Source organism: Eublepharis macularius, chromosome 8 (assembly GCF_028583425.1).
Source record: "Eublepharis macularius isolate TG4126 chromosome 8, MPM_Emac_v1.0, whole genome shotgun sequence".
Taxonomy (NCBI): domain Eukaryota; kingdom Metazoa; phylum Chordata; class Lepidosauria; order Squamata; family Eublepharidae; genus Eublepharis; species Eublepharis macularius.
In genome coordinates, this window is record NC_072797.1 from 65939629 (window position 1) to 66516344 (window position 576716).

The window sequence follows — 576716 nt, forward strand, 5'->3', positions numbered from 1 at the left end:
ATTCGGTTTTGCAACGTTTGTGGAAAGTCAGGAGTGGGTACAATGAGGATTAGAACCGGCTCTCCCAGAACCTAATTCAACACCCTCTTACATCACACTGGCTGTCTGACTCACTAGACGGAAGATCTATAGGCACTGGATATTGGCACTTAGGTTGATCATTTGTCTTTATAACAACTGAAACGTCGTTTAAACTCTACCCCCGTTTACTTGAGACAATCCCACACGTAAGTCCTATTTATTTCCTGGTCAGTGATGGGGCTGCACAGCCGTAGTCTTCTGCATGCTTTTAGCATGCCTCGGCAGTCCCCTCGGCAGTCATACCCCAGAAAGCGCGCCCAGTGCTGCAGTTCTCGATCCCAGCGTGGCCCAGCCCTGTGCGTGCAAAAGTGTTTACATCAGGAAAGGGGCGGGGATCCAGCGGCTGCTCCCTCCCTCTTCCCGCCCCTCCTTCCCCGGCTGAGACCTTTCCAGGATGCAGACCCACCTGTCTACTGAATGAGAGGAAGTCACACCCTCCGCCGGCGCTTACCCCTTCCCACCCCAAAGAGATCCAGCCAATCGCTTCCCGACATCAGAAGGAAGGGATGGGGCGACAGTTCCCTCGTCTACATCTATTGGTTAACAGCAGGACGAGTCTTGTCCGAGGGGAGGAATCTGATGCGTGGATTGGCGGACGGCGGCGCGAGAAATGGGAGCGGATTCGCCGAGAAGTCCTCACGTGACGCAGGCGGGGCCGATGACGGGAGTCTTGTGGCGGTGGGGGCTCCGCTTGTCAGGTAGGTGGGCGCAGTGCTCGGGCTTGCGGTGAAGCTTTGGGGAGTTTCCCTGAGGCGGGAGCTCCGCGCGTTCCGTGCCGGCAAGGGGGAGGAGATGCTCGCGGGCGCCGCGGCGGATGCTGAGGGGAGTTGTCGGGGGTCGCTGAAGGCTAGGCCCGACACTGTGCAAGCCGCTAGGGCGGTGGCGCCAGGGTGCCGCTTCACGGGAGCAGGGAGGTGGCCTTCTTGTTGGGGCGGCAGGAGTTTGTTGCCCGGCCTCGAACACGGTCCTTGGGTGGGACGCGCTCCGTCTCCTTCCCTAAAACGTTCATAGGGCTGAGGAAGTTTTCCTGCGGAGCTTAGGGTCAAGTTTCCCTTTGCCTGCGCCTGGAGGGAGTGTTAGTGCTTGAACAAGTAACTCCCGAGATTGGTGACCTTTGAGGCCCCGGGGATTAACAGTAGGAAGAAAAAGAAGGTGAAGTCAGGATGGGGTTAATAGCAGGGAATGGGGTTGGGGGAGATTGGCGGGATTAATAAAGTGCAGTGTCGCCAGAATATGCTGAGGGGTTTCTCAAGTCAGTAAAATAAAGCTTATATTTTTCTTAAACAAAATTGTGGTGGCTTCAGGAACGCTGAAGTTATCTGTTGAACGATATGTTCAGATGTAGCTGTGTTGGTCTGTAGTGGAACAGCAAGAGATGCATCCAATAGCACCTTTAAGACCAACCAGATTTCCTGAATATGAGCTTTCAAGCGTTGGCGTATACTTTGGAAATATGGTTGGTCTTTAAGATGCTATTGGACCTGGATGTTGTTGAATTGTATTGATCTGTTCTGATGAAAGGGACTGTTTTTAATGTTCACAAGCTGCTGTCCAGTGAAACACATAGGGGAACCCTGTTGTCATCTTTGGAAACCACTGCGATATGAACATAGCAGTTGTGCATTGTTAAGTTTAATTCCAGCTTGCTTCTTGCTTTTCACATGTATATTTACAGGGTTTCAAACATGGTAAGACCTGAGCTTCTCCTTATCAGTCATATGTGGCCTGATGATAAGCAGAATTTTTCTCCCAATTAGTGAAACCTTCTTTTGTGAAGTTCTGTTGTAATATCTTTCAGAAGTGTTGTTCAAGTGGGAGGTCAGTTTTCCTGTCTTTGTTGACACCAGCTCTTATTTTTGTCTAAACACACAGATGTGGTTCCTAGAGAGTGGATATGATGGTAAGACTAAGCAGGAAATTGCACATTACCATTACATTCTGCACTGTAGTAAAAACTTGATATCTTCCTAAATGGCAGAGTGTTCAGTGTTCTGAAAAGAAGAGGGAGAGGCTGTTGTATATAATCTTCTTTTTCACAAGGAAGCAGTGGAGTACCATGTTTCAGTACTACCAGGCAAGCACTATCTTGTGCTTGGATTTTAAAGTTTGGCTGATGGATCTTATTTGGTAATAAAAGAAAGCCGAATCAGTGTGGTATCTATCATGGTTCCCTTTTGGTACTTTTCCCCAAAACTGGGGAGTGGGGGCAAAACAAACTAGTTAAGCTGGTAGAATAGGTTTTCACCTAGCTATAGAATTACTTGTATGTTAAGCCTTTGCATGATTGTTATTCAACACTGTATGTGGAAATATTGTGAAAAAATGAAAATAAAATGATACACTTTAAGTGCAATCTAAAATGTGTTAATGTTGAAGTACTATTCTAAATGTAATTTAATGGAAGAGGGAAGGGTGAGAAGGAAGGTACAGTATTGCATCAGAACACATATACAATGAGAATTAATTGATTTTTTTCCTACAAAAATTTTAGGAGCCTTTTTGAGAAAGAACAAAATAATTGGAAATAAAACTTCTAATCACATCTTAGTATTTTATGCAGTATTCCTTACTCCTATTTCAGTGGGCATCTTGCTTAGTTTGAAACAGAGAAACATTCCTTTGTGTAAGCTTGTTTTTCAGTAGCATGAAGTGGTGGTACAGTAGGGTGAGTTTAAAACTTTCTGTCCCTTCATTTTTGGGGGGGTATGGAGCATTATACTCATTACTTCATCTGATTAATTTTTCAGTAGTGGAATTTGGAGCTGCAGGCATTCACCAGGGGCCCACAGGCAACAATTCCCTCTGGGTGGCTCTGTCCAGGATGTTAATTTAAGGCAAATGGTGTGATTTGGGATTATAACCAATTCATCTTGAACCTTTTCTTATGAAAGCTCTTCAGGCATCTGCTACATCAGCTACTGACAACGATTTTATGATTTATTTCTGTCACTTTTAATAGATTGGGACAGGCTACGACATATCATCTCATTCCCTCGCAACTACCCTGTGAAATGACTAAAGTGCCTTGCTTAAGGTCATTTGCTAAGATTTGTGTTTCAGTAGAGATGTTTAGTCTGTTTCTTTCCAAATCCAAACCAATCGCTATTCATTGCCCAATGTACAGAACATGTTGATTTTAAGGTATTCTTGAAAAACAAGTTGAGATAAATGTTTTTAAAGTACCATGCAAGTACTGGCATTGGTCAGAACTGGGTGGTATTGGTGTCATACTTTTCCTGGGTTTTCAGATACTCTTTAAATGTGGGCCACAATTTTCTAAAGGTAACAAGGTTCGCCCAGTCTTGTGACATACTCAGATATGTGAATCAAGTGTAATTTTAATGGAAATCTTGACAAATCTTAAAACCGGTGACAAGCTTTGAAAGATGGAAAATAATTCACCTTAAATACTTAAAATTCATTGCTGTATCTTAAAATGGGGGTCCTCAACCTTTTAGAGCTCACAGGCACCTTTGAAATCTTGAGAGGGTTATGGTGAGTGCCAACCCAAAGTGGCTGCCCCAGCAGGCAGTTGTTAATACCTCTTTCCTCCCTTTGCAAAAAAAGGGGAGGGAGAAAAAGAAGAGAAAATAAAAAGAAATCAAAGAAACCTGGGGAGAGGATGAAAGAATTTGGGGAATGGTAAGGAGCAAAGCCCAAATGGAGAATGGAATGGCACATTGACAAAAGAAACCACTATTGATCCTCCAGTGGCTGCAGCTGCTAGCATCACAACAAAAAACCCATTCATTTGAATACAGGCAGCCAGTAACAAGCTGTGTCTTACAATGACCATGCCCACTTTCTAAAAAGTTTTGTGGGCACCAGGAGACATACTAGTGAGCACCATGTCAGGAAACCCTACTTTAAATCAAATAAATACCATTAATGTTTTGGGAAGAGGGAGAGAGGTTTCCTAAGTTACTTTCGTTGTTTATAGTGTACCTTATAGAACATAAGAGCCCAGCAGGATTGGACCAGTGGTCCATTTAGTCCAGCATCCTCTCGCACAGTGGACAGCCAGTTATTCTGTAGGGCCAACAACAGGGGATAGAGGCCAAGGCCTTCCCTGATGTTGCCTCCTGCACTGAAATTCAAGAGGCTTACTGCTACTGGTTGTGGAGATTCTTTGTTCACAATGGCTAGAAGCCACTGATAGACCTCTATCCTCCATGAATTTGCCTAATCCTTTTTAAAGCTCCCTGTGCCTATGGCCATCACTGCATTTTCCTTTGTCATGAATCTACTGCCCATCAATTTTATTGATGCCCTTGAGTTCTAGTCTTCTGGGAGAGGGAGAAAAAGTTCTCTCTGTCTACTTGTCTGTACCCCCTTACATAATTTTATAAACCTGTATCATGTACTCCCTTAGTTGTCTCTTTTCAAAACTGAAAAGTTCCAGACTATTCACCCTTTCCTCAAAAGGAAGGTGCTTCAACACCTTATGTACTTTTTCCAGCCCTGCAATGTTCCTTTTGCAATATAGTGACAACTGTATGCAGTGTTCCAAATGAAACTACACAAATCTATGCAGGGACATTATAATATTGGCCATTTTATTTTCAATCTCTTTTCTAATGATCCCAGCATAGAGTTTGCCTTTGTCATGGCTGTGGCATACTAAGTTGATACCTTCATTGAGTTATCTGCTTTGATCCCAAGGTCTTTTCCCCTTAGTTTCAGCAAGTTCATACCCCAAGAGCATATACTTGTGTTAGCATTTTTTGTTCCAGTGTATGTCACCTTACACTTACTAATGCTGAACTACACTTGCTGCATTGTTGTCCACTCACCCAGTTTGTGGAGATCCTCCTGGAACTTTTCACAGTTTGCCTTTGTTTTCACAATCCTGAATAATTTTGTGTCATTTGCAAACTTGGCCACTGCACTATCCCCCTCCCTGTTCTAGGTCATTTATGAACAAATTAAACAGCACCAGCCCCAATACTGATCTTTGTGGGACTCCGTTGCTTCCCTCCATTGAGGGAAGTCTTCTGTTTCCTTTTGTTTAACCAGTTTTTAATCCATAAAAAAATCCCTCTTCTATCCTATGACTGCTAAGCTTACTGAGGAATCTTTGGTGAGGAACCTTGTCAAAAGCCTTTTGAAAGTCCAACAGTATCTTGTCTACTGAGTTCACTGTTCTACAGATTAGTTTATTTTCCCAAAGAACGCCAAAGTTGGTAAAGTAGGACTTCCCTTTGCAGAAGCCATGTTGATTTTCCATCAGCAGGTTTTGTTCCTCTTTGTGCCTAATAATGTTTGAATACACTTTCTAGTAATTTACCTGGAACAAATATTAGGCTAACTGTCCTGTAATTTCCTAGTTCCCCTATGGACCTTCTTAAAAAAATTGGTGTAATATTTTCTACTTCCCAGTTTTCTGGTACAGCTGCTGAGTTTAATGACAAGTTACATATTCTGGTTAGAGGGTTGCTATAGAATAGAGGTTAAGTGGTTGGGTTGTGAATCAAATCCCACTACGGTCATGAGCTCAGCAGGTGGCTTTGGGTAGGCTGCTCCTCTCAGCCCCAGCCCCCCAGCTTTATTGTGGGAATAATAATAACATTGACCTCATTCACTACTCTGAGTGAGGCACTAATCTGTCTAGAACAGTATATAAGCACAGTTATTATTATTAGTAAAGTAATACTGGTAATAGTAGTAGTAGATCAACATTTAGCTTAACTAAGAACCCTGGAATGTATGCCTTGAGGACCTTGTAACCTACTATTTTTTAAATTTAGAATTTTATCACTTCAACCTGACTTAGTTCTTCAGATTCTCTTCCTGAAAATAGCGTCTGTGGCCTTGGTATGTACCCCATGCTTTCCACGTTGGACGCAGGTGCTAAGAATTCATTTAGCTTCTTTGCCATCTCCCCAGTTTTCTTCAGCAATCCTTTTATTTTGTGGTCATCAAAAGATCCAGCTGCTTTTCTGGATGGTTTCCTGCTCTGGATATATTAAAATAAATGCTTATTATTTTCTTGATGCTTGTAGCAATCTGCTCCTCAAATTCTCTTTTTGCATGCCTGGTTATTAACTTACACTTTTTCTGCCAGACTGAGCAGAACTTCTACTTTTTAAAAGAAGCCTTGGGAATGCATTCCATCTGAGATTCAATTAGTGTGGTTTTATGCTCCCAAGCATCCTCTAGGGATTTTACTCTCTTGAGTTAGGGGTCACAAATGCTTCGCTAATGAGTTAGGGACCATAGAGTTCACCACTATGTTGCCTTGCATATTATCTGTTGCTCGAATATGTACTCCTATAGTACCTGTGCTTCGTGTTATCTAATTTCAGTGCTAGAATTGATTATATTCTGTTTCAGCAATTCTTCAACTCTGTATTGGATTCTGCTAATGCTATGTCTTTGTAAAATCCTATGACATTGTTTGGTCTTGATACTGATTGTACTAATCTCACTCTATGTAATCCACCTTGAGTCTCAGTGAGAAAGGCAGACTATAAATGACATAGATAAATACATAAATATTCAGTTTCCTTTTAATTAGTTCCCTCATTTATGTAAAGTTCCCTCTTTTGAAATCAAATGTCGTTACTATTTGGACTTTAGGGATGTTGACATGAATGCTGAACTTAATAGCATTGTGGTCCTGATTTCCAGCTGGTGTAACAATATCTACATCTCACACTAGGTCTTGAGTTCTATTCAGAATCAAGATACACAACTCCTCTGTTCAGCTCTGTGACCAACTGTTCCTTTGTAGGAACAGTTCCTGTGTAGAACTCTCATTTCTGCAAGTTTTGAATATGCCACAGTTCCTAGGATACTAATACTCAAACTTTAGTCATTGTTTAAGATCTGGGAATCCAGTTTGAAGACATTCTCTTCTTGCTCCTTTACACCTAGTGCTCTATTGCATCACTGTATTGAAACACCATTATGAAGTCTTAAGGAGCTTTCTGGTGGAATAAGAAACTTCTTCCAAAGGCAGAAAGCTCTGCAGTTATCAAAGTAGGGTTGTAGACTTCATCTTAGTGTTTTGGAAGTGCTGTGTATGGAAACCATGGTGATAAATCTGTGAGACATGGCTGATTTCCTTGGTAGCACTGACTCTCAGAGGGAACTATTGGACACATTAGTAGATAAGAAAATAGCTAGACTTGCTAATTCTTTCAGTATGCATCCCCCACCCCAACGTGTGTGAAAATAACATATAATACCACCTTTTATCCAGGCTTCTCCAACACCATTTATGGAATCAAGCAGCCTGTTTTTGTAAACTACAATGTTTAATTCTATGGCAGTTTTGTAATGGCAAAATTGCAGGTGCCTCAGGCTTTTGACCTTTAGTTTCTAATATGTAAACAATGGAAGTTAAGTTAAATGTGAGGGTTCTGTACTGAAGGAAACAAAATGCAGGCAGCATAAAGGCTAAAAGCTATATCTGGCCTTCTATCCCAGAATATTTAGGCTTGACCCAAGTGAGTTGTATGTCATGAACTAATAGTCACTGCTGCAGCTGGGTGGATTATGCAGATTTAATGATAGCAAGTTGCCTTATAGTTTGAGCGAGTCCTGGCCTTGATGAGTCTTCCTTCCAGGGTAGGAGGGAGGAGAACTGAGATGTACTTTGAGGCTAGATTAGCCCTAGAAAGGGCTTCCCCCTGAGTTTTATTGACAGAAACCATGGTTTGAAGGCTGGTAATACTGTAGCTGCCTAGCAGCCCTTGTGTGATTTCAGAAGACATTCATTTTTTATAAGCACTACTTCTATATTTTAGGGTTTGGTAGAGAGTGCTGTCAAGTCAAAGCTGACTTATGCCCCGTGGCACAGAGTGGTAAGCAGCAGTATTGCAGCCCAAGCTCTGCTCACGACCTAAGTTCGATCCCTGTGGAGGCTGTGTTCAGGTAGCTGGCTCAAGGTTGACTCAGCCTTCCATCCTTCCGAGGTCGGTAAAATGAGCTCCCAGTTTCCTGGGGGTAAAGTGTAGATGACTGGGGAAGGCAATGGCAAACCACCCCAAGAAAATGTCGTGATGTGACATCCCCCCATGGGTCAGTAATGACTCAGTGCTTGCACAGGGGACTACCTTTACCTTTACCTTATTTCTATATTTTGAGGTTTGGTGGAGAGTGCTGTCAAGTCATAGCTGACTTATGCCAACCTCTTCTTAGGTTTTCAAGGCAAGATTCATTATTTTTGCTCCCTTTTCCAAATGCATATCGATCAATTAAATGCAGAATTTTGGACATAATTGCAAAAGCTTGCCAGTTCTGCCCCCAAATCCTGCTCTCCTCTAAATTTTGAAATCCCTTTAATAACTGGCCGACTGGCTCCTTACTTATCTGCCTCTTATATCCCACAAATGCGCAGAACGTTCGCACTTGCTAGGTGCAACGCTATCCCTTCTGCAGTCACCTATGGCAGATATAATAAGATCACATATTCTGCAAGACTTTGTGCTTGTAATTCAAATTCAGTTGAGTCGGTTCCTCATATCCTACTCGGTTGTTCCCAGTATGCTGATATACGTTCTAATCTTTTAGACCCAATTTTACTTAATATGCTGAGCCATTTGGAGGCCTTAATGGTGTACCGTCTTCTGAATGATTCGTCATCCAAAATAACTGAAAAGGTTGCCCCTTTTCACTCAAATTACCCTTGTTACCGTTATATTTGTTTACTGCCTGTATCGATAACCTGAGATATGCCAATAAAGGCTTTGTTGTTGTTGTTGTTGTTGTTGTGGCAAGAGACTAGCAGAGGTATTTTGCCATGGCCTGCCTCTGTAACCTTTGGATCTTCATTGGATGTCTCCCATCCAATTACTAACCAAGGCCAATCCTGCTTAGCTTCTGAAGTCTGATCAGATCAGGCTTACCTGGGCTATCCAGGTTGGAGTATTTTGGGGGTTTAACCCCCCCCCTTTTATGATTTCACATTTCTCTGTAAACCTAGGGCTTCTCATTTGTAGAAAGATCATTCTGGGCTGTTCATGGCTGTAATATCTGGATTTAAGTATCCATAATTGGGGCCATGTTGCAATTTTGCTTGTATAAATTTAGATTCCACAAATATGTCAAATGTTGTAATTTTATATGTTAACATAAAATGCATCATTTATAATTTACTTGTTAAAGCAGTAAAATTAATTTAGTTTTGATAGAATAGTAAGTAATGCATATAGTCCAGTCTCCCCTACCCCCAACACTTGGCTTTCCCTATGGCTTCTAAATCTCTGGAAGCTTTACATCTCTCAACATTTCTTGTTGAGAAATAGTGATATTGATGTAAAGTCCTATAATCAGCGTGGCTTCCTATAAGGTAAGTCCAGTCTCACCCAACCTTTGGAGTTCTTTGAGACTGTTAACAAGCATATAATCTGACACATTTATATTCTAGGAAGTCAAAAGAACTTTTGATAAAGTTTGTTGCTAAAGGCTTTGCTTGGGAAAAGAGGTTAGGTTATGTTGAGAGATAGTAGCTTTAAAATGGTAGGAAGTAGAACCTAGTATTAAAGAAAGTTATTGCAATGGAAACAAGTAAACAGTAGAGTCCCTTAGGGTTGCCTGCTCTGGCTTGGGAAATTTCTGGAGACTTATGGGGAGGGTGGAGTTAGGGGAGGGATGGGGTAGAAACTGAGCAGGGATGTGATGCTGTACAGTCTGCTCTCTTAAAGCTCCCATTTCCTACAGAGAAGCTAATTTTTGTTGTCTGAAGATCAGTTGTAATTTTAGGAGAAGTCCAGGCCTAGATGTTGGTAACTTTGGATCCTCTATAATTCTGTATTAGGTCTGGCTCTATTTAATTTGTTCATAAAGTTCTGGAGTTTTGGGTGAACCGTGAAGTGGCCACATTTTAGAATGAAATAAATTATTCAGGTTGGCAGAATGTAAAGCATATTTTGAAGATAATTCTGAATTGAGAAGGTGGGCCATCATATGACAAATTAGATTCCATTGTACACCATGTAAGTGCAAAATGATTTAAACTGGCTAAAAATTGCTAAATTCACATATACGTTGCCACATTCAATGAACTGGAGGTGACTTCCCAGATAACAGATTCTGAGGTTGTGTCACCAGAATGGATGGATATAATTTAACAAGATCTGGATCCAATAAAGACCAACGAGATTTCCAAGGTATGAGCTTTCGAGACATTGTGATAGAGCAGCTTAATGAAATTATCAACTTAGTGTGTAACTGCAGGAGGGAAAAATGGCAAACTCTGTGCTAGGAGTTATTGGGACAGGGATACAAATTAAGATGGCCAGTATTTTAGAGTGGCTTTGGTTCTGTTGGGCTTTTTGTGGGTTTAGCTTGCATTTGGGAGTGTCTTTGGTCAGTGGCAGTCTTGCTCCTGTGTATTTCTGCCTGAGAGAAAGTTGACATTTTATTTCACAGAAGAAACAATGGAGAGTGGCTGGGGGTACCTTCTTCAGGGGCCCATAGAATTGGACTCCAGATCCAATCTTCCTGAAACTTGATGGGGGGTCTTTAGAGGACAATCAGAAGTAGGTTCCCTGCAATTTTGGTGGAGTTTGCCTTCCTTCATAGTTCCCAGATAGTTTTCCCCATTGGGAATAATGGCTGGATAAATCAGAGATTCTTTAATCTTGCTGAACCGGATCAGATAATCTTACTTGGATTTCAGGGATCCTGGATTTTTGGGGGCTCCCTGAAACCAGGATCTGAATCTCCTGGATTTTTTTGGGTGCACACTGCTAGTTGGAGCACCTTCCCTACCTCCTTTTTTTAGTTTAGATGAAAAGATGACTAAGGGGAGATAATGATAGTTTATAGATCTGTGCTTGGGGTGCAGAAAGTGGATGGAGAGCTTTTTATTCATTGTCATGTCTCCTGTGCAGGCGCACATGGGAACTGTGCACGCGTGGCTGGCCTGTGCATGTGCAGTTCTCATGTGTGCTCCCATGTGTGCCTGCACAGAACACTACTCCATGAACAACAGTTACAGGTAGATGTGACCTTGTTTTCTCCTTGGTAGTATTAAAATTCAGGGGCACTAATTAAATGATGGTTCAATAGAATCAAACCTGGTCTTCCAGATTAGAGTCCTGCTGGTCTTAACCACTACACCAAACTGTATTAAGCCTGTAAATAATATTTCATTTATATATACTAATAGTTTTCATGAAGAAACTAGATTAGTCATTGAAAGCACTTTAGATTTATTTTCCTGTTTGAGTCTGCCTACTCATTTTGGATGGATTTTTGACAGGTTATATTATGCTGGAAAATAGTTTGATGAAAAGTTGTATTTTCTGAAGGATAGCACTGCAGTGGAGAATTCACACTTAGTGTTGCAAGTCCAAGTTGTAGAATACCATTCAGAATTGGCACAGTATAGTATATTGTTACTCTTATATGTATATTGTGTTTACAATTTGCATTTCACCACTGGAAAATATGGCACCTGCTGAGGAATGTGCAGTTTTATTTTTGTAAGGCTCCTGGTTCAAGCCTGACCATACCTGATATTTTCTTTTGTGTGGTTGTCAAACTAAGTTATACAATTTTTGTTTTGTATAGAGTCAGAAGATACTGAGAGAACAGAGTAATTGGAAGAGCTGAGCAACCACCTTGGTACAACTGTTGAAAGGAAGAAAGCTTTGTTGGAAGAAAACTTTTTTAGAAGGTATGTATGTAGAGTTTTATTGTTGTAAAGCCTAGCTCAAAGCTTCACTGTGCTATTAATACTTGAAGTGTGTTGCATCTAAGGTGCTTATCAGAAGTTGTTCATAACTAGAGGGAGATTTCCCCCCCCCCCCCCCACAAACGTGCAGTCTGGGGAAGTGTTGAGGCTACAACTTGTGCTTTGCTTCATTTTAAGTTTGTCTCTCCAAGTACAGGTTCAAATGTTTGTGCTTTCCTATAGATATATTTTTGCTTTGTAGGTTTATTTAACCTTACACTTTCTGTAATGAACTTGGTATATTAGCTAAGCTCCATTTGCTTTAATGTAGATGTGCAAGAGACTTTTTGAAAAGAAAATGTATGCATACAAACAGCTATAAGTATCAAATCCTAAATGGTGGGTATAGCTGCAAAAGAGTATTCTTGACTAGTGTTCTGGATTCTTCTTGACTTTGGGGTTGCTCCAGCAACCACAAAAAAGAAGTCATTGTGTCATTTTCCTGTTTAGCTCTCTTGATATGTTTTTGTGATGCATCTCTCAATTTGATCCTGGATAGTGTTGTTAAAGTTGACCAGTGTTGCCTCTGTCTTGGTTTCTCCACCTCCTGGGAGCTGTCCATACCTTGAGCAAATGGTTGGCTGTTGCTCGCTTTTGATGGTTTTAGAATAGTGAACTCACTGTGTTCTCTAAAATCACTGATCTTGTAATATATTGTTAATTATGCTGGGCTGGATCTTTCACCAGTGGAATATGTTGCCATTAGCTCAATGGACTGATACAATTTAACCTGTAAGCACTCTTTCACTTATGATAACTTCCATTGGGCGCATTTTCCAATTGGCTGTTCGCCTATATGTCTGGAGAGCTGGCTGAGGGGGCATGTGTGGGTGGTCTTCTATGGGTTTAGGGGGAAAAGACATTTGAGAAGTAGCAACCTTTCAAAGCCGAGGCTTGCCCTTCTTTTTTACAGGCTCTGTAGTTGAGTTAATTTCTTGCTTTAAATATGCACAGGGTTACAAGAAATGCTGCATGAAAAAATAGCAATATGTGTTCCCCTTCCAACACACTTCTCATTTAGTCTTGTACTTCCTACAGATGTGCTGAGTAGAAGGATCCCTCACTTTTAACCACTGGTAAATCTAGTGCCTTATAAATATGGGGTTTGGAAATGACCTGAAGTATTCGCATGAAGCTTTGCTAAAACTACAAGACTGGGAGTTGCGGCTACTGGAAATGGTGAAGAAATTTATGTCTATGAGAATAAAAAGCGACAAAGAATATGCATCTACTTTACAGAATCTTTGTAATCAGGTTGATAAAGAGAGCACTTCACAACTGGATTATGTTAGTAATGTATCTAAGGTAAGATAACAGTACTGAAGTTGAATTGAGCAAACTTAAAATTGTGTGCATGTGTAATGAATTGCAAATAATGAACTTAACTACATAACAATATGGACATCTTTGAGATGATACATTGCAGTCTTGGCTGACTTAGTGCAGTCTAAGCCAGTTGAATGGAGTATTTTTGCATAGGATCACACTGTTAACATCCCTGGGGTACTGATAGTCTGATTTAATTTGGGTACTGATCAGCTGAGTCACTTAGCCTGTGTTTCTTCTAATAGTTAGTACAATTAGTGGCTAATAAGTACTAATAAATAATATGTTGAAGAATTTGAAGCCAGCTGCTGATAATCCTACAGCTGAAGGTTACATTAATTTATTTAACTTGTAGACATGTGTGTTAGAATGTCTCACGGTACTTTGTGCTATAAGCATCTTTGGTGTGATGGAGTGTACCTTGTTTGAATTTCTGTGTCAGCTTTCAGTTTTAATACTTTCCCTCCATCCAAACATTGTGTTGTGTGGTAAGAACAGTGCAGAACAAAGACTGATGATTTTCACAATACATTATGTATACATTTCACAATACAAATGTATTTTTTGAAATACATTTTCACAAAAAGCTCCCTCCTTTTTTCTCCTCTCTATGGCCTTCCCCTATTCTTCAGAAGTTGGGAGGAATTTATTTTCATCAAGATCTTGCAGACAAACACTTCTGTGTCGGTACTGTTTCCAGATGTGCCTCAGTTGCTCTGGCAGTGCTTGGATCATGCAGATCGTCTTCGTCCTTCTGTGCAGCCCCACATTGGGACTGCGCAGGCGCAGGCCAGCCGCGGAAAAGATTTTTCTAGCTTCCAGAGATGTGAAGGGGACGTTCGGATCCACCGCGCATGCGCGCCGGTGTTCCCGCCAATTTTGAATGCATATATATCCGAACGTCCCCGGCATTCCCTCAGTTCCTTTTTCGCCGCCGTACGAAAAGGTTCTATTGTCTAGCATTTATCCTCTCAGTGTCTCTTTGGAGTTTTAGATTGTGATCTTCTGGTCGGTATTTTTTCCCCTTGTCGGTGGGAGATACCGTTCATTATGTCCCAAACTTCTTTGTTTAAGAAGTGTCTTAAGTGCGGCACTAAAATGACGCACTCGGACGGCCATGAGCTCTGCCTCATCTGCCTGGGCGAGGGGCATGTTGTCGAGCGCTGCTCCATCTGTATGTCCTTCACCCCGAAGGCAAGGAGTGATCGGAAGGCCAGGCTCCGGGCTTTTTTGTGGGATGCTAACCTTCTCCCCCCCAAGCCATCCGGCTCTTCGGGAGATAGACCCCGCTCCGCCGCTCCGTCGCCGGCGCCGTCTCGTAAGTCGCCAGAGCAGCTCCCCGCGGAACCGACGGGGCAACCCGTTCCGGAGGCCCGACCTGACTCCGGTTCCGGGGATCGTCCTTCCGACCGGAAGGCCAAGAAGCGTTCCGCTTCCAAGCCGAAGTCCTCCTCCAAGCCCTCGGCCGCAGAGGCTGCTTCGGAACCCCAGCCCAAGAAGGCCAAGGCGAAATCGAGGGCCAAGGGCCGTGCTTTATCCCCGGCTCTGACTGTGCGCCCTGGTACTCCATCTGGACCGGTCCTGATCCCTGACGATGTGGTGAGTCTCCACACCCCGTCTCCTCCCTGCACGCCTCCTCCGTCGGTTCCCGAGGAATTCGTGTCGTTCCCGTCTTTCACGGAACCGTTCCAGTCATTCGAACGCTCCCTGCCTTCCGCCCCGGCGCCTTCGGAGGCCTCCGTTCCATTACCGTCTACCTCGTCGGTTCCGATGCCTCTTCGTTGGCCCGCCCCGGTGCCTGCTCCTCTGCCCCCTTGCCAGCCTGTCGCGGGGATTGGGAACATGACCTCTTGGCAGGATTTTGTGGCGTGGTTCCAGCAGTCGCTGCCCTTCCTGCAGCACCCTTCGGTTCCGGTGGTTTCCGTTCCGGCTCAGCCAGTCGGGCTCCCGGCATCCGCTCCTCCACCTCCTGGCTTGCCTCTGCGACCGTCGGTTCCGGCGACTTGTCCGTCGGCCCCGAGCGCTCACCGGTCCTCGGTTCCGACACAAACCTCGCCGGAGTTTTCAGATTCCGAGGATGAGGAAGGTCTGGCGTCCCCGTCGGAGTGTTCTTCAGATGCGGCCTCTGATCCTTCCCCGGATGACACCGTGGGTGGGCCCCGTTCATCGTCTCCGAATGACGACTACAGGCTGTTCTCCGAGCAGATGGTGCGGATGGCTGCCGCGCTGGAGATAGACGTCTCCTCCACGACCTCCAAGCCCAAGAGTAAGCTACTGGAGGCTCTGTATTCCGGGTCCCCCGCGTCGGTGGCGTTTCCCCCTGTGGAGGATTTTGTTGACAGCGCTCTCGCGCTCTGGCAAACACCGGCGTCCGTGTCCGCGACGGCAAAGAAGGTAGAGAGGTACTACCATTTAAAGCAGGATGATTGCCCGTACCTCTTCAGTCATCCGAAACCCTCCTCAATCGTGGCTGAGGAGGGTCAGGCTCGGTTCCGTTCCGGTTCCTCGTCGGCGCCGGCGGACCGAGAAGGCAGGAAGCTGGATGGCATGGGCAGGAAACTCTACTCGTCCGCGTCTTTGGGGTTCCGTATTGCCAACTTCCAGGCCATTATGGGGTCCTACAATCTGTTCCTCTGGAAACGGCTGTCCTCTTACCTTTCCGATCTCCCCGAGGATCGCCGCCACTTGGTGAAGGCCCTTCAAGCAGAGGCCATACGGCTGTCAAAACAGCAGATGACAGCGGGCAAGGATGCTGCCGACTCCGCGGCGCGCTCGATGGCGACTTCGGTGGTCCTGCGTCGACACGCCTGGCTCCGGTCCACTGCCCTGCCGCCTGAAAAGAAGGCGAAAGTGGAGGATTTCCCCTTCGAGGGGCCCCAGCTCTTCTCGGAGAAGACGGATGAATCCCTCTCCCTGATGAAAAAGAATCAGCAGACGGCCAAGTCCCTCGGAGTCGCCCCCTCGGTTCAGTCATCGGGTCCGAGGTATCGTTATGGTCGGTTCCGATCCTACCAGGCCCCTTACCAACCTTACCAGCAGCGTCAAGGGCGCTTCTTCTCGGGCCAGTCCTACGGTCACCGATCCTATTCAGCCCAGCAGCGTCATTCTTCCCGGCGCTCCGGCCGGTCCAAGGGCAGGCAACAGCCTTCTTCACCCAAGCCTTCGACCTCGGTGCAGAAGCCCTCGGTCTTCTGACTAAGCCTGAACGCTCCCCTGTTGGCCTCCAAGGACGCCTCCTCTGCTGCCCAGTTTCTGGACAGGCTTCGGCCTTTTTTGCCCTGTTGGCAACGTGTTACTTCTGACACTTGGGTCCTGTCCATTGTGACCCATGGTTACAAGTTAATGTTTACAGATGCACCTCCTCTCTCTCTCCCTCCCCGTTGTTCTCCATGTTGTGATGTTATGTTGTACAATAATGTTATAGAGTTGGTTAACAAAGGTGCTGTCCGGGTGGTCAATGTCGCTGCTTCCCCGTGGGGATTTTACTCGAGGTACTTCCTTGTGGATAAGAAGGATGGAGGTTCCCGGCCCATTTTGGACCTTAGGGGCCTCAACAGCTATTTAAAGGTTGAGAAGTTTCGGATGCTGACCCTGGCACGGGTCATGGAGCTCCTAGAGGTGGGCGTCTGGTTAGCTATCCTAGACTTGAAAGACGCCTACTTCCACATCTCCATCTTTGAGGGCCACAGGAAGTATCTGCGGTTTGCCTATGGGGATTCTGTATATGAATATACGGTGTTGCCTTTTGGGCTGGCCTCTGCGCCCAGGGTCTTTACGAAATGCATGGCCACTGTGGTGGCATACCTACGGTCCAGGGGGTGCTTTATCTACCCGTACCTGGATGATTGGCTCCTAGTGGGACCCTCAGCTGACTCTCTCCAGGACCATATTGCCCTCACTTTGTCTGTACTGGCTGAGTTGGGCTTGGTGGTTAATAGGGATAAGTCCATCCTTACTCCGGGCACAGCCATTAGGTTTATTGGGGTTCATCTAGACTCACCACGGGGCAGAGCCTACCTGCCTCCAGATCGCCTGACCAGGCTTTCTTCCTTAGCCCGTCATTTCCTGCATAACCGTTACCAAACTGCCCTTTTGATCCAAACGTTATTGGGCCTTATGGCCTCCTCCACTGGGGTGGTTTTCTTTGCACGCCTGCATATGAGGCCTCTGCAAAACTGGTTCGTCCGGAGGTACAACCCCCTCACTATGGGCCAGCATCAGAAGTTCTCCATTCCCAGGGTGGTGCTGCGCTCTCTGGCCTGGTGGACTGTCCCTGGAAACCTGTCTGAGGGTTGTCCTTTTGGCCCCTTCCTAGCTGAGGTCACAGTTTATACCGATGCCTCCAACTTGGGATGGGGGGGCGCTGTGGACAGCTTTCGGCTCAGGGCATCTGGTCCCCATCTGAGGCATCCATGCATATCAACCTTCTTGAGCTTCGGGCGATCCGTTACTCCCTCGCTTCTTTTGCAGATGCCGTTTGGAACAGGAAGATTCAGGTCCTGTCGGACAATACCACGGCCTGCTACTATCTCAACAAGCAGGGGGGAACGGTCTCGCTCAAGCTCTGCAAGGAGGCAACGACTCTATGGAATTGGGCCGTGGCCAACAACGTCCTTCCCAGGGCCGTGCACATTGCCGGGGAGCTCAACACCTCGGCAGATGCGCTGAGCAGGGTGTTTCTGCCTCAGCATGAGTGGTCCCTAAACAGGGTCTACCTCGACCAGGTTTTCCGCACATGGGGCACGCCTTTGGTCGACCTCTTCGCCACTGCCCGCAACAAACAGGCCCCGCTGTTCTGCTCCCGGGCCGGCATTGGCCGCCACTCCCTAGGGGATGCCTTCCAAATACCTTGGTCCCCAGGGCTCTTTTATGCCTTCCCGCCCTTTCCGCTCCTGTACAAGGTTCTTTCCAGGGTCAGGGCCTACCGAACCCGCTGTATCCTCGTTGCCCCTCGGTGGCCTCGCCAGGATTGGTTCCCCCTTTTGCTCTCCCTGTCCCAGGGGCGATGCCTCCCCCTGCCTCACGCCCCGGACCTCTTAACCAGGGACGGGGTGTGGCATCACGATGTGGCTGTACTGAATCTGGCTGCCTGGCTTCTGGGCAACCGGGAATGAACCTCTCTTCTGGGGTGCTTGGGGTGATCTTGAATGCCCGGAAACCGTCCACCAGGTTGTCCTACCAGAGGAAGTGGTCACGTTTTTCCCGGTGGTTGGCCCCAAAGGGGGTTTCTCCCTTTAGTTGCCCGCTCCCTGTCATCCTGGACTACCTCCTGGATCTCTGCTCCCAGGGCCTTGCGTTTTCCAGTGTTAAAGTCCACATGGCTGCAATCTCTGCCTTCCATGAGCAGATTGATGGGAAGACCGTTTTTACTCACTGGCTTTCCAAGCAGTTTCTGAAGGGCCTGTTCAAGACCTTCCCTCCTAGGGCCCATCCCATTCCACAATGGAGTCTCTCCCTGGTTCTCTCCCGACTGATGCTCCAGCCCTTTGAGCCTCTATCTTCCTGCCCCCTGCCTTTGCTCACTCAGAAGGTGGCTTTCCTGGTGGCAATCACGTCCTCTAGGCGTGTGGGGGAACTGTCCGCCCTGCGGTGTGACCCTCCCTTCCTGCAGTTTTTCCCTGGTACTGTCATGCTCCACACTAGCATGGAGTTTCTGCCTAAGGTAGTCTCAAGGTTTCACCTACAGCAAAAGGTGTTCCTCCCTTCCTTTTTTCCAACGCCCTCATCCCAAGGGGAACGAGCACTACACACATTGGATGTAAAGCGTGCTTTATTGTTTTATTTGCACCGCACCAAATGTTTCAGGAAGTCTCCTGCCCTGTTTGTGTGTTACTCTGGCCCTCGCAAGGGCTCTCCTGCTTCTGCCCAGTCCATCTCTCGCTGGATTGTGTCTACGATTAAACTTTGCTATCAGCATGCTGGAGTCCAGTGTCCCTTGTTGGTTACCGCTCATTCCACTCGAGCCCAAGCTGCTTCTGCTGCCTTCCTGCGAGGAGTGCCGCTCCAGGACGTCTGCCAAGCTGCGACATGGTCCTCTGCGGACACTTTCATCCGGCATTACTCTGTGGATGTGCATGCACGACGTGACTCGGCTCTTGGCACAGCTGTCCTGCAGTCCTTGTTCAAGTAGACACTCACACCCGCCCCCATTGGTGAGATGCTAGTTACTCTCCCAATGTGGGGCTGCACAGAAGGACGAAGACGATAAACAGGGTTTCTCACCTGTAACTGTTGATCGTCGAGTCTCTTCTGTGCAGACACACATTCCCTCCCGCCTGCCCCGCTGTGAGTGTTTCGTTAACTTAGTTTCTCCGGCGGCTCAGGTGAACTGAGGGAATGCCGGGGACGTTCGGATATATATGCATTCAAAATTGGCGGGAACACCGGCGCGCATGCGCGGTGGATCCGAACGTCCCCTTCACATCTCTGGAAGCTAGAAAAATCTTTTCCGCGGCTGGCCTGCGCCTGCGCAGTCCCAATGTGTGTCTGCACAGAAGAGACTCGACGATCAACAGTTACAGGTGAGAAACCCTGTTTTTCCTGTTCAGTGTGTGGTTAAACTGTGACTAGCAGTGCTACCTTAAGCAGGGTTATACCCTTCTAAACACATTGTGTAAGAGTGCACCAATGGGGTGTTGGAGCCTGAGGGGCTGAGGGGAACTCACCCTCCAAGATGGTCTTTTCCTCCAGGCCAGCTACCAAGGGCACTTCATAAATGAGGAGGAGGGCGGTTTACATCACCCTCGCTCCCTTTCTCTCCTCTGAGCAGCCTGATGCCCTTCTGTCTTCTGGGGGCCAAGAGACTGCCTGGCTCCTTCTCCCTAGTGCCCCAAGATGGCCTACCTTTTTTAAGACCACTCTCCACCTCCCACAGGCTCTGTCATTCCCTGGGGTTTGGCTCACTCTTGGGGCTGACTGACTGGGCTGAAGGTTCATACTGAGGCCTTAAGGGATCATCTTTGTTCCCACCTCCTCCTCAGCCCTTCCTGGGGCTGGCTGATGGGCTCTCTCCATGCTGTGCAGTCTGGCTGCCATGCCTGCACAGCCCCCGGTGGCCTCATCCCAGGCATCTGAATCGTTTCTGTTCCAGGGATCATCTCAGATGCCCACTTGCACATGCTGCTCTTGGGTGGTGATGCGTCCTGGGTGGCTGTGGCATGGCGATGACACTTAAGTCTCTCTGCGTTGCCTGGCTCCCCCATCATCAGCCCCTGCTGCTGCCCTGGTTTGACAGCAACCATCGTTGACTGAGAAGGTCCGGCTGCTGCTTCTCCAAGGCTGTCTGACTTCCCCCTCGGTAGGTGCAGGTACAAGGAAGGAGGGTCCTGCGACCCTGGACACAGTGATTTCAATAAACTTAGAAAGGTGTAATTCTGTTTAGGATGGCAGTATTAGTGGACCCATATCTTGATAGTAACTTGTCATCTGCCTAGCTTTTTATCTTCCCTAGGCATTAATGAATGGATTTAACAAAATGGGGGAATGAAATAACACACAAATGGGTTGGAATAGTTATGTTGTCATTACTTTTTCTATTCAGGAACTTTTGAGGACTTATTTGGAGCATTAATTGTGCTTACTGCAGTTTTGATTTTATTATAGCTTTTGTGATCTCTGTTTTTCAGCCGTGCCTCTATTAAATTAATATTTTGATCATTTTATGAGCCAAAGAATTTCTGGAGACAAAAAATTTCATTGTTTCTTGTTCAAAGCAAGTATAATATTAAACTCTCTATTTCCTTTCATAATATTTTGATTTTGTAGACCACAATATTATTTTATTTAAAACATCTGTATGCTACCTTTCAACCCAAAATAGGGTCCACAAGGTAGCAAACGTTAAAACACTGAAAAACAATTTAAAACAGTTTAAACTATTTAAGTTCAAAACAATACTTAAAAGATTGTAAAACATTCAGTAAACAGACATACAACACAAAATAACCATATACAGACAAACATACAACACAAAATAACCACTGAAAGCGGAGAGGAAACCAATAACAGTTATTGGGGAGGGGGATACAAAACTAAGTAAAGGTCTTTCCCTCCTGGTAAAAGAAAGAGGGAGGGGTATAGTTGAATCGCCCTTGGAAAGGAGTTCCAAATTTTTGGTGCCACAACTGAGAAGGCTCTTTCTCAGGTTGCCACCCTCAAGCCTCAGATGGTAGGGGGAACTTGAAGCAGGGTCTCTGAAAATGTCTGGAATGAACAGGTAGCTTTATATGAGAGAAGGTGGTCCTTAAGGTATGCTAGTCACAAGCTGTTTAGGGTTTTAAAGGTCAATACCAGCACCCTGAATTGGTCCTGGAAGCAAATTGGGACCCAGTGCAAATGAAACAATACTGGAGTGACATGATCCCTGCGACCCACTCCAGTCAGTATTCTGGCTGTAGCATTCTGTATCAACTAAAGCTTCTGGACAATCTTCAAGGGTAGCCCCACATAGAGTGCAACACAGTAGACTAATCTAGATGTTACCAAGACATGCACCACAGTAGCAAGATCTTTCCTGCCCAGGAAGGGCTGCATCTGGCTCACCAGCTGAAGCTTTTGAAAGGCACCAGCAGGAAAGTCCTTCTGATGTCTTTTCAAAGTCTAAATTATGTTGATATGTATCCAAAACTCCAGATGTATTGAGTGAGTTCAATGGCTTAATTTACTGTGGAACTAGTAATTTGTGGAATTGCTAAGTGGACTTACACACATGTGTATAGATGACTTAACAATGAACGGTCAGATCATCTGTGTATATTGCAAATTCACAAATCAGACACATGTTCATCAGCATGCTACATTGATCAGTGTTTGCGGGCTCCTAAAAATACATTTTGAAACTTGAAAATTCTGACAATTTATGCCCACATACTTTGTGTCTAAGCCAATGTACAAATAAGGTTTCATCTCTCTTTTTTCTCAAGTCATGGTTGCTCATTGTACAGCAGACAGAACAGCTTAGCAAGATCATGAAGTCACATGCAGAAGATCTGAATGCCGGACCATTACATAGACTTACCATGATGATCAAAGACAAGCAGCAAATAAAGAAGAGTTACATAGGTGGTCACCAGCAGATTGAGGCAGAGATGTTCAAGGTATTTCATTGAAGTCAATGGGTTTAGACTGGCATAAGTCTGCATAGGATTGCACTCTTGGTGTTATAAGCTTCTCATCACTGCTTTGGTAGGGACAATCTGTTGCTAATTGTGGACCTGTTCTTGGTGTCCCTCTTGAAAGCTAGAACAGTCCATGCCAGTAATTAAACTGAGAGGGCATTTCTGTGGGCAAAATACTGCCTTCTAAGCTAACTTTTTCATTGCCCTTTTAATAAAACTATTCTAGTATTGGATATGAATCTGAATTTGGATAGTGGCAAACTGCTGTTGGAAGAATTGTTCCTTTCCATATGTTAAATCATAAATGGTAATTGGAAATAATGGTAAAAGAACTGGGTAGGTAAGTAACAAGTGACTGGTCATGTCAGATAATTCAGTAAATCTAGGCTACTTGGCATAAAAAGGGTAGAAAGTTAGTGCTAGGCACCATCTTTTTTGAGTGTTTAGTTTTCTCTGGAGGAGCTCTTCTGTATAGGGAGTATGTGTAATGTAAGAGTTTCTTTGCCTCCATTAAGCATAAGAGCATGCTTAACTTTACTAGTGAGGTCATATTTGCTATATTTTAATGACTTTAAAGCTCTAATTACACGTGTTCTTATGATTGTTTATTTTGCCTTAAATAGATGTCACAAGGATCACTTAAAACATTACAATGTAGTGACTGACAAATTCTTTTCCTTAGTAGCACATCAGATAAGGATCTGTAAAATTTGCATGATGATTACTCTGTGGTTCAGCCCAGTTGTGGAGAGCTTCTGCATTAGTGCTGCATATGTCTGTTGAGTGCCTTTCTACTAAATCAGAGCAAGTTAATACCTGTTTTGTGGTTTTTTTCCTTGATAGGTAACAAAAACAGAATTGGAAAAATTAAAATCTAGTTATAGACAATTAATTAAGGAAGTTAATTCTGCCAAAGAAAAGTACAAGGAAGCTGTGGCTAAAGGTAGGTATTTAATGATTAGTAGTGTGAATGTGGAATCTACTTGATGGTTTCAGGATGTACTTGTACATAATAAAACCACAGTTAAAAATGAACTAGTTCGCTAGTACAAAACAATGTGAAATTCAGTGTGTCTCTTCTACTTGCTTTTTCCTGTTTTGAAGTTGATCACATAGTATGTATTTAGGCTTCCAGGCCTCAGCCCAATCTTCTGGGATTATATAAGTTTTTAATTTCAGACAAACTGGCCTTTTACTTTCCTTATAAAAATAGAATGTTTATGAATACTGTTGATGGTATCATTAATTCAGCAGTTATGATGTTTGGGAACATTCCATCATATGGTCTCCTAAATTGGTCAGTGGAATTAGCATTAAGGAGGCAAGCAAGAGGGGGTAACTAGGAATCTCCACCAATGTTTATGGGGATTATTCCCTTAGAACTCTCAAATAAGTCTGATGTTCGGCTGGAAAGGTTTTTTTTAATTAAAGATAAATAAAATGGCAAACGTACAGAAAACAATACACAACACACACGCAAGGCTAACTAGGAAAATCGGAGAGGAAGGGAAGAGAAAGCAGTTTAGGGAGGGTGATAATTACCATTCTTAAAGATAGAAGTCCATGAAGACAGCAGCAAAACAACCAGCATTTCACTGAGAAGAGAAGAAGCCCAGATAAATTTGTGTGTGTGTGTGGCAGATCTCAACACACACACAGCACATGGCTGAGGAGCCCAATTATAGGGCAAAACTTTCTTTGGGGCAAGCTTGACGTCTTGCTGTCAAAAACAATGACTTAATGGTTGGTTCGGAGGCAGAACAGTAAGTTGGGAGAGGCTTGAAGTGACTATCTGGGATAGACTGTAGGTAAAAATATTGCTTGGTGACCTAGTAAATACTGGATGGGAAAGCTACCAGGTTTGCTGAATAGCTTTGATTAGGATAGGTGGATGAGGGGGAGGTATAGCAGGATGTTGATAAGATTAGACGGTGGTTTTCTCAGGAAGCCTTGTTCTCTTTGTGTCTTTCTGGGATGTGGAGGAGCAGTCAATTAGTCAACTGCCTCTGACTCATGTTCTGGTAGTTTTCCAGGCTCCTGCTCAGTTGCCATGCACTCTGACTTGGGCCTGCAGTTCTTTGCACTTATGACATAGGAAGAAGAGGTTGATAATATTCCATCAATAAACTGCCCTGTCAATATGAAGAGGTGGGGGGTCTGACTGCTAACTCAGCAGACCAGCTAGTTGTTGCTAGAGGCTTTGCTAGTGTAAATAAAAATTAGCATATTACCATACAAATGTTGACTATGATTGGAAGAAATGATTACATTTAAACAAAGGGCTTGCTGTAAATTTTTAAAAACTTTTAATAGGTGGCCTTATTGAAGATTTTAAGAGCATTTTGCCATGTTGCATGTAGGAGTTGCTTTTTGAGATAAAATTGAAAGCTGCCAAAGGCTCATGGAACTAGCTTGGTGTTATGTAAATACAGTATAACAGTCTGGTGCCAATAAGGTATTGAACAGTTCTATGGTGCATAATTGAACTGGAAGGCTTTTTATTCGACAGTGGATCTAAATAACCTATCTAGCATACTTGTTTTAATGATGGGTCTCTTGAAAGTTTTAACCATATTAATAGAGATGGTCATTTACTAAATTGTGGCTGTGCATTAGAAGTGAATTAAGGTCAGTCTTAAACATCTTGAAGTGAATCAGTTTTGTGTTTATGGAATGCTATGCTGATTTGACTGTAGGCTGATGAACTGAGAAACAGTTGAAACATTCTATTGAGTCTGGTTTATAAATGATTCCATTTTCATTAGTATCAGAAGTAGGAGTGTTGTGATGTTTGCATCATAAGTAAAAACCAATAATCAAAAATATCACAAGTTAATTAGCTGCATCAGTGGGATAAATGGTTATTGAATGCTTATGGATATGTGGGCAGTCATGGGAATGAGAGGATTATGTAGAGATGTTGAATTGTTCTTCTCAAAGAAGGCACAAATATATTCATTTTAATGTCCAACTAACACATTTCATGGTAATCAGAGTACTCTAGAATGAAAGAGTGAAAAGCTTTGAAAAAGATTTTTAAGTATTTGTTGCAAAAAACTGCATTAATCTCCTAATGTGCAACTGTAACTGACAAGCCAGTTGTGGCACTTAAAGGAAGTAAAGTACTTATGTGGTTTGTTTGTAATAATTTACCAATTATGACAACAATTTGTTAAATATTTGTAGAGTTGTCTCTTATAAAAAGGACATTTTAGAAAGACTTCACTGTCCAGAGACTTTTAGATACAGTCCTTAAAGACCAAATTTTCTGTTAATCGTTTTCTGGCAGATTTAAATGATTTTTGCAGGTACTACATATGCCACAAATTTTTAGACGGGTATGTCTTTAGGACATTTTTGTGTGTGGCTTGCACAGTAATTCTAATGCTTGTTATGCAGCATTTGATCCAATATGTTGCTCATGGAAGCAGTCAGTTAAGTGACTCCATATGGATTACTAAAATAAATGTACCGTAAAATCAAACTTGTGATTATGATAAAGCTTTTTTCAAAAGAATGTTTAGTATACGTTTCCAGTAGGCGATGTGAAAGACCCTCACCTGAGACACTGAAGAGCTGCTGCCAGTCAAAATAGACAGTACTGACCTTCATAGATCAGTGTCAGATTCAGTATAAGGCAGCTTCATGTGTTCCTTTGAGCTGGCTTCTTTTAAGATGGAAGCATTAAAACTATTGAAGTTCAAACTCAGATCTGTTTCAAATGCCAGGAGTTCAGGTCTGCAGCTATTGCATAATCAAGAGATGAGTGCCTCTGGGACATCTAGAATGTATTCTGTCACAGCTGAGTGGCTAGAGCTCCTCCCCATACGTATGGACTTATGAGGAGCACTTCCAGGGAGTCTTGAATCTTTATTAAGTGCTTGTGAGCAGGAAACAAAAAAGGATAAATTGGGCCATGAAACAAGGAATTACAGAGGATGACAGTGTATTACAAACCAAGTAACTTGGCTTCATTACTTTCCCAGTTGCTTGGCATATAGAAAAACATGTATAATGTTTTTATTGCATGGCTCATCTTAAATTATATTATGTGCACTTTTTATATATACATCTCAATCTCTAGGAATTACTATATAACATTAGGGTTGCTTCTTGTTCTTGTTTAAATTAAGTGGGGAGATAGCTCCAACCAGTTTGACTGACCTGGGCTATAACTTCATGGTTCTGCAATTGATATTGTTCAGCTAGATTGACCTACAAGCAATTTAGCTTTGAACACCAGATTGCCCCATTGCATCACTTTCATTCACTCTCTTTGGTGCTAGTGGAGATCACTCAAAATGGTTGTTGATTCTTCCATTGTATCAGAACTCTTTAAATGAAGGTTTACTGCAAACAGTGACATATCTGTCTAGCTTTCTTAATGCCAACTAATCTTGGAAACATGGAGTGGAATGAGTAGCATCTTGTCTGTGTCTGCTGTCTGATGCAGAAGCAATTGCACAGCTAGTTCTGCCTATTTTCTCCCATTCAAAATTCCTCTCTTTTCTGAGATCAGAATGGATGGAAAATTATGCTCTTATTCTGACTTTGAGCCTTAATTTAAAGCAGCAGCAGTAACAGGTATTGTATCTGTTGTCAGGAATCTGCTCGTAGACTTCAAGTGGTTAGTAATTAATATGGGGTATTAGACATTATATGGGCATCGCTCAAGCGTCATTTGTCAAGTTGAATAGCATTTGGAATTTTTTTTCTCTTTTAAAAGCTGCTAGAGAACAAGACGCAACTCAACTTGGTGTCATGTTATTTTAAAGCAAAATTACAGGTTTTGTGACATAGTGATGAAAATATTTCAGTTTCACTTTGGGAATCCAGATAATAACTAGTTGAAGTGTTTAGCTGAAACAGCCTTGTAAGTAACCAGAAACTTGCATGTGTTTAGGAACATTTGTGATGAAACATACAGGTGTTGCATTGGCTTCACAGAGCATCTATTTCTCTCTTACTATAAGGAGGAGAACATGGTATCTTATAATCAGATCACCTTAGTAACCTCTCATTTCTACTTTGGATTATTGTCCTAACCAGATTATAATATTTGCAAAAAGTATGTGGAGAATCTGAGCGTTATTTCCACTGAAACCCTAATTACTATTTTGGGAGAAAGCACAAATCTAGAAAAATGAGGAAGGCAGAAAGAACAACTTGAATAACCAGTAATTCAAACTTGTAGATGCAGTATTGTCGGTAAATAGAGAAGCTGAATATAAATGTTGTGCTATTTCTTTGAACTGCTGACTTTGTTTTTTGATCTAACACATAGAATTCAATTAAATAACTTTACCCCCAACTGCAACCATTGATTGGAATGGGCAAGTGGTAAAAACAAAAATAAATCCATTAAATATTTATTGGTAGCAAAATGTCTTTTCAGCCAGTATAGGCTGATGATTCATAAATACATTTTGTTCATAATCACACACACACTTATGCAGGATACACATGTAATGACTTAAGAGAACACTTGTGCTGGGATGTGTGCAAAAACGCTGTATTAGATGGTGAGTTGTGTATTTTACTGGAGACAGATTTCCAGAGAAACTTGGATCCAAGTGCTCAGGGAATGAGCACCCCTTCTTGTCAGTGACATGAAGAAATCCATGGCAGTTTCACTCTAGTCTTTAGCAGAAATTAACAAGTTGCACTTTGGGGGGGAAAAGAGCTTTGATTCTCAGGGTTTATAATGGCTGCATTCTGCAGAAGCGACTACATTGCTTTCTGTAGTTTGATTCTGACCATGTACTTTGTTTGTTCCTTTGACTATAAACAGTAACATAATACCAATATGTGTGCGATTTACCATTTTTCCTTTTGGAAGTAGGTGTTCAAAATCTTCGATTTTGTACAGGCTTCCAGCAAAAAAATCAGTGGTCCTTGACCATCTAAATTGCAGTACTGTGCAGCATAACTCTTTTCTAAATCAGTTTAAATCAGTAGGTTTGGTCTGGAGTAACTCTCTGTAGGATTGCGCTGTAAATGCGTATTTTAGTCCCACTGGCTTGATTGGAATTTAGTTTTGGGCCATGTTTGCTGGATTGCAACCTGTGTAAATAGATGAAATACTTGACTTCTAGAATGTTTCTACAAGCTTTAAGCTTCTCTCGAAGAGAGCAGAGATGTGTAATTGAATTTTTTTCAGCTTTTAATAGTTGTTGCGATCTAGCATATTATGCACAGCCTATTGCGGTAAACATTAAACATTTACCGAGAAGTGATGGCAATAGAATTGTAATTAGATCTTTTTATGAACAGCTGAAGAGGAACTGGTTGTTTCCTTCTGTCCTTATTGACCAGTGGAGGGTGCCTTTACGCTAATTCATTCATCTATGTTTTAAAAATACAAAAAATTCAAGTGTAGTTTTGACAGAGCTGAAGCTGACAAGTAGCTTTTTTATTGTAGTTCTATATTTCAGTTATTTAAAAAAGCCTGTCTAGGTAATTTGATAATGAGAGTATTAAAATACCAACTTATGATAGCTTGTTAAGAGTTCTGGTTCTGGAGGAGAGAAATCTGTGTTATCAAAATGGGAAAAAATGTCATTTGTTTCTGAAGATTAAAACATTGTGCAGACATCTCACAATTGAAGATGACTGGTGACAGTTCTAAGGCTTGGTTGTGGGCAGTCAAGAATAGTATCTTTCAGGCTGGCCACAAGGACAAATATAGAATACCATTGTAAATATCTGGAGGAAAAGCAAGTGTGGCAGCAGGATGCAAGGGAGGCAGGCTTCAGCAAAAAGGAATTGAGATAAGGTAGAATAATGTACGGGACTACTGTCCAGATAACAATAGAAAAGAGTCTTGAGAAGATCTATTTCCTGTTGTGACTACTGGTAGGAAGAAGGCTTAAATCTCTTTCATGGAAGGACATGTCTAGAGAGTTGTTCGGACAGTTGATGACCTCTCTTCCTTATCTAAGTTAATAACTTTTAGGCTGGTTCTAGGCCTGTCCTGTGAGTTTTCTTAACAAAGGACTAGCTAGAAAGCTCAAGGTGCATTATTGGAAGGCATCTGTCTTGTCCTGTCACTCACCTTCTTTTATTACTTGAGGCTAAGACTGATATTGTTGAGATCCTGTTGAATCATGAGGGGAGCCAGGGTTTATTTTGAGGGGGAAAGCACCGGAACACTGTTCTGGCAGTTCCCCCAACAGGACAGGTGTCAGGTGGTGCCGCCCACCTGACTTTTGGCCATTTGGGGCCGTTTTGGCCTGGATTGGTGATGAAATGGCCTGGATCAGGTTGGTGCCAGGCGGAGGAGGGTTCAGCCCTGATCTGGCCCCAAATGGCCATTTTGGGCCCTTTTCTGCTGGGATCAGGGCTGGAACGGCTGGGATCAGGTCAGTGCCGGGTGGAGGAACCCTCCCCTGCCTGGCGCTGACCTGGTCCGAGCTGTTTCGGCCCTGATCCAGGCCCAAACGAGCCCCAAATGCCCATTTTTGGCCATTTGGGGCCCGTTTTGGTCGGGATCAGAGCCAAAACTGCCAGTATTGGGGGGGACCCCTCCCCTGCCCGGCACTGACCCGATCTGGGCCACTTTGTGCCCAGTCCAGGCCAAAATGTGCCCAAAATGGCCATTTTGGGCCCTTTTGGGTCCTTTTCGGCCTGGATTGGGGCCAAAATGGCCCTGATTGGGCCACTGCCAGGTGGGGACCACTTCCCCGTCTGGCAGCAGTCAAATCCTGGCCATTTCAGGCCCATTGAAATCAATTATGCTAATGATACTCTTCCGGAGATTTTGAAGGGGCATGGCACATGCTAATGACTTATGCTAATGACTTATGCTAATGAGCACCTGCAGCTCTTTTTCTACGAAATAACCCCTGAAGGGAGCAGTACCATAATTCTAAATAATTAAAACTTTTTAAAAAAAAACATGTATTGTAATCTGCACTCTCCATTTTCGTTCTGTGCCATCTGTTTTCTGGAACTATATCACTGGAGTATTCCTTAAGTATTTGGTCATATTCCTGTATCTGATATCTGAGAGGAGCCTCTTTGCTGGTGCAGTAGTTTGGTATATATATCAAATATTGTTGTGTTTTGGGATCATATCTCATGATGTGACAATTTGTTCCGACACAGCAGAGAAGGAAAAGGAAGTCAGAAACACTACTATGCCTATCATACTTACTTTGGCCTAAGTTGGTTTAAACATTGGCATGAGACACTCCAATTTGTTTGGCTGATGCCATTTTGTGTAGTTCGCAGACTTTGTTAACTTCAGATCCTGTTCAAGCAATGTGGCACAAGGGCATGATTTACTTTAAAACATTTATATCCTGCCTATGTAGGTGCTCAAAAATGCTTGAATATATATATAAATAAAATTATAAAACCATAACAGCTTGGAAATGGCTTGCCATTGCTTTTTTTGCCAAGATATGGGTGCTGTGTACCATGATGTCATTGTACTGTCCTAGCTGGAATGCGTGAAATATTGGAAGAGTAAATGGAACATTCCACTTAGAGTAGAGTACATTGTTGCTGCTCTTTAGGAAGCTTGTTATGCTTGGGTGTGATGAGTTTTTAATGTTCAGTGCTGTTCAGTTTCAGGAGACAAAGAGAAAGCCAAATACCATTGTTGCACCAATATAGATAAAAGCACATGACGATAATCAATACTGAGCAATACTAGGCCAAGCACTTGTATTCTAAATGAACATGCAGACTTTGCATGAACCGTCTGTGTGTTTTTTTCTATGTGTTAGGTAATTCTAACAGGTGTGCTTTAATCTTTTGACAGTTAATTAAAATAGTGGACTCTATCGAGATTAATGTTCCTCTATCAGAGATTCAGCCAGTGGTGATCTTTCAACAACTTTTTCTGACACTTCTCAGAGATTTATAGTTTTGTAAGTCTGAGTATGATGTAATTTTTTACTAATTGGAAGGTTATACAATAGAAACTATGAATATTCAGTGAAGCATCAGACCAATCATTGTTTGTTTGTGCTATCATGTGAATAGACCTTAAATATTTGCATATGATGACTTATAAAATTGCCAACTCAGATAGAATGGCAGGGCTCTGATGGAAGAAATCTCTTGAGAGAATTTAGGTGAGAACTTATTTTTACCTATGTATTTCATAGAAACTTTGATTATGTTAAACTTGGAATTTATTAAGAAATGTTAGCAAACTTATTTCTTATTGCCTTTCTGTGTTCTATTTTTATAGGATTTATGTTAATAACCATTTATATTTTTATTACTTGCTTCATTAAAAAACTAGGGTGTATTTTCAATAAAGTGAAATAAACTCTAGACAGGTGTCTGTGTGTTTGATAAAGAGTTGCAAAGCAATATTGAACCCTATATAAATAAATGTACTGATAAACAGGTGGTTCAAAGAACTTATCTGTTTGACAGGTCTGAGAACTAATTGCTGAAAGCTTTCCAGGAGAAAGATACATCTTTCTTTTGGCTAGTAGAAGCTTAGTTTCAGACACGGGCAAAAGCTCGTTACACCATTTCAAAGTAAAAACACTCAAAGATCTTGGAGGTATAGTGTGATAAGGAGTGTTGAAGAAGTTGTACATGGTGCGGTTTAGTCACTTCCTAGCACAATAAGAAATACAGTGCAATGCCTCACTCTTCACGTGTGAACAAGTCACATTTTGGTAGACGGTGTGGTGAATGCCCATTTGCAGGGGTCATTTCGTAGAAAAAGAGCTGGAGGAACTTATTAGCATAACTCATTAGCATAACTCATTAGCATATGCCATGCCCCTTGCCATCACCAGAAGTGGTTCATTAGCATAGCTGATTTGCATATGCCACACCCCCTGACATCACCTATCCTGGCTGTTTTGGACCCAATCCTGGCCATTCAGGGCCGAAATTGGGCCCAAAATGGCAAAAAAAGGCTGAAAATGTCCAAAAAGGGGCCCAAAATGGTCAGGATCGGGCCGCTGCTGAGTGGGAGAGTGATCCACCACCTGTCAGAAGCCCGATGCGGGTCATTTCGGCCCCAATCCAGGCTGAAACGAGCCCCAAATGGCCAAGAGTCAGGTGGGCAGGGCCACCTGACATGTGACCTCTTTGGGGAACTGCTGGAACTACGTTCCTGTGCGTTCCCCCTCGAAATGAGCCCTGCCCATTTGTACGTTTTGATCTAATGATAGTGCTTCAGGAAATGTTCTGCAAACTCATTCACTTAGTGTGTATCCAGTGCAAAAAGATAGAATTGTCTGAGTATGCCTTAGTGCAAAGAAGAAGAAGTCTCTGTCCATTTGAAAATATACAAACCTTCAGTTACTCAAAAGTGATGGGTCCAGAGGAGTTAGCCGTGTTAGTCTGTAGTAGCAAAATCAAAGAGTCCAGCAGCACCATCAAGACCATCCAATTCCACTGCAGCACAAGCCTTCGATAACCACAGCCCTTGTGCTGCAGTGGAATTGGATGTTCTTGATGGTGCTGCATTTTGCTACTACAGACTAACACGGCAAACTCCTTTGAACCTTTACACAAGCAAACTGATCCCCACATCAAAAGGAGCTGTTTGCATTTCCATATCAAAGCAGTTGTTTACATCCCCTCTCTCCTCCTCCCCTCCCCTCTCCTCTATATTTGACCAGTTTCTTTCTGCCCTCCATGCATCTGACAAAGAGAACTGTGATTCTCGAAAGCTTATGCTACAATAAAATTGGTTAGTCTTAAAGGTGCTACTGGACTTTTTTTGATTTCAAAAGTGATGTGAGTTCTCATTGGAACTCACAGGGTTTTTGGTAAGGTACAGAGCAGAAATTAAGAAAAGTAAAATTCTCATTGGCTTTTGAGAGAGACTGTAGGTTTTGCCATGGCTAGAGATTCTGATTTCATTATTTTTAAAATGCCTGTATCAGATGACAAATATGTAAACAGATACAGTAAGAGGATTCAAAGAACTGGGTAGCTCTTACAGGTCTACATAGCAGCCTGTTTTTTGAATTGAGATGACATTAGGTGTACCTAAAGCAAGATCCCAGTCAAGATATATTATACTGAATATGCAACTTTTAATAAAATAATAATGTCAAGCCTTTTAATTCCTTTGAATTCACTAGAAAAGCACATACTAGCCTATCCTACAGAAATTCAAATGAAAAGTGCTTTACTTTCCTTAATTACAAATTCTCTTGGTTGCTGCCTGTAAAATTAGCATTATCATGGATTTTTTTTCTTTTTGCTTTTGCTTCAGGAAAAGAGACTGAAAAAGCCAAAGATCGTTATGATAAAGCCACTATGAAACTCCACATGTTGCACAATCAGTATGTGTTGGCACTGAAAGGAGCACAGTTGCACCAACACCAGTATTATGATACTACACTTCCTTTGTTTCTTGACTCCTTACAGAAGATGCAAGAAGAAATGATTAAAGCACTGTAAGATTCACTTTTCCTTTGTACTGTTCATCTGTGAAAATGTGCATATTTCATCAGTCTTGTTGAGTTAAATTCTAATTTTTTTTTTTGCTAAGTGGTGAATCGTCTATGCATGGAAGGAACCCTTCTATGGATAGATGGACTACTTCTGCAGAAAAGAACTTAAGATCCTACTCGTTAAAAGCAAGGAGCAGCACCAGCAGCCTTCAATAGTATATACTCCTGGTGTTGCTTACTAGTACCACTTTACAGTAGTTATAAACTGTCAATAGCCATTTAAATTACATGGGGATCATATAGTTGTTGTCTGTGTCTGTTTTGCAGCAGCATCCCATAAAGGGTCTCCTAAGCTAAATGAAACTATATTGTGAATGTTCAGACATTCTAAAATCAGGTTATTCCCTCTTCAGTCAGTTGCTGAAATATTAATGACTTGAGACAAATGCTGACTGCATTTTTAAATCTTCAAAGTAAATTATTAAATTGGAACCCCTATTTTGCCATTCTCAAAGTGTCTGACCCCGTTTGCTCTCTCTTTGTGTGTGTGTGTGTCTTCTTCTCCTTTCTTAGTTCAGCCACAGAGGGCACCATTATTTCTTTTTGCATAAAACCGGGCTTTTATCTATTCAGTGCTTTGGATTTGCTCAGTTCTGTAGGGAACACTTTGTAACAGCTGCACTTCTCTCTTATTTGGGCCATCTGAACAAGTTTGATAAGCAAATGATCCCCTCCCCCCCATATAATAGTTTAGCATTATGTAGACTCTGATTAGCTGGCAAAATGCCGACTATTCAGAATCAGCCTCCCAGTTGCTAGGACTTCTGAGTGGAGCCTTTCCTTAGTTTGTCAGTCACATGAGAGTGGCATTGAATATGTAGTATACTAGCAACCAGGCCTGTTGCAAAAACAACGAGCTCTAGAAAACGGCCTCTGGAGGGCCAAGCTGCCTGCTGGGCCTTCCTGGGCCTCTGGAGAACCGCAGCAGCATGCTGGGCTTCCCGGCCGCCTCCGTGGCTATGGAGGTGGCCAGGAGGCCCAACACCGCTCCCCTCCCAAGGCCTGCTGCGCTGGCATGGCCTTCCAGAAGCCTCCTTGGGAGGGCTGGGCCATGGAGGCCTTGGCCGCTGCTTATCCGGGCTTATCCTGGCACAGGTACAGTGTTGCCAATGACGCACTGTGCCTGTGCCATGATAAAAAGTAAGTTGTTGGCAACATGGTTTACCTTTTATATCTTAGGGTAGTAAACCAGTTTTATATACAGATTAAATTCTCTTCATAAAAGTGTTTTGACAACCCTGCATGTAACAGGAAGCATACAGTGTACAATTGAACTCTTTGGCTTGCACTTACCTAGTCTTCCTGCTTAGCTTGAACCTACAATGAGTTCATCAAAATCTGATTCTGATGAGTAAGATAGATTTCACTTGATAAATGATCACCAGGAGGATGTGTGGAGTTAGGAGTTGCTCATTCATCTTTTTGCTCTTCCGTGCAACTGAAATGAACCAGAGGAGGAGAGATAAGGAGGTTGGTATTGTGATTTCACTTTTCTTTACCTTTCATCTGGAGTTCAAAAATGAGAGGAGGGGAAAAGGGAAACAGCTACATTAGCCTGCTTCTCACAAACCTCTCCCTCCCAGTTCAAAATAAGGAAAGAGGAGTGGAAGGAAGGTGGCCTGTGCTACTGAGTTGTCTGCTTTCCTCTTCTCTCTTTCCTGCTTTTGAACAATACCCAGGTACAGCCCCCTCGTACACAACATCTGGGAGTTCTGAGTGCAAAGCCTTAATTGCTCAACAAGTAATTAAATGTCAGAAAATAATGAGATCATTTACTTTTTTCATAAGCTTTACTTTATATATTTTCTCCTGGATTGGCTTACATGGCTTTTGTCTTTTGTTTTTTTCTAGAAAAGGAATTCTTGATGAATATAGTCATATCACCAGTCTTGTAACAGAAGAAATAGTGAATGTTCATAAAGAGATCCAGACTTCTGTTGAACAGATAAATCCTGGTACAGAGTACAGTGGTTTCATAGAGGCTCACAGGTAAAACTCAGATTTCTTTTCTTCCCCTCTCAAGTCTGCAATCTGTTTCTAGTATTAACATTGTAAAATAGTGAATAGTTTGCAGAGGGGACCTTGGTAATGCATCACCAAGGGATTAGTATGGTGAATATTGCCTGCCTTTGTGAAGAGGCACTTTATGCACATGGTTTACCCTGTACAGTTGCTTTAGACATACCTGCCTGGGCAGCTGAATGTGTAAATTATTTTCCTCATCTCTTAAGATTATTTAACTTCATTTCCAGACCAACTCTTCTCTATATTGCAGTCATTTTATTTGCTATTAAACTGTTTTAAAAGCTTTACTATGTGTAGCTGGTTAGGATTAGAAATTCTCTACCAATATGCAAGACTCTTGTATAAGGCAAGAAATAGAGGTGTATGGGAGAAACAACCCTTGCAGCCCCTGGTTCATCATTCTTTGTTTAAATGAGCAGTTTTGGGAAAAGATTAGTGCATAAACAAGTAGTGAAAGCTAAGGGGATGTAGACTGGAAATGGGGTTGAGAGGAAGAGGAAGAGGAGGGTAGAAAGCAGGTATGATACTAACAGAAGCCTTTTATAGTTAGCTCAGAGAGTATAGTATGATAAGCCAATAGCTGCAAGAGTTGTTCTGCCCATGTTAAGGGGCTGAGTCTGGACAAAGAGTTGTCAGCCTGCAGCTGCCATGCCTGGTGTGGAAGGCTGTATATTCTGGCAACATTAAAGGTGCTGACTCATTATCTTCTATAGACACAATTCCTAATAACTTTCTGCTTTAGACTTTTAGCAGTAGCCTGTATCTCACCCCTAGCAATACCCAGAGAATGAGTCATCCTAATAACTCCAATGGAATCTGTATCTTCTCTGTGTCATTGCATAGTCAAAAAAGCAGCAGAAGGTGATGTTATTTTGCTTAACTGCAGATTCTTTTTATTAAGTGCAGTTGGATATGTTGTGTAAAAGAGACCGTGTGCTTTTAATACTCAGCTGTTTTGCATTTCTAAAGGACGCCAGATGTTGTACAACAAGAAATAGAGTTTGATACATCTTTATTGGAAGAAAATGAAAATCTTCAAGCTAATGAAATTATGTGGAATAATTTGACGGCTGAAAGTTTGCAAGGCATGTAAGTAATTTAAATCTCTTTTCTCTCTCCCTGTATAGACATGCATTCTGAGACACATACATCGGAATTCTGCAACCGGAATGATTTATCCAAGTGAAATAAATTTTGCACAAAAATTTATTTTGTTTTTACAAGCTATAATGTTTAAGGAATCTGGAAGTTTCCACTTTGTTGGAGGAGAGTCTTGACAAAGTATAATGAACAATGAGATTGGGGATTAATGGCCTGTGAGTTAGGAGAACACAGAATTGTAGCTGCAATAGAATAAGGAATTGCCTGCCAGGAAAGTGGCAAAAAGCCACTTTCCTGGCTTTTTGCAAACTATGCAAAACTGAATTATTCATGAGGACTTCCCCCCCTCAGGTAGGAGGGTTATACTGTAAGAAAATGGATCAGAAAAATGCTTTGGTAAAGGGATAAGGACTGCAGACTATACTACTGTATACTGTCTTGCTCTGGACATGTTTCCACTAGGTAATTTCTTCATCATTTAACATTTCATGTTTAATTGCTTATGCTTGGGTTCAGCATTATTTCATCTTTGTATCAGATTTCTGGTTGTTTTCAGATTTCTATAACCTGAACCTTATTGCATTGTTTATTGAATGTCCCAACTGCACTGTGTAACCCCATTTTGAGTCTCAGTGAGAAAGGTGAACTATATATAACATAAATAGAGAAAGAGAGAAGTTTGAGGTAGCAGTACCATCTTCTCCCAAACTCTGAGCCCTGCATAAAAGCACTGAAATACCTACTATCTCTGTGTTAATGAACTCATTGCAATTGCAGTAATGGATACGCATACTGGAAGGTTGTGTGGTCATAATCTCACAGTTGCAGCAAATGCACTCGGATATGTTAATCTGTGATCATAACAAAAAATCAAGCAATGCTGATCTATTAAGGTTGTTTAATTCCACCACATATATGAGTATATACATAATTGGTGATGGTACAGAGTATGTACCTTTGTATTCATATGACTGGTTCTTTGTGCAGTGTGTTTAAAAACTGTAGTTCTGGTAATACATTCTTAAGCTGTTAAAAATTAAAGTCTACCTGCTAACATTTAAACTAAATAATTTCTTCCATCAAATATTGATTTCTGTTTCTTCCTCCTGACCCTGACAACTTAACCTGAACTTGATAATGATTGTGTAAATTGAGAGCCCTTTGAAGGTTTTAAAGTCTTCATACATAAGGAGAAACACTTACCATAGGAGTGTTTGGACAAAAAAGATACGAATATTGAAACTTCTCTGTTTAGTCAAGTGAATTCACTTTGTAGGATTAGTTATGGTTGTCATATTGTAAATGGCTAATAAATATTTGGGAGAAGAAATATTTTTCATAAGTATCTGCTGAAACCGATGCTGATTAACTGTTTAATGCATTGTGGAGAATTGCCACATTAAATCTTTCCCTCTAACTCAGTAGATTTATTGTGAAGAAAATTACCCTTTTGATACCCATTATTCCTAACCCAGCATCACAATACTGCATTCATTAGCTGACATTTAGTCAATAATTGTTCCGTATGCTGTTTCCTGTATGGTTGCTGGGTTGTTTTCAACTGTTTCATTGAGTCTTAATGTGTTTTTTTTCTTGAAATGGGGATTTAAAGAACAGTTTACCATGCTATATTACAAACCATCTTTCCAAATTTCCCAAGTGTTGTTGATGATCCAGCTTGGGGGAGGGGCACCCAGTCATGGACCTAATCACATGGTTCAGTGAGCTATTTTTCTAATGGTGATTCCTCAGATTAATCACTTTATTAAAGCTGAGAATCCCACTTGTGCGAAGTAGATCATTGTTCATAGTTATACCTACGTAGCTGTTGTGTAGTGTAAATGGAGTTAATTGTGTTTAACTTGGTCTAGGAAGCCTCAGGATCATTAGACCAGCTGGCATATTCCTGGAATATTCTTCCTGGAAGATAAGCTCTTTTGTGAGCAAAGTGTTTTTTTATCACCATTCTCCTTTTGTTGTCCATATGCTTGCATATTCTTCCTGATTTCATAAGACTTTCTGGTGCAGATGCTTTTGGATACCCTGGGCAAAGTTCCCTGCATGACCAGCTTTGGTTATTAATTATCATGGGAACCTTTGCTTCTTCCTCAGCCAGTATTACTTCCTAAATCGTGGAAAAATTGTTCCTATTTATGCATCCTAAAATGATGTCAATCACGGCATCATATTGCAGAATTGTGAACTGTTATGTAATCAATCAAAGAGTTATTTTTCAGCAAGATTCCTCCAGTTTAGACTGGTGCACTTGGTTGTTGTTGTAGCCTTTGTGTAGTTCCACACATTGAACTTGGTAAAAAGCAAGGTAGTCGAAGTATGTTGTGGGCAGAAAAATATGATCCCTTCTTGCATGTTTGTCTCACATCTTTTGTGTTCTATAATAATATAAGGGCTTGCCAAATGATCATACACAGAAACTCAAACAACTAAACTCAGTAGTAATATTAGTTCTTTTGGAGCAGTGGAGTAGCCTGGGGAAAAATGTGCAGCTTCAGCTGTATGAGCCGAAGTGTGCACAGGGATTTTTCAATATTTTTCACTGTTCTAAAATCGTCTTGCTGGCTGGAGTTTCTTGCTGTGTTTCTTTTCTTCTCCTGCTGAGACAACAAACAAACCAAAGTCTCCCCCGCCCTTTATTTGAGAAACAAGATACCGTGTTACTTGCTGTGATGCTAGAGGATGCTACAGCCAAGGTGATGCCATGATCACTCCTTACCTTTGCCAGGAGCAAATTGATGAGGAAGGTCTTTCCAATTCCACCAGGAGCATCCAGGAAAAAAACCTGACCAGTACCTGACTCAGTGCTACTAAGGATAGTTAGACAGTGAGTTGCTCATCTGTCAGTGAACCCTTGTTATTCAACACCACTTGTGCCAAGGCGGAAGTTTTGTAGCTGGTTTCCTTCAGATAGTCCCTGTTCCCCAAGACTCCTCCTGACCAAGACTTCTCCCAGTATTGTTGGCTGAGGCAGGCCATACTGTGACAAGCCCTGTCCTTCCAAAGCGAGTCCTCAATCAGCACCCAGCATTTGTTGTAAACCTCATTCATTACGTGTTGAGCACTGCGTTGGAACTTCTTCTCCACCTACCACATGATGTCCTCTGATAGACTGTCTTTGTACTTCTTCCAAAGACTCAGAGGACTGAGGAGTTGACAGAATACCAACATCACTTTGAAGAGCTCCCGCAGCTTGAAGGGAGAATCACACAGGGCAGCTCCTCTGAGGTAGTGTCTCAGTGGTTGTCATTCTCCAGGAAACCTAATGCCTTGCATGTAGACTGCAATGTGGGATGGAGGACACCATTCCCAGTCTTCCGATCTGAAAAGGATGTTGGGTCTCGAACCTCATGTAGCAGCAGGCAGAGGTGATAAACTTGGCATTTTTCAGGTGCATGGTGTACACTCTTCCCAGCGCATGATCCTTCTTCATTCCTGGCCAGCCATTGACATCCTTCCCCTGCTTCCTTTTCCTGAACTTGGTATTCTTCCACATAAAGTTAGAAGGGACAGAGTACAAGAGGGTTTTTACAAAATAGTCAGTTTTGCTTAGCTTGAAGAAAGCCAAGAGTGTTGTATGAGGAGGATTGCTTCTTGGCCAAGTTGTTGGAGGTGAAGTACATATACTGACCATTTTCAAGGTGAACAGTGAAATGGAAGACAGTGGCGCACCTCTGATGTATGGGGAATGTCAGGATCCTCCAAACCTCCATCGGCATAGATGACATTGATCATGTCAGGGAAGATGTGCTGCTCTAGCCACAGCAAGATGTGGATACGAGGCAGACCCCGCCTTTGCCACTCCACAAAGTATATGAAGCATCGCGGGTCCCCAAACAGATGGGCCTTGTTCAAGAAAGCCATCATCTTCATTTTTTGGGGGGGCTATGATGTCATAACGATCGTGAAGATTTTGGCCAGGCAATAGTCCATCTGTGATATCCTTCCACCTGGGATTACAGGTGAAAGTAATGAATAGGTCTGGGTGGCCGTGGTGGCAAATGTATGTCATGATATCTTGAGTTCGCCCATGCATGTAGCGAGGCCCCCAGTGAAGGAAGATGGGAGAACCGCTATTTGACCCAGCTGAGCAGCACGAGCATCCTGCCTCCCCACAGCATCCCTCAGGTGAATGTAGCTGTCTGCTCTCAGCTGCGCCTGGTTGATCCTAATGTAGTTCAACCTCTTAGTCTCTGTTTTGGTGTACATGTCAACCAGAAATTGACTGAAGAGGGAGCGGAAGTACACCATGTGGTTGATCTCCTCTTGCCTGACTGTCTTCTTGAGGGGCAACATGGTGTTGGAGTTGCGCTGAGGCAGGACAGTGGAGTACCCATCCTCGCCATGACAGGAGTGGGTACTGCAGGGCGCCGTACGACCGGTGGATCTCGCTGATGTGTCGCAGTGTGTTGCTGCAGCTGTGCAGTACCATGTCCCGCTGCTCAAATTGCTGACCATATCTGTATGGATGACGACTTTGAATTTCTTGCAGGTTGGAGGTACCAAGTCCACAATGGTGTTCAGGTCCTTTATGTAGCTGTTCATGTTGTGTAGCATCGTCTGCAGTTGTTTGACCAATTCCTGTTTGATGTCAGGAAAGTTGTTGCACCTCAAGTCCAGGGGTTTGGGCTTGGCGTTGATGAGTCAGTCAGGACACTTGTCTTTATATAGACAGATAGATAGAGAATGACTAAATCGGCATTATTCAGGTATTCCAAATCAATTTAAAGAATCCCAAATAAAATCTGGATACCAATTACATTAATGCTGAATAAAACCAAATATATTTGATTTTATATCTGTCTAATGCAGCTCAGCCAGTTTCAAGTTGGCTAGCTATTTCTCCAAGTGGTTTTTGAAACTTTGTTTCAGCTAGAAACAGGCTGGCTGCTTCTCCAAGCTATGTTTATTTTAATTTTGTTTTAGGCAGAGTGAGTGAGCGGCCAATGGATGTGCATTGGGGAGATGTCTTTTAACTAACACAACCAGAAAAAGCTTAAGAGTTACTTGCTTTTCTGCTTGCTTGCTGATGTTTCTTTATATATTATTAAGAGTTGCTTAAGCAACTACTTGCTATTTATTTACTTGTTACAGTGTCCCTGGCTTCAGTTTGGTTCTGGTGGGATTCACTTACTTTAGTTTGGTTCTGTATTATATACACTAAGATTTAAACTAAATGGGAAAAAAGAATGTCATTGACTCGCTGGTTCTGTTCTGCTGTTTCTCTGATTTTATGTTGGTTCCACTGCTTTAGTTTGGTTCTGTTGGGCATTGTTGGTTCAGCTTGCATTGGGACTGGCTTTTGGTCAAGGAATCCTTGTGGTTTTGCTTCTTTGCCGTGGAAGCCTTGGGATGGTTTTCCCCACTAGGAAATAATGGAGAGTAGCTGTGGGGAGCTTGTTCAAGGGCTTATAGAATTGGACCCCTAGGTTTAGGGTTCCTGAAACTTGGGAGTGTTTTTAATAGACAGGAAGGACTAGGTTCCTTGCAAATTTGGTGGAGTTTGCTTGAAAAATGTCCTCCCAACCCCCGAGAGAATTTCATAAGGAATAATTACTGAATATATTTGGGATGCTCTAATAAAACTGAATTTGAATAGACAGTCTGACTCGGATATCTGGAATACTGAATGAAAATATTTGCAAGTAACAATGAATATTTCAAACGTAGTACTTTTATTGGAGAGAAATTTAATTTTTTTTTAGTTTTAACAGTTGCTGGAAAAAAATACTGCTTCCAAGTAACTATTTTATTTTGTAGCAGTTTAACTGACCCAAGTGCTATAGGTTAATTTACTTGTAATTGAATGAATGTAATAAGTCTGCAGCCAAGAAGTTTTGGGCAGCACATCAGAGCATTCTCTATGTTAAAAAGAGAATGCTTATACACCTTATTATATTGAGTTATATTACAATATTGGTGGTGGTGGTGGTGGACAGTGCCCTCAAATCATGTTTTGACTTATGGCGACCCCTGGTGGAGTTTTCATGGCAAGAGACTAATAGAGGTGGTTTGCCATTGCCTGTCTCTGAAACCTTGGTCTTCTTTGGAGGTCTCTCATCCAGTTTACTAACCAAGGCCAACCCTGCTTAGCTTCTGAGATTTGACAGTATCAGGCTCACCTGGGCTATCGAGGTCAGGGCTATATTACAATATTAATATTAGCTTATTAATGCTTCCTGGGAATGTAGTAGGTTTTACTGTCAGAAGTGTTTGCAAGTGATTTGATATTTTTAAGTGCCTAGAATATAAATAGGTAAGTGGGCATACCTATAGCTTTAGATTATACACGAGCAACAAAGCCCGTTGTGTCAGTAAACACAACAGGTTCTAGTGGGGCTATGTGAGGGCTGCCCTGCCCTGCAGCGGGGCCTTGTGAGAGCTGCACTGCCCCATTGGGTGGCCTGGAGGTGTGGCCCTATAGGGCCGCACCTGTCCTTTCTGCCACCTCTGTGGCTGCTGCAGAGTCTTGGGTGGGCTGCGCCGCTGCACTGGCCATCCCAAGACCCTGCAGAGGCCTGGTGTGGCAGCATGGAGGACCGGTGCGGCAGCAGGAAGGCCCTCACAAGGCCCCACAGAGGCGCAGCGAGGAGGCTGCTGCAACAGTGGAGTATCCTGGCCCTCTTGAGACTGTGTTGCTGACAACTCACTTTTTGTCCTGGTGCGCCTGTGCAGGTGCACCAGGATAAAAAGTAAGTCATCGCCAATAAGGCTTGCTTTTTATATAGTAGAATTGCTCTTTCTTCATCTTAGTGACTATTCAGAGAGATGGGAAGTAAGATGATAATAGTACACAAAGCACATTTGTCATCAAGGCATATATCGTTTCTTTCGATTGAAACCATAGGTTGAAAACAATTGTAGAAGAACTGATTCAGACTCAGCAGATACTTCTAAACAAGGAGGAGCTTGTGTTGGAACTAGAAAAAAAGATTGAAGAATCTTCAAAGATTTGTGAAAGGAAATCAGAGTGAGTACTAGAAATGTTCAGTTTTGAAATTCTAATATAGTGTGATTGGATCTGGTATGTGAAATTGTTTAATTGTCTACATGTTAAATGTGCAAAAATGATGCATTTTATCTTGTTATGCTACTTCTCAGAATTTTATTTATTTGATAAGAACTAAAATAGGTTTCATCTTCAAGTATTTGTAACTGTTGTTAGGAAATAACAGTGCCCTTTGTTGGATGGATATACTGGAATTAAGAGAAGCAAGTGGGCAGGCTACAGAAAATAGAACCAATTTTTTCTGAAGATCCCACCCCTTATTTCCCAAATTGGTCATTAAAGGCAAATACCTCTGTGTGCTTGCAGTCAGATTTGCTTCTGCCCCTTAAGGGGGGAATATGATAAACAGCTTTCCTTAGATATTTTATGAACTTACCTTCCCAAACATTTAGGCACCAATGTATTGTCGAAGGCTTTCACGGCCGGAGAACGATGGTTGTTGTGGGTTTTCCGGGCTGTATTGCCGTGGTCTTGGCATTGTAGTTCCTGACGTTTCGCCAGCAGCTGTGGCTGGCATCTTCAGAGGTGTAGCACCAAAAGACAGAGATCTCTCAGTGTCACAGTGAGAGATCTCTGTCTTTTGGTGCTACACCTCTGAAGATGCCAGCCACAGCTGCTGGCGAAACGTCAGGAACTACAATGCCAAGACCACGGCAATACAGCCCGGAAAACCCACAACAACCATTTAGGCACCAAGTTTGAAACTAGTCCTGTGCCAGAAACCTGCCTGTATACTAGTACTTATATCACTCTTCTTTTCTTTTTGTCCTTCCTCCCTCCAATTAGTGAGATCTAATATATCTTGTCCGCTTTCCTTTTCTAATGTGGTATGGACACAGACGTGCTAACTCCTACCTTTACCTCTTCTTTATGGCATCATTAAACTTTCCAAACTCTTTGTCTTGCTTACTCCCCTTTCCCTACTTTCCCATCCTTTGCTATATTAAGTACACAGTCAAAGTGCTGTTGGATTCCTGTCTCTGCAAATCTTTACCCACCGTGTCTTGTAAGAAATGCGCTTCTTGCAGCCTCTTTCTATCAAGTATCTCTTAGGTAGCATAGGTTAGAATATGCGTCTAATTTTCAAACTTGCACCAGAAAATACAAAACCATCCAGTATTTTTGTAACAATTATTGTTCTGAACTGTTGAAATCTCTGTTGTTACAAATAAAGATTTTTGAGGCATTCTTTGGCTGGCACTTTTAAAGGAAAAAGTATGTTAAAGATGTATTATTCAGTATGGTTTTGACAAAAATGCTGCCCAGTTCTTTTCAGAGCTAACTTTGTCCTCTTCTTTTCAGTGTTGTGCTTCTGCTCAGCCAGAAGCAGGCACTGGAAGAGCTAAAGCAAACTGTTCAGCAATTGAGATGCACTGAAGTCAAGTTTGCTGCCCAGAAAGAACTTCTCGAACAAAAAGTTCAAGAAAATGATGGAAAAGAGCCCCCACCTGTCGTAAATTATGAGGAGGATGCCAGATCTGTCACGTCTATGGTAAACCCTACATTTATTATATACCATTATGAATTTTGCAAGGATTCATGATTAACTTAAGATTATATTATGGTTGGAGACATACTCAATGGTGTGTTTATCCCTTTGTTGTGAATATTGAACCCTTCTGTTTAAAAACTGGTTAAAAACATGGATGGTAGATTGCACTGACATTCCCTCTAATCACAATCTTTATGGTCCTGTCCTCTGTCTGAAAGGCACTGAAATGAGGCTGCCCAAAAACAATGTAGGGTACTCCTCAGGAACAGTGAAAAATATTAGTTTTGAGTTTAAATGACATCCCCTCATGCATGATTTGATAAGGACTTGTTTATTGCCTACTAGGAAGCATAGAACATTAAGGGTAGCTGAGTGCCAGTTAGGAGGAGGAAAAAGAAAAGGGGGGAGGTAGAGGAAATGAGCCTGATTAAGCCAATACTAATTTATGGCATTCAGGAAGGGGGGATATGCATTGGTGAGGTGTGTACTGGTGAGGCATTTATCCCTCCAAACCTGTGAGAGCCCATGTGGTGTAATGGCTAGAGTGACGGACTAGGATCTTGGTGACTCAAGTTTGATTCCTTGGTCTGCCAAGTTTGATTCCCTGCTTAGTGGATGGCCTTGGGCCAGTCACACACACTCAGACTAACCTACTTCACAGATTTTGTGACGAAAAAAATGGAGGTGAGTAGAATGATGTAAGCTACTTTGGATTTCTGTTTTAAGATAGGCGGAGTATAAATAAACGAAAATAAAATAAACTCTAATCCTCTTTTCCCAGTCCCACCCTGGCCAGATACTGAAAATTTTTAGGAATGTCTGATTTAAAGTTAAGAGTTCAGATAGGAAGATTAATTAGGAGTGAAGGGGGGAAAAGCATCCTCTATTTCATCCCCCCCCCCCCGGGTAAATTCCTAAGTAACTAACAAACAATGTAAAGTATCTTGGGAATGGGGTTAAAATACAATTAGGGTGTATGTCCTGTATAGCATATGAACAGGGTAGTAAAAATGCACTCAGGTTTGAGGCTAGAAAAGTGGCTTCTTCCTTGATTAGTCCAAACCGTAGCTTGAAGTTCAAGACCCAAGTGAGTTTGTTTATGTATCCTTGATCTTCAGTAGTCCCATGCCATTATGCTATATGTGGAAAGAATTTCCCAGTTCATCCTTCCCACAGTTAATTTCAGGCCTTCAACTTGTTAGGGAGCATTTGCAGTGATAGCTATGATTGTTAACTTGTTCGAAGTTGGCATACCCATGATTACTAGATACATTATTACAGTATACAGAAGGTGGATAATTTAGGGATTCCTGGAAGCTGCTCTACAAATATGATATAAAAAATACACACCATTTGGCTAACATGTATCCTGTCTTGACTTATAAAGAAATGTTGACACTAACAGCTACCATCTAAAAATAGATTTCTGGTGGTCTCAGAATTAGACTAGCTTGCCTTGGACAGTTCCTTGACACAATAGAAAACTTTTAAAAGTAGTCCCTAAGAAGTAAAAAGTATAAGAAAGGTTAAGCATCTCTTGATGATTATGTTGGAGCTTTTGTAAACATTGCCTGTAAGACTTCCCCTTTATCCGCATAACCACAAGAACTACAATTGTGGTATGGCCTAGTTTCTGAATATTTTTATTTCTGTGCTAGATACCACAATAAACTTCAGGGGTCAAGTTATTCTGATTATTACAGTCTCTCTTGGCACAGTAATGCTAAGTTTTGACTATTCAGAAGATTGTTTCCTGTTGTCTGTTGCAAGTGGCAAGAATATTGAAGTTTGGAGTCCTTCAGTTTCTGTGCAGCGCCTTAAATTTTGTCTCCATTACATTTTTCAAATGTACAAAGTGCCTCACAGCCTTAATCATTGATCCTTAAAACAGTGTTGTGAAGTTACACTAAAACAATAAAACTGGCTTATTCAAGGCCACCCAGTAAATTTTGTGGCAGAACTTGCATACTATTCTTGAAAATACATGTTTTCTAAACACATGCTGACCATGATTCCAGAAGGATAGATCCATTAGTCCATTGTAACAAAAATAAACACAGGACTTAAGGCACCTTAAAGACTAACAACATTTTTATTCAGCATTATCTTTCATGGACTTGAATCAGCTTCTTCAGATGCACTGAATGTATCCTCATTGTGCAGTCATTTTATTGTAGTGGTATGAAAAACAAGCAGTAAAGTTAATTAGTCTTGAAGTACAGATTGAAATGTAATTACATAAGAACTGAATCAAAAATACATTTCCTATTAGCTAGTGAAATGGGAACAGGGCTTCCATGGTTTTGCTAAGAGTTAACATTTGCAGTGTATAAGAAATCCCAGATTTTCATTCATACCAGAGGGATTGGTAGTGTGAGACCTCCTAACCATATTTTTTTAAAACAGGAAATCACTCCACATATGTAGATATGGTCTACTTATCTATAATTGTCCAGGCTGTTGTGCTGCAAATCAATCATGAGATAGGTTAAATGTGGGATACGAAGCATAGATAAAACTTGAGTTACTAACATTTAAATTATTTACATTTGAATCAAAATTTTCTGGAAAATTTTAATGAAAATTTTCATAGCTCACTTCAGATACCAAGAGGGTTCCTAAGTTTGTTGAACTTGTGGGCAACTCTGAAATTTTGAAACGGGGTAGTGAGCACTATCAGCAAATGGTGACCATGGGAGGCAGTCACAAAATGATTACCATGGGGTTGGAGCACATCACAATTTTGGAATGTTCTAAGTCAAGCATCTGTCAACAGTGGAAGTAGTTGTTTCTGAATGAGTGCTTCCTGCATATGCAAAGGAGAAGGTTCTTGGGCTTTTCCAAAATAGTGGGATTGGCTCTTTGCTGTGGGAGAAGAAGCTGGAATGGGCTCTTTGCGCTGGGGAAGAGGTGTAAGTGGTCATACTTGCCCTCATGATATTAAGGCTTATGAATATGGCAATATCATAAGCCCCTCTGCACATGTGTTTAAAACACAGACAAGCTGCCTGGCTAGGCAGGAGATGGAATAGTACTGGAATGTGAGAAGAGAAGTAAGACTAACTTAGCCCCACACCCCGGAGTTTGTGCATAACCATAGAACAATGGAGGGCTCCAGAGGTATGTGGATGAATCCATTCACACTCCCTGCCAATTCTACCCTTTACCTACTCTCCTATTGTAGCCTCACCCATCCAGCCATCGTGGGTCATCAAATACTCTTTTTACACCTATAGTTCCTCCCAGGAAGATGTAATCAAACCTTCCTAGTTCATTGTCCCACCTTGGAGACAGTTCACCAGCCTTATTGTCTCACCCTGGAGACTGTTTCCCAGTCCTTTGTCCCACCCTGGGAAGAACCATTAAGGTATTGTTTTAGGGCAGAGACTCTCAGTCCTGCCTCAGGGCACGTTACACAGTATGTATGACTGTCCTGCCATGTGCTCAGTGTGAGTGTGTGTTCTGGACCCTCCACACGCCCTCAGATGGCATGTCTGAGCCCTTCTCCCTCTTGCCATGAAGTACTGATCACTGAAGCTGCTCCCCCTTGGATACTCTCAATCTTTTGGACCTGGTAACTATAAAACCAACTCGGCAACTCTCCTCCCTGTTTTTTTTCTAGTTAGCTCTGTGTGTGCGCTGTGTGTTTTGTGTGCAATTGATCTGTAATATTTTAAATAACCCCTTTTGATTGAATATCTGCCTGCTTATTGAAAGGGTTCTCTAGAGGAATGGATCCTCATAGACCTTGGAGCACAAGATCCCATAGTTACCGGCCTCTCGCATGGCTGTCTTCCTTGCTTGTTAATTCCCCCACAAATTCTCTCACTCACAAGGAGACCAATTCTGGTAACAGTGGTGCTGTTTAGTTTGATACCTATTCAGCCAGAGGATGCTAGATTCAAAGATGCAGATTTTGTGTGTTTATGACCAAGATAAGGGCACGTGGCTATGGTGTGCCTTCCTGAGAGTGCTCAGTGCTTCGTTAGTCATCTGGTCAGTAGCAACCCAACGCTCCCTGTCCCATTCAAGATCCTCTGCTTTCTTCTCCAAGGAGTGTAGGAACCAGGAAATGCATCAGTGGATGCCAGAGTGCCCATAAGCCTCATGTTGGGGATTGTTGTTACAAAAATTAGTTGGCGTGAGTTTCAGGGAAAAATATGCAGGCTAATAAAATCAGTGGTCCAGATTCTATGCAGTGCTGGCATAGGAAGCTGACGGAAGTGGATTTTTTCTGCCTTGCTCTTCCCCCCATAGCTGCTTGTGAGGCTCAAAAAGGCTTCACTGTCCTATATGGGTGAGAAGCTGCACAACACAGTCTGCTGCATTGAGTAGGGGGAAGAAAGCGAAATCATGTTTCTGTGCCTTTGAGAAGTGACTTTTATCTCAATGCAGTTTCTGATATTGTATGACTTTCTATCCACACAGGTCCCCCAGTGTCATCTTTTGATGGTCACACACAGTTGCTGGGGGAAGGGAAGAAGGCAATATGCTTTGCCAGCCTCTGGCATAGAATTCAGACAAGTGAGAAAAAATAGTGTTTTTTGCAATGAAAAAATACTGTGTATGCGAGTGCACATGCACGTTCAATCAATCCATACTGCCCAGATACCTGCCTGATCGTCTTCGTCCTTCTGTGCAGCCCCACATTGGGACTGCGCAGGCGCAGGCCAGCCGCGGAAAAGATTTTTCTAGCTTCCAGAGATGTGAGGGGGACGTTCGGATCCACCGCGCATGCGCGCCGGTGTTCCCGCCAATTTTGAATGCATATATATCCGAACGTCCCCGGCATTCCCTCAGTTCCTTTTTCGCCGCCGTACGAAAAGGTTCTATTGTCTAGCGTTTATCCTCTCAGCGTCTCTTCGGAGTTTTGGATTGTGATCTTCTGCTCGGTATTTTTTCCCCTTGTCGGTGGGAGATACCGTTCATTATGTCCCAAACTTCCTTGTTTAAGAAGTGTCTTAAGTGCGGCACTAAAATGACGCACTCGGACGGCCATGAGCTCTGCCTCATCTGCCTGGGCGAGGGGCATGTTGTCGAGCGCTGCTCCATCTGTATGTCCTTCACCCCGAAGGCAAGGAGTGATCGGAAGGCCAGGCTCCGTGCCTTTTTGTGGGATGCTAACCTTCTCCCCCCCAAGCCATCCGGCTCTTCGGGAGATAGACCCCGCTCCGCCGCTCCGTCGCCGGCGCCGTCTCGTAAGTCGCCAGAGCAGCTCCTCGCGGAACCGACGGGGCAACCCGTTCCGGAGGCCCGACCTGACTCCGGTTCCGGGGATCGTCCTTCCGACCGGAAGGCCAAGAAGCGTTCCGCATCCAAGCCGAAGTCCTCCTCCAAGCCCTCGGCCGCAGAGGCTGCTTCGGAACCCCAGCCCAAGAAGGCCAAGGCGAAATCGAGGGCCAAGGGCCGTGCTTTATCCCCGGCTCCGACTGTGCGACCTGGTACTCCATCTGGACCGGTCCTGATCCCTGACGATGTGGTGAGTCTCCACACCCCGTCTCCTCCCTGCACGCCTCCTCCGTCGGTTCCCGAGGAATTCGTGTCGTTCCCATCTTTCACGGAACCGTTCCAGTCATTCGAACGCTCCCTGCCTTCCGCCCCGGCGCCTTCGGAGGCCTCCGTTCCATTGCCGTCTACCTCGTCGGTTCCGATGCCTCTTCGCTGGCCCGCCCCGGTGCCTGCTCCTCTGCCCCCTTGCCAGCCTGTCGCGGGGATTGAGAACATGACCTCCTGGCAGGATTTTGTGGCGTGGTTCCAGCAGTCGCTGCCCTTCCTGCAGCACCCTTCGGTTCCGGTGGTTTCCGTTCCGGCTCAGCCAGTCGGGCTCCCGGCATCCGCTCCTCCACCTCCTGGCTTGCCTCTGCGTCCGTCGGTTCCGGCGACTTGTCCGTCGGCCCCGAGCGCTCACCGGTCCTCGGTTCCGACACAAACCTCGCCGGAGTTTTCAGATTCCGAGGATGAGGAAGGTCTGGCGTCACCGTCGGAGTGTTCTTCAGATGCGGCCTCTGATCCTTCCCCGGATGACACCGTGGGTGGGCCCCGTTCATCGTCTCCGAATGACGACTACAGGCTGTTCTCCGAGCAGATGGTGCGGATGGCTGCCGCGCTGGAGATAGACGTCTCCTCCACGACCTCCAAGCCCAAGAGTAAGCTACTGGAGGCTCTGTATTCCGGGTCCCCCGCGTCGGTGGCGTTTCCCCCTGTGGAGGATTTTGTTGACAGCGCTCTCGCGCTCTGGCAAACACCGGCGTCCGTGTCCGCGACGGCAAAGAAGGTAGAGAGGTACTACCGTTTAAAGCAGGATGATTGCCCGTACCTCTTCAGTCATCCGAAACCCTCCTCAATCGTGGCTGAGGAGGGTCAGGCTCGGTTCCGTTCCGGTTCCTCGTCGGCGCCGGCGGACCGAGAAGGCAGGAAGCTGGATGGCATGGGCAGGAAACTCTACTCGTCCGCGTCTTTGGGGTTCCGTATTGCCAACTTCCAGGCCATTATGGGGTCCTACAATCTGTTCCTCTGGAAACGGCTGTCCTCTTACCTCTCCGATCTCCCCGAGGATCGCCGCCACTTGGTGAAGGCCCTTCAAGCAGAGGCCATGCGGCTGTCAAAACAGCAAATGACAGCGGGCAAGGATGCTGCCGACTCCGCGGCGCGCTCGATGGCGACTTCGGTGGTCCTGCGTCGACACGCCTGGCTCCGGTCCACTGCCCTGCCGCCTGAAAAGAAGGCGAAAGTGGAGGATTTCCCCTTCGAGGGGCCCCAGCTCTTCTCGGAGAAGACGGATGAATCCCTCTCCCTGATGAAAAAGAATCAGCAGACGGCCAAGTCCCTCGGAGTCGCCCCCTCGGTTCAGTCATCGGGTCCGAGGTATCGTTATGGTCGGTTCCGATCCTACCAGGCCCCTTACCAACCTTACCAGCAGCGTCAAGGGCGCTTCTTCTCGGGCCAGTCCTACGGTCACCGATCCTATTCAACCCAGCAGCGTCATTCTTCCCGGCGCTCCTGCCGGTCCAAGGGCAGGCAACAGCCTTCTTCACCCAAGCCTTCGACCTCGGTGCAGAAGCCCTCGGTCTTCTGACTAAGCCTGAACGCTCCCCTGTTGGCCTCCAAGGACGCCTCCTCTGCTGCCCAGTTTCTGGACAGGCTTCGGCCTTTTTTGCCCTGTTGGCAACGTGTTACTTCTGACACTTGGGTCCTGTCCATTGTGGCCCATGGTTACAAGTTAATGTTTACAGATGCACCTCCTCTCTCTCTCCCTCCCCGTTGTTCTCCATGTTGTGATGTTATGTTGCACAATAATGTTATAGAGTTGGTTAACAAAGGTGCTGTCCGGGTGGTCAATGTCGCTGCTTCCCCGTGGGGATTTTACTCGAGGTACTTCCTTGTGGATAAGAAGGATGGAGGTTCCCGGCCCATTTTGGACCTTAGGGGCCTCAACAGCTATTTAAAGGTTGAGAAGTTTCGGATGCTGACCCTGGTACGGGTCATGGAGCTCCTAGAGGTGGGCGTCTGGTTAGCTATTCTAGACTTGAAAGACGCAAACTTCCACATCTCCATCTTTGAGGGCCACAGGAAGTATCTGCGGTTTGCCTATGGGGATTCTGTATATGAATATACGGTGTTGCCTTTTGGGCTGGCCTCTGCGCCCAGGGTCTTTACGAAGTGCATGGCCACTGTGGTGGCATACCTACGGTCCAGGGGGTGCTTTATCTACCCGTACCTGGATGATTGGCTCCTAGTGGGACCCTCAGCTGACTCTCTCCAGGGCCATATTGCCCTCACTTTGTCTGTACTGGCTGAGTTGGGCTTGGTGGTTAATAGGGATAAGTCCATCCTTACTCCGGGCACAGCCATTAGGTTTATTGGGGTTCATCTAGACTCACCACGGGGCAGAGCCTACCTGCCTCCAGATCGCCTGACCAGGCTTTCTTCCTTAGCCCGTCATTTCCTGCATAACCGTTACCAAACTGCCCTTTTGATCCAAACGTTATTGGGCCTTATGGCCTCCTCCACTGGGGTGGTTTTCTTTGCACGCCTGCATATGAGGCCTCTGCAAAACTGGTTCGTCCGGAGGTACAACCCCCTCACTATGGGCCAGCATCAGAAGTTCTCCATTCCCAGGGTGGTGCTGCGCTCTCTGGCCTGGTGGACTGTCCCTGGAAACCTGTCTGAGGGTTGTCCTTTCGGCCCCTTCCTAGCTGAGGTCACAGTTTATACCGATGCCTCCAACTTGGGATGGGGGGGGGGGCGCTGTGGACAGCTTTCGGCTCAGGGCATCTGGTCCCCATCTGAGGCATCCATGCATATCAACCTTCTTGAGCTTCGGGCGATCCGTTACTCCCTCGCTTCTTTTGCAGATGCCGTTCGGAACAGGAAGATTCAGGTCCTGTCGGACAATACCACGGCCTGCTACTATCTCAACAAGCAGGGGGGAACGGTCTCGCTCAAGCTCTGCAAGGAGGCAACGACTCTATGGAATTGGGCCGTGGCCAACAACGTCCTTCCCAGGGCCGTGCACATTGCCGGGGAGCTCAACACCTCGGCAGATGCGCTGAGCAGGGTGTTTCTGCCTCAGCATGAGTGGTCCCTAAACAGGGTCTACCTCGACCAGGTTTTCCGCACATGGGGCACGCCTTTGGTCGACCTCTTCGCCACTGCCCGCAACAAACAGGCCCCGCTGTTCTGCTCCCGGGCCGGCATTGGCCGCCACTCCCTAGGGGATGCCTTCCAAATACCTTGGTCCCCAGGGCTCTTTTATGCCTTCCCGCCCTTTCCGCTCCTGTACAAGGTTCTTTCCAGGGTCAGGGCCTACCGAACCCGCTGTATCCTCGTTGCCCCTCGGTGGCCTCGCCAGGATTGGTTCCCCCTTTTGCTCTCCCTGTCCCAGGGGCGATGCCTCCCCCTGCCTCACGCCCCGGACCTCTTAACCAGGGGCGGGGTGTGGCATCACGATGTGGCTGTACTGAATCTGGCTGCCTGGCTTCTGGGCAACCGGGAATGAACCTCTCTTCTGGGGTGCTTGGGGTGATCTTGAATGCCCGGAAACCGTCCACCAGGTTGTCCTACCAGAGGAAGTGGTCACGTTTTTCCCGGTGGTTGGCCCCAAAGGGGGTTTCTCCCTTTAGTTGCCCGCTCCCTGTCATCCTGGACTACCTCCTGGATCTCTGCTCCCAGGGCCTTGCGTTTTCCAGTATTAAGGTCCACATGGCTGCAATCTCTGCCTTCCATGAGCAGATTGATGGGAAGACCGTTTTTACTCACTGGCTTTCCAAGCAGTTTCTGAAGGGCCTGTTCAAGACCTTCCCTCCTAGGGCCCATCCCATTCCACAATGGAGTCTCTCCCTGGTTCTCTCCCAACTGATGCTCCAGCCCTTTGAGCCTCTATCTTCCTGCCCCCTGCCTTTGCTCACTCAGAAGGTGGCTTTCCTGGTGGCAATCACGTCCTCTAGGCGTGTTGGGGAGCTGTCTGCCCTGCAGTGTGACCCTCCCTTTCTGCAGTTTTTCCCTGGTACTGTCATGCTCCACACTAGCATGGAGTTTCTGCCTAAGGTAGTCTCAAGATTTCACCTACAGCAAAAGGTGTTCCTCCCTTCCTTTTTTCCAACGCCCTCATCCCCAGGGGAACGAGCACTACACACATTGGATGTAAAGCGTGCTTTATTGTTTTATTTGCACCGCACCAAATGTTTCAGGAAGTCTCCTGCCCTGTTTGTGTGTTACTCTGGCCCTCGCAAGGGCTCACCTGCTTCTGCCCAGTCCATCTCTCGCTGGATTGTGTCTACGATTAAACTTTGCTATCGGCATGCTGGAGCCCAGTGTCCCTTGTTGGTTACCGCTCATTCCACTCGAGCGCAAGCTGCTTCTGCTGCCTTCCTGCGAGGAGTGCCGCTCCAGGACGTCTGCCAAGCTGCGACATGGTCCTCTGCAGACACTTTCATCCGGCATTACTCTGTGGATGTGCATGCACGACGTGACTCGGCTGTTGGCACAGCTGTCCTACAGTCCTTGTTCAAGTAGACACTCACACCCGCCCCCATTGGTGAGATGCTAGTTACTCTCCCAATGTGGGGCTGCACAGGAGGACGAAGACGATAAACAGGGTTTCTCACCTGTAACTGTTGATCGTCGAGTCTCTTCTGTGCAGACACACATTCCCTCCCGCCTGCCCCGCTGTGAGTGTTTCGTTAATTTAGTTTCTCCGGCGGCTCAGGTGAACTGAGGGAATGCCGGGGACGTTCGGATATATATGCATTCAAAATTGGCGGGAACACCGGCGCGCATGCGCGGTGGATCCGAACGTCCCCCTCACATCTCTGGAAGCTAGAAAAATCTTTTCCGCGGCTGGCCTGCGCCTGCGCAGTCCCAATGTGTGTCTGCACAGAAGAGACTCGACGATCAACAGTTACAGGTGAGAAACCCTGTTTTTACCATAGTTTGCTTTGTGGCAGATGTTTAAAGCATAGTTAGCAATGTTTGATGCATGTTTACAAACAGACTCAAAACTGTGGTTTAATATCCTGGTTTGTAACCACTCTTTAACCTATGATTTAGATGTTCGTACATAGTGTATAATCATTAATATGCCTGCATTAGGTTAATGTGTGAGTTGAGATATTATTTTGAGATTTATTTGTTGCTCTTCTGTTACCTGTGTCGTCTTTCATGACTTGCTTTCTTTCTGTCTTTTGGCAAAGTCCTAGCAGTTGTTACTTTAAAATTGCTCAATAATAACAATAATAAAGTCTTCAAAATCTTTGACTTTGCTGACTAAAGCTGCAGTATTTTCCATACTGTGTTCTGTGGCACTATAATGTGTTTCATCACAGGGGAAGGCACGCCAATGTTCTTAGTAGCTCCAGCTGCAGAATTCTCATATTCAAAGTAACACATGGAAAAAACTGTCAGCTTCTTGGACATTCTATTTCCTGTGTAACTGGGAGCCAAGCATGAAGGCTGAAACAACTGGCTGAATACTAGCTTGTTTGCTTAGCACAATGGGAACTATTCAGCAATATATTAAATATTACCAAATTCTTGTTATTCAGAATGGAATTAAATAGTTGGTACCTTGTGTTGCAAGAAGGGCCAAGGACAACCCTGTAAATATGTAGAGCAAATGACTGTGACTTCCTTGAAAAAATTAGTAAGCTATCCTAAGTTTCAGAGGTGATCTGAATAACCGCTGTGTCAATATTTGTAGGGTTTTGGACTTGGCAAGTGAAATAATCCTGATGCAGTTATGCTGAAGGAACTATGTTTTGTTTAAAATCGTTTTGGGATTCCAGTTTTCTGATGCACAGCTAGTTATTAACTAGTATTGGGGCAGGTTTTTTAAAATTGTAGTAGTTGAACTAAGTATATTTTGGCTCATTACTGGAATCTTATCATGGATCCCAAATGCAGCAAATGTTTGATATTTCCTGCAGTTGCAGGGAGTGAGGTGTGTACTTCATGTAAACATGAAGAGTGTACCTCTACTTCTAAATCCTTGTCAGTTCCTTCTAAATCATCTGTTCCTTCTAAAACTACATCAGCACCTAAAGCTCTTGCATCTCCTCTCCATTCACAGGAGAAACCGCCCACAAAAGTTAAGGTAAGAAATAAATTCTCAATGGATGTGCCATGAGGAAATGATTCACATCTTCAATAATTTATGGTAATTCTTCGAAAACCTGCAGTATCTTTTCTGTTTTCTAGTGAAACCAAGCTGCTGTTAATGATTCCATACTCTATTGTTAAGTAGTGGCCCAGGATAGGACTTGGTTTTAGATATCCTGGTGCTGGTAGTCATTCATGTTTGAGTCCTGTGTTGAGTCAAAAGAAAGATGATCAATTCTCAAAGTCCCCAAACTATCCAAAACTAAGGCTAATCACTTGCCAACCAGATAAATGTTCATTAATTGACTTCTAAGGTCTGTGTTGATATTGGAAGTAAAAATTCAGACCAGCTACTGGTTTGCACTTCTTTTGATTTAACTATGGGCATATTTCATTGCATGACTCCTTTTGTGGCAACTTGTGCTTCTGAAAATAATACTTTGTATTTTGAAATAGCTTTTAATTTTGTACTATCGCAGAAATGTTGGGGAAAAATATGTTGGAAAAGTCTGTAACTTCCCAGTTTGGGGTTATTTTTTCCAAACATAAGTGCTACATTAACTGATATCCTGAGTTAATTTATGATGGGGAAGTTGTAATTTTTTAATTGTTATAAATACACAAATAACAGATTTATACACACACACACACACACACACACACACACCTAAATTATCAATTACATTTTTTATCCACTTATAATCAGTACTCATATTATAGTACGCTATTCCTTTGTTATAGATATCATTTTCTACATAACATAATGTAGGAACCCAGCCAATCTATCTTAATTGGAAAGCGCCTTGATTTCTGTCGAGTAGCAGTTGTTGCAGTTGTTAAGAATGCAAACAAATATACCATCTGCTTGACAGAGGTCGTAAAGGTTATAAACCCATAGCCCTATGCTTCTGTAGCATTACAAGATACAATAGAGTTGCATTGTTAGGCCAAATAAATAACTTTAAACTCCCAATTTGCTATGTCTAGTCTTGTCATAGTTCCCTGATGCCTATCTCTTTTCCATCAGCTGGCTGCATCCTGACTTTTGTTCTTAGTAGTATTGTACATATGTGCACTGTACAGTTTAGAAAATCAAGATACCTGAAAGGGCATCCACAGTATATTAAGAAGTAAACAAGCCATTGGCTATGCCTGGAAAAATGATGTCACGGGAATAGTAAGTACAATTCATGAGATTGGGAAAGAGAAAAGATACTGATGATTCAGAATGGCTCTTTAATTATGGCTCCGTGGATGCCTCAGTATCAAGATGGTATAGGGGTTGTAAAGGCTACAAGAAGAAAAGGCAATGAATCTTGGTACAGACCAGTACTAGTAGATGTTTACCTGAGAGAAATTTTGCTCAACAGTTGCTGTGTTGAAAAACAATCATAATGCAGAACTTTAAAAAAAGTTCAAAGACATCTCTGTTGTGTTTGTTATTTATTTACATACTCTACCATATATACTGTTTGTTGAGTTTTTGCTAGAAGCAGAGTAGGACTGTTTGAGTAGCCTCTCTTCCTGGACAAGTAAGAATACATCAAAGCTACCAGTTCTGAGGTAGTGTTAACAATATTTTTAATTTTTTTTACAGTGATACTTACGGTGCACTTCACTGTGCATTGGTTCCTCCTTTTCATTGGAGAGAAATTTGTGTATGTGTGTTTGGGCTACCCTTCTAAAGAAGGCAGATTTGAATGAAAAGTCAGGAAAGTACAGACATTTACAATCCCCACCACCCCCAGTCAAGTTACTACAAGGATCTTTGATTTTTGGATCTTTGTTGGAAACTGCTTACATTATGGCTGGGTATTTGACCAGTCAAAAAGATTTGGTCAGTTGACTGAAGTATGATCAATTTTTGCTTTTCCAAGTATTGAATTTATTGGAGCAACAAAAAGATAATTGACTATTTTGATATTTGTGCTAATTCCAGCAAGCAAAGGGTAAAAGGACAGGTTCTTTGTTTACTCCTTTGCTCCCCCAAATCCCAAATGGAACAGAATTGGAGGAATCCCATTATCCCTATACATTTCTGGTTTTACTTTGTCTTCTTACACCAAATAAAAATTGAAATCGTATAATCTATTCCCAGTCAGGCTTTTGCTTTCAATGTCAAGGTAGGTTCCTGTTAGTCTGGTCATAGGTAGGAGCCCACATTTGACTACAAATTTGTAAATAGGATTTTGTGATACTCCCTTGAAATTAATATCTCATTTATATTTTGGAATGAGATGCTGAGTAAGGCATTCATAGCCTTGTCACTAGGAAAGTTTGTAAATGAAGTAGAAATTCAAAGAGCTAACATACACAAAGATGATAATTTAAAATCCTAGATTATATTCCTGTATTTTGTCTATAAAATAGCACATGCTACTTAAATGCTTTAATTGTTTAAAAACATTCAATTTGTATTGTCGAAGGCTTTCACGGCCGGAGAACAATGGTTGTTGTGGGTTTTCCGGGCTGTATTGCCGTGGTCTTGGCATTGTAGTTCCTGACGTTTCGCCAGCAGCTGGGGCTGGCATCTTCAGAGGTGTAGCACCAAAAGATAGAGATCTCTCACTGACCCACAACAACCAACATTCAATTTCTTTATGTAAGTGAACAATGGCATTATTAGCTCATTTAATTAATTATGTTGCTCATCAAGGATTTGCATTGACATTTGGTTTACAGTTTTAAAATTACAGACTTGATAGGAAATCACTGTTGTGAACACTTGGCATATAGACTTCAGTAAAAATAACTGTCATAGGCCTGTTGATCAAGTATTTATTTGTAGTTGTGTCAGACAGAATCGTCAGGCAGATTTCATTCAAATCTGCTCCCGACCTGAGTTTGATCCTGGTGGAAGCCAGGTTAAAATAGCCGGCTCAAGGTTGACTCAGCATTCCATCCTTCCGAGGTCGGTAAAATGAGTACCCAGTTTCCTGGGAGTAAAGTGTAGATGTCTGGGGAAGGCAATGTAAAACCACCCCATAAAAAGTTTGCCAGGAAAACATTGTGATGCGATGTCCCCCATGGGTTAGTAATGATTCGGTGCTTGCACAGGGGACTACCTTTACCTTTACCAGACAGAAATAGCCATCCTGTTTGTAATCTATCCAGACTGCGACTCTTTCTGTTTCAGCATATGAAAAGGTAAGATTTGTCCTTTAATACAGTTAATGCAAAACCAAAATTGGGTAAGAGTATTTTTTCTTCTCTATCTCACCAAAAGCTGATCAGGTTTAATTCCATCAGGCTTCTGCTTTATTGAGAGAAAGAATTTGCTGTATCTCTCCACATGAGTTTCTTAGCAGACAGTAGAGATACCAGACATACTTTACTTTTTACTTTAATGATACTGCTCATATAGCTTATTCGGCTCTGAGCAGATACCAGACATTAAAAATTCTTTAGAAATAACCTTTTTGCTTCTAAACACTGCAGAAAAACATTCACAGTGCATGTGGTAATTTTAGGTAGCTTGGAGGTATGATATTTGCAAAGGCATCTTAAATGGCTTTAGATTTTTCATGTTGAAAATGTAGTTTCAAAACTAGGCCTGGAGCTTATGGAATAGTTTTTTTCCCTAACATTCTTTTTTTGTGTGTATCACATTACATTACTAAATTTGGATACTTAATTATATATGTAGTAGAGCTAAATCATGGCAATTCTGAGATACAGGTTCTGGCAGGCTGTTACGGTCTGTGCATCGTATGCTGTGATTGGTTGAAGAATTGGTTTATTTATTTGGACAATCTCATGTTCTTTGGGGGCGAGAGGTAGTTGGCAGTTGTTTTGGTTTGTCTTATGCATTCATTTGGTATAATTTAGCACTATCTCTTTTGATGTTATAATGTTATGCTACTCTTGGGGATGGATCTGAGATTTTGAACGAGTATAGAGAGCTGGCCAAATCTTGCACCTTCCCTGATGCTATCCTGTCCTAGACTTTGTGCTGTTGGATTTTTACCACTCTTGTAACGTACTCTAGTTTAGATGCCTCACTGCCAGCGTGTCTTCAAGATACGGATTTACAGTGCAATCCTCTGCAGAATTAATCCAGTATTAATCTAAACCCGTTGATTGGAGTAACATACAAGATTGCACTATTAGTCAGCATCATACGGTCTCCAGCTGGTGTGGCAGAACAATAAGGTTGTGTTACAAGTTTGGGAATATTTATTCCTGTTGATTGATGATAGTGAAAAGAGTGCATGAAGATCTCTGAGTTTTGCCGGATGTAAAAGAAATTGTAAGTAAATTGTTAAAATGTCATTAAGTAAAGTGTTGAAGTTTGAAACAATATAAAGTTCATTGGAACACCCTTATTTACATGCTTGTAAACTTTCTCAAGAACTCCAAAATGTTGGCAGGCATTATTTTCTTTTGCAGAAGGCATACTGCAAAAAATATCTTTCAAAGGTTTTTGTTCTTTTGTATTCTTAATAATTCTAGTTTTAATGTCATGTCTATTTTCAGGATATTTATTTTAGTCTTCATGGTGCTGCACATATAAACCACTTTTCAGTAGATCAGAAGGTGATTTACAACAGTTTAAAAATAGAAACCATCTATATGAAATAGTAAAATGAATTAATAAAAATACAATTTTAAAACAACATAAAATAGTTCACATAAATACTAATTTGTATCAGTCACATATCCCTTCTCATTGATGAGGTATTCATTTTCTTTTTTGTATTTTTTTTCTACTCTTAGAAGCTGTATGTTTTGGCAAGCAGTTTCTTTGATTTTGAAGCTGCAATTTTTAAAAGAAGCAAACAGTTGCCTATTGGGAACATAGTCTTCTCAACATCCTGGATGTGTTTGGTATCTGTGTGTGAGTGAATGCCGTATGGGCACTTCTTGAAAAACTGTTCTGCTTTTTCATAATATTGGAATAAATTTGGGAATATGCCATTGAAGTTGGGTGAGTTAGTATTAAGACAGACACCAGCTTCTAGTGATGGCACTAGCCTAGAAAATCCTGAACCATTATGAGTGAAGCCCAATTATCCAAGCCCAGATTTGAACCAGTCTCATAATGAGATCACCTTTTCCAGTCTTCTCTTTTCCATAAGGAATAAGAGGTCAGAACTGACAGCATGATGGTATAGGCTTCATATTTAAGAGTGGATGCCTTTGTTGTGCATCTGGTAATGTTAGGAAATAATGGAATTGTAAATCCCAGTATTGCATGGTACTAAAGTCTGAGTTTAATAGCAATAAAAAATAGACATTCCATCATCACTAGCAATCTTGAATACTCTGTGACTATCTAGACCTTAAAGGTGATATCTCCATCTTTTCAGCTGGATAGCTGTATTGGTCTGCAGAAGAAAAACATGATTTAGCATCTTAAAAACCAACAAGGTTTTCAGGATATAACTCTCAAGAGTCAAAGCTCCCTTGATCAGATACCATCTCCATCTTTGTTTCCAGTCTTCCTCACCTACGTCTGTTGCCACCAAACTTCCCTGTCACTGGTTCTCCATTAACTGCTGCAAAACAATTTGGGGAAAGAGAGGAAATGGCTGGGAAGACTAACATTGAGCACTCCCAGATTCATAATGTCCAGCATTTTAAGCTGGTAAAGAACTGTCAGAAAACTCCCAAAGTTTCTCTTAAGAGAATTTGGAAAGAATAAGCCAATTACAAACCAAGTGTGGGGTAGAAAGCTCACCCATTACTACTTACCTTGAAAGCATAGTCTAAATTTTGTATGGCTTTGGAAAATAAGCATACTATTTCATTTTAAATTTTAAAGTATACGAAGTACTTGACGGAACATACTCTTTGGAAACATCAAGCCTATATTCTTTGCTACAGAATATGTGAGCCTTACACCGTCAGTTATCTTTAGAAACTGGCATGAAGTCATGAGTCCATGACATAAAAGGAGATGGTGGAACACATTGTCAAGTATAGGTTAAATTAGGAATCCTAAATTGCAGAGCAAAAGAGTCAGAAGCATGGATTCAAAAGTTAAAGACAAGTGGTCAGTGTTCCAGGCTTGAACTGTTGTAAAAGGGAAAGTACATTTAAAATGCTAATAGATGCAGTAAAACACCAGTGGCCACTTCTAATAGGCAGATACTTTTGGTGGTAGCAATTTGCTAGGGACAAGAGGGTGCTTCCCCCCAGCATTCCAAAGAGCTCTTTGTTAGGCAGATATTTTTGTCTCATCAGTTCTTCTGTAATTTGGCACCTGTGGTCTGTCTCAACATAAGGGAGCTTCATATGTTCAAGAATATTCTGCATGAGATATCACTGTGAATGTGGGTTGGGATGGGTTTCCTAAAATGCTAGGGGAAGTCATATGTTTCATTTTATATTAGGTAATTGGTCAAAATTTAACCTGCAATATGCTTGGAATTCCATGCTACATAGCTTTTAGCGGGTGAGGGAAGATGCTTCTGCTTTATATGTAAGTTTTACTTTGCACTTTTCCATGAATGACTTTCTTTGTTGGCTTCATTGTGTTCACCAAGTGATGGTTTCTCATACAGAGTGTTTTAAGCACCCTGGTTGGCTCAAGCTTGTTTCTGAATGTTATCATACTTGCTGTATTTAACTTAGGATTTCATGCTGCTTGCTTCTTGAGCTGAAATCATATGTGATAGACTCTTGATTAATCTGATTTTCATATTGTAAAGCTTTTCTCATGTATGTCACCCACATTTTGTACATCCAAGTGTTTCACTTGCTTACAGCTTTAACAACACACAAAATTTAGCTTGATATTTTCAAACGTTTTTCAATGGCCTTAATGCAATTAATGCCAATTACTTTGAGACTTTAATAGTAAGAAAATTAGAATTTTTCCACTGATACTTTCTCCACATTTTCAGTTTGAAAGAAAACTAATAAAGCTTTCTAGGGAAAAGATACACCATCCTTTTTGCTAAGTAGCTAAATTATAACAATTGTCCTAGTTGATATTATGTTTTGGCACATACATTAATTATCATTTATTTAGTGCTCTTATATACTGCCCTTTTGGTCTCAAAATACCTCCAAGATGGCTAACAACTTAAAATCCAGAACTATAAACAATGAATTTATTAAAATATCAAATTTAGAACAGCATATATACCATCTGGCACTATACAGCAAGCTGGTGCTGCCTCTAAGTTTAGCTCCAGAATAGAAATGTCTCCAACTTACTATAGCAGACTTTCAGTATGTGTGCTCTCACTTCCTGAGAAAGCTCCAGAATTTGAGGCAGCTGCTGAAAAACCATTCCCACTGTCAGGTTCTGTGTCTGGTGCATTGGAGCCTGAGGGCGGCAGGCCCTCCAGGTTTGGCCCATGAGTCAGTCCGGACTGGGATAGGCCTCAGAATTGGAGGGAGGAGGGGGGTTTACAGCACCCACTGCCCACTGACTGGGGCTTGTCTGGCTGGGGCAGGGTTGTCATGGCCTTGGTGCCAGCTGGAGAGCTCGCCTGGCTTCCTGCCGCTGCTTCGCCTAGCTCCCGAGGTCGAGGAGAGCGCGACATGACCCTCTTGGTGGGGCATGCTGCAGAGGGCATCTGGGCGGTGGCCCTGCCTGGTTTCTGGGGCGGAAGAATGCCTGGCGCGGCCCTCCTGGCCTGGTGTGTTGTAGCTGGTGCCTGAATGGTGGCCCATGCTCAGATGTCCTTGCCGTGCTCTGCCGCCATTGAAGGAGCCTGCTGCCAACCAGTTCTGTCTGGGATGGCTCCTGTTGTGGCAGCGTCCCCCTCTGCTGACCAGCTGTTGGCTGCACCAGCTTCGCTCTCTTCAGGGGCTCTGACAGGCCTAGGCTGCCTTCCGGCCCACAGCAGAAGTAAGTCCAGGGGAGGCAGGGCCACCGGCCCCGGACACTCACAAATCCTACTTAACCTAATTTCTGATAATCTGGTTCCCATAGGCACTTTTGATCTTGGAGTGCAGGCAGTCTGATGCGGGTTGAGGAGGCAGCCCTTCAGGTACTCTGGAACTAAGATGAAAGAGCTCTAAATGAGGACATCAACACCTTGAACAGTCCAGAAACAAATGAGTAGTCTTTACTACTGGCACTGGTTTTATATGTACATATCAGTAAATACTCCTGCTGTTCTGTTCTGTATCAATTGAAATGTCTAAAACATCTTCAAAGGAAACTTTATGTAAAGCAAATTATAGTAGTCCATCCCAGTTGTTGTTAAAGCACACCTGAACGTGGCCAGGTCTGGCTCCTGGTGTGGAGGTGTGCCTGGCATAGTCCTCCTGGCATAGACATGAAGGTAATCTAGGTAATCAAGATGGTCCAGATCACCTTAGACTCCTCAGTTATCTAGCAACAAGGAGCTATTCAATACCCTACCTGTGTGTTTCTTCAGGGAGAGTACAGCCCAGCTAGAACAGGCTCAGCACTTGATACCAAATCAGCTTCCAATCCACAGTACTCCATTTTTGTTTGAGTATTCACTCTCATCCAGTCGTTCTCTATGTCCAGATACAGATTCAGATTTTTTACTAGTTCCCTAGAATTATGTGGAAACTAGAGCCAGCAAGCAATTTGTTAGTATATTGATTTCACTTTGGCCCAGAGCTACAAATTATTTTTCTACTAAATGTTCAATTAATTTAGGGTACCAGATGGAACTTTGTGATACCCCATAAGCCAGTGACTGTAGTGCAGAACAGAAGCCCCCCAGCTAGATGGTGTGAAGGGGGGGCTGTGTTGGGATTTATTTCTCAAGACATTTTTCAGTTTTTTCCAATGGAAAGTTTCATTATTTAAAACAATTAGCAAAATTAAATGAGAATTCCTGTGTGCATAGTAGATACATACAGTGCATTACCAAGGATATATTTAAATATGATTATTTTTGTCCACAATTCAATAGTGAAATATCCTAAATATTATAGCTATTTAAGAATTCAGTGTTATGAAGATTCACCTGATACATAAGTATACTGCTAGTCTTGTGATGACTGAAACTACTTTTGTACAAGTATCACACTTCTTTTATTTACTACAAACTGTTGTTTCAACTGTTTTAGCTCTTCTAATTCTAGAGAGTACCAGAATTATGGTGAGAGCTAGCATGGTGTAGTGGGAATGTTGGACTACGATTTGGGAGGCTCTGGTTCAAATCCCCACTCTGCCATGAAAGCTTGCTGAGTGACCTGGGGCCAGTTATGTATAGAGATGTGCACAGGAAAAAAATCGGCAAATTTGGGTTTGGTAGTACTGAACTGGAAAAAAGTAAGGCATTCCCCAAATACCAAATTCATTCTCCAGTTTGGTTTGGTAATACAAAGCAAATTTGGTAAAATTCGGCCATTGTTTCCTATGGGAAAGTCAGTTTGGGTATATCTGGTAGCCTGGGGTGGGCCATTTTTTGAGCAAATTTTTCCAAATTCGCAGGGGACCTACCCCTAACTGCCCTCTAATGACCCCCCACATTTCAAAAAGATTGGACACCGGGGGCCACTTTATGCTCCCCAAAAGGTGCCCCCAGCCCCTTCCAATCTCCTTTATTCGCTATGGGAAAATTATGGGGGCTGTCCAGGGGAGACGTACTCATGAAAGTACGCCCAAACACAACTAGGTAATTTGAGCTAAACTGAACCAAGCACCCCAGCAAACACCCGCTCTACCAGAAAAACAACAACTCTGAACCAACAACAGTTAAATACCAAGCCACAGTTATGGCAACAAAAACACTATGCAAAAAACAGCGAACACTATAAAGAAACAGCACCCCAAGCACCAATATCAGGGGAAAACAGCCCCCCTCCACCAAAGAAAAATTAGCAAAAGCAGAGGAGAATTTAATGAAAGTAACTGGAACAGTAAAACACCCAAAACAAATCACCCACAACAGAATAAAAAAAAAAGAAAAAAACGCCAGAAGAACAAGCAGCAAAATGAACAGTAAATATAATGAACTTTAAACCAAATACCCTCCCCCCCAAAAAGCAGTTCTTAAAATGCAAACTAAAAAAACCCCTTTCCCCTCCCCCGCACCCTATTCTTCTCAGATACCAGGCCAACCCCCTCCCTCCCAAAAGAGAAAAAACCCAATGAGTCTAATGACTCTCAAACTGTGCAGCAGCAGAAGTCCTCCAGGTGCAACACGTCTCAGCAGGCAGCAGCAGGAATCCAGTCAATCCAGGTCAGGATCCAGTCGCGTTCCAAAGCAGGCCAAACTCCTAGACCACAGAGAAAGAGCCAACAGCTCACAGCAGCAAGCAAGCAGTGTCTCTAGATTTCTAGGCCAAATCAAAATGGAGGCTGCTCTGAGATAAGCCTGCCTAATTTAACTCCTTGCAGGGCAGTTTAAAAAATGTACTCTCTTTCTTGAGAATCTCATTGGCTAGAGAAGGAGAGCTCCTGCAGGGATTGGCCACTCACTCCCCCTCCTTTCCCCCTTCTCCCTCTCTTCAGCTTCTGCTTCATTCCCCTCTCCCCCCCCCATCTAGTTAAAACAGGCAGGAATCAGTATTTCTTTGCTGTTCTTTAGCAAAGGAACAGCCCAACAATCATTTTCGAAGTTTACCAAATTTTACTGAATAAATTCAGTAAACTTAAATTCAGTATTACCAAATTTGATCCAGTAACCCCTTTTATGTTTAGTAATACCGAATTTCACCAAATCAGGTAACATTCAGTATTTCTGACCGAATACAGATCCCAAATTGCACACCCCTAGTTACATATACTCAACCTAATGTACTTCACAGGACAAAATGAGAACATTCTGAGGACAAAATGGAGAAGGGCAGAATTTTGTAAGCCACTTTTGGTCCCATTGGGGAGATAAGTGGAGTATAAATGATTGAGACCTCAGTGTATAGGAGCAGTTGTATCTGTTGCACAAATAGCCTCTCAGTTCTTCAGCAGTATAAACTCTTTAGTGCTGATGTTGGAAATTCCACCAGAACTTTCAGGAAGCCACTGGATCCATCTTTCTCCAGGGGTTGGCCATTCTGATAGTCCTCTATCCCTGAAGGGGTTCTGGGTCTCTCTTAGGTTAAAACACCAGATGATGATCTTGTTAGAGCGAGTGTTAAACTACGCTGCGGAATTAAACGCCGAGCTGGTCAGAGAGGCAAAAGCTTTATTTGAGGAAGTTACATACTTGAGGGAAAGGGGGAGAGATAGATCCTAGCTATCTGACTACATCTTGCAGAGACAGAGAAGAAGTGTGGCAGGAGAGAGAAGAAGCAGGATATTGCCCTGTTTAGCCCAATAGGAGACAAGACAAGGAAATGACCCCCAGGAAACAAGAGAGGTGCTACTCTCACTGTCCTAACTAAGTGATCCTTGCTGCCCCCTGCGTGGTAGGCTCTTCTTACTTCTTGCTGCTGCAGTACACCAGACATTGTTATTTCTAACACCCCTTCTCAATGTCTAGTGTACAAAGTCCACAAAGTTCAGTCTTTCTCGTAGACTTTGAAATTTCTCTTTGGCAAGTGGCTTGGTGAGGATGTCTGCTGTCATTTCTTCTGTAGGGCAGTACTGTAGCTCAACAAGCCCTTCTTCTTGCATATTTCTCACAATGTGATTCTTTATGTCAATGTGCTTGGTTCTTGATCCAATTCTTTCTGTATTTGCAAGCTTTATGCAAGATTGATTATCTTCAAAGAGTTGTATAGGTTTGGGTTCATTTATCCCAAAGTCTTCTAATAGTTGTAGAATCCACTTGAGTTCTTGGCATGCTTCTGCTGCTGATATGTATTCAGCTTCTGTAGTTGATGCCGCTACTAGGTCTTGCTTTCTGCTTGTCCAACTGATTGCTCCTCCACCATAAAAGAATACTCGTCCACTGGTAGACTTTCTGTCTGTGATGTCTTCTGCCCAGTCAGCATCCATGAATCCCACTAGTCTGGGATTGTCGCTTGCTGGTAGCTTGAGCTTCAGTTGTGCAGTACCTCTCAGGTATCTTGCCAGTCTTTTGACTGCTTACCAGTCATTCACACTTGGTGATGCACTTTTCAATTAAATTCACTGCGCCTTCAGAGCAATCCAGCATATACAGGCCATCCTCTAATGTGCCTTGTGCAATTAATTCACCATCATTGCTAATAAAACATTTCTCTCCTTTGAATACAGTCTCAATTCCTCTTTTGGCCATTGCAGAAACCGATATTAAATTAGATTTAAGTTCAGGTACGTATAGACAATCAGTGATCTGCACTTCTCTAGTTTGGCCACTGGGTAGTGCACAACATGCAGATACGGTCCCTTGTCCCCGAGCTGTTAAAGCCTCTCCATTTGCTGTATACAATTTGTCGTGGCTTTCTTTCATCTCATTAAAAAACTTCTCTTGATTGCAAAGATGGTTAGTACATGCACTGTCAATTGCCCATTTGCATATGCTTTGATCATTTTTACCAACATTTAAACAATTCTTATCAGATCTGCTTTTCCTTTGACCATCGGCATTAGGTGACTTAATGGCTGCATTAGCATTCCTAAAGCCTTTTGTTCCCGTGCCTCGTGGCGGCGGCTTGCTAACTCTCTGTGAATCACGAAACCAACAGTCTTCCTTTAAATGTCCTTTCTTTCTGCAGATGCTGCAGGAGAAATCACTTCTTGAACTGACTCTTAAAGCTAGCTCTCTTGGCTCACTTATATGATCCAGTTTGCTAAAACTTTCCTCTTGCAGTCTTGCAAGTACATAGTTTAAGCTTAAATTTTCTCTCATTTCCAAAACATGTACAATGCTTGCATAAGATTGAGGAAGACTAGACAGCAAAATTATAGCTAGATCCTCATCCTGGATCTCCTTTCCAAGGGATCTTAATTTCTGTGTTAATTCCATGAAATTTGCAATATGATCTTTCAGTTTTTCCTGAGGCTTCATCTCAATCCGATACAATTGCCTCATTAGCAAAATTTTAGTTTTAATTGATTCTTGACGGTTTATTTCTAGAAGAGACGTCCACATTTGTCTAGAAGTGGGCTCATGAATTACTCTTATCAATTGTTTATCACTTAAAGCATTAATGATAATAGATCTTGCCTTATTGTCATGCTTGACCCATTTGGCTTCCTTCTGAGGATCTCCAGTCGGTTTTTCATCTGTTATTGCAGACCAGACGTCCAGTTGAATAAGATGGGCTTTTATTCTTTCTGCCCAAAGATCATAGTTCCTCTCGTCGCCTAGTCGGTCGATCTGGAACCCCTGCTGTGCACTGTAGGAGTCAGCCATCTTTCCTCTATTGTTTGCCTTCTGTGCTTTAGCCTGCGGCTACAGCAGAACTTTTATTGCTCTCTCTTAACTTCAGCTTGCGTTAATTGCCTCTGTGGCCCATTACCCTGTTAGAGCGAGTGTTAAACTACGCTGCGGAATTAAACGCCGAGCTGGTCAGAGAGGCAAAAGCTTTATTTGAGGAAGTTACATACTTGAGGGAAAGGGGGAGAGATAGATCCTAGCTATCTGACTACATCTTGCAGAGACAGAGAAGAAGTGTGGCAGGAGAGAGAAGAAGCAGGATATTGCCCTGTTTAGCCCAATAGGAGACAAGACAAGGAAATGACCCCCAGGAAACAAGAGAGGTGCTACTCTCACTGTCCTAACTAAGTGATCCTTGCTGCCCCCTGCGTGGTAGGCTCTTCTTACTTCTTGCTGCTGCAGTACACCAGACATTGTTATTTCTAACAGATCTGACCAATTAAGTTAATTTCTATTTGCATATCAAATGATTTATGCCTTGCACAGGACTTCAGGTCAAGGATAGTGCTAGCTATATGCATAGGACCAATTATTAAATAACAGAGCTAGAGATGTAAAATTTCCAGAAATTTTGAAGCCATGGGGGAAAAATTGCTATCTGAGCACATGTACCTTAATTTTTGTTGTAGGTTAAGAAAGAGCTTAGTTCTCAATGCAACTTTCAGAGTTTTCCTCAGAGGATTTGGGGTAGTTTCTGCCCCACCTTTCCCCCCACTCCAGCAAGGTAGGGTGATAAACTACTGTTACCCAATCTGTGGACATATGTGTTACAGTGGTTTGATGGAGAGAGGAAAAAGTCAACTACAGTGGAGGAATGTAACTTAGGGTGAAATTACTGAGGGGCATTTCTGATGATACCCAGATTCTAATCTTGGAATATTAATCCCAAGGAATATTAATTACATGATTTCATTGCATTTTAATAAACTGATCTTGGATATATCCTTGGATTTGAATAGATGGACAACCCTAAATTTGTAGTTATGAGATAAAGTTAAATACATTCAAAATGATGATTATACCTCGAATTAGGTACGTTATGTGTGCAATCCCCTTTTATATATCTTGTAGATATGTTCATAAAGTTAATACTTTGTTGGAAATTTAGGTGCGGTTCATCATCACCCAAGATTTCTTTAAAGAGGACGCAACTTTCAATTAATTTGGTTTTGGTTTTGGAATTTGGTTTTTCCAGAGCTTAATGCTTATCATCAGGCATATTTGTTATTGAGATTGTTCCTCTCAGTTGGAGTATCCATCTTTGGCTTTCTTGGAACCAGTTTTTAAGTGGAATGCATTAGAGTCTAAAATGGATTTTGGTCTTCCAACAATCTCTGCAGCTAGAGAAGTTTGGCGCATAATGTCACGACAATATCAATTTGTGTTCTCACGTGCTGAACTAACATTATGGTCAAATCTAAATTTAAAAATTGGGAATAAATATTTCTTATGTAAGGCTTTGACAGATGAGGGAATTTTTAATTTAGATCAATTGAGAGTAATGCTGTTGAGTTCTTGTCATTTTTCCAGCTGAGGCCTAAATATGGTTTGCTAACTTCAGCTGAATCAAATATATGGAGAAGGCTGAGAGTTATTAGTTGTTTTAGTCACGCAGCATTCTCTAGGAGCAGCACCCGACGCTTTTTTGAGTGGAGTTTAAATGGGAGCTTCTGAATACTGAGAATTATGTCGGTGTGATAACCATCTTTGAAAAAGACTCGGAAACAGGAAACCCCCCCCCCAATGAACCGGTCGGCCTGTTAGATGGTCTTATCCAACCTGCACGTGTCTGGACCTATACTTGAATTCTGACCCTATTTACTTCTTGAGAAAATTCCAAGAATACTGATGGACTTCAGAAATAATAATTGTTCATAGGTGATACCATCATGACTGCACTAGCACTTTATGTATAGGTCTATACTATATATGAAGACTATGTGTATTGATGATGTATTTAAATGGCAATTGGAATTAGGAAATAACAGCAAGAACACTTCTGTAATTTTTTCTAAGTCTTTATTTCATCAGGATTCCATGATTGTTGTTCATAACTTCTGCTGAATGGCAATATTTACAAAGTGCAGCATTTGTTGGTGTCCAAATATGGTCCGGCAGCTTTTAGTGATTCAGAATCTCTCCCACTTTTGGAGAGTCTTATTGAATCAATACAGAAAATGGTAAGCTGCAGTACTGCCACCCAAGCTCTGCTAACGACCTGAGTTCAATCCTGGCGGAAGCTGGGTTCAACTAGCTGGCTCAAGGTTGACTCAGCCTTCCATCTTTCCAAGGTCGGTAAAATGAGTACCCAGTTTCTGGGGGTAAAGTGTAGATGACTGGGGAAGGCAATGGCAGACCACCCCGTAAAAAGTCTGCCAAGAAAACATCGTGATGCGATGTCCCCCCATGGGTCAGTAATGACCCAGTCAGTACAAAAGGACAACAGAAGGTATGCAACATTTGAGAAGCGATGAAAGGTCTGTGTGCCTCTCATGGAGGTTAGATATCCTTCTAGGTGCAGAAATGTATCTTGGATTTAAATGCCGTATATGTCTACAGCATGCCTACCTTGTCATTAAAAGCATTTCACTCATTGTAAAAGAGAAAATATTCAATAGCAGCTTTTTCAGTACTCCCCTAAACAGAAAAAGGCTTGGGGGGGGCGGGGTTGGAACATAACTCCCTCAACTTTTTCCATTTTTCCTCCTCAGGACTTCACATTTCTAAACAGGTACTCAGTGTGGATGTTGATAACCCCTAGAACTATAAACCTGGGCCTAGGCCATTTTGATGAGCTCAAATGGGGGAACTGGGAATCAATTGGATGACTGATATGCAAACAGTCCTTAATTCGTCTTGATCTCACGATTTTGGACATCAAATCTTGATGGGTTATGGCAGCACCTCACTCCTGACCTAGGGTTGCCAAGTCCTCTTACCCTCCTGGTGGGAGGAAGGGACACAGCACTTATTTTTATCCTACTGTTCGTGTGTGCATGCTCCTCGAGTAGCACAATGACTTTACTTCCATGAAGTAACGTCATCACATAGGGCCTGGGAGCACTCCCTTGCTTTGCAGTGGGCTGATATGGGCTCAGTTCAGACCGTTTGGAGCCCAAATCAGCCTGGTGCAAAGCATAGGAGTACCCTTGAAATGGTGTAATGACATCATTCCTGGGAGTGACATTGTTGCCCAGCCCCTGGAATGTGCCTGGGAGGCCTGTTCCCCTGCCTTTCCCCCTTGCTTGCCAGGTGAGTGGTGGCAGGGGGGAGAGGGGGGGTTCTCTGCCCTTACCAGGAAACCTGGCAGCCCTACCCTGACCACTATGTCTTGTCTGCTGATCTATCAAGAAATCTGCTGGACACAGTTATGATAATGCAATTCCTCTTGTCTTTGCATGCCAGTTCTTGCTGTAGCTGATCTTCACAACAGCTGTTGTCTTTGTAATCTTTGGGGTTTTTTTACAGCTTCACTTTTTACCATTTGAAGATACTGAAGCAGATAAATTTAATAATTGAAATGTATGTATTTCAGTAGTTCTTGGCCAACTGCTTTTGGAAGAATTATGTGCCTCATTACAGGCAGGTGGTTACTATCGATTTTGTGAAGTGTTGTCTTTGGGGATAAAATATTATAAATCAAGGGATTACTTGAATGAATTTGTAGGATACCTAGTTAAGATGCACAAATGGATTCTCATCCCTTTCCCTTGCCTTGATATGAGAAGCAGTCTGCTGATACCCAATATTCCCACCCACCTCTATTACCCAAAACATATGAATAGTAGCAAAATTTTGAGATAAAGGTAAAATTATGCCTTTTATGCAATGCCAACAAGAAATTGAATAAAAAATTCTGAAGTGTACAGCCCTAATAGCAGTTACTCATCTTTCTAGCACACAGCAGTTGAAGAAACCAGAACCTCCCACCTGAGCTTGATTGGACTGAGAAAGTTTGGGGTTTTATAAATGGTAACAAACTATTGCAAAAGTCAACAAAAGAGACCAAAAAAGGATTGTTTAATGGATGATGTCCTTTATTGCCCTTTGGAACAAAATCCTCTGAATTGGAAGGAGGGGAACAAATGCAAGACAACATGTTTTCAATGGTGTTATAATGATTGTTTACTAGGGACATAAACTAGCAATGTAATGAGGTGAGTGGAATAGGGAGGGGAATAGGTATTGGTAACAGTTACAGGTTTCTTCTTTTTACGGTTTAATAAATGAAAAATAAACAGTTGAAAAAATGCTGTGTCAAGATAAATTTGTTTTGCAGAAGTTCATAAAAACAAGCTGTCTTGGATATTTTTTGTTATTGTTTGTTACTAAAATGAGCATTTTTTAAAGTGGGGGTAAAATGCAAAGGAGGCATTTGGGATATATTGAAGTTGCTTTTGCCAAGAAGCAGGATATAAATCTTAGAAGTACAATAATTAAGGAATAACTTTATTATAATAGTGCATATAAAAGCAGCATTTCATTTTGATAATAGTTATGACTGCAAGGAGCGTTAATGCTTGTCAATAGGACAAGGACAGCAACTGTACTGAAAACATTCATGCAACTGATAGTGTATGATGCAGTCTGTTCTACTGTTTTGTTGCTTTTCTTTCCTGTTGGAAGCTATTGTATGCTTCACTGGGTTTATGCATACCTGAAAATACTTAGTTTGAGAAGAAAAATGCTTAAACATTTGATTCCATCACAGCTAATCTGCCCTCTCCACCATTTTGAGTTGCCAGATGGGGTCTGGAATAATACTAGACCCCAGAAAGAGGTTGGGGGGGTCACTGCAGGAAATGATGTCATCGTGCCGACCCCCACTTCTGGGTGCCACTCCTGGGCAGTGCTGTGCAGCTGCAGGACAGGAGGGGGAAAGAGAAGGAGTGAGGTGTCCGGTTTGGGGGGAACATTTTCCCCAGACAGTTCCCCAAATACTGTACTGTCTGGGTGAAAACTAGACACCTGGCAACCCTATCCATTTTTAAGCTGCTTATTTAGAGATACATTTTATTTAGGGAGTTGTTTATATGATGTACAGTCTATCTTTAAATACAACTATTTGACTATTATTGAATAACATCAAAAATAATAATATAAATTTATGTTACTCCATGGGTCTGTGAAACCACAGATGTTTGTACGAGTCTGTTATAACTGTCCAGAGTTTTATCTCTCTCTCTCTTTCGCTCTCTCTCTTCAATTTATATTCCGCCCTCCCCGCACCAGCAGGCTCAAGGCAGATTACAGCGAACATACAATCTAAAATTACATTAAACAGTTAATACAGTTTAAAAACTGTAAAACATTCAAAATTATAGATTTAAAATAGATATACATATACCTATACATAGTGGCACAATAATCCAACTGACCACCCTTTAACCATCTCTAGAGCATCTTAGCAGGTAATATTTAATAGATGGGGGGTGTTACTAATAGGGAGGCATGTTCTGTATTCAGCCGGTCAGGAGGCACTCCTAGCATCGCCCATTCACCTGGCCCATGCACCTGGCGGAACAGCTCCGTCTTACAGACCTGGTGGAAAGATAACAAATCCTGCCGGGGCTTGGTCTCATTAGACAGTGCGTCCCGCAGACTGGGGCCAGGACCGAGAAGGCCTGGTTGATGCCAGGCAGGCCTCCCTGGGGCCAGGGACTTTTAACAGGTGTTTATTACTAGAATGAAAAGTCCTCTAGGGTTCATATGGGGAGAGGCGGTCCCGCAGATACACCAGTCCCAGTCCACATAGGATTTTATAGGTTAATACCAAAACCTTGAACCTGATTCGGTACTCCAGCAGTAACCAATGCAGCTGATGCAATACCGGTGTTATATGTGCACACATTGGCATTCCAGTGATGATACGTGCCACCGCGTTCTCCACCAGCTGTAACCACCAGATCAGGTTCAGGGGAAGCTCTGCGTAGAATGCGTTACAGTAGTCTAACCTAGAGGTGACCATTGCCTGGCCCACTGTAGTTAAGTCGTGGGATGAAAGATACAGGGCAAGCTGCCTGGTCTGTCGAAGGTGGAAAAAAGAGGACCTGGCAACCATAGTGACCTGGGCCTCCATTGTCAGGGAGGCATCCGGATCATCCCCAGGCTCCTAACTCTCGGAGCTGATGTAAGCACTGCCCCATTGAGTGTAGGGAACTGGGGTCCCGAATCCACGTTTCTGCGACTCAGGTACAGGATCTCCGTCTTCTCAGTGTTTAGTTTCAGCCGACTTTGCCTCAACCATCCGGCTGTGGCTTCAAAAGCACGCTCCAGGACATCCAGGGCCGATCCACACCGGCCGCCTATCAACAGATATAGCTGGGTGTCGTCCGCATATTGGTGACACCCGACCCGAAACTTCACACCAGCTGGGTGAGGGGGCGCATATAGATTTTAAACAGTAATGGGGACAGTATTGCCCTCTGCGGCACACCACATATTAGTGGCCAACGGGACGATAACTTCTACCTTAGTGCCACTTTCTGTCCCTGACCATGAAGAAAAGAGACTAGCCACTGTAGTGCTGTCCCTTAAATTCCCACATCAGTGAGGTGGTGGGTCAGAAGATCATAATCAACCATATCAGACCCTGCTGAAAGATCTAATAAAATCAATAACACTGATCCACCTTGATCCAGATGTCTACGAAGATCGTCCGGAGGGCAACCAGCAATATCTCCACCCCGTGGCTTGGGCAAAAACTGGACTGGAACGGATCTAGGGCCGAGGTCTCCTTCAGGAAGCTCTACAGTTGTTTCTCTGCTGCCTGCTCAATCAGCTTCCCCAGAAACGTGAAGTTGAAGACCGGGCGATAACTGAGCGGGTCGGCGGGATCTAATGATGGTTTCTTTAAATGGAGCCTCACCACAGCCTCCTTTAGTGCCCTGAGGAAAACCCCAGAGCCCAGGAACAAGTTAACAATGGCCTTCAGGGAATCCCGTAATCCGTCGACACTGGCTTTCACCAGCCATGACAGACACAGGTCCAGGAGGCATGTGGTAGGCCTCACTACCCACAGAATCCTGTCCACCTCTTCCCCGGAAAGAGGGCTGAAGTGATCGAATATCAGCCCCAAAGATGGCCAAGGGGCCTCTAGTTCATGTATTGTATCAACTGTGACCGGTAAATTGCAGTGGAGAGACAAGATTTTATCAGCAAAAAAACTCACAAAAGCCTCACAGCTTATAACCGAATTCAAATTTTGATGGTCTCCACCTGAAAAGGAGACCAATGAGCGTACCACATTGAACAATTTAGCCGGGCATGAGCTAGCTGATGTAAGCTGCGTAAAATTCCTTCTTCACAGCTTTCACTACCATCTCATAGGATTTCATAAACAACCTGTAAGATGTTCTTGCTTCCTCATCGTGAGATCGCCGCCACATGCGCTCAGGTTGTCTTAGTACCCATTTCTGTCGCCATAGCTCCTTTGTGTACCAAGGGGCTTGGCGATTACGAGGCGAAGAGGACGACGGGGAGCGATTTCATCAATAGCCTCGGAGAGCTGGAACTCCCAGTCCTCCACCAGCTCATCCAATGAACCGCCGTGGAGCATCGGTTCCCGCAGAGCATTCTGGAAACCAAGTCCATAAGTCTCCATGGGCGAGCAAAAATTTGCTCACTGCCTTTGCAGAGGGGCGGCGGCGGCGGCATATCCAACCGAGCCTCCAGAACCGCGTGGTCTGACTATGGCACTGACTCTATTATATCCTGAACCACATCCAGTCCCATTCCAAACATCAGATCTAGCGTATGGCCTGCTTTGTGTGTGTGGCCTGATACAAACTGGGAAAGTCCCAGTGTTGCCATGGCCAACACAAGGTCTGCAGCCTGTGCAGAGGTGGCATCATTACCGTGGACATTGAAGTCCCTCAGTACTATCGGCCTGGGGTACTCCAAGGCCCACCCCGCAACCACCTCCAACAGGCATGGCAGGGTGTCTAAGTAAGCCTTATCGTTGAAAGGAGTTTTGCAAATGTGATGCCATGCAGATAACCTGCTTGTCATAACCCTCTTTCTGTCTTGTAGTTAGATTTTGCCTTTAACCATCTTCTTATACACTCTAGGTAGATTGCTGCCACCAGAAATTATATTCCAAAGTAGTTAATTTAAATCTCACCTTTAATAACATGCCCAAGTGTCAGGCTCCTTCATGGGAGTATGCGGCCCTGAGGATAGGAATGGGATATTGGAATAACATATACTCTGGGATGAACAAAAGCAAAATAAACTTTTATTTTTACAAGAAGTGTTTTGATTTCATATTTTTTCTTAAGCTTGATGGTTTCAAAGATAGTTATGGATTCTTAAAGTTTCCTTACATAGGCTCAGTCACACACACACACACTCACACACACAAACAACTTTCTCAGACATACACACACAGTTTGCCTGCTTTGGATAGAATGAATGTTCTCTCACAGACAAACATAGTTCAGGCTTCCACACAGGTTGCTTAACTGAACTAGAATGAGAATCCCATCAGGCTTCCACACAGGTTGCTTGTCTAAACCAGAATCAAAGTTCTCTCTCAGAAATACATAGACACTCTCAGGCTGCACACAGCTTGTCTGTCTAAACCATAATGCCTCTTTTTCTTTCTGCTCAGTAACGAAAAACTGCAGTTCACTCTGCTGCTAGAGCACTGCTACTGTCCAATCAGATTTCACTCCAGTCACACTTCTCAACTCCACCCGCCCTTTCAGTCATCAACCAATCAACTCACTCACTCACTCACTCACTCACTCACTCACTCACTCACTCACTCACTCCTTTCACCCCCACTCTTCATCTGTATCACACCAATCATTTTAAAGAAACACACACACTTAATCATTACACTCCTATTTGAAAGTGTATGAAGCCTCCTTGTAAGTTTTCAGGCAGGGTGGAAGTTAAATTTTATGTGGGAATGTCAGTGAAACTTTTGTTTAGCTCACTGCCATATGTTCTCTTAAAAAGGTGTTCTGGGTTAGACTAGGTATAAATTGAAGGGCTAAAATCAAATGATTGAATCTTGATTTCATTACTGCATATTTTCTGTTGGCAATTCATGGTGCTTTTAAACTATTCAAAATGAAAACTTTGAGTTAAAGCCAAATTAAATATGCAATTATATTAAAGATACTATAGTCAGGGCTTTTTTTCAGCCGGAACGCGGTAGAACGGAGTTCCGGAACCTCTTGAAAATGGTCAAATGGCTGGTGGCCCCGCCCCCTGATCTCCAGACAGAGGGGAGTTTAGATTGGCAATTTAAACTCCCCTCTGTCTGGAGATCAGGGGGCGGGGCTACCAGCCACGTGACCATTTTCTTCCAGGGCAACCCACTGAGTTCTGCCACCTCTTTTTCCAGAAAAAAGCCCTGACTATAGTGAAATGATTAATTTCACCTCATTTTTGATGAAATACCATGTAACATTGAGTACTTAATTTGCAAAGGTTTGCTGATTTAGTTTCTAATAGTCTTTCTCCCTTGTTTCCTAGGATAAGAAAGATAAAGTTTCCAGATTTGATACAATTCGGCACTCCATCGCTGGAATGATAAGATCTCCAAAGTCTATGTTAGGCACTTCATCGGTAAGTAGCTATTCATATTGCATTCTTCTGTATTTTCTAAGGTAAATAGTTTTCTTTCATAATGATTTTTGCACAGCTCCCTGGTAGTAAATAGGATTATTAGAGTAATTATTGCAATGACAAGGTATCTGGAATGCTTTCTGTTTTTGTTACCTTCCTTATTGAATTTGAAAGCTTCTGAATATTTTTTTAAACTACAGTTTTCCTGTTTTGCGTTTAATAGTTCTTAATGAACTAGTTAAATTTTTCATCTTGGCTTTCAAGCAAAGAAACTATCCTGTAGAGAGAAGTTATCATCATCATTTTCTCATTTGTCTTTGAAAATTTCACAATTTGGCACATCACAAATGACATCTAGCTGATGGTGATAATTCAGTAGAGAATGGTCATGCAGGGACTTGTGTGGAGAACAAAGTCAATTACTTGCTGTGTGTACAAAAGACAGGTAGCTTGTTCTGTTTCTATGTCATATTGGAGTAAGAATTTAATCTAGAAGTTACCTGAAGATATACCAGCGCACTGTATTTTTTTCTTCTTCATTATCATATCCTGATAATTTATAATATAGCCATATAATATAGCCATTTATAATATAGCCATATAGCCAACATAGCCATGTGGGGGTATTTGTCACAAAATATTGTGACAAAAATTGTCACATATTTGTCACAAAAGGTATCTATTGAAGTATCTGGTGAAGTCAGGGGACTGCACCTCATTCTTACAGAGTCCCAGATTTTAAGCGAACTTTCTGAAATTACTTGGCTTTTATATTGTGTTCGAGTTATTTTCTTTACCCAGTGATGATTGTGCAGCCCTTCAATCAGATCTGCAGCTTCTAATTTCATTAATCTATTTTTTTGGATTTTTAATCCCATCTGTAATCCAGACCAGGCCAACTGCTTGGTAATATAGATTAATATTTGGTACTGCTAGTTCTCTTCTTTTTTCGTTTTGTAAAACCTTAAATCTAATCCTTGCCTTTTTACCATTCCAAATGAATATATTTATCTGTTTTTGGCATTCTTGCAGTGTTTTCTCTTATATCATCTGAAAAAAAATTAATTTTTTTGTATAATATATCATTTTTATTGTGGATGTTCTTCCCAGCCAGGACAATTTTAATTGAGACCATCTATCAGGATCTTCTTGTATTCTCTTCCAAACAGCTTCATAATTATCCTTAAATAATGTGTCTTTTTGCCCTGTCAAGTTAATGCCCAGATATTTCACTGAATTTGTTATTTCACATCCTGTAATTTCAAGATCATCCTGAATCTTGATTATCTTCTACTTTATTTGCTACCCGTTACAACCTCCTTTCTGTTGTATAGTTAGATTTTGCCTTTAATCTTCTTCCTGGCAGCCACCAGGAATTATATTCCAAAATAGTTAATTTAAATTTCCCCAAGTGTCAGGATTCTTCAGAGGACTATGTGGCCCTGAGGATAAGAATGGGATATAGGAATAACATACACTCTAGTATGAACAAAAACAAAATAAACTTTTATTTTTACAAGAAGTGTATTAGTTTCACTCTGTTACTTAAGTGTAATGGTTTCAAAGATAGTTATCGGTTCTTAAAGTTTCCTTACATAGGCTCAGTATAACTTTCTCAGGCACACACACAGTTTGCTTGCTTTGAACAGAGTGAATGTTCTCTCATAGACACACACAATTCAGGCTTCCACACAGGTTGCCTAACTGAACTAGAATGAGAATCCTATCAGGCTTCCACACAGGTTGCTTGTCTAAACCAGAATCGAAGTTCTCTCTCAGAAATACATAGACACTCTCAGGCTGCACACAGCTTGTCTAAACCATAATGCCTCTTTTTCTCTCTGCTCAGTAACTAAAAACTGCAGTTCACTCTGCCGCTAGAGCACTGCTACTGTCCAATCAGATTTCACTCCAGTCACACTTCTCCACCCGCCCTCTCAGTCATCAACCAATCATCTCACTTCTCAGAAATATATAGACAGTCCCAGGTTGCACTCAGCTTCCTGTCTAAATCAGAATGCCTCTTTTTCTCTCTACTCAGTAACTATAGTCCTAGAACACTGCTACTGTCCAATCAGATTTCTCTCCAGTCACACTTCTCAGCTCCACCCACACTCTCAGTCATCATCCAGTCATCTCACGCACGCACGCACGCACGCACGCACGCACTCACTCACTCACTCACTCACTCACTCACTCACTCACTCACTCACTCACTTTTCTTCATCTGTATCTTACCAATCATTTAAAGAAACACACACACTCAAGATCATTACACTAACCCTCCCAATGTAGTATCATCTGCAAATTTAATGAGCATCCCCTCTATTCCCCTCTATTCCTTCACCCAAGTAATTTATAAAGATATTGAACAACAAAGGGCCCTGTGTTTGTTAATCTACACTGGCTCCCAGTTTGTTTAGGACTTCATTATCCATGCTGAATGTTCCATGTCAGGACTGGCCCTGGAATTTATATCTTCCTTGGCATTTCTGGGACTCTCTCAAATAGTGACAGGCCATATGTGTGAAAGAGGCACACTTTGAACTTAATATTTTCACTGAGTGAGGGAAAATTTTGTTTTGGGGTTGGAAATATGGTCTGAACCATGGTCTGACCATCATCTACTGAAAGCAAAAGTGAATATTGCCCCAACACCCCACAATAAGGGGGGAACCTCTTAAAATGATTTGCTCTCAAAGGCTTACAGAACCTTCTAGATTCCAAAATGCCCTGGGAGGTTTTAGGATTCCAGATACATGCTCTATAGAGGCTGTAGTAGGAGCTTGGAATGCAAAGCAGTTGCCAACACTGCTCCTCACCGGACCACTCCAACCCTTATTATGGAAGCCAGCCCCATTGTTTATCACAGTGCTGAGTGACCTAAAGAGAGCTGGAAGACTCTTACAGAAACTGATAGAGCATGCTACAGAGCCCATTGGAAGACTTACAAAACAGCTGTGAGATCAGCAAAGAAATACAACCATTGGGTCAGCTAGTTTATGTCCATCCCAGTTTTTCAAGTTATCTTGACATCTTCTAACACTTAATCTGAACCTTTACAGTCTCAAGAACAAACAATTTACCCGTGAGGCAATTACAACGTTTTTTGCTGATAAAATAGCATGAATAGTCTAATCTGGATGCCAGCTATAATATAGACAAGTTGGAAGAAATGCTCATCTGGTTCATGTATGGACCACTAACCAGTTACATTGAGGGATCTTGAGAGGATCCTAGCATCTATGAAAGCCACTACTTGTACACTGTATCCTTACCCATCTTGGCTGTTAAAGTCAAGTAAGGATGACATAAATGAGCCCTTAATGTCTGTTGTAAATCAGTTGCTAACTCAAGGCACCTTCCCTCGGCCATTCTAACAGGTGGTTATTCACTGACTAATTTAAAAAAAAATCCCTAGACAAAAATGATCTGGCCAGTTATTGCCCAGTCTCTAATCTTCCCTTTCTGGGCAAAGTGCTTGAGAAAGCAGTAACTGACCAACTCTAGGTCTTGGGTATCTCTAGTACTTTGGACCCTTTTTAGTCTTGATTTAGGCCAGGCTGTGGTTTGGAGACAACTCTAGTAGCTATAGTGGATGATTTCCATCTGAATATAGACAAAAGCCATACTTATTGCTCCTCCTAGATCTATCTTTAGCCTTTCATACAGTAGATCATGCCATCTTGCTGAGGCATTTGGAGGCAGAAATGGGTATCAAAGTATATTCCTTGAACTGGTTTAAATAATTTCTCATGAGACTCGGAGCTGGTCACCGTTGGAGACCAGTTATCTCCAGAGTGGGAATTACCTTGCAAGTTCCACAGGGTGCAGTCTTATCCGACATGTTATTCAACTTCTATGTAAAGCCTTTAGAGGAACTCATTCATAGCTATGGAGTAGGATGCTATCAATATGCAGATGACACCCAACTCTATATGTCACTGTCCAAATCACCACAGGATTCAGTAGAAATCTTGGGTTGCTGCCTGACAGCTGTGGTCAAATTGCTGAAACTGAACAAACTGAAATTGAACCCTGACAAGACAGAAGTGATGCTCATTGGGAAGGCAGAGATCTTGAAGGACATTGTACTTCCCACTTTCAAGTAAGAGCCTAGAGGTCATATTGGATCGAATGCTACTGCCAGAAAAGCAAGTTGAGACAGTTGCAAAAAATGCTTTCTACAGCCTCACTCTAAATTGGAAGGTGGACCCCTGCTTTGACTTAGCCAATCTGGCCACCTGGATCTATGCTATGGTAACATGAAGACTTGACTACTGTAATATACTGTACATAGATCTCCCCTCTAAGTTAACTCGGAGAACACTGCAGTTCAGTTATCATCAGCAACTAGGAGACGAATTAATATTACTCCCTTTTTGAAGTTACTCCACTGACTACGTATCAGTTACCAGGCTCAATTGGCTATCACATACAAAGCTGTTCACAGTCTGGGGTCAGCATATCTGTGAGATCGCCTCTCTCCCTATGTTCTACCATGGCAGCTTCTTTCATCTGAACAAGGCCTTCTGCAAATGCCACCCTGCAAATGGGTAAAATCAGCAGATGTCCGTACATGTGTATTCTCTGTGGTGGCCCCCACCACAGGGCCTTCCTGAAGAGGTCAGGAAGGCTCCCACTCTCCTGACTTTCTGCAAATAATGCAAAATTGAATTATTCAAGAGGGCTTTTTACTCAGACTGGAGGGCTGTACTGTAAGGGAGTAAAGAAATGCATCAGTTACTTTAGTACTATGTGTTACTGTGTACTATCTGTTACTTTTAATGTGGTCCTACTGAGTAGTTCTGTGTTATTTAATGTCAGTCTTAGAATTGCTTATACTCTGCTTCAGAATTCCTTCCAGTCTGTATTGCATTTTTGCTGATTTTAAATCATTGCAAATTTGCATTTAGGTACCCCATTACATTGTTTATTGAAATGTCTCTTAAATTGATTATATTGACACACACTATGTAATCTGCCTTGAGTCTCAGTGAGAAGACGTAAATAATGAATAAACAATTCAAAGTGTTAACCCTTAAAGCCCTGTATGGCTTGGGGCCTAACTTAAGGACTGTCTACTCCTATATGAGATTGCCCAACTACTCCAGTCATCTTCAGAGGCTCTGATTCAAGTGCCTCCTCCATCTATGGCTATATGGGTGGCACTAAAACTTTAGAACTTCCTCCACTGAAAAATTCATCTGTCTTTCTCTATCATTGTCTTTTGTTTTGTTTGGTGTTCCCTCATTAACTGTCATTGGTCCTTCTCTCTGTTTGTGTGTATGTATTTATATGTTTTATTTAATTGTTTTAAATATTTTATATATTTTTATCTCTGTGTTAAAAGTTTTGCTTTTTCGTTACGTTTAAATTGAATGAGAAGGCAGCATATAAACGTTTTAAATAGATTTCAGTGCCAAATCCAGATCAGAAGCCAGATTATAAGTGTCCAGTAGGGTTGCCAGTCTCCTGTTGGGGGCAGGGGATCCCCCACTCCCACCCCCACTTACCTTGCCGGTGGGGGAATGTGCCTCCAAGGTTGCACTCCTGCAGTGAAATGATTTGGGCCCCAAATGGGTCTGCTTCAGAGTGTGAGGGTTCTGGGAAGTGATGTTATCATGCAGCCTGGGAACATGCATAAACACTGCAAGAATGGTGAGTGCCGGGTCTCCTACCTCCCGCCAAGAGCGTAAGTGGACCTGGCAACTCTAGTGTCCAGATAGTCCATTTTATCTAAAAATCTGGGATTACAAGACTATCACATGCTTGATCACTATGCCCAGCAATGGAATCTTTGACAGAAGCACTAATTTTTTTGAAACTAGTGGTTCTTTAAAAGTTGACTTCTTAAAAAATTGTTTCAGCATGGCTTATTTAAGACACCATTTATTCTCTCAAATGTGCATTGACAACCTCAGCCAGGCCCTCCTATTTAAATTTTTGTTTATCCTATGGGTAATGTGGTACTTCAAAATGAATTTTTACTTTTTTTGGTTTTGAAATTCTTAGAATGTGCATGACAATATTTTTAGCTAGAGAATTTGCATATGAACAGTTCTTTGCTAGTTATTAAATAGTAGACAGCAATGGATTGGAATGTTTAGAAAAATAGTAAATGCTCTTATAAAATGCATTTTCTCTCTGCATCTAAATAGCACTAGTCAAATTTTTTTAAAAACAAAATGTGGTTTTTACTCCAATTTTTATTCCTTTCTTCTTTCTCAGTTTTTTCTAATGCATTACTCTGCTTGTCCCTCTTAAAGTAAGTATTCTAGAAAAATAGGCATATTTAGCTTTCTAGCTGGTTAGTTATGTTCAATTTAGTTTGCTCATGTACAATTTTGAGAAAGGTGTGAAATAGTTATTTTGTACTGCACTTAGAATGAAAATTGAACGAACCTGTATTCATCGTTTTTCATTTTTTCCCTCAAGTTCTTTGATGTAATATCAACCAGTGAAAAACCATTGGCAGAGCAAGATTGGTATCATGGTGCAATCCCAAGAATAGAATCTCAAGAGTTATTAAAACAGCAAGGAGACTTCTTGGTGCGAGAAAGCCATGGGAAGCCTGGTGAATATGTCCTTTCTGTATTTTCAGATGGACAACGGAGACACTTCATCATACAGCTTGTTGAAGTGCGTTTGGTATTGTGCTGACTTTTTAAAAGATGTGTAATTGTTTGTATGCAACTATATAACATGACTAGAATAATTTATTGTGAAGACTCCTGAAATTATAAACTTTTACTGACTCTTAAGATACAAGGTCACTCTAAACGTTACTTCTTTTACAAGTTCGCCACTGAGCCAACCCATGCTCTATGTAGTCACACAGCAGCTCTAGGGAATGGCTTCTATTAAAAAAAAAGTGAGTGCAAATGGGCACAGAAAGCTTCCACTGGGGAAGGAGAGCTCCTGGCTTTCTCCCAAGCTTTTTTCCTCATGCAAAAACAGTGCAGGGGGAGAGAGTTTTCCTGTTTCATCTGCCACAGGTGTATGCAATACCTCCATGTGGGAAACTACCCCACCCACACACGTTGTTTTTGCACAGGGAAGAAAGCTTGGAACAAAATCATGAGCTATCCCTTCTCTGGCGGCAGCTTTTCTGAGTCCATTTTCGCTCTCCATTTTTTATAGAAGCAATTTCGTGGAGCTGCTGTGTGATTATGCGGAACACAGGTTGGCTCCATGGCAAATTTGTAAAAGAAGTAATGTTTAGAGTGACTCTAAAAAGCCTTACCAGTAGGGATGCTTCTGATAGTTATACTGTCAGCATTAATAAGTCAGTGAATTTGAGCTACAGTTCAAAATATTAGTGGTACATAGGTTTTCCGCAATTGTCAAAAGGATAGTACTTCTATTGGAGGAGGAAGGATTGTTCCTCCAGTTGGAGACTGTTCAGTTATTGGAAGGTATCCACTCCTTTCTCTCTCTCTCTCTCTCTCTCTCTCTCTCTCTCGATATCTTTATGTAAAGCTGGATCCAACTCTATTTTATATAATATGCATGAAAAAGAGACTTCTGAAAACAGTCATGATGAGACACATCATTCAGGTTTTTATTTGAATTTTGGTGACATAGAATCATAGGGTTGGAAGATACCTCCAGGGTCATCTAGTCCAACCCCCTGCACAATGCAGGGGATTCTCAACTATCTCCCCCTGTACCTCCAGTGACCCCTGCTCTGTGCCCAGATTGCAAAAAGCCTTCAGGATCCCTGGACAAAATGGCCTGGAGAAAATTGCTTCCTGACCCCTAAGTGGTGATCAGCGTTATCCTGAGTATGTGAGAAAGGTCCACAAGATCTAAGCACTGATGTAAGCTTTCCTTCCTTCCCTCTCATGATCTGCCTAGGTTCACGGAAGCAACATTGCTGTCATTGCTAGCCTCTGCTTAAAAACTTTCCAAAGAAGGAGAGCCCACTACCTCCAGAGGAAGCCTGTTCCACTAAGGGACTGCTCTAACTGTCAGAAAGTTCTTCCTAATGTTTAGCTGGAAACTCTTTTACTTTAATTTCAATTGGTTGGTTCTGGTCCGACCTTCTGAGGCAATGGAAAACAACTCCACACCATGCTCTATATGACAGCCCTTCAAGTATTTGAAGATGGTATCATATCACCTCTCAGATGTCTCCTTTCCAGGCTAAACATTCTGAGCTCCTTCAGCCTTTCCATGAAGCCTTCATATTTGATACATCAATGTGTGTTTCCCAGAACTGCTCACATATTAAATATGTATAGAAATATCTTCCTAGTCTTTTTACCCAGCTGTTCTGTTTGATGAAAGACCTAAAGGCAAACTATCCTTTCTGATCATCCTTTCTGATTATATCTGCAACTTATTAAGTTCCACAAGTGAACATCATCCAGTTATATCTCGTTGGACTATTAGAGATAAAGAGATTCAGATACTTCTCAAAAGAGAAACTTGGTTTAAAAGAGCAGATCATTGAAGCCTGTGCTCTCTGACAGCAAAACTGTAATAACATTTGTGTTTTTAATTTGAACCCTGAAAACAGTTTCCACTTGTTGTGCTTAGTAGTGATTTGAAACATATTTTAAATACCCCCAATGTAGCTTCTCATAACTATACCTTCTAACAATTACATTCTCCGGTGGTCCTAGGAGTGGGACAGTCCATGCTTTTGGGATATAGCTCTTCCTCTCTGAAGGCAGGGTCAGTCAGCTGATTTTGATCTCAGAAGGGAGAGGCTTGTCCCTGAAATCACCAGTCTTTCTTGCTCTGCTATCCGAGCAGGACGTCTTCAGCACACCCTGCAGAGCACAGTGATCCCGGTGAAGAAGAAACTGCCGGAGATGAGCTGGGCATGGTGGCATGTGCCTGTAATCCCAGTACTCAGGGAGGCCGAGGCAACAGGCAGTGCAGAGCTTGCATGGGAAGGGAAAGGCCCTACCGCCCTTCCCCACCCTCATTTTGCTCAGAGTGACAGCGAGCGTTAGAGCCGGAGGTCCCTACATTCTCCTAGGTTCCACATGCACAACCGCAAAAACTCCACCGAGGTTCCCCACCTTCGAGCCGAGAAGTACCCCCCTCAGACTGCCAAAGGGTGCGGTGTTTGAGTCTGCAGTAGCCTGTCATGGAGACCGATATTATTGGGAACTCCCTCAGGCTTGGAAGGAGCAGACTCTAGCAGCATCGGAGGAGCTGCTCCAATCCTGGCAGCCCCGACTGAACCGCGATAAGACTGATCCAGCGGGAAACGGGGGCCATGAAAGGAAGGAGAAAAGAGTAGCAGAAGCCTTAGAGCCAACTCGCCCCAAATAAAAGGGAGCCCTCCTTTATTTCTCTTTCCTTTTGGCCAGGACTTATGAGGTGCACTTTCAGTTTCTCTTCTCCTTATGGCAGAAAAATTTCTGTTGGTGAGAATGTCAGTAATGGTAGGCCCCAGCCGTCTCCCAGGCCTCAGAGGGCGCAAAGCTGGTGCCAGACTCACAGGCCTCCATCCCCTCCTAGGTGTCTCAATAGGCCAGTGAAATGCCCAAGGGCCTGGATGGCAGAATGTCAGCAAAGGCCGGCCTGGTCACCTCCCAGTCCACAGAAAGTGCAAGCCTGCAGCCTAGACTTTACCAACTCCCTGGTCTTGTCCTGCTCCCGGGCCTCTCAACAAACTAGTGAAAGTGAGAAAATCCAGGATCTGGATCTGTCAGGTGAGGACATTTGAAGTTTGTTGCTGTAACATGATCAAGTGACTGGGCATGAATCAGCACCCTGCTGGTTCAAGTCCCATAATTGCTTGAGCTCAGTAGCTGATATTGGGTAAACCAGTCTCAATTACCCAGCAGTTCTGGGGGAATAATGATAATTCTTACTTTATCATTGGTTAATCCAGGCAAGCCAGATCTCATCAGATCTCGGTAGCTCAGCAGGGTTGGCCTTGGTTTGTAATTGGTTGGGAGACCTCCAAAAAAGACCAGTGTTGCAGAGGCAACTATGACTGGATGGCACTTTCCACCACCAAGGGGAAAGAAGTTAAATGCCCCCATTTACTTATTCACAGCCGTGATAATTATTTAACAAATGCACTGGCATGTCCCAGAACAAAAATAAGAAAGAATTCAAAAAGGCCCTGAAGGCACATCAACAAATAGTCTAGCGGCTAGACCCTCAGATGGGCCAGAGGGGCATCCCCACTCCAGAAAGGTAAAAGGGTGCCCCCCAGATTAAAGAGGAGGCAAGGGACATTAAGAGCAAAGATCTCAGTTAAGCCTCCAACCTGAGGTTCCTGAGCTATCAGTTTTCTTCCTCAGCCAAGAAGAAAGGGGAACTGTTAAAAGAAGGGAAAATTCCCTAGTACACATAGTCACCAATACAAACAGGTCTTCCTCAAGAGCTGTATCCTAGAAGGTTCCCTAAGGTGATGAGGGTCCTGGAGTGTTCTCCCTAAAAGACCAAGAGGAAGGAGGACAGTGGGATCGGAGAGAATCCTCCCTAAAATCAGGAATAACCCCATCAGAGATTCCCTTCCAGTAGCCCTTCATGCCTGTAGAAGTCTAAGAGGGAAGTTCTGGCAAAACTAACTACTCAATTTCCTCTTTTCCAAGTCTTATACATTGATTTCAGGGGCTACTAAGAGGATCAAGTTGACATTGGTGGATGATCCGGTAACCAGCCTGCCGTCTAATCCTGTGCTGCCCATTGACAAAGGCAGACTATTTAAGGATTCTGGCCTCAGGCAGTTCAAATTGGCTGTGCGCAGAAAATTGGAAGCTTCTGCTACATCCTTCAGAGCATTGGCAACAGCTCCGCTTCTTCCTAGAGCCAGATTCTCTTGGGTCTCAGACCTGGGTGCAGTGAGCAGCAAAGTCCTTTAAAAAGCTGAAAGGCAAAACTAAGAAAATATCCCCAGCAATATGCTTTGCTGTGGTCAACAAGAACCAGGGTTTTCAGGCAACCAGGCACAACACTTAGCTTAAGAATTGGAATGTGGACCATTTGTCCCAAAGCCAAAATAACCATGGTTGTCTTCAAAGACATCAACCTGTCTGGAGAAGCTCTGGATAAAAGAAAGCAGACCAAACATCAAGAGGAGGGTAGTACTTTCTCCCTTAACAAATATGGTCGGAATAGCAAAGAGCCGAAGAAGGGAACTCAGGGAACTCAAGGCAGCACGCGCGATGGTGATTGGAGGATCCTTACAGTGATGGGCAAATCCTTGGCAGCCAACAATGAGAAACAGGCAGGTGCCGGATACTGTGATCAGTGGAATTCAATTCTGTGCCACCTTTTTCCTCCAGATCCAAAAGAATTTGGTCCAATAAAATAGAAACCTAAGAACAAGAAAGGTCAGATTGGAAAGGCTAAAATTTGTCATGACTGCCATTTAGAAGGGAGATCGTCTGGCTTCCATCGATCTCTCAGAGGCACTTACAACATTGGGCCGTTCCTTTTGACCTGAAAACACTGCCCAGGGTTTTCATCAGAATCCTAATAGCACTGATAGCATGGCTAGGCTGTGGAGAGTGGCTCCTTTCCCGTTTCCAAATGCCATCTTGATCATGGTTCCCTCCCTACTACAACAGGTGGAAATGATAAAATTGACAGCAACTTGTCTGCGGGACCAAAGATTCATGGCCAATGAAGAAAAGACCAGTTTTACTCCCAACCCAATAAATATTGCACCTGGGGGTAGTGATTAGAGATGGGCACGAACAGAAAGAAAACAAATGAACATGATGTTCGTTGTTCATTGCCATCCACGAACAGGGACTCACGAACATGGCCCTGTTCATAAACATGTTTGTGGTTGGCTGTTCATGGGGGCCAGCAGGCTCTCCTCCAGCCATCATCCAAGTCAAGATGCCTACTGCACCACTCCCAGAAACCTTACCTGAGCAGGCAGCATGAAAGGTACCAATAATAAATAATAGCTTGGCCCAGATCCTGACAGCAGCCCTGGAACTTGAAGGGGTAGATCCTTATTCCACCACACACAAAGAAAATTCAAGCTCCAATGCACTCTCTCTATCAAAATGCCAACAGCAACTGTCTCTCCCTCTCCACTGTCTGCAAACTAAGTTAGAGCTGGGAGCCCCCCTCCACCCGGTCTTTGCTCCCTTGTAACAAATTTGGAGCTCCACACTTGGAAGGAAGACATGCCTATCAAGCTAAATTGGGCTTTGATTGGGGTTTCCAGGGCAACAGCAGGAGTTCAGACAGAGTTCAGACAATCCCTGCCTAAGTTGCCAAGGGAATTGATTGCAGGTGCCAGATTGTCTGGCTTGATGAACAGTAACGAACAGCAATGAAGGAGACTTGCAACGACCACCTGTTTGTTTAGAATGGGGCCTCACGAACAACTTGTTTGTGAACATCATATTGGGCTGTTCGTGGCTTTTTTTTTTGTTCCTATTGCTGTTCGTGCCCACCTTGTAGTGATAGACACGGCTCAAGACAGGTTTTTTTCCCTGTTACAGGAAAGACAACAAAGAGTCAATAATGACTTAGGGAGACAGAAGGTGGAAGTGATGTTCCTGACTCAGCAGCTGGGGATGAAGGTATCCTCAGGATGTCTTCCAGGAGGCAAGGTTCCAGACCTGTGCACTCCAGAGATGCCTGTTGCCATACTGTGAGGTGTTAGAACACAAGAGGTCCAAGATATTTGAGTTTCCAGAGATCCTCAAACAGGAGAACAACAAATGGCTGGACCTCATTCAGTCCCATGATGGTATCCCACTCAGAGAACCAAAGAGAACAGTGATGACCATGGACATAAGTCTTTGGGGATGGGGATCACACACCCAAGAAAGAATGGCATAGGGCATCTAGCTGAAGGAGAAATGGTCAACAGTGTACACCATTTGGAACTCAGAGCCATCAGACAGGGTCTGGTGGAATCCCAGGATCTTCCCACTGGTCACCAAATGTTTATATAGATGGAAGATTACCTTGAATCTCTGAAAGAAGTACGTGTAGCAGACTAGGACAACTCCCTGGTGGACTAGCTAAGACAGAGAGTAATGGACCAAGCAAAATGGATACTATCCAGAGAGATTCCCCAACTGGTCTACCACAGTTTTTAGCAAGGTGCAAAAAGAAGAAACCCTCAAACCGTAAGGATAGATGCTGTGAGCGGGAAGCTGCATTCACACATCCTGTATGCTTTCCATAGTACAGCTATTTCACAGAGCTGTTCAGAAGATACACAGTAAAGTACAGAAGTGATACTAATAGCAACCATCGGGCCCAGAAAGACATGGTCTCAAAACCTGAAGAATCTTTCAAGCATGGATTCCTGTCACCTCCCAGGAGGGCCCATTGATGCAGGGAACAATATCATTCTCTCGACCAGCTGTGACAAGCCTCACAATGTGGAGGTCGAGCACAAACAACTAATAGGGTTGGACTAAGCAGAAGGCATAATTGGTACTGTGCTAGACTCCAGGAAGTGTTCCACAGAGTCTATAAAAATTTCTGCCAAGTTCCCAGAAAAGTGCATGGATAGAGTCATGTATCTTTTCAGGGATAATTAGGGAGTTACTATCCTTACTTCAAGAAAGGTTGAAGAAAAGTCTTAATACCACCACCCTTAGACAACAGGTAGCTGCCATCTCGATAATTACGGGTTCTAGGAAGGGACATTCCGTTATATATCACCCTCATGGCAATAGATTCTAAAAGGGGACTTCATTTTCGAATTCTTCAAGAATTCGCTGGTTTTTCCCATGTGAAATCTTAATCTGGTATTGAGAGCATTATCCGAAAGACGCTTTGAGCCTATGACCTCATGTTCCCTAAAGGAATTGACCTTTAAAGCCATCTTTCAGATGGGAATAAAATCAGCGAGACAAGTGTCAGAATGGCAGACACTAGCAGTAGATAGAGATCCATGCCCTTGCCTTCAAGATGGTAGAGCAAGTTTTGAACGGAACCAACTTTTTTCCGAAGGTGAACTCCACATTTTCATACGATAGAAGAGATAATACTTTTCTCCTTCTAACCTAATCCAAAGCACAAGGAAGAAAAAAAAGAATCTCACTACTTTGATTGATATACATAGAGACATGAAATTCCACTTGGGCAGGACTGAACAGTTTTTCACAAGTCTGGGATGCTAGTTGTGTGGAGGTCCTCCTTGGGGCAGAGAGTGTCCTTTTCTTGGCTAAGTAGGTAAAGCAGAGGGTACGTAATTTTGACATGTCAAGCCAGAGGTCTGGAGATGCCCCTAGACGTCAGGGCGCACTCACTAAGGGAAGCAGTGACATGGGCAGCCTAAAAATCCTTTAGTCATTAGAAATGATTGATAAGATGGCCACATGGAAATCAGTATTTTCTCTCATCAAGAAATATAGGATAGATAAGTTGTCCTCCCTAGAGTCAGTCTTCGGCAGGAGGGTACCACAACACACTCCCCTGGCCTGGAAGCCGAACTCTCCACCCTGGGGCAGACTGCTCTTGTATGTCCCGAAAGTATGGCCTGTTCCACTCCTAGGACCACTGGAGAATGGAAGATTTGTATTCATTTACTGTAAAGCTTTCTTTCTCAGTGGTCCAGGAGTGGGGCAGTTCTACCCACCCGAGTTTCCTGGGGGGGTGGCTTCCAGGAGTGGATGAAGAGTTAGGATGATAGTCTTCCTCCCTCTGGATTCAAGGGACGGCACTTTCTATTTCTAAAAACTAAAATTGAAGGGAGTTATTTTTCCCTCTTGGTATTGTGATTCCAGGGACATGCCCCTCACCTCTGGGATCAAAATCAGCTGACTGACTCTGCCTTCAGAGAGGAGGAGCTATATCCCAAAAGTATGGACTGCCCCACTCCTGGACCACTTAGAAAGAAAGCTTCACGGTAAGTGAATAGAAATCTTCTATTTCCTTCTAATAATAATATTCATATCTCTAAGTCGAAAGTAATTGAGATAAGTTAAATTGTTTTCCACTCATCTGTTTTTTAGTCATGGAAATAATGCAGGCAAAGAATTTTCACTCTGTAAATACTGACATCTTAAACTGTTTTATAATGTAGCCTTAACTACCACTTCATGCATCAATTCTATAGCATTTTGTCTTTAAAATCGAGCAAAATGGTATTCGCGCAAATATATTCAATGAGAATACATTTTTACTCACTTTTTTGATACACACATAGACATAGGAGTTAGTCCTCCTCAGTTTACTGTAACTTAATTCTAGGTAAACATGCTTAGGATTATGCTGATTTTTTAATTGCTTTTTTGCATTCTTTTGTAATTGAGTCACGTCACTTCATTTTCAAGGGATTCTAGGAGTCACTCTACATAGGATATCTTACACGAGGTGAAAGATCTTACCCTTGTTCTCCTATTGTGGATTTACATGCTGTTGCACCCAGAGGCTAGGCGCCAGTCCAGGTTGGGGATGGGATGCCTGGCGGGCAAAGAAGCTATGAATAGGTTCGATAGTCTGAGGTCGTAAATGAGCTAGGCAGTCCAAAAGCAAGTCCAACGACCTGAGTCAGTCCACAGGCAAGGCAGTCCAATAACAAGGTGGGCAGGTGCAAGTCCAGGAGTCGAGCTGAGGTCGCAAACCAAGAGTTCAGCTGCGTTACTTGCTGCTCCTTTGAAAGCTCTTCTGGCATTACGGCAGGCTCTGGTGCAGGCTTCTCTGGCATAGAGATGGGTTCTGTTCTCTGAAGAGGTGACGGTAAGATGCTGGGCTGAGGCTGGCCCATGACACACACACTGCTAGGAAGTCAGAGTACACCTGAATATAAGACCAGACAGAAAGTACTGTAAGTCACTTGAGCCTCTCTGTGTAAGATGTCTTGTGTAGAGACATCTTACACAAGACGTGATGTATATGATGATGCTAACGAGATACCTGTACGTATTAATGGCAACAGGTTGCTTAATTCCTTTTCCATTTTTCCTTTACAGAATCAGTATCGATTTGAAGGAACCGGGTTTGCAACTATTCCTCAGCTTATAGAACACCACTACCAAACAAAACAAGTAATTACAAAAAAATCAGGTGTAGTTCTGCTGAATCCCGTTGTTAAGGTATGTGCATGTCTGTGTGAATGAGGTATTTGTTTTTCTGAATAAATATGTTACTTTAAGTAACTTTTATGATTGGCATGATAATACATTGCTATTTTATGTTTTATTTATTTAAAATATTTATTATACACATTTCTACTTTACAGCACTCATGGTGGCTTACAGTATAAAGACAACAACAATAAAACTATAAAAATTTAAAAACTGCCACCTAGAGTAGAACAGCAATAGCTTGAATGGTGGCTTCCTAGCCCCTCCTCCCAAGCTGAGAAGTTTTTGATATCCTAAGAGCCAAGCAGGAAGGAGCCAGGTGCTGCTCTGCCTCTGGTGGTAGAATGTAATTAGTAGAGAGTAGAGATGGGCACAAAACGAACCATGGAACAAAATTCCGAACGGAACGGCTGGTTCGTTTTCAAAGAAACGTGTTCAATGGGCCCGTGTTTTTACGGAACAAGCGACTTTTCCTGCCGTTCTGTTCCGTTGCTGGTTCGGGAAGCCAGACACTTTGCACCATTCAATCCATTGCCCAGGCAACGGTGGCAGCCTTTTGGTTGCCCGCAATCTGAGGCCTCCACGCTTGATTGGCAGCTGTCCCTGTGAACTAGAGAGCTCCCACTCTGACCTATCCAGCCAGGAAAAGGGCCAGCCCCTCAAAGTAGCTGCCAGCAGACACTCCAGTTTTTGCCACTGTGAAGAGAAAATGACAGGAAAGGGGGGACCCATGGATCATGCCTTTCCTGGGTTCAATCTCTCTGAAACTTGGAGGGTCTTTAGAGGACAGTGAGGACTATGTCTCCTGCAAATTTGATGGGTATTAGACATTGGGATGGTCAGTTTGTAGCCCCTCAAAGTAGCTTCCAGTAGACACTCCAGTTTTTACTACTGTGAGGAGAAAAATAACAGGAAGGGGGAGACCCATGGGTCATGCTTTTCCCAGGGTTCAATCTCTCTGAAACTTGAGGGGTGAGGACTAGGTCCCCTGAAAATTTGGTGGGTATTGGACATTGGGAAGGTCAATTTGTAGCCCCTCAAAATAGCTTCCAGCAGACACACCAGTTTTTGCCACTGTGAAGAGAAAATGACAGGAAAGGGAGGGACCCATGGATCATGGCTTTCCCGGGGTTCAGTCTCTCTGAAACTTGGGGGGGGGGGCGGTCTTTAGAGGACAGTGAGGACTAGGTCACCTGCAAATTTGGTGGGTATTGGACATTGGGAAAGTCTTGTTTCGTTTGGCTGTGAGCGTGAAGGTGCCCATTCTGGGCTCCCTCGAACCGGTTCAGAACTGGCTCAAGTTTGGCTATTTTGTGGTTCATGTTCCGTGAAAATGAACGGACCATTAACCACATGGTTCGTTTTTTTCTTGTTCCGTGCCTGTGTCTAGTAGAGACTTGATTCATGACAGAGCTAGCAAAGGAAACCAAAATTGTGAAGACTAACAATCTCCAGTAAAGAGCTATATGTAATAAGTTGTGATTCCAAAGTAAATTAAATTATGAAATGTATTAAATACATAGACAAAGTATCATATATACAATACATCAGAAATCACACATTTGTGCACAACTAAACCATAACATCATTATTACAAACCAATCTCTAGCAAGAAAATTGTAAGTACCACGTTAGAAAAGGTAATTTACAACAGTGCAGTGCTAGTGCAATTCAAATCATAAATACATTCAGAACAAATCAGTTATTGCACTAGCCCAAGAACAATATTGCGAAGTCCAACCAGTCTGTGGCAGCAGAAGAAAACAATATTTTTTAAAGTGACAGTGCTCATACGATCCATTCACAAAGTGATTAACGTGTAACAAAAAGTTCTGCTGTTGCTGCGAAGTTCCAAGCTGGCCCATGCCTTCTTGATAAACAAAGGATTTCAGTAGTGACTACCAACGGGTAATCTGGTGCATTTTCCCCATTTCACATTCTTTTTTAAAGTAGTCACAATCTGAACATCTCTTTTAAAAATACGAACTATTTAGACGTCAGCTGCCGACGCTGTTAAGCTTTCCCTTCTTCTCAGTCTCTTGCTTGAGTGAAAGGAGGATATTTTTCTTTAGATTCTGAATACATGCCAGGAAAGTATTTTGATGGATGGAAAGCCATTGATGGATGTTTATATTATAGATGATGCAGATTGTGACCACTTTAAAAAAGAATGTAAAACAGAGAAAACGTACCGGATTACCCGTTGGTAGTCACTACTGGAATTCTTTTTATAAAGAAGGCAGGGACCACCTTCTAGACTAATACTAGTACATCTTGATGCGTTTTACCATATTACATGTACAAAACTGCGCAAAAAAAATGGAAAAAGACCTAGAGAACAGGAGGGAGGGGTGATTAAAAAGTGCCCTCTTAATTTACATAAAAATGCAATAGAAAAATAAAGTTATGATATGCTTGCTTCTCTCCCCTGATGGGTAGTGCCAAGCATTTTGCATGTTTTACAAGGAACAGAAGGAAATACTTTGCTTCTAAGGTTAAATATATACAAACATCCATGCTTTAGTCTTTGGTGATAGCAGCTTTCCTGAAGGTGGGGAGGGGGGATTTAACTAATCATTCAATTCAAACTAATCAACAAAATTAATCCCTTGGTACATTTAAGGCACTCTCAACAAAGTTTGTGAAGTGGCAGCAGTTAAGGCCTTCCATTCCAGGTGTGTATGTCCCTCTGTGAGGGTGATCCACTGATTTAGATCTGATTGTGGGTCATGTGTGTGTGTGAAACCTGCCTAATCCTGATCCGGCAGTTCAGAATTTTAGCGATTTGTAGAATGGGGACATGTTCTCCTATATTCTGCAATTGTTATCAGTCCCTGGCTCCAAGGAGGCCCGCCTGGCCTCGACTAGAGCCAAAGCTTTCTCAGTCCTGGCTCCTACCTGGTGGAACGCTCTGTCTACCGAGACCAGAGCCCGGCAGGATCTACTATCTTTCCGCCAGGCCTGTAAGACAGAGTTGTTCCACCAGGCTTATGGCTGAGGCTGGGCCTCCACTGGCTGGAGGATGTAACATCTACTCCCCTCCCTATGAGAGCTGCCCGCCACTGTTCTTAAGCTGCTGCTATGTTCAACTGCACTGTTGCACTTTTTGTAATTAACAGTATTGCCGCCATCAAGAAAAAGAGTGCTGCTATTTTTTAAATATTTTTGTACAATGCTTTTAAATGTTTTATATGAAATGTTTTAAATGTTTTAATGCTGTTATCCACCCTGAGCCTGCTTGCGGGGAGGGCGGAATATAAATACGATAAAATAAAAAATAATTTAAAAAATAATTTGGGAGGGAGGATCCCTTAACTGAAGAGTGGAGTAATCTCTGTAAATTGCATCCCAATTCGAAGGTTTTATTTGGGCCTGAATTTTTTTTCCATTGAAGCCGTTGCTGGATTGTTTTAATAACAACAATAGCAACAACAGCAACAACATTCGATTTATATACTGCCTTTCAGGACAACTTAGTGCTCACTCAGAACAGTTTACTGCCCACTCAGAGCGGTTTACCGCCCATTCAGAGCGGTTTACAAAGTATGTTGTTATCCTCACAATAACCACCCTGTGAGGTGGGTGAGGCTGAGAGAGCTCTGGAAAAGCTGTGATTTACCCAAGGTCACCCAGCTGGCTTCAAGTGGAGAAGTGAGGAATCAACCCTGATTCTCCAGATTAGAGTCCTACAGCTCTTAACCACTACACCAAACTGGCCCCCAGTTTACTCATATGATTTTCTTTGTCTGATTCTGAATAATGTAATTCAGTAGTTTAAAGTAGCAGGTGAATTCACTGATTTTCGTTCTTTTAAAAAAAAATTGTTGTATTATCTGGTAAATTATTTGCGGGCCTACAGGATAAATGAAATTGGTAGCCCTGCTTTGGAATTGACTTGCAAGCTGTGATCCCCAAGTTTGGACTTTAACTATAGCCCTATTTTATTAAAAAGAGCTGTGTACTGATCTACCTTCTGCCATTGTAATGTAGAAGAATGCTATGGAAACAATAAAGCCATGAAAAAGTGTTTGCTTTTGATTTTCTATTTGAAACTGCCTTCTTTTTGACCTGTCAAAGATACTGTTTTGTAATAGCTTTCGTTATTAGCCTGCTGATAGGGTATCATTGATTATACAATAGAGCTGAACAACTGGGCTCTTTGATTTAAAATCTTAAATTGAAATATATTAAGAGAAATTATGTTTAATTTCAGGAAGAATTTCCAGGGTATGAAATCACTTGCCTATGAAATAAAAAGAGCTGATTTCATTTTTTTTAAAAAAGCATCATATGCAATTATGCTTTTTTAAAATAGAAAAAAGTCCAATAGATGTATCTGATGAAGAGAACTGTGGTTCTCGAAAGCTTATACTACAGTAAGGTTGGTTAGTCTTAAACGTGCTACTGGACTCTTCTGTTTTGCTACTACAGACATCCAATCTCATTGCAGACTGAGCAGGCAGGCATTTTCCACTCATGAGCGGTCACTGAAGGAGTCATACATACAACCAGAGGAGTTAGCCATGTTAGTCTGTAGTAGCAAAATCAAAAAGAGTCCAGTAGCACCTTTAAGACTAACCAATTTTATTGTAGCATAAGCTTTCGAGAATCAAGCTCTCTTCGTCAGATGCATGATCCGAACTGGTCAAATACAGAAGAGGAGGGGAGAGAGGGGAGAAAGAAGGGGTCATATATCACAAGGAGACAGAATGCAATTAGCGTGGAAGCAGTCAAAACATTCCTTTGCTTGGAAATGTAAACATCTCCTTTTGGTGTGCAGTCAGTTTGCCGTATTAGTTTGTAGCAGTGAAAGTATCCAATTCCTATGTAGTATAAGCCTTCGATGACCACAGCTCTCCCTGCCAGCTGCATCTGACAAAGAGAACTGTGGTCCCCGAAAGCCCACACCAGGCGTCACTGGGCTCCCCCAGACCACGCCTCTGTAAAGGGAATCTGTTACCTGTGATAATGTGATAACCATTCATAGTCTCTATTCAGTCCCAGCTTGACAGAGTCAAATTTGCATATGAATTCCAATTCAGCAGCCTCCCGTTGGATTTTGTTTTTGAAAGGTTTCTGTTGAACCACAGCGACCTTTAAGTCTTTGGTGGAATGTCCTGGTAGATTGAAGTGTTCTCCCACTGGTTTTTGGACGTTTCCATTTCCAATGTCAGATTTGTGTCCATTTATTCTTTTGCGTAGAGGTTGGCTGGTTTGTCCAATGTACAGAGCAGAAGGACATTGTTGGCACATGAGGGCATATATCAGATTGGAGGATGAGCAGCTGTAAGAGCCAGAGACAGTGTAGTTGATGCCATTGGGTCCTGTAATTGTATTCCCTGGGTAGATATAGGGGCAGAGCTGGCATCTGGGTCTGTTGCAGGGCCTGGTACCTGTGCTGGTGACTCTGCTGGCCGATTCATGATTGTAAGTGAGAAGTCGTTTAAGATTGGGGGGCTGTCTGTAGGCAAGGAAAGGTCTTCCACCCAGGACTTCTGAGAGAGAAGTATCATTTTCCAGGATGGGTTGTAGCTCACTGATGATACGTTGGATGGGTTTGAGCTGGGAGCTATAGGTGACAACCAGTGGTGTTCTGTTGTTAGTTCCTTTAGGTTTGTCCTGGAGCAGACTGTTTCTGGGTACTAGTCTGGCCCTGTTGATTTGTTTCTTCACTTCATTTGGTGGGTACTGTAGTCTCAAAAATGCTTGTTGTAAATCTCTTAAGTGTGAGTCTCGGTCGAGAGCATTGGAGCAGATACGGTTGTAACGTAAGGCTCGGCTGTAGACAATAGACCGAGTGGTATGTTTAGGGTGGAAGCTGGAGGCATGTAGATATGAGTATCGGTCTGTTGGTTTCCGGTATAAGGTGGTATTTATTCGTCCATTATGTAGTTGTACAGTGGTGTCCAGGAAGTGTACCTGTTGTGTAGAGTGGTCCAGGCTTAGGTTGATAGTAGGGTGAAAGTTATTGAAGTCCTGATGAAATCTCTCAAGGGCTTCCTTCCCATGGGTCCAAATGATGAAGATGTCATCCAGGAATCTTACGTATAGTAGTGGTTCCAGTGGATGGGAGCTGAGGAAGCGTTGCTCTAAGTCCGCCATGAATATGTTAGCATATTGTGGTGCCATGCGTGTGCCCATGGCTGTGCCATTCACCTGTAGATATAAGTTGTCACCAAATTCGAAGTAATTGTGAGTGAGTACGAAGTGACAAAGTTCAGTGGCGAGGTTTACTGTGGTTTTGTCTGGGATAATATTCCGTATGGCTTGCAGTACACCAATATCCCACATGCAGATTTTCTTGTTATGGAGATTCCCAGACATAGACCTGTTCACGACAGAGGAGAATCTGTTCTGTTCCACAGGAGGAATGGACTTAGGGTCCCTGGGAAATGCCTTTCAGTTAACATGGTCAGGGTACCTATTTTACACCTTCCTACCCATACTCCTCTTTGCTCGCTCCATCAGCAAAACTCAGATGGAAAGGATGGATTGCGTAGTAATAACACCCTTCTGGCCATATCAGGCATGGTTTCACAGTTTTTTGATGGACAAGGGCAAATGTCAACACTTTCCGTTGGTAACAGACCTTATATTATACCCAGACTCAAACTGATGACATGGTTGATTCTGCAGTAGATCGCCTCCCTCATGAAGTGGCAGAGGTTATTTTAAATTCTAGAAAGCCTAATGCTAGCCTCTGTCCTGGAATATCTTTTGAGCCTTAAACATGCTGGGCTTTCTTTCCCTTCCATCGAGGTTTATCTGGCTGCAATTTTAGCATCTCTTTCCCCTGTAGACAAAAAGACAGTTTTTTCACACTAAACATCTAAACTGTTTCTGAAAGGCCTTCAGAACATGCCTGCTCAGTCAGTCTGCAATGAGATTGGATGTCTCTGGAACATGAATGGCCTGTAGGGAGACGTTGTGTCATACTGCCCAATCCCAGATCCACATGTATTCCAGACAGACAGTCCTGGAAGTAATGCCTCCCTGTTTGTTGAATTTGTACATGCTTGTTTTTCACGATGTCTGTGAAGGAAATAAAGGCGTAATGAGCTGCCCCCATTTCTAACACATTGATATATAAATTTCTCTCACCCTTCAACCAAGTACCATGGGTTGTGAGATGGTCACAATGTGTCCCCAGATTTCCATTGAGGCAGCTGTTGTTAGATCCCCATCTATTCAGAGGGGTTCAGTTTGGATTTCAAAAAATCGAAGCTACGATTACAACAGCTGCCGGGTATCAATGTACCCCGATTTCACAACCACTCTGGGAAAAGAATACTTTTTATTTTGTCCATGCATCAACGGGTTGTGCACAGATAGAAATCACAGCTGTGGCCCTTCATATGCAGTCTTGCTAGGGGGCTCACAGCCGTAGTAACAGCCATCAGTTCAAGAAGTGTTTGAAATTTACAGTTTATCACAGATTTGACTATGGTCTTTAGTTTTTGTGCTCTCTCCAGTGGGAGAAAAGCCTTATTTAAAGAAGAATCCAGCAATGCCCCAATAAATAGCACTTTTCTAGAGGGACTGAGGTTGGATTTCTTAAAATTAATCATTAACCCCAAGTATTGACACATCTCTAAAGCCAGGTTTATGTGCTTGTGTAAGGCCTCTTTAGAATGGGCAGAAATCAACCAGTCATCCAGATATGGGCAGATGGAACAACCTCTAGTTTTCAGGTGTGCATCTACTCAGCCGTGCACTTAGTAAATATTCTTGGAGCCATAGCTAGTCCAAATGGTAGGACCTGATATTGGTAAGAGGTTTCTCCAAACTGAAATCTTAGGAATTTTCCATTGGATGAATGGATGGAAATATGAAAGTAAGCATCTTTAAGATCCAAGACTGCACACCAAGAATCATGGGGTGCTAATTGTAACATCACATTGAGTGTTACCATTCTAAATTTACTTATTCTGACTATCTTATTCAATTTTTTCAGGTCTAAAATGGGTCTAAAACCCCTGTCCTCCTTCTAGACTAAGAAGAACCTTGAATAAAACCCCAGTCTGAGTTTGACATAGGTACTTGTTGTACCCCTCCCTTTTCTAGCAGAGTTGACAACTCTGCAGCCAGCTCAGATTTTCAAGGAAGATGTAGACACGGGGAACTGTTAAACTCTATTTTATAATCATTCCTAATAACTTCTAACACCCAAACATCTGATGTAATGGACACCCATGCTGCATAAAAGTGGGTTAGCCTATCACCAAAACCGATAAACTCCCCTTGTGCTAGTCAGAATTGCTTCTGACTTTGGCTTACATTCTTGCTCCTCATTAATGAGATACCTTGTTTCGACTTATGAGTGGATTTACGCCTCTGATACTGCCCTTGAATGGAAAACGTGGGGTGATCATGAGATACTGATGCTGATATAGCTGGAATCTGCAATGGCAGCCTCTGTATTGTTGTTGCTACTGTCTGCAGAAAAATATACAAACATTTCTCATAGCTACCAGTAATTCATTTTCTTGCTATTTTTCAGAGAATGGTAGGATCTTGTACCTCTTTTCAGAGTCTTTTCTCTACAGCCATTTTAAAATTACTTTTTGTAAAGGAAAAAGATACCATAGCAGTTCTTGAATTAGAAAAAGAAAAGGTTATATATGTTTTCCTCTGATATTTCCCCCTTTATCTCTCTTTTCAGTTAAATAAGTTGTCAACTATAATAGGAAGATATCTTTAAGAAAAAAGAGACAAATATATATTAGGAGAAAAGCTTTCATAATCATTTAAATCATTTAAACTTGTTATCTTCTCCTACAATTCAGTTGGGCTGTTTAAAAATGCCTTTTGAGGGCATAAAGTTGGCTTCTGAGAACTGTGAATCCCAGCTTGGAGGTACTGCTGAACCCAGGCCTCCAGTTGGATAAACAGGAGGCAGCAGTGGCCCCAGGGCACTTTTCACCAGCTCTGGATGGTAAGCTAGCTGCGGCCCTTCTTGAGTAAGAAAGATCTTGCCCTGGTAACATCTGTAAGTGCAGAGAGATCCGAAGCTGCAGCCAAATTTGGTACAAAGACGATGGGCTAATTGCAGATACTGCCATTGGCTTGAGGGTGGAAGATTGTATTCTTCTTAATTGTAAGTGTCTAAAAGGATTAATAAGCCTCACCATTGTTAATGAAATTATATCAAGTTTGGCTCATGTCATCTGTATGAAAGATTTGCCTGCAATTTTAATATTAGGGATGCATTTGTCAAGCCTCATATGTTTCTGTCCCTTGTTTTCAGCCTGCCATAAATATCACCTTAATACTTATTTAATCCCTCAGTTTTCATTGTCATGGTCACAGTGTACTCCCATCTGGGCAATGCACATATGCAGGCCTGCCACAGGAGTAACTTTTAGAGCTCTTAAAAATACCTGAGGGGCTCCCCAACTCGCAGAATGCTTTTCAGTTTCCTGCCCTTTTCCAGGAGCAAGGGGGAGTGCTTTTCCTCTCTGCTGCCAGAGAGCAGACTCTTGTTTTAGAGACTATTCTAATTTTTGTTGTTTCTTTTGGTAAAGCATAGCTGATAGTTCTTTGAACACAGTAAGGACTATCTGTCTTCAGAGTTTTTTTTTTAAAAAAAGGACAAAAAGGGGCAAAAAAGGAAGAACATGTTATAGAGGCAATTTTAGCTTAGCAGCACTTTGAGTATGGCTGAAACAGCCTTGAAACAGCTTTGTTTAAAAAGTGCACCAAGTATGATGCTAAAATGCCTCATACAGATTATCATTCCTTCTGTCTTCTGTTTGGGAGAGGAGCATGATGTGGCAAAGTGCAAGGTTTCAAAAAAAAAAAAGAGGGAGAGGCCTATTACTCAACCCGAAATAATACTGTAGATGGTACAAGGGTAAGGCTAAAACTATAAAATATATTTTAAAAATAAATATTTACTATATCATGTACTCAGTAATTAAAAACAAAGGGCTTGAATGTCAGGCTGCGTAGGAAGGCTTTAGATAAGCTATAACATTCTTCCAATATAGTTGATAAACATGTCAAATGACCAACACAAGACCACAGGTGTTTCAGCCCAAGGGCCTTTCTCAGTGGTCAATAACACACACTTAAGCAATAAACAGACCCACACATCCAGAAACCAATATATATCAATTTTTCCCTGATGTTATAATGTTCTATATTGTCTGGTATGATGTAAAGTGTTGCAGCAAGCCATGGATCCCTTCACACGGCAACTGCACTCACACAAAGCTCTTCATTGGTGTTATATTCTGGTATTAAGTTTCCAGTATGTCTGGATGTGTGTGTCATCGATCTGTAATTGAAGTCAAATGGCCACTGTATAATAAATATTTATTTTGAAGATATTTTATGGTTTTAACTTGACCCTTGTGGCATCTAAAGTGCAAGATTTGCCATCAGTTTATGCCTAAAGCTTGGCTTGACTGAGCATCCAAGCTGAAGGTTGCACTTTGAGAAAAGGCTTTGTCTGCCCCTAACTAGAAAGATATCTCTTTACCCTCCCTTTTTGCATCTCCGAAACAGTGTCTTAAGCTTCTGTCCCCTCAGATCTGTCCTCACTTCTAAAAATTGTGTTGTGACTGATACATTCAGCATCTCTTATAGCTACAGATCAGTGCTGTAGTTCCAAACCTCCAGCTAAGAAGACTAAATGAAAATTTAAACAAAGCAAACCAAAATCACCTCAGGCTTCTGATCCCAAGCAGGGTTATTTAACATACAAAGAGTTCCATGTGTCTAAGACCCAGACAGGACCCTGTCTTCTTCAGGGTTCCCAAATAACTCATTCACCTATCTCTTAGAGGGGGAGGTGCTTGAGTCTGAAGATCCTTCAAGACACCCTATCATGTCGGTTCTGGAGACACCTTATGGCCTGTTGAGTTCATCTCCACTACCTAACTGCAGGTTGGTCCCCAGAAAACAGTAGGAATCATGAACATAGCTTGGATTCGAGCACTGGCTCTCTTTCTGACTCAAGGTATGCATGGCCTTATCCTCACTTTGGACACACTTTCACCACAACATCATCTTGTACCATGCAGCCTGCTTGATTCAGCACTAGGATTGTGCCAGAAAACAGTCCAAGATTAAATCATACAAAGCTAAGTGGCTAAAGAGTTGTCTTTTGGTCTTCACTTGACTCTGCTAATGCCTTTACATATCCATTAGGCCAGCTTCTGGATTACTGCCTTTATTTGGCTAAGTGAATCTCTTTTCATAGTTCCATTAGGGTGCATCAAGATGCTCTGGTGGCTTTCCATAGTGGCATAAAGGGGAGGTCAACGGGTTTTTTTAATGCTTTACTGAGAAGATTATTCACGTACAATAGTTATAGAAATTAGGAGTGTGTAATTCGGGTTTTGGATTCAGGATAAATACCCAAATCAGACCCGATTTGTAAAGATTTGAAATTTCCAAATCTGGCCCAGCATGCTGGCCCAGATTCGGAAATGCCAAACCAAAGCTTCCTGAAGAAATTTGGGTCTCTTTGGGAAGCTTCAGAGCTTTCAAACCTTGGCTGGCTCCAGCTTTGGAAATTCTGAAGCGGGAAAACTGGAGCTTCCTGTCCCTGCACACCCCTAATAGAGATACATAGGAAAAAGTGCATACATCATAACAAAGTTTACTATATTAACTATATACATAGAACCCAATTTTATAACACTGCTGATGTTAACTATTGTTTTTTTGTAAATTTTTAATTGTATTTATTTTAACATTGTGATACCTTCACATTTGTTTGGTTTTATGAATTGATAATTATTTGGAATAGCTGGTTTGGAGTTTATACTTGGTGACATTCAAAAAAGGTAACCATTTGTTATAGAATATTGTTATTTTAGGAGTCAGGGTTTTTTTTTTAATCCAAAACCAAAACGTTTTTATGGGGCCTCCTGAGGAAGTTTCTACCTGTGTCCCTATTTTAGCTCCTCCGTCTTGTCTTGGCCAAACTATTGTCCAAAGCTTTCAAGTTGCATTCCTGGAAGATAGGCTTCCTAGTGGTGCAGTCACATCTGGAAGGAGAGTATCTGAGATATGGGCTGTTAGACATGAAAATGACTCCATTGTGGTCCTGCACTCTTTCCTTTTTACCTAAGTAGTGTCTAAGCTTTATTTGGCCTAAGATATCACTCTAGTCACTTCCCCCCTATCCCTCAGGATGACAGTGTTCACTGCATCCCCTCAATCTTCACAGGGCCCTCTAAATGGATGTTTAAGAAAGACACCAATCTTTCTATTGCTTGACAGTATCAGTACCAAAGGTTTTAAGGTCTCATCATAGTCCCAGTTAGCCATTAAACTATGCTGCAAGTTGTCTCTAATTGCTTGCCCTATCCATGCACATGAACATTCCATCAAGTGTCACAACTTCTGGAGCTTTTCAGGCTGGTTTATCAATTAATTCCATCTGTAGAGGTGGTACATGGGAATCCTATTCTAATTTTGTGGTGACTATGCATTGAATGTTGATTCTGCAAAAGCAGCTGCAGTAAGAAAAGCTGGTTGTTGTGGATTTTCCGGGCTGTATAGCCGTGGTCTTGGCATTGTAGTTCCTGATGTTTCACCAGCTGCTGTGACTGGCATCTTCAGAGGTGTAGCACCAAAAGACAGAGATCTCTCAGTGTCATGGTAAGAAAAGCTGTTTCATTGAGAGTTTCACAGCTGTCTTCCTTTGGTAAGTGAGTTTGCTCACTATTCACCCACATGAGACTGAATTGTGACCATGATAATGAAAACATGGTTGCACTTAGCTGTCACTGATGTTCATTGAGTGCTCGCAAGAGCATTCACACACCTCTCCCTCCTGACCCTCTGTGAGCTGTCTCCATGTACTCTTTTATTGTCCATGTGCTGAGTTTTCAGGCCATGGCAGAGAAAATACTGAGGGAAGGTGTTAGCCAAATAGGAGGTCTCTTTAATTAGTTGGGGAAATAAGCAATGAAGGAGACAAGCAAGAGTGGGAATCTCCACCAGTGTTTATGGGGATTATTCCTTAGAGCGCTCTCAGATCAGGCAGATGTTCAACAGGAAAGGGTTTTTTCAATTAAAAGAGAAATAAAAAGGGCAAGAACATAAATACACGCAGCACTCATATAAGGCTAACTAAGAAAATCAGGGAGGGAAATGGGAGAAAGCCGTTTCAGGGAGGGCAATAGTTACCATTCTTGAAGAGCAGAGGTCCACGGAAGCAGCAACATGATCCATGTTTCATGGAGAGAAGAAGAGGGAAGAGAAGGCTCAAATGAATTTGGGGGTGCATGGATGAGTCCAGAAAACACACACACACACACACACCCCTACCTACCTACCTCCCTGTAGGTAAAAATATTCCTTGATGACCTGGCGAGCGCTGGATGGGAAAAGCTACCAGGTTTGCTGAATAGCTTTGATTAGGGTGAATGGGTGGGGGGAAGTATAGCAGGGTGTTGATGGGATTAGACAAGGGTTTTCTTAGGTAACCTCATTATCTTTGCATCTCTCCGGGGTGTGGAGGGACTGTCAGTCAGTCTGCTGCCTCTGAATCATGTTCTGGTAATTTTCCAGGCTCCTGCCCCGTTGTCATTCACTCTGCCTAGCTGGGCTTATGACATACGAGGAAGGGAGTTTATGATATTTATATGCATAAACTGCCTTCTAAGCATGAGAAGGGGCCTGACTGTTAAAAAAGGCACTTCCCTCCCACTTATGCTTGAAAAAGGGTGGGAAACTGAGGGGCATACTGGGAGTGGTATAGCTCTGGAAGTTTCTCTTGCAGCAGGCCTCTGTATGCTCAGTACCCACATATGACTGCATTGGAGACCACTTGAATATCAGCTGCAGGTGAGTGCAGTCAAATTTTCTGCATAGCCACAAGCTTTGCCACAGCATTGAGTACTCACTACAGTGCCTGTTCTTATTTGTTATCCTGTCCAATCTTATCCTTTTTCAAGTTTTGTTTGCTTTCCTAATGATTAATTTCCTTTTAATTGCCTGCATGTTCTTTCATAATAAGAATTTGTCACAGAACAGATGGAAGAATAAATTGCTTGACTAATGATGGACTATTATTTGTGTTTCTCTGTCAGCTTGAAGGTGGTGAAAAAGAAGGCTGACATCAGTACATGTACAAGCTCATTCTTAGTTCTGGGATTCAGATGATGCTTTGTAGTCAAACTAAGGGTTTTAAAACTATATTTTGCAAAACTAGATTAGGTAAAGGAAGTGCTGCTTCTTGGGGTTGGGGGAGAAGAACACCTTGTCGTGGATTGCATAGTTACTCTGATTAATTTCTAGTAGAGTTGATTGAAGAAAGGATATTGGGATAGATCCAGCAGTTTATGTACTGAAGGCTTGCAGAGCTTTCCTCTCCATTCATGCTGCTGCTTCTTAACTTTGGAAAGATGATTCCATGTGGAGGACCAGCTATATAGATCCGTGGGCTGAAGTGATGAGGGATAATGGGATGAAATTGACCCTCTCCTTCAGAAGAACTATACTATTCTTGTGGAAGAGGAAGGGAAAATAATTTCATCCTCTTGTCCTTCCTCACTCCATCCCTAAATCATGCACCTATTCTTCCATGTAGCTCTTGTGTTCCTAACAGTGAGCCCTCCAGAGGTTGGAAGGGGCTGCAGGAACAAAGAAGAACACAGGGAAAAAATTGCATTCTGTTCCCAAAGTGGTACGATACACACCAGTATTGTGTGGTCTTAGAAAAATAAATGCACTTACAAAAAAAGTCTACTGTAACTTTGTGTGCTTGAAATCAACCTGTGCTTATAAAATAAGTCTTTTCATAGACGAGCATCATATTCAGGACCACTCATGGATAATAGAATTAATTTATCGACCATTTAAGAAGCATTCAGTTACTGATGGCTTGTAAAACTGACCTTAACAAAACAACAGAATTTGCATGTACATGTCACATAGATTTTTTAAAGTTCCCATAAGAACATATTACTAAGGTAGCAGGTGAAATTTTGATTAATCATTTGGCACTGAAAAGTTTGCTGGAGCTGAAGATTCTGGCATGTAACAAATGTGTAAAGCTTGAATAATAGAGCCATCTAACTGAAATACTTGCATTAGGAAGAAAAGCACAGGTAATTATTAATGTACTAATATAAATAGAGGTAACAGCCTCTGACAGCTGCATTGATTGCATTTTATAGACCCATTTTGTTTAATTGTACCTCTGAAGGGTTCTACATCAGATATATTCTTCATAAACAAGCTTTTGAAACTTAATGTCATCAGGATTTTTAAAAAGTCATTTACTGATGGTTTAAAATATGGAAACGTATGAAAATCCATTACTTTTATTTTAGCATTTTTTGCTGCTTGCATTTTTTATGTCCCATCGAAGAGATCATTAGGTTACTGTTCTAAGATGTTGCTGGAAAGCATCCTGTTTTCTTTTTGGCTTTGGAGCGCCATTCAGCATGATGAAGCAGGACATATACTGAACAGTTACTATAATGGACAATGCAGTTGATGGCATCTATCTTCAGACACATTACTGGAAAGCAAAGATACGCTATTGTTTAGTGCCGAAATAGTACAAACAATACTGTGGGTTACTTCTATAAACTGAAGATGTTCATAGAAAGGATATATTTCCTGTTTTCTCTGTACAGCCTCCCTGCAAATCACAGAAGACTCTTTTTGAGGCTCAGAGGACCTTCTGAACAAAATGCCTTGCTCTTACAAGAGGGAGAAGGATTTCCTGTTGATCCCCCTTCTTCCTGCAACCCCCACCCCCCACCCCACATGGTAATTTTGTTTAAGAAGGTCCCTCCAACTCTCAACAGCAGCCTTTAGGGGCTCATGGGAGCTGTTGGGGAGAACAGGGAATATACATCATCTTCTTCCTTCTCTAGTCCTGTTTTGGTGGGGAATCTGGTGATCTTTGACTGAAGGAGGCTTGGGTGTGTGTGTGGGAGGGGGGGGAGTCCAGAAAGAACTAGAATTGTTAAAATAATGTGTTAAGAAACAATGGGAATTAGCTTCACAAAATGATTTATATCTTTCTGCATATCTTGTTCAAGTCCCCAAGTTCAACACCACAACGTGCATTCATCTATCTCCATTGCAACAGCAAAAAATAGAGATTTTAAGCCTGAGTAGTCAACCTGACTCAGTCCATCAGAGTTGAAAAGTGGTCCTGTAGCCCACTCCACAGGAACGGCTGGGGCAGAAGGCCTAGGCTGAGAAGGTGAAGTGCTAGACTAGCTGATCACAACCTCTCTCTAAATCCAGAGCAGAGTGCTGAGAGTAGTAATTCCTTGCAGGATCCTGGGCAACAGGTAACATAACCTCAGGAGCTCCAGCACCTGTCCCAGTTACCTCCCACCCTATTTAAGCTAAGCATTAGGCAGGCTGCCTTGCTAGATGAGCTGGTCTACCAGGCACAAGCCTTTTGTTATCAGTTCCAGTCCCAGATTCAAGGGCCTAGTGTCAGTTGAGGTAACTAGATAAGTCCTAACTCCAGAATGCAGGACAGGTACTGTGGGAACAAATAGCTGTATACTTTTTTCCTTTTTTAATTAATTGCATGGTAAGTACTGAAATACATATGCATCAACTGCTAAGAAAACCTGAAGAACTGCCGTGTGTTCCTCCTTATTGGTAACTAGTATTAATTACTAATATTTTTCTGTTTGAAGGGCTACCTTACAGGTTCTGCACATATGTAATAAAAAGTCCCCATCAAATACAAGAGCATAAAATCTGTTTTGGACATGTGATACTAGGCAGTGTTACATTGCAGTGACATAAGTTTCTGCTAGTAATCTGTATGTCTAATTCTGACTGTAGCTCAAAAATCTGCACAATGGAGCCAGATGAGCTAGGAGGAGAATATTTCTACAGATTGGGGAGGTTTAGATTTTCAATAAAAGTTTAAAGCTTTATTTTATTTAAAGGAAGTGATAAAATCAAATAAAGGAAGGGATAAAATCAAATAAAAATGTTTTATGCACAGCCATTGTATAAGCACACGCTAGGTTTTCCAGGTCCCCCTGTCCTCCTGGCGGGAGGAGGAGAAGCTGTGATAGCTGCAAGGGGAAGAGGGAACATGAAGGTAGTCTGGGAAGGAAAACCAGTGGGGGAATGGAATTCTCTCCCCCCATGGATCTTTGCAGGTGATCTGCTTGTAGCAATATACACATATGTTGTTAACATTATTGGTTGTGTTCTTTGAGTTGGAAGCTACTTTCTGCTTTCCCTGTGTACCACTCTTAAAACTCTACAAAACCAGTTTGAACACAGGCAATATGAGGAGAGAGAAAAAATGGATGTAGGTGGTTGTTAGCTCTGCAGCTCTGCCTCACAATCTCTTAAATGTTGTTTCTCCAGCTTAAAATTACTAATCTTATATATCCTCCTGCTTGTCCATTAGGGCCCACCTCATGTAATCAGCTAGGAATCAGTTGCATTCAGTATGTATTCTTTCTGCTTGAGAGTCCTTGCTGTATTTCTCAGATAACTGAGTAGAGGGCATATGCTCCTCTTTTCTACAGTGCCAATCACATCAGGTTTATTGAAATGTCTTTGAAATTGACTGTACTGATTTACACTCTGTAATCTGCCTTGAGTCTCAGTGAGAAAGGTGAGAAATGTAAATAAATTCAGATTTTAAAAAAGACAGCAACTTCAGTGTCATAATCATCTCTATGATTATATAACACTACACCATGCAGATGTTAGTCACACCATCTCCCTGCCCAATCTAAAACTGTATACAGGAAGGATCCCCAATCTTTTTGAGCCTGTGGGCATTTTTGGAATTTTGACGCAGTGTGGCGGGTGCAGCCATAAAATGGAACCATAAAGTGCAGCTGCCAACACAGATCCTTGTGCTGTGTTGGCAGCTGTTGCCAAAGCAATGTTTTTAAAAATCTGCACAGCCTATCAAATTTCCAATAGCTAATCAGATGCCTTGCTGGGCAGAACCCCCACCTGGCTCCACTCACTTTCTAAAAACATTTGGCAGGCACCAGGGAAGGTGTCAGTGGGCACCATAGCACCCATGGGCACCATGTTTGGGACCCCTGGCTTAGAGTATCCCCATAGCATTGGCTGTGGCAGAACAAACCTGCTGCCTCACCCAGCTGTTACCCAACACAAGGTCCTGAATTAATTTTGTTCTAATAATTACTGACCCAGCATTTAATGGTATTAGGTCTAAAGATGGTAGGAAATCAGCTTAGATCTCCAGGTTTGAAGTTCATACCTGAAGGGGGATTGACATCAACTAGCTTTCCATCACTTCCCTCAAACAGAACTAATCTCAGAACCACTCTGCAAGGTTTTCATGTCACACTCTGCTTGACATAGCTTCTCCACCAGAATAAAACTAGAATAAAAGATTGAAAGCAAAACTCAATCATTAGTCAACAGAGGAAAGTATTCTATCCTTTCGACCCTCTCATTGTGTAAGTTTCAGGTGTGTAGCTGTACTAGTCTGCTGTAGAAAAGCAGGATTCAAGTCCAGTAGCAGCTTAGAGGCCAACTAGATTTCCAAGGTGTAAGCTTTCAAGAAGGAAGCTTTGAGACTCAAAAAGCTCACACCCTGGAAATCTTGTTGGTCTCTAAGGTGCTAATGAACTCAAATCTTACTTATGGTATAAGTTGTTGCTGAGCAAATTTGCCGTTTACTTTTCGCACTGAGAGTGGATAATTCAGTCAGTTCCTTTTCCTGGCTAGGGCCAAAAGTCCAAAGAAAACCATCACCCTCCCCCCCTTCCAGTTGACCAGTTGTCACCTTTTTTCCACCTCAAGTGTTGAAAGCAGAAGTCATTGTTCTTCAGAGACAACACCATTGGGTTTTACCCAGGCATTAAAAAAAAATAATCCTTGTTATTTGTAGAAGGATCCTTTAAACAGAGTGCAAAACTGTCTGCTGAAGATTACTTGACCTTGATATATCTCAGTAGTAATAAGAAAGGGAGAGGATGATGATTGGTGTTTCTCTTAATTAAAGGGGTAACATGTCCCGAAACTTTAAAGCCATGAAACTCAAGAATGTTGGTATAAAATAAAAAAATGCAATAGGTTTCTTATTGAAACTAATCTTATTTTACTGCTTTAGCAAAATAAAATTAAACTTTTCATTCTTAGAATATAAAATTGCAGCCTTTGACATTTATTAGATTTAAAGTATAAATGCCTTTGTTTTCTTTAAGTACTTTCAAATACACCCAATAATAAAGATAGAAAATGTGATGCAAAGAGCTGCATCCTCTGCTACCTTAGCATGTATATCATAGCTTTTTGCCATCTGAGAGGTAGGAGAAAATAAAAGATGAAATTAAAAGAACACAGAATTTGTAGTATACAAGAGTACATATTATTTGGATAGAAACACATAAGTCATCAGAGGCCTAGCAGCTTATTCGGATATCAAGTCTGACTTTGTAACATTGAAACCATTAAACTCTTGAGTAGTGTATTATTGTCATATACATTGTATATTAAATCAGTCAAATTTAAACAAATGCCATCTTTGAGCATATGCTGTGTATTTCTAAAGTATACATAAGAATTAGTATCTAAAGATGTACATTATCTTACCTAAAATCTTCATACTACACATTGAGTGAATAAAATTTGTCTTAATGGACATAAGAGCATTCACAGGATTTCTGAAATATGCGCAGGAATTATCATTATCTAATGCTATAAATTATCTTACGTAAAAACGTTCATAGTACATTGAATGAATGTTAAAATCTTATCAAGCATTTTATGTGTTACAAATGAAAATATTTCAGTGGAGTCCCCCTTCCCAATTTCCAATTTTCCACTTGTAAAAATTGGGGAGGATCCTCAGAGGGGAAAAACCACTCTCAGTTTTTCTGGTTTTTGTTCTGGGTCTTCATACCTCTACTCTTAATTCCTTCATTTTGGTGCTGTTTGCAACGTCTTAATGTACTGTTATGTTCTTCCTGTTCTGGGATGGGCAGAAGAGAGGGCCCTCCTTAGATTTGCAAGCACAGTACATTGTGGACTGCCTGATGATCACCGCACTCTGCCTCAGCAGTGAGAACGAATGAGGATAAAAGGCAGATGGCTTGTCAGTGTCACAGCTTCCTTCCTGCTGTTTGAATATTTTTTGAAAAAACAAATTATCTTTGTTAATAGAGGATCTTACTGATAATTAAGTCTTGAAGATTTTAAATTAAGGCTCTGGTGCTACCCAGAAAAACTCATCCATTGTTCTTAAGCAGGAGAGGTGTAATCTTTGGATCTATTTGGTGTGCAAATTCAGCTCATTGTGAAAACCTCATTTTCCCCTGTGATGTAGTGCTGAGAGGTTGCAAAATGCATTTTAAAACAGGCACCCATTTCTGTCAAGGGAGAACCTATTCTTATGAAGGATGGGAAATCCCATTCCCTCCCCCACCCAAATCTCCCACAGCTTGGCTCTGCTGTTCCCACACCTTTGCCAGCTCTGCTTCCTACCATACTTCTTTGGTTCTGCTACCCCTCCCTCATCTAGCTCCTTAGCCACCTTTCTCACCAAACCAAACTTCCTTTGGGTTTGCAAGAAACTTCTAATTCTGCTTGTTCTGTTTTGCATATTTTTGGGTCTACACAGGGGCTGCCCTTGACTATTGATGTTGGCAGTCTTTCTCTAGTGTTTGGATCCTTCTGCCAGCATATCGAGCCTTGCTCTGGTGGAAGAGGCATGTTGCACTGGCAAGAGTATCCTTGTATTGGAGGAAAACTCCGCTGTTAGCAAAATGAAACCTTTAGATTAAGCTCTGTAGATTTTTGGGTGGGGTGGGGGTAACCATTGTGTGCCCACCTGTTGTCAAATACCAAGAAAAAAAAGATAGTTATGCAAGGCAGTATTAATTAGTAACAGTTTTAGAAAAGAGATTTAACCAAATTCAGTGTGTCATGGAATAGTAAATATTATTGATTTAAATTGTGTGTTCTGTAACAATGTTACACCACTAGTCATTAATACAGCACTGTAATGCCTGTATTATGTATGTCAAATAGTCGCTAATACATAGCTTAGTTCATCTGCATAATAAAAACTATTTTTTTACATTGTGTTGAGGAACTGTCATTTTGCTGGCTCAAGTCAACAGCTGATTTTATTGCAAAATGATTTGCCTTGGTTTTGCTGAAATGTATGTTTTGAACCAGCAGTGTGCAGATGAAAAAGCATGTCTACTTTGTATGTGTGTTACACCAAGTCCGTATGGTAGGGATTTGCCACAACAGAATCTCAATATTCTGTTATGCAGAAACACCTTAAAATTTGTTTTATAGCTGCTTTGAGTTATAAGTTCTTAGCATGTTATTGATTGAATGGCCCAACTGCAGCATACCTATAGATATGTCCCTAGTAGCTCAAATATATGGTATAGGAAATGTCTTTTTATGGATTAAACAGTTATTTTTCTTTCTTCAGGATAAGAAATGGATTCTCAGTCATGAAGATGTCACACTGGGAGAATTGTTGGGCAAAGTAAGTAACTAACTGATTTACATGAGAGAGAAAATATTAAACCTTAGAGGCCAAAGTAAACCAGCGATCCAGCAGGGCACTTCTTATGTTTTCATGTTTATCTCATTCTACACTGTGAGCTCAATAAAGCTCTCAACAAAACATGAGGGCGGTTTGGCAGGGATGTTTCTAATTGCCAACCCATTTATAACTTGATTAATTCAGCTGTTACTATTGTTTGTCTTGGAACTTACATGTTAACTTGTAAGAATATTGTTACACAGTGTGCTTGTGTGTAAAGCTTTGTTATATTTTCTGTATTGTAAAACTTTATTTTGCTAAGAATAGTACTATTTGTTTATTAACTGTTAATATTCGCAATTTCAGGGTAATTTTGGTGAAGTGTACAAGGGAACACTAAAAGATAAAACTCCTGTTGCTGTGAAAACCTGTAAAGAAGACCTTCCTCAAGAGCTGAAAATAAAGTTTTTATCAGAGGCCAGGTGAGTAGTGATAAAATTCTTCAATTCCATTAGATACTTAATAGTGCAATCCTAAGCAGACTTACACCCTTTTCAGTCTATTGAAGTCAGTGGGCTTAGAAGGGTATAACTCTTCTTAGGATTGCACTCAAAATGTGCATGTAAATTGTAAATGGGTTTCACTTTAGATTAGTCAATGAACTGATTTTGTCTGCTTGGGCTGCAGCTCATGACGTGAGTTCGATCCTGGTGGCAGCTGGGTTCAGGTAGTCGGCTCAAGGTTGACTCAGCCTTCCATCCTTCCGAGGTTGGTAAAATGAGTACCCAGTTTCCTGGGGGTAAAGTGTAGATGACTGGGGAAGGCAATGGCAAACCACCCCGTAAAAAGTCTGCCAAGAAAACATTGTGATGCGACGTCCCCCCATGGGTCAGTAATGACTCGGTGCTTGCACAGGGGACTACCTTTACCTATTGCTTTAGTAACTACCTAAAATTACTCTTTTTCCTTGCTAAACTTCTGCAGTTAAAAACTTCTTACTGAGACTTTATTAAAGATATCTCAAAACATGTTATTTTAACAGGCTTTAATGTCTCTCTAGTCTATACCAAGCTATATGTATATATATTTTATTTATGGCCTAGTGTTGTATAATGGCAAGGAATTTGTACTTGTCTTTCTAAGATACACATATATACACACAGAGGAAAACTTGGGCTCATATTCCCAATAACTTGTGAAGTTGTTTAACAGAACATATCTCATGAGGTGTCTGTGGAGATAAATGTGAGTTCTTGTTTGAATGACTTAGAGTTAAAGCATTCCCATGCTGAAGAAAACTTGAGAAAGAAGTATGTTTGACCTGTAGAAAGGTTGGCTGAATGTTTCCAATTCCTTTTAGCCTCTTTCTTCTTTAAAATCTTTGGTATTTCTTCAGTTATTGTGCCCTTGCTGAACTTTCTGCAAAGGGCATGCAGAAGACAATGTAGAAATTACATATACATCCAAGCACAGTGGAAATTTATCAGAACTTGGAATTTTTTTGTGGATTAGAACCCAGTTTATTAGGTATAAGAAGAGTTCCTTCAGTTTGTGTGTGTATATAAAATCACAAACAGATAGCTTTAGAGAAGAATATTGAGAGACAGTCTGTGTGAGCCAAGTAGACAGTTGGCCAAAAGAGAACAGGGGATGTTCTTCAGTCTATAATAACAAAGGAGGCCATTTTGGCTAGAACTTCAGATCACACAATGCACTTGATTGGCAATAATGTTAGAACAGACCAATGAAAATTGTGTACTGCATAATTAATTGATGCAATTAGCTGCTATAAGAAGTTGTATCCATTGGTTTAGAAAACCACTTCATGGAGATGAAGAGGTCCATCAGTTGCTATTAGTTGTAAGCTAAATAGAATCCCTATGTTCAGACGTAGTGTAACTCTGAGTGGCCATTGCTATAGGCAACTGTAGGGAAGGACTGTTGAGATTCCATGCTGTTAGGGAGGGACATCACTCAGTTTCTCGGCGTTGAAGCAGTGTATGCTGAGAGATATATTTTCTTTTTGAACTGAGACCTAATGCTGAAAGCAGCCTTGGGCTAAGCCCTGGTAAAATCTTAATGCAGATAATGTTCTTAATTCCAGAGACAAATTCTAGAAGGGTGGCAATATTAGTCTGTTGTAGCAAAACCAAAAGTGAATTTTGTGCCACCTTAAAATGTAATAAATTTATTATAGTTTCATGACTAGAGCCTATTTCGTTCGATGCATGAATTGAATCTTCAGTCAGCTAATAAAGTTACATACTGTGAACATTGAAGTTTAAAAGGCTCAAGCAATAAAGTTTTATATTTCTCTGCATACTCAACAGTATAAGATAAGTTTAGTGACCATTCTCAACAGCAGCAATGATGCTTAAGACATTTCAGTCTGTTATACAATCCTCATTCAACAGTTATTTATTCAGCAGTTTTCTATGCTACAATAAATCTTTTAGTCTGCGTAGTACCATAAAGCTCCTTTTTATTTATAAGGAAAGAAAACAATTATAACACCCATTAAAATCCATTCTGTTGTGAAGCTGTGATTCCTTGTAGACCTCCACTACAGACTGCACTCCTCAGATGCTTGGCGTTTTATTTGTCTCGTTAAAAGACCTTGTTCTTACATGAGCAGAAGATACCTAACACTGGTGAAATGTGCTCCATATCAAAGGACTGCTTTCACAATAGAAAGCAAACAATGCTTAGGATCCTTCCTTCCTTCCTTAAAATTTTATATCACCTCTCCAGAGAACCTAGTGGAGGCAGCCAACAAAGTAAAATATCATAAAAACGTAAAATACATTAGCAGTTGTTAATTTAAAAGCTAAACTGACCATGAAGACAATAGAATAAAATTTTAAGCTGAACATTTTAAATTGAGTATCAAAATAGTTCATATTATTAAAAAAATGGTGAAAGATCAACCTTTTAATTAAAAGCCTGGGTAAAAAAGATGGTGTTGACCCAGCTCCTAAAGGAGAGTAGGGTTGGTACCAGGGAAATCTGAAAAAGTCTAGTCTCTGGTCACTCACCACCTACCACAACTTGAAGATGGGAGCCCAGTAAGCTGGGCTTATGGGGGAAGACCTTAGCAGGCTGGCTAATGGGAGGAAGTGGTCCTTCAAATACCATTTAATGTTAAATAAATTTAAAATAAAATTATGTCTTAGGAAACTGTGAACAAGTTTCTACAAACCCATGAATCTATATTGTAGTGTTTAGGAACTAATAGGGAAAAGGGGGACAAAAAATAATACAGTACTTGGGATGGACAGGTCCTGCTTGCCTTCCACCAGTTTTTATGTGCTTCAACTATTCATATGTGGTAGGTTATAAGAAATAACAGAAATGGCATTTTCAATCATAATCTTATTAGGGGAATGTGTTTTCAGTTGTAAATATTTTTAATGGTTTAAATGTATTATTCATACTGACGTGATATTTTTGTTGTATAAATCAAAGTGGTTATATAACATACTAATGTAGTGAAAACTTTGCACCCTTTGCAGAATACTCAAACAGTACGACCATCCAAATATTGTAAAACTTATAGGAGTTTGCACTCAAAGGCAGCCGATTTATATCGTTATGGAGCTTGTTCCAGGTATTATGCTTATTTACTTAATTGTTTACAATGTATTTTAAAGCCCAGTTGGATATTTAGTTGTATTCTTACTTGCTTGGATGTGCACCTTATGTCTTTCATACACATCGTTTCTGTCATAATTGTCATAGTTTTTATCATAACTAAGGCTCTTCTGCTTCTATTCAGAATGGAAGGGGTTTTTTTGCCAGCAGGTGGAGACAGTATCAAAGTGATGGAGCCTAGGCTTTTTGTTTATTAAATCTGTCCATATCATGGGAATATATGCAACCTCTGCTGTTCCACATCTGTCTATTTGTTGATTGTATAGGAGGAGAGAAAAAACATGCCCAAAGATGTCTTCCTAAATTATATTATTATAGCATGACATAACATATTGTTATAATACATAAGTAAATAGTAATAATTAACTTGTGAATGAAAGGAATAGGAAGGTTCTTGGTATGGTCTAGACTGTGTGCCCCCTCCATGCATAAATGTGAGATAGCTTAATTACCCTTTGCAAAATTGTTTTTGTTTTACGAGGCACACCTGGGTAGATATTTTTACAGAGGGACAAAGTCTATTGCTTTTTTTCTTGTAATAATTATTGAAGCACATGTCCCTTTCGCAAACAAAATTGAGATTCATAGAGAGAGCAAACTATTAAGCTGTAGAGAATGGGTTTTATTGTCAAGCAAGGAACTTGGGCTTGTTTGCTAAATATTCTGGGGAAAAGAAACAGGGAACGGAAAAGAAATCAATTTACAAGATGAATATTTCACATAGTCCCAGTTTGTACATACAGTACCAATGTCGCTTATGGAAAACAAGCTCCTCTGTGGGAATGCATCAACTTCTGGGAGCTAGAGGTAGATCATGATGACTCTAAAATGCATGAACAGCTTTTTCTATTCCTCAGCTTTCTCGTGAAAATATGTCTGCCAATCTAGCAAAAAGATTTGAATAACTAATAAAAGCATGCAGGAGAGTGTGAGTGCTAATGACCTTGTCATTTACTATCTGTCTATACTGTGTCATTTCCTATCTGTCTATACTGTCTATGCCTGTGGCAATGAAACCTCTGATGCTGACTGGCTGACCTAGTGTGGTGGCATGGATTGTTCAGTTCCTGGGGGAAATGAAGTTTGCAGTCCACCTCCTCTGAGGAGAAGTTATCAGTTTAGCTAGCTTAAAACTTCTCATAGAGATTGGCTGAATGATGGAAGAGGTTCCAAAATGTGGAGGGAGTTAGGGAAAGGGAACTCAGAAGCCTTGAGACATAAGGGAACAAAATGAGGAAAGAGCTGAGAGAAATCTAAAAGATGGGCAAAGGGCTTGAAGAAAAGGGCAGAAAAAGGGCAGAGAAGACAGGGAATTGAGGCGCAAGAACCCATAAAAGGACAATCTGACTTAATCTGGCAAAGCTCTGGGGCAGGCTATGGAAAGTGAAGGAGGGAGACAAGAATGTTCGGGAGGTTGGTCAAGCGTCTGAATGATAAAAGGAAGTAACTGTTAAATATAGACTTGGACAATTAATGATCTCTGCCATCATTGTAGTTTTGTGACTTGAAAGCTATAAGAGGCATTGAAAGCCATAAAATTGGGAGGGGGAGAATTTCACATACTGTTTGAACTAATTCTTTAGCTCTAACCTTTGTTCATCTACGGTCTTCCTGTGCAGTCCCACATGGGACTGCGCACGCGCAGGCCTGCCGATACCGGAGATTTTTATAGCTCTAAACCACTAGGGGGCGCTCCAGCCTCCAATCGCGCATGCGCGGCCGCTTTCCCGCCGAAACGGCTCCTAGGAGGCGGAGCGCCCCTCACATACCCTCAGTTTCTCTTTCGCCGCCGATCGTTGAGGTTCTTGCTCTTCCTTCGTCGCGATGGCTGAGACGGCCTTGTTCAAGCGTTGTGAGACCTGTAACCGCAAGATGACAAGGTCGGATGGCCATTCTATTTGTCTTTACTGTCTTGGAGAAACGCACAATGTTCAGGCGTGTAAACATTGCCGTGCGTTTACCTCCAAGGCTCGGGCCGAGCGGGCGGATCGTTTGCATGCCTCCCTCTGGCAGCGGGCAATGTCGGTAGAAGATCCTCCGCCGAAGTCCTCTTCTGCACCGGCTGCGCCTTCCCGTCCTCTCTCGGAGACGTCGGTTACTAGAACTCCGCGTTCCAATCCGTCCCCGAGTCGTTCGGCCCCGGCTCGGAGTTCGTCGGAACCGACAGCTTCGGCTCCGAGAACCGTTCGGAGTCGACCTCCTTCAACTTCGTCGGCGGTCTGTACTCCACCTACCCGTGAGGTCAGCGGTGACAGGGCTACCTCGGGTCCGAAGACGATCCCACCTGCTCCCCGAGAGATATCGGATCCGAGGGCTTCGGATCCGACTTCGAAGTCACCTACCAGAACCGAGCCTGAAAAGAAGAAGAAGAAGCGTAAACATTCCAGCAAGCATGATAGGGCAGTGTTGGAGACCCTGCTTACCTCTTCGTCCTCGGTTCCGACCGGTCCTACCCCGGCTCCGTCGGAGAGACGCGATGAGTCCGCTGTCCGCCCTTCTTCCAAGACTCCTCCGCCGGAGGCGATCCAGGAGGTGGAGGTGGTTCCGATCGACAGGCCCCTTACACCATCGGGTCGGCCTCGATCGACGTCGTTTGAATCGGGCTCGATTCGTTCCACTGGGAGCCGACAAGCCCGCTCCTTTGACCGGAGTTCCCGCCGCTCTTATCGAAGCCGGTCTAGAGGTAGTCGGGGCCGGGACGATCCAGGTACCCGCTCTTATACTAGAGAAGACTCATACTTCTCGGACCACCGTTATCGGAGGATCTCTCTGTCGCCGTCACCCAGAGCCGGTTCCTATGCTGGTCGTGATTATACACCCCGTCCCTCGGAGGTGGTGTCTCCTCGGAGCCGAGCTCGGTACAGTGAATCCCCGTTGTCGGACTCTCCGGAGAGAGAAATTGGGCCCTCGGAGGAGGCTTCCCCAACCGATGATTTCCGAGCCTATAATGAGCTTCTTCAGAGAATGGCCAAGGCTCTGGATTTGGAGGTCACGTCGACTGAATCCAAATTTACCGACAAGATTCTACAGCATATCTATTCGGGGTCTACTCCCTCGATTGCTTTCCCCCTTATTGAAGGGTTTGCTGATATGTGGAAAAAACTTCAGTCGAGACCGGCATCAGCTACCGCTACTAACAGAAAGGTGGAGAGCCTTTACAAGACCAAGGACGATGTGCATTCCTTTCTAGCAGTGCATCCACCTCCGTCGTCACTTGTGACTGAGGAAATGCAGGCTCGTTCTCGCCAGGGTTCCTCTTCAGCTCCAGCTGACAAGGACAGCAGAAAGATTGACAGTATGGGTAGAAAGCTGTATACCTCTGCCACGTTTGGCATTAAGGTGGCTAATTATGCAGCCATGATGTCGGCATACCAACTGTTTTTGTGGAAAAAGGTGGCTTCCTTCCTTCCTAAGATTCCTGAGGAGCAGCGTACTCTCCTTAGGGTCATACAAGAAGAGGCTGTCCGTTTGTCCAGGCATCAAATCAATGCTGGCAGGAGTATGGCGGACACAGCTGCCAGATCTCTTCTCTCCTCTGTGGTCTTGCGCAGGTACGCATGGCTTCGTACAACTGCCCTCCCTGCTGAGACGAGAAATAAGGTGGAGGATTTGCCGTTCGAAGGCACCACGCTGTTCTCGGAAAAGACCGATGAATATCTTTCGAAGAAGAGAACCGACCGCCTGACGGCTCGTTCGTATGGGGTACTACATCAGGCCCCACAGCAATCCTCTCGTCCGTATTACCGTTCCTTCCAGCGTGGCAGACAACATCGTTATCAGCCCTACCAGGGGTACGCGTACCAGCCACACCGACCCTACCAGAGCCCGCAGGCTTCCTTCCCTAGACGGAGGCAGGGCCAGCGTCCTAGGACTGGCTCTCAGCAACATCAACCTAAAGATCAGAGCCAATCACAAAAACAGTTCTGACAATCACAGGGACCTGATCCCTTTTTTGGGGACAGGCTTAGCGCTTTCTGGAGTTCCTGGAATTTGATCTGTTCTGATGTTTGGGTTCTTTCCATAATACAGTTTGGTTATAAAGTTGAATTTGTTGGTTTACCCTACCTGTGTCTCCCTGTTTTTTCTTCGGATGTTCCGCGGTCAGAAATCTTGGGAGAACTCTCAGCTCTTTTACATAAAGGAGCGATTGAGGAGATTCCTGCAGAGTCAGCTGGGTTGGGCTTCTACTCCAACCTGTTCCTAGTGGAGAAAAAAGATGGGGGGCTTAGGCCTATCCTGGACCTCCGGGGCCTAAACAAATTTGTACGGATCCGAAAATTTAAGATGGTCACATTGCAGATGGTTTTGACTTTGCTGCCCCCTTTCTCTTGGTTTGCAGTCCTTGATTTAAAGGACGCCTACTTTCATATTTCTATTTTCCCAGACCATAGAAAATTTTTGCGTTTTACCTATGACCATCGTGTTTTCCAATACAGGGTCTTGCCCTTTGGTTTAGCCACTGCCCCCAGAGTATTCACTAAATGTATGGCAGTGGTAGTAGCCCACCTGCGTCTTCAGGGCTGTTGCATTTTTCCGTACCTGGATGACTGGCTTCTAGTGGGTCAGTCTGAGGCGGATGTGTCCAATCAGGTGGCTCTCACCCTAGACTTATGTCTCCGTTTGGGTCTTTTTGTTAATCAAAAAAAGTCTAAGCTGACTCCTGTTCGCTCCATTCAGTTCATAGGGGTGATTTTGGACGGCGTGCGTAATGCGGGTTTCTTGCCTGAAGAGCGCGCCTCTAAGATTAAGAAGCTCATTTCCACCCTTAAGAGGTGTCGTTTTCAGTCTGCTAAGTTTGTTCAGACTTTGTTGGGTTGCATGGCTTCTACGACTGCAGTGGTCCCTTTGGCCAGGCTGTTTATGCGACCTCTCCAATTATGGTTTAATTCAGTTTTTTCCCCGAGTAGTGATTCCCAGAATAGGAGATTGTCAGTCCCTAGACGGGTGGTATCTGCTTTGGACTGGTGGTTAGAGGACTCTAACCTATTTGGAGGGGTGAAATTTGGGCATCGCCAAACCCATTTATCTGTCACGACCGATGCTTCTTTATTTGGTTGGGGGGCTCACTGTGACGGAGCTTATGCTCATGGGTTATGGTCTGGGTCAGAACGTAGGGAGCACATTAATGTCCTTGAATTAAGGGCAATTTTTTATGCTCTGATCTCCTTTTCAGATGCGGTCCAGAACAAGTCCGTCCAAGTCCTGACAGACAACACGACGGCGATGTTCTATGTCAACAAGCAAGGGGGCACGGCGTCTGTGGCACTATGCACCGAAGCGATGAGGCTTTGGCAGTGGGCTATAGACCATGCTGTGTGGTTGCATGCTGTTCACATCCCGGGAGTAGAGAACTCTATGGCGGATCAGTTGAGCAGGATAAAAGGGGACAACCACGAGTGGTCCCTTCAGGACATGTATCTTGCTCCGATTTTTTCCAGGTGGGGGGATCCGGAGCTGGACCTGTTTGCGACAGCAGAGAATCGCAAGGCCCCATGTTTTTGCTCCAGGGGAGGCGTAGGCCTAGGGTCACGTGGGGACGCATTTCAACTAAGTTGGTCAGGTCCCCTGTGTTATGCCTTCCCCCCATTCCCGCTGCTAGCCAGGGTGCTCAGCAAGATCCAGAGGGACGGGGCGACAGTCATCCTGGTGGCCCCGTTTTGGCCGAGGCAACCCTGGTTTCACTCCCTCCTGAGTTTGCAGACTCAGTCCATCAGTCTCCCAGTAGTTCCAGACCTTCTGTCCTGCGAGGGGGTGTTTCACCACAACATCGGGAAACTCAGACTGACAGCGTGGCTGATCAGGCCGGGGGTTCCTTTTCTTCAGCAGTAAAGCACGTCTTGCTTAACGCTAGACGTCTGTCTACGAGACAGTCCTATGCTTTGAAGTGGGACAAATTTTCAGCCTGGTGTCGACAGCGAGCCTTGGACCCTTTTTTGGCTCCTCTCTCTGACATATTGGAGTTTTTGTGGGAAGTTAAACAGAAAGGCCTGTCTAATAGTTCAGTTAAGGTTTATTTAGCAGCTATTTCGGCTTTCCATCCTCCTATTGATAAGAAATCTGTGTTCTCCCACTACTCTGCACGTTTGTTTTTACGAGGGTTGAATAATTTGTTTCCCCCCATTCGGGCTCTGATCCCACAATGGTCATTGCCTTTAGTTTTGGCTCGCCTAATGTCCAAACCGTTCGAGCCGTTGGCCTCGTGCCCGTTACGTTTTTTATCCATGAAAGTAGCCTTTTTAGTTGCAGCCACCTCGGCCAGAAGAGTGGGGGAGTTGGCGGCTTTATCTTGCGAACCGCCTTATCTAAAGTTACACCCTGAGAAGGTTGTTCTTCGTACCAAAGTAGAGTTCTTACCTAAGGTGGTGTCTCGTTTTCATCTGTCCCAGGAGCTGATACTGCCAGTTTTCTTTCCAGTTCAGAACTCGGAGGCAGAGAAAGCTCTTCATTCTTTGGACGTCCGCAGAGCTATCCTGTTTTATTTAGATAGGGTTAAGTCTTTTAGGCTTGATTCTAACTTATTTGTTTGTTTTGCGGGGCAGAATAAGGGGAAACGGGCTACGTCCCAGACCATCTCGAGATGGGTGGTCCAGACTATTTTGACTTGTTATTCTACTGCTAACTTACCTTGCCCCTTGGAGGTGCGTGCCCATTCCACCAGGTCCCAGGCGTCGTCTGCGGCTCTTCTCAGAGGTGTTCCTCTTCACGACATCTGTAGAGCGGCAACGTGGGCCTCGGCGGATACCTTCGTGAAACATTATGCGCTGGACATCCTGGATAGAAAGGAGACAGCGGTGGGCACAGCGGTTCTCCATTCCATCTTTGTGTGATGCTTTGGCGTCACCTCCACCCAGGTATTAAGCTTTGTAATCTTCCCATGTGGGACTGCACAGGAAGACCGTAGATGAAAAACAGGTTTTACTTACCATAACTGTTGTTCATCTAGGTCTTCCGTGCAGGCACACATGCCCTCCCTCCTTCCCCGCTAACTCTCTTGGTACTTACCTTGCAGGGGGCGGCGAAAGAGGAACTGAGGGTATGTGAGGGGCGCTCCGCCTCCTAGGAGCCGTTTCGGCGGGAAAGCGGCCGCGCATGCGCGATTGGAGGCTGGAGCGCCCCCTAGTGGTTTAGAGCTATAAAAATCTCCGGTATCGGCAGGCCTGCGCGTGCGCAGTCCCATGTGTGCCTGCACGGAAGACCTAGATGAACAACAGTTATGGTAAGTAAAACCTGTTTATCTCAGTACCGGAGCAGATGTAGCATAGTGGCTAAAAGAATGAGATGTAATCCAGAACGTCTCTCATTCAAATTGCCCTGCTACCATGACCTTTCTAGGTAGCATTAGTCAAACTACTCTCTCATTCTCAGCCCCAATATGGGCATAAAATTGACACTCTGGTTGTAAGGATGAGAGAGCCAGTGCCAGTGTATCTGATCTGGAAAACTCAGGTTTGAATCCCTGCTCTGCCACAGAAGCTCACTAGGTGACCTTGGACCAATCACACACTCTCAGCCTAACTTACCTCACAGGGTTGTTGTGAGGATAAAATGGAGAAGAGGAGAATGATGTAAACCACTTTGTGTCCCCATTGGGGAGAAAAGAAGGGCGTAAATTATGTAAATAAATAAAAATAAAATAAATGATTACATAATATATCTTCTTGTGAATAATTTACAGTGTATAATTATGTAAGTGATATAAATGCCAACTATTAATTATGATTTTATATTCATGAGTTGCTTCAATTCTCATATTCTATGAACTAAAAGAACTCTGAATACTTATGAGGTCACTCATACTTCACAAACATAGAAATTGTAAGTAAGAGCTGCTATCTTAAATTCCATATAATGTGAACAGTATGAATGTCATGCTTATGTGCAACATAGCCTTCATACAACTACACTTAAACACACACACACACCACCCTTCAGGACTACTTAATACCACACTCAGAGAGGCTTACAAAGTGTGTTGTTGTTATCCTCACGACAATCACCCTGTGAGGTTGATGGGGCTGAAAGAGCTCTGAGAAGCTGTGACTGACCCAAGGTCACCCAGCTGGCTTCAAGAGGAGGAGTGAGGAATCAAACCCGGTTCTCCAGATTAGAGTCCTGCCACTCTTGACCACTACACCAAACTGGCAAACTGTTCTTGTTAAACATTTATTTAAAGTCACCAAGTTCAGCATTGTTCCCTCAACCTGCAGAGAAAAAAACCCAAGCTTAAAAGAACAGTTGTTAGACACATGCAGGCTAAAAGCTGATAGAGGATTGGCTAGCTGTGTGAACCAGAAATCATCTGTTAAACAAATACAGTTCTCTCTGCTGCTACCATAAATGTGGGTTGAGTGGTGGAACAACATTGTGTCTTCTGCCCGTAATACATACTCTGCTGTTTCACTACAGGTGCTGTAATGGCCATCTGTAGTATAAACATGCCAGTATCTTGAGACGGCCCAGGAATGGTGTTGTTAGGTGGGTGCTTTTCTGGCCCTGGGAAGGTGTTTACTAATTGCATTGGGTTGATTAAGGCCATTTCCACAAACGTTGAGTAATGCACTTCCAATGCACTTTTGCAATCCTTTTGAAGTGGATTTTTTGTTCCACACATGGAAATCGTTTCAAATGTTCACTAAAGAGTATTGAAAGTGGATTATCCAACGTGTGTGGAAGCAGCCTAAGTCTACCACTTACAGCTATAAGCAGAGTTATCTTTCGTTATTTTCAGCCCTTAAGGGAGGGAAGTATAAGCATCAAGTTTTGCTTATCATTAGGCCTGGCAAACATGACTCAACAGGCTAAGTTAGTATAAATGGTAGTATAATACTGAAGAGGGAGCCATGTGAGTTGGAGGGATTCACACAACAATTTAGAGTGTTTTTTCCTATATTATGATGTGCTCAAAATATTATATCTGTCATAAGTAAAAAAGACATTTTTTTTCTACAGAGGCTAGGGAAGCGCGATTGGAATAGTAGGGGTCTTCTTACTGCATTATTTAAGAACCTATATTTTTAAGCTATTTCTTTGCTTATGATTAGGAACAAATGACACACTATAGTTCTTAATTTATTGCTTTTAAATATGTACGGTTTTTGTAATGTTAATATGAATTGCTAAATCCTTATTATCCATAAATCCCTACTAAATCACTAGCTTGTTTTTTTATGTCAGCATATAGTAATAAAATTTATGCCTGTGTGCTTTTTATGGCCTTAATATTTCAAAGCTTACTCCTTTCGATTTTAACTTTCAAATTACTGCTGATACAGCATTAGGCATTTTTGGATACTTCAAAATGGCATAGCATAATGCTTTACATTTGGTTGGTCTAATGTTTCATTTGGTGCCTAATATTCCAAAACAAACGAGAATGGGAGAATGTAAGCTGACCACTTATCACATTGAAGATACTTTAATAATATGAAATATGGGGCCTTTTAATTTGCGCTTTACATAACTACAAAGTATGTTAGCAGAGTACAGAAGAAACCAGAGTGATATTTTTATCATTTAGTTATGGCTAGGCTATTAGATTTTACTAATATCTATTTTTCTTTTGAGAACAGACTGGCTAAAAAATACTTCAATGGAAGTGCTCTTTTATTACACAAAACCAAAATTATTGTAGTTTAATACAAATTATTTCTGCTGTGAGGAAGAAAAATAGAAGTCTGAAAAAAATTGTAGAAATGTTTACGTTAAATTTAGACATTCTTATGTCTGTACACGTCCCATCTGCTTATGCTGGAGTTCTTTTACCAATAGTTCTGCTCAGTATTTCACCTAATTAAACCCAGCATCAAGATCTAGCAATGCTCTTCAAGAAATCATCTTTACCTCTCATGTACATCTTCTTACAAATAGCTCACAGGTTCTACTGCTGTGTTTCTCTTTGTGGAGATACTTTTTCCCCTTAGAAGCTTTGCAAGTTAGAAGAGGGAAGGTGCCTTCAACCTTTTTTGACATTCACAGGAACACACTTACTTGCCCCCTCTTCCCTTAGAATCCTATTTACTGTCAGTCTATTGATAATTCTGATGGTTTTCTTTTTTGTTTGTTTTTAACCTTTGGACCTTTAATTCAGCTTCTCCTTACATTATCTCAAACTTTTACCTCAGGAGAGCTCTAGTCAGAACTAATACTGCTTTTATTTCCACACATACAGAACTTCAGGTATTGTTCTGGATGACTCTGGTTAGGTCTGATTCAGATATAGGCATGCACTTAAGAAACCCTAAGTGTCTAGTTAGCTTTCCTATATCAAATAATTTAAGCCCTGGCAAGAGGTACATCACAAATAATGTTTTAGGTTCATTACTGGGTATAGTACGCAACTAATTCTATCACAGAATCACTGCTTTCATTCTATGCCTTCATTAATAAAACATGATTATTCAGCATTCTTAATATTGGCTCAATCAACAAAAAATCATACCATCTGTTATACCAGCTACATAGATCATTAAAGGAGAGCAATTACATAAGTCCAGAAAGATATCCAAAGATAAGCAGGTCACAGTCAAGGAGCCCCTTCTACGAAGAAGCTCCTGTTCAATTCTGCATCATGCTTATGGGGTTTTAAAACCATCTCCTAACAACAACCCACTGTCCTGCTTCAAAGGGCACACGTTCTTGGCTAAATATCTTATAACTTCAAATGCCAGACAAGGTTATCCATATTTGAAACATCTTCTTAAAGTATATAAAACTTTCTTTTTAATTTTTTTTTATTTTTATTAAAACAAAAAGGAAGTACAGGAAAAAAAGAAGGGGAAGGGGACATACAAGACAAATATAAAGCTATGTGCTACAAGAATTATTCAAATACAGAGTATAAAAATCATAACCTTTGACGATATCAAGATAATAATAAAAATAACAATTAAGTCTTATTAGTATATTTTCCCCACATATACTACACATACAAAGTTCAAACCTATTTCTGCTCATTATTTTGATAATAAAAAACTCATTTCATTATTCGTTATTACTTTGACTTATCCTTTCCAATTTTTTAACAATGACAGTTATTAACAACAATGCTTATTACTTAATATAACTAATTGTCACACTAATTGCAACTAATTTAATAATATTGGTATAAAATACTATTAAAGATTGTAACCTATTTCTACTCCTTATCTTAAAAGATGAGAAAAGAAAAATCCTTATTTCCCCACTGTTTATCGTTACCTTTTACTTATATTTAACATAACAATATTAACTTTTTACCAATATTTCAATATTATACAGTCTATTCTACCAAATATCTTTATATAACTAATTCTCTTATAATCAAATTATAAAATGTGTCAATATGCAGTCATTTTCAGATTTACAGGACTAAAATATCTTATAAGTTTTATCCATTATAATCAAAATATTTCCCCCATTTCTCTTCAAATTCTTTAATAGGCCTTCTATTTATGTAGAAGGCCTATCATCAATTTTGCCATCACTGCGTATTCTGACATTTTGTCCTTCCAATTCTCTGGTTGGACATTCTCCTTCTTTCCATTTGCTCGCCATTACCACCCTTGCTACTGTCAACAGATACCGGAATAGTTCATGTAGTTTTCTATCAATATTATCTGGTATTATTTCCAACAACATAGTCTGAAGTTTCATAAAAAAATTAATTTTCAAAATCTTCTGAATCTCCATATGTATGCCTTTCCAGAATTTTTTACTTTTTTACATGTCCACCACATATGACGAAAGGAACCATCTACATCCTTACACTTCCAACATAACCCTACATATTTCTTATCCATTTTTTCAATGTCTTTTGGTGTAATATACCATCGAAAGAACATCTTGTACCAGTTTTCTCTTAGTATTGACTTGCTGTGAATTTTATGCCCTTGGTCCATAAGTTTTCCCACTGTTTAAATGTTATTCCTTCTGCAAACTTTTGCATCTGTTTTATCATACAGGTTTTAACTTGTTCTATTTCTGTGTCATATTGAAGTAAAAGTTTATCAATTTGGCCCAATATGTGATTCTTATTCCGTGTAACTGTCCTCTCAAAATCAGTAAGATCCCTCAATTGGTTTCTGTAATCCTTGAGAGCTTCCTTTAATCTGTAGATTGTCTGAAGATGTATCAGCCATTGTATTTTCTTTCCTTTGTCACAAATTGCCATGATTTTATCTTTCCTTGAGAGTTAATCATATCTTGATCAGTTATAAAGTCATTCAGTTTCCTCTGATTCTTATCACAGAAGGCATTTTGGAGACATTGGTGATGTTGGAGGGCTTATCCTCATTCTTACCAAGTCCCAGATTTGAATCAAGCTTTCTCTTATCACATGACTTTTATGTAATGTCCTTGTTCTTCTCTTCACCCAAAGATAATTATGTAACCCTTCTGGTAAATTAGCCACTTCCAATTGCATTAATCTGTCCTTTGGGTTTTTAATTCAAGCTATGATCCAAATGAGGCTGGCTGCTGTAAAGTATAAAGATATTCAGCATTGCCAGTCCTCCTCTTCTTTTGCCATCTTGTAGTGTCTTAAATCTTACTCATGGCTTTTTGCCATTCCAAATAAATAGATTTATCTGTCTTTGCCAGCTTTGAAGTTTCTTGTCTTTTATACTGATTGGTAGTGTTTGAAATAAAAAATTGATTTTTGGTAAAATGTTCATTTTTATTGATTCCTATTCAAGAAGGTTTTAACTTTGACTACCTTTCAAAGTCTTTGAATCTTCTTCCATAACACTTCATAATTATCTTTAAATAATGTTTCCTTTTGAGCTGTTATATTTATGCCCAAATATTTCACTGAGTTTGCTGCAATTTCACATCCCGATAGTTCTTCAATTTTGTTTTCTTCTTGCCTAGTTAAAAATTTAGGGATTATTTTAGTTTTTTTCCTATTAACTTTAAACCCTGAAAAATTTCTGAAACTCGCAAGATGTTCCATAATGTGTTGTAATGTCTCATGTGGGTTTTTACTTTATAAACTATTTAATGTAAAGTGCTCTGTGCTCTTATTGCACAATGCAAACAAGTTAATAAACATCACATTTCAATATAGTTTACAGTAATAGTTACAACCAATTCACAAAGTTATAATCCTCTTATATATGTCACTTGTCACAATAACATTCAAATAAATATGCAACCATAAACATGTAAGTAATATCAATTTGCAGAGGAGAGCGACGAGGATGATCAGGGGTCTGGAGACTGAACCCTGCGAGGAAAGGCTGAGGGCCTTGGGAATGTTTAGTTTGGAGAAGAGGAGATTGAGGGGGGACATGATTGCTCTCTTTAAATATTTGAAAGGCTGTCTAAGTATGTCATTATTATCCCCACAACAATGAACACCCTGTGAGGTAGGTGGGTTTGAGAGAGCTCCTAGAAGCTGTGAGTGACCCAAGGTCACCTAGCTGGCTTCAAGTGGAGGAGTGAGGAATCAAACCCAGTTCTCCAGATTAGACTCCTGCGCTCTTAACCACTACACCAAACTTTTTTGTAGACTTATTTCTTGACCACCACTCCCAGCCTGAAACTCATTAGAAGTCTTCAAAATACACTTCTAATTGATGGAAAAGCAAAAGGTTCTTAGGACAGATGTCTGCAAGTTTATGGACTTTTTTGTTTTGCCCTTATGGCTCAAGAATTTCCATGAGTTCTAATTCTAAGTTCAGGTTCTAATTTGAGAAAGCATTGGATGAAGTGAACTGCATACCAAGAGCCACAGTCTTCATGGATTCCATTATCAACCATTTCTTGGATTTTGCTTCTTGCTGTGATAATACAATAAATAGAGAAAGGATGAGGGCAAAATATGGCATCATATTATTACTTACATATTTACAAAATTTATACCCTGCCTTTCTGCCTTCATCAGGACCACCAAGGCAGCTAACAGATTTAAAAATACACATAACAAAAACACATCTTTAAAACCATTTAAATCAAACAAATATACATCATTCTGACAATGAAAACTAAGTTAAAATACACATAGAATACAATAAAATACACATTACATAAAAACAATTAAAAACAGAGAGGAAAGAGGGATCACTGAGGGAACCCCAGACAAAGCAAAAAAAAGTCTTCATGTGCTGATAGAAATTGGCTTAAAGGCTTGCAACTTAACTTAGACCTTCCTTTTATTTTCCATATGGATGATTTCTAGTACATTTCACATACTCAAAAGGTATGTGAAAGAATATGAGTGTTACACGGTTTATATGTCCATTAGCCCCAAACAGTGCATCATTCAGGGCCAGATCGGGAAAGCAAAAAACATCCCAAGGGGGGGCTACAGAATGGCCCCTTTATATATTTCTATATATATCAGGTTTAAGGATGGAGCCTAGGAGGTCAAAGGTCATAATTACAAGATACACAGCAGTGGCAGGGGTGGCTGTTTATTTTGGGCAGTAGCCAACGTGGGATTTTTTATCTCAATCTGTCTACAAGTAGTTTAGGGCAGTAAGCATGGTTCTCGCCTCCCTCATTCTCATAGCAACATTGTGGTTTAGGCTGAGAGCTGGCTCATTGTCACCAAGCAACTTTCATGGCTGAATGTCGATTCGCCCCTGGGATTCCCAGCAACACCCTAGCATAACACTGACTATCAAATATATTAGATGGGGACTAAGAGAGAATGATTTGCCTAAGGCTACCTAGTATGAGTGTGCTACCTCGCAAAAGGCCATGAAGTGCAAGAACAGCTTTTGACAACTGTTGAAAACGCAAATATAATCAAGAAAAGCACAATAGAAATTGTTGTCAAATGTACTATTTGCATATTTCACATAATCCTACTGTTTACAACGCCCCCCCCCCCCCGGGCAACAATATGTGCATGTGTATCCAGCTGAGAATCCAGTATGGCCACAATCCATACTGGCCTCTTCCTCATGGCTGCTTTTTAAGACCAAACAGCACATTTGGAATTCCAGTCACAGTCAAATAAAGTTTCAGACTCTTTACCAGAGTCTGAAAACATTGCAGTATGGATTGGTGCTTGATATGCTAATCTTCTCTGCAGGGCTATTGTCGGGTATAGAGTGTTTTGTTAGCCTGGTGTTTTTCAGGACTGGAAACCATGCCCTATTCATTATTCGAATTTCATCTGAGGCTCAGCTCTACTGTTTCGGTTATCTGCCTAGCGTGCCATTTGTCAGGGCTTGCTGCCGCTGCCGCTGGGCGTGGCATTGGGCGGTCTGCTCCTGACATCATAGGGGGGCCAGGGATGCTGCAGGACCCTGCTCTGTGAAAGGAGGGGCGGTATACCTCACCCAGACTCCCTCTCAGTCCACTCACTGGCCTGCTCAACCTGGCCTGCTTGCCCCCTGTGTCCTTCTTCATCCCCTCCTTCCAGAACTCTCCTCCAAACCTCCACTCTTGCATTGCACCGCTCTCACTCCACATTATCCCTCCTTACTCACATCCACCACCACAGGGCTCTTCCCAGCCAGCTTTTATAGGGCTTCCTTCTACTGCCCCACCCCTCTTCCAGCCCAGTCTTGGGCTGCACCAAGCAGTTGCAGCTGGGGTAGCTGATCTGGCCCCACTGACCAGCACCAGCTGTGCCTTGTTCCCTGGCTGCCCAGCCTCCCTGCCTTGGCTGATTGCTGAAGGCCTGTCCAGCTGCAGTTCCCTGGCTAGCAGCTCGGCCTCCCTGGCTGAGCTGATGGCTGAAGGTGGGTCCAGCTGTGGCTCCTTGGCTGGTTGCCCAGGGCTTCCTGCAGAGTGCCTCCAATAGCCCCACCTGGAGTGGCTTGGCTTCTGGCAACTCCTGGGCCAGGCTACTATTTTCTAGCTGGGGCGTGGCTTTGGGCTGTTGGGGCTGCTGCTGCTTCTCCTCCTTAGGTAAGGTCTTTGGGTGGGTGACTGCTGGGCCCCCAATCCCTCTGCCCTTGCCCCCTTCTGCCTTGCCTAGTCCCCTTTCCTTCCCCAGGGGAGTGGGATTCGCTGGCTTCTCTCTGTCTCCCCCTGACTCCTGAGGCCCTGGGCCTTTGCCTCTTGCCCCTGGCGCTGGCAGGTTCTGGCTCCATTTGCCCGTGGGAGGGGATGACCTGCTGTTCCCAGGCTGCCCCCTCTGCTTGCCAGTCAGACCGGTTGACCTACTGCCTGCTGGCTGACCGGTTGACCTGCTGGCTGCTGGCTGCCCCCTCTGTTTGCCCGTCAGCCCGGTTGACCTGCTGTTCCCTCTTGTCAAGTCTGGGGGCTGGGGCTCAGACCCCGGACACACCTCCCCGCTTGGCTTTGAGTTGTGGGGGTCCGGTTCAGCCTCGAACATGCGGGACATGAAGTCCGCGTCCACATGCCGTGCCCCCTGGCGGTATTTGACGGTGAATTGGAAGGGTAGGAGGGAGAGGTACCACCGCAGCACCCTGGGGTTGTGCGCCTTCATGCGATGGAGCCACTGCAGGGGTGCATGGTCTGTCAGCAGTACAAAGGGGTTGTTGGCCAGGTAGTACTGCAGGGCCCCAACCGCCCACTTGACCGCTAGGGCCTCCCGCTCCACCGTGGTGTAGCGCTTCTCGGCGGGCTGGAGCTTCCGGCTTAGGAATAGAATTGGGACATCCACGCCATCCCGCTCCTGGGTCAGCACGGCCCCGAGGCCGGTGTCCGAGGCGTCCGTGGCCAGTGTGAAGGGCCGGTCAAAGTCTGGGTTCCATAGGGCAGTGGCATTGGAGAGGGCTGACCGCAGGTCCTTAAAAGCTGCCTCTAGTTCTGGGGTCCACCGGACTTGGTTGGGCAGCCCCTTCCTCAAGCTGTCTGTCAGGGGCGCCGCTCGGGAGGCAAAGTGGGGGATGAACCGCCCGTAATACCCCAGCAGTCCTAGGAATCGCCGAACCTGCTTCTTGGTCTTGGGCTGTGGGGCGTCGGCTATTGAGGCCACCTTGTCCGGTGGTGGCCTGACTCGTCCTCCCCCGACCACAAAGCCCAGGTATTGGAGTTCCCGGAACCCCAGGTGGCTTTTCTTTGGGTTGGCCCGCAGTCCGGCCTGTTGAAGGGCTCTCAAGACTGACTCCAGGTGCTGGAGATGGGTGGGCCAGTCCGGGCTAAAGACAATGATGTCGTCAATGTAGGCCATAGTGTATGCCCGGCACTTGCCCAGCACCTGGTCCACTAGTCGCTGGAACGTGGCTGCTGCACCATGGAGCCCGAAAGGCATTTTCTTAAATTGAAAAAGACCTTGGGGAGTGGCGAAGGCTGTTTTCTCCCGATCTTCAGGTCGCACGGGCACCTGCCAGTACCCCTTGGTTAAATCGAGAGCTGACAGGTAGCGAGCGGACCCCAGGTGATCCACCAGCACATCTGCTCGGGGCATGGGATAGGCGTCGAACTTGGCCACCTTATTCAGCTCTCGGTAATCGACGCAGAAGCGGGTGGTCCCGTCCGGCTTGGGCACCAAGACTATTGGACTCCTCCAGGCACTCTGTGAGGGCTCAATCACCCCCAGCTGGAGCATCTCGTCCGTCTCCTTTTCCACCGCCTCCCACCGCTTTCTAGGGATGGGTCGCCACGTAGCCCGAGCCGCCTGCCCTGGCTCGGTTGGGATGGCATGCTGTATCAGGCTGGTGCTACCTGGTCTGCGGGAGAAGACGCCTGGTACCCGGGCCCATAGAGCCTGTAGCTGGGCCCGCTGAGTTGGGTTGAGCTGGGGGTCCACCTTGGGCTCCTCGAATTCTGGGCCTTCTGTGGTCCACGGCAGCTCACTGGACGGGAGTTCCAGGGGGTCCTCCGCCAGCTGGCACTCCTCGCTGTCCCGCTCATACCACCTCTTCAGCAGGTTCACGTGGAGCGTCTTCCTCTGGCGTCGACGAGGCCCACACTGGACCTCATAGGTGGTAGGTCCTAGTACCTTTGTCACCACATAGGGGCCTCGCCAGGGGTCCCCCTCCTCCCTGGGAAAAACTGTGCGGTGGACGAGGACCTTCTCCCCCAGCTGGAAGGTTCTCTGTCGCGTACCCCGGTCGTACGCGGCCTTCTGGTGTGTCTGGGCGTGGGCCAGCCGTTGGCCTGCTTCTGCTTGGAACTGCTGCACCCGCTCGCGGAGTTGCCTCACGTACTCCTGGACTGGGGGGGCTGGGGGGCTGGCTTGGGGGCCCCATTGCTCCACCAGGCGGGAGAGCATTCCTCGTGGCTTTCGCCCATACAGCAGTTCAAATGGGCTAAAGCCAGTGGAGGCCTGGGGGGTCTCTCGGAGGGCAAACATCAGGGGGTCGATATACAGGTCCCACTGGTGAGGTTTGTCATGCGTCATCTTTTTCAGGGCCTCCTTAACAGTCTGATTCAGGCGCTCTGCCAATCCATCTGTTTGGGGGTGGTAGGCAGAGGTGAACACCTGCCGGATCCCCAAGTTCTGACAGAGCTGACGCATGGCCTTTGCTCGGAAGGGCCCTCCCCGGTCTGTCAAGATTTCGCTGGGCAGCCCCACCATTGCGAACAGCTTGGACAACGCCCGGACCACCCCCGGGGTCTGCATAGTTTTCAAAGGAATGACCTCCGGGAAACGTGTGGCGTAGTCCACGATCACCAGGGCAAAACGGTAGCCCCGGGGTGTGCGTGGCAGTGGGCCGATAAAGTCCATCGCTATCCGCTGGAAGGGCACCCCCATCACTGGCAGCGGGGAAAGAGGGGCCTTTGGCGGGCGTCTCGCTGCCACCCTCTGGCAGGTGGGGCATGAGCGGCAGTATGCCTCCACGTCCGCATTCACCGAGGGCCAGAAGAAACGCTCGAGGATCTTCCTCAGGGTCTTGTGGTGCCCCAGGTGCCCGGCCCAAGCGTGCTCATGGGCGGTGCGGAGGACCTCCGGCCGATAGCCTGCTGGCACAAGTAGTTGGCGGACCTCTCCCTGGCCATTCGGGGCACGAGCTATGCGAACCCAAACCCCTCCTTGCTTCTCAATGCGAGGGAGCCGTTGGGACCTCCGTTCATCCCGGACCTGCTCCTCCTCACGAGCGGCTGTCTCTCGCAAGCGCTGCAAGGACTCATCTGCCCCTTGGGCATCACAGAATGGGCGATCTGCTGGGGGTCCAGCTGGGTCTTCAGTCCGTGGTTCTGCCCCTGGTCTGGTGGAGGGACCCTCTCCCGGGTCATCGGCCTCCTCCACTTGCAGAGTGGTGGCAACTTGTGGGTCTGTCAATTCCCGTGCTGCCTCCCGCCGAGGCCTGGCGATCCCTGGGGCGTCTCTTCCCGATTTCTTCGCTGCCTGCTGGAGGAGCCTGAAGAACCCCAGGGCATCTCTTCCCAGCAGCATTGGCACGGGTAGGTGAGCTACCTGGGCAACTTCCATTTGGTGGCAGACCCCTAGGTACTCTACCGTGATTAGGGCCGTAGGGTACGGCTGGGTGCGGCCCATCACATCCGTCACCGGGATCCAGCGGTGCACTGGGGTGGCAGCTGGGAGGAGTTGGGGCCGAATTGCTGAGACTGCACTCCCGGAGTCCAACAGGGCTTGTAGGATCAGCTGGCCTATCCTCACGGTGGCGCATAGACTCAGCACCTGCTTGCCAGGTGGTGGGTTACTTTCCCAAGCCAACGCACATACCACTGGCGAGGAGGCTGTGGGTGTGCAGGCTTGCATCCGCTGCTCCACGGCCTGCATTAGCTCTGCCTGAGCTGTTTGGAAGGCCGCCTCCAACTTCCTCCACATCCTGTCCAAGCATTCCTCCAGCCACAGTCTGAGGTCTGCTGGGGCTACGGCATTGGGATACATCCCTTCGACTGGCGCCTGCGTCGGAACGGCTTTCCCCGTACGGGCCACCAACTTGTCAGGGCTTGCCACCGCTGCCGCTGGGCGTGGCATTGGGCGGTCTGCTCCTGACATCATAGGGGGGCCAGGGATGCTGCAGGACCCTGCTCTGTGAAAGGAGGGGCGGTATACCTCACCCAGACTCCCTCTCAGTCCACTCACTGGCCTGCTCAACCTGGCCTGCTTGCCCCCTGTGTCCTTCTTCATCCCCTCCTTCCAGAACTCTCCTCCAAACCTCCACTCTTGCATTGCACCGCTCTCACTCCACATTATCCCTCCTTACTCACATCCACCACCACAGGGCTCTTCCCAGCCAGCTTTTATAGGGCTTCCTTCTACTGCCCCACCCCTCTTCCAGCCCAGTCTTGGGCTGCACCAAGCAGTTGCAGCTGGGGTAGCTGATCTGGCCCCACTGACCAGCACCAGCTGTGCCTTGTTCCCTGGCTGCCCAGCCTCCCTGCCTTGGCTGATTGCTGAAGGCCTGTCCAGCTGCAGTTCCCTGGCTAGCAGCTCGGCCTCCCTGGCTGAGCTGATGGCTGAAGGTGGGTCCAGCTGTGGCTCCTTGGCTGGTTGCCCAGGGCTTCCCGCAGAGTGCCTCCAATAGCCCCACCTGGAGTGGCTTGGCTTCTGGCAACTCCTGGGCCAGGCTACTATTTTCTAGCTGGGGCGTGGCTTTGGGCTGTTGGGGCTGCTGCTGCTTCTCCTCCTTAGGTAAGGTCTTTGGGTGGGTGACTGCTGGGCCCCCAATCCCTCTGCCCTTGCCCCCTTCTGCCTTGCCTAGTCCCCTTTCCTTCCCCAGGGGAGTGGGATTCGCTGGCTTCTCTCTGTCTCCCCCTGACTCCTGAGGCCCTGGGCCTTTGCCTCTTGCCCCTGGCGCTGGCAGGTTCTGGCTCCATTTGCCCGTGGGAGGGGATGACCTGCTGTTCCCAGGCTGCCCCCTCTGCTTGCCAGTCAGACCGGTTGACCTACTGCCTGCTGGCTGACCGGTTGACCTGCTGGCTGCTGGCTGCCCCCTCTGTTTGCCCGTCAGCCCGGTTGACCTGCTGTTCCCTCTTGTCAAGTCTGGGGGCTGGGGCTCAGACCCCGGACACCATTTTCCTTCTTGAGTTGCCCAGGAGATGCAGGTCTGAACTGTGTTAGAAAACTCTGTGCTTGCCTAGCAAGTGCACAAGGTGGCCACTTAGAAAGGATTGTAGCGTTAAGTGACTTACAGTGCAATTTTAAGCAAAGTTACTGCTGTCTAAGCCTGTTGAAGGGACCTTTCCCTCAGTTTGATCTTTGCCACTGCAAGGACGGGTTTTTTCCTTAGTGTGTACTACACTGTGTAGTGACTTTTTTCCTCTGAGGTTATTTTTTGTCATCTTTTGATTGTTATCTGTTGATTGTCATCTTCCAGAAGGGCCCTAGGAATACATATCTGTATTCCTCTGGAGGGAGAAAAAGGGTACTCTGGAGGGTGATAAAGCCTCCCCCATTGATGTCAGGGGGTGTGGCATATGCAAATCAGTTATGCCAATGACACACTTCTGGTGATGGCGGGGGTGTGGCATAGGCTAATGAGTTATGCTAATGAGTTCCTACAGTTCTTTTTCTATGAAATGACCCCTGCAAATAAATAAGGATTAGTGGTTAAGGAGGAAGAAAAGCAAGAAAGAATGTTCCTTCTCACTTCCATTGAGGGAGTTCGGATGTGTTCTTAAACTTACATTTGATAATACACGTTTAGGTCCATTGACTTCAGCGGGACTTACTTCCAAGTAAACATGTATCAGGTGCTGACTGGAATTCTAAGCACTTGGCATCTCTTTAAAAACAAAGGGGTTTTCTGTCCAGGAGAGAAAGCTGCCAGAGAAACCTTGAAGAACAATGGGGGGATCTGCCATCCCAGTGTCAGTGGAGCTGCCTCTCCCAGCAAATCTATCCCACAGGCTGGTTTAATTTTCTCGACTTTCACTATGACCCTTTGCATATCTTCTACAAATCTGAGAAAAGCCCCAAGTTGGCTGAAAAAAATGGTCTATCTGTCTATCTATAAGTGCATACATAGGGGGTTAACACCCCACAAAATAATAAAAGGAGCATCTATAGCTTTAAGAAAGAGGTGCCCTCAGTGGCCATTGCCAGGCAACCACAATAGTCTTCAAGTCTTGGTTTATGTCGGGGGCGGGGAAGCAAGGGGAGGAGGGGGCAGTGCACTTTTAAGGCTGTTATGGTCTTTGAAAGACTCAATGGACCTAGGCCAGGCAGCAGCCCCTGGACAACTGGCTGTCACCTGACTTGCATGACTCTCACAGGCCAGGGTGCTCGCTACTGCTCAACAGCCACTACCCCATGAAAGCCACTATGTTGTAGGGCTTAGAGATGCAGACTAGGATCTGGGACACCCAGGTTCAAATCCCCAATCTGCCATGAAATCTCAGCTGGTGAATTTGAGCTAGTCACATATTCTGTGCCTAACTTACCTTGTGAGGATAAAATGGAGGAGAAGAAAATGATGTAGGGTGCTTTGTGGAGAAAAGAAGAATATAAATGGAGAAAATAACAAATATAGGTGAAGATAAAAGGTTGTGTGAGTGGTTAAGGAGAGAAGTAAGCAGGGAAATGTGAAGACGTGGAGGTTGCCAAGAGGAGAGAAAGAAAAAATAGTGTGAAGATGGGGAATACAGGAGAATGCGGGGTGCCTCCCACAAATCCTTGTGGGTTCCACACTATGCAACTGGGCCTGGCTCAGCCAGAGGGAAAGCTGAAGACAGGAGGATGGATAAAGGTGATTTGGCTGGTGGGTGGGAAGAGGAGAAGAAAGCAGGAAAAGGGGAGAGGGTGTGGGGGCTTTCAGGGAAGGGAAAGAGGAACTAGTATAGGGGTGTGTTAAATTAGATGCCTCCCACAAGTCCTTGAGGCATCCTTGTTAAGAATTATTTATGTGAACATCCTTAGCAGGAGTCTGTAAAGAGTTCCCAAGATCCAGGTTTATTTTAAAGAAAGATCCTTGTTGCAGAATAACAGTATTAGGTTGCTTGAAACTGCTTGGTAATTCTTGAACCATCAAGTTTACATGGCTTAGTGGGGAGGGAGCTGTCAATACACAGATGGGGAAAACATTCCTACTCTGCTAGATTTCTGAAATAATATTATTTCTATTGCATTTTAGTGGCATTCTTGTTTATTCTATGGATCAGTGAGAGCAGAGCAGCAGGAAGTGTAGGTTGTTGGTATGACACAATTCCCCAGCAGCCTTTGTTCTCTGTGTATTCTCTCTCTGCTGCCTGCAGTGGAAATTGATTAGTGACTATCCAGCTCTCTAGATAGAGAAGCTAATGGACTGATATCTTTCTGGCTCACACACGCACACTGATTTCAGGCTTTATTCTCTAAAGTCATAGAAGGTATCTTTGTTTACCTGCTGAGTGGTGAAGCACAAGAAAACTTTAGTATGACAGTTTTTTCCTGGATTCTTATCCTCATAAAAAGTTAATATTTCAGTTAAATAGAGTGAGTTAATACTGAGAGATTTGGAAGGATGTGTGTGTCTTTTTCTCCCAAGAGTGAGATTTCCAGTTTGAAGATTACATTAGGAATAAATTCAGCAATCCAGATGTTGATTCAATTTCCTATTTCTGTCTTGAGTCATAGTTCACAGAATCATGTCAAAAGAGATGTTCCATTGGGTGCCATTTCTTACAAGTTGTGCCAAAAGCCTATTAAGGGAATTTCTGATATATTTGGCTGGGGAGATAGAATATAGATATCATTCTGACAGATAAATGGTTCTGGCTGTTACACACATTGATTTATATGTTTCCTAGAAAAGATATTGCCATAGGATCTGGTGGTGAAAGTATCAGTTGCAAAGTCTTGTGGCACTCTAATCAGATGGAGCTAAAATGCAACATTTATCATGTCTGTATTAACTAGGTACTATTCCCCATGTCTTTCCCCCCTCCAGTGTGTTATTAAATCACTAATGTATCACTAGCAGATTAGAGAGTAACAGAATTTCACATTCTTGTCTGAAAAGAAATGTGTAATCCTGCTGAGAGAGTTGAGATTGTTTCATGCTCTGTCAAAGAAAGCTTCTGGTCAGGCAGAACAGGAAAAAAGGACTCTTGAGCATTTTTAGCACATCAATTGTTTCAAAAAACAGGGCTATCTGTTACAGCTAGGCAGAGAAAAGTTCCGTTGATCATTGTACCATTTGTCAGGATGTTAAGCTATACTAAGCTTCCAGCATAATGTAACATGGAAAGTGTTTTTAGGAAAATGGGAAGCGTCGTTGAATCAGGTTTTTTTCATTTACAAAAGGTTGAATATATTATTCTTGGGATTGGATATGGAGTAGTTGGGACTGTTGGTTACGTTACAGAAATCTGCCTCGTTCCAATTGATAGAGTTTAATACTTAAAGGAAGGTTACCCCTTATGGTATTGTGATATCCTAGTGGTGATGGTGATTTAACACTTTTTCATATCATATAGATGGTAGTTTTGCCCCATTGGTTTCTAAGTACTTTATTCTGGGATCTTCTTTTTATGGTGCACTGTCTCATCTATGTAGCCCCCACTGTATGAATGGGGCTCCCAAAAGAGTGGGTATGCATTACCTGTGATTCTCTCAAACTTTCTGGATGGACCATGACATTTTTCTTTTGATAATGCATAATCAAGGCAGTTTCATTTGTTGTGAATTATACAAACTCATTTTGGTTTGTATGGGTACACTTTCCTGGAACCCTCTACAGAATTTTGGGGCAAAGCTACGTGCAGGAGTCTCTATTTAAGTGAACTTTTTATATTTTAAACATGGAATGTATCCCTTGTGTATAATGTTGCTAGGTAGGTCACCTTGAAACAAGTGCAGGTAAGAGTGATGGTTGCTTTCCCACCTCGATACATGTTGCTAACTACAGAATTTGCAGTTCTGAATAACACAGTTGATTCAAATATTGATGTAACTTCAGCAGTGTCTCCCATACCAAGAATGAAGAGAAAAACTCAAGAGTTATCAGGCAGCCTTGCAGAAGTTGAAATAACACATTCCAGAATCTTACTTTTAAATTGTTAATAAACACAGCTGTACAGATCTTCGCAGGGCATTCACTGCACCATGTTTTTCAGAGTCTGATAACCAATTTATTCAAGACTGCTGAAGTTATGGCATGTGTTGGGTTTCCCATTTATTTCAGTCTTTATGGGGTACTTAGTGATACAGCTGTTGTCATTATGTTGAAGGATCTAGTAAAGATTTGGGAGTGCTAGATTAGAATATCCAATAGAGTTAAATATGCATAGGCATTTGTTTTATACTTTTGTAGGCAGCTGTTGAGTTTGTCCTAAATTACAAAACCAAGTTGCATTACTTTTGATATTCTTATTAAGGCGGTAAAGTTCCATTTGTTTTGAAACAGTACAAGAGAAAGTTTATCATTGCTTTGTTGAAACTTGGAATTCAAGAAAAAGATGAGAAGAAATTAGTTTTCAATCTGTTCGCACTGTCATTTGTTTTAAGGACTGATAACACTATGTGTTGCTGTTTTATTAAATTGATGCCATTATAATTTTGCTGAAAGTCACAAGTTAGTATTCATTCTTAAATCTTAATTAAATATTTTAATTTATTTTAAAATTAAATTATTAAATATTACATTTCAAACGTTAGTTTAGAATCAGTTTCTTGGAAGATTCTATATACTTAAAATGTTATGCATAGAATTCTTTTTGATGTTCAATTTTGTATTGTCTGGGAGAGGACTGAAAAGGACTTTATGCATTTTTGTTTTGTGTTTTTACTAGTTTTCATTCATTGGTAGACACAATTGTAACTAAATATGTTTGATTAGGGGAAAGATTTATTTGAAGTATGACACTGATTACTATATTATTCTGTTTTCTTTTACACAATAATTTAATAATTTTTGTGATCTAGTTAGAATTGCAGTTGATTTCCTTGTTCTGAACAGGCAACTATTTCCCTTTAAATATGCAAATTTTATAATGCAATAATGAGGTTGCGACCCTGGCTTTGATGTATAACTCGAACAAGACCCACAAAAATCTTCATTTATGTACGTATTCATTCAAAATATTACATATTAAGATACAGGACTTGACAAATTTTCATTGACTCTAGATAGAAGCCAGACTCATTTTTCAGGCTTCATTTTAATGACTGTAATTTCTATTTATTACCAGAGATGTACATTTTCTGAACATTTTCAAGCTACGGATGAGAGCTTTTTTCCCTTTGGGGGTAAAAATCAAAATATGTTCAATATTTACTTTCCTGTCAAGCCTGAACTTATTTTACTACTTTAACAACAGAAATGCATAATTTATATTTATATAGGTTTTATTTGTTATATTTATGGAATTTAAAGTGCCTTGTGTACAAGTAAATTTCTGATACTGAGAGAAAGCGTCAAACTGCTACACCCTATGCTATCTTAGCATATTTATCTTAGGTTTTTCCATCTGAGCTGTTGGAAAAGTAAATGGTAAAGGTAGAAAACAAATTCTGTAGTAAACAAAATAAAGTGTGTCAGAGTTCTCTTCTCAGCCCTCTGTTGTTCACCCATCTTTATAAATGACTTGGATGAAGGAATAGAGGCAATGCTCATTAAATTTGCAGATGATACTAAATTGGGCAGGGTTGCAAATTCAGCAGAAGACAATCAAGATTCAAGATGATCTTGACAGGCTGGAAATCAACAGGCTAAAACCAACAAAATGAAATTCAGCAGAAATAAATATAAAGATCGTCTTCGTCCTTCTCTGCAGCCCCACATTGGGACTGCGCAGGCGCAGGCCAGCCGCGGAAAAGATTTTTCTAGCTTTTAGAGATGTGAAGGGGACGTTCGGATCCACCGCGCATGCGCGCCGGTGTTCCCGCCAATTTTGAATGCATATATATCCGAACGTCCCCGGCATTCCCTCAGTTCCTTTTTCGCCGCCGTACGAAAAGGTTCTATTGTCTAGCGTTCGTTCTCTCAGCGTCTCTTCGGAGTTTTGGATCGTTCTTCTGCTGGTCGGTATTTTTCCCCTTGTCATCTGCGGGAGATACCGTTCGTTATGTCGCAAACTTCTTTGTTTAAGAAGTGTCTTAAGTGCGGCACTAAAATGACGCACTCGGACGGCCATGAGCTCTGCCTCATCTGCCTGGGCGAGGGGCATGTTGTCGAGCGTTGCTCTATCTGTATGTCCTTCACTCCAAAGGCAAGGAGTGATCGGAAGGCCAGGCTCCGTGCCTTCTTGTGGGATGCCAACCTTCTCCCCCCCAAGCCATCGGGCTCTTCGGGAGATAGGCCCCGCTCCGCCGCTCCGTCGCCGGCGCCGTCTCGTAAGTCGCCAGAGCCGCTCCCCTCAGAACCGACGGGGCAACCCGTTCCGGAGGCCCGATCTGACTCCGGTTCCGGGGATCATTCTTCCGGCCGGAAGGCCAAGAAGCGTTCCGTATCCAAGCCGAAGTCCTCCTCCAAGCCTTCGGCCGCAGAGGCTACTTCGGAGCCCCCGCCCAAGAAGGCCAAGACGAAATCGAGGGCCAAGGGCCGTACTTTATCCCCGGCTCCGACTGTGCAACCCGGTACTCCATCTGGACCGGTCCTGATCCCTGACGATGTGGTGAGTCTCCACACCCCGTCTCCTCCTTACACGCCTCCTCCATCGGTTCCTGAGGAATTCATGCAGTTTCCGCCTTTCCCGGAACCGTTCCAATCTTTTGAACGTTCCCTGCCGTCCGCCCCGGCGCCTTCGGAGGCCTCCGTTCCGCTGCCGTCTACCTCGTCGGTTCCGCCGCCTTTTCGCTGGCCTGCCCCAATGCCTGCTCCTCTGCCTCCTTGTCAGCCTGTCGCGGGGATTGGGAACATGATCTCCTGGCAGGATTTCGTGGCCTGGTTCCAGCACTCCGTGCCCTTCCTGCAACACCCTTCGGTTCCGCAGCCTTCCGTTCCGGCTCAGCCGATCGGGCACCCAGCGTCCGCTCCTCCGACAACTGGCATGCTTCTCCACCCGTCAGTTCCTGCGACTCGTCCATCAGCCCCGACGCCACGCCGGTCTTCGGTTCCGACGCAAACCTCGCCGGAATTTTCGGATTCCGAGGATGATGAGGGTCTGGCTTCCCCGTCAGAGTGCTCTTCGGATGTGGCTTCTGACCCTTCCCCGGATGACACCGTGGGTGGGCCCCGTTCATCATCCCCAAACGACGACTACAGGCTGTTCTCCGAGCAAATGGTGAGGATGGCTGCCGCGCTGGAGATAGACGTCTCCTCCACGACCTCCAAGCCCAAAAGCAAGCTGCTGGAGGCGCTGTATTCCGGGTCCCCCGCATCGGTGGCGTTTCCCCCCGTGGAGGATTTCGAAGACAACGCTCTTGCGATCTGGCAGACTCCGGCGTCCCTGCCGGCGACGGCAAAAAAGGTTGAGAGGTACTACCGTCTGAAACACGACGACTGCCCGTACCTCTTCAATCACCCTAAGCCCTCTTCCATCGTGGCTGAGGAGGGTCAGGCTCGGTTCCGTTCCGGTTCCTCGTCGGCCCCGGCAGACCGAGAAGGCAGAAAGCTGGATGGCATGGGCAGGAAACTCTACTCGTCCGCGTCCTTGAGATTCCGTATTGCCAACTTCCAGGCCATAATGGAGTCCTACAATCTGTTCCTCTGGAAACGGCTGTCCTCTTACCTTTCCGATCTCCCTGAGGATCGCCGCCACTTGGTGAAGGCCCTTCAGGCAGAGGCCATAAGGCTGTCAAAACAGCAGATGACAGCGGGCAAGGACGCTGCCGACTCCGCGGCGCGCTCGATGGCGACTTCGGTGGTCCTGCGTCGGCACGCATGGCTTCGATCCACGGCCCTGCCGCCAGAGAAGAAGGCGAAAGTGGAGGATTTCCTATTCGAGGGGCCCCAGCTCTTCTCGGAGAAGACGGATGAATCCCTCTCCCTGATGAAGAAAAATCAGCAAACGGCCAAGTCCCTGGGAGTCGCCCCCTCAGCTCAGCCGTCGGGTCCGAGGTATCGTTACGGTCGGTTCCGATCCTACCAGACCCCTTACCAGCCTTACCAGCAGTGTCAAGGTCGTTTCTTCTCGGGCCAGTCCTATGGCCAGCGGTCCTACTCTGCCCAGCAGCGTCACTCTTCCAGGCGTTCCGGCCGGTCCAAGGGCAGGCAACAGCCCTCTTCGCCCAAGCCTTCGACCTCCGTGCAGAAGCCCTCGGTCTTCTGACTAACCCTGAACGCTCCCCAGTTGGCCTCTGAGGACGCTCCCTCTTCTGCCCGGTTTTTGGACAGGCTTCGGCCTTTTTTGCCCTGTTGGCACCTTGTTACTTCTGACACTTGGGTCCTGTCCATTGTGGCCCATGGTTACAGATTGATGTTTACAGATGCACCTCCTCTCTCTCTCCCTCCCCGTTGTTCTCCATGTAGTGATGTTGTGTTGCACAATAATGTTATAGAGTTGGTTAACAAAGGTGCTGTCCGGGTGGTCAATGTCGCTACTTCCCCGTGGGGATTTTACTCGAGGTACTTCCTTGTGGATAAGAAGGATGGAGGTTCCCGGCCCATTTTGGACCTTAGGGGCCTCAACAGCTATTTAAAGGTTGAGAAATTTCGGATGCTGACCCTGGCACAGGTCATGGAGCTCCTAGAGGTGGGCGTCTGGTTAGCTATCCTAGACTTGAAAGACGCCTACTTCCACATCTCCATCTTTGAGGGCCACAGGAAGTATCTGCAGTTTGTCTATGGGGATTCTGTATATGAATATACGGTGTTGCCTTTTGGGCTGGCCTCTGCACCCAGGGTCTTTACGAAGTGCATGGCCACTGTGGTGGCATACCTACGGTCCAGGGGATGCTTTATCTACCCGTACCTGGATGATTGGCTCCTAGTGGGACCCTCAGCTGACTCTCTCCGGGACCATATTGCCCTCACTTTGTCTGTACTGGCTAAGTTGGGCTTGGTGGTTAATGGGGATAAGTCCATCCTTACTCCGGGCACAGCCATTAGGTTTATTGGGGTTCATCTCGACTCGCCACGGGGCAGAGCCTACCTGCCCCCAGATCGCCTGACCAGGCTTTCTTCCTTAGCCCGTCATTTCCTGCATAACCGTTTCCAAACTGCCCTTTTGATACAAACGTTATTGGGCCTTATGGCCTCCTCCACAGGGGTGGTTTTCTTTGCACGCCTGCATATGAGGCCTCTGCAAAACTGGTTCGTCCGGAGGTACAACCCCCTCACTATGGGCCAGCATCAGAAGTTCTCCATTCCCAGGGTGGTGCAGCGCTCCCTGGCCTGGTGGACTGTCCCTGAGAACCTGTCCGAAGGTTGTCCTTTTGGCCCTTTCCTGGCGGAGGTCGCCGTCTTTACTGACGCCTCTAACTTGGGATGGGGAGGGCGTTGTGGGCAGCTTTCGGCCCAAGGTGTCTGGTCCCCGTCTGAAGCATCCATGCACATTAACCTTTTGGAGCTTAGAGCGATCCGTTACTCCCTTGCTTCTTTTGCAGATGCCATCCGGAACAGGAGGGTTCAGGTCCTGTCGGACAATACCACAGCCTGCTACTACCTCAACAAGCAGGGAGGAACGGTCTCGCTCAAGCTCTGCAGGGAGGCAACGACTCTCTGGAAATGGGCCATGGTCAACAACGTCCTTCCCAGAGCCGTGCACATTGCCGGGGAGCTCAACACCTCGGCAGACACATTGAGCAGGGTGCTTCTGCCTCAGCACGAGTGGTCCCTAAACAGGGCTTACCTCAACCGGGTTTTCAACGAATGGGGTACACCGGTGATCGACCTCTTCGCCACAGCCCGCAACAAGCAGGCCCCGCTGTTCTGCTCCCGGGCCGGTATTGGCCGTCACTCCCTAGGGGATGCCTTCCAAATACCTTGGTCCCCAGGGCTCTTTTATGCCTTCCCGCCCTTCCCGCTCATGCACAAGGTCCTCTCCAGGGTCAGGGCCTTCGGCACCCACTGTATCCTGATTGCCCCACAGTGGCCTCGCCAGGATTGGTTCCCTCTCTTACTCTCCCTTTCACAGGGTCGGTGCCTAGCGCTACCACCTGCCCCGGACCTGCTAAGCAGGGACGGGGTCAGGCACCACAATGTGGCGGTCCTGAATCTGGCTGCCTGGCTCCTGTGCGCTCCAGAGTAGGCCTCTCCTCAGGGGTTCTTAATATCATTCTAAATGCCCGGAAGCCGTCTACCAGGCTGTCCTACCAGAGGAAGTGGTCACGTTTTTCCCGGTGGTTGGCCCCGAAAGGGATTTCTCCCTTTGATTGCCCCTTACCTATCATTCTGGACTACCTCCTGTTTTTGTGCTCGCAGGGTTTAGCCTTCTCGAGCATTAAGGTCCACATGGCTGCAATCTCTGCCTTTCATGAGCAGATTGATGGAAAGACCGTTTTTACCCACTGGCTTTCCAAGCAGTTCCTGAAGGGGCTCTTCAAGACCTTCCCTCCTAAGGCCCCTCCCATTCCTCAATGGAGCCTGTCCCTGGTTCTCTCCCAACTAATGCTCAGGCCCTTTGAGCCTTTGTCCTCTTGTCCCCTGCCTTTACTCACACAGAAGGTGGCTTTCCTGGTGGCAATCACGTCCTCCAGGCGTGTTGGGGAGCTGTCTGCCCTGTGGTGTGACCCTCCCTTCCTGCAGTTTTTCCCTGGTACGGTCATGCTGCACACTAGCATGGAGTTTCTACCCAAGGTGGTTTCCAAATTTCACCTGCAGCAAAAGGTGTTCCTCCCTTCCTTCTTTCCCTCACCCTCGTCTCCGGGGGAACGGGCATTACACACATTGGATGTAAAGCGTGCTTTATTGTTTTATTTACATCGCACCAAATGTTTCAGGAAGTCTCCTGCCCTGTTTTTATGTTACTCTGGCCCTCGCAAGGGCTCTCCGGCCTCTGCCCAGTCCATCTCTCGCTGGATTGTGTCTACGATTAAACTTTGTTATCAGCAAGCTGGAATCCGATGCCCTTTGTTGGTTACTGCACATTCCACTAGAGCGCAAGCTGCTTCTGCTGCCTTCCTGCGAGGAATGCCGCTCCGGGACGTCTGCCAAGCTGCGACCTGGTCCACCGCAGACACTTTCATCAAACACTATTCGGTGGACGTGAATGCACGGCGTGAATCAGCTGTTGGCACGGCTGTCCTGCATTCTTTGTTCAAGTAGACACTCACACCCGCCCCCATTGGTGAGATGCTAGTTATTCTCCCAATGTGGGGCTGCACAGAAGGACGAAGACGATAAACAGGGTTTCTCAACCTGTAACTGTTGATCGTCGAGTCTCTTCTGTGCAGACACACATTCCCTCCCACCTACCCCGCTGTGAGTGCTTGGTTCACTGAGGTTTTTCTCCGGCGGCTCAGGTGAACTGAGGGAATGCCGGGGACGCTCGGATATATATGCATTCAAAATTGGCGGGAACACCGGCGCGCATGCGCGGTGGATCCGAACGTCCCCTTCACATCTCTAAAAGCTAGAAAAATCTTTTCCGCGGCTGGTCTGCGCCTGCGCAGTCCCAATGTGTGTCTGCACAGAAGAGACTCGACGATCAACAGTTACAGGTGAGAAACCCTGTTTTTCTGCATTTATGTAGAAAAATATCAAAGTCTTAGTTATTGGAGGTGGCTTGTCTTGGCAGTAGTACATGTGAAAAGGATCTAGGGGTCTTAATAGATCATACACTAAATGTGAGTCAGCAGTGTGATGCAGTAGTTAAAAGGGCAAATGCAATTTTAGGCTATATTGACAGAAATATAGTATCCAGATCATGTGAAGTGATGGTATCACTTTACTTTGTTCTGGTTAGACCTCATTTGATTTATTGTGTTTAGTTTTTGGCACATGGTTTAAGAAGGATGTTGACAAGCTGGAATGCATCCAAAGGAGGGCTAAAAGATTGTGAGGGGTCTGGAGACTAAGTCCTCTGAGGAAAGGTTGAAAGAGCAGGGTATGTTTTTCCTGGAGAGGAGGCAAGTAAGAAGTGGCTGCCTGACCAGAAGTTCCTGGCCGGCCAGCCAAGTCCCACTTGCAATTTAAATAGCCATTTCCCTGCAGCTAAGCCCCGCTGTTTAAATGATCAGCTGCTTGTCGGGGATGTCGGGTGGGTTTAAATGCTTCTTTCCATGCCGCTGCAAAGTGGCACAGAAAGGGGAGTATTTAAACCCCACGAACTACAAACCACGAACTGGTTCACAAACTTGCACCAGTTGTAGAAGTTCATCGTTCGTGAAAACGCATGAACCACGAACCGCACGGTTTGTTTTTTTCATGGTTCATGCCCACCTCTAGTAAAGCTTGTCTTCAAAGCATTTCACTCATTCCAAAAGTAAAGAAAATATTTTTCCCAGTCCTCAAACTTTTTCATGCTCTGCATTTTGAGCAAGTAAAACCATGTCATAAATATCATTACAAAGGGGGAAAATCCATGAGTTTTGTTTCAGTACTCCCCAACATTTCCCAATTTTTTCCATCAGATTTTTTTAAAAAAAAAAGTCCTAGGAAAAAAGTGGTAAAAACTGTGCTCCCCCCCATTTCCTCAGTCATTTCCCTCACATCTCTGGTTATTGCTACTAGGAGTGTGTGGTGGTGGTGGTGATGATGATGATGGTGATGATGATAATCTGGGAAATCAGGATTCAGGGGTCCCAGAAAAATTCACAATTCCCAAGATTCAGGGCCAATTATCTGATTCAGTTTCGTTAGATCAGAGAAATTTGGGTTAATTCTGCCATTATTCCCTCTGGGGAAATCAATCTGGGGACTACTCCCATTTGTTCCTATTATGAGGAAAAGGCCAAAGCTGACTCCCCCTGCAGAAACACACTGGGACAAAGCCGCCATGGCTAAGGCACACTCGCAAATCAAAGTTACACATACAGAAAACCCAACAATAACAAGCTAATGCCCCTCCCAAAACCCAAGTGCCCCCTGATCAAGCTGCCCAGCCACTCTCCATTCTTCCCAAATACAAGAAGTTTCCAAGTTGGTTTTCAGGATGCAAACACACAAGGGCAAGGATGCCAGTTGCAGAAGCACACTCGCAAAGCATGCTCATCCCTGGGAAAGCACAACAGAACCAAACTGAGGCAAGGAAATGGAATCCCTCAAGAACCAAAGTGAAGCATGGGGACCAACATCAGACCAGAGAATCACATCCATTCCACCCAAATCAAACTGAAGCAAAGGATGCTGCTGCAACTTAACCCAACAGAACCAGTGTCATTCACAGCAGCCAGGCAGACCGCAGAGCCATTTAGAAAACACCACCGAACAGAACCAAGCAAGTACCCATCCACATGCACAAGGCAAAGACAAGGAAACAGCGTTGTAAAAGATGGATCCCACTTGTCCTCAGGCTAAAAGTGAGAGTGAGGAGTAATTTTGGCTCACTGGCTCAGGGGAGCCTCACTTGAGCTGCAGTCTGCGTCAGCCCTTCATAAATAAGATTTGTATCTGATGATCATCAAGAGACATGAAATAAAATCATTCGTGAAAATAGACACCACAGTGAAATTTTTAGGCATTATGGTGACCTGGCTCCTGGGATTTGTTGAGCCATGGTATAATATTTGCTTGCAATTAGTTAACCAACTAGCCCCAACTTCGTAGAGCTTTTTCTTTGGCCAGGTGCAATGCTATGCCTTCGGCTATTCTACATGGCAGATTTAACAGGATAGACTATTCAGCTAGATGCTGTCTATGTGAACAAAAATGTGTTGAGTCAGTTACTCATGTCCTTTTGCACTGTCATTTGTATGCTGGTATACGTCAAACATACTTAAAAGCTGTCTTAACTAGTATGATGGATTGTTCTGACTCGCTCAAAGTCTATAGACTGTTGAACGATTCCCTTCATGATGTAACCGAGAAGGTGGCTGAGTTTCTCCATTCTGCCTTGAAGTTGCGTCAAAGGATATCACGGAGTTAAGCTCTAAATGTATTTTTGTATTTTTAATACAGCAATCTTTTAACTTTGTTCTTTCCTTTTGTAAGTGGATAACTTGAATTGCTGCTATATGCCAATAAAGGCTAACTTGACTTGACTTAGTTAACCAACTACATTTTTCTAAAAGCTGGAGGTAACCAACTGAAAAATTTAGTTTAACCATGTTTTTAATGATATCCAAATGGCACAACATTAAAGGTCAGTTCTCATTAAAGGTGTGTAATACAACAACAGCAACAGCTACTGCACTTATATACTGCTCTTCTAGGTAGATACATGCCTTACCCAGAGTGGTGAACAAGTTAGTGTTATTATCCCCACAATACAGTAGCCTTTATAAGATAGTTCGGCTGATGTAACCATAGAACAGAGGCTGACCAGTTCATTATTTTTTTCTTCTTAGAGCAACTGATGTGAATCTGTGGTTTTCTGAATATTTTATATCTCCATATTGCAAGTAACAATATCAGCAACAATGAAACAGAGAACACTGAATTCAGTTTGTGGAAGATCTCATTAATTTCCTGCTATTCAGTTGTATTCAAAACTGACATAGTTTCTTATTCTATATAAGTAGACTATTTCAAATTCTTCCTGTTTGTTGTTATACTGTGGATGATAGTTTCACAACATGTATCCTAAATAAATGTAACAAGATAGCAGTACTAAAACTTTTTTTTACAAGGAAGTAAAGAAGTAACACAGCTAGAGATACAAACTAGAAGGGCTGAAGATGTGCAATATGCTTAGGTTTAAAGTATTTATTTGGCTTGTTTCTTATGAAGATGAATTGCTATAACTTTTTACTACAAATCATAAAAATTTATTAATTTAGTTATGGAACAATTCCATTTGTTGATGGATAGACAATTAAGTGTTAATTCATATCACAGAAATGAAACTGTTAAAGGTGTAATATGAACTAATACTGAGTCTTTTACTCGGCACTTAGCAATATAAATTACCTTCTTATGCCCCTAAATTCTTCCAGATCATGGTTGATCAGAACAAATAACGTTTTTGGGTTTTTTTTCTAAATGGAAAAAACAAAGTTACTCATGGTTTGATAGGATCTCATTGGTTAAATCTCTTATTCTCCCTAAGTTTCTGTTTCTGTTCCGATCCCTCCCAGTTAAAATACATCCAAGGAAAATACAGCTTTGGCAAAGGGCTCTCAATGAGTTTATTTGGTCTGGTCACAAATCAAGAGTTGGGTTCCGGACATTACGTCAGCCCTCAGGTTTAGGTGATCTGAATGTCCTAGACCTGTCTTTATATCATGCTGCCTCTTCTTTGGCTCCATTGGTTCAGGCTTTAAGACTGAACCCAGCAGAAGCCTGGATCTCTGTAGAAAGTTTCTTTTATTCACCACTTTCCTTACCAGTAACCATCTTGTCCTCAGCTAAAAACAGGCCAGTTATGACTTCTTCCAACTCCCTATTAGACAACATGCTGAAAACTTGGGATAAATATAGGAAAATCTTAGCTCCAGGTATCTCTCCCCTAACCTCTTTCATTAACCAAGAGTGGTTCCCCCCAGGAAAGGATTTAAGTGAGTTTAGGGAATGGAAAGACTCTGGGATATTGTTGATTACTAACTGGATTGAAAATGGGACAATTCTGGAAAAATCTATAGTGGAAGAAAGGTTCAGAATTAGGATATCTTGGTTTAGATATCTTCAGCTGAAACATCTGTTCACCAAGCTGATCAGGTCCAAGGATTTGCTTCGGCCCCTAACTCCTTTTGAGGAAATGATTTGGAATGGGGAAGATGGTAAACAGGGTAGGATTTCAACCCTTTACAAATTATTATTAATGGTGATACATAAAGACCCTCTGCCATACCAAAAAAAATGGTCTGATTCTTTAAAACGGGTTACCTCGGAATCTGATTGGAAACATGGAATTCCCCTTCCAACAAATCTAGTTGTTGCAATATTAAACTCCAATTTTACAAGCTGCTGTCCAATTGGTATTTAACACCACATAAATTGAATCAGATGAACAGGTTGTTGAGCCCTCTGTGTTGGAGATCTTGCAAGCAGGAAGGCACGACCCTACATATGTGGTGGGAATGCCATTTTGTTCAGGAATTTTGGAGAGTGGTTCACAAAGATATATTCAACATGATGGGTCTTTCGTTGCCATACTCCCCAGAATTTTTCCTATTGGATTTTTGGCCCAACTCTGTGTTAGATAGGAATACCAGATCTCTTGTCTCGATATTAGTTGCCTCTGCTCGTCTGGTCATTGCTGGGAATTGGAAATCCCTCAAAGGCCCATTGATAAAAAATGGTATCAGAAAATATGGGAGCAATATTTGATGGGTAGGATTATGCATAATCCGTTTTTTGGGAACTTGCATATGGCAGTCCCTTTATTTAAATACGATGAAATATGGAAACCAATTTTAGATGTTTTAAATGCCAAAGAAGTAACTCCCCCAATGCAACAAAGTTTAAATGCTTGTTTATTGTAATTCTTGGGTTTGGGTTGTAATTCTTGTACTGTACGGTTTTATCATTTCTTGTATTAAATGTGGATTGAAAAAAAGAACAAATAACGTTTTTCATATCATAACATAAATATCCCATAATTATGTGTTGACACAAATGCATCAGTGAATTTTCTTAGAAAGAATACTATCAAAAGGTCTTTTAATAATATTCTCTGACCAGGTGAGTGCTGGTTCACAAAACCTATGCCATAATAAATTAGTAAGATGCCTTGAGACTCTAATTTTGGCTTCAGCAGACAAACATGCCTAGCCCTCTGGAATTCAAATAATATGCCTTCTTTGCTTTCTTATCCAACTCTAAGGATAAAGCATGCAACTGCTCAGCAATCCTGTATTCTATTTTCATGCTATGAACTAATGGATGTTCTAACATGAAAAGTGTCTGCAGTGTAATGTAATAAACCAACACATGATCCAAAATTACTGTTTTATTAATTTCATAAATTCTGCTAGGCAGACAATACATTTGGCTGATCTCTTCTTCTCTGCCCCATTTCCTGGGCTCTTACTTCATGCATCTCCTGGCCCTAGTTTTCTGCTACCTTTTTCACCATAAAGCCAGATGAGGGAGCTGGGAAAGGGAGTGGTCATTGGTTCTGCACTGTTTCCACAGAGCCATTCCATAGTGAATCTCCCCTGCAACCAGGAGCCCAGGCAAGTGTGCTGTTAATCACTGAGCTGAACCTCCAACTGTAGTGAAAAGACAGTTACTCTGACTGACTTCCCCTAGTGCCACCTTCACTGAATCCAAGAGCTCAGATAAGCTGGGGTGAGAGTAACTGTAAGTGCTTTGACTTGTAGCAGGAAGATGACAAGAATAGAGATTGATTTTGTAAGGCCAAGAGAAGTAGTTGTGATCATATGTTGCTGCCATGTCATTCTTGTGTTATAATAGTTTTATATACTTTGTGGTTGATGTATAGAAGTTTGTCACATTAGAGAGACTAATCTATTGTCTCCTTGCCTGCATTAGGCTAGAAAAGTCATTCATGCAAAGCACTCTACTTCTTTAATGCCTTGAAATTCTATTTGCCCTTAAGACACTTAAGAATAGTCATCCACCTAGCTAGATATATCAGCAGCAAATCCTGTCTCTTGTGTACCAGGTGCAAATCTGCTTTGAAAGCACAATGTATTCAAGTCCTTCCTCAGAACCTACTTTTTTTTGTGAAGCCTTAGGAGGAACTCCTTAGGCCCTGCCCCGTACTGCAGCTCAGCCTATGCAGGTGCAACAAACCATGTTCTTCTGTTCATTCCTCCCTTCTCCTCTCCCTCCTCCTTTTGCTGTCTTCCTTTACTCTGGTTTAGATTGCATGCTTCTTGGAGAAGGAACCTGTCATCATGTATTCTGCGAATTACGTAATATCTCATATATCCTATTATACACACATTTAATACTCTTTTCTCTAAGCTTATTTAATCTCTACTAAAAATACTCTATAATATAAATTTCCCTTTGGATGCCTCAATTAAACCACATATCCTACATAAAATAATACTGGCATAATAATATATATTAGCAATCAAGATATTAAAAGATATAACATTGTATTAATTTTACTTTCCAATCACCTATGTTCTTTGCTTTCCACCATCATCCTAACTCTAATATTAGCTTAGACTCTAATACTCTATTACTCATCCATCTTTTACTATTTTTGTTCTAAGCTTCTTTTAAATCTATAAGGTAATTGTTATATTCAAATATCTCTTACATACACTTTACTTAAACTATATATTGTAAATAATAAATTAAATATATTGTAAATAATAAATTAAATAATAAGATAGACTTAGGGTTGGAAAACTGTTGGAAGTCAACAAAAAGGGGGGAGGAAAGGGAGGGGGTTAGAAAAAGATCTATAAGGGGGTAATGTATGTTTTGGATAATATTATAATCTAATCCAATAAAAAATTTTGAAAAAAAAATCATGTATTCTGCGAAGTGCTATATAGATTGAGGTTCAATATCAGTGATATTCACCTCATGGGTTACAAAGAGACACATTCGCAATTACCATCAATCAAAAGAGTTACATGACTGCTTTATGCTTGTGTATTATTCCACCAAACACACACACCCATTAATATTAAATATAAATAATCATAATTTTCAGTGCAACAGAACTAAATCCAACTAGCTTATTGGTTCCATATAGGGCAAATCACCATAAACCAAAATTAGAAGAGGAGCCAGAGTTAGCATGTGAAAGAGCAACATGTGAGTACCGCTGTTCTATATAAATAAGAATTGGTGCTTTCCTAGGAATAGTTGTCCCTAAATAGATACGAAGTTCAGAGTTTTTTCATTATACCCTCCAGAAAGTAAAAGAAATACAGCTTCTTGAATTACTTGGGAAAAAAAAGTTTTGAAGAATTCAGTTTTCCAGCAGTTTTCCAGCAGAAGCTCTCACAGTAAGCATTTTTTTGGGGTATGTTGGCAATTTTAACATATCCAGCCATTCCCAGAAGCTGCAGTATTGTAAGGTGGCAGTGTGGACAAAAATTGTAAATATATTTAAACAACAACAACAACATTCGATTTATATACCGCCCTTCAGGACAACTTAATGCCCACTCAGAGCGGTTTACAAAGTGTTATTATTACCCCACAACAATCACCCTGTGAGGTGGGTGGGGCTAAGAGAGCTCAAGAGAACTGTGACTCGCCCAAGGTCACCCAGCTGGCTTTGTGGAGGAGTGGGGAATCAAACCCGGCTTTCCAGATTAGAGTCCCGTGCTCTTAACCACTACACCAAACTGGTGCCAACCAGTTGCCAACCGGTTTATCATCTGCACCTTTGTACCTAAACATCATTCATTTGTTTTTCCCTGTATTGTATTGTCGAAGACTTTCACGGCCGGAGAACGATGGTTGTTGTGGGTTTTCCGGGCTGTATTGCAGTGGTATTGGCATTGTAGTTGCTGACGTTTTGCCAGCAGCTGTGGCTGGCATCTTCAGAGGTGTAGCACCAAAAGACAGAGATCTCTCAGTGTCACAGTGTGGAAAAGATGTTGGCAGGTCATTTATATCTACTCAAGAGGGGTGGGGTTGAGATGAGTCATCCTGTAAGAGTTTCCCAGGGTGTGGAATGCTAATGGCGGGAGGCTTCACTGCAAAAGAACCTCCTCAGGATACAGTGAAGCCTCCCGCCATTAGCATTCCACACCCTGGGAAACTCTTACAGGATTACTCAGCTCAACCCCACCTGGAAATTTGAGCAGAACAACTTTTTACAACTAAGCTATTCCAGTAAAGTGTCTGACACCTTACTAGCCTCTACAAAACTCTCTACTAACAGAATATACAACACTTCAAGGAAGTCAGGTGGAGCAGAAGAAAAGGTGTCAAACCCTTGAAATTTGAGATCAAATCTATTCTGTCCCTTTTGCAAGATGACCTTGCTAGTGGGCTCAGGTCTTCTACATTAAGACAACAGGTCGCAGCTCTGATGATGGTATACCATGATTTCAGGGAATGAATCTATATTGACACCCCATATATGTTATTTTATCAAAGGTACCACTCTAAAAGATCCAATACAAACACCCAGATTTCCAGCATGAAAATTATATACTGTACTGTCTGCTCTTACCCTGCCCTGCAGAGAGATAGGTCTGTAATTCTTGATCTCCTTCGCATCTGTTCCTTCCTTGTGTATTAAAGAGATCGTTGCCTCCATCCATGATTCAAGCAAAGCTGTTTCCTCTAGTGCTGTGGTAATCATACTTTTGTATGGTAAGATAATGACATCTTCTTATGTTTTATAGTATTCTGCTGGGAGTCCATCTGGTCCAGGGGTTTTCCCATTATTTTGTTTCTGTATTGCCTCCACTATTTCCATTGCTGTGAACAGATCATTCAGCCATTTTCTTTTCTGCTCTGATAATTTAGGTAGCTCTTGATTTTGTAGGCACTACTTTGGGGTTTCTACTGAAATTTACTCTTTTCTATATAATTGTTTATAAAATGTCTCCACCACCTTTTTTATTTCATCTTTTCGCATCTTTTCTCTCTTTGTATCATCATACAAGCACCGAATAAGTCTCTTTTCTTTTTCCTTTCTAAGCTTATGAGCAGTACCCTTAAAGCTCGCATTATCAATGCTTACAAAGTTCAAAATTAGACACTGGCAGGGGTGACTATCCACTCAATTCCAAGTACTTCAACCAATACAGTCTTCAAAAGACACACTACAGTTGGCCTGGAAGGCGCTCAGCTGGTTGTCAATATCCGCATTCATTAGACACTACAAGATGAACATGGGCAACTCAGCTAATGCAGCATTCAGCAGAATAATGTTACAACATATATTACTATCAGAAGATGATGACCCACCCAGAAAATGGAGACACTGCTTTGGGAGTTCCCACCAAGATATCCTCCGTCTCATAGGGAGAATGGACCATTGGATACTTACCATGAAGGGTCCTTCTCCTCTGAGGAAAAGAGGACATTTGCCCCTCCCGAAGTCGTCATCATTATCCACTCTTATGTTCAACAGGGTCACTTCCTGTCCTTTTGTTTTTTGAACTTGCTGTTACTAATTTTTCTCATTGTTTTCTAGAGTGTTGAGTTTCATAGTTTAGAATGTTGTTAACTGCAGAGTTGCCAGAACTAAGGCTATGGGTGACTCCCACCAAGAAGGAAGGAAGTGGAAATGTTCCTGCCTCCCTGAACAGTGAGTGGGAATCACCCACCAAGATGTCCTCCTTTCCTTAGAGAAAATAACCCTTCACAGTAAGAATCCAATGGTCTGTTCAGACCTTGTTCTGGCAATGTCCAATCTCGTGAGAAGGCTGCAACAGGGCATGTGATGGGAGGAAATGGCTGCCTGAAGCTTTTCATGCTGGGAGAGACAACGTAGCTTTGATTAATGGCTGGAGATGCAACTCCAGCTGACAAATCACTCTTAATAAGGAAGGATCATGAGTTTACCCACTTGTGCTCCATTTGACAGTTCTGCTGAAGGTCTTACTGCCCAGGTTTGTCCTGGGTGGTGGTAGGAAATTTAGGGATTCTGGAGACAGGGAGAAAACAGCTACTCTCAGTTATTATTGCAGTTCAAAGGCAAGCCTTCCCTCAATTCTTAAATCTATCAATATGACACAGTTATTTACTGTGTGGTGAGATAATATTCTGCTTTCCTGGGCTTTCTCTTTTTCTCTCTCTTTTTAACAGATTAGAAGAATAATAATACATCATTAGCAGAAAGCTCTTAAACTACATATGAGAAGGAAAGAGTTAATGGACTAAGGGGAACCAAAAAGCTTATTGTTTGTTTTTCTCTGTAATTTGTGAATTTGTATTGGGATAAAATGTTTTGGTCAGACGGGTTAAAATAAAACTGCATGAAAGAAGCTAAGATTGAAGCAATGGCCTTGAAACTCGGGACTGGAATGTAAACAAAATTGCTGGTAAACAGCACTATCTGTAAAAAGGCTTCATAGATTATTCATAGAGAAACAGAGCCATGTAGCAGAAAATGTCTCAAGGTACAAGAAAAAGATATACCTCTATAGACATTCCTACATCAACAGATTTGATGCAAAAACTCTTTCATCAACTAAGTGATAAGATGCATTTGAAAAGAGAACAGAAGACAATTTTATGAAATTTAAAACAGATTTAACTGAGCAAATTAAAAATATTGAAGGAGCTATTAAAAAAAACCTCTGAAGAGGTAAAGAGGTTAAACAATCAAGTGGAGATCTTGAACAGCAGAACAGCCATGTTTGATAGAGAGCTGGAGAAACATCCAGGTAACAGCCTTATTGGAACTAAGGGAGAAAGAATATGCTCTGAGACTACAAGGAGTTAGGGAGACACAAGATGAAGATATTCGACATAGGGTGGTAGAGGCCTTGGCAGAATTTCTGCAGTGGGACATCCCAGGAATTGACATGGAATTGGATATACAGAGTCTCCACCAGGTATGCAACACAGAACAAGCTACTGAAAAATATCCTAGTACATTTTGTCAAAAAGTTGGTAAGAGATCGAGTTCTACAACAACATTATGAGAAGAAATTGAGAATACAAGAAGTTGGAGTTCTTATTTTAAAGGAGATACCACTCAGAATCTTGAAGAAATGAAGAGACTGTGTATTTTAACTGAAAAACTGAAACAGAAGAAAATTCTATATAGATAGAAGTTGGAAGGGGTGATTTTTACTTTCACTAGATTTTTTACTAGATTCAGATTGAATTTGGTTCCAAAATCAAGAGATTTGTTCGGAAGATACAAGAAAGATTTAGAAGAGTTTTCAGAAGATTCAGAACAGCCGTCATTGGAACAGAAAGATGAAGAAGAACAAGAAGATATAGATTCTGATAATAATTAGAACCCAAGTGTGGATTACAAATGCATAGCATAATGGGGTGAATAAATGGGGTGAATGCTTCTCAAAAATGATGGGAAATATTTCATTTTTTGAAAAAATTGAGAGCTGACATCATTTGTTTACTAGAAGCTCATATAAAAAAGACATCAACGATTTGGATTTTTTGGGGGGGAATTTGTCTCTTCAGATAATATAAAGAAAAATGGGGTAGAATTGTATCTAAACTGGCATTGAAACCATAACTTGTAATATCTGACAATCATGGTAGATTTGTGGGAATGGAGGTGACATTAAATGGGAGCAAAATTTTGATGGTGGGAATCTGCACTGAATGAGGTAAAGAGGAGGTTATACAAAAATCTTTGGGGGAAATTGGCTGATTTGTCCTATGAAAATTGTTGGCTGATGGGTTATTGGAATGGTGTAGTTTCTCCACAAATAGATAGGTGTTCTGAGAAAAACATAAAAGATACTCAAGGCACATTACCAAAGGTTTGTTTTGACATGATTGATAATATGGGTTTGGTGGATGTTTAGAGACAAAAAAAATGGGGATTCAAGAGAATATACATTCTATTCAGAGAGACATAAATCTTTGTCACGTATAGATATAGTCTGGGTATCGAAAAATTTGGTGACCAAAATTATTAAACTGGAGATATTTGCCAAAGTCTTTTTCAAACCATAATCCTATAAGTATAACTTATAGAACCAAATCTAATACATTTAGGTTATTGGAATGGTGTATGAATCTTTACTACAGAAAGATGCAATTGTAGAGGACTGTTTAAAAAGGCTGAAAGAATTTTTTGAATTAAATTTGAAAAAGGGTACAGATTTGAGAATGGTTTGGGATGCAAGCAAAGCATTTATAAGAGGCCACTTCATACATCATAACTTGGATTTTTTTGAAAAAAGCAGGGTATTTTGCAAGAAATTTTTAAAAAGGAAGAATTAAAAACTGTGCCGGGCAATGTTAAGGTGCAACAAGAGATAAAATGTTTGCAATCAGCTATCGATGTTAACAGTAAGGGATTTAGAGAAAAAACTGAATTATGCTAAGCAGAAACATTTTGAATTTGTTAATAAACCAGGAAGGTAGTTGGCCTATAGATAGAGAAAAGAGAGAGAGAGAGAAATGATCTTAAAATTGCAAGATGAGAATACTATGCTAACAGAAAATGGGGGCATCCAAAAGACCCTTTTTAAGTATTATTTAAATTTGTACAGAAGACGGGATATTTCTTTTAAGAAATTGAATTATTATTTAAAAAAACAGAAGTTACCAAAAATTATGGAGGAGCAACAACAGATGATTAATGGCCCAATAACGATTCAAGAAGTGGTGGACGCAATTAAAAACATGAAAACTGGGAAGTCACTAGGTCCTGATGGACTATCTGGCCAATATTATAAAAGCTTTGAAGATGGGATCTTAGTATCCTTGCAACATACAATGAATTCAATTTTATTGGGAGGAAAGATGCCAGAGACTTGGAAAGATGCTAACATTACACTGATACCCAAAGAAGGGCAAGATTTAACACTAGCAAATAACTAGACCTATATCATTGCTGAATAATGACTACAAACTATTTACCATGATTTTAGCAAAGAGTTTGGTACTCTGGCAGGTTTCAAAATAAATGAACAAAAATAAAATGTTAATGAAAAATATGGATACTAAAAACCAGGAAGAATTGATGAAAATGACAAATTTTAAAGTTGAAAAAAGGTAAAATGTTTAGGTATCATGCTGACAGGGATGAACTGTATGCTGTTTCAAAATAATTATGTTACGAAATGGAAAGTTTTTTAAAAGACATGTTAATATAGGATGGAGTACAGTTGTCCTTGTTGGGGAGAATATCAGTTATTAAGATGAATGTTTTACCCAGGATGATATTCTCTTCCAGACGATACCTGTGTTAACTTCAGATGTACCATTTAAACAGTAGCAAAAGGATATTTCAACATTTATATGGCAAGAGTTAAATAGAAAATTTTACAAGATGCTAAGGAGAGAGGTGGCTTAGGTTTACAGGATTTGAAGGTGTATTACGCTGCCACATGTCTAATGTGGATGAAGGAATGGATCATTCTGAGAAATGAGAGGTTCTTGACATTGGAAGGTCATGGCCTGAGATTTGGATGGTATGCTTATTTGTGATATGATAAAGTAAAGGTCAACGTAGACTTCAAAAATCATTATATGAGAGCCATCTTGAAAATTTTGAATGAATACAAACTGAGATTATTACAGAAGACACTGTTTTGGATTTCAACAGGTCCTTTTCACACTCATGGTCAAAATCACTATTTCTCAGCAGTTGACTCAATTGCAGTGGTTTCTGATTTGCAGCCGCATGTTTTACACTGCCCGCTATTCGATTGTGTGTCCATTTTTTTCATTTTACACTTGTTACTAGATACCGGTCCAGTTGGAAGACTTCCTGTTTGGGATCCATGGAGGTCTAACACAGCTCTGGGAGCAGAGCTGACCGGGCTGCCGTTTTTAGTGACCAGCGGGGGCAAACAAACCCGCGGTCCCCTGTTCTCAGGTGGAGAACAGGCTTTGAACGCTCAAGTACCTCAGGGAGCGTTGATCTCGGGCGAGGGGGGGTTCTGCGCAACGGATTCTCCCCCGTCCCTTGAGGTCCCACCCTAAGACAGGTCGGCCTATATCTCTGCGGCAGTTCTGGGGCCAGTGACGGCTGGCATAAGATCTACATGCCCAAGCATCAACAGGAGGAAAGAAGGTGAAAGAGAACCTGAGTTTGAAGCAGTGATTACAACCCAGAAAGACGTTTGAAAAGGTAAAGATCACTATCTCTTGAAACGGGATGAATTACTTAAAGTAAAGAAGCATTAAAGGGGACTTTTAAACTGCAACAGTTTGATTAAAAGTAGAGGAAGACTCGGCAAGAAACAGATTAGTAAAAGGACTAAGCTAAAAGAAGTAATTAGAGAAATTGGAGGATTGTTGTTCATACCTGTGGTTGTGAGGAGATAATAGACTGTGAGAAAGCTTCTACCATCGCGAGAGCTGCTGTGAGGAGACGGGAAACAGGAAGTACGTAATTGTGATAGAGCTGCTGGAGAGAGACGGCCCTAAGGCAGACAGGAAGAGGGCAATCGCCATCTTTGAAGAGGGAAGGGCACGGGCTTCAGCAGAAGAGGAAGTATGCCATATTGGATTACAAAAATATAGAAAAACCATAGAGAAAAGACGCCTGGCATTTTGGATTTTGTAAGTGCTTTTTTTTTCCTTTTGAAACCGGGACATTTGAATTAAATTAAATTAAATTAAAGGGACACTTAGCCAAGCGCCACGGAGTTAAGGAAACGAGCAGATTCGTGGGAGCGAGGCAAGTCAAGCCCCACGATGTCGAAAAAAGAGTGGCAGACGGCTATGGAAAATTTAGACAAAAGATTTTCAGAAATGTTAAAGGTCCAGCAGGAGCTGGTGAAAGAGATCAAAGAAGTTAAAGAGACAGTTAAAAGTGAATTGGCAGAAATGAAAAAGGGAATGGAAGCAACACAGCAAAAAGTTAACATGGTGGAGAAGGCGATGGAGAATCTCTCAGACACGCAACAGACAGATATGAGGACGATGAGGGGCAGAATGGCTATTGCGGAGAGCAAGTATATGGAAAAGCAGCTAAGGTTTCGCGGTTTGCCGGAGATGGAGGGAAAGACAGCTCAAGAGCAAGTTGCTGAAGTGTTAGCTGGATACCTGGGGAAGGAAGAAGAAGAAATCGTGGCTATCCTAGATGTGGTGTATCATATAAACTCAAGACTTGCGACCCAGAGGAAGTTACCAAGAGACGTGATTGTGCAATTTACAACCAGAAATATGAAAGAAATGATTGTGAGCAAGCAATTCCAAGACCCATTGGAGGTTGATGGCAAGACGGTGATTATTATGAAGGAGTTACCTAGATCGGTGTTGCTTGATCGGAAAAAATATAAAGCCTTAGTCCAAATTTTGAAGGACATGAAAATAAGGTATAGATGGGAATTACCGGAAGGACTGGCATTTGAGTTTGGAGGAGTGAAAAAGCGCATCAGATCTGAATCTGAAATGGAAAAGTTTATGAGGGACAATGAAAAGGACTTACCAGCAACAAGGCTATGAATATGGAATGTAAGGTTATATCATGGAATGTAAATGGACTTAATTCACCCAATAAGAGAAAAAGTACTTTTCACTGGCTATTAAAACAGAAATGTGACATTGTTTACAAGAGACTCATATTAGAAAACAGGATGTAAAATATCTAAAACTGAGCAAATTGGGCACTCATTTTGCAGCGGCCACAAAAAAGAAAAAAAGGGGAGTGGTCTTGTATATTAGAGAGGAGCTGCAGCCAAAGTTAGTGTTTAAGGACCCAGAAGCCAGATTTTTAGCGGTGGAATGTACATGGAATTTAAAGAAAGTGCTGGTGATTGGAATCTATGCACCTAATGGAGCAAAAGAAAGCTTCTTTGAAGATTCGAGGAAGCAATTAGATGAACTTTCTTACGACCAGATAATTCTTGCAGGAGACTTCAATGGAGTTACAAATTTGGAGCAGGACAAGAAATCAGCAACTGCACAAAAGAAAAGAGGACTACTACCAAAAACTTTTTTTGCATTAATGCAGCAGGAAACTTTGGAAGATGTATGGAGAATACAGAATCCCAAGGGCAGACAATTCACATTTTTCTCCGCAAGACACTCTACTTTATCACGAATCGACATGATCTGGGCCTCAAAGGACTTAGTGTTATGGACTAAAGAGGTGGAAATAATGCCTATGGTAGGCTCAGATCACAATCCAATTATGTGGAAGTTTGGGAAATGAACTAAGAGGAAAGGATGGAGAATAAATGAGGACTTGTTGCAAGAGGGAGAAAACTTGGAGATGTTGAGAAGGGAAACTAAGTTCTTCATACAATACAACATGAATCGAGAAGTACCAACCAACAAGGTATGGGATACCTATAAGGCAGTAATTAGAGGCATACTAATGGACTTAAACGGAAGAGCCAGGAAAAAACAAGAGGAGAAGAGACAGGAGATTACAGAGAAAATAAAAGCCAAAGAAATACTACTAAAGAAAAGACCAGGGAAGAAGAAAGTTTACCAAGACATTAAAATTTTACAAGAACAGTTGACAGCAATGAATAATAAAGAACTGGAATGGAATCTGAAGAGAATGAATCAAAAGTCGTTTGAAGGAGCAAATAAACCTGGGAAATATTTGGCATGGCAATTGAAGAAGAGAAAGGAGAAGAAGACAATAAATAAAATATGTGAGGATAATAAAGTATATCTGGAACAGACTGCCATTAGTAGAGCCTTCTACAAATTTTACGCTAAATTGTATAATAAAAAAGAGGTGAATAAAGATTCAATAGCGACATATCTGGGGAAAATGAGGCTCCCAGTGATCTCAGAAGATTGGAGAAATAAATTGAATAGTGAAGTGACAGAGGAAGAGATAAGGAAGGCAATACAGTCAACAAATCTGGGTAAGGCGCCAGGGCCTGATGGACTCACAGCTAAATTTTATAAGGTAATGGTCAATGAACTGGTGTCATTCCTAAAAGAAGTGATCAATGGTGTTATGAGAGACCAAAGAATTCCAGATACTTGGAGTGAAGCTAATATATCATTGATCCCTAAAGAAGGACAGGACTTGACTAACGTCAAAAATTACAGACCTATTTCCTTACTTAACAATGACTATAAGATCTTTGCGAAGATCTTAGCGGAAAGAGTAAAGGGATGGCTATCCGAAGTTATTGGGGAAGAACAAGCTGGTTTTTTACCGAATAGACAAATCAGAGACAATTTAAGGACAGTTATAAATGCTATTGAATATTATGATAGGCGTTGTGATAAGGAGGTTGGGTTCTTCTTTGTGGACGCTGAAAAAGCATTTGACAATTTGAACTGGGATTTTATGTTCGCCACTATGGAACAGCTACAGTTGGGAGAAAGATTTATCAGAGCAGTAAAAGAAATCTACAGAGACCAGAGTGCAGCAATTGTGGTGAATGACGAGGTGACTAAGAAATTGACTATAGGCAAAGGTACAAGACAAGGTTGCCCGTTGTCTCCACTGTTGTTTATAATGGTTTTGGAAATTTTGATGATACAGATCCGAGAAGATAATGCAATCCGTGGAATAAAGATAAAAGACTTTTCCTATAAGGTCAGAGCATTTGCAGACGATATAATGTTAATTGTGGAAGATCCAATTGAAAACATGCCAAGGGTAATAGAAAAAATCACAGAATTTGGAGATTTGGCAGGGTTTTTTGTAAACAAAAAGAAGTCAAAGATACTGTGTAAAAATATGACTAAACAAAAACAACAGCAACTTATGGAAATAACAGACTGTGAAGTAACAAATAAGGTGAAATATTTGGGAATTGAACTGACTGCAAAGAATATAGATCTATTCAAGAACAATTATGAGAAATTGTGGACTCAAATAGAGCGAGACTTGATTTAATGGAATAGATTGAATTTGTCATGGTTGGGAAGAATTGCAGCAGTCAAGATGAATGTGCTGCCAAGAGTGATGTTTTTGTTACAGACAATACCAGTTATTCGGGATTCCAAGCAGTTTGAGAAATGGCAGAGAAAGATATCGGACTTTGTTTGGGCAGGCAAAAAGCCTTGAGTGAAAATGAAAGTGTTACAGGACGCGAAAGAGAGAGGCGGAATGCAACTGCCCAACCTAAGACTTTACTATGAGGCAATCTGCTTGGTTTGGCTGAAGGACTGGATGATGCTTAAAAATCGCAAATTGCTGGCCTTAGAGGGATACAAAAAAATATTTGGATGGCATGCATACTTATGGTATGATAAAGTAAAAGCGGACTCTATGTTTTTACACCATTACATTCGGAGAAGCCTCTTCACAATATGGAAAAAGTACAGAGATTACCTACAAGAAGGAATTCCCTCCTGGGTGGTTCCTTATGAAGCGATAGATCCGAGAACTGTTGATAATGAACAACAGTGTTTAACGTATAAGGAGATAACACGAATAGAATTTTCTAAATTAAGAATAAAGACGCAAGAAGAGTTGTCTCCAAACTATGACTGGTTTCAATATAGACAGCTCAGAGACCTTTATAAATCGGATTGTGCCAAGGGAGGGATAAGAATGGAGAACTCGGACTTGGAGGAAGTAATTTTACAAGAAGACAAAAAGGAAATTTCAAAGGTCTATAAAGTGTTGTTAAAATGGTATACTGAAGAAGAGGTAGTTAAGGTGCAAATGGTGAAGTGGGCTATAAATTTTAATAAAGAAATAACAATGGAGGCGTGGGAATATTTGTGGAAAAATACTTTGGAGATTACGACATGCACTAACATTAAAGAGAATGTCTATAAAATGATCTATCGTTGGTACCTGACACCAAAGAAAATTGCGCTAGGGAATGTGAACACGTCTAATAAATGCTGGAAATGTAAAAAAGCATGAAGGATCTTTGTACCATATGTGGTGGACTTGTGAGGTAGTCAGGCAGTACTGGGGGGAAATAATAAGAGTAATAAGTGAGATTTTACAGTTTCAAGTTAAGAAGAACCCAGAACTCCTGCTACTGAACTTGGGAATGGAAGATATTCCAGCACAACATAGGACATTGCTTTTTTACATGACAGCAGCGGCTAGACTTTTGTATGCGCAAAAGTGGAAAGTACAAGAAGTGCCAACTATCGAGGACTGGATTCACAAATTGCTGTACATGGCGGAGATGGATAAACTGACAAGAAAACTAAGAGACCTTGATCCAGGACAGTTTAACACAGATTGGGAGAAGCTGAAACAATATTTGGTGAAAAAATGGGAGGTGGGAGGAGAACTGTGGCAGTTTGAAAATTATTGAAGAAAAACAAAAGAAGAGAGAAGTGACTATACCGGGGGGAGGAGAGTTAAAGAAGAATTACTAAGCAATTATTCTATTTGATTATTCTATACAGTATTAAGTAATAGTTATTATGTGATATATAAGAATAGAAATTAATTAATTAATTATGTTGCTGGCAGATAGGGGTGTAATTGAGAATTAACAGAATTAAAATTCATGAATACAAGAAGGGGGGGAATGAGAAGTAGCATATAGAATATAGGTTAAATTGATTGACTTATGCTGAAGGTATTTTTGGTTATAGCGATATTTAGAAATGTGCAGAACATGGGTCAAATTGATTGACTTATGTCGAACGTATATTGTGTTTATAGGTATATTTAGAAATGTGTAGAATATGAGTCAAATTGATTGACTTTATGTTATAAAGATAAGAGATATAAGAGATATAAGAGGAAGTAAAGAGTAACATATAGAGTATAAGTTAAATTGGTTGACTTATAAATGTATTCATCACTTATGAGTACTCAAGTTATGTATAGGGAGGGATAAATTGTTTGTCCCATATTGATGACATTAGAATGAATAAGTTAGAGTACAGGATATTGAGAATATTACCAGTATTATTACTATTGAATAACATGCCAGGAATGTATTAGTTAGTTGATAAGTGAAGGGAAATTGACTTAGTACTGTGTTATAATAGACTAGCTTAGAAGAGTGTGAAAGTATATGTTTAATTGACAAAATAAGTTGAAATGAGTAGGGGAAGAATAGACAAAGGGTTGGAAAACTGTTGGAAGTCAACAAACGGGGGGGGGAAGGGAGGGGGTTAGAACTGGAATATTAAAGTAATTTGATTGTTATAAATGACAAAATATTTCTAATTCCAATAAAAATTTAATATAAAAAAAAAGATACCGGTCCAGTTGCGGGCTTTGGATGTAACATCACTCTTTTTTTTAAAGTTTGAGCATGAGCTGTAACAATGTGATGATGTGATGTTGCTTCTTCGTTTTACTACAAAATCCTGCCCCTCCCTGTGTTCTTCATTAGTTCATTAGCCCTGTATCTTCCCCAAAAGAATTTCCTTGCAGGGAGCAATCTGTTCGGGGATGCAAAATGTCCCTGGTTCAATCCCTGGCTCACGGCCTCTTCCCACCCCCACCCCCCGCCCAGCCCCATAGAGTAAGCACGCCAGGCAGGCTGGAGCGTCGCTGCTTCTTCCCCCCACCCAGCCTCGCAGAGCGAGCACACCCGGCTTCTCTGGGGTGACGCTGCAGTGGGTAGGTGTCCCAATTACTGACTCAGACTGCAGGCAGGGGAAGCTCCCTAGTTGGGAGAGCGAGACGAATCTCAGTTCCAAGCTTCAGACACAGATTAGATGACAATCACAGCTTCTAGTCCAAAGGGGTATTCCAGAGTTGAATCCACAGTGACAGGCCAGGGTCATAGACAAGGGAATCAGTTCCAAACAACAGCAAGGTCAGTAGTAAGTGGATGCATTGCTTCCACACAGCCACTCCCTTCTCTGCTGCTTTTAACCCTCACAGTGCTCAGCTGCTTGTGCTATAGCAGGCACCTGCCAGCTGTCTCAGTCCTGCTCCTGCAAGCACTCATCATCACTAATGATGCTGGGCCAGTGCTGTGCTGCACCTTCTGGCTTGGAGAGCTCTCCTAGTCCTCCTCTGATGGCGCTCCTGAGGCTCTGGTGATGAAGGGGGAGAGCTGGCCTTTCTGTTGCCAGCCCAGGGCTTGGAAGCTGAGGTGGAGAGCTGGCTGGTGCCTGGCTCTCTGCTGCTGGCCCAGAGCTGGGAAGCTGAGGAACCGATGTGCTGGGACCTGGCTGTGGATCTGTGTCTGAGCCTTCAGAGACTGCCTCCTCCTGCAGTGCCTCTGCCACTGGCTGTGGATCTGGGTCAGGTTCGTCAGCTGCCTCTTCCTCAGAAGAGTCCTCTGAGTCTCTACTCTGCTGGGCCAGGTTGGTCCATGACAGCAGGTGGGCTGAAGCATCACTGCCTCTCCCCCCACCCAGCCCCGCAGAGCTACATGGCTCCAGTCTGTGGCCCAGCCTCGCAGCACAAGTGCGCCAGGCTCCTCCATTATGTGTGATTATGGAGGAAGGATAAACAATGCAGAAACATTACTGCGTATTTGATCTATTTAAAAATAAATGTAATCACGCAAATGCATGCAGGGTTGAGCTGAGGATGGGAGCGACTTCGGGGTCTGCACTGACCAATCAAAAGGTGAGAAAGAGGAGAGGGGGGAGAAAAGTGAGAGTGGCATTCATACTGACATTAATCACAACAAGCGTGAATGGACAGCTGATTCAAAATTAAAGTCGCACTATATGCGCAGGGAAAAAGGCAGACAGCATGGTTGTGTCCTGACTACCTCGGTAGTCTGTACCGGCTGAAAACATGGGATGCAAACCAGGTACTGAGATGATGGAAAGACCGAGTGTGAAAGAGCATTTTATAAAGGTGAAATGACTACTAAACAGGGACTTATGGAGACTTACTAGAATTCTCACAAGGAGATTGTAAATTGAAGACAAGGGAAGATGTAATAGCTAAAGGTTATAAATGTCAATGGTTTTTCTAAGACCAATTTATAGAAAAGTTTAAATCAGATAAAAAAATATCTGTTATGAAAAGACAGAGTTTGGAAAAGAGCTTTGTACAAGTGATGACCATGTTTGTATGGTAAAATGGGCTAAAAATGTTTGGTTATAATATACAGATAGACCAGGGGGGCGGGAATATTATGAGTAAAGGGGCTCAAATTCACGTAAAGGAGTTCCACACTTAAAGAAAATTTCTACAGCCCTTTTCAGAGATAAAACATTTTCTACTTTTATGGTTAACTGGAAACTCCTTACTGATTTTCTGCTTGAGACCAAGAAAAACGAACTGATGATTTGTGATTTTGATTTCTAAGAAGATAAATTTGGGGAAAATAAATAGAAAGGTATTGAAAAGGTAAATTTTGGAGATACTATTTTTTATTATTTTTCTTTGTTATTTTCAATCTTTGTTATTTTTTTCTCTTTGTATTTTTTTTTTACTTTTTCCCTTCTATTTCTCTGCCCTTTTTACTGGGATTTTAATCTTATTAATAAAATAAAAAGGATACACAAAAAAAGAAGGCTGCAACTGGGCATCATATCCTGGCTGCAACCTCTCACTGAGAAAGAGCCATATATGTTGGCTACCATGTATGACCCATGCATCAAGGGCAGCATTGCTGACTGGGCAGGAAACCTCACCAGCTTGAGAGAAGAGCTTTCTCGGCAGGTGCAGCATTTAAAGGCCAGGAGGGGCACCCTGCCAACAGAGCAAATAAAGTGAGGGACCATCTCTGCTGTTCCTTGCACCATTCTTTTGCAATACGTTCCCCCCATGGCCACTCCCGAGATGTCCCTGGAGATGGAGGCCCTCAAGGAGTCACTCAGCCTCTCTGGGAACATGAGGCATATGAATCAGGATTTGGTGGAGGCAATAGTCAGGGACTGCCTTTCAGAGCTCTGTGAGTTGTTTTCCACCTGAGCTACTGCTTCAAGAAAGAGGTGGTATGGCTGGACTTCTTTCTAGAGGCCCTCCAACAAGCATGCAGAGTGAGCATGTCTTTTCCCATGTGGGTGACATTGTCAGCCCTCAACACACTCACCTACTCTGGTCTTCTTGAAGATCAGTTTGTCGCTCTTCAGTGGTCCAGCTCTGAACGTTCACAGTGTGTGAAGTGAGCACAGTTGTGCCTGCATCCTCTGTCAGTCAGTGATTGGGATGAGGGGGAAAATGCTCTTCCCAAAACTTAAAACTTGGTTAGAAAACCATCAGGAGGAACACTTGATCCACTTGGCACACCATAAAATGCACACCACAATTTGGAACCTCCACCCCAAAAACACCAATCCAGACAGCACACTCTTGGACCTTGGCACAAATCTGTGCAAGAATTTTAGAAAAGCAGAAATAGGAATGTTGCTCTTTTTGCCACTGGAACAGGAAGATTCAGAGAGAGATGTTAAAAAAATTAGAGAATTTTGACACACTATGCAAGTTCCACAAACAAACAGAGGCAAACATGATGAAATGCCCACAGTGAAGTTAGAGAATGCTATTGTAGTGTTCTTGTATGAGATGTTGTTAACTTTCTTCATTGCATGGGTAGGAGAGAACAGTGTGGCCAACGATGAAGAGCTGCTGCAGCCTGCAGCTCTATCTCAAGACTCCTCTGAGCCAGTGAGAGTGACAGTGTAGGCTACAGAGCAGAGTGCAGAGAGAGGAGAACTTTGGTTTCCCAAAAGTACCCTTCCCTCTCACTCTTGTTCTGAGGCCAAGAGGGATCCATCTTATATTAAGTTAATTACAGGTATACTTTCTTACCATTGCCCTGTGGTTGGTGGTTCAGAGCAGCTGGGTACCTGCTTGGTTTTGTGGTGTTCCCTCACTGGCTTTGGGTTATGCCTGGCTTCTCTGAGTGACTTGGCATATCTTTTACGGACCATCAGGAGTAGGTTCCCTGCAAATTTGGTGGAGATTACTTGAAAAAGCCCCATCACCATCCGGATAGTTTTCCCCATAGGCAATAATGATCAGATAAATCTGGGATTCTCTAACTTTGATAAACTGGATTACACAATCTTACCCAGATTTCAGGGATCTTGGATTTTTTTGGTATCCCTGAAACCTATATCTGAATAAAGTGTATTATTTTTGTGCGCTCCCTTTGTCCAGAAAAAAAGACATGCCTGGTGGATCACTCAAATCTTCAGTCAGTAAGATAAGTTAATTTCCTGTTCCATTAGCATCCCCTTTAAAGGAACTTAAGGAATATAAGCATACATCCAAGAGTTTTGAAAGAACTCAAATGTGAACTTGTGGATCTCCTGACAAAGATATATAACCTTTCATTAACATCTGCCTCCATCCCTGAGGACTGGAAGGTAGCTAATGCCACCCCCATCTTTAAAAAGGGTTCCAGAGGAGATCCGGGAAATTACAGGCCAGTCAGTCTAATGTCAATACTGGGTAAGAAACCATTATTAAAGAAAGAATTAGTAGGCACATTGATGAACAAAAGCTATTGAGGAAGACTCAGCATGGGTTCTGTAAGGGAAGATCTTGTCTCACTAACCTGTTAGAGTTCTTTGAAAGAGTGAACAAACATGTGGACAAGGGGGAACCAATAGATGTTGTCTACCTGGACTTCCAGAAAGCTTTTGATAAAAGTTCCTCATCAAAGGCTTCTAAGTAAGCTCAATAGTCATGGGGTAAAAGGACAAGTCCTCTCGTGGATCAAAAACTGGCTAATGAATAGGAAACAGAGTGTAAGTATAAATGGGCAATATTCACAGTGGAGGGTGGTAAGCAGTGGGGTACTGCAGGGCTCAGTATTGGGACTGGTGCTTTTTAACTTGTTCATTAATGATTTGGAGTTGGGAGTAAGCTGTGAAGTAGCTAAGTTTGCAGATGACACTAAATTGTTCAGCGTGGTGAGAACCAGGGAGGATTGTGAGGCACTCCAAAGGGATCTGTCGAAGCTGGGCAAGTGGACGTCAATGTGGCAAATGAGGTTCAACGTGGCCAAGTACAAAGTAATGTACATTGGGTACAAAAATCCCAAATATAGATACATATTGATGGGGTCCAAACTGGCGGAGACTGAGCAAGAGAGAGATCTTGGAGTCGTGGTGGATAACTCACTGAAAATGTCGATACAGTGTGTGACAGCAATAAAAAAGGCCAACGCTATGCTGGGGATTATTAGGAAGGGTATTGAAAACAAATCAGCTAGTATCATAATCCCCCTGTATAAATCAATAGTACGGCCTCGTTTGGAATTCTGTGTACAATTCTGGTCACCACACCTCAAAAAAGATATTATAGGACTGGAAAAAGTACAGAAAAGGGCAACTAGAATTATTAAGGGCATGGAACACTTCCTCTATGAAGAAAGGTTAAAGCACTTGGGGCTCTTTAGCTTGGAGAAACGATGACTGAGGGGTGACATGATAGAGGTTTACAAGATTATGCATGGGATAGAGAATGTAGAGAAAGAAGTATTTTTCTCCCTTTCCCACAATACAAGAACTCGTGGGCACTCAATGAAATTGCTGAGCAGTTGGGTTAGAACGGATAAAAGGAAGTGCTTCTTCACCCAAAGGGTGATTAACATATGGAATTCACTGCCTCAGGAGGTGGTGGTAGCTTCGAGCATAGACAGATTCAAGAGGGGATTGGATAAACATATGAAGTAGAGGTCCATCAGTGGCTATTAGCCACAAGGTATAGATGGAACTCTCTGTCTAGGGCAGTGATGCTCTGTATTCTTGGTGTTTGGGGGGGGCAATCAGTTGGGAGGGCTTCTAGTGTCTCTTTCCCACTGGCAGACCTCCTGAGGACACCTGGTTTTTGGCCACTGTGTGACACAGAGTGTTGGACTGGATGGGCCATTGGCCTGATCCCGTATGGCTTCTCTTATGTTCTTATCATGAAAGTCATGTTCTTGTCACTGAAAGAAAAGGGTGAAAATTTGGGGTATAAAAGCATTTTGCGTTCAGTTTCACCCCGGGATTGTCACTCCACATTGCAGCTTGACAACATGCATGCTTCAGGATCAGGTAACATATCTTTCTGTCTCTGTATTGATCTTCCTCTACCTCTTTCTCTGCCTCTGTTCTCTCCAGCCAGGTCTCCCCTATTCTCATCCCGTACTCTCTTGTTTGTGCTCCCCCTCCTGTTCTCCCTGATCTTACTTGGTGCACTGCTCTACGGTCCCTTCTGTCTCTTTCAGAGATGCACCCACTTTTCCTTCTCTCTTTTGCTTTTGATCAGCCCCTAGGCATTTTTTCTTCCTCCTCTATCTGAATTTCATCCCATTCTGTAAGATTTTCTGTCTATGAGGGGGGCAGGATCAGAGTTAATGTATGATAATTTTATATCTGTTGTGTGTTTCAGAACTGTTATAGCACTATAATCAGAATGAAAAATGGAAAACATGTTTTCTTTAGAAAAAAATAGGTGAGAGAACAACCAAAGGGTTAAGAAGTATAAGTTTGTTTTCTGAAAAGCTTTAACTGACGAACATGCAATTAAGCTATCAACTCTTCAGTTTGTCTATCTAAAGAAGCTGAGACCCTTGGAATACCTGGTAAAAAGCTCAAGAGTTGGCAATTAAAATGCTAATCCCCCTCATAAACATGCCAGCTTAAATTTGAAGACCATAGAGTTAGAAGGAAGTTCAGTCTGCTGTTAGTGACATGCTTTACATAACCTCCAATTTTTTATAATGTGAAATAAATATATAAGCGCAGGGCCTGAAATGTCAAGCATATTGGAATGCTTTTCTTAAAATGAAGAAAATCAGTTTGTGAAAAATTATCCAACAGAGATTCAATTACAGAGTCTGAATGTCAGTTGAAAGGAAGATCTTTCAGGTCATCTAATCTAGCCCTCTGCTCACTTACAGCCATATGCAGCTACAGCATACCTGAGAGATGACCACCTAATCTTCTAGTGAAGTAGAATCTAGCACCTTCTAAGGAAGTCTGTTCTACTGCTGAAAAGAGGTGGGCACGAACAGCAATATGAACCAAAAAAAAAGCCACGAACAGCCCAATCTGCTGTTCACGAGCAAGCTGTTCGTGAGACCCCTTTCCCGGCGAACATGTGTTCGTTCCAAGCCCTCTTTGTGGTGTTCGTCAGCCGTTCATAAAGCCAGACAGTCTGGCGCCTTTCAATCAGTTCCCCTGGCAACATAGGCATGGACTATCTGAAATCTGTCTGAACTCCTTCTGGCTTTCCTTCTGACTTGTAACTCCTCAAAGTAGCTTCCTGCAGACAGTCCAGTTCTTTCCACTGTGAAAAGAAAATGACAGGAAAGGGAGGGACCCATGGATCATGGCTTTCCAAGGGTCCAATCTCTCTGAAACTTGGGGGGGGGGGGTCTTCATAGGACAGTGAGGACAATGTCCCCTGCAAATTTGGTGGATGTCATTGGGAAGGTCAGTTTGTAACCCCTCAAAGTAGCTTCCAGCAGACAGTCCCGTTTTTGCCACTGTGAAGAGAACATGACATGAAAAGGGGAGACCCATGGATCATGCCTTTCTCATGGTGCAATCTCTCTGAACCTTGGGGGGGGGTCTTCAGAGGACAGTGAGGACTATGTCCCCTGCAAATTTGGTGGTTATTGGACATTGGGAAGGTCAGTTTGTAACCCCTCAAATTAGCTTCCAGCAGACAGTCCAGTTTTTGCCACTGTAAACAGAAAATGCCACTGTGAAGAGAACATGGCATGAAAAGGAAAGACCCATGGATCATGCCTTTCCTAGGGTTCAGTCTCTTTGAAACTTGGGGGTTCGTCAGAGGACAGTGAGGACTATGTTGCCTGCAAATTGTGTGTTCCAGCTTCGTGTCATGTATATTTAATAAGTAGCTCTTCTACCTGCTCATCTCAGTCACTGATAAAATGTTAAGCTGCATGGGACCTAGGACAGAGCCCTGTGTCACTACACTGGAAACTGCCCTCCAGATTGAATCAGAGCCATTAACAAGTGCTTGCTGAGTACAGTTGTAGGGTTGTGCACTGGGGAAATAATCGGTTTTCCCGCTTCGGGTTTATCCGAAGCAGGAAAAAGATTCGGAATCATTTTGGTATGCTTCGTAATGATTTGGAGCATACCGCAGTCAACAAGGCAGCAGGGCAGGCCACAGCCGGCACCTCTGCTGCCCGCGCCACTGCTTCTACCACCGCCAGGATGTCCCAGGTAAGTGGGGTGGTGGTGGGAGGGAGCCCTTTAAAAAGGCCCTGAAGCGAGCTACCTGAATCGCTTCGGGAAGCTTTGATTCGGTATTTCCGAATTGGGGCCATCATACTGATCTCAATTCGGAAATACCTAATCTTTACGAATTGGGCCTGGTTCGGGTTTTTTTCCTGAACCGGGAACCCAAAGCGCAACCTCCTGTACAGTTGTTCAGCCATCTATGAATCTACCCAGTGTTGCCCAGCCCTCATTTAACCATCTTGCCCACATGAATATCTTGAAAGTCTTTCATGACAAACATTATCTGTTAAACTTGTCAGGTATGAACCATCATCATGGCTAATGCAGAATCTCAAACACCATTTGTGTTTTGAGATGTGAAAATCTGTGCTGTCATTTTTGCAACTGGCTGTGAGCAATGAGATGCATTGTGAAAAGGATTCATCAAGATAAATTTCTAGCAACCATGTTGAGTGATCTCTGCCTTTCATCTGAATGAGTTACTGAGACAGACTAGAATAAAAATTCAAATAACATCTAGACCGCGATTGAAAATGCTGTTTTAGGTACATCTAAAAGCTTGGGCATATCCAGTATGATTTTTTAAGTCTTTTTTCCATTTGAAGTGTAGACCTCCATGCCATATCATAAACTTCTTTTAAAAGTACCATCTGTTGCAAAAAGGTTCATCATGAAGTCTGGCAGGCTGCTTTTTATGAAGCAAAATCCTTCTGGGTCCACAAAGGTAGAAATATTGTGCTTTGTATTCTAATCATTATGCATTGTTAAAATTCCATAATAAAACCTTGCCAGCTTTTGTCATGTTCATAGTTTTTAATTAGTCTAAGTAATGGCTGTGTTTGGTTTTCATTATAGTCTGTGAAAAAGTCTATCCCTGTAAATCAGAGTAATACATAGGAGTTGGTAGCATTCTATCCAGAAGTGTTTCTGCTGTGAAATATGCAGTTGTCACCTGATAGCACAGTAATATTTAAGCTGTATATTGGTGGAAATATGATCTTTCCATTTTTTTTATCCTAGGCTCAGACAAATTGTTGAAAAACACATCTGAAAGTGTAATGCTCTTGTTCAGTTAGGCGTTGCTAATGAGAGATAAATGGGAATATCATACCTGTCATGTCTCATTGTCTTCCTGTCTCTTTCTCTAGGAGGTGATTTCCTCTCCTTTTTAAGAAAGAAGAAAGATGAGCTTAAAACCAAACAGCTAGTGAAATTTTCATTAGATGTTGCTGCTGGTATGGCGTATCTTGAATCCAAAAACTGTATTCACAGGTAAGATCAACGCAAATGTGCCACACTACAGTTTTGAGTATCTAGATAAATGGGTGCATACATACACTGTAACATAAATGGATGGTGAAAAAGTAAAGCTAACTTTATATATTTTTCAATGTCATGTTTCTTTTCCTAGTCATTACTACTTGTGTTGTGCTCTTTTTTTATTCAGTTATAAAACAATAAGTATATATTTCACTGTCAGCTGTTTGTGGAGGACAAGTTATGCTTACCATTGAGCCATATGTTTAAAATGTTGTAAAAGTTGCTGGCAAGGGATTATGGCCCAATTAATTACCCAGTAACAACCCTTTCTAAAGCTGATGCATGGCTGAAAGTTTTGATTTGTTACCTCTTGAAAACCATGAGCATTTTGCAAAATGTAACCAGTTGTTTAACTCAAGCCTGCTTTTCTTCTTAGATGCAGTTTCTATGTTTATTTTATACATTTTATTCCATTAATGTTGGGCTTTCTCATCTCTTTCCCTCCAAAGAGAATGCTGTGATTACTGGATTTCTGCAAAGTTTGAATTTCTTTCTTGTTTGGCATGGCATTTTTAGCTGAAAATTCAAGAACTTTAGAAGATACTGATGACATTTTTTAATTTTGTTACCAAATCAGTTTTCCTCTATTCCCCAAAGCTGTAACTCTTCAGTTTGTAAAAGCTTCCCTGCCTAGTCACTTTGAATTTGATTCTTACTTGCCTCTGGCAGTCAAGGGTCAAATGCCATGTTATGTGGTGATCTCTGATTGGATCCAGACATTGGTTTTTTACTTCAGAAATCAGCTTCAGGAAATGGGGTATGAATAATACTAGGAGAGGACACCCTGTGCGTGCGTGTGCACATGCAGGCACACACGTGCGCGCGCACACACACAAAACATTATTCTCCTGATGGAAACTTTCTTCATACCCAAGAGTGGCCATGTACAAACCATTTTTACAAATCTGCCATTTAGGGCTGACTTACCCCTGATCTGCCCCACAGATGCTGTTACTATTACAGTTTTGTAGCTGTAGAGTTAAGGAGCTAACATATTCCATAAATGTCTTCAATAGAGAATTCATAATTGTCTTGGGAGTGGTCCCAGAGTTTGAAGCTGAAATTGTCTGAAGGCACCTATGGCTTTTTTTTACAAGAATTTTTTATTTTATTAATAGAATTAAAAGCCCAGTAAAAAGGGCAAAGAAATAAAGAAAAGAGCATACAAAAAAAGGGGGAGACAGAAATTAGAAATAACAGAAAACAATAATACATGTTTCATTTTCCATTTTTCTCTACAACACCTATCATATTTTAACAAACATCATAATTTAAATTTTAATCTCTCCAAAATTTCCTTTTCCAATACTGCCCCCCTTCTATTTATTTTTTCCCAAATTGTCTTCTTAAAAATCAAAACCACAAATCATCAAATCATTTTTCCTTGTTTCATGAAGAAAGTCAAAAAGGGGTTTCAATAAGCCGTAATAATAGACAATGTTTTATCTCTGATCAAAGCTGTAAGTTTAGCCATCGCTAACTCCGTCATTTTCATAATCCATTCCTCAATTGAAGGCAATTCTGTATTTTTCCATTTTTGCACATATAAAATCCTAGCTGCGATAATCATATATAAAAATAAAATACCATGCTGATTTTCCGTTTGTCCATTAATCCGAACAAAAAGGCTTCTGATTTAAACTGTATAGTAATCTTCAACATTTTTTGTATTATCATATGAATCTAAGACCAAAATTTTTTAGCTTTATGGCAAGTGCACCAAAGATGATAAAATGTTCCTTCTTGTTGCTCACATTTTCAACATTTATTTGACATACCTTTACTCATTTTTGTAATTTGTCAGGAGACATATTCCACCAATACATCATTTTATAAAAAAATTCTTTAAGCGTGGGACTCAAAGTAAATTTGAGCTGAAGGCACCTATGATTGACCCTAAAAGCACCCAGAAAAAACTTTGAAAGTGTCCTCTGCATCTTTTGTTACCTAGAAGTTTACTGGGCTGTTTCCTCATGAAGATGGCTCGCTGTGTAGCTCTTCTTGATACTGTTCCAGATACTGAAGCATTTACAGTGGCGGAGGAGTGTCCATGTACCATTTCCCCCTGCATTTTCCTAGCTTCAGCCTATTGCAGCCACCAGGCTGGATCCAGACTAAACAGGAAATTTCAGTTGATTCCCCCTTCCTGCTGCAGATCGCTTTCATGTTGTTTGTCAGGATTTCCTGTCCCCAGGAACAGCATTTTGTGGAAATTAGTGGGCAGAGGGAGACGGGGAAGCTCTATTTTTCCTTTGAAAAATTAATCTGAATCTAGCCCATAATTCTACTCCCCCCTTCCACCAATGGGCTTTTAAAAAAAAGAAGAAGTTGTTAGTAGATCACTGTTGTGTAATAATGTTATAACAATCTATTGCCATGATCCCAGCTTTTTTTAAAGTGAGTCTCTAGTCCCTTTCTTTGTTGAGTTATAAAAAGGTTCAAGAAGAGTATTTACAATATGGGAAGGTTTCAAATAATAGAAATCATAAGAAAACTAAGGTAAACACAAAATTTACTCCAGATATTGAGTTTTGAGGATTTTTACAGATTTTCATTGCAGATTTTCAGGTTCTCTATGACTCTCTTAGCATATCCAAAGGGTGAAATAGTTAAATAAGCATTGCTTTTAAAATGTCTTCCTTTCCTTAGGGTATACATAACCTGGGTTATTTTGATTACATTTGGCCAGCACTGATATTATGCAGGAGATGCTTAGACTTCCTGTGTTCTCTAGAAGTAGAATGCTTCTGGTTTTCTTTTTACTCCCACCTGTCATTCAGATATCCGCCCAAACACCAAATGTGAATTGTCAAGGTGTAATTGAAGTTGAACTAGAGTGCATTGAAGGCTTCTAAGTGATCTCAGAATGTGTGTATGTTTTAATTGTTAGTCTTCAAGCTTTCTCCTGTGCTTTGAAGTACAAGAAATAACTGACATAATAGTGTTATTCTCAATTCATTTGTTATGAATCCATAGGTATTTGTCATACTGATATTGTACTTTTGTGGGCTTTCTCTCTCTTAGAGATGTGCTTATAAATGAATGGCCAAACAATCTAATTTTTAATATACATGTATCGACCCAGAGACTCTCATCTCCCGTCGCTGATGGTTCTCCTGACCAAACAGGACCCCTAGGGGCCTCTAAGAGCTCTGGTCATTAGTTTGAAGCATCTGTGCTTCCTGGGTTTGAAGCATCCTTGCTTTCCTCCTTAGCAAGCAACACTGGACACAGGCTGATAAAATATAGAAGGAAGTTATTAAAGGAAGAACATAGGAGCGTGTGCTTGGCAGAAACCACTCATAAAAACATTTAGGCAAGGCAAATAAATAACAGCTTGCTAATCTATCTATGTTCTAACTAGCTAAAATACTACTTGCTGGCTAGCTGTCCTAGCATTCTCTGAGTTGGTTCTGAAGCTGATTGTTCTTACCAAAGTCCATCCATGGCAGCTCGCTCTAGGCATCCTGGAGGTGACATGGAGCTAGAAGCTCTCTTCTCTCACAGCTGGTAGCTGGTAGTGGCTGGCTACAAGGTAGCATAGCTGATCAAGACTGGTCTGGAATGGTATAGAGAGGGATAACCTGCCTAGAAACAGAGAGGCTTCTTCAAAGTGGTAGGGGCATCAGCGCACTGAAAGGAACCAATCAGGGCTTGTTACTTAATTGGACATTACCTCAGTGGGAAAGTTTAGGGAGTATGGCTAGGGCTGAGAGCAGCGCTAGGCTCCAAGCCTCTCCAAGTTCACATTCTCAAAGCTAGAGAGAGCCCAGGTGCAGTTAATCAGCAGAGGCTATGCCTGTCTCAGCAAACAGACCTGGTAAGATTTCTTACAGGCATGAAGCCTGAACCAAAGTTTTACTCTGTATATGGTGGAACAAGGCCTGCTCCTTACAATACAGTTAAGTGTAACTTTAGAGAAAGACATTTTGGTGGACCAGTTTGGTGTAGTGGTTAAGAGAGGCAAGATTATAATCTGGAGACTCCGGTTTGATTCCCCACTCCTTTGCTTGAAGCCAGCTGGATGATCTTGGGCCAGTCACAGCTTCTCAGAGCTCTCTCAGCCTCACTCTCCTCACAGGGTGATTATCCTGAGGATAATAATAACACAATTTGTAAACCGCTCTGAGTGGGTGTTAAGTTGTCCTGAAGGGCAGTATATAAATCAAACGTTGTTGTTATGATGATGATCATCATCATCATCATCAGTACTTTCAACATTTTACTTTCTGGATATTTCCCCTTCTCTCCTGTCTCTCACTTCATCTTTTTGCTTACTGTCTCTGCTTCCTTATATAAATATTATATAATGGAATTTTTCTGTTAATACTGTTCCAGTGGTGCTTAGTTCCTCACCATTTAAGATACTGAGGGAGAAGAATAGCATCTCATTATTAATAATCAGTTTTAATCCTCGGGAGTGAAATTTGCTGTTCCCTCCCTTTCCTTTCCTTATCTTTCCTCTTGAATATGGGGAGCCACTTCTTACATAAATAACATGAATAGGGAGATCTGCCATTGTCATATCTGCCATTTGAGTCATTAAAAAAACCCTTCGGCTGCAGAAAACTATAATGCAGATCCATGGCTGAATGAAAACATGTTTGCTACATAAATATAACTTATGAAATTTTTACTCTACATCATGCATTATGTAGCAACATGAATCATTAAAACATATTATATTTTCTAAAATGAGTGCAGTGATATAAAATGATTTTTTTTACTAACTATTCCTATATTGTCAGAAGTCAGCTTGTTAAACTGAATTCTCAGAAAGTTAATTGAAGACAATTTCTATAACTGAGTAGAGCAACTATGCAAGAACTTTTTAAAAAGTTTCCATAGCAGCATAAAAAACAGTGGCAGGGTGTTAAGTGCAGTGGGAAAGCACAGAATTTTTCATTTAATCGGCCCCTCCTGCCTTCACCAGTTGAAATCATAATGATCATGTCTTTAATTTCCATTCTAGCTCTTCATTACTAATGGCACTTACTTGATCTTGCAGTATTTTAATCTCCTGTCTAATTGACTTTTTCCCTGGTCTTTTCTTTAAATTGTTGTTCTTTTTTGTATATTTTTTCTTGTATTTCTTGCCATTTCTCCTGGGTTTTTTTCTTGTCCTTATTGTTAAGTAAAATTAAGTTTCCTCTTATTACTGCCTTATAGGTATCCCATACCGTCTGTATTGAAATTTCATTATTAATATTTGTTTAAAAAATGGCTTAGTTTCTTCTTCCAAATATTTCAAATTTTCTTGATTTTGTAGTAAATCTTCATTTATTTTCCATCTAAATTTCCTTCGACCCCCCGTCATTTTCCATAACATTATTATGGTCTGCTCTCACCCTCGGTAAAATTTCCACTTTTTTAGTCAATAAAGTTAAATCCTTTGTCGCCCAAATCATATCAATACGTGAAAATGATAAATGCCTTGCAGAGTAGTATGTAAAATCACTGCTTTTCGGGTTTTCTTTTCTCCAAACATCTTCCAGCTGTTCTTGCTGAACAAGTTCAAAAAAAGTTTTTGGTAACTTCCCTGTTTTTTTTTTATAGTTCCTTTTGTCTTCTTATCTAAATGCAAGTCCACCACACCATTAAAATCTCCAGCCAATATCATTTGATCATATACATCCTGGTCTAATTTATTAAGCAATTCTTTAAAAAATTGATCTTTTGCTCCATTTGGTGCATAAAGACCTATTACCAGTGTTTTCCTTGCATTTACATTTATTTCCACAGCCACATATGTTCCATCTTGATCTTGAAAGATTAATCTAGATTCTATAACCTCATTTACATAAATCACTACTCCTTTCTTTTTTTGCTTGGATGATGTGACATATTCTTTTCCCAATTGTTTATTCTTTAGATATTTTATGTCTTTATCTTTAATATGAGTCTCTTGTAGGCATACTATGTTACAATTTTGTTTCTTTAACCAATGAAAAATGGTTTTTCTCTTTTGGGGTGAGTTTAGACCATTCACATTCCACGATAGTAATTTATACTCCATATTGTTACATTCTTAATGGTCCAGGAAAATCCTCTGCATTTTCCTGTAAAAACTTTTCCATCTGTTCCTTCGTTTTAATAATCATTCTCAACGTTTTGTAATAAAAACTTAATCCTTCTGGGATTTCCCATCTGTACCTGATGTCTTTATCTCTTAGTTTCTGGGTCAGATCCCTGTATTTTTTCCTTTCTTGGAGAATCCGCTTAGGGACTTCTTTCATAATCTTGATTCTGCTCCCCTCTTTTATTAGGGGTTTTTCAAAATGCCTTTTAAGAATTTCTTCCTTCATTCTCTTTGTCACTAGTTGCACAATAATATCTCTTGGTAGCTTCTTCTGTTGTGCATAAGCCAAATTGATTTTGTACGCCAAGTCCATATTAGCTGTTATTTCTTCCTTTTCTTTCCCTAGAAATTCTGCCAATATCTCTGTCATCTGTTCTTGTGTAGATTGAGTCTCATACTCCTGGATGCCACGAAATCTTAACTTCCTTTCCGTTGTCTTACATTCCATCATTGCTACTCTTGTCTCAATCGCTTGATTTTCATATTTCATTTCTGCTTTTATATCGTTTGTCTTCTGTTCTACCTGTTCCACTTTTTTGGTTGTTGCTTGCAAATCCTCTTTTACTCCCTCTATATTCTTTGCCAGTGCTGCTACATCAGCTTGGATAGCATCTCTCATCTCTTTAAAATCTTTTGCAAGCATCTCTTGCATTTTTTGCAACAGTTCTTTATGATTCTCCGCCACTTTTTTCTCCAATCCTTCAATTGCAGCATCCATCAAGTTTTGCCACTCCTTGTCTATTCCCTTTTTTCCTGCCATTGTGGGACTCTGTTTCGAGCCTCCCCACGTATCTGCCCTTCTTCTCAAATCTGTCTTGAATAGTTCAAGCCTTCTTTTTTCTTGATTCTCCTAAAGTCTTTTTTATTCAAATCTATTTCTTCATTGCAAAAAAACCCTTTTTTTTAAAGTCCAAAATGTCGGGTGTTTTTTCTCTATGGTATCTTGCAATTTCTCTATGGTTTCTGGCTTCGCTTCGTACCTTAGTCAAAATGGCGCACTTCCTCTTCCTGTTACCTTCGTAGCCACTCCAGTAGTATATTTGTTTTGCTTCCGAGTGTTACTTTTCTCGCTGATCTGCTCTTCCCCTTCACTTTGCTGTCCTTGCTAGGAATTCAGTTGTCTGCTCTGCTGTTCACTTCCCTTCTCGCAATGTTTCCTCCAGTCCCCGCCTGCTTTCTCACGCTGGTTATCTCTATTCTAATCGCAATAAGTGTAAACAATATTTCTTTTCTATATTTTAGTCCTTATTTGCTTCCCCAGTGTCTCCGATTTAATTCTGTTTCTATTACTTAACTTTTGCTCTTTTTAAAAAAAAATTATTGGTGAGTACATAGTTAATACATACACTCCCCATCATACCTAATTTATTTCAACCCCCACCCTTTCCATCCCCCCTCCTTGTAGACTTCCAACAGCTTTCCAACCCTTAACCTATCTTATTACTTAACTTATTTTCAATTATATTCTTCTAAATCATATATGTATTATATCTCTTACTCTAAGCATATTCAAATTCTCTTATATATACTATATCAAACCCACTAATATATCCATTCTCTACATCACTATTTAAACTGTATATTTTTCATAAAGTCTCCTTAATAGTAATACTAGCTTAGGTTAATTAATCGCTAAATTTTCCCATTAATGGTAAAGTTACTTCTCTCTTCTATTTAAAACATCACAAATTAATAGTTCTCAAACTACCACAGTCCTCCTTTCACATCCCTTTTTTTTCTAAATATTGTTTCAATTTCCCCCAATCTGCAATATATTCTCCTGGATCAAGATCTTTGAGTTTTCTTGTCATTTTGTCCATCTCAGCCATGTACAGCAATTTGTAAATCCAATCTTCTGTAGTTGGTATTTCTTGTACTTTCCATTTCTGCGCATATAAAAGTCTTGCTGCTGTAGTCATGTAAAATAACAATGTTCTGTACTGCATTGGAACATCTTCCATTCCCAAGTTCAGTAGCAGCAATTCTGAGTTCTTATTTATTTGGGTTTGCAAAACCTCATTAATTACTTCAATTATATCTCCCCAGTATTGCTTAGCTACCTCACAAGTCCACCACATGTGGTATAATGATCCTTCATGCTTTTTACATTTCCAGCATCTATCTGACATATTAGTATTTCCTAGCGCAATTTTCTTTGGTGTTAAGTACCACCTATACATCATTTTATATACATTCTCTTTAATATTCGTACAAGTTGAAATCTTCAATGTATTTTCCACAAATGCTCCCAGGCTTCCATTGTTATTTCTTTATGAAAATGTATTGCCCATTTCACCATCTGGACTTTAACTGTTTCATCTTCCGTGTGCCATTTTAGAAGTATTTTATAAATTTTCGAGATTTCTTTTTTACCTTCTTGTAAAATCACTTCTTCTAGTTCCGAATTTTCCAATCTTATTCCTCCTTTTGAGCAGTCCGAGTTGTAAAGATCTCTGATTTGCCTATATTGAAACCATCCATAATGAGGAGATAACCCTTCTTGCATTTTTATTTTTAACATTTTTTGTTCCATTAATGTTATCTCTTTATAAGTTAAACATTGTTGTTCATTATAAACAGCTCTCGGATCTATTACTTCATATGGTACCACCCATGAGGGGATATCTTCCATATAGTCCTTATATTTCTTCCAGATTGTGAAAAGGCTTCTTCTAATATAATGATGCAAAAACATAGAGTCCGCTTTTACTTTATCATACCACAAATAGGCATGCCATCCAAACAGTTTTTTATATCCCTCCAGAGCCAGCAGTTTACGGTCTTTTAACGTTATCCAATCTTTTAGCCATACCAAAACGTTTGCTCTTTTAAATTCTGTCCATTAAATTATTTTCTCTTGGTCCTTTTACTGCCACTCTATCTTAGAAAATCCGATAACGATCTTTACCTTTTGGCGCTGCTGCGGGTTGTCTGTGTTGTTTCCTTTGTTTATTCTTTAGTAAAAGTTGTTGTTGAAGCTTGGTCCTATCGATTTTATGCCGATTTAATGACTCCTGAGGCACTGCAGAGATGGTAGCTTGCCCTTCTCTGAGGGGACCTCAAGGAGGTGGTGGGAATCCTTAATTCAGAACTCCCCCCCCCTTACCGAGATCACACGCTCTCGGGGGTGCGTAGCATTCAAGCCCCACTTCTCCCTGAAGTTGGGGTGGAAATGGGCATTCATGCGCCCCGCTTTCCAGAAAAACAGTGACTCGGACAGCCCAGAACTTAGGCTGCGTCAGATCTCCATGAAGCCAAACCGGAAGTCTCAAACTTAGGTTAGGTTTCATTTGAAACCAAGCTAGCAATTTGATGAAGTGATCCATATTCAGAGCTGAACTGTAAGCAGAATAACTTGTAGGGTAGATATACTGAAGTGAAGATGAAACTTGAGTCTTCCAGGTGGGTGTGTCTCTTGAAATTGAGAAGCAGCTTATTCTCTGTGGAGTTGTATTCCCAGTGAAGAGGCAGATTCACAGCTTTGGGATGTTGCCAGATGTGGATCTGTCATTAGATGTCTGGGTTTCATCTGTAATATATAGCACCTTTAACCAGCATGACCTCACTGTGTGACATTTTGGGGCTGGCTCTGCGTCCTGTGGTTGCACTCACAATCCTGTGTCAGAATTGTAAAGGTGCCTGCAGGCTCAAAAAGGTTGGCCATTTCCTACACATAGAGATCTCATCCTATTTTAGATAGTTAAACTTTAGAAAATATCTTTATTACTTCCCACTTATTTAACAAATGTCTTCCCTGTTAACTATTTTGTCCTGTTCACTGTGGGCATTCCCCCCCCCAACAATATACGAAATCATGGAACCAAGTAGATTCAGATTCCCGAATCCAAATACAATATTGGTATTTTTTGACCCAGATATCAGGAATACTAAATGTATGTGGTATTCTGGGTACTGTCAGTCCCTGGCAGTTAGATCCCCAAGTCCCTCACAGCAAGCACTCAGGTGCATTGGTTGGAGTAACTTTTATTAGAGATCCATACAGTTCAAGGTGTTCACACAAAGGTAGCAATTGGCAGAAGTGACTATTCCAAAAACGGCACTACTAATTATAGGGAAACTTCCTGCCCTTTGGGTCCATTAAAATTCTGGTGCGAAACCCCCAAAGAGTTACATGGGAACTGATTAGTTTAGGCTCGACAGAGTACAGAATGAAATCATCACAGTCTCTGAGAAAAGATACATTGCTCGCTGCCTGCAGCTTGCCTCCAAGGACACTTGCTACAGAAGTGAAAGTAAATACTTTCAACGGATAACAGTCAACCCCCACTGGCTCAGTACATTACATGTTAGCAGTTAACACACTCTCGGATGATTTATACAGTATACAGGATACAACTTCAGCAAACAATGATCAGCATGAAATGCAAAACACATTACTGGCATGTATGCAGGCATACATGACATGTACCTGGATCCAAATAATACTGATTTATGTGTGTGCGATCACCCACCTACCCTCTGGGGACAATATTAGTCTGGGTCTTGGAGGAAACTACTTCTTCATTACCTTTCTGATATGTGTGAAGTGTACTTGAGCATTATAGGGGCCCAAAATAGATTTTTTTTCACTTGGAGGACTTTGTTGGATCAGTCAAAGCATGATCTTAGTAATTTTTGATCAAGTGTCCTGAAGAAAAGCAGCAAGCATATGGTCCTGAAAGATGGAAGTCATTATGTGTTGAATTACAGTGAGAAGTGGTAAGTGTGGTAAGTGGAAATGGAGGTACTTGTGATTCCTTCCCCAAGAAACAATGTGGACTAACTTTTCAAATATTTTTTCTTTTTTCTTATTAAGAAGTTGCCCATGCCAGGAAAATACTTGGCTATGAGTAAGATATTAAGCTGTATGCTTGCTTTCATTTCTCATGAAGTCTTGTGACATTTTGGCTTTTCAAGTCAGTTTTAAGAGATTCTACCCAGCTCTCATCCCTTCTTTGGGGAACATTTTGGGAACTAAAAAGCCTCAAAATCATCGTGAGCATAGACATTTGGAAACCTGTTGCATGCATTCCCATTAACACTTTTGTGTTTCTGGTCTCCATTTCAGGCAATATTCAAAATAATTCTTACCTTAGCCTGTCTCTATTCTTCCCAGATTAAGCGATTCCCTTTTTATTAATTCCAATAAGACAAACTTCGTTATCTTTGCTGTACATTTTATCACTTGGTCTTTTAAATTCTTGTATCATAAAATTAAATGAAAGCATCAGTATTTTGTCTCTTTGCAATATAGGGCTGCAAGTCAAAGACATTCTTGATTTACCAGCTTATCTTGGGAGGGGGTGTGTGTTTCTTCCTGGTCACCTAGTATTGTTCAAACAACAGTTTGACTTGTGGCAGCCAAAATTTATCAGAAGAATGAGAGATAAGTATGACAAAGAACTGATTAGACATAAACATTGCCTTTCAGATTAGTTATTTGAAAAGATTGATATTTATGTCTTTTAAACATGATGGGCTATATATTCTGTAATCAAGGTCCTTCATTGTAAGTTGACATCATATGATACTCCAGGGAGGAATGTCAGGGGAAGTGCCGCAGCTGTGGCAGAGCTGGCAGGAAGGGGAGCCGAAGCCGCAGTAGCATCAGGCTGCAACTCAGCAGCTGGGGCCTGCCAAACAGCTGAGCAGCACGGAGATGCAGCCGCCAGTGGTAAGCCTCGACAGGCAGCAGAGCCTCATGGAGGTGAGGCTAGCTGGGTGAGCCCAGGACATCCGAGCAGCCCAGGGAGGGCCAAAAGGTGGGTTCCCACTGGAAAGAGCCTGAAGCTGAAGCTGAGCAGGGGAAAGGCCAGGAAGCTCCAAGAGGGGATGGAGAGCCCAGGGCACTGGCCAAACACCAAGGGCAGCTACTGAAAGAAGTTGCCCAAAAGCAGTGGGACACTCAGGCTGCCCTGGCCCAACAACAGCATGATGCTCAGGTGGCACTGATTCATGACCTCCGATGGGCGTTGGATGGGACAAGTGCTGGGGCCGCCGGGATGTGCACCAAACCCCCGGCCCCAACCATTCCACCTGGCCAAACTGGGACTCGACGATGACATCAACACATATTTATTTATTTTATTTTATTTATACCCTGCCCTCCCCACAGATGGGCTCAGGGTGGCTAACAACATTCAAAAAAATACATTAAAAGTCACAAAACCTTAAAATCAATAATATTTTTTTAAAAGTCATTAAAATAGTCCAGGAGCAGGCTATTTAAACAAATATTGGGAGTCTGTATATGGGCATAGCAGATGGCCGAGGGCAGCACCAGAAAAAGTGGTGGTCTTAGATGGAAGAAGGAGGACACCTGCTAGGACTCAGCCAAAGGCCCAGCAGAACATCTCTGTTTTACAGGCCCTACGGAATTGTAACAGGTTCTGCAGGGCCCGGATCTCCAGCAGGAGAGTGTTCCACCAGGCCGGGCCCAAGGCAGAAAAAACCCTGGCCCTAGTTGAGGCCAGACGGATGTCCTTCAGGCATCGGCTTGTCTGCAGAGTGCAACACTCTGCAGGGGATGTAATTGAAGAGGCGGTCCCACATACCTAGACACTTTCGAACGCACCGCTGAGACAGCCCAATGGCCGTGGGGAGAGTGGGCTTTTATCATTGGACCGTATTTTACTGGCGAGGTGCAGGCAGTGCTAAAGGCCCTACCCAAAGAGGAAAGTGCCGATTATGGTAAGCTGAAAGAGGCCATTTTGGATCGTTATGAGATAACCCCCGAGACCTACAAACAAAGGTTCCAGGTCCTGGCATTCTAGAAAACAGACCGGACCCGGACCCTTGTGGCCGCTCTGTGGGACGTGGCCTATCGTTGGCTGAAGCTCACTTCGAATGCCAGATGACAGATTGTGGACCAGGTGATATTAGAACAATTGCTGCAGGTCATACCTCCACAAGGCTGGGATTGGGTAGTCTACAACAAGCCCACTACACTTAAAGAAGCCACAGCACTGTGGGAGAATGTTAAGGTGGCCGAGCCCAGGGAGGGGCTACGAACTGAAGGTCAAGCCAGCAGAGTGGGAAGCGGCAGCCCCAGCAACAGCCAGAGGGGCAGGCAGGCCCAACCAGGGCTGCAGCCAAATATCCCCCAGCCGCCGTTTCAGAGCTGAGGGCCGGAGGCCACAGCCACAGGTCCTTGAGGGCAGCCGCAGATCCCTCTGGCTTCGACAGGAAGACTGCCGAACCTGACAAGGGAAGCCAGGGGGGAAAGGCCCTGCTTCACATGTGGGAAGTGGGGCCACTGGAAAAAAGAGTGACCCTTTATGGAGTGCGACCTAGGATGGGACACCATGATGCAGGTAATGACGAGATCGCCCTGACACTTACCGATGCTGATCCTGGTGACAGTGGCGGGCCAACACTTGACTGCCCTGTTCGATAGCGGGAGTTCGGTGTCTTTGATCTGATCACATCTACTGCCCGCTGACCTCCTGGTTGTATGTCACACCTCCATAGCTTGTTTCCACCAGCACGTAAAAGAATGTCCCATGGTGAGGGTCCTTATGTCCTACCTTGAACAGACCAGAGAGACCAACCTGGCCTGAGTGTGTGCCTTACCCTACCCGGTCCTCCTGGGAAGACACACACCACACTTCTACCTGGCATTGCGGATAGCTATCCCGTCTCCTTCGGGTGGCCCAGAGGGGACAATGGTGGGGGAGGAATGCGAACCCAACGAGGGGGACAAACAGGACACCGGTGACGGAAACCCCATCAGGCAACTCCACACAGGTTGGTAAGTAGATCCCTGATTTGCCGAGGAACAAGAGCAAGACGAGTCCCTGGAAGACCTTCGCCGGCTGACTGCAGTAAGTGAGGGTGTGGTCCTAGATGCATGAAGGGCAGATTGGCTGCCCTGGATTGTCCTGGAAGGGGGGCTGTGGTACCGTCTAGTGAAGGGTCTGACGAGAGAAATCTCACAGCTGCTAGTGCCATGCTCGTACTGCCCGGAAGTATTGAAGGCAGCCCATGATCATCCATGGGCCGGGCACCAGGGGCCCGCCAACACCACAGCTTGTGTTGAAGCCTATTTCTTCTGACCGACCCTGGCCAAGGAGGCCAAGCAGTAGTGTAACGCATGCCCCCTTTGCCAGTGGATGTCCACTCGAAAGCCCGCCCATGCTCCCTTGGCCCCATTGCCGGTGATTGATGAACCCTTTGGACAGATAGCAATGAAATTTGTGGGACCTCTTCCAAGACCCCCCAAGGGGCCTGATACATCTTGGTCCTGGTGGATTATGCCATGCGATACCCGAAAGAAGTTCTTCTACAAGATATGAAGGACCTGGGGGTGGCCCGGGTCCTTCTACGCTTCTTTGCTCAGGTGGGATTGCCCCGGGAGATTCTGACAGATTGTGGGAAGCCCTTCACCACCCACCTAATGAGGCACTTGTGTCAAACACTGCACGTCTGACAGATCTTCACGAGTATTTACCATCCCGAGACAGTCGGGCTTGTGGAAAGCTTTAACCAGACCCTGAAGATGATGTTGCACAAGTTAACTCGAGACAAGACCCAGCAGTGGGACTTGTACCTAGATCCACTGCTCTTTGCTGTGCAGGAGTCCCCCCAGGCTTCTACAGGCTTTGCTCCATTTGAGCTTGTCTATGGTCGCAAATGCCAAAGGATATTGAGTCTAGTGGAGGAAGAATGGGCGCCACTCCCGCGGGTAGAAGCATGCCCTGCCCTCACATACATTCAAGAACTACAAGACTGCCTGGAGACTGTGCAAGCAGAAGCTCGACAACACCTAGCCATGGCCCAACAAGCTCAAAAAACTTATTACGACAAGAAGCGCAAGGCTAGGGAGATTTGAGTGGGTGATAACGTAATGGTGAATCAGCGAGTCATGGGTCCAGACCTGGGGGACCCATGGTGAGGACCCTACCCTGTCACAAAGATCCGAGATCCTTTGTCCTACAAGGTTCAGTGTGGCCCCTTGCAGCGGAACTGGAAAAGGCTTCATGTTAACGACCTCAAAGCCTGACAGGAAGCAAGACTCCTACAGTGTGGCTTAGCTCAGGACCCCCTGGAGCTCCCAGAAGGGGACTTGCCCTGGACCCCAGTGGTGACTAAGGAGGAGGAACCGAAGCTAGATGAGGGTTTGAGTGAAGTACAGCAGACCCACGTGCGGGTGGTGCTGCGGGAGAACCCGAGTGTCTTCTCCCACCAGCCCGGTCGGACAATGAGGATATCCCACGCCATACCCACCCTGGCTGGTGAGGTGGCCCGGTCCCCCTGGACACCCTTGCCCCAGAAGAGATGGCATACAGTAGCTTGAGAGGTGGAGGACATGCTACGCCTCAGTGTCATTGAACCATCCTGCAGCACTTGGCGAAGCCCCATAGTGTTGGTGCCAAAACCCGACGGGTCCGTCCAGTTCTGCATAGATTATCGCCAGGTCAATGCGATCGCCACCTTTGATGTGTACCCCATGCCAAGAGCGGATGTCCTCATTGACCAGTTGGGAATGGCACAGTACCTGTTGGCCCTCGACCTTACAAAGGGCAAGTGCCTATGGTCCTAGGAGATCGGGAGAAGACTTTCTTCACCACGCCCCAAGGGCTATTTCAATTCAAGGTGATGCCCTTTGGTTTGCATGGGGCAGCAGCTACTTTCCAATGGCTGGTCGACCAGGTGTTAGCTCACTTCCAGGGGTTCTCTCGGGCTTACATTGACGATATAATAACATTTAGCCCAGATTGGAGTTCACACCTACAACCCCTGGGCGCGGTTCTGAAAGCCTTGACAACAGCCGGGCTACAAGCTAACCCACAGAAAAGTTGAATCAGCTTCTGAGAGTTGACTTACCTTGGCTACCAAGTTGGCAAGGGGAGTGCTCCTCCCAGTACCTGAGAAGTTAACTACATTAGAACAAAGCCCACGCCCATGAACCAAATGACAGATGAGAAGATTCCTTGGACAGGTGGGTACTACAGGAAGTTTATTTCCCACTTTGCCAGCCAGGCCAGCCCCCTTTCTGATTGCCGAGGAAGGATGAGCTGACGACTATCCAGTGGACTCCTCAATGGGTCTGAAGCCCCTAGTGGAGCGCTATCTCGCTCTCCTGTACTCCGCAATCTGGATTTCGGGCGGCCTTTCCTGGTTTAGACTGATGCCTCAGACGTGGGGCTGGGGGCCATCTTGTCTCAAGAGGTGGATGTCCAGGAATCCTCATGCTATTCCTTAGCCAGAAGCTACAGCCAGCGGAAATCAGATACTCCACGGTGGAAAAGGAGGCACTAGCAGTGAAGTGGGCCATAGGAGCCTTGCAGTTCTATCTCACCCACAACACCTTCACGCTGGTCACAGACCATGCCCCCCTTCTCTGGATGTCCAGGATGAAAGAGCACAACCCCCGTATTCTCAGATGGTATGTTTCTCTGCTCCCCTTTAGCTTCACACTGCGATGCCAGCTGGGACGACTCCATGTGAATGTGGATTACATGTCGCAGATCCACAAGGACTCCCCCAGTATGACAGCACCGAACTCCATGGAGGCAGTGTGTCCGGAGCAGGCCCCACCTGTCCCGGACTCAACCACACCTGACACCACTCCAAATCTGCAGAAGGGTAGGCTGGACCTCCCTCCTTGGGGACAACAGCCCCACTCACCTGGATGCCTGGTGAGAACACCGGGAACAGAGGAGAGCCACATGGCCCGGAGCCAGCAGAGAGGAAAGCTGGTAGAAGTGCGCGGCCACGGCAGAGCTGGCAGGAAGGGGAGCCGCAGCCTCAGCTGCATTGGGCCATGACTCAGCAGGCAGGGCCCACCTGCTGCCTATTGGGGCTCGCTGTGAGTGCTGTGGGGATGCGGGTGGCAGCAGCGAGCCCCGATAGGCGGCAGAGCTGTACAGAGGCAAGGCTAGCTGGGAAGGCCCAGGAGACACCAGCCCTGTGGCCACCACATCCGGGCAGCCCAGGGAGGGCTGAAAGGCGGGTCCCTGCTGGAAAGAGCCTGCTGCCAAGTGGGGGAAAGGCCAGGAAGCTCCAAGAGGGGGTGGAGAGCCCAGGGCACTGTAGCTTTGGCCTGACTGGCTGGGAGGCTCAGGAGGAGGGATGCCTGTGTGAAGGACAAGGGTGGAGCCAGTCGCAAGGGAGATTCTCAGGTGGGAAGAGAGTGGGAGACGGGCAGGTAATGAGGCAAGATGGCGGATTGGCTGACCCTCAGGGGGAAGGTTGGTTGGGGGTTATAAAAGGGAGAGTTCCCTGGGAAGCTGGAGAGGAGAAGTTGGGTGTGAGTTGGCTAGAGAGAGTGCACTAGATCACAACCCAGTGGGCAGGAGGGGGGACTTGATGACGTAACCAACCCCCTGCCCATTCTGAGGCAGAGGGAACTCTCCCGATGGAACCCCAAGAAGACAGCGGAGGGTGGGGAGCACTTGGTGGGCGGGGCAGTGGCTCACATGCATTTTTGACATAATGGAATTGTAGTGATTTAATTACATGCCTTTCTATTTCACTATTATAACTTTTTGCTGGATAAGTAATTTGAACGATTGCCAGCCTGGATTTACCTCATCAGTACTATTTTTAACTGTACCAGAGATTGAATATGGCTTTTCCACTCTGAAAGTAAATCCCAAGCTTACTGGATCCCATAGAGTTCCATCTTGTCCCCATACCATTTAACCTTCATGAAAATGTTGGGAAAGATTATCAAGGGATTTGGAGTGAGGTGCCACCAATATGTAGATAACACTCAGCTCCTACTTCTCCTTAACAGCTGAGTCAGGTGATTCTGTGAAAGTCCTAAATACGTGCCTGGAGAAGGTTATGAGATGAGTGAGGGTCAGTAAATAGAATTTCTGTCCAGACAACACTGAGGTGCTGCTGGCTAATGATATAGCTGATCTCAGGTAACACTGCAATCACTTTATCATGAATTTCAGCACAGTACGGTAGTTGCCTATTAACTTGAATGTTTAAATCCTTTTCAGACGTCTGTGTGGTAATTGCTTGGTTTTCTAGTACTGTACTGCTCTGCTTCTGAAAAATTATAGTGCTTTTCCAGTAAACTGCACAAAGAATTAACACATTCATGGATAATGATTGAAACAGGGAGAAACAAATTAGAGCCAAGTGGCATTATCCACAGACTTGCACGATGTATCTGTTGCTAGCCCACTTTAGACTAAATTATAGAAATTGTTAGCATGCTGTATGGAATGCTAGTGTCTTGTAAAAATAAATTTTGTTTGTCACTGTATAATAAAAGAGAGCAAAAGTGTGTGTTGAGAATTTCTCTGTACATCTTTATGGCTTCTGTGTAGTCCCACATGGGACTGTGCATGTACAAGGCCAACCATAGAAAATTTTGACAAGATTTGTTAGCTTTCCTTGACGCTAGAAGCACTCACCCTCTTCTTCAGGTCCTGCCCAAAGAGGCACATGAGCTGAGGAGGGGAGAGCACTCCTCCCTTAGTCCTCTCTCCACCACCATGGAGAAAGGACTCCTTTTTTCTGCTTTTTGTAAGATTTCAAAAAATGTGCTGATTGTGGCACAAAATGGCCAAATGGACATGCGCACACCCAGTGCCTACTTTGACTCAAGGAGGGCCATAATGTTACTGCCTGTAATATGTGTTATCAGTTCACACCAAAAGCACACAGTGAAAGATTAAAGGCTGATCTCTGGGAAAAGGCTCTAGGGCTCCTGATTCACAGCCTCGAAAGCCCCCATCGACCCCTGATAAATGGATCCGACCACTGTCAGTGGCATTTGCACCTTCAGTTCCTCCTTCAAATCTAATTCCACATTCCTTGAAAGAGGCTTCTCCAGCTCCAAGGAGTGTATTCAAACCCCCCACCTCCAAGGAAACCGAAAAAGAAAATAAATAATCTCTCTCCTAAACTTCTCTTGATTCCAGGACACAAATCCAAGACTTCTCCTAAGTGTCAGAGGCAGTCTCCACCATACATTCTTTCTCCAGTTTCTAGAGTGCTTTGTAGTGCTTCTTCTGATGAGGATTCAGTACAGATGATTCATCCATTGCCTCCACCTGCAAAGTCTAAGAGATCTGAGCTTAATATTAATCTTCCCTCAGATCCAACAACTGGCCTGTATGCCAGGCCTCAGCACCTGCCATGGTTCCAATACCTCTCAGCTCCAGTGCAGATGTATTTTACCATGGAGCCAACAACCCATAATGGATCAATCACCAGTCACAATTGAACAGACTTTTGGTTCCTAGAGTCAACCAGCTTCGACATTAAAAGTTCACATTCCCTTACCACAGGATCCTACATTCAATCCAGAAAAGGGTGCTGCCCCATTGTGAGAGAGTGGTTCCAATTAGGGGTGTGCACAGGGAAAAAAAGTGGTAAATTTGGGGTTGGTAATACCAAACTGGAAAAAAAAATTCAGTATTCCCAAATACCAAATTCATTCTCCAATTCAGATTGGTGATGCAGAGCAAATTTGGTAAAATTCGGCCATTGTTTCCTATGGGAAACTCAATTCAGAAATATCCAATAGCTTGAGGGGAGGGGTCATTTTTTGACCGAATCTCACCAAATTTGTAGGAGACCTACTCCTAACTATCCTCTAACTACCTGCTAGGTTTCATGAAGATTGGACCCCGTGGGGTCATTTTATGGCCCCCCCAACAAGATATCCCCAGATGCCTCCAATCTCTATTATTCCCTATGGGGGAAACGGAGCTATCCAGGGGGTGGCATTTTGAAAGCAAAATTCACCAAATTTGGAGGGGACCTATTCCTCACTGTTCTCTAACTACCCCCCATGTTTCATGAAGATTGGACCCTGGAGGGCCGTTTTATGGCCTCCCAAAGAAGGTGCCCCCAGCCACCTCCAATTTTCATTATTCTCTAAAGGGAAAACTATGGGGGTATCCTGGAGCCTGGGGGTGGCATTTTGCAAGCAAACTCCACCATATAGAGAGGGGACCTACTCCTCACTGTTCTCTAATGACCTCCCTAAGTTTCAGGGAGATTGGACTCCAGGTCCAATTCTGTGAGCCCCTGAACAAGGTGCGCAGAGCCACTCCATTTGTTTCTATTGTCGAAAAAAACTCCAAGCTGACTTCTACTGTAGAAACACATGGACCAAGGCTGCTATGGCTAGAGTCATACTCCCAAATACCAACTACTCACCAGACAGTTTAACAGAACCAAACTGGTGCCCCTCCCTAAACACTGTGTGCCCCCTGAGCAGGCTGACCAGTCACTTTTCATTGTTCCCAATGATGAGAACTTTTACAAGTTCTTTCCCATGGGCACATATGCACAGGGCAAGGATGCCCCAGCCAAGACACACTACTAAATGCAAGCTCATTCCTGGGGAAGCTCAACAGAACCAAGCTGATGCCCTCCAAAAAAACATAGTGCTCCCTGAGCAGACTAACCAGCCACACTCCAATTTTTCCCTATGAGGACCAACATCCTACCAGAAAATCACCCAAACCAAGATGAAGCAAGAGACAGTCTTGCAACTAGAAGCAAACCAAAGCAAGGGATACTCTTGCAACTTAGCCCTGCAGAAAAAGTGTCATTCACAGCAGCCAGGCACTGGGTTCAGCCAGTGGGGGAGCACCACAGAGCAGAACCAAGTAGTAACCAGCTACAAGCCCAAGACAATGGCATGTGCTAAGCACAGCTGCATAAGATGGATCCCATTCCTACCCACTGGCCTCAGGCTGAAACTGACTGTTAGAGGTACTACAGTCTTGGGAAACCCAAGTAATTCTCTCTCTGCAGCAACCTTCATTATCAGCCATCCCTGTAATGAGGAAAGTTAACATTAGAACAATATAACAACACATTACATGATTTACATCAGCTATCCCTCCCACCCCTACAATAAGGAAACTTAAGTTTAGTTAACATTAGATTCATTTGGGTGTTTCTGTGGGTTTCCTCTGTGACACATGTCTCGTTCTCTGCTTTTGCTAATATCTTTCTCTGACTCTTCCCATCCCAGTGGCAAAACAACATTCCTGGGGCCTCTTTTCTCAATTATCTGCAGAAATTTGTGCTAACATGGGCTGGTGGTTTTGCGATATATGTGGGGGGGGCATCCAAATTGCAGTGTGCATTTGTTGTGCCAACTGAATCAACCATCCTTCTCCTGCCGGTTTTCCACCTAACACTTAAGTCTTGGGAAGAGCATTTTCCCTCACCTCATAGACTCCCAGAGGATGCAGGCCACAAGGTGGGCTCACCTTATTTACTCTGGAAGTCCAAAGTTTGGAAATGGAAGATTTTTAGTTTTAATAAGGGACTTGCAGGGCAGATTATCTTGCCATAAATCACTCTAATTCATTGTTAATATTTTATTTCATTGTATTTAGAAAAATGCCTAAGGCAGCTACAAAAATAAAATAATAATAAAAACAAAATAAATAAAAGATATTAATTGAAATCCAGCATAAACAACCCAGCCTAGCATAAAAGCATAGACCATAAAAACAGACCACTGATACCTCTGAATGTGGGGGCTCAGACAGCCGGTGTGCTGGAATGCGAGCCGGGAGTCCGACACAAGTTTCACTAAAGTCCAGAGTTTAATGAAGCCAACCAGGGAACAAAGCAGGGAGTGTAGTCCACAGAGCCGAGTCCAAAAGGTCAGAGCCAAGAGAGCAGATAGAGCAGAGCTGGGTCACAGTAGAGCCGGGCGGGTCTTTGCGCAGGTGCTTCTGCAATGAGGGAAAGGGCGTCCTAGCTTAAGAGCAATCATCTCCAAGGCAGTGCTGCATCCTGCTAGGACTCAAGGTCACTACACCTCTGTTTGAGTGCCTGAAGCCTTGCACTCCGTCTCCTTTCCTGCACAACAAGACACTGCTGCACCCTACACTGCCTCTCAGGTTCAGGGGAGCTGGGTGGGGATGTTGCCCTGGTCTCAACTGCTGGTGCAGGTAAGGGAACAGCCTCTGTCTCTGATTCCGCCCTGGATTCCTCAGCCTGCTCTGGCAAGGGTTCCTGCTGTCCCACTCCCTGCTGGTCCTCCATGTGCCTGACTCTGGAGGAGCTTGGAATACACTCTCCCCTGTCATCCTCCACGAAGTCTTCATCTTCCGAGGAATCAGAGCCCACAATAGCAGGGCTTGTGAAGCAGATCACCACTGGCAGGCTGAACAATATGGGAGGTGGTGGTACTTCAAGTTAAGTGTGCTTTGAAATATACATGCAAGTAGATAAATCAGAAGAGTTTGGCTATCTCAGAATGGGGGGGAGAGCAAGATTTTAACATCAACTAGCCATTGTGCTGGTAAAATTACCTGGGGAACAGATAACCAATGAGATCAACGCATTTCAGGTACTGTTCTCCTTTGCTACTACTTGTTGATGTTGCTCTGTCCCCCTTAGTGGCATGTCCAGTCGGGATGCTGATCACCCTTGAAGATTCAGTTTGAGAACTTTAACTTATCCTTCTCACTTAGCTCACACTGCTGCCTAATCCAAAGCACCATAAAGATATGTGTGTTACAGTGGTCCAGCACCTATTCGCCAAATAAAAGGGGAGCTGCAACTAACTGCACTTCCAAGCCATGTCCTCGAACATCACTGCAAGGTGGACCTGTAGCCAGTAATTTGTGTTCACTCCTGCTTCACCTAGTAATTAATTGGCACTACATGTGATACCAGTTGTGAACAGACTCTTCTTTAACCTTATGGCCTTGCCAAATGGCAGTCCTTGGCTGTGACATGAGGTTCCTGCTTCCCACTCTAGCCTGCTTGTGTAATAATAATATTTACCAGGTGCTCAAGGTAAGTTCAAATACATTATCTTTGTCTTAGGTCTTATAGCCCAATATAATCAGGAAGAGAAGGAAGGCAGACCCTAAGTGCGTGGCCTGTGTAGTAAATGTGCTCTCTTTTATAGACAAGCAGTCTATAACCCATTCAAGAACAGATAGATGCCTCCCGCAACCTCTCCCTGTACATCTGAAGACTTTGAAAGTTTTCTCTTTCCCTTTTCCTATCTTAACAATCCCTACACTGAACCTTGTGGGTTAAAAAGTCTTTCCATTCTGATATTTATAAGCTTTTGTCTGTACTTTCTCAGCAGTTCTTGAGTTATTTAAAGGTGAATGAACTCTGTACTCCAAAATGCACTGTAGGCAATTTTCTCACATTGGCAAGAAATGAGCTAGAATTGACATCTATTTTCAGTTTCTGCTTGGTGTTGCTATGTAATAGGTGTAGCCTTATGTGTCCAATTAAAACATTGGTTCATATTGGCTATCTGTACCTTCATCTCATAATATCTTTTGTTAACGTCTAGATAAAGTTGCAGTAAATGAAAATCCTTCATCCTTGTTTTCAGCCCCTGTGAGTAAGAATATATCTAGTGGAAATGACATCACATCTCCTCAGCTAAAACAGACTTTCAGTGAGCAGAGAAATTTGTAAGATAAGAAATTCTAAGGAACTTGTGTAACATACCAGCACTTTACCATCACTTGCTTTGTTGTTTACTACATCTTTACTCCTCCTGTCCCAGGATGTGAATAAAAATTACTTGGGTTTTTTTTCTGGTTTCCCTCCTGTGAAGCCCTATAGAGGGCAAGGCATTTCTTGACCATAACTCAGAGGGAAAAAGAACTCTTAATTTCATCATAACTGTAGAAGACAGCAATACTGATTGGGCCATGGTAAATTCCCTCACATGTATTTAAAGAACTACATTTAGAAGCCACGTGGGTTCAGTCTGTCATATGGATGTTGGAATAGAGACTACAATAGTCCAACTTCACATCCTGCTGCATCCATTCTAGCACCATTTAAAGCTCCAACCTTTACACCTGTTCAGCAGGAATAACAAATCTTTGTAATAGGGAAGAACTCGTTGCCTGGCATGTCTGCCAGACCCACCTGCCTGGCCCCTCCTGTTTTTGTCTTGCATGCTCTTATAGACTGTCCAGTTATACGATCTTGTTCCCTGCTCTTTGAATGACATATTACCTGTACCTTTAGCTTACCAACTCCAATATTATTTGTAGAATCTAAAAGTACAGGACTGAAAGAAACTGCTTTCTGCAGGTGGAGCAGTGATTTTTCTTGTACATCACGTGGCTTGCACAAACGGCTTGTATAAGAAATCATTTGTTTTTGAGTAGGGGTTTGGGGTTTTTTTTTGCATATTATACTTTTCAACTCAGATTCCTGCATTTATCTTGGAGTTTGCACTGTATTTATGTAATACAACGTGGTAGGATAATGAAGAAATAATCTGCAAAGAGGACAAATTGGTGTATTGTCGAAGGCTTTCACGGCCGGAGAACGATGGTTGTTGTGGGTTTTCCGAGCTGTATTGCCGTGGTCTTGGCATTGTAGTTCCTGATGTTTCGCCAGCAGCTGTGGCTGGCATCTTCAGAGGTGTAGCACCAAAAGACAGAGATCTCTCAATGTCACAATCACTGTGACACTGAGAGATCTCTGTCTTTTGGTGCTACACCTCTGAAGATGCCAGCCACAGCTGCTGGCGAAACGTCAGGAACTACAATGCCAAGACCACGGCAATACAGCCCGGAAAACCCACAACAACCAGGACAAATTGGAATTGGATAAAAGGAAATGCTTATATTAAACTACTATCAGTTGAGTACATAAAAGGAAATGCACATTTTTCCCTGTTGAACAATTAGTCTCAAATGATGGGAGCATTTATTACTGATCTTAGAGTAGCTGATAGTTTCACGTTAGCCTTATCAAGACATTTAAAAAGCTAGCCTTGCTAGAGGGAAAAATATGGCTAAAAAAATGAAAAGAATGTCATCATAATCTCCCACTGTTTAGCTATGTTGTGGCACAGCAAGCATATGATATGACATCTAGACTTAAGAGAACTAACTTAATTGTATTATATTGTGCTCATTCCCAAATATTTAAATTAACAATCACTGTTCAAGAAATTGTTCTTGTTATGTAAGATCCAAGTCTAGGGACCATAATTCCCCTGCAAAATTATAGTAGGAGGAGATAAGGGCTTTAGCTTCCAGTGAAGGAGACTCAGCTGCCTTGCTAAATGGCTTAGTCCATTGATAATTTTTATGTAGTTATATGTTCCCAATGTTGAATCTGAATCGACCTTATTTAATTTGCTCTTGCCCTATCTTCAGTCTATAGTTTTCAATAGTTGCTCTCTGTTTTTCTGAAGTTTTGTCATATACCTTAAAAATTCTTTTACACTGTTAACATGTTTCTTACCTCCCTTGAATCTTTTCTTCCCTGGATTAAAGATAATTCATTTTTGAATTAATTGTATGCACATTTTTATGTTTATAATGAAAAATAGATACTTTAAGTGTTGGAAGAAGGGGAACGGTCTCCTAATTGTGGAGGTATAAAAGAAAGTAAAGATATAGGAAAGATACATGATTGAATCCCTATGCAGTATTTTTCAGACCTATCAATTATTGTCATAGTAATGATTTTTTGAAACTGGAAAGTATGAAGAAAGAATCAGGGTTGGCTAAATTTCTTGCACAATGGTGGCGACTGCTACTGCCTCATTACTGGGATCTCACTAAGGTGCATAGTAACTCGGTTTCCTGGAAGCTTTTCTATTACCAGAAAGGGCTATGCCATACTATCTGATGCAGAAGTTAACTGGCACACCTATTGCAACTGTGCAGCATGTCTGGTCATTTTGTAGAGACAGAAAAAGGACAAAACAGCCCATTTGTTTTATGGTTGTTGTGAATCTGTGAGCCCTTTTTAGATGCTTCCATCAAACTTACTTTGACTTTGCACTGTCCCGCTGTTTTCAGATTGTATTCTGAGCAGAAGTAAAAACTTACTGTCCCGATTACTAACACACAGCAGGCAAAGAGAGGTCAAGACGTCCAAGTAGAGTTCTAAGGTTCAAGCACAGGCCAGGCAATACTACGCCAAGTCAAAGGGGTGTTCCAGAATCAGATTTTTCAGGTACAGGCTAAGATCAGAGGTGAAGAGATTAGTTCTGAATGCAAGTTGCAAGGTCAGTAGTTAGTGGACACGTTGCTTCCACACAGCCACTCCCTTCTCTGCTGCTTTTAAGACTCATGCTGCACCTACCAGCTGTCTCAGTCCTGTTGCTGCGAGCACTCATCATCACTGTTTATGCTGAGCAAGTGTTGTGCTGCTAACCAGGCACTGCACCTTCTAACTTGAAGGCCATTCCTTGCCTTCCTCCAATGGTGTTCCCAAGGCCCTGGTGATTAGCAGGGAGAGCTGGCCAGTGCCTGGATCTCTGTTCGGCTGGGAAGCTGAGGGGCCAGTGGGCTGGGACTTAGCTGTGGGTCTATGTCTGCTCCATCAGAGACTGCCTTCTCCTGCAGTGCCTCTGCCACTATCCGTGGGTCTGGGTCAGGTCCACTGGCTGCTTCTGCATCTGAAGAATCCTCTGCATCTCTATAACAACAACAACAACAACTTTCAATTTATATACTGCTCTTCAGGAGAACTTAATGCCCACACAGAGCAGTTTACAAAGTATATTATTATTATCCCCACAATAATCACTCTGTGAGGTAGGTGGGGCTGAGAGAGTTCCAGAGAACTCTGACCCAAGGTCACCCAGCTGGCTTTAAGTGGAGGAGTGGGGAATCAAACCCGGTTCTCCAGATTAGAGTCCCACTGCTCTTAGCCACTACACTAGACTGGCTCTCTTTACTCTGCTGGGCTTGGCTGGTCCACAACTAGGGGTGTGGAGAGCCTGGGTGATTCGGGTTTCCCAATTCGAAATTTCCGAATCGGGGAAAAGATTCAGAATAAAGGGAATTCCGAAGTGGCAAGCCACTTCGGAATACCCAACTTGGAAAGATTCGGGTTTGCTTCTTAAAGATTCAGCCATTGTTTTCAATGGGGAACATCCTCCCGGCTTTCCAAGAGCCTGGGGGGAGGGGGCATTTTCTTTAGGAAGCAAACCAAACTTGGTGGGGACCGTCTCCTAACTCTCCTCTCATGACTCCCCAAGTTTCAGAACAATTCGACTTTGGGGGGCCATGTTATGCCCCCCCCAAAAGGTACCCCATCCTCCTACACTCTCCATTATTCTCTATGAGGAAAAACAAGTCATCTTCCTAGGTGGCTTGGGGTGGCATTTTGCAAGCAAAATGCACCCAATTTTCAGGGGACCCACTCCTACCTCTCCTCCCACCCTCTCCCAGGTTTCAGGGAGATTGCACTGGGGGGGCATGTTATGGCCTCCCCAAGAAGGTGCCCCTATCCTCCCCCACTCTCCTCTATTCCCTACGCCGAAAAAACAAAAGCCTTTTCTGTAGGTGACTTGGGGTGGCATTTTGCTGGCAAAATGCACCCAATTTTCAGGGGACCCGCTCCTATCTCTCCTCCCCCCTCCCCCAAGTTTCAGGGAGATTTCAATGGGGGGGGCATAACAAAGCTTGTTCTCCACCACCACACCAATCAATTTCTTTCTACTGTGAAGAAGACTTCCACACAGCAGAAACAAATGGATTGGGGCTGCCAATGGCCACAGCCACAGTCCAGCTACACCACAAACCCCAGCAACCCGTCAGAAGAACCACGCACACACCCCAAAACCTAACCACCCCTGCAGTAACCGGCCAGTCACTCTCCATTGGTTCTTGACTCCCACAGCAAGAACACATGGAATGTGGCATCTACGGCCACAGGCCTAATCCCCCTTTAAATCTACCCCCCAACAGCCCCACGGACCCAACGACATGCTCCCCCAAGTTCCTCTCCTCCCCCAGAGCAGGCTGGCCAGCCACTCCCCATTGTTCCCTATGATAGGAACTTTTAAACTGTCTTTCCCAGGGCAATTATGCATAGGCCAGGGGTGCCACAGTGGAGGGCACACTCCTGAGTGCAAGATCATCCCTGGGAAAGCACACCTGAACCACAAACGCACCCCCAAACTCCACACTACCCCCAGAGCAGGCTTGCCAGCCACTCTCCATTGTTCCCTATGATGGGAACTAACCTTCACACCAGAGAATAACTCAAACACACATTGAATAAAGTTTTTTTAAAAAATTGTTAACTCTCAGTTATAGCTTTAAAGGAACAGTAGTCTGACACATCACAACAGTCCCCCACCCCATAGTACCTCAGGTTACTTCAGATCAGAGAACCACACAAACACAGTTTCTTGCAAAAACACTTTATTTCTGTCCTGGCTTTAAGTTACACTGCAGGAAGGCACAGCACAGGACATCACAACAGTCTCCCACACAATAGTACTTCAGCTTACTTCAGATCAGAGAATCTGTCACTTATAAGGTCCTTATACTATGTTAGGCAAACCTCTGTGCCCCCACATCAAGCCCACTGAAGTTCTTGGTTGAAAGGCTTTATTCCAGAAAATAAGAATTGCCCATAGAGGGGAAAACACATGAAGACAGTAAATCTAAACAAGTCTGGCATACACCTCACCTGTGGCCAAGGCCACAGTGCTGACTGAGACTGTAGTCTCAGAAGTGATAAGATAACAGGTGTCCCCCATGCCTTTTAAAGGAAGTTAGGTTAAAACAACTGCAATATAACATCAAGGCACAGCTCAAGGCACAGCAAAGTCGTTTGTCAATCAATGCTCAGCTATGGTATAGTATCACAATAGCATGAATGGGGCCCATCATGACAGAATTACAAAAACACACACACAGTTTCTTTCAAAAAGCCTTTATTTCTTGGCACAGCATGAAGGCAAGCATCCATTCTTCCCAAACCAAAATGAAAGGGGGGACACTCTTGCAACTTAGTCCTGCAGAACCATCGTCATTTCCTGCTGCTGGGATTTCAGTTCAGCCAGTGTGGAAACACCACAGAGCAGAACAGTACCTAGCCACAAGCACAACACAGCAGCATTTGCGGAGCGCAGATGCAGAGGACCCCCCCCAGCTTCAGGCTGTATTGTAAAGCACCTGTGAGACACAGTGATGTACCTTCATCATCAGCTGGCCCCCACCCACATCATCCCAACCTGCCCCACTTCTCCCCCACCCCTTGAACATGAACACTTTAACAGCATGCCAACAACATTAAACAACATCAAAAACCATTAAACAACAGTAAACAGCAGCAAAGTCTCCCTAACCTAACCAGTCCCTATCTAACCTATCTGTCCCTCCAGTGGCAATCAACATTTCTGGGGCATGTTATTAGTTGTCAGAATAAATTTGTTCCCATGGGGTCTGTGATAGTGTTGGGTCAATTTTTTAATTCCTGGTTGGGGGAGGGGAAGCCAAATTGCAGGGTGCATTCCCTTTGCCACTGAGTCCCACCCTCCTTCTGCTGGCCGTTTTTACCTAATTCTACAACTTTAATTTAGGGAAAACCGCAACTCTCTAGGACCTAGACTCGCAGAGGATGCAGGCCACAAGGAGGGCTCACCTCATTCACTCTGGAAGTCCACTCCTGAGAAATTGAAGAGCCGAGAGTTGACCTACAGGAAGACCAACTGCTCAACTCTCCATGGGAGAAAGCGAGAGTGATGTGGGCTGACAGTGTCACCCACATAGGAAAAGACCCGCTCGCTCTCCAAGCTCATCGGAGGGCATGAGAGGAGCTGCTGCGCCTCAAGGGAGAGGTCCAGCTAGATAGCCTCCTTCTTGGCCCAGTAGCTCAGCGGATCGGTGGACAGCAACTTGCAGGGCTCCACAAGGTAATCCCTGACCACTGCCTCCGCCGAATCCTCTCTCACGCGACTCACGATCCCAGAGGGGCTGAGGGCCTGCTGGAGCATCTCCATCGACATTCCGGCAGTGGCCGCAGGGGGAGCCTGCTCAGAAGGGGCGTGAGAGGGACCCGCAGGGCTGGGTCCCCCGCCCATCCCCTCTGATGATAGGCATCCCCTCTTGGCCTGCCTGTGCCTCACCCGTGCACAGAGGGCGTCTCTGGCTTGGATGAGGTTCCTGTCCCGCTCGGCAAAAGTGCCCTTAGTGCCTGGGTCGCACATGGTCACCAACATGTAGGACTCCTTCTGTGAGCTATGCCCTGCTGCAGCCTTCTCACGAGCGCACACATGGCTGGAACACTGTCAGCAGGTGGTGTGTCTGGGTCCACAAAGGGGGCCAGTGAATTCTGAAGCATGTGCACCAGAGAAATGACCAGACCCAGGGTCGCCATGTCTGACGAGACTGCCACAGTGAAGTCCTTGAAGGGCTTCAGGACCTCCACTGTCTGGGTGATGGTGAGCCAATCCTCCTAGCTGAACTCACCCACCTGACTTGCAGCATCGCTCTTGGAGAGCCACGCCTGGAATGCAGCCTGCTGCTCCACCAAGCACTCCAGCATGGCACAGGTGGAGTTCCAGCGAGTGGCTACATCAGAGATCAGGATGCGCTCTGGCACACCTGTCCTGGCCTGCTTCTGGTGCAGTTCGTGAGTAGATGTCACGCTGCACGAGAAGTGACTTATGAGCCTCTGACATTTTTGCAGGAGATACTGGAAGTCACAAGTCGCGAGATCATTGGGTTCCGGGGAGGAGCCCACCCCAAGCATGTCTTTCACCACAAGGTGAAGTTTGTGAGCTGCACAGTAAATGCATTCGTGGCTCACCTCATGTGCTGCTGCCCTCATGTTGCTGCCACCATCCGTCACTATGCATCCCACGGCGATGGTCCCCTCGCCTATCCAGACCTCCAACTGTCTCCTCGAGGTGGCAGCAATGTTCTCCGCCGTGTGCGACATGTCAAGAACCTCAGCATGAAGCAAGGCCTTGCAATAGCCAGCCCGGTGGTCTCCCATCTGTCCCTGCCTAACTCTGGGCACCCCACCCCCACCCTGAAGGTCCTTGGGTTGCCAACAGTGCACAGTAAGCAAGAGATAGGAATGCGGTGCACTAGAACAGGTCCAGATATCGGACGTGAAGTGCACAGCTCTCCCGGCAGCGCGAGACAACTGTGCTTTCACGTGGTCCCTGGCAGCCCTGTGAAACGAGGGCACCACAGTCCTGCTCATCGTCGTGTGAGCAGGGATCGCGTACCCGGGAGTGAGATCATGGAGCAGCTCCTGGAAGCTGAGTTGATCAAGTAAGGCAAATGTCTGGCCATCATGGGCAATCATTGTGACAATCTGGCACGTGATGCGCCTGCTGGCCCTCTGGATCCCCTCTCTGGGCATGCTAGGACCTAGCGTACCACCAAGCATCTCCAGCAGAGAGGCTTGGCGTCCCTGAACTATGGGAATCTGTGAGGGGAGAGCACCAGAGGAGCTTGCCTCCTTCTGGCTAGCTGTCATCCATGTGGTGCCACTTGAACTCTCCCCCTGAAGAAGCACCGCCTGGTGTTACCTCTTCAGGCAGTTCCTCATTCCGGACGTGGAGAGATGGTTCACATCCCTGCCATGGCTGATGCGCTGCCTACAATGCCGGCACTGGGCAAACTGGGGGTCCTCCATTCTCTGGAAGTGCTTCCAGATATTGGAGGTAATGGGTGTCAAGGAGTTCCAAACCCCTGGGTCCCAGCCCAGCTAAGGGGAAGGGACACAGGTTGCCTGGAAGGTCCTGTTGCAAATAGCAAACCAAATAAGCTGCCACCAGCTCCCCAGTCTATCCCTAGGCTAAGGAGTTAGGGAGCAAAGCTCCAGAGTCTATTAGGGAATTTAGCCAAAGCAAAGTCTACCTTACAAGGGTAAGCTTGCAGGCAGAGTTCACAGCCAAAGATTAGTTGTTTGGTAAGTGGATCTCAAGCACACATAGGGTGAGTTCAGCAAAGGTTTTATAGCAGTGAAGCTTCAGAGTCTTAATAACCCACACAAGATAAAAATAGAAAGTTTTATTATTTCCAGGTGCAGGGCTATCACACACAAGACACATAGTGAGCACAAACAAAAACCTACAGCAGTAAGCTTTACATACTACATTACATTCTTAGGAGGCAAAGCAAGTTGGTTTCTCAGTTGTAGCAAGCAAAAGTCCCACAAAACAGCAAGGCAAAAGATGGAGCTTCAGTCGTTCTCATCAAATAGAATCAGAAGCAAAGCAAAAGAGCATGGGCAGAGGTCTAAGGTAGACACTCAACATAAGCTTCTCCATTTGGCTAACAGTCAGTTTATATTGGTCCAAGCTGGAACCAAAGTGAGGCAGGCATGAAACCACACCTGTTCCTAGCTTGACAAGCTCACCTGACAAGTGCAAAAAGGGACATGTGAAAAATCTACAACTCTTGGCACTTGACCCAGATCTACAGGTGCAAAGTTAATTACCAATTAGCCAGCAAGAACAGCTTATCTTGACTCAAGGACAGAAGCACAAGTAACTTATTGCTCTCCAGAAACGAAAGGCTTCTCCAGTGGGGAAGGGAATTTCCCCAGCCAAGGAAGCATCCAAATCAGCTCCCAAAAAGGCCTCTCATATGCTTTTAAACAGCGTTTTTTCTTTACAATGGGGGCCCCACACCACACAGGGGAGTTGCTTACGGACCCCTCAGCAGACACCTCCTGTGAAGTGCTCGGGCTAGACACACCATGTCCCACTCTTGGCTGGGCAGTTCGGGATGGCTGAGGATGAAGGGGCTGAGATGTGGGCTCTTCCACCACAGTCTCTTCCTCTTTCTCTAGCACCCTCTCCTCCTGCACAGCCGTGAGAGGCCTGCTGCTGGCCTCAGGGAAAATTGAAGGAACGCCCAACAGGGGGTTCCTCCTGCAGTTCCTCCAACATCCACCGGGTCCCAAAACTCACAAAGAAGCCAAATTTTTTTTAAAAGTAACTTAAACTCAGCCCCCCCCCCCAATTAATCACAGCAACTCAAATAGAAACCCAGGAAAGCACCCCCCCAAAGAAAGCCCGCCCACTGGAAAATTAAATGGCTAAGCCCCCCGCCACACACGCAGTCCCACTCACTCAGCCACACACAGAGAAAACTTAAAGAGGCAGATGAAATACAACTCAGCAACACAACAGCAGGTACACAACAGTTAATAAAATTAAATGTCTAAGCCCCTCCTGCTACACACACAGTTCCACTCACTCAGCCACACACACAGAAAACTTAAACAGCACAGATGAAACACTCACAAATGAGCAACACAACAGCAGGTACACAACAGTTAATAAAATTAAATGGCTAAGCCACTCACTCCAAAACAAGCCATAAACACAGAAAACTTAAATAGCACTGATAAAAAGCTTACTGCACTCACACAAGTTCACACAACTACCAGAGCACACAACAGTTAATAAAAGAAATGGCTAAGCCCCCCGCCACACACACAGTCCCACTCACTCAGCCACACACACAGAAAACTTAAAGAGCACAGATGAAACACTCACAACTCAGCAACACAACAGCAGGTACACAACAGTTAATAAAATTAAATGGCTAAGCCCCCCCCCCCCGCCACACACACAGTCCCACTCCCTCAATCACTCCAAAACAAGCCACGCAGAGAGAAAACTTAAAAAGTACTGACAAAAACCTTAATGCACTCACACAAGTTCACACCAACACCACAGCAGCAGTAATAAAATTAAATGGCTAAGCCCCCCCAGCCACACACACAGTCCCCCTCACTCACTCCAAAACAAGCCACACACACAGAAAACTTAAGCACAGATAAAACACTTAATAATAGTACACTCAATCACCCCTAAACCCAACTCAGCAACACAACAGCAGGTACACAACAGTTAATAAAACTAAATGGCTAACCCCCCCCCCCACGCGCACACACACAGTCCCACTCACTCCAAAACAAGCTACACATAGAGAAACCCCAGAAAATACAAGAAGACAGTAAGGTTAAGCTTAAAAAAAAAATTCTCAGTGGAAAATCCCCCCCCCCCCCCCGCCACAGTCAGGGCCTAGGACAGACACTCAAGCCAAACACAATCAAACCAAGGAAGGGCACAACCAAGCAGGAAACCCCATTCAATCAAAACGAACAGGACAAAAACAGTAAAGCAAAAGTACAAAACTCAGGCCAAGCCCCCCCCCCCTCCTGCAAAAAAAACAGGCCCCAGAGCAGACAGGTCAAACACACACTATCACTCAAGGCCACAAGCAAACAGGATTTTTTTTAAAAAAAAAATTTAAAATGCAAACTTAAAGAAAAACCTTTCCTATCCCCCCTGTCCCCCTGAACCACCCCCTCCCCCAAAGAGAAAAGAACCCTGTACTGTCCTACTAGTCAGGTGCAGGTCCAATCAGCAGCACAGCAGGCATCCAGCAGAAGTCCAACAGCAGGGCAGGGAATCCACTTCAGAAGTCCAAGTCACTCTCTCACAGCCCCAGACCAGACAGAAAGAGACAAACCAGCAGGTACCAGTCTCTCAAAGTCTCTAGGCCAGGGCAAAGTGGACGCTAGCTAGAGGCAAGCCTCCAATTTAAATCCCTGCAGCATTTTAAAAAAGGCACTCTCCTTCTAGAGAATCCTCATTGGCCGGAAGGAGAATCCTGCTGCAGGATTGGCCCCTCCTAACTCCCCCCCTTCCCTGATCCCCCTCCCTCCTCCCCCTTGCACTCACTCACCCTTCCTCACCCCTCCCAACCTGTACATTTGGAGGGAATCTCTCAGCTGACTTTGCTGGCTGCTTGCATTCCATTGCATTGCAAGCATTGCAAGCAGCCAGAAAAGCAACTTCAAGCTTCCTGCCTTTTTTGCTAGATGGGAGGGGTGAGGAGGAGGTTGGAGTGAGTAATTCACTCCTTCTCCCCCCCTCCCCTCTCCTAAGAAAGCACAGGAGGCTTGAAATTGCTACAGAACTTTGCTTGCTGTTTGCAAATGCAAACAGGTGGCAAAGTACTGCTCCCTGCTGCCCCGAAGCTTTCCGAAGTGATCTGAATCGCTTTGGAAAGCTTTGCTTCGGTATTTCCGAATCATGGCCAGATTCAGAAATACCAAATCTTTCCAAATTGGGCCCGATTTGGGTTTTTAACCCGAATCAGAATCCCAAAGCACACATGCCTATGCACAGCACCATGTCGGCCAGATTTATTTACAGTTAAAAACCAGTACAGACTTGTAAAAAACGTAAGTGAGTATCATACACAAAATACACCACTTTATAAAAATAATTATATAAATATATAATTATATAAAAACTTGGCAATATACGCACAAAAGTGTGGGGCATAGCACCATGTTATGAGTCTATAGTAGACTTAAAATGGAACTCTTAACAATGCTTCAACTTCTGGAGGAATGTACTTCTTCATTGAAAACAAGCCAAAGCTTTTGCTGTCACCTTTTGTGTGATGTGAATGTTGATTGCCATTCTCCTCTTTTTTTGTTAAGCTGAGCATCTGAGTTTCTGTATCAATGGATGGAAAATTATTGCACAATGAACAAATGTTTTATCATGCCTGGGATAGACTTTTTGTTCAGTTATCAAACAGTCAACAGTACATATATATAGCTGCTTACAATTCTCCATTGCACTGATAGTGAGACAATCATGGGGAAAGTGCTAGTCTGCCTCTCTTGACAATTCAGTCAGCAAATGTCTTTTGCCTTTTAAGTCTTCATATTTTAGTAATAACTAGTTAAATAAATCCTCCTTGAATATTAGATGTGTCTGGAGTACTGTGTACTATTTTCTACTCTATATTTACAAATATATTGTTCAATTTGAATGTAATGACTAGGTGTAATGATTTCAAGTAAATGTGTGCATGTATCTTTAAATGCTTGGTGTGAGATAGGTGAAGAGGGGGGCGTGAAAGAGAGGGATATGATTGGTTGAAGACTGAGAGTGAGGAGAGAAGTTTTTCAGTCAGAAGAAAGCAGGCTAGCTGTGTGCTGCATGAATATGTTGAAGTGTTTATGAGAGAAATATGACCTGTGTGGAACCTGAACTGAGCATGTTTGTGAAAGGACACTCAGTCAGGGAAAGAGAGACCAGCTGTGTGCTGCCTTAGCAGGTTTAATATTTCTGTGAATGAGAGTCAGGCAGCTGTGTGCTGCCTGGGGAGTTTTAAACATTTCTGTGAGAGAAATATTGAGTTGAAGAAAGAGGCTAACTTTGTGAAGCCTTAGAAGAGATCAGTGTGAATGAGGTTATAGGAAGTAACTTTAAGAACCAAGATCTACATTTATGAAACCAATACGCTTCTTGACTAAATAAAAGTTTATTTTGTTTTGTTATATCCCAGTGTAGCTGTCATTGCTATATCCCATTCCTATCCTCAGGGCCACATAGAACCACGAAGGAGCCTGACGCTTAAACACGTTACCAAAGGGAAAATTTAAATAAAATATTTTGGAATAATAGATTCCTGGTGGCAGCAAACTACCCAGAGGGTGTAAGGGGGAGATTAAAGGCAAAATCTACCCCAAAGAAAGTAAAGATCGTAACACTAGGGTAAGATCATCAGGGCGTTTTATTTAGTATAGCAAAGATTAGGTAGTGAAATGGGCATTTAAAGCTTATTATATGACAGACTAAACAGATGTTATTTCTTAATAATAACAAGAGGATGTTAGAATCATGCTGCAGATGTTTAAAAAATCGGTGTTTTCATGCTGAAAAACTGACATGTAGGAACTGCTGGCAGGGTGCAGGAAAAGTGAATGCTGTTGTTGACATAAAGTAATTATCTTGCATTCTGAACGTATTGTGGACGTACTGACATTTGAAGTGATTCATGTTGTCACTGAGAGATCTCTATGATTTTCTTCAAATTATGATGAATTGAGTATCCTGAACTGCTGTTGCTTTCTCTATAAATGCTCTCCTAATATTCAAGCTGATAATCAATTTGAATATACGCTTTTGTGCAGTTTTTAGTAGTAATTAATCTAATGCTGTAAGCAATTAGTATCATCTTCATTTTGGCTTATGGAGAAACATTTCTTGAGCAGGAAGTGTGAATCACAGATCTAAATGCAAGCAAGTGCTAACGGGTGTGTAAGTCTTCAGAAATTAGGCATAAACTGTTCAGTGTTGAGCTTATCAAGTCAGCAAAGACTTCAGCTTGCATTGCCACAGCAAGGAAGAGGTGCCATAACTAAGACTAGGTCTTAATGTAATACTGCTGGAATAAAATCTTATCAAACTCAGTCCTGAATTATTGAAATTGGACAAAATAAGGCCATAATACCTGACTATAGGAAGGAAATATGTTGAGACATAGAAGAAATTGAATTACAGACCTTTGTTTCAAGATGTAAATGAATTATAGAAAAAAAAGTCTTTATTCATAATGTAGTCTCATATTTTCAGTCAGCACTGAAACAGTCATAAGGGTGGGAGAAATGTACTGTAAAGTCAATAGGGAAAAGGTACATGTATATACATAAACAAAGAAAACCGCATTATGAATTGAAATAACAGTGATAAAAATTCCATCAGAACAAGCTGGAAATAGCTGTTAAGATACAATATACCTGAATCTAGCTTCAGTTGAGAATCCTCTCCCATTTGTGTGGGATCTTAATACTGCTTTTTTAAAATTCCTGAAACCTGCATTGGGCTCATTTTGGCTGAATAATGGGATACTGGGAATAATGAATTTATACAAGGTTGCTTGATTTTGCAGAAGCTGCATTTTTCATTTTCTTGTGTTTTCTTGTTCCACTCATTGAGCATATCAAGAAGTGGTCCTTTTGAGCAGATACACTGCATTCTAAGAACCATGAGATTAATATCTGTTCATTCATTTTAGAGGTGCTTATTTATTGATCTGACCTGTATTAAACAAGTATGATTCTGTCACCTTTCAATAGAACAAGTTGAATTTTATGCTCAAGAAAGAATACCAGAAATAGGTCTGTGGGTTGTACCCACAGTTTGCATATAAATAACATTCCATTTAAATACGCTTGTATAATTTATAATCTTAATAATCCTTAAAGAATCTTAATAATCCTCAAAGAAACAATTCATTACTTATGCATAGCAACCTGTCGGTTGGCAAATTATCTGTGCTAAAAGCAAATGCAAACTGTTCATAAATCCTTTTCTCAGGAATGACTGCTGATGCTGTAACTGTAATTCCCTACATTAAATGTGTTCAAATAGTTTAACTTTTTTTTTTCTTTTGGACAGCTGTACTCATAAACAAATGCTTTAAAGAATGTTGGGAGTGAGTTTCTTTTGGTGCAGGATGGCTTTTGCTGTGTCTTTTGCCTTCCCCCCCCAAAATGTTTTGAGTTCTGCTTGTCAGTAGCATAGTGCTCTTAAGTGTTTAAATCCGCAAGAGCTGCTGTAAAGTGATAAGAATTTGAGCCTGCAAAGTTCTGATGTTAGAATGTTTTTATTACTGGACTCAGAGGCCACATTTCAGAGAACGATGTGACTGACTCATTGTTCACAGTAGGACATCCGACATGAAAATATAAGCTTCTCTCCTCCCAAGTTTGGTTTGAACTTCAGTGGGGATTTCAAGATGGTGTATCACTGAAGGATGCTGTTCATAGGCCTTCATTTTTACTTTCGTCATTAAAGACCATTCTGGGTTTCAGAATGTGAGTAGCCATATTGCTTCCCCAAAATTAGAGAGAAGGTAAAATTGAAACATGAAGGTGCTTTATAATATTGCAGGCTTTTAATTCTGGTATAACAGCCCAGAGCAAAAGTTAAAATAAAACAGAACATGTTTAATATCAAGGCTCAGTATCACCTAGGAATGAGAGGCTTTGGTCATTTATTTACAGATTTCTGGGTCTGATCCAGAGAAAAGATCACAGATTTTTTAAAGAAGAAAAATGCAGCTAATAAAAAAGATAACCAAAAATACATGGCATTTCTTCTCATACATTTATTCAGTTGGATTGTGTTTAGCCCTTGTAACACAAGGAATATATATAAAACAAAAAATTGTCATGACAGATGAAACCCCTTTGTAATCATTGGACTGTATATGAGTAATCTAACAAGGTTTTTGAGAAGGATTAGGGAAGGACATGAACTGCTGGAACAAGATGAAACACAAATGCTTTATGATAGTAGTAATAAATCCCATCATTAAATTTTGTGCACATTGGTTGTTGGGGGTTTTCCGGGCTGTATTGCCGTGGTCTTGGCATTGTAGATCCTGACGTTTCGCCAGCAGCTGTGGCTGGCATCTTCAGAGGTGTAGCACCAAAAGACAGAGATCTCTCAGTGACACTGAGAGATCTCTGTCTTTTGGTGCTACACCTCTGAAGATGCCAGCCACAGCTGCTGGCGAAACGTCAGGAACTACAATGCCAAGACCACGGCAATACAGCCCGGAAAACCCCCAACAACCATCGTTCTCCGGCCGTGAAAGCCTTCGACAATTTGTGCACATTGTTTGCAAGCATTGATTGGCCATTAAGGTCACCAGGGAAGGTTCTGGTGGAGCCTCCCCTGCCGAAAGGGGGAAACGGCCACAGTCAGCTGTCGCCACTTCCATGAGCAGGCGTCTCCTTGCCATGCGATGCAGGAGGTGCCCAGCCCAGCCTTTCTGTGCCTGGCATAATGAAAAATAGGCCTCATGAGGGATGTGCCTGGTCTAACGACACTTGGTGAGGGATATATCTGGCCCAGGATCACTTGCCTGGAGTGGAGAAGAAAGGGCCCAACTTGGCCAAGCACAGTGGGAAACATGCCCAGCCTCCCCCTGTGCCAGGGTGCTCAGGCAAAGTGCACAGGTGCTTGTAGCTAGGCAGATTCATTCTCCCTCTCTCCTGTCCTCTCCTTTGACAGGGGGCCTGCTCCATTTCCAGGGCCATTTTTTTTTCTTTTCAGTCCACCTCTGATTATTTGTATTGATTTCAGCACAAATCACATGTGGATAACAAGATGCAAGAATGCAGCCTGGATCTGGCATCATTACTGTAGTCATTGTGATTTTTTTCTGTTTATGTTATTTATAGTTCACCTTTCTCACAGACTCAAGGCAGATTACACAATGTAATTCAATATGATCACCAGCTGGGAAATTTGATGAATGATACAATAGATTATAGATTGCAGAAATTTGAAAACATTGTTGAAACAAGCCATAAGCAATTTGACACAACATAATATACAATAACAGCCAGTGGACAGTTTACAGTTCCTGTCTAGGGTTGCCAGGTCCCCTTAGCCTCCCACCATGGGGGGGGGGGCTGACACTCACCTTTTCTTTGCTCTTCATGCACACTTCAGCCTGCTGCAAAGCACAGGAGCACTTGAGGGGTGATACAATGACGTCACTCCCAGGAGTGATGTCGTTGAGCCGCCCCAGGAGTATACTCAGGAGGCTTGTTTACCACCTCGCCCCCCACCAGCCAGGAAGGTGGGAATGGAGGATCCTATCCCTTTATCGAAGCATCTTTTTGGTTTTGCAGTTTGCAGAAATCCAGGAGAGTAAGAGATTCATCTTCATGGTTTCTGTGCAGTTCCACATTGGGACTGCGCACATGCAGGCCAGTCTTGGAGAAGATTTCCAGAGCTTCCTAGAAGACTAGGAGCTCCCCTCCTCCCTTTGGCACTTTCCTGCCAAAATCATCATATAACCAGGAAGAGGGGCACTATTCCCTCAGTTCTCTTTTTGCCCCCTTAGAGAGAGGATCTCCATTGCTGTTCTGTCCATGTGGCACTGAAGAGGTGGAATCAGTCGAGCACGTACTATTTTACTGTTGTTTTTATCTGGAAGCTTGGTCAAATATAATTTCCTCTCTGCTTAAAAATTTTACAGGATGTTCCGATGCTTGTATTTTCAATAGGTGTTAACCAACAGGTCACTATTAGCTGCGCTAAGTTTTTCTTAGTGGCCTACAGAATTTGTTGTGAAATTTTATCTATGAATTTTAGAGTTTAACTATTGGTCATTGGTTGATAAGCTTAACAGAGGCCTGGGATCTGAGGCTGAGAGGCTTTTCCCCAAGGTCTTCGGAAGTGTGCCTGCCTGACTCAAGAAATTCCTCCTTCTCCCAGGCTGTCCTTCGTTCCAAGGTACAGACCCTGGAGGAAGGAGTTAATAAAGCTAACACAGTGACATAGCCTAGAACTTCAGTGTAATGATTGGGGCTTTGCAGCTGCTTCTGTTTTAACAGAGATGATAAACCTGCACGTTTAAGCCTAATGCATGACAACTAAGGCTGCAATATAGTTTTTTTCTCTGGTCTGTTGACGATGTTACAGACCCTTTCCAGGGCAACTTCTTTTTTGTACTACTAGTTGAAAAAGAGTTTCCTTTGCCTTTTCAGTCTTAGTCGATCCATATATTACTAAGATTGTTCTGTGTTTTCACTTTCATAATGGAATTCTTATATACCTGTATGTGTCACCTTGGCAGAATGTGGTCTTCAGTTTAAGTTTCACAGTTCATGGGATACTCAAATTTGTTTTCTTCTTTCCTAGACAGAACATATGTACACCATTCTCATTCCTTCAATGCTCTGTTCTTCCCAGGGCACTCTTGTGATCCTCTGACTCTGAGACTTCATGCCTTCTCAGAAACTGTCCCTGCAGTGTGGCAGCCCTGCTATGAGGGTGTGCCTCCAGGTGGCTCCTGGTCTTCTGCAAAATGACTTTGTCATACTACTTCTACTTTCACCAAGTGTACTAGATATACCTTATCTTTCTTTGTCTTTTGTTTTACTGCCAGTGCTCATGTCATTGCAATGCATTGCAATAATGTTTCCTCAACTATCTCTGACTCCTAGCTACTCTGATTGGAGGCATGGGCTATTTGGCCTTGTGACACTGTGAAGGTCCATGGCCTACCTTTTTGTTTGCTCCTTTGCTGCCAGGGACCCCTATCTTTGGGGAATGCCCTTGCTAATCCACTGGCAAGGTAATCTGTTTTTGTTTCATCTCCTGGCATTTTTTTTTGCTGCACAGATTGTTTTGCTTAAAGCACAAGGTCAATTGATGATGCATATTTTCTTTGCTTCAGTGTTTTCATTATTCTGTTGTGGATCTGCTATGTTTTCACTCCTGCTGATGGCTTTGGCAGTTTTGGTCAGCTACTTTTCTGGCACTATAACAGTAGTCTCAGGGTTTTTTTTTCTGAGTGGCAACTGCTGCTGTTTGACTACCATATCTTGCACCTCTAAGTGGGTAAGAGTTTCTACTGAGGCTATAGCAGGACTTGGATCCTTCTTCTTGTACTATTGACTATGTTTGTGACTCAAACATTCTAAACCTTCTTTGTTATTGGATCTCCAAAGACATTTAAAGTAGGGGTGTAACCGCTTATTAATTGTTTGCACTTCCCTGGTGCTTCATTTTTAGTGTACAGCACTTCCACCTGTGGAATGAGGACCATGTGGGTTTCCTTCTTACCTATGTTCCCCCCATTCATAGAGTTTGACAATGTTAGAGAGCCAGTTTGGTGTAGTGGTTAAGAGCGCAGGACTCTAATCTGGAGAGCCGGGTTTGATTCCCCACTCCGCCACTTGAAGCCAGCTGGGTGGCCTGCCAGGGGTTAGCTTTCAGCCCTCAGGTCTCAAAACACTATCAGTTGTATTAGTCATTCAGACTCCAAGAGGCCCAGCAGTATCCTCACACAACCCTTCCTTTGTGGATTGGTAGAGGCTGCCATACTCTCCCTTGAGCGCATGACTGTTCAGTGGCCTTTACCTAGCATGGCTCTCCTCACCAGAGTGCTGTTTTTTTCTTACTGCATTCCTGCTTGTACTTTGACAGGGACATTTTAATTTATTTATTTATTTATTTATTTACTTACTTTGAGAGTTTCACACTCACCTCCTTCAGTAAGTGAGCTTGCTACTTTTCTAATGTGGGACTGCACAGAAGCCACGAAGATGAAAACAGGTTTGCATTTATCTGTAACTGTTGTTCATAGATGGGCCTTTTGTTCAGACACACATCCCTGCCTCTTGCCCCACTGTGAACTCTGTGGAACTTCGGTTTCTGGTGTGTGGGGGGGGGTGTTCTCCAGCAGTGGCATAGAGAAAACTGAGGGAATAGGACCCCTCCTCCTGGTCATGTGATTTTTTGGCAGGAAAGTGCCAAAGGGAGGAGGGAAGTTACTAGTCTTCTAGAAAGTTCTGGAAATCTTCTCCGTGGCTGCCTTGCATGTGCACAGTCCCAGTGTGAGCCTGGACAGAAGACCACTCAATAAACAACAGTTACAGGTAAGTGCAACCCTGTTTTTCCTGACCTCTTCAGGCACGCTGTTCTATAAGGTGGGGGACTGCTACAGAGAATGCAGGTGTAAAGGCAGTTGTTGATTTTGCCCATGTGCAAGGCAGCACTTGGTTTTCGCGTCTTGGTTTCCCCATCCTTGCATGCATGCACTCCTTACAGTTTTCATCTGAGCCAAGGAGACATTTTATTAGTTTATTTCTTTTTTTTATGAGGACATGCAACATATGTTCTTCTCAGTTTCTTTATCCTACAGTTAAACCAACAGCTTTATTTATGCATGTATTTGATAGATTATTGATGATATATTTGATATATTATTAAATGGACGTGAGAGAACCAGTGATGGGCTGAGTTTATTTAAACAATTTTGTGGTTTTGTGGAATAATTGTTAATAAGTTGTAAATTATGTTTGTTTGGTTCCATCTTTTTCTGGTATAGAGCATGATTTACGCTTCATCATAATATCTGAAACAGAGGATAATCTTTATATAAGGAGTCACAACAGGAATATTGAAGGACAAATGGTATAAAGTTTGTGTCTTTTTCGCAGTCAGTGGTGAAAAAATGTGACCACAGATTGCCTTCCCCTTCTACATTTGGGAGTTATGAGAACAAGCATTCTGGCTTTGTCTTCAAGCAGTGCTATCCTCCTCCATTAGATCTAGTTTTTTGCTCAGTGTACTAGAAATAACCCTCAACGGCTCTGTGGCCTCAGTATTCTGTTGCATTGAATGTGTTGCTTGCACTATTTTAATTTAAGAAATTATTCATCAGAAACTGCTTTACATTGTCCAAAAACAAAACATATAATATCATTTATTTAAAGCCAACTAAAATTACACAAAATAGTGTTACAAGTCCTCAGGATCTCCAGAGGGCGTGACTTTTTTAAGAGAGGAAAGTAGAGAAAAATAATTTCAGGACATAATAATTATTATTTTTTAATATTTTATTGATTTTTCAGAAAGTGATAACGGGGGGAATGAGAGTAAAGAGGGAGAGTAGAAAAAAAATAGGGAAATACACTATATACTCTGCTTACAACATGACTCTGCATATTATTTATTAGTACTCCAAATGGGTAGACTATGATGATTGAAGTACATCACATTAAAAATCTTTATATCTTTAATATATTCAAGTTTTTATACTTATTTTGGCCCAATCATAGAATAGAGTCCAAGGCCCAACAAAGTCCTCTTCCATTTGTCCTTTCAATATTGAAATCAATTTGTCCATTGCTGCACTTTCCATTATCTTCACCACTGGTTCTTCTTGCATATGTGTTGTTTGACATTTCCAATAGTATGCTAATTATTCTAGCCCCCATTACTGCATGTATTATAAAATATTTCTGATCTTTACCAAATTTCTCTGGAATACAGTTCAACAAAAATAGCTCTGGTTTAAAAGGTATTGACACCTGTAGGATTGCTTGAATTAGTCTATGCACTATTACCCAAAATTTGTGTACATCTTTACAGGTCCACCACATGTGGTAGTATATTCCTGTATGCTTCCCACATTTCCAACAACTATTTGATATTTTTTAATATCAATATAATCAAATCTTGCCAAATCTCATTTAAACAGTTATAGATTTTTTCTTGATGGTCATTTGGCACATATATCATTGCTAGCAAGATCGTCTTTTCCCCAATAAAAATCTCCTCTAGTAGAATCCTACCATCTTCCGCTGAATACACTAGGCTCAGTTTCAATTCTTTTTTTATATATACAGCTATACCTCTTTTCTTGACAGAATCTAATGAGGCAAAGGTAAGACTAAGTTTTTTACATGTCAAATACTATTGGTTCCTCTTTCTTACGTGTGTTTCTTGAAGGCAAATAACATCTACATTTAAAATCTTAAGTTGTTTAAAAGTCTTCTTCCTCTTCTCTGGTGAATTTAATTCGTTAATATTTGTTGAAAAGATTCTTATAGTTCTTCCCTCCATTATGGTCATCCTTCTTCCCTCCATTATGGTCATCCTTTGTTACTATCTTCCTTATTTCTTCTTCTTGTTCTCTCTGGGTTCTGTTTACGGTTTGAAGCTTTTGCTGGTCCAGGTTTCAGTTCTTCCTCCAATGCCGTTGAATAGTCTTGTGTTGAAGTCTCTCCATCTTTTTCTGATCTTCTTCCAGTCTTGGATTTCATTTTCTTAGTCCCTGCACCCTTGAGTTTTTCCCCGTGCCGCTCCATGAAATCTTCAGCTTTAAATATAGAATCAATCTTGAATCTCTGCCCTTCAGAGGAAAAAAAGAACACCTTCTGGGATTAGCCATTGAAAAGAGATTGAATTCTCTTTGTTAAAAGTGCATATTCTTTCCTTTTCTTTCTCATCTTCCGTGGAGTTTCCTTCAGTATTCTTATCTCCTTGCCCTGAAACTTGAGTGGCTTATCACGTGCTGTTCTTAAGATATAGTCTCTGATTGCACACTTTGTAAATTTAACATGAATTTCTCTTGGTAAGTTGTTCTTTTTTTGCGTATACTGAGTTGACTCTATATATCAGATCAATTTCTCTCACAATCTCCTCAGGTTCTTCTTCCAGGAATTCTGCTAAAACTTCTGCCATAATTTCAGGACATAATTAGAGGCCGTTATTCTGTTCTTGCTGAAGCTAGATGTACAACATGCAGTCCATGGACACATGTTGCATGACCTGGTCTTTCTCTTACTTTCTCCCTCCACCTGGGAAGCCTCTCACTATCCAGCAAGAGGTTTTCCAGGTAAGAGTGGGGATCAGAAAACACTCAGCTACTTCAGGGACCTGATAAGGACTTGCCAGGCAGTGGGAGTGTCAGAATGCCAAGTGGTGGCATTCTAACCCCCCTCCCCCATGCCAACTTCTTGATGCATTCTATAAAAGCAGCAAGAACTGGGGAATGGGAACTGACTGCCACCTCTCATCAGCATTTCGCCCTTCCAAGAAGTCTTACTCGTGTTCCAGATGTAAACACAAGCCCTGGGATGTAATGGAGAATTTCCCCAGGAGGTGTCAGAATGCTACCTTTCATCCCAGATAATAGCTGAGAAGCAGAATTCTAACCTCCCCTCAAATGGCTATGTGGGCCATAGTGAAGCCAGACATCATCCTGGGGTGGCTTACTTAACTCAAGCCAAGAACCCAAATTGCTCACCTGTTAGAATTGTACACCCATGTGTTGGAGAGTCATACACACATAGAAGTGCTAGGGCTTAGGGTGGTGGTTTGGATTTGGTACCCTTGACCTTTTGGGGAGAAGACGGTGAGAACAATGATAGCCTCCATTCTGAATATAAAATCCATTGATTAATCAGCAGAACTCTCAATTCCTGTAAAAGGCTAAGAGTGAAGGAGAAATGTGCTGTTCCTTATATTAGTAAATATTGGACATTAATTTGATGGACTAGGCAAAGGGACAATAGGAGCCAAATTGGTACATTACCTAGCTAATAGTATTTTCCAAGGTGTAGTGTGTGCACTTCGTCTACATAGTATGGCTTATTGCCAATTGTGGATTTTTTTCCCCTGGAACAGAAAGAGTGGTGAATGCTATTTGTGCCCAAGCTCACTTAGATTTTAAATATAAAAATACACAATTCTATTGTAGATTTTAATTTTGTGTAATGGCTGTGCATTTTTCTATCATAGAGACCTTGCTGCAAGGAACTGCCTAGTAGGTGAAAGTAACATACTGAAAATCAGTGACTTTGGCATGTCTCGTCAAGAAGATGATGGAGTCTATTCTTCTTCAGGCTTAAAGCAGATTCCCATCAAATGGACAGCACCAGAAGCTTTGAACTATGGTAAGGAAATAGCATTAATAGTAAAAGTAAATTGAATACAAAAGTTTCTGGAATTTTTCAGTTTCTTTTTTTAGACTTTTATTCTGTAAACTGCTAAGTGGTTATAACACCTGATAGAATACAATTCATAAATTCTGATAAGAAATGAAAGTAGCTGATCAGTTTTTTCCTAAGCCTTTTAGAGTTTTTTCTTGGCATATCATGCATCCTGCTTGGCATATCATGCATCCTGCTTTGCTTTGAAAATGAGTACTGGTGCCCTATTTATACAGGAAATGGCCTGTTCCTATATAGCTTAGTGACAAAGATAATACAAAAGAGATTATTAATCTTTTCATATTAAAATTGTGGAAAGAATTTTAACTAGATGAAAAGCAGTTGTGAAATGGAATGCATTTTTCTGTTTTGTAAATGGGATATCAACTATTTTGAATGAAAGAGCTGATGGGAGATCAACAGGCATTGCAGTGTATCCAGCCTTCTGTGAGCTTCAGAGTGGGACTTTGCAGCTTTCCCATTCTGCTGCAACTCACTCAGCCCCAGAAATTTTGTTCCTGTGGGTCTGCAGATCCTCAGGAAAAGTGTAGAAGGCAAAGTGGGGGTCTACAATTGGAGAAGGAATAAATGGAAATCACCACCTCCACTTGTGCAGATGAAAGTGCTGTTCCATCATTAGCATTTTATGATTGGATACGTGCCACTGGGTTTTTTGAAGATTCTCCTATGCATAGTGACAGGATTGTATAATTTATAGTGGAATCCTAAATAGAGTTCCTCCAGTCTAAGCCCAGTGAAATCAATGGGCTTAGAGGAACTCAGCTTAGAATTGCATTGTTAGTTGCTCTCCATTGAAATTTCGATAAATTTTGAGTAAGTTCTTTTCAGAAAGAGATTTTACATTTAATTCTAGAGGGAAAGCTGTGTTAAACTGTTGCAACAAAATTGAACAGAAGTCCTGTTGCACCTTAAAGGTTAACAAAATTTGTTTCAGCATAAACTCACCTCACCTGAGTCAGAGCTTACTTCACGGAACAAACAAATTTGACACAAATTTTGTTAGTTTTAAAGATCAAGACGTGTTTTTACATTTTAATACTTTCTTTCATAAATCTAGCAGTAAATGTATCCAGGGTGTTGATCAGTTTCTCAATTATACTGTTGTTATGACCATTGTAAATTGTGGTATCCAAATTCATTCAACTTTTGGAAACTTGATGAAAATGCTTGTTGTGGGTTTTGATCTACCAGTTATTTCACTGTTTGTTGCAGAAGATCCAATTCTTAATCAGGCTCAGATAATCAGAAGTGCTTTCATTAAAGTCCAAGTATTTTTTGTGTTGCTGTTTTAAACTGTTGCACAGTGCATCTGTAATATTTCCAATTTCCTAACCACGTTTAAGAGATCAGAAGTACACTCATACATTTCCACCTCTGTGTTCCATTCCCCCACAGTTCCCTTGAATTCCTTTTTTCTATCCGTTTTCAGTAGTTTAGTGTCTGCTCTTTAGCTATGAATAGCTCTTAGCTATGAGTAGGTTTTGAACCAAAGTTTAAATCTGGTTAATGATGAAAATGGAATGGAAGGCAATTCTGACACCTTAAGAATGGTTAAGAGTTCAAGAAATTTTACATATGCCTAGGTTCCATGTTTCTACGATAGTGTTTTTACTTGTACTTTGAAATCTGATAAAGAAATTATTCAGATATGCACCACCTTGCAAATCAGCTCTGTGCATGGCATCTTCTCGTGCTATGACTTTAGTCACAAGAGCGACTTGGGCAAACTTTACAGTAACTAAAATTGTGCCTGGGAAGCAACCGGAAAAGTAAACTGTAAGGTCAGCAGAAGGAACATAAGAACTGTAGTACATCAGACCATCTAGTTCAGCATCCTGTTTCGCACAGCTGCCAGCCAATTACCCTAGGGAGCCAACAAGCAAAGTACTGAGACTGCACCTGGGTTTCAAAAGTTTACTGCCTCTGAATATGGAGGTTCCCCTTATTCACCATGACTAGTAGCTATTGATCGACCTATCCACCATGAATCTGTCTAAAACATCTTTTAAAGATATTTGTACTTGTGGCAGTCACTACTTCTATAAGCAGTGGATTTTACAATTTAATTACTTTAGAGTAAAGTAGTGAGAAATACTTTACAAGGATCAGCATTAAGAGAGATGTTTTTTTTTAATTAAGTGGCTAAAATGTTATGCGTGGTACTTCAGAATTTAGGTACAATTACAGTCATTCAGAATGTAATATTTCAACATTTAGTGCAGTTGCTTAATTGTTCTCAGAAGCATCATGCATATATCCATTTGCTGTAGTCTCATAGTTTCAGTATTTTTATTTCCATTTTTATATCACTAATGCATATCATGCGCGTATATTATCAGCATGTTCTACAAGTGCCCAGATATTATACTGAGTAAGGTAATTGACTCCATGCAGCTTGTACTTTTTAAAGAAATGAATTGCTTCTAACTGGCATCCCTGAATATCTTTAATGAAAGGTGTTAAATTACTAGATACCAAGCTCTGAAAGGAGAAGATATACTGGTTAAGAAAACTAATCATACTACCAGCAGCACAGTAAATGTCCATAATTGCTCTACCAGCTAGGCAGAGTAATTTAAAGCAGCATGAAATATTTCATTTAAGTGCAAACAGAATTTTCTGAGGTCAGAACAGTTAGCATAACCCTAACTGCTATTGTTGCATATTGATTTTGTTTAGGCTTGTAATGAATAACTTATCCTATGCTTTAAATGTTTGGCAGTTATAAATATCAATATTAGACAAGTGTTAGAAATGGAGGGGGGATCATAAAAATAAAAAAAAACAGAAAAGATTTTCTAAAGCATTGGAGGCCACTGAAGCCTCGTCATCATCATAATCCTATGCTAAGATAAACAGGCCCATTTATAGTTGACATATTGACATTCACATACAAATATTGACGTATTTGTCAATGTGAATGTGGCCCTCTTGCCAATTGGTCTCAATTCCACATTAAAATACCCACCTTTTGCTCCTCTGATAAAGGAAGTGCTAGATTCTGTTATAAACCCATTCAAGAAAATGCTTCTAGTTGGAACAGTGACACACATAAACAGCTATAAAAGATTTGTAGACAAAATGGCAAGGTGCCTCTACAAGCTAGGAAGGAATACTGAGAATCCAGAACAAAGGCAGAAACTTTTGATCGAGGGGAATAATACAAGGAATTAGCAAGTGCAAACTGTTAAAATAATTTCAAGTACTTTTGTATCTAATACTGATCAGGAAACAGTGTGTGGGTCAAAAATATGCCCAATGGGGCATGTACAGATAAAGAAGATGTTTCTACAAACCTAGAGAACCTCCAGGTTTGCAGAAAAATGTAAAAAATAAGGGGAAGAGGTTAAAAAAGAAGAACCAGAATAGGGAAGTCTGCAGTAATGCAGATCTCACACAACTCAAACAAAAAAATGCCTACCATTTGACATCATAATTAGCCATTTAAAATAAAAAAGAATGAACCAAGAGTACGGGAAGAAAGCAGTGGCAGGGGGGCTGGGGCTGGAAGAATATGCAACAGTGGTGGAAGGGGAAAAGGACATGGTAGTGGAGGCAAGATGGGGGAGGAAAGAGGAAACAAGAGGGAGAGGAGGAGCAAGGCAACAAAGGTAGTAACAGAATAAGGAGGAGAAGGTGGTGTGAAGAAGAAGCAGGGATTGGCAGGGGAGGCTTGCAGCAGAAAGCCAGCAGGGAGGATGAAAGCAAAAATGGGGGCTCAGTGGCCAGTATGGGTGCAAGGAATTTCCCTTTGTTCAGGAGTTGTTGCCAGGGCTGGCGCACCCATTGAGGCTAGGGGACCGGAGCTCCACCTGGAGCTTGGCAACCCTTTAAGGCAGCCAAATTCACATTTAAGTTTTAATCGCTGTCCATTATTCACAGATGCTGTTCAAGCTGCTGTTCCATTTTAAAAGGAGATTGCTTTTTGTTTAGATGTGAGATGTGCCCCAGTGAAATTTGCAGGTTGAAGTGTATGTTTGGTTTACCTGGCAAAGCACACTGTTCTTTCAGAGTGGCTTAGCAGAAAGGTCCTTTAGATTGTAAGGTGACAGAAGCAGTACTAAAACAGCTTTTAAGGAATCTAAATTAGAATCATTTTGGAACTCCAGTACTCAAGTAAAAACCCTTGTGGCAGAGATGTCAGGAGAGTTCTGTAAAGTTGTGACATTTGGTTGCACATTCTCCCTGGTCAGAAGAATGGTCATTCATCTATTAACTAATAATGATCTATTAACTAATCGTTTCTTCTGCGGAATCTATGAGGGACCATTTGGCTTCCTAATTCCTTTACCATTAATGTATGCCATTGCATTGTTACTATCTTTTTTATCTACAGGGCGATACACTTCTGAAAGTGATGTATGGAGTTTTGGTATCTTCCTTTGGGAGACCTTCAGTTTAGGTGTGTGCCCATACCCAGGAATGACCAATCAGCAGGCACGGGAGCAAGTAGAGAAAGGTAATTGTATGCCTGAAGTTGTGTGTGTGATTTAAAAAATCTAAATACAAGTAACCCTTTGTAAAGCTTTGTGATATTCTATATTAGAATGGGATAAAGGTCTCTAACATAAACAACTTAAAAACAGATAGAGTGTAATCACCATAAAAATATCATATAGATGATTTAGCAAATTTTTCATTCACTTGCATTGTTTTTGCATTTGAAATGCTTAGCTATCTGATTTTCTCAGAACAGTCTGTGGTCTTGTTTTAGCAAGATCTTGCGTCTCATCTGCTGAAATCCTCAGGAGTCAGTCACTTGGCCAGCAGGTGGAGATGAAACACTGAGCTTGTGCCTAATGGACTGGTTGATCCAGTAATACAGCACTCTCAAGTAGACATGGGTATGAACCAGAAAAAAACCGAACCATGGGGTTCGTGGGGTTTCCACAAACCACGAACTGGCACGGAACTGGCCCACTTAAGAACCAATTTGTGGTTCATGGGGTTTAAATGCCCCTTTCCGGCAGGGAAAAGGGCATTTAATCATTTAAAGGGCCCTTTCCTTCTGCTTGCAAGAAGCAGGACCCTTTAAACGATCAGCTGGCAGGCAGGGAAATCCCCCCCTGCTGCCTGCCAGCTGATAGTTTAAAGGGATCTGCCGCTTGCAAAGCAGAGCCCTTTAAATGGCCCAAACCCGAGCCCCCAGCCCCTCACTCCCCCCCAGCCCCCCACTTACCTTCCCTCTGATGCTGGGGTGGTAGAGGCTTCCTTTGCTGCCTTGCAGGCCCACGCAGCGGGGGAGAAGGCCAAAAATGCCCTTTCCGTCCTTCAAATGGCAGGCCCGCAGGGCAACAGAGGAAGCTGAAAATGGCCTTTCTGCCCCTCAAAGTTTCTGGGACTTGGCTTGGCTTGCTCCTGACCAGGGGAGAACTGGGAGCAAAAACAGTCCACGAAAAGGACCCCACCATCCCAAGGAGGGAGGGAGAAAGAACAGCCTGTCTGCCCAGCCTGCCCCATGCTGTGTGCATCTTGGCCAGGTGCTGCCTTCCTGCATGGGGCTCAGGTGCCACCTTCCCCATGCTGCCCTTCTCACCACCGGGCTGGCCTAGCTCAGGTACGGGTGGCAGGCCTTCGGTCCACCTGGCAGGAGCGCCCTTTTCCACCTCCTCCGCTTCCGTGTGGGCCTGCAGGGCAGTGGAGGAGGCATCCACCACCCCAGCATCAGATGGAAGGTAAGTGGGGGGCTGGAGCTTGGGGCTGGGGGTGGGGCTTGGTCCATTTAAAGGATCCCACCTGCCAGCTGATAGTTTAAAGGGACCGGCAGGAAAAGTTTAAATGGCCATTTCCCCTGGGGAAATGGCCATTTAAATTGGCCCTTTAATACGAACCAAACAAACCAGTAGTCCAGTTCGTCGAAGTTTGTGGAAACAAGCTTCCACAAACCCTGGTTCGTGAACCCCAAACCGGGCTGCTTTGTGGGTTTTTTTCGTCCGTGTTTAGGTTCGTGCCCATCTCTACTCTCAAGCCTCAACCTAAAAATAGGTTGAGGGCTGATCTAGCTCAGCTGCATCGCTGGCAGTTTTGGAGCTCAGGAGACTGTTTTGCTTTAACCATGAGCCTGCAAGGAAGTATCCCAGTCAGTGTTCTGTTCGGTATCTGCAGGGAAGTGGTGCACTATGAGCCTTGCACTTTGTGTCGTTTGCACCACCTCTGTCTGGGCCCTTCACTTCTGCCATTCCTGCAGCATGAGAGGCAGTCTGGAGGGACTATAGGCCCTGGTTCGTGTTCTACCTGTCTGGGGCCCAGTAGTGCTCTCTGATGCAGGTGGCAAGGACTCGTGTGTGGTCAGCTGGTGCTTCTGTAGCACCAGCCCCCTCCTGACCCTACTGGAACTCAGGTTATTCCTTTGAGCCTTCCATGACTGAGTCACTGGCCTGGTCAGAGGGCTGCTCAGAGGGGGTCATGACAGGTAGTGGAACTATATGGGTATCTCTTTCTTTCAATAACTTTTAATAAAAGCAAAGAAGGAAAGGGCCATTGTAGCATTGACAGAATACAGCATCCCCATGGAATGTTGTACATCCATTTTGTGGGCCATGAAAGAAAGATAAGACATAATATAAGGATAACCTAAAAGTCCTCTAGATGTGTGACGAGCCCCCTTCACACACATCATTAGCATTGTGAGAGTGGCTTTGCCATTAAGGAGAAAGCCTATAAGTGGCTATGGTTGTTTGGTTCAGGTATCATATGCATATCACAGTGCCTCCCATGATGCTATCTGTAGACACAAATTACACTCAACATGTACAAAAATACCACCAAAATGCTCTATGTGATAAAAGTTGCTACAGCTTACTGTAATCTCATGCTTTATCAGATAATGGCAGGAGGTGTAAAGCTCTATCTGAAAATAAAGCAAAACATTAATATATCTTATAGTCAACATGGCCTCATCTGTAGATACTTAAATCCAAGAACTGCAGCCATGTATAGACTGTGGACATTTTTCTGCAAACTTGGGGAACCTCCAAGGTTTGCAGAAAAATCAGAACCTGGGGGTAAATGAGAGGGGTGTATGAAATCACCCAAAACAGAGACATGTTTTGCTCACATACACACAACACAGTTCTGTTCAACCTGCCACTGCTGCCTTCCTTTATCTGAGGGAGGGAGAAAAAAATTGGTCACTGGGATGGCAATGTCAGAGGCTGAGAGCTGAGCATTGGCTGGATCAGGGAATGAAAGAGACAGTGTTGCTGCTTATCCCTCTTCCTTCCCGGTGGACCTGACAGCACGGAGTACCTCCACAGAGTCTGAGGGGCCTATGCCACCATAGAATCATAGAATCATAGGGTTGGAAGGGACTTCTAGGGTCATCTAGTCCAATCCCCTGTACTATGCAGGAAATTCACAACTACCCCCCAACTGCCCCAGTGACCCCTACTCCATGGCTAGAAGATGGCAAAACACCTCCAGGATCCCTAGCCAAACTGCCCTGTGGAAAATTGCTACCTGACCCCAAGGTGGCAATCGGCATTACCCTGGACATGTAAGAAGGCCACGAGAACATAGCACTGATGTAACCCATTCTGTCCTACCCAGGTGTACATATTAAGTTTACAGTGTTTCAGAGACAGACAGCACAAACCACAAGAGACTGTACTTTAGTCTCCATTTATATGAAAAACAATGTTAAGGATACAGCTGCAAGCCAGTAATACTAGCTGGACTGTATCCTAAATAACTTATGTCCAGAAAAAATGAAATATTTTGCTGCTGCAAGTAACTATCATCACAGTGCAATTCTACACGAATTATTCACTAAACCAACTGAAATAGAAATAGATTAAAATTTAAATAAAAGTGTACCAGATAGACAGATTAAAATCAGTGCTTTAGACTGGGATAACTATGCATAAGATTGTACTTTTAAACTGCAAGGGGGAAATATGATGGGCATCAGGCAAAAGAAGGGTGGTGTGGGGTGAGCAAGGAGTTTTGACTGCCTGTGTGGGGTTCATCACAAGGAGATGGGTGGGCAGGCAGGCAGGCAGAGTGGTAAGGAGCATGGTGGGCAGAATGGCAAAGAGAATGGGCAGGCAGAGTGGTGAGTGGAGGGGTGGTTAACATGGAGGTCAGACTGAAGAAAGAGCAGGCAGTGGGAAGGTAAGGAGGAGGTAGAGGAACAGTGTTGAGGGTAAGGGGTAGAAGGAGTATGGTGTGGAAGGAAAAAGATGAGAGGAGAAGGTGGCAATGGTAGGAAAGGTTAGGAAAAATGACTGGGGGATGTCAGAAGCCAGAGGAGAAAGCAGGGACCCATAAGGAAATTTCTCTATTGGTTTCTCATGGCCCCCCCACTTGTCTTACTTAATTGGTAGGCAGAGGAGTACTTACCAGTATGGATTATGCTTTTCAGGATGCAGTTGGAATTTCCTCATATCCAGTAAATCACTATTTCTTAGGCACTGATAAAGCCCCTTGAGCTATCCTGTGGGAGTTGGCTATTAAGTTGCCTGTCTTTCCCATAATATCCATACATCAAAAATACACAGAGGTGGTTTCCTATCTTTGAGGGTATAGAATATAAACCTTGGTTTTTTTCAGGCTCTGGAGGCTCTCCTTTCATAGTTTAAGAGCAACCATATTCTTGGCCTCTGTCCCCTCCCGGGAAGATTTTTCATGTTTGAACAGCAGGGAGAAAATGTTGTATGCCGATTGAGCAAAGAAAACAATTTGCTGTATGCAGGAAGAGTAAATGAATTCAGAATGATATTGCAGAGGAAAGAGAGAGCCTGCCTGATTTAAAATGGTTAAATCTGGCTGAAACAAAAAACAGAGTAAGAAAACAATTGTGGAAGTGTGATTAAGGCTGGAGTCATGAGTATCTCTGCTGAGAAATAAGTTTGACTGATTTTAGTAGAACAGAATAAACTACAGATGTTAAAAATACAGTAATAAATAAGGTAAAAAAACAAGTGATTAAGATGAAAACATTTATCCAGAACCAATAAAAAGATAGTAGAAATGACTGTTATTAAGGTAAATGTTTCATTTTTAAAAAATACTGTACTTTGAATATGTCTGGTATAATAAAGAGCTGAAAAGAAGATGGGAGTGAATATTTCAGATAGATTGCAAGTCTGAGCTTGTGGGATGGGGTGATTGGTCCTCTCTGACAATATATTTTTTCATCTCATGCAATGTTGGGCCATTTAGTTTTCAGGCTTGCAGTGCAATCCAAAATGAAAATTTAAGGGAAAGCACCACATCTTAATATTCTGTGGGTATCAGGTCTAAGGAAATTGGGTAATCTAGTTTTAATTACAATCTTTTTTCACCCATTTTCCAAGGATCAGGTACATTTTCAATAGTCATCTCTTTTCTTTATATGTTAGGCTATCGAATGTCAACACCTCAGAAGTGCCCAGAGGAGATCTATAAAATAATGCAGCTGTGTTGGAATTACAATCCTGAACTCAGACCAAAATTCTATGAGATTCACAAAGAACTGGCTGCAATCAAGAAGAGAGTGACATAGTGAGAAACTAGCAGGACACAAACTACAGGACTCTTCTCTTTTTCCAGAAACGTAATATTTTGTCATGAACACTATGCATTTATATCACATTGCTTTCGATTTTCTTCTAGGATTTCTTTTAAAAGAATGGTTTTTGTACATAGGTGTCAGGTTGCAAAAACATCAAATATGCATTGAAGAGAAAGAGAAGGCTCTGCCAAATGCTATATAACCAATCACAGTGATTCTGTCTTTTAGGTTATGTACATAGAAAACACACATACACATAAGGAACTCTGGCTCCATTATTTTACTGTGATAAATCTGTCGCAATGTTTTTCACCCTTTTTGTCTTCTTTTAGTTCAGTTCCATGTGTTCACACTAGTCATTCTGTCAGCTGAGTGACTTATGCACCATTCCTACAAGTCTTAAAACTGAAGGCACAGTTTTTAATATTACCTCAATTTTAAAAGATTATACAATGTAGTGCTCTGAAAAAAGCTACCACCAGCAGCTAATCTAGTCTTGGATTTGCTACTTCTTGTTCTGAAAAACAAAATAAGCTAAAGAGTTGTTTGTAGAACAGGGAGTACATTCTAAGTTTCTTGCAAATATTCCAAAACACAGTAAAGATTTCCAACATTGAACATTATTTATTTCCCTTTTTTAAACAGGAAAAAAAAAGAGCCGTGGTTCACCAGGAATCAGCATGCACAAATCTATGTTTGGTCTATCCTTTATTTAAAGAGGGTGGGTGGGCTGAAGCTGGATTGTGTATGATATATATTTGTCAAGAAATATTGCAGATGATCTGTCTTTTTCAGAAGGATGAGATATAGCAGTACACAGTTGCTTTGGAATGTGCACATTTAGAAGTGCTGTCAGAAAGAAACATGTTTGAGAATGAGAATGGCATATAATGAAGGTAACCAGTAACATTGATTTTGGATAGGGAACGGAAAGTGAATTACCAAATTGGCCTTTGGAAGCTCTGTGAATTGATGTTCCTGTTCTGTATGCTGCTGGAACAAGGAAAAGGGGGAAATTATGTTCTATGCACGCTGTCCAAGGAGAGAGAAAAAAAAAAGGAAATGTTACCTTTTGTAAAAAGTGTCTTGCACATTGAACAAACCACAAAGATGTATTGTAATACTCTGTAGGACTCCTTTCCCTATTATTGTCCTCAGATTTTTCTGGGTTTAGCATACTTGGAATGAAAAGTCACTATCTTCAGCATAGGCCATCTCTGGGCTAAAAATAGTGAATGGATTACATCGGGGGTTTCCTACCATAGGAGCTTTCCCCAGCTACTTGGTAAACTGGTGGCATTATTCTAAAAGGTTGATTGATAGTTGAGGAGTCCTGTTCTTAGGGGGTAAGTTTTTGCCTAAAATAGCAAAATGATAATGTCAACAAGTTGATCGCTTCTAGCCCAAGGGTATGATGGTGTGGACATTAAAAATGTTTTGAACCTTAAAATGACACTTTGTACAGTAGGACCAAGATGTTACATGTTATCTGTTTTGCTGACCTTCTAGCCAGAGCAAATTTGCTCTTTTTTGTGTATTTTTGTGGTAGTGCAGAGTGGTAATATTGAGCAGGGTGTCTTCTACATGTTGTCCAGAAAGGTTGATGTTATTAACAGGATAAAATTTAATGTCAGAATAAAAGAAGAAAACTGTATTGAAGAAAACTGTAGGTGGACTTGTTAGCACATTAGCACAGGAGGAAGTTGGGCTTCTTATGACACAAGGATTGGTTTGTGGGTTCAGAAAACTAGTGCAAAGGCAGAGGATGGGAAGAAAATTTAGTGCTGTATATTTACCCTGGGAGTTTCTTTATTTAGCAATGGGCATACACTGATCTTAATGAATTGTTCCAAATAGGAAACATTAGTTTGATTAATGTGATCCTACAGGGATCCTAAACAGAATGTGCCTTAATTCATTGGCATTCCTATGTTAACTGAAATGCACAAGGACTGAATGCTAACACCACAAGGGGGAAATCACAAATCTCTCTGTTGCAGATCTTCATCTATGCATTCACTAATGTATAAATGTACGGATGAGAATGTATTTTCTTTTTATTCCTGGTGTTCTATACCATTTCTAAGTCTTTTGAATATACGCTTCTTGTTGAATGGGAAAGGACAGTTCTTTACCTTAATTTGATTAGCAGGACACACTGTTCTGGTCTTGTACAGATATAAAGGATAACTGCTATTTATATTTCGTTTATGTAGGCAGTAAAAATTTGCAATTCATGTCTTACTGCTGCTCAAATTGAAAGGCCTTTTCCAAACAGAATACCAGAAGCATGTACAGTTTGTTCTGTCTGCCCTTTGTCTGAATTTGGTAGTCGATTTAAGACACAAATGGTTTGGGATATTGTCAGAGGTGGTTTATCCATAGAAAATATTGGTAGTTAAGTTTTTCACAAACTTTATGAACCATTTTCTTAATGTATCTTTATTGTATATAAGATAAAAATGCCTCTCATTTTAAATACTGGAATGAAGTATGTTAGGCAGTTAAATCCATATCAGATAACATATGGACAAGAACAGTTGTTAGCTGGGAGTCTGACAAAATGCACACATGCTTGGAAAATAAAGGATAAAAAGGCAACTCATACAGCTCAAAAAGCTAGACTCAACTATTGGCTTAATGAAGTCAAAATTTGGTCAATTGTGTTTTGCTCCAGAACTTAGAGAGTTTGTGTTAGAACAACATAAGAATTTCACCCCTTTTTTTGTGAAAAATTCAATATTGATTAGACTTTGTAGTCTTTCATAGCAATGAATCTTCATAGATTTGCAAAGTGCTGGAGAAGTTGTGCCTCTGCATTACTCCCAATTAAGAAGTCTTGCCTCAAAACCAAATTTTTTCAAAAGGTTTGTTTTCAAAACAAACTTTGTACTCAGTTCTTTGGAGCCCATTAGTGCAGTCTCTTTGATTTTTAAGAAATGTGATTTCAAGAAACTGTTTTCAATTAAATCTCCAAAGAGAATAAGAATCTTCTTCAGGTTATGATGATGTCTTTAGCTTTTAAAAAAAAATGAAGATGATGGACATACATGAAAACAAGCGAGCTCAGCAGTAAGCTCCTGAGATAAAGACATTCTACATTTTGTGGAAATGTGCAATATAGAAAGCTGTTCTGATTGAAAAAATGAACCACCATCTGCCCTTCTCAACCAGAATCATTCAATTGCCTTCCATTTCACAATGGTTCTTAAATATTTGGAACTTCTAATTTGAAGGGTGAAGTCATATACTTCCTATTTATCATATGCTGCCTATTTGTCTTTTTTAACATTGAAGCAATGCCAGAACAATGTTGGCAAACAATGATGTTTATATAATAAGCAAAAAACCGTTGGGAAGAACATAGTTTAATTATTTTTCCTTCATGTTTATTTTTATCTATGGGCTATTATGCCTTTGTCTGCATGACCAAAGCAATACGTTGCAGAAAGCAAGTAGTGAAATACACAAGCACATTAGTCATTAATCTTTTCCTATATTTGAGCAGCTAGTTAGATTATTAAATAATTTATCTCTTAATCATTACTGAAAAAAAGCTTTTAACCCACCATTTTAGTTGTCTCAATTTGGAAGCTCTTGCAGGCTTTCATTGGAGGTGTAACTTTCCTATGCAGGACTGGCTGACTCCAGCTAAACTTTTACATTACTGTTCTGTGGTGCAGCATTAGTCAGTTGTGGGTTTTATAAAAACAAATTGTATGAGGACTATTTGATTCTGTAGTAATCTAGATCTTTAATAACAAAACCATGCTTAGTTCATCAGGCAGATGTCACAAGAGTCTCTGAAATGCTGCATTATAGCAATTATAGCAATTATAGCAATTAATTAAATAGACATGGTTATTAACAATCAGATAAGAAGTCCAGATAGCCTTGAGAAGTGTAACCATAATACTTTCCTTTTTTTAAAGTCAGTTCTAGTTTTTCCAAGACATTTGTTCTTTTAGTTTTGGATTTTCTGTATCACCTTATGTTACTTTGTCTTTCACTTTTGAGCTCCGCTGTTTTCATGCAGTCCATCATCTTCTATTTTCTTGAAACCAAAGACATAACTTGGCTGAACTTGTTGCCTGGCCATGGCTTTTTTTTTATCCTCTCAGATGTTAAACATTAGATCTTGAAACACTGAAAAATGAGCAAAAGGTCAATAGAGCACATACGAAAAGGCATGTCCCTCCTTCAGTTTATGACTGACAGCATTTTTAAGCTTTTCTTCTAGCAAGAAGAAAGCTACAGCCAAGAAAGGAAGATAAGGTAAAGGCGGATGGGATGATTTATACGTATGTATCTGAGAAACTGAAAAAGACTTTGGTACATTTTTGTGCAGCAGTTCAACGGATATAGTAAAAATGTAAGGATCTTGTTTTTCAGGGTATTGTTTATCAGAAATGTTTATCTCTAGGGTAAAATATATGGTATATTATTCTACCTAGAAAACTGCAACCATGTAGAGATCAAATATTTACTTGCCTCAGACAGCATTTCTTCTAAAGCCGGTTTTTCCTTTGCCCTTTTCCTTGGCAACCTAAGGGCTGCTTCACAAGTTTCATAAGTGGCAGTGCAGGCAGAAGAGAACTGTAATCAATCCTAACTCTTCTGCCTTGCTCATATATGCATCCCTACCCATCCCTTCATTCAAAATATCATTTATTCCTCTATGGATTGCAGCATTACTTCTGTAAAAATGCTAGTTAAGTATATTAGGCAATGTTGTGAGAGGAAGGAAATGCAGGAGGAAAGGTTATGTCAAAGGAGTCAGCAAAGTCTTTAAACCTTGTACATTTGAATTCCGGGAAAATAGAAGTTTTGTTGTCCCCCCCATATTGTTCCCTAATAACTGCAACCAAGAACTAATGTGCACCTATTTGATTTTTTGAACAGCACACACACACCCGAGAATATTACAGCCTGCTTTTGTAATGTTACTGTGCTTTTCTGCAGGTCATGGAAAGCAGTTGTTTGACAGATATGCTTCCAGTCATGTTTAACTTCTGGAAGTAGTTTAACTTCTGTGGGACTTGGGCATCTGGTTGGTCGCTAAAGACTCTTAATATAAATATACTTAAGAGGCAGTGAGGCACTCACCTGTACATGAATTATGTTCATGATTTGAGCCCAAAATCATTTTAATTAACTGTGTAAATTGGCGAGTATGCAATTATTAGATAATGGGCTGCTGCCCTTCCAGTCATGCAGTGGTTGTATTGATTTCGCTATACCCAGGAATTGCACAACTAAGGCCATCGTGTCTTTAAACTGGATTTTATAATCATAAGAATCTTGACTGCCTAAGTCTTTCAAAGAGCCTGACTAAACATGCCAGGTTCCCCAGTGAACATTGTGCTGGTTGCTAAATTAAATATGTGTAGCTGCTTTGCATTGCACAGGTAGCAGCCAATTTAAATGAGCTGCTGTACCCAAGAGTCACATTGGTGAGTTGTTTTGCTTTGCTGTCCTTCTGTTTACGTCAAGCCAAACACTGTTCATGAACATTAGAAACTTGTTCCAAAAATTAGCAACAAATCTCATGTTTAAGGTCCAAAATATGATCAGAAACCACCATAAATGTTGTAGCCCAACTACACCAAAGTGAAATTGAGTACATTGTATAGCATCTGTGAAAGGATCACTTTATAAAATTGTGGATAAACTTTTCAAAAGAGATAAGTCATGTGACATAACCTGCCACTGAAAAGTGGTGCTCAGTGGACCATTCCTATAACTACCAGTAGGTTTATCACGTACAATGTAACTTTAACTCTGATAGTTAAACAGAGACTGCCTCATTTCACAGAACAAAGGCATCATATGTTAAGGGAAAACGGAAAAACTCTCTAGCAGTGCCATTAACAATCCAAACCTAGGAGAGCTGTGTGTAAAGGGGGAAATTCTAAGCTGTGGAAAGAAGGTCATGGTTGATGTTACTAGTTTACAGAGGAAATATCATTTTTCAAAGAGAAAACGGTAAGAGCAGCCAGAACAAACATATCAGATTAGTTGCTCTGAAATATATCAAGGAATAACACAGGAAATACTTATTTAAAAGTCTTTAGAAAAGTATAGTACAAACTCTTAGCTGTGTAGACAAGCAAGTTAATAAAGAGATCTTTATGTACAGTAAAGTCACCCGGCCTTTGAAGTTATATGAGTTTTAAAACATCCTTGAATTTGAGAACTGAATCCTGCCCGAATGTTAATACTGGTGCTGTTCTCTTGAGTTAGTTTTGCAGCTCTTAAATTCTGGAAGAACTGAATCCCAGGAACATTTTTAGAATATAATTTTGTGACATCCAGTGCCATCTGCATCAGGTCTATTACACCATAATGTACCATACGAATTCATATCTGTGCTTTTTGTAATTGCCCTGTTTGAGGCTAAATGTCACTGGCAAAGAAGGAAATTTGCATTAAAAATAGTTCATTTGACATGCTTAGAGACACTATCCTCTCTATATTAACTTGGGAGCAAATTCATGAAAAAGATCTTTACTACCTTCCCCTTCCTACTCTAATCCCCGAGCCCCACCCCACCCCAAGAACCAGTCCTGAGGGTCCTCAGGAATAGTATGGGATGTGGCGTGGGAGAACTACAACATGAAGGGGTGGTCAGCAGAAATCCCTTTTCTTTCCAAATGAAACAGGTGTTCATGTAAGGGTTGAGAGGTGGTGTGATTTCTGTGGCTTCCTCTTTCTTGCTGTACCGTATCCCAAGTTCCCAAAGTTCCTCACCCTTTCAGAATTGCTTATTTAGGGATGCAGTAGGTTTCAGTGGGAAGGGGCAAAGCTCTCTTGCCTTTTCTATGTTTACTAACTTTTTGTGCTGTTTCTGTGGAATTGGTTGGGATCCAAGGGACTTCCTAACAAACCAGAGTTGAAGAATGTTAGACATTTGAGTAGGGCACTGAGATAGTTTACAGCTTTTTACATACATATATTTTGATGTGGATTTGGGTCTCTTTTAAGTTAGTGCCAATATATGTGCCAGCAGGTATAATATCAGGTAAAGCACCTTTTTATGCTCTTTATTTTAGAAATAATATATTTGTGAAACACATTGGTAATACATAACACTGGAAAGGGTTACTTCTTCCCAAAAAGTACAGGTGCTTAAAAAGGGAGGAAGGGAAGCTTTTAGAGGCTTTCCTAGCTTTTAACAAGAGTCAGAATGATAGCATATATAATACTTACTAGTTGTCTGACCTTTGTAATTTTATCAGATCTACATTTTATCTCTTATTTATTTGCCATTTTTTATATTCAAGTTTGAACCTAAATTAACCTTGTTTCATTTTCCTAGCCTGTAACAAAAAGGGATTTTTGGTGTTCTTAGAAAGTCTGTGGATAGTTTTGAATAACTTTTTTCTTTTGGACTGGACCAATTACCACTAACGGGTTTGCAGGACCCACCCCCTTTTTTTTACTGTATTCTTCCAATAAATGTACAATGTTTGTATTGATTCTGTTTCAACTTTTATTTGAAGTGGTTTATTTATTTTAAAACATTTTAAAGCCTTTCCACCAAATAGAATCCCCAAAGTGGCAAACATAAGAACATTAAAACATTTGAACATTAAACAGAATTTAAAATAATATATAAAATAATTATCCCCTCCATTAAAGTCCACAGGAACAGATCAAGGGCCTAATGCAAAGCATCATGGTACGCAAGGTTGTGGTGTACTCTTCAGTCCAAAACATGCAACATTAAGAACTTCACAAGAACCACAGGCACCCAGACAAAGTCAAATGCCTCTGCCAGGCAGTCCCACTGGCTCTCCCCCTTTCACTCAGGATAATTTAAAAAGTGAAATGGGAACCAAGAAACCCTCCAGAATGAGTGCAAAGGATCGTTTATGCAAATGAAAGAAGAATTGTAGCCTGAAAGGAAAAGGTTTGGTCTAGAATGAAGATCTGCTGGAGGGCAGACACAAGTTGGCCAGTGAAATGCACCACTCTAACAGCATCACGGCACTGGTCTGCCTCCCCCATTTCCATCAGAGCACTTGGACACTGACAGTCTGTTACTGTGAGTTGAAGTGTCACTTAGAGGAGTGGAAAAAGTGGTCTGTTGATCAACCAAATTTCATCAAAGCCCTGGAAGACTTCAATCATTGTCTTTCAGGGCATGCTGTTCTCTCTTACTGTGTAAAAGACAAATGTGTTCCCCAATGAAACCTCAGCTAATTCAGTTCCCACCTACTTATAATCCAATGTAAGTTTCTCTCTGAGTTTCTGCTAGGCTTGCCATTCCCCCGCCAGGGGCAGGGGATCCCCTGCTTCCACCTCCCACCCTCCACCCCTGCTTACCAGGCCAGCAGGGTGACGCATCCCCTGGGGCACCGTCCGATGGTGCAGCACACCCCCAGGCAGCACAGTGCACTCCTGTGCCCCTGCAGAGGGCCCATTTCAGGTCAAATCTGGCCTCGTGGGAGCGCTCCCAGGCTGCCTTTTGACCCGCATGATAACGTCACTTCCCGGAAGTGACATCATCACGCCAGCTGGGAACGTGCATGCATTCATGAAATGTGCACAAGGAGAAGGAGGGGCAGTAAGAGCCAGCATCCCAATCTCCCGCCAGGGAAGTGAAGGGACCTGGCAACCCTAGTTTCTGCAACACCCCTCCATCCAATCCCCAAAGCACTACTTTAGAAAACCAAAAATCTCCATATAGTCTGTTGCTGCAATCTGCAGGCCTATTCTCCCCTGCCTGCCTACACAACAAAACCAAAACTAATGGAAAAACAGAGGTCTCCTAAGGGAGGGGAGGAACTGTTGCCACCTGTGTGTACTTGGAGACTGGCAGCAATTAAGGCGAGACAACCCATTTTCCAACAGAATGCTGAAGGACTCACCACTGACTGCTCCTCATCTTGAGACTGGGGTGAAAGTGCAAAGAAGTACAAGGAAACATGGCAGAAAGCAACATGCAAGGATGCAAAGGTAAGAATAATTTATTGGCACTATCATCACTTGGAAAAGGAAAAAGGGGAACAGAAAGCAGGAATTTTTTTTAGTTAATAATAATGCTGCTGTTACGCTCCGCTGGTTGGACTTGTGCCACACTGCCAATACTGCTTTGCTGGCCTCTCTTTCCCACCATAGTGTGTGCCCATTTTCTGACACTCATCTTCTTTTGGGATCCGTTGTTGTGAGTACATATATAGGTTAGTTAAAGAAAAATGCATCAGGTTAATGGCTTCAAGGGAGGACTGTCTTGTGTGCAACTTTTGGTGCCATTAAGTTCAAAAACAGCTGCTCCAGAGCCTTGTTTCCCCAATCTCCCTTGGGTCTGTGCATGCGCAGCCAACACTCGTTTTGTGCACACAGAATGAGCCGAAACTCATGATAACAGAAAAACCCAAACAGTTTAGATCTGATCAGGCACCAGCCTACCCAGAAGAAACCAATAACAGAACAGAGTTCATCCAAAAACCCCAGATACAAAACTGTGCACACCTCTATTATACAATGTATGCACAATACAAATGAATCTGCAAAACTAACAATGAAATGCAGAGACCCAAAACTGACAAAAATAGAAACAAAATTAGCAGCATTTGCTCACCCCTTCTCTGTGTTTGCTTATAAGTAATGGGTTTTTATTCCAAGAATACCTTTCAGATGTACTCTCAGTTGCTTTGCTATAGAAGTTTTGACTCCAAATCATTACTCCTCTTCTGTAGGCGATTCTGTTCCTGAAGGGAGTGCTAGGATTGTCTTACAGTCCCACACTCTGTTGCCCCCCCCCAAAGACTGCTTCAAAGAAAGTAAAAATGTAAAATTTCCAGAAACTTCAAAGCCATGGAAGAAAATAACATCTTCAGGAAAACGTAGAAATTTGAGCAACATTGACATGTACAGTTGTACTATTTGATATATTTATGAACCTGAAAAATATAAAATGCCTTGTTTTCTAAATGCAAAAGTGTACATATACCCAGTTCTTAAGAGAGAAACGCAAACTGCTGCACACTATGCTACCTTGGTGCATGTACTTTAAATTTTGCCATCTGAGGAAAAATAAAAATTGAAATTAGAGAAAAAAATTATAGCAAACAAAAGAAACATAGCCACAACAGGACTACCAAATATTTGCATTTCAAATTAAACTTTGCAGCATATGAAGCTCTGAACTCTTTTGTAACATATTATCCTACAAACATATATAGCACATTAATTATCAATATTATTTATCTTTAAACAAACAGATCTTTGAAAATGCGTTGCATATGTCTACAGTATACCCAGGTATCATCATACAATGCTGTAGATCATCTTGCATTACAAATGTTCATGCTTCACATTTTGAGTGAGTAAAACCTTCCCTGTGAATATACTAAATTTACTTTACTAGAAGTGGTCAGAAATAAGGAAGGTAAATTCACAGGGACTCCATTGTTACAAAGAGAAATGTTTTGGATATTCCACCTGGACACTTTAATTCCAAAAGGCTTGAATAGTGAGCTTGATTTGTTTCCTTTAAGACCAGAATTGTTAGCATATAATGTGGTAAATAGCTGTGATATAAAGAGGGGAGGTTCTATAGGGATGTACGGACATTGTAGCCGTCACGTGCCTTCCATGCATGTCCGAAATCTAGATGTGTGAATTGGATTGTAACTATTCCCTATGCATTTGGGAACGAAGGAGGGTGGAGTTTTATAGAACTACTGATAGAGTACTATGTATATTGTTTATTCATACAGAATTACGGCCCCTGAGAAAGCTTGGAATAAGCTAAACAATTCCTGCTGGCATTTTGTTGGGCTAATTAAACATCTTGGATAAGATATAAAGTAGGATATTTTCCGACACGTACCTTATACAGCATCGTTGAATTGAGGATGACATTCTTTGAGACTTGGAAAACTTATCACTTAACTTACTGTGAACACCACGGACCTTGGAAAGGGACTTGCATTCTGCAAAGACTCACACAGCCTTATCCTTCCGGGCATGTTATGATTAGATGATACTAGTTATGTGCAATTCTTTACTCTAACAGCCGATGGGAGTATGTATATATATTAATGCTTTGTTTTATTTGTATGTAATTTGAGAAAATATATTTATTGCTACTTAGAATGTTAGAACCTTGCACTTTGCATGACATTGATTTACAGCTTAATACATTGACTTGCTGAATTGTTGACTGGTTCATGTTTTGAGAAGAGGGACCTTTGTATTTAGTACATGTGCCAGTCTGTCCTGTTGCCTTGTTGTTGTTGTTAACACCATACTGTTACCCAGTTGCAAATATTTGTCAATGCAAAAAAGTCAAGAAAATCATTTTTTTTTTGCAAGAAAATTTCTCTGAAAAATATTTGGAAATGTTTAATTATGATGTATTGTCGAAGGCTTTCACGGCCGGAGAACGATGGTTGTTGTGGGTTTTCCGGGCTGTATTGCCATGGTCTTGGCATTGTAGTTCCTGACGTTTCGCCAGCAGCTGTGGCTGGCATCTTCAGAGGTGTAGCACCAAAAGACAGAGATCTCTCAGTGTCACAGTGTGGAAAAGATGTTGGCAGGTCACTTGTATCTACTCAGGAGGGGTGGGGTTGAGCTGAGTCATCCTGTAAGAGTTTCCCCGGGTGTGGAATGCTAATGGCGGGAGGCTTCACTGTATCCTGAGGAGGTTCTTTTGCATATGGATGGGATGGATCATCTCAACAACATCCACCTGAACATACAATTCACAATGGAGAAAGAAATCGAGGGAAAACTCCCATTTCTGGATACCTTGGTCATCCGCAAAGCAAACTTTCAGTTAGGTCACAAGGTCTACAGGAAACCAACTCACACTGATCGGTACTTACACAAAAACTCCAATCACCACCCCCGACAGAAAAGAGGCATAATGAAAACATTAGTGGATCGTGCAAGACGGATATGTGAGCCGTACTTTCTCAATGAGGAAATGAATCATCTAAACCACGCACTTCAGGCAAATGGCTACTCCAGAAATGAAATCCGAAGAGCAATCAAACCCAGGATGAAGCAAACAACCAAAGAAAAACAGTCTCCCACAGGAAAAGTGTTTTTGCCATATATCAAAGGAATTACTGATCAGATGGGAAAGCTTATGAAAAAGCATAACCTTCAAGCAGTATTCAGACCCACCCGAAAAATACAACAGATGCTACGATCAGCAAAAGACAGTAGAAACCCCCTAACCTCTGCAGGAGTATACCGTATACCCTGCAGCTGTGGACAAGTTTACATCGGGACCACAAAGCGTAGCATCCAGACAAGAATAAAAGAACATGAAAGACACTGCAGACTTGGACAACCTGAAAAATCAGCAGTGGCTGAACATAGCCTAACTCAAACAGGGCACAGTATCTTATTCCAGGACACCAAAATACTGGACAACACTTCCAACTACTTTGTCAGACTGCACAGGGAAGCCATTGAAATTCACAAGCATAAGCAAAACTTCAACAGGAAAGAAGAAACCTTAAGAATGAACCGAGCATGGTTGCCAGTTCTGAAAAACACCAGGCTAACAAAACATTCTATCCTTGACAATAGCCCTGCAGAGAAGATAAGCACATCAAGTACCAATCCATATGCAAAAGAACCTCCTCAGGATACAGTGAAGCCTCCCTCCATTAGCATTCCACACCCTGGGAAACTCTTACAGGATGACTCAGCTCAACCCCACCCCTCCTGAGTAGATACAAATGACCTACATCTTTTCCACACTGTGACACTGAGAGATCTCTGTCTTTTGGTGCTACACCTCTGAAGATGCCAGCCACAGCTGCTGGCGAAACGTCAGGAACTACAATGCCAAGACCACGGCAATACAGCCCGGAAAACCCACAACAACCAATGTTTAATTAGTTTTTATGTTCTTAGGTTTGGCCCACCTTAGTAGTTCTTGTTTTGTAAATTTAAATCCTAGTTAAAATAATCTCTCATAAGAAATTTTCTTGTCAAAGAGGCTTCTGAAATTAAGCATTCCATTCCATAGCTCCCTGTTGTCATTTAAATATTCGAGACTGTCTTAACATGCATTGCTTTCTTTCAGCTTGAAATCTTATTTTGACTATAATGCTTGCTGTCAGTTTAGCCAATTATGTAAAATCTTAAGGGATTTTCAGAAGTGGAAGTTGCTGATTTAAATTTTTTAAAAAGTTTTAAGGATAAAAACCTCTAGAGATGGATGAAATAATGGAGACATTTATGAGACCAGTTCTAAGACTCCTGCTTTTGAAGTAGATGAGCGTTAGTGAGCATGAACCCCCACTGGTGCTCAGGAGTTTGCACATCATGTTCTGTGAATCTTAGAACTCATGGAATACACTGTTGGGCGAATACACTTTTAAATCATTTGTTCATCTACGGTCTTCCTGTGCAGTCCCACATGGGACTGCGCACGCGCAGGCCTGCCGATACCGGAGATTTTTATAGCTAAAAGCCACTAGGGGGCGCTCCCGCCTCCCAGCGCGCATGCGCGGCCGTTTTCCCGCCGAAACGGCTCCTAAGAGGCGGAGCGCCCCTCACATACCCTCAGTTTCTCTTTCGCCGCCGATCGTTGAGGTTTACAGCTTTCTTCGTTCGCAATGTCTGAGAAGGCCTTGTTCAAGCGTTGCGAGACCTGCAATCGTAAGATGACAAGGTCGGATGGTCATTCCGTTTGTTTGTATTGCCTTGGAGAAACGCACAACACTCAGGCGTGCAAGCATTGCCGCGCGTTTACCTCCAAGGCCAGGGCGGAGCGGGCGGATCGTTTGCATGCCTCTCTCTGGCAGCGCGTGATGTCTGTCGAGGATCCTCCACCGAAGTCTTCGTCGGCTCCGTCTGCATCCTCTCGTCCTGAGGCATCGGTTTCCAAGACTCCTCGTTCCCAGCCCTCCCCGAGTCGTTCGGAGTCGAGGCCCGAGAGGATCCCTTCGGTTCGGAGTTTGTCGGAACCGACCGTCTCGGTTCCAAGATGTTTGACGAGTCGACCTCCTTCGACCTCGTCGGCCGTCCGGGCTTCGCCGGTCCATAGAAGCTCGACCCCATTGGCTCCGAGGTCGACTTCTCCAATTCAAGCAGCCTCCACGGTTCCGACGACTTCGGATCCGTCGGTGAAATCAAAGACTGCTCCTGAAAAGAAGAAGAAAAAGCATAAGCATTCCAGTAAACATGACAAGGCGGTGTTGGAAGGCCTACTCACCTCTCCACCGTCCTGTCCAAGTCGAACAGCAGGTAGAAGCGGGTGATCACCCACGGTCCAAGACTCCTCCGGACAGGGGGGCTCAGGAGGAGGATGTCATACTCCTCGAGAAGCCTCTTACGCCTTCGGGTTGGACCCACTCGGCCTCCTACGAATCGGGCTCGGTTCGTTCGGTTCGGAGTCGACGGAGTCGATCTACTCGTTGTTCCAGCTATCGGAGCCCACCTCGGTCCCACCAGAGCCGATCCAGGGAGAGTCGACGTCGAGATGAACCGGCGCCTCGTTATTATAGTAGGGAGAGTTCTTATTACTCTGACCGGCATTACAAGGGTGCTTCACTGTCCCCTTCACTTCGTGTCGGTTCCGACGTCGGGTATGGCCTCTCCCGTATTCCGTCGGACAGGAGTTCTCCCCGACCCCATGCTCGATACAGCGTCTCTCCGTTGTCAGAGTCGCCTGAAAAAGAAATTGGGCCGTCTGATGAGGCTTCGCCCACTGATGATTTTCGGGCCTATAATGAACTGCTCCAGAGAATGGCTAAGGCCCTTGACCTTGAGGTGACTTCTTCTGCGTCTAAGTTCACCGATAAGATATTACAGCATATCTATTCGGGATCAACGCCTTCGATTGCTTTTCCCCTTATAGAAGGTTTTGCTGACCTTTGGAAGAAACTGCAATCTCGACCTGCGTCTGCTACAGCCACCAATCGAAAAGTTGAGAGCCTTTATAGGACCAAGGATGAGGCTCATCCGTTCCTAGCGGTCCATCCTCCTCCATCCTCACTTGTCACTGAGGAGATGCAAGCTCGACCTCGCCAAGGCTCGATGTCAGCTCCAGCTGACAAAGATAGTAGGAAGATCGATGCCTTGGGCAGGAAGTTGTATACTTCGGCTACGTTTGGCATCAAAGTGGCTAATTATGCCATCAACTCTTCTTATGGAAGAAAGTGGCGTCTTTCCTCCCGAAGATCCCTGAAGACCAGCGCACCTTGCTTCGGGTCATTCAGGAGGAGGCTGTCCGCTTGTCCAGACACCAGATTAATGTTGGTAGGAGTATGGCTGACACTGCAGTGAGATCGCTCCTTTCCTCGGTGGTACTGCGCAGATACGCCTGGCTTCGCACGACCGCCCTGCCAGTTGAGACAAGGAACAGGGTTGAGGATTTGCCTTTCGAGGGCAACACCCTGTTCTCAGAGAAAACTGATGAATTTCTCTCTAAGAAGAGGACGGATCGGCTGACAGCTCGCTCGTATGGGGTCTTACACCAGCCGTCGCAGCAGTCTTCTCGCCCTTACTATCGCTCCTTCCAGCGTGGCAGGCAACACCGCTATCAGCCCTATCAAGGGTATGCTTATCAGCCTCGCAAGAGCTACCAAAGTCCACAGTCTGCCTTCCCTAGACGGAGGCAGGGCCAACGTCCCAAGCCTGGCTCCCAACAGCATCAGGCCAAGGACCAGGACCAATTGCATAAGCAATTCTGACAATCACAGGGACCTGACCCCACGTTTGGGGACAGGCTGAGTGCTTTCTTGGATGCATGGTGTTCAATTTGTTCCGATGTTTGGGTTTTGTCTACTATCCAGTTTGGTTATAAAGTTGAATTTCTTTGTTTACCTTACCTTCGTCTCCCTGTGTTTTCTTCTGACCCCCTTCGTTCAGAGATCCTGGGGGAGCTCTCGGCCCTCTTGCAGAAAGGGGCTATAGAGGAGGTTCCGGCTACTTCAGCTGGTTTGGGATTCTATTCCAGCCTGTTTCTCGTGGAGAAGAAAGATGGTGGGCTTCGGCCTATCCTAGATCTCAGGGGATTAAACAAATTTATACGGATTCGTAAATTCAAAATGGTTACTTTACAGATGGTTTTAACCTTGTTGCCCCAACAGTCTTGGTTTGCGGTCCTAGATCTGAAGGATGCGTACTTTCATATTTCAATTTTCCCTGAGCACAGAAAGTTTTTACGTTTTGTTTATGGTCACCGTGTCTTTCAATACAACGTTTTGCCCTTTGGGTTGGCCACTGCACCTAGAGTGTTCACCAAGTGTGTGGCAGTGGTGGTAGCTCATTTACGCCTTCGGGGTTGCCAAATTTTTCCTTATCTGGATGATTGGCTCCTAGTTGGTGATTCTGCTGAATCTGTTTCTGATCAGGTGTCTCTCACTTTAAATTTATGTTTACGCCTGGGTCTGTTTGTTAATCTGAAGAAATCCAAGTTGACCCCTGTGCGTTCCATCCAATTTATTGGTGTAATTCTGGATGGGGTTAGGGATGCAGGCTTCTTGCCTGCGGAGCGTGCTTCGAAAATCAAAAGGCTTATTTTGACCCTTAAAAGGTGTCGTTTTCAATCTGTTCGATTTATCCAGACCCTTTTGGGCTGTATGGCTTCTACTACAGCAGTGGTCCCGCTGGCCAGGTTGTTTATGCGACCGCTCCAATTGTGGTTCAATTCGGTGTTCTCACCGGGCCGTGACTCTCAGAATATGAGGCTTTCCGTCCCAAGGGGGGGGGGTGGCCTCCCTGGAATGGTGGCTGGATGACGCTAATTTGTTTAAAGGGGTGGAGTTTGGTTTTCGACAAACTCATCTGTCTGTTACTACGGATGCTTCCCTTTTCGGTTGGGGGGCTCATTGTGCGGGATCTTATGCCCATGGGTTATGGTCTGAGTCTGAACGTATGGAACATATTAATATTCTTGAATTACGGGCAATTTTATATGCGCTGATCTCCTTTTCAGATGTCGTGCGGAACAAGTCCGTTCAAGTCCTGACAGACAACACGACGGCGATGTTTTACATCAACAAGCAAGGTGGCACGGCGTCTGTGGCTCTCTGCACAGAGGCGATGAGACTCTGGAAGTGGGCCATAGCTCATGCTGTGTGGTTGCATGCAGTTCACATCCCGGGGGTGCAGAATTCCATGGCAGACCATCTGAACAGACTCCACAGGGAGAATTACGAGTGGTCCCTTCAGGACAAATATCTCGCCCCTATCTTCTCGGAGTGGGGGACTCCGGAATTGGACCTCTTTGCGACAGTGGAGAATCGCAAGGCCCTAGCTTATTGTTCCAGAGGAGGAGTAGCCCAGAATCAAGTGGGGATGCGTTTCAACTAAGTTGGTCGGGTCCCCTGTGTTATGCCTTTCCTCCGTTCCCGCTTCTGGCACGGGTCCTCAGCAAAATTCAGAGGGACAAGGCATCAGTCATCCTGGTGACCCCGTATTGGCCGAGGCAACCCTGGTTCCATTCCCTTCTGAGTCTTCAGACTCGATCGATCCGTCTCCCGGTGGTTCCCGATCTCCTGACCTGCGGGGGGGGGGGGGTTTCACCACGACATCGGGAGACTCAAACTGACAGCTTGGTTGATCAGACTGGGGGTGTTTTCTCCGAAGCTGTGACTAATGTTCTCTTGAATGCTAGACGTTTATCTACCAGGCAGTCTTATGCCCTTAAGTGGGAAAAATTTTCTGGGTGGTGTAGACGCAGGGGCCTGAATCCCTTTGAGTCCACCCTTTCTGATATTTTGGACTTTTTGTGGGAGGTGAAGCAGATGGGTTTGGCTAACTCCTCAGTTAAAGTGTATCTGGCAGCTATCTCTGCTTTTCACCCGCCGGTGGATAAGAAGTCTGTCTTTTCTCATTATTCTGCTAAATTGTTTTTACGGGGGCTGAATAATTTGTTTCCCCCGGTGTGGGCATTGGTCCCTCAGTGGTCTTTGCCCCTGGTCTTGACTCGTTTGATGTCCAAACCATTTGAACCCTTGGCTTCCTGTCCACTCCGTTTTTTGTCTTTTAAGGTGGCCTTTCTGATTGCGGCTACTTCGGCCAGGAGGGTTGGGGAACTGGCAGCGCTGTCCTGCGAGCCCCCTTATTTGAAATTTCATCCTGAGAAGGTTGTTCTTCGTACGAAGGTTGAGTTTTTGCCTAAAGTGGTGTCACGTTTTCATTTGTCCCAGGAATTGGTTCTGCCAGTCTTCTTTCCATCTCCAGTTTCGGAGGCGGAGAAGGCCCTTCACTCTTTGGATGTTCGCAGGGCCATTCTATTTTATTTAGATAGAGTGAAACCATTTAGGCTTGACTCTAGTTTGTTCGTTTGTTTTGCTGGACAACATAAGGGTAAACGGGCCTCATCTCAGACTATTTCTAGATGGGTGGTCCAGGCTATACTGGCTTGTTATTCTGCTGCTAACTTACCTTGTCCTTTGGAAGTGCATGCCCATTCCACCAGGTCCCAGGCATCGTCAGCGGCTCTCTTCAGGGGTGTTCCACTCCTCGACATCTGCAGAGCGGCGACGTGGGCCTCGGCGGATACTTTCGTGAAGCATTACGTGCTGGACATCCTAGATAGGAAGGAGACAGTGGTGGGCACAGCAGTTCTGCACTCCATCTTTGAGTGATGCTTTGGCGTCACCTCCACCCAGGTATTTGGCTTTGGAATCTTCCCATGTGGGACTGCACAGGAAGACCGTAGATGAAAAACAGGTTTTACTTACCATAACTGTTGTTCATCTAGGTCTTCCGTGCAGGCACACATGCCCTCCCTCCTTCCCCGCTAACTCTCTTGGTATTTACCTTGCAGGGGGCGGCGAAAGAGGAACTGAGGGTATGTGAGGGGCGCTCCGCCTCTTAGGAGCCGTTTTGGCGGGAAAACGGCCGCGCATGCGCGCTGGGAGGCGGGAGCGCCCCCTAGTGGCTTTTAGCTATAAAAATCTCCGGTATCGGCAGGCCTGCGCGTGCGCAGTCCCATGTGTGCCTGGACGGAAGACCTAGATGAACAACAGTTATGGTAAGTAAAACCTGTTTTTATGTCTTGCAGAAGCATTTGGAGCAAAAAAGAAGGTAAATTTTATTACTGGTGGCTGGAAAATTTTGAAGTTGGTGGGGCTATCTTTTTTTTAAAAAATCTCCTCCTCCCTCCACTTTGCCAATAAACTTTGCCAGTCAAGCCTATCAGAAATGTGCCTGTCAATTGATGTACTGATGTGACTGAGCTGAAATTTTGTGCCAGGAAGTTTGAATTTTGAGTTAGAGAAGAAAGATGCTGGGCTGGGGTGGGGGATGTAATACTGCTTCATACCTTTATAGTATTGCCAGGTCTCCTGACCGTCCCCCCCACCCCCGGGCAGAAGGTCGGAGGCCCAGCACTTACCTTATGGCTTCCCCTATTGCGCACAGTTCACGCACGCGTGTGCTCCTGGCCTGTGCAATGATGTCTCAAGGGTGCGAACTCGCTCCCTGAGAACCAGGAGCTCCTTGCACTGAGCACACACCCAAGACTTCTGCCCAGTGGGCAGACAGTCGTACATATGACACTCAGTGCAAAACACTGGATAGCCCACCACCCCCTGCTGGCATACTATCTTCATAATTTCTCTTTAAAAAAAAATCTTAATATTTTTTATACTTATAAATATATATATTCCCCCTTTTAATACCCTACGTATTTATGTGGCTCTCCTTGTGGAAAGTCTACTTACCTTATTGGGAACACTAGGAGACTAGGTCTTTGCCACTTGGGTCCTTCCTTGGCTTCTTTCAGAGCTCTCAGGCTAAGAACCCCAGGCTAACAGCCACAGACCACATACTTCCAGTCAGCAACAATCAGCTTATGCAATCAGCTGCAATCAGCTACACTCAGCAGCATTCAGCTACAGCCCAGGCAACAGACAAACAGAAACAGTAGTTCATCTTTGTTCTTCTGTGCCTCCACACATGGGACTGCGCAGGCGCAGGCCAGCCACCGGAAGATTTTTTCATCGCTTTCCTCAGCTCCGAAGGGGCCATTGGGCACGCGCCTCAGTGACCGTTTCCCGCCCAAACGGTCACGTGCCCCAACAGCGACCAACGGCCCCTTCCCTCAGTTCTCTTCTTGCCGCCGCTAGAAGTGAACGTCTGCTTCGCAGCTCCGTGCTTGATAGTATATGATTGATTATTTCGGTATTGACTTGGATTTTGGACTTGACTTACTCTTCTTCTGACTGATTTGGACTGATTTTGGACTCGGTGTGTATTGACTTGGACTGTTATTTGACGATGCGTATTGCCTGAACCCCTAAATGGCCTCTAAGGCCTTATTCAAGCACTGTGCTCAGAGGCAGATGAAGATGGCCCAAATAGATGGGCATGATCTGGGCCTTTTTTGCCTTGGGGAGGGCCATAATGTCCCAGCGTGTAAAATCTGCCAGAAGTTTACCCATAAGGGTAGGCAGGAGAGGTCTGCGCGTTTGAAGGCATCGCTGTGGCAGAAAGTGTTGGATGGAGAGGAGACTTCCAGACCCCCTTCGGTGGCGGGAAAAACTCCCTTGTCCTCCCCAAAGGCTGCCCTTAGCTCCTTGGCCAAACGGCATTCATGAGAGGGCTCTGTGGTATCTGCTAAGTCGGTGTCGACATCTTGATCGGCGAGTGTAGCAGTTTCAAAAGCGGGTTCACAGGTGGCGATGTCCCCAAAATCGCCAAGAGAAAAGGCGTCGTCGAAGTCGGATCCGAAGAAGTCGGCTTCGGGATCGGATCTGAAGAGATTGGATCCTACCTCTCTGTCGACTCCGACGCCAGATCCGAAGGCTACCGCGGTTCCGAGACCACAGACTGCTGGCAAAAAGTCTTCCACCAAGAGGGCTTCGGATCCGAGAGCCAGCTCGGAGCCGCTGTCAAAGAAGCCGAAGAAGTCCAAACATCGGCTCTCTTGGTCTCCACGGCGCAAGTCGGCTGATGAGGTGGTGCTAGTATCTCCACGCAAGCCTTCGCCTCATCTGAACTCTCCAGACCGTTCTGCTCCGGAGGAGGAGGTGCCGGATCCGGGTGCATATGTCGTGGTCTCGAGAGAGCATCGTTCCCCGTCACTGGAACCGAGCCCGGCTGCCCCTCATTGGATCCGATGCACACCTAGGGAGCACTTGTCCGCGTCTCCGGCTTCCTCCACTTGGAGTCGACGCCCTTTCTCCAATGCGAAAGCGTCGGTTCCGAGCGTTCCTTGGCATCATGACACCGGCAGGCTGTTGGCACAGCGTGGTTTGAACTGTAGCTGAGCTATAAATAAGGCTTCCACACACTAATAGTAGTAAAAGTGTATGTAGTTTATTTTACAGTGACTTATATACAAGACTTTGTTCTCAGTGTCAAAGTGCTTCGCCAAGCACTTACTGGAACTAGCTCCACACTTACACCAGACACAGCTGGCTTATATACATCTATAGCACCCCCCAGTGTCCAATCCCAGCACATCAGGTGAGGTGACTAAGCTGTTTCTTCATTCTTGCATCATCCAAGGACCTGTCAAATAGATCTATTACATCAGTTATGACAGACAGACCTAAACAGCAAGATGCACACATGCTTCTTGGCTCATTATGTCAACACAGGCCTCCTATATTCCACCTGCATACCATTGCCAATGGAAGGGGGCCCCTGCCGGGTATGACTCCTCGGATCTGAGGCCATCAACATCTAGGCAGCGTGAATGGCTACCTCCACCGTTTCCAGCTGATGAGGTGTCGGCTCCTGCTTCTGATGAGGAGGAAGCTGCTGTTGACTACGAGTATCGCTCTGATTCATTGTCGGAACCGTCTCCAGATGACAATGTGGCCCCCAGTACGAGTTCCCCTTATGAGGATCTCCGTATCTACGCTGACCAGATGGCCCGTATGGCAAAGGCGTTGGAAATTGATATCTCTTCAGCCATGCCCAAGACGAAGGACAAGCTCCTGTGTCGCATCTATGGTGACAACCCAGCTACGGTGGGTTTCCCTATGTTGGAGGGCGTGGAGGAAATAGTGGAGAAGGTGTGGAAGGTGCCTTTGGATCTGCCAGCTACATCAAAACGGATTGAGCAGATGTAAAAAATCAAGCAAGGCACGTGGCAATCGCTTGTCAAACATCCTCCACCTTCATCCCTGATTGCTGAGGAAATCCAGCACCGACGGTCAGGTTCCTCTTCCGTCCCACCAGATAAAGAGGGGAAGAAGATGGATGCTCTGGGCAGACACCAATACTCCATCTCGGCCCTGGCCCTCCGTATAGCCAACTACCAAACCATCATGGCTGGCTATCAGCTGTACCTGTGGGAGAAGCTGGCGTCTTATGTCTCTGACTTGCCTGCAGATAAGAAGGCAGTGGTGTCCCTGCTGCAGAATGAAGCCATTCACCTTTCTAAGCAGCAGATGAATGCGGGGAGCCATGCAGCTGATACTGCGGCCCGTGGTATGTCTTCAGCGGTGATCCTGAGAAGGCACTCTTGGCTCCGGTCAACGGCTCTCCCACAAGAGGTGAAAACCAAAATTGAGAATCTGCCATTTGAAGGGGATTCCCTCTTCTCAAGCACCACGGATGAAGCGCTGAAGAAGAAGGAGGAGGATAGGCAGATGGCTCGGTCGTTGGGAGTGACCTCGGCAGACAGGTCTGCTTTGAAGCCACGGTACCCTACGAGATACAACCCATATCAGTACCATGGAAGATACCAGCAACGTCCTTACTTCCAACAATGTCCTGCTTCTCAGCGCCATTACACTCCTGCGCAGCAACCCAAGAGGCGTAGGCCTTTCAAGCCCCGTCCATCTCAGCCTCCTGCTCAGCATAAAGATCCGCAAGGAGCAGGGAGGCAATTCTGACGGAATGAACCAATCACAGCCCTGACTTTCTCGGACAGGCTGAAGCCTTTCCTATTTGAATGGGAGTCAATAACATCTGACTCATGGGTCTTAACAATTGTGAATAAAGGATATGGGCTGGAATTCACTGAACTGCCTATGTGTATCTCGCCATCCAGGGCTGTGAATAATACCATGGCTGAGCTAGAGGATGAGATCATATCTCTCTTGGCCAAGGGTGCTGTGGAGGAAGTGGCATACAAGGAGTCTGAGAGAGGCTTTTTTTCTCGTTTCTTTCTGGTCCCCAAAAAGGATGGAGGTTTACGTCCCATTCTAGATTTACAGGGGCTTAATGCTTTTCTAAAAGTGACAAAGTTTAAGATGGTCACTCTGTCTGCTGTAATTTCCTTGCTAAAGAAAGGGAATTGGTTTGCTGTCCTTGACTTGAAGGACGCCTATTTCCATGTTGGAATACTAGAGGAGCACAGAAAGTTTCTGGGCTTTGTTTACAAGCGAAGGGCGTTCCATTAGAGGGTGCTTCCCTTCGGCCTATCCATGGCGCCACGAGTATTTACCAAGTGTGTGGCTCCTGTGGTGTCTTTCCTTCGAGAGAAAGGCTGTGCCATCTTTCCTTACCTCGATGATTGGCTCATCATGGCAGACTCTGAGGCTGGGCTTTTGCATGCTGTGGAGTTAGTACTGAGCACATGCAAACGTTTGGGTCTGCTGGTAAATTTGGATAAGTCAAAACTGGTACCCAGCCGTAAGGTCTCTTACATTGGTGCAGTATTGGACTCAGTTGAGTGTAAAGCGCTACTTCCACAGGAAAGAGCTACATTTCTTAAGGGATTGGTTTCCATGTTTAAGAGAAATCGTTTCCAATCTGTGCGCATGATACAATGCTTACTGGGTCATATGGCAGCTGCTACCTCAGTAGTACCCTTTGAGAGACTGCGTATGCGTCCGCTTCAAAATTGGTTTGTGCGGAGGTACGATGCTATATGCCACCCTCCATCTCTCAAGTTATCCATACCTAGGGTCATTCTATCCTCCCTTGATTGGTGGCTGTCAGATGACAACTTGTTTAAGGGGACCCTGTTTGGTTATCTGCATCCTGAGGTTACAGTGACCACTGATGCGTCCCTGCAGGGATGGGGTGCCTATTGTGGTGCTGTGTGTGTACAAGATGTATGGTCAGAGAGGGAAAGAAACCTGCATATTAACGTTCTTGAACTAAGAGCTATTCGTTTTGCACTTGTGTCCCTTGCAGTGCTTCTGCAGAACCGTCAAGTGTTGGTGCAGGTTGGTGCAGGCAATACTTTCCCCTCTGCTATTTAATGTATCTATGCGCCCCCTCGCCCAGCTGGTACGGAGTTTCGGACTTGGGTGCCATCAATACGCAGATGACACCCAATTGTATCTGATGATGGACGGACGGCCTGGCTCTGCCCCAGATGTCCTGGAACGTGCCTTCGGAGCTGTGACTGGATGGTTGAAGCAGAGTTGGCTGAGATTGAATCCCTTGAAGACGGAGGTCCTGCATGTGGGTCTAGGGTCCATGGGTGTGGGACTCCGGCTCCCTGCTCTCGACGGAGTGCTACTTACGCCGGTGTTGAGAGTGAGGAGCCTGGGGTTGGTCCTGGATGCTTCCTTGTCTATGGAGGCACAGGTTGCAGCGGTTGTTAGATCCTCTTCTATCTAAGACAGGCTCGACAACTTGTCCCCTACCTATCGACCCATGACCTCACAACAGTGATCCAGGCAACGGTCACCTCCAGATTAGACTACTGCAACTCACTCTACGCAGGGCTTCCCTTGGGCTTGATCCGGAAACTGCAGCTGGTTCAGAATGCAGCTGCATGGGTGGTTGCCGGAGCACCAGTTATGGCTCATGTAACACCTATCCTCCATCAGCTGCACTGGTTACCGGTCGAGTACCGGGTCCGGTTCAAGGTTTTGGTGTTGACCTATAAAGCCCTATGCGTACTGGGCCCAGCATTCCTTCGGGACTGCCTCTCCCCATATGTTCCCCGGAGGTCACTTCGATCAACCACTAAGAACTTGCTGATGGTCCCTGGCCCCAGGGAGGTCCGCCTGGCCTCTACCAGAGCCAGGGCCTTCTCAGTTCTGGCTCCGACCTGGTGGAACTCTCTGTCTGAGGAAACTAAGGCCCGGCAGGATTTGTTATCTTTCCGCCGGGCCTGCAAGACAGAGATGTTCCACCGGGCATTTGGTGGGGGCTAGGCTGTCCTCTCGCTGGCCATACCACTGAAGACCTTCCACCACCCATGCAGGACAATGCTGCATTTTAATATTTAATGTTCTACACCCGCCAATTTTAATGGTTTTTTATACGACGTGTCGCGCACAGGGCTGGGCACAGCAGGCAGGAGGCTCACTGGTACTGCAGGGCTGAACACAGCAGGCAGGAGTTCAGGATTACCAGACAGCAAACCGGGGTCCAGGAGTCAGGCCAGGTGTCAGGATCAGGCTATCAGTCAGAGAGAGAGAGGGGCAGGCAGAAGAGTAGTCAATAGGCAGGCCAAGGTCAAAGTCCAAGCAAGCAGCAGAGCAGGGTACACGAACGTCCAGGCAGCAGGGAGTGGCGAGCTGAGTTGCTTCCACGCTTCGGTCTTTCCAGCGTCTTCCTTTATTGCTGTCCTAATGAGGGGCAGCTGTTGCCTCTCCCTCGAACAGCCCAGTCCGGCGTTGTGCTAGTAGCCGGCCACTCCTCCGCCTTTCCAGGAACGCTGCCTTATCTCTAAGTTTCCTCCTTTCAGCTGGCCCCAGAGGCTCGGATTTCGCTCTTGCCCTGGGGGAGTCTTTGTCTCTTACAGCCTCTGTGGAGGTTTCTGGCTGTTCCTCGTCCCTGACAGTCTCTGCAGAAGCTCCAGGCTGTTCCTGCTGAATTCCCTCTGGAGCAGCAGCAGTAGTTTCTGGCTGCTCCTCCTCTCCCATAGCTTCTGCAGGGGCTTCCAACTCCAGAGGAGATCCTGCTGGCCCTTCCTGCTCATCTTCTGAGGAGGACTCTGAGGAGGACTCTGAGACACTAGGTAAGGTGGCCAGTTGGGGCTGGGGCTGACTCATGACATGATGTTTTAATGTTTTTATAATGTTTTTACTGTTTTTCATTTGTTGTCAAACCGCCCTGAGCCCGTCTGACGGGGAGGGCGGTCTAAAAATGTAATTAAATAAATAAATAAATAAAATAACACGACTGTCATGTATTATCTAAACTAGCAAGGGGGCACAGCATCTATGATTCTCTGCAGGGAGGCCACGCTCATTTGGCAATGGGCGATCCAGAATGGTGTGATGCTTCGGGCTATACACGTAGCGGGATCAGACAATGCTCGGGCAGATGCCCTGAGCAGAGTGCACATGTTGGACCACGAGTGGGAACTAAACATAAAGTACATTGGGCCAATCTTCCAAATGTGGGGCCAACCGAGCATAGATGTGTTTGCAACGTCAGCAAACACCAAGGCCCAGATATTTTGTTCAAGGGCAGGGAGCGACCCCCTCTCTATTGGGGATGCCTTCCAATTTACGTGGACCCACAAGTTGCACTATATGTTTCCACCATTCCTGCTAATACCAAGGGTGTTATGCAAAATAGAGAACGACAATGCGGATTGCATTCTGGTAGCACCCTTCTGGCCAAGGCAGGTGTGGTTCCCCAAACTGTTACAGATGTCCGATCAGACATATGTGAATCTACCTCCCAGACAGGATCTTCTGCTGAATGGGAGCTTGTTCCACCACAAGCCCAAGAAGTTGCACCTGTCTGTTTGGCGGATTCTACCCTGCCTGTAACTTATTCTGAGCAAGTGGAGAAAGTCATGCTAAATGCAAGGAAACTCTCCACTAGAGAGGCTTACAATGCTAAGTGGCTTCGATTTGAGACTTGGGCAGCTTCAAGAAATGTGGTGCCTATTAGTAGCCCCTTGGGGTCCATCTTAGACTACTTATGTCATTTGAAGGACCAAGGGCTTACGGTTACCTCCCTAAAGGTACACCTTGCGGCAATTTCCGCATTTCACGATCAGGTTGACAGTTGTACGGTGTTCTCACACCATAAATCTCATCAGTTTCTAAAGGGGATGTTTAATCTCTATCCTCCTGTGTCACCACCGGTGCCTCAATGGTCTCTTTCCCTAGTACTATCTAGGTTGATGCTGCCTTCCTTCGAACCGTAAGCTACATGCCCTTTGGACTTAATGTCCTCCAAGGTAGCGTTTCTGGTGGCTGTAACATCTGCTAGAAGAGTTAGCGAGTTAGCAGCACTTAGGGCTGACCCCCCATTTCTTCTTTTCCATAAAAATAGGGTGGTCCTGCGACCATGCCTTAAGATTCTACCCAAGGTGGTGTCCACCTTCCACCTGTCGTAGGAGATCACGTTACCTGTGTTCTTTCCGAATGCATCTACAAAGGGGGAAAAGGCCCTTCACACTTTAGATTTGAGGAGGGCCTTAGCCTTTTATTTGGACAGGACAAAGGACTTCCGTAGCAGTCCCCATCTTTTTGTCTGTTTTGGAAGTAAGGACAAGGGTCACAAGGCATCGTCCCAAACAGTGTCCCGATGGATAGTGTTGGCCATTACTAAGGCCTATGCTCTGGCCAGGGTGGATTGTCCATTGGGGGTCAGTGCTCACTCCACACGCTCTCAGGCCGCTTCGTCAGCGCTTATCAGGGGTGTGCCGCTTGTTAACATCTGCAAAGCGGCTACGTGGTCGTCTGCTGACACGTTTGTCAGGCATTATGCTATGGATGTTAATGCAGGACAAGATGTTGCTGTGGCCAAGGCTGTCCTTCACTCCTTGTTTTCATAACAATACACTTGAAGGCTTTGCTCCAATGATGGAGAATGAAACTCTGTATTTGTATATACATGTATAGTTTATTGAACAACTTTGATGTTTTTTGTACAAGTTATTTATCTTGTGCTACTATTTTTGGTACATAATGAAATTGAGTTGGATTTCACCCCACCTTCCTTATTGCGTGAAGCTTGGTACTCTCCCATGTGTGGAGGCACAGAAGAACGAAGATGAAAACAGGGTTAACATACCGGTAACTTATGTTCATCGAGTTCTTCTGTGCTGACACACATCCCTCCCTCCTGCCCCGCTGTGAATTCCTATAAAAAAAAATTCAATTGGTAATTATTGCAAAGGAGAATTAAGTTTGTGTATGGGATAGCGGCGGCAAGGCTGAACTGAGGAAATGGGCCGTTGGTCGCTGTTGGGGCACGTGACCGTTTGGGCGGGAAACAGTCACTGCGGTGCGCACCCAACGGCCCCTTCGGAGCTGAGGAAAGCGATGAAAAAATCTTCTGGTGGCTGGCCTGCGCCTGCGCAGTCCCATGTGTGTCAACACAGAAGAACTCGATGAACATAAGTTACAGGTATGTTAACCCTGTTTTCATCTTCGTGTTTCTGTTGCCCGCATTCTCCACCAAATCTGTTAGCTTTGCCTTTAGCCAACAGTTTACTATGCGAAAGGGGGGGATCTTTAACATATCTTCAACTGAGCCAGATTTTCCCAAATGAAGAGAGAGCAAGGATACAACACAGGCCTGGACATGAATTTCAGTAAGTTTTATTTAAATCATTTTGCATAGATTACAGAAACTTTGAGAATCATGGTACAGCATGGTCTTAGCAATACAATAGCTTAATTAACAATACAACAAGGATAAGGCATAGTAAATTATTTTACCAATCCTGGAGATGTCCCAGAGATTCTCGTTGATGGAAAGAATGGGAGAGCGCTTTGCCAATCTGAAAGGGAAGGGAGAGAGATAGCAAGGAGGTATTCCTTCCTTTCTCTCCTCCTAGCTTCTTAGACTCCATGGTTTTTCTGCTCATTTTTATATGGTTTTGGCCTACATCATCCCATTCAAATTCACCAATGAGATTCCTCAGAGTCATTCCTGGCACTGGAAATCACCTAAAAATTGTAACATTTGCAGAATTTGCGCTGAGATCGTGACATCTGTAAAACGGTCAGGTCATTCTGATCCCTCAATATTTGTTATCATTACTCATATGAATATCATGTATCAGCAAAAATCCCCTAGATCTTAGCTTATTGCCACGTTTCCATTCAAAGGTTCATTTTGACTCCATTTTGTTTGGTTCAGTATATCCTTAGTTCCTTATAATTAAGGCCTATGTGATTGATAAATGTATAGTGATTGCTGAGTTATTTCATGTAGAGCTATAATGAGATTGATTGAGCTGTGAATATATGGATATATGCATGCATGTATATGTGTTTCCAGCAAATCAATCATGATTAGTGTCAACGTGATGTTATAGTCAAGGCAGTGTTCCTAGGTGACTTGAACTAGCATTTCTGTCAGTTAGACTGTTAGAGTTTCCTCTTAAAACCAAAAGAAGCTCTTAAAAGAATCTTTCTTGCTGTGGATCTTGCTCTTTTTCCTCTCTCTTATTGTGTTCTCATGATTGCTAGTGTGTGCACAGTGTTTTCCTTCTTCAGACATAAGAGTAGATGTGAAAGTGACTGTGTTTTAACGTCTTTGAATCTTAAGAGTCAGAAAAAAAAAGATTGTTCGTTTGAAATAAGCCTCTGCATTTGTTATTCGTCAGCCCCCCTTCTCTTCTCCTAGGCTCTATGTTTGACCGAATTTGGCTCTCTTCCAATTATTGATTTTCGTCTCTGTCCACAGAAGCTAATGCAAACATTGGCAAAAGCAAACATTACTTGTTCATCCCTGTTCAGAGAACATGTCATTTGGAATGGTTCCAGTGAGACAGTGAAAAATAATATTCTGGTGCTTTCCATACTTAAAAATGGAGTTCTAGGATCATAGAAATAGGCTGGCTTCACTATACAGGAATACAACACTGTGCAGCCCCACATGGGGGACTGCGCCTGCGCAGGCCTCCTCTGGAGAGAGATTTTTTTAGCTCTAGAGCTCCTGAGGGGGCGGTTCTGCTGGTCTGCGCATGCGCAGCTTTCCCCGTCCAATTGTGTTCTGATGCAGATCGTCCCTTCATCCCTCAGTTCTCTTCTCACTGCCTGTGGAGAGGTAGTTCGCTCGTTAGCTCCTTCATTCCTTTGCTTGTAGTTTAATAAGTTGTTAGTTGTTATATAGTTCTTATAATTGTTGTTAGCAGTTCATAGGTGGTAATTAATATTTAATAGTTAATAATTCTTAGTCATAGTTCTTATTTGATCAACATTCTGGTGAGTCTACACTCCATTACTTATGGCGGCAATGTCTCAGAAGGCATTATTTTAAAAATGTGCACAATGCAGCATGCAAATGCCACACACTGATGAGCATGACTTATGCTTGCTTTGCTTGGGTGAGACCGACAATGTCCCTGCCTGCTGACATTGCCAACGATTCACTCCCAATGTGCGCAAGAACCGTGCTTATCGTCTGAAGGTGGCCTTGTGGAAAATGGTCTTATCAGGATCCAACAGGCCAGCAGCAGAGCCATCCGCTGAGCTGGATCCATCCATTGGCTCCAATGCCTCGATTCCAAACCCAGGTCCTCGGGACCATCAAGGAGATTCATCAGATCCAATGCCGTTGTCAGCTCTGAGATCACATGGAACCATTGCAGAACCAAAAGGACAGTCGGGCTCATCAAAGAGACACTCTCCAGATCCAGCAGGATCAGAGTGAGCGGCCTCAGAACCAGCTCCTAAGAAAGCAAAGTCAAAGACTAAGCATCTTAAAAGATCTTCTTCCACTTCCTCACACAAGGAGAAGCGCCGTTCTGCTTCCTCAATGCCCTCCCTGATCATTGAGGAGGAAATCCTGTGGCCACCACCCACCCCATCTCCATTACATACTCCTGAACCCCATCATGGTAGGGAGGAACTCTTTGGGGGTGGAGGGGAGGACAGACCTTTTACGATGCTCTCTGAACCGAGTCTCTCACAATCGGTTCCAGGCCCCTCGGCTATATTACCTCCACCAACACAGGCAGATCTGGCTTCATCGGTGCCTCCCTCTGAACAGCACTTCACCCCAGTCTCCTGGAATCCTTCGATTCCAAACACTCCGACTATCTTGGTTCCGACATGGCCTTATGCACCACCGGCCCTGAACTGACATGATCTCTTAACGTGGCTCCAGTCAGCACTGATTATGCATCCAGTTGCCTTAACCATGCCAGGCCAAAGACCACCGTCAGAGGCGCCTTCCACTTCGGCTCATCACCTTTCACCACACCCAGAGTCACACCTAGATTCCGATGAGGAGATCGGATCAGTTACTTATTCTGACAGAGCATCAGAACTGGCATCGGACCCCTCCCCAGGGGAAGTCATGGGGGAACCCCCATCAACCTCCCCAACTGAGGATTATTGGCTCTTTCCAGGGCAAATGCTCCGAATGGCTAAAGCTGTAGAGCTAGATGTCTCGCCATCAACTTTGAAGCCCAAGAGTAAAGTGCTCCAGGCTCTCCATTCTGAGACTTCTTCCTCTGTAGCTTTTCCCACTGTAGAGGATCTGTTAGACATAGCACACAGTGTGTGGGAGAGGCCAGCCTCCATTCTTGCCACATTGCGCAAAGTAGAGGGGTACTACAAGCTCCGGCAGCAAGACTGCGAATTCCTCTTCAACCATCCCAAACGATCTTCATTGGTTATGGAAGAGGTACAGCCTAAGAATTAATATGGTTCCCATTCATTACCAGCTGATAGAGAGAGAAGGAAATGACTCCCTCAGAAGGAAGATCTATTCCAATTCCGCATTAAACTTTAGGATCTCAAACTATCAGGTGATTATGGGATCCTACAACCTCTTCCTCTGGAGAGGTTGTCCACGTTTGTTGCATCTCTCCCTGAGGATAAGAAGTCCCTCATCAGAGTGATACAGAATGAGGCCGTCCACCTGGCCAAATAGCAGATGACAGCTGCTAAGCATGAGGCGGACACTGCTGCTAGAGCTATGGCTTCTGCCATTGTGTTGCACAGACATTCAGGGCTACGATCTACCACCTTGATGCCAGACAAATGCACTAAGATAAAAGATTTCCCATTTGAGGGATTATCCCTATTCTCAGTAAAGACGGCTGAATCTCTCAACCAAATGAAAACCAATAGACAGACAGCATGATCTTTAGGGGTCATTGCCCCCCAGCAGTATAATCAACAGCAGCACAAATATCAAAGTCAGGGATGACAACAGTACCAGAGAAGCTCGAGGTATGCCTATCAGCATTATCAACCCTACTTGCACCACAAGGGCTACAGCATGGTTTTGGACAAAGATCCAGCAGACTGAGATCCAAACAAAACCAATCTCAGTCCCCAAAGTAGAGTCAAAACCAGAAATCGGTTTTCTGACTGGCCGACCAATCCCTGACCCAACAAGGTTTCTTTTTGGACAGGCTAGTGCCATTTGCTTCCGAATGGGAGCTAATTATGAATGATTCTTGGGAGCTGGCCATTGTAAAATATGGCTACCATTTATATTTTGTTTAGAAACTCTCCCTGGTTGGGAGATATGCTGTGGCCGTATCTCAGGAACTGCATTCGGCCATATTGGAGTTACTAGAGAAAGAGGCCATTCAAAGGGTGCCTCCAGATCATTCCAACTGGGGGTTTTACTCTAGTTACTTTACAGTTGATAAGAAAGATGGTGGTGTTAGACCGATCCTTGACTTGCTCAAGCTTAATGCCTTCATTAAAGTTGAAAAGTTTCGCATGTTAACCTTATCTGGTCTCCTTCAATATCTCACAGCTGATTCTTGGTCCGCGGTCTTGGACCTGAAGGATGCCTACTTCCACATCATAGCCATACATCAGGGTTATAGACGATACTTGCGTTTCAACTACGCTGGGGTAACCTTCCAGTACACCTCTTTGCCCTTCGGGCTCTCCTCAGCACCTCATGTATTTGCCAAGTGTATGGCTGGGGTTATAGCTTTCCTCAGATCTAAGAACTGTATTGTCTATCCCTACCTGAACGACTGGTTACTGGTGGCACACTCCAGGGAACAGCTCCTGGAGGATATTCAAATCACAGTGCAGACCCTTTCTAGACTAGGATTGTTGATCAATTGGAAAAAAATCCTCATTGCACCCTTCACAGACAGCACAATTTATTGGAGCTGTTTTGGGTGCTAAGGCGGGTCAAGCTTTTTTCCTCAGGGATAGGGTAGCATCCTTTCGGTCCATGGCAAGTCTTTTTCAGAGCAAGCGTTTTCAAGTGGCCAGGTCCATCCAGAAGTTCTTGGGCCTTATGGCCTCTAGAACTTATGTTGTCCCCTTTGCACGCCTCTTTATGAGGCCCCTTCAGAATTGGTTTATCAGGAGGTTCAACCCTGCTAGGGACTTTCAGTCAACATGTTTTTCAATCCCCAGGATTGTACTGAGGTCATTGTACTGGTGGTTGGATGAGACTAATTTATATAGGGGTACTGTCAGGTCTGTTGCCCACAGTCCCTCCATCTTCCTGAATTATTGCAATCATCTCCTGTGTGTGTGTCTATTTTTCACATAAGCTGTCCAGCTCCTGGGAAGGCTGCGCTCTTATCTGAGATGGCTCACCACAGCGGCCTTGGGACAGTTCCATCCTACTCTCCCACTGACTGTACCCAGCTGGTTGGGCACCAAGGGTGGGGGGCTTGCGTAGAGGGACTGAAACTTTGTAGCAAGCACTCCATTCATCATTCTAAACAAGAGACCTGTGTACAGCCAGATGCTTTTACTTGCCTCTGTGAAACCTATGGACATATATATGCTGAAGCTATGATATCTCATTAAAGAACCTTAACTCAAGAGAGCTTGGATTTCTTGTTGCAAGGGGTGGGAGTCAACTTCAACGTATCTTGTTCTCCATAGACTGACAGGTACACCCTTCATGATTCACCCTCCTGAGCTCACAATCACTACAGATGCCTCCCTCAGGGGATGGGGGACCCACCTGGGTGATTCTTCTGTCAAGGGGACTTGGTCACAATTGGAGGCTGAGTTACACATTAATGTTTTGGAACTGAGGGCCATAAGGTACTCACTTACCTCTTTTGCAGGGATCTTTTGCAACAAGAGAGTCCTCATTCAAACAGACAACACCACCGCTCTCTATTATTTAAATAAGCAGGGGGAACTGCTTCGCTGATCCTCTGCGAAGAAGCCACTCAACTCTGGTTATGGGCCATCAGCAACAACACGTTCCCTCAAGCAATACACATAGCAGGATCATCAAAAGCCGAAACAGATACGTTAAGCAGAATCTACAACCTGCACCACGACTGGTCACTAGAGGACACATACATCAGGCCAGTCTTTGCAGAATGGGGTCACCCAGACATCGATCTATTTGCCGCTTCAGAGAACACCAAAACTCGATGTTTTTGCTCTCAGGCTGGAATGGACCCCTATTCGATAGGGGATGCATTCCAAATTCCCTGAGACAGAGGATTTTTTTATGCCTTCCCACCAGTTCCCCTGTTACCACAGGTTCTCTGCAGGATAAGTTATTACCACACACATTGTATCCTCATTGCTCCCTATTGGCCCCACAGAGATTGGTTCCCCCTTCACTGGAACATGGTCAAGGGTCACTTCCGTCTGCTCCCACCTGCCCCAGACTTACTCTTCAGGGGTAAGGTACTGCACCACAACCCAGCTGTTCTCAACCTGTCGGTTTGGCTACTGAATCCCCGACATACCCTTTTTCTAGTGAAGTAACGCATATCCTTCTAAATGCTAGGAAGCCTTCCACCAGAGAATCCTATAAGATCAAATGGTACAAGTTTTCCAAATGGGCACTAGAGAGAGAACAGTCCCCATTCCCATGCCCCATATCATTAGTCTTTGATTATCTTCTTTGTTTATTACATAAGGGGCTGTCGGCAGCATCTGTCAAAGTGCATCTTGCAGCAATTTCTGCCTTCCATGACTATGTGGTCTGTAGAACTCTTTTTTCCCATTGTGCATCTTAAGCAATTCCTAAAAGGGGCTCTTCGCACATTCCCACCACGACCTACTACGGTTCCCCAATGGAGTTTATCCTTGCTACTGGCCCAAATTATGCTAACTCCATTTGAGCCTCTGGCTCAGTGTACAATAGCCTTGTTGTCATGGAAGGTAGCATTTGTGGTGGCCATTACCTCTCTGAGGAGAGTAGGGGAATTGGGTGCTTTATGGATTGATCCTCCTTTCCTACAGTTTTTTGCACAAAAGATTATTCTACATCTGAGCCTTCAATTTCTCCCAAAAGTGGTTTCTAAATTTCACTTAAGCCAGAAATTATCCTTTCCGGTTTTCTTTCCAAACCCCTCCACTGAATCAGAACGGACACTACACACCCTAGATGTAAAACGGGCTTTATTGTACTATCTGAACAGGACAAGGACATTTAGACATTCAACGTCACTGTTTGTTACGCTGGCACGCGTAAGGGCCTTCCAGCCTCTAACCAATCCATTTCTAGGTGGATAGTGGCAGCTATTAGGCATTGTTATTTCCAAGCAGGAACTCCTTGCCTGACATCAATAAGAGCACATTCCACAAGGGCGCGTCATCTTCTGCAGCCTTCCTCCAAAGCGCATCCCTCCATGAAATCTGCCAGGCAGCTACGTGGTCATCAGATGACACCTTCAAGCATTATGCTGTCGATATGAATTCCAGAGCAGATGCAGCTGTGGGGACAGCAGTACTTCAATCATTATTCTCGTGATTCTCCTCACACCCGCCCCCATTGGTGAGTAGCTTGTTATACTCCCAGAAACATGAAGACGAAAACAGTGTTGCACTTACCTGTAACTGTTGTTCGTCTAGTGTTCTCTGTGCAGACACACATTCCCTCCCTCCTTCCCCACTGTGAGGACAAAAAAAGAAGAAGAAAGAAAGTTTCAATGTATTTTAATTAGATAGTCCTCAGGCGGCTTAGGGACGAGGGGGCGATCCATGTCAGAGCGCAATCGGGCGGGAAATGCCATGCTCTTGTGTGCTCTGTGTGTGTGTGTTCTGGATCCATCCACACACCCCAATCTGTTTGAGTTTCTTACAGTCGAAACACATGAGATGAAATACCTAGGTTCAACTCGTGTCCTCTTACCTAAAGGATTATCGGGAAGTGTAGGCGTTCTTGCAGCTTAAAGTTTAGCATTTACAGAGCAGCAGAGAGGGATATGCGGGGGTCCTTGCAGCTTAAAGTCTCCCGGTGCAGCCAGGCGTCGCTCTGCAGGGCCAGGCCGGGTGAGGGGAAGGAAAAATGCTGTGATGCACCTTGAGAGTGGGAGGAAAGGCGCCCCACGCCTGCACTTCCCTCCTCGCTGCTCTGTAAATGCTAAACTTTAAGCTGCAAGGACGCCTGCACTGTAAATGCTAAACTTTAAGCTGCAAGGACGCCTACACTTCCTGGCAAACCTTTAGGTAAGAGAACACGAGTTGAATCTAGGTATTTTGTCTCGTGTGTTCTGACTCTTAGTGAAATGCTGATCATTTTGCTGCCTCCACAGACACCTCTGCTCTTCAAGACTGTTAACTATCACCCCCGCCCCCGAAACGGCTTTCTCCCATTTTCCTCCCTGATTTTCTTAGTTAGACTTGTATATGTGCTATGAGTGGCTTTCTGTACCTTTGCCTTTTATTTCTCTTTTAATAAAAATTTTGAACATCTGCTTGACTTATTTGAGAGTTCGCTAAGGGAATAATCCCCATAGACATACCCTCTCACTTGCCTCCTTAATGCTAATTCCACCAACTAATTAAGTAGACCTCCTGTTTGGGTAACAGGTGATGAATGATCATTGCAATCTACAATTTTGTATTGTAGAAAAGTTTTGGTAATCTCATTTTAAGCTGCAGCTAGTTGAGTTTGTGTCTACTCTTTTTTAAAAAATCATTACTGTTACTCTGCTTTAGTGATTTTTTAAAAATCCTTTCAAAGCATATGCACACTTTTCGCAGTCTTTACAAATGAAAAAGAAATTTAGGATGAGCTCATACATTAATTGAAACATCTATTCTGGGTACTCATGTATCTGCTGTCAGTCATTCAGATCACTGGAATCTTTGTTCAGATTTACAGGGGTGGGGGGCAACTCCTTGACATGTAGGGCAACTGCTTGGTATGCAGAAGGCCCATACAGAGTCTTTTCTTCTAGTTGCCCCAGAGCCCCAGCACTCTGCTGTACTTAGAAAGCTTTCCCCATTATCCAGCCAGTGGAAGCTAAGCTTTGTTATTGTGCCTTTGATAGCCTGAATGTTTAAGATGTTCTGCTATGCTCTGCTTTAGTGAGTGTGTTTGCAGTTAATTGGTTTATTTTAAATTTTCTTTTATAGAAATGGATTTAAAATTGTGATTTGGTTGTGTTTAATCTTGGTGCATCACTTTGAAAACTGGCATCAAAAAGTGATGTATAAATATTTTTAACTACCTAAAATAAACAATTCACTCAAAGATGGCAATAGCACACACAATCAGATGCCATAGAAATAACGGTGTAAATTGTTACTAGGATCCAGTTCATATGTAACTGGTTCCATGTGTGAATTGCCAAAAGAAGCTATGAGACTAACCCTGCTCGTGAAGTAATGTGTTTGGAATACTCTAGATGAAGTATCTCCAGCATTGCATTTTTGTTATCTATTTCCTTGACATTTAGATTGCAAATCTGAAGTTTGGACAGATGTTAAATTGAAACCAGTGTACTGTATGGAACTCCAGTGGAAATTTTCTGACAGTTTGTCCAGCTGAGATAGTATATAATAGGAAAATTTTTTAAAAGGACTGTTAAGCTGACCCCTTTGAGTTGTTGGGTAATGAGACTAGCTACAAAGAACTGGGGACAATGTAAAGAACTGGGGACAATTACTCTCTTCTAAATCCTTTTACCTCTAAAGGTCAGAACTGGAATAGTAAACTCAGTCAGGAAGCTCCTGCTGATAAGCAGCATGGCGGTGACAGGAAGGGAGAGAAGGAAAAAGTAGAAATGACAGTCTCTTGTAACTTAGGGGGATTTAAAGGCCTTGTGCACAGTCTTTTGTGATTGTTTGGTTCACCTGCAATGTGCTTAAAAGTTATCTAAATGTACATGTCCTTGGGAGACACCAACCTCTTTATGAGGGACAAGGAGTCTGCTCTAAACAAGCTGTCAGGTAAGTGGACTGAAATCAGAAGGGGGCTTTGGATTAGACAGAAGAGAGTCAAGACTCAGAGAATTAGTATTCCACATTAAGGATTTAACAAAAGGAAATGGGGAGGAGGGCTAGCTCGAAGGGAAGCTTAAACCATGTCCTTGCTGGCAACCCACCGCACCCAATTAAACTGCAGGTCAGTCATCCAAACAAGTCCCACACAAACCCTTTAAGCAAAGCTGACACAGAGAATTTAGGAGTTGTGCACATTTTCTTTTAAATGATTTTAATCCTCATGATAAGCACAAGAGCGAGAAACACACGAGCAAATGAACAAATAACTTTATTTGGCCAACAAACATTGAAAGTCACTTCAGTGGGCAAACTAAATGCAACAGAATGACTTCACTGAAGAATTCTTGTCACTCACAGTCATCTCTGCTGTTCTGGCACCTTGGTGGATCACCCTCCCATGCTTGGGTGAGCAGTGATTAAGGAAGTAAGGCACCATGACACCATCCAAGAGGCCCTTCATGCACCTAAGAACAGAATTGGACATAAAACCAAGGGAGAAATATACAAACCTCAGTAAGAGTCAATAGTTATCCTTAGCTTCTATGTTTTAAAAGCCCAAGAGTCAAATTTACACCAATGATGGGAAATTTGTGAATGGATTTCCAATAGGTATGCTATGTACTATGATAGGGACATAGTCACCAGTAGACATGGGCATGAATGGGAAAAAAATTCTGAACATCCTGTTCGTTGCCATCCATGAACAACGAACAGAACAGAACACGTCCCGTTAACGAACATGTTTGGTGTTCGTGTTTGTGGCCCTTTAAAGATCCCTTTAAACTGTATTGTCGAAGGCTTTCACGGCCGGAGAACGATGGTTGTTGTGGGTTTTCCGGGCTGTATTGCCGTGGTCTTGGCATTGTAGTTCCTGACGTTTCGCCAGCAGCTGTGGCTGGCATCTTCAGAGGTGTAGCACCAAAAGACAGAGATCTCTCAGTGTCACAGTGACACTGAGAGATCTCTGTCTTTTGGTGTCACAGTGTCTAAGTGTCACAGTGACACTGAGAGATCTCTGTCTTTTGGTGCTACACCTCTGAAGATGCCAGCCACAGCTGCTGGCGAAACGTCAGGAACTACAATGCTAAGACCACGGCAATACAGCCCGGAAAACCCACAACAACCATCCCTTTAAACTATTAGGTGGCAGGGGGGGATTCCCCCTTACTGCCTGCCAGCTGATAGTTTAAAGGGCCCTTTCCTGCCACGTGCAAGGAGTAGGGCCCTTTAAACACCCCACACCCCACAGCCCCCACCCCAGCGCCACTGGGCTGCTGCTGCTGGGTGCGCTTCTGCCCACTGTCAGAGGGACGAGGAGGCTTGCCTCGTCCCTCTGACAGCAGGCAGAGCCGGTGCCACCACAGGGCTGCTTCTGCCTGCTGTCAGAGAGATGAGGAGAATCTCCTCGTCCCTCTGACAGTGGGCAGAGCTGGCGCTGCCGCAGGGCCGCTTCTGCCTGCTGCCAGAGAGATGAGGAGAATCTCGTCCCTCTGACAACGGGCAGAGCCGCCGCTGCCACGGGACCACTTCTGCCCACTGTCAGAAGGACAAGGAGAGACTCCCTTTGTCCCTCTGACAGCGGGCAGAGCCAGCACCGTGGGGCTGCTCCTTCCCAGTGCCAGCGGGACAGAGAGATTCTCTCCGTCCCTCTCGCACTGGGAGAGCCGGCGCCGCCCCCTTTGCTATCATTTTCTCTTCACAGTGGCAAAAACTGTACTGCCTGTTGGAAGCTACTTTGAGGGGTTACAAAACTGACCTTTTCAATGTCCAATACCCACTAAATTTGCAGGGGACATAGTCCTCACTATCTTCTGAAGACCCCCCAAGTTTCAGAGAGATTGCAGCCTGGGAAAGGTATGATCCATAGGTCCCCCCCTTTGCTGTCTATTTCTCTTTGAGTGGCAAAAACTGGACTGTCTGCTGGAAGCTGAAGAGTTAAAGCCAGAAGGAAAGCCAGAAGGAGTTCAGAGAGAGTTCAGTCCCTGCCGTTGCCAGGGGAATTGATTGAAGGCGCCTGAGTGTCTGGCTTCCTGGACAGTGGCCGAACGCAATGAATGAGGCTTGCGACTATCACCTGTTCGTTTGAAATGGGGACTCATGAACAGCCGCTTTGCGAACAGACGAACGGGCTGTTCGTGGGTTTTTTTCATTCGTATTGCTGTTCATGTCCATGTCTGGTCACCAGTCAAACTCAACTTGCTCAGTTCCCTCAATCAGACACAATGTAAGCTCCTGACTGGATTGCCTCAGTGGTGATTTTTGACCAGCTTTGAGTGCACAGTGCTGCTTATTCTACTAAGCCACATCATTGTACCTTCAGTTCTTGCAGTTTTGGTAGTTAATCTCTGAATTATTTGCCACAGTTGCCATTTAATTGTTTTTTAAATGGCCTCTACTACAACATTATGCTATTTCTACTATTAGATAATATACCCAATGTCATGGTGATAGCACAAATCTGCTTATACTGAGAAAAAAATGGAGAAATAATCAAAATGGAGAGATTTTTAAAAAATGGAGGGGGAATCAGATTAATGACTATAGGGAACAGACAGTGAAGGCAGAGACATCTAAATAGTAAGTCTCAGTTCATAACAGAATTATTTTCTGTGATTTAACTATGTTCCTTTTGGCAGACATGGGTAGACTGGCTATTATGAAAAAGTACTGTAACTGGTGAACTAATAGTGTTTCTCTGTGTGGACTTACATTAGGGGAATCTACCTTGGTAAATGAGCCCAACTAGCACTGTTATATCAGGACAGTGCCAATTTCAATGTAAAGGGGAAAAAAACTGCAGCAAACAGTTTAGAGGGAGACTGGCAACCATCATTATCCTTTCCAACATGTGAAAGCCGCATAAAAATGTGAAAAGGTTTGCCTTCGGTCTTCAATGCAGTCCCATATTGGGACTGTGCACGTACAGACCTGCCGACAGGAAAAGATTCTTTATTTCTAAATGACCAGAAGGGGGCACTCTGCTCCTACTGCACACACACAGGAGTTTCCCGCCAAATGCAAGTAGGGGGTGGAGCACCCCCATTCCCCTCCGGTTTTTTTCCGCTGCTGTTAGGAGAGGTTCTTCTTAGCTCTACTCCTTGCTTGCCACGTTTTTCGTCTGTGCGATCTTGTCATGACTCAAAATGTTTACAACATGAAATAAAGATGGTTGTTTGCTGCATAACATTTCAGGATGCAGACTTCTCAGAGGTTCACACCTAAGCCAGAAGTAAGGGACCTTCTTGGCTCAAGCGACGTTTTGGAAGAATCTCTCCCCAGCTCGTATATGCCGGCTGCAAAGATATATGCCGCACTGAAGCCACCTGCCCACTCGAACCATGACTTCTAGTTCTGAAGGCCAGATCGACAGCAAAGATATCTGCCATGATGAAGTCGCCAGCCCAATCAAACCATGAACACCAATTCTGAGGACCAGATCCAGCAGCAAGTTATCTGCATAGATGGAGCCACCAGCCCATCTGGAACCATCAATTCCAGTTCTGAGGGCCAGATCCAACAGCAAAGTCATCTGCTGCGATAGATCTACTAGCCCAATTCGATTCCAATGGTCAGATACGGCAGCAAGTTATCTGCCTCTATGGAGCCACCAGCCCATCCTGAACTGTCAATTCCAGTTTCAAGGGCCAGATCCAGCAGCAGGGTCATCTGCTGCAATGAAACTGCCAGTCAATTGGAAACATCACTACGTTGGAACAACGAACTATCTGACCCAGTTCTGAGGGCCACATTTCAAATCTAAACAGAAGGCACTGACTGTCGGTTCCGACGAAGTCTTCTTGGATGCTCGTCAGGAGCGATTCCCACCCACCCCTCACACACACACCTCTCTCTCTAGCAGGGAGCATCACTCACCAGATCTGACTCATCTAGAATGCTCCACCTGCCTAAAGCCTGACTTAACCCTTTGCTGTACAGGTAGAGAACAATAGTCCAGCTGGATTTTTTCCCCACTTCACATCCTATTTCAAGAGAGGTGTGGGGGATCACGCACCACTTGAGGATCTTAATGCGCCTAACCTACTGTGGGTTATGGAAGACCTGTTGCACTTTGCTCACAGCTGGTGCAAAACAACCCTCCACCACTTTTACTATTTCTTAGAAGGTGAAGAAACACTGCAACATTAAACAGCATGATTGCCTCTGTCATGTTTACCTCCCTTGCATATCCTTCCTGCTTGCTGAAGAATTTAAGTCTGTTTTTTGTCATGCCCTCTTGTCGCCTTGGACTGATGGAAGGGGAAATAAACTGTATGCAGCTGACTGCAACTATACTCGTCTGTGATTTCTATTCTCAAACTCTCAAAGCTCAGGCAATTCCTTTCAAAGGCAGAGCTCCAAATGTATACTCAGGTCTTTTTCCTGATGAATGCAGAGCCCCTATGTGGGGCCATCAAAAAAGGCTATTAATCAACCAAATAACAGAGGACAGCTGGAAGGCGTGCTATGAAATCTTTAGCCAGGTCCAGAGCTTCAGCTGTAGTTATCAGGTGTTGAACCTGGTTATGCTTAACAGTGCTCCCTGAAGATAAGAAAGGATGATTGAGAATGTTTCCTTCAGGGGCATGTTATTGTCTTTTTAGGGAACAACATATGATTCCTTAAGCCAGATACAGGAAAATTACCAGACCATAAAGTCTCTTGCTGTCATTGCTACTGGCCCATTGGGTACTGTCCAAGCCTGCATGCAATGCTCTCAAAAGTACTAGCATCACTTGGAAGGTATTCCTATCTTCGATCTTAGGGTCAAACCATCTCTCAGCTCAATGTCACACTACCAAAAGGCAGTGAAATAAAGAATGGCTAACAAAAGATAGGTCTAGCACCCTTCTGTTCTTCTAGACAGATTACACCCCTTTATTTTTTTCTTGGAATTCTGTCACTATTTTTTTTCAATCCTGCCTAGAGGGACAGGATTATTGATATATTTTCTGAGTGACCACCCTTGTTTTTGCTCCTCTAGAGCAGAAGCCTGTTCTCCTGCCTTCAATGAGAGTATTTATAGTTTGCTGGACAGGGGTGTTACTTAAGCTTCCATACCTGAATAACTTTATTAAGTTCACAGGTTTCATAGGTGTACCTCATCCACTGTGTGTTTGTTACAAGGAGTTTGCACTTTTCAGCCGTAAGGAGGGACACTCCACATCTCTATACATCCCAACCACAGGAGGGATCTTTGTTCTATATATGGTGAATGTTTTCAATAGATGGTGCCTTCCCTCAGTTTGGCCTGTGCACCTCGTCTGCTTACTAAGTGTATTACAGTGGTAGTCCTGTTGCTCCAATCCAGGATTTGCTAGGTGTATCCCTACTAGGAAGAATGGCTACTAGCAGTGCAATCTGCATTGCTGCTCTTACCCCTGGTAGAACTATACACTTCATTGGGCCTGAATTCGGTTCCTCTGTGGACAGGATCTTACTCCTGATTATCAGAATCAGGAAGGTTTGATCTCTGACCCATCTCTGTATTACCAAGTGTTACCAATCCATGTTATGGTTTGGAAACTACTGGGTCTCATAGCGACCATTACCTCTGACCCATTTCTTTGCTCAACTGAGTATGGGGCCACTGCAAAATGGGGGTTTTCATCACTGTAACCCGGTGATGACCCATCAACAAGCAAAAGCTGTTTAACTCAGGATCTATATTTGGATTGTTGTCATGGTGGGCCCAAACTGAGAATCTAACCCAAGGGTGCCCATTCAGAAGATCCTGCACTGTCATTTCTATAACCACAAATGCTTCAACATTAGATTGGGGTTCACTTTGTGGCTTTTTCTTCATTCAGGGTATTTGGGTATCTATGGTATCTCAGAAAGAAAGAGAGAAAGAAAGAGACAAAGATCTCAGAGTGTCTGTTCTTTTTCTTCTGACTCAGAGTGTCTGTTCTTTTTCCCTGCTTCTGTTACAGATCTATTGCACATCAGGAGAGTTCAGACTCCCACGGATAACACCCAGCTCTGCACTATTTAACAAACAGGGAAGCATCACTAACTCCCTGTACAGAGACCACGGCTCTGTGGGTATAGGCTCTAGGAAATAAGGCCCTGCTGCAACCATGCATATGATGGAGAAAGAAACCAACCAACCAACCAACCAACCAACCAACCACAGAGTGGAAGGGCTCAGTGCAACTGTTCACAATCACTATGAATGGGCAAGTAATTTCAAGTATGTCCTGTCCATTTCATCTGTGAATTTCCTCCACTGTGGACTTCCTTACATTACAAGGACTAAACAATTGTCCCCTGGCCCTAGCAGATACCAGATCCCTTCCAAATTCTTTGGACCAGAGGTTTTCTTCGTAGTTCCACTTACTTCCCTGAAACAAAGATACTTGCAGAATTCGGATTTTCCATGCTCACTGCATTCTACTCACCTTTTTTTCTTTCTTTTTTTGGCCGTGCCGCTTCAGGGACTCTGTCCCAATATTGATGTCTCTGCTTCCCGATACTACCAGATCCCCTGTGTAGAGGTCAAATATGGTGGTGGAGAGTGCCCTGAAGTCATATCTGACTTGGGGTGACTCCTGGTGGGGTTTTTGTCGAGAGAGATTAGCAGAGGTGGGTTGCCATTGCCTGCCTCTGTGACCCTGGTTTTCGTTGGGAGTCTCCTGTCCGGTTGTTGGCCAGGGCCGACCCCGCATAGCTTCTGAGATCTGATGAGCTCAGGCTCACCTGGACCATCCAGGTGAGGGCAGAGGTCTGGTATAGCACTGTGATATAGCACCTTTGAAACTGACCATGTGGCTACTGAACCCACAAGACCCTCTTTTTCCAAAGAAGTGAACCAGGCCATTTTGAATACTTGCAAAATGGTATTTTTGGTATACTATGGTAACAAGAGGAATTGATTCCTAATATGGCTAGAACCTAAAGGACTATCACTCTTCCCCTGACCATTAGCAACTAATTTTAATACTTTCTATGATTTCATAACTAGGACCAATTTGTGTCATTTATTAAAGTACAATTAGCTGCCATATCAGCTTTTCATGGCAGGGTTGACGACAACATGTTTTCTTCTCCTACCATATTTCCTGTGTTTCTCAGAAATATCTTTGATACCCTTCCTCTGAGAATCCAGTTCCTTTATGGAGTCTCCTGCTGGTTCTCTCTCAATTAAGATTAACAACCTTTGAACTCTTGCTTTCTTGCCCCTTCCCCTCTTATCTCATAAGGTGGCGTTTATGGTTGCTGTAACGTTGGCCAGACGATGGGGGGAATTCACGACCCTTCTGGCCGATTCCCTATTTACTCAATTCTTCTGAATGAGGTTGTCTGGCATATCAACCTCAAATTCCACCCAGCGGTGGTGTCAACATTTCACCTACAACAAACGGTCACGCTAGCTGTTTTTTCCTTAATGGTGCTTCTATAGCAGAGCATAAATTACATAGGTTGAATATGAAGAAGGAATTTTTGTATCAGTTAGAAAAACCAAAGGGTTCACAGACCCAAACACCTTCTTGTGTGCTATTCTGGGCGCCGTAAGGGTCTCCCAAGTCCTTCCAAACTTTATATGGATGGATTGTGTCAGTTATGAAACTCTGCTCTGATGAGGCTAAGATCACATGAACCATGGTGATCAGAATATACTCGACTATAATACAAGTATCATTGGCAATTTTCTCACGAAGGGTCCCTCTTCAGCACATCTGTCAGGCTGCTATGTGGTCTGCAGCTGATATAACTTAGCAAAGCATTACGCTGTTGACACAAATACCAAAAAAGTGTCAGCAGCGGGAACAGCTGTCCTGCATTCCTTGGTTGGCTGACCCACTTACATCCTCCTCCATTGGTGAGTATCTTGCTAAACTTCCAATGTGAGTCTGCACTGAAGACCAAAGACAAAAACAGTGTTGCACTTACTTGTAACTGTTGTTTGTCTAGGTCTTCGTGCAGGTACACATTCCCTCCCTCCTGCCCTGCTGTGAGTGTGTGTGTGTGTGTTTTACTGTATTATACATCTGGCAGCTCAGGAGAACTGAGGGGAGTGGGGAGTGCTCCACCCCCTACTTGTGTTTGGTGGGAAACTCCTGCATGTGTGCAGAAGGGGCAGAGTGCCCCCTTCTGGTCCTTTAGAGATAAAGAATCTTTTCCAGTTGTCAGGCCTGCATGTGAGCAGTCCCAATGTGTACCTGCAAAAAGACCTAGACGAAGAACAGTTACAGGTAAGTGCAACTGTCAGGCTTTGGCATGGGTGTGGCTGCACAGAGCACTGGTAGGCCTGAACTACAGCTCCTAGGCGTGGACAGGGACAGCACAGGTTCCATCTTTGTGGGAGGAGGGGAGGTATACATCATCCTGGCTCCCTCTCTACCACTCGTAGGCCTGCTCAACCTGTCGAGCTCCCTTCCACCTCTGTTTCTTGCCTCCAACCCTCATCCTTGTCTTCGTCCTCCTCTCTCTCTCTACTTCTCTCTTCACTCGCTGTCATGGGCCAGGTCAGCACAGGTAGGATAATCTGAGTCCAGTCCAGGGTCAGTGCACAAGTTCAAAGCCAGGTGAAAGTGTCAAGTCCAAAGTCCGGAATCAAAAAGCCAAGTCACGAGGTCCATAGGTCAGTTACCAGTCAGAGCAAGGGCTATCCAGAAGCAAAGTCAAGGTGCAGTCCAGTGTCACACAGCAAGGCAAGATACAGCAGAATGGGTGCAGTCAGAGCAGGATTCCGACATGTTGCTTCCACGCTTCCTAGGTATCTGTGGCAGGGTTTTATAGGTAGGCTGGGCTGGCAGCCAGCTGCTTGGGAGCTATCCTGTGCTTACTTCCTCATCGCTCTCCACAAGCAGCTGGCTTCTAGCCAGGAGGTGTGCACTTTGCCGCCTCTCCTGCAGCTCCACTTGTTGCTTTTGTCTATGGTGCTCTCTGGGTGACGCTGGAGGTTTGGGTGTCCTTGGCAGCGCTTCACCAGTGGTGGTGGAGCTGGAGGGCAGTGGTGCTGCTGGCTCAGCTGCTGGCTGAGGGCTTTGGGTAACTGCCGGCTGGGCTTCACTAGTGGTGTTTTGGCTGCAGGGCATTGGGACTGCTTACTCAGCTGCTGGCCATGGACTCTGATCTGCCAGCAGCAGTTCCTCCTGAATACCAGCTTCAGCTGGCTGGTTACACAAAGCTCATCTTCCTCTGAGGAGTCCTTACTCTGACTGAGCCCCACGACTCTCACATACTCTCCTGAACTCTCCACTCCTTTGCCACTCTCCACTGCTCTATCATCACTCCTACACAACCTACCCTGAGCTCCTTACTGAGCCTGCCTTTATAGGGCTTCTCTCAACTTCCCCCTCCCTTTCTCCCAGGCTCTGCCCTATTCCTGATGCCCTCCAGCTGGGTATGCCCTCAGGTGTTTCCTCTCTCATCCCAGTCTCTCCCTGATCTCCTTTCTTTCACGGTGGGGCTAGATGTAATCCAGCTGGTGGCACCCTCAGGTGTTCCTCCTCTCATTTCTCCCTGCCCCCTTATCCTTTTCTGCAGGATGGGGCTGGCAAGGTCTTTCCAGGCAATATGGCTTGGCTGCCTCTGCCCACAAGGAGCTATCCTGGCCTCCTGGGTTCTGGCCAGTTCCCCAGGATAAACTTTGCAGTTGGTTCCTCCTAGGACCTGGGTAGGCCTGTTTGCCCTGGCATCAGCATCCCAGGTAGGTATGCATTCCTCTTGCCCTTTAAGACTTGGCTGGGCAGCATGCGCCTGGCTGGCTTCTCCAGCTGCCTCCTTTCCCCCCTCCTTCTCCACTGGCTGGAGCTGCATCCACTCCTCTGAGCTCTCTGTGACTGCTGCTGGGGTGCTGTTGGTTTGCAGGTAAGGGGTCTGTGAGAAGTCTGGGGTGCTTGGGGTACTTGCCACCAGACAGCAACACTGTTTTCTCTGCTTGTGCCTGGTAAGTAGGATGTGAGTCACACTGCTCAAGCATCTCTAATTTCCTGCTGTGTTTTATATTGTGTAACAGCGCCAGAGAATCTTGATTCAAATCTGGGTCTATAGTGTGGATGGAAGGGAATGAAAACTTCAGTGATCTAAATCACAGCTACACATGCATACAGGTACACTCATCACCATTTGCCATAGAGTTAAAATGCACAGGTACCATATGATCCCAGGAGAAAGTACCCCAAGAATGCAATTGAAATTATGAAAACATCATGGAAATTTACCTCCTTCCTTGCATTATGTCCCTGAAGTGGGGCTGCTCTTTATAGTGTTTTTTTTTTAATGCAGGAGATCTGAACAGATCTTATACTGCAATATATCATTTTCCTTATTATATGTAGTCCTGTTAAATACAGGAGAACTACTTCAGTGTTTCTGAATCCTCTTCCTAGGAAATGCAGAATGATGGTGTTGTATCTTCTGTAGCCCTATATCTTCTGGCTAATTAACTGAACAGGTTATCTATGAACTAGGTCATTGTGAAAACCCTTGTCTAGAAAAATTATCTATAGGTAGTTTAAAATTTATCTGAAGCCATCTGCTATTACAGCCAAGCTGGACAAAGAATTGGTGAAAGGTGTTTTAAATTCAGTTATAGTATTTATTTATAGTTATAATTAGTATTATACACTGCCTGTTCCCATTTCCTGAGTCTGAATGTATCACTAACCTTTAAAATTTGCTGGGACTTCCCAAATTACCCTAAATATATATATATATATATATGTAAAGGGGATAAATAGCGCAAGAGAATACAGAAGAAACTAATAAAACATTCCTTACCGTTCTAAGCAGTTAAATCTTTAAAAAAATGTAGTGAGAAATTGTGCTTGCTTTGGTACATGGGTCGTTCACTAGGCAGGGGTGATTTGTCTGGATTAACAGTGATTGTTATCTCCTACTGAAAGCCCCCAGTTCAATAGATGGGATTCTCTTTCATCAGGGGATGAGTAATCCAGTAAGATAAGGAACTGGAGGACTTGGAAATGTAAGGCTTTTTAGTTTTAGATAGATTCCACAACACAAACTAGCAATTATTCTGGCAATCCAGGAAAATGTTTTTCTATAAGGTTTTCTGAATGAAATCTCCCTGGTATTTATCTTCCTATAACACAAACAAAAGCAAGAGCTAGTGAAAGGGTTAGGCAGGAATCAGCACCTTTCTTTGTAATTGTCTATAGAATTAGATGATTGTCTGAAAAAACAGAGTAAGAAACAAATATATTTGTTCATTTAAAACATTTTTGTGCTGCCTTTTACCCAATTTAGAGTCCCCAAGGTACCAAAAAAGCAAAAACCATTTAAACAAGCTTTTGAAAATACACAGACAATTAAACAAAACACATAAACAGGAAGAGTGAGTCAGTGAGGGGACACCAAACAAAACAGATAAATCTTAGAAACATGGAGCTGGAAGATACCTCAAGGGTCATGTAGTCCAACCACCTGCACAATGCAGAAAATTCACAGCTATCTTCCCCCCTCTACCTCCCCCAGTGACTCCTGCCCTGATGGGAGACAATGATCTAGAGCTGGCAGGCTAATCTCTCTGGGGTATGTTAACTCTATTCAGTTATTCAAAAGTGCATATACTTACTTATATACTTAGTATACTTGCATATACTAAGTTATATACTTAGTATATAGGTGGTATACCTTGTCTCTCTCAAGCAGGATACATGATTTGGAACCCTGCAAAATGTCCCTGATAGCACAGGGAGAGTTTACCTGGTTTGAATGGTCCATATACAGAGCCTGTCAACAGATGGAGCTGAAGAGAGTGGGTGCAATCTCCCTCCTTCACAAGTTGTATATACCCGGATTATTGTGAATTACCAAGTAAATCTCTTCTATTGGGATGGACTCACGTCAGGTTTTGTTTGGCAAAAGTAAAGCCTTTTCTGCACAGGTGATTTTTGCCACTTTTGATGCCATACCTCTTCAAATTTTCTTCCAAATTCTGGATACTTAACTCCCCTTCAGATTTCAATGCCTGCGCTTATTTCCCAATGTTTTTTCCATGTAATTTTGAGTCAGCTTTTTAAATCATGAAGAATTTCCTTTCATTTTCTTCCATCTGTTGTCTTTTCCACCACCCCCCACCCCAAGGCAGGCCACTTCTTGCTGATTGGTCTCTCCATTCTCCTCTCAGCTTTGGAAGAAGAAGAAAACTTAAGAAATCATCATAACGTTGTTATTGCATTATGCTGGTTTGCCCCCCAGTGCTGGCCTCTGCTTGCGCAGGGCTCTCCATTTTGGATGGCAGGGGGTAGTGTTTGGGTATATACAAAAATATCTACCTGGAGCATGGCTGTCCTGTACCTGGGAAATTTGTTTTTTAAACCAAGTCCAATGACTTTATAATGTTATCATGTCCTTATACTTGGTTTTTAAAAAAAATCACTGATACAGGACAGCCATGCCTCGGGTAGCCATTTTTGTTTAGGATTAGGATCACCACCGCCACCACCATCCAAACTGGAGACCCCTGCACAGGCTAACCCAGAGCTGGGAGGCAGAGGCTAACACCAGGGGGAGGGGGAACCAATGCAAAGTGATAATGTTATGATGTTATAACATCATTGTTTTCTTCACACAAAAAAGGAAGTGAGTCATAACAATATAATGACAGTTAATTTGTGTTGTGGTTATATAGATCTCATTTAGGCTTCTATGCTTTTTGGGTTAAAATTTCTGTGTTTGGGGTGACTCTGTGCCAGCATTGCATGCATGCCATGTTGGGTTTCTTTTCTCTTTCATTTTGCTTTTTTTCTTACTGCTAATGCCTTAGTGTTGGGTACCTTTGGCCATCATAACGTCATAACATCATAACATAATAACATGATTAGGTAAATACGAAAAATTTAAAAAGTGGTGGTGGTGATGTAACAGCACCAGTTACATTGACACCAATGTCACCAATTATGATGTCCACATCTCTCCACATACTGCTCTTTATTTCTTTTTTAAAAATGTATTTTTATGGGGGATGTGGTGTTGGTTCCCGTGGGAATGGACACGTTCTAGGAGAGCTCCATCCTCCTTGGCCTTTTACCCCTGTAAAATCAATACTACCAAACTCAAAAATTGCTTAATATGCACAAACAAGTTCCTAAGAAAAAGAAATCACAGTCTAAAGTAGTTAAAAACGCACAACTATACTTCTCTGATGCGAGAGACTCCAAACAGGAGACGAATGACAACGAAATACAACTTAAAATGGCAGACGGGACTGCAGTGATAAACGAGGCACAGGTAATTCCCTCAGACATTATTCTTGATCCTCAACTAATGCATCTGGAGCAGAGAATAACTAATCAGATGGCTAAATTGCTGCAGCCACTATCAACTCAATTAGCAGAGATAAGACTAGACCTGAATAAAACAAATCAAAAAACAGAAATGGCTCTAAATATATGTCAAAACTCTCAGCAAGACATAAAAGAGCTTCAAAGTCTAAGTCCCAACAGGAAAGAATTCTCAGCCTTGAGATCAAAACTCGTCAGAGAAATTTGAAGATATGGGGTGGTACCTATAACCAATAACTGAGGCACTAAGGAGATCCAACGTACGTTATAAGTGGCTAAACTACTGCAAAGTGCTGGTGATTATACAAGACAAACACTATGTGGTGTCAGATCTGGATTCGGCCCAGGAACTCATGCTTTTTTTCCCTAGCTACTTTGTAATTCATGACATAACCTGGCAATCTAAGCAATTAAAAAAAAAAGATCTGGATTCGGGGAAAGATCTCCTTAACTCGATAGGAGTCGAAACACCCATGGACGTCGGCAGATCTAGCAACAAGAGGAAATCTCCAATTTCCCCGTCACCATTTAAAGGAAGCAAGATTCCAATCCGTGAGAGCTGAAAAGAGTTCTAAACGCTGGGATGTAATGACTTAATGTGCTAAAATTGCGGTTTATTAGGAGTTTTATGTAGTCAAATATATAATTAACTAAAATCATAGGGGGTTGGGGGAGGGCTTAGTTCTGCTGGGATAGCTCCATTATTGTGATTGTTAGCTTAAGACTTTGGGACTTTTTTCTTCCCAAACTAGAGTTTACTCAAGGAACAAGAGCTACTGTTGGGAAAAGTCTGAATTAAATTAAAGGTTGGTTGTGGGTTTTTTTTCTTTTTTCTTTTTCTTTTTATTACTGTGTGTGTGTGTGTGTGTGTGTATCTATATCTATCTATCTATCTATCTATCTATCTATCTATCTATCTATCTATCTATATATAAAGAAAAGAAGGAAGAAGGAAAGGATTTTTTTCCTTTTCCTGTTGTTTTCTCTTTCACAGTTTTAATTGTACTTCTGAGATTAATTTAAAGGGTAGGGGGGAGGGAGGGAGGGTGTGGGGAAGGTTAGGGTTTGTTCCATTCAAGGCTTTTTAAAAATTGGATACACTAGTTCATTTCTTGTTAGAAAGGTCTACAATAAATTACTTCTAGCATTGATTAATTGATATTGACTGCTAATTAATTACTTACATAGATTAATAATTTGATTAATACTTATACAATTAATTGAATACTTCCATTGTTAATTATTGTACCAAAATAACTTGTACTATACACTTTTAATATTTATATAGATAATAATTATTATAATGTTTTAATTGATTGAAGTTTGAATATTAATAGCCATAACAGAAGACACAAGAGTGGTCTTTTATAAGTAATGAATTATTATTATCTATAGGTGCTATACATACGGATTATATAAATAGAAAGACAGAAGTTTTGGAAGATCTTAAGTACATTAATCAACTGCAGTATTATAGGGACTTTCAGAATTGAGTGAAAGGTATTCTGCATTATAATAGTCAACGTTGGCAATCTAGTCATAGTAAGTAAAGTAGTATTAATTAATTGTACCATCAGATTGTACTGTATTTCTAGCAAGTTTTGTATAAGTATATTAATTCATAATAAGAAGCTTATCATTACTGTTTCAGACAGCAACTGTCAGGTCTAGATTACATAAAGTTACAGCAGTAAGGAAGGGAAATACTAACTAGCTAAGGGGCATCTTACCGCATGGTCTCTTTTTTTTTAAGATTATCTTGGGGTGTCGGGGAATAGCTAAAACTTGCTTGTTTATTTAGTGGGTGTTAAACTGTACACATTTCTACAATTCTACTGGGCTTTTTAATTACTAATTTGGTTCAGCTCTTTAAACGATAATAGGTCACAAAATGTGCTCTAAAATTAAAATAGCATCTCTCGATGTTAGAGGATTGGGAACTCCCATTAAACGTAAATGAATACTGTCCACTCTAGCAAAAACAAATTCACAAGTTATTTTACTGCAAGAAACACATTTTAGACCAGGAGGAACAAACACTCTAAAAGCTAATTGGATAGGTTCACAGTTCCACGTGACAGGTTTGTCCAATTCAAGAGGAGTAGCTATTCTGCTCTCCAAAAAATCTACCTTTTCAATTTAAAAAAGAACTTAAGGACCCCAAAGGGAGATTTATATTTATCAAAGTTTCGATAGAAGGACAAATATTTACCTTTGCTTCAATATACGCACCAAACAATCAACAATTAATTTTCATAGAGGAAACTCTTCACACTCTCTGCTTTTCAGGAAGGCCAAATGCTTGTAGGAGGGGACCTGAATTATATTATAAATCAGTCTCTAGACAAATCAGTACCAGATAAAATAAAACATAATAAAAAACAAAAAACGAAATCCAGTACAAAACTGGCTACTTTGCTCCAGAATAATAACCTCTTAGACGCATGGAGACACCTCCATACAGGAGAAAAAGATTTTACATATTACAAAATAAACATCCATGTGTCCCATTTAACACTCTTTTATTGAAACGATCCAAAGGAGGTTTAAATTACCCTGATTTGGCTGTCTATCAAACAGCCGCTGGATTGGTTGATGTTATACAATTCCTGTCAACAGCTACACTCTCCAGTTGGAACATAGCGCTATTTCCACTCACGAAGACACTCTCACTGTTGGCGCAGTGTGGTTTGAACTGTAGCTGAGCTATAAATAAGGCTTTCACACACTTATAGTAGTAAAAGTGTATGTACATTTATTTTACAGTGGCTTTATATACAGGACTTTGTTCTCAGTGTCAAAGTGCTTCGCCAAGCACTTAATGGAACAAGCTCCACACTTACACCAGACACAGCTGGCTTATATACATCCATAGCACCCCCCAGTGTCCAATCCCAGCACATCAGGTGAGGTGTCAAAGGCTGTTTCTTCACTCTTGCATCATCCAAGGACCTGTCAAATAGATCTTTTACATCAGTTATGACAGACAGACCTAAACAGCAAGATGCACACATGCTTCTTGGCTCATTGTGTCAACACTCCTCCTTGAGACAAGAGGCATGGTACCCAGCATTTCTTTGCATTTAGCCAACATTTCCTGGTTTTGTCCCTTTGTCAACAGATCTGCACAATTTTCATTTGACCTACAATGACCTAAACATATTATACCTCTGTGAATGGCATCACGTACATTTTGGTAACGGATCATAATATGTTTACTTCTGGCACGTATTGTTTGGTGTTGTGCCAATTGCTCTGCAGCAGAACTGTCACACTTTATTTTCACTGGCAATGGACATTGGATATTCAGATCCCCCAATAACTTTATTACCCATTCCAGTTGCAGAATACAATCACTTAATGAGGCAAATGTCAGGGCTTGCCGTGGCTGCCGCTGGGCGTGGCACTGGGCGGTCTGCTCCTGACGTCACAGGGGGGCCAGGGACTCTGCAGGACCCTGCTCTGTGGAAGGAGGGGCGGTATACCTCACCCAGACTCCCTCTCAGTCCACTCGCTGGCCTGCTCAACCTGGCCTGCTTACCCTCTGTGTCCTCCTTCATCTCCTCCTTCCAGAACTCTCCTCCAAGCCTCCACCCTTGCATCCTACTGCTCTCCCTCCACATCATCACTCCTCACTCACACCCACCACCTCAGAGCTCTTCCTAGCCACCTTATATAGGGCTTCCTTTCCCCGCCCCGCCCTCCTTCTAGGCTTGTGCCTTCTGACTTGGCCCAGCTGTGCCTTCCCTCAGGTGTTTCCCTCCTACCACTAATCCCTTCTTGGCTTCCTTGCCTTGCTGGCAGGGTGGGGTTGAATGCGAGCCATCCCCAGCTGAGGTCTCCTTGGCCTTGCTCACAAGGAGCTGCCCCAGCCGGCTTCTGTGCTGCTGAGCCTGCCTGGCCTTGCTCACAAGGAGCTGCCCCAGCCGGCTTCCATGCTGCTGAGCCTGCCTGGCCTTGCTTGCGAGGAGCTGCCCTGGCCAGCTTCTGTGCTGCCTGTTCATTGATGTCGGGCGGGGCTACCCATCTCTTCCCCCAGAATGCCTGTGGCAGCTCCACCTGGAGGGGCTTGGCTCCTAGCACCTCCTGAGCCAGGCTACTGTCCTCTAGCCAGGATGTGGCTCTGGGCTGTGGTGGCTGCTTCTCCTCCTTGGAAGGTAAGGGCTCTGTTTGGGCTGTTGCTGTGTCCCTATTCCCCTTGCCTTGGCCCTTTTCCTCTAGCTTTCTTAGCCCCCTCTCTTCCCCATGGGGGGTGGGACTAGCTGGCTTCTCCCTGCTCCCTCCAGCCTTCTGAGGCTTTGGCCTTTTGCCCCTTCCCCCTGGAGTAGGCAGGTTCTGGCTCTGTTTGCCAGACAGAGCGGTTGAACTGCTGTCTCCCGGCTGCCCCCTGCCGTTGTCTGTCAGCAAGTCTGGGGGCTGGGCTGCTGACCCCGGACAGCAAATTCTGCCTCACACGAGCTAGTCACCACTAATGTTTGTCTTTGTGATTTCCAAAATACTAGTGCTCCCAGAACTTGTATAAGATACCCAGAAGTAGACCTTCCTTCATCATCACCCCATGACGCATCACTAAAAGCTACCACTTCAGTACCTTTTGTAGTGTTTAGTACAAGCCTGTGTTCAGAAGTTCCCTTCAGATAACGCAGCACCCTTTTTGCTGCTTGCCAGTCCCTTTCACAGGGATCTGTACACTGCCTACACAGCCACTGCACCACATAACCCAGATCAGGGCGGCTCCAGCAGGACAAATACAGCAGTGACCCAACTAACGATTGGTATTTTGTTTTATTTTCTAAAGGAGTATTCCTTGGCTCCTTGAGACACCCAGCAGACATGGGAGTTTGCACTTCTCTTGCCTCTGACATTCCATGCTGCTTCAGCAACTGTTTTATTTTATTGCTTTGACTCAGCTCAAAACACCCTGAGCTTTTTCTGGTGATTTGCATACCTAAGTAGTTTGAAATAGGTCCCAAAAACCTTGTTTTAACCACACCAGTGATTGCTTGTCGGAATTCATCCAATTCCTCAGTTGACTTACAAAGAAAACAGAGATCATCCACATAGCAAAGTAGGTAACATTGTTTCTTACCACTCTTCTTTGTGTATAAACATGGATCAGCCTCTGCTTGCCTAAACCCAAGGCTAGCTAGTGCCTTTGATAAACACAAATTCCAGCACCGTGCTGCCTGTTTCAACCCAAAGATGGACTTGTGCAGTTTTAATACACAATCTTTTTGTTCAGATTCAAAACCTGGAATTTGTTCCATATATATCTCTTCTTCCAAGTTTGCATTCAGAAAGGCAGTTTCAACATAAAAGTGATAAACAGCTAAGCCCTCTGCACTCGCTTTGCACAGAGCAGCTCTGAAGGTTTCCCCCCTCATAGTTGGTGAAAACACTAAATCATAATCCTGCCCCTGTATTTGGGAGTATCCCTTTGCCACAAGGCGAGGCTTGCGCTAAAAACCTCCGTTAGGGTTATATTTCACTTTATACAACCACTTGCAGCCCACTGGGCTTTTCCCTTCTGGCATTTCAGACAGAGGGAACACTTTGTGATCTACGAGGGACTCATATTCCTGTCACATAGCAGCGAACCAAGCCTCTCTTTCAGACCCATCTAGCTGCAAAACTTCTTGATAGTCAGCCAGTTCTGGCACCCACACAAAATTTACTTGCGGCAGATCTGACTCAAAGCCATATCTCACAGGAGGCACTCCTTTTGTGGAGCGTTGTGACACTCTCGGAATTCTCATACCAGGACTCTGAGACTGTGTTGTAGGAGATTTCTCTTCCCTTTTAACCTCCTGCTCATGAATCAGACTCTGACTTTTGCCACTCTGAGCCTCTTTGTGCTCTGTTAACAGCAGAAACACCTGTGATTGCTCCTTACCATGGAGTCTTTCCCAGCCATTGTGCTCGTTAAAGCTTGCGGATCTGCTAAAACAAACCTTTCGGTCTGCTGTGACAAACCTGTAGGATTTCATACCAGACTGATATCCTACAAACATATGTTGAATTGCTCTGACAGATCCCTTTCTCCTCTGCTTTAGAGGCACATTTATCCATGCTTTAACCCCAAACACTCTGAGAAACCCGAGCTATGGGTCCTTTTTATACAACACCTGTAGGAAATATCATTTATTGCCCTACTCCAAACCCTGTTGCTGACATAACAGGCTGCTCCCAATGCCTCAGCCCAATAAGTCTGCATCTGTCAGCATGGCCTTCATTATTGTTTGGACTTTTCCACCACTGCGTTCTACCACGCCATTTTCACTTGGAACCCCTGGGTTTGCCATTCTATGAACGATTCCCTTTTTATTCAACCATCTAGAGAATTCATTTGTCTGGAACTCTCCACCCATGTCGGTTTGAATGGCACGAAGCTTTTCACCCAGCTGCAACTCAGCTCTTTTGTGCCAGTACTTCACTGCTTGAAACGTGTCTGACTTGTGTGTCAGCACATACGCCCACAGATAACGACTCTTATCATCACAGATAATCAAAGCATATCGTCTCCCTGAATGGCTTTGACGGTACGGCCCTATCAGATCCATGTGGACCAGTTCTAAGGGCTTCTTTGACACACGACCACAGGATAAGCATGACTCTTTACCTGTTTGCAGACCTGGCAGTCTAGAAAATGCTTACATGGTTTTACACTTTCCCCTGGTAGCAGAGCCAATGTTTTCCTTAGTGCTTCATACCCAATATGACCAAGTCTGCGGTGTAAAATATGAACACACCTGTTGGACACAACCTGTGCCCCTACTTTAACATTCTCTGGGAAAAGTAGTAACATTACTACTCTTGCCGCCATAATAAAGACGGCACCCAGACCAGGATTAAAAGAGGTGTGCAAAAATGCAGGTGGCCTAAACGAATCTGATAATTGAGGAGTGAACACTTTAAAAGAGAGGAGTAAATTGCTGGTGCAGAAAAGGCCTGTCTGAACTGTTTTTCTGAGTCATCTGAAAGGTCAACTGAAGTTACACAGCTGACCTTTTCAGCTGCTGAGGTGCAACACTGTCAGCGTTTACAAGGGAAAAAGGATCAGCCAACACACCAATTTTAACGCTTCTAGTTTGTTCCTTTTGTATGATTCTTATTGACTGCTAAAGGCTGATTTACCAATCTGTCACAGTGTTAAGGCAGTGGCTTGGCTGCCATATCCTTAAGTTTAACTGTCAGGAATCAAACTGTATGTCAAAACATGCTAAAGGTCAGGTTTGTTGTGTCTTGAAGAGAAAAGTAATGTTATTTTCCTTTATTGGATTTTGGGTTCAAAGAGTACATTTAAAATAAATAGTCTGTCACACTGATGTTAATCCAGACAATTCTTGTGTGACAAATTATTATACCAATTCAATGAGCTTTTTTTTTTAAAAAAGCATTTTGCCTTGTGCTAAATAGACAATGGAAACATAGACCTGAAGCTTTGCTTTTAGAGATTACTAGTTGTGTTTCTTTTGTGTATGTCTGTAGATTTATCCAAACAATGTTGCTGCCTAAATTTAGGGGGAAGATGGCCTTAAATTACATCTCAGTATTCTTTGCAGTGTCTTGGAAAGATAGAGAGTTATCCTTGCACAGTTCTTTAGAAGGTTGTTAGGAATATGTTATTTCTGCCCAAATGCAAGATCTTGGGGAGCAGCTAGCTCCTTGTGATACAGCACAAGGAAATGCACAAGGCTTTAGGACAGCTCACAGTCTTCATCATCACACCTTTTGACCAGAAAGGGGATAGGGGGCTGAGAGAGACAGTGCATAGGAAAGGAAATCTCTGCAGCTGAGCTGAAAACAGGAATTGTGCATGTGAAGAACTTTATACCCCTTTGAAATGTTACACACCCTGTTGTTTTTGGCACTGTTTGGACAAGAAAAAGGTAATGGTTTTCATTGATACCCTTTCCTGCTTTTAAACCCCAATGCTGCATCCCACAGCATTCCTGAAGGTCCCCTGACCCCTCAGGAGAAGTTCTTCAGAAGTTCTACAGCATGATGGGGGTGGGAAAATCTGTCCTTTAGTGACAATCCCTTGTTTTTCATATATAGAATTATTTGGGAGGGATGAGTAACCAATTCTATAATTAGATCCACTCTCAAAAAAAATATTTACCTGTGTGTGTACTGCCGGGAGCGGGGGAGAGAAGACAAATTCCAGGCAATTTCCAAAACAATCCCTAGTTAAGAAGGTATCTTTATGCTGGTACAAGGCCCCCTCTTGTCTAGGGGGTGGAGTGATTGCTTGAGCTGGATTTTTGCAAGGAATGTAAAAGTCAATCTGCTTCTGTTCTACTTGAGCGAAATCTGAGTATCACTCATCAGGCATGATCCTTGCAGGCTTATTCCTTTTAAAAATCAGTGATCGTGCTTGAAAAAGGAAAATTCTGTGGAAAAATAATGTTGTTAGAAGTGCTTGGCCTGCTCTGAAGTGGCTGTCAGTCATAGCTTCCTTTCCTCACATGGTTGCAAAAGCTGGAATTTGAGATAGAAGATCTTTTTGATAGTCTTGAACAATCAGTTTGAATTGTAATTCGTACTAGTCAAGGTGTTTCATTTCCACTTTTACTTTAAAAGAAATAGATTTGGCAGCCTTTCCAGGAGAGAAAATAAGTTCCATTGAACTCATGTCTCCGCTCCTGTCCCTCGGATCCAGTTGGATTCACTCTTCATAAAGCTATTTAGATGAGATTCCCGGAACAACAAATGCATTCTGACAAGCGTCCCATATAAGAAGGGACCCAATTACTGGGTTTTCTGAACTAGCATTGCTGTGTGGAATGATACCGAGAACTCAACCACATCCGTCAGCTTATTATTCCAACAGTCATAGCGATATTACGTGAAATCCCTGAAGGTAAGTCAATCTCATAAAACCCAGGCTGGCAATGACTCTGAAGTGCTAATTTGTTCTCTCTCACTCACTCTATGCCTGAATTAAGCCAAAGGTCCTAATATAGATACCCCTGGTTATTGTTAAGCCTTCTGGAAAGCTGCTGCTTTGTCCTGATTTAAAGGATAGAAAACCTTGAAAGCAATGTCCTGAATGTTTCTCTAACTCTCTGGCTGCAGATGGCACAAGAGCAGAGAAATGTGCATACATTATTTATGCCTGACATTCATTCACTCAAGCAGACATTACAAGGTTCTGTCACTGAGGTTCCTCTAATTGCAAGATCAGTTAATCCTTGTGTCCCCAGAGATACTGTGTAGTCCATAAGAGGCAAATCTAATTCATTTACCAAAAGCCCCGGATACCCAGCTAAAACAAAATATTTAGGGATAACTGAGACATACTGGTCTAACACAGTTGAAATTGATTTAGATTCTAAACACGGTTAGCACTAAATGATGTAGTATGGACACATGTATCTTAGTTTGGGCAAGATAGCTTGGATTTTTTTTCTGTTGTTGATGGCATAGGGTTTGATCCAGTAGCGATCACCACTGATGAAAGGGATTTCATTCAGAAGAACAGGACTTACTTGCCTCCCTCATCCCACTGCAGCCCAAACTTCTCCCTGAAATGATGCTCCAGGGAGATGGGATACCTAGAAACAGCATGGGGGCCTCATTGGAGGTCTGCAGTGGAAGGAGTAACCAGCTGAAATTGCCCTCTTTTGTTAGCATTGCTATACCATTGGGCCCAATCTACAGTTTTTAAATCTTCAGAAGTCTTCACAGAAGCACGGACGCCCGACTTACCAGGCGGACTGTTTGCTGCTGCGGGCGGGGAGGTCAGATGGAGCAGGGCGGCTGCCATGTTCCCGGCTTGCCCAGCATCCTCTTGGGCGAGCCGCAGCCAATAGATTTAAAAAACCCAGGGGCCAATCAGAAGTGGCCAGGGATGAATGGCCAGGGGGGCGGGGCTTGGCTGTTGGACCTCAGGGAGGCAGTCTTCCCTCTGGTCCAGCGGTTGGGTATTTATACCGCCGCTGCCCCGCTCTCTTCTCACTTCGCTCTTGGCTGCGAAATCCCTCCCACCACTCCCTCTGTTTTTTGGGTTGTATTCTTGTACTGTCACAACTTTCTTTGGTGGTGGGTCATTGGATCGGATCTCTTTGGAGGGAACCAGGGCTGCATGTCCCAGTTCCCTGGAAGGGGATTCCCATAAGGAATCTTGGAGTGAGTGATGGAGGTACATGCCCAGCTCGGGGGCTGCCAGGGCATACTCACTTCCAGGTGGCAGGGGAATCATTCAGGGGTGTACAACCACATGATCTCTCCCTTTAATGCCACTCCTTGGTTCCCCCCCTCAGCCAGGGTCCGAGGGGGGAGGGGTCATCGGCTGGCAGGCAGGTCAGCCGATGCTTTTGGGGGGATCCGATCCACATGACTACCATGCTCCTACTTGCTGTTTTTTCCAATAAAGTTGTGGACTTCTTTCCTCCAGCTGGTGTGTGGTCTGAGTTTGTCACCGTGCCTCCTCCTCCCTTCTCGCCTTCAGCAGTAGGTTGCAATATGCACTCTGCTTTTCTAAACAATAGGAAATTCCAGAGAAGGCTTTTTATAGAGTGTTTCATTCTGAGGAGAAAGTAGTAGAGATCTGCAGTGTTTTTGCATTACCTTTATACAATTATGCAAGTTCAGCAGTCAACCAGAGCTGCTTTTTATAGTAGCACCCGTTCCCTGAGAGTAATAGCACCCTCTTGTAAGCTCCTCAAAGTGGCTGCTTTTCATCTAGTTGACACCTTGCCCCCGGCCTTCCTTCTCTTTCACTGGCTATATTCAAAGTGCCATGCTATTTCCCCTGTGCCTCCATTAAAATTAATTTGGCAGGTCCAGTAAGTACTGACCCTTATGAAGACATTCAAGTTAAAGAATACCCTAGGGAGATGAACATCTCTTCACTGGACACAACACAATAGTATCTTCACAATATTATGACTGTAATTATAAAAGAGTATTGTGCTTTCACAGTATACTAAAGGCTGGCTTACAAATGAGGTATCACTACTAAATTCTCCATGTGTAAATATCCCTAACCTGAATGACAAAGGCTAGCCTGATCTTTGAAGCCAAGCAGGGTTGGCCCTGGGTAGTATTTGGTTGGAAGACCACCAAGGAGGTGCAATATTGCTATGCAGAAGCAGTCAATGGCAAACCACCTCTGATCATCTCTTGCCTTGAAAACCTTATGGGGCTGCCATAAATTAGCTCTGACTTGATAGCACTCAACACACACACACAAATATCCATGACCACAGGATTCCCTCTGTGCTAACAACAACAGATTTATATGCCACCCTTCAGGACAACTTAACACCCACTCAGAGTGGTTTACAAAGTATGTTATTATTATCCCCAAAACAATCACCTTGTGAGGTGATTCCTGTGAGGTGGGTGGGGCTGAGAGAGCTCTAAGAGAGCTGTGACTGACCCAAGGTCACCCAGCTGGCTTCAATGGGAGGAGTGGGCAATAAAACCAGGTTAGAGTCCTGCTGCTCTTAATCGCTACACCAAACTGGTAAACTAAATGGTTACATTTTGTGCATAACTTAAAAACTAATCTGCACCAGAAATTTTCTTTATTGTACTCAGGCAAAGGGTCTTTTGTTTGTCTGCTACCTCATGACCTCCTTTTTTTTTTTTTTACTGCAGCCTGGAATGAGTGTTCCAGCTGAATATTTGGAATAGATGCAATAGCACAGCTAGAGTGGTCTCTGTCTTCTTATAGACCACCACGTCCAGGTAGCTCACACAGCCCTTGTCGCCCTCCCATGTGTATTTAATGTTCACGTCCAATTGGTTCATCCAATCAAGCAGTGGTCCAGCTATATGTTCATTGGCCACCACCATAATGCTGTCGTCAATAAAGCGATGGTAAAATATCATATCATATTATAGAATGCATTGCCGGGTTCAGTATATAGTCACACTCCAAACCAGACATGAACAGGTTGGCAACACAAGGGGCTGCAGCGCAGCCCATTGCAACCCCTTTGGTCTGGTAGTAGAACTCACCATCGAACTTAAAATAGTTTCTCTCCAAGATGATCTCCAATAGACTGAGCAAAAACGGGGTAGGTGGTCTCTGAGATGGCCGAGTATACAATGGTCTCTCCACTGCCCGCCTGGCTTCATCGTGTGGTATCGACGTGTACAAGGAGCACACGTCAGCTGTGAGTAAAAATCTATCTAAAAATAGATTCTAAAAATATTAAAGACATCTTGACCAAGTCGGAGTTTAGGAGTGTCATCCAGAATCAGGACTTGCCAGGTGGGCACCACCCACGTGGTGACTGCTCTGTGTGCAGCCTGATGGTGGACCTACCGAGTATTGTACATCCTGATTTGCGGTCGATACGGACCTCTACTGTTTTTTCAACATGCAGAACTCAAAATGTGGTCTATATCATTCAGTGCAGATGTAATTTGTGTTATATTGGCAGCACCAGTAGACCTCTTAAAGTCCGTATCCAGGAACACTTGTCACGCATCAGAACTGGCACAGTGGAAGCTCCACTGGTGGCTCACTATACAGAGGCTAAGCATAAACTGAGGGATATGAAGGTATCTGTGCTACACGTGGTACATTTGCCCCTTCAGGCAGACTGCTCACAGAAGCTTTTACAGTTGGAAATGGAATTCATACATAAACTACGCAGCACTGCCCCAAGTGGTCTAAACAATAAGCTGGACTTCTCTTGTTTCCTGTAAAACTGTCTACAATAGCTGCTGGCCCTTTTACTTTTCTCCTGCCTATATGATATACTGTGCTTTTAAGGTCCCAGAATATAAATCACCTGTAATTGGCCGACTCAACGCGGTGATTGCCCGTCGAGAGACTCCCACTGTGGAGCAGTATCCAGCGTTGTTGGTTTGAATTACTTCATTGAATGCATTCTACATGGGTGTGCTTTCCTGTGAGTATGTATTGTGCTGCTTATTTTTGTCTTCGGGTAACTGCCTGTGGGTGTGGCTAGTATATGATTATTTCTCTTTATTTTTGCCAGTTGAATGCCCTGAGAAAGCTTTTGCATGGTGAAACGGGAACGTCAGAAGATGCAAGCATTTTCCCCGTTGGCTCTTTAATGAACCTTACTTTTGGCACACCTGAAGCATCACCTACACAGACTTGGACGCATTCCTTGTGATTAGAAATTGTTGTTATTACACATTACTTTAAACAAACCAACTTATTTGTGTTATACTGTATATAAATTGCTTTTATCAAACTTATATAAATTGCCTTTATGTTAAACTGTATTGGGTCCCCATTTTTTCATATGCATCATAATTGTTGACCTATAGATTGTATATATTTATTTTCATTGTCAATTTATTACATTTCTGATTGAGTAATATACTTTTTAGACTGTGTTGCTACCTTCCCTGTTTGTTCTGTTTGTACTATGGAAGATGTTCCCAATTCAATGGCCTCTGCCATTGTGTCCCCTTCTGTCCTTCCCAAAACATCACTTCCCCAAAGCAAAGAGCCAATCTTGGCTTTCCTGTCCCTTATTGGAGGAAGATGTATTTCACAAGAACTCAAGAACGATCGCTTTTGGTTTTTCAGGAGGTACCTATTTCAGAAACAGGAGACTTGCAACCTCCCAACATTTTGAGATTGCTTCCAGGCCCTTTGGTGGCAGCAGCGGCACTCATGATCTGTTCTGAAAATCCAAAAGTATTATAGGCTCTTCAAGATTGGGTACCCCCACTATTACAAATAAACGTATATTTTAAAAAGTGTGTTCAAAATGCATTCAATGCATTGAGAGCCTTTTTTGAAACCAAATGTGTCTCCTGCCTAAATTCATCATTAATGCAAATATTTTCCTCATGTCACATGAAAAGGGTTTCTTCTCTTGAGGGCCAACAGCTATCTGAATTCTATGTGCTAAAATATTGGGATTAGATTGTTGTACTCTGGCTAAAAATCTTTGAATAAGTACATTGGGCATTGAGCCATGGGTTGCTGGGCCCCTATGGCTTTACTAACTACATGACGGCAAAAATTCCATGGATGAAGCTTTCTCCCATCATTCCTGGTTGGAAGACCTGCTCTGTTTCTTAACAGAAGTGAATGATGAGATTCCTATACTTGGTTGAGAATTAGCCATATTCATCGCTCTGAAAGTTATTCTATTCAGCACAACTATTTGACACTAACCCAAATAACTGTCATGGAGCAACCTGGCCCAGTAGAGCAGAGAGACTCAGAGGACTCTTCTGAGGAAGAGGCAGCTGGTGAACCTGACCCAGATCCACAGCCAGTGGCAGAGGCACTGCAGGAGGAGGCAGGCCCTGAAGGCTCAGATACTGATCCACAGCCAGGTCCCAGCACATCGGTTCCTCAGCTTCCCAGCCCTGGGCTGGCAACAGAAAGCCAGGTGCAGGCCAGCTCTCCCTCTTCCTCACCAGAGCCTCAGGAGCGCTGCCAGAGGAGGGCTAGAAGAGCCCTCCAAGCCAGAAGGCGCGGCGCCAGGCTAGCAGCACAGCACTGGCCCAGCATCGTTAGTGATGATGAGTGCTTGCAGGAGCAAGACTGAGACAGCCGGCAGGTGCTTGCTGTAGCACAGGCAGCTGAGCACTGTGAGGGTTAAAAGCAGCCAAAGAGGGAGTGGCTGCGTGGAAGTAACGAGTCCGCTTACTACTGACCTTGCTGCTGTGTTTTGAACTGATTCTCTTGTCCCTGAGCTTGGCCTGTTCCTGTGGATGTGTTTCTGGAAGCCCCCTTTGGACTTGAAGCCGTGAGTATGCCCAATTGGTGCCTGAACCTTGGAACTGGGTGCTGCCCTGCTCGGACAACTTGGGAGTTTTCCCTTGCCTGCTGCCAGTGTGAGTCTGCATTGGGACAGGTTGCTTCCGCCCTTCTCAATTCACATTCCTCCAGCTGTGGAATGGAGGTGGCTGCCGGCCCTGTTGCTATGGCTACACAAAGCCAGGTGTTACAGGCTCAGATAACGCAGCTCACCCAAGCTTTGGCTGCAATTCAACAGCAACTAACCACCCACTCCACACCCCCACGGGGAAAATGCCCTGTGAGTGTGCCAGAAAAGTTTGCTGGAGACATAGAAGAATTTCCTGCTTTCCTTGCTCAATGTAAATTGTATATAGAACTTCATGATCATGACTTTCCCAATGAGAGAACGAAGGTATGCTTCATTTTGAGCCTCTTAAAGGGGCAGGCAGCCAGATGGGCTACTCCACTGTTGATTGCTGACTCGCCTCTGTTAAATAATTTTGCTGACTTTGTGACTCACCTGAGCATGATATTTGACAACCCTTTGAAGGCTGAGAAGGCTAACCGGCGTATTAGGAACCTCAAACAGGGGAAGGAAACAGTGGCCACCTATACAACAGAGTTTCAGCTGATAGCTCTGGACCTGGGCTGGAATGAAGCTGCCCTAATAGAACAGTACCTTGAGGGGTTGTCTGAAGAGGCACTAGATGAGGTGGCTAGGGTGGAGCGGCCTGTGACTCTCCAGGCATTAATCTTACTATGCCTGAAGATTGATGGACGGTTGGAGAGTCAGAGACAGGCGCGGGAAGCAGCCTGGCCACGGCAGAAAACACGCTGGTCTCCCCCTGTTCCAGTGGGGGATGATGCTTCTGGTAGGCAAGTGAGGGAAGAAGGGTCCCCAAGGATGAGGACTACTCATCCTCACTTATCCAAAGAAGAGAAAAGCAGACGCCATGCTCTGAATCTCTGCCTGTACTGTGGAAGTGTGGGGCATTATGCCAGTTGCTGTCCAGAGAAGGAAAACCGTCCTACCACAAGCAACCAACCCCAAGCCTCAACCCAACACAGGTCATCAGAGTGGTGGCATGTTGCCGGAACCGAGGACCTACCCAGTGGTCCTCGACACCTTCTGATGCCAGTAAGGCTGCAGTTGCCAGATGCACGTTGGCTCTTGGTGTACGCAATGATAGATTCTGGTGCATCCCAGTGTTATATGGATGCCCAGTTCGCTACCCAGCATCGAGTCCCCTTGAAACCTAAAGGGACACCCAGCTTAGTGGAGGCCATTGATGGCCGACTACTGCGTTCGGGGCCCATCACACAGGAAACTGAACTGCTGCTCCTACAGCTGCAACATCATCAGGGACGTCTTTGTTTTGATATAGCTACGATGCCTCGTTTTCCCATTGTGTTGGGGATGTCTTGGTTGGAACTCCACAATCCAATCATCAATTGGACTAAACAGGAATTACAGTTTGAAGACCCATGCCCACATAAGCTTCACCCAGCTGCCCTGGGGGCAGCTACCTACCCAGCATTGCCAGGCCTCCCAGAAAAATATGCAGATCTCCAGGATGTATTTGAGGGAAAAGGAGCTCATCAGTTACCACCCCATCGACCATATGATTGTGCCATCAATCTGCTGCCTGGAGCCCCTTTACCAGCACGTCGGCTATATCCCCTATCAGAGCCTGAACTTGTGGCCCTCCGGGATTTCCTGACTAAAAATCTACAGAGGGGATTCATCCATCCTTCTACCTCTCCCACATCTGCTCCTGTCCTGTTTTTAAAAAAGAAAAGCGGGGAGTTACGGCTATGTAATGATTATCGGGCACTAAACAAAATCACCATCAGGGACCGGTACCCCCTTCCCCTTATTCCAGAACTGCTAGAGTGTCTGAGGGGAGCCAAGGTGTATACAAAGCTGGATCTCCGTGGTGCCTACAACCTGGTGCGCATACGTCCGGGCGATGAGTGGAAAGCCGCTTTTGCCACCAGATACGGCCAGTTTGAGTACCTGGTAATGCCATTTGGTTTGTGTAATGCACCCGCTGTCTTCCAGCGTCTGATGAATGATATATTCCGCGATCTCCTTGACAAGTTCCTCATAATTTATTTAGATGACATCCTAATCTATTCTCAGGATGCAGCAAGCTATACTAAGCATGTGTGTGCGGTTCTGCATCGGCTCCGACAACATGGCCTTTATGCCAAACTTGAAAAATGTGTCTTTGACTTCCCATCCGTAGAATTTCTGGGACACCAGATTTCCCCTCAAGGGATTGCTATGGACCCCCAGAAAGTCCAAGCCGTGCTTTCCTGGCAAGCACCGCGCAATCGTTAAGATGTTCAACGTTTCCTTGGATTCGCAAACTACTACAGACAATTTATTCCTGAGTTTGCCTCCCTAGCAGTACCTCTGACAAGGCTGTTACGCCCCCGAGAGCCGTTTCGCTGGACACCAGAAATTCAACAGGCCTTTCAAAATTTGAAGACCCGCTTTGCCACCGAACCACTCCTGAGGTACCCAGATCCTAGCCTGCCCTTTGTAGTTGAGACAGATGCCTCCAGCACAGCTATTGGAGCAGTGTTATTGCAGCAAGGGATGACCACCAAGACCGTGCAACCATGTGCCTTCTACTCCAGGCAGCTCACACCAGCCAAGCAAAATTACACCATCTGGGAGCGGGAGCTATTGGCTATTAAAGTTGCATTTGAAGTGTGGCATCATCACCTGGAGGGTGCTCGTCACCCTGTTCAGGTCCGTACAGATCACCGCAATCTGGAGCACCTACAGACAGCGTGCGGCTGAATCAAAGACAGATTCGGTGGTCTTTGTTTTTTTCCAGATTTAAATTCACTATTTCTTATATTCCAAACTCTCAAAATAAGTGGGCAGACGCCCTCTCCAGGAAACCTGAGTATGCTGCCCCACCAACAGAGGAACAACCACTAGCTACTATCTTGCCACCGGATAGCTTTGCAGCAGTGCAACCCATGACACCTCTCAGAGAGAGGATAAAGACACAGCAACAACGACATCCCTTCGCAATGAAACAACTTCAGGCACTCCAGGACTCCCTGGGAACAGTACAAATGGACTTTGCGGAGTAGATGGGGCTGCTCACCCACCGTGGCAGGGTCTATGTACCATCGGGACCTTTACGGCCGGAAATTCTACATCTGATGCATGATGCCAAACCAGCTGGACACTTTGGGTGGCACAAGACTCTACACCTACTGACTCGAGAGTTTTGGTGGCCTCGGGTCCAAGTCGACGTCACTCGATATGTGGCATCATGTGGGACCTGCCGATGGGCCAAAGACCAGCCTGGAAAACCTCCTGGCCTGCTACAACCATTGCCAACTCCTGCAGGACCCTGGAAAGCTCTGTCTATGGACTTCATCACTGACCTCCCCAGATCTAATGGCCACACAAGCATCCTGGTGGTAGTGGATCTACTCACAAAGATGGCACATTTTATTCCCTGTACCGGCCTTCCCTCTGCTTGTGAAACAGCCCAGCTGTATTTGCATAACATTTTCCGACTCCATGGACTGCCTGCTCACCTGATTTCGGATAGAGGAGTCCAGTTCACCTCGCGGTTTTGGCGTGCCCTACACTCCCTCCTAGGGACCCAAGTACACCTCTCCTCAGCATACCACGCTTGAACAGTACTTACGGTGTTATGTCAACCATCAACAGGATAACTGGGGGGCATTGTTGCCCTTGGTAGAATTTGCTTACAATAATGCGATACACTCCTCCACCCACCAAACACCGTTCATGGCCAACTATGGCTATGACCCTCGGTTCTTCCCTCCAGTCGCACCCGATTCAATGGTCCCGTCAGCTAATGACCTTGTCCAGGAGCTTCAAGCCCTCCATCAAGTCCTCCAGGAACAGTTACAGCAGGCCAAACAAGCTTATAAAGCAGCTGCTGACCGGAAACGGCGACCGGGGGAGACCCTGAAAGTTGGGGATCAGGTCTGGCTCTCAACCCGGCATCTGAAGAGCCTGCGACCATCCTGAAAACTGGACGCCAGATTCATAGGCCCATTCCCCATCGTAGACCAAATCAATCCAGTGGCCTACCGGTTGCAACTCCCACCTGCACTTCGGATCCACCCTGTCTTTCATCGTTCCCTACTAGTCCTGGTTTCCCCTCCAGATCCTGCACGCCCCTCTGCAGCCCCGCCACCACTGGTCATGGTACAGGGACATGAGGAATTTGAGGTCGCACAGATTCTGGACTCCCGATGGCGACGGGGACACCTCCAATACCTAGTTGACTGGAAAGGATATGGACCTGAGGAACGGTCATGGAAACCCGCCCGTAATATCCATGCCCCAGCCCTGCTCCGTCGGTTTCATCAGGCATATCCACAAAAGCCGGGTCCTCGCTCAGATGGAGGGGGGGAGGGGGATGATGTCATGGACCAACCTGGCCCAGCAGAGCAGAGAGACTCAGAGGACTCTTCTGAGGAAGAGGCAGCTGGTGAACCTGACCCAGATCCACAGCCAGTGGCAGAGGCACTGCAGGAGGAGGCAGGCCCTGAAGGCTCAGATACTGATCCACAGCCAGGTCCCAGCACGTCGGTTCCTCAGCTTCCCAGCCCTGGGCTGGCAATAGAAAGCCAGGTGCAGGCCAGCTCTCCCCCTTCCTCACCAGAGCCTCGGGAGCACTGCCAGAGGAGGGCTAGAAGATCCCTCCAAGCCAGAAGGCGCAGCGCCAGGCTAGCAGCACAGCACTGGCCCAGCATCGTTAGTGATGATGAGTGCTTGCAGGAGCAAGACTGAGACAGCCGGCAGGTGCTTGCTGTAGCACAGGCAGCTGAGCACTGTGAGGGTTAAAAGCAGCCAAAGAGGGAGTGGCTGCGTGGAAGCAACGAGTCCGCTTACTACTGACCTTGCTGCTGTGTTTTGAACTGATTCTCTTGTCCCTGACCTTGGCCTGTTCCTGTGGATGTGTTTCTGGAAGCCCCCTTTGGACTTGAAGCCGTGAGTGTGCCCAATTGGTGCCTGAACCTTGGAACTGGGTGCTGCCCTGCTCAGACAACTTGGGAGTTTTCCCTTGCCTGCTGCCAGTGTGAGTCTGCATCGAGACAATAACATTTTGTACACCAAACCAAATAAAAACCACACAACATGTAGCTGCGCATTGCATTTGGCCATAAGTTTCACTCAGTCCTTTTAGGAGCATTGTAGACATTGACAGATTTCCTACTTGAAAAGGACAGTGAGTTATTTCTAGTCAGGTCCCATCCTTCTGGATATATTTTATTTTGCTCACTTGCTGCCAAATCAATAAAAAGCTTCCTCCACAGCAGACAAATATTCCATGTTCCTTTCCACAGTACTGCCATCTGAGCAAGGCACCAAGGTATTGGGCCCAACAGTGATGGTGCACGAGAGTCCAGTTTCAAATATTATTGCAGCAGAGAGAAGGCCAGGAGGAAGTGGTTTGGAGTGGCAGACACTTGCATTGTGGCAGTAACATTTGAATTGCCTTCTGATATTGTATAATGTAAATCTCTACTGTTCTTACTGCTGTGGTGTTCTGCTTTCCCTTTTTAATAGCCACTGTCTGAGTATTCTGACAGTATAGTCAAATAAGTACCCAGTCAAGAGATTTCTTTTATGGTTAGATCCATCTCAAATGCTGCTGTCTTTTTTATACCACCTTCGAGCTCCCCACCACTACAGATGCTTTCTCATTGGTTTCTTTCTTCATTCACTCCATCTTTTTATATCAGTTTGGAAGAAAAAGAGGATAAAAGGAGAAACAGATGAGTACTTTAAAGCAATGCAGAAAACCAGCAGCATCTCTTAAACTGACAGAGAGAACCATAAATGTCTATGTTTGGCTGCTTTGCACATGAGAGTCATAACAGTAATGACAGAGGAGATCTTTTAAAAGTGTACAGTGCTCAGCAGGAAGTGGCTGAAGCTAGTGAATGAGTAGGCAAGTGCCTGTGGGGGGATACATAGCAACAGCATTTGCCTTAAGGCACCACATTTTTACTTGCCACAGGGCTGGCAGCAGCAGTTTATCATACAGTCGCTCACAGCCTAAAGGATAAAAGGTTGTACAGGAAGTTTCCTATGGCCAAATGTCTTAAAACTGGAGTTAGCATAGGTCTCCTACAGTTTCTAAAATCAGTTGGTATCATATTTCTGAGCAGCATGAGGCAGTTGAGTCCCATTGCCCAGGGCAAAAGAAAGGCAGAGGTCATTATAGTTGCATCCATACATTGCTGAGTATTGGGCTATCATTGGTCTATAGCAATCATTTTCAGCTGGATGGGTGTGTCCACTCAGGATAGTCCAGATGTTAACTAATTCTTGAATGATCCGGGGAAGTCAGCATGGTTTTGTTCCTAACAGATCTTGCCAGACCAACCTGGTTTCCTTCTTTGATCGAGTGACCAGCTTACTGGATCGGGGGAACTCTGTTGACGTGATTTATCTGGATTTCAGTAAAGCTTTTGATAAGGTTCCCCATGACATTCTGATGGGCAAACTGGAAGACTGTGGAGTAGACTATAGGACAGTTCGGTGGATAGGGAACTGGTTGGAGGACTGCACTCAAAGAGTGGTGGTCAACGGCGTTTCATCAGATTGGAGGGAGGCGTCCAGTGGGGTGCTGCAGGGCTCGGTTTTGGGCCCGGTACTTTTCAATATTTTTATCAATGATCTGGATGGAGGAGTGGAAGGGCTGCTCATTAAATTTGCTGATGATACCAAATTGGGAGCGGTAGCAAACACCCAAGAAGATAGAATTAAAATTCAACAAGACCTGAAGACTCCGTAGAAGTTGGCAGCTGTGAATAGGATGCAATTCAACAAAGACAAGTACACAGTATTACATCTGGGCCACAAAAATGAGAAGCACAAATACTGGATGGGGGATACACTTCTGGGCAGTAGTATATGTGAAAGGGATCTTGGGGTAAGAGTGGACTGTAAACTGAATATGAGCAGTCAGTGTGATGCGGTGGTAAAAAAGGCTAATTCAATCCTGGGTTGTATCAAAGGGGCCATAGCGTCAAAATCGCAGGAGGTCATAGCCCCTCTCTATACTGCCTTGGTCACACCTGGAGTATTGTGTGCAGTTCTGGAGGCCTCACTTCAAAAAGGATGTGGACAAAATCGAGAGGGTGCAGAGGAGAGCGACAAGAATGATCAGGGGTCTGGAGACTGAGCCCTACGAGGAAAGGCTGAGGGCCTTGGGAATGTTTAGTTTGGAGAAGAGGAGGTTGAGGGGGGACATGATTGCTCTCTTTAAATATTTGAAAGGCTGTCATTTGGAGGAGGGCAAAGAGCTGTTCCAGTTGGCAGCAGAGGGTAGGACGCGAAGCAATGGGCTAAAACTACATGCACAAAGGTACCGGCTGGATATTAGGAAAAACTTTTTCACGGTCAGAGTAGTTCAAAAGTGGAATCAGCTGCCTAGGGAGGTGGTGAGCTCCCCTTCACTGGCAGTTTTCAAGAAGAGGCTGGATGAATACTTGTAAGAGATGCTTTAGGCTGATCCTGCACTGGGCAGGGGGTTGGACTAGATGGTCTGTATGGCCCTTCCCACTCTATGATTCTATGATTCTATGAATGCAATGATAGTGTAATACCCAGTGATGTGTGGATGCAGCAATTACTTTGCCTTCAGAGGAATGTTAAGACTATAGACACCACCCTGTCCTTAACTTAGCTAGTTGGATAGGCTGAAGAAACCCAGCTATCCTATTCCTGCCACCTGGCTTAGGAAAACAGGTAGAACTGCTTACCCATAAAAAGGACAGAAGTGCATAATATTGGTAGTGTGCAAAAAAAAACACCCCTGCTATCTGGACCGGTTCTTATGCCATTAAAAACAAAACTGAATCCTATGCAGAGTAGGGCTGCATTCTATTCATACAAAGCCCATGGCTCGGTGATTCTACTGTTAAAACCCTAAAAGCCAATTGTGAGGGAAATCAAGCTGATAATTATTTCGATTGGTTTTAATGGGATCATGTGGACTGTCCTCAAAATGAGAGAACCTTCTCAGGGACCGTAACCCAGAGCAGGCACAGGGAGGTGTGAACTGATGTGGAAGTGAACTTTTCCCTTCTTTCTAGGGATCTTTGAGAAAGGGGGAAATGAAGCATTCATGAGGGTTAAACCCGAAGCCCTTCCACACCTTTTCCAGCTGTGTTCCAATTCTTTGGACATTCTCTCCCAGACCTGCTACTCTCTCATATCAGAGCCTGGCTAGAAGAAAAGATGCTTCAAGCAACAGAACACAGTCTTGTAAGATGGGGAGGGCGCATGCTCCCAACTTTGCATGAATTTGGTGGGTTTACAGTCTCTGATAGATGTCTAAGTGATACTGATTCAGGTGGGCTGATCTGTAATAATCACCGATTTTTGTGTCTCTTACACGTGTGTGCACATTTGTGCTTTATTGTAGTATAGTGAGGAAGTCTTAAGCTTCTGTCTTCCCACCCCAGTCTACCTATTGTCAGGGGCGGGGGGGGGGATACTATTTTTGGAACTCCTCCACAATCTGAAAAGGGCAAACAGTTGATGCAGCTTTAATTTCAGTAGAGGATGGAGACTACAGTGTAAAGCCAAAAGTTTCAAGGCTTTAAGGAGAGATTTGCAGGAATTGGTATCAATCATATCTTAGTGGGTTTTATTTGCTTGAGTTATTTGCTTCCACCTTGTCACTTCTGTTGAGCTTATCTTCTGTTGTATAATTACTTAGAAATTTATTAATATATAGCTTTCACAGAAAATCCCAAGGTGCCTTTGAAAATTCCCAGACAAGTTCTATTTCTACAAACGTGGCTTGCTCTTCAAATACATTACATTGGCTGCAACAGTTCTTTGCTTTTATTTTTTGCCAAGATTTCTCCCCCCTGTAAGCTCCCTTAACGTTTTTCTTTTTCCAAGATGTATTATTGCAGTCTCCCTGGGCACAAGACTGATCTTGTCATGTTTTTTGCTGATCTTCTGAAGAAATGCTACATAATTTAGGCTTGAAAAGAGCATTATGTTGTTTATATGGCTGTGACATTCAGTATGCAGTGATCAGATAATTATTTGTATCTTTCCTTTTTGGCTGTGAGATTATTTTCCAGGGATGGGTAATTTGCCTTTTTATAGTAGTGTATTTGCAAGTCATATTCTTTAGCTGTGCTTGAAAACTGATGGTGCACTAAAAAAAAGTCAAATAGAAAAATATCCAGAGGTTGATATGACCTGCTCTTCAATTTAAATCAAGAAGTGATTTTGTTGTGGATACAAATGCAATGCCAAGGGGTGAAGGAAAAAAATGCTCTGCAACTAGGGGGGCAGGGTGGTACTTGTGGAAGACTTTATTCTTTATAGGACAAATTCCCCACAGTTGGTCCTTCCCAGCCACAGGACTGCAGTTTTCAAGGGATTTAACTTTAGCGAACTACCCCTCAGCCATTCCACTATGGCATTCAGGCACTGGGACAAGGAAGAGATATCTGCTTCTGGTTGCTTATGCAGTAGAAGGTGTCATCAGCATACTAGTGGCATCCAATTCCAAGCCTCCTAACATCATCTGCTAGAGGGTGCATATATGTATTAAAAAGCATAGGAGAGAAGATCGATCCTTGTGGGACCCCACAGTGTAGCTTCTATCAGGGTGAACGCTCATCTTTAATGAGCACCCTCATCCAAGCATCCTTGGAAGTGGAACACAAAACATTGTAAAGCGGTAGTTCTTACATTCAATGAGGCCAGGCAGTTGACCAGGACCAAATGGTCAACTGTGTCAAATGCTGCAAACAGATCTAATAAAATAATCAGTGCCCAAGCCCTTATCTAGCTGAAGCCGGATGTCATCAATCAGAGCTATTAGAGTAGTCTCAGTTCCAAAGCCTGGTCTGAAGCCAGACTGGAATGGATCAAATGCTGATGTATCATTCAGAAACCCCCTGAAGCTAGTCAGCCACTGCCCTCTCAATAGCCTTACACAAGAAAGGCAAATGTATCAAAGGTTACAGGGGGTAACATTCGGTGAGTTGCTTGAGTTAATTGGCAGCTTGCTATGGTAGGGCAGCACTGAGGTAAGCAGGTAAAAAGGATGAGAGAGCAGAACTCTGATCACAAACATTAGCAGCTCTGTGTTAACAGACTGAGGTGAAAGACAGACTGATATGGGTGGTTGCTGACTGTTCATACCAGGAGAAAGCAATAAACGGAAACAGTCTGATGGCCTGGGATGGAAGTCCCTGCCACCCTCCTGAGGCAAAATCTTGTGGACAGCAGAGTGAAGGACATTATGAGGCCTGGTCAGCTGAGGAGGAACTTAAAATCACAAAGCATCTATGAGGCAAAAGACACGCCCCCTCTCTTTCACACACACATGCTTCTCCTCACTTCATGTTGGTCACATTAATACATTAGCTTGCTGCTAAGAGTAGGCATTGATGCAATTATATATGCTCTTTCACTGTGCACAGAAAACTGAGGCTCTTTTTTTAAAAAGTAGTTTTACCTCATACAAAGAAACATTTGCTGGTTCAGTATTTTAGAAATTAACCTAATTAACCTCATTATAACCCAATTCACAGTGAGCTGGTAGACTTGTGTCACAGCTGTACCATTTTATACCACCAAGGAGAACAAAAAGCAAAGCACCCATAGGAATCAAGAACGTGAACAAAAGTGGAAACCACAGCTAAGGATCAGTACAACAATTACTCAATATATAACAAAGCTTAGAAAATTCTTTATTTACAACTGTTTGAGGCCACTTAATACAAATTACAATAAATAGATTCTCTTATGGTACATTTGAAAGAACAACAGTAATCTGCAAAGGCAAATGTCCAAACAGTAAAGTACAAACATTCAAAACTGTTTCCACAGTCAAGGAGGCTACAAATAGGTGCAGCTCAAGAAGAACGACACAGTGCAAAGTCTAAATTTAATGTCTCTCAAAAATAGCCAAAAGGCTTATGTTATTTTATGTTGTTTTCATAAAGATGAAGACGGAACGAAGAAGATGGCAAGCTTCCAAGGGCCGTAGACCCAACAAGGAACCAGTCATCTGAAATGCTTGTTTCTGAGGAAAAGCTTCTTCAGGGGTCAAACAGTCCTTGCCATCAAATCTGTGAAGCAAATAATGTCTAATAACAATAAACCATGTAAACAAACTTCAAAGGAGCTGAATTACTCTTATTACAACTCACCCACGCTGACGCATTACAATTCTCAAGCGGTAACAGAATGCACCCGTTTCCTGTCCGTGTGCAATTAATCGACCACAAAGTAGCTTTTAAAGCATCCTCTTAAAGGGATACCCTCCCATTCCTGACAAAACAATTAAATGTCTACAAAAAGCAAGCCAAATTTAATTCCTGATTCAGACCAGCAGGTTTTAAACTATTAAATCCTACTGTGGGTGGTGTGTTACAACCAGTAGGATTTAGAAAGACTAGGAGTATCAAAGACATTATAGTACAGTGATGGCAAACTTTTTTGAGCCCGAGTGCCCAAACTGCAACACAAAACCAACTTATTTGTTTCAAAGTGCCAACACTGCAATTAAACCTGGATACTGAGGTTTTAGTCTGAACTAATTAACATATTTTGTCTTAAAAGAGCTCCCCCCCCCGTCACAAATGAAAGTAAAGGAGCAGAGCAGAATGAATGCAAGCAGCTTGCATTCCTTTGGAGCTCAGCATCACTCGCCTTGCACTCATTCACTCATTTTCTCTCCCCCCCCGTCACAAATGTAAGTAATCACAAGAAACTTCTGAAATTGAACACTGAATATTTTTTAAGGGTACAGAAGTTCACTCTGATGCACCCACAACAATGCTACAAAACACAGAGCAAATTACCAAGGAAAAGAATGAAACAAAAATGATTTGGGTAAAAGAGAATTAGGTTTGTGCTTTGCAAAAGTAGAACTTAGTCAAGAGATTTAGATCCTGGCAATGTTATAAAGAACAAGAAGAAAGGGAAGGCAGCAACTACAATACCAAAAGAATTATAAAAATATGATTTATATGCTTATAGTAATGTATAAACGGCAAAATAACAATACAATTGAATAAACAGCATATGTGAAAATTAATCAAAGATGTGAGTCATATATACAAAAATTCAAAGGTTAGAGACCAGAAGCCGAATATATGTAGGCAAATTAATGGCAAAACACAATTCAGTAAGTACAAGGAAGTAATATACAAAATGCCAGGACTAATATCAATGCAAAGTCAAAGTAAGTTGGTTCAGACCACAAACATGTAGTATATTCTCATAAAGGAAAAGGGTTGGTAATCAGTTCATGTGTACAAAATATGTCCATATGTGGGCAATATGCTGAGTAGCTAGACACCGATAACTCCTATGAAAGGGCCAACGGGTTCATGCTTGCATATTTCATATCCCCGTTTCACATTGCCCCTTCAGGCAGACTGCTCACAGAAGCTTTTACAGTTGGAAATGGAATTCATACATAAACTACGCAGCACTGCCCCAAGTGGTCTAAACAATAAGCTGGACTTCTCTTGTTTCCTGTAAAACTGTCTACAATAGCTGCTGGCCCTTTTACTTTTCTCCTGCCTATATGATATACTGTGCTTTTAAGGTCCCAGAATATAAATCACCTGTAATTGGCCGACTCAACGCGGTGATTGCCCGTCGAGAGACTCCCACTGTGGAGCAGTATCCAGCGTTGTTGGTTTGAATTACTTCATTGAATGCATTCTACATGGGTGTGCTTTCCTGTGAGTATGTATTGTGCTGCTTATTTTTGTCTTCGGGTAACTGCCTGTGGGTGTGGCTAGTATATGATTATTTCTCTTTATTTTTGCCAGTTGAATGCCCTGAGAAAGCTTTTGCATGGTGAAACGGGAACGTCAGAAGATGCAAGCATTTTCCCCGTTGGCTCTTTAATGAACCTTACTTTTGGCACACCTGAAGCATCACCTACACAGACTTGGACGCATTCCTTGTGATTAGAAATTGTTGTTATTACACATTACTTTAAACAAACCAACTTATTTGTGTTATACTGTATATAAATTGCTTTTATCAAACTTATATAAATTGCCTTTATGTTAAACTGTATTGGGTCCCCATTTTTTCATATGCATCATAATTGTTGACCTATAGATTGTATATATTTATTTTCATTGTCAATTTATTACATTTCTGATTGAGTAATATACTTTTTAGACTGTGTTGCTACCTTCCCTGTTTGTTCTGTTTGTACTATGGAAGATGTTCCCAATTCAATGGCCTCTGCCATTGTGTCCCCTTCTGTCCTTCCCAAAACATCACTTCCCCAAAGCAAAGAGCCAATCTTGGCTTTCCTGTCCCTTATTGGAGGAAGATGTATTTCACAAGAACTCAAGAACGATCGCTTTTGGTTTTTCAGGAGGTACCTATTTCAGAAACAGGAGACTTGCAACCTCCCAACATTTTGAGATTGCTTCCAGGCCCTTTGGTGGCAGCAGCGGCACTCATGATCTGTTCTGAAAATCCAAAAGTATTATAGGCTCTTCAAGATTGGGTACCCCCACTATTACAAATAAACGTATATTTTAAAAAGTGTGTTCAAAATGCATTCAATGCATTGAGAGCCTTTTTTGAAACCAAATGTGTCTCCTGCCTAAATTCATCATTAATGCAAATATTTTCCTCATGTCACATGAAAAGGGTTTCTTCTCTTGAGGGCCAACAGCTATCTGAATTCTATGTGCTAAAATATTGGGATTAGATTGTTGTACTCTGGCTAAAAATCTTTGAATAAGTACATTGGGCATTGAGCCATGGGTTGCTGGGCCCCTATGGCTTTACTAACTACATGACGGCAAAAATTCCATGGATGAAGCTTTCTCCCATCATTCCTGGTTGGAAGACCTGCTCTGTTTCTTAACAGAAGTGAATGATGAGATTCCTATACTTGGTTGAGAATTAGCCATATTCATCGCTCTGAAAGTTATTCTATTCAGCACAACTATTTGACACTAACCCAAATAACTGTCATGGAGCAACCTGGCCCAGTAGAGCAGAGAGACTCAGAGGACTCTTCTGAGGAAGAGGCAGCTGGTGAACCTGACCCAGATCCACAGCCAGTGGCAGAGGCACTGCAGGAGGAGGCAGGCCCTGAAGGCTCAGATACTGATCCACAGCCAGGTCCCAGCACATCGGTTCCTCAGCTTCCCAGCCCTGGGCTGGCAACAGAAAGCCAGGTGCAGGCCAGCTCTCCCTCTTCCTCACCAGAGCCTCAGGAGCGCTGCCAGAGGAGGGCTAGAAGAGCCCTCCAAGCCAGAAGGCGCGGCGCCAGGCTAGCAGCACAGCACTGGCCCAGCATCGTTAGTGATGATGAGTGCTTGCAGGAGCAAGACTGAGACAGCCGGCAGGTGCTTGCTGTAGCACAGGCAGCTGAGCACTGTGAGGGTTAAAAGCAGCCAAAGAGGGAGTGGCTGCGTGGAAGTAACGAGTCCGCTTACTACTGACCTTGCTGCTGTGTTTTGAACTGATTCTCTTGTCCCTGAGCTTGGCCTGTTCCTGTGGATGTGTTTCTGGAAGCCCCCTTTGGACTTGAAGCCGTGAGTATGCCCAATTGGTGCCTGAACCTTGGAACTGGGTGCTGCCCTGCTCGGACAACTTGGGAGTTTTCCCTTGCCTGCTGCCAGTGTGAGTCTGCATTGGGACAGGTTGCTTCCGCCCTTCTCAATTCACATTCCTCCAGCTGTGGAATGGAGGTGGCTGCCGGCCCTGTTGCTATGGCTACACAAAGCCAGGTGTTACAGGCTCAGATAACGCAGCTCACCCAAGCTTTGGCTGCAATTCAACAGCAACTAACCACCCACTCCACACCCCCACGGGGAAAATGCCCTGTGAGTGTGCCAGAAAAGTTTGCTGGAGACATAGAAGAATTTCCTGCTTTCCTTGCTCAATGTAAATTGTATATAGAACTTCATGATCATGACTTTCCCAATGAGAGAACGAAGGTATGCTTCATTTTGAGCCTCTTAAAGGGGCAGGCAGCCAGATGGGCTACTCCACTGTTGATTGCTGACTCGCCTCTGTTAAATAATTTTGCTGACTTTGTGACTCACCTGAGCATGATATTTGACAACCCTTTGAAGGCTGAGAAGGCTAACCGGCGTATTAGGAACCTCAAACAGGGGAAGGAAACAGTGGCCACCTATACAACAGAGTTTCAGCTGATAGCTCTGGACCTGGGCTGGAATGAAGCTGCCCTAATAGAACAGTACCTTGAGGGGTTGTCTGAAGAGGCACTAGATGAGGTGGCTAGGGTGGAGCGGCCTGTGACTCTCCAGGCATTAATCTTACTATGCCTGAAGATTGATGGACGGTTGGAGAGTCAGAGACAGGCGCGGGAAGCAGCCTGGCCACGGCAGAAAACACGCTGGTCTCCCCCTGTTCCAGTGGGGGATGATGCTTCTGGTAGGCAAGTGAGGGAAGAAGGGTCCCCAAGGATGAGGACTACTCATCCTCACTTATCCAAAGAAGAGAAAAGCAGACGCCATGCTCTGAATCTCTGCCTGTACTGTGGAAGTGTGGGGCATTATGCCAGTTGCTGTCCAGAGAAGGAAAACCGTCCTACCACAAGCAACCAACCCCAAGCCTCAACCCAACACAGGTCATCAGAGTGGTGGCATGTTGCCGGAACCGAGGACCTACCCAGTGGTCCTCGACACCTTCTGATGCCAGTAAGGCTGCAGTTGCCAGATGCACGTTGGCTCTTGGTGTACGCAATGATAGATTCTGGTGCATCCCAGTGTTATATGGATGCCCAGTTCGCTACCCAGCATCGAGTCCCCTTGAAACCTAAAGGGACACCCAGCTTAGTGGAGGCCATTGATGGCCGACTACTGCGTTCGGGGCCCATCACACAGGAAACTGAACTGCTGCTCCTACAGCTGCAACATCATCAGGGACGTCTTTGTTTTGATATAGCTACGATGCCTCGTTTTCCCATTGTGTTGGGGATGTCTTGGTTGGAACTCCACAATCCAATCATCAATTGGACTAAACAGGAATTACAGTTTGAAGACCCATGCCCACATAAGCTTCACCCAGCTGCCCTGGGGGCAGCTACCTACCCAGCATTGCCAGGCCTCCCAGAAAAATATGCAGATCTCCAGGATGTATTTGAGGGAAAAGGAGCTCATCAGTTACCACCCCATCGACCATATGATTGTGCCATCAATCTGCTGCCTGGAGCCCCTTTACCAGCACGTCGGCTATATCCCCTATCAGAGCCTGAACTTGTGGCCCTCCGGGATTTCCTGACTAAAAATCTACAGAGGGGATTCATCCATCCTTCTACCTCTCCCACATCTGCTCCTGTCCTGTTTTTAAAAAAGAAAAGCGGGGAGTTACGGCTATGTAATGATTATCGGGCACTAAACAAAATCACCATCAGGGACCGGTACCCCCTTCCCCTTATTCCAGAACTGCTAGAGTGTCTGAGGGGAGCCAAGGTGTATACAAAGCTGGATCTCCGTGGTGCCTACAACCTGGTGCGCATACGTCCGGGCGATGAGTGGAAAGCCGCTTTTGCCACCAGATACGGCCAGTTTGAGTACCTGGTAATGCCATTTGGTTTGTGTAATGCACCCGCTGTCTTCCAGCGTCTGATGAATGATATATTCCGCGATCTCCTTGACAAGTTCCTCATAATTTATTTAGATGACATCCTAATCTATTCTCAGGATGCAGCAAGCTATACTAAGCATGTGTGTGCGGTTCTGCATCGGCTCCGACAACATGGCCTTTATGCCAAACTTGAAAAATGTGTCTTTGACTTCCCATCCGTAGAATTTCTGGGACACCAGATTTCCCCTCAAGGGATTGCTATGGACCCCCAGAAAGTCCAAGCCGTGCTTTCCTGGCAAGCACCGCGCAATCGTTAAGATGTTCAACGTTTCCTTGGATTCGCAAACTACTACAGACAATTTATTCCTGAGTTTGCCTCCCTAGCAGTACCTCTGACAAGGCTGTTACGCCCCCGAGAGCCGTTTCGCTGGACACCAGAAATTCAACAGGCCTTTCAAAATTTGAAGACCCGCTTTGCCACCGAACCACTCCTGAGGTACCCAGATCCTAGCCTGCCCTTTGTAGTTGAGACAGATGCCTCCAGCACAGCTATTGGAGCAGTGTTATTGCAGCAAGGGATGACCACCAAGACCGTGCAACCATGTGCCTTCTACTCCAGGCAGCTCACACCAGCCAAGCAAAATTACACCATCTGGGAGCGGGAGCTATTGGCTATTAAAGTTGCATTTGAAGTGTGGCATCATCACCTGGAGGGTGCTCGTCACCCTGTTCAGGTCCGTACAGATCACCGCAATCTGGAGCACCTACAGACAGCGTGCGGCTGAATCAAAGACAGATTCGGTGGTCTTTGTTTTTTTCCAGATTTAAATTCACTATTTCTTATATTCCAAACTCTCAAAATAAGTGGGCAGACGCCCTCTCCAGGAAACCTGAGTATGCTGCCCCACCAACAGAGGAACAACCACTAGCTACTATCTTGCCACCGGATAGCTTTGCAGCAGTGCAACCCATGACACCTCTCAGAGAGAGGATAAAGACACAGCAACAACGACATCCCTTCGCAATGAAACAACTTCAGGCACTCCAGGACTCCCTGGGAACAGTACAAATGGACTTTGCGGAGTAGATGGGGCTGCTCACCCACCGTGGCAGGGTCTATGTACCATCGGGACCTTTACGGCCGGAAATTCTACATCTGATGCATGATGCCAAACCAGCTGGACACTTTGGGTGGCACAAGACTCTACACCTACTGACTCGAGAGTTTTGGTGGCCTCGGGTCCAAGTCGACGTCACTCGATATGTGGCATCATGTGGGACCTGCCGATGGGCCAAAGACCAGCCTGGAAAACCTCCTGGCCTGCTACAACCATTGCCAACTCCTGCAGGACCCTGGAAAGCTCTGTCTATGGACTTCATCACTGACCTCCCCAGATCTAATGGCCACACAAGCATCCTGGTGGTAGTGGATCTACTCACAAAGATGGCACATTTTATTCCCTGTACCGGCCTTCCCTCTGCTTGTGAAACAGCCCAGCTGTATTTGCATAACATTTTCCGACTCCATGGACTGCCTGCTCACCTGATTTCGGATAGAGGAGTCCAGTTCACCTCGCGGTTTTGGCGTGCCCTACACTCCCTCCTAGGGACCCAAGTACACCTCTCCTCAGCATACCACGCTTGAACAGTACTTACGGTGTTATGTCAACCATCAACAGGATAACTGGGGGGCATTGTTGCCCTTGGTAGAATTTGCTTACAATAATGCGATACACTCCTCCACCCACCAAACACCGTTCATGGCCAACTATGGCTATGACCCTCGGTTCTTCCCTCCAGTCGCACCCGATTCAATGGTCCCGTCAGCTAATGACCTTGTCCAGGAGCTTCAAGCCCTCCATCAAGTCCTCCAGGAACAGTTACAGCAGGCCAAACAAGCTTATAAAGCAGCTGCTGACCGGAAACGGCGACCGGGGGAGACCCTGAAAGTTGGGGATCAGGTCTGGCTCTCAACCCGGCATCTGAAGAGCCTGCGACCATCCTGAAAACTGGACGCCAGATTCATAGGCCCATTCCCCATCGTAGACCAAATCAATCCAGTGGCCTACCGGTTGCAACTCCCACCTGCACTTCGGATCCACCCTGTCTTTCATCGTTCCCTACTAGTCCTGGTTTCCCCTCCAGATCCTGCACGCCCCTCTGCAGCCCCGCCACCACTGGTCATGGTACAGGGACATGAGGAATTTGAGGTCGCACAGATTCTGGACTCCCGATGGCGACGGGGACACCTCCAATACCTAGTTGACTGGAAAGGATATGGACCTGAGGAACGGTCATGGAAACCCGCCCGTAATATCCATGCCCCAGCCCTGCTCCGTCGGTTTCATCAGGCATATCCACAAAAGCCGGGTCCTCGCTCAGATGGAGGGGGGGAGGGGGATGATGTCATGGACCAACCTGGCCCAGCAGAGCAGAGAGACTCAGAGGACTCTTCTGAGGAAGAGGCAGCTGGTGAACCTGACCCAGATCCACAGCCAGTGGCAGAGGCACTGCAGGAGGAGGCAGGCCCTGAAGGCTCAGATACTGATCCACAGCCAGGTCCCAGCACGTCGGTTCCTCAGCTTCCCAGCCCTGGGCTGGCAATAGAAAGCCAGGTGCAGGCCAGCTCTCCCCCTTCCTCACCAGAGCCTCGGGAGCACTGCCAGAGGAGGGCTAGAAGATCCCTCCAAGCCAGAAGGCGCAGCGCCAGGCTAGCAGCACAGCACTGGCCCAGCATCGTTAGTGATGATGAGTGCTTGCAGGAGCAAGACTGAGACAGCCGGCAGGTGCTTGCTGTAGCACAGGCAGCTGAGCACTGTGAGGGTTAAAAGCAGCCAAAGAGGGAGTGGCTGCGTGGAAGCAACGAGTCCGCTTACTACTGACCTTGCTGCTGTGTTTTGAACTGATTCTCTTGTCCCTGACCTTGGCCTGTTCCTGTGGATGTGTTTCTGGAAGCCCCCTTTGGACTTGAAGCCGTGAGTGTGCCCAATTGGTGCCTGAACCTTGGAACTGGGTGCTGCCCTGCTCAGACAACTTGGGAGTTTTCCCTTGCCTGCTGCCAGTGTGAGTCTGCATCGAGACAATAACATTTTGTACACCAAACCAAATAAAAACCACACAACATGTAGCTGCGCATTGCATTTGGCCATAAGTTTCACTCAGTCCTTTTAGGAGCATTGTAGACATTGACAGATTTCCTACTTGAAAAGGACAGTGAGTTATTTCTAGTCAGGTCCCATCCTTCTGGATATATTTTATTTTGCTCACTTGCTGCCAAATCAATAAAAAGCTTCCTCCACAGCAGACAAATATTCCATGTTCCTTTCCACAGTACTGCCATCTGAGCAAGGCACCAAGGTATTGGGCCCAACAGTGATGGTGCACGAGAGTCCAGTTTCAAATATTATTGCAGCAGAGAGAAGGCCAGGAGGAAGTGGTTTGGAGTGGCAGACACTTGCATTGTGGCAGTAACATTTGAATTGCCTTCTGATATTGTATAATGTAAATCTCTACTGTTCTTACTGCTGTGGTGTTCTGCTTTCCCTTTTTAATAGCCACTGTCTGAGTATTCTGACAGTATAGTCAAATAAGTACCCAGTCAAGAGATTTCTTTTATGGTTAGATCCATCTCAAATGCTGCTGTCTTTTTTATACCACCTTCGAGCTCCCCACCACTACAGATGCTTTCTCATTGGTTTCTTTCTTCATTCACTCCATCTTTTTATATCAGTTTGGAAGAAAAAGAGGATAAAAGGAGAAACAGATGAGTACTTTAAAGCAATGCAGAAAACCAGCAGCATCTCTTAAACTGACAGAGAGAACCATAAATGTCTATGTTTGGCTGCTTTGCACATGAGAGTCATAACAGTAATGACAGAGGAGATCTTTTAAAAGTGTACAGTGCTCAGCAGGAAGTGGCTGAAGCTAGTGAATGAGTAGGCAAGTGCCTGTGGGGGGATACATAGCAACAGCATTTGCCTTAAGGCACCACATTTTTACTTGCCACAGGGCTGGCAGCAGCAGTTTATCATACAGTCGCTCACAGCCTAAAGGATAAAAGGTTGTACAGGAAGTTTCCTATGGCCAAATGTCTTAAAACTGGAGTTAGCATAGGTCTCCTACAGTTTCTAAAATCAGTTGGTATCATATTTCTGAGCAGCATGAGGCAGTTGAGTCCCATTGCCCAGGGCAAAAGAAAGGCAGAGGTCATTATAGTTGCATCCATACATTGCTGAGTATTGGGCTATCATTGGTCTATAGCAATCATTTTCAGCTGGATGGGTGTGTCCACTCAGGATAGTCCAGATGTTAACTAATTCTTGAATGATCCGGGGAAGTCAGCATGGTTTTGTTCCTAACAGATCTTGCCAGACCAACCTGGTTTCCTTCTTTGATCGAGTGACCAGCTTACTGGATCGGGGGAACTCTGTTGACGTGATTTATCTGGATTTCAGTAAAGCTTTTGATAAGGTTCCCCATGACATTCTGATGGGCAAACTGGAAGACTGTGGAGTAGACTATAGGACAGTTCGGTGGATAGGGAACTGGTTGGAGGACTGCACTCAAAGAGTGGTGGTCAACGGCGTTTCATCAGATTGGAGGGAGGCGTCCAGTGGGGTGCTGCAGGGCTCGGTTTTGGGCCCGGTACTTTTCAATATTTTTATCAATGATCTGGATGGAGGAGTGGAAGGGCTGCTCATTAAATTTGCTGATGATACCAAATTGGGAGCGGTAGCAAACACCCAAGAAGATAGAATTAAAATTCAACAAGACCTGAAGACTCCGTAGAAGTTGGCAGCTGTGAATAGGATGCAATTCAACAAAGACAAGTACACAGTATTACATCTGGGCCACAAAAATGAGAAGCACAAATACTGGATGGGGGATACACTTCTGGGCAGTAGTATATGTGAAAGGGATCTTGGGGTAAGAGTGGACTGTAAACTGAATATGAGCAGTCAGTGTGATGCGGTGGTAAAAAAGGCTAATTCAATCCTGGGTTGTATCAAAGGGGCCATAGCGTCAAAATCGCAGGAGGTCATAGCCCCTCTCTATACTGCCTTGGTCACACCTGGAGTATTGTGTGCAGTTCTGGAGGCCTCACTTCAAAAAGGATGTGGACAAAATCGAGAGGGTGCAGAGGAGAGCGACAAGAATGATCAGGGGTCTGGAGACTGAGCCCTACGAGGAAAGGCTGAGGGCCTTGGGAATGTTTAGTTTGGAGAAGAGGAGGTTGAGGGGGGACATGATTGCTCTCTTTAAATATTTGAAAGGCTGTCATTTGGAGGAGGGCAAAGAGCTGTTCCAGTTGGCAGCAGAGGGTAGGACGCGAAGCAATGGGCTAAAACTACATGCACAAAGGTACCGGCTGGATATTAGGAAAAACTTTTTCACGGTCAGAGTAGTTCAAAAGTGGAATCAGCTGCCTAGGGAGGTGGTGAGCTCCCCTTCACTGGCAGTTTTCAAGAAGAGGCTGGATGAATACTTGTAAGAGATGCTTTAGGCTGATCCTGCACTGGGCAGGGGGTTGGACTAGATGGTCTGTATGGCCCTTCCCACTCTATGATTCTATGATTCTATGAATGCAATGATAGTGTAATACCCAGTGATGTGTGGATGCAGCAATTACTTTGCCTTCAGAGGAATGTTAAGACTATAGACACCACCCTGTCCTTAACTTAGCTAGTTGGATAGGCTGAAGAAACCCAGCTATCCTATTCCTGCCACCTGGCTTAGGAAAACAGGTAGAACTGCTTACCCATAAAAAGGACAGAAGTGCATAATATTGGTAGTGTGCAAAAAAAAACACCCCTGCTATCTGGACCGGTTCTTATGCCATTAAAAACAAAACTGAATCCTATGCAGAGTAGGGCTGCATTCTATTCATACAAAGCCCATGGCTCGGTGATTCTACTGTTAAAACCCTAAAAGCCAATTGTGAGGGAAATCAAGCTGATAATTATTTCGATTGGTTTTAATGGGATCATGTGGACTGTCCTCAAAATGAGAGAACCTTCTCAGGGACCGTAACCCAGAGCAGGCACAGGGAGGTGTGAACTGATGTGGAAGTGAACTTTTCCCTTCTTTCTAGGGATCTTTGAGAAAGGGGGAAATGAAGCATTCATGAGGGTTAAACCCGAAGCCCTTCCACACCTTTTCCAGCTGTGTTCCAATTCTTTGGACATTCTCTCCCAGACCTGCTACTCTCTCATATCAGAGCCTGGCTAGAAGAAAAGATGCTTCAAGCAACAGAACACAGTCTTGTAAGATGGGGAGGGCGCATGCTCCCAACTTTGCATGAATTTGGTGGGTTTACAGTCTCTGATAGATGTCTAAGTGATACTGATTCAGGTGGGCTGATCTGTAATAATCACCGATTTTTGTGTCTCTTACACGTGTGTGCACATTTGTGCTTTATTGTAGTATAGTGAGGAAGTCTTAAGCTTCTGTCTTCCCACCCCAGTCTACCTATTGTCAGGGGCGGGGGGGGGGATACTATTTTTGGAACTCCTCCACAATCTGAAAAGGGCAAACAGTTGATGCAGCTTTAATTTCAGTAGAGGATGGAGACTACAGTGTAAAGCCAAAAGTTTCAAGGCTTTAAGGAGAGATTTGCAGGAATTGGTATCAATCATATCTTAGTGGGTTTTATTTGCTTGAGTTATTTGCTTCCACCTTGTCACTTCTGTTGAGCTTATCTTCTGTTGTATAATTACTTAGAAATTTATTAATATATAGCTTTCACAGAAAATCCCAAGGTGCCTTTGAAAATTCCCAGACAAGTTCTATTTCTACAAACGTGGCTTGCTCTTCAAATACATTACATTGGCTGCAACAGTTCTTTGCTTTTATTTTTTGCCAAGATTTCTCCCCCCTGTAAGCTCCCTTAACGTTTTTCTTTTTCCAAGATGTATTATTGCAGTCTCCCTGGGCACAAGACTGATCTTGTCATGTTTTTTGCTGATCTTCTGAAGAAATGCTACATAATTTAGGCTTGAAAAGAGCATTATGTTGTTTATATGGCTGTGACATTCAGTATGCAGTGATCAGATAATTATTTGTATCTTTCCTTTTTGGCTGTGAGATTATTTTCCAGGGATGGGTAATTTGCCTTTTTATAGTAGTGTATTTGCAAGTCATATTCTTTAGCTGTGCTTGAAAACTGATGGTGCACTAAAAAAAAGTCAAATAGAAAAATATCCAGAGGTTGATATGACCTGCTCTTCAATTTAAATCAAGAAGTGATTTTGTTGTGGATACAAATGCAATGCCAAGGGGTGAAGGAAAAAAATGCTCTGCAACTAGGGGGGCAGGGTGGTACTTGTGGAAGACTTTATTCTTTATAGGACAAATTCCCCACAGTTGGTCCTTCCCAGCCACAGGACTGCAGTTTTCAAGGGATTTAACTTTAGCGAACTACCCCTCAGCCATTCCACTATGGCATTCAGGCACTGGGACAAGGAAGAGATATCTGCTTCTGGTTGCTTATGCAGTAGAAGGTGTCATCAGCATACTAGTGGCATCCAATTCCAAGCCTCCTAACATCATCTGCTAGAGGGTGCATATATGTATTAAAAAGCATAGGAGAGAAGATCGATCCTTGTGGGACCCCACAGTGTAGCTTCTATCAGGGTGAACGCTCATCTTTAATGAGCACCCTCATCCAAGCATCCTTGGAAGTGGAACACAAAACATTGTAAAGCGGTAGTTCTTACATTCAATGAGGCCAGGCAGTTGACCAGGACCAAATGGTCAACTGTGTCAAATGCTGCAAACAGATCTAATAAAATAATCAGTGCCCAAGCCCTTATCTAGCTGAAGCCGGATGTCATCAATCAGAGCTATTAGAGTAGTCTCAGTTCCAAAGCCTGGTCTGAAGCCAGACTGGAATGGATCAAATGCTGATGTATCATTCAGAAACCCCCTGAAGCTAGTCAGCCACTGCCCTCTCAATAGCCTTACACAAGAAAGGCAAATGTATCAAAGGTTACAGGGGGTAACATTCGGTGAGTTGCTTGAGTTAATTGGCAGCTTGCTATGGTAGGGCAGCACTGAGGTAAGCAGGTAAAAAGGATGAGAGAGCAGAACTCTGATCACAAACATTAGCAGCTCTGTGTTAACAGACTGAGGTGAAAGACAGACTGATATGGGTGGTTGCTGACTGTTCATACCAGGAGAAAGCAATAAACGGAAACAGTCTGATGGCCTGGGATGGAAGTCCCTGCCACCCTCCTGAGGCAAAATCTTGTGGACAGCAGAGTGAAGGACATTATGAGGCCTGGTCAGCTGAGGAGGAACTTAAAATCACAAAGCATCTATGAGGCAAAAGACACGCCCCCTCTCTTTCACACACACATGCTTCTCCTCACTTCATGTTGGTCACATTAATACATTAGCTTGCTGCTAAGAGTAGGCATTGATGCAATTATATATGCTCTTTCACTGTGCACAGAAAACTGAGGCTCTTTTTTTAAAAAGTAGTTTTACCTCATACAAAGAAACATTTGCTGGTTCAGTATTTTAGAAATTAACCTAATTAACCTCATTATAACCCAATTCACAGTGAGCTGGTAGACTTGTGTCACAGCTGTACCATTTTATACCACCAAGGAGAACAAAAAGCAAAGCACCCATAGGAATCAAGAACGTGAACAAAAGTGGAAACCACAGCTAAGGATCAGTACAACAATTACTCAATATATAACAAAGCTTAGAAAATTCTTTATTTACAACTGTTTGAGGCCACTTAATACAAATTACAATAAATAGATTCTCTTATGGTACATTTGAAAGAACAACAGTAATCTGCAAAGGCAAATGTCCAAACAGTAAAGTACAAACATTCAAAACTGTTTCCACAGTCAAGGAGGCTACAAATAGGTGCAGCTCAAGAAGAACGACACAGTGCAAAGTCTAAATTTAATGTCTCTCAAAAATAGCCAAAAGGCTTATGTTATTTTATGTTGTTTTCATAAAGATGAAGACGGAACGAAGAAGATGGCAAGCTTCCAAGGGCCGTAGACCCAACAAGGAACCAGTCATCTGAAATGCTTGTTTCTGAGGAAAAGCTTCTTCAGGGGTCAAACAGTCCTTGCCATCAAATCTGTGAAGCAAATAATGTCTAATAACAATAAACCATGTAAACAAACTTCAAAGGAGCTGAATTACTCTTATTACAACTCACCCACGCTGACGCATTACAATTCTCAAGCGGTAACAGAATGCACCCGTTTCCTGTCCGTGTGCAATTAATCGACCACAAAGTAGCTTTTAAAGCATCCTCTTAAAGGGATACCCTCCCATTCCTGACAAAACAATTAAATGTCTACAAAAAGCAAGCCAAATTTAATTCCTGATTCAGACCAGCAGGTTTTAAACTATTAAATCCTACTGTGGGTGGTGTGTTACAACCAGTAGGATTTAGAAAGACTAGGAGTATCAAAGACATTATAGTACAGTGATGGCAAACTTTTTTGAGCCCGAGTGCCCAAACTGCAACACAAAACCAACTTATTTGTTTCAAAGTGCCAACACTGCAATTAAACCTGGATACTGAGGTTTTAGTCTGAACTAATTAACATATTTTGTCTTAAAAGAGCTCCCCCCCCCGTCACAAATGAAAGTAAAGGAGCAGAGCAGAATGAATGCAAGCAGCTTGCATTCCTTTGGAGCTCAGCATCACTCGCCTTGCACTCATTCACTCATTTTCTCTCCCCCCCCGTCACAAATGTAAGTAATCACAAGAAACTTCTGAAATTGAACACTGAATATTTTTTAAGGGTACAGAAGTTCACTCTGATGCACCCACAACAATGCTACAAAACACAGAGCAAATTACCAAGGAAAAGAATGAAACAAAAATGATTTGGGTAAAAGAGAATTAGGTTTGTGCTTTGCAAAAGTAGAACTTAGTCAAGAGATTTAGATCCTGGCAATGTTATAAAGAACAAGAAGAAAGGGAAGGCAGCAACTACAATACCAAAAGAATTATAAAAATATGATTTATATGCTTATAGTAATGTATAAACGGCAAAATAACAATACAATTGAATAAACAGCATATGTGAAAATTAATCAAAGATGTGAGTCATATATACAAAAATTCAAAGGTTAGAGACCAGAAGCCGAATATATGTAGGCAAATTAATGGCAAAACACAATTCAGTAAGTACAAGGAAGTAATATACAAAATGCCAGGACTAATATCAATGCAAAGTCAAAGTAAGTTGGTTCAGACCACAAACATGTAGTATATTCTCATAAAGGAAAAGGGTTGGTAATCAGTTCATGTGTACAAAATATGTCCATATGTGGGCAATATGCTGAGTAGCTAGACACCGATAACTCCTATGAAAGGGCCAACGGGTTCATGCTTGCATATTTCATATCCCCGTTTCACAGGTCATTGCTTCCTCAGGGCGGTAACCTAGAAGAGTATATATAGTACATTTAGCCACACATAAAAAAACAATTTGCATTGTAGAAAAACAATCCACACAAAAAAAGTCTCACCAGGTGCCACACACAGGAAAAAAATGATTGAAGTCTTATACCAAACAGACACACAAAATCACAGCCTCAATGGGAGCGGTCCGGCGCTATTAAAAATGAGATCGACCAGAGGACAAGAGAGGCCCTCACCAATAAGAACCCCCGTGCCCCCGGACTTCCTGTTTGGGATCCATGGAGGTCTAACGCAGCTCCACTTGCGGAGCTGACCGGACTGCTGTTTTAACCGGCCGGCGGGGTGAAAATAGCCCGCGGCCGACTGCTCTCAGGCGGGGAGCAGGCAAAGAACGCTCAAGACCCTAGGGTGAGCTAGATCTCGGACGAGGGGGGGCTCTACACAACGAGTCTCCCCCGATCCTTGAGGTCCCACCTTGCGACGGGTCGGCTATAATCTCTGCGGCAGTTTTGGGGCCAATTCGGCTGGCATAAGACCTACATACCCAAGCATCGATTGGGGGAAGAAGCTGAGAGGAGAACTTAAAATCGAAACAGCGATTACAACCCGAGAAAAGTGAAGAGAAGGTAAAGATCATTATCTTCTGAGACGGGACAGATTGAGAAAAACAGAGAGGAAAAAAAGTAGATTTTTAAACTGCAACAGACTAGTGAAAAGGAGGGGAAGACTCGGCAGGAATCGAATTTAAAAAGAGACTAAGTTTAAAGAAGTTATTAAAGAAATGGGACTATTGTTTTGAATACCTGTGGCTTTGGAGCTGTGAGAAAAAGACACCATCGCGAGATCTGCTGTGGGAAGACGGGAGACAGGAAGTGCGTAATAACAATAGAGTGGCTGGAGAGAAGCGGCCCTTGCTGGAGGGCAGGAAGTAGGGAATCGCCATTTTTGAAAGGGGAAGGGTCGCGGCTTCAGCGGAAGAGGAAGTAGGCCATCTTGGATTACAAAATCATAGAGAAACCATAGAGAAAAGACGCCTGACATTTTGGACTCTTTAAAATTTAATTTCTATAAGAAGACCGGGACATTTAAAATAGAAAAACGTTAAATTTTACGCCACGGAGTTAAGGAAGAGAGCGGATTCGTGGGAGCGAGCTAAAGCAAGCCCCACGATGTCAAAAAAAGAGTGGCAATCGGCAATAGAAAACCTGGATAAAAACCTGGACAAAAAACTTTTAGATATGATTAAAGAACTTAAGGACACGAAATTGGAGCTGATAAAAGAGGTTAAAGAGGTTACACAGACAGTAAAATCGGAGCTGTCAGAAGTGAAAAAAGGTATGGAAACAATACGAAGTGAATTACAAGGAACGCAGCAGAGAGTTAAAACAGTAGAAGACGCGATGGAGAATTTAGCAGACACGCAACAAACAGAGATGAGATTGGTGAAGGGGAGAATGTCAGTTGCAGAAACTAAACATATGGAGAAGCAGCTACGTTTTCGTGGCTTGCCAGAAGTGGAAGGAAAGTCAGCGCAAGAACAGATGACTGAGGTGTTGGCTGAGTACCTGGGGAAGGAGGAGGAGGAAGTTGTGGCTATCCTAGATGTGGCATACCGTGTGAATTCGAGAATAGCAACCCAGAGGAAACTACCAAGAGATGTGATTGTGCAGTTTACAACACGAAATATGAAAGAGAGGATTGTGACAAAACAGTTTCAAGATCCATTGGAGATTGATGGCAAGACAATTATTATAATGAAGGAACTGCCCAGATCAGTGTTACTGGACCGGAAAAAATATAAAGTGCTAATTCAGATTTTGAAGGACATGAAAATCAGGTACAGATGGGAGTTACCGGAAGGAGTGTCCTTTGAGTTTGGAGGGGCCAAAAAACGCATCAGATCTGAGCGAGAGATGGAGCGATTTATTAAGGACAATGAAAAAGACTTACCAACAAGATCATGAGTATGGAGTGTAAAGTATTATCTTGGAATGTAAATGGACTAAACTCACCGAATAAGAGGAAAAATACTTTTCACTGGCTACTAAAACAAAAATGTGACATTGTTTGTTTGCAAGAGACCCATATCAGAAAGCAGGATGTAAAATATTTAAAATCTGGAAAATTGGGCAAAGAATATGTAGCGGCCTCCAACAAGAAAAAAAGAGGAGTGGTGTTGTACATAAAAGAGGAGCTACAGCCAAAATTTGTTATGAGAGATGTGGAAGCTAGATTTGTAGCAGTGGAATGTATTTGGAATTTAAAGAGAGTGTTGGTAGTCGGACTTTATGCACCTAACGGTGCAAAAGAAAGCTTCTTTGAGGATTTAAGGAAGCATTTAGACGATCTTGCATACGACCAGATAATTCTTGCTGGAGACTTCAATGGAGTGACAGACTTGGAACTAGACAAAAAGACTACAACGGCACAAAAGAAAAGAGGACTATTACCAAAGCTTTTTTTTGAGTTGATTCAACAAGAGACTCTTGAAGATGTATGGAGGAGAGAATATCCTAAAAGCAGACAGTTTACTTTTTATTCTGCAAGGCATTCTACATTATCAAGAATTGATATGATCTGGGCCTCAAAAGACTTAGCATTATGGACTAAGGAGGTAGAAATAATGCCTATGGTAGGCTCAGATCACAACCCAATTATGTGGAAATTTGGAAAAAAGAGAAAAAGGAAAGCATGGAGAATAAATGAGGACTTGTTACAGGAAAGAGAGAATATGGAAATACTGAGAAGAGAGACAAAGTTTTTTATACAATACAACGTGAATAAAGAAGTACCAACCAATAAAGTTTGGGATGCTTACAAGGCGGTTGTAAGGGGCATACTAATGGACTTAAATGGTAGAGCAAGAAAGAAGAAAGAGGAGAAAAGACAAGAGATTGAGGAGAAAATAAAAGCCAAAGAAATACAGCTAAAAAAGAGACCAGGGAAAAAGAAGGTATACCAGGAAATTAAAATACTTCAAGAACAGCTAACAGCAATGAGCAATAAAGAATTGGAGTGGAATCTCAAAAGACTGAATCAAAAAGCGTTTGAGGGCGCTAATAAACCTGGGAAGTACCTGGCATGGCAATTGAAGAAGAAAAGGGAAAAGAAAATAATAAATAAAATTTGCGAAGATAACAAAACGTATTTGGAGCAGGCTACCATTAGTAGAGCCTTTTATAAATTTTACGCTAAGCTGTATAATAAAAAAGAAGTAAACAAAGAATCAATAGCGTCATATTTGGAGAAAACCAAACTTCCAGAAATCTCGGAAGCTTGGAGAAATAAGTTGAATAGTGAAGTAACTGACGAGGAAATAAGTAAGGCAATACAATCTGCAAATCTAGGAAAGGCGCCAGGGCCAGATGGACTTACGGCTAAATTCTATAAGACAATGGCTAATGAACTGGCACCATTCCTAAAAGAGGTGATGAATGGGGTTTTAAGGGATCAAAGGATTCCAGAAACTTGGAGTGAAGCGAATATATCATTGATCCCAAAAGAGGGCCAAGACCTGACTAATGTGAAAAATTATAGACCTATATCGCTACTCAACAATGACTATAAAATTTTTGCGAAGATATTGGCGGAGAGATTGAAGGGGTGGCTCTCGGAAGTCATAGAGGAGGAACAAGCAGGCTTTTTGCCAGACAGACAAATAAGAGACAACTTAAGGACAGTGATCAATGCTATTGAATATTATGACAAGCATTGTGACAAAGAGGTTGGTTTCTTCTTTGTTGACGCTGAAAAAGCGTTTGACAATTTAAACTGGGACTTTATGTTTGCCACTATGGAAAAGCTACAATTGGGAGAAAGATTCATCAGAGCAATTAAGGAAATTTATAGAGACCAGACTGCAGCAATTGTGGTGAATGATGAATTGACCAAGAAATTGACGATAAGTAAAGGAACAAGACAAGGTTGCCCGTTATCTCCATTGTTGTTTATTTTAGTATTGGAGATTCTGATGATACAAATACGTCAAGATGATGAAATTCGTGGAATAAAAATAAAGGACTATTCATATAAGGTCAGAGCATTTGCGGATGACATAATGTTAATTGTAGAGGACCCATTGGAGAACATGCCAAGAGTGATAGATAAGATCAAGGAGTTTGGAGACTTGGCAGGTTTCTTCATTAACAAAAAGAAGTCAAAGATATTATGCAAAAATATGACTAAGCAGAAACAACAATTGTTAATGGAAACAACGGATTGTGAAGTAACAAGTAAAGTGAAATATTTGGGAGTCGAATTAACTGCAAAGAACATAGATCTATTCAAAAACAATTATGAAAAACTATGGACTCAGATAGAGAGAGACTTGATTAAATGGAATAGATTGAATTTGTCATGGTTGGGCAGGATTGCAGCAGTTAAGATGAATGTGTTACCAAGAGTAATGTTTTTGCTACAGACAATACCAATCATCAGAGACTCCAAACAATTTGAAAAATGGCAGAGGAAAATATCAGATTTTGTTTGGGCAGGCAAGAAGCCTCGAGTGAAAGTGAAAGTTTTACAAGATGCAAAGGAAAGAGGCGGAATGCAACTGCCCAATCTGAGACTTTATCATGATGCAATCTGCCTAGTTTGGTTGAAAGAATGGATGACATTAAAGAACAAGAAACTATTAGCCCTAGAGGGATATAAAAAAATATTTGGATGGCACGCATATTTATGGCATGACAAAGTAAAGGTCAACTCGATGTTCCTGCATCACTTTGTTCGGAGAAGTCTATACACAATCTGGAAGAAGTACAGAATTTATCTACAAGAAGGAACCCCTTTGTGGGTGGTTCCATATGAGGTGATAGACCCGAGAGCTGTTGATAATGAACAACAATGTTTAACGTATAAAGAAATAACTAAAACTGAAGCATCCAAACTTAGAATAAAGACACAAGAGGAACTATCACCTAACTACGATTGGTTCCAGTATAGACAGATCAGAGACTTATATAATTCGGACTCTGTAAAGGGAGGTATACGAATAGAGAATTCGGAACTAGAGCAGACCCTTCTTAAAGAAGATAAGAAAAGAATATCCAAGGTATACCAAGTACTGTTGAAGTGGTATACCGAGGATGAGATAGTTAAAACACAAATGGTGAAATGGGCTATAAACTTTAATAAAGAAATAACAATGGAGGCATGGGAATACTTGTGGAAAACTACAATGAAGACAACGACATGTATTAATATCAAAGAGAACATTTATAAAATGATCTATCGTTGGTACATGACACCAAAGAAGATTGCGCTAGGGAATTTGAATACTTCTAATAAATGCTGGAAATGTAAGAAGCATGAGGGCTCCCTCTATCATATGTGGTGGTCGTGTGAGGTAGCCAGGCAGTACTGGGGGGAAATAATAAGAAAAATGAGTGAAATTTTACAATTTCAAATTAATAAGAACCCAGAACTCCTGCTACTGAACTTGGGAATGGAGGGAATTCCAGTCCAACACAGGACGTTGATATTTTATATGACAGCAGCAGCTAGACTTTTGTATGCGCAAAAATGGAAAGTACAAGAAGTGCCAACTATTGAAGATTGGACTTACAAATTGCTGTATATGGCTGAAATGGACAAGATGACAAGAAAATTGAGAGATCTGGACTCAGGGCAGTTCAACACAGACTGGGAGAAGCTGAAACAATACCTGGAGAAGAAATGGGAGGTGGGAGGAAAACTGTGGCAGTTTGAGAACTACTGAAGTATTGAAGTAGAGGGGGGAGACTTTACCGGGGGGAGAAGAGATAAATGTGAATTAATAAGCAGTCAGATTAATAGATTGACATATATATAGATATATATAGGTTAACAAACAGAACATAGAGAAAATAATTAATTATAAGGACTAAATATAAGGAGCGATTAACTAACAATATTTTCTTTTTTTTCTGACAAGTTTTGTACCAAACTGAATGTCTGAAGATATAGATGGGTCAAATTCATTGATTACGTGAGGAGAGATATATAGAACTATTATAAAAAGATAGAATGAGTAATATATATAGAGAATAAGTCAAATTGTTTGATATAAACGAATGTATGATCTATATGGTTTATGATATATAGAAATACCTGAAATTGAAAAATTGGGATAAATTGTTTATCTAAGATGGAAACAAAGGCTTACAGTTTGGGCATATAATGTTAAAAATAGTTAAGGATGTACTGCTTAGAATAATGGAGAATATATATTTGTTTTAGATAGAGGAAGCTAATAAAAGTAAGGGAAAGGGGACAAAGGGTTGGAAAGCTGTTGGAAGTCAAAAAAGGGGGGGAAAGGGAGGGGGTTAGAGATGAAAAAAAATGGGGAAAATTGAATGTAAATGTGGAAATAATGGATTCTAACCCAATAAAAAATTTTCAAAAAAAAAAAAAGAACCCCCGTGCCCCTGTTTTCTACCTATTACCCAAAGTACACAAGCCCGGCTTTCCACCCCCCGGTAGACCTATAATATCGGAGTCCAATTCAGTCCTAGAGCCACTGGCTATGTATCTTAATTACCACCTTCAACCTTTGGTTCAAAATACGGCTGCATATTTAAAGGACACAACTGCATTGATCAATCTCATCGAACAACTACAGATCCCTAAAGATGCTTTCCTGGTGACTGCGGATGTGTGCTCTCTTCCACTTCCATTCCGCACGAGGAGGCCAGGCGTACAACTGAAAAAGCTCTCTACACCCGTGTTTCTCAATTTCCATCTACCCCTTTTTTACTTAGCTTGCTGGAAATTATTCTTGAAAGAAATTATTTCAGGTTTGGAGATCAATTTTACTACCAAGTCAAGGGGGTGGCCATGGAGAATTAGGTTTGTGCTATTGGCGATACCCGCGAGGACGACTAAAGAAGAGGTTAAAAGCGCCATTTTGGAGGTCCGTCGGGCTTCTTCAAAATATGCAACAAAGCGACAGTTGCCTCGTGAGATCATTATTGACTTTTCATTTAAAAAGATTCGGGACACCATCCTATATAACTCATACAATGCGGATTTGGACTTTATGGGTTTGAAAGTCAAGATTTTGAAGGACGTTCCATTTCTAGTCCGGAAAAGACGTTTTAAGTATAAAAAGTTTGCAGCTCTTCTGAGGGACCATGGAATAAAGTACAAATGGTTATTCCCGGAAGGAATATGGTTTAGATATAAAGATCAGGCCTATAAGATACTATCAGAAGATCAACTAAAGGATTTTGAGGATAAAAACCCGGAATTCTGCTGCACTGAGAACGAAGAAAAGGAGAAGCCGGAGGGGGGGGGAGGAGGAGGAGAGCACCGCAACAGCGGTTGCACAGAGAGAATTGCGTCCGGGACCTAGAAGGGGGAGGAAAGTTTAATCAGAATTTGAAATGCCTATTCTCTGTATGATTAACCACTCCATCGTTATCCTATGGAGCTATTTTTGTATTATGACAGTATGAAGGGAAAACATTGAAGTGTAGTGTTTAGTGTTTAGTGTTTGTAGGTCATCCCCCCCCTTTTCTTTTTCCATCCCCTTTGTCCCTTCCCTTTCCCCTTTCCTTGTGATAGTCTTGTGTAGTGCTGTGTAGCGTTTTGTAGTTTGAAAAATAAAAATTTATAAAAAAAGAGAATTAGGTTTGTGGTTGTTGTGGGTTTTCCGGGCTGTATTGCCGTGATCTTGGCATTGTAGTTCCTGACGTTTCGCCAGCAGCTGTGGCTGGCATCTTCAGAGGTGTAGCACCAAAAGACAGAGATCTCTCAGTGTCACAGTGTGGAAAAGATGTAGGTCATTTGTATCTACTCAGGAGGGGTGGGGTTGAGCTGAGTCATCCTGTAAGAGTTTCCCAGGGTGTGGAATGCTAATGGCGGGAGGCTTCACTGTATCCTGAGGAGGTTCTTTTGCATATGGATTGGTACTTGATGTGCTAATCTTCTCTGCAGGGCTATTGTCGGGGATAGAATGTTTTGTTAGCCTGGTGTTTTTCAGAACTGGAAACCATGCTCTGTTCATTCTTAAGGTTTCTTCTTTCCTGTTGAAGTTTTGCTTATGCTTGTGAATTTCAATGGCTTCCCTGTGCAGTCTGACAAAGTAGTTGGAAGTGTTGTCCAGTATTTTGGTGTCCTGGAATAAGATACTGTGCCCTGTTTGAGTTAGGCTATGTTCAGCCACTGCTGATTTTTCAGGTTGTCCAAGTCTGCAGTGTCTTTCATGTTCTTTTATTCTTGTCTGGATGGTACGCTTTGTGGTCCCGATGTAAACTTGTCCACAGCTGCAGGGTATACGGTATACTCCTGCAGAGGTGAGGGGGTCTCTACTGTCTTTTGCTGATCATAGCATCTGTTGTATTTTTCGGGTGGGTCTGAATACTGCTTGAAGGTTATGCTTTTTCATAAGCTTTCCCATCTGATCAGTAATTCCTTTGATATATGGCAAAAACACTTTTCCTGTAGGAGACTGTTTTTCCTTGGTTGTTTGCTTCATCCTGGGTTTGATTGCTCTTCGGATTTCATTTCTGGAGTAGCCATTTGCCTGAAGTGCGTGGTTTAGATGATTAATTTCCTCATTGAGAAAGTGCGGCTCACATATCCGTCTTGCACGATCCACTAATGTTTTCATTATGCCTCTTTTCTGTCGGGGGTGGTGATTGGAGTTTTTGTGTAAGTACCGATCAGTATGAGTTGGTTTCCTGTAGACCTTGTGACCTAACTGAAAGTTTGCTTTGCGGATGACCAGGGTATCCAGGAATGGGAGTTTTCCCTCGATTTCTTTCTCCATTGTGAATTGTATGTTCAGGTGGATGTTGTTGAGATGATTCAAAAACTCCATCAATTCTTCCTCCCCATGGCTCCAAATGATAAATGTATCATCCACAAACCGGAACCATACACTAGGTTTGTGGGGTGCTGATTCTAGAGCTGTTTTTTCAAAATGTTCCATGTAGAAGTTTGCTATAACTGGGCTGAGTGGGCTCCCCATGGCCACCCCATCCATCTGTTCATAGAATTCGTTGTCCCATTGGAAGTAACTGGTTGTCAGACAATGGTGAAATAAGGCTGTTACATCCTCTGGGAAAATCTGATTAATAAGTGCAATAGTGTCTTTTACTGGAACCTTGGTAAACAGGGATACAACATCAAAACTGACAAGTATGTCTTATGGATTGAGTTTCAGAGAACTGATTTTGTTGATGAAATCTGCTGAATCTTTGATGTAAGACGAGGTTTTCCCGATGTGGTCCTGCAGGAGATCTGCCAGATGTCTAGCTAATTCATATGTCGGTGAACCAATGGCACTCACAATGGGTCGGAGTGGGACTGAATCCTTATGTATTTTGGGGAGTCCATATAGTCTAGGTGGCTGTGCTTCAGTCTTGCATAGTTTTCTGTGCGTGTCGGGATGTAGTGAGGAATTCTTGATCAGCGCATTTGTTAGCCTGGTGATTTTGCAAGTGGGATCTCGTTTTAGTTTTTTGTAGGTGGAGGGGTCCAGGAGTTTCTTAATCTTCTTTTTGTATTCCTCTGTTTTCATGATCACTGTAGCATTGCCTTTATCAGCTGGTAGAATGATGATGTCTGGATCTGCATTGAGGGTCTTGATGGCATTTCTCTCCTTGCGTGTTAAACTGCTGGTGGGAAGCTTTGCCTTTCGTAGAATCCTGGCTGTCTCTCCTCTTATTTCCTCAGCTTCCTCTTCAGGTAGATGACGAATGGCAGCTTCTACATTTGCAATGATGTCTTCCACAGGAATTCTGGTGGGGGTGACTGCAAAGTTTCCTCCTTTTGCCAAGATGGAGGTTTCTTCTGTTGAGAGTTGACGGTCTGTCAGATTGATGACAATGCGTGCATTGTCGAGCATTGGGCGTGTCTGTCTTTTTTCCTGTAGTTTGTTAAACTTCTGCTTCTGTCTGGATGTGTGGTTGGTAAAAACTTGTTCCATCTTCCTGTAGGTGAGATCATCGACCTTGTCCCAATCCTGACTTCTCATTTTATGGCTGGTGTTGATATGCACGCAAAATAGCTCCTTGTCTGTGGCAGCAAGTTCTCTGCGGGTAGTGTGGATTCTCTCACGTAAAAGGGCCTGTTCTAGGCGGTCACAAATGCGGTTCGCCTGTGTGGTTTTGAAGATTCTTTTAGTTGTGAGAGCATGGTTTCCAGTTCTGAAAAACACCAGGCTAACAAAACATTCTATCCCCGACAATAGCCCTGCAGAGAAGATTAGCACATCAAGTACCAATCCATATGCAAATGAACCTCCTCAGGATACAGTGAAGCCTCCCGCCATTAGCATTCCACACCCTGGGAAACTCTTACAGGATGACTCAGCTCAACCCCACCCCTCCTGAGTAGATACAAATGACCTACATCTTTTCCACACTGTGACACTGAGAGATCTCTGTCTTTTGGTGCTACACCTCTGAAGATGCCAGCCACAGCTGCTGGCGAAACGTCAGGAACTACAATGCCAAGATCACGGCAATACAGCCCGGAAAACCCACAACAACCATCGTTCTCTGGCCGTGAAAGCCTTCGACAATACAAATTAGGTTTGTGCTTTGCAAAAGTAGAACTTAGTCAAGAGATTTAGATCCTGGCAATGTTATAAAGAAAGCAAACACCCCACCCTCCCCATCCTTACAGATAAGGCTTCACCTGCACAGCTGTATTCTTGTATTGTACCTGTCAGTCTATGGAAGACAGGATACGTTGAAGTTGACTCCCAACCCTTGCAGCAAGAAATTCAAGCTCTCTTGAGTAAATGGGTCTTTATTGAGATACCATAGGCTTCGCCATACATATGTTCATAGGTTACACAAAAGCAATTAAAGGCGTCTGGCTGTACACAGGTCCCTTGTTAAGAATGATGCATTGAGCACCGGATACATTATATCAACCCGTTCACATGTTCCCCCACCCCTCGGCTCTCCCAGCCGAACACAATCAGTAGCGGGACAGAAGGAGCTGTCCCAAGGCACTGCGGCGAGCCTTCCGAGTTAAGGGCTCGCCCGTCCTGGAATCTGGAAAGCAACAGGGAGCAGGTGCAAGAGGCTATTACAACATATCATAAGCTGAATAACAATATGGAGGGACAGTGGGCAACAGACCTGATAGTACCTTCAAATGCATTATTTTAAATGACTGCCAAGTCCATTTAAACAAGTTGTGAAATGAGGGGGGGTAATGTAGGGCTTCCTAAATCGTGTCACTTGTTTCCTTTTCCAGTTTGGTGTAGTGGTTAAGAGCGCGGGACTCTAATCCGGAGAGCTGGGTTTGATTCCTCACTCCTCCACTTGAACCCAGCTGGGTGACCTTGGGCTAGTTACAGTTCTCTGGAGCTCTCTCAGCCCCACCCACCTCACAGGGTGTTTTGTTGTGGGGATAATAATGGCATACTTTGTAAACTGCTCTTAGTGGGTATTAAGTTGTCCTGAAGGGCAGTATATAAATTGAATGTTGTTGTTGTTATATTCTCCTCTTTTTATCCTCTTGTTTCCTTCCCTCTGCTTTCAGTCTTTAATCTGTACCTCTTTTTATTCAAGACGCTTCCTTTGTCCCTCCTCAAAACTTACTTCTGATAGGGGAAGAAAAACATTTTGCATAATTTTTTTCAGGGTGAGTGGGTGGAAATTCATTTTTTCTGAACAATGAGCCAACCAACCAATTTAAAATTTGGTGGTCCAGCACACCAAACACTTTAGGAATTTTGCATGCTTTTGAGATGAGCCCATCTTTTACAAGGAATCCTACAGTGAATCAGTGGCCAGGGCATTATGATGCATGACATATAAGAAGGAGAAGATAGCACAGAAGCAAAAGTGAGAACAGTTGCTTAAGCAGTGAGCTGCTGCCTGCAAACCCTTCACTACAATTCCCATGTGGCATTGTGAGAACAAGCATCTGCCAGATATGAGAAGCCAATTTAGAAATCTCAAAAGAGGGTGACTTCTTCATGGTAGAAGCCAATAACCAACAATTAGTAGGGCAAATATGATTCAAGTGCTGGGGAAGGGGGGTGCAGAGCCCGTTGTCAACAGAATGGACAGAACTATTTCACACACTTCCCTACATTAATAAATCCTTGCAAAGAGAAAATCAGCAGAGCATGGTAGATTTTTATATGGAAAAGGGAGTCAGTTTTTAAGTCTCTCCTCTTCATTCTACCACCTCATTTTATTTATGTATTACAAGTTTATCCCTCTTACTAAGCTTTCAAGGAGCTCAGAACAGCATATATGATTCTCTTTTTTCATTTTTATCCTCAAAACAGCCCTGTTGTGGAGATTACGCCGAGCGTGACTAACCTAAGGTCACCTGGTGAGCTCTATAGCAGAGTGGAGATTTGACCCCTGGTTTCTCAGGGCCTCGTAAGTGCTACTGCACACTATCTCAATTCTGCTGCCTGACTCAGTGGATTTACAAAAGCAAAATCCTACTAGTCAACTGTTGTGAATTTATGGAAAGTGCCAAATTCAGTACCCCAAGCTTCTCTTTTAAAGTTGTTTAGAGGTTGCTTTTTAAGGGCAGAAATCAACAGATTGCAATTGCAGCAATGATATTAAGAGTATGTTTGCCTATAGGGAGAGGGAAATCTGCTCTTGTCCATAGTATACTTTTTTTGTTCAAACCCCTGTAGGATCTTCAGTAACAAATTTAAAATTCTTATCCATCATCCACATCATATAAAATCTTAATGAAGGAGCAAGTCAGTCTCAATTGTCTGGGTGTTTTTTTAAAAAATCAGTTTCTTCAGGCATAGAAATTTGCATATGTTGTTCAAACTGAAGAATGAGTTATGCTGGAAATTTCTATTTAATTTTTAATCAGTCATTTTCAATCTGTTTCTGTTTCATCAGCTCTGATCAGTATGAGTGCTAGGCATTTCCTCCCATAAATTCTTGTATGTGATCCTCAACAATTATACTTTTAGCTTTTCTAATGTGCTAGTATGATATTTAAACGTTATTTTATTATTCAAATAGAGGTGAAACATGCAACTACATACTTGATGAAAAAAAACACATGAATCATAGGGAAATGTAATCTTATTAGGTAAGCAAAGGAGAACATGAACATACAGCTTCAATTCTACTGAATGGAAAGGAGCAACAGCAGACAAAGGGATCTGCTCCCACACGTGTGTTTGTCGCTGCTGAGCCCAGGCCTCCTTTTCCCAGACCTGGGATGAGCTTACAATAGGGCCCCCCTTTTTGATAAACACACGGTCAGGAAAGAAAAAAAGGAATTTCATTTCTGAAACAGCATATATAAAAATATACTGGTTTGCAGTAAAGAGTGCTCACTTTCCAGTAGACGTGGGCACAAAATGGAAAAAGCTGAAATGAGAGTTTCGTGTTTCATTGTGATCCACGAATTGCGAATCATAAAACTTCACAAAATTGACATGTTTGCCAAAATGATTTGTTAGCTTTGTGATTTGTCAGAACCTAGGGCATTTCAACGGCCACCTTCATACCTGGAGATGCCAAACTCGCAGGGAGACTTCAGCTGGCTCTCCTCCACCCACCCTCCCAGTTTGCAATACGTTGATTGGGAAGATCAACAGGAAGGATGGGAAGGGAAGTGCTGCCAGAGTACATGACTGAAACAGGGACCAGGAGTTTCTGGATCAGAGGAGGACAAAGGACCAGCCATGGTGTGGAGCTGGGCCGGGAAGATGGAGTGAGGAGTGGACGGCAGGCAGGGACAGTCCCAAGAGTTTGGGATGTGGAGGATGAGCTGGATGTTTCTCCAAAACCCTGCCATTCATTCCGAGAACAGGAGGTCTATGATTGGCTGACAGACCTGCCTAACAGGTTTTGGAAGGGGGTGCCCATGGTTACAGAAGGCCCACCTCCTTGGTTGCCTAGGGGATTGACCCCCAGCTCCTGGCTGTATAGGGCAGAATGGAAGCTCTTCAGATGGCTAGGAGAGCTGCCAATCACAGGTAAGTGGGCTATGATTGGGTTTTCCACTGGCAACAAAAAGTCTGGGCCCATTGTTGCCTAGGAAATCAATAGATCGGCGCCAGCCTGTCTGTAATTTGAATTGTTCACAAAGCTAATGAAACAGGCCAAAAAGTTGTGAATTTCATGATAATTTTGTGATAACCGTGGCCCCACAAAATGCGATTTTGCAGCCCATTTCATGATGAAATTTGCTTCGTATTCCGATTCGTACCCATGTCTACTTTCCAGTGTTGCTGCAATAGTAAGGAACTATCACATGAACACGTGAAGCTGCCATAACAGTCAGACCATTGGTCTATTAAAGTCAGCATTGTCTGTTCTGCATCCCTCCAGGGTAATAGAAAGAGGTCATCATATCACCTTCTACTTGATCTTCTTAACTGGAGCTGCCAGGTACTGAACCTTGCACACCTACAGGGTCCCTCCTCTGCCAAATTAATTACTGCTCAGAGATTCCTTGTAAATGAATGACTGCACATGAATTCCTTATATTACAGGGTCAACTCTCACAGAATACTTTTCAGTTCAGACATATGGTAGATAATCATGAAGTGCTTCATAATCCAACAATGAAAAAGTTAAGTGATTTGCAAGCATATGTGAATCACCCGAAATTCTATGAGAGACAATTCAAAAAGCTTCTCTCACCTATTTGTTCAAGCCATTTTCCTGGTCACAGCTTAATGAAACCAGATCAACTCTGAGGAACATTGGCTGATTCCGCACATGTTGGATAATGCACTTTCAATGCACTTTATCAATCGTTTGAGGTGGATTTTTTGTTCCGCACACAAAAAAATCCATTCCAAATCATCTATAAAGAGGATTGGAAGTGCATTATCCAACGTGTGCGGAATCAGCCAGTTTCTGACTTGCATTTCCTCAAGGTATTTTTTTAACCAGTAGAAGAACTGCTGTGGCCCACTTCTTAACATTAATTGGCAAAATCAGATCTCTTAGCACCGCTTTGAGAAGGCCTGCTATCTATTCTCCACGTTGCCTATGCTTTGAAGGATCATATTTAATGATGAAAAATCTTCCAGAACCGTATTGCCAGTCTACAAGCTGTTTGCCCTATTTATGCAAAATATTTTCATGTCCTTACAAGGATTCAAGAGTCATAAAATAGCCGCTAAAACAATACCAGGAGCTGATTGTGGTACAGACCAAAATTAACCAATACCAAAATTAGAATAAAGCTGAAGAGAAAAACTAAAAGAATCATAGTGCTAAAATATAATCTAAATAATTTTAGATTATATTTAATGTTGTCTTGAAGGGCGATATATAAATTGAATGTTATTGTTATTATTATTAATGGCACGTGGGCCTGCTAAAAACATTTTGCTTCTCGCAATAGGTTATGGTTGCCCTTCGTTATTACTTATCCCTTCTCTTCTATCACCTCTTAACAAGTACAACAACTGGAACCATTGGTAGGAGTACTGCTGTTCTTTCTACTGTCTAAAGAAGAAAAGCTGGTTTCTCTGATTCCTGATGGATGCTCTCCGCTCTCGTCTGACATTGAATCTTAGATTGCAGTGGAATAGGAGAGTGGCCTTCCTACCTGCATTTACGTTGCACACGTTGGTATGTCTCAAATGTTAAATTGAACTTGTGCTCCTTCCTTTAGTCCACTGTTTGCTATCTTGGGAATTTGCAGCATCAAGTGACTCAATAGCTTGTTTCTGTGCTGCTTTCTGTAAAAATTGCCTTTGTCAGCCTATCCTATGCTGTGGATGATTTTGCCATTAATCAGAACCAATGATCTGTTGAAACGAAAGATTGTCCTGCTAGCCTGCTCAACAGAAGATATTAAGTGGCAAAGATGCCCTCAATCATCCCAAGGCAATCTGGAATGACTAACAGCATCTCTCCTGCTGCAGTTTATCTTCAATCATGGTATCAACGAACTGATCACAGGTATGCTACTGATTGGGATACCAGTGAAGCAAAATTGCCTTGCCTGTGATAGTTATTCTAAGTTAAATTCCAGGAACTGCTTGGTGCCCAGATGCACTGCATCTCCAGTGGTAAAAAGTGGTTCTTTCCTTTTTTTTTTTAGCTAATAATTTTTTTTATTGAATGGGTCAATATATATTCAGATTAAAACACAAATACAATCCAATTCAATTCCCACAAGTATATTTCCCACCCCCTCCCCTGCCCCTTTTCAGTGTTGACTTCCAACAGCACTCGAACCCCCCGCTATTAATATCACATTATTTCTATATTATAGTTGTTCTTATCTTGTTATTGGTAAAGATCTTAACTATATCTTATTTTACTTAGCATCATTAAAACCCTTCAAAAGACCATAGTTGTCCCTTAACATCCCATTTCTTTTCCATATATTTTTTCAGCTTTTTCCAATCTTCCAAAAATGTTTTTGGTTCTTGATCCTTCAGGTTTCTTGTTAATTTGTCCATTTCAGCCATGTACAACTATTTGCTTGTCCATTCTTCAATTTCAGGTATTTCTTCTTTCTTCCAGTATTGAGCATATAATATTCTTGCTGCTGTTATCATATAATATAGCAATGTCCTATCATTTCTATTAACATCTTCTAAACGCAAAGACAACAACAGCATTTCTGGATTTTTAACCACATTTTACTGGAGTATCAAAGACATCTCAGCACATATTTTAGCCCAAAAGTCTCTAGCCCTACGGCAAGTCCACCACATATGAAATAGAGAACCTTCGTGCTCCTTACATTTCCGACACTTATTAGATAGCTGCTTATTGGCTATGGCTAATTTTTTCGGTGTTAAATACCATCTATATAACATTTTATAGCCATTAAAAGTAGTTCTTTCCTTGGATGCAGAGAGAGGTTCCAGTCATCTGATAATCCAGCTCTTACATGCAGTCTGTTTCCTCATTGCAGAATAGGTCACTACAGAGCCAACCTTTCTTGGACTAGACCAACCAGCATTCTGACAATAAGGGCTCCAGACTGTTCAGAAATACTATTTAAATATAGCATGAAGCAAAGCAATTCCAATTCACTTCTTTTCTTCTGGTAGATGATTTGCTGAAAAAAAATTACCCCCACAACCTGCAAGTACAGTGCTTCAACTCCGTTCAAATTATCCTTGTTTTGTTCCCCATCATCCTAAAGTAAACTGAGTGACCTCTAGAAGGGGAGTCCCCTATTCTTCTTTTCAAGCTGCAATGAAAAGGGTAGGAAGACTTTTTATATACTCTCTGCCTCTTTCTATTTCATTTTTTAAAAACTCGTATACGATCAAAAGTAAAAATTACTATTTGGAACCAGCAGTCAGATTGTTGATGCAGAGAGATCTTGTTAATCAAGTCATTGCATCCCACTTTCTGTCTGTAAGTGGCTGGCTTGCTGGTACTCTCAAACATGGAGCCAATTAACCACTCTTTAATCACGAACTTAGTTTCTAGCAATGTGTTGATACATGTATTTGATCAAGCTATGGGTCAAGTGTGCTCTAAGAAACAAAACAAAGATAATTTTAGATCACATTTACTGCATTTTTTTCCAAATACTGCTGGACAAATCATGCCAGAGCTAGTTCTGTTGTTTCCTCCAAGATGCTTACAGAAACACATTCATGTATGGAGTTTCACTAAAGAACAGGGTCAAGACAGAGGCAGGCTTGCTAGGTATGAGAAGGTACTCATGAATGACAAGAATAAAAAAGCTACATCAGTTCAGATAAACATGCTTAAAATTTTGTGGTTAAGAGTCTCCAGGTTTTTATTTGTACCTTTAGGGTTAGCCGATCATTTCATGCTAAATGAAAGAGCAAAGAAGGTTAAAGATAACAGGAGGTGATTTATATAGGAAGCACCAACCTAGCATTATTCTTCATGACCTTTGGCGTATGACCCCTCCCCATCCAGTGAAATATAGCCTCAGAATGTATAATATGGGAAATGACAGCTGAATGGAATACTTGAATAAGTTTAGCTTTTGGGGGGCTCTTGTGAAAATAACATGAAATGGCATGGACAAGGGATTTAACTGTCATTTGAAGATAAGAAAAAAGTTTCATTTATAAGCAACAATAAACAAAGACATTTCTAGTTCTTTCCATCTCACACGGTGGTTGTGAGGATGAAATGGAAAAAAGGAGAATGAAATAAGCTGCTTTGAGTCTCCACTGGGGAGCAAAAAGGGCTATAAATGAAGGAGAATAAAAAAATAATAAATACAAATTATTTTGAGCATGCTACAGGTAAAATCAACCAAGTGTTAGAGAGGATATATGAAATAATGTTAAAAATAGAAACAAATATAAACCTAGTGAGAAAAAAGGACACCAAACTAAATGTGTGCTGATGAATAATGCTGGAAGTAAGAAAGGGACTAATTTCATGTCTATAATCCTCTTTCTTGGCCAGAAGGATGAGAAATGCAAAGCACTGTTATCTTAGACAATGTGGTCTTGCCCATTAAAATGTTGGGATTAATATTTATAATTTCTGTAGCACTTGAGTTAATTGCCCTTTTTCCTATTCAACTTGATATCAGTTCTGCAGTACTACAACTGTATTATTTTTAGATAGTGTCATGCACAGCAGCCACACAATCAACTATGACATAGGATTAGGGAAAAAAAGCTTTAAATATATGATCAACTAATGCTATGATACCAGTAGTGTTATTTACACATGGGCACTTAAAACATTTTGACTATACCAAGTAATAAACTTCACTGGGGGATAAACTACCAGTGCTGATACTGAATTCGTATGACTAGGATCAAAATAGTTTACGAGCACAAAAGAACGTTTAGGCTCATATTTGTATTAGAATAAAGCAGTGTCCCAAGTTCTTGGCAAGACAATTTTGTGAAACTAGAGTGTCTGAGAGGTGGGGGACGGGGGTGGAAGCAAAGATTTACAAAAGTTTGGGTATGACTTGGGCATATAATTCTCAAGAGGAAATACATTTTTAGAGGTGATTATTATTTCTGATTTCACTTAGGCTTCTTCCAGAGGATTGTGTGTGACAATGTGCCCCCACTGTGGCAACAGCAGCAATCAGTGTGCAAGTGAACAAGGAATAGCATCCACAATTCTCCCATTCCTGTGCTGCTGCTGCCCCTCCCCTTTCCCCATCACAGATTATCACAGCCTGGAACCCTCCTTTCTCCTCACCTTCCCATCCCCTGCTGTGCTGCACTGTAACGCTACAGCATAGTTCACCAGGGAAATGGGGGAAAGCCCTTTAAGGAGTAAAAAGAACGGGGAATGGTACACAAAAATGAGCTTCCTGTACCATTTTGAAGAAACTTAACCCCATTCCCTCCCTATATGTTTTATGGGTGAAGTTTCCAAGTGAATGATCCACCCACAGCCACACCACAGTTTCCTCTTTAAACCAGAGAAAAATGGTGTGTGTGTTTCAGATTAAAGAGGGATGCTCTAATTAGTGCTCAGAATTAGCACAATGTTGTGTGGAGTTTCCCTTACAATCCAGCACTTCCTATGTTTCATGTGGTGAAAAAAATGATTTTAGAGGTATTGTATCTGTATTTTAATATCTAACGTTTACCATTTTGTAAGCTGTTTGGAAGTAATATATTAGAAAGGAGGAATTTAATGCATTCTTATAAATAAGTTTGTATCTTGGCCTCTATGTGACACTCATCAATAGCAAAATGGCAGAGGAGAAACTTTGTTAATCCAGGGTTCAAGAAGGAGATACATTGAGTGGGAAGGGAAGGGGGAGGAACACTATAAGAGCCAAGGTATAAGTGATGCCTGACATGAGTTGGACATGTGTCAGTTTCCCTCTAGTTTTGATGGGAAGTGTAGGCATCCTGGTCTTGCAGCTTGGCTCTCCTTAAGCCCATTTAATTGAAATTTGCACAGCCTTTCCCTCCCCTCCCCAGCCCAGCTCCCACAGAGGGACGTGGCCAGAGCGTTGATGCCTCTTCCCTCTGCTCACCCAGCCTCCACCTGAAGCCACGTTGTGCAAGCTGCGTATGTGCCCGGACTGCTCCAAGGCAGTGCAGTAGCGAGCCAGAGCATCACTGCCTCTTCTCCCACGCTTGTCCAGCCTTCACCAGGCGATTCAGCTCCAGGCCGCGGCCCAACCTGGCTGCTGTGTGCACAGGCCACGCCTGGCTTGCACGATGCAGCTTTGGGTGGAGGCTGGGCGAATGGAGGGGAAGAGGCAGTGATGCTCCGGCCCACCACCGTGCCACCCTGGAGCCTCCCAGGCGCACACACAGCCAGGCCAAGCCACAGCCTGAAGCCATGTTGCTCTGTGGGGGCCAAAGAGGGGAGGGGAGGGGGAAACAGTGATGCTCTGGCCCGCCCTGTCTGCTGCAGTGCAGCACAGCCCGGAGTGGCCAGGTGTGCTTGCTCCATGAGGCTGAGCTGGTCCTGAAGCCACGGTGCAGGGAGGAAGTGGAGAGCAAGGGGGGCACCCAGTGGAGGGGGGCACCCAGTGAGAGCCAGATGCTTGCACTCCCCCTCTTGACTGCATGTTCTCCCTCCCATAGACTGCTGCTCTGCAGACTTCAATTAAATGGGCTTAAGGAGAGCCAAGCTGCAAGACCAGGATGCCTACACTTCCCATCAAAACTTGAGGGAAACTGACATGTGTCCAACTTGTGTCAGGCATCACTTGTAGCTTGGCTCTAAGTATTCTAATGAAGATCAAGATTTCACTGAATCCTCAGTTGCATTAGAGGAGTTTGGGAATGTGTTTGCTAGGCAATAGCTGCTGATGTTCACTTAAAGTTAGACGTTTGGACCAAAATCTAAGTTCACAAAAGAGGGAAAGAGGAGTGCAAAGTGATGGCTAGCAGCTAATGTCTCCTCCCCCTGCTCCTTGCTTAGTGGTTAATTGACTTTTATGCCTTTATCTAAGCTCAAGTCATCTTTCCTCTGTTGACTGCCCTCCAAGGCTGAAAAGGGAAAGTGTTTTTAAAAGCAAAGCAGTAATTAGTATTTCACCCCTGTTACAATGTGGCTCAGGAGTATCAGGAGTATTAAAAGCAAAGCAGTAATTAGTATTTCACCCCTGTTACAATGTGGCTCAGGAGTATTAGTATTTCACCCCTGTTACAATGTGGCTCAGGAGTATCAGGAAATATAGGAAGGATTATTATGACAAGGTTTTGTAACTCTAAGCCATTCTGGTTCACTAACAGGACTGTAATTCTTTCTCACCTCTGCATTTGTATGTAGAATTCTTTAGAATCATGGTCTTAAAAAAAAAATTAATGGCAAGGAAGCTTTGACATCACAGCTCTTGAAAACACTTTTCTCAATAAATCACTCCCCTCCCCCCACCACCAATTGAACATCCATCCTCATTTATTTATTCACAAACTCCATTTGATTAGTTCAAGCTAAAAGTCTCTTTAGAGACAGGATAACAAGCTCTAATCAAGGTCCAAATATCTCTCTCACCATTGTACAAACTTCTACCCCCCCCACCCCCATGGATATCCCATGACATAGTCCCATGAGCTATGAAATAAACTTTTTCTCATATTTCTGAAATAACATACATAGATCAAATAGCAATGGCCATCCATCCATGCTGGGCCCTGGTAGTGTCCCTTTCTCCCTTCACAGGCTTGAATCCTGATTCTAATGCAGTGTTTCTCAAACATGGTGTTGCAAGGATAGGAAAGGCTCTACCCGGATAAAGGAAGAGCACCTCTGATGCTGATGGGTATAGTAACCCTCCTTCTCAGGGACTAAGGGATAGAATCAGCTTCATCCTCAGGGCAGGAGTTTGTAAAGTTACATAGGGCATTGAATACACGTTTGTTTTCTAAGCCACATGTTTGTACTTGAGGAAGGGAGATTTGGCATGAAGTGGTGAATAAGGAGTGGGTTAAGTGCTTCTCCAAGCCCCTTTGACCTGTCCTAGATTGACGTTTCTATTTTAAAAATGGCCATAAGGCTACCATTATATGCATTTTTGCATAGATTGACAAATAATGACATGGTATGGTACCCTACACAGTGCAATGAAGCTACCTTCTACACTAGTATCCATATTTGGTGACTGGTAGTTGCAATAATGAAACATGTTATCTGACAAAGCCATACATTTAAGAAAGAGTTGTTGATGATGATCCACACTAGACATGTACAATCTCCCATGTGAAAGGCAAGTTTTCCACTGTGCTTTCTAGTTCAAAATAAAATTAGACCATGTTAACCCTCTTGGTTGTGAGCACTATATTTCTGTGCCAAAGGGACCTGTGTCTTGGAGAACTATAGAAATCATGCGAAGCCATGAGCTGGACACAGGATTCTCTGACTGGATGTTTTGTTGTGTCAGTTTCACCAAACATCATCACACCAAATTTAGATTGGTTAGATTGGTTCCACTTCTTCAGAGTGATCAAATCCAGTCCCTTCTTCTACTGAGTTCTAATTCCATTTTGTATTCTGATTTTATCCACACTGTTGAAAGCAGCTCATCTTAAAGACGAAGCCCAAATTAATACTTTAGCTGATATGTAGCAGTAATAGCCAAAAGATATATAAGGTAATAAACAGATAAGAGAGCTTCATACAGAATTATTATGTACCATTTAAACCTATCAATGGGCCTCAGTTGTGCCCTCCCCCAAATATATGGGTGCAACTTTTCTGTTGCCAGACAATTATATTCTATTGTTGGGTAGTGTTGTTCTCAAGGAAGGAATTTCCAGCTCAGGACAGCCAATGGTTGATGATCCCCCTCTGCTTCTTGCAAAAGGACAGCCTCCAAGCCACCTTCCGAGGCATCAGTTTGGAGCACAAGTCTTTTGGAAGTCAGAAGCCCTTAGAGTAGATCCACCTACTAGTTTGGCTTTTAGAGCCTCAAACGCTGCCTGACACAGTTCAGTCCAGACTACTTTGCCTGGTTGTCATTTTCTACATAAGTCAGTCAAAGGGACAGCAAGGATAATATACTGGGGCACAAATGTCTGATAATATCCTGCCAACCCATGAAATGATTGCCCTTGTTTCTTTTTGCATGGGAGAGGCCACTTTTCAGTTGCTTCTACCTTGAACACAAGTGGCTGGATCTTCCTCTTCCCCATCTTTTGTCCCAAATACACAAGCCATGGATGCCCAATTTGGTACCCTTGTCACCTATTGAAGCTGTTCTTTCTTTGTGTGTGTGTGTGAGAGAGAGAGACTGTGGGGGCACATGTCCTTGTGGATGGCACCCATTTCCATCTGCCAGGGTTGGGGGAGCAGACGCCAGGTACTGTAGTTTCCAAGTTAGGTTACAACTCCATCTCTGTTTGCATTTTATTAGTACCTGCCCCATAATTTCTGCAGTGTGTGTTCTCTCTAAAGATGCTGAAAATAGAATAAAGCTTGTGTTTGTGTAAGTAAGATATAAAAAGAGTGACTGGATTCTTAACTGCATGAACTTGCTGTAGCCACTGTTTCTGAAACAGCCCTATTTGATGCTCCTCCTGGCATCAAACTGGAAAGGGAGATAAAGCCCAGGAGATGGTGGCCGTGATTGAAAGGGTTTGACAGATAGTTGAGGAGCAGCAAGGATCCCTGTGGAGAAAGGTGGGTTTCCCTTGGCAAGTGGCTTCCGAGAAGTGCTGGGTCTCACTTGCCTGCTTGTGGGCTGGTGTCCAAGTCAGGACTGACACTAGGGTGGAAACGTCACAACCTATACTGTTGAAATCAGCTCAGCTTGTAGACAAAGCCCAACTTAGTAGTTTAACCAATATGCAACAGGTATAGCCAGAAAATACGTAATCTAATAATCAGATAATAGAGTTTTGTACAGAATTATTATGTACAGTTTTATCCTATCAGTGGGCCTCAGTTGTCACAGCACAGTGACTGGTTGCACAACACATATCACCATGTGACTCAAACACTAAGAGTCTCTTTACACAAGATATCTTACACAAGAATGCTCAAGTGAAAGATCTTGCATGTGTTCTCCCATTGTGGGCTACTCACTTGCTCGTAACAGCCATACGTTTCTCTGATGTACTTGGGTTGGAAGTCTATTCCTCCACTGGGGCGGGGCTTGCATGCCATGATGCTCTGTGTATTTGCACATGCTCATTTTCTCAGTCAATCCAAGATTTAACAGCAAATAGACACCAGGTGGAACTCTCTTGTTGTCTTCTGCAAAATATCATGCTTTGCAAAGAATGTTTTTATACTAATTCCATTAATTTGGGTGAGGCAGGAAATAGTAACCTTAGAGTGCTGACAGCAAAATAATGAAATACTAGGGAAGAAAAAGACAGGAACATGGAGGAATTGATGCTCTTGCCTCGTAACTCAGTGGTTCTAATAGCATACAGTTTCAGAAGCTAACATACACAAACAGAACATGTGAAATTTGGATACATGTGCACCAGTAGGGAGACAGAGGACACTTGAATTTAAGAACACACAAAAAGGAAGTGACTTGAGTATTCTCATGTAAGATGTCTTGTGCAGAGAGACTCTAAGTCCAACCATATGCAAGGTGCCTTAAACAAGTGTGAGAATCCCACAGTATCCTACTTAATCAGTCTTCATAGCAGTCCTAAGTTACCCAGAGGAAGGCACACTAAGCTCATACGGGGAGAAAAGCCTTTCTAACTTCATTGAAAAGAGTCCAGTAGCACCTTTAAGACTAACCAACTTTACTGTAGCATAAGCTTTCGAGAATCACAGTTCTCTTCATCAGATGCGTGAATCACAGTTCTCTTCGTCAGATGCGCATCTGATGAAGAGAACTGTGATTTTCGAAAGCTTATGCTACAGTAAAGTTGGTTAGTCTTAAAGGTGCTACTGGACTCTTTTCGATTTTGCTACTACAGGCTAAGTCCTCTGGATTTCTAACTTCAGTAAGCTACGCTTGAGATGTCATAATAGGAAGTCATGAGACATCTTTATCTGTGGGATAACTGTAACAAGATCTAATATTTGAAATATATATGAACGCCAATAATTCTGTCAAATGCTGGGCCACAGTATGAATTTTGCCATAGGTTTTCAGGACTGTCATAGTGATGAACATTTTTCAGCCAAAGAAATAAAGTGGCTATAGTGGAGATATGTCATCTCTCCATTAAACTGCATAACTCTGTGCATACATTTTCTCTGTCATCCTTCCATTCTGTATAAAGTGTGCATAAAATTGTTCCCAAACAGCAAGGTTCATTTTTCTTTATTACTTACCTTAATTGTTCTTAAGGCAAGGCACATGTCCATGTCACATATGCAACACTGTAAACTGTTCAAATATCTGCATTTATTACAAAATGATACGCCCCTTCCCATGACTACCACACTTAGAGCCAAGCTACAAGTAACGCCTGGCACAGGTTGGACACTTGTCAGCTTCCCTCAAGCTTTGATGGGAAATGTAGGCATCCTGGTTTTACAGCTTGGCTCTCCATTACAGCTGCACGACCAGGATGCCTACAATTCCCATCAAAATTTGAGGGAAGCTGACAAGTGTCCAACCTGTGTCAGGCGTCACTTGTAGCTTGGCTCTGACTCTTCTGATTGACTTGTTTATTATATTTGTAAAAAGATGGGGAATTTGGAATCTTAAATAAATGAGAGCAACTATAACTAGAGGCAAGCACAAACCAGGAAAAAAGCCACGGACCATCATGTTTCACGGACCACGGACCATGAACTTTTAACGGACCCCCCCCCTCGTTCGTGGACTGGTTCATTGGTCCATGATCTGTCACTTCTGGGAGCCCTAGGATGGCCCCCTTCACACTCAGAGATGCCACACTCGCAGGGAGTCTTCAGCAGGCTCTCCTCCAGCTACCCTCCAAGTTTGATGAAGATTGGATTTCTGATGTCTGAGTAATAGACACCCAAAGTGGCTGCCCCCAGGAAAGTTCCATTAGATATAACAGGAGCTGTAAATGCCAGTTGACTTGCATTGGCTCCACTGAGATACATTGCAGCACCAAAAAGTTGCAATGAAAACGGGGGATGGAGTTAGAGAATCTTCCTCTGAGAACGGAAAGTTCTCTGCAGAGGCGCTGTTCTTTGTTATTTCTGCACAAACTTAGATACACTGCTCTGCTCTGGGGCTAGGGTTGCCAGCCTCCAGGTGGTGACTGGAGATCTCCTGAACTGACGTTCAGGCCACAGAGATGAGTTCATCTGGAGAAAACAGCTGCTTTGGAGGGAGATCTCTATGGCCTTATACCCTGCTGAGGTTCCTGTCAGTCTATGGATCCGTTGGAGCTGACTCCCCCCCCCCCCTTGCAGCAAGAAATCCAAGCTCTCTTGAGTCAAGGTTTTTTAATGAAAAATCATAACTACAGCGTATATATGTCCATAGGTTACACAGAAGCAATAAAAGCGTCTGGCTGTACACAGGGCTCTTGTTGAGAATGACGTATGGAATGTTTGCTACAAGGTTTCAGTCCCTCTCAGTAAGCCCCCCACCCTCGGTGCCTGACCAGCTGGGCATAGCCAGTGGGAGAGTAGGAAGGAGCTGTCCCAAGGCCGCTGTGGTGAGCCATCTTAGATAAGAGTGCAGTCTTCCCAGGAGCTGGACAGCTTATGTGAAAAACTACACACACACACACAGAGAAGATGAATGCAAAGCTCAGAAAGATGGAGGGACTGTGGGCAACAGACCTGACAGTTCCTTCCCTCCCCAAACCCTGCCTTCTTCAGGCTCCACCCCCCCCCAAATTCTCCAGGAATTTCCCGACCTGGAGCTGGCAACCCTATTTGGGCCTGGAATTAATCCCCCCCCCCCCGAGTGGAACGAGAGTCCCTGGGAGCAGCTAAACTGCTCTGGGGCTGGAATGGCAGCCACCAGAGTGGAATGACAGTCTCTGGGAACAGATCAAAGGGAGTGGATAAAAGTCAGATCCAGATTATTTTAAATAGATCCTCATGAATTAATATGATTTTTATATTGAAACAAAATAAAAAGGCCATCATATTATACATCATGTCCTAGTCTACAGACAGCACCAAAACAATCATGCATCCATCAATCCATGGTGCCGCCACGGCACAAAAACATGCTTCAAAAGCATGGATCCTCATGGATCCTCTTGATTTTTACATGAGGCCACTCAAAATCCACCACACAATCCCATATCATGTCTATTGCCACAAATTGCACCCAAAAACCATGCACTCGCCACTTTGTTGCACCACCACAGCTCAAAAACATGCTTCAAAAGCATGGATCCTCATGGTCTAGTGGCAAGGAATTCCTAAAAGGGGGAGGGGGCTCAGATCCTCCTGGAACGAACCCAGCTATGAACAAGTCCCTCTGCTGGGATGCAGCCAGAGGGCAGCAGGCACTGGTGGACTAGGGGATGGGAGGACCCATGGGGAAGGAGGTTAAAATTCCCCTTGTGGGTATCTATCTGTTGCAAAATTGTAGGCCTCAACTGTTGTAAGAAATGTACTCAGTGTTCTACACAATGTAATAAGAAACAAATCTGGTTGTTCAAATATGCTGTTTGGATAGATAATTATGACTTTTGAATGTTAAAATTACAGCATTGGTAAAGGAAGAGCTGATGTGGAGTAGCAGATGACTCAGTTCTTGATCTGTGACAAGGAGCTGCCATGACAGTGCATATTAGCTGAACTGATTTTTGCAATAGCTCCTATATTATAGATCAGGCTTCTTGAATGTATCAGGAAAGCCCCACATTGCGGGAGTTATTTAGACCCTTTCCAAATTAGTAGTTTGTGGCTGAGATATGTGAATTTTTTTAAAAAAATTATGCTATTGGACAAAGCAATGAGATTACATAGCATAAGTCAATGGTGGCTGGGATATTAAATTAACAACATTAGGGTTGCCAGCCCCCTACCTTTAAAGTGGGGGATGCATTAGGGAGTGGGCACTGATCCCACTATATTGCATGTGCACATGCTCCAGAGGCCCCGATGATGTCACTTCTGGTTGAAAACTGGAAGCTATAGGGTCTCAACAGAGCCAAAATTGGACCTAAACATAGCATTTCTGCTCTGGATGCCCAATGGTTTCTCTTCCCATTGAAAACTGAAAGCTGCAAGGTCTCAGAGTGGCCAAAATTGTGCTTTTGCTATGTTTGGGGCTGATTTGGCCCTGGTGAAAGTGGGGGTGTGCGATCCAGCTGTCCTGATCCAGGTATTTAATAGAATTTATGACAATGTGGCTAAATCCTGCTATTCCAAATCAAATTAGAGAATTCCAGGTCAGATCCAGGAAGCAGGATCAAGATGGGCCAGATTAACTGGGTTAAATCAGTTGAAACTGGTAAGTGTTAGCTGCTTCTTCAGGCTATTTTTCTTCTTCATTCCTGGGCTTTTCCTAGCTGAGTGAGTGAGTGAGTGAGTGAGTGAGTGAGTGAGTGAGCGAGCGAGCGAGCGAGTGAGTGGCCAATGGTAAGGGAGAGTTTGGTTGTCTCGCCAATCAGGTTTATCTGATGGGAGAAAGCCTTTTTCAAGTTCTGCAGAGGAGATTAAAAGCAGCCATGGCTCAGAGCAGACTCCATTTTGAGTCATTGACTAGAGAGACTGAAATGGTTTGCTCTTGCCACTGGAACAGGAAGATTCAGAGAGAGAAGGCATGACAAACAATTTGACGTGCCATATAAGTGCCACAAATAAGCAGAGGCAAACCCGCAGAAACACCCAAACTGAAGCTAGAGAATGGTGTTGTGTTTTTCTTGTGTGTAATGTTAACTATCTTTATTACAGGGCTGGGAGGAAACAGGATGGCCAATGATGAGGGCTGCTGCAGTCTGCAGCTCTGTCTCAAAGCAAGTGTATGCTGCAGAACAGAGTGCAGAGACTAGAGAGAGGAGAACTCCTCTGGGTCCAGTTTGCACTTGGGACTGGCCAGCGGCTACCTTGCTACTGTGTGTTTTTGTCTGAGAGTCAGCTTGGAAATTTTTCCACCATAGGAAACAATGGATAGTGGCTGGGGGTACAATTTTCAGGAGCCCAGAGAATTGGCCCTCAGCATCCAATCTTCCTGAACTTTGGGGTGGGGGTGGACAGGAAGTAGTACGTTCCCTACAAATTTGGTGGCATTTGCTTTAAAAAAATGTCCCCCTCCAGCCACTAAGATATTTTTAACTATAGGAAATAATGGCCAGATAAATTTAGGACTCTCTAATGTTGCCGAACTGGATTATAGAATTTTACCCAGATTTCAAGGATACCAATTTTAAAAATTTTTGGTGCACACACCTCACTGAGACTCTGGTTTTCAACTTGAAGTGACTTCCTCTAGGCCTCTGGAGTGTGCATGCATGCCATTTTACTGTGAGCTCCCACCTGACTCCCCACTATCCTTCCTCAGCTAGCTAGGTGAGCAGGAAAGGTGGGGGCAGAGGATTCCCCACCCCAGTGCAGGGCTGGCAACCCTAAACTATACAATAGGATAAGGATAGCAAACATTTGAAAACAAGAGAAATCTGATATAGAGTTGAAAAAAACGTTGAAGCAAAACATAAGCAGATTGATATGACATATTGAACAGCACAGAACTATCCAGTAGGAGTATACTTACAGCAACAGAGACAGTACAGAGTAGTATAGTCTGTAGACTCTGTCTCTTTACCAACATGTCTCTCTGAACCATTTCCTTACAACCAGAGGAGTTAGCCGTGTTAGTCTGTAGTAGCAAAATCGAATTCTCTTACAACACAACCCTACTACGTGTGTAATAAAGCCCTCCTGAATAATACGGTTTTGCACAGTTTGTGGGAGGCTACGAGAGTGGGAACTTTCATGACCTCTTCAGGCAGGCCATTCCATAAGTTGACATGACAGAGAATGCATGTGTATGGGCAGTTGTTGATTTTGTCCATTTGCAAGGTGGCACCTGCAGAAGTTCCTGTCCAGATGACTGAAGCTGTTGAGGTGGAGCATATGGACAGAGGCAGATACAAGGGGCCAAAGCTATGAGGACTTTACATGTGACAATCAATACCTAGAATGGAGCCTGGTAACTGATGGGTAACCAATGGGATGACTGCAGAATGGAAATGATAAGCTAGTTCCAAGTTTCAAAGAGTTTATTGTCTATATCCATAGGCCATCACAATTTACGAAACATCGGCTAATAAACAATTAAATCCATTATCACTGTTTGTATAGGTTACCTAAAATTAATTAAAACAGTACAGTATGCCAAACTATCCCAGGAGGGGTGTGCAAAGGCATTAGGTTACACAGTAGGAGGGCACAACAGGGCATGAAAGCAGTGTACTACACAAAATAATACAACCCACTTCACCGTTTTTGACAGCAATTGTGTTTGGGTGATTCTCTGATGTGAAGTGAGTTGTGTTATTTTTGTGTAGTAGACTGCTTTTATGCCCTGTTGTGCCTTCCTACTGTGTAACCTAAAGCAGTTAAAGAAATAAAGTGCTTTTGACAGCAATTTTTTGGGGTGATTCTTTAATGTGAAGTGAGTTGTGTCATTTTTGTGTAAGATACTGCTGCCATGCCCTTTGGTGTGCCCCCCTGCTGTGTAACCTAAAGCTGTTCAAGAAATAAAGTGTTTTTGACAGGAATTGTGTTTTTGTGATTCTCTGATGTTAAGTGAGTTGTGTTATTTTTGTGAGGTGGAATGCTGGAATGCCCTTTGGTGTGCCCTCCTGCTGTGTAATCTAAAGCTGGGAGCAAGCTGAGCCTTGGTGGGGGGTGGGAGGAAAGGTGGGAGAAGGGCCCCTGAGGGTTGGGGGCATTTTGCATGCAAAATGCCACCCCTGGCAAGACAAGCCTGCCTCTTCATTTTCCCCCATAGGAAATAATGAAGATCAGCAGCAGCAAGCACAAAATAAGAGATTAGCAGCAGCAAGCGAAAACCTTTCCCTTTTTAGGCGAGGATAGGGGGACCTGGTTTGGGGGGCCATAACATGGCCCCCCAAAGTCCAATCTGTCTGAAACTTGGGAGGTTGTTAGAGAGGAGTTAGACGAAGGTCCTCACCAAGTTTGGCTTGATTCGGTGGGAAAATGCCTCCCCCAGGCTTCAGGGAAGCCTGGGGGAGGCTTTTTTCCCATTTAAATGCATTACCGAAACAAGCCGAAACGTTTCGGTAATTGCTGTTTCAGTATTACCAAAACGTTTCGGTAATCATGAAACATTTCAGTAATGCCGAAACAAACCGAAACAGGTATGTTTCAGTTTTTTTCGGTAATCTGATTACCGAATTGCACACCCCTATATTCCAGGAATCATGAAACAGCTTCATTCAGTACCACCTTAGATGTTATCTTTTTGGCTGCAAGTGCAAACTGAGAGACTCTATTGAACACATGATTATCAGTGTCAGAAGTGATAAGCTACTACTACTAATAAAGCTGTGGCATTCTGCATCAACTGGAGTCTCCAAGTTGACTTTTAGGGGAGACCTATGTAGAGTGCATTGTAGTAGTCAAGTCTCATTGTTACCATGCTTTGTATCCAGGTGGCCAGATCAGCCATGTTGAGGTAGGGGGCCATTTTATTTTGTCAACAAAAAAAGTCTTTGCTTTCATAGATAATGGTTAGATCATGGTTCAGATCACATCCTCAGTCCTGAAAGAAGACCTTACCTTGAAGGTTCAGTGCTAAAAGATTAAGTCAAAGGCGTGGCCTCTTTCATGTGTCTGGCCAGACACTATTTGAGTGGGCCCAGGGCAGCCAGAGCAGCTATAAAATCCTGGGCCGCCTCTGACAAGGAAAATTCAGCATGAATGTTGAAGTCACCCAGAACAATCAGTTAAGGTCTCTCCAGTACTACATCTAAGAGTACCTCTGCCAACTCAGAAAGGGTGCTTACTGGGGAACTAGGTGGTTGGTAAAAAAGCAGAATATTTAATATATCCTTAGTTCCGAGCATAAGGAACATACAGTCAATGCCAGCTATAGTCTACATTCGTAGTCTGCAGAAGTTAAAGGATTCACAGAGGGTAACAGCAACACCTTCTCCCTGCCCTGTTGGCAGGGTTGGTGGAAGACTGCATGACCAGGTGGTGTTAATTGGGATAGACATACCACATCATTTTATTCTACTACGTCTTTGTTATGCAAACTAGTTCAATTTGGTGAGGGATGTGCATAGTTTTGTGCCTTACCAGTTTGGCATTGCACAGTATTAGTAAAGAGTTGGGGGAATTTTTAATTCTTTAATTTATTAGATATGTATTTTAGATAAAATTGTAATCTGTCTTTTTAGGAGGAGGATGATAGATTTGAATACCTTAAATAGACAATTTTAAAAGAAAAGAATCTGGGATATTCCTTTTGTGTTTTTAGCATGCCATTTGTTAGCTGCCACTAGTTTTTGTTGCTCATTCTCCAAGTTCAAGGAAGTAGAAAGGAAAATATCACTACTGAGCCATCATCTCTCCATTAAGAACCCTTTTGCCTCAATTTCCAGTCCTTTTGTCTCCTTTGGAAGCAGAAGCTTGGCTTTGCTATAACCATGCTGTTGTTTTTCTATTCCCAGGGTTTTTTTCAGCAGGAATGCAGTGGAACAGAGTTCTGGAACCTCTTGAAAATGGTCACATGGCTGGTGGCCCCACCCCCTGATCTCCAGACAGGGGGGAGTTTAGATTGCTATCTGCGCCACCGAGCAGCGCAGAGGGCCATCTAAGCTCCCCTCTGTCTGGAGATCAGGGGGCGAGGCCACCAGCCATGTGACCATGTTCTCTGAGGGCAACCCACTGAGTTCCACCACCTCTTTTCCCAGAAAAAAAGCCCTGTCTATTCCTATTGAACAAGAACAAATGTACTGCAACAGAGCCCCAGAAACTCATGAACCATCCAAAACCACACACCTGCAGCCCTAAAAAATGCTGGTGGAGTTATATTTTTCATTCTTTTCAGTCAGAATATTTAACAAGATTTCTTTCAATTATTTTCCCATACTTGTTCACCACATCTGTACAGATAAGGAAAGTGTATACTCTCTTCTTGACCTGCAAGAGAAAATCTGCAAAACAATGTGAATCCAATACAAAGCCAGATGAATAAGAGGAACCAAATTTCTCTCCCATGGTAGTCTCCTCAACTGGAGAGCTGATTCAGTAATGAAGGGAAAAGATATGTTACATCCTCAGCATACCCTACCTGAAGTGGTAGAGACCCAGCAGGAACCTTCCATAGAACATCTGTAATAGACTGAATAATCCATAATACTTTTCTGACAAGGGCCGTTTCGGATCGTGCCCGGGAAAACGAGAAATATTTTGCATTTTCCCAGGCATGATCCAAAACATGGCGCGACATCCCGGGTGCAGGTAAGCCGTCTGGAAACAGCCATGGTGAATTAAATCAATAGTTTATAACAATGCTGATTAAAAATACAAAAGTAATGTGTTAATTTAACTATATATTTAATATGCCATGGAAAACACAATGCACCCAACAGAAATTACCTTGCACTTAAGCAATGGAAAAAATGATTAAAAATATCTGTACATGTTCTGTGGTGATATTAATTTTTAACCCATACAATGCAATAAAAAAATTGTGCTGTAGCCACAACTTAAAAGCTTGTATTAGCGCAGAAATGTGTGTTGCCTCTTTAAGGCTTTGAATGATGGGAATTGTAGTCTACACTCCCACCGATGGAGAGAGGGATATTTGAACCTTTTACTAGCCTTCTTCCTGCTTTAGTGTGATTTTACAACCTCTTTTCCTCCCTTTGTACTGAGCATCTCCCATGAGGAGGGGGAAAAGATGACTGCTTTTACTGCACCTCTAAATAAACTTCTGCTATAATACACAGGAAGCATCCGTCTCTTAGCTCAACTGTGATTTGTTTTGGGTCAATTGGAATGGAATCCCCTGGGTCAGCAGGCAGCTAGAGAGGAGTGGTAACCTGGAAATCAGAATAAAAGTCTTACAGCAAAATTGTAGCATTCAGGGATATGAACATGATGTGATAATCATTATAAAGAGATAATGATAATAAAAGTGGATGTGTGTGTTTAGTAAGAAAGACGTAATTAGATTTTGGACTTTGAGGAGGATGGATACATTATTGATGCCTATATATCATCCAGTATGCGAGAATGAGTGGGTTGCAGTTGTACCCTATCATCTTTTCTAAAATGCCATAAAAGGGCTTCCAAATTGTCTGAGATCAAGAAGAAATTGTATTGCAGCTTATATGAGAGGCGTTCTTTTATCCTCTTGACATTTCCCTTGCTAGCAAACACTTCCACACCTTTTTTTGCTCATTTCTAATATTCAGACAGTGTGATAGCGAGTTGATAAGTGCATCAGTTCTGGTCAGAAATGAAAATGGATGTTTGAACTGGTTATCATGCTTTATCTACAGATTGCCACCAAGGAAACATCCATAAAGGGACTTTGTGTATCATTGTTTATGAAGTATTTCGGCCTTTGGAGCAGACTCCCACCCACGAATCCTATAATCGCTCCAATTCTTCATTTTGTTTTTGAGGAAGAGAAATTTGAACATAATTTTGTTTCTGTTATAATATTATCTTTTATAACCTGCTATTAGAACCCAGAAAATGGACCAGTCAGAATGTGCTGCTAATTTTCAAGCAAGAGGAAATACATAAATGTGCTCTTCCACAACTACCAAGTTTTTGATTGAGGACTAGTCTTTAGAAGTTCCTGTTAGTTGATTGTTTGTGATTACTGTGTGGAAACCATTGTGTATCACAAGCAAAGGATATGATGTCCAAATGCTACCTCAGGACTGAGTTTTTCCTAAATACACAGGACTATATTTGTTGTATTCTTGTTAGCTCCTATAGCACTTAGAACAAGGATCTTGTATTGTTGCTTGATATACAGTGTGATGGGAGAGCTTTCAGTTCAAACATGCCCCTTGGCCATTAAGGGATGTTGCTTACTTTTTTGCTTTTTAAAAAATGACGCTTCCATATATTCTTCAATTGGCATTCTCTGATGTGGTTCCCACTTCGTGGAATGGCCTGCCTGAAGAGGTCAGGAAGGCCTTCCACATTTCTATCGTTCCACATATAAAACAGAATTCTATCAATCATTCTGTATAAAATAGAATTTTTCAGGAGAGTATTTTTATAAATGGAATAGGGATGTAGTAAATCAGAATTGTCTTAACTAAGGTACAAGGGCTTTATTTTATGAGGCAGTTTATTGTATATATTACATTGCTTTTACATCATTGTTTCCTAATTTCTGTAATCTAGTTCTTGCATTTATTTATGTGTTATGTCTTATATTGTATTATCGAAGGCTTTCACGGCCGGAGAATGATGGTTGTTGTGGATTTTCCGGGCTACATAGACGTGGTCTTGGCATTGTAGTTCCTGACGTTTCGCCAGCAGCTATGACTGGCATCTTCAGAGATGTAGGTGCTACACCTCTGAAGATGCCAGCCACAGCTGCTGGCGAAACGTCAGGAACTACAATGCCAAGACCACGGCTATATAGCCTGGAAAATCCACAACAACCATGTCTTATATTGTTTTAATTGAACTGTTTGCATTGTTTGTAACTTTGTAATACAGTCTTATGACACTGTTAATCATATGTCTTATACTGTTCCTATTACATTGTTTAAAATGTTTGACCTTGAGACTCAGTGAGAAAGACTGGCTATAGATAAAGTAAGCAAATAAACATTTAGCTACATTTCCTGTCTGAGAAGATGTTACATCAGTACATACATTATTAATTTCTTATGTATGAGTTAATAGTAAGGTTAGATGTTAACCCATTTAGACACAGAGTCCCAGAGGCTGCTAAAGTTAATCATAATTTAATCCCATTGAAAATAATAGGATTTAGCTACAACCATCTTTAGCCAAATCAGAATCCAGTTTAGACACCCAATCACATAGATAATTGAAATTTTCAAAATTTAACATACAAGTTCATTGGCTGTTTGTACAAATTTTCCTATAAATTACCTTTCACTAAACATACCATTACTATTTGTAAATGCTTGTCTTGGCTATTCTGTGGGCTGATTCAAATGTTATGTACTTTCCTTAAAAGATCCACTATAGTGTCTTTTAACATTTGTCAGCAACTTAAAATGGGTCACAGGAACTCTCAATGCAAGAACCACAATCCTTGGCAGTTGCTAGTCCCCCAATACTACGTGGTTGGGGCCATTCACATGAAGTGAATTGTTGGGTGGGTTCTGGCTTCAGTGCCATTCCCACCCTGTCCAACAACACTTGGTCATCTACTGTGAGTATAGCTGGTAGTTCTTTCAATACTGCATCCTTACTATTTTTATTTAAACCAGAGAATAAGAAAGTAAGTAACTATGGCCTGTGGTTCCATCTTCTTGAGGCCACTATTCATGGCCAGAATCATGAATCTGACAAAGAAAATGGACAACTAAAAGTTATAGGCAGAGTATCAGTGATTTATTGTTTCAAAATACCTTTGTCCTTATACATCAGAAATAGAAAAAGGTTTCTGTGCCTTGCTGAGCATTGAGGAATTTATTTATACTGGTGTAAATGTCTGTCCTGAAGGGTAATGCTTGTTGTTGGATTTTTTTTCCAGGACAAAAAGAAGACCTATTACAGTTGCTCTGCCTGTTATCAGAAAGAGATTTCCAGACATAATGGAAATCAATTGCAACAATGTTAACAGCTCCTCTAAGCCACTTGCAAGCTAACAGTGTTTCGTCATAATGTCCACCAACTTTAGAAGGCATTAAAGCAAGCATTCTTTATATAATGTTTCATTTCAACTTCCGTTATGAAGTTTGGGAAACTTCTGAATAGATGTTGCTACATATGTATATCAAGATAAATATTTTAATGCTATTTGCTACAGACATCTCCTTGCCTTAAAGTAGCACCATATAACTTAGTTGTCATTTCACTTATTGAGTACCCTGCTTAAGAAATACTATAATAGTCTGATCTAATCCATGTTGGTTCAGATGAGTTCCATTAAATGCAGTGGGATTTATTCCCAAGTGAGTGCTCCAGAAGCACAGCTGTGCAGATTCATTCTAACCACGTTTTCTCAGAAGGAAGTCCACTGGATTTAATGGGACTTACTTGGACTGGGCTGTAGGGCTACAATCAGGTTGCAGTCCTAGCCAAGTCCTGTTTACTCTGAAATAAATCTCATGGAGTTCAGTGGGATTTACTCACAAGTAAGATTCACTCACATATCTCCTACATGGTGTGTCCTAGGGTGGGAACAAACAACTTTTAAAACTGTACCAATTTGGTGTCTTCCAATGAGCTCATTTGGGAGACAAATGTGCTACTGAACATCCAGCAAGGTTGGTTGTTGTGGATTTTCCGGGCTGTATAGCTGTGGTCTTGGCATTGTAGTTCCTGACATTTCGCCAGCAGCTGTGACTGGCATCTTCAGAGGTGTAGCACCAAAAGACAGAGATCTCTCACACTGTGACACTGAGAGATCTCTGTCTTTTGGTGCTACACCTCTGAAGATGCCAGTCACAGCTGCTGGCGTAACGTCAGGAACTACAATGCCAAGACCACGGCTATACAGCCTGGAAAATCCACAACAACCATCATTCTCTGGCCGTGAAAGCCTTCGACAATACATCCAGCAAGGCTTTGGCTCTCTACTCTACATCACAAATGGCTTGTGATGTTCCCCCAAGTTCAAAAGGCACTTCGCAATATAAATGAAGTTGCTGTTAAGGTCGAGGAAGATGGAAGCCCTACATAGCTAGTTTTTCTGGGTCAAGCCCTGGCAATGCAAAAATGGATTTAAAGTGCAAGCAAGTTAATAGCAACTTTCCATATTTCTTTGATCATCTGGTTGGACTAATGTTTATGGAGTACTGTGATGTGCCCTGCACTCAGTTGTGCAGTTTTGATTACAGGCCTTCAAACTCTGATTCTTGGTGTCTGCCTGCTGCTTAGCTTAGTTTGGCTGGAGGCTATGTTGGTTTCACAGTGTACTTGGCTTTGGAGGGATTGTTCTGCAGAACCAGTTTACTGCAGATTGCAGGAGAAGGATACTAGTGCGTTTGCTGTACATATGCCTGATGTAGGCACTCTCCTTGCATTTTCATTGCTTTGTCCAAACACAGTTGTGTTCTGCTGGAGGCTTAGGGCCAAACTACAAGTGACACTTGAATGGCAAGCGTATTCCTCCCTGTTCACTTGCCCTCCACTTGCCCTCCACTCGATCCACTTGCCATTCAAGTGTCATTCATAACTTGTAGCTTGGCTCTTAGCTTACATGGGCCGGGAAATTTACTCAAGATTCAGTTTCCCAGGGTTGCCATACATGCCACCTGAAACCAGAATGCCACCCCTTTGCCAAGCTGTGGCTAATTCCAACTGTGCTCAGAAGCTCTGACAAGAAATGGTATTGTACTGCACAGAAGATACGGAGCCCACTTACCAGAATGATTTAGGAGAGAGGAGGAGGAGGAGGCCAGGGAGTCCGCCGTGCCACGCCTCTCATACATGAGCACGTGTATTCAATGAACCAGGTTTAATCTCTGGCATCTCCTGTTTAAAAGGACCTCAGCTGCTTGTTGTAGATAATACTGGATTAGACAATCAGACTTAGTATACGGTAGCTTCATATGTTCAGTGAGGAACATCCAGGCAGCATCACGGGCCAAACAAAGGATAGTGAAGATCTAAGATAAGCTTCAAGAGTAGTAAAAGTTACAATAATTCTGAGCAGCCTCTATTACACACAATCAGGTACATCACTCTGTAACTGAGAATGAAATAGTGTACAGGGAGTAGATTCTGAGGCTTTTTGAAAACCAGTTATCATAGTTTTGGAACTGGAGGAAAAGGTTGGGGGGCTAAGGACTAGGAATGGGTTAAGATTGTTTTTATTGTGGAACATTATTCTATTGTGCTAATTTTAGTTATTATAATTTCTGCCAACCCAGTTATATTTTAGAGTATATATGTCTCCAGCAGGTAATGTTCCAAAGGTAAGATTCTGACATGTAAACAATTCCTGATTACCCATGAGTTGTGTGCTACTAGATCTTAATAGGTAGGGCTTTCTGGTAAAAGATAATCCTGTTTTGCAACACCTGGACCAGATTGGGAGACAGCATGCTAAGAGAAAAACCTGTTTATAACACATAACACATGGTTCTAGATTACAGAATAAAATTACAGGACAGGCAATTTTGCATTGCCTAGGATTACATTTAGAGCCAATTTCTGTATAGTGCTTTCCCAAGTGTTCAAGGCATTTTATATACATTCCTAGGATGAGACAGTGGCTCAGTGGTAGAGCCCTTGTGGCCAAAACCACCACCAGCAGACAGCAGTTCAGCACCTACTTTCCTGCCTTTACAGAAAGGGTGGGAGGGACCCATTCCCCCCCCCCATGCCCAGAGGGGTCATCAGCAGGAGTCCATAGATAGAGCAACACAGGGCCCTATCATCATCAACAGCTGTCCCTTGTGGCAAAAAGCGGCGGCAGCTGACATCACCCACTGTCCTCTGCGTTCGCAGAAAGGACGGAAGGGACAGGACAGGAGAGGTCATTGGGAAGGGTTGGACTGGTTCCAGAGCGGTATAGGTCTAAAGAGGGACCAGGAACTGGGAGATCCTGACAGTTGCGAGGCCTGCTCCAAGCAACCCGTTGAGGTGCTCAGCGGTGGCAGCTCACCTCACCCACCTTCCTGCTTTCACGGAAAGGATGAGAGGGAGAGGAAATGTTGTTTGGAGGAGTTGGAGCAGTTCCCGAATGGGTGAAGTTCAAGGAGGGATGGTGAACTTGTCAGGGAGACAGGGACAGAGGGTTACCACTTCCTGGCCACCTTAAAGAGCAGGACTGGGAAACACCCAAAGATTTGGGAACCTTCATCTTCGAAACCCACTGATCTTGTCAACCATGGAAGCAGCCATCACCCACCCTCCAGCCTTCATGGAAAGAAGAGTATGGACAGGTCAGGAGAGGTTGTTGGGGAGGGTCGGAATGGTTCCAGAGAGGGTCAGTTTCATAGACGGATGGGGAGCTTGATGGGGAGAGGAGGACAAAAAGGACCCCAACATCCAACATGCCAGATTGTGCAGACTGCTCTGGCAGAGGTTTGTCCGCCCCTCCTGTGTCACAGTGGAGGCTGTCGCCGGAATCACCCACCTTCCTGCCTTCGCGGAAAGAATGGGGTGGACAGGAAAGGAGAAGTTGGGAGGGATTACAGGGTTCCAGAGAGGGAGAGGTTGACAGAGGGAATGTCAAGGACCTTGTCAGGGAGAGGAGGGTATGGGTCGCTTGTCACAGCCGCATTACAGAGCGGAACCAGGAAGGCCCAAAGGCGGCGGCAGTGCCATGGTAGTCCCCCATGTTCAAAGGCAGTGGCAGCTGACATCACCCACACTCCTGCCTTCGCGGACAGGATGAGATGGGTTAGGACAAGTTGTGGAGTGGGGTGGTATTGGCACTATACAGAGAGGGGGAGGTTGAGAGAGGGAAGCGGAACATGTCTGGGAGAGGAGGGCAAAGGTTTCCCCAAGAGGACTGCAGTTCCACAGAATCTGCTCCAATCAGAGACAGCTTACCTATCAAGGCTGCCAGCATCACCCAGCTTTCTGCCCTTGCGGAAAGGACGGGTGTTGCGGCCGGGACCCACTCCCCCCTGCTCAGAGGGGAGGGGACAGCAGGTGCCCATGGTTGGGGGACACTGTACTCCACAACTACATGTGCAACAGTTCATGATCTGCCCCTCGTGGCCAAGAGCAGCAACAGTGGACAGCAATTACCCTGCTGCCTTCGCGGAAAGGGTAGGTGGGAGGGCCCCATCAAAGAGGGGTCAGCAGGAGCCCATAGATAGGGGCCCCCAGGCTGTGTTGCCCTGTGTTGCACACAGCAGCAGAGCTGCCCCTTGTGGCCAAAAGCGGCGGCAGTTGACATCATCCACCATCTGGCCTTTACAGAAAGGATGGGGTGGGCATGACAGGAGAGGTCGTTGGGAGAGGTCGAAACAGTTGCAACCGCAGACAGCAAAGATGAAAGAGGGACCGTCTGGGGAATTGTCAGCTAGAGGACAGGATGGGCAGGACAGGTTGTGGGGAGGGGTCGTATAGTTGCCATCAAGAGAGGGAGAGGTAGAAAGAGGGACCGTTGGGGAACTTGTCTGGGAAAGGTGGACCACAGGTTGCCAGACATGGAAGCAGCCCCAAGAACCGAGGAGTGCTGGAGCCCGCTGCACAGCACCTTGGCCGAGAGCCACAGTAGACTTGGGGAGGCTCAGAGGGCAGAAAGGCCCAGGCCCTAGGAGGGATGCCCAAGGAGATTGAAGTTGACCTTCATGAAGGTCAACATATCCACTAGGTCCAGGTGCAGACATGCGCAGCAGGGATGGAGGAGGTCTCCCAGGTGGGAGAACACCCGCTTGCTCTGCACGCTGGTGGGTGGGCAGGACAGGATGTTGGTTGCCACGATGGACAGGTCCAGCTGTATGGAAGATTTTCTTGCCCAATACTCCAAGGGATTAGAGTTGGGGGGGACTTGGTGGACTCCACCAGGTACTCTCGCACCATAGCCCCCGCCGAGTCCTCTACCGTGAGCGATGTGCCCACTGTGCTGCAGCCAACCACGCAGCCCACCAATGAGGCCCAGAGATCAAATGGGGCTGTTTGGGAGGGTCTCTCCTGGCATGGCTCTTTTCCCAACTCCCCCGCCCCCTCCTTCTCCTGCTCCTCCTTCTCTGCCACACGCCCCTCGCCCCTGCCCGGTTTCCTCAGGCCGTCCTTCTCTTTCTGGTCATGGAGCACTACTTTGTGGAGCTCCTTTTTCCAGCGCAGCATCTGATCTGCCTGCATGGCGATGCTGCCCTTGATCTGGGGGTCACAGAGGGAGGCCATTTGTTATGGCACCTTGTGGCGCAGAGGATGCAAGTGCTTGGCCATGCACGCCTGGATCCTCCTCACAATGTCCCAGACTCCGGGGAGCAGCTCTTTCTTGTGCTCAAGCTCCTTGGTCAGGAACTGGTCGAGCCTGTGGATCAGGGGGATGACCTGACCCAGGCTGGCCTTGTAGGAGCACAGGAGCTCGGTGGCCTCCTTAAAGGGTGTCAGCATCCGGGACATCTGGGCAAGGACTCTCCATTCCATGGAGCTGAGGCTCAGCTCCTCTCCCCTCCTCAGAATGTCCATGGATGACAGGATGTCCTGCAACGGGCCCCTCTGCTCCACCAGATGACATATCATGTTGTAGGTGGAGTTCCAGCAGGTGGGCAGGTCCTGAAAGAGTTGGTGCTTGGGTTCCCCCCTCCCCCTGCCTCTGGAACAGCTCGCAGAAAGAGTTGATGCTGCGGGAGAAGTGGGAAGCTATGAGGCGGCACCTCTCCAGCAGATTGCATGTCCACAAGGTTCCCTCGTCCCAGCTGTCCCTTGACTTGCTCTCCAGCCTGACCATGTCCCTTATCACCAGGTACAGCTTGTGCGCCATGCACACCAGGCCTGGGAGGGATGCCTCTTTCAGGGCTGCCAACATGTTGCTTCCCGCGTCTGTCACCATGAAGCCACGGACAAACCCTTCCGCCCCTGCCGTTCACTCCCTCAGATCCACCTTCACGGTGGTGACGATGTTCTTCCCAGTATGGATGTCGTCCATCCCCAGGGCCTGGAGAAGAACTACCCTGTAGCCCAGTGTCAAGCATGGCACCTTTTTCTGGGGAACAGTTCTTGGCCTGGGGCAGTGGAGGTCCTCTGGTTGCCACCAGTGGGTGGTGATGGCAAGGTTCCTAAGATGGCAGCCGCTCCAAAGGTCGGCCATGAAGTGTACGGTACAGCCTTTGGCGGCCAACAGCTCCCTGAGCACCATGTCTCACACAGACTGGTAGAGGGCAGGCAGTACTCGACGACCAACAGTGCGCCGTGATGGCATGGAGAACCATGGGGCAGAGTGCTGAAGCAGCCTTTGGAAGCCCACACCCTCCACGACGGATAGGGGGAATCTTTGCAGGGCAATAGTCTCCACCACCACACCAACACCCGCCTCCTGAGCCCTTGACCTCACCCTTTTCAACGACAGTATCTCCAACCCTGATGGAACAACCTCCCCAAGGGCGGCCTGCCTGACCATTCCACTCCCAACGGCAGCACCCTCAAGGCAAGGCTTCTTGCTTGGGGTGGATTCTGGTGACCATCCCACTGATCCCTGCTCAGAGGAGCTGGTAGCCCTCTGTCTTCCCCCACTGGATGCTTCACTGACCGAGGACAGAGACCACAGGCTCGGGTGGTGTGTCTTCAGGTGCCTGGTCAGGACTGCCGATGACAGGTGCTTCGGATCATTGCCCCTGCACACCAGCCCATCACAGACACAGCACCGCACCACACAGGGGTCATTTGGAAGGGCCCGGAAGGGCCTCCATGCAGCCAATTTGAACCATGGCCCACTAACTCTTCCGGGGGAGGGAGGACGAAGGGTTGCTGGCTGCACTGCAGAGCTGGCAATGGAAGACGGAGTGAGGGGTGGACTGTAGGCAGGGACAGCACCAGGAGTTTGGGATGGGGCAGGATGGATGTTTCATTGAACCCAAATCATTTCTCCATGGATCTCTCAGCCTCCTCCTCCTCAAACATTTTAAAGAGTTCCTCTTTCCTTGGTGGCAAGAGCTCTTTGGCCTCCTCCACAGCCCCACAGGTGATTTTCGGGGAGTGGGAGTCTCTGCTGCCACAGAGCCCTGCCCAGTACTGCTTCCCACAGGGAAACTGGGACAATCTTTGCACTTTCCCCCATGACCACCCTTTGCCCCCACTCAAAGCCTCATTGTGCCAGCAAACAAGAAGGAGGGGGAAAAAAGGGGACAATACTGTGAGCCCTCAGCCAAGGTGCCCACTGAGCTTGGCCCCGGGGCCTGGCAGCAGTCCTGGAACCGGAGGGAGGGGGTAGAGCCCAGGCCCAGCACTCCCAGAGGCCTGACCAGATCAGGCACTGATAGTAATGTGAGCCGTCAGCCGAGGTGCCCACTGAGCTTGGCCCCAGGGCCTGGCAGCTGCCCTGGAACCAGAGGCTGGGGCTAGAGCCCTATCCCAGCATTCCCAGAAGCCTGACCAGATCAGGCACTGATAATAATGTGAGTCCTCAGCCGAGGTGCCCACTGAGCTTGGCTCCAGGGCCTGGCAGCAGCCCTGGAACCAGTGGATAGATCCCTATCTAACCATGCAATAAAAAAAACCCAGCTGCAATGCACTCTCCCTCTCTCTCTCCCAAAAGGCTATCAACAGGTCTCTCCCACTCCACTGCTTGCTGAAAGTGAAAGCCATAACTGGGAGCGCAGTGCCCTTTTATAAGCAGAGGTCTCATTGAGAAACACAGGAAGTCTGTGGTTGGCAGTCAGAACTGCCGAACAGGGTTTGCAGGGATGAGATTGGAGTTCTCATGGCCACAGAACACCCCCCTCCTCCCTCCCTCCCCCCTGGTGTCTGCTCCCACGTTACTGATTGTAACCAATTTGCAGCTCCACACTTGGAAGGAAGACCTGCCCATCAAGCTAAGTTGGGCTTTGATTGGGGTGTCCGGGGTGACAGAGGGAGTGCAGACAGAGTTCGGACAGTCCCTCCCTCCATTGCCAAGGCAATTGATTGAAGGCGCCTGAGTGTCTGGCTTCCCGAATGGCAGCCGAGCGCAATGAACGAGGCTTGCAACGACCACGTAGTCGTCTGGAGTGGCGCCTCACAAACAGCCTGTTCGCAAGCAGCCGAGCGGGGCCTGTTCGTTGGGTTTTTCCGTTCATAATGCTGTTCATTCCCATGTCTATTCAAAAGCACAGCTGCTTGTATATTTTATATGTAAATATAACTCCACTTTCAACCAGGCTCACTCACAAGTGGCAGGTGTTCTTAATTTCACTCATAAAAATTATTGTTGTTGTATTTTAGTTATATATAGTATATTGTTTTTAGGTGCCATGTATATATGCTTATTCTAGAACTGTTTGAACCCACCTTTTTCAGCTTCTAATAATTGTTGGTCTGGATTTAGAAACAATGAGATAGGAGCATCTTCTCCATGTTAAGATGCATCTGACAAAGAGAGCTGTGGTTCTCGAAAGCTTATGCTACAATAAAGTTGGTTAGTCTTAAAGGTGCTACTGGACTCTTTACTATTTTCCATGTTAAGAGTAACAACTGGAGTGATCTTATGTGACTCCAGTCTGTGTTTTCTCACTGGAAAGATGACTGATGACAAGCTTCCTTGCGAACTTCCCAGTGCTGCTGAGCCAAGCCCACTGCTACATATACAATCTTTTTCTGGATGTTTTCTGTAAGTTGCTTCAGACTAGTTTAACAAATTAAAGCATATCAACAGCATTTGTTCTACTGAGCTTGACAACAGAACATGTTTAAGTGAATGCACCATCTGTTTCTACTGCCTTTGTGTCTTAATGTTGTCATTTCACTGTTCTCTCATACATTGTCCACATGCATGGGTGCACATCGTACATTAATAGAAGGCAATGGAAGCAGATGCTAAAACTCCAGTTGCCCTTATAAAAATGCAGTGGATCCCATTCAATTGTTTTGAGTGTGTGATTTCCGCCATCATTACAGGATTTCTCTGGTAGGTTTTAAGTCAAAACATGATTCGTCTCTTATGTCACCTAGTATGAAAAATGATAGAAAGTAGATTTTGCCCTCAGAAGATTATAGCATGAAGCATTAATTTTTTAAAAAACCTCTACCATGAATGTTATAAAATGCATTCTGACAATTGCTTGTCATAATGTGACTATTGATTAATAGTCACAAAACTATCAAACAGCATGGTAAAGTAGTCAACGTTGAACTATGTCCTTGGAGAACTGAATTCAAACTCACATGCAAAGTTTACCTGGGACTAGTCACAGTTTCTTAGCCTAACCTAACTCAAAAGGGTTGTTATGAGAATAAAAGAAAATGGAGGACAATGTCTGAACTCCTGAGCATCTTGGAGGAAGGGCAGGACAAAAACAGAATAAACAGCAGTGTTCAAGCTAATGGGAAAGTAAGGGAGAAAAGAAAAAACATTGGATTGGATCCTAGAGATGCTGATGGAAACCAGAGTCAGAACTGTCTCCCTCAATGCCTGTTCCTAATGCATATTGGTCTTCCTGGTTTGCCATCCTAGGAAGTCTGGGGCTTCTGTGCTTCAGCAAGAGCACTTTCACTTTCTACTACCAGTTCAGTCTGGCTCTTGCTATAGCAGCCAGTTCAGGTCAGGTTTCCTCCTGATGTTCCTTTTGTGTTTATATTATAACAAACATATTTGTTGCCTTCTAACTGATCTTTGTTTTCATGATACATTATACATCCCATAAGGCTTTTATCTTTGAGCGTCCCTTAATCCCCACCACCACCAATGCTTTTTCACAGGAACTGCCTGTTGAGGAAAGGGGGAGGTAGGAAAAGATCTGCTTCTACCAGCAGAATGTATGTAGGTTTCAATCAACTGTAGGGGTACCATTTTCCCACTTTTGGTGGGCAAACCCCCACAGAACTACTCCTATTCCCCACAGGTGCTCAAATAAGCAGTGAGAGAAAATAGGAGGGAGAGTCATTTGGCAACCTTATTCAACCATATAAATTAAATTTCTAATTTCCAAAATATATAATCTAATCTCATTTCCTATGAATCATACATACAAGAAGATAACAATTCTGAACAGAAGTTCTTGACAAATTGTTTTGCTTCACGTACTATAGGGCCAGGCCTTTTTTTTCTGGCAGCATGCACAGTTGTTACACAGTACCAGCACCTCTTTCCACAATATCAGCTCCTCTTTTAGCTGGTGGGCTTGGGCCCCTAAGGCAGCAAATTTCATGAGTAGTGGCACCTCTTTTTTTAAGATAGAAAAAAGCACTACATAGTGTTATGAATGTATATCACAGGCTGTAAAAGTAGGTAGGTCCTTAAAATGAGTGGGGGAAAGAGCTGTTTATATTTGACAAATACCACTCAAACAAGAGCTGTGTAAAGGAAAGAAGTTCCCTAATTAGTCTCCAATCTACATTTGCAAAGCTATAGAAAGCTGTTCCTTTGCCTCATATTTTACTGAACTGGATGTCAGAACATCTGCCTTATTGCTTTTAGCAGACCAGAAGAACTTTTATAAGTACAGGCATAAAGTCAGGGTTTCCAGACATGCAGAAAAATCATACCACTAACACGTCTTGACACTACCATGCCATTACACAGTTGATATTCCCTTTGCCCAGAAAACTCCCCTAACTTATTGCAAAGCACAATACTGAAAGGACCCCCGTATATTCTGCTGAACCATCAACATTTGATTATAGTCTGGCATGGAGACAGGAAGATGGATGGGCTTCTACCTAGTATCCACTGAGCTATATTTCTCAAGATTTATGGTAAACACACCTATTTAGCATAATAGTTGTACACCTCAAATGTGCACCTATTTATCTTTGTCATATCCCTACAAGACAGGAAAGGGTTGTTATGCCATTTTATCGACAGTGGATTAAATCACAGGGAGTTTGGGGTCATGGGAATATTTAGTGATCTGGTATAAAACTTGTTCAAGTCAACAGGGTGATTCCAGTGTAAGCGATCATTGAGTTATTCCCTAACTCAAGAATGCAATTGTAGACACATACACCCCGACGGGTTTGCTCCTTTTCAAGTTGCTCTTGTACCCCACTTCTATCTTTTGCCTTTCAACCTCTGCTCCTATCTTTTTCACCTTGATTCATAATTCTGTATAGCATTTGCTACAAATCTACGGCTCTGGGTTGCATTCATCATTCTCGTCTACTCCACTGTAACTGTACTTCTGAGGTTCTTAGTCTGTGAGAGTGCAACTGTCCCAAGCAAATTTCATGGCAGACTGGGGATTTGAACCTGGGTCTTCCAGACACTAGTCCAACATACTAACTACTACACCACTCTGGCTGTCAAGCACCAAGATGCTTCTACAAGTCATAACTGAAAACTTGAGTAAAATAGGGAGGCTAAACATACCTAATTGATTGATCCTTCTAGTTGTTATTTCTGCAGTCTGGTATGTCCATCTGGTTTTTCTACATCCAGTCCCCAGCTATGGCTATACAATGTGCAATATCTGTATCCACCATACAAGGTGTAATGTGAAGAAGAGGGAGGATTTATGACACTTCAGGTCACTAAGATTTTAGCCATTGACACTCATACACACTGAAAAGGAAGAGAAACAAGATAGAACCCTGTGGAATGCACTGAGAAAGATCAGAAGGAGGAATTATGAGCTATCACCCATCCTGATCTTCTGGGATATTTTCACCTTGTACAAATTGTATACCTTGTACAAATTGAACTCAGTGGCCTGACAGTGCCCAGTTGATTAATACAGAGCAATTAATAGTTTCAAAAGAAATGGTATCAAATCCATTCAAAGACCTGTCAATACAAGCTGCCCTTTGCCCTGTTGATTTCCTGGAATTGATGTTTGCCATAAATAGCCAACCTTGAAAAAATTTACCCTCTGTCTTAATCCAAAAGATCATTGGAAATGGGGCTATAACTGGCAAACAAATAGGAAATATTCTTTTTTTGAGTAAGGCTAAGCAATAGCAATTTTGAATCAGTCCTGGGCTATAAGAATAATAGTAGGAATACAGAAAATGGGATAATGCTAGACATGATGATATATAATTTATCACAAAAGTGAATTTAAAAATTAAATATACTAATATGAAAAACACCGAAGAATATTCCTTAAGAATAATATTTCTTATAATCTTCAGGTTATTACAGTTAATTGATATTGTTCCTTGAATTAACACCAGCTCATTCTGTTTAGTGTTTTGTTCCTTTCAAATGTTGGCTGGATGCCACTATACAGTTTTGTGCAGACTTGCTTTTCCTGCTATATTTAAACACTTCCTTATGACAGCTCTGCTTGGAGATAAATACATTAACTTGATGTGCTAATGTGTAAATAAAACAGCTAATTCTGGAAAATGTTAACATCAGAATTTGTTTGCATTGGAAGTATTTATTCATACCCTTTCACATGCATACACATTTGCTCAATGTGCAGTTGGTAAAGCTGCCAGATTTATGAATTAAAATCTTCCTTCTGAATGCTTTAATTGTAAAGGAGTTGGCAATCTGGTCTCCACCAGAATTAACGTGCAGTATGAATGTAGACTGTTATTTTTTTGCTTCTGTGTACAGGAAAAATCTTAAATCTGCTCTGACTGATGGTCAGTTTGCACCATCAGTATTTGGGTAGTTTTAAAAAGTGGGTCAATTCTTCTCTTTGCCAGTTTGAATCCATGCATAACTCATTCTACTGTAAACTACTGTGATGACAAAGTAATATAATTCAAATTGCTACAGTTACACCCTTGAAACAGAAATTCTATTTTATTTGCAAAATAAACAAGATCCAGGAGCTTAACTTTTAACTCAGAAAGACAGGTCTTTTGTATATTAATAGGAACACCAAGAGAAAGGATGTGAATGAAGTCAGGTTTCTTTTTGTGCTTTTGTGGTAACTGCAAAGGTGGGAATTGCAGTTCTCCGTTTGGTGATGTTTGTGCTTTTACTCCAGAATATAAGCAGGGGTGTACTGGAAGACAAAAACAGCCAGAAAAAGAACTGCCCCCAACAGTAAGGGGAAAGCGTGAGTAAGAGCAGGCTGCCTACCTCACACAGGGAAAAAGCAAAAAACAACAGAGAGGCGTTCCCAAGGATCCTAAACAACCTAGAAACTAAACTACACTTGGGAACCAATGAACAATGTCAAAACATCTTTTTAAGCACAATGAGTTCACATAAATATAAACTCTTCAATACAAAAATACCAATTTATATGTCAATTCATACATCAGTTAAAGATACCAGTCAATTCATACATCAATTACAGATACCAGTCAGTCAAGAGATACAAATAATTCTTCAATACATATTTACAGTGTCATTTACAATAGACCGTATCCCTAGTCTCTTAGTGTAATGAACTCAAAGTCTCTCTCCTTGCCACAATGTTGATTCTTAGTTTCCAAGATATTAACAAAACACTGGAGACCTCTGTGCTGACATATGATAAAAAGGTATGCGGGTGAAGCAAGAGATCCAATAATCTTCTATCTTCCACAGGTGGGGGGTGAGAGAAGACTGTGAGAAAGCACAGACTCCCTTTCCCTCACCCGTAGTCATGAAGAGCAAGTAAGCGTAATGCCAACAATAAATATTTCTTATTTTGATTTCTCTTTTAGGTGGAGTGATAGAGATGGAAGAAGGACCCTGAAGGGCCCCCTGCCCTACAAGCGGCCGACTATCTTAATCAGCTTGTTTCATATGATACCAACTTCTTCAGGGGCCAATAAACAATCCACCAGAGCATCAAACTTTCATACAATCACAATGAAAATCTCACTTGCATACAGTTCAGTGCACTCCAGGATGGTCATAGTACCTCACACGGGGCAGTGACAATGGCTCCCACTCATCCCTTGCAGGCCTGGGGCTGTCCTGACTCCCTCTTGCTTCATGTGGGGCTGAGGCATACGTGTAAGACAAGTCTTGCCTTCAGTAAGACTGAGATGATCCTGGAGTAGGGCTGCCAGTCTCCAGGCAGTGGCTGGCAATTCCCAGAATTACAACTCCTCTTCAGATGATAGAGATCAGTTCCCCTGGAGAAAATGGCTGCTTTGGATTGTGAACTCTATGGCATTATAACCTGCTGAGATGCAGCCTCTCCCCAAACTCCATCTTCTTCAGGGTCCACCCCCAAAATCTCCAGGAATTTCTCAACCTGGAGCTCGCAAGCCTATGCCTGGAGATCAGACGTGGCCCTCAACCATTTGCCCACTAGGACTTTTCCTGGTGGCCCTAATGGTTAATCTGTCCTTGAATATAGCAAAGCCTTTCTTCTATCTGGTTAACAGCTTCAGGTAAGAGAAGAGTTCAGGTTAGTAGTAGCTGTGGTTATATAGCCCTCCCCAAACCAACTACATGGTGCAGTGATGGAAATTGGAAAGTGGACAGACTGAGCATCAAAATTATATTCAGGATTTTAAAGTTAATTTTCCAGCTGCCTCCTGAAGATTGGCAGTGAGAGGGCCAGGTGCACCTTGCTGGAGATGCAGTTCCATAATTGTGGGACTGCCACTGAAAAGGCCCTTTTGTTTATCCACCAACCAAGCTTCTTTAGCTGATGGAGGGTCCCTCCCTGTGATAGTTCCTAGGCAGGATCATATGTGAGAAGACTGTCCTTCAGTTCAGATCCAGAACTGCACAATTGGCTTTTTGTGCATACACAGTTTCATGCAGCCTGATCAAGTTCTATTGTCTTCCTCATCCTTGCTGTGTAACTGCTCTGTTTATCAGGCAATTGTTTAAATTGGCAATTTAATCAGTCAGAAATCATACAAATTGCTCATAAATAGATGTGTATATTTACAAAAAATCACGCACTTCAGTGTTCATCTAAGTAGTCCCTAGTGACACTAACGACTCTTGCTTGGTTTGTATCAGCAGTGTCTTTGCACACATACAGTTTGCAGTAACAACAACAACAATTCCACCTTTCTCACTGAGATCCAAGGCGGATTACACGGTGTGTGAGAAAATATGATATAATCAACAGCTAGGACACTGTCTGAAAAAAATACAAATGTGAACAACAGGACATTTCAGTGAAAATTCCCAGCCTCCAGGTGGTAGCTGGAGATCTCCTGGAATTACAACAGATCTCCATGTGACAGAGATCAGTTACCCTAGAGAAAATGGCTGCATTATACCCTACTGAGGTCCCTGTCTTCCCCAAACCCCATTGTATCCAGTTTCCGCTCCCAAAATCTCCAGGAGTGTCCTGATCCAGAGCTTTCAACCCTACCTGGTTTCAACATTTTGGACCAATTGGAAGTTTCTGGACTGTTTTCAAAGGCAGCTTTACATAGACTACATTACAGTAATATCACTCAGATGCAATCAGAGTATGGTTCACAGTGGCCAGGTCGTGCTTTGTGAAGAAGACTTGTAGCCAGAGTATGTACTAGAGCTGATAAAAAAACTACATGTCTCCAGCCATAGGCCAGGATCTCATTACTATCCAAATACAGTTCTTGGGAGACAGGGAATCTTAAGGAACTGAGTAGAATAGTGATGTGCTTGTATGCAGGAGGAGGGAGGAATCAGCAAAAATTACATTCATATAAGATTGTACATTAAAATGTGATCATATGAAATTGTAATTGTTAATCAAGTTTTCTGATAATGAACATTTGTGAGCTGTGAAGTTGGAACATCTGCAAGCTTCAGATCAAAATTAAGACCAGGAGGCACTTGTTAATGAGAGTTGTCACCACTCTTTAATATGTAAAGGTGGCAAAAAGAAAATAAACATCTTTAGGCATAGTGATAGTTTGACAGAAATACATGATGGATATTCTAGCGATAATAGTACCATGCTGCACCACCTTCCTGGAACCGATCATTCACTAGGCTGTCTGTTTTCCCTTGGTATTTGTCACACTCTCTATTTGTTGAATGTTGAAGCTATATATATGCCTAATCATTAATGTGCAATAACAACAGCATGTTCCTGTCCAATTCATACTCTTAAACAGCTGGGGGGGGGGAATAGTCTGGCTACCTCCTGTTTCAGCAATTTTTTACAGTTCCTTTGGAGAATGTAAACATGTGTATGAAAAAACAAGGCATAGTTCGTATTTGTTTGCTGTTCACATTGTTATCTTAGCTTAGACTGGTATGGAAAACATAACAATGCAGCTTAGCCTTCAGCTATTCATCTTATGTTACAGTATTTCATTTCTAGTGTTTGCAGAAAACTAAAGTTGGTAGTATTCTCATAAGGTTTGTTCTTGGTCAATTATCCATCTGTATTTCATTAAGTTGATTGTTCTAGGAGGGGTGAACAATCACTATCTGGTATTGTGAGTATCCCCCATCTCACTGTGGTTCTAAGTGCAGGAAAAGGGATTCATGCTGTTCATGGTGGGTAGATGATATGTTGACAAACTGAACCTTGGGAGAAGCAGCAGGCCTAGCATGTCCTATAGTTGACCTCAGAGAAAGGGAGTAAAACCAGCCCAATCTTGCTTCCTTGCTCACACAGGTCTGAGACTACACAATACTCATGAGCAAGGAATGCCACTTGAAAAGGCAAAATAAAGAGGAGAGGCTAAGAAAGAAGAAAAACAGTGTTGTACTTACCTGTAACTGTTGTTCATCGAGATCTTCTGTGCAGTCACACAGGGGACTGCGCATGCGCAGGCCTGCCAATTCGGAGGTTACCTTAGCTAAAAATCCAGCAGGGGGCACCCTCACTTTCTTCTGCACATACGTGGCTGTCTTCCCGCCAAAACGGCCCTTAGAAAGTGGGGCACCCCCTAATACCCTCGATTCCTCTTTTGCCGCCATACTCCTCCAGAAAAGAAGGCTTAGCAGGGAAGGAGGGAGTGTATGTGTGCCTGCATGGAAGACCTTGATGAACAACAGTTACAGGTAAGAGCGCAACACTGTTTTTCATCGTCGGTCTTCCTGTGCAGTCCCACATGTGAGATTAACAAGCTTCATTTACCTGGATGGTGGAAACTTGCCATCCTCTATGAGAAGATTGACTGGAGTATTGCTGTACCCATCACAGCCTCTTTCCTATCCAGGATGTCTAAGGTGTAGTGTTTCATGAAGGTGTCAGCCGAGGACCAGGTTGCCGCCTTTCAGATGTTGTGTATTGGTACCCCTCTCAACAGAGCTGTGGATGACACCTGTGACCTGGTAGAATGGGCATGCACTTCCAGAGGGCAAGGTAAGTCAGCATTTTTATAACACAACTTAATTGCTTGTACCACCCATCGTGTTATAGTCTGGGCAATGGCCTTTCCCCCTTTATTAGGACCAGCAAAACAAACAAAAAGCTGTGAGTCAGTTCTGAAACTCCTAGTGCAATCCAGGTAAAAAAAGCTTGCCAGTCTAACATCTAAAGTGTGAAGGGCCCTCTCTCCTTCAGTAGACTGTTCCTTAAAAAACACAGGTAGAACAATTTCCTGTGACACATGAAACTTAGATGCAACCTTAGGAAGAAAATCTAATTTCATCCTCAAAACCACCTTATCAGGATGTGTCTTTAAAAAGGGTGGTTCAATACACAGAGCGGCCATCTCGTTCACCCTCCTTGCTGATATAACCACTACCAAGAAGGCCACCTTCATGGAAAGCAGTCTCAGGTGACACATAGCTAAAGGTTCAAATGGTTTATTCAGCAACTTAGCCAAGACTAGTTGAAGCGACCACTGTGGAACTACCTTTCCAGCAGGGGGAAACAAGTTATTAAGGCCTTTCAAAAACAACTTGGACATATAGTGTGAGAAAACAGTCTTATTGTCTATTGGGGCATGAAAGGCAGAGATTGCTGCCAAGTAAACTTTAACAGAGGAATTGGATAACTCTTTGTGTTTTAACTCCAATAAATATTCCAAAACCATAGGTAGCGGGCAGTTAATCGGATCAGAATGTCTCCTTTCCACCCAATTTCTAAACCTATCCCATTTCGGACTATACGACTGTCTTGTTGACATGCAACTGGCATTCAAGACGACATGCATCACAGCCTCTGAGAGCGACCCACGGGAGTTATCAGCCAAGCCGTCAGCTTGAGTCTCTGTATGCCGTGGTGGAGTATCCCATCCCACGACAAAAGATCTGGAATCATAGGTAAGTGATGGAGTTGGCTCTTGAGTGACATCAGCCCTTGGAACCCACGGCTGTCTTGGCCAGAAAGGTGCTATTAGTATTGCATGTGTCATGTCCGATTGTAGTTTGCTGACCAATCTGGTCAGTAGCGGTATGGGAGGGAACACGTAACAGAGGTTTCCAGACCATGTAAGTTGAAAATGTAAGTCCCAGACCATGTAAGTCCCCCAGTGAACCATGACCCGCCTCTTGAACAGTAGGACTCTACCTTCTGGTTTCCTTCTGACGCAAATAAATCCATGTCCGGAAACCCTCACTCTTGGAAAATAGTATCTAGATACATGTACTTTATGGCCCATTCGTGAGAATCCCTTCCCACTCTGCTGAGCCTGTCTGCAATTACATTGTCCACCCCGGAATGTGTACTGCTTGTAACCACACAGAGTGTTCTACTGCCCAGGTCCAGATGGCTACTTCCATGCACAGGTTCCTCGAAGCTGTGCCTCCCTGTTTGTTGATATAACACATTGCCATGGAATTGTCCGTGAGGATTAATACCGACTTCCTTGCTACATCTGCAAATGAGATTAAGGTGTAATGTACAGCTTTCAGTTCTAAAATATTAATGTGGTCACTTTCCTCAATCACTCCCCACTTCCCGTGGATGTAATGACTGCCACAATGTGCTCCCCAACCGAGATTACAAGTGTCTTTGGTAATGGACAAGTCTGTACTTCTGTGGCCAAACTGAACCCCTTCTAGCAGGTGTTCATCAACTACCCACCAGTGCAATGGCTCCACAATCTCCCTGGGTATGTTCGATTTTCTTTCTTGTGAATCCCTATCACTATGAAAAACAGAAATAAACCATAACTGCAACTGTCTCATTTTCATCCTAGCCAACGGCACCATGGCTGTGGTGGATGCCATGAAATCCAGTAATGTCTGGATCTTTCTGGGTGACTGAAATCTGCATCTCTGGAACATCTGAACCATTCTTTTGATGTTTTGGACTATCTGGCAGGAGATAGGCTCTCTTTAAAGTTCCATTAAATACCGCCCCCATGAACTGTACTTCCTTAAGATGGTGACAATTTGGACTTACTTCCATTTACAAAGACTCCCAAACTCAGACAGGTATGGAGTGTCAACTCAACTTGTCTACCCACATCAGCCTCAGACTGCCCTCCAATCAACCAGTCGTCTAGGTAAGGATACATGCAACACCCTAAAGTCCTCAGGTGCACTATGACCACAGCCACATACTCGGTGAAGACTCACGGGGCTGTTGAAAGTCAAAATGGCAGGACTTGGTACTGATACACTTTTTTGTCATAAGTGAACCTTAAATACTTCCTGTGTGCCTCAGAGATCGAGATGTGAAAGTATGCATCCTTGAGATCAAGAACTGCAAACCAGCAACCTGATGTGAGTAGTGACATGACCATATGTAGTGTAGTCATATGAAACTTGCAAATATAAATAAACTTACTGCGTTCCTTTAAATTCAAAATTGGTCTATGGTCTCTGTCTTTTTTATCGACCATAAAGAATCTGGAGTAGAACCCTACCTTTGGTTCCCCCTCCATAACTTGATGTACAGCCCCTTTGTCCAACAGAGCCTTAAGTTCTGCTCCTAGTTCGGGGCTAGTGAGTGCGTCTGAGAATTTAGGAAGACTCAAGTGAGGAAAACTTTCAAACTCAATTTTATAACCTTGATAAACAATCTTCAAAACCCACACATCAGAAGTAATATTACGCCACACAGGAAAATATAACTACACAACCTATCCCCAAACACTGGCTCTGATCCTTGTACTAATCAGAATTGTTTCTGGCCAACATTATGCTCTTGGGGCTGCTGTGACTGCACCCTTTGAAACAGTCTGTGATTTGATTTCCTTTTCTAAAAGGAACCTTGAGAGGATTGGTAAGGTCTTTTTTTTAAAAAAAAATTATTGGGTTTTTATAGTAAACGGGGGGCTTACAACAAGACGTAAACATTTAGCAGATTCTTATATAAGACACACATCCATTCGTCCAGATACAAAAAGCCACTATATATGTAATTAGCGCCCCATATACCTTCAAAATTCCCTTTTATTTTCTACAGTCTTTATTTAATTTCTATACTTTTTAATCCACTTACTCTGCTCCTTATATCATTTCTAATAAATTTTTTCTTTTGTGCATCTTATAGATAGATCACATTTTACCTCTTTTACCTTTTAATCAGGGATCTTAAATCCTTAATCATTCCAGGAGTGGGAGATGGAAATAGCAAAACATAAAATATCAGCAGGACAGTAGTATACATCAATATAAAGAGCAATTTTTATGCTAATTTCCCCTCTTTCTTGTATCTGTTCTGGCCATGCCTTCCAAACTTGTCTACTTGAATTTTCATAATGGTAAGGGTGGAGAGGTCAAATCAATATTTAGTTTAAAGACAATTTTATATTCTATAAAAAATATCTCTTTCATCTATTTTGTTCCTGCCAAACTTATTTGCTTAGGTTTTCATATTGATAAGGCTAGGGTGGCCACATAACTATATAGCTAAAACACAGTTTTGCATTTTAAAAATAGTAGCTCCTTCATCAGTTTTATTTTGACCATCTGCACTTGTTTACTTAGATTCTCATACTCGTAAGGTTAAGAAGAGCAGATGGTCATTTAGCTTAAACACTAGTTTGTATTCTGAGAAGAAGTACAGCCTAAGAACAATTAATAAATTCCAAAGGCCCATTTATCACATTATCACTATCACTTTAACAGTAGATATACAAAGTCTGTTATAATATAGAGCCTCTAAAATTTTCACTAAATCTATATTGCATATCATTAAACATATAGAGGAAGTCTAAATCATAATCTATATTTCTCCTTTCTTACTTTCAAAATAAAAAAGGAAAAGAGAGGACAGTAGTAAAACCAGAGAACTCTATAATTCCATCAATCTCCCTCTCTCAACTCTTCAAAACATATACAGAATATATAGTTTTATCTATCTATCTATCTATCTATCTATCTATCTATCTATCTATCTATCTATCTATCTATCTATCTATCTATCTATCTAATAATAATAAAGAAGGGAAGAGCTATAAAAGTAAGAGGTTAGGTCTGCATTATTAGGTTCTAATCTGGATCTGATTCTTGTTTTTTCTTTTTTCTTCCTGTAAAGTAGTACGTCCAATCCTTAATCCATCTGGGCCACCAAAGGTAGAATCCCTTGTCTTTCAGCCATTTCTGAAGGGGGTCAATATGAATGTTGTTACTTCTCTGCTTGTTTTTCTGCTTTAAGATCTGTTGGACTCTTTTTTCCCCTTTCAGTAGTGGCATGCTGGGTTCGCTCTGTGCAGGTCTGCTTCGTGGCTCCGCCTTTTTTTTTTTGCTAATGTTTTCTGTTTTCAAGGAGACATCCTGGTAGAATCATCCATATTGTAGATTGTGTTGCATACTGTTTTTCCCCTCATTTGGCTCTATTTTTCTTTCAGTTAGATCTGTCCCTTTAGAAATTTTTTCTGCATTGTCGTTTCTTGTCACCCTTTTATCCTTTTCCACTACAAATATCCCGTCTGCTTTAATTAGTAATTCAGTCATTAATTTAGATATTTCTTGCAAATTAGAGAATACTTCTTCTTCCCAAAAAGCCATTTCAAAAAGTGGTAAAAAGCTTTGTTTTGGTTAATTATGTTCAAAGATTTGTAGCTTTCCAGCAATCTGCTGAGAGAGTCTCTTTAGAATTCCTCTCCCGTCTCTGCCCCTCCCAGCTCACTCAAGCAGCCATCTCGCAATCAAGCTGGATTGCCCTCGTAAAACGATAAAACAATCTGCTTACTTGATGGAAAGCTGTGGGATCACTTGAGCTGTCTTAAAGTTATTTTTTATCTGTCTTGTTAAGAATTTGCTTTTTGCTGTGGTTCATTTTCACTTGCCAGACTCTCGGTCTTGCAGCTTTGTAGCCATATTGGCTCCTTCGTTGGTCCTCACTTTCAGAACCGGTATCGGGGCTTCTGGGGGTTTGCCAGACCCCCTAAGCTCTTCCACCTTGTTCCAGCCTGCCTCCCCTCTCTGGGGGGAGGGCTTGGGGGCCTGATCTCTCGGGTTCCAAGGAACAAGAAATGTCACGGCAGGGAGCTCATAAAACTCCCCTGTCGTAATTTCACTGCCTCATCCCGGAAGTCAGGATTGGTAAGGTCTTTGATTAAGATACGCATACCCTTGGTAGGGTTGGTAGTGGTATGCTCTGGCCTTATATTGGTGCTGTCTGAAATGACCTCTTCCTTGACCCTATTGAGCATGGGGAATCACTCCATAGGACCTAGCTGTTAAGCGGCCTTTACAGTTTTGAGATAGGTACTCATCCTTTTTTTGGAGAATAGAGTCTTTCCTTTGAAGGGTAAGTCCTCAAGACCATGGTTAAGGCTATTGTTCTCACTGCTGTATCTACAGCATTTCTGCTGGCATTGATTTGGTGTCTAGCCAGTTGTACAGCCTCCTCCTGGGTGACCTTTGCAAAAGATCTCTGGTCTTCCGGTAACTTAGCATGAAAAGCCGCAGCCTTATCCCACAGGAAAAGCTGGTAGGCCCCCATCATGGCTGAGTAGTTGGCAATCTTAATGCTCAGGGCTGCTGATGAGTAAATTTTTCTATCCATCACATCCAATTTGCGGCCCTCTTTATCAGCTGGGTTCGAAAAAGTGCCTTGCCTCTGTCTGGACTGCATCTCCTCTGTAACGAGGGAAGATGGGGGAGGATGTACAGAGAGATGCGGGCACACTTCATCTTTAGTTCTTTACAGAGTCCCTGCTTTTTTAGTAGTGGTGGGAGCAGAGGCTGGTTTTGAATTGACTGAGTTCATTAAGTCCACAAACCCTTCTACAATAGGAAAGGCCATGTTGGATTTAGACCCTGATTATATATGCTTCATTTAGCCATCCGAGTCAGCAGCTCTGAATAGGAGCGAAAATCATCAATAGGGGAGATTTCCACCATCTCTCCAACCATCTCCTCCAGAGACGACTCTGAAGGTGGACTGGGGCTATCTCTCCCTCAGAACTGCTCCTCGAAGACTTCTGGTTCTGATAGCTGGAATGCTGTCCTAGAACTGGAGAATGAGTGCTGTCTGCTGACAGGTTCAAGACATGGATCTTTAGGTAGAACATCAGTGAAGAAGGTGCGGCCCATAGTCATGCTGTCTCCCATGGGACCATGAGCCCCCTTCCCTGGAGTAACAGCTGCCATCCCTTGGGGATCGATCTCTGCCTCCTGTGAGGAAGTTTGCTTTCCTCCTCCAAGGATTGGTCTGACCAAGACTTAGACTGAGTTGAGTGGGACTTCGCATGAACAGAAGTTGTATGAGGAGGGTTCATAATCAATACCTCCTGCTCCAACCATTGCTCTCTCGGAGTTGATGGCACACACTGCCGAGTATTCAGGTGCTTCAACTTTTTAGTCTTTTTCCAAGGAGGCTCCCCCACACCCAGTGTCTTGGTCCTCCCCGGAACCGAGCAAGACTCTTTTGACCTCTTCTCCTTCGACGTAACCTTTCGAGCCTCGCCGGTCAGATCTGGTCTGGACAACGGTCCCAGTTCCAGACTCGGTTCCCTTGGTGGTTCCAGTAGACCTGCAGTGGTAAGGGTCAAGGCTTCACATGATCTTGGGGTTTTCAAACCTGACCAGTTTGGATCCGATTGCATCATGTCGACAGATCCCAATGGTACTCGGCTCCTCAGCATTTTTGAACCCAATGAGCTTGGTCTCGGAGTTGAACTCGGTCTCGGAGTCGATGCCGGTGCCAGCGCTGAGGTTGGATCCGAGGTCTCAGTTCCACCAGCCTGGGTGGTTTTTTTAAGTCTCTGCCGGGGTCTTTGCCACATCCAACACCCTCTTCCACAGCGAGGCCTTCAGGCAGCCATCTCTCTCAGCTCTTGCCTTAGGGGTGAAATTAAGACAGTGCCTACATGACTGAGTGTTATGGGTTTCCCCTAGGCACAGTAAACATAAAGAATGACCATCTGTCTTGGTTATCTTAAAGGCTTAAAGAGAGCCTTTTCAGGCATTGTCAATAATCCCAGTAAAGATAAGAGAAAAAACAGACTTATCTCCAGGAGTGATCTAGCTAGAACCTCATTCACCAGTGGCAAAAGAAGAACTGAGGGTATTAGGGGGGCACCCTGCTTTCTAAGGGCCGTTTCGGCAGGAAGACGGTCGCACATGTGCAGAAGAAGGCGAGGGCACCCCCTGCTGGATTTTTAGCTAAGGTAACCTCCGAATTGGCAGGCCTGCATATGCGCAGTTCCATGTGGGACTGCACAGGAAGACCAATGATGAACCTTTGATGCTTCTTCCTGAGTTTATTCCCTCTGCTGGCATAAAGTTTGAGTAGGCAAGAAGTGGAGACTTAAGAGTCCTATTGTGTGTAAGTTGCATTACCACCACCTCTTACCTTGTACAGTTGGTTAAGAATGGATTTCTCTCAGAGCCAATATACATGAGATGTCAAACACATGTTCTTCACATGTTGGGTCCCGCAAGGTTCCCTGGATAATGTAGTCTTACAAAGAACAGCTGCTCAATGCAATTCTCCACCAGGGGAAGAGCGATGGGAGGGATTCTCTTTCTTTTAAAAAGCATTGGCTCAGGTTTTCCTCCAGGAGCTCGGGGGTGGGGGAGGTTGATGTAATAAAGGAGGCAGGAAATCCAGGGTGGCTTTTTGCAAGAGAGAGAGAATCCCCCTACCACTTTTCACCCTGGTGGAGAATCTCATAGCAGATGAGAGAGAGAAGCCCTCCTATCACTCTTCCCTCAGCAGAGAATCACATTGAGTGGCTGTTTTTTGTAAGACTACATTACCTAGGGCACCTTGTGGGACCCAACATGCGTCCCGGTGTCTCATGTAGTTTCCCTCTCAGTTTCTCCACATGGATTACAGCTCACAAAGCTCTAATTGAATGGCAGAAAAATAAACTTCCTATTTGAGGAGAAAATATGGAAGGAGATGCTGTGAAATGTATAATGAAGGGGTTTTCTTGTAAGAACGCACTTCTGCTGGACAGTTTTCTGCTTCTCAGCTAGCTGAGAATCTTTAAAGTGTGTAACATTTTAAATAATGATAGTTATATCTTAAAATACCAAGCCAATAATTTAGTGGAGATGATGTTTCTGACCAATTTTTCCACTTGAGCATTGTCACAATCCAGCCTCTACTCCCTCAGTTAAAACTTTGCCCATGCAAAGTTTTACCTTACCTCTTTTTAGTCACCTGCTACCTCCTCCTCCTGCTTCACTCTTAATAAATTAAGAAATTTTTTTGCTAAAGTAATTTGTCTCTAATCGCAAGTACAATACCATGCTCTTAAGACTGTCTACTGTCTCCCCATCAACTTGAAACTTCTATTTATTTCTTGAAAGTAATTACTTCTCTGCTGCTGATTATATCTGTTCCATTGCTTGGCAGTAGACCTTCTTAGTCACTAACCATGAATTGTTTACTCTCTTTCATTTTGGGGTTTTCTGTCCTTGGAGTCACCTCCTCTTCTTGCTGTCAAGGTCCATCTGCATGTCATTCCTCTGTGAGGTGGACCCATGCCATCAATGCTAATCAGAGGCTGCTGATAGCACGATCACTTTAAAGTGGTAAGTGCAAGTGAGGGAACTTTCTGCACTGGGGTCCATAATTATGAAAGTGGCTGATTTATGCTGGAGTAAAAACAAGAAGGAATCTTGTAGCATGTTAAAGACCAACACATTTGTGTTCCAGCATAAGCTTTTGTGGATTACAGCCAAGACTCCTGCTTGTTTTTGCTGCAACAGAACCTGCTGGCAATCTGGAATTTGTCATCTTGAAGCAGGAAGTCATTATACAGAGACTGTTTCTAGCACCCTACCAGCTCACCTTATTACTACCCATTTTCTCCTTAATTAATCCCTGTGATTTGGGAATCAATGACCTCTCATCAACACTTCCCTAAGGCTAGGGCATTGGCCAAGGAAATGCTGCCCCAAACAGTCAAACATGTGGGCCAAACTGGATGAGACGTAATTCTTAGCTTAGAAGAACTGAGTACATCGGTTCATGTCTGGGCTTCATTTTGGGGCTGTACAATTCGTGTACAGTGTACACTTGATTTTTCTTTATATGCGTATTGAACAATTCTCATGTTCAACTGAACATGTAATTTAAACCCTGTATTTATCCAGCTACTGGGTCCCTGATTTCATTTGCAAAGTGAATGCACGTTGCCTCTTTTCCACAAACAAATGTATGTCCATACTTACAGGTTTTATGTGCATTAATTGTAACATGCAAACAGCACCACTGAGTCAAGCCATTGGTCTATTTAGGTCAGAATTGTCTATTCTGTCTTTCCTGAATTCCAGGTACAAATCTTCTCACATCAGTTACTACCTGATCCTTTTAACTGAGCATGTTGGGGATTGAACTTGAGACCTTCTTCATACGAAATAGATTATCACTAAGGGCTTAACTAGATGAGACACTGATCTCAAGTTAGCCCCAGGGACATGTCACCATTTCATAGAACTCCTTTTAAGAATGTCACAGTTGCCCAGTTCTGGTCAGGACCACTGTGACCAGGGGGGATAGGGGCTCCTGCCTCTCCTCTGTGCCACTTTTCTGACCTGGAATGGCTCTGGAAAATGAGGCGGTCTCATCTGACTTCAGCCCCCATCCCATGCCATACTGAATATGAGCTTGGCTTCACTGGGGCTTGTTCCAAGAGTCAGTTTTCAATGCCTAGGCATACTTCTGGAGTATCTGGAGCAAGAACTAATAAAAGTGCCCCTGAACAGGTTTAGAGTGCAGTTCCCTCATTGCTGAATAAGGAGAGTTAGAGAAAAGGCTTTCCAAATGGAAGACACTGTTTCTAGATAGACTTAAGAGGTGGCATCTCTCTTTTTTGAATTAAATATAGATTCTCAGTGTCACATGTATGCCATTGTCAGAAACTCACTCTCTTGTGGAGACAATGTAATAGCAGACGTGGCCATGGCAGAGTTGTAGCTACCAGCCAAAGATGGTGAGCTGGAACCCTCTCTGCATTTTTACTACTGTTTGCCATTTGAAAACAACCTAAAATGGTTGCACTACAGTATCACAATACTGACTTATGAGTACAGGCAATCCCTATAGCCATTTATTTTTCCCAGTTACACCATCCCTTTTGATTTGTGGTGCTCACACTACTACAAATTACAGTTAATGAGTGCTGAGTAATCTTGGCCAAGACAACTTTTTAATTATAGTCTCCATAATTTGAAATGGATGTTTTTAATAAAAGTGTTAATCAATGAAAGGTATTCAGTTAATTGTCTTGCTATTTACTGATTAACAGACATATGGAAGAAAAGGTAAAGTGATGGGCTACACTTTCTGTGTTATGATGCAAAGCCTTGTTCACATGTTACAATGAACACATGTACATCTGATGGTTGTTGTGGATTTTCCAGGCTGTATAGCCGTAGTCTTGGCATTGTAGTTCCTGACGTTTTGCCAGCAGCTGTGGCTGGCATCTTCAGAGGTGTAGCACCAAAAGACAGAGATCTCTCAGTGTCACAGTGTGGGAAAGATGTTGGCAGGTCATTTATATCTACTCAGGAGGGGTGGGGTTGAGCAGAGTCATCCTGTAAGAGTTTCCCAGGGTGTGGAATGCTAATGGAGGGAGGCTTCACTGTATCCTGAGGAGCTTCTTTTGCATATGGATTGGTGCTTGATGTGCTAATCTTCTCTGCAGGGCTATTATCGGGTACAGAGTGTTTTGTTAGCCTGGCGTTTTTCAGGACTGGAAACCATGCTCTATTCATTCTTAAAGTCTCTTCTTTCCTGTTGAAATTGTGCTTATGCTTATGAATTTCAATGGCTTCCCTGTGCAGTCTGACAAAGTAGTTGGAAGTGTTGTCAAGTATTTCAGTGTCCTGGAATAGGATACTGTGTCCTGTTTGAGTTAGGCTATTTTCAGCCACTGCTGATTTTTCAGGATGACCAAGTCTGCAGTGTCTCTATACTCTATAGAGCGTCTCTAAACACTCTATACCCGACAATAGCCCTGCAGAGATTAGCACATCAAGCACCAATCCATATGCAAAAGAAGCTCCTCAGGATACAGTGAAGCCTCCCTCCATTAGCATTCCACACCCTGGGAAACTCTTACAGGATGACTCTGCTCAACCCCACCCCTCCTGAGTAGATATAAATGACCTGCCAACATCTTTCCCACACTGTGACACTGAGAGATGTCTGTCTTTTGGTGCTACACCTCTGAAGATGCCAGCCACAGCTGCTGGCGGAAAACATCAGGAACTACAATACCAAGACCACGGCTATACAGCCCGGAAAATCCACAACAACCATCATTCTCCGGCCGTGAAAGCCTTCGTCACATGTACATCTGTTTGTAAGAAGGAACCAATGCACATTCACCTTAAATGTGGGGCATAATTTTTGTATTCAGCTATACACTCATTGAATCCTAAGAAATAATGGATAATGAGAAAGAAGACTGTCAATAGACATGTGTTGCATATTTATTTATTCACTCATTCATGCACTTCATTTATGTCCTGCCCTTCTCTCCAGTGGGGACCCAAGATGGCTTACATCATTCTCCTCTACTCCTTTCATCCTCACAACAGCACTGAAGTAGGTGTGACTGGCGCAGGATCACCCAGTGAGCTTCCATGGCAGAGTGAGGAATCAAACCTGGGTATCCCAGATCCTAGTCCCACCACTTTAACTACTACACCACACTGGTATATGTGGGATTCTAAGATATATTAGGGGTTAGATGAGAAGCTGTTGTGGTCAGATTTCACCTTGACATTCAACTGCCTGCCCTAATAGTGGAGCAAGTGGTTGGACTGAATGTAGTGTACTGCTGTTTGTGGTAGGATGGCTAAGGTTTGCATCGCAATTTTTGAGATAACCTGTTTCAAATTCTAGCAGATACAAACTGAAGTGTGTGCCATCTGAATTGCTTACCTCAATGCCTTCTATTGTGCAGTGATGGGTTAACAAAATAGACCTAGCCATCCCCTGTTGTTACTATAATCAAAGCTTTTGCTCTCTCCATTTTGCTGTATTTGTGAGCTTCCCAGGGGCATCTGCTTGGCCACTGCTGGAGTGAATACTACACCAGATGGAGCCTTATCCGTATCCAGCACAATAGATTCCTGCATGTGTGTGTGTACATATGCACCCACATATGTGTGAGTTTCAAAACCAGCAGATTCATTGAATTACCAGCTTGGAGAACACATTCTTTAAAAAAGATTGATTAGCATGTAGATGCCACTTTAATTTACAAGTATTCCCCATCCATTCACACAGTTCTTAAAAATCATAGCGATACATCCTGCGTTTTGATTTTTATGCATCAGAAAAGTCTGCTCCTGAGCAATAAAGCTTATCTTCACTTTAATAAAGATCATCTCTACATTAACAGGTCATAGTCAACTACTGTTCTGCAATTTACTAGACAAAATGCACATGCACTGGAATTTTTTTACTCAGCAGGTTTTCCAATTTCAGAACCATCAAGCAACCACCAGCTTCTAGGCATTATTAATCAGTGCTGTCACTGTAAAACACTTTGAACTCCATCTGTTTTCTTTTAATAAAGAACTTGATGCTAAATACATAACCTTAAGCAAACGGAAGAGGAAAACTAAGTTAGGCCTAATTTGTCAACTATGGACTCAAATAATATTTCAGAGCTCCTGGAACATATCTTCTTACAGGTTTAAAACCAAAGAGTGAGCCAGTCAAGATTTGTATTTTAAAGTGAGAAAAATCTCCCCTCATTTTTATTCACACTGAGATCCTCTGTGTTACACTATAGTTACTTACATTTGGTACACAGGTCCATATACATAAACCCAATTAAAACCAGAGGAACTGCAGGCCTTTAACTGCGCTCAGACCTGCGATGACTGAACCACCCACACATCTCTGGATTTGTACATAGAATTCTCAAATTGAAACTCTACTCGAGACCCCCCCCCCCCATTCCTTGCCAGCAATCCACTCCCCTCCAGGACTGGTTGTAAGTTTGGGGTAGGGGGGCTGGACAGAGAGTGCTCAGGCCCCCCATGCCCACTATAATAATCCTCTTTTTCCCCTCCCACCAGTTTGTGCATCTTTACCTTTACTCACTCGCAAAGCATTGAAGGAGTGGCTGGAACTGAGTGGCAATAGGTACCGAACATGCTGGAGGAATTGAGGCCTGTTCTGAGTGCTGTGGACCATTTTCTGTGGCGTTTTGATTGGGGTTGGTAGAGCCCTTCAAGGCTGACTCCCACAGAGCCACTTTAAGCCTCGATACCCTTTCATGGCGTACTTTGTATGTAAATTGTTTGCAGACTGCACACTGCAAGGTGTCATGGCCTTTGTCCAGACAAAATAGGCCTTTATCATGCCCATCTGATTGGTCCATTTTGGTGAGTACTTCTTGAAGAAAGCCCTTGAAGCCATGAAGCTGACGGCCCGAACTTGCATCTATTGTTGGAATCAAGGAGAGGAGTGAAAAACACGTCCTTCTCCAGTGGCGGCTAAAAAAGAACTGGGCGGGGGGAGCTGCTTGCCCCATCTTTTATAGCTGCACTGGGGTGAAAGAGTGTGAAAAGGCTAGGTGAGCGTCTTGCACCTTTAGGAGTTATAGAATGTTTGTGACTGGCCTGCACATGCACAGTTCCCATGTGGGACTGCACAGAAGACACAATGATGAACTCATTATATTCTCTCTCTGTTGATTACCATTAAGGATTAATTTCATCAACTGTAGGGTCTGAATAGACAGATTCCTTAACAGTTTTTAAAAATCTATTAGACAACCTATTCATGAGGAAACACAGGTCAGAAAACTGCACCAGCACAGGCTACATGTTCAGGTTAAGATGCAATTGCCATTCAGACAACTTTCCCTTTGCACTAGCTGTTCACAGAGACAGGAGCCAAGAGCGGAGTCCAGCAACAGTAGGCAGAGACTCAAAACCCCAGAACAATGGTTTCTATTGTTGCTTTCTACACTGCTGGTTACCTGGGGAATCAAACCCTTAAACTGGGAGAATAAATATATTGAAAGTAATTTGAAATATGACACTAATATCCATTTGCAACTCTGAGGTCAGAGATGGCCTGACAGTATGAACTTAGGCAGATTGTGAGAGGGAGGGTAGGAAAAGATGAAGCAGTAATTGACTCACATGGCCCATTCTTATATGCCCAAGGAAATGCTGATCACCTCTTCAGGGTCAGGAAGGAATTTTCCTCCAGGCCAGATTGGCTAGCGATTCTGAAGGTTTCTCTCCTCCTTTTGGGCATTCAATAGGGGTCACTAGGGGAGCAGGGAGGGGAGAGCTGTGAATTTCCTGCATTGTGGACTAGATGATCTTTAGGGTTCCTCCTAGCTCCATGATTGTATGATAGTGCCATCTACACCAAATACACTAGCTGATGTGCAGTGAGGCCTTTGCAGTAGCAGCTGTATAAGACTCCTCAGTTCAGACAACAGGATGATTTAGAGAGCAAAGGATTATGGGATTTTCACATAACAGCTTTTTATGAGCTTTATGTTGCCTGGAAACTTTGGCTTAGATCCTAAGCAGTGTTAGTACAATGAAGATGGAAGAATGCAGCTTCTCCCTCTCACAGTAGCCTTCTGTGCCCCCAGAAATTATGCTCCTGGTGGGGAGGTCAGTGGACCCCCAGGAAGTGTGGGAGGCAAAGCGGGAAGGGGAACCTGCAAAAATCTTGCTCCCTTCCTCTGCAGATTGAAGAGTTGTTCTCAGAGGAACTGCTGCAGCACCACATTGTGTGATTACTGTTTCCAGAAAAGTGTGTACGTATGTTAAATAAAAAGTATGGAGACCATACATTGCAAAGGCATACAGAAACACAGGTTGCTGCAATGCAGGGGCAATTTAAAACTAATCATTAGTGGCAGGTCCAGTTATATAGTGCCCAATTATCCCCTGGACACAAGAGATCAAGAGGCATTTGGTTAACAAGGCACAGAACTCGAATTCAGTTCCCTTTCCTGGAAATATTCTACGGATTCTGATGGCCAGTTCTGACAACTTTCTGCCTTCAATGTATGTTTCACTACTCTTTTCAAAGGATAAATATGTAACTGTCATGGGGCCCAGTGAGGCTGAGGTCTCCTCAGAGAAAGAAGAGCCTTGTGTAACTAGCCAAGCCAGCCTTGATGCAGCTGAAGCCGGTAATCAGAAGGAACAGCTGCTGGCAGATCAGAGTCCATGGCCAGCAGCTGAGCCAGCAGCCCCAACACCCTGCAGCCAAAACACCACTGGTGAAGCCCAGCCAGCAGTCACCCAAAGCTCTCAGCAGCTGAGCCAGCAGCACCACTGCCCTCCAGTTCCACCACCACGGCTGAAGCACTGCCAAGGGTGAGCAAACCTCCAGCTTCACCCAGGGAGTGCCGTAGGCAAAAGCAGCGAATAGAGCTGCAGGAAAGGCGGCAGAGTGCACGCCTCCTGGCCAGACGCCAGCTGCTTGTGGAGAGAGATGAGGAAGTAAGCACAGGATAGCTCCCAAGCAGCTGGCTGTCAGCTCAGCCTATCAATAAAACTCTGCCACAGACAACCAGGAGGCGTGGAAGCAACATGTTAGAATCCTGTTCCTGCTGTGACCTCTGCGGAACCTTGCTCTGCCCTTGCTGTGTGCCCACCGGACTGTGCCTTGACTCTGCTTCTGGATAGCCCTTGCTCTGACTGGTAACTGACCTACGGACCTCTGGACTTGCTTCTGGATGCTGGACTTTGGACTTGAAACTCTCACCTGGCTTTGAACTCGTGCACCGACCTTGGACTGGACTTGGACTATCCTGTCTGTGCTGACCTGGCCCACAACAGTAACAGTCGCCCCTCTTCCTTTATAGTTGAGGAATTCAGGACTGAGAAAATCTACCCAACAAGAACCTAAAGGGTGGCAAAGTTCAACCAACCCTACAATGTGGTTTTAATATTTGAAAGAACTTAAAAATATGAGAACATCTTTTGCCTTTGATAGTGTTCTTTGTGTTCTGCACAGCAACTCAGTTCAGTGATGCTTTGTACCCTGGCTCCAGGAAAGAGGACCCTGGAGAGAGACACAGTGAAAGCAGGTACTTAGCAACTTAGGAGAGCACAAGCTATAATTGCTTAATCTTGCATTTTGAGTTTGCCATTGGTGTTATTTGCATGGCAAGTACCTTGACCCATAAACAAATGTTCCATTTTACAATCTTCCTTCCTTTTATTCTCTTTTCAGCGTTTGAATAAACTTTCATTATTTTTTGACTGTCTGGCTAGTGGGGTTTTGCTGTACTCTGTATACACACTGGGAGTGCTAAAAGCAAGGGTTAGTCTGTGGCTGAATTTATTTCTCCCCTGATGATAGCTTACTAAGTACCAGCCAGAGTAATGAGACTGGCGTGAAACCCAGTGTCCTGTGTTCTCCAGGGTGCCAGGCAGAGGAATCTCGGTTTGGTGGAAGCATTATCTTCCCCTCTCCTATTTATCTTGTAACTGGGGGGGGGGGACAAAGTTCATGCCCCGGTGCAGACCACAGCTACATAAAGCAGTCCAAAGTCTGTATAAGCATCAGATACACTGGGCTGGATTCAATCAGCTTTTTCACTCAATCTTGCACAAGTCTCCTTCTTACTATAGCTCTCATCCTGCATGGTTTTTGTCCATGCAACTCCCATAACCCCCAATATAGCCATTATGGGTAGTTAAAGGGAACCCTCCTTTTTCCACCAGTGGAAAACCTGTTCGGATCCAACCTGGTCATTCGTTTTCTCTCTCTTTGACACACACACACACACACACACATGCACGCACGCACACGTGCACACACGAAGTCACAAGGAAGTGGTTTGATTGTGCCATTTATTTCCAGTGAAACCAAAGTATTCTACTGCTGTGATCACATGACATCTTCACATTTGATGCAAATATGAAAGAGCTATGTACAAAGTAATTAAGTGGCACTATTTTGAAACAAAACAACTCAAGCTTCAAATATTATATAATGCAAAACAGGTTATATGCATAACTTCTGTAAGCTCCAACTGCACTGCAGTTGCATTGAACACAAGTGCCACATTAATGATAATTCCTTCAAACAAATTTAATATAAGCATTCGACATTAGTTAACGACAACGTTTACTGAAGAAGAGTGGTGCTATCTTATACACCTTTTAATCTGATTATTTTAACTCTCTCAGTAAACCTAAATTGTTTAGAAAGCTCATACATTCTTTCTAAACTCATATATACTTTAAAGTGTGTTTTTAAATATATATACTTACATATAAACCAATTTCACATTGTAATTAAACAAGAAAAATTTACAGTAAAATCTGATGGGCAAACTCTCTTTTTATATGTTAATTTTACTGTGTTCCTGAAGTACTGCGGACTGAAGGAGTAGAATCATGATCAGGCAGAAAGGTGACTGTAGGGGTGGCTGTTTCTGGAAGCACAGGTGCAAGCACATGACGGCATACAGGACACGTTCCTGACTAAATGGGGGGAAAAATTGGTTAGTTGCAAAGGAAGTGCACAGTTCTACCTTCACACCAACTCAGAGGTAAGAACTACATGGAATGGGAAGAAACAGTGAGTAAAAAGGGCCAATCACATGTTAACAGACTATAATCTTCATGTTACTGCCTTCAAAGTTGTCATGTCAAATTCACAAGGAATCAATAAATATGGAGTCTCTTTGTCTAGAACGACTGAAGTTCAGCCTTAAATCATACAAAATGTCAAAAATGTTTTAAGTTAAGAATATGAACAGTATAACCATGACTATAAGGTTCTCATAGCAATGGCCTGAATAGAGGTTATATAATATTCACTAAAAGCCTATGGAAGAAGCTCATTTGCAAAAACTAAATTCAAGCTTTTCTGTATATATATTTGAGGACTACAACAAAAGATCCAGGCTAAATTAGCGATTTCCACCAATTTCCCTTCTTGCTGCAGACTGCTCCCTCATGTCAAGCATGTATATTCCTCCCAGTTTCCATATGAATAAGCTCAAGAACAGTTTAGTGAATATAGGGCATGAGGAGGCAGCTTTATTGTTCATTTAGCATTAACCATTTTGCCATGAAAGTGGAATCAGAAAATTATGGTTAGCACTTGTCCTCTAAACCAGAATCAGAAACCCATTCTAAACTATGGTCTAACCTCCTTCTTGCCATTCCATCTCCTGCCTTTCCACTTCAGGTGGACCAAGAGGGTCTGACTTATGATTCCTTAAAATAAAACTCCAAACTTTGGGGAAAAAACCCTTTCCCAGTCCCCTTGGGTTTGGAGATGCTAATCCTTCGGCAGAAGTCTGCTATCTACAAGAGAAAAACCTCCTCTCCTTTCTGTCCTGTCAGTGCACGGCTGATTCTGATTGCATGAGAATGCCCTTTTGGACCAATCATACTTTTGGGAAGCAGACTGAAAGCTTCCCAATCACTGCAAAGTCTGGATTACTGATTTCAGGGCTCCAGGAGAGGATCTCTGGGCTTTCTTAGCATAACCACAAACCGAGATTTGAACCCAAATCTTATCCTGTTCCCTAGCCCATCAGTCATTCTAAAGTTGCTCCCCATTCCATGTGGAGTAATTTGAGGATTTTAATTGCCCCCCATCTCACAAACAAGCCTGTGGTATTTCAAGGCTTATTTTCTCCTCTCACAACAATCACAGTTTGCCAATTCAGTCATTGTGATAAACTATGGTTAGTGCTAAACACAGTAGGGAAGCTGCATATTAGGGAGTACATGAGACCGTGGCTTGTTCATTATGCTCCCACCCATGGAGCTCTAAATTTAGTTTTATATTTCTCTCAATGCAACTTCAAAGTCTGGCAACAAAGGTATGCTGCAGGCATTATCTTTAAACACGGGAGCAATTATATCTCTAGTCAGCTAAATGCTTGAAAAGGAATTAAGCATAAGCAGCCCTGTTGGCACCAAACATATTCAGGCAAATAGAAAGTGGATAAAATCATGCAACTGTGGTTAAAACATTTAAATTGGCTTGAATCAAGGCCAGCATGGATCTAACATTATGAAAAGAAAATTATTCCTGTATGTTTATTTGCCAATTTTGTGAAGAATTAAAAGCCATGCCCACTTGCAAAGTTGGGTGTAACATCAATGTATTTCTGAAGTCTTGAGTTACAAAGTACAATATTACAAAAGCAATTAACATACCTTTTGTAACCAAAGTGTTATACAAGGTTTATGAAAAAAGTGATGACATGGAAGCTCCGTTACAATTTCTTCCTTGATGTACTCACTGCAACAGATAGCGCAACACTGTTCCTGACCTACAGCTTAAAAAAATACCACATGTATCAGCATTCAATTTTTAAAAGTTAGCTCTTAAAGATAAAGGATGTTACAATAAATAAGTCTTTAAAAATAAAAACTTTGAAACTAAGTAAATTCTAACTGCAATTCAGATTATGTTCCAAGGAAAGGTGCCAAAGCTCAGGATATCACACTAACACATTATTTTAATATTATATTTAACCAGAATAACTAAGGACATCCTTTCCTTACCATTGTGATCTTCTGTTATAATAATTTGTGGCAGACAGTCTATACTCTCTTTACTAGCTGGTGGATGAGCCTGTTCAACATCAATTGCAAGAGACTCCAGATGTGCTAGAGCAGTCTAAAAAACAAAGCATAAAAAGTCACTTCAGCTGCTCATGATAAATATGCATATATATTTTAAAATCCTGCTTAAAAGATTGCACAACTGTAGAAAGAGATGGCTACAAGTTGATTGCTTTTACATTTTTGCAGAAATTGAAAAAAAAGATTATTAATATGAATGACATTTACAAAGACCAAGCTGGAAATATTAGATTTTGAGAATTAAAGTATAATGATCACTTTTTAATTAAGTCAAGTGTATATTATTAAAACAGCTGATCACCTGCCATGTTTTGCCACAGCAGAGGAGAGAGCAGAGCAAATGAGACTGCCTTAGTGACAATATGATATTGTCATGGGTTATTCTTTTAACTGGTATGGAAACACTAGGGAGTTCAAATAACCTGACATTATCAATACGCACAAAAGCCAGGTAATGCTTGCTATTTAGGACCAACAAAAATACCATAACACAAGTATGTAAGCTTCTTAAGAACTTTTCACCTGGCTAGACTTTTGGTCCAAGGGACGGGGGGAGCACTGAAAATAAACTGCCTCAGGGCATGATGGCAGACCAACCTGCACAAAGTCTATAACCTAAAAGATCTTATTTTTTTCTATCCCCGTTTTTATGTTTAGCATCCAGGTTGATTAACAGTTCTAGAAAACTCAAGCACTTGTTTACTTTTGGGGGGATATTACACTATTGTTTTTGAACTCTGATTATTCCAAAGTAGTAACAGACAAAAACTGAAAGGGGCTACAAAGTATAGCACACTTGCAAGTTTTTAACACACACATAACCCATGACAGTTTGCTCTATTTTAATGGACACTCAATCCTGCCTTCATTGCTACTCCCTATTCCCTCTTGATGGGGAACACACTTCAGACCATTCTTTCTGCTCAAAGAAAACAAGAGTGATTATGCATGATAATCTCCTAGGAAAATGTAAAGTTGGATGGTATCATTTATTAAGCACTGCCAACAGGGTCAATACACAGCTGCTAACAACTTCAATGTGAGCACCTCAGGTGCACATGAGACCACTGCTGGACTCTGGTTGTCCGGCAACCAGACCGGACTTGGGAACCCTCCCAGAACCACACCCAGAACCCAGACTGGCAGCCCCACCATCCAGCCTTGCCACCCTTGGCACTCACCCGACAAGGAGGAAACAAGCAGCAGCAAGGAGGAGACAGGCAGCAAACGCACCAACAGAGAACTGGAATGCCAAAGAGGGCCCAGGTGTTGACAAGCCCTCATCAGCAGGAGGCAGGCTAGATGGCCCAGGTGCTGACAAGCTCTCCGGCAGGCTAGATGGCAGCTCCTGGGTCCTAGCCACTGCCCTCTTCCCAGCCAGGCCCTTAGAGCAGCCCAGCCTAGCTGGAGGAAGAGGGCACAGGGGGCAGAGACAGTCAGCCCATGCCACCACAGGCAGCAGATCATGGGCAGCACCAGTGGCACAGGGCCGCACCCCAACCCGGTGGCAGGCACGGGAAGAACTACAGCCCAACAACCCAGCAAACAGGCTAGAGGGGATGGAAAAGGGCCAGGAGAGGCTGGGGGCAAAACAGGCACAGCTGTGGCTACCTAAGGCAGCCAGGGCAGCAGCTAAGATGTTGGGGGTGGGGTGCCTGGGAAAGGTGAGGGGATAAAAGGGAGGTCCACCCATAAGTGGAGGAGGGAGGGAGGAGATTGAGAGGAGAGTGTAGGAGTGGAGGTCAGTCTACTCAGGGTTGTAGAGGGGCCCCTGGGAAGTACTCAGGGCCAAATCACCCTGCTTCTGAGACCTTCAAGAGACAATATACCTGCAGCTAAGAGGGGCTAGTGGGCCAACAGTGGTGGAGTAGACCCAAAGGCCAAGAAGTAGAAGTCAGGCAGGCGGCGAGTGAGCACCACCATGGCAGAAAGAGACATGTGAGGGGCGGGGCATGCCTGAGCCTGACACTGGTCAAGACTAATGCAGAGGCACTGTTCGTGTGAACTGGCACCTCCATATGGTAGCCTTCATCTGTGATTGCTGGAATTTTAGTAGGTTATAAAGCAATGCTGCAGTGATGAAATCACAGTGTGCGCACAGATTAGATTTTATTGCATTGTAGCTTCCAGACTACAATGCGCCATATACCACATTATGCTTTGAGTACCCATTCCATTCAGTTAATGCAAAAAGCTTTCTTGTGTCATCTACCAGGTCCCAAAAATCTTCTCACTGGAGGACAGCTAAACAGCTGTTGTTGTGAAAGAATCATGAAAGATAATGTCTTCAACAAAAATGAAGCTAGGGTGGTGATTTAGTTAAAGAGTATGCTGACAGCCCTACATCTTCTCATGGTGTCTGCATACTCTACTATGTTATCTTATTTTTCCTCCAAGGAGTTCAGGCTGGTAAACATTAATCACTCCTCCGCCATTTTATCCCAACAACCTCAGGATATGTTATATTGTGTGACTGACTCAAGATCAATCAGTGAAGAACACAGCACTGTGGGGACTGAACCCAGGCCTTCTCAGTCCTAATCCAAGCCTGTAAGAGCATTACAAATGGATTTCAATGGGTATAGCCTGGAGTAACTCTGCAGAGGATTAAACTGAAAATAAGCCAAATGCTAAGCTTTTATATAGTGCATATCAAGAGTCCAACAAGTTTTACAAATGGTAGCCCTGTAGAACAGGCCAGTGTTATTAGTTTTACATTACATGTGGTGGGCAGAGGGAATAGAGAATTTCTAACCCCCACCCCCTCCAGTGCTACTAAGGTGATATTTCCATGACAAACTCCTCACCTAACATTTTCAGCTGATACAGCACCTCCATATGATAACTGATTCAAATTTGTGCAGTTTGTTCTGCTTATCTTTTCTAATCAGTGTTGTTTCCTTTGTAGCCCTATGACCACAGATAAAGTAGGCCATTAGGACAGCAACATGAGCTTATCAAAGTGCAAAAATGAGGTATTTCAGCAACATTTAACACACTGGCAAAAGTATTTTTTTTCAAAAAATGAGAAATTTACTAAATTCAGCAGTCTGTAACTTCATAAATATTGAGTATTGTCTCCCCCAATAGATCTCAGCTTTAGAGCTAACTCTAATATCAAAAGATAGAAATGTCTGGCTGGTAGCTGTCAATGTTCATAAAGGAAGCACACAAAATATGTGCCTGATGTTATGATATACTCCCCCTTCAATTATGTAGTCCTGGACTTGCAAGGGGTATCTTCCCCCTCAGCCTTTCCCCCCAAGTAAAGTAACAGAGGACAGGGCTATAAACATCTGGCTGTTTGCAATGAAATCAACATACTGCCAACTCAAATATGCACAGCAAGCTGCCCTGAAATGCCACATTTGTCAACAAACTTGGAATCATGCGAAATATAATATTCTGTTAGGCTTTGTGTTAGTGTGCCAACTTGGCTATGGTAAGAAAGTTATTTGGATAATGGTTCAGAAGATTAATGTTCCAAGGATTTAGTATAGGTAGAAAAAGAAGATATAGAGACTTCAAAGGCATATTTCCACCTCAGATTAAAAGTACACAAAACAAATACTTATGGGGAAAAAGCATACAAAACATTCTTGACCATCATGTCAATTTTGAAAATAGAAACAGACCATATAAAGTATTTTGGCATGTTAATATTTAGAGATAAACATAAAAATCCCAGACTAGAGACACAATCCAAAGGGGCTGTATAGTGAATGCCATATATGTAACAAGCTTCCTAAGCTCCTGAAAATGCAGCCCTTACACAGCTCTAGAAAATATTTTGTAAGTAGTTTGCAATGCACGCCACGTGTGACCTGCTGGACAACACACCAAACCCCCGAACTGCATTTACCTGAAGAGGCAACCAGCAGAGCATGTGATGTTTAGGTTATAATGACCTTGAATAATTGGTACATGTTTTTAACAATCCTTTGCTTCCAAAAAATTCATACCCTTCACTAATAATAAACTACCGTAAGACCTAATGAAATCAGTCTTAACAAATCCTACATGACCTATTTAACTAGGGCTACACTCAGGCATCATGAAGAAACTGAAGTTCGTGACAATCACAAGCTGATTTGTTAGCTGAAGACTTCTTGGTTTGGGAAGTCTTAAATTGCAGTCTATATGCAAAGGGAGAAGGGAGGCAGCTCATAACAACTAGGTACATGCTCAACACAAACAAATCTCTGTGTGAACAGCATCAACTATTTCAACTTAATGAAAAATGTATTATTTATTTATTAACAAGATTTTCACCCCACTTTTTTGCCCTTACAGAGCCAAAAGGCGTCTAACAAATTAAAACATACGAATTAAAATATTATCTTAAAAGCCAATAAAACCAACGCATAAATGCATCATTAAAACAATTTAAAACCAGAACTTACAATAACTACAAAAGATAAAAACAACAGTTAAAAACATAGGGGCGAAGGAGGGATCGCTGAAAGAATGTTGAGCCAAAAAAAAAAAGGAGGACTTTACCTGCTGACAGAAGATGGTGACAACAGATGGCAACAGGCAAATCTCCTTGGAGAGAGTGTTTTGGTGCTACTACTGAGAAGGCCCTCTCCCAGGCTGCCACCTTCCTAATCTTAGAAAGCAGGGGAACTCGAAACAGGGCCTCTGAAGATATTGGTTGGGTAAGTTCATAAGGAAGCAGGCAGTCCTTCAGGTATGTTGGTCCCAAAACATATAGGGCTTTAAATGTTACCCTGAATTGCACCCAGAAGCAGACGGGAGCGAGTGTAGATGAGCCCAAATGGGAGTGATATGTTCCCTGTGAACCACTCCAGTCAACATTCTGGCTGTTGCAATCTACATCAATGGAAATTTCTGAACACTTTTCAAGAGCAGCCCCAACCAGAGTGCACTGGAGTAATTTAATCTAGATGTAACCAGGGCATAAACTACAATGACCAGATCTTTCCTGCCCAGGAAAGGCTGCAGCTGGCTAACCAGCTGAAGCTGGTAAAAGGCAGCCTTGGACACAGCTGCCACCTGCTTATCCAGCACCAGGCCTGCGTCTGAGAACACTGCCAAACTATAGACCTGTTCCTTCAAGGGGAGTGCAACTCATCTAGAATGGGTGACACTTTAAATCTGGGGTCACACTTTCTACATCAGTAGCACTTACATCTTGTTGGATTAAGCTTCAGTTTGTTATCCCATATCCATTTCAAATCTACCTCCATCCACCGGTTCAGGGTTTCTACAGCATCCCTGGGATTAGCTGGAAGCAAGACAGAACCAAGTACCATCTGCATATTGATGACAACCCAGCTCAAATCTCCAGATGACCAAGCCCAGTGGTTTCATGTAGATGTTATAAAAAGCATGGGAAATAGGATGGAAGCTTGTGGGAACCCACAGGCCAAAAGCCAAGGGACTGAGCAACAATACCCTAGCATCACCGTCTGAAACCCACCTTCTGGTAGGACTGGAACCACTGCAGAACAGTGCCTCCCAATCTCAGCTTAGAAAGGTGGTCTAGAAGGATACCATGATCAAAAGTATTGAAAGTCGTTGAGAGATCCAGGAGAATCAACAAAGTCACACTCCCTCAGTCCCTCCCCTGGCACAGGTCATCTGCCAGGGTGACCAATGCTGTTTCAGTCCCATAACTAGGTCTAAAATAAGTCTGGAAAGGATCTAAACAATTTGCCTCATCCAGGAAAGCCTGATGTTATCCACCCACCACTCTTTCAATCACCTTCTTCAAGAATAGAACATTTGAAGTTGGTTGAAAGTTATTAAGATCTCTTGGATCCAGGTTAGACTTTTTTTAGAAGTGGACACACCACAGCCTGCTTTAAGGCTGAGGCAACCACCACTATGCCTTCCTCGAGGCACTAACTCAGACCCAGTCAACCAGCCCTGCTCCCCAGGAAAGGCAACGGTCATACAAGCAGATAGTAGGCCTCAAACCTCCAAGGAAACTTTCCACATCTTCAGACTGAATAAACTTACAAATATCTCAAACAATCTGATGAACTGGCACTATCTGACCCTATCACTGCTAAAGTAGAGTACAAATCAGAATGGATGCAAGAGATATTATCTACAAAGTGCTAAGAAAAATGGTCACAGTGGACTAGTGAGCAGTCTACTTCCTCCTGCAGGTCAGATCCCAACAGGCCTCTGACAACCTGGAACAGCTCCACTAATATACACTGTGCAGACGCAAAGGTGGCAAGAGACTATTGTTTCTTTGCCATCATCACCGCCACAGAGTATGCTTTAAAATACACTTTTACCTATGTCTTATTGGATTTATTCAAAGTCTTCCCCCATGGTCACTCTAGCCATCTCTCTTATTTAGGGGTGTGTGCTTTAGGTTTCCGATTCAAGTAAAATACCCGAATCGGACCCGAACTGTAAAGATTTGGGATTCCTGAATCAAAGCTTCCTGAAACATTTAGGTTGCTTTGGGAAGCTTTGGGGCCCAAGTTTAAAGGGCCCTTTCCCTGCCTCATGCAAGCGGCAGGTCCCTTTAAACTTCAGCTGTCAGGCGGGAGAATACTTCCCACCTGACAGCTGAAGTTTAAAGGGCCGCTTTCCTGCTGCTTGCAAGCAGCAGGGCCCTTTAAACTCCCAAACCCCCCAACCCCAGCCCCCCACTCCCCTTTACCTTAGCTCTGCGGCTGCAGTGGTGGAGGTGGTGGCGCAGCAGTGGCAGCTCGGTCTTCCCGGTTGCCCAGCACGCTGCTAGGCCACAGGGCAACGGTGGCTCCGGTTTCCCCAAAGCCCTGCGGGGCTGCGTGCCACTAGATCTGGCCTTCCTGGTCACCCTGTGGGCTGTTGCGGGCCCGGAGGAGGCGGTGCGGTGGCAGCTCCAGCCCTCCCTGCTACCCTGTGGAGCCGTCTGGTGGCGGAGAAGGCTCTTCATGCCCCTCAAATGGCCGCTGCTGCTATTTGAGGGGCAGGAAGGGCTGTAGGAGGTGGCTCCATTCCTTTCCTGCTGCCCTGCGAGCTGCTGCGGGCCCGGAGGAGGAGGTGTGGCAGCAGCAGCTCCCGCCCTCCTCACCACCCTGCTGGGCCGCGCAGCAGTGGAGGAGGCGGAGAAGGCCCTTCCTGCCCCTCAAATGGCTGCCATGGTGGCCATTTGAGGGGCAAGAAAGGCCAGAGGAGATAGCTCTGGCCCTCCCTGTCGCCCTGTGAGCCTCTGCGGGCTCAGAGGAGGCAGTGCTGTTGCTCCGGTCCTCCCCACCACCCTCCGGGGCTGCAGAGCATCAGAGGAGGTGGATCCGGCCCTTCCTGCCCTTCAAATGGCCGCCAAAAGCCTCCCTCCCAAATCACTTTGGTATGCTCCTATTGGTATTCCCGAATTTTCCGCCCGCTTCAAGTAAACTCAAAGCAGGAAACCTGAATATTTTTGGGGTCACACCACTACTCTTATTTTCATAAACCAAGGGGCTACTGGGGCGCTTGGGAGCAATCACATCAATTTCCTGGTCATTCCATCATCATCAGGACATCAACAGGAGCACCATAATATTATATACAGTCCAGGGGCACAAATAAAGAGACACAATATCTAGATTCTGCAGAGACTGCCTATGTTAATTTCCAGTGTCTAACTCATGTGCTTCTTCCCTCTTCCCTCTCCCCCCCAAAACTCTCATTTTCTCCTGGACATACAGAAAATATCTCTGTATTTTCTCTCTATAAAATAGCTATTACATTGTTAAATGAGTTTTTACAGTATTGAAGTTCTTTCCTCCAAAACCTTGCAGTGTTTTAATTAGACCAGGTTAACAAGACTGAGGGTAAACTGACCAAAATACTTTGATGAATTCCTCAAATTTCAAGTACAATGGGAAACAGGGAACATATGAGAAGCATCAAAGAATAAGATGTCTCTTTACTGTAAGAGAACATAGGAATTGTGATGTGGCAAAAGCTTAATGAAAAAGTTTTATGCACTTGTTACTCACTAGGAATCTTATCTGACCAAAATATGAGGTTTAAAAAAAGTTACTCTGTTAAAAGGTATTATTTGTCAATGGGGTGATGGCTGCAGTCTAGTTTCCACAAAGTTCTGCAGAAGAGAACTGTTGTAGTTAAACTTGTGTGATTTCACCAAGTACGTCAGCTGGGTCTTTGCTTCTTTAATACATTTCTCATCTACTGTGCAGACAAACTTTCTGAAAAGCTTCCCCCACTTTCCCCTTTGTAGTTGTAATACAAGAGTCATGTCTTGTGGACCCCCTCCCCACAGCGTGTGCACAGATTTAAAATCTCTCTACTGGAACAAAGCTTTCTTGCATTAAAAGTGCATGAATGCATATACAAATACACACGTTACTAACCAGGATAGGCACCAGTTGCATGTAATGCTCAACTGTTTCAATGCTGGTAATAAAAATTGTCCTTAAATGATGGAACATACTGAGTTTCCTCCCATAAAGCAATCTCTGTAAGAAATCAAGGGGACTTCAAACCAAGGTAAAGTGACAGTTCCAGGATCACATCTCAAATGGCCATATGAGATTTCTGATGCAATATTCAAATGTAAATGCAAAGCCCATATCATCCATTTTGATACATTCTTAAAATATTACAATTTGGATGTTTAAGTGCTCCTGCACTAGATTTCTCTGTATACTTCTTCAAACTAAAATACAAAGCCCATCTGCTGTGTTCTCACACCAGGTATGTGAAGCTCTGAAAAATACATCCACAAAAGAATTCAGCAACATTCAGAAATCACCACGTACTCTGACTGAAACAAGCTCTAGAAACTCATGAAGAAGTAGAGATGCGAAGGCATAGAAAAAATGGGTCTGTCTTAGTTCCCCCACCCCAAGGACTCTCCAAGGAGTCTCTTTTCTATAAGGGAATACAGGCATTTTGATGTGGCAAAGACTGGAAAGAAAAAAATTACATACTTTTTACCCATTAGGGATCACATATTTCCCCAAATTTCTGTCTTCCCCTTTAAAACAAAACAGAATAAAATTCCAGTTTTTTCCCCAATGGCTTCAACATTTCCAGAAATTCTATATCTCTATGCAATGGTGAAGTAGATTTTTTTTCTTGAGTCCTCCATCTTAGTGCAGACACTCTAATTCATGGCATATTGTTCTAGAAAGAATAAAGTTGGAACTCCATAGCATGATAGTTTTGTGTCAAGCTCCCCCTTCTCCCCTCTATAACATCTGTGATGAATAGAAGGGGTAGAGGGTGGGTGCCTTTCTTTGTGGGGAAACTCTTTTAGACAAAAGATTCCCTGGAAAGGGCTTGGTAACAGCTGCCATCAGTTAAGTATCCCCACTGACCACTTAGAAGATTCCTTTAAGCAGTCTTAGACCAATAAAGAAGTAACTGGGTGTAAATCCTGGCAAATCCCTTATAGCAAAATACACTGTACTGGACAAAGATAAAAAAATATCTTTACTAAAAAAAAACTATTGTAAAAAAAGGGGGAAATGGAAAATGTAGATAATTTTTTTCAAATAGCAAAGTTGCAACATTGGTGCCATTAAAACAAACAAAGAAACAAAAAACCTTTTAAGTTTCCTCAATGACCACTTGACGAAATTGATGTGTCAGCTAACGAAACTAACATGTTCCCCAGAAAGCCTGCAGCAGAAATGGGACATTTTTCTAGTGCAGAAATAAAAAAACAGACATCACTTCAGTTCAACTCCCTGAAAGTGTGGAATTGAAGAATTGAAGCAGTTTGGGGCCAAAAATGATGGAACGAAGCAGATCCGATCCTCATGGGTCGAATACACACAAAGCCCGATGTAAAGTTCACCATAAGGAAGAGGCCAATATCACAACACAGATTTTCAAACAAAAGCAATGTTGATCTAACTCAGCTAAGTACATGTTACCTAGGCTGTAGCCGGTTCCTCAGAGCATGCAGAGTCCTTGCAGAACCAAAAAAAAAATGGAATCCTTAACCCCTACCCACCATTCTTGTGATCACCATATTTCATACTGTTTCAAATGGAGACACATAAAGATCCAGAACTCCCAGATATTTATAGCTAAGGGAATCTGACCTAAGTCAGCCCCCTCTGTAAGACTGACTAAATGATTTAGCCAAGCTAATGTAAAGCCCCATCTCGGATGTCAGAGACTATCACTAATCAGAAAATTACCAAAATGTTAGTCCCACACACCAAGTATCTGTTAATGACTGAACTTCTATGACAAACAAAAGATCTGGCCCAAACTGGTTGGTCCTCTGTCCAAAAAGGATAAAGTTTGGCAAGGTGGAACGGGAATTAAGGAGTTATTCTAATATAAACCTCAGGGGTCCAAGATTCCAGATGCTCCTGTGGGGCACTCCTGAGCCATACTGAATTTATAGGTTTCTGTCACAAATCTAGTTCAATTTACACTATGCCTGTTACAATGCAATTTATTTTACCTCCTATAAGTCAAAGCAATAGAAACAGTACGGGATGTCTAAAAGTTAAAAGGGGGAGCAGAATGGAAGATTTATTTTCACTTACCATGAAGTGTCGTTTCTTGGTGGTCCAGGAATGGGGCAGTCCTCACACACACAGGATATAGCTCCTCTTCTCTGAAGGCAGGGTCAGTCAGCTAATTTTGATCCCAGAGGGGAGGTGCTTGTCCCAGGGATCACTAGTCCTTTCCCAAGCCTTAACTTCCCATAAAGATACCAAGAGAGAAAACAACTCTCCTCAATTAAAAAAAAATACTAAGATCCCTCCCCTGACACCAGTGGGAGGAAAACTACTGTCCTAGCTCTCCAGCCAATACCAGAAGCAACTTGGGCGGGTAGGACTGCCCAACTCCTGGACCACCGAGAAAGGAAGCTTCCCGGTAAGTGAAAACAAATCTTCCATTCTTCGGTGATCCTAGGAGTAGGGAGGTCCTCATGAATGGGACATAAAAAAGCAGTGTGCCCCAGGGTGGGCCGTCCATCTTCCAGGCCTAGAGGGTGTGTTGTAGTATCCTCCTGCCGAAAACTGGCTCTGCAGAGGCCAACTTATGTATTCTGTAATGCCTGATGAATGAGTGCACTGATTTCCATGTGGCTGTCTTATAGATTGTCTCTAATGATTGAAAGGATCGATGGGCTGCTGATACCACTATCCCTCTCAGTGAGTGCGCCGTGATGCCTTGAGGCTTCTCCAGACCTCTGACTTTGTATGCCAGAATTATATACCCCCTGATCCACCTACTTAGCGTGGAAATAGACACTCTCTGTCACAAGGAGGACCTCCTGAAAGACACAAATAGTGTCTCAGACTTGCAGAATTGTTTAGTCCTGTCCATGTAGAAGCTCACACATCAAGGCTGTGTCACTCTATTTCCTTCTTGTGCTTCAGATTAGGGCAGAAGGAGGGTAACCCTATCTCTTCCGTCCTATGAACATGGAGTTCACCTTTGTAATGAAGACCGGTTCGGTTCACAATATTATTCTGTCATTTTGAAAAATGCATAGCTCCCTATCTACTGATAGTGCCTGCAGCTTCAACACTCATCTAGCTGATGTGATCCCCACCAGAAAAGATAGTCCTAAAGGTCAATTCCTTTAGAGGATGTGAGGCGAAAGGCTCAAAGGGATCGTTGAATAATGCTCTTAGTGCCCAATTAAGATTCCATATGGGAAACTGGTGAACCTGTGGAAGATTCAACAATGAGTTCCCCCTTTAGAATCTCTTGATTTGAGAGTGATGTACTAGGGAATTTCCCTTCCCAGAATCTCTAGTTGTTGAGATGGCTGCCACCTGCTGTCTAAGGGTGCTGGTGCTAAGACTTTTATCCAATCCTTCTTGAAGGAAGGATAGTATCTCCCTAACGGGCACCGATAAAGGTTCCCTGCTTCCATCTATGCACCATGTCTGGAAAATTTGCCAGTTATTGTTACAGACTCTGTGGAACTCTTTCTGGAGGCTAACATGGTACTAATTATGCTCTCTGCATAACCTGACCGTATTAGCAGTTTACCCTCAATCTCCAGAGTGTGAGGTTTAGCAGAGCTGGTCGAGAGTATGGTATTATTCCCTGCATTAACAGGTTATCCTTCAGTGGGAGGTGCCAGGGATCCATGCTTGATAGCCTCTTCAGGTCATGAAACCATATCCTTCTTGGCCAGAAGGGTACTATGAGAACCACTTCTATACGTTGCTCTATGATCTTCTGAACAGCTCTATGCAATAGCTGTATTGGGGGGAAAGTGTACAGGAGTTGTGTAGGCCACTTGCAGCTCAAGTTGTCTACCCCTATGGTGTGAGGGTTTCTTCTTCTTGAAATGAATCTCGGGACCTGGTAGTTTTGATTGTTTGCAAATAGGTCCACCTCCACCTTGCTGAGTCTCTGGCAGGCTGGTTGGAAAATCTCTCTGGATAACATTCATTCTGATTGGGCCATCACTCTCTGGCTTAGCTAGTCCACCAGGGATTGACCTGGTCTGCTCCGTGTACTGCTTTTAGAGATTCAAGGTGATTTTCCACCCATTTCAGCATGATGCATGCTTCTGAATCTGATGCCTCCTTGCCTGTTCACATATTCCTTAGCCATCTTACTGTCCATCTGTATTACCACATGGTGACCTGTGAGATGATCCTGAATTCCACCAGACTCATTCCAATGGCTCCAAGCTACAAAAGGTTTACATATTGTTGATCTTCTCTCCTGCAACCAGGTGCCCTATGTCATTCTTGCCTGGGTGTGGGTTCTCCATCCCCACAGACTCACATCCAGGGTCATCACCATTTTCTTTGGTTTCCTGAGTGGAATGCCATTGTGGAACCGGACAAAGTCCAGCCACCTGTTGATCTCCTGTTTGAGGATCGCTGGCAACTAAATTATCTTGGATCTCTTGTGTGCTATCCCATCTTGGTATGGTAACAGGAATCTCTGTAGTGCATGAGCCTAGAACCTTACCCACTGGAGGACATCCTTACAGGATACCCTCAGCCCCAGCAGCTGAGCCAGTAGTATCATGTCTGCCTCCTGGATGCTTATAACCTCTGTTGCCATCATCTGAATCTTTGTTGCCTTTCCTGTGACAGAAAGACTGTCTTGAGCTATGTCTATCACTTCCCCCAGGTGCAATATTTACCAGGTCAAAAAGAAAACTGCTCTTTTCCTCACTGACCACGAATCCATGACCTCACAGGCAAGCTACTGTCAGTTCCACCACTTCCACCCCCTGCAGAAGAGATGGAGCCATGATCAAGATGTTGTCCAGATATGGAAAAAGGAGCCATTTTCTGCAGTCTCAGATGTGCTATCAGGGCTACAAGGATTCTGATGAACACCCTGGGTGGCGCTTTCAGGTCAAAAGGTAGAGCCTGATATTGGAAATGCCTCTGAGAGATCAATGGAAGTCAGAAATTCTCCCTTCTGAATGACAGTCATGACAGATCTGAGCATTTCCATTCTGAACTTTCTTGTTCTGATGTGTCTGTTTTATTTGACCAATTCTTTTGGATCTGGAGGAAAAGCCCAGGTGGCAAAGAGTTGAATTCCAGTAAATACCCATTGGTCACTGTATCCAGCTCCCACTTGTCACTTACTCTCTGTTGACAAAGGTTTGCAAAGCACTGTAAGTGACCTCCAATCGCAATTGTGCCTGCTGCCTTGGCATAGTCACATTGAGGTTCCCTTCTTCAGCCCTTTGGTATTCCAACTGGATTTGTTGAAGGAAGAGGGGCTACCCTCATCTCAATATTTGGTCTGCTATCTTCCCTTGAATGATCTGGAGTATCCTGGGTAGGAAGGATTCTTGGCCTCCTGAAAGTACTGAAAACCTCTTTCTTGAACTCCCTTCCCTTTTTTTTTTTTGAGGAATGGACTTTCTTCTTTTCTTTGTCCTCCACTAGGAATTTGTCCAGAGCTTCTCCAAATAGGTTAATGCCTCTGAAGGGAACCGTGGTTACTTTGGCTTCGGCCAAAGGGTCCACATTCCAGTTCTTGCTGACAGTAGCTAGGGCTATTTTCTTGGTTCCATCCTTCAGCTCTTTGAGGACATTACTGCTCACTGCAGTCAGGTCTGAAAACCCAAGGGCATGCATCTCTAGCAAAGAGCAAAGATGCTGCTGATGCTCTGAGAGATGTAGCAGATGATTAAAATTTCTGTGCAGAGCTAGTTCAATTCACCTGACAGAGGAATTCTTGGGCAGACCATCTGTGTCAATGGGCAGCACAGGATAAGCTGCCAGGCTGGTCACTGGATCACTCACCAATGACAGTTTGATCCTCTTAGTAGTCTCTGGAACTTGTATATAAGACTTAGAAAAAGAAATAGAGTAGTTAGCTTTGGGTTTTGCCAGAGCTTCCCACTCAGCCTTCACCAAGGCATAAAAGGCTGCTGGGAGGGGAAACCCTGAAGGAGTTGTTCCCAATTTGGGGGGAGGGGAGTTCTCACCAACCTCTTTGAGAAATCTAGGCCTGGTTCCCCCTTCCCCTTAGACTTATGGTAAATCTCTAGGACCTTCAGCACCTTAAGGAGTGGTCTAGTATACGGCTCTTGGGGGGGAAAGCCTTCTTTGTATCAGGATGACTATGCTGTACCAGGGAATTTAGGGAATTTCCCCTCTTCTAATAGTTTCCCTTCCTTCTTGGCTGAGGAAGAGTAAGATAGTTCAGAGTCCTCAGGCTGGAGGCTTAACAGGGGTTTGTGCTCTCCATGGCAGTTGCCTCCTCTTTGATCTAGGGGGGAGAGATCCCACCCCTTTTCCCTTTCTTGGTGTCAGACCCCACACGGGGTTGTCCCTCTTGTCCATCTGTGGGTCTAGCCGCAAGGCTACTTGTCTGTGCTCCTTCAGGACCTCTTTGAATTCCTTCTTATTTCTGTCCTGAGCCATACCAATACATTTGTTGTAATAACCACAACTGTGCTTATATCCCGCTCTTCTAGGCTGAATAATGCCAATTAGAGCTGTGGAGCTGAGGCTCAGAGGGGTGGCTTACCCATGACAATTAAGGACCTTCTCCCTTTCACTAGCCTGTTGAAAGGCCCATGAGGAGGCCAAGACTAGGGAGTTTGGCAAATCTAGGTCGCAGATTATGTTCTCTGAGGCCTGAGAGGTGGCTAGGCCAACAGAAATTTTCCCACCAAAAGGAGAAAGCGAAAGTGAAGTGAAAGTACACCTCAGAAATCCCAGCCAAAGGAAGGAGAAATAAAAAGGGCTTCTTTTTATTTAGGATAAGCTGGCTACAAGGCTTCTTTTGCTCTTCTCACCTCCTTCCTTTGTGGCCCCCATTCTCCACTGGATCAGTCTTACCACAGTTCAACTGGGGATGCCAGGATTGGAGCAGTTCCACTGCTGCTGCTGGGGCCTGCTCCTTTCAAGCCTGTGAGAGTTGCCAAGAGTGTCGGCTCCATAACAGGCTACCTTGGACTCAAAACCGCACCCTCTGGTCATCTGAAGGGGAGGTTCCTCTCAGCCCAAAGGTTGGGGACCTCAATGGGAGTCCGCAGTTCTGGCCGTGGAACATGGGAGTACCTAGGGCCGTGGGCTCTATTGCTCTTCACCTCTCTGAAGTGAAATGGGGGTGGGGGTGGGGGTGATAAAGCCCTTCCTGTACGAGCTCAAAGCTGTTCTTTATCCGGGATCACTGTGCTCTGTAAAGGACCACTGAAGACATACTGCTTGGAAGGCAGAGTCAGAAAGACTGGCAATCCCTGAGACAAGCCCCTCCCCTCCGGGAAAAATCAGCTGACTGACCCTGCCTTCGGAGAGGAGGAGCTATATCCCATTTGTGAGGACTGCCCCACTCCTAGGACCACTGGAAAATTTGTTATGGGGCTGCCAATCTGGCACTAGCTCTGTTTGCTGTTCAGTCTGTAGTTTCACACCTTGTGAGAAACTTACATTTTAAAAAGTAATTTTAAGTTTAATTCAAGTGTTTTAAAACTAAAGGAATTTGGTGCACCTGATAAACACCCTGAATGTTACCAGAGCTATATCTGACTTAGATCAAAGTTCTGCTGACAAGGGTAGAATAAATGTTAATAAGCAATTGTGCTAGCTATGAGGAGTTCAAAGGATTCTGACACAGAACTCAAATAACAAGTGTACTGTAAGAACTGTCACACCAGTGACAGATTCCAATTATGTTAAGGCATCAATGCTATACATTATATTATCTCAAAGAAATATTGTAATACCTGTGACTACATATCTGGCATATAATGCTTGGAAACATGATTGGAAAAGTCACAGACTCTTGCATGAAAGAAATGAGTCACTCAGCCTCACACACAAAATTCTGATGTCCTCACATATTAAATACATTGCTGACATTCCCTTTATGTAGATAATCAGAAATTGCAGGTACCTGTAGACGCTGATAAGTCATTTCCATGAACATGCTTGTTACCTGAATTTGAAAAGATTCAGGTTAGTGAAGGGGCGGAGTACAGCATTCTTTAAAAGAATTGTACTCCATACTAAAATAGCCAAGATTCTTTTATGTGAAATCACAGTTCCAGAATCACTGTGACTCAAAACATTTGAAAAATAAACTGTTTCTCTTTCAAAAAAACAACAACACAGAACTTGTGAACCAATGTGGCTACATTTCAGACTTAATGCCCAACAGTAAGCTATGCCAAGTTTAAGAGGCTCCATACATGGCATTATCCCCCAAAATGGCAATTTAGTAATATTCAGGGTTTTTTTTATTTAGAAGTCCCTCATAATCTGAGACTCTACCACCATATTATGATTTGATGTTATGTCTAAACTAAAGCTATCAAGTTGTTATCCTGAATCTTTTAAAAGACATCTATATCTATATGGGTATATAGATCTCTGCAGAGATTTCATCTAGAATTATCATTGACATCACATCTATTTGACATATTTTGGTTCTTTTTTAAAGAAAAAAAGTTGACAGAAAGAACTTGGCTTACCCAATAATAGTTCATAAGTGGGGTTTGCCCTATTTGTGTCATATATTAATGCCTGTTTCTATTGCAGTTACTTTAGCTATATAAAAAGCGCGTATGACTTTTCCCACTCAGAAAGAGAGCTACCCAGGTTGAATGTATTTTCTTTAAATGCATTACCTTGAAAAGCAATCACTTCTCAAAAACATAGAAATAAGGTATGTTGACAGAGGAAAAAAAACAAAGTAAGTAGTACACTACTAATAAGAACATTTTTTCCTAGAACACAACCCTATTTAAAACTTCATGTTTCAGTATTTTCAAAGACTTCATATAATGCTGACACACACAGATTCAGGCATTTTAAGTGTTCAAAGCACTCCTCTCACAGCACAAAGTTCAGGAAACTCAACAGTCTTTTAAAAAGATAGTTAGGCTCACCAACAACAGCTCTCTCCGTGTAAGAAATATAAAACATGGCAGGAAATGGAAGATCACTTTGATGTGAAAAAGTAAACATACAAGAATCCTTGGCAAAAAGACAAATGACTTGTTTGAAATCTAACTGAAATGGATGGAAGTCACCTGTTTTGAACACCTGAGATATTGCATGCGGACTAAAGAACGCATGGAATATTGTGCTAGGACTAAAGTAAGATTGGCTGCTTAATTTTTATTAGTAAGCCTTTCATTTGATAATATTTTTCTCCATCTGGCTGAAGCATTTGAGCCTCTCTTATATTACGATCTGGTGCAAATGAACTAGGGAAAAGGATTTCCATTTCTGATGTTATTAAATGAATTACTACAAAAGGCCAAACACAGTAATGATGGGATGATTTCAATTTTTGCACTGAATCATTTGTTCCCTAGAAATGCTAAGGAACAATGAGCAGAACCACAAGTGACAAAAGGCACAGATTGGACACTTGTCAGCTTCCCTCAAGTTTTGATGGGAAATGTAGGCATCCTGGTCTTGCAGCTTGGCTCTCTGACTGCTGTCCAATGGACTTTTCAACTGTCACTTGTCCAACATTCCGCCAAGCTGCCTACATTTCCCATCAAAACTTGAGGGAAGCTGACAAGTGTCCAATCTGTGCCTTTTGCCACTTGTGGTTCTGCTCAATGTTTGTGTGCATGCAAAATATCCAGACAATTGAAGTTAACTGAGTGGAAATATAAACAAACTACTATTCAATTTTCACAAAAAAGTGTTTACTGTTAATCAACTAAACAGTTTCAACCTAGAATGTTAACCTATAAGTATGGACAATGTTTATGAATTTATCATTCTATTGCATAAATGATTTGTATTTTATCATGACCTTTGGTTTAGAAAATCAAAGTAATTTTGATTTATATTAAAACACGTTAGTTACCTCCTTCTACAAAACAAGGTGTGCAAAACAAAACAATTATCAAATAGATAATTTAATTTCAGGTATTTGTTTTCTCCTGCCCAACAGTAAAGTCTAGCTGAGTAGAGCAAATAGTTGCAAGTATTTCTGTTTATTTACAGACTTAGAATGGAAGTACAGATTTTAATTCCTGACACATCATTTACTATTGTTAACATCCTTCATTTCCATTTAAAAAATATTGAGGAGAGTATACCTCAGAAGGAAACTGCAGAATTTCAGTAGAAGCGTGAGACTAACACGGCTAACTCCTCTGGAGCTATCATTTTAATATCCCTGAGAGGTTATCCATAGACTGAAAAGTAAATCTAAAATATCTGGTGATTGTTTTATTATAATTCAAACACAACTAACATTATTCTGAAAGCTGAGAGCCAAACGTTCAAATGTGGGAGCCAAGAGTTCAAATGTGGACTTGCGACTCAGCTAATACATGTACTGGTGCATTGTGGAGACCTGTCCAAGTGTACTTGCTTGTTGACTGAGAAACTTTTCTTTACCTCGTACCCTTGACAGCTGAAAGGTCTTTATGTGGAAGTAAAGAGGCAAAAAAATTGCAAAATAAAGTACTGTTTTGATGTGGGATTTGTCATGAGGTTGTGTTGAACTGACTTTTCTATGTGGGATGTTTGCTGTCCATCAAAGGACTATCTATCATGCTGCCATTTAACATTAATGAATGTTTTGCTGCAGTGGTCACTCATTTCTGGTGACAAAAATGAATGAATAAAATCATTGCTATTTTTTTTTACTAGCACTTTTATGCCACTCTTTCTTAATCTTGTTGGTGAAAAGGCACTGATTTATCTTTCTCCCTCTTCCTACACTCATAGTCATGTCTCCATCCTTGCTGTCTAGCTTGGCATTCTCTAGTCCGACTCCTGTACTATCATTTTGCACTTCTACGATTTCTTTATAGCTTCACTCTTGCTACTGCTTATTGTTCTGTGCATCCTAATTCCTTGTCTCCACACAATTGTGGAAACTTAAATGTAAAATATATGTTAAACTATAACTATTATAAAATACTGCCTGAGAATTTTCCAGGACTCTGGACTATTTTTAAAAAGTTGATAATATATTATGATTTCAAGTGCTCAATGACAAATCTAGGAACTCTCACCTTAGGTGTAAATTACTGATCATCAAATGTTCTTGCATTTCTCAATAAAATCTAGACATTTCAACAAGTTTTAGAAGACACAATATATTTAAAATAGCTACTTAGCTGATGTGTCTTTACCATAATTCCTGATATTGCAATATGAAATTAAATAAAAACCAAATACATTGTTGTATTGAGATAAGAATAGCATATATCTAATTTTGATATCTGTATGTTTTTATAAGATGTGCAAGGGACTTTTGTCATCTTTTTAAAAGGAGTCAAAATTTTTGCCTGATCTTGATAGCAAGAAAAAAGATACCAACACTCCTCCAATGGTGAGAGGTGAATCTTATTTCTGACATTATGCTGAGTTTGGAAGCACTTCAAACGCCTGTAAAGACCAGCAGCTATGTAGGGAAAGTCACCTTTTACCTACAGTTCCCATGCTCAGCTTGAACCAGAGACAGAACCCATTTTTCAGCAAGATCCAAAGAAGGGTGCGTGTATTTAGGGAAGGGGGGAATCACAAACAAGCAAAAAGCAGTAAGTTCATTTGCAAACCCACTAGTTTCAAATGGCCTAAAATTGACTCAGTAAGTGGTGTGGGAATGGCTTTGACGCTGCAGTTTAGCTGAAACAGGGTAGGTGTGGGGACCTGACCTGACTGTTGGAAGCCATGTTAAAAATGAGATATATTTTAACAAACCGGATGTATATAAATACATTCTGTTGGAAGGAACAGAAGTAATAATGAGGTAAACCAAAATATTTGTGAGATATTAATTCAACAACAGTGACTAGTAATGTGTAGAATGTAAATATGCCATCTGCACAGTAAGACAACACATATTTATACAGTAAGACAACACAATATAATAAAATGTATTTTACATGTTGGGGATAAGAATTCTGAACATTCTCATTACAGAGCCAAAGTCAAAGGAAAAATTAAACTGGTATATCAACACTTCGTTTAAACATTAATTCAATTAAGTAAATTATTTTGAACTTAAGAGACACGTAAAGGGTCCATAAGGAAGCACGGGGGGTGGGGGAGGATTTAGAAATTCCTTCCTCAACTCCCAAGATCTCCCCATCAACAATCTATTTGATCTCAGCGTCTTATTAGGCTGCAGGATCTCCCCTTCCCCTTTCTTACTTTAACTAATACTCAGTTGCTCTCAGCATTCTGTGCTTCTGGAACAGTTTTAGTCCTCCCCAGTCCCTCCTCATCTCTTCTTTAATAGGAGAGAGGTTTGTTTGGCGGTTTAACAAAGAGATTTTCCCCGTGAGTATGCAAAAGGTTCTATCTTGCCTGTGGGTGGACTGATTTTGCTGATTTCATGGCTGGCACAATAAAATACCGTGATTTTGAACGTTATGGCTGTTCTGGGGATTTCATAAGTGAATCTGTTTCTCTTAAGAATGACGACTTAACAAGAACGTTAGTATTAAGACAGAAATCCTTCAATTATTTCTTCCTAAAAAGCAGCCATAAGTTCTTGTATTATAAGTCATTTTAATGTAACAGCCAAAGAAATACAACAATATTGTCAGTGAGGGATTACCACCTTATGTCATTTTAGAAACCTTACAGCCACTTCGCCTCAGAACTCCAGACAAATGCTCACCAGAAATCACAACACCACTGCTCCAACTAGGGTTGAAAGGGCAGAGAAAGCAGCACAAATAAGCAAAATCATGATTAAAGGCATAACAACTAAACATTCTCTATCCTACGTATGCCAAGATGGACAAAGCAATCAGTGTTCCCATGGTTGTAGAATGACTTCTCCTCACAAACAATCAAGGGAACTATAGCACTGGCTAAAGAAACTTTCCTTACTTAACAGGTATAAACTTTGTTCTTCAAGAAAGGCATATCTAGATTGTGCTCCTTGTGCAGAGGATGTGTCATGAAATCTGTAAATCCAGGAAAGCTATTACATATAACATGTGGAATGCCCTTCCCTTTGAGGCCCGCTTGGCACCTATACTACTTTCCTTCAGGTGCCAGGCAAAAACATTTCTGTTTACCCAAGCTTTAAAAAAATCAGTTTGTTTTCAGCCTAAAAAATGTTTCAAGACCCACTTTAAACCACTCCATGTTTTATGTTGTTTTATATTCTGTTGAGTTTTGAATGCTGAGTTTTAATAACATTTATGGCATTTTATTTTATAAACTACCTTCAGCAGGTTCCCTGGAGAGGCACCATAGCCATTTTCTAAATAAATAAATAAATAAATAAATAAATAAATAAATAAATAAATAAATACACTGATTAAGGCAGTAGGGAGGACAGCAACCTTTGGGAAATATCAGATACTCCATTCCACCTATTGTTCTTGTTGGTCAAACATGCACGACTCATTATTCTTTATATAATGAGTCAGCATACATGGAGCAGAACTAATAACAACTTCCACCACCCTGCTCTCCTTGCCCTTGAGTATCCAAGAGGCCATGTGGGATCTCTCTGTGTGTGAGACAGAGTTTACACTTGCTTATCCCCTTCCCTCCTATTGCACTGGGTAGAACCTGCCACTACTCAAACTTGATTGGCCTCCTTGCTGTCAGCAGTATGAGGCACTGACAACAGCTATCTTTGTGGGAGCACTACCTCCTACATGCTCCCCTCTTCCCCTGCCTGCTAACCCACCAGCCAGTCAGGTAATGCATTAATTAACAGCCAGATACCTGGCTTTAGAAGGGAAAAACGAGATTTTTATATACTGACAAACAGCTCTGTGTTTCTAGGAGCACAGGAAACTAGGATCAGAACACAGAGACTGGTCAAGGCAGACTTTTTCATTTTTCCAGTTCTTGGCTTACAAAGTATCACACAGCGTGCTGTGTCTTTTAAACTCTTGCTCTCTGAGCTGCTAGGGTTCCTGTCTGACCTGTTCTGAAATGGGGTTGACATCACACATTCCCACCACTCCCTTTACCCAATCATAATCAGGAGCATGTCCTTGATTTTCACGGTCCTAGAGTAGAATACCCAAAAGGCAATTACTTGCCTTTTCCTAGCAGGTAAGCAAATAGTTATTGCTGTCCTATCTGTCTCCATTAGAGATGGGCACAAACCGTAATACGAACCAAAATTCGTGACGAACCACGCTGGTTCGTGGTTCTTGAACCAGCGGTTCGTCAGATCCCATGTCTGATGAACCACCATGAACTTTAGGCTGGATCAGTTCCTCTCAGCCTGAAACCTGAGGAAACCTGAGGAATTAACTGCTTTGTTCCAGGCTAGTGTTTTTGCTGGAGCAAGTGCCTCTCAGGGTATTAATTGAGGCATCCTGAATTCCCCAGTCATAACAAGTGCAACATATTATACTGTATGGACGAATATAGTCTCAATGACTATTTTGTGCTCAACAGTTAAAGCTCTAAATGTAAGTATTGAAGACTCTATCAGTGGGAGAACAGGGAGTGGAGCTGGGACACTCAAATGGAAGAGGCAACTTCACATAGTCATGCACTTGCCAATTCAAAATGAGCATCTAGTCTGAGAAACTATCTGTTGCAGCTGAAACCACCACTGTTCATAATTATCTACATGGTTCTCTTGTCTCTCTACCAACAACACCTCCAGCATTCACCTAGACAGGAATGTCCCCCATCATACTACCATGCAACCACAAACAAGTCTTACAAGCCGCAACAACCAATGCAGCTGCCATCTTTCTCTTCTCAAATCCATGGCATACAATATAATAGATGCAGCAGTACCTGGTATTAAGATTCAGCAATGGGAGAAGCTACTCCAATTATTCTATCTGTCACACAGCTTTCAAGGGCACAAGGCCCTAGAAAGAACAAGTTTTTCATATCTATCCCGTTGAGTTGCTTCCAGGACTCATTTCACTACTTATTATAAGAACTGGGCCTGTTCTTACCATGGTTACCAGGTATAGTACTTCCCTCCTTGTTCACTACCTCAGTTGCCTTCATGATATGGGGCCTTTATATATGGGAGGACACCACAACACACCACAACTTCCCTTGTGATTGGAGCAGTTGCAATGATGAGGTTCAATCATTTTGATGTCAACTGGACTTACAAAAAGCTTACACAGATACATTGCCTGAGGCCATTTTCACATCTCTCTGGGTTGGTATCCAAACCCGCACTTCTTTCTGACTCACTGTGAGCCTGAAGTTGCAGTATGCATTCTTCTTTGTTCATTTACAAAACATTTGTTCTATACACAATACTAATACAAACATTGTGCACAATACTTCCTAGAGTCCGTAATACAGGGATACCAGTATTGGGGACTCTGTGATCGGTGGAAAATTGGCATAGAAATATTTTAAATGAAAATCTAAATAAATACTCAACCATTCATCAGTTTGGATAGCAATTTGTTTGCAAATTGCAATCAACATAATTGAACTTGCAGAAACAGTGGGTTTTTTAACATATGAAAATGTCTGGAATTCAACTATAAATATTATGTGCATGCAACTGTCTTGTGAGAGCTGTCTCCCTCTTGCTCATGCCCTGTGTACCAGTATGCTCAAAATGTCAAAGGTTTCTGAAGAATTTTCTGCTCAAAGGGGGAGGGGGGGAGTTTATGAAACAAGGCTGTTGCTCAATTAAGGAAATACTCTCTGTAGCCATGTGCCTTTTTTTTTTGGTTCTAATATTTTCTGGAGATCCATATCTCTGCTGCTAAGAAAACTGTGCTAAGTTTTAAGTGCCAAATGTTGCAGTGTTGCAGCTACATTCCTATCCAAAACAGTATTCTCAAAAAGCACTGCAAACAAAATAGACCAAGGCTTTCGTATCTGTGGAAGTGCACACTGTGGAGAAATACAGAACATAAAAAGAAAGTAAAAATGCCTGGCTATAGAAAAGAAGGGAAGAGGAGGAGAAGGAAAAATACCACCGACCGTGCAGATACAGAAACAGTACATACAATCTATCTTAGCTGCTTTTAAGAGAGATCCCCTGCCCCAAAAACCCTGGGTACAGTAATCAAGTATAAGTAACCAGCAGCTACTTGGGAAGTTACCATGCCAAAAACTTGAATGAACTGAGCTAGTCTTCAAGGCAATCAAGAAAGGCTCAACTAGAGCCAAGCTCTAGTGCCAGCTGCATTTTCTGTGAAGTTCTCAGCATCCTTGGTAAGTATTGGTCAAACAGGCTTGGATGTTTTACCTGGGAGCCAGCCTTTTACCTTATAGATTCTGTGACCTGGCATCTGCCCAACCATGGAGCTATATGAGTAGGCTGACAGTCATGACTGGAATGGAAGGCTTCCTTTCTCTGCAAAACAGTGCTGAGTTGCACAAAATGTTGGCTGCAGGCTGTATTTGAACTGTCCAAGGTTTGCAACCTGAGGGAAGTCCTGAGGTCTATGGCATACTAATCTTTCTAACCACTGTGAGTGGCCTCTGATGGAGAGTAGCTGCCAGCTGGCAACACAGACACACGAACATGGCGGGGGGGGGGGGAATAACAATAAGTAGTCACCAGGCTGTTGTCATGTATTGACTAGTACATCTCCATCATTATTAATGCAAATGGGAAGCAAGAGTGAGAGGAATAAGGTCACAACTAGAAGGTGTAGCCAAGTTTCTAGGGGTAAAACCAACAGCAGCTTTTGCAGTACTGTATTAGCTTTTCTTCACACAGTTATTGTTGTGATACTGTATATAAGAGTACAACTAATGCAAAGCATTAGGTTTGGCCAGGCAGCATATATCAATGCACATTATATATAGTGTGATAAACACAAAAACGCTGACTTCATATTGGAGTAAATGTTGACCTAGTATAGATGATTTAAATTGTGTTCTCCTTCATTTTGTCTTATTCATAAAAACAAGCTAAAAATAACATTACCTCCATAGCTTGTGCCAAGCGTTCTTCAAGGGCCATATATGTCAGGAATTGTGGATCCACATAAGAAATGGCTTGAGCAACACCAAGACCATCACCAAATTCATCAAGAAGCCTGGAAGGGAGGGGGGAGAAACACATTAGAAAAAACCTATCCAATTTAATTCTGTCTACCCTTGCTAAAGTTAGGGTCTACATTTTGTATATATTTGCCAGTTTCTTTCAGCTTTCATACCTTTAAGCAATATAAATTAGTGAAGCAACCTGAAACATAAAATTGGACCAGAATGGTAATATTTTCAATATGCTATGTAAACAACCATAGTTTCTTTTTGAAGTTCACACTGTCATTTCCAGGGGAAAATGTATTCCCTTTGGTGTGCACAAATGTATGTGTACTACTCTCCAGGACCAACTGTGACTAGCTTTTACTGATGCTACTGCATGTCCAGATAATTGGAACTGGGGGAGGGGAGAGATGGGGAGGGAGAAGGAGATGGGAAGGGAGAGGGAGAGGGGGGAGAGAGAGAGAGAGGAAGAAAGAAAAAGAAACTGTTGTCAGAGTCCAAAATCAACAGCTGTAAAACAGGGTTAACATACCTGTAACTTATGTTCATCAAGTTCTTCTGTGCTGACACACATGGGACTGCGCAGGCGCAGGCCAGCCGCCGGAAGATTTTTCATCGCTTTCCTCAGCTCCGAAGGGGCTGTTGGGCGCACGCCTCAGCAACCGTTTCCCGCCCAAACGGTCACATGTCCCAACAGCGACCAACGGCCCCTTCCCTCAGTTCAGCCTTGCCGGTGCTATCTCATACATAAATTTAATTCTCCTTTACAATAATTACCAATTGAAGAATCCTCTTTCTTTCTTTTTTTTTTTTTGGTAATAGGAGTTCACAGCGGGGCAGGAGGGAGGGATGTGTGTCAGCACAGAAGAACTCGATGAACGTAAGTTACAGGTATGTTAACCCTGTTTTCATCTTCGTTCTTCTGTGCCTCCACACATGGGAGAGTACCATGCTTCACACAATAAGGAAGGTGGGGTGAAATCCAACTCAATTTTATTATGTACCAAAAACATTAGCACAAGATAAATAACTTGTTCAAAAACATTAAATTTGTTCAACAAACTATATACGTATATACATATACAGAGTTTCATTCTCCATCATTGGAGCAAGGCATTCAAGTGCATTGTTACGAAAACAAGGAGTGGAGGACAGCCTTGGCCACAGCAACATCTTGCTCTGCATTAACATCCATAGCATAATGTTTTACAAAGGTGTCAGCAGATGACCACGTCGCCGCTTTGCAGGTGTTAACCAGCAGCATACCTCTGACCAGCGCTGACGAAGCTGCCTGAGAGCATGTGGAGTGAGCACTGACCCCCAGTGGACAATCCACCCAAGCCAGATCATAAGCCTTAGTAATGGCCGACACTATCCATCGGGACACTGTTTGGGACGATGCCTTGTGACCCTTGTTCTTACTTCCAAAGCAGACAAAAAGATGGGGACTGCTACGGAAGTCCATTGTCCTGTCCAAATAAAAGGCTAAGGCCCTCCTCAAATCTAAAGTGTGAAGGGCCTTTTCCCCTTTAGTAGATGCATTCAGAAAGAACACAGGTAACGTGATCTCCTGCGACAGGTGGAAGGTGGACACCACCTTGGGTAGAAACTTAAGGCATGGTCGCAGGACCACCCTATTTTTAAGGAAAAGAAGAAATGGGGGGTCAGCCCTGAGTGCTGCTAACTCGCCAACCCTTCTAACAGATGTTACAGCCACCAGAAACGCTACCTTGTAGGACATTAAGTCCAAAGGGCATGTAGCTAACGGTTCGAAGGGAGGCAGCATCAACCTAGACAGCACTAGGGAGAGAGACCACTGAGGCACTGGTGGTGACACAGGCGGGTAAAGATTAAACATCCCCTTTAAAAACTGACGAGATTTATGGTGTGAGAACACCGTACAACTGTCAACCTGCTCGTGAAATGCGGAAATAGCCGCAAGGTGTACCTTTAGGGAGGTAACCCTAAGCCCTTGGTCTTTCAAATGACATAAGTAGTCAAAGACGAACCCTAAGGGGCTACTAATAGGCACTACATTCCTTGAAACTGCCCAAGCCTCAAACCTAAGCCACTTAGCTTTGTAAGCCTGTCTAGTGGAGAGTTTCCTTGCATTTAGCATGACTTTCTCCACTTGCTCAGAATAAGTTACAGGCGGGGTAGAATCCGCCAGACAGACAGGTGCAACTTCTTGGGCTCGTGGTGGAACAAGCTCCCATTCAGCAGAAGATCCTGCTGTGGGGGAGCAGACTCACATACGTCCGATTGGACATCTGCAACAGTTTGCAGATGTCCAATCTGCAAGTGACAACACTTGTCTCGGCCAGAAGGGTGCTACCAGAATGCAATCTGCATTGTCGTTCTCTATTTTGCACAACACCTTTGGTATTAGCGGGAATGGTGGAAACATATAGTGCAACCTGTGGGTCCACGTAAATTGGAAGGCATCCCCAATAGAGAGGGGATCGCTCCCCGCCCTTGAACAAAATATTCGGGTCTTGGTGTTTGCTGACGTTGCAAACACATCTATGCTCGGTTGGCCCCACATCTGGAAGATCGGCCCAATGTACTTTACGTTTAGTTCCCACTCGTGGTCCAACATGCGCACCCTGCTCAGGGCATCTGCCCGAACATTGTCTGATCCCGCTACGTGTATAGCCCGAAGCATCACACCATTCTGGATCGCCCAGTGCCAAATGAGCGTGGCCTCCCTGCAGAGAATCATAGATGCTGTGCCCCCTTGTTGGTTTAGGTAATACATGGCAGTCGTGTTGTCCATCTGCACCAACACCTGACGGTTTTGTAGAAGTGCTGCAAGGGACACAAGTGCAAAACGAATAGCTCTTAGTTCAAGAACGTTAATATGCAGCTTTCTTTCCCTTTCCGACCATACATCCTGTACACACACAGCACCACAATAGGCACCCCATCCCTGCAGGGACGCATCAGTGGTCACTGTAACCTCAGGATGCAGATAGCCAAACAGGGTCCCCTTAAACAAGTTGTCATCTGACAGCCACCAGTCAAGGGAAGATAGAATGACCCTAGGTATGGATAACTTGAGAGACGGAGGGTGGTGCATAGCATCATACCTCCGCACAAACCAATTTTGAAGCAGATGCATACGCAGTCTCGCAAAGGGTACTACTGAGGTAGCAGCTGCCATGTGACCCAGTAAGCATTGTATCATGCGCACAGATTGGAAACTATTTCTCTTGAACATGGAAACCAATCCCTTAAGAGACCTAGCTCTTTCCTGTGGAAGTAGTGCTTTACCCTCAATTGAGTTTAATACTGCACCAATGTAAGAGACCTTACGGCTGGGTACCAGCTTTGACTTATCCAAATTTACCAGCAGACCTAAACGTTTGCATGTGCTCAGTACTAACTCTACAGCGTGCACAAGCCCAGCCTCAGAGTCTGCCACGATGAGCCAATCATCGAGATAAGGAAAAATGACCTTACGGCTGGGTACCAGCTTTGACTTATCCAAATTTACCAGAAGACCTAAACGTTTGCATGTGCTCAGTACTAACTCTACAGCGTGCACAAGCCCAGCCTCAGAGTCTGCCACGATGAGCCAATCATCGAGATAAGGAAAAATGGCACAGCCTTTCTCCCGAAGGAAAGACACCACAGGAGCCACACACTTGGTAAATACCCGTGACGCCGTGGATAGGCCAAAGGGAAGCACTCTATAACGGAACACCCTTCGCTTGTAAACGAAGCCCAGAAACTTTCTGTGCTCCTCTAGTATTCCAACATGGAAATAGGCATCCTTCAAATCAAGGACAGCAAACCAATCCCCCTTCTTTAGCAAGGAAATTACAGCAGACAGTGTGACCACCTTAAACTTTGTCACCTTTAGAAAGGCATTGAGACCCCTTAATTCTAGAATGGGATGTAAACCCCCATACTTTTTGGGTACCAGAAAGAAACGAGAAAAGAAGCCTTCCTCAGACTCCTCGTATGCCACCTGCTCCACAGCACCCTTGGCCAAGTGAGATATGATCTCATCCTCTAGCTCAGCCATGGTATTATTCACAGCCCTTAACGGTGAGATACACCTAGGCAGTTCAGTGAATTCCAGCCCATATCCTTTGTTCACAATCGTTAAGACCCATGAGTCAGATGTTATTGACTCCCATTCAAATAGGAAAGGCTTCAGCCTGTCCGAGAAAGTCAGGGCTGTGACTGGTTGATCCCGTCAGAATTGCCTCCCTGCTCCTTGCGGATCTTTTTGCTGAGCAGGAGGCTGAGATGGATGGGGCTTGAAAGGCCTATGCCTCTTGGGTTGCTGCTCAGGAGTGTAATGGCGCTGAGTAGCAGGATAGTGCTGGAAGTAAGGACGTTGCTGGTTTCTTCCATGGTACTGGTACAGGTTGTATCTCGTAGGGTACCGTGGCTTAAAAGCAGACCTGTCTGCCGAGGTTACTCCCAACGACCGAGCCGTCTGCCTAGCCTCCTCCTTCTTCTTCAGCGCCTCATCCGTGGTGCTCGAGAAGAGGGAATCCCCTTCAAAGGGCAGATTTTCAATTTTGGTCTTCACCTCCTGCGGGAGAGCCGTCGACCGGAGCCAAGAGTGCCGTCTCAGGATCACCGCTGATGACATACCACGGGCCGCAGTATCAGCTGCATGGCTCCCCGCATTCATCTGCTGCTTTGAAAGGCGAATGGCTTCGTTTTGCAGCAGGGACACCACTGCCTTCTTATCTGCAGGCAAGTCAGCGACATAAGACGTCAGCTTCTCCCACAGGTACAGCTGATAGCCAGCCATGATGGTTTGGTAGTTGGCTATACGGAGGGCTAGGGCCGAGATGGAGTATTGGCATCTGCCCAGGGCATCCATCTTCTTCCCCTCCTTGTCTGGCGGGACGGAAGAGGAACCTGACTGTCGGTGCTGGATTTCCTCGGCAATCAGGGATGAAGGTGGAGGATGTTTAACAAGCGACTGCCACGTGCCGTGCTTGATTTTGTACATCTGCTCAATCTGCTTCGATGTAGCTGGCAGATCCGAAGGCACCTTCCACACCTTCTCCACTATCTCCTCCACGCCCTCCAACATAGGGAAACCCACCGTAGCTGGGTTGTCACCATAGATGCGACACAGGAGCTTGTCCTTCGTCTTAGGCGTGGCCGAAGAAATATCAATCTCCAACGCCTTTGCCATACGGGCCATCTGGTCGGCGTAGATACGGAGGTCCTCATAAGGGGAACTCATACTGGGACCCACATTGTCATCTGGAGATGGTTCCGACAAGGAATCAGAGCGATACTCGTAGTCAACAGCAGCCTCCTCCTCATCAGAAGCAGGAGCCGACACCTCATCAGCTGGAAATGGTGGAGGTAGCCACTCACGCTGCCTGGATGTTGATGGCCTCGGATCCGAGGAGTCATACCCCGCAGGGGCCCCCTTCCATTGGCAATGGTACGCAGGTGGAATATAGGAGGCCTGCCGGTGTCGTGATGCCAAGGAATGCTCGGAACCGACACTTTCCACATCGGAGAAAGGGAGTTGACTCCGAGTGGAGGAAGCTGGCAACGCGGACGAGCGCTATCTGGGTGTGCGTCGGATCCGACAAGGGGCAGCCGGGATCGGTTCCAGTGACGGGGAACGATGCTCACTCGAGACCACGACATACGCACCCGGATCCGGCACGTCCTCCGGAGCAGAACGGTCTGGTGAGTTCAGATGAGGGGAAGGTGTGCGTGGAGATACTAGCACCACCTCATCAGCAGACTTGCGCCGTGGGGACCGAGAGTGTCGATGTTTGGACTTCTTCGGCTTCTTCGACAGCGGCTCCGAGCTGGCTCTCGGATCCGACGCCCTCTTGCTGGAAGACTTGTTGTCAGCGGAGTGTGGTCTCGGAACCGCAGTAGCCTTCGGATCCGGCGTCGGAGTCAACAGGCAGGTAGGATCCGACCCCATCGGATCCAATCCCGAAACCAACTTCTTCAGATCCGACTTCGACGACGCCCTCTCTCTCGGCGATTTCGGAGACATCGCCACTTGTGAACCCGCTTTTGATACTGCTATACTCGCCGGTCGAGATGTCGACACCGACTTAGCAGAGGATGACGTGAATGACGTTCGGTCGAGGAGCTAAGGGCAGCCTTTGGGGAGGACAACGGAGTTTTTCCCGCCACCTAAGGGGGTCTGGGAGTCTCCTCTCCATCCAACACTTTCTGCCACAGCGATGTCTTCAAGTGCGCAGACCTCTCCTGTCTGGCCTTATGGGTAAACTTCTGGCAGATCTTACACGTTGGGACAATATGACCCTCCCCAAGGCAAAAAAGGCACAGATCATGCCCATCTGTTTGGGCCATCTTCATCTGGCACTGAGCAGTGCTTGAATAAGGCCTTAGAGGCCATGTTTAAGGGGTTCAGCAATATCCGTCGTCGAATAACAGTCCGAGTCAATACACACCGAGTCCAAAGTCCGTCCAAATCAGTCAGAAGAAGAGTAAGTCAAGTCCGAAATCCAAGTCAATACCGAAATAATCAATCACGAAGCAAGCAATCACTATAAAGCACAGAGCTGCGAAGCAGACGTTCCCTTCTAGCGGCGGCAAGAAGAGAACTGAGGGAAGGGGCTGTTGGTCGCTGTTGGGACATGTGACCGTTTGGGCGGGAAACGGTCGCTGAGGCGCGCGCCCAACGGCCCCTTCGGAGCTGAGGAAAGTGATGAAAAATCTTCCGGCGGCTGGCCTGCGCCTGCGCAGACCCATGTGTGGAGGCACAGAAGAATGAAGATGAACATCTGGTTGTGACATCTAGGGATTTCTTCCCTAGTCAGTGACTAGGGAGTGGCAGACCAAATCCCCCCTCCCAATGTACTGCCAACAAATCCTTCTTTAGCAGAAAGAGCTACTTGTAAAGTTAATTCCTAGCAATGGTCCTCAAAATTCTCTCTCTTTACTACGAGAGTAACTTGCAAGAATGGCAAATTGAGAAGGCCTGCATATCATTTTGTCTCCTTCACTTTGCTCAAGCAAATCTCTTCACTACTGCATCCCCTGACCCATTTTATGCAGTGCAGAGGAGACAGGGGACACACTCCTATTGTGACCTACCTATGATAACTAGAAAGCAAACAGCACCTATCAGTAAGTGTAATTTGGCTCCAAGACCCACCAGTAGTTAATGTTTATTTTAAAGTTTATTTCTGTAGTAAAGAGAATGTCCATACCTCCATTCCACATCTAAGTCCTCACTCATACTGGAATCATCTTCTAGATTGTTGTTGCCATCCAACATGAAAAAGCCAGGATGTACAAAATGGCTGACTTGATCATTTTCTTCATCACTGCTGCTTTCAATTTCTTCATGATACTGCAACCAAGGAATTTCACCATCCTCCAAAGAGGCCTGTTCCCTTTATACAAAAATTAGAAAAGCTATACAAAATGAAAGTAAAACTACATGTAAGCAATTGTACAGAGAGCAATCTTCATTGTGCTGACCGCCCATATTATATCCAAAATCTAGCAACCATTTTCCACAGATAGTGCAATCTGACCAAGCAGTCAGCATTGCTGTAGTAAAAATACATTTTTACAAAGACTTACATTTTTGGAAATCAAGTATGTATATTTGAAACTGTGAATCTAGTGGCTTGACATCAAGTATTTCAGTGACCAGAGCCTCCAAATTCTGGTTGAATTAGAGCCAACTGGATTTTGTTTGGTTGTTGATCAGTCTGTTGTCTCAGCTACAGCAAACTATTTTCAAGAACTTATAGTATTTTTGTGAGAAGATAGGACAAGAAAATGATTTAAGTTAACTACTATTTAAAAACTCTCAGCGCCATAAACTGAAGCACACACAAACCACTTATCTAGTCATTCTGTTAGAGTCACAATTTGCTGCAATATAGTCATGCAATATGAAAAAGGTCTCAGAAAGCAAGTAAAACTGTTACCCTTTCAATTGCTTTATAGTGTAGGTGGACAAAATTAATGGTCTTTTAACTACATTTTTCTTCCAATTTAGGAAAAAAACCAATGTATTCAAATGAATCATACAATAGCTCACTATTTGTGAAAGGCCATTTCTTCTTTTCTAATACTAGGAAAGTAACTGACAATATAAAGGCCAGGGTCATTAGAGACCTTATTAACGAACACAAGTACTGTGCAACTGGTTGTGCACAAGCATAAACTAACACTAATCTTAAGAAAATGTGACTAATTTATCAGTGAATAATGCTACATGCTTTTAGTCATCTTAAATGCAACAGACATAACATTGCCAGAAAGAAAAATCTCAAACAGAAATATTTAATATACTCAAGTGGTTTTCTATTTTATGTACCAAAAGCTAATTTTTAAAAAGGCATGGAGAGCTCTACTGAAGATTGCAACAATAAAGGCAAAATTTGAGCATTTCTCCTATTCTGATATTTAATATAGCAAGCATACCTTCTAAAATTGAGTGTTTCTCCTACATTACATAATCAGCGACATTGTTCTCAACATTAACTGACCTCACTGCTATTAAAAAAACTGCAACCCAGCACTATTATAGCGAGGAGATAAAATGAACTCTTCAGCATTTATAGATTTCCTTTTCCATTACAAGTTTTGTTTTTCTTATAATTTAGTATTTTTGGTATTCTGAACTTAGATTTTGTACTTTTGGAAAACACACAAACCTACACAGGACACAAAAATAATTTTATTGTAATATTTGAAATGTGTGCACCTTAGAAAAACTGCTCTATTTCTAACATCATTGCCAACCCTCCTTTTTCAAAACAAATTAGTTTGAAGGATTAAGATAAAATAATTGAAAATAGTTTATCTTAGTTTTACTCCTTGCTGAGCACAAGATTATTAATGTTGACTGTATCACAGTGGATGTACTACTGTTGATTATCACTGCTATAACTGCCTTTATTGCCTTCAGCCTTTACTCCTCTCTTGCCAACTCACCTTGCACGTAGTAACAAAAACAGAATATAGGATTGGATCCAGACTTTCCACTAACAGAAAGGATGAGGTAATTTCCACAAATTTTCCCTTCCTGCTGCAGACCCTGATTTCCTTCTCATGCTGTTCTTTGGGATGTATACTCCGTTCCTTGGGAGCATTTCAGAGAGATAAGTGAACTGCAGCAGGAGGGGGGAGGAAGAAACATTTCATTCCACCAATAGAAGTACAATGTGTGAACAGAAAATTTGGTCTGGATCCACCCATGGCATCTGTGTGTCAGCAGTCTAGAACATACCTAACTTGTACTCTGACTGAATCAAAGGATGAACTATGAATTCAGAATTATCATTTTGTTGAGTTATCACTTGAGAATGCAGATGAAGGGACTGCATGTCTGAATGCTCATACCTGCGCCAGCAGGGAATGCACTAATTTATCCTTGATGTGCTTATTTTTTGTCAGAAAGAGAGTAAAAATTCTAAGACTAATTTAAGACAGAACAACAGTTGAAGAGACTATAAATTTAATTGGGAAGAAAGTTTAATTCTTTCATTGCCCACGTAGCTTTCCCTCCGAATGCATACTGTTATTAAACTTGGAAATAAACTATCATAGGCATCCATCATTTCAGTTGGTAAAAGAGTTATACACCTACACCCATTGACTACAATCTGAATTAGGACACTGTAGCTATCTCTATTTTAAAATCCTAAGAATATCTGATCACATCTTTTCTGATTAGGGCCTTAGGGTAAACATTAGTCGCTTATTTGACAACTTGACATTTACACCCATATGACTAACTAGAAAAAGGCCAAATCTAGGGGGTATATGACTGAAAAATAGACAAAAGCCCCCTATGTAGAATTAAACCGTTAACAATAGATCACTTTATGAAAATATTTTTAAATTCAAAGTGCGCTAAGTGCATATACATCATACAAAATTCTTAACATATATCATAAATATATACAATGATCTACAATTCACAAGTCCAAAGACGCATACATTCCAACAATTCCGTTTGAAAAGATTATAACCATTTATATGACTGAGGTCAAGAACCGACTACTCTTGAGTAAAGCAAGCTGTAAACATATGAGAAATAAAGTGCAAAGAGTGCCGTGCAAAGGCAAGCTACTGTCTGTAATATGTCCAGTCTTCCAGTCGACGTCGACCATGGGCTGATTTTAATATATTAATATATTAAATGGGCACCTCGCTGAGACTTCAATGTCAACAACGGACTAAAACTAGAGTAAACAAAACCTGTGTTTACATCTTGCCAATCATGAACAACTAGTCCAAAGGGTCAGAGTTATTATTACAGGAGTTCTCATTTCATTGTTGTAAAATACAGCAATTTAGAAACATGATGCGAACATGTATTGGGAAATGTTTGGCATGATTACTTAAAAAAAAACAGGCCAGAGCAAGTGAATGTTGCAGTTCTACATGGCACTGGAGAACATCACAGTGCATGTGAGTCAGTGAGAAATACATGTGTTGGAAAAGGGGGAAGGGCTTGTTGGATTGGTTCCTTTATCCCACATGTGTACACTACTGGACACTGATTGGGAGATCAGCAAGTCAGACAGTTGCTGACAATGCCAAAGATATCACTGTTTGCACATGTGACCAGTCATAGATAATCTGTCAATTAACGTTCAATATGGGTTAAGTAACAATTAAGTAACTTTTAAAGATCATTTTTATTTATAACCCAAACATACTTTGAAAATGAACGTCTGATACTAATGCGAATTACAAAAAGAGGTTAGCTGCTATTGTGAAACTATGCAATTAACTTTTTTAGAAATTGTAATTATGTTCCAGTATAAGATGAAGTTACTTTGAATGTGAATATTAACTAAGCGACGTATCTCTTTGGTTTTAGCCTGGAATACTATGATCAGCATACAGACATGAGTTAAAACAAAATTAAAAATAAAGCAACTGACAGCAAAAAACAAAGACTGTTTGCAAATGCAAGCAGTTATGTAAACTAACTGTTCTCTATACAGCTGAATTCTTGGCTTTACAGAATTAGAGACGTGAAGGCCCCTAACTAAGATCCTGGGAAATGTAATGGGGGGAAATCCCTCAAGACTCCCCCCCCACACACATTTATCCAATGGAAGTACTACCCCCACCCCCACCCCCACGCAGTATTTTCTGATTTGGTAAAGCTGAAATGTTTTTTAAGATCTGTTTTTATTCATTCAAACTTTGTAGCGTGACACTTTTTATGTAAGCATCTATAGAATTAGATAAATTTCTGTATATACTGCAGATACAGACAATTCATGGATATGCTTACTGTTTAAGTGTGACTAATTTTGTCCACAATTAATATGCTACAATGTATGTGAAAACACTATTTAATGTTTTTAATGTTATGAAGTTTAACACAAAATTCAAATATGCTGCTAGTCCTTTTGTGATGTATGAAAATATTGTACAAATTTGTATTTCCTTCAGTTTACTATAAAATTTCTGTTTTTTATTTTCTACTTTGTTTTCTTCCTCTCAGATGGTAAAAACTCATGTGCTAAGGTAGCACAGGGTGCAGTAGCTTTTAGCTCTTTTTCCTTGTAGAAAATAAAAGTATTTTTATTTTAAAACTTCATAAATATGCCAAGATGTTTAATTTTATAAGCTAAGTAATAAATGATACATTTTATGTACTCAAAGCAATAAAATAAGTTTAGATTTGATAAAGCATTGTATATATTTCACTCCTCCCAAAGTTTCTGTTCCCCTGCTCCTCAGGGAGAATGGATCACAGTTCTTTCCATAGTTTCAACATTTCTGGAAATTTTACCTTTCTACATGGAATAGTTGAGTATTAATAGTATTAAGTGTCTCACTAGTTTGATATCTTCAGAATCAAGACAAACTAGGTCCTAGAAAAGTTTGACTCAAAAAGCGTTGCCTGAAGTTACACACAAACTTATTAAGGTAGGATTATCAGAGACATTGGGAACTAAGAAAGATTCTTGTGGCAACTTACACCCAGAAAGTAATTGTTCAGATTAATAACTTAAAAATGTAAACAGAAAAATCTGGCTAGTTACATAGCATACAATTTGGCATTCAAAGAACAGTAAATAATTATAACAGAAGAGGACAAAATAATTAAATTATATAGTATTTAATACCTAAAAAACTAAACACTTCCCATGTTGAGGGGCATGGTTCTATGATTAGATAAAATGAAAACCTTAACAGAATGGAATACATAAACCTGTAAAGTATTTGTTGACTAGCACAGTTCTGTGTCTAAAATAAGAAGGCATACCCTGTTTGGAAACCAAACTCATTATGTTCCTCTTCCACACCACTGCTGTCACTCTGCACCTCAGGCTCCTGCTCCTCTTTTCCTGGAAGTGTCTCCCAGCTCTCATCACTGGAAGACTGATCTTTCGTGGTCACAGCAAAATAGGATGGCAGAGAGGCAGACCATTCACCATCACTGCATTCTGAGCTGCAATTTTAGACACTCCATTTGTATTTAAAATGTCAAGTGATCGAAGTTAACATTTTGAGCACAATTCAATCAAAGGAAAATTACGTTTACAAAATCTGCACCATCATACTCACGTGATATTGAGTCTCCACACTAAAGGATTTCTTGCAAAATAGCTCTGTGTACTGCCTTAGTTGAGTTGCATTTGATTTACTTTTCCCCTAACAGACGAGGGAGAAGGGGTCATCTTTTTCAATTCCCCTCTTCCCTGTAGCACCCAACTTGGGTGGCTTTTGACCACAGGGTCTCATGATCCCTCACATAGCAGTTCAAATTTCACTGAGTCCAGAAGCATGCAAGCTCAATACAAAAAAAGCCTGTCTTAAAACATTAAGCTGTAACTTCCTATCTACGTTAAGGAACAATGTACATGACTTCCCTTCAATTATATGTTCATGGTTGCTTCGTTCAAAAAAGTTTAAATAGGAGATATATGCTGCATTCTGACAGGTTTTCTGGCACTGTGGTACATTTGCAATTGCTCCAACAACACAGAAGATAAATATGATGAAATACTTCCATCTGTTCTTTATTCCCATTTGTGAAACAGAACATGCCCACAATATAAGAGTAGCTCAACAAAAACCTCAAAATGAGAGAACAAGAATGAATGGCTTTATTGAATAGATATCTATATACATTGTGTTTAAGTGGATACCAATCCGGCAGATAATTTTTATCTTCAGAATTCGGTGGTTTGCAGTACAATCCTAAGAACAGTATTCTGAGAGTAAGCCTTGCTGAATAAGCTCTGTAGGATTCTGTGTAGATCTGCTTAAAGTGGCACTGTTAGTTACCCAAATCTCTTTCTTTAGAAGTATCTAAATTTACTTTTCTAACAGTAAAATCCTAAGGAGGCTTACTCCAGTCTAAGCCAATTGATTTCAAAGGACTTAGACTGGAGTTACTCTGTTTAGGATTTCACTGTAAAGTACTGCTACTTTAGCCACTACTAAATAAATTAAGGCTTTTAACTGTCCAAAATGGCTGCCTTCTGCACTATAATTTCTATTACTACTTCTCTTTTCCCTCAATTATGCAGCCATTTTGAAGTAAGGCACCATTGCAAAGTTTCAGCATATCATCACCACATTTAAACTCCCAGTCTTGTTCCTAATTACACTCTGCAGCGCACACCCTGGTAGCGCTGAGGTAATGATTAAAAACCAAGTGGGAACACCACTAAATAAGAGAACCAGTTTGGATACTTTCATTTCTTATTTAGACTGTTTTAAAAAATTGATATTGTATTGGCACAGAAGATTCAACATGACAGAAAGACAACCATTCTTTTAATGGAGACTTGTGTAGATTCAATAATGAGGGCATTGAATGGACATTGCATTGTGGCTTTTAACTCAAGCTGGGTTGTCGGTTCTCCACTATAATGCTTTCTATAAGTGGGACACTCTATACATTAAAACATTACAACAACTAAGAAAACTGCATTAGGCATCCTACAATTTCCCATGACGCCACAAGTTGTTTAGTAGTCAATTCTAAATTACTTTAAATGGCCCAACTAAAGATATGTAGATACTGGCTGGTGTGCCAACATCAATTCTGGTACCTCGTAAACTGTGATGTTGTCCATTATCAGAAAGTCTAAAGTATGTACATTTTCATCTCCAAATAATGGCAAGATTAAAAAACTATTTATCCATAACAGCTGGTTCCTAAAAATCAGTCTGTTCAGGCCATGTTTAAAAATGAAAGGAGTTGTAAGGAGGCAGCAAGAGAATGGAAGACAATCAGTCACCGTGCAATGACTTCCTTCTCCTCACTACCCAAAGCCAGGCCCCTCTCAAATCTTATTTGTAGAGCTGTGTTTCTTTTCTTTTGGGGAGATGGATGTACTTGGTGGATGGATGAAGTGCTGAGTGAGAGAGAGAAATTTCTCTCCTATGAAATTTCACTTAACAGATTTATACTGTTACAGCACAATTCTAATTTTCTTTTATAACAATCTAGAGATTTCACTTAAAGCCTAAAACAAGTAGTCTCTGTGATTCCAGTAAGTGCACTAACAGTACAACTATAGAAAGCCAGGCCAAAAAAACCCCCAAATAAACCCAAGATGTAAATCCATTATATCTTGTGTACCTGAACAGGACACCAGTGAAAAGATTTTGCTGCCACTCTGCTTTCTAAATATGGCTGTGTTGTTTCACCTTCGTAATACAATTCTTCTTCTGTCACATGGAGATAATATCTTACAGTGTTCTCAAGTGTTTGGGGGGCGGGGTATTCAGATAGTATTAAAGGTAGCCAACATACTACAGAAAGGAAAAACTGAAAGAACTTTGTTACACTACTGTTTGGTTTTGTTAGCAAATGATGTTTAATGGAAGGATAGGAACATGGCACACATTAATCTCTTCTGCACGGGCCAATTTTGCTGGTTAAGTTCCCATACTACAGCGGTTTTTTTGTAACCACCTGCACCTGATTGCTCCCATGAGTAATCACTCTGGCCATGATGGGGTTTTTCCATGGCTTTCCTGGAAGTGCTTATACCCCGACTGTTTTTAAAAATCTGCTTTGCAGTTGGCTGTTTCCTGATACAAACTCTTTATTCTGTTATTTGGTGTTCGACCCTCTTCCCTCCCCTCCTGCCCCTTACTAGTCCACTGCATTGTGACTGGCTACTCTTGTCTATCCAGCCACTCCTTCTCCCCTCCTTTCCCTCCTTCCCCCCTCCCCTCTTTTTTTCTTTTTTTTAAAAAAAAGTCCAGCGGAGGATCAATGAATCACAGGTTTGAAAACATGCAGGCAGAAGTTCCCTTTTTAAATTCTTTTTGCTTTGGCATGGTGGAAATATTGTATTGGGGGGGGGGGCTAAATGTCTGAGTATTAGAAATAAAGATTTAATATTGAGTTTAAGATTTGCTTGTTATACTTGGGAGCAACAGAGAAGGAGGCAAGAATGGAATCTGCCAGCAATGCATCCCTGCTCTGACGAGATGGTCACTTCAAAATAAAATTCCTTTTTAAATATATTATTTCTCTTTGTTTCTGAAAAAGAACATTTCCTTGTTTGCATGAGTGATTCAAGCACACGCGTGAATTCCCTCCCCCCAACTTCCCCTATTGTTTCCAGTGTTTGGCTGGCCAATACGCGATTCTCACAGCCAATCACATGTGGAGTTCCTTAAAAGGAAAAAGAGGAGCACAGGAGAATCAGCAAATCAGGATCAACCAAGGGAGAGGTGGAGGCGTGGAGAAGCTGAAATCCAGGAAATAGGTTGATCCAGCATTCCAATGATGCATGAATTCAGTGCATGCACAAAAAAACCCGAGGAAGAAACGGCTGGCACTATGACGCCACAAATGACAGCATCAGTGAAGACAATGCAAGCACTCATGATCACACGACTCAATTTGGCACAGCATGGACTAAAAAACCCAGTGCCACGCCAACCAAACATGAGAGATGCAAATGGCAACATACAAGCCAATTCTATGCCTTTGGTTTGACTTCAGGAAAAGTGAGGTGTTATGTTCCTGGTGCAGAAAGGGTTACTGTCTAATAAAGTCACTCCAATAAACATAAAATGCAAGTATGAGTCTAAAGAATGACATATTACTACAGATCCCAATGAAGTTCTTTTTAGCAACAGAAATATAGTTCCAAAATGTATTTAAAATGGATATTGGGGTATAAAATTAGGGTTTTGAGCATGTTGCAAATAATACTTTTTCCCTCACAAAGATCGTGAAAAACCCAACTGTCTACCGTAACTATAAAAGTGCAGGAAGTCCTCTCCCCCACTCCAAGGCAAATGGATTGGGAAAATATTACATGCAAATCTCGCTTGAACTATCCTTCTATGACAGGACAATTATATGAGGCACTGGATAACATATCAAGCTGGAAAAACTGATGTCTTTTTAACATTGTATTTTAACAATTTAATACCTACATATTAATCAAAGCAGTTATTCAGGCCTACAGAAGAATTTAACTTAAACATACACAAACCTCTTACCTGTCTTCATCTTTGTTGGAGCTAGACAGATTCCTCCTACAGTCTTCAAATTCATCCCAGAAAGCATTATCATCTACTTTACTTTTGCTGTCTTGGAGAGTTATATTCTGTTTTCTTAGTTCACTTTTTGTTTTCTTTTGAACACCTTCATAATCTCTTGGGTCAAAAAACATACTAGAATTGATTTTTTCTTTGTTGTGTTTCAAGACACGCTCTGTACTATGTTGCTGGACATCCACATTCTCACTCCATCTTCTTGTACTGCTTTTTTCTTCCTCATCATTTGGAAGAGACTGCTTCTTATCCAAGTGATTCACAGAATTTTGTTTTCTAACTTTAGGTCTTACTACCAGTTCAGATGAATTCCCTTGGTCCACCTTCCCATGATTAGTACTCAAGTCATTATAAAACCCTACTGGTGTCCTAATTGTCGGATCAGCTGTATTTTTTTGCTGTTCTAGGTCACAAATGGTGCTAAAGTTATTTTTTATTAGTGAGTCATCTTCACCGGGTGCTTTCAGAAGTGCCTTAGTTTGGTGAGCAGTATCCGATTCTGTGCTAGAATGTCTCTTGAAAGGCACTGGCCTTAGGTCTTCAAAGCTGTTGCTTGAAGCATTATGACTGAATTTGGACAAATGTGACTGCAGATCACTGAAGGAATCTACTTCTTTCTCCAACTCAGAAAGCACACTTTCTAGCGTCTCTTGAAATATTCCTGCTTCTTCTTTTGCTAAGGACAGATCAGTTTGGCCACCCTCTTCTTCTCCATCACTACTATCAGGTTCATAAGAGTCAATGTTTACAAAAGCAATTCCATTCTGGCCAATCATGTTGCTATGCTCTGCAGAATCATAATGTGTACAATCATCCAAAATGTCATCTGAATTCACATCACTACCCACAGCTGAGTTGTCTCCCAAATTGTAAGATCCTGGAGAACATGAAGTAGTATCTGTTTTGAGTGATTGGCTCAATTCAGCTTGAGCAAGAGGACCTTCTGATCCAACAGTTGCTGATAATGGGATATCTGCCAAAGCAGAACATACTTGAGCCAATGGACTGGAACCTTTATATAAAAGCGTAAAGAAAACATGTGTTGGATAGAGCAGATCAGCTATAAATTTACTTGTCAATGCATACTCATGAGAGATGTGCATCTTTCCAACATCATTTGATGAGTGTTCAGATGCACAACTAGGAAGCATTATTTAGATAATATATTAAAGTTAAGTTTAGTAACGATGTGTATCAGCAAATGAAACTCAAGACCACATTTCTAGGTCAGAAGCTATATGCATTTTTAATCTTAACATTATCTAGGCTTTTGTTATTCCACATTGGTGTAGATGTTGACATGTCTCTCATACAAAAAAATGTTAGAGTAAGTTGTAGGATCATTATATAATATTTGTTATTATTATTACTGTATAATACCAAGTCAACATACATTATTAAACTGCTGTCTTTGATAAGTAATCCCTGCAAGGGAAGCCCCATCCAACTACATAGAGTGTCTAGGTTAACAAGATGTTTTCGCTACAGCATCTTCAGGAGACAAATGAAATGTTCTCCATCGATAGTCAAATTAGAAAGCACAGATCAAAGGTATACTCAATTATAATTAAGGTTTCTCTGGGAATACTGTCCCTTAGGAATGCAGTCCAGTAAACAGATGCAAGTTACAGCTTTTTGTCTTTCCCCATAATATTGGTGTATATCAACTCATTTGTGCATGGAATGAGTTTTCCAATATTCATTTCTGGTGCTGCAGGATCCATGCACAGGAACAGCCATGTGGGTCAGTGAGCTGGAGTAAAAAGAGACAAGAAGATGAAATCTACCCCTTTTCTCAGTGGAACTGTACTATTGGAAGATGTAGGAGGAGTGATTTCACAACCTTTTCCTTCCTTGCTCCAAGCCCCCTGCCCCCTACCAACCTGTGCGACTAGTCTTCTCTATAGGTCCCACAAACCAGGGCATGATCTTGTCATGGGTCAGGAGGGACTACAGGAACAGGAAGCAATGTGGGAAAACTCTGCATACCATGAAGGGAGGATACTTACCATGGCCAACAAAATACAACAGAATTCTGTTTTGCTCTGGAATATTTTGATTATAAAAATGATTTGCTGTTACATTTCTGCAACAGGTAAAACCAACTACTCTTACAAAAACATTCTATGTCAGAATATTTGCATATCCATCCACCTCAAAGAGGTCTTCGATAGAGGGAGAGCCAATGACATAATGGTAATATAACAGCTGAAGTAAAATTTGAAAAAGCAAATTAACAGAAGGCCATGTACACAGCCAACTCTGCTACAGTGGGCTACTATCTTTGGTACGTTGGAAACATGTTCTTTACTGTTTACGTTTAACCAAAAGGAACATCCCCCAAATTACTTAATTCTATGATCATCTACAAGCCACTATTTGTTTGGTACTTCCACTTAGAAGTAAATTGTGCAAATCCAGGGCACCATGCTACACTTTTAGGCACAGCCAAATAATTACATCATAAGGATCACAAAAACTTGGTAATGTAAAAAAAAATCAAAGTATGTCAATATTCTGTAGACTGAAAGTATACTGAGTTTTAGGTGCCTGATCTTATTTTTAGTGCAATCCTATGCAGAGTTACTCAGGTCTAAGCCCATTAATTTCAATGGGCTTAGACTAGAGTAACTGTTCTTAGGATTGCACTGTTTATTTAGTATATTGATATGCCACCATCATACTTTAAAATAGCTTTAAAGGGAATATACAATATAAACAATAACAATAGAATGATACTTAATTAAAAAACAAGCAAACAGCAGCAGCATTACACACATAAAAGCAGCAATTGAAATAAGAACTATGCAGTAAAATCATTCATTAATGGAAGTCAGCAGACAAATTATTTCAAATTTCCCTGAAGGAAGAGCATTTCAATTTGCAATTATGTGACACTCACACAAAGAATTTTCTTTTTGAACATCATCTAGCTCTAGTCCTTCACACTCTCCATCATGGTGGCTTGAGTTTCTCTCCAGATTTGTCAGAGATGGTCTAAAACTCACATAGGCATGTCTTCTTCCGTACCTTCGACCAGTAATAGTCTGATATCCTCCTGCTGGTTTTGGCCACGTGGGTTTCCCGGCTTCCTGACCCATTGCTGCAAAAGAAATTAGGGGTGGGGATAAAGAACAGAATTCTAAATATATTAGAAGCTTATTTCAACACACCAAAATGACATAAACATAAATTAATGTTCTTGCAAAAATCAAAATTCAAGGACTCATAATGCTAAAACAAGTGTGCATGTTTTTATTGTTTGATACTGATTAAAAACATCACATTTTATACTATAAAGAAAACCCAAAATACAAACTAATCATCAGAATCTCATGGATGTCTACAGACCAACCTATCCCCCCTACTAACATTCTAAGTAGCAATAAAAACTATTTGTATAAAACTATTTCAGTTTAAGAAACTTCATACGATAAAGAATTCTTATGCTCTACCTCCCCCTTTTTAACCAGGGCCTGTTTAAGTAGTGTCTTCCCCAATGGCTGGTTTAATTGGAAGGGCAGTACGTAAACTAGTGAAAACTAAATAGCTTGAGTCATTTATGAAATAGTTGTTCTACTAGATAGAGATTAAAGATCTCTGTGGCTAGAATCCTTCTGAATTAATGCCTCCACTTCCTTGAAACCTTCGAGTACAGAGCTGCTCCTTACATCACAGAGATGTAAAACTTCTGGAAATTTAGAAGCTACGGAAGGGAGAATTTTGGGAAAATTTAAAATATATGTAATACTTTCCTATCAAATCTAAACATTTTTACTGATTTAATAACATAAAATGTATCATTTATAACTTAAGTTAGCATATAAAAATTTACCATTTGGCATATTCTTGGTATTTGAGAAGTGGAGAAAAAAATTAAAAGTTGTAGGTAGGAAATAAATTCTGAGGTAAACAAAAGAAAATTGTTTGAATACTCTCATACAGTTATAACTTATATACAGTCAAACTTTATAACACTGAAAAGACTGAAATCTTTAATAATGCATTATCATTAAACACATTAAAACACAGTAATTGTTGCCAAAATTATTTACATTTAAACCAAAAGAATGTTGCATATGGCCTTCAGTATGTATAGGAATTAGACATAACAGCTAAGTGGCCCTGATCTGTGGATGTTTAAATCTGGAGACTGGAGAAATGAAGGGATAAGGCAGACCTTCCTATACACCTGAAAAATACCCAGGTTTGCAGAAACATCTTATATATATATATCTGATTCTTAAAGCTACAAGGGCTCCTTTGATCATTTCTGAGGTTTATATTTGGAGAGGGGGGGTAAAAACCTCAGAAATGATCAAAGGAGCCCTTGTAGCTTTAAGAATCAGATGCCCTCAGTGGCTGCTGCTAGGCAACCATAACAATATTCCAGGCTTTGTATCTGTCAGTCAAAGGCAGAGGGGGAGACAGGACCATTTCTGGGGCTGTTTTAGCCTTTGAGAGAGGATTCATTGGGGCTAGGCTCAGAAGCAACCACCAAACAACTTGATACCAAATGACCTGCATGACTCACCCAGGCCCAGCTCCTTGCTACTGTTCAACAACACCTCTCCAAAAAAGCTAGTGTAGTGTAATGGTTAGAATTTTAGAGTAGGATATGGGAGACCCAGGTTGGAATCACCACTCCGCTATGGAAGGTCACTGAGTGACTTTGATCCAGTCACATACTCCCAGCCTAACCTACCTCTCAGGGTTGTTGTGAGGTTAATAGCTAGTTTGGTGTAGTGGTTAAGAGTGCAGGACTCTAATCTGGAGAACCAGGTTTGATTCCTCACTCCTCCACTTGTAGCCAGCTGGGTGACCTTGGGTCAGTCACAGCTTCTAGGAGCTCTCTCAGCCCCACCCACCTCACAGGGTGATTATTGTTGTGGGGATAATAATGACATACTTTGTAAACCACTCTGAGTGGGGGTTAAGTCATCCTGAAGGGCGGTATATAAATCGAAGGTTGTTGTTGTTAATATGGAGGCAAGAATGATGTAAGATGCTCTAAATCCCCATTGTGGAACAAGGTAGTATGTAAATGAAGCAAATTAATAAATATAGATGAAGATGGAGTGTTACCTGAATTGGTCTCCTTGCAAATAAGAGAATTGTGTGTGTGTGGGAGGTGGGGGGATTAGCAGCAAGGAAGATGGCTATGCAAGAGGCGGTAACTACAGGATCTTTTTCAGCAAAGTCTATGGGGTCCCTTCCAAAATAGCAGACGAGGCTGGTACTTAAATTTCAAAGAGTAATATTTTATTGAAAGAGGAAAATGCATGCACATACACACAGGGTAAATAGTAAAAATGGTTATACATACACAGAGTCCTAGGAAGCTAGGCAGAAGTTGGAATACAGCGAGGGAGGGGGAAAGTATATCTAGCTATCCTGAAGAGTAGCCCAGTCCACAGGAGAAGAGAGCAGCTTCAAACGCCAGCGTTCTTGGCCAGGAGAGCAAGAGGCTTAGGGCAACCTCAAGAGAGCAGCACTTTGGATCCAGTAAGTGCGCATGGAGAGAGAGAGGCTTAGGGAAGAGATCCTAAGGGAGCAGCCTGGAAGCGTGCATGGTTTGAATGGGGCCAGGGCACTGCTTTTTTAGGGTAAAATGTGCCCTGGGGTGGGAGATCCCACCTAGCTGTTGGAACAAAGACGCCAAAGGTCAATTCCTGGGAGTAAGAAAAGGTTTGATTACTTTGACTGCTAGCTGCCGGGAAATGTGAAAGAGAATGCAAAATCTCTTCTGGAACTGCACAAAAGGGGCAGTTTGTTAATGGAGTCCATTGGAGCTAAGTTGATGCATTTAGTTGGGGAATGTACCTTCCCAGGAATGAATTATAAATACTTATGAATGCCAGTTGATTTTCATTTCAATCACGGACAGGAGATCTCATCACAGAAGGAGGGAAAGGAATGTGTTAAGTGGGATGACTCAACGAGACATTTGTTGTTCTGGATTCCTTTTGGAGCTGGGGAGACTGTAAAACTAATCACCACTGGTCAGTCTGCATTTACATGTGGCATTCCATTCATCCTTGGATCTCCCGGGTGGGACTCAGCAACTTTTAGCTGGAATTCCCCTGTTTGCAAGCCAAACTGCATTTAATTCAAGAGCCTTGTGATTTTATATCACAGGTAGCTATATTAAATAGCTATTAAAGATGGCGGAGGCCAGGCCGACTGCTTACAGGGGGACAGGTAAAAGATAAGCTGCTTAGTGGCTTTGAAGAAGAGAAGGAAATAGGGAAAGGTGAGCATATGGAGAACGCCAGGAGGAAATAGGAAATAGTGTAGGGAAGGTGATACAGAGAAAAGTGAAATACACCCCCACCCCCAGTCCTTGCAGATTCTTCACCATGCAACTGAGGCTGGCTCAGCAAGCACCACACAAATTGGCCATAGGGAGAGGCTGCTGGGGGGAGGGGCTGAAAACAGGGAGCAGACAAAAGTGTGTGGAAAGGAGAGAAGAAGCAGGAAAAGGGGGACAGGCTATGGGGGGCAGGGAAGGGAAAGAGGACATAGTTAGAGAGGGGGAAATGAGATGCCTCTTGCAAGTCTTTGAAAGTCCCCCACTTGTCATTATCTAATGCTGTAGACTGTCTTACACACAAATCTTCATACTATACATTTTGAGTAAAACTTTGTATTTCATTTCATGCATTCCAAAAGGGGGGAAAATCACCAAATTTCCCAGAAAAAATGGGGAAAAGTCAAATTTCCCTCCTCCAAATTTCCTCATCTATAAAGTGGCATGATTGCTCTTTCCTAGTATGAGGCTACAAAGTATCACAGCATAAAGTGATTATTTGATAGCCACAAGTGTTCAAACTGAGTACCGTTCATTTACTTGAAAAGTTATGCATAGCTACAGGAAAAGCTTTGATATCTGGCATTTGATTATCCCGAACACTCAGTTAACCAGCATTGACTCACTCCCAGCTCTCCAGCCAGCCAGCCAGCCAGTTTGATGTTTCCAGTCACTGCTGAGCTTCTGCAAGTCGGCACTGGCAGCTGATAGCATCCTCAGCCACCACCTTCTCCTCAGCCTGCCTCAGCTGTTGGGAGCAGGCTCTGCAGGAATGGTATGTATGCTCATACAATTTTAATTGCCTTTATCTATGCCACAGCTTTCTGTGAGTCACTTAAACTTTTATATATCTAGTATTATTAGATGATTTTAAATAAAGCTTTTAACTAGAACACTAAGTTATTACTGGCTGATGAATAGAGAGTTTTCACGCTGAACCGGGGAAGAAAATTAAACTTCTGATTTTTCCTTAAAGTCAGAAGGTGGGTCCGAAAAAGTGAGTATTAGAAGGAATATTCACTTACCATGCGGTACTGTGATGCTAGTGGTAGTGCATTACTCTAACTCAGCAAGGGGACTATCAGTTTCCTCGTGGCTCTTTTAGGGAATTGCTACCTCAAAGTGGATCTATTAGACTGTCTCAATGTTTTCCCCTCATATTAACTTGTATGGCCTTCCCTTTACTATGATGGCTGCTCTCTTCCTAGAATATGGTTTGTTACAGGCATTGAAGCTAAGAAGTCTCTACATCTAATGCAGTAGGACAAGAGGAGAAGTAATGCAAGTAAGGGTTTCACAGTCTGGTATCATGGAACTATAGCAAGAAACATGAAGTTTTCTATTCATGGCAGAAGACTGTCATCAGATGTGACAATGCTGGTTTTAGTAATTTTCATGAACTCTAATATAATAATTACCCAGAAAGTTGTAGTAACAGCAAGATGCAATGCTTGCTCACCACTGAAGCTGAATGATTCAGAAGTTTGGAAGATTCCATTCAAGAAGGTTTCCCCAACTTCTTTGATGAATATCAGGAATGGGTGTATTCTGTCCTAAACTTTTCAAATCAAAACTCTAGACACATCATGCGTATAATGCTGAAAAGCCTCTCAAAGAATAGCAATATCCTTGAAAACTGAATACAGGTTTTCAACCTATTCACTTTAAATGTTGAATGAAACATATTCCAGAATCAAGAAAATACAGATGCATCAACTTCAGTCTAATTACCTCCCACCTATCTTTATGATAAACTTTCCTTCCAGATTAGTAAAACAGTTGAGGAAGAAGATGTGGACAGTCAGACAAGCAAACTTACAAATGAGAAATGTTATAAACTGCGATTACACAAGAGAGTCGCCTGGCTGGATCAGACCAAGGTCCATCAAATCCAACTTTCTCTTTTTAACAGAGGCTGGGCAGATACTTCTCAAAGCTGACAAGCAGAGCACAATGGGCATGGCATTTGGTACTCAGACTGTCACTAAACAAGTGATTGGAATAAAATACCATGGCTAACAGCCATTCAATAATCTATCCTTCAGGGATATAATGATTTAAAAGTCATTTAAGCTAGTGGCCCTTACCAGATCTTACGGCAACAAACTCCACAAATTAATGTAGCAGTACAGAATATAAAAATTCAGGCTCTGCACTGCAGGATATCTGCACTGCCTACAGCCTTATCTTTTAGGTATTTATTGTTAAGCACCAAAATCTAACCAGGCATACTGTGGAGTTAAAAAAAAGTTTTAAAATAAGCCCTGCCTGCAAGCTTATGATCTTCTGCTTGTTCTTTCTGTGCTCCTGTATCTAATGCACATTTCCTTTTTCTTTCACCTGCATGCACAGGGTTATGCTGCAGTAACTGTTGTCCCTTGTGATCTGTAGGCAGGCTTTGCCATCTGTTACCTTCTAGATAGATTTTTTAAAAATCTCAGAATAGTTGCTAAAAAAGCAAGCAAGAATAAACCAAAATGAAGCAGGCAAGGAAGGGAAAGGGACACAGAGTGGGCTACCATCACACAAAATTTATAATGCCCACTGGTACCATTTCTATCAGTAAGTAACAGCTGGATTTAGGGCATGTTCCTCTTTAAACTGGTAGAATTTTTAGGCACAATCAGATCATACTAATATATCACCCAGTGAGCTTCCATGGAAGATAATTTGAACCCGAGTTTCTAAATCCTAGTCCGACATTCTAATCATTCCAAAACATTGTCTCTTATTGCTGCCTTTTAAAAATAATAATAATAATAACATTCGATTTATATACCACCCTTCAGGACAACTTAATGCCCACTCAGAGCAGTTTACAAAGTGTTATTATTACCCCACAACAATCACCCTGTGAGGTGGGTGGGGCTGAGAGAGCTCCAGAGAACTGTGACTTGCCCAAGGTCACCCAGCTGGCTTCGTGGAGGAGTGGGGAATCAAACCCGGCTCTCCAGATTAGAGTCCCGGACTCTTAACCACTACACCAAACAAAATAAAAGGCTGGATAAGCATTCCAGATTTTTTTAAAGGCATAATACAGAAAAGGACTTTGTGTATGTGATCAGCTAGTATATTTAGGGAAAAGTCTGAAAATTCACTTGCTAGACCAATAAGCCAGAGAGAAAAACTGAGGAGGAGCTCAACAAACTTTGCCTTAAGATTAGTCAATTTCAGCTGGCTTGCTGGCCCCATTGTTATATGGAAGTGTCATGCAATATTTTTTCTTCCTCACATGCTTGAACATACAGTATATTATGTCTGTGTATCCCACTCAAGAAACATGAGTGTACAAAAATACCGATTTTATCTTTACAGTGATTAAATTTCATGGGTGACTGAATGTCTTGTTGAATATAATTTTTGCTTCACTATTAGCTACTTAAGAACTCACACCTCTCTAGTTTAGGGGTTAATATCAATGATATGTTGCACTCTGAATGCCAGGAAAATGTGCTGGCTGAAACTAGTCTTCTTGAAGGAAAACTTCTGGATCCATCCAATATAAATGAACAACTAAGTACTACTGTCCTAAAAATGACTGGCCCTCTTCAGACCATGTCCAAAGCATGGTTTGGTGCTCTGGAATGTGTAGCTTGCTATGAGGTCCTATCTGGTAACTATGATCAGCCGTGAGCACAGCTGCCCAATTAAGAAAACAGGGCAAACTACAGTCACAACAAAACAGAAAGTGAAAGGAAAGTGACTTGGCGAAGGAGAGTAGGGAAACGATTCACAACAGCCATGCCATATGTTGCTCCTGACATCTCAACCAGGCTAATGGGATGACCCTTGGAAATTCAATTATAAACAAGTTTATGAGATCTTTTTTTCTCCCTGTTCTTCCAAATCTGTCTTAACCAATGGTTTAGTTATGCTAGGATACCTACTGCAGTTCAGCAGAGTCTTGTTGGAAAAGATTTCAATCTGATCCATATTCTCTCAGAAGCTTTTTTGCCGCCATCTCCTCAGTCCATATGATCTATCATTTTATTTGTCCATGAAACCTGCAGTACCAATTACATGATTTTAATTAGATTTTTAAAAAAAGAAATCAACATTTGCCTATAAAATCAAAAAGAGTCCAGTGGCACCTTTAAGACTAACCAATTTTACTGTAGCATAAGCTTTCGAGAATCACAGTTCTCTTCGTCAGATGCATTTGCCTGTACTATTTCATACTATTTCAGCAGCCCATATAAATATATAAGCTCCGTAACAAAATAATTTACTCTGTGGCTACAGACCGCCCAAGAGGTCTGGGAATGGCAATTTTCAAGCATTGGCCACTTTTACATATCAGAATGTAACAGAAAAGTAGAGAGAATTTTTTTTGTAATTTCAATGAAAGGTCCATTATATGTAGTTAGATCACTATCACTGCCAAATTATTACCACATATCTAAATCATCACGCATCAACTTGTTGTGTTTAAAATTCATATATGTTCATCATCAAGAAGCAACAATAAAACCATTCGTAGTCACATTATTGCTAAAGAACATTAAGCAATAAAGGATTTTATTTTCAGAATTCTAATACATTTGTCAGCCAGCCAAGATCCATGTTTGTTGAATTCTCCTTCACTCCCCATCCCCATAAGAACTACAACCTTGGCCAATAAGCTTGTTATACAGAGCCCCATGGTGCAGAGTGGTAAGCTGCAGTATTGCAGCCCAAATTCTGCTCACAACCTGAGTTTGATCCTGACAGAAGCTGGGTTCAAGTAGCCAGCTCAAGGTTGACTCAGCCTTCCACCCTTCTGAGGTCGGTAAAATGAGTACCCAGTTTCCTGGGGATAAAGAGTAGATGACTGTGGAAGGCAATGGCAAACCACCCTGTAACCAAAAGTCTGCCAGGAAAATGTTATGATGCAACGTCCCCCCCGCCATGGGTCAGTAATGACTCAGAGCTTGTACAGGGCCTTTACAGAGTGCTGGCTTGTATATCAGCAGAATTAGAAATGTAAAAGAAGTTTTTAGCCCAACAAAAAAACTATTAACTGCTGGATAATCAAGCATTCACGAGGACAAACACACTGTAGGATAGTTGATTTCCTAGTTGAAACTTTTTTTAAGGATATACATGCACTAACAACACAAGGGAATGGCAATATTCAGATATATCTTTGCCCTAGGTAGCATGAATTCTCTGTGCAGAAGGCTCAATTTAGACTAGATATTCCACTAATAAACAAGATACCACTCCATGTAACAGAATTACTGACCAAGGTCACAGAGCTCTTATTTAGGGGAGGGGGTTTGACGAATTCATGGAACGTGGATTTTGGGCTGGGTGATAAATGTAAGGAGGTCCGTTGTTGCATTTAATGTTTTCCCCTGGCATAGAATCCTGAAGAGAATGGAAGTATTAAGAGGCCATTCTTATTATAGTTTAACCATTCCTTTGTCAAGGCCAAGATGACATTAAAATGGCAAACAAAATTTCTTCTCAGCAACCAGGTGGCAAATGCAGATTCTCTGCCTGAGAACTGAGGAAATATGTTTTCCTACCATTATATACCAAGTGTTTTAAAAATAAAATTACAGTAAAAACTTTGCTATCCAGCACTTGATTATCTAAGACACTTAGTTAACTGGCATAGCCAAGAGTGGAAGACCCTCCCACTCAGCCGCCATACCTCTGAATCTTTGGGCAAGTGCACACCACATTCTTGCCTCTCCAGCTAGCCAGCTGTATGCCTCTGGCCATTCACTTTCCAGCTTTTGAACTCAGATTTCTGACATCCTTAAGTAAAAATAGCTCCAACAGGTGATCCAGGAAGGTGCTGTTTTTCCCTGGAAGACCCTGAACTCTCTGCTAGCTGGGTTTGTTAATGGATACAAGATGCACTGAAGTCTGCAGTTCCCTCCTACATATACAAAAACTGATTAAGTCTATGAAATCTTAAGAACTATCTAATCTGTTCCTAAATTTTACACTCCATTGAGAAGTTCCAGCAGAGAGCCCTACAATGCAAGAACTTAGAAGATGTTTTGGAGAAATATTCTTGCAATGCCCCTTTCCTCCACATTTGTCTCTGGGCAACTTAAGTCTCCCAATAAGCCCTTTCTAGGTGGCAAAACAAATAAGAAACAACACGACAGAAGTCCTTCCCACATTTCTCAAGTTCAGTACCACTTCAACCCCTTAACTGAGGCCTTTGCATAAGTTTCTCATAGCCTGTTAGTCAAGAACATGATAGAGGCCCAATGAAAAGTTCTCTTCCTCTACTACAACAATGGAAATAATTTAGACTATAGTCCACTAGTAAACCACTGGCCAATTTCTAGTAGTCTACTAAGTGGCTGCTGAAGTCTTGCACAGAATGTAGAGTAGGGCGATCTTGGTCTGATCCAGCAAGGCACTTGAGAAAACATGCATACTCAGGATCACTTAACACAGATTATTAAAAAATTTTTTAAAAAAACACAGATCAGTTATACCTCTTAAGAGATTCTGAATATGCAATCTGGCATCATTTATGCCTTCATTATTCAGGAAACCTGTATATACACTCTTGCTTTGCATATGTAGCTTCCCATGATGGACCAACAGAGTTGTAGGAAAAGTAGATTAGACCTCACAAGACATATTTCTGCTTTACTGAACCCGAAGAATGTTTCATCAAGTTTTCTGTTCTGACAAGAATATGACATGTAGGCATGAATTTCCTCCCCTGCAACTTGACTATTTCAGCACTCTGAAGTGACCACTCTATACATCATCAAATTTTGCCAAATTACACTTTCATTAGCATTGGTGCAAATAGTTCAGAACAGTCTAATTGAAGAACCTGGTTTTCTACCAAAAGTTGTAATCTTTCCTGCCCCACCAGAAGCAGCTTTACTTCTAGGGTAAGTACTAGAGATTACCTAAGGGGTGGGTGACAATAACGTAACATCCAGATTCTGGTAGCGGGCAAAAGTAGTTTTCAATCATATTCAAACCTATTCTTTTTTGACTTAGGGGTAGACTACTGTACTGCATTTCCAAAGGGGGCTGCTCAAACCTTCAGCTGAAGCAACACTATAAAATCATCCACATACTCCTATTAATCAACTCCTGTCATGTTACACCAGTACTGTATAGTGGCAATATTGTTTCTTCTGCATACAGAAAGTGTTAATTTTCACATACAAAACCTCAACATTAATTGAACCCAGAATTATCAATGTTCCATGACAAAATCATTTCTGAACAATATATGCACTATAAGTCAGGACAAGTTATGAGAGTTCCATACACACTACTGAGAACATCTCTATGTATTCAAGATGTTCTCAGTACTGGTTATAGAACTCTCATCCTCAGAAGTTTTGAGGAACACCAGGCATCTTTCCAAAAGTGTGGCTGCGGCAGAATGGGGGCAAGAATGGAAAGCAGGGAAGTACTAATTAAGTTTTATTAATCAGATTGCGGGCGGGGGTGGGTGAATGCTATGAACAAGTCACAGTTAAGTTTTTATAAGTAACCTAATACAAAGGGCATTTCACATACCTCTGAATATTATTATATTTATTAATACATATCCTGCCTGCTTGCCCCAACGAGGACCAAAAGTGACTTACATTGTTTTTCTCTCCTCCACTTTATTCTCTAAACAACCCTGTGAGACAGGTTGGGCTAAGAGAGCATGACTGGCCCAAGGTCACCCAGTGGGCTTCCATGGTAGAGCGGGGATTCATACATCGGTCTCCCAGATCTTAGTCTAATTCTCTAACCACTATAACACACTGGCTATCTGTGTGACTATTAAATCCTCTTTGCTCTACTGTCAGCTTAAAAAAATAAACTACTCAATCAGCCACGGTTATCACATTAGCTTATTATTTTTGTAAAAGTTAATTTCTCTTTATTCTTCCTTAGGATCCTCCAAAGGAGATATGTAATTACTGCATCAGCCTCTTCTCAGCTTGCTCTATAATTTTTGCAGCGTTAAAGAATGGAGCCCCCACTCCAAGGCAGTTCTAAACCAAAATTTCTGAAGTCTCATTGGTGCTGGTGGGAAGTCTTCAAGTCATAGCTGACTTATGGCAACCCCTACTGGGGTTTTCAAGGCAAGAGACTAACAGAAGAGGTTTGCCATTGCCTGCCTCTACAACCATGGTCTTGTTTGGATATCTCCCATCCAATTACTAACCAAGGCTGACCCTGGTTACATTACAAATATACATCTGTTTATATGATTTCTTTCAAGATAATGCTTTTGACATACATGAAAACATGCCTTTGAGAAATTCTCATCATAGTACTACATAATTTTAAAACTAGCCAAATTCTTTGATTAGTCACAGATTATTGTATGCATCACAGCAGCCAACTGAAAACAGTGCAATGCAGAGAAAAATATATAAAACACATGGGGGGAAAAACTGTCAGACTACTGGCACTGCCACAGTCTCCTAGCTTTAGACAGTCAGGATTTAGAATTAACACATTCCATTATTTAATACCTATTTAGAATATTCAAGAAATTGCATAATACCAAGAAGCTTCATATACAAGACAAACATTTTAAATTCACTCACAACTTGCAGCTAGATAATTCAAAGTATTTATGGTATTACATGTAGTAATCCAATTTATAATTTAATTGTTAAATGCATATTCCACACAACACTCTTTAGGATTACCACAAAAAAGCATGAAGAACTGAATTGTCTAAAGTGTTATCTAAGGTTTTACAATATTAATTTTGCATCTAATAAATGGGCCCTAGACCACAAAACAAATAAAAAGCTGGAATAAGATTTTGTTAGTCTGTAAGGAGTCATAAGGCTAAGCATCTGTAGTCTAAGGCCAACTTTATAGACAATACGGGATGGGTATTTAAATAAGTTTTGTTTTCTAATCAGTGCGTTGGCAATTTTTATCATGCAAGTTTTGCCTAATGAATGAATGAATCCATATGAGTACCCAACTGCGGTTTTTTCACTCAACTAGGAAGGCCTCTGAAGGCCAATGTTACATAAAATAAATGAGGCAGACAATCACTTCGGCATCCTGATCTTCAGCATATCTATATGGAAATAAGGCTAACTGATTAAGTCCCAATTAAGCGTGCACTAGAGTATACTTCTTCGTTTTCAGGTTCTATGTTGAGTCTAGATTCTACAACAGTAAACTTACTAAGCTATGTACTAAAAAATCAAGCACCTTAATCAACCAAATTGCAACCAACTTTTAAGAAAGAAAACTGTAATGCTTCCGTATGCTATATAAACATGTCGGACTTTGCATTTAGTTCTTTGGGAGATAAAATTCTGAAAAAACAGGCAGTACACTAAAGCTCTTTCCATACTGGGGAAGTAACCTCACTATCCCTGCAGTCAAGCCAAAAGGCATGGAATTGGCTTGCCTGGGCCCTTTCACACCTTTCATGATTGGTCAGTTTGGTGGTGTTCTTTTTAGTCTGCACTGTGTCAAAATGCATCGAGATTGATAAGTGATGCCATTATCAGTGATGTCACAACGCCAACCCTTTCTCTTTTTCTTTTTTGCTCACACGATGAATCAATACATTACTTGAATGCTAGATCAATCTATTTCCTGGATTTCTCTCTCTCAATTCATCTGTGCATCGATCCTATGCTGGATATTAAAAAATAATAAAGAATGGACAAGAAAATGGAGAGGAAAGAGGAGGAGGGAATGGAAAGGAGGGGGAGGTAGTGGCTGGATAAACAGTGGCCAATCACAATGAAGCAGCAGAGAGTGGGAGGGGGCAGAAGAGGGTGGAACCCTAAAAGATGGGATAAAGAATGTGCATGGGGAAACAGCAATCTGGAAAATGGATTTTTTGATAAAGGTGGGGTATATGTTTTTCCAGGAAAGACTGCATAGTAGCTGGAGTGCCTACTCATGGCGGAAATCAGGTGCAGATGGTCAAGAAAAAATGCTGCAGTATGGGATCTGAACCAGTGAAACTAGCCCATGCAGAAGAGGTTTAAATCTAAATCAACCTAGATTCAAATATACATGAACTCTATGGCAAAGCAACCATTGAATCATGTAGGCTGACTAAAAATGGTAGAAAAGAGAATGGATGAAATGTATTGTGGCCCATAGGACAAAATGACCTTTTGATCCCTTCCAAAATATAGAACAATCAGTCATGGTTACTTGTGAACGGCCAATAGCCAATGCTGCAAGCAGAAAAGAAGTATTTACTTCAAAAATGGAGTTACTATATACACTCATGGATCAGTAACTCCTGAGCTAATAGCAGAAAGGCAAAAGAAAAAGTTAAGTAAATAAATGACACTCAATATACATATAAGCGTGCCTTTGCTTTGAAAGAGTCAATATATAAACAGCCATGGAAGATATGGAGTGGGGGATGTAAACTATGGCTTTATCAAAACAACCGGATTTACAGTTTCATACTATATTTTACATGGGAGGGAGTTGCTCCAACAGGACCAAGATGCCCACACAAACCAACCCTCTTACAAGCCTGTCAACAGGAGACAAATGAATCTCCCTAAGCCATCCTCATTTGCCCTTCCACGCCCCACACATAGAGCCTGCGACAACTAGGATCTCACGAGAACAAGCAGCGTTCTCACATCCCTCCCGGTGCACACGACTCGTCCGCGTACCACACTCTGCGGACAACACTCCCCTTGTGCACCACCAGCCCTTCTCCCCCATCCCCGCATAACCTCAAAATTCTCATTACAGCACCTCCCTCACAACCGTTCCCTGCAGGCCTGGAGAGGCAGCCGTGGACCCCCAACAAAGCCCAGGCCTCTCAGGGGGGCAACAAGGCGGGGAGAGGCGCTGTTTCGTGAGGCCTGCTTCCCCCCCCCCCCTTTACAGGCCTCAGCGCTGAGGAGAACCAGGCGGAGCACGAGAGAAAGCTCCGACCGCCCCCGGCACTCTCCTGGGGCCGCCGCAGTGACAGAAGCCTCTCCGAGCCCACCCCGCATTCCGCCTCTGGCCGCCCAAGCGCTCGGACGCAGGACTCACCCGCCTCCCCTAAGCTAAAGGCCGACAGAGCAGCGGCAGAGGCGGCCGCGACACATAGCCTCGGAACGGAAAGCTAGCCCAGCCAATCCCGTCCCCGCGACCTCGCCCGCGCCAACCAATCCTGCCCCGCATCCATGAGACGGAAACCAATCGCTGGGGAAAGAAGGCAGGGATCGGGGCTCGCGGCCTGGCCCTCTGACGGCTGCGGGTTTCTGTCAGCTGCGCTCGTGCACGCCTTCCATCTTCCCCCAGAGCCTCCCTCCCCGCGTCTCCGACCGGTCGCTAGCAGCTCCGCCCCGTCGGGCTGTGTTTAGCCGCAGTCCGCCTTCTTCGCCGCAGAGATGTGTCGGCGCCGCTGCAGGTCCAGGCTCGGTTCTATAGCAGTATAGCCTAATGGGGTCCTTCGAGAAACAGAATCCACGCCATACCTTTTGTAAGGACCAACCGAGACGACCCAAGTGACAAGAGCAACTGTCGGGTCCAGGAGCACCTTAAAGGCCAACAAGATTTCCAGGAGATGAGCAGCCGAGAGTCAAACGTGCGTTCCTCAGAATCTTTGACTCTCGAAAGCTCAGTACCCCGGGAATCTCGTTAAGGTGCTCCTGGGCTCAAGTCTTGCTCTGTTGCTGCAGACCGACACGGCTCGGCTACCCACCTGAAACTATCCAAATGACAAAGATTCGGATACCCCATTAGAAGGAGACTAGCAGTGGTAACTCACAACGCCAAAAGAACAACGCGAAGTGCTGTTGCAAATGATAGAACCTTAGACGTTGTTCAAATGTGGGGAACTTGAAACGCCGCATGTCCGATCTCTTCCACAACCTGACATTCATGCATTTTAAAAAACGGTTTCTGCTTTACATATGGACATTTGAAGCTTCAGTTTTTCAGACAGTGGGGGAGGGACTGAAAAGCCGTTTAGAGGGTGTTTTCTCTCCAACAGGCTGGACTTAGTCGTTGTAAAAGATCATACTGGTGGGGTAGGATGTTGACCACCCTGGCAATGTCCAGCTTGCCAAATACCAGATCAGCTGGCCTGATATTAAATATATGAAACTTCAGCATGTATATAGCGGGGGAATTGTAGCGAGGATGTTTAAACGCTTGGATCAGTGGTTCTCAAACAGTGGTTTGTGACACATAAGTGTTTGTCAGCTCTCTCACAGGTGGGTCATGCAGCTCTGGAGCTGGGAGAGGAGGCTTGGGAGACCTCACTTCCCAATGGCACTAAAAAGGGCCTTATTCATTCCCAGGTATGAGGTGATGATTGCAGTCTATGCCCATTACCTCCCGTCCCAGACTTGCACTGCTGGACTGTGTCTGAACAGAACCCTGGAGGGCAGGGCTGCCAGGATGCAGGGCCTTTACTTTTTTGGCCGCAGCAGCAGGGGAAGCAGCAGGCACAACCTTTGCCCACTGCTTCTGGGACTTGCATCAGCTCCAAAGCCAAGCTGAATCCTTGGCCTCCAGTGCTGCAGCAGTGCATCCCAAAGCCAAATTAAGTTTAGAATGCTTATAAAGAATGCTGGATGGTCAACCTCCAAAAGAACGTCACTGAAGGGAAGGGCAAACCAGAATGGTTGATGCACTTTCCAAACAAGGAAAAAGGAAAGAATTGTGAAGTAGAAAGAGGCAAAACTTGACCTTCCATAGGTAAGATAGGAGGTCTCCCCACATGCATTGCAAAATATGACTTTAACCAAAGGAAAAGACACTTCCCTGCTATGTCCTGAAGAATCGCACACTGCTCAGCCATATGCACCACCCTAATATCGCCCAGTATGTCACTATCCTTACTCATTAAGATATTGACAAAATATCCGTACAACAGTACAGGGGCAGCTCCCTATGGTTTTTCACCTCCCCCCCCCTCTCCTGGCTCCTCTTAAAGGGCTGAACTGCATGTGATCAGTTTCATGATTATTTCTCCCAACATGAAATTTTGCTGCAAAAAACAGCTGTGTGTGTGTGGGGGGGGGGAGTGATATGTACTGATCCATATCACTATGCTGTTTGTGCTGTTTCCCATATTGAAAACGACTCTATGCCTTGTAGCTCAGAACAGGAAAAGGGGTATGTACTGAACTAGAGTTAAAAGCAGACTGGCGTGGCAAGGAGATGGTATACGGGCACAGTGATAATCCCTCTCACACCATACTCCAATCCATATCACCCTTCCTAACAACTGGTTTTTTTTAATGGCCAAATTACACATTGGGGATACACTAACCCCCAAAGCCACTTGGCTATTTGATCCTTTAAGACTTGGATAATTGTAAGTCTAAGTCCCATAAGATTCATGGAATTTAAGCCTGAGCAAACATGCTTAGAATTGCACTGCACATGTCATCAGCCTTTCTGCAATTGTGACATTGCTTCGTGCTATTGCTGTACAGTTGCTATGGGAGTTGTCTATGAGCAATACTGCCATTGGTGCTGAGTTGTTATGACATGTTCTGTGGGAATGGTTTTGTGGAAATGTTTGCTTCTGTATTTGTTACACTGGTGATGTTTTTACTGCATTTCTAGAGTTTCTGTCTACAAGCAGCTATCATATCTAGACAGCAGGATTAGGCTGCCAACTTTCTAACCTGTCAATTCCAAACTTTTATCAAACATATTCTCATTCTAGTTTCCAAAAATTCCAATAATTCCAATGTGATTGCTCTTGGTCTCCTAGATTACACACAAAGATAATATATAAAGATTTGTAATATTTGACTTAGAATAACAGCTTTCAAATTCCTTTTTTGGCTTCTCATTAAGTTCCTACCTTCACCTGGCTAGGGATCTCGGCACTGGTGGTGGTTGTCAGCTCATTACTTCTCAAGTTCTTGTTCTGGGCTCTTTAGGTTCCCATATCTTCCCTCATAAAATTTGTAAAACATCTTTGCATCTTACTTCCACTACCTGCAAAATGTTCTCAAGGAGTTCCTCTGTGCATTCCATCTCTTGTGGCATTACCTGGTTCCCGACTATCCTTTCCTGAGTGGGGTATATAAGTCTGATTGTGTTGTGTATGTTTGACATTCACAGCCCTGTCAAGTATTTCTCTAATATTTGTGTCCACCATGATGTTTATCTTATGAGTATTGCTCATATCATACTATAGCATTATTAGCTATCTAGTGATGTCACACACATGTGCCTGTAAACTGTCCCATGAATTTAACATTGTTTTTAAAATCCCCTCATAATGGAACTAATCTTTTGGTAATATGTGCAAGTATTCAGGAATTCAGTCTCAATGGCAAATGGTTCATGACTTAGACAGTGCTTTTGCTGGCAATGTGCTGGCCATGTTAGGAGGATAAGCCTTCTCTACTATTATGCCACTTCTTAATATCAGTGATGGCCAGGGAGCAGATGCGGATGTGCATTTTTGCTCTACAGGGGAATATTTAATTGCGACAACAAAGCTGACTTCTTTCTGACTGGTGATTTTCCCACTGTGACTGCCAGGCATATGTGAGAAGAAATTCTTATTATTGGAATTATTGGAATTCTCAAAGAGGGGACAAAGCTGGTAGGCCAGGAAAATCAGAGATAGTACGGCTGGAATGCAGAACAATAGGAAAGAAACATCAAAAGCGATGCAATCAGTAGATTTAGAATCCTTCATGTTATCTGGCATACTACTTGTCCAAGCTCCCCTAGAATGTCTCTCACTTTGGGTTATTTGATTGTGTGGGCTAAGCATTGAATTTGAACATGCTCACTAGGGGTGTGCGATTCGGGTTTTGGCAAACCTGAAAAAACCCGAATCACCCCGATTTGGATCGATTCGGAGAAATCCGAATCGATTCGGGTTTTCCGAATCGCCAAAATCCGAATCGATTCGGATTTCCCTCAGGCGCCATTTTGCTAGGCGCTTGCTTTGGCAAGTGTCTAGCAAAAGCCTGCAGCAGGCTCTTAGAAGGAGGGGGGAGGAGTGAGTCACTCACTCCTTCTGTCACCCCCCACCCCTCTTGCAGGAAGCCAAGCATCCTGCAGGCTCTTTGAAGAGGGGGGGAAGGAGTGAGTCACTCACTCCTTCTGTCACCCCCCCAACCTCTTGCAGGAAGCCAAGCATCCTGCAGGCTCTTTGAAGGGGGGGGGAAGGAGTGAGTCACTCACTCCTTCTGTCACCCCCCACCCCTCTTGCAAAGGATGGAAGGGAATCCTTTGTTTTGCCTTGCCAATGCAAGGTGCTTTGCCAATAGCATTGCACTTTGCATTTGCAAAGCAATGCCAGAGATTCCCTCTCAGGTAGGGGAGGGGGAGCAGGAGGAGGGTGGCTGTTGGAGTGTGGGGGAGGTAAGGCAAGGGAGGGGTGACTTTTGGAGTCACCAATCCCACTGCTGCATCCTTCTGCCAGCCAATAGATTCAAATCTTTGGCTGAGGCTGCAGCAGGGGAAGGGGATTTAAATTTGGGGCAAGACTGAACAGTTCTGTTGCTGCGTGCTGAGAGAGAGGACAGAGGCTGCGCCTGGAGGACATCTGCCTGGAGGATCAACTGTGCTTGTCTGGACATCCTGAGAGGAGACCTGGTAGGCCTTTTTAATTTTTATAAATTTTTGGATGCTGGCTGGGAAATGTACTGCTGTGGCATGCCTATGCAAAATGATTCTTAAAGTTTAGTCTGTCTTGGCTTGGCCTGTGGGGACATTTTCATGTTGGGCAGAAGAGGAGAATGGTTGGGGGGGGGTCAACATTGGTTGCTGTGTGCTTTCTTCCTTCAATGTTTCCTTTGTCATGCTTGAGTGTGGGGTGGTCTTGATACACTGTTTCCCAGGACTAAAAAATGATTGTGCCTGGCTGGGCTCACTGTCTAGAAGCTCTGCTCGGTGGCTTTGGTGCTTTCTTTGTGTTGGCTGGCCTTGCTCTCCCAATCACACTTAACAAACTGGATTGGGGTGTCTGGCCTTGCTGGTTATGGCCCCCTTTCTCCCATGCTTCCCACCAGGCTCTCCAACAAGTGTGCCAGCTTTGGGCCTACACAGGCCAGAAGCCTGCTGCTCTGGCTTTGTTGCTCTGTGCTGCTTGCTGGCCTGGCTCTCCCAATCACGCTTAACAAACTGGATTGGGGTGTCTGGCCTTGCTGGTTATGGCCCCCTTTCTCCCATGCTTCCCACCAGGCTCTCCAACAAGTGTGCCAGCTTTGGGCCTACACAGGCCAGAAGCCTGCTGCTCTGGCTTTGTTGCTCTGTGCTGCTTGCTGGCCTGGCTCTCCCAATCACGCTTAACAAACTGGATTGGTGTGTCTGGCCTTGCTGGTTATGGCCCCCTTTCTCCCATGCTTCCCACCAGGCTCTCCAACAAGTGTGCCAGCTTTGGGCCTACACAGGCCAGAAGCCTGGTGCTGTGCCTTTGTTGCTCTGTGCTGCTTGCTGGCCTGGCTCTCCCAATCACGCTTTACAAACTGGATTGGTGTGTCTGGCCTTGCTGGTTATGGCCCCCTTTCTCCCATGCTTCTCACTAGGCTCTCCAACAAGTGTGCCAGCTTTGGGCCTACAAAGGCCAGAAGCCTGCTGCTCTGGCTTTGTTGCTCTGTGCTGCTTGCTGGCCTGGCTCTCCCAATCACGCTTAACAAACTGGATTGATGTGTCTGGCCTTGCTGGTTATGGCCCCCTTTCTCCCATGCTTCCCACCAGGCTCTCCAACAAGTGTGCCAGCTTTGGGCCTACACAGGCCAGAAGCCTGGTGCTGTGCCTTTGTTGCTCTGTGCTGCTTGCTGGCCTGGCTCTCCCAATCACGCTTTACAAACTGGTCTTGAGGGGATGAGCAAATTAGTATTTTATTTCATGATAGTTGTGTTATTTTCCGACTCAGAGTCTAAGACAATGCTGTCCTGCCTGTGGTTGTGCCCTGCTGCCATGTTGCCTACATCTGTCTAAGACAGAAAGTGTTTTTGACCCATCCCCCCCCCCGGGCAACACACATCTTGAAATGCTGGTTTTAAGTTTTACTGATTGTCTAATATTAATTGAGTTGGTTGTGTGTTATGTTTGTGTGTTGTGTGACTCGCTGCAAGCATTGCTGTTTTAATGCCCATTTGTGCCCTTCTGATGTGTGAATTTAAGAAGTTCTTGAAATGTGGTTTTTTTCAAAGCTCTTGTTAAGGTTTTGTTGAATCTGTGATTTGAGATAGGTTGTGTTAATTTTGTCTATGGGACTTCTGTTTTCATGCCCTGTTGTGCACTCCTACTGTATAACCCGATTCAGTGCTAAAATTTTAGAGTTTGTTAAAAAAAATTTTTTTTAAGATTCTCTGATGTGTAGTTAATTGTGTAGTGCTTTTGTGTGGGGGACAATTAGTGTGATATGTTGTGATTTGTTGACCTATTGTACTTTGAAAGTGATAAAATAAAGTTTTTTTAAGCTTGAATCATTGTGTGTGTGTTCCCTTCTTTGATGTGAGGTTGGTTCCCATCATTGGGAACAATGGGGCAGGCTGGCCAGCCTTCTCTGTAGGTGGTGGTGGGGGGTCAGGGGGTGGTTGTCTGTGTGCCAGGTCAGGTGCTCTTTCCCAGGGACAAGTTGGCACTCAGGAGTGTTCCCATTGTGGCACCGCTGGGCTATGCGGATTTGCCCTGGGAAAGAGAGGAAGTTCTCAAAGGGGGAGGGCTGGCCAGCCTGTTCCTGGGGTTATGGTGGGTGTGGGGCTGCTGGGAGTGGATTTGGGTCAGTGAGGGGGTAATGTTGGGATTTGGGCCTGTGTGTGGCAGCTGGGGAGGAATTGGGTTTGTATGGGGTAGTAGAGGGTGGACTTTGGGGGCTGAGAGCACCTACTTGGGGAGGCCATGAAATGCCCCCCCAAGTGGGAGCAGGCTGAGCCTTGGTGGGGGGTGGGAGGAAAGGTGGGAGAAGGGCCCCTGAGGGTAGGGGGCATTTTGCATGCAAAATGCCACCCCTGGCAAGACAAGCCTCCCCCAGCTGTAAGTGGTAGAGATAAGAGCACCTACTTGGGGTGGCCATGAAATGGCCCCCCCAAGTGGGAGCAGGCTGAGCCTTGGCGGGGGGTGGGAGTAGAGGTGGGAGAAGGGTTCCTGAGGGTAGGGGGGCATTTTGCATGCAAAATGCCACCCCTGGCAAAGGAAGCCTTCCTCTTCATTTTTCCCCATAGGAAAAAATGAATGAAGATGAGCAGCAGCAACCTAAAGCTATGGCTTTTTTTAGGAGAGGATAGGGGGACCTGGTTTGGGGGGCCATAAATTGGCCCCCCAAAGTCCAATCGTTCTGAAACTTGGGGGATTGTTAGAGGGGAGTTAGAGGAAGGCCCCCACTAATTTTGGGGTGTTTCGGTGGGAAAATGCCTCCCCCAGGCTTCAGAGAAGCCTGGGGAGGCTTTTTCCCATTGAAAAAAAACCCGAATCGATCCGAATCGATCCGAATCGGTAAACCCGATTCGGCTGGGTGATTCGGATTTCTGCTAAATCCGAATCGGCCTCTTGATTCGGATTTAGCAGATTCGGAAAAAACGAATCAGGGTGCCTTTGCACACCCCTAATGCTCACTAAGGGACCTCTCTCAAACATTTCAGCAAATCATTTGCTCTCAACTACTTCCAGTTCTTTATGACATTAAAATAGATTCAGGATCTATTATAGCTTGCTGTAAACTTCATAATAGAACAGGGCTGCAACCTCCATCCCTGGTGGAGGATTCCCCACTGCCAGCAGGCTCTTCCCACCTCTACTGAGAGCCAAGCTACAAGTGACACCTTACACAGGTTGGACACGTCAGCTTCCCTCACGTTTTGATGGGAAATGTAGGCATCCTGGTCTTGCAGCTATAATGGAGAGCCAAGCTGTAAAACTTGAGGGAAGCTGACAAGTGTCCAACCTGTGTAAGGCGTCACTTGTAGTTTGGCTCTCAACTGGCCAGCAGGGAAACAATGGGTGGGACCTGGGGGTCTGACATGTGATCTCACACACTGATATCACTCCCAGTGTGCCCAGAAGTGGTGTATTGTTTAACCATAGAGTTTTCTCCAAATGCTAGAGTGTCCCCCAGCGTCCCATAGCAGTGTGCTAATGTTACTTCTAGGCACATGCAGAGTGATGTCAGCATGTTGCTGGTGACGTCATTATGTCACTGGTGAGCCTCTCCAGCCATGACTGGTAACCAGTGGGAGCTGGAAAGGGCTCAGGGAATTTAGGGTGTGTGGAGCATCTGTGCAGTGATATCACTTCTGGGGGAAATCTGGAAGTGATATTGGGTAGCTCTAAGAATCTCCAGAAACTCTATGATAAAACTTGGATCCATAGAGCTATCTATGTCACTTCTGGGTTTTTCCTGGAAGTGACATCATGGCTCACACAATGCCAATGTGTTTTTAAAATTTTTCTCTCACTGCTTCTTAGAGTAACAGTGGGCAACAAGAGCTGCTGGCAGGAAGCCTAGCAGCAGTAGGTACAAGTCCCACACTTTCCATAGTGAACATGGATGAAAAGAATTCACTGAGCTTCTCTTCCATCTTCCTTTAGCAGTTTATTCATTTATTCCATTGCCATCCAAAGGCCCACCTGCTTGTCTGGCTGGTTTCCTGCTCTGGACATATTAAAATAAATGCTTATTGTTTGTCTTGATTCTTTTAGCAATCTGCTCCTCATTTTTCCCCAGACCCTGTACTCCCTGTGCCAGGAGATAGAGGGAGTGTAACTCAGTTGAGTCTCCTGGATCTCTCAGTGGCTTTTGAGACCATCAATCATGGATAGACTACCTTTCTGGACTGGGATTGGAAAGCACCATTTTGCAGATCCATCATTTTGTGGTGGATCCTGTGGGATAAAAGGTAGAGGCATGGAAAGTAGAGCCATTTGTTTGTGGAAAAATAAAGTCTTTATCAGTAACAGTAAATTAAGTCCTTCAATAAACAAGTTAAATCATACATACAAGTAGCTAGCTAGTAGAGTAGTAAAAAGTAACAAGGCTATACAGTAGCAAGGCTGCGCGTCTGCATCTGCGTCAGCGTCTCAACACACGCTTGCTGGTGATTAACCCTTTTATGGCTTCTAACCAGGACTGACTCTAAACCAAGATTACACTTCCAGGTTAGGTCTCACGGGACCCAAACAAATACGTTAACCCAATAGTGACTGAATTTAGATCTTGCCAACTCCCAACAGATCCAATCCTACCTGGAGAGTAATATGTTTCAAAATGTGGTGCTGGGGGACCACAGCTCAGCCCCTTGGCCTTTGGCCTGTAGGGATCCACAGGGCTCCATTTTGTCATGTGGGAGCAGCAACGAGTGTGAAAAAATTTGATGGAAAGTAACACCTTGTATAAAGTTAGGTACACTTCTGAGGAAGAATAAATGAAACACAGGAAGCAAGCTAGCTCTGTGTCAAGCCAAAGCCAAGTGAAGCTGCACCACAGCGCCGGTCCCTTTGATTCCCAGGGGGAAGGTGTTGGCCAGTTCTGCAGCAAAAGGACTTATATTCAGCAAAACTTTGGCATGATTTACTTTGGACTTTCCTGCAGTTAATAACTGTATACTTGGAGCACTGTGCACTAAGAAAGGTATACTGTACTAGAGCACCATGCACTTTAAGAACTGTATGCTGATAACATTCATTTTTTTAATAATTTTTTTTTAAAATTTTATTGGATTAGATATCATATTATTTCACATTACATTCAATTCCCCTATTTCCTAATTCTAACCCCCTCCCTTTCCCCCCTTTTTGTTGACTTCCAACAGTTTTCCAACCCTTTGTCCCTTTTCCCTTACTCATTTTAAGTTCATTCTGTCTAACTAACGTATACTTTCAATTTCTTCTAAGCTTATCTATATAACACTATATTCTTTCTATTCTCTTACTTACTTACATTAACAACTACATAATAATAGGAATAATAACTAAGTAATATCTTTCTTTTAATCATAATTCTTTAACTATTTTTGATACTCTGTACTCTATCTTTTGGTCCCTTCTGCCATATTAGACAAACAATTTGTCCCATTTTGCATAATTTCAAATATTTCTATAAACAATACATTCATATAAATCAACCAATTTAACTTATACTCTATATATTACTTTTTCTTCATATCTCAGCTTCATTCTACTTTAATTATATTATTATTTTGCTTTAATTATGCAATTATACAACTATCATCAAGAATCGTCAATCAATTTGACCCCTATATATCTTCAAACCAAGTCATTCAATTTAGTACATTATACAATTACCAGAAATAATATTAATCAGTCTATCCTTATACTTAATTACTTTCTATCATTATTCTATATATAATAGTCTAATAAAATGACTGCTTAGAAATTCACATTTGCCTCTCCACCCACCGGTAAAATCACCCCCTCTGCATTTTATTATATTTCAATAGTTCTCAAACTGCCACAGTTCTCCTCCCACCTCCCATTTCTTCACTAAGTATTGTTTCAGCTTCTCCCAGTCTGTGTTAAACTGTCCTGGGTCAAGGTTTCTCAATTTTCTTGTCATTTTGTCCATTTCCGCCATATACAGCAATTTGTATATCCAATCCTCGATTGTTGGCACTTCTTGTACTTTCCATTTTTGCGCATACAAAAGTCTGGCCGCTGCTGTCATGTAAAATAACAATGTCCTGTGTTGAGCTGGAATACCCTCCATTCCCAAATTCAGTAGCAGGAGTTCTGGGTTCTTATTAATTTGAAATTGTAAAATCTCACTTATTACTCTTATTATTTCCCCCCAGTACTGCCTTGCTACCTCGCACGTCCACCACATATGATACAGGGATCCCTCATGTTTTTTACACTTCCAGCATTTATTAGACGTATTCAAATTCCCTAGCGCTATCTTCTTTGGTGTCATGTACCAACGATAAATCATTTTGTAAATGTTCTCTTTAATATTAGTACATATCGTAATCTTCATTGTATTCTTCCACAGGTATTCCCACGCCTCCATTGTTATTTCTTTGTTAAAATTTATGGCCCACTTCACCATTTGCACTTTAACGATTTCCTCTTCAGTATACCATTTCAACAGTACTTTGTATACCTTGGAAATTTCCTTCTTGTCTTCTTGTAAAAGTGTCTGCTCTAATTCCGAATTCTCCATTCTTATCCCTCCCTTTGCACAGTCCGAATTATAGAGATCTCTGATCTGTCTGTACTGAAACCAATCATAGTTTAGAGATAACTCGTCCTGCGTCTTTATTTTAAGTTTAGAAAATTCTATTCGTGTTATCTCCTTATATGTTAAACACTGTTGCTCATTATCGACAGTTCTTGGATCTATTACCTCATATGGAACCACCCATAGGGGGGTTCCTTCTTGTAAGTAATCTCTATATTTCTTCCAGGTTATATATAGGCTTCTCCGTATGTAATGGTGTAAAAACATAGAGTTCGCTTTTACTTTATCATACCATAAATATGCGTGCCATCCGAATGTTTTTTTATATCCTTCTAGGGCCAGTAGTTTCCGATTCTTCAACGTCATCCAATCTTTCAGCCACACTAAACAAATTGCATCGTGATAAAGTCTTAAATTGGGCAGTTGCATTCCGCCTCTTTCTTTTGCGTCTTGTAAAACTTTCATTTTCACTCGAGGCTTCTTGCCTGCCCAAACAAAGTCTGATATTTTCCTTTGCCATTTTTCAAACTGCTTGGAATCTCGGATAATTGGTATTGTCTGTAGCAAAAACATTACTCTTGGTAACACATTCATCTTAACTACTGCAATCCTTCCCAACCATGACAAGTTCAGTCTATTCCATTTAATCAAATCTCGCTCTATCTGAGTCCATAATTTTTCATAATTATTCTTGAATAGATCTATGTTCTTTGCAGTCAGTTCAATTCCCAAATATTTCACCTTACTTGTTACTTCACAGTCTGTTATTTCCGTTAACAATTGTTGTTTTTGCTTAGTCATATTTTTACATAATATCTTTGACTTCTTTTAGTTGATATAGAACCCTGCCAAATCTCCAAACTCCTTAATCTTCTCTATCACTTTTGGCATGTTCTCCGTTGGATCTTCCACAATTAACATTATATCATCCGCAAATGCTCTAACCTTATATGAAAAGTCTTTTATTTTTATTCCACGAATTTCTTCATCTTGTCGTATTTGTATCATCAGAATCTCCAACACCAGAATAAATAACAGCGGAGACAACGGGCAACCTTGTCTTGTTCCTTTGCCTATAGTCAATTTCTTAGTAACCTCATCGTTCACCACAATTGCTGCATTCTGGTCTCTATATATTTCTTTAACTGCTCTTATGAATCTTTCTCCCATTTGTAGCTTTTCCATAGTGGCAAACATAAAGTCCCAGTTCAAATTATCAAATGCTTTTTCAGCATCAACGAAGAAGAAACCAACCTCTTTATCACAACGCTTATCATAGTATTCAATAGCGTTTATCACTGTCCTTAAATTGTCTCTAATCTGTCTATTTGGCAAGAAACCGGCTTGTTCCTCCTCAATAACTTCCGAAAGCCATCCCTTCACTCTTTCCGCCAGTATCTTCGCAAAGATTTTATAGTCATTATTGAGTAACGATATAGGTCTGTAATTTTTCACGTTAGTCAGGAATTGCCCCTCTTTGGGGATCAATGATATGTTAGCTTCATTCCAAGTATCTGGGATCCGTTGATCCTTTAAAACACCATTGATCACCTCTTTTAGGAATGGTACCAGCTCATTGGCCATTACCTTATAGAATTTAGCTGTAAGTCCATCTGGCCCTGGTGCCTTTCCCAGATTTGTTGACTGTATTGCCTTTCTTATTTCCTCGTCCGTTACTTCATTATTCAATTTGTCTCTCCAAGCTTCCGAAATTACTGGTAGCTTCATTTTCTCCAAGTATGTCACTATTGCGTCTTTGTTCACCTCTTTCTTATTATACAATTTAGCATAAAATTTATAAAAGGCTCTACTAATGGCTGTCTGTTCCAAATGCGTTTTATTATCTTCACAAATTTTATTTATTGTTTTCTTCTCTTTTCTCTTTTTTAATTGCCATGCCAAATATTTCCCAGGTTTGTTTGCACCTTCAAACGCTTTCTGGTTCAGTCTTTTAAGATTCCACTCCAATTCTTTGTTATTCATTGCTGTCAACTGCTCTTGAAGTATTTTGATGTCCTGATAAATTTTCTTTTTCCCTGGTCTTTTCTTTAACTGCATTTCTTTGGCTTTTATTCTCTCCATAATCTCCTTCTCTTCTCCTCTTTCTTTTTTCTAGCTCTTCCGTTTAAGTCCATTAGTATGCCCCTAATTACTGCCTTGTAGGTGTCCCAAACCTTATTGGTTGGTACTTCTCTATTCATGTTGTATTGTATGAAGAACTTTGTCTCTCTTCTCAACATCTCCATATTCTCTCCTTCTTGTAGCAAATCCTCATTTATTCTCCATCCTTTCCTTTTACTCCTTCTCCCCAACTTCCACATAATTGGGTTATGATCCGAGCCTACCATCGGCATTATTTCCACCTCTTTAGTCCATATCGCTAAGTCTTTTGAGGCCCAGATCATATCAATTCTCGATAATGTAGAATGTCTTGCGGAGAAAAACGTGAATTGTCTACTTTTAGGATTTTGTCTTCTCCATACATCTTCTAAGGTTTCTTGTTGTGTCAGTTCAAAAAACAACTTTGGTAATAGTCCTCTTTTCTTTTGTGCAGTTGCTGATTTTTTATCTAATTCCAAATCTGTCACTCCATTGAAATCTCCAGCAAGAATTATCTGATCATATGAAAGTTCATCTAGTTGCTTCCTCAAATCCTCAAAGAAGCTTTCTTTTGCTCCATTAGGGGCATAGATTCCAATTACCAGCACTCTCTTTAAGTTCCATATACATTCCACTGCTATAAATCTGGCTTCCACATCCTTCATTACAAGCTTTGGCTGCAGCTCCTCTTTTATATACAACACCACTCCTCTTTTTTTCTTGTTAGAGGCCGCTACAAAATCATTGCCCAATTTTCTTGATTTTAAATACTTTACATCCTGTTTTCGAATATGAGTCTCTTGCAAACATACAATATCACATTTTTGTTTTAATAGCCAGTGGAAAATGCTTTTTCTCTTATTCGGTGAGTTAAGTCCATTTACATTCCAAGATAAAACTTTACACTCCATAATCATAATCTTGTTGCTGGTAAGTCCTTTTCATTGTCCCTTATAAACCGCTCCATCTCACGTTCAGATCTGATACGCTTTTTTACTCCTCCAAATTCAAAGGACACTCCTTCTGGTAATTCCCATCTGTACCTTATTTTCATGTCCTTCAGGATCTGAATTAAAGCTTTATATTTTTTCCGATCTAGTAACACCGATCTGGGTATTTCCTTCATGATGATAATCGTCTTGACATCAATTTCCAATGGATCTTGAAACTGTTTGGTCACAATCTTCTCTTTCATGTTTCGAGTCGTAAACTGCACAATCACGTCTCTTGGTAATTTCCTCTGGGTCGCAATTCTTGAGTTTACACAGTATACCACATCTAGGATAGCCACAACTTCCTCCTCCTCCTTTCCCAGGTATTCAGCTAACACCTCAGTAATCTGTTCTTGTGCTGTCTTTCCTTCCACTTCCGGCAAGCCGCGAAATCTCAGCTGCTTCTCCATGTGTTTGCTTTCCGCAACCGCCATTCTTCCCCTCATCAGCCTCATCTCTGTTTGTTGCGTATCCGCTAGGTTCTCCACCACGCCTTCCACTGCTTTAACTCTCTGCTGTGTCCTTGCAATTCATTTTGCATTGTTTCCATACCTTTCTTCACTTCTGAAAGCTCACTTTTCACAGTCTGTTTAACCTCTTTAATCAGCTCCGGTTTCATGTCCTTAAGTTCTTTGATCACTTCTAAAAGTTTTTTGTCCAAGTTTTCTATTGCCGATTGCCACCCTTTTTTCGACATCATGGGGCTTGCTTTAGCTCGCTCCCACGAGTCCGCTCTCTTCCTTAACTCCGTGGCGTTAAGTTTAATGTCCTTTTAATTTAAATGTCCCGGTCTTCTCGAAAAGAAACTTTTTTAGAAATCCAAAATGTCGGGCGTCTTTTCTCTATGGTTCCTCTATGATTTTTGTAATCCAAAATGGCTTACTTCCTCTTCCGCTGAAGCCGCGGTTCTTCCCCTTTCAAAGATGGCGATTCCCTTCTTCCTGCCCTCCGGCAGGAGCCGCTTCTCTTCAGCAACTCTATTGTTATTACGTACTTCCTGTTTCCCGACTTCCCACAGTAGCTCTCGCGATGGTAAAATTTTCTCACAGCTCCGTAACCGCAAGTATTCAAAACAATAGTCCTATTTCTTTGATAACTTCTTTAAACTTAGTCCTTTTTCTAGTACAACTCTTTCCGAGTCTTCCCCTCCTTATAATTAGTCTGTTGCAGTTTGAAAATCTACTTTTATTCTTCTTTACTTTTAACAATCTGTCCCGTATCAGAAGATAGTGATCTTTACCTTCTCATTCACTTTCCTTGGGTTGTAATCACTGTTTCAATCTTAGTTTCCCCTCCTCTCTTCTTTCCCCTGTTGAAGCTTGGGTATGTAGGTCTTATGCCAACCGCATTGGCCCCGAAACTGCCGCAGAGATCTTAGCCGACCTGTCACAGGGTGGGACCTCAAGGGTCGGGGGGAGATCCGTTGCGCAGGACCCCCCCTCGCCCGAGATCAATGCGCCCTGAGGTCTTGAGCGTTCTTTGCCTGCTCTCCGCCTGAGAGCAGTCGGCTGCGGGCTAAATTGCCCCCGCCGGCCACTTAAAACGGCAGTCCGGTCAGCTCCGCGAATGGAGCTGCGTCAGACCTCCATAAATCCCAAACCGGAAGTCATAACATTCATTTTTGATGTACCACCTGTTTACATGACTGTGTTAAAACTTTTTGATGGTACATTTGGTACTTACCTGCTTGATGTTTAATCATTTTCTGGTGGTATATATTTAAAATTTTGAATTATATATTTATATGACTGACTTAGGACTCAATCAGTATAGTTAGATAATCAAAGTGTAATTTGTTTTCTAGTTAGTATTATATTCCTTGATTCTCGTTAGTACTTGACACAGAATCTTGACTGTGGCCTGGATAGGAAGCATCTGAAGCACTGATTCTCCCCACCTGTTGTGAAAAACAGGCTTTTAAATATGTGACATAATGTAATTTAATTTTAATTTAATTTATTAAATTTCTAACCCTCCCTCCCTGCAAATGGCTCGGGAGGGGGGGGGGGATGGACAACATTGTTAGACTACAATTACAATAAATGCAGTATAGACTAATACAATACAAAGTATAAAATACAATTTAAAACCATAAAACCATATCCAACAGCAGCAAAGATATTAAAACTATACACCTCTTCAGTAATCGGAAGGGGTAGGGCAGGCAGGTCATACATGTTTCAGATAAACAGCAGACCAAGGCCACAGTAGAGAGGCTGACCAGGTAGCCTGCCCAGACCTCAACCGCTGCCACAGATCTGGTGGAACATCTCCATCAGAACTGTAATAAGTCCCGCAGGGCCCTGGTCTTGACAGAGAGGGAGTTCCACCAGGCTGGTACCAAGGCCGAAAAGGCCCTAGCCCTAGCCCATCAGAACTGTAATAAGTCCCACAGGGCCCTGTTCTTGACAGAGAGGGAGTTCCACCAGGCTGGTACCAAGGCCGAAAAGGCCCTAGCCCTAGCCCATCAGAACTGTAATAAGTCCCACAGGGCCCTGTTCTTGACAGAGAGGGAGTTCCACCAGGCTGGTACCAGGGCCGAAAAGGCCCTAGCCCTAGTTGAGGCTAGGCAAATGTCCTTGGGGCCAGGGACCACCAGAAGATGTTGATTGGCTGGATGAAGAGCCCTTCAGGGACATACGGCAAGAGGCGATGCTGCCTCTTGCCACATAACAGCTTCCATTTGGAAAACAAAAGCTTGTTTTTAGAGTAGTAAAATTTCTGGTTTAAAAACAAATTGAGTCTCACATGCCCTCAAGTTCCACACACCAGTTTTGCTCCTCTGGTTCAAAAATGCAATCACCATTATGTTTACATCTTCCTGAAAAATTATCCCTTCAGCTACTTTGACCATGAGAATGGCAGCATGTTTACAGGATAAATTTTAAGGAAGGTAAACATTTTCTGAGCATAAGATCTTGTTCTATTTATACATTTCTGATGCTGACAGTTGATGAATAGACATGGGCACGAACAGCATTACGAACGGAAAAAACCCATGAACAGCCCGTTCATCTGTTCATCAACAAGCTGTTCGTGAGGCTCCATTCTAAACGAACAAGTGGTCATTGCAAGCCTAGTTTGTTGCCTTCATCAGCTGTTCATCAAGCAGTCTGGGGCCTTTCAATCAAATCTCTGGCAACGGCAGGGACTGAACTCTGTCTGAACTCCTTCTGGCTTTCCTTCTGGCTTTAACTCTTCAAAGTACTTCCAGCAGAGAGTCCCATTTTTGCCACTGTGAACAGAAAATGACAGCAAACGGGGGGGGGGAGACACATGGATCATGGCTTTCCCGAGGTGCAATCTCTCTGAAACTTGAGGGGTCTTCGGAAGACAGTGAGGACTATGTCCCCTGCAAATTTGGTGGATATTGGACATTGGGAAGATCAGTTTGTAACCCCTCAAATTAGCTTCCACCAGAGAGTCCTGTTTTTGCCACTGCTAAGAGAAAATGACAACAAAGGGAAGGACCCATGGATCATGCCTTTCCCGGGGTGCAATCTCTCTGACACTTGGGGGGTCTTCGGAGGACAGTAAGGACTATGTTCCCTGCAAATTTGGTGGGTATTGGACATTGAGAAGGTCAGTTTGTAACCCCTCAATGTAGCTGCCTTCCAACAGGCAGTCCAGTTTTTGCCACTGTGAAGAGAAAATGACAGCAAAAGAGGGGGCACATGGATCATGTCTTTTCTGCAGTGCAATCTCTCTGAAACTTGGGGATTCTTCAGAGGACAGTGAAGACTATGTCCCCTGAAAATATTGGTTGGTATTGGACATTGGGAAGGTCAGTTTATGGGGTGTTTAAAGGACCCTTCCCCTTGCACATGGCAGGAATAGCCCTTTAAACTATCAGCTGGCAGATGGCAGGGGGAATTTAAGGGGCCACGAACAACGAACAATGAACAGGGTCATGTTTGTTACTGTTCACTGTTCGTTGTTCGTGGATGGCAACAAACAACGAACAGCTTGTTCGAGTTTTTCCCCCGTTCATGCCCATGTCTATTGATGAACACTGAAATATACATAAATGTGTGGATTTGGCAACAGGTTTCAAGATGCTTGTGCTGGCTAAGAGGAAATCAGATTTTCTCTTTAAAACCCCACCTGAGAATGTGATAGCTCCATCTCACAAGGAAAGCTGGGTACATTTCTGCTTGACACCATTTGTTACAAAAGAATATTATTTTTCACATGAGGTACAGTACAATAAAAACAAGACTCTTTTAATCTGTTTCTGGTTGCTGTCCTTTATACTCCAGCAGACTATATCTCATAGTTTATTTCCTCCTTCCTCCAAGAAGCTTTGAATGGTATAGCTTTATCTTTTAGGCTCTGGTATATCTTAGGAATGATTTTGAGTCTGATTGAGTGAATGAAGAGAGTTTATTCAGGAACTACAACTTTGACAGAAAGGAGAGAAACAGAATAGACACTAACTACCTTAGTAAAAAGGGAGGAGGGACTTCCGGGAAGAAGCAGGAAGCAAGAAGTAGCCTAAGAATACCAATCTGGAGACATGCAGGAAGGACAGAAGAGATGAGAAAAGAAGGATCCCACCCTGCCATCTATCTAACTGTCAGACCCACTGCCCCTTGCAGCAATGCTGCCTTTAGCCTTCTCTGTACACAAGACATTGTATTTCCAACATACCTAACCATTGTATTTTCCAATATAACTAACCTTTATACCTAACCAGGAGAGCCAGTTTGGTGTAGTGGTTAAGAGCGCAGGACTCTAATCTGGAGAACTGGGTTTGATTCCCCACTCCTCCACTTGAAACCAGCTGGGTGACCTTGAGTCAGTTACAGCTTCTAGGAGCTCTTTCAGCCCCACCCACCTCACAGGGTGTTTTGTTGTGGGGATAATAATACTTTGTAAACCATTCTGAGTGGGCATTGTTGTCCCGAAGGGCGATATATAAATCGAATGTTATTGTTATTATTATTATTTTATCCTTAAAACTGCTCTATGAGGTAGATTAAGCTAAGAGAATATGATGAATAGCCCAAATTTGTCCAATAAGCTTTATGGCTAAACTGGGATCTGATGTGTGGTCTCCACAATCACACCATACACAATAGTCTTATCACTATACCACTCTGGGTCTCAATTACGGTTGCCAGGTCCCTTGTGTCCCTCGGTGGGGAACTGGGATCCTGGCACCCACCCTACCTTTTTTTTTTTTCAACTTCTCTCTCACGCGCAAAGCACATGCATGACTCAGCATGCGTGATGACATTGCTCATGGAAGTGATGTCATCATGCAGGGGCATGATGATGGCACTTCCAGGACTGGTGTCACCACGTACTTTGAAGAAAGGGTGCTTGTGTCCCCTTTCTCCCAGCAGCCACTGCTGCAGCTTGTTCACAGCAGTGGTGGCGGTGGCAGCGGCGGCGGCAGCTTGCTGTCGCCAGCACCGCCCACTGCCACCACCGCTGCACTGGCAAAAGTGGCTGGCAGCGGCAAGAGCAAGCAGCGGCAGCAGGAGGCACTAGCGCTGGCAACAGCGAGCTGCTCTTGCTGCTGCCACTGCTTGATCTTGCCGATGCAAGCCGCTTTTGTCAGTGCTGCGGCTCCCGCACCACAAGAGCAAGCGGTGGTGGCATAAGTGGGAGACGCTGGCAGCAGCAGTGGTATCAAGAGCAGCCTGCTTTAACCACCGCCATCACTTGCTCTTGTGGTGCGGGCATGCGCCCCCCCCACCTAAGGGTGTGCTGTGCCCCCTGGGGAGGGGGTGCCCCAGGGAGCACGTCCCTCGCCAGGTGGGTAAGTGGGAGAGGGTTGGGAAGGGTGGGATAGGGGGATCCCCTGCCCTGGGGGGGGATGGCAATCCTAGTCTCAATCTTTCTGCATGTAAGAAGCAACTCTATATAAAAGAAAACTAGGCCTGAGTTCGAGTATTTTATCTTTCAACAGGCAAACAAATGCTGGGGAGCACAGGAGGAAGGATGCTGCTGCAGTCATCTTGCTTGTGGGCTTCCTTGTGGCATCTAGTTGGCAACAGTGTGAACAGAATGGTGGACTTGATGGGCTATTGGTATGAGCCCACATTGTGCTTATGTTCCTTTGTTATGTTCTTAGATATCTGGCCTAGTCTGATTGTACCCTTTTGGATAAATGTACAAGAGCTGTTTATATTTTTACAGGATGATCATGCAAGTATAGTTGCTAAGCTCCTGAAGTTTTATTGAACAAAATTGACTTGCTTAGTCACTAATAGGGGTGTGCAAGGAAAAAACTTTCGGCTTTCTTGTTTCGGGATTACCCGAAACAAGATTCTCTACCGGCATTAGCCGAATGCCGAAACAAGAATCTCTTTCGGGATTCGGGATTCGGCATTATTTCGGCATTCTTTCGGGATTCTTTCGGGTTATTTTGCTGGGAAAATGCCTCCGTCTTTCAGGACGCCTGGAGGAGGCATTTTCCCACCAAATAAGCCCAAAATTGGTGGGGACCTTCCTCTAACCCTTCTCTAACACCCACCCAAGTTTCAGACAGATTGGACTTTGGGGGGCCATGTTATGGCCCCCCAAAGCAGGTCCCCCCATCCTCCCATAAAGGAGCATCTTCTTCATTATTTCCTATGGGGAAAAAATGAAGAAGCAGGCTTCCTTTGCCAGGGGTGGCATTTTGCATGCAAAATGCCCCCCAGCCCTCAGGGGCCCTTCTCCCACCCCTCCTCCCACCCCCCACCGAGGCTCAGCCTGCTCCCACTTGGGGGGGCCATTTCATGGCCTCCCCAAGTAGGTGCTCTAATCTCTACCACTGACAGCTGGGGGAGGCTTGTGTTGCCAGGGGTGGCATTTTGCATGCAAAATGCCCCCCAACCCTCTGGGGCCCTTCTCCCACCCCTCCTCCCACCCCCCACCAAGGCTCAGCCTGCTCCCACTTGGGGGGGCCATTTCATGGCCTCCCCAAGTAGGTGCTCTCAGCCCCTAAAGTCCACCCTTCACAGCCCCACACAAACCCAATTCCCCCCCAGCTGCCACACACAGACCCAAATCCCCCCAGTAGCCCCTCACAGACCCAAATCAACCCCCACCTGCCCCACACCCACCATAACCCCAGGAACAGGCTGGCCTGCCCTCCCCTTTTGGGAACCCCTAAACTCTCTTTCCCAGGGCAGTTCTGCACAGACAAGGGGTGCCACAATGGTGGCAGTGCCAAATCGTCCCTGGGAAAGAGCACCTGCCCTGGCACACAGACAACCACCCCCCTGACCCCCCCACCACCCGCAGAGAAGGCTGGCCAGCCTGCCCCATTGTTCCCTATGCTGGGAACCAACCTCCCATCAAAGAAGGGAACACAGACACACAATCATTAAGTTTAAAAAACCTTTATTTTCTCATTTTCAAATTACAAGTGGTCAACAAATCACAACATATTACACTTATTGTCCCTCATAGCACAACACAACACAATTAACTACACATCAGAGAATCTTAAACACATTTTTTTTTTTGAAATGGACAAACAGTAAAGTTTTGAACATTACAACAGGTCACATAGTGAGCGGGCACAACAGGGCATGGAAACAGAAGATGATCATAATAACTACCAGCCTAATACAACTCTCCCTCCATAAAACGACTTAATGGGGGGGAACCACTGCAACAAAATCCCCCCCCCAACCCTCTGGGGCCCTTCTCCCACCCTTCCTCCCATCCCCCCACCAAGGCTCAGCCTGCTCCCACTTGGGGGGGCCATTTCATGGCCTCCCCAAGTAGGTGCTCTAATCTCTACCACTGACAGCTGGGGGAGGCTTGTGTTGCCAGGGGTGGCATTTTGCATGCAAAATGCCCCCCAACCCTCTGGGGCCCTTCTCCCACCCCTCCTCCCACCCCCCACCAAGGCTCAGCCTGCTCCCACTTGGGGGGGCCATTTCATGGCCTCCCCAAGTAGGTGCTCTCAGCCCCTAAAGTCCACCCTTCACAGCCCCACACAAACCCAATTCCCCCCCAGCTGCCACACACAGACCCAAATCCCCCCAGTAGCCCCTCACAGACCCAAATCAACCCCCACCTGCCCCACACCCACCATAACCCCAGGAACAGGCTGGCCTGCCCTCCCCTTTTGGGAACCCCTAAACTCTCTTTCCCAGGGCAGTTCTGCACAGACAAGGGGTGCCACAATGGTGGCAGTGCCAAATCGTCCCTGGGAAAGAGCACCTGCCCTGGCACACAGACAACCACCCCCCTGACCCCCCCACCACCCGCAGAGAAGGCTGGCCAGCCTGCCCCATTGTTCCCTATGCTGGGAACCAACCTCCCATCAAAGAAGGGAACACAGACACACAATCATTAAGTTTAAAAAACCTTTATTTTCTCATTTTCAAATTACAAGTGGTCAACAAATCACAACATATTACACTTATTGTCCCTCATAGCACAACACAACACAATTAACTACACATCAGAGAATCTTAAACACATTTTTTTTTTTGAAATGGACAAACAGTAAAGTTTTGAACATTACAACAGGTCACATAGTGAGCGGGCACAACAGGGCATGGAAACAGAAGATGATCATAATAACTACCAGCCTAATACAACTCTCCCTCCATAAAACGACTTAATGGGGGGGAACCACTGCAACAAAATCCCCCCCCCAACCCTCTGGGGCCCTTCTCCCACCCTTCCTCCCATCCCCCCACCAAGGCTCAGCCTGCTCCCACTTGGGGGGGCCATTTCATGGCCTCCCCAAGTAGGTGCTCTGCTCTCATCTCTACCACTGACAGCTGGGAGAGGCTTGTCTTGCCAGGGGTGGCATTTTGCATGCCAAATGCCACCCTCACCCTCAGGGGCCCTTCTCCCACCCTTCCCCCCACCCCCCACCACATGCATTCCTTGACAATCAAGAAATCTGGAGTTAAATATAATGTGCATGTAAGTCCCTCAAAGACAGAAGCAATATGACCCATTTGATTTCCACAACCTCAGACACAATTAGTGATCCGTTTCCCCTTGGTGGGGGATCCCCCACTCTCACCTATCACCCCGAAGGGGGAAAGTCAGTGAATGAGCCTTCAAGGTACGCTCCAGGGGCTGCTGCCGTGATGTCACTGATGTCATCTGGCTGCCCTGAGAGTATGCCTGTGCTTTGCAGTGGGCTGATTTGGGCCCTGCAGGCCAAAGCAGGATCCCTTGTGGCCCAAATCTGCCTGCTGTGAATTGTGCGTGCTCCCCAGCCTTGTGTGATGATCACATCACTTCCTAGAACAGACATCATCATGCCAGAGCATTGCCATTAAATGATCATGCGTGTGTGAACAGACCCTATGTATCCTGTAGGCTTCAGTGATGGTATAGTAATGTTTTCACTCACATTATAGAGAGAGAGAGAGAGAGAGAGAAGGGGGGGAGGCACTGAAGCTAGATTATTTCTTCTATTTTACTGTCCCCTTCCAAAGCCAGGGTGGCATTGGCACAATGCCCCCCTCCCCCCGGCCAGAGCCTTAGTACCAGTATGCATTGACAGGCCCATGCATCATAGTCCTTTTTGAGACCCAGCCAAGTTGTGTGCCTTTTGGAGAAAAATGTTCAAGTTGCTGGTGGGGGTATGAACAATTTTTAGATATCCACTGTAGTGCAATGGCTAGAGAGTTGGTCTAGAATCTGGCAGACTCTGATTCTGTGCCTTGTAGGCTTGATGGATGTTCTTGGCTCAGCCTAAGTAAACAATTGTGTTGTGTTTTCCAGAGGCAGTCTAGGTGATTTTGGGGCCCTGGACAAATGTTCTTGACGGGGCCCCAGAACCAGTGCCGCCCCACCACTGGCTCCTTGCCAAGGCCAAGCAATTTGGCAACCTAGGCCCCAGATAGAGTGGGCAGGAGTGCGTTGTTTCCTTCCTCCCCCCCCCTCCACCCCCTCATACAACTAAGAAGGCCATCGGTGGAGTCACTCCAATGTGAGGCATGGAGCAGCTGTCTATTGTTAGCCTGGTTGTGATGAGGGTGAAACAAATCAAGGGAGAACAGCAATGTGTAAACCACTCTAGGTTCCCATGGGGGAGAAAACCGGGGCATAAGATAAACCTTTAATTTGGTGGGGAGGGGGTATATACATTTTATGTGTATGTGTCTGTATGTTTTATGCATTCAAATCACTTGTGGTGTACTTTAGAATTATATTGAGCTCCACAGTATCCCAAAAACCTTGTCCATGTATTGCAAACCGAAGTCAATCTACCACATCTAGGGTATTCTTCTTTTCCCTACTGCCTTCAATTTTTCTTAGCATTATTGTCTTTTCTAGTGAACCTTGTCTTCTCATGATGTGACATAAGCACTATCATCAATTGATATCTTCAAGGGAGAAAGCAGGCCTGATTTGGTCTGGACATGTCTTTTTCGGAGTCCATGGTACATGTAAATTGAAACTTTCTTCCCACTTCACAGTGTGAATGTTTTTTCCTCCTATGAGCTTTGTCTAAATTTTACTGTACTGATACTGCTCATTTGGCCAAAAGGCCTGCCCTTGATCAATGCCACATTAAATACTTCATAATAAAAATATGTTTTTAGAACCATTTAAAAGTGTCCTTAAGTGCCATACGCCGATTTAAAAAACCATAAGCTAAATGTTTGGGAACACAACCAGATATGTGAATGACTGAAATGCAGCCCAATCCCACTGCTACTTAAAATCCATTTTTGATGGAGGTCTGGATTGTCTTACATTGGTGTCATTGGGCTTGGAATCAGGAACCTGGAAGCGTTCCATGGTGGCTACAACTTTCATGCCAAGGCTAAGAGGGTGGGAACGGGATCTCTCTGGGGTGGCAAACTCTGGCCTTGGAAGTTACTGGCAATTTGGGGGTGGGACTTGTGCAAAGGAAAATCTGAGTAGGGATCTCCCCCAGAATCCATGGTCCGCATTTGCCCTCTAAAGAGATTGCCCTTGGAAGCAGCCAGTTTATCTGTAGGGAACTACTCTCTCTAACCTGAACTCAAGCCCAACCAGGAGTTTGGCAGCCCTAGGAAAATTTCTGAAAAAGATGGCAAAGGAGGGCCAGCAACTGATAGAGGCATGGAAGCCCACACCAGGACAGTAGCAGGGGCCTACTTGGGCAAAAGGGACGACCAGTGCTCTCATCCCCCATAGTCCACTCCTTTCAGCCCCACACAAACCCAGTTCCCCCACCCCAGCTGCCACACACAGACCCAAATCCTCCACTCAGCCCCTCTCAGAACCAAAACCACCCTCAGCTGCCCCACACCGAGTACCCCAGGAACAGGCTGGCCAGCCTGCCCCATTGTTCCCCATGCTGGGAACCAACCTCCCATCAAAGAAGGGAACACAGACACAAAATCATTAAGTTTAAAAAACCTTTATTTTCTCATTTTCAAATTACAAGTGGTCAACAAATCACAACATATTACACTTATTGTCCCTCATAGCACAACACAACACAATTAACTACACATCAGAGAATCTTAAACACAATTTTTTTTTTGAAATGGACAAACAGTAAAGTTTTGAACATTACAACAGGTTACATAGTGAGCGGGCACAACAGGGCATGGAAACAGAAGATGATCATAATAACTACCAGCCTAATACAACTCTCCCTCCATAAAACGACTTAATGGGGGGGAACCACTGCAACAGGGTCCAGCAGAACCTATGTCATTTCCTGTGGCTGTGCTTTCAGTTCAGACACACAAAGCTGAACTGGGCACTTCCAAGGCACTGGACAATGGTATTTCTGGAGCAGTTCTGCAGAGGTCTCCCCCCACCCCCACACCAGCCTCAGAATTTACCTGGGAACATCTGTGAGAGATCATCATTGGCCGGTGCCCATCCACCACTCTTCCCGCATCCCCCAACCATGCAAACCCAACATTAACATCAAATTTTTTTTTTTAAACATGAACTGAACATCAACTTTTAAAAAACATAAGCACAACATTTTTTTTTGGGTTTTTTTCCTTTTTTTTACATGAACAGAACATCAACTTTTAAAAAACATAATCACAACATTTTTTTGGGTTTTTTTTCCTTTTTTTTACATGAACAGAACATCAACTTTTAAAAAACATAAGCACAACATTTTTTTTTGGGTTTTTTTCCTTTTTTTTACATGAACAGAACATCAACTTTTAAAAAACATAATCACAACATTTTTTTGGGTTTTTTTTCCTTTTTTTTACATGAACAGAACATCAACTTTTAAAAAACATAATCACAACATTTTTTTTTGGTTTTTTTTCCTTTTTTTTACATGAACAGAACATCAACTTTCAAAAAACAGTACAACAATTCTTCTACAATTTTTTTTACAATGATTTCATCTGATAAAAACACCTAAGCAATCCCTATCTAACCTGTTTCTCCCTCCAGTAGCAATCCATGTTTCTGGGGCATTATTTTTCATAATAAATTTGGTCCCACAGGGTATGTCTCAGTGATGGGAGATGTTTTGAATACCCTGGGGGGGGGGCTTTCAAATTGCTGGGTGTTTTCCCTTTGCCACTGGTTCCTAACCACCCTCCCTCTACTGGCCGGTTTTAACTGTATATACAGGGTTTTATACAGGGGAGAGCGCGATTCCAAAGGATTGGACTCATAGAGGATGCAGGCCACAAGTTGGGCTCACCTCAGTCACTCTGGAAGTCCAGTCCTGAGAAATCGAAGAGGCGAGAGTTGACCTTCAGGAAGGTCAACTGCTCGACTCTCCATGGGAGAAGGCGAGTGCGATGTGGGCCGACAATGTCGCCCGCATGTGAAAAGACGCGCTCGCTCTCCACGCTCGTCGGAGGGCATGAGAGCAGCCGCTGCGCCTCGAGGGAGAGGTCCGGCCAGACCGACTCCTTCCTGGCCCAGTAGCTGAGCGGATCGGTGGAGAGCGACTCGCAGGGCTCCGCGAGGTAGTCCCTGACCATCGCCTCCGCCGGATCCTCTCTCACGGTCCTCACGACCCCAGAGGGGACGAGGGCCCACCGGAGCATCTCCATCTCCATCGGCACTCCGGTGGTGGCCTCGGGGGGGGCCTGCGCAGAGGGGGCGACAGAGGGACCCGCACGGCAGGGCCCCTCTTGCGTCCCCCCTGTCGACAGGCGTCCCCTCTTGGCCTGCCTGCGCCTCACCCAAGAGCAGAGCCCGTCTCTGGCTTGGGTGAGGTTCCCGTCCCGCTCGGCGAAAGTGCCCTTTATGCGCGGGTCACACATGGTCGCCAACATGTATGACTCTTCCTTAGTGAGAGGAGTTAGCCTGGCAGCTATGCCCTGCTGCAGCCTTCTCACTAATGCGCGCACCGCTGGAACAAGGTCAGCACGGGGCGCGACCCGGTCTGCAAGGGTGGCCAGATTCCTCTGGAGCGTGTGCACCAGGGGAATGACCAGACCGAGGGTCGCCGTGTCTGACGAGACCGCCACAGTGAAGTCCTTGAAGGGCTTCAGGACCTCCACTGTCTGGGTGATGGTGAGCCAATCCTCCCGGTTGAACTCACCCACCTGACTCGCACCGCGGTGCTCGGAGAGCCACGCGTGGAGTGCGGCCTGCTGCTCCACCAAGCGCTCAAGCATGGCGCAGGTGGAGTTCCAGCGAGTGCTGACGTCAGTGATCAGAGCGTGCTCTGGCACACCTGTCCTGACCTGTGTCTGGCGCAGTTCGTGCGTGGCCTTCACGCTGCGCGAGAAGTGACCCGTGAGCCTCCGACATTTCTGGACAAGTAACTGGAGTTCACGGGTCCGGGTATCCACGGGTTCCTTCGAGGAGCCCAACCCCAGCGCATCTCTCACCACTAGGTGAAGCTTGTGAGCGGCACAGTAGACGCTCTCTCGGCTCACTAGATGCGCCGCTGCCCTCATGTTCTTGCCACCGTCCGTCACCATGCATCCCACGGTGGCGGGTCCCTGGCCTATCCACTCGTCCAACTGTCTCCTTAAGGTGGCAGCGATGTTCTCCGCCGTGTGGGACACGTCGAGCACCTCGGCGTGAAGCAAGGCCTTGCAGTAGCCGGCCTGGCGGTCTCGCATCCTTCCCTGTCTAGCTGTGCTAGGCACCTCCCCCCGGCCCCCACCCAGAACCGACTCGGGTTCCCACCAGTGAGCAGTAAGCGAGAGGTACGCTTGCTGCACACTTGGGCAGGTCCAGATGTCCGATGTGAAGTGCACAGTTCTCCCGGCAACCCGGGACAGCTGTGCCTTCACATGATCCCTGGCAGCCCTGTAAAACGAGGGCACCACCGATCTGCTCAACGACGTGCGAGCAGGGACGGCGTACCAGGGAAAGCAATCTTGGAGCAGCCCTGAGAAGCCGAAGTCTTCAACTACGGAATACGGTTGCCCATCCACTGCTATCATGTTGACGATGTGGCGCGTGATGCGCCTGCTCGCCCTCCGGATCCCCTCTCTGGGCACACTAGCGCCCTGCATACCAAGCATCTCCGGGAGAGAGGCTTGGCGTCCCTTTCCTGCAGGTACCCTTGGGGGGAGAGCACCAGAGGAGCCTGCCTCCTTCTGGCTAGCTGGCGGCCGTGCGGCGCCACTCGAACCCTCCTCCCGAAGAAGCACCGCCTGGTGGTGCCTCTTCATATGGTACCTCATCCCAGACGTGGAGAGATGCCACACATCTTTGCCACGGCTGACGCGCTGCCTACAATGCAGGCACAGGGCTGCTCGGGGATCCTCCGTTGTCTGGAAGTGCTTCCAGATTTCGGAGGAAAAGGGCATCCCACGCTTCCCAGGAGAAGCGCGTTCGGGACCACCCTGCGGCACCTCCTGTGAGGTGCTCTGGCCGGACACACCGTGTCCCACTCTCGGCCGGGCAGGTGGGGATGGACGAGGCTGAAGGGGCAGAGATGTGGGCTCTTCCACCACAGTCTCTGCCTCTTCCTCCCGCGTCCTCTCCTCCTGCACAGCCGCGAGAGGCCTGCTGCTGGCCTCAGAGGAAACTGGGGTGGACCGCCCCAGGGGGGGTCTCACGGGCAGTTCCTCCAACATCCTCCGGGTTCCTGGGGTGAGCGGGAGCGCAGGGAAAGTCATGTGCTCCGCGCCCATCCCAGGAGACACCACATGCTGCCCCTCCTCCAGCAGCTGGCTCGCAACCACTGGAGGAGGAGGAGCCTCAGCAGCAGGCCCCTGCCCAGTGCCAGCCCCTGCCTCACGCACCCGGGTTGGGGGTGGCCCTCCAGCAGCTGCCTCAGGAAAGAGAGTCTTGCGAACCCTCTTCCTGTCACCAGAAGCCAGGCTGGTGAACGGCAGCAGCGCAGGGGAGGGCCTCCTCCGCTCAGATGGAGGGGCTGCCGCAGCAGTCCCCCTCCCCCTCCCCTCCTCCCCTCTAGATTTCTCCCTAGCCTTTCCCCCGGGGCCCCTCTCTGCTTTCCTCTCCGACATACTTTCCCCTCCCAAATTCAACCCTAACTAATCAGAAAAGATTTAGAAAACAAAGGTCAACTTTGTTTTCAAGACCTAACTAACCTGCTCTAAATCTGTGCTTCTAGTGGCTCTGTGACTTGGAGATGAACAATCAAGTGCCTTTTTAAGCAACCCTATTTATGTCAGGGAACCTGAGCCTGCCAATCAGCTGAATTCCTCTGGAATTGAGCTGGCCCTAAACCCCAATAACAGGTGACAAAGCCTTAAACACTCACACACTAGTATGCCCGGGCCGGCCTGGCACCACCACGGGTGCCAGAGATGGGCAGTGGAACCCTAGTTATGGGGGCACTAATGGGAAGCCTATTGACAGCTATTACAAATTTTTATATATATATATATATATATAGAATTCAAACCTAACACTCACTCACTAATGCTTTCCCTGCTGAGTCCCTATTTAGTTTTTTAAAAAAAACTAGGCTCGGTTTCCCTAATAATTATGTTGAGGGCAATTATCCACTGATCACCTACCAACTGGCCTACCTACCTAAGAGACACTATTTAGCGGGACCGATGTATCTGTGGTATGTCGGTGTGGGGTGTGGATGTGGTGTTTTGAAGATGAGCCTCCCCCCTCCCAAGCTAGCAAGAACCCACCCCCAAGGCCACCCAAATGTCAACCCGGACTCGCTCACACTAACACCAGTCCTGCAGTCCAGCGATGTTCAGGCGGTCTTGCAGCTGGTCCTCCTCTCCTCCACGATGCTGTCAAGAAAATTGGAAATGTTAGCAGAGTCAACACCACACGCCGCACACGCAACCCCAAAATTCAAGGCCCCGTTGCACAAGCCAAGTCAGCCCCCCCCCCCTTAAAGGCTAGGGCCAACCAGCAGCAAAACAAAACACATCCACCCAGCAGAGCTTCTGGCCTGTGCAGGCCAGAAGCTGGCACACTCATTTTTTAGTCCTGTGAAACAGCAGTTCATGCCCACCCCACACTCAAACTTGAAAAATGAAACATGAAAGAAAGCTGGCACTGCGATCAATGCTGGCCCCCCTAACCCCCAAACAATATCCTCTTGCCCAACCAGAAAATGCCCCCCCCCCCCCGGCCCAAGCCATAAAGACAGAGCCAAAGCATATGCTCGCAGGTAGGCACAGCAGCAGACATAAGCTCAAAAACCAAATTTAACAACAACCCTACCAGTCCACCAGTGCAGATGTCCAGCAATGTTGATCCTCCACGCAGAGATCTGCAGGCCGATGTCCACCAAGTGCAGTCCAGTCCAGAAGAGGTCCACCAACGATAAACAACCTGAATGTGAAGCAAAACAGTGAGTGCCAGGCCAGCAAACGGGAAGGGTTACCAAAGCCGGAGCAGCAGGCCTGTGTGTGGGCCGAAGGCTGGCACAGTTGATCAGGACGGAGCCTGTTGGGAATCCTTGCAAGCAGGGGACCAGACACAGAAACGCAAGCCACACCATTCCAGATTGTGGAGCACAACTGTGAGTGCCAGGCCAGCAACCAAAAAGGGTTACCTTGGCCAAAGCAGCATACCTGTGTGTGGCCCACAGGCTGGCACAGTTGATCAGGACGGAGCCTGTTGGGAATCCTTGCTAGCAGGGGACCAGACACAGAACAGCAAGCCACACCATTCCAGATTGTGAAGCACAACTGTGAGAGCCAGCCAGAAGAAAGGCTTCTGGCCTGTGTAGGCCCGAAGCTGGCACACTCTGGTTTTAATCTTCAAACAGTGGATCAAGCTTAAAGAAGGCAAGCACAACAACCAATGCTGAACCCCCCCCCCCACCATCAAACATTGTCTGCCCAACCTGTCCCCCAGGCCATACCTGTGTGTGGCCCACAGGCTGGCACAGTTGATCAGGACGGAGCCTGTTGGGAATCCTTGCTAGCAGGGGACCAGACACAGAAAGGCAAGCCACACCATTCCAGATTGTGAAGCACAACTGTGAGAGCCAGCCAGAAGAAAGGCTTCTGGCCTGTGTAGGCCCGAAGCTGGCACACTCTGGTTTTAATCTTCAAACAGTGGATCAAGCTTAAAGAAGGCAAGCACAACAACCAATGCTGAAACCCCCCCCCCACCATCAAACATTGTCTGCCCAACCTGTCCCCCAGGCCATACCTGTGTGTGGCCCACAGGCTGGCACAGTTGATCAGGACGGAGCCTGTTGGGAATCCTTGCTAGCAGGGGACCAGACACAGAACAGCAAGCCACACCATTCCAGATTGTGAAGCACAACTGTGAGAGCCAGCCAGAAGAAAGGCTTCTGGCCTGTGTAGGCCCGAAGCTGGCACGCTCTGGTTTTAATCTTCAAACAGTGGATCAAGCTTAAAGAAGGCAAGCACAACAACCAATGCTGAACCCCCCCCCCCCCCACCATCAAACATTGTCTGCCCAACCTGTCCCCCAGGCCATACCTGTGTGTGGCCCACAGGCTGGCACAGTTGATCAGGACGGAGCCTGTTGGGAATCCTTGCTAGCAGGGGACCAGACACAGAAAGGCAAGCCACACCATTCCAGATTGTGAAGCACAACTGTGAGAGCCAGCCAGAAGAAAGGCTTCTGGCCTGTGTAGGCCCGAAGCTGGCACACTCTGGTTTTAATCTTAAAACAGTGGATCAAGCTTAAAGAAGGCAAGCACAACAACCAATGCTGAAACCCCCCCCCCCCCCCACCATCAAAGATTGTCTGCCCAACCTGTCCCCCAGGCCATACCTGTGTGTGGCCCACAGGCTGGCACAGTTGATCAGGACGGAGCCTGTTGGGAATCCTTGCTAGCAGGGGACCAGACACAGAAAGGCAAGCCACACCATTCCAGATTGTGAAGCACAACTGTGAGAGCCAGCCAGAAGAAAGGCTTCTGGCCTGTGTAGGCCCGAAGCTGGCACACTCTGGTTTTAATCTTAAAACAGTGGATCAAGCTTAAAGAAGGCAAGCACAGCAACCAATGCTGAAACCCCCCCCCCCACCATCAAAGATTGTCTGCCCAACCTGTCCCCCAGGCCATACCTGTGTGTGGCCCACAGGCTGGCACAGTTGATCAGGACGGAGCCTGTTGGGAATCCTTGCAAGCAGGGGACCAGACACAGAAAGGCAAGCCACACCATTCCAGATTGTGAAGCACAACTGTGAGAGCCAGCCAGAAGAAAGGCTTCTGGCCTGTGTAGGCCCAAAGCTGGCACACTCTTGTTTTAATCTTAAAACAGTGGATCAAGCTTAAAGAAGGCAAGCACAACAACCAATGCTGAACCCCCCCCCCCCCACCATCAAACATTGTCTGCCCAACCTGTCCCCCAGGCCATACCTGTGTGTGGCCCACAGGCTGGCACAGTTGATCAGGACGGAGCCTGTTGGGAATCCTTGCAAGCAGGGGACCAGACACAGAAAGGCAAGCCACACCATTCCAGATTGTGAAGCACAACTGTGAGAGCCAGCCAGAAGAAAGGCTTCTGGCCTGTGTAGGCCCAAAGCTGGCACACTCTTGTTTTAATCTTCAAACAGTGGATCAAGCTTAAAGAAGGCAAGCACAACAACCAATGCTGAACCCCCCCCCCCCACCATCAAACATTGTCTGCCCAACCTGTCCCCCAGGCCATACCTGTGTGTGGCCCACAGGCTGGCACAGTTGATCAGGACGGAGCCTGTTGGGAATCCTTGCAAGCAGGGGACCAGACACAGAAAAGCAAGCCACACCATTCCAGATTGTGGAGCACAACTGTGAGAGCCAGCCAGAAGAAAGGCTTCTGGCCTGTGTAGGCCCAAAGCTGGCACACTCTTGTTTTAATCTTAAAACAGTGGATCAAGCTTAAAGAAGGCAAGCACAACAACCAATGCTGAAACCCCCACCCCACCATCAAACATTGTCTGCCCAACCTGTCCCCCAGGCCATGCCAAGAATAAACTGCAACACCTTTTTGCAGAGGCAGGCCACAGCAGCACATTGCCCAGCATCAAAAAAATTTACAAAAATTTTAAAAAGGCCTACCAGGTGTCCTCTCAGGATGTCCAGCACAGTTGATCCTCCAGGCAGATGTCCTCCAGGCTCCAGGTGCAGTCTCTCTTCTTCTCCTCTCTCGGTCACAGCTCAGCAGCAGCAGCAACAGAAGTGTTCCAGACAGTCTTGCTCCAAATTTAAATCCCCTGCTGCAGCCTCAGCCAAAGATTTAAATCTATTGGCTGGCATGAGAATGCAGCAGTGGGATTGGTGACTCCTAAAGTCCCCAGTCCCCTGCCTTTCCCCACCCACACTCCAAGAGCCACCCTCCTCCTGCTCCCCCTCCCCTACCTGTTAGTTTTGGCGGGAATCTCTGCTGCTTTGCAAATGCAAAGTGCAATGCAATGCTTGCACCTTGCATTTGCAAGGCAAAGCAGGATTCCCTATCCTCCTTTGCAAGAGGGGTGGGGGGTGACAGAAGGAGTGAGTGATTCACTCCTTCTCCCCCCCTCCCCTCTTCTAAGAGCCTGCAGGAAGCCTTTGCTTCCAGCAGGATTTTGCTAGCCGCTTGCTAAGGCAAACGGCTAGCAAAATCAAAATGGCGATTCTCGAATGCCGAAAGAATGCCGAAAGAATCCCGAAACGTTTCGGGTTTTTCTTTCGGCAATCCCGAAACGTTTCGGCATTCCCCGAAACGTTTCGGGATTCTTGAAGAATGCCGAAACACTTTTGTTTCGGCATTCTTTCGGCATTCAGAATGCCGAAACGCACATCCCTAGTCACTAAGATAAAGCTTTTGTTTATTCTGATGTTTTTTAGTGTTATCATTAGAATCATAGTGACAAAAAGGTGAGTATAGATTTCATTTTCAGGTAAGTAACTCACATTGATTTTTCAAGGTTGCTGTACAACTATTCTGTCAAATGAAGAATCCGCAGAACAGAAAGACATAAGTAGCATAACACCTAAACAGTCCAGAGAAACAAATCCACACACAGACTCTTGCAGATGTACAGAGGCACCTACAAGGTACATTAATGTTCTGTTCAAAGAATAGGCAAAATAAATGTACGAATGAATAGGCAAAATAAATGTACATTTGCCTGTTCAAAGAATGGGCAAAATAAATGTACAAAATAAATGTAGGACACTACAGACCGAAAAGCACAGGCAAAAAGAAAAAGAATATCACATCTTCATTTTCATTGTTAAATGTTTTCCACTTGACTTCCAAGTTAATTGCTGTTCTCCTCAAATGTCAGTGTCCTAAAAAGATTCTTCAAGAAGGCAACTTGCTTTCAAGTTATTTTATTGGAACTACTTTTCCTAGTATCCTGAGAAGCACATTCATGAGATGTAAAAGAAAACATGATAACTAACTTACAGGATAGTTGTCTATTTCTAGGTAAATAGGAAGATGGGACAGTGTTATAGACTGGTCTCACCCCATAGGAAGCTGCATTTCTAGGATGGGGTTAAAATCAAGCTAGCAGCCTGATTCTGCAGTTCTACGTATTCTTTAACAAAAGCAAGCTCCAGTGCAAGTCCAACGTTGTCCACATTGCAACCCAGAAGACAGTTGATTATTGCAGACTCTAATGGACAGAAAGAAAAAATGCACATTTTTAAAGAAATACATGAAGAAACAAATTACATAAGCAACAAAACCAGAGTTTAGTAAATAATCTAGGGATATCTGCACTGCCCATAAATTAGTCCATAATGGTTTTCCTTCTAAAATGGCAATGGTACGTCATGTAGCACGTGTTTCCTTAATGTGTTTCTTTATTTACTATTATATACCTAACCAGACAGTTTCACATAATTTACAAACATCTGACAGGCAGCCAAGTTATAAGTCATGGTCTAAAATGGTAATTTCAGTGTTTTTAATGTTTCTTGTCACATACATTTAAAGAGGTTAAATAAAGAGTCTCCTGTTGTCAACTACCAAGTTTTACTTTCCCAACTATTTTTAAGGCCCTGAACCAGGTGCCCTGCTTCTCAGGTGCCCTGGATTCTTTGCTTGGTAGTTAGGCCCTGAATGTCTGCTGTTTTTACAAGCACAAAATAAGCTGTAGCCTGCTTTCATCATAAGCAAAAAAATGAAACAAAAATTCTTGGAATCACTTTCAAGAAATTGTGTCTTCATAATCTACTAAATACAATCTTGAAATAAAATTCCTAAGAGTGTCTTTTGTCATTTCAAACTGAGACATCTTCATTAATACATGATCCCATAAGGCTTCTGTGTAACTTGAAACTTTAGCACAGCATGTAACGCAGGCAGACATAGAATATAGAGAAATGGGGTTCAGGGACCAGTTTGCCTCAGCCCACCTTAACCCAGATGTGGCATGAAGCAACATTGGTGGAGTAGCTATTAGGGTCAGCCAATCAGAGGGGAGAGAGCAGGAGCTACTTACCACACTGCACCGTTCCCTTTGACAGGCATAATTGTGGAGAAGAAAGGGCCACAACTTCATTTATTTCAACAACAGGAATATGCAGTGGGCAAGACAAATAACACACTACTCATTTGAATGCCTCTTCTATCTATGCATTCCTGATATCTGGGTAAGTCCTCCCTGAGTTTGAGTAATTAACAGTCCAGTGTATGGATCAGGTTCCTTTGTGCCAAGTAAAGGTTGCCAGCCTCCAGGTGGTGGCTGGAGATCTCCTGGAATTATGATTGATCTCCAGGCCATAGAGATCAGTTCCCCAGGAGAAAACATCTGCTTTGGAGAGTGGACTGTATGGCATTATACCCTGCTAAGATCCCTCCCCAGACCCTGCCCTCTTCAAGCTCCACCTTCAAATTCTCCAGGAACTTCCCAACTTGGAACTGACAACCCTATGCCAAATACTTATTGGTGTTTGAGGGCAATGAGGTATAGTCCTTCTCCCTAGCCACTATGGGTTAAGAATTCTGGTAGATCCAAGTGATTCCTGCCCCAGTTACTTGAGGCTACATTAGCCTTGAGGTCCTCCTGATATGAAAAATGTCCCTATTACCCTTCAACTGATTCCTTAGGGTGCTCACCTAACCATATTTTCAACCTAAATGCTTTATCCATATTAGTATTGCCACAGGAAGGGACTGTCAGGGGTTGCCGCCACTGCAGCTGGGCGGAGTGCCGGCTGGGCCAGCCCTGACATCAGAGGGGTGCCAGGGATGCTGCAGGACCCTGCTCTGTGGAAGGAGGGGAGGTTTACATCACCCAGACTCCCTCTCAGTCCACTCGCTGGTCTGCTCAACTTGGTCAGCTCACCCTCTGCGACCTCCGCCCTCCTCTCCTCCAAGAACTCTCCTTCAATCCTCCACTCTCACCTTGCTCCACTCCACCTCCACGCCATCACTCCTTACTCACACCCACCACCCCAATGCTCTTCCGAGCCATCCTTTATAGGGCCTCCTCTCTCCACCCTGCCCTCCTTCCAGCAGTACCCTGGGCTGCCTTAAGCCATTGCAGCTGGGGTAGCTGATCTGGCTGTGCCTGGTTGCCTGGTTGCCCAACCTCCCTGGCTAAGCTGATTGCTGAAGGCAGGCCCAGCTGTGGCCCCTTGGCTGGCTGCCCAGCTCCTCCCACAGAATGCCTGTGGCAACTCCACCTGGGGCTGCTTTGCTCCTGGCCTTTCCTGAGCCAGGTTGTTGCCTTCCAGCTAGTGCATAGGCTTTGGTGTGGCTCTGAGCTGTTGGGGGTGCTTCTCCTCTCTGTCAGGTAAGAGCTCAGTTTGGGCAGCTACTGGGTCCCTGTTCCCCCTGCTTTTGTCCTCTCCCTCTGCTCTGTTGAGCCCCGTATTGCCCCCCCTGGAGGGTGGGCCTAGCTGGTGCCCCTCTGCCTCCTCTAGCCCTCTGAGGCCTTGGCCCTTTGCCCCTTTCCCCGGGTGTAGGTAGGTTCTGACATTGGTTGCTGGCTGGGGCGGCAGGGCCGCTGTCTCCTGGTTGCCTCCCGCTGCTCCCTCCCGGCAAGTCCAGGGGCTGAGGCTCAGACCCCGGACAGGGACTAACTTGCTGCTTAGCTTCGTCAGCTTCCACTGCCCAGATGTGGTTGTCAACCTCCAGATGGGGCCTGAAGATCTCCTGGTATCACAATTGTTCTCCAGATGACAGAATTTTGTTCTCCTGGAGAAAATGGCTGCTGTGAAGGATGGACTCCCTGTCATTATACCATGCTGAGGTCCCTCCCCAATCCTCAACTTCCCCAGGTTCCATCCCTAAATCTTTATATTCCCAGATAGATGAGCCAAGCAAAATCAATAATGCCCTGCTGCAACCTGAAACTAGAATGGGCCCATAACACAGTACAGTAGTCAGAGATGATGATCCACCTAAATGGCCCTTACCTATTCACATCTGAAAAAAACATTCAGTAAGCTAACTGGAACATGAACTGGGAAATACAGTTATGTAATTTGTAGCAGCCAGGTACTGGCATCCCACAGTCTACATCAACCTCTTCTAACTGCCCCACTTAAAAGTAGCTCAAATGTTTTTTGGTTAGACCTAATGTTAAAAAGTATAACTTCAGTGATTTTGTTATATTGATCCCTAAGCCTGTTCTGTTTAAGAGTTTAAGAGTTGGATTTACAAAAATAATCTTTTTGTGATGGCTGTTGCATAAAGGTGCTTTCCACACAGGAAAGGTCTTACGTAATGTCTCCATCGATGCTGCAGCTGCTGATTCAGCACAACACCAATGGTGCTTCCATGTGGTTTCTCTGCATTTTTCCTACCTCAGTCCCTTGCAGTGGTCATTTCTCCCAAACCCCCATGGGGCTGTATTGAGCTTTTTTAAAAAAGATCATCAATTTACATTGTAATAATGTCATAATGTTATAACAATCTATCACATTCTCTGAATTCCTATATTTCATTTTTTAAAATAAGTCTCTAGCCCCTTTCATTGTGGAGGTATGCATTGTGGAGATTTGCATTTCCCCTAATAGTTCCACAAGACTATAATGATAAATCAACTGCTCCTTTTTTTTTAAAAAAGAAAAAGACCTCTGGTGGGGTAAGGACCAGCTGCTGAGGGAGACTGGGACAGGTTCATGTGGGTTAGAGCGGCAAGACCTGGCCATTCCCATGGGTACCATCCTGGTTTTCCTGCAGTCATTCCCAAAACATTGCAGGCTTAATCCTCACTTGTTCTCCAGTTCTACACCTGACACAATGAAGGCAAGGGTCTCTAAAGGAGGAGGAGGGGAAAAGAGCAAGGGTGACAAAATCGTTGTTTTTAAAGGCAGACTAGTATTTGAATGCCTGCAAGATGAATCCTGAGTTCACAACCTAACCATAGTGAAAAGAAACTACAGTTTTTCATTATGTCTGTACCAAGCCTTGAAGATACTCTAGCAAAGCCATAGAGCAAGTAGCCTGCAGTACAACATTATTTGATGGAGAAGCTGTCAGTTATATATTGACCCCAAAGTGCTTCAGTCTGATATTTCCTCTGACAGCTATTGACAAGGGTCAGCTCCAGTCTTCTGGGTGACCCAGAAATGGCCTGGGTCAGATGTTGCTGTAAAGAATGATGGAATGACACACACAAAGAGAGTGCTGTATAAAGTACTTCCATCACATTCACTGTATTCGTGGTCAACTTGACTTAGACGTCTATGGCTGTTTGTAGGGAATTGCTTTTCAGAGACTTGGAGGTGGTACTCTAGAGATGTCATTCCCCATGATCCATGCATTCATTTTTGTGCTGTTGTCATATTTTGTACTCAAAAACAAATAGTGTAGCCTTTTTGCTTACCTTTGAGCTGTAAATTACGAAATCTGGAAGAGTCATCGCAGCACAATGTGAACAGCACAGTTTTAGATTGCATGCTCAAACAATGTAACCTGTGATCCATCTAATTAAATAGTTCCCAAGCCCAGGGAATATATTATCAAGTATCTCAGATGTCAGTGAGGTTTAAAAAAACTTTTTTTCTTAAACAAAAGTAGAATTTATTAAAAGTAGAATTTATAAGAACATAAGTGTGATGGTTGCAGAGTTTTGATAAGTGTATTGGTTTCAGAATAGTTCTTAAGCTTGGTGGTTTCAAAAACAGTTCACAGACCCAGTAATAAAGACTTATTTTCCACACAGATCTTCACTAACAGAACAAACATACATCCACACAGACATAGATTCACTCAGGCCTTTTCACACAGCTTGCTTGACCTGTCAGGATCTAATATGTTGCCAGGTTCCTTGTTCAGAGTTACACCATGTTTAATCTGTAGTTGCTAGCCTTTTTCTCCCTCCAGGTCCAGGTGTTATTTTGACCGCGCTTTCCATGGGAGAGAATACTCTTATCTGTTTCTACAGCCAGAGACCTTGACGAGCCGAGCCTTCCCACAGCAAAGTTCCCATCGCCCTGGAAGATGGGGGGAGGCTGGGATTGAAGGGTTTGATGTATCACCAGTTTTGTTTTCTTCTCTCATTCTCAACAATGCATATGTTCAGCCAAGATCCTTTCTAGGCCTTGGAATATGGATACTTGTGTCAGAGCCTAGTCTTTCAATAAACCTTTTGAAATCAAGAAATTGTGCTTCTTGCAGAAGGGGGAGATGAACTCTAGATAACAGGGATTCCATAGTCTGACATTTTTGTTGAGAATCCTGCTTTTACTCCCCCAACCTCTCAGCCAGGGAGGATGGATACCAGCGAGAACCTGATTGATCCATCTGTGTCTGGACAGGATGGTGCCAAGACTAAAGAATTGCCTGCCGGTGGTACCGGGCAGGACAGAGCGATCCTTGAAGGAGCTCGACCAAAAACGAGTGGGATCCGTGGACGTGAACAGCTGATATCATTGCCAACTCTTCGGCAGTGGGGCTCTAGACCCCGGGAAACCAGGGAGAGGCGAGCTGGCACCATGTTTTCCCACTCGATTATTGATCTCATCTCAGTAGGACCGTTGGGTCGACGGAGCAGGGAGCAATGGGAGGACCTGTTTGGGAAACGGGGCACCTATCCATGCTCTCAGCAGGCGCTACTCGGACCAGCTCCCAACCGTGGTTCAGATGGGATGCGGAGGCCGGGCACCTGGTGGAGGATGTCCACCTGGGGGAGACCAGTGGGCCTCAGAACTGGGAGACAGCGCGTAATGAACTCTTAAGTTGGGATTACACTGATGTGGGCTCAACTGGAACTTGGTACATGGGCGCATTTGCTGCCACCACCACCGCCACTGGTGCAACCCGCGCCAGTCCTGCAGCCTTTGCCGCCACCACAGTTACCTGCCCCAGGCCCGCCACCACAGTTGCAACAGCCGCTGCTGTAACCAGTCCCGGTGCTGCCGCCGCCAGGGCCCGTGGGGCCAGGAGTGCAGGGTGGGGCCCATCATCCTCCAACAGGACAACTAGTGCCTCCAAGGAGACAGGCTAGACAGGGCAGGCAGGCGCTGGGAGGACCAGAGAGACCAGTGCCTAGATCTCAGTAGATCCCGGGTCGGGTGCCGGCTCCCCTTCGACCACAGCCGCAACAGCCACCGCAGTTTGGCCCTCCACCACTAGCCCAGGGACGGCAAGGTGGAGTGGAGCTACCTATGGGATTAAGTTGGAGGCCACCTTTGATGGAGATACCCACAAATTGGGATCTTTTGTGGTACAAGCCCTCCAGTTTTTCAATCGGTGGGGATATCTGTTCCCGGATGAGGAGAGCCGGGTGACCCATTTAGCATCCTGGCTGGAAGGCAAGGCAGCAGAGTGGTACGTGACTCTATATTACTCGGGGGCTCCGGAACTGAACACTTTACAGGAATTTATCGCAGCGCTAAGAGCCCAATATGAAGATCCCTTAGAGGAGGAGAGAGCACGTACCGAGTTGCAAACTCTCAGACAAGGATCTCAACCCATAAGAGAGTATGTGGCCAAATTTCGTCAGTTGGCAGCCAAGTGCCCTCATTGTGAAGAAGGGACAAAAATAGTGATGTTCCGAAATGGAATGAATTCCAGGTTGCTCGACCGAGCTTTAATGCAAGATGATCCCCCGACTCTTATGGGTTGGATACAACTAGTGTGTGAGGTGGAAAACCGTACCCAAGTAGTCCGCCTTGTGGAGCAGCAACAGGCAATGGGAAATAGAAGACCACCGCCAGTAGCGAGAGGGGCCTGTGGAATGCCACTGGCTAGAGGAGCTCGAGAAACCCGATGGAGGCAAGGACTTTGTTTGCAGTGTGGAAACAGCGGGCATTTCGCGGCCCAGTGCCCTCTTCGAGCGCAAGCCCAACCACCTCCCCCAACCACTCACCCAGTTCTGGCCCCGAGAAACAGTTGAGGTAGAGGAATACCAAGACGGGGCCGCCTAGACAAAGGGCTGGAAGCCGAAGAAGCGCAAATGGAGCTTGATATTCACTTTGCGGAGGTGGAGGCGCCCAGCCCACAATTGGGAAACGAGATGGATCTGTCGTGAGGAGGCCCCAACGGCAGATCACACAGGAGTCCACCCCAGCGGAGGTGAGAGAGAGGGGGGCCATTTTATTTGTACCAGTAATGCTAACTAATCCAAGGAGGGGAACTCATATCCGGGTGCAGGCTTTAATCGATTCGGGTTGTTCAAGAGACATTATTACTCCCGCCCTGGTAAATGGCTTGGGATTAGAAACCCGAGAACTCAAAAGTCTGATCATCTTTGAACAAATGGACGGTTTCAATATGAACCCAGCTGTTCAAGAGACAAAGCTGGTACCCACGGGAATGGGCAAACATTGGGAGAGCCGGTCCTATATAGTCAGCCAAGCGGCTAAATATCCCCTCATCCTAGGCAGTCAATGGCTGTGGGATCATAACCCTTACATTAACTGGGCCAAGGGCATGATTATGTTTGATCGGGAATACTGCAGCAACCATCATTGGCAAACGGAGTGGGGGGAAGAGGCCTCATTGAACTTAGAAGTAGCATTGCTCTCCGCAGAAGAACTCAACCTGATTCCAGTGGATTACAGAGACCTGGCTCAAGCTTTTAGCTAGGAGGAGGCGGACAGCTTACCACCGCACCGAAAAACTAATTGTGCGATTGAACTGATCCCAGGAGAAAATCTGCCCAAAGGAAAACTCTATTCCATGAGTCCAGCCGAGAGAGAGGAGCTCTGAAAGTTCATAGATAAAAACCTAGACAGAGGTTTTGTTACCAGAACTGCTCTTATTAATGGGGGAAATTAGCTTTAGCAGTCTGTAACTTAAAATTAGCGCGGATCTTAACCTATGTCTACGGAGGTCCCAATTCCAGACACTCTAGTGAAAAAGAGGCAGACTACAAATAGGTTCCAACACATGTATTTTCTAATAGTGTGGCGTAAGCCTGAACTTGCACATACATACAAGAAAACATACAAGGTCTAAGAAATATAGAGTCAGAAATATAGAGACTTTCGCATTAGCAGGTTCCCAACGATGGTAAGGGAAATACTCACAATCCTGGAGCGAAGCGGAGACACAACAGCGAGGTGGCCCAATGCCAGCACTGGGACCACAGACGGACAGCAAGGGGTTCTGGATAGGATGGCCTAAGCCACAGACAGCGAGGGGTTCTGGATGGGAATGGCCTAAGCAACGTGTGGTCTGAGAGACCAGCTTAAATACCCCAAAACGTACCCTGGGGCTGGTTCTTTACTTGGTGGTTCTCACAGATTAAAACAAAGGTTCTAATGGGTTACTGAATGGCTTGGATGGGCCACTTTGGTAATCTGATTGTGATAAGTGACACCTCAGGAAGAGGGGACAAAAGAGGGAGGGGGAAATCCGAGTGGGCTGAATGGATGTTCCAGCGGACAGGGCTTGTCCTGATGTCATCAGCTCTGGAATGCGGAGGTTTCTTTGAGATGCATTCTCTAAGTGCTTGGGATGGTCGGCACTTAGTTCCTTCTCCGGGGCGGCTCCTAAGATATGCAGAGCGGGGCGAGGTACTCTTGCTGCGGACGTGGTGTGCCCGCTTCGCCGAAATGGCTTCCCAAAGCAGTCTTCTTCCCTGGGTCTTCTGGCTGCCTAAGAACATGGATGCCGGCTTGGCATAGCTGGGGCTGGATAGCAGGCTGCCCGGTAGCGAGGGCAAGCTCGGCGACCGGCCCGCGGGAGGCTCCAGGCGGGAACTGACCAGGGAGCGCCTAGCCAGGCTCGCTGGAGGTTTCCCCGGCAGGCGCCCGGCCGCTAGCAGCGGCTTGGGCCCATATGAGGCAGGCTTCCATGGAGGCAGGGGGAACAGCACGTAAAACACAGTCCAAAGCAGGGAACAGGCACGGTCTGTGGCAGATGGCAATGCAGGCACGGGGCATACTTGTAATAAAGTCCAAACATACACTGGGAAATCCAGATACAGGTCAGGGCAGGGCTGCCCAGAAAGAGAGTCCTTTGTGCAGTTAACCAAACATGGAGTCAGTAAACTACACAGTCTATTGTAGCAGCAGGGTAATTAACACACAGGCAGGAGACTGACACGTGTACCAGAATACACACGTGCAGGGCAGTCTTTGGTGCAGCAGTGAAACAGCAACGCAGGAAACTTTAACACAGTTCATGCAGGCCTTAAAGCATGAGAGGGGGCCTACTTGGCAACAGTTTCATCTGCCCAGCTAGCAGCCCCCATGCCACACTGGTACTGTTTGTAAAGAAAAAGGATGGAGGATTGAGGCTTTGCACGGACTTTAGAGGCATCAATGCAGTATCCATGACCAATGCCTATCCAATTCCCCTGATTTGGGACCTGCTAAGTGTGGTGGCTCAGGGTAAGATCTTTTCAAAGTTGGACTTAAAAGATGCTTATTTCCATGTTAGAATCAGGGAGGGGGATGAATGGAAGACTGCGTTCAATACGCCATTAGGCCAATATGAATACCTCGTCATGCCTTTTGGCTTATCCGGAGCACCTGCTGTTTACATGTCAATGATCAATGAGGTGCTACATAAATTTTTATATAAGGGACTGGTCGTTTATCTGGATGACGTGTTAATTTTTACAGAAACCAAAGAGGAACATGTTAAATTGGTCAGAGACGTTTTGACCACCCTGATACAACACAAACTCCCTATTAAATTGTCCAAATGTGAGTTTCATAAAACTGAGTTGTACTATCTGGGCTATCGCATTTCAGGTCAAGGACTAAAAATGGATCCTGCTAAAATCCAAGCAGTGAAAGAATGGCAAGCCCCTACTACCAGAAAGCAACTACAATCTTTCTTGGGCTTCGCCAACTTTTACAGGCAATTTATTAAGGGGTTTGCCCAGATTGCCCTCCCATTAACAGATTTCCTCAAGACAAAAGGGAGGGGAGAGCGAACGGCTAAGCCCACAAGCAAGCTTAACTGGGGGCCGGAATGCCAGGCGGCTTTTGAGAAATTGAAGGACCAATTTACTTCTGAACCGGTCCTCCAACATCCAGACGAAAACCAAACCTTCATAGTGCAAGTGGATGCGAGCGATGCGGCCGTTGGAGGAGTCCTCTTGCAAAAAAGGGAGGATGGAAAAGCACGGCCCTGTGCATACTTGTCTAGAAAATTCACTGAGGCTGAGCGTAATTGGAATGTCTGGGAGAAGGAGGCTTTCGCAGTTAAGGTAGCCCTTTCTACGTGGCGGCACTGGCTGGAGGGGGCACATCATCAGTTTGAGGTGTGGACTGACCACAAAAACTTAGAAGCTTTATGCACACCCCGAAGGCTTAATGCTAAACAGCTTCGGTGGGCCGAATTCTTTTCAAAGTTTGATTTCACCCTAAAGTTTCTTCCGGGCAAATCCAACTTCTTAGCAGACGCTCTCTTGTGCATGCCCCAACTGCAAAGCAAAAGGGAGGAGACTATCGATACTGTCTTCTCCCCCCGTCAGTTGGGAGGTGTGGTCACCACTCGTAGCCAAGCAACCAAACAGCAGAGTGAGCCAAATGGGTGGAGAGCTAAAGTGAAAAGCGAAGTGGAAAAAGAGGGGGAGCGAGCGCCCACAGGAAAAATGTCTCAAACGGCAGCAGGAGACTGGATTAAAGAAAACAAACTTTATATTCCTGCCAGCCTCAGAAAAGAGGTGTTACAGCAATGTCATGATGCCCACACCGCAGGCCATTTCGGTTATCTAAAGACTTTACACTTGGTTGAAAGACAATTTTGGTGGCCAGGAATGAGAAGGGATGTGTCTCAATATGTGTCTTCCTGTCCTATGTGCATTATGGCCAAACCCAGATGGGGAAAGCCTCCTGGATTGCTACAGCCCCTAGAAGTTCCCAATCGGCCTTGGGAGGTGATCTCTATGGACTTTATCACTGATCTACCCCCTCTAAAGGTTGTACATGTATCTTAGTTCCAAACAAGCTCATTTCATTCCGTGCGCCTACAGCCAGAAAGCTGGCCAGTTTGTTCATGAAACATATTGTAAAATTGCACTCTTTTCCTTCCAAGGTGATTTCAGATCGCGGTGGACAATTTGTTGCCAACTTCTGGTGGGAGCTTTTGCAACTGGCGGGCATTGAACAAGGATTAAGCTCCGCCTACCATCCCGAGAGTGACGGGAAGTCTGAAAGATTAAATCAAGTGTTAGAACAATTCCTTAGATGTTACATTAATTTTCAACAAGATAACTGGACTGAACTGCTCCATTTAGCAGAATACTCGTATAACAATTCGGTCCACAGTTCCACAGGAGAAACACCTTTTAAGATTGTGCATGGATATGAAGGAGTAGCATTTCCGTTCAGCGTACAACCAGAAAGCAAGCAAGCTGGAGACTTGGGAGATTGGTGGACTTCCATCTCCAATCAATGGACCTTAATTCAAAAGACTCTGGCCAAAGCGAAAGCGGATTATAAAAAGTACGCTGATCGCCATCGTGTGGAGCAGTGGGAATTGCAGCCTGGGGACAAAGTCTACATCTCCACCAAGAATTTTAAAACGGAACAAGCCAGCAAAAAATTAGGGTTGAAATATTTAGGACCTTTTCCAATTAAGAAAGTAATAAACAGAGTGACTGCAGAACTCCAACTCCCAAAGAATCTACGCCATGTACACCCCACATTTCACATCAGCCTACTGAAAAAGGCGCCACCCCCAAATGAATGGCATCCTGAACAACCTATACCCCATCCAACTCTTATTGATGGCCAAGTGCACTATGAAATAAAAGAAATCTTGAACTCAAAACGCAGACATAATAAACTCTTTTACCTAGTCAGGTGGAAGGACTTTGAGGAGGGGTTTCAGGAGTGGGTGGAAGCTTCTCAGGTCAGGGCCCCAGGGCTCCTCGCCAAATTTCATTCTAGGTATCCTGAAAAGGCAGGACCAGAAGGGTGAGAGGAGGGGTCTTAAGGGGGGCAGAATGTCAGGATCTAATATGTTGTCAGGTTCCTTGGTCAGAGTTACACCATGTTTAATCTGTAGTTGCTAGCCTTTTTCTCTCTCCAGGTCCAGGTGTTATTTTGACCGCGCTTTCCATGGGAGAGAATACTCTTATCTGTTTCTACAGCCAGAGACCTTGATGAGCCGAGCCTTCCCACAGCAAAGTTCCCATCGCCCTGGAAGATGGGGGGAGGCTGGGATTGAAGGGTTTGATGTATCACCAGTTTTGTTTTCTTCTCTCATTCTCAACAATGCATATGTTCAGCCAAGATCCTTTCTAGGCCTTGGAATATGGATACTTGTGTCAGAGGCTAGTCTTTCAATAAACCTTTTGAAATCAAGAAATTGTGCTTCTTGCAAAAGGGGGAGACGAACTCTAGATAACAGGGATTCCATAGTCTGACATGACCTAGATAGATTAACCTTTTTCTCAGATATACATCAAGTGACCTATGCTCACATACAGGTTGCCTGAAAGACAGAATTTTTCACAAGTTCACACAGACTGCTGAGGCTCCACACAGATTACCTGACCGAACCGGAACAAACATTTTCTCTCAGTGTAGCCTCAGGAACCCTCACTTCATAGGCATGCCTATTGTGATTCCCCACATTGTTCTAACATGGGCTTAGGGGTAAAAGATGGAGTCTGCATCCTGTTGATGTTAAGCTAGCCTCAGTGAGTTGTTAAGCGCCAGCAAACTATGCCAAGAGCAATGGAATGCTAGAACAGCTCATCATCTATCATGTGAAAACCCATCAAAAGAGATTAAATCGGAAGGCCATTCTTCCAAGAATTTGGATCTTACTCCCTGAATAATTTGTCCCAAGTGAATGGCCCAGGTCTCCAAGACAATAAGCACCAGGTTGAGCCTAACCAGACACCCCCCTCTTTATCTTAGTGCCTGCCCTTGCTTACTTGCACACAGCCATGGGTCAGCCTCCTCCCCACTTGAAATTTGGGTGATTCCCCAGAATTAGATTTTCTGCTAGCCTTAATGCAGGGCAGGATCTAGCAGATGCTCAGCCTTATCACAGACCCATTACCCTCCCAGAGACAGCCATCTGTCACTGTCTTTTGTTCACTTATCACAGCCTCACATTATGACCAGCACATTCCAGTTCATTCTTGTGTGCCTCTCACCATTCCTCTGTTCTATCAGTTTCTCAAGAAAGATTTTAATTATATTCTGTATTCTGCTTGCTTATTTCTGGGAATCTCCCCGTTCTGAGGCGATGTCCAGATCTGAGGCACTGGTATACATAGCCAGGATCCCATAGTTTGCCCAGTTACATATGTCTGTACTCGACAGGTTGAGAAGGGGGAAGCTCCAATAGTCAAGGAGCAGAGACGATTTGGGTAACATCAGCACACTGACTAAAAATTGCAGTTGACTTTGCCCCTAGGGTACAGCTGCTGGCCAATCAGATTACACTCCACTAACCCATCCAGTCCCCCTCTTCTTTACTCAGAGGCCTACATATAAACTCACAACAACTTTAAAAATGCCACATTAGCAACCAGAGATAAAATACTCAAAACTTCTCTACATGCAAATCATTACAGCAAGTAATGGAATTACCGATTCTGAGCACAGAAATGTAGGGTTCTCTCTAGCGGGTGAATTCTCTTTTCTAACACATTATTAAAAGTATTGAAAAACAGCTCATAAAGAACATGTGGTGGATAAAAGATTTTGATTGATGTATAACATGAACACTTTAAATAAGAAAAATAAAATAGAATAGGGCAAGCTCACTCAAAGAGGAATATGATGATCACCTTATTACATGCTGTTGACCAGCATTCTGCGTGCTTGGATGTGTGGGACATGAGTTCCTCATGCTGCACTGTCTACAAACTGTACTGCCCTGTCATAAAAGAATATTAACAGCATTTAGGGATGTATGTCATATTGAGAAATTGATTCTGTAGCTGAAATGCTTTATGGATCCCACATAGTTAAAATCATATTTTGTTTAGCCTGTTTCATATGGTTATCACTTTACATCAGGCACCAGTTCTGTGTTGCCAAACAACTCTGTGATATGGCACTGAGTGCCCAAACTTGCTTCCAGTGTGGCAGCATCCATCCATGCTGTTTTACAAATACAGGTACCTGGGTGGCTTGCCATGCAAGCACAACATGCATGATTTATGACAAAACACTGCTGTAGATGTTGTTAGAAAGCATCCTAAACACTTATGAAAGTGTGACTGACTTTGATGGGAGACTTAAGGGTGCGCTCAAATCTTTTCATTTTAATCAATGGGACTTGAAATTGTTTAACTTTGGCAGGATTGTGCTATTAGATTGCCTTTCAGCTCACTGTTGCAAAGAGATAGATGGGACTGCACAGCATGCTTGTGACCGTTCATTAGAGTGCAACTTTATTGGGCTGTACAGCAATTCTGAACATGATCCATGTTCTGGCTTGGGGAGGATAACAACCAGCTGAAATCACACCCGTATTTTCCTATCTTTCAATAATTCTTTATTCAAAACAGGAAAGTGGTTTCTGTTGTAGCATATTTAATATAATCTTTCATAGGTATTGTCGAAGGCTTTCACAGCCGGAGAATGATGGTTGTTGTGGGTTTTCCGGGCTGTATTGCCGTGACACTCTGTGACACTGAGAGATCTCTGTCTTTTGGTGCTACACCTCTGAAGATGCCAGCCACAGCTGCTGGCAAAATGTCAGGAACTACAATGCCAAGACCACGGCAATACAGCCCGGAAAACCCACAACAACCATCTTTCATAGGTACTTCATAAATCACTTAATGCATTTTTTTTGCTTTTTAAAGTATTGATATCCTATAATTCTCAACAAAAATGGTTCCCAACGCAGCTTACATAAAACAAAATACACTAAACAGGTCAGTAATAAAAATATAAAACACCTATAAAACAATCAATAAAAATTTACAATCTGCCAAATGTTAACCACAATCCTAGAGACATTCTGGAACATCTTGTGATGGCAATCACACTGGCCAGTGTGTATGGTGATGTGCAAGCATCACAGTGATGCAACATCATGCTGGGGAAAACCCAGTACCAAACAACAACAACAACATTCGATTCATATACCACCCTTCAGGACAACTTAATGTCCACTCAGAGCAATTTACAAAGCATGTTATTATTATCCCTAGAACAATCACCATGTGAGGTGGGTGGAGGTGGGAGAGCTCCTAAAAGCTGTGACTGACCCAAGGTCACCCAGTTGGCTTCAAGTGGAGGAGTGGGGAATCAAACCTGGTTCTTCATATTAGAGTCCTGCCACTCTTAACCACTACACCAAACTATACCAAAGTAACTGTAGAGGTGTATCAGCCTCTGTCTGAAAGTTCAACCCTCAACACCATACCAGCAAAAGAAGTGGCATCATTTTAACCCCCCTGGAAAAAAACCTGTGCATGCTACTTTGGAATTGGGGTCAAAATGACCCCAACATACAACTCAAAAAAATGGAAACCTGATAGCTCTCTCAATCATAGCATTAGCTACTAAGAAAAAAAATCAAGCCTCAAGAATAACTCTTCAGCAATGAAAGATAAAGAAGTGTAAAATCTGGAATTGGGGTCAAAAATACCCCTAATTGAAAACATCAAATCTTCACAGAAATATTAATAGGGTAAAATTGATCCCCACCACTTTCAAACCTCAAGACAGTTTATTTTAAAGAAAGCAATTATTTTTAACTGCTGTAATACTGAAACTGCCACCATGTGCGACTTGCCCACCACTGCCATCATGTGTGACTTACCCACCATTGCCACCATGTGTGACTTGCCCACCGTTGCCACCATGTGACTGACTCATACCTGGTGGCAGTGGTGGACAAGTCACACATGGTGGCAGTTTCAGTATTATAACACTTAAAAATGATTGCTTTCTTTAAAATAAACTCGGTCTTGTGCTTAATAGCGGTGGGGTCAATTTTACCCCATTACATTTCTGTGAGGATTTGATGTTTTCAATGAGGAGTATTTTTGACCCCGTTTCCAAATTTTACTTTTTTTGTCCTGATTGCTGAAGAAAGTTATTCTTGAGGACAAGGAAAAAATAGGCACATAACAGACCCCTGCAATGGAAAGGGACATTCCATTCCTGCCAGTTAAAGGGTTAACAAAAAGAGAAAACATCTGCATTTTTTCTGCTAGCCTTCTTGTAACCTGCCCTCAGGCTGCACGTATTGGAGCCTTACAATTTAGAGCTCCTGAATAACAAAGGGAAGCAATCAGATTAGTAGACAGATGGGTATGGGTTATCTAAAGTTCCAAGCTGAATGGCTCCTTCAAGTCTGTGAAGAGGTTCATATGATGCCTAGAAACATGCCCAGGTTTGTCTTGCAGGGGGCTATAATGACCCCATTTTCCAACATTGCAATACAGTTCAATTTGAGCTTTTTAAAAGGAGCTATAAATGGATATACATGGAAACAATGCTAAAATGATTTTTCAATATTTGTTGGGGTCATTAGAATCCCCACTCACTATTATGCAAAGTACTTTCACTTTCAAGCCAAGTCTATTGGGGGCCAGAATGACCCCCTTTACACTTTTGATGAACCTCAAACTTAAAAAAGAAAGGAAGTGTGGAGGAAATAGAGAGATTTCAGGGCACTGGAGTTCATTGAAGAGAAAGCATAACAGGAGACTGGCATCTGTAAAAGTTTTAAATGGGTAAACCATTTTTTTCAGTGATTTCTGGGGTCAAAATAACCCCGGTTTCCTTGGGAGTGTTAAACACTCCCACTGAACACAAAAGAAGTGAAAAACAATTGCTGCTTCTGCTGCCTCCCAAACTGTCCTTGCACATGATTAGGGTATCAGTGCTAGAGCCAATCACATCTCTCCTAAGCAGTACATTGTCTCCAGTCAGAACACCCATCTCTGTTAGCAGAGTTGCATAGTATGCATAGAAGTGTGTGTGTGTGTGCAAGCCTGCATGGCATTGTGTGTGCATGGAGATAAATGAACTTACTCATAGAGCCTTGGTTAATCTTTAGAAAAGAAATATGAGTTCATTTATTGTAGGAAAGGGAAGAGAGAGGATTCTTTCTAGCTATCTAGTCTAAAGATGCCAGTGGATGGCAGGATGGCCGGCATCCATGGTGTCAAGATGGAGAAGAGAAGACAAGGAGAGGAAGAAGTGGTGTGAGGAGGAGGAGGCCCCTGAGAATACAATTTACAGTTCAAAGGATAGCAGCAGGATAGTTGAAAGTAAGGATAAACAGATCCCAGACCTTCCTCTCTCTCTTTTTGTACCCCTCTGAAACCCAAGAAAGGGTCAATATAACAGCCCTCCTCATTTTACAATATCTAAGATGACAGCATGTGTGGCATGTAGCTACACCTCTTGGTTTCATGTTGGGCATCCTTAGTACACAACCATAGGGACTTCACTGAAAAAGGGGACTTTGCACAAGAAAGGAACACTTTGCACTATACAGGCAAGAGTGGGAACAAACACAGCATATTGCTAACACTGGTCTGCTCAGAACAGGTATGGGTACTTTATCTCAAGACACAAACCCCAAACTGGATTCTCCACTCTACCAAATGGGGAGGCAAGGACACAGCACTCAACATAGGTAAACTAGGGAGGGAGAATTCAGGCTTCAAAGTCTGGCTGCTGCAAACGTCTTCCATGCCCGCCCTCCATATGTAGTTCTTGTTTATTGGCTAGACAATCCTTCTTCCTTCAACAGTTGCTAGTAGATCCTCCCATACAGGGGGCTCAAATTGTGTGCACAGTGCAGAAAGAGGAGGTGAAAAGGATGTCTTCTGAATGTTTTCTTGTGCCTTCTCTTGTTGTTGAGGCTGCAGCCCTCATCTAGGAGGGGTCCTGGCAATTCTTTAATGCTTTTCTCTCTTGTGAACTGTGGAGAGGCCTAGACAGCACCCCTGGATTGCCCACGCTTCCTTCCTTTATGTTAAAATGGGCAACTGTTTCCAGAAGGGGATTCAAACCCCCATCTGTTGAGGCCCCTAGTGTAAGGTTGTTACAGGACTCGTATAGGGCACACACCGTTCTTTACGCATTCAAAGGTGCTGTGTTGTCAACTTTGTGTTCATGTTGGCAGACCACTGCTGCAACCACTGTTGGATCTGCCTCAGCTTCTTTGGGGTTAAGTTTTGACCAGTGGTAGTTAGGTGTAAAATTACTGCAAGAAGATCTGCTAACAGCTACCATTTCCTCTGGGATGCTTGAGAGAGATAATGCAGAGTACTCTTTGGGAAGAGTGCATGACTATTTCTGTCCTCCTAGTCAGCAATCATTGGTGAGGGTGTCCTTTTCAAAGTCAGCATCCTCCGTACTCCCACATTACTGAAGGAATAAATGGCTGCAGTTTGAAAAGGCAAGAGCAAGTGCTTTTTGCTTCTGTACAGTTTGTATTGTTACTTAAGTAGGCATTATTTAAGCCACTGTTGTTACTCTTTACCATGTCCCACTGCAGAAAAAAAAAGCAGTGGACCACCCATGTTCTTTTGCACTGAGACAAGGACTATGGCTGCAGTCTTTGAAAGGGGTCCTCTACCCAATGACTTCTGTCCAAGAGGTCAGAAATAGCTACACGCTGGGTCCTTGAAGCTGAAGTGGAACATTCAGCAGCAATTTAACTCCCACCTACTGCTGCTTAATTTACTATGCGTCAGCAGTAACAATGTTTCCAACAGCAGTCTTTGGAATAAATCAGCACTAAACTTTTCTGGGATAAGAAAGTTAAAATCTTTGCAATTTTATTTTCAATAAATATTTGAAATGGTGTAATTATTATTCAAAGTGCAAAATTCTAAGGTGAACTTAGTAACAGCTTTGACACACTGGGATACAGAGTATTCCTGTAATAGGCCATATAATGTAGTATTGATTAAGAAGCAGATCACTTTGCATTCTTGCCTAGTTTTGGCTATAAAAATAAATTAATCTATAATGATCCATACATGGGATTAAAATCTTGATACTGGATGTTCATTTTGGTATAATTACAATCATGCCAATTTCCTAGATATGTGTTAACAGTCAAATATATTAATGACTTTCTTGAAATATGAGCATCTGCCAGATCACTGTATTTTAGAATCATGCTATTCTATGTACAAAACTCCAAGAATGGTGTTTGTGACAGTAGTCTACAGTAAATCCATTTCTCCTGATCTAGAAAAGAAGATTAATGTATATAGTATGTTTCTTATGCACATTGATTGAATATAAAGATGTGCACAGAATTGCAGTGTACTTATCTGGATTTGAGTATACTTCTTCTCTAGAGCAATGTGGTGGCACGGGTCCCTAACAAAAGGGGGGGTATTGAACATACAGTGGACAGGGAGGTCAGGTGCCACCTCCAAAGAAAAACATCCCACCAAGATACCCACAGAAGAGGAGGATGAGGAGGAAGATCCTCAAAGGCCAAGGATGATTCCACCCTATGCTCCCTTGTCCTTTCTTCATGATCTAATTACCCCCTTAGAAATATTCATAGCTTAGGAGAGTGACTTTGCAGCTTTCTCAACAAGACCTGAGGCAACAGCAAGCATCTCAGCCCTGCCAGACCACACATGTCTGGCCCCCTCAACAGAGGCCCATGATGTATACAGAATATAAATAAAAGGACTTAACTGTTCCTGGCTGGCTCAAATTTCCTTGTGAAGCTAGAAGGTGACATGGAGCCTCAACACCTCCCCCACACCCGTAGTCTCCTGCCTTAATTCTGCGGCACCCCAGATAGCCACAACAACCGATACAGCTGCCAAAGGCATATTATCAAGATACTTTTATGTACCTAATGCTTTTTTTATTTCACTACGTATTCAAGCTGCAATTGATTAATATTGTGTGTTTTCATATTTTCTAACATGAAAATGTTTATGTATATACCCCTGCATAGCAGGAAACAACTTCTATAATATTATCTTTTGTGAAGAGAGGGGTAAGATTTGCTTTAAGTCTGCTGCAAATATTTTTGAGGCACAACAGATTTACAAATGAGTAATTTCCTCCAAAATAAGTTAACTTGCAAATTTAACAGCATGGAGATGTTTCCATAGCAGCAACATTTTCACCAGTGCTGAATCTGAGAAAAAATGTGCCAACAAAATTGCCCATGAATACCATAATATTGAGATCCGTGCCATCTACTAAATGTAAAAGCAACGGGAAATTTGAACAAATGTATACTTCTAGACAAATTCCTACAGACAATAATCACAATTTTGAGTCTATATCATCATTAAACAGACTAAACTAGTATGCTAGTATTGTTGCTAGCCAATGTACAAGGTAACAATTATAAGCTTGTCCCTCAACAAGCCAAATTACCTAACATATGTGGGAACTGAAGAGTTTTGAATAACCTTTCCAAATGAGAGTGTTCAGGAATGAACCAATGATCCAGCCATTCAGAAAGGAAGCCAACTCCCCTCCTCTACAGCACTGGATGAGTTTGAAATATAAAAGGGTTATAATAAATTTTGATACTTTCAGTCTACTGAGACCTGGTTTTCTGCTTATGTAGAACTTTTGTGATTTCCATCAAGTAGAACAAATAACTCAGAGATCTCTTGGAATTACAACTGATCTCTAGGCCACAAAGATCAGTTTCCCTGGAGAAAATGGCTACTTTGGAATGTGTACTCTTTTTTTTTTTTTTTTTTTTTATTTTTAACTTTTATTAGCACAAACCAAATATCACAAAATTGTGAGTAAGCTTTTGAGTCCTCTAGAAATCTTCACTAGGCTGTATGTTCAGTGCAAAATACAACAAAAAAAAGAGGTGGATATTCTAGCACCTCCTTTTGTTAGGTTTTTTTCTTTTTTTATTTTTTTCCTTTTCTTTTTCTTTTTTTTTTTTATTCCCATACCCTTATCCCTCCCGCCCTCCCTTTAGCTACTCATCCTTTCTAGCCAGGGGCACAAGCTTAGGAGCTTCCACCGAACGTCCCGTTGTTGACCCTCCATGACCCATTTTAAATATAAATGCCATTTTTCCTTAATCTTTCCTATTCTTAATTCCCATGACTCATCCTGATTAATTATGGCTATAATGTCTGATTGAATGTATTCAAATAAATAATCCTGCCAGTTTAGTTCCGTCCACTTAGTTTTGTCTTTCCAACCAAATGCTATTACTGCTTTACCGGCTAGCACCATTGCTTTAAATAAGTCCTGTCCTTCTTTTCTGATATCTTTATGACCTAAAGTACTACCTAACATCAATTCTGGGTCTATCTTTGGTCTTATTGCGAAGAACTTATAAAGTTGCTCTGTTACCTTCTCCCAAAAAGCTTTAACTTCTGCACACTCCCACCACATATGGGAGTACCATCCTTTCCCGTTTCTGCAGTGCCAACAGTTTGAACTTAGTCTTGAGAACATATTAGCTAATATAGCCGGGGTTCTATACCACTTCGTGTAGAATTTCAATTCCAGCTCTCTGAATTTATGCACTTTTATCTCCTGTATACCTTTTATAATTCTGTCAACCCTTCTATCCGCTAGACTAATTTCTACGCTCCACTTCCCCTGAAGGAGGGTTCTTGTCCGATCTTTATCAGACATCATCCTTCTATATATCTTGCCTGCTAATCCTCTTTTTGTGTTTATCATCACCTTTAATAACTCCTCCATTGGTTCCCCCACCGTCAGAGTCCTATTTTCGATTATCTTTTTAAGTCTATTATGTAAACCTATTAGCTTCAACCAATATTGCCTTCCTATTTCATCATGTAATGTTTGTAATGGTTTAAGTGACTGCCCACATAGTATATCTTGCAATCTAGTGTACCCTTTCTGTTTAAGTAATCTCCACCACTTCTCATCTTCCTCCTCCTCATCCAATGCCTCTAATAATACTTGTTTAGATACTCCCTTTAACCATTTCGGTTGCCATTTCCTCCAAATCATTAATGCTGTTTTTCTCGGTCCCGGTTCTAACATACTGTATTTAAACTTTCCTCCTGTAAATACTCCAAATCTTCCAACCCCTTTATTTGCCTCATTCTCGATTCTAACCCATTTTTGTTCACTTCTCTCCCCTATTTCCATTAATGTTTTTATTTGAAATGCTTCATAATAATTTCCCAGTTCTGGGACACCCCATCCCATGTCAGATCTATGAGCATATATGAAATATCTAGAAACCCTACTTTTTTTACTGCCAAAGACCCATTCTTTTATTCTCGCATTCCAACTGTTAATTTTTTGTCTATTGATTTCTAAAGGTATCGTTTGAAATAAATATAATAACTTTGGGGTCCAGAACATTTTCACTATATTAATCCTAGCTGTTATGCTTAATGTCTTCTTGCCCCACCTCCTCATTTCTTTCAATATTGTGTTCCACGTCCGATTATAATTCCTCTCTACCATCTTATTAACATTTTTAACTATATCTATCCCTAAATATCTGAATTTCTTGACCCCTAAACCTATTCCTGTCCATTTATGTATCGCTTTCCTTTCTTCCATCCTCACATTAATATACATTATCTCTGATTTTGCCATATTAACTTTTAATCCTGAGTTTAACTCAAAGTCTTCTAATATAATTTTTGTCTCTTTGACTCCTTCTTTCGGATTAGATATAACTATGATCAGGTCATCTGCAAATAAGTTTAATTTAATTTCTTCCTTACCTATTTGACATCCCTCTATCCTCCCAGAGTTCCTAATGCGTTGAGCTAGTTGTTCTATAGCCATTATGAAGAGGAACGGGGAAAGCGGACATCCTTGCCTAACTCCTCTCTGAATTGAGAATTGTGAGGTATGTTCCCCATTGAGTCTAACTACCGCTGTGCCTTCTCTATATATTTCCTGGAATACTTGTATAATTGATTGACTAATTCCATATTTGGCCATAACTGTCCATAAAAATTGATATGACAGTGTATCAAAAGCTTTATAAACATCTAATTTTAATAAAGCCAGTTTCCTAGATTTACTATGACACAAGACATTGATTAAATTTCTTATTGGGTGTGCAATGTTTCTACCCTCCATAAAACCGTATTGATCCTCTTTTATCACTTTCCGAATAATATTCTTAAGTCTATTTGCCAATATTTTGGCAAAGAGTTTATAATCCTGATTCAGCAGGCTAATCGGTCTATATGAACCCACTTCTTGGGGGTCTCTCTTAGGTTTCAAAATCACCGTTATTTCTGCTTTCCTCCAGGTATCCGGGGCCTTTCCTCCTTTTAGTATATTATTAAATACTTCTTGTAATTCAGGGATCAATACCTCTTTCATTTCCCTATAAAATTCAGCTGAAAAACCATCTAACCCTGGAGATCTACCTGTCTTTAAGCTACCTATCGCCTGCTCGATCTCTTGACACTTTACATCCTCCTCAAGCCTCCTTCGTTCAGTTTCCGTTAACACTGTCCCTATCTCTTCCTCAAATTCCTTCACCTCTTTTTCCTCATATAAACTTTTATAAAATTTCTCAAATGCTCCTTTTATCTCCTCTGGATTCTGTGTCACCTTTTTATTTATCTTAATACTCCTCACCCTTTGTCTCTCCTTTTCCCTTCTCAGGTAATTTGCTAATCTCTTGGCTGAATTAAGTGTATTTCTCTGGTATTCGTTTTTTACCATAACCTGCTTTTTCCATAATGCCATGGAGTCAAGAACATCCAGTTTTTTCCGCAGTTCCCTAATTAATTTATGTCTATTGGGGCAAAATTTCTTTATTTGGTCCTCTTGCAACTTACTTAATTCCTGTAGTTTCCCTTCCCTATCGGCATGCCATTTTTTCCTTATCTCCTTTTCTTTCATAATACATTGCCCTCTAATTACCGCCTTAGCCGCATCCCATAGTGTATTTGTCTCCACTGTTCCTCTGTTCTCTTTGAAGTATAGCTTTATTTGATCCGTAATATATCGCTTGTCCTCCTCCCTAGCCATAATCATGTTGTTGTATCTCCATGGTCTTTTAACTTGTTTATGCATTAGTATTATTTCTACACTTACCGGGGCGTGGTCTGAAATCCATGTTGGATGGGTGGTTACTCTTTTTACCTCCCAGGTACTCATTCTATTTATAAGTACATAGTCTAAACATGAGGTGGTTTTATGTCTACTTGAAAAATATGTGGGTTTGGGCACTAGGTTAAGAACTTTGTGTACTTCAGTCAGATCCCATTGTTTCCAATTAATTATGTTATCTTTATTAAAATCCTTATTTAAATCTCCTGCCAAAATTACCTCTCCTTCAGAGAAGCTACGCACTTTTTTTAATACCTTTAATAAAAAGGATTTCTGTCCCATATTTGGAGCATATATGTTTATCAATGTTGTTAATCTATTTTCAACCAGGCATTTAACCATTATGAACCTCCCTTCAGCATCTCTTATCACTTCTATTACTCTTATATCATTCCTCTTGTGAGCCAGAATTGCCACACCTCTTGATTTTGATGATCCACGTGCCTCTGCCAAGATCCCCCAATTAGGGTCTCTGAATAAAGGTCTTTTATCTTTCTTTGATTTATGTGTTTCCTGGAGCCATGCTATATCTATATTCTGTTGTTTAAGAAATCTAAGAAGTTTATACCTTTTTAAATCCGAACTCAGACCATTGACGTTCAGTGTCAGCACCTGTAGCGTTTTATCCATTTTCAAACTCAGATTTACCTTCCCTTTGTTCCCCTGGCCCGATATTTAGTTTGATATTCCCCTTTGTATACCCAACTTCCCTTCCCTTCCCCCTCCCTCCCCCTCCCCTTCCCTTGTGTAGAGCCATGAGCTGGGGATGAGTACTCATCCCTTCTCTACACATCTGGGGTAAGCGCACCCTCCACTCCCCGAGTTATATTAATAACCATTTTAATACTATTATAATTTTGTTTGTATACTTCCCTTAATATGTCTCAGTCTCGAGACAGTCTTGGCCTCTTGTCCTGACGGTTAGATGGACCTTCCTCAGAGTCCGGTTGCTGTGGCCGAGGTTGATGCGTTTCATCCATCGGGATTGACTCAGTATTCCTCACATTTACTCCCAAAGTTTCTAATAGGTCCCGTGCCTCTTCAGGGTTCCTCGCACAAAGCCTCCTCCCCTCTTGGTAAATAACCAGGGATGCTGGGTACGCCCAGCTGAATTTAATGTTGCTTTGGTTAAGTTTCTGTGCAAAAGGTTTCATTTGAGTCCTTTGATAAAGCGTTTCTTTGCAAAAATCTTCCTTCACATAAACCCTTCTGCCTTTAAATGTCAGCTCTTTATTTTTCTTGAGTGTTTGAATATCCTCTGCTGTAACTTCTCCCTCACAAGCTTCATTATCACCGGGCGCGGTTCCCCCCCCATTCTTCTTGTTTGGAGTCTGTGGGCACGTTCAATATCTTCTTCTTCTATTTCCAGCTCCTGTTGTGATAACCATCCCACCAGGGTCCGCTCTAAATCACATGCTTTAATTTCTTCAGAAATACCAAAGAAAATAATGTTCCCCCTCCTATTACGGTCGGATAAGTCTACGTATTGTTTTTTCAATGAATCAATCTCCACTTTGTTCTGTTGCGCAAGAGCCTTGGCTTCCGATGCAATGCCTGCCACCAATTTAACCTCTGAGCCCAAATTTCTCATTTCTGCTGTTAGCTCAGTTAAAGAAGTTTGTATTTTGGTCTGGGAGTCAAGCATTAGTGCTTGAAATTGTGCCAGTTGTTCTGATAAGCCTTTCACAGTAGCCGCCATGTTATCTGTCTCGGCTCGTCCTCCCTTCCCTTTTAAAACTAAACAAGTTCTGTTATCCTCTCACCTATTCTTTTCACCAAGCTTCTTCTTGTTGTGCCAGACGTCTCATAAATCAGTTTCAGCAGTTTCAATCAGCAGTTTACATTCTTTTAAAGCTGTTAACTTGGATGTCCTCGGGAGAGTGGAGACAAGGCGTCCAAACGCTAGCGCGTGCGCATTGCCCTCCAGCCCTTTGGAATGTGTACTCTATGGCATTATGGCTCCTCCCCAAACCTTGCCATCCCCAGGCTCCACCCCCAAAATCTCCAGGAACTTCTCAATCCAGAACTGGCAACCCTAGTTGTGAACATGAATGGAGTATATCAGCTATCAAGATTGGTGCAAGACTGCAACAATATCAAATAAAGAGGGGGGAGGGAAATTGGGGGAGGGGTCAGCTATGCCTTAGAAAATCATTTTCCCCCAAATACAAAAGAGGAAGGCACATATTAGTTGTAAAAACAAAACAATGAGATTGGTTATCTTGATTACTGTAGAGGGCCTAACTACATTCCCCTGCATACATCTCTGGGTCAGGTCACCAATCATGGTCTAGGAATTTCATGCTTGTATTGGTGGTAGGGTTGACCACCTTGCTAATGTTACCCAGCAAGTCCATTTCAGAGCAGGAAAATGGTGTGGGCGATGTAGACAAAGGCGGAGTTTCTTTGTTGCTCCTCTGGGATCTTTCTGCGACATTCAATGCAGCAGGCCATGCCACCATGCTGAGGTATTTGGAGGCAGAAGTGGGTATCAAGACATGTGCCTTAGACTGGTTCAAATCATTTATCATGAAACAGATTCAAAAGGTTGCTGTTTATTCTGCACCTGGTCAGCCAGACTTGTCCGTCCAACTGTCCACTGGCCTCAAGGCACAGCTGAGGCTGGAAGCACAGGGCTTGCTGCCTGTGGACTAGTTGATCTAGCAATGCAGCCTCAGTCTAAATAAGATAAGCGATGATCTTGCTCAGCAGCATCTACTGGCAGGTGCTGGAGCTCAGGAGGCTCTGCTGTGCTCTGGCCAGTTTCCTGCAAGAAATCAGTGCTCTCAGCACACTGCTCCTGGTTGACAGCAAGTGCTAGCATGGCACTTTGCTTCTTTTATGCCACCTCTGCCTGGACCCATCACCACCTCTGTTCCTGTAGAGTAGGAGAGGGTATTGGTGGGCAATAGGCCTGGGTTTGTGTCTTACCCAATTCTGTATCTCACTATCCAAAACTAAATCACCATTGGTTGCAGTTGAAATCTGGGGTCACTGCCTGACAAATGTGCTCAGATCACTGAAAGAGAAAAAATTGGAACTGAACCCAGACAAAATGGAAGTGATGCTGGTTGAGAAGGCAGAGATCTTGAAGGACATTGTACTCCCCACTTTCGATGGAGTTCGTTTGACCCTTGCAGCCTCAGTTAAAAGCCATGGGGTTATACTGGATTCAGCACTACTGCTAGAAAAGCAAAGCAGCTGCAAAAATTACTTTCCACAAACTCACTCGAGCCTGAAAAATGGTCCCATACCTCAATGTGGCTGATCTGTCTACCTGGATCTATGCCATGGTAACACTGAGACTTGACTACAGTAAAGAACTATACATTGGTCTCCCCTCTAAGTTAACTGAGACACTCCAATTATTGCAGAATGCTGCAGCTTGGTTGTTATCAGGAACTAGGAGGAGCATGAATATTAATCCCATTTTGCGGTTACTGCACTGGTTACTTACAAGTTACTGGGCTTAATTGAAGGTATTGGCTATCACATCACATGGCCTTGGTCCACGAAATGCATGGGGCCACCTCTCTCTGTGTATTCTACTGTGGCAGCTTTGGTCTTCTGAACAGGGTTTTCTGCAGGCACTACCTTGCACATGGGCAAAATCAACAGTTGCCCATACATGTGCATTCTTTGTGGAATCCCTACCTAAAGAATGCCTACGTGAAGAAGTTAGGAAAGCTCCCAGTCTCCTGGCTTTCTATAAGCTATTCAAAATGACTTTCTACTCAGACAGGAAGACTATACAGTGAGGAAGTGGTCTCAAAAGGATGCATTAGTAAAGGGACTGGAACTATAGACTTTACTAATGTGTACTGTCTGTTGTTGTAAGTATGATCCTATTGGGTAGCTTCTGAGTTGTTTAATATGTTGGTCTTAGAATTGCTTATGCTCTGTTTCAGCATTTCTTCTACTCATATTGGATTTCTGTGGGCTTTAAATCTTTGCAAATTTGCCCTATTGCATTGTTTATTGAAATGTCTTAGAAATTGACTATACTGACTCATACTGTGTAATCTGCCTTAAGTCTCAGTGAAAAAGGCAGACTATACATGACAATAAACAAACAAATAAATAGCTTTTTCTTGTGCACCCTGGTTCCAATCTGAATAGGGTTTGTGTATTCCTGGGTAGCATGGAACTCCTAGAACACATTTATCAGCCATAACCAGCTCACAAAAGCTAACATATGTTTTTTTAGTCTTATAGGTGCTACTGGACTCTTGCTCTTTTCTACTGCTACAGACAAACTACCACAGCTACCCATCTTGATCTATCTCCATGGAAGGTACCACATTTAGCCATACAGAATGGAAAGCCACAGGGCCGGATCGAGGGGGGGCGGGGGGGTAGTCTGCCCCCAGCGCTGCCAGGGAGGGGGCGCCAGGAGCAGCTGCCAGAGCGTGCAGGCAGCAGCACGGGCAGCCTCGCAGCCCCCTGCGCTGCCTTTCACCTGCCCCATGGGACAGGGGGTGGTCAACTTGCTGCCCGCTCCCTGTCCTGCAGGGAAGGCAAAAGGCAGCGCGGCCCCCTGCACCATTCGCCTGCCCCGCAGGACCGGGGGCAGCCGGCTGCCCCTGGTCCTGCAGGGCAGGCGAATGGCGTAAGCGGCCTTGCAGCCCCCCATGCTGCCTTTCGCCCGTCCTGCGGGACAGGGGGCAGCCAGCTTGCCGCGCACCCCCTGTCCTGTAGGACAGGAAAAAGCAGTGCTGGGGGCTGCGAGGCCACCCACGCCATTCACCTGCAGGGAGGCAAATGGCGCGGGCAGCTTCCCAGCCTCGCATGCTGCTGCTCCGCCCTGTGTGATGATGTCATTGAAATGACGTGATCACGCAGCACTGGGAGTGCGCGTGCGTGCTGTGCGCGCCCGTGAAGGGTTGCACTAGGGTTGCCCCGGGTGCCGGCAACCCTAGATCCGGCCCTGGAAATCCATCAACCTTGTGAAGAAACTTGCACAGGTACAAACAGACATCATCTTTCTCACCAAATGCAGAAGACTGAACATTTTACCAAAGGGACTGAGAATAAAAAACCCTCTGCAATCCACTTACCCCACTAACTATGGTGAGAGTTTCTGCCATACATTCTCCAAGAAGCTACTAAAACGTTTGATCAGCATCTTGTACCGGAAATAGAAACCAATCAAGGATCAACTCACTGAACTTGACTCCTTTCTACAGAATCAACCTTTGTCAGAGGAATTTTACAGCAGGAGACAAGGCAACTTACTTCTCTACAAAAGCAGGACAAAAAACTTTCCAACCTTTTACAAGCCACAACCAATCATAACAACAATTCCACCAGCAATATTGTTAACCTTTCCCAGCATACCCTCAGCTTAGCAGAGGAATCTGTCCTTTCAAGAGGATTATCCTTCTATCTCACTAAACCTACACAGACAATACAGCTCTGTGAAGAGGCCTTCTTCCGCCGTCTATGCTTGAAAGAATACTTTCACCACAGCACAGAACATAACATGCTTGGACAGACAGCCTCTTCACAGCCTCAACAATCCACTGCCGAACAGCTGCTTCCTCACCTTCCACCAATGAACAGTATAAAGGTGACCAATTATCTCCTACTCAACACTGCAGAAAGAAAGACTCCATGTGGAAGGCCACAACCCCACACTAGACCTATACATAGAATATTTCTGTTGCCCAGCCCAAGCTGAAAAAATCAACAAAAACACCACTCAAGATCCAATCTCAGCCACACAGCAAAGAATGCCATAAGCAATCCACTTGCCCCACTAATTATAATAAAGCAAGCTGACAAACGATGAGCCATTGTCATAATGGACAAGACAGACTACATATGAGAAGCTGAAAGACAACTCTCAAACACCAGTTTCTACAGGCTGCTATCCTCAGACCCCACACATGAATACCAGCGGGAACTCAACAAAATCATGAAGAAAGTTCCAATGTACATACAGGAACAAATTTATATGGATACACCCCAGGAACCTCGACCAGGCACCTTCTTCCTCCTGCTGAAGATACACAAATCTGGCAACCATGGACGTCCCATTATCTTGAGAATAGGCACCATCACAGAAGGAGTATGGACTTCATCCTGAGACCATATGTCATTAATACCCACCCCCCACCCCCAGCTATGTCTGTGATACCACAGATTTCCTGAGGAAACTGTAGACCATCAGCCATCTCCCAAAAAACAGCATTCTAGCCACCATTGATGTTGAGTCCTTGTATACCAACATCCCCCCTCAGGATGGACTACAAGCAATTAGAAACATCATCCCGGACAAGACCACAGCAGATCTTGCCACTGAACTCTGAATGTTTGTTCTCACCCTTAACTGCTTCAGGTTTGGTGAGAACCTATACCTCCAAATCAGCCATGGGCACCCGCATGGCTCCTCAGTATGCATTTTCATGGTGGACATAGAACAGCATTTTCTGAACTCCTACCCACCGGCACCTCTCCTTTACTAGAGATTCATTGATGACATTGTTATTGTCTGGACCCATGGTAAAGCAGCTCTGGAGATTTCACCAGGCTTTCCACAACTTCCACCCTACCATCAATCTAACCATGAAACACTCTAGACAAGAAATAAACTTCCTGGACACCAGAGTAGGGATACATGAGGGACACATAAGTACCACATTATACCAGAAACCAACAGATTGGCAAACATATCTCCATGCCTTGAGACACCACCCCAGCCACATCAAGCAATCCATTGTGTATAGTGAAGCCCTATGCTATAGTCGCATCTGCTCCAACCCCTCAAACAGAGAGTCACTTGAAGGATCTGCAACAGACATTTTTGCAGCTACAGTAGCCCCCTGTCATAGTGAGAAAGCTGGTTGGAAAGGCCAGAATGACACCCAAGGACAGCTTGCTACAAGACAAACCCAAAGAAAATAAAAACAGAACACCACTGGTGGTCACCTACAGCCCACAACTCAAGCCAATCAAATGCATTATTAATGACCTACAACCCATGCTGGACTGTGACACTTTCCTCACACAAGCACTGGGGGGGGGGGCAACCTTTTCTTGCTTACAGGCAGCCTGCTAACCTGAAACAACTACTCACCCACAATGATAGATTACTTAACACTAACATGGACTATGGTACTGTCATGCTCAGGGGTGGCTGCTGGCTGAGGGGATGGTTTGGAAGTGTTTGAGAGAGGTCTGTGTTTGGCCGTCAGAGCTGCCTATCAGGGTTTGCAGGGATGAGACTGAAGTGCCCATGGCTACAGAACACCCCTTTCCCCCCTCCCCTGGGTGTCTTCTCCCAACTTGTAACCACTTTGCAGTTCTGTGGTTGGAAGGAAGACCTGCCGATCAAGGTAAGCTGGGCTTCTATTCGGGTTTCCAGGGAGACAGAAGGAGCGCAGACAGAGTTCAGGCATTCCCCCGGCTCGGTTGCCAGGGGAATTGATTGCTGGCGCCTGACTGTCTGGCTTCCCGAACCGTGGCCAAATGCACCGAACCAGGCTTCTTCCGAATGCAGGTTCGTTGGACGAGGACAATCACGAACTGCCGGATCACGCAATTGCCAATTTCGTGGGTTTTTGAAGTTCATAATGCGGTTCGTGCCCATCTCTACTCAAAAGACTACTGCCATTTTCCCCCTGTCACATGTGTTGTTGAGAGTATTCTAGAAACTTCTTTGTTTAAGGGCAACAGTGAAGTCCCATATATCTGACCGGCACCTTGCACAAAGTCCTCTGCAGTATTGAGGAAGTCTGCAAAAGAGAATCCGTTTGGAAACTCTTCCCTGAAGGTATGAAGATTGAAAACATTGCACCAGAAAACATGTCCCCAAGCAGCTCTCTTACTGTTCACAGGCATATCTGCTACCTTAACAGTAATATGAAGAGGAAACTTGATCACATATTTTTACAAAGAACTTTTTGGCCACAACTTTAGCTGCAGCACCCTGCTGAGCTCAAAAGTGGAAAGTAAGGAAAGACTTTGATAATTTTGCAAGCATATCTAGCACTGAAGCTCAACTGACCAAACTGCTAACATCTGAAAATAGAGTGCTTTATTACCCAAATAAATAAGACCTGAAATAACCGTTGCTATTACTCCTATACCCAATATAGTCTCCTAAACAGAAAAAAGAAATAGCTACTGTACTGGAAAACTTGCAGTTTAAACACAGGTGAAAGAAATATAAAGGGGTCTCCATATATTAGAAGAAGACTGAATGGCAGTTATTTTGGAGATGGCAATTACTCCTCAAGCTAGTAATTATGAATCAGCTAATTTCTAATGGGCTTTGATTCACTCCATGCCCAACTAGAGTAATAAAAAATGTCCTCTTCTAGCGCCTTTCCCCTGCATTGGACATTTCACCATTTAAAGAGAAGGCATTCAAGAAGAATGTAAAAGCCTTCCTGGTGATGAGGACACCTAGAAATCCCTGGGGTGTGCTTGCATATTGATCTCTTGAGATTATATTAGAATCTCTGGCAGGCAGCTTGTTCATCACTTCCAAGTTCCATTACTTGCAATCTGCAACAACAGAGAGGTGTTGACTGTACTGTAGAATGAACCTAATATCAATACTCAGTGTAGCCAGGCATCTGCCTCCTCTTCTCATCAGCAGAAATAAATGGCAATGTTGGAAGAAATTGAAATCTTTGGCATACATACTTTCTTTTCAAACTTAATTGTATGTTATTGCTTTAAGAACATAAAATGCAAAATTCAGAACTTTGCCAGAACAAAAAATAATAGTATTTGACAGAATTGTGAAATTTATTATTTATTTTCTTAAACTATATAATAAAGAAAACAGTACATATGGTGGTCACATGGAGTCACAGGATTTTGTAATTTAATGTTCAATAAGCAAGCCTACTTTTTTCTTTTTTTTCATAGTGATTAATGCCTTGGATTTCTTCCAACAAATCACAAATGTATGCGATAGTCAAGAGAGAAAGAGAGAGAGGATTGCAAGTGCTGCTTGTCCAAAACCAGACTGGGTTATGAAAACGAACCCAGAACAGACCCAGCCAGCTCACACCCAGCCAGCAGTAATGATGATGATATCAGTAATGATACCCATTGGGTATTCAGATTTATTTTGCAATTTCCATTGATTCCATCTTCCTTCTGTAGACCCATCACATGTCATTCTTCTGGGTTGCCTGTTGCCCAGGAGCAGCGTTTTGTGGAGATCAGTGGACTACAATGAATTCATGATGGCTATTGGAGCATTCTAAAGAATCTCAGAAGAAAAGCAACCTGTCTTTTCTTGATCATACCAAAATGTTTGACTAGTGGATCATGAAAAGTTATGGATGGTGTTAAAAGACATGAGTATGCCATAACATTTGACTGTGTTGATGTGCAACCTGTACTCCAGACAAAAGGTCACTGTCAGGTTTGAATATGAGGAAACAGAATGCTTTCTGATTGACAAAGGTGTCAAACAAAGGTGTATATTATCTCCCTATCTGGTCAACCTATATGCAGAACATAGCATAAGGAAAACTGGATTAGATTTAGATGAAGTTGGAATGAAAAGTGGTGGAAGGAACATCAACCATTTGAGATATGCAGATGACAATATTACTAGCAGAAAATAGTGAAGACTTGAAATGACTGCTGATTAAAGTTAAGGGAGAAAGTGCAAAAGCAGGATTACAGCTGAGCATCAAGAAGGCAAAAGGAATGACTACTGAGAAATTACACAATTTTAAGGCTGACAATGAAAAAAATTAAATTGTTAAAGATTTTCTCTTCCATTGCTCAATCATCAACCAAAAGGGAGACCACAACCAAGAAATCAGAAGGAGATTGAGACTTGGAAGGGCAACCATGAAGGAACTACTAAAGTTCCTTAAGGATGAAGATGTGTCACTGGGGACCAAAGTCAAGATAATTCATGCTATGGTATTCCCCATTACTATGTATGGATGTGAAAATTAGACAATGAAGAAAGCTGACATGGAGAAAATCGATTCATTTGAAATGTGGTATCGGAGAAGAGTTTTACAGATTCTGTGGATGAACAAAAAGACAAGTAAGTGGGTTTTAGATCAAATCAAGCCTGAATTCTCCCTAGAAGTTAAAATGACAAAACTGATATTAGACTTTGGTCACATCATGAGATGACAAGACTTACTAGAAAAGTCAATAACACCAGCAAAAGTTGAAAGCAGTAGGAAAAGAGGAAGACTCCCAAATGAGATGGCTTGACGGGATAAAGGAAACAATGGCTTCCAGTTTGCAAGATCTGAGCAAAGCTGTTAATGATAGGATGTTTTGGAGGTGGTTAATTCATAGGGTCACCTTAAGTCACTTGATCCCACATGACCTGCAGTGGGAGGGGGAAACAGGGCTGTTCCATTCTGCCATTGGTAAATTTAGTCTGGATCTAACTCATTGTCTCTTCTTGCACTACCATCATTGAGGCCAAGCTGTCCTGGCCAGTGACAGCACAGAAGAAGGCAACAGACAAGCATCTTCTCGTCATTGCTGCTGCTGGCCAGGAAGCAGCAAACCAGAAGCCATCCATGACTGTGCTTCTGCTATTTTAGCACATTACCCTCTGGGAAGGGTGGGAGTGGAGTCAATACAGCAACTATAAACTCTGAAATAAAGAAAAAATATTCATTATTCGGACTGGGAAACAGTCTACTTTAAAGGCTATCAGCAGATTTAGATATTCAGTGAACAGCACTGAAAACGTTGACCTTTACAGTATGTCCTCTTGGATATTTGTCATATTTTAAAAAATAAACATATCCTTTAAAATATGTTGGGCATGCCAACAATCTACATAAGAATTATCATTAGTAAATGCTGTAGATTGTCTTACAAGAAAATATTCACATTATAGAGTTCTTAGACAGCATTTTGGGTGACTAAAAACTTATGTTAGAAAGAATTCTTTCCAAAAGACAAAGTATTTTACGGGAGTTTTATTCCACTGTTTCATAACATTTCCAATGTTACACTGGAAAATAGGGGGAAATTTGGTAGGAAGCCCCTGGTCTTTTGCCAAATGTTCCCCACTAGGCCTTCACTTCTCTACCTTTCCTCTTCATGTATCACATGGTGGGGGAGGGGGGAAGGAGGGAGGGAGGGAGCAAGAGCCTGCCCTGCAGAAGCCATCACCATCTAAGAATGTCTGGAGGGAAGAGGAGCCTGCCTCAGGTCTTTTATATGATGTTCACACAAATCTGGAAGTCACCTTGTTCTAGGACAGAGCTCATGTGCTGCAACTATGATGTCCAGAAAACCTAGTTAGCATGAACCAACTGTACCCTCTAGAATAATCTGTAGAATCTACAACCTGTAGGAGCTTTTTGACATGCTTATTACGTGGAAAGGATTCACTTAAAGGCAAAACCCATGGCGGTGAGTACTGCAACAGAGTTGAGGTAGTTCAGGGCTTGGAGGGGCTTGAGGGGCTTAAAGGTAAAGGCAAAGGTAGTCCCCTGTGCAAGCACCGAGTCAATACTGACCCATGGGGGGGGCATTGCATCACGACATTTTCTTGGCAGACTTCTGTTACAGGGTGGTTTGCCATTGCCTTCCCCAGTCATCTACACTTTACCCCCAGGAAACTGGGAACTCATTTTACCCATCTCGGAAGGATGGAAGGCTGAGTCAACCTTGAGCCGTTTACTTGAACCCAGCTTCCACCAGGATCGAACTTGGGTTGTGAGCAGAGCTTGGGCTGTAGGAAGATTAGACTGAGCTTGGGACTTACTGTAAGTCATTGATTTTATTGTCTATTTTCGTTTGTCTAATTTTTGTACTCTATATTCTATCTTATTCATTCTAGTCTCGTCAATATGGGACAAACAATTTGTCCCTTATTCTACATAACTTTAAGTACTTCTATAAACATTGTATACATTCAATATAAGTCAATCAATTTAACTTGTATTCTATATGTTGCTCTTTACTTCCTTCTATCTTATATTCATTCTATTTTGATTATATAATTTCTCCATTATACAATTATCTGCCGGAAATAATCAATCAATTTGACCCATACTCTACATATTTCTAAGTACTTCTGTAAACTCAATATACATTTGGCATAAGTCAATCAATTTAACTCATATTCTGTATGTTACTATATATTTCTTTCCGCCTTTCTTATATTCCTTCTGTTTTAGTTATATATTTCTCCATTATACAATTATCTGCCAGAAATAAAATTAGTTAGTTTCTATCCTTATAATTCTTATAATAATACCTCTATTACTTAATACTATATATAGTAGTCAAATAAAATAGTTGCTTAGAATTTCTCATTTAACTTTCCTCCCCCCAGTAAAGTCACTTCCCTCTTCTTTTGTTGTATTTCAGTAATTTTCAAACTGCCACAGTTCTCCTCCCACCTCCAATTTTTTCACCAAATATTGCTTCAACTTTTCCCAATCCATGTTGAACTGTCCTGGATCAAGGTCTCTCAGTTTCTTTGTCATTTTGTCCATTTCCGCCATGTACAGCAATTTGTAAATCCAGTCCTCGATAGTTGGCACTTCTTGTACTTTCCACTTTTGCGCATACAAAAGTCTAGCCGCTGCTGTCATGTAAAATAACAATGTCCTTTATTGTGCTGGAATATCCTCCATTCCCAAGTTCAGTAGCAGGAGTTCTGGGTTCTTATTAACTTGAAATTGTAAAATCTCATTTATCACTCTTATTATTTCTCCCCAGTACTGCCTAGCTACCTCACAGGTCCACCACATGTGGTACAGAGATCCTTCATGCTTTTTACATTTCCAGCATTTATTAGACATGTTCAAATTCCCTAGCACAATTTTCTTTGTTGTCAAATACCAACGATAAATCATTTTATAAACGTTCTCTTTAATATTAGTGCATGTCGTGATCTTCAACGTATTTTTCCACAAGTATTCCCACGCCTCCATTGTTATTTCTTTATTAAAGTTTATAGCCCACTTCATCATTTGCACTTTAACTGTCTCATCTTCTGTGTACCATTTTAACAACACTTTATAAGTCTTAGAGATTTCCTTTTTATCCTCTTGTAGAATTACCTCCTCTAATTCCGAATTCTCCATTCTTACCCCTCCTTTCGCACAGTCTGAGTTATAAAGGTCTCTAATCTGTCTATATTGAAACCAATCGTAGCTTGGAGACAACTCATCTTGCGTCTTTATTCTTAGTTTAGAAAATTCTATTCGTGTTATCTCCTTGTACGTTAAGCACTCTTGTTCATTATCGACAGTTCTCGGATCTATTACTTCGTAAGGAACCACCCAGGAGGGAATTCCTTCCTGTAGGTAGTCTCTATACTTCTTCCAAATTGTGAAGAGGCTTCTCCGAATGTAATGGTGTAAAAACATAGAATCTGCTTTTACTTTGTCATACCACAGATATGCATGCCATCCAAATATTTTTTTATATCCCTCTAAGGCCAGTAATTTGCAGTTTTTCAGCGTCATCCAGTCTTTCAACCACACCAAACAGATTGCATCGTAGTAAAGTCTTAGACTGGGCAGTTGCATTCCACCTCTCTCTTTTGCGTCCTGTAATACTTTCATTTTCACTCGAGGCTTCTTGCCTGCCCAAACAAAGTCCGACATTTTCCTCTGCCATTTTTCAAACTGCTTAGAGTCCCGAATAATTGGTATTGTTTGTAACAAAAACATCACTCTTGGCAGCACATTCATCTTAACTACTGCAATTCTTCCCAACCATGACAAATTCAATCTATTCCATTTAATCAAATCTTGCTCTATCTGAGTCCACAGTTTCTCATAATTATTCTTGAATAGATCTATATTCTTTGCAGTCAGTTCAATTCCCAAATATTTCACCTTACTTGTTACTTCACAGTCTGCTATTTCCGTTAATAACTGTTGTTTTTGTTTGGTCATATTTTTACATAATATCTTTGACTTCTTTTTGTTTACATAGAATCCTGCCAGATCTCCAAATTCCTTAATTTTCTCTATTACCTTTGGCATGTTCTCAATTGGATCTTCCACAATTAACATTATGTCATCCGCAAATGCTCTGACCTTATAGGAAAAGTCTTTTATTTTTATTCCACGGATTGCATTATCTTCTCGAATCTGTATCATCAATATTTCCAAGACCAAAATAAACAACAGTGGAGACAACGGGCAACCTTGTCTTGTACCTTTACCTATAATCAGTTTCTTAGTCACCTCGTCATTCACCACAATTGCTGCACTCTGGTCTCTGTAAATTTTTTTCACTGCTCTTATGAATCTTTCCCCTATTTGTAGCTGTTCCATAGTGGCAAACATAAAATCCCAGTTCAAATTATCAAATGCTTTTTCAGCGTCCACAAAGAAGAAACCAACCTCCTTGTCGCAACGCTTATCATAGTATTCAATAGCATTTATAACTGTCCTTAAATTGTCTTTGATTTGTCTGTTTGGTAAAAAACCAGCTTGTTCCTCCTCAATAACTTCGGATAGCCATCCCTTTACTCTTTCCGCCAATATCTTCGCAAAAATTTTATAGTCATTATTGAGTAACGAAATAGGTCTATAATTTTTAACGTTAGTCAAATCTTGTCCTTCTTTGGGGATCAATGATATGTTAGCTTCACTCCAAGTATCTGGAATCCTTTGATCCCTCAAAACACTATTGATGACTTCTTTTAGGAATGGCACCAGTTCATTGACCATTACCTTGTAAAATTTGGCTGTAAGTCCATCAGGTCCTGGCGCCTTTCCCAGATTTGTTGACTGTATTGCCTTCCTTATCTCTTCCTCCGTTACTTCACTATTCAGTTTATCTCTCCATCCTTCCGAAATTACTGGGAGCTTCATTTCCCCCAAATATGTCGCTATTGAGTCTTTATTCACTTCTTTTTTGTTGTACAGTTTAGCATAAAATTTGTAAAAGGCTCTACTAATAGCCGTCTGTTCCAGATATACTTTATTAACCTCACACATTTTATTTATTGTCTTCTTCTCCTTTCTCTTCTTCAATTGCCACGCCAGATATTTCCCAGGTTTATTTGCACCTTCAAACGACTTTTGGTTCGTTCTCTTAAGGTTCCATTCCAGTTCTTTATTATTCATTGCCGTCAACTGCTCTTGAAGGATTTTAATGTCCTGGTATATTTTCTTTTCCCCGGTCTTTTCTTTAGTTGTATTTCTTTGGCTTTTATTTTCTCCATAATCTCCTGTCTCTTCTCCTCTCTTTTTTTCCTGGCTCTTCCATTTAAGTCCATTAGTATGCCTCTAATTACTGCCTTATAGGTATCCCATACCTTATTGGTTGGTACTTCTCTATTCATATTGTGTTGTATGAAGAACTTAGTTTCCCTTCTCAACATCTCCATATTTTCTCCCTCTTGTAACAAGTCCTCATTTATTCTCCATCCTTTCCTTTTAGTTCTTTTTCCAAACTCCCACATAATTGGATTATGATCTGAGCCTACCATAGGCATTATTTCCACATCCTTAGTCCAGAGCGCTAAGTCTTTTGAGGCCCAGATCATATCAATTCGTGATAACGTAGAGTGTCTCGCGGAGAAAAATGTATATTGTCTGCCTTTGGGATTCTGTCTTCTCCATACATCTTCCAAAGTTTCCTGTTGCGTTAATGCAAAAAAAGTCTTTGGTAATAATCCTCTTTTCTTTTGTACAGTTGCTGATTTTTTATCCTGTTCCAAATTTGTAACTCCATTGAAGTTTCCTGCAAGAATTATCTGGTCATAAGAAAGTTCATCTAATTGCTTCCTCAAATCCTCAAAGAAGCTTACCAATGTTTCATGCTGTAACTTGATGTCATAATGCCAGTGCCATAACTATTTGCATTCACAGGCTTATTGAAGCTGCAGGTGTTTTATCTAATGGACTGTAGAAACTCTCAGTGCTCTGACCTTGTATACTGCTCACTCCCATGCACTGCTATGTCTCAACTTTGATCTCTTGCTTTCTCAGTGTTTCGACCTGATAGTACAAATATGTGAGACGTTCTCAGGACGAATTCGCGCCAGAAATCCTGTTTTACTGTTGGGAGGGGGAAGGAGCAAACGTGTGTGTTAAGAGGAAGGGTTTTTTCACATGTTACCACTCCTGTCAACCTGTTTCTTACTGCTTAGTTGGTAACCTTGCTTCTGAGTAATCCTATGGACATATCTGTGGAAGTGATCTAATTTCTGAATATAACTATTTAACCAAGAGCCCGGATTTCTTGCTGCAATGGTACAGGGATCTATCTGCCATAGCCTGTCTTCCATAGCCTGACACATGGAGCTTAGAGAGGCTTAAGGGGCTTATTGGAGAGAAACCTCTGGTGTGCCTCTGGGCTAAAAGGTCGAAGGCCCGGGTCTGAATCATGGTAGGGCTGTATCCCAGGGTGAACAGGCTGACTTGGAGTCTTGGGGCTCCACCTGCACATCAAAGGGGCTACAGGAGGTTGTATAACTGCCTCTTTTGCTGAGTTTTTAGTCTCTTTGCCTGGCAAGAAGGAGTCAATATTCTGGTCTATGGAAGATTAATAGTTAACATAATGCATGACATATGTTCAAGCCCTATAATTATTATAGCCCTTGACCCACTATCCTCACTGTCAGCTGTCACCATCACTCCCCACCCAAAGAGTATGAACCATTTGTCTACAATCCCACTCAGCTGGCTGACCATGTGCTCTTATGTTCAGAAGCCTTGGAAAGGCAGACAGGGAGGGTAGCTTCCTCTCTGCTACATACTTCCTCTCTACAACCTAATGCAGTTGCCAACATATACCTCAGTGTCTGGGAATTTGTCTGCCTATCAGTAGCACAGATCTTATGACTTAAAGCAACTCTAGTCACCACTGAAGTAGATTAATAGAATCATAGGGTTGGAAGATACATCTAGGGTCATCTAGTCCAACCTCCTGCACAATGCAGGAAATTCACAAATACCCCCCCCCCACACACACACAGTGACCCCTGCTTCATGCCCGGAAGATGGCAAAGCACCATCAGGATCCCCAGCCAAACTGGCCCAGGGAAAATTCCTACCTGACTCCAAGATTGCAATCTGCCTAACCCTGGGCATGAAAGAAGGGGCCATGAGAACTGATGTACCTTTTGTGCCCTCCCTCTCATGATCTGCCTACGTTCACAGAATCAACATTGCTGTCAGATGGCCATCTAGCCTCTGCTTAAAAACTCCAAAGAAGGATAGCCCACCCACCCCTGAGGAAGCCTGACCTTGTATACTGCCAATAATTCTTTTGATTTAATTTCAACCCATTCATTCTGGTCCGACCTTCTGGGGCAGCAGAAAACAACTCCGCACCATCCTCTGTATGGCAGCCCTTCAAGTACTTGAAGATAGTTATCATATCACCTCTTAGTCATCTCCTCTCCATGCTAAACATACTGAGTTCCTTCAACCTTTCCTCATAGGACTTGGTCTCCAGACCCCTCACCATCTTCGTTGCCCTCCTCTGGACACATTCCAGATTGTTTATATCCTTCTTAAATTGTGGTACCCAAAACTAAACACAATACCCTAGGTGAGGTCTAACCAGAGCAGAGTAGAGTGATACCATCACTTTGCGCGATCTGGACACTATGCTTCTGTTGATACAGGCCAAAATCGCATTTGCTTTTTTAGCTGCCACATCACACTGTTGACTCGTGTTCAGTGTATGATCTACTAAGACGCCTAGATCCTTTTTGCACATACTACTCCCAAGAGAAGTTTTCCCCATCCTATACTTATGCATTTGATTTGATGCAGAACTTTGCATTTATTTCTGTTGAAATTCATTTTGTTTTAGCCCAGTTTTCCAGCCTGTCAAGATTATCCTGTATCCTGATTCTGTCTTCTACCATATTTGCTACCCCTCCCAATTTAGTATCATCTGCAAATTTAATAAGCATTCCCTCTATTCCTTTATCCAAATCATTTATAAAATTGTTGAACAGAACAGATCCCAGGACTCATCCCCAAGGAACTCCACTTGTCACTCTTCTCCAAGAGGATGAGGAACCATTAACAAGCACTCTTTGGGTGATATCTGTCAACCAATTACAGATCCATCTAACAGTAATAGGATCCAAACCACATTTTAACAACTTTTCAACAAGGATATTATGTGGAACCTTATCAAAAGCCTTACTGAAATCAAAGATAAACTACATCTACAGCATTCCCCTAATCCAACAATGTAGTATATTTCTCAAAAAAAGAGATGAAGTTAGTTTGGCATGAAGTAAGGTGTGCTTTGTTGCACCTTCCTTGAAACGGTATTAGAAGAAGAATTTCTATACAACTTTACTGGATTCCTTAATAGCCTTGGAGATTCCGTATCTTCCACATATCCACTGCAGGCATATAAGCAAATATTGAGAGCAATGGCCATGGAGTCTGGAGGCTGCCAAAAACTGCTGCTTCTCAAGTGTTAGCTGCTACATCAGCATGAGATAGGCAGATGACTGCAATGAGAGGGGTGAGAATGATAGAGTTAATTGTGCTTTGGCTCCCTATGAATGTCCCCTTTGCAATGAAGTTTCACTTAATGGCAGTGCAGGTGCTTTTGCCGGGCAATTCTGGCAGGCTGGCACCCACCAGCTTTCCCAGCCAGACTGATACCTGGCAGTTTTTGCCAGAAATAACAAACAGGCCCTTTTCATTTTACTAAAAATCTTTCCCCCCAAAGTAAGAAGCTGTTCTCAGTTCTTTGCTGGAGTTGCTGATGATGACCAGACTGAGTCATAATAACTTCTAAATGAAATGATAAATGAGAAGGTCTATCCTGGAATTGGCTGAGTCAGGATGAAGCTCTGCTGGCGCATCTCTGTGTCCTCTACAGCAGCAAAAAATCCTTCTTCTGATGTTTTACTTCAGGACCTCTTCGTGGACATGATTATCTGTACATTTTTATTCCACCCTTTCACCAAGGAGCTCAGGGCAGCTCTACATGATAGTTTGGGAGACAATGACTGGACAAAGGTTGCTACCTGGCTGAGCGGAGATGTGAATCCAAGTCTCCTGATCCTAGTCTGACATTCTAGGCACTACTCTGTGCTGGCTCTCGTGGGAGGCTGCTTCTGCTGCTCTGTGAACGGGACTGGAGGAGGTAGTTCTTCATTTAGTTCATGGCTAATTATTTAGCAGAGAAATTTATATTGTAGCAGTGAATCTGGCATGAAGCTGCTGAACCTTGTGTGCTCTTTGTGCCCATCTGTGAATAGGGATATCGACACAATTAAGTTTGGTTATCTTAAAAGGCGAATCTGCCCAAATTGAAAACAACACCAAGAAAATGAAAATCATAGGCTTTCCGAATTCAGGCCTGGCTAGTATTTGAGGGAGCTCACCTCCCTTCCCTCCCTCCAAACTCATCTTTTCATGAGGCAGTGATAGCAAGCCCTCCTCTTTCTCTCCGTACAGTCATCTTCAGACAACTCAAGATGCTTCAACAGGTGTGTTACAAGCTCAATAAGCTGTGAGAAAAATTGTTCTTCCCAGCTTTTGAGTCCAATAAATTGAATCAGAAGGGGTGGTAGTTGTGATTTTTGTTGTTCTGACTTCCTTTGTAAGAACTTTAAAAAAACAAGTATTTTTGTATAATGTTCTCAGAGAAAAAAGTACATGGGATTGTCCTTCAGGAAAGGAAAGGTGAGGATGAATTCAGGGTCTTGTGGAATACAATATCATTTTGATTGGAAACATGAACAAATCGTGACATTTTTAAACTGATAAAAAATTACAGAAGGAGCAGCCATCACAGAGAACAGATTCTACCAGTAATGTTACAAGAAGAACTGACAGTTGAGACATTGTGAAGACATTGTGAGAGCACAGAGCAGGGTGTGATATGCCATCTGCAATGTGGGTGGATAAATGGGAAGGGGGGGGGCTCACAAACTCAACATCTTTTAGCTTTTGAAGCTGCCAGGGAAATTTGTGTTTGAAACTTAAGACATAGTTTGAGATACCTTCATACTTTTTCCACTCAAAAAATGAAGTTTTCCGTGCTGTGTATATGAAAAGATTGCCTGTGCAGAAAAAATCCATAGCAGCAATAACAATGATTAAATGCCTTTTTGAAGACAAACTAGTCTGCTAAAGAGACAGATAAAAGATGACATCTCTTTCTCTGTCTCTCTCTATCATAAGGAAAATTCAGCTGCTCCTTTGCTAAAGGAGAAATGATGGATTAATTGAACCATTCCTTGCTTGATGACATTTGTGGCTTTGAAAGAGAATCCCAGAATTATTTCACTGGAGTATAATGCTAGAAAACAATGATTTTTTAAAAAGTACTAACACTTCAAAACTTTCTTAACTATCACTTCCATACACATGTTTCAAAAAAGTATTGCACAGGAAGGTATTGAAGCAAAGGCAGGAAAGAGTTACCCCATTTGAAGAAACGATGGAAATAGAGATAGCATACTATTGTTTGTACTGAATGCTTATTAAATTTACAGAAAATAATCTACATACATATATGAAAGATAATGTAACACATGCATGTGTATGCGTACGTATACACATAAGTCACAACTGACTTATGGCAACTCCAAACAAGGGGCTTTCAAGGCAAGTGAGAAGCAGAGGTGGTTTGCCATTGCCTTCTTTTGCAGTGTCTTCCTCAGTGGTCTCCCATCCAAGTGCTGATTCTGCTTAGCTTCCAAGATCTCATGAGACTGGGCTATACCATGCTGTCTTCCCTCCCTTATTGTAACATAAACATACAAAATAAAATAGTATTTTCCTCATTCTATTAAATCCAGTCTGCATTCTCATAAATCATTCCAGTGATTGATTTCATTGAGCTGGAGTGCACCTCATTCTATGTTGGACTGTGGTAATCAGAATTAAATCAGTTCTCTTATGAGATTCCTGCTTAATCCAGAAAATGAGAAAGGTGACTTTTAAATACACAAATCAGGATCCAAAGGAATATTCAGCTATTCATCTAAGTCTCCCTACATCTAAGGAGGCTTTGAATTTGTGTTTCCCAAAGAGCAGTCTCACCTTTCAACTCATTGATTTTGTAATTTAGGTATAGTTTGACATTGGGATCAGCTGTTGAAAGAAAAAATGTTAAAGTCTCACTGAGTATTCACAAGCAGTTGGGCATCCTAAAGTATCTCTTTGGATCCTGGCTACAATAATCCTTAAGATGTGAAATTCACAAGTAATGTGCCACTAATATTGCCAGCAACCAATAATGCTGCCAGCACCCAAAAGGACATAACAGCTTCTATACTCAACACCATATCTTGGCAAACAAGCAAGATGTCTCTCAAAGCAAGTGAAGATGCTCTTAAATAGGGATTAGAAATTTTTCCCAGTATTGATCCAGTGAACACAGTGGCTGCCAGGCCTGGCTGGGCCCAGATGTGTGATGGCTGCTGCAAGGTTCTGCTGCACCCAGTGGTGGGGTAGCGGATGGGCTGGACTGGAGTTAGTGGCTTGATGCAAGCAGGTTGGGCCCGGTGGCATGGTGTCCAAGGCTGGGCAGGGCTCAGTGGTACAGTGGCCTGTAGGTTGATCTGGGCTCAGTGGCATGGTGGCCACTCCCACCAGGCCAGGCTAAGTGCTATGGGTAGTAAGTCTATGGTGGTTGCTGCTGGGCCTGTCCTCAGCAAGTCCTCCTCCATCAGGGGACATGAAAGAAGAGGGGAAAGGGACACTTTCTAGGGCTGTTTTGACCTTTTAGCCCACTCCTGTTCCCCATAGCTTTACTTTACAGTTACCAATGCTGAGCAATTTTTTTTAATTTATTTATTTCAAATTTGTATTCCGCCCTCCCCACGAGCAGGCTCAGGGTGGATAACAACATATTAAAAATACAATTAAAAATTCATGTTAATTAAAAACAACACATTTAAAACAGGATGGTGGACAGCCTTCACAGGGAGGGTTAAGATTTATACACCCCTTTTTTTCAGGCCGGCGGAGGCCCAGCCTCAGCCATATTCCTGGCGGAACAACTCTGTCTTGTAGGCCCAGCAAAAAGATAGTAGATCCTGCTGGGCCCAGATTTCAGCAGACAGAGCGTTCCACCAGGTGGGAGCCAGGACCGAAAAGGCCCTGGCTCTAGTCAAGGCTAGGCGGGCCTCCTTGGGGCCAGGGACCACCAACAGCTGTTTGTCCCCTGATCGGAGTGTCCTCTGGGGAATATATGAGGAGAGACGGTCCCATAGATACGTTAGTCCCAGTCCGCACAGGGCTTTATAGGTCAATACCAGAACCTTGAATCTGATCTGGTACTCCACTGGCAACCAATGCAGCTCACGTAAGAATGGTGTTATATGCGCCTTATTTGGCACTCTCGTAATAACACGTGCCACTGCATTTTGTATCAGCTGTAATCTCCGGGTCGGGCTCAAGGGCAGCCCCGTGTAGAGTGAGTTACAGTAATCTAGCCTAGAGCTGACCGATGCTTGGATCACTGTAGTTAAGTCATGGGTTGACAGGTAAGAGACAAGTTGCCTGGTCTGCCGCAGATGGAAAAAAGAGGACCTGACAACTGCTGTGACCTGTGCCTCCATTTTCAGGGAGGCATCCAAAACCACCCTCAGGCTCTTAACCCTCGGAACTGGCACTAACGGTGCCCCATCAAGGGCCGGGAGCCGGAGTCCCGAACCTAATCCCCCATGGCTCAAGTACAGGACCTCCCTCCTCATCGGGTTCAGTTTCAGCCAAGGACCTGACCAATATTGTCATGGTTGCCTAGCAACATCCAAAATGGCTACTGACAGCTTAATGGGCATGCTTTTCTTAAAGCTAGGTCATGGTTCTATTATTTGGGAGGATGTTCATCCAACATTAAAAATATTTTAAATTTTTCTGCAAAGTTGGCACTTCCTTCAGATTTGTAGAGAAATCCTCTATCTGTATCCTAGCTCCATTTTGCAGATCTGTTAATTTACAATCCCTGTGAGCCCTGTGGTGCAGAGTGGTAAGCAGCAGTACTGCAGCCCAAGCTCTGCTCACCTGAGTTAGATCCTGGTGGAAGCTGGGTTCAAATAGCCGGCTCAAGGTTGACTCAGAGCGGGACCACAAGTGACGCCTGACACAGGTTGGACACTAGTCAGCTTCCCTCAAGTTTTGATGGGAAATGTAGGCATCCTGGTCTTGCAGCTTGACTCTCTGATTGCTGTCCAATGGACTTTTCAACTGTCACTTGTCCAACATTCCGCCAAGCTGCCTACATTTCCCATCAAAACTTGAGGGAAGCTGGCAAGTGTCCAACCTGTGTCAGGCGTCACTTGTGGTCCCGCTCTCTGTCTTCCATCCTTCCGAGGTCGGTAAAACGAGTACCCAGTTTGCTGGGGGTAAAATGTAGATGACTGGGGAAGGCAATGGCAAAGCACCCCATAAAAAGTCCACCAAGAAAATGTTTCCACGTGAGTCAGTAACGACTCGGTGCTTGCACAGGGGACTACCTTTACCTTTTTAATTAACAATAAGTGGCTTAGTTCATAATTAAATATATGATACACCTATGCACTCATACCCATTTCAGATGTCCTTGTAAAACATACAATCTTTGCTACTAACCTTTACTTATTTATTTGAATGTTGGAATAGAGTCTGCATGTATATAGCTGCTCTCTGATTGCACAGAGAGCTCTGTGTACATATAGCAGAATTTCAGTCCATGTATTCATGTACTCTCTGTCCTAACATTCAAATGAACACATAGAAGTCAGCAACAGGAACAGCATGTACCATTTTATTCTCCCTCGCCCCCTCCATATATTAAAAAAACTTCTTAAAAGGGCAGCACCTTCATATAAGTTCTTCCTGAGTCACCAGGAGCTGTTTCTTGCTCTCTTGCCAGGTAATGGCTTCCTCTTATATCTTAATAAGGTTGTAAATATGAAGTAATTAAGAGAGATTTTCATGATGTCTGGTTGCTGCAAAGCCCCAAAGCACAAATATTACCCAATAAATCCAACTCTGAGATAAATTGTACAAACATACATACATACAAACATATATAAAACCCCATGTTCCTATCTTGCTTTAGATTTTAAAAAAGACCACCTATTATAATATTTTATTTTTTAAAAGTGCTTATTAGATGTTCCAGATTTTTTTTAAAAAAGCTCTGAACCTGAAATTTTGCAGTCCAAAACACAAAGGATGGAACGGTAAGCACACAAATATAAATAAGTATGTAATCCAGACTGTCTTATCTGGAACTAGAATTTTTTGACAGTTACTAGAAATATTATATTAAGTTTGAAATGATAAAGCATATAATTTATGGCAAAATTGGGAGAGATGATTAAAAGAGTGAATGTCCAGTCACAATTAGCTAGTTATAGCTAATAATTGATGATGTATTGTTTTTCCCCCTGTACTAAATGGATTTTTCTAATTCCAAAAGTGATTATGTTTTCATATCTGAAGATTAATATTTTATATATTAGAAACACAAAAAACATATATAAAGATCTTAGGGAAAATCTATCCATCTTGTAATCTAGGAGTGAGATGATACGGCCATTTTGTTTCTTTTCATTCTTTATGTTGCCATGGTCATCAGTTTTGGTCTGCCTCATTTCCATTGGTGCCATTGATGATTCTTTGTTTGCTTTGTTTTGTTTTTTTACAGCTTTTGAATTTGGGTTGGTTTTTTACAGCTTTTGAATTTGGGTTGTTTCCCTGTGGAAATTTCTGCTGACAGAAGGGATTTCTGTCAGCAAACTGTGACTTCCTTTCCTCTCCCTTGTGCAGCAACCCCAAATAACCCCCTAGATGCTGCTCTTGGAAAACAGGGGATGCCCCAAAAAAGCATGAAGAGGCAGCTAGGGTCTGCATCAGTAAAAACAATTGCTCCCCCTTCCACCAGCTGTAATAAAATATTTTGATATTTGTATACTAATGTATGCCATTTATAGGGAATGTGCATGGATGGCACAAATGGTACAAAAACAAAAGGCTCATGTGTCAGTTCTCACAAGAAAAAAATGAAACAGAAATGTAGACAGTTCAACTGAACCAGTAAGCAAGAGAAATTCAGTCTCCAGCTTTCTAACTGTGCATAGAACAGGCAGTAACACTGAATCTATAATTCTGAGTATGCCGTCATGCCTTTTGTGTGCGAAAGGCATCCCAGCCCTTTCATCATATCTTTCTGGGTTGCTGGGTGTCAGAAGAGAGTCATGTTTTTAAAAGTGTCTGGCCTGTGTAGACATTGGCTTAATTTCATGATTTGGAGTGTCAGGATTTAAGAATAAATCATGGGAAAATCAAGGACAAAAAAAGCCACTTTCCTCCAAAACTCCTAAACCCGTAAACTGGGTTACTCTATACTTGAAAAGTTCATCAGCATACTTTCTTTGTATTCCAATAGGTGTCACTGACATTCCTAAGAGTATCTGTATCTTTGGAGGAAAGAAAACAGGATATGAAACAAGCCTTATATTACGTCAATGTGCAAAGCAGATTACACATAGGGATTATTGCTCTCAGTATATCACAGATTTATATCTGATGTAAGTAGCATGTATTAGAATTTAAATGGCTTTTGTTGCTGTAAATGTTTGGATAGTGCTATGGTTGTCAAATAGGTCATTCCTGAAACAGCCATGACACAGCAAGAAGAAACAACTTGGGGAGATAGAAGATACTATGTTTGGACTGCTGAGCTAGCAAAGGTTACTGCAACAATAGAAAGCAATGTCAGCTGTTATCTCTGAGGCCTGTGCTCTAATCCATTATTGGAAGTGGTGCTCTGAGCATGGGATCTGGGCATATGGTGAAATCCCATAAAGGGAACAGACCAGAAGGTCAACAGACATATGGCAGAAAGGCCAAGAAGTCAACTTGATGAGAAGGCAGTAAGCCAGGCAGCTGAGAGTAGGATAAATGTACACAACTTTCTTAGAACAGACAAGTTTCAATTGTTTAATGTCCCTTCTTAAAGTACTAGTGGAAGGAGTTCCTTTTATGTGTTTATGCCATCTTAAATCACAGCAATTCCTGAATATAGTTATTATGTTATAATTAGGCAGGACTTTGAAATAATGTTAAAATAATGTGAAACTCAAGTACTTTAAGCAGGGAGTCAGAGGCCTCAGTCCATTGCCTAGCAACGGAATACCAAGTTCTCTTTAAACCACTGAATATTTATCCTCCTATCAGCTTTCCAGCTTATTGACTCTTTGGGGCTTATGGGTAGCTGACTTGATGGGATTCAGCTACATCTGCGGTTTTCAAATTCTGAAACATCTTCTTCTCTTTTCAGTTGAATTTGAGCACCCATCACCCTCACATGTTACTAACTATAAAACAATAATTATAATATTTAGTATTTATAAAGAGTAGAGGCGAGTGCAGACCTGGAAAAAATGGTCCATCACATTTCACAGACCACAGACCACGAACTTTTCACGGACCCACCCCTGTTCATGGACCAGTTTGTCGGTCCATGGTCTGTCACTTCTGGGAGCCCTAGGATGGGCCCCTTCACACTCGGAGATGCCAAACTCACAGGGAGTATTCAGCAGGCTCTCCTCCAGCTACACTCCGTTTGGTGTATTTCTAATGCCCGAGTAATAGACACCCAAAGGGGCTGCCCCCAGGAAAGTTCCATTAGATATAACAGGAGCCACAAATGCCAGTTGACTTGCATTGGCTCCACTGAGATACACTGCAGCACCAAAAAGTTGCAATGAAAATGGGGAATGGAGTTAGAAAATCTTCCTCTGAGAAGAGAAAGTGCTCTGCAGAGGCACTGTTCTTTGTTATTTCTGCACAAACTTAGATGCACTGGTCTCCTCTGGGCTTAAAGTTGCCAGTCTCCAGGTGGTGGCTGGAGATCTCTCTGAACTGATCTCCAGGCCACAGAGATGAGTTCATCTGGAGAAAACAGCTGCTTTGGTGGGAGATCTCTATGACATTAAACTCTGCTGAGGTTCCTCCCCTCCCCAAACCCTGTCTTCTTCAGTCTCTATCCCCAAATTCTCCAGGAATTTCCCAACCTGCCTTCCCTGCCCCGCCACACAGCTGCAGCCGCCATGGCTGGCCAGCAGAGAGGGCCTTCCCTGCTGCCGTAGCTGCACAGCTACTGCCGTCACAGCTGGCTGGCAGAGAGGGCCTTCTCTGCTGTCTTTGCCATGCAGCCACAGCTGGCACAGTCAGCTGGCCAGCAGAGAGGGCCACTGCCACCACCACTAGAGGCCAGTAGGGAGGCGGGAGGGCCACCTCCTCCAGCATGGTGCCAGATAATTGGGGGTGGGGGGTAAGGGTGGGGAATGGGTAAGTTTAAAGGGCCCTGCCACTTGCGAAAGGGCCCTTTAAACTTAAACCCTGGGGCCCTGAAGCTTCCTGAAGATTTATGAATGCATTATGAATGCTTCGGGAAGCTTTGATTCGGTATTTCCGGAAATACCGACGCTTTCTGAATCGGGCCCAATTTACCCGAATCAGATACTCAAAGTGCACACCCCTAATTATTACCAAACTCTTTGAAGAGCAATCTTTGCTGGATCTGTAGAAAGGTGAAATTAACAAAACCTCTGAAGAGCAATCTAGTTGGCTCTGTAGAGGGAAGTAAAATTCAAACTACGCTTCTCAGCTAACATTGCATCGCCCTTCACTTGAGCATCCTCATGTAATTTGTCATGTGTGGTTTAGCTCTTAGTGATCTATAACAGACTCTCACCATAATGTCACTATTATTTCTTACTCCTTTTATTTTTACCCAGAGACTCTCTAATGATCTTCCAGGCTCAGAATCATGTATTTCCTCACAAGAATATATATCCTTGACATAATCTTCCTTTCCTTATTGGCCCATTCCTTTTAAACAAGCTGTACCCATCAATCCTAATATTCCAATTTTGAGTCTCATCCTTCCAAGTTTCAGTAATTTTTATAAGGTCATAGTCCTCTTCCTGTATTTATTATTTTATTTATTATTTATTTTATTTATTTCATATTTGTATTCTGCTCTCCCCACAAGCGGGCTCAGGGCGGATAACAACCTTAAAATCATTTTAAAACATTTCATATTAAAACATTAAAACATCATATAAAAATAGCAGCACTCTTTGCCTGGCAGCAGCAATACAACTATTAACGAACAATACAGCAGTACAACTAGATATAGCAGCACAGTAACAGCAGCTGAAAAACAAACAGTGGTGGGCAGCTTTCACATGGAGGGGGGTAGATGTTGCATCCTCCATCCAGCAGAGGCCCAACCTCAGCCATGAGCCTGGCAGAACACCTCTTTCTTACAGACCTGGCAGAAAGATAGTAAATCCTGCCCAGCCCTGGTGTCAGTAGACAGAGCATTCCACCAGGTAGGAGCCAGGACTGAAAAAGCCCTGGCTCTAGTCGAGGCAAGGCAGGCCTCCTTGGGGCCAGAGACAAATAACAATGGTTTTTCTCCTGATCGGAGGGTCCTCTGGGGAATATACAGGGAGAGACGGTCCCTCAAGAATGCTGGCCCCAGTCTGCAGAAGGCCTTATAGGTCAATACCAGAACATTGAACCTGATCCGGTACTCCACTAGCAACCAATGCAGCTCGTGCAGTATTGGTGTAATATGCGCCCTATTTGGTGCTTTCATAATGACGCGCACCGCTGCATTTTACACCAGCTGCAATCTCTGGGTCAGGCTCAAGGGTAGGCCCACATAGACTGAGTTACAGTAATCTAACCTAGAGATGACCATTGCCTGGATCACTGTAGTTAAGTCACAGGTAGACAGGTAGGGGACAAGTTGCCTGGTCTGCCACAGGTGGAAAAAAGAAGACCTGACAACCGCTGTGACCTGTGCCTCCATTTTCAGAGAGGCATCCAGGATCACCCCCAGGCTCCTGACCCTCAAAACTGGCACAAGCTGTGCCCTGTTGAGGGCCGGGAGCTGGAGTCCTGAACCTAGTCCCCTGTGGCTCAAGTACAGGACCTCCATCTTAGTTGGGTTCAGCTTCAGTCGACTCTGTTTCAACCAATCAGTCACGGCTGCAAACGCATGTTCCAGGACATCTGGGGCTGGGTCGGGCCGTCCGTCTGTCATCAGATACAGCTCGGCGTCATCTGCATATTGATGACACCCAAGCCTGAAACTTCACACCAACCGGGCAAGGGGGCACATATAGATGTTAAACAATAAAGGGGAGAGTATTGCCCCCTGCAGGACCCCGTACACCAATGGGTGATGAGGTGACAATTTATCCCCAAGCGCCACCCTCTGTCCCCGACTGTGGAGAAAAGAGACAAGCCACTGTAAGGCAGTCCCTCGTATCCCCACATCGGTGAGGCGATGAGTTAGAAGATCATAATCGACTGTGTCGAACGCTGCTGACAAATCCAATAATATCAGTAGCGCCGAACCGCCTCGATCCAGATGTCTGTGAAGGTTGTCTGTGAGGGTGATTAGCAGCATCTCAGTCCCATGTCCTGACCAGAACCCAGACTGAAAGGGATCTAGGGCCGAGACATCTTTCAGGAAACCCTGTATCTGTTCCACCACTGCCTGCTCAATCACCTTTCCCAGAAACGGGAGGTTTGAAAATGGGCGGTAATTGACCAGGACGGTAGGGTCCAGTGATGGTTTCTTCAAGAGAGGTTTCACCATGGCTTCCTTTAATGGTCCAGGAAAAACCCTGGTGCCCAAGGACATGTTAACAATGGCCTCCAATGAGGACTTGAGCCTTTACCAGCCACGATGGGCATGGGTTCAGGAGGCACGTGATGGGCCTAACTGGTCACAGGGTCCTGTCAATCTCCTCCCCAGAGAGTGGACTGAACTGATCAAATATTGACTCCAAAGACGGCCAACGGGTCTCTAGTTCCTTTACTGTATCAACAGTGGCTGGCAAGTCATGGCAGAGAAACAAAATTTTACCAGCAAAAAAGCTCCCCAAAGCCTTACAGCTAATGTCCAAATTCTGAATTTGATGGCCTCCCCCAGTGACCGAACCACATTGAACAATTTTGCTGGGCGCGAGCTAGCTGATGCGATGGAGGCTGTATAAAACTCTTTCTTCACAGCCTTCACTGCCATCTCATAGGCTTTCCTAAACGTCCTATGATTTTGCCTCTTCGTCGCGAGATCGCCACCACACTTGCTCAAGCTGTCTTAGCTCCTGCTTCTTCTCTCGAAGCTCCTCTGTATTAAGACTTGAAGTTCTGCATTACTGTACAGACATTGGAATCCAAGGTTAATGTACCCTGATTGCTTAATTTTTGTCCTTACCTGTAAATCAATGGGTCCCTTCCTGCTCATCATTAGATCTCTTATCTCCAGTAATTGGCATTATACTAGCTTTTGGGTTTTGTCTCCTTCCCTCACAGAATTTAATTTAAAGCCCTCTTTATCAGGTTTGCAAGGCTCTTGCCAAACACATTTTTTCCTACCCTCATGAGGTGCAAACTATCTCCTGACTGAAGTGCATCATCTTGAAAATGTAGACCATGGTCCAAGAAACCAAACCTTTCCTGAAAACTCCATCTGCCTGGCCAGTTGTTTATTTCCAGTATTCTTTGCTCTCTTCCTAAACCAGGGCAATCAATAGGAGGAAGCATTACTCTGAAAGTGTACTTCAGTTTCACTTGAGAATTTTTGATTGCTTACTAGAATTTGGTTCATAGCATAAATACAGAACCAGTGTTCAAAAGGCCATTATTAAAGATATCAGCTTAAATAGTTCCAAGTTTCCTTTGCAGCAATGGATTCTTATATGCATTTCCCCAGATGTCTGAATCCAATTGAGAATGTGATGGAAGGAACTTGCACAAGAACATCTTCTTTGCCTTCCCCTTTTCCCAGCCATATCTCATATGCGCCAAAAACTCTCTGTGGAATGTCAAAGGACTCTCATGAACAAAATTGCCATATAAATCAGGGGACTCCAGCGAGAAGGGAGAACTGAGCAAAATCCCTCCCTTGCTGTTGAGTGAGTGAAGCAAGCCTCTTGCCAAGCTTGCCGTAGGATCGTGTTTTGTGTTGCAGTTTGGATAGATATGGTCACATAGTAACAAATCCCTTCACCGCCCATAATAATATAAATAGCTAAAGCATAGCCAGATTTTTAAAAAGCATTTGTCTTCTTTTTAGCAATCACGCAGACAGGGCCGATGTCAGGGTTTCTGGAGCCTGAGGCGAGATACCTACTTGCGCCTCTCCCCCACTAAACAATTTTAAAAAACAGAAGAAATGTAGGAAAAATGAAAAGCACAAAACTTGAAACTTTTTACATTTTAAATTTAATTTTTATTTCTTAATTTAAATTTTAAATTTAATTTTTTTAAATAAGTGTGAGAATAACAAGTCTTTGTTTTTCTTATTGTGAGCCAAAAATCTATTTTGTGAGCAGAAACAGCAACTTGCATTGATGTTTTGAGCGCACATCCTTTTGTGTGGGTGTGTGTAAAAAAAGTTTCCCTCTCTCTCTCTTCCCACCTCTCTCTGAACCCAGAGACTCTTGGCAGTAGAAGGAGGGCTTCTCTTACAGGGCCTGCTTGGAGGAGAGACATGTTTGGAAGGGGGAGACTGAGCTGAAGCCTTCTCTTTCTCTCTGACCCTCTCCAAGCCTTAAAATATTGATCACCTTTGTCAGAGATCCCTTTCAGGAACTACCCTCCATTCTCATCCTTCTCCTCCCCCCTTGGGTTTGTAGTGAACAGCAGTTGACAGCTAAGCATGTGGTGTATAAATATTGAAATAAACTATTGGGGAGAGGGGAAAGGTGCGGTGATATATGTAAACTAGGGAGTGAGAGAAGGAAGGTGATAAAGAGGGGGCGCAGTGCAGGGCACTACTCTGCTGGAGCGAAGGAGCAGCAGCATTGAGATCGGAGAATAGCAAGGGGGAGGGGGAATGAAAGGGAGAAGGGGGGAGGAAAGTAATAGAATTTAAATCAACAATTTTAAATCCAACAACAGAGATTTGCTCCTACCTAATTGAGTGTGTCTCACTTCACTTTCTCCTTCCTCTGTGGCGGTGCACACACAACCAGCCACTCTTTCCACCAAAAGCAGCCCCCCCTCCAAAAGCCTGAGGAAAGGTGAGAAGTAGAATTGATGCCAGCTGGGGAGGGAGAAAGGGATGTACTAAAAGGAATGACAGGATTGCCCACTGGAAATAATGGAAGAGGCTTGAAGACTCATTGGAGAAAATGGGAGCCAGGAATGCCAATTTACTTGTATGGGCTTCATTGAAATGCATCACAACACAAAAAAAGAGCAAGAGTCCAGTAGTGAAGAAGTGAGCTGTGGCTCATGAAAGCTCATACCCTACCACAAATTTTGTTAGACTTATAGGTGCTGCTGGACTCTTGCTTTTTTCTACTGCTACAGACAAACATGGCTACCCATCTTGATCTATCAACACAGGCCCCAGAGTGGAATGACAGTCCCTGGGAGAAGAATCAGTGTACTGGGACTGGAATGGGAGTGGGTGTGAAATGACAGGGGGTGTCATTCCAGTCCCAGAGCCCTGACCCTATTCCCAGGAGTAGTCGTTCCACTCTTCAATCTGTCATTCCAGTCCCTGAGCACAGGTTCTATTCCTAGGGACCGTCATTGCACTCTGGGGGCTGTCATTCCACTCCCAGAGTATTCCATCTGGTCCCAGAGACCTTTATGTAAAATCCATTTCACATTTTCTTTGCAACTTTTTTTGTGTTGTGATGCATTTCAATGGAGCCCAGGCAAGTAAACTGGCATCCCTGGCTCCCATTATCTCCAATGGGCCTTCAAGCCTCTCCTATTATTTCCAATGGGCAATCCTTCCGTCATTCCTTTTAGCACATGGGGCGGGGGGAAGCAAACAAGAAAGGAGGGAACAATGGGGACAAAAGGTCAGATGGGAGCTCGCTGCTCCCCCGCCAGCTAGAGTCTCTCTTGCTTGCGGAAGCTTCGCCCAAGGCTTAAATTGAGAGAGAGAGAGAGGAGGGGGGGAAAAGGCAGAGACAGAAATGTCCCTGCTGATGGGGCTGAACTCGAAGCTCCTCGGGCACTGGATGAACAGGAAGACAGGGCTGCCCTTCTGCACTCCAGAAGAAATGCCTTGCGCCAAGAGAGGAGAATTCCTGCACGAGCATACAGGAGTGCACACTGCAGGGAACGCCGATTGATAGTTGGGGGGCCAGCACGGTGCCTCCTTCAGAGTTCAGCGCCTGAGGCAGGGGCTGGCTCCACTTCAACAGAAGCACCGGCAATGTATGCAGATGAAAGGAGTTTATCCTGTTGCAAATTTTCTTGACAAAAATTATATCAATTGTGACTAATCATGCCAAACAGCCATTTTTAAAAGGTTAGTATTCAAACTATTTAAGGAATATGAGAAAAGATTAGGTATTACATTGAACTCCACAATGAAAATGTTAAGAATAGTTGTAATATGGAAGTTCTGTGAGTGATTGGAGTTAAGAAAGACTAGCTGCTCAATGTACTGCTACAGAATGTACATTTCTCATGGTTTATAGGGACTCCAAGAACAATTAAGACCCACAGGGCCAGCAAAGAATACATACTGAAGTGTGATGAATTAATCCCTGAGAAACTCAGGCTTCCCTAGGATATCCATTGAGTCCTATGAGTATAGTTTTACAGTAATATGCTTTCAGGTAGTTGGTAGTTTCCAGGTTGGCAGTTCTCCTCTTTAACTTAATGGGAAGGAAGGACTGTAACGCTATTCCATAATAATCACTCTCTTATCTAACCAAAGGCACTGATATGAAGAAGTTTTGAAACATTCTCATAATATAGCTCTTACCTATAGTTGTATTCATACTTAATGACAAACCATGTTTTTAGTTATGAGAATGAGCCTTAGAAATCCTTGGGATCATGTGCCTGTTTCCTCACTGGCCACTCCACATTTGCAGCAAATCATATCTTGTCATTATGTTCAAACCACAAAGTATGACATTTCTTGTCTCCTAACCAGGGCTGGGGTGGAAGCAAGCGAACCAATGCAAGGAGATGTGGTAAAGAGCTACAAAGGATGATACAATTAAGAAATAGTTAATGTTTGGAAGGAGGCCATTCTGCCTCCTGCTGTTATCTGGGAAGAAGAATTAGTTGTTCTTAAGATGGCTGCTGGAATTGTTGCCTGTAGGCTTGAATTGCATTATATGTAAAAAAAAAAAACCCAAATACCCCACCCTATTCAAGTCCTTCATCAAGCATCTGGGATCAGTTCTTTGGAGTTCCATTTATAACAAGGGCGAAGTAGGCTTATCATCCCCCCCCCACCTCCACTTGCTACCTCCTGGCCCTGCTTACCTGGCTGGTGGGGGGGAGGCATGGGAGGAGTATGTGCATGTACTTCTGCACACCTCCATAGTGCCGGCAATGTAGGAGCCACTGGGCACGCCAAAGCCAAGCTCACTAGAAATTGCCTATTTGAAGGTGATTTCTACTCAGTTCAGCTTCAGCGTGCCCAGTGACTCCTCTACTGTGCTGGAAAATGACATCATTTTCTGATGCAATGAGGGGGTGTGGCAGCATGTGCATTCTTTGCACATGCAAGGAAAGTAAGTACCCCACAGCCCCCCTGCATCCCAATTGCCCTACACCCCCACCTTGGCCCTTGGAACTGCTGGCAACCTTAGGAGGGAGGAGTGCACAACCCCCCAAATCTCTGAGGTTTATTCTCATAATGAGTTGGAGCCAGACTAAATTTCCCACTAAAGGAAGTGTGTAGTAATTTCCATGAATTCCCTCTTCCTGCTGCAGATCCCTGATTTGCCTCTCATGTTGCTCTTGATGATTGACTGTTCCCCAGGAGCAGCATTTCAGGGATATCAGTGGGCTGAAGGGGGGTGGGGATTCAGAAACAATTCCTTACACTGACAGAGTGACAAATTTAGTCTGACTCAAATCCAAAGACAGGAGTGTTTTGTCATTACATTTGGATGCAGCTTATGTCTTAGTGTATGTCTTTGTATGTCAACTAGAAGAGCTATTAAGAAGCAGTAATGACTATATTCAAAAAGGCTGTCCGGAAAACTGACCTCTACAAAACAGTAAGAAAAGCTTTCCAAAGTGATGTGTTCACATGATCCCTTAAAAAAAAATAGGCAAAGCAGATTCGACTTGATACTGAAAGATTATTTTACATAATGTCTGTAACGTTATAGCAGAGCCATTAGTACCAACGTGAAATTTCATGTCCTTGAGAGAATTTTGCAGGATTTATTATGATTTAGCTTTCATTAAACTGTCATATCATCAATGAAACCATATGACAGCTTAATGTAGGGTTTCCATAGCTAAGATGTATATAACTGAGCATGAAGGATCATTCATTCCTGTTGGTTTCTGAATGGATTTATTATGAGAGTATAACAGAGTATAACATACACAGAGTATTAGGAACAGAGTATAACATACACAGAAATCCTAAACTTATATGAATGAAAAGAGACTGCTTGTGTATTTTGGAACAGATAATTCATAAAAAACAGTAATATTGTGAATTTTCAGTAACAATCAACGTGTCACATTCACAACAGTATCCAGTGCAACTTGGCATTTTATTTATGAGACCTCTGACTTGCCTCAGTTATTGTAAGTTTCTTCTCCATTGCGTTTGGACTGTGTTGCCATCATGTATTCTCCATCCACATTTGCTTTGCCTGCCAGCTGCCATTCCTTCTGTACTGTGTTTAAGACCTCTTTTATCCCAGCTGGACTGGTAGTTAAGGTTGCAAGAAATCTGTTCAGTTCAGAAGCCACAAGGGAAGATACTTTCTCTTCAGCAGAAATAAAGCCGGCTCTTTTTCTCAATGGAAGAATATTTGCCATCTGATGGCTGTTGAACATAGTGCATGCTTAGGGCTTTGCAAGCTGATAGGCTGAGGTTTATGCTTTCTTTCATCTACTTGCAATATATATTGTTCTGTTCACTTTCATTCTTCAAGGAGTTTCTGCTGTGTATTGTTGTCACCAGGAAAAGACATCATTATTTATAACTTCACATTTATTCTCTGTCTGGTTCATTAAATTTCAGGGACTCTGATATAGGTCCTGTTGGAACACAATAGGGACCCCAGGTCTCCCAGTGATGGTAGAGGATCTCCCACTTCCACCCTTCATCCCCTGCCATCACTCACCTGGCCAGCAGGGGAGAAAGGCAAGGGAATAGGCCTCCTGGGAATGCTCCCAGGGAGTCACATCATTGCACCACCCCAAAAGCACTCCTGTGCTTTGCAGCAAGCTGATTTAGGCCCCAAATGGGTTGAACTGGTACATCTACTGTTGGACTAAGTCTGAGGATACCTGGGTTTGTATCACCACTATACTCCTGTGTGACCTTAGGGCAGTCACTCTTTCTCAACCTAATCTTCCTTAAGGTTATTGTAAGGACCAAATGGAGGAATGGCGAACCATGTATTCTGCCCTGAGCTCCTCAGTACCTCAAACAGAAAAAGAACCAAATTCTAATCAGAAGCATTCCTAGAATTAAATAAAACAATTCCAGTGTTACTGCTGTGTCCTGCACTTGCAACATCACTATTCTCATAGTTTTTTAGCCATGTAATTGGTCACAGTAAGGAGCTTTGCTTGGTCATTGGGAATATTAAGGTTCCAAGCTTTTTAAAAGCAGTAGTTATATGTCCAAATGGACAGTCAGCAGAGACAAATTGGACTCATGATATTCAGCCAATGAACTGACAACATTTGAATTCAGACCAAAAGCTACTGAAAGACTGAATGCTAGAAGAAAGACATTTTAATGAAATGGAACAGAACCAGTAGGACACAGGAATATTACACAATAATACTTACGGTTTTCTGAAAGTACTAATCTTTATGAAAAACTTCATAGCAAAACTTCTATGTGCACTGAAATGTCTAGTTCTCTGTATTTTACTTCTTTTCTTTGTGAATGTTCTAGTACAATAGGGCTTGGATGATGATGTTTGCTCAGTGGAACAAGCAGTCTTCTATCTATAGCAGAGCATTTTAAAATACACTGTAACTGGGTCTCCATTCCCAGGCTATTATTTCATACCTTTAATCTGTCTGAAGAAACCCCCCCCTCTGTACTTCAGGATTGTGGAAGCTAGCCCCCCTCCCCAACATATACAAGAAAGAAAAGGGGGGGGATGCAATTTAAAGAGTCTTATATTAATAGTTACCACTGAATTTGTTTTTCCCATTGTGGTCACTGAAATTTGGAATTTGTTGGGAATTTAATGGTCATGCAAGTGCTATGTATATTTGTGTTATTAGCACACAGCTAGTATATGCCACTTCAGTACACCTAGTACATGCCTGGAAAGTTTTTTCTGCTTGTTTCGTTTCTTGACACATTGTTTCTGCTGCACCCAGTGAATAATTACAGCCCGATCCTGTAAAATTGCATTTTTTCTTTTCCCTTTCATATATGTGTGAATGTAGGAGGGGAGGCTAACCTCATTGGCCCTAATGTATAGAAGAAATCTTTTAAATTCATGGCAGTGTATAAAATTACAGCTTGGGGACAATAACCCAGTTAGCATTTCTTTAAAAATACCCTGCTAATTATTCTCCATGCAGAAAAGTTGTGTATGAAACGGGAAAAAAGATGCTGAATAAAGTCAGTTCTGCTCTTTCAATGCCGTAGACTTTAGTATTACTGGAATCAGGATGTTAACTGCCCCTATCCATCACATTCATAGGAATGCATTTCTTGGAAATCAAGCAAGCAAGCAGCCAGAAATGTTTTTGTGACAACTGAGTATTGCCATATTAAATCAGATCTCAGGACTGACGTATCCTTTTACAAGTTAATCTGATTAGTAAATATTCTCTTAGTACTACAAATTAGCGGACTTCCGGTTTGGGATTCATGGAGGTCTAACGCAGCTCCATTTGCGGAGCTGACCGGACTGCCGTTTTAACCGGCCGGAGGGGTGAAAATAACCCGCGGCCGACTGCTCTCAGGCGGGGAGCAGGCAAAGAACGCTCAAGACCCTAGGGTGAGCTAGATCTCGGACGAGGGGGGGCTCTACTCAAGGAGTCTCCCCCCCGATCCTTGAGGTCCCACCTTGCGACGGGTCGGCTATAATCTCTGCGGCAGTTTTGGGGCCAATTCGGCTGGCATAAGACCTACATACCCAAGCTTCGATCGGGGAGGGAAGTTGAGAGGAGAATTTAAGATCGAAACAGCGATTACAACCCGAGAAAGTTGAAGAGAAGGTAAAGATCGCTATCTCTTGAAACGGGACAGATTGATAAAAACTGAGAGGAAAGAAAGTAGATTTTTAAACTGCAACAGACTAGTGAAAAGGAGGTGAAGACTCGGCAGGAGTTGTATTTTAAAAGAGACTAAATTTAAAGAAGTTATTGCAAAAATCGGACTATTGTTTTGAATACCTGTGGTTTTGGAGCTGTGGGAAAAAGACACCATCGCGAGACCTGCTGTGGGAAGACGGGAGACAGGAAGTGCGTAACAACAATAGAGTGGCTGGAGGGAAGCGGCCCTTGCCGACGGACAGGAAGTAGGGAATCGCCATTTTTGAAAGGGGAAGGGTCGCGGCCTCAGCGGAAGAGGAAGTAGGCCATCTTGGATTACAATAACATAGAGAAACCATAGAGAAAAGACGCCCGACATTTTGGATACAAAAAAATTAATTTTGGCAAAGATTGGGACATTTGAAAAAAAGGAAAACGTTTAAATATACGCCACGGAGCTAAGGAAGAGAGCAGATTCGTGGGAGCGAGCTAAAGCAAGCCCCACGATGTCGAAAAAAGAGTGGCAATCGGCAATAGAAAATTTGGACAAAAAACTTATAGACATGATGAAAGAACTTAAGGACACGAAATTGGAGCTTATTAAAGAGGTCAAAGAAGTTACACAGACAGTAAAGGCGGAGCTGTCAGAAGTGAAAAAAGGCGTGGAAACGATTAGTAGTGAATTACAAGGAACGCAGCAGAGAGTTAAAACAGTAGAAGACGCGATGGAGAATTTAATAGACACGCAACAAACAGAGATGAGACTGGTGAAGGGGAGGATGTCAGTTGCAGAAACTAAACACATGGAGAAGCAGCTTCGTTTTCGTGGTCTGCCAGAAGTGGAAGGGAAGTCAGCGCAAGAACAGATGACTGAGGTGTTGGCTGATTACCTGGGGAAGGAGGAGGAGGAAATTGTGGCTATCCTAGATGTGGCGTACCGTGTGAACTCGAGAATTGCAACCCAGAGGAAACTACCAAGGGATGTGATTGTGCAGTTTACAACTAGAAACATGAAAGAGAGGATTGTGACAAAACAATTTCAAGATCCATTGGAGATTGATGGCAAGACGATTATCATAATGAAGGAACTGCCCAGATCAGTGTTACTGGACAGGAAAAAATATAGAGTGCTAATTCAGACTTTGAAGGACATGAATATCAGATACAGATGGGAGTTACCGGAAGGAGTGTCCTTTGAGTTTGGAGGGGCAAAAAAACGCATCAGATCTGAGCGGGAGATGGAGAGATTTATCAAGGACAATGAAAAAGACTTACCAACAAAACCATGAATATGGAGTGTAAAGTATTATCTTGGAATGTAAATGGACTAAACTCACCGAATAAGAGGAAAAATATTTTTCATTGGCTACTAAAACAAAAATGTGATATTGTTTGTTTGCAGGAGACCCATATTAGAAAACAGGATGTAAAATATTTAAAATCTGGAAAATTGGGCAAAGAATTTGTAGCGGCCTCTAACAAGAAAAAAAGAGGAGTGGTGTTGTACATAAAAGAGGAGCTGCAGCCAAAATTTGTTATGAGAGATGTGGAAGCTAGATTTGTAGCAGTGGAATGTAATTGGAATTTAAAGAGAGTGTTGGTAGTCGGACTTTATGCACCTAACGGTGCAAAGGAAAGCTTCTTTGAGGATTTAAGGAAGCATTTAGACGATCTTGTATATGACCAGATAATTCTTGCTGGAGATTTCAATGGAGTGACAGATTTGGAACTAGACAAAAAGACTACAACAGCACAAAAGAAAAGAGGATTATTGCCAAAGCTTTTTTTTGAGTTGATTCAACAAGAGACTCTCGAAGACGTATGGAGGAGAGAATATCCTAAAACCAAACAGTTTACTTTTTATTCTGCAAGGCATCTTACATTATCAAGAATTGATATGATCTGGGCCTCAAAGGACTTAGCGTTATGGACTAAGGAGGTAGAAATAATGCCGATGGTAGGCTCAGATCACAATCCAATTATGTGGAAATTTGGAAAAAGGAGAAAAAGGAAAGCCTGGAGAATAAATGAGGACTTGTTACAGGAAAGTGAGAATATGGAAATATTGAGAAGAGAGACAAAGTTTTTTATACAATACAACGTGAATAAAGAAGTACCAACCAGTAAAGTTTGGGATGCGTACAAGGCGGTTGTAAGGGGCATACTAATGGACTTAAATGGCAGAGCAAGGAAAAAGAAAGAGGAGAAAAGACAAGAGATTGAGGAGAAAATAAAGGCCAAAGAAGCACAGTTAAAAAAGAGACCAGGGAAAAAGAAAATACATCAGGAAATCAAAATTCTTCAAGAACAGTTAACAGCAATGAGTAATAAAGAATTGGAGTGGAACCTTAAAAGACTGAATCAAAAAGCTTTTGAGGGTGCTAATAAACCTGGGAAATATTTGCATGGCAATTGAAGAAGAAAAGGGAAAAGAAAATAATAAATAAAATCTGTGAAGAAAATAAAACGTACCTGGAGCAGACTACCATTAGTAGAGCCTTTTATAAATTCTATGCTAAGCTGTATAATAAAAAAGAAGTAACCAAAGAATCAATAGCATCATATTTGGAGAAAACCAAACTTCCAGAGATCTCGGAAGCTTGGAGAAATAAGTTGAACAGTGAAGTAACTGATGAGGAAACAAGTAAGGCAATACAATCCGCAAATCTAGGAAAGGCGCCAGGGCCAGATGGATTTACGGCTAAATTTTATAAGACAATGGCCAACGAACTGGCACCATTCCTAAAAGAGGTGATGAACGGAGTTTTTAGGGATCAAAGAATTCCAGACACTTGGAGCGAAGCGAATATATCATTGATCCCAAAAGAGGGCCAAGATCTGACTAACGTGAAAAATTACAGGCCTATATCATTACTTAACAATGATTATAAAATTTTTGCGAAGATATTGGCGGAGAGACTGAAGGGGTGGCTCTCGGAAGTCATAGAGGAAGAACAAGCAGGCTTTTTGCCGGACAGACAAATAAGAGACAATTTAAGGACAGTGATCAATGCTATTGAATACTATGACAAGCGTTGTGATAAAGAGGTTGGTTTCTTCTTTGTAGACGCTGAAAAAGCGTTTGACAATTTAAACTGGGATTTTTTGTTTGCCACTATGGAAAAGCTACAACTGGGAGAAAGATTCATCAGAGCAATTAAAGAAATTTATAGAGACCAGACTGCAGCAATTGTAGTGAATGATGAACTGACTAAAAAATTGACGATTAGTAAAGGAACAAGACAAGGTTGCCCGTTATCTCCATTGTTGTTCATTTTAGTATTGGAGATTCTGATGATACAAATACGACAAGATGAGGAAATACGAGGAATAAAAATAAAGGACTATTCATACAAGGTTAGAGCATTTGCAGATGACATAATGTTAATTGTAGAAGATCCATTGGAGAACATGCCAAAAGTGATAGATAAGATCAAGGAGTTTGGTGACTTGGCAGATTTCTTCATTAACAAAAAGAAGTCAAAGATATTATGCAAAAACATGACTAAGCAGAAACAACAATTGTTAATGGAAACAACGGACTGTGAAGTAACTAGTAAGGTGAAATATTTGGGAGTTGAGCTGACTGCAAAAAATATAGATTTGTTCAAGAATAATTATGAAAAATTATGGACTCAGATAGAGAGAGACTTGATCAAATGGAATAGACTGAGTTTGTCATGGTTGGGCAGGATTGCAGCAGTTAAGATGAATGTGTTACCAAGAGTAATGTTTTTGCTACAGACAATACCAATCATCAGAGACTCTAAACAATTTGAAAAATGGCAGAGGAAAATATCAGATTTTGTTTGGGCAGGCAAGAAGCCTCGAGTGAAAGTAAAAGTTCTACAAGATGCAAAGGAAAGAGGCGGAATGCAACTGCCCAACCTGAGACTTTATCATGATGCAATCTGCCTAGTTTGGTTAAAAGAGTGGATGACATTAAAGAATAAGAAACTATTAGCCCTAGAGGGATATAAAAATTTTTTTGGATGGCACGCATACCTATGGCATGACAAAGTAAAGGTCAACTCGATGTTCCTGCATCATTTTGTAAGGAGAAGTTTATATACAATCTGGAAGAAGTACAGAATTTACCTACAAGAAGGAACCCCCTTGTGGGTGGTTCCATACGAGGTGATAGATCCGAGAGCTGTTGATAATGAACAACAATGTTTAACGTACAAAGAAATAACTAAAACTGAAGTATCTAAACTTAGAATAAAGACGCAAGAGGAACTATCACCTAACTATGATTGGTTCCAGTACAGACAGATTAGAGACTTATACAATTCGGACTCTGCAAAAGGGGGCATACGAACAGAGAACTCGGAACTAGAGCAGACCCTTCTTAAAGAAGACAAGAAAAGAATATCCAAGGTATACCAAGTACTGTTGAAATGGTATACTGAGGATGAGATAGTTAAAACACAGATGGTGAAATGGGCTATAAATTTCAATAAAGAAATAACAATGGAGGCATGGGAATACTTGTGGAAAACTACAATGAAGACAACGACATGTATTAATATTAAAGAGAACATTTTCAAAATGATCTATCGTTGGTACATGACACCAAAGAAGATTGCGCTAGGGAATTTGAACACTTCTAATAAATGCTGGAAATGTAGGAAGCATGAGGGCTCCCTCTATCATATGTGGTGGTCGTGTGAGGTAGCTAGGCAGTTCTGGGGGGAAATAATAAGAGAAATGAGTGAAATTTTACAGTTTCAAATAAATAAGAACCCAGAACTCCTGCTGCTAAACTTGGGAATGGAGGGAATTCCAGCCCATCATAGGACGTTGATATTTTATATGACTGCAGCAGCTAGACTTTTGTATGCGCAGAAATGGAAAGTACAAGAAGTGCCAACTATTGAAGATTGGATCTACAAATTGCTGTATATGGCTGAAATGGACAAGATGACAAGAAAACTGAGAGATCTGGACTCAGGGCAGTTTAACACAGACTGGGAGAAGCTGAAACAATATCTGGAGAAGAAGTGGGAGGTGGGAGGAAAACTGTGGCAGTTTGAGAACTACTGAAGTACAATAAAAGTATAAAAGAGAGGGGTGACTTTACCGGGGGAGGAAGAGAAATGTGAATTTATAAGCAGTTAGATTAATTAATTGATTGAGATATATATAGATATGTAACGGTTAATTGATAGAATATTGATAGAGAATAATTAATGGTTTAAACATGAGGATTGAGTAATTAACAATATTTTTTTTTTACTTGATAAGACTTATATGCACCAAACTGAATGTACAGAAGAGTTAAAATGACTGACTATGTGATGAGTTATATAGAAATACTATAAAAAGAAGAAATGATTAATATATAGAGAACAAATCAAATTGTTTGATTTAAATGTGGGAAACTTTTATGGTTTATGATATATAGAAATATTCAAAACTGGAAAATGGGATAAATTGTTTATCTAAAGAAGTATAGTTTGGATGTATAATAAGTAAAAGAGTTAAAGATGTACTGCTTAATATAATGGAGAATATATATTTGTTTTAGACAGAGGAAATTAATAGAAGTAAGGGAAAAGGGACAGAGGGTGGGAAAGCTGTTGGAAGTCAACAAAAGGGGGGGAAAGGGAGGGGGTTAGAAACGAAAAATTAGGGGGAAATTGAATGTAATGTAATGTAAAAATATTAATGTTCTAACCCAATAAAAAATTAAAAAAAAAAAAAAGTACTACAAATTAGCATGATGAATAAAAGCCTTGTACTAAGGCTTTTATTATGATAGACAGAAAGGCTGGACATTTTCAGAGATTGCATTTAATTAACTGGTGAAGTGTTCAAAGATAAAGAGCTTATAAACTTTTATATTTATACATGGTGATTTATTACAGAGTCATATGACTGAAAACTCTTCCTTTCCTTTTGTATTACTTCTTTTTTCAGCACTAAAAGTATCTACCTGGAGATTTTCATGTTGGAGGCTGGACAGGGTGGGATTTGGGGAAGGGAAGGGCCTCAACAAGGACTGATACCATAGAGCACATCCTCCAAAGTGCACATTTTATCCAGAGGAACTGATCTCTGTCATGTAGAGATCAATTGTAATTCCAGGAGATCTCTAGCTTCTACCTGGATGTTGGCAACTATAATTACTTTCCTTTTTAAATGTGTCTGCACCAGCCACTACGCATGCAGTATTAGCACACCAGAGATCCGTAGCCTAGGAAGGGAATTCTGCCGACATGCTACTGTTGCACACATTCATTCATTCATTCATTCATTCATTCATTCATTCATTCATTCATTCATTCATTCATTCATTCATTCATTCATTCATTCATTCATTCATTCATTTATAGTCTGCCTTTCTCACTGAGACTCAAGATGGATTTCATAGTGTGAGATTAGTACAATCAGTAGCAAGGACAAGGGCAGGTATTTCCATACAATGTCAAGGACATTTTCATAAACATCATAGGGTAAATAAATACAAGTTTACAAAGACATAGCATTAGCAAGGATCCAATATGGTGTTGAAGAATTGCTGAAACAGAACATAATTAATTCTAGGGCTGACATTAGACAACATGAAGCACAGGTAGTATATAGGAGTACATATTTAAAACAATAGATAATATGTAAGGCGCAGTAGCAGTGAAGTCTATGGTTCCTAACTCATTAGCGAAACATCTGAGACCCCCTCCCTACAATACTGCCCTGCTATCTGAGTAAAAAAGCCTTTTTGAATAATTTGGTTTTGCATTGTTTGCAGAAAGCCAGGAGCATGGGGGCTCTCCTGACCTCAGGCAGGCCGTTCCATGGGGTAGGGACAACCACAGAGAGAGCCCGTGTACGGGCTGCTGTTGATTTCACCCATGTGCAGGCTGGCACCTGCAAGAGATCTGGTTCGGATGAGTGAAGCTGCCATGGAGGGACATAGGGAGGGAGGCATTCCAGTAGGTATGCCAGGCCAAGGCCGTGAAGAGCTTTGTATGTAATAACCAATACTATGAATTGAGCATGGTAACTGATGGGTAGCCAGTGGAGTGACTGTAGGATGAGATTGATGTTCATGCTTCTGCTCACTCCTGATAACAGTTCAGCTGCAGCATTTTGCACCAATTGTAGCCTCCTGTTTAACTTAGATGGGAGACCAACGTATAGTGCATTACAATTGTCAAGTTTTGATGTTACCATAGCATGGATCCAGCTGGCCAGGTAGGCTGTGTCGAGGTACGAAGCCATCTTCCAGGCTAGAGTGAGATTGTAGAAAGCATTTTTTGCAGCTGCCTTAACTTGTTTTTCTAGTAGTAGCACTGAATCCAGTATAACTCCTAGGCTCTTAACCGATTGCATGTTTACATTAGGGATGCCATGAATTACATGGCAAACATGTTTGACTGTCAAATATGCTATATAAACTATGATGAATGGGTGTAGGCAGATCACTGGGTCTGTTTGATTCAGCATAAAACTATTTCAACACCTGCTGAACAGGTTTGCATCAGGTTTCTACAAAACTGCCCATGCACAAAAATGCTGCCAGTCCAAATGGAAGAAACTTGCTAAAGAGCCATGAATGGATCAACAAATAAAAGCAAAAGAAGGGGCTCCTCCGGAACTAACCTGTCAAAAAAAGGCAACCACCTACCAGAAGGTGAATATAAATATTTTATATCGTTATATAAATAATTTATTTTACAAATTTTTATAAATATTTTTGAAAGTGCTGAAAGTGCTCAATTGTTACAGTTACAAATACATCCAATAAATACAATCATTATTATACAAAAGGTCAATAATCCACAACATCAATCATAGGAGGGGATAATTATGTAACTAGTAACAATGTACTGGCTGAACCAAACAAACACCACTGGATACACAAAGAAGCTATTTAGCTTGATACAATGATTCACATAGTATTCAGTCTAATGAACAAACAGATAACTTAAAGATGGCTTCACAGGTAAGTAATGTGTCCCACATTTTTTAAAGATGTTTCTTCTTGTTTTTCAGGTCTACACAAATAAAGATGTGATGTCAGGCTTCTTCAAGGAGAGCAGCCTTGCAACCATCTCTTGAGAATAAATATAGATGGGCGGAGCCTAATGGGCATTTGCCAGCATTATTATCCCGTTTCATATTAACGACTTTATCAAAGGCTCAAAATAACTATGACAATCAATACAGCGTTTTGCCAAACAATATACAGCCCCCAGTTGGTGTGTTCTTGACAGAATATTTACCACCTTCTTGCTTAACCACCTTCAGTTGAAATAAATTTAACAGAGACAGTGGTATACGCAAAATTGTCCTGTCCCACCAGCATCATATTTCAATCATAATTAAGAGCATTCAATTAGTGTGGAGAGGCATCAGACAAACTGTGTTAGGCCATGTTAGTTGCAGATGTCCTCAGATTGTACTAAAAGATGACAGGGACAACAAGTGCCATGGTTGCTCTCAGTCTGAAAACATAAAAGACAACTGCTAATCAGATCTGCCTCCAGAACTAATAGCAAAGCTGTTAGCCATAACCTAACCTAATTCAGTATGCATGAAATCTCCCGCACTCTATGTTGAAGCTCTTACAAACCAGGACAGTGATTTCATTTCATCTTTTTATTTCCCCCTCTTTTTTATCTTTTGGTGGTTTATTAGTTTAATACCCAGCATGATGAAGAGTTCTAATGAACCCAGAAGCTCATTCACAAAAATGTTTATTGGTCCTACTGAACATATTACCCTACCGCTGTTTCAGTATTTAGAAGGTATCCATAGAAACAAGGATGGTGAGATGGATAAACACAAACTTGTAGCCCAGTGCTAAGAATGTTTGCTTAGGAATAAGCCGCATTGATTTCAATGTGATTTACATCCTGATAAGTATGTATAGATTTGGAACGTATAAGAGTGACAGGCTCATTGCAAGATGTTCAGTGGAATCGTGGAGGGGGGGGGGAGAGAAGCATACTGGAAGCTGACTAGGAGTGATGTCAGTGTAGCCCGAACTTACACTGTCATAACCCCACTCCCACCCCCCCACCCCATAATGGTGCAGCAGCCCAGCATGTCTCCACCCAGGTTTTCTGGCTGGGCACCTCTCCGCCCAGGTCCTCTGGCTGGGCACATTATTGGGCCATAAGTCCCTGCACCAGCTGGCTGGAGGATGGGACAGGGGGGAGCACAAGTTAGTCTGCTTTGTAAGCCATTTCAGGCATGGGAATGCCCCCTGCGATGGTGAAAATTTACTCCACAAAAAATGATGGTGTGGCCCAAGTGGCCCAGCAGAGCATAGGATATCAACTACCATGGCAGCCAATCTGTTCATATTCGTGGTCCAATTCAACCAATGTCATGTGGACAAAATAGATATATATTAACATTTATTGATTATTTTTCCAGATACTGTGTAACTTATCTTTTGAAGGAAAAGTCAGAAGCTGCAGAAAAGTTGAAGAACTACATTGCAAGCTGTATTGTCGAAGGCTTTCACGGCCGGAGAACGATGGTTGTTGTGGGTTTTCCAGGCTGTATTGCTGTGGTCTTGGCATTGTAGTTCCTGACGTTTCGCCAGCAGCTGTGGCTGGCATCTTCAGAGGTGTAGCACCAAAAGACAGAGATCTCTCAGTGTCACAGTGCGGAAAAGATGTAGGTCTTTTGTATCTACTCAGGAGGGGTGGGGTTGAGCTGAGTCATCCTGTAAGAGTTTCCCAGGGTGTGGAATGCTAATGGCGGGAGGCTTCACTGTATCCTGAGGAGGTTCTTTTGCATATGGATTGGTACTTGATGTGCTAATCTTCTCTGCAGGGCTATTGTCGGGGATAGAATGTTTTGTTAGCCTGGTGTTTTTCAGAACTGGAAACCATGCTCTGTTCATTCTTAAGGTTTCTTCTTTCCTGTTGAAGTTTTGCTTATACTTGTGAATTTCAATGGCTTCCCTGTGCAGTCTGACAAAGTAGTTGGAAGTGTTGTCCAGTATTTTGGTGTCCTGGAATAAGATACTGTGCCCTGTTTGCGTTAGGCTATGTTCAGCCACTGCTGATTTTTCAGGTTGTCCAAGTCTGCAGTGTCTTTCATGTTTTTTTATTCTTGTCTGGATGCTACGCTTTGTGGTCCCGATGTAAACTTGTCCACAGCTGCAGGGTATACGGTATACTCCTGCAGAGGTGCGGGGGTCTCTACTGTCTTTTGCTGATCGTAGCTGTCAAGGAGTTCCAGACCCCTGGGGCCCAGCCCAGCTCAGGGGAAGGGACACAGGCTGCCTGGAAGGTCCTGTTGCAAATAGCACACCAAGTAAGCTGCCACCAGCTCCCCAGTCTATCCCTAGGCTAAGGAGTTAGGGAGCAAAGCTCCAGAGCCTATTAGGGAATTTAGCCAAAGCAAAGTCTACCTTGCAAGGATAAACTTACAGGCAGAGTTCACAGCAAAAGAATAGTTGTTTGGTAGGTGGATCTCAAGCACACATAGGGTGAGTTCAACAAAGGTTTTATAGCAGTGAGGCTTCAGAGTCTTAATAACCCACACAAGATAAAAATATAAAGGTTTATTAATTCCAGGTGCAGGGTTATCACACACGAGACAAAAAATGAGTACAAACAAACAAAAACCTACAGCAGTAAGCTCTACATACCACAGTAAATTCTTAGGAGGCAAAGCAAGTTGGTTTCTCAGTTGTAGCAAGCAAAAGTCCCACAAAACAGCAAGGCAAAAGATGGAGCTTCAGTCCTTCTCAACAAATAGAGCCAGAAACAAAGCAAAAGAGCATAGGCAGAGGTCTAAGGTAGATGCTCAACAAAAGCTTCTCCATGTTGGTTAACAGCCGGTTTATATTGGTTCAAGCTGGAACCAAAGTGAGGCAGGCCTAACCACACCCGCTCCCAACCTGACCACATCACCTGACAAGTACGCAAAGGGACGTGTGGAAGGTCTGCAGCTCTTGGCACACGACCCCAAACTACAGGTGTGAAGTTAATTACCAATTAGCTAGTAAGAACAGCTTATCTTGACTCAAGGGCAGAGCATACATAACTTACTGCTAGCAAAAGTGAAAAGCCTCTCCAAAAGGGGGGAGGGAATTTCTCCAGCCAAGGAAGCCTCCAACCTAGCTCTCAAAAGGGCTTCCTATACTCTTAAACATTTTTTTCTTTACACCTTCCCCCTAGATAAATGAAATTACTGGGTAGAGTCCCAAATTTCATTTAAACCAAAACAAAAAATGTTAGAGGGTGCAATTTACAACAATACCCGTGTCCCTAAGCACATAACAGGACACATATGGGCAAAAAAACCCCTGCAAACAATAAAATATGCCTTCAAGAAATTAAAAACAGCCTGTAGGAGATTCAAGAACAATATTAGTTACAGTGAGCAAAACAGGGCAGCAACTGGTACATTAAAGACAATTGCAGAAAGGGGAAAAAAAGGTTACAACTTTAAACTGCATTTGGTGGATTGCATTTGATGTACACAGGCAACCGATTGCAAGTTCCAGTCACAAGGTGGCAGGTAAGATGAGGAACAAATGTATTACACTCTTTTCTTTCAGGATGGCTAACAAAAGTAGGTTTCTCTAAGACAGCATAAAGTTGATGTTTCAAAGTAGACTCTAACACAAGGCTGTCTTGGCTTTCTGCATCTTTACAGTCAACCCAGGAAGGGTCAGATCCAGTATTCTTTAAGGCAAACATCTCCAGATGTTTCTTCACAAAGTCGCCATGAGGTAACTTAGATGGTTCAGCATGGCAAGATGACAAATTAACAGCTGCAACAACCCTTCGGCTAGAGCAATTCAAGCCGTTTAGCTCGGACAAATTAGCTGAGTCAGGAGGACAATTTGCTATAGCAACAGTTTGTTTAGAAACTGACTCAGTTGCAGGCACATTGGCAATATCTTTCTCTCTGCACTGGCAAGGACAAAAATTAGCTTTTAAGGCTTTACCTGAGTCAAGCTGGTTTAAATCTGTTGTATTTTTCGGGTGGGTCTGAATACTGCTTGAAGGTTATGCTTTTTCATAAGCTTTCCCATCTGATCAGTAATTCCTTTGATATATGGCAAAAACACTTTTCCTGTAGGAGACTGTTTTTCCTTGGTTGTTTGATTCATCCTGGGTTTGATTGCTCTTCGGATTTCACTTCTGGAGTAGCCATTTGCCTGAAGTGCGTGGTTTAGATGATTAATTTCCTCATTGAGAAAGAGCGGCTCACATATCCATCTTGCACGATCCACTAATGTTTTCATTATGCCTCTTTTCTGTCGGGGGTGGTGATTGGAGTTTTTGTGTAAGTACTGATCAGTGTGAGTTGGTTTCTTGTAGACCTTGTGACCTAACTGAAAGTTTGCTTTGCGGATGACCAAGGTATCCAGGAATGGGAGTTTTCCCTCGATTTCTTTCTCCATTGTGAATTGTATGTTCAGGTGGATGTTGTTGAGATGATTCAAAAACCCCATCAATTCTTCCTCCCCATGGCTCCAAATGATAAATGTATCATCCACAAACCGGAACATTGCAAGCGTTGAGAATCTCTTTGGGAGTAAACCACAAGCAATACTTTTTGACAATGCTGGTGAGTTTATGTCACACCACATCAAGCCTTATTTGAATAAAAATGGAATAGAGCACTTGCACACTGTACCATTTACCCCAGAACAAAACAGAGTGGCAGAAAGAAAGAATTGCTATCTGATGGAAATGGTTAGATGTATGTTAACAGCATCTAACTTACCACATAAATATTGGGGTGAAGCTGTGATGTCTGCAACATATTTGCAGAATAGACTGCCAACAAAAGCCACTAATAAACAGCATTTGAACTTTGGCTTGGAAGAGTGCCAAATGTAAGTCACATTAGAATGTTTGGATCAAAAGTTTTTGCATATGTGCCAGCGCAAAAATGCTCCAAGCTTAACAATAGCTTAACAATAGAACTGAACTGGGAATAATGATCGTATATGAGAAAACATGTAAAGGTTATAGAATTCTTAGCAAAGAAACAGGAGACGTGAAAGTAAGAAGAGTAGTATATTTTAAAGAAGAAGAGCAGTCTTGTACATATGTTCCGAACCAGAAAGGTTTTAAAAAGGAACAGATTAATACTAATTGGCCAACTGAAGAGGATGGAGTAAAAATATTTTTAGAAGAAGAGAAAATAGAAAGCAGGAACCCAAGTAGAAGGAATTCACAAACAGAAGGGGAAATAGAGACAGAGAATGAAAAATAATGTGAAAATTTGGAAGAGCAAACAGAACCTCCTATCAGATGTTCATCTCGAATGAATAAAGGAGTGCCAGCAGAACAGTTATCATATGCAGCAAAGGCAGTACAGAATAGCGAACCAACAATGTGGAAAGAAATAGACAAATTACCTGCGGAAGAAGCAGCCAAATGGATAACAGCAGCCAAGGAAGAAACTGAAGCATTGAATAATACTTGGACACTTACTAAACTGCCAAAAGATAAAAAGGCTTTTGGTTGTAAGTGGGTGTTCAAGAAAAAGTTAGATCAGGATGGTAATCTACAATGATATAAAGCAAGATTAGTGACAAAAGGGTATACACAAAAATATGGAGAAGATTATGACGAAACATTTGCTCCTGTAGTATAGTACAATTAGAGCATTGCTTAGTGTTGCCGCATTCAAACAACTGCATGTAGAACAATGAGTTATAAAGTCTGCTTTCTTAAATGGAGAAATTGAAGAAGAACTGTATATGCAACAACTAGAAAGGTTTGGAATAGGTCAAGGACTAGTTTGTAAGTTGCAGCAAGGTATATATGGTTTGAAACAAGCTGCTAGAGCTTGGAATGATAAGTTAAACAAATTGCTTGTACAACAGGGTATTATACCAAGTAAAGCTGATCCATGTCTTTTAACAAAACAACAAAATGGAAAAATAACTTACATACTTATTTATGTAGATGATATGATATTGTGTAGTGAAAACAAACAAGAATGTACAAAAATGTTGAATGTTTAAATAAGGAAGTAGAAGTTAAAAGACTTGGTAACTTATCTTATTATTTGGGTATGCAAGTAGAAAGAGAAGATGATAGTTTTTGTCTCAATCAAAAACAGAACATTGTTGATTTGATAGAGTTTATGGGTTTAAAGGAAGCAAATGTTGTGACAACCCCAATGTGTACTAATTTCATTTCAGAAAAGGATGAAAGTGAACCTTTATCTGATAATGATTTATACAGAACTAGAGGAGTCAGCCGTGTTAGTCTGTAGTAGCAAAATAGAAAAGCGTCTAGCAGCACCTTTAAGACTAACCAACTTTACTGTAGCATAAGCTTTCGAGCATCTGACGAAGAGAACTGTGATTCTCGAAAGCTTATGCTACAGTAAAGTTGGTTAGTCTTAAAGGTGCTACTGGACTCTTTTCTATTATACAGAACTGTAATAGGAAAACTATTGTTTTTAGCTAACACATGCAGACCTGATATTGCATCTGCAGTAGGTATACTATGTAGAAGAATGAGTGCACCCACAAATCAGGACTGGATTGACTGAAAAGGATAGTGAGATATTTAAAAGGAACCATTGATCTTAAATTAAAGTTAACGGTAAAAAACAGATCCTAAGTTAATTGGATATACAGGTGCAGATTGGGCTGGAGACAGAATAGATTGTAAGTCTACGAGTGGATTTGTTTTCTTATTAGGAAATGCTGGTATAAGTTGGACTAGCAGGAAACAAAACTCAGTGGCTTATTCTACCACAGAGGCAGAATATGTAGCTGCAGTAGAGGCATGCAAAAAAGCACAATGGCTTAGCCAGATTCTAGCAGATCTGGGAGTGCCAAATGCAGAGCCTATTAAAATGTTTGAAGATAATCAGAGTTGTTTAAAGTTAGTGCAATCAGAAAAAATAAATGCACTCACTAAACATATAGATATAAGATGTCACACAATAAAAGATTTGTTTTAAAAAGGGTTTATCGAAATGGAATATTGTCCAACATTACAAATGGTAGCTGACATCTTAACTAAGCCTTTAAATGCAGAGAATTTTGAGAAACTACGTAATGAATTAAATTTGGTTAATTCAAATGAGGCATAGCGAGAAGGGGATTGTAGGAATAAAGCACTGTGGTCTCCTTTGAATGTGCAGGGTGCTTGCAGAGTAAAAGGCCTGATACTTTGTATAGTTTGTTTGTCTGTAGCTCCTGAAGTAGCCCCTCCCTGCTGTGAGTGAAGATTCTGTTCTGTTCTGTGTCAGTTGTAAAATGTCTGTTGGAGAAACTGTCTCTCTTTCTCCTGTATAAGTGATGAATATGTCTCTCTCTCAGTTTGTTGTATTATTAAAATATGTTATTTTTATCCCACCTTTCCTGCAAGGAGCTCAGAATGGTATTCTTGTCCTTCTCGTGTTACCTATATAGGAACCCAGTGAAGGTAGTGATTGGCACAAGTTCACCTAGTGAGTTCTGCAGCACAGTGGGGATTTAAACCCAGCCTCCCTAGTTCTAGTCCAAGTGCTACACTATACAGACTCCAGCAATATTTGGGTTGCAGGTAGATATTCTATTTACTTTAAATGAATTAATATTGATAGAACTAAAGTTGTGCATTGCAGGAAGATGCCAATTATTATCACAGAAATAGAACTGTTGTGGAAGCCCTTTGACTTCACTGAGATAACCAACTGGTTGAAAATTCAGAACTCTTAATTATTGGAACAGGCATATGTATTTTCAACACATTATGACAGATATAACTACCATTCCATAGATGGGAGGAGTTTAGCTGACTACATGGTACTTTAAAAGTTAGTTTTAATTCTCGAACTTTGTGTTATTCTTTAGGGCTCTATATTGTTAATATTAAAATTTTTTTAAAAATCATTGATAAGGGGGGAATATTTGGATCGCCCACCATCAGTACATTTGATAGGCAATAAGTTTTTTCTGAGGGAAATCCTTGCAATGAATTTAAGTGGAACTCATCAAAGATGTAAGAATTGTTCATTTATTTTGAATCAAGCTATTTAAATTGTTCTCATTTCAAATAAAAATTCTGTGTATTTGTATATATTTTTACCATAGACAGATTGTCTAAATCTGAACAGGAATGGAACATGTAACATAAAAATGCTATGAAACAACAAAGTAAACTTCACTGCATGAAGAGAAGG

The 576716-nt window shown here is 43.3% G+C and overlaps 2 protein-coding genes across 6 annotated transcripts; one reads left to right on the forward strand and one right to left on the reverse strand.

Moving 5' to 3' along the window:
- Nucleotides 1–744: 744 nt before the first annotated feature.
- FER (FER tyrosine kinase) lies at nt 745–246126 on the forward strand. Its single transcript, XM_054986263.1, has 21 exons — nt 745–779; nt 11605–11710; nt 12806–13072; nt 22015–22188; nt 23053–23152; nt 33413–33596; nt 35505–35642; nt 36648–36767; nt 43642–43764; nt 45106–45295; nt 56862–56885; nt 79567–79659; nt 86098–86301; nt 95535–95657; nt 117046–117102; nt 117469–117584; nt 120615–120709; nt 182090–182213; nt 228929–229083; nt 233477–233599; nt 238482–246126. The coding sequence occupies exons 3-21, from the start codon at nt 12866–12868 to the stop codon at nt 238622–238624; spliced, it is 2493 nt and encodes an 830-aa protein (XP_054842238.1). The 5' UTR covers nt 745–779; nt 11605–11710; nt 12806–12865; the 3' UTR covers nt 238625–246126.
- A 155724-nt stretch (nt 246127–401850) lies between these two features.
- On the reverse strand, nt 401851–463784 carry PJA2 (praja ring finger ubiquitin ligase 2). Of its 5 annotated transcripts, none has more exons than XM_054986409.1 (11): nt 463707–463784; nt 456623–456739; nt 449328–449528; nt 446372–447437; nt 442155–442340; nt 437110–437295; nt 429858–429969; nt 420921–420962; nt 404550–404664; nt 404199–404320; nt 401851–402503 (listed from the first exon to the last, which is right to left on the reverse strand). In XM_054986409.1, the coding sequence occupies exons 2-11, from the start codon at nt 456666–456668 to the stop codon at nt 402375–402377; spliced, it is 2205 nt and encodes a 734-aa protein (XP_054842384.1). In that variant the 5' UTR covers nt 456669–456739; nt 463707–463784; the 3' UTR covers nt 401851–402374. The 5 variants fall into 5 exon arrangements, with proteins under 5 accessions (XP_054842384.1, XP_054842386.1, XP_054842385.1 ...); XM_054986411.1 differs by lacking the exon at nt 463707–463784 and adding an exon at nt 459179–459201; XM_054986410.1 differs by lacking the exon at nt 463707–463784 and adding an exon at nt 458374–459166.
- Between the last annotated feature and the right edge of the window lie 112932 nt (nt 463785–576716).

Excerpts from the sequence above, each read along its gene's own strand:
- FER (XM_054986263.1), top strand. The coding sequence starts at position 12,866 with ATGGGGTTTGGAAATGACCTGAAGTATTCGCATGAAGCTTTGCTAAAA. Across the intron at positions 79,660-86,097 it reads CTATGTTAGGCACTTCATCG|TTCTTTGATGTAATATCAAC; the intron begins GTAAGTAGCTAT and ends TTTTCCCTCAAG. Across the intron at positions 233,600-238,481 it reads ACGGGAGCAAGTAGAGAAAG|GCTATCGAATGTCAACACCT; the intron begins GTAATTGTATGC and ends TTTATATGTTAG.
- PJA2 (XM_054986409.1), bottom strand. The coding sequence starts at position 456,668 with ATGGATCAGATTGAAATCTTTTCCAACAAGACTCTGCTGAACTGCA. Across the intron at positions 404,321-404,549 it reads TATAACAGAAGATCACAATG|CTGTAGGTCAGGAACAGTGT; the intron begins GTAAGGAAAGGA and ends TATTTTTTTAAG. Across the intron at positions 402,504-404,198 it reads TAACACTTTGGTTACAAAAG|TCAGGAACGTGTCCTGTATG; the intron begins GTATGTTAATTG and ends CCCCCCATTTAG.